The sequence below is a fragment of the Hyla sarda genome, chromosome 1, assembly GCF_029499605.1.
Source record: "Hyla sarda isolate aHylSar1 chromosome 1, aHylSar1.hap1, whole genome shotgun sequence".
NCBI classification, from domain to species: Eukaryota; Metazoa; Chordata; class Amphibia; order Anura; family Hylidae; genus Hyla; species Hyla sarda.
Genome location: NC_079189.1, coordinates 465,654,821 through 466,121,239, shown reverse-complemented (window position 1 = coordinate 466,121,239; position 466,419 = coordinate 465,654,821). Strand labels below are relative to the sequence as shown.

At 43.4% G+C, this 466,419-nt stretch overlaps 3 protein-coding genes and 1 non-coding gene across 17 annotated transcripts; 3 read left to right on the top strand and 1 right to left on the bottom strand.

Annotated features, from left to right (window-relative positions):
- Window positions 1-33,115: 33,115 nt before the first annotated feature.
- On the top strand, window positions 33,116-322,602 carry ACAD10 (acyl-CoA dehydrogenase family member 10). 9 transcript variants are annotated; one of them, XM_056536239.1, is made up of 22 exons: window positions 279,235-279,274; window positions 280,576-280,672; window positions 290,250-290,439; window positions 292,338-292,486; window positions 293,929-294,123; window positions 294,683-294,841; window positions 297,043-297,202; window positions 299,498-299,639; window positions 303,316-303,384; window positions 303,929-304,110; window positions 306,391-306,541; window positions 306,809-306,954; window positions 307,858-308,031; window positions 309,588-309,988; window positions 310,404-310,544; window positions 312,254-312,391; window positions 313,761-313,851; window positions 314,630-314,788; window positions 314,911-315,083; window positions 317,490-317,633; window positions 319,096-319,173; window positions 321,882-322,602. In XM_056536239.1, the coding sequence occupies exons 3-22, from the start codon at window positions 290,256-290,258 to the stop codon at window positions 322,014-322,016; spliced, it is 3,171 nt and encodes a 1,056-aa protein (XP_056392214.1). In that variant the 5' UTR covers window positions 279,235-279,274; window positions 280,576-280,672; window positions 290,250-290,255; the 3' UTR covers window positions 322,017-322,602. The 9 variants fall into 9 exon arrangements, with proteins under 9 accessions (XP_056392188.1, XP_056392214.1, XP_056392237.1 ...); XM_056536255.1 differs by lacking the exons at window positions 279,235-279,274; window positions 280,576-280,672 and adding exons at window positions 280,841-280,991; window positions 281,895-282,117; XM_056536248.1 differs by lacking the exons at window positions 279,235-279,274; window positions 280,576-280,672 and adding exons at window positions 281,329-281,517; window positions 281,895-282,117.
- On the bottom strand, window positions 213,272-285,163 carry BRAP (BRCA1 associated protein). 6 transcript variants are annotated; one of them, XM_056536332.1, is made up of 15 exons: window positions 280,576-280,668; window positions 279,118-279,274; window positions 274,132-274,173; window positions 272,746-272,805; window positions 265,365-265,526; window positions 259,477-259,642; window positions 242,287-242,476; window positions 236,199-236,312; window positions 234,887-235,035; window positions 234,464-234,539; window positions 233,941-234,079; window positions 233,553-233,662; window positions 224,118-224,207; window positions 221,576-221,679; window positions 213,272-215,990 (listed from the first exon to the last, which is right to left on the bottom strand). In XM_056536332.1, the coding sequence occupies exons 2-15, from the start codon at window positions 279,194-279,196 to the stop codon at window positions 215,642-215,644; spliced, it is 1,830 nt and encodes a 609-aa protein (XP_056392307.1). In that variant the 5' UTR covers window positions 279,197-279,274; window positions 280,576-280,668; the 3' UTR covers window positions 213,272-215,641. The 6 variants fall into 6 exon arrangements, with proteins under 6 accessions (XP_056392307.1, XP_056392273.1, XP_056392269.1 ...); XM_056536298.1 differs by lacking the exon at window positions 272,746-272,805 and having other exon boundaries at window positions 280,576-280,662; XM_056536294.1 differs by lacking the exon at window positions 274,132-274,173 and having other exon boundaries at window positions 280,576-280,662.
- A 6,140-nt stretch (window positions 322,603-328,742) lies between the features above and the next one.
- ALDH2 (aldehyde dehydrogenase 2 family member) lies at window positions 328,743-388,582 on the top strand. The gene is made up of 13 exons (XM_056536111.1): window positions 328,743-328,985; window positions 339,467-339,571; window positions 361,326-361,466; window positions 363,344-363,423; window positions 364,260-364,371; window positions 364,556-364,684; window positions 365,559-365,672; window positions 367,264-367,366; window positions 371,482-371,666; window positions 372,707-372,871; window positions 374,325-374,482; window positions 387,891-388,005; window positions 388,145-388,582. Exons 1-13 carry the CDS (start codon window positions 328,857-328,859, stop codon window positions 388,175-388,177), a joined length of 1,569 nt encoding a protein of 522 aa, XP_056392086.1. The 5' UTR covers window positions 328,743-328,856; the 3' UTR covers window positions 388,178-388,582.
- On the top strand, window positions 376,495-376,680 carry LOC130337525 (U2 spliceosomal RNA). The gene has a single exon (XR_008878391.1). It is a non-coding gene; the product is annotated as a U2 spliceosomal RNA (small nuclear RNA).
- Window positions 388,583-466,419: the final 77,837 nt, after the last annotated feature.

The window sequence follows — 466,419 nt, the reverse complement described above, 5'->3', positions numbered from 1 at the left end:
ACTGATAAGATGACTTTTTAAAATATACTTTTATTAAAAATAATGTAAATTTTACTAAAAAATCTAATATGAAAATAGCCGCCATAGGGGTCATCCATCTTTATGCAGACAGACTACAGTGGTCCCTCAACATACTATGGTTATTCGTTCCAAAGGAACCATCGTTAGTTGAGGGATCCGTGCAATGAAAAGTATAGGAAGTTATACTCAGCTGTCCCCGCCGCTCCGGACCATCACCGCTGCCCTGGATGTCGCCCTCCATTGCTGTCGCCGCTTCCCCGGGGTGTCCCTGCCGCTCTGGACTGTCTCTGCTGCCTGGGATCGCCGCTCTTCATCGCCGTCATCATGTTGCTCCTATTGGATGACGGGACGGCGTGCGCGGCGACGTGATGCCGACGAAGGAGAGCGATGCAGGGGATCCTGAAGAGAACGGTCCGGAGCGCCGGGGACAGGTGAGTGACCATCACCTGTCTGCGCTGCCGGATAGCCGTTTATGCGATGGCCCCAACATACAAAAGCATTGTATGTTGATGCTGCCTTCAATATGCAATGGCCTCTGAGAGGCCATCGTATGTTGAAATTATCGTATGTCGGGGCCATCGTAGGTCGGGGGGGGTCACTGTACTCTGTGTTTTGCAGCATACTGGATACCGGCAGTAAAGTGTGTTGGTATCCAGTACAGTAACCCCTCGACCTACGATGGCCCCGACATATGATAAAATCGACATACGATGGCCTCTCAGAGGCCATCGCATGTCGATGTCAGCATTGACATACGATGCTTTTATATGTCGGGGCCATCGCATTAACTGCTATCCGACAGCGCAAAATGCCTAAACTGCTGTCGGATAGCAGTGTAATGTGCCCCAGCAGGTTCACTTACCTATTCCCGATGCTCCGGGTCCACTTCGCGATCCTCCGGTGTCTTGCGCATCTTCTCCAGGGTCCGGGCCTTGCTTTCCGGCGTCGTTATTACGTCACTACGCACGCCGCGCCGGCGCAGCAGCGTAATAACGTCACCAGAAAGCGAGGCCCGGACCCTGCAGAAGATGCGCAAGACACCGGAGGATCGCGAAGAAGACACCGGAGCAGCGGGACAGCATCGGGAGCCCCTGGAACAGCATCGGGAGCGGTGAGGACCTGGTGCGGAGCGGCGGGGACAGGTAAGTACAGCTTCCTATACTTTACATTGCACGGATCCCTCAACATACGATGGATTCGACAAACGATGGGTCGTTTGGAACGAATTACCATCGTATGTTGAGGGACCACTGTATAGGAGATCACCATTGCACCACTACAGCCTTCAGCTGTTCCTAAACTACAGTTTTGCAACAGCTCGGGGTATAATCTTTGTAAAACTCTGTTTTAGAGCTGTGTATTCTCCAGCTGTGTGCCTCCAGCCCTTGCAAAATTACAGACAAAGGATGTGTGGGCATCCTGGGAGTTGCAGTCTTGCAACTCCCAGCATGCTTGAACAGCCAAAGCTTTCTCTGACTCCTGAATGACAAATAAGCTGATCAGACATTCAGAAGTCTGTGAAAGCTGACTGTCACACATAGTGACAGCTATGTTGATTAGCATCCAGCTTTACTGGGAACAGATAGAAAATGTATGCATAAAAACTACTGTGCAGTGATTTGCAGACTGCCAGGCTTCTCCCAGACTCAGAGTAGATGAGTCATCACAGTGAGGGAGAGAGATGGACATGCCCCCTCCATAAGCCAAGAACACACACAAATTTTATGTACATAATCAGGATTAGGTAGATAGGTGATACGTTACTTTTTGCTGCAGTACCACTTTAACCCCATAAAGGGGTACTCCACTCCCCAGCGTTCGGAACTAAATGTTCCAAAGGCTGGGGAGTGGAGTACCCCTTTAACCCCTTAAGGGCTCAGCCTATTTGGGCCTTAAGGACTCAGACAATTTTATTTTTACATTTTCGTTTTTTCCTCCTCGCTTTCAAAAATCATAACTATTTAATATTTTCATCCACAGACTAGTATGAGGGCTTGTTTTTTACGTGACCAGTTGTCCGTTGTAATGCCATCACTCACTTTACCATAAAATGTATGGAGCAACCAAAAAAATACTATGTGTGTGGGGAAATTAAAAAATAAACCGCAAAAGTTGTTGCTAAGCAACAACTCACCGTCTTCCGTAGTCTCCACCAGGGAGCCACACCTCATCGCTGACGGTCACAGCACAGTTCCCCCGTTCTGCCCGGACTACCGTGGGTGGGCAGAGTGGGGAAACCAAACTTTAACCTCCCCCCGCCCCCAATCTGCTATTGGTCGGCTGCTTCTGACCGACCGATAGGAGGGGTGGCACCTCTGCCACCTCACTCCTATCTTTCAGGGGGATCGTGGGTGTCTTGGACAGCCTTGATTCCCCTTATTTTCCGGGTCACCGTAGACTCTTATGATCCGGATTCGCCGGTCAATTCAGATTTGTCCCCGCCTGGCTAGCGGCGGGGACCGGAATTCCCACGGGCATACAGTAACACCCTTGGTCCCTAAGTGGTTAAGGACCATGACAATTAAGCCTGTACGCCCCTTAAAGGAGTAGTCCGGCGCACACTTTTCTCATTTTATCCCGTCTGGGCTGCAAAATAAAAGAAAACAAACTTTCTCTTACCTGCCAACGAGCCCCCGGAGCTCCGGTACACTCCGGTACAGGTGTTCGGTCCACGGGCTGTATTCTTCTTACTTCCTGTTAGCCCGGCACGTCACACGGAGCTTCAGCCTATCACCGGCCGCAGCGATGTCCAGCCTCGGCCGGTGATAGGCTGAAGCTCCGTGTGACGTGCCGGGCTAACAGGAAGTAAGAAGAATACAGCCCAGGGACCGAACACCTGTACCGGAGCTCCGGGGGCTCGTTGGAAGGTAAGATAAAGTTTGTTTTCTTTTACTTTGCAGCCCGGACTTTGCAGTACTCGCCAGAGTACTCCTTGAAAGACCAAGCCTCTTTTTTTTCAAATCGGAGATGTATGACTTTATAACAGAATAACTCTGGTAACATTTATGCCACGATAATTCTGACATTATTTTGTCACAGTGTGTACTTCATGCACATAGTAAAAGTAAGCTGATATCAATTGTATTTATTTTTTTACAATGCAAAAAATCATGAATTTAAAAGAAAAAAAAAACCCTTACAATGCAAAAAATCATGAATTTAAAAGGGAAAAAAAAACCTTAAGGACTTTTTCCGTTTTTGCACTTTCGTTTTTTCCTCCTTATCTTTAAAAAATCATAATTCTTTCAATTTTGCCCCTAGAAATTGATATGATGGTTTATTTTTTGCCCCAACAATTCTACTTTGTAATGACATCAGTCATTTTACCTAAAAATCTACGGCAAAATGGGAAAAAAAAACATTGTGAGACAAAATTGAAGAAAAAATGCCATTTTGTAAATTTTGGGGGCATCCGTTTCTACGCAGTAAATTTTTTGGTAAAAATGACACATTCTCTTAACTCTTTACGTCCATACAATTAAAATGATACCCTACTTATATAGGTTTGATTTTGTCGTACTTCTGGAAAAAATCATAACTACATGTACGAAAATGTATATGTTTAAAATTGTCATCTTCTGACCCCTATAACTTTTTATTTATTAGTGTACAGGGTGGAGTGAGGGCTCATTTTTTTGTGCCGTGATCTGAAGTTTTTATCGGTACTAGAGATGAGCGAACTTACAGTAAATTCGATTCGTCACGAACTTATCAGCTCGGCAGTTGATGACTTTTCCTGCATAAATTAGTTCAGCTTTCAGGTGCTCCGGTGGGCTGGAAAAGGTGGATACAGTCCTAGGAAAGAGTCTCCTAGGACTGTATCCACCTTTTCCAGCCCACGGGAGCACCTGACAGCTGAACTAATTTATGCAGGAAAAGTCAGCAACCGCCGAGCCGAGAAGTTCGTGACGAATTGAATTTACTGTAAGTTCGCTCATCTCTAATCGGTACCATTTTTGTATTGATCGGACTTTTTGATCACTTTTTATAAATTTTTTCATGATCTAAAAAGTGACCAAAAATACGCTATTTTGGACTTTGGAATTTTTTTCGCGCATCACCATTGACCGTGCAGTTTAATTAACAATATATTTTTATAATTCGGACATTTCCGCACGCGGCAATACCACATATGTTTATTTTAATTTACACTTTTTTTTTAATGGGAAAAGGGGGGGGGTGATTCAAACTTTTATTAGGGAAGGGGTTAAATGATCTTTTTTAACTTTTTTTTTCACTTTTTTTTGCAATGTTATAGTGCCCATAGGGGGCTATAACACTGCACACACTGATCTATTACATCGATCTTTGTTATCTCATAGGATAACATTGATCGATGATTCTGCCGCTTGACTGTGCCATGTCTGGATCTCCGGCACTGAGCAGTCATTCGGTTATCGGCGACGCAGGAGGCAGGTGAGGACCCTCCTTGTGTCTGCTAGCTGTTTGGGATGCCGCGATTTCGCCGCGGCGGTCCCGAACAGCCCACTGAGCTAACCAGCAGTAATTTACTTTCACTTTAGACGCGACGTTCAACATTGAACACCGCGTCTAAAGGATTGATAGCGCGCGGCACCGTGATCAGCCTGTTGTTAGAGGCCGGGCCCGACGCGCTATGACGCGTGGCCACTCAGTGGCCCCCACGTTATAGAAGGGGAGTGGACTCAGGGCATACAGGTACATCCTGCGTCCTTAAGGGGTTAAAATGATACCCTACTTATATTGGTTTGATTTTGTCTTCTGGAAAAAATCATAACTACATGCACGAAAATTAATACGTTTAAAAATGTCATTTTCTGGCCCCTATAAACTGCATATGGGGCAGTGTGAGGGCTAAGTTTTTTGTGCCGTGATCTGAAGTTTTTATTGGTACCATTTTTGTTTTGATCTGACTTATTGATCACTTTTTATAAATTTTTTTATGGTTTAAAAAGTGACGAAAAATATGCTATTTTGGCATTTTTTGGCATTTTTTTTTTTACGTGTAGGCCACCATTGACCGTGCGGTTTAATTAATATATTTTTATAGTTTGGAAATTTACGCACGTGGCGATACCACATATGTTTTTATTTACATAGATTTTTTTATGGGAAAAGGGGGGTGATTCAGACTTTTATTAGGGAAGAGGTTAAATCACAGCCCTTTTTCACTTTAAGGACTGAGCCCTTTTTCGCAATTCTGACCACCGTCGCTTTACGAATTAATAACGCGAAAACGCTTTTACAGAATATTCTGATTCTGAGATTGTTTTTTCGTGACATATTCTACTTTATTTTGGTGGTAAATTTTCGGCGTTACTTGCATCCTTTTCCGGTGAAAAATCCCAAAATTACATGAAAATGTAGAAAATTTTGCATTTTTCTAACTTTGAAGCTCTCTACTTGAAAGGAAAATGGATTTTATTTTTATTGACAAATACAATATGTCCACTTTATGTTGGCATCATAAAATGGACATATTTTTGCTTTTTGAAAAAATTAGAGGGCTTCAAAGTAGAGCAGCAATTTTCTAAAAATTCATGAAAATAGCTAAATATGAAGGGGCAGATGTTACAGAACTACAACTCCCAGCATGCCTGGGCAGTCCAGGCATGCTGAGAGTTGTAGTTTGGCAACATCTGGAGGGCTACCGTTTGCGCACCACTGTAACAGTTGTCTCTAAACTGTGACCCTCCAGATGTTGCAAAACTACAACTCCCAGCATGCCCAGACAGCCTTTGGCTGTCTGGGCATGCTGGGAGTTGCAGTTTGGCCTTCCTAGTGGTTGCCACAGTAAAGATCACTTTACTTTCACTTTCAATTTCCCCCCCCCCCCCACTATAGTTTCCCTACCTGATCCAGGATCCAGCAGTCTCCAGCGACGATCGGGGATCTCCAGGCATCTTCTCCGGCAGGTACCGGCCTCCCTCTACTTCCCACGATCCCCTCGACATCCAGGGGTGGGCAGAATGGGGGGGTTGCCATGGCAACCCACTGTCCTGCTCTGCCATTGGTCAGAATCAGTTCTGACCAATGGCAGGGGATAGGAGGAGATCCCAGCTCTGCGACCTCACTCCTAGCCCTTAAGATGATCGGGGCTGTCCCTGACAGCTCCGATCATCGCTACTTTCCGGGTGATCGGGTCACCAGAGACCCGATCAGCCCGGAATAGCTGAAAATCGCATGTCTGAATTGACATGCGATTTTCTGCGATCGCCGACATGGGGGGGGGGGGTCTCAGGACCCCCCTGGGTGATGTGCCAGGGTGCCTGCTGAATGATTTCAGCAGGCGGTCCGGTCCCCAACCGGCTAGCAGCGGGGACTGGAATTCCCACAGGCATATGCATACGCCCCACGTCCTTAAGGACTCGGGATGCAGGGCGTATGCATACGTCCGGCGGCCTGAACAGGTTAACACTCAATTTTCACTTTTTTTTTTGCAATGTTATAGCCCCATAGGGGATTGCACACACTGATTTCTCACACTGATCACTGCCATGCATAGTTTTTTTTTGGCAGGAATTAGTACAAAGTCAGTGTTAAGAAATCGAAATTTAGCTTTTTTCACAAATGCGTAATTTTTGGGACATATTTTTGGTACATCACTTCTAATATTGAAAGAAATGCACCCTATATTTTATTGACCTGCTCGTCCTGTGTTCGGAAATACCCCTGCTTAGGCTATATTTGGTTTCTTGGCCGTGTGGCAGGACCCAGAAGGAGAGGAGTGCCATTTGGCTTCATTTTAGGCCCGAAAGGATTATAGGCCACACTTCATGCCTGGAAAGGCTTTTAGCTGCCAGAACCATACAGAACCCCCACAAGTGACCCCATCTACGTCCCCTAAAGTATTCACCTAGACCAGTGGTGGGAAACCTTTTTTTTCAACTTCTCGCCAAAACCATGATTGAAATTTATTTTGAGAGCCACATTTTTAAAACCGAAAATACATAGGATGGTACACTGTTTTTAGTTTCAATAAGTTTTTATTAGATGTGGGGGCACTTGACAGGGGGGGGGTCCTGTCATTTGCCCCCACATATAATGCCCCCCTGCCATGTGCCCCTCATATATAATGCCCCCCTGACATGTGCCCCTTATATATAATACCCCATGTCCTGTGCCCCTCACAATATAATGCGCCCCTGACATGTGCCCCTCACTTATAATGCCCCCTGTCATGTGCCCCCACATATAATGCCCCCTGACATGTGCCCCTCACATATACCGTATATGCCGGCGTATAAGACGACCCCCAACTTTCACAGTTGAAATATAGAGTTTGGGATATACTCGCAGTATAAGACTACTCCTCCTACCGTGATGTACGGTACCTTGCAGTCCCCCCCCCCCATTAGGTAGGCAGTATAGTTCCCCCCACATTAGGTAGGCAGCATGTTCCCCCGGAATAGTAGGCAGCTCCCCCACATTAGGTCAGCAGTTCCCCCACAATAGTAGACGGCTCCCCCACATTAGGTCAGCAGTTCCCCCACATTAGGTCAGCAGCTCCCCCACAATAGTAGGCAGCTCCCCCACAATAGTTTGCAGCTTCCCCCCCCCACAATATTAGGACGTTCCCCCACAATAGTAGGCAGCTCCTCCCCACAATAGTTGGCAGTATAGTTCCCCCACAATGGTAGGCAGCTCCCCCCCACAATAGTTGGCAGTATAGTTCCCCCACAATGGTAGGCAGCTCCCCCCCACAATAGTTGGCAGTATAGTTCCCCCACAATAGTTGGCAGTATAGTTCCCCCACAATAGTTGGCAGTATAGTTCCCCCACAATGGTAGGCAGCTCCCCCCCCCCACAATAGTTGGCAGTATAGTTCCCCCACAATAGTTGGCAGTATAGTTCCCCCACAATAGTTGACAGTATAGTTCCCCCACAATAGTTGGCAGTATAGTTCCCCCACAATAGTTGACAGTATAGTTCCTCCACAATGGTAGGCAGCTCCCCCCCACAATAGTTGGCAGTATAGTTCCCCCACAATGGTAGGCAGCTCCCCCCCACAATAGTTGGCAGTATAGTTCCCCCACAATAGTTGGCAGTATAGTTCCCCCACAATAGTTGGCAGTATAGTTCCCCCACAATGGTAGGCAGCTCCCCCCCCCCCCCACAATAGTTGGCAGTATAGTTCCCCCACAATAGTTGGCAGTATAGTTCCCCCACAATAGTTGACAGTATAGTTCCCCCACAATAGTTGGCAGTATAGTTCCCCCACAATAGTTGACAGTATAGTTCCTCCACAATGGTAGGCAGCTCCCCCCCACAATAGTTGGCAGTATAGTTCCCCCACAATAGTTGGCAGTATAGTCCCCCCACAATAGTTGGCAGTATAGTTCCCCCACAATGGTAGGCAGCTCCTCCCCACAGAAATACAACTTCAAGACATATACAGTGTATAGCTTGAGGCTGTATGTCTGTATACTGCCCCCCACAGTGTTCCGGTCACCGCTCCTCCTGCCCGGGGTCACCATCTACTGATATGGCCTATGGACAATAGCAGTAGGTGCCGGGACCGGAGGAGCGGTGACCGGAACACTGAAGATGACGTGCCGCCAGTCACTTACCAGGCTCCGGCCGGCACGCGTCTTCCTCCGGTCCTCCTGGTACTCCTGCGCCTCTATGGTTGTACGCATGGGACGTCACTGCGTACAACCATAGAGAGGTGGAGGATCTCAGGAGGACGCGCGGCAGCGAATGGTAAGTGACCCGCGGACATCCTTATGTCCCCAAAAGATTTTCCGAGACATGGGGATGTCCAGCATAGGAAAACCTATGATTATCTGCCCGGGCCGGCTCCCGTGTGCGGCTGCAGGCGAGTGCCGGCCAGAGCAGGTAAAAACTAATACTGAATACTAAAAACCAGGGGGCCTCCAGCTGTTGTGAAACTTCAACTACCAGCATGCCCGGACAGCCTTTGCCGGTCCGGGCATGCTTGGAGTTGTAGTTTCACAACAGCTGGAGGCACCCTGGTTTTTAGTATACAGCAGTGGTCGGCACTATGCGGCCGCTGCTGCTCTGCATACAAGGGCCTGATACTAGTATCAGGCCCTTGTATGTTACCAGTGTGCATGGGCGGCCGCCGCGGCCCGACCGCACTGCAAGAGCCGCATTAAAGTGTGTGAAGAGCCGCATGTGGCTCGCAAGCCGCAGCTTGCCGACCACTGACCTAGACCAAAAATTAATACTTTGAGTCCTTTTTGTGTGGCTCGAATGGTTACAAATTCAGTGGAAACATTTTTAATTTGCTGGGTTTTTTTCCCCACAATTGCCTAATTTGTGGGACATATGTTTTGTACATTGCCTCTGAAAAGGAGGAAATGCATCTGATAGTTTATTATGCTGTTTGTTCTGTGTTCGGCAATACCACCATTTAGTCCACATTTGGTTTCTTTGTTACATGCTGGGACCAAGAATGAAAGGAACCTCATTTGGATTTCAGGACATCATTATAAAATGATGGATTATAAAGGATTGGAGTTGGCATAACCACACCGCACCACCACAAGTGACCCCTTTTTAACCCCTTAAGGACCAGTTTTTTTTTTCGTTTTTGCACTTTCGTTTTTTTCCTCCTTACCTTTAAAAAAAATAATAACCCTTTCAATTTTGCACCTAAAAATCCATATGATGGCTTATTTTTTGCACCACCAATTCTACTTTGTAATGACATCAGTCATTTTACCCAAAAATCTACGGCGAAACAGAAAAAAAAATCATTGTGAGACAAAATTGGAAAAAAAAACGCCATTTTGTAAATTTTGGGGGCTTCTGTTTCTACGCAGTAAATTTTTCGGTAAAAATGACACATTCTCTTTATTCTGTAGGTCCATATGATTAAAATGATACCCTACTTATATAGGTTTGATTTTGTCGTACTTCTGAAAAAAATCATAACTACATGCAGGAAAATTTATACGTTTAAAATTGTCATCTTCTGACCCCTATTACTTTTTTTATTTTACCGCATATGGGGCGTTATGAGGGCTCATTTTTTGCGCCGTGATCTGAAGTTTTGTATTGATCGGACTTGTTGATCACTTCTTATTCATTTTTTCATGAAATACAAAGTGACCAAAAAGACACTATTTTGGACATTGGAATTTTTTTGCGCGTACGCCATTGACCGTGCGGTTTAATTAACGATATATTTTTATAATTCGGACATTTCCGCATCCGGCGATACCACATATGTTTATTTTTATTTACACAGTTTTTTTTTTTTTTTAAATGGGAAAAGGGGGTGATTCAAACTTTTATAAGGGGAGGTGTTAAATGATCTTTATTCACTTTTTTCACTTTTTTTTTTGCAGTGTTATAGCTCCCATAGGGACCTATAAGGGTATGTTCACACTGAGGAATTGGAGAGGAATTTCCACGAGTAATTCTGCTCACTTTTTCCTTTCCAAATCATTCAGCAGTGAAAACCCCATAGAGTTGTACAGAATTTCTGCCCCTCAGTTCACACTGAGGAATTTCCTCAAGCAGAATTCTGACAAGGAAGTCTGTTCCGCTTGAAGAAAGAACATGTTCTTTCTTTCAGGCGGAATCAGCGTCGTTCTCCCATAGAGATCAATGTTATAAATTTATTTAAGTCAGAAGCATTTCCACGCGGAATCTGCGCAGAATTTGCGCATGAAAAAAAAGAGGAGTATTTATGAATAAAAAAAATACATATATCACACCCACAATTCCGCGCGGATTTTCAGCGTGATTTCCGCCCCAATTCCTCAGTGTGAACATACCCTAACATTGCACACACTGATCTTTTACATTGATCACTGGTTTCTCATAGGAAACCAGTGATCGATGATTCTGCTGCTTGACTGCTCATGGCTGGATCTCAGGCACTGAGCAGTCATTCGGCGATCGGACACCAGGAGGCAAGGTAGGAGACCCTCCTCGTGTCTAACAGCTGTTCGGGACGCCACGATTTCGCCGCGGCGATCCCGAACAGCTCCCTAAGCTAACCGGCATGGTTTCACTTTAGACGCAGTGTTCAACTTTGATCACTGCCGCGCGCTATTAGCCACGGGTCCCGTCGTGGCCCCGCGTTATAGAGAGGGAAAGGACTCCAGACTTAACGGTACGTCTATGGTCCTTAACAGGTTAAAAACTATTCACTTGGCTTAGTAGTGCGTTCTTTGAGGCCTTTTTGTGTTAATGGTATTAGCATCAGTCAGTGTAAAATATAAAAATTTGCTTTTTTTCCCCCATAGTCATCATTTGTGGGATACATTTTCTTTTTAAGTCAGTGGGAAAAAAAAGAGAAATTAGCTTATTTTTTTTCACAAATGCTTTATTTGTGTATCATTTTGGTACATCGCTTCTGAAATGGAGGAAAAGCGCCCCATGTTTTATTATGCTGTTTGTCCCAAGCTGGGCAGTACCCAAACTTTGGTCATATTTGGTTGCCTGACCAACTGGTAGGACCCAGAAGGAGAGGACCACGTTTGGCTTTCATGAATTATATACCCCACTCCATGCCTGCAAAGGATCAGAGCTGGCAAAAGCATGCTACAGCCCTTACCCTCTTAACGTGTATGCCCTGCACCCACTCCCCTTCTATGATGTTGGCTCCCGATCGCTGTGATGCCCGGCATTAACCCCATAGATCAAAGTCGATCATGGCGTATAAAAAAAAAAAAAAAACATTTCCCGCAGCTTTACCACAGTGGTAAAACCGTGGTGTCCTGATCAGCTGAGAGGACGGCTGGAGGGCCCTTACCTACCTCCTTGATGTCCGATCGGTGCTCTGATGCTCCAGGAGGCCTCAGCAGCCTGGAGCAAGCGAGCACCGATAACACTGAACAGTGGATGCAATCCAAGGATTGCATGTAATAGTCCCCTATGGGGACTATGAAATAGTGTAAAAAAAAAGTTAACAAATGTGAATTAACCTCTTCCCTAATAAAAGTTTAAATCAACCCCACTTCCCCCATTTAAAATAAAAATATATGTAAAAAAAAAAAAAAGTATGTGTTATCGCCACGTGCGTAAATGTCTGAACCTTAAAAATATAATGTTAATTAAAATGCACGGCCAATGGTGTATATGTAAAAAAATACCAAAGTCCAAAACTGCGGATCTTTTGTTACTTTGTATACCCTAAAAAATTTTTATAAAAAGTGATCAAAAAGTCCTATCAAAGCAAAAATGGTACCGATAAAAATTGCAGATCAGGGCACACACACATCTCTGTATACAGAAAAATTAAAACGTTATAGGGGTCAGAAGAGGACAATTTTAAATGTACAAATTTTTGTAAGGCCTAGTATAGCCTCTACTTGCGTGGCCAGAACTTTAGGAATTTGGTTAGACCAATTGGAATACCATCTCCAGTCTGACACCCCTAAAGACCACATTTTGGAGTTCTTACCTCTTCTTAAAATGGCTTCTAATTTTTTATCTGATGCCTCTGCAGAGTCAGTTAACCCCTTAACGACGCAGGACGTATATTTACGTCCTGCGCCGGCTCCCGCGATATGAAGCGGGATCGCGCCGCGATCCCGCATCATATCGCGTCGGTCCCGGCACTAATCAACGGCCGGGACCCGCGGCTAATACCACACATCGCCGATCGCGGCGATGTGCGGTATTAACCCTTTAGAAGCGGCGGTCAAAGCTGACCGCCGCTTCTAAAGTGAAAGTGAAAGTGACCCGGCTGCTCAGTCGGGCTGTTCGGGACCGCCGCGGTGAAATCGCGGCGTCCCGAACAGCTGATCGGACACCGGGAGGGCTCTTACCTGCCTCCCCGGTGTCCGATCGACGAATGACTGCTGAGATCCAGGCAGGAGCAGTCAAGCGCCGATAATGCTGATCACAGGCGTGTTAATGCACGCCAGTGATCAGCATTAGAGATCAGTGTGTGCAGTGTTATAGGTCCCTATGGGACCTATAACACTGCAAAAAAAATGTAAAAAAAAAGTGTTAATAAAGGTCATTTAACCCCTTCCCTAATAAAAGTTTGAATCACCCCCCTTTTCCCATAAAAAAAATAAAACAGTGTAAAAAAAATAAAAAATAAACATATGTGGTATCGCCGCATGCGTAAATGTCCGAACTATAAAAATATATCATTAATTAAGCCGTACGGTCAATGGCGTACGCGCAAAAAAATTCCAAAGTCCAAAAAAGCGTATTTTGGTCACTTTTTATATCATTAAAAAATGAATAAAAAGTGATCAAAAAGTCCGATCAAAACAAAAATCATACCGATAAAAACTTCAGATCACGGCGCAAAAAATGAGTCCTCATACCACCCCATACGTGGAAAAATAAAAAAGTTATAGGGGTCGGAAGATGACATTTTTAAACGTATAAATTTTCCTGCATGTAGTTATGATTTTTTCCAGAAGTGCGACAAAATCAAACCTATATAAGTAGGGTATCATTTTAACCGTATGGACCTACAGAATAAAGATAAGGTGTCATTTTTACCGAAATATGCACTGCGTAGAAACGAAAGCCCCCAAAAGTTACAAAATGGCGTTTTTTTTTCGATTTTGTCGCACAATGATTTTTTTTTCCGTTTCGCCGTGCATTTTTGGGTAAAATGACTAATGTCACTGCAAAGTAGAATTGGCGACGCAAAAAATAAGCCATAATATGGATTTTTAGGTGGAAAATTGAAAGGGTTATGATTTTTAAAAGGTAAGGAGGAAAAAACGAAAGTGCAAAAACGGAAAAGGGGTTAAGGACCAAGCCAATTTTCACTGTAGGACCCGGCCATTTTTGGCACATCTGACCACTGTCACTATAAGCATTAATAACTCTGGGATGCTTTTACCTTTCATTCTGATTCCAAGATAGTTTTTTCGTGACATATTCTACTTTATGTTAGTGGTAAAAATTTTGTCGATACTTGCATAATTTCTTGGTGAAAAATTCCAAAATGTTATGAAAAAATTGAATTTTTTTTTTTTTTTTAACTCTGAAGGTCTCGTTAAAGTTGGATGTGTAAATAATTTTTTTTTCCACTAAAATGCTGGTTTTCCCCCTAATTTAACATTTTTACAAGGGGTAATAGGAGAAAATGCCCCCCAAAATTTGTAACTGCATCTCTTCTGAGAATGGCAACACCACATATGTGGACGTCAAGTGCATTGCGGGCGAACTACAATGCTCAGAAGAGAAGGAGTCACATTTGGCTTTTGCAAAGCAAATTTAGCTGAAATGTTTTTTGTTTTTTTTTTGGGGGGGGGGGGGCATGTCCCATTTAGGAAGCCCCTATAGTGCCAGGACAGCAAAAAAAAAAACACATGGCATACTGTTTTGGAAACTACACTCCTCAAGGAACGTAACAAGGGGTACAGTGAGCCGTAACACCCCACAGGTGTTCGACGACTTTGGATGTGTAAATTCTTTTTTTAAATTTTTTTCACTAAAATGCAGTTTGTTCCCCAAATTTTACATTTTTACAAGGGGTAATAGGAGAAATGCCCACCAAAATGTGTACCCCGTCTCTTTTCAGTATGGAAACACCCCATGTGTGGACATCAAGTGCTCTGTTGGCGAACTACAATGCTCAGAAGAGAAGGAGTCACATTTGGCTTTTGCAAAGCAAATTTAGCTAAAATGGTTTTTGTGGGGCATGTCCCATTTAGGAAGCCCCTAGGGTGCCAGGACAGCAAAAAAAAACACATGGCATACTATTTTGGAAACTACACCCCTCAAGGAACGTAACAAGGGGTACAGTGAGCCTTAATACACCACAGGTGTTTGACTACTTTTCGTTAAAGTTGGATGTGTAAATGATTTTTTTTTCCAACTAAAATGCTGGTTCCCCCAAATGTTACATTTTTACAAGGGGTAATAGGAGAAAATGCCCCCAAAATTTTTAACACCATCTCTTCCGAGTATGGAAATACCCCATATGTGGACGTCAAGTGCATTGCGGGCGAACTACAATGCTCAGAAGAGAAGGAGTCACATTTGGCTTTTGCAAAGCAAATTTAGCTGAAATGGTTTTTGGGGGGGCATGTCCCATTTAGGAAGCCCCTATGGTGCCAGGACAGCAAAAAAAAAAACACATGGCATACTATTTTGGAAACTACACCCCTCAAGGAACATAACAAGGGGTACAGTGAGCCTTAACACCCCCCAGGTGTTTGACGACTTTGGATGTGTAAATTATTTTTTATTCTTATTTTCCACAAAAATGCTGGTTTTTCCCCAAATTTTTCATTTTTACAAGGGGTAATAGGAGAAATGCCCCCCAAAATATGTAACCCCATCTTTTCTGAGTATGGAAATACCCCATGTGTGGACATCAAATACACTGCAGGCGAACTACAATGCTCAGAAGAGAAGGAGCCACATTTTCAAATTTTGCTGAAACGGGGGGCATGTCGCATTTAGGAAGCCCCTATGATGCCAGAACAGCAAAAAAAAAAAAAAAACACATGGCATACTATTTTGAAAACTACACCCCTCAAGGCACGTAACAAGGGGTACAGTGAGCCTTAACACCCCACAGGTGTTTGATAAATGTTCATTAAGTGGGGTGTGAAAAGGAAAATTTAGATTTTTTTTTACACTAAAATGCTGGGGGTTACCCCAAATTTTTCATTTTCACAAGTGGTAAAAGGAGAAAAAGTAATTGTAAATGTGTAAATACATTTCTTTGGAGTAAGGACATACCTCATGTCTGGGTGTAAACAGCGTGCACACTGGTCTCAGAGGTGCAGGAGCGCAGTCAGGGTCCTTGAGCTTTGCATTTCTCCTATGGACCCAGAACAGTGGGACCCCCCCCCCCCCCTTCAAGGGGCATTACATGGGGTAAATAACTGGGGTACACTAAATAACTAAAATGGGGTACAGTGGGACGCAAAATCATAAAAAAAGGTTATGTTCCCAGAATGATGACCCAGAGCATAGCCAAACAAAAATGCCCACCCCAAACCCTATGCTCTGAATCATCATTCTGGGAATGTGATGTATGTTGCCTCAAATGCGCACCCCGCTCAGGTGGAGAGAGAGCGCTACGCATTTGAGACAGCATAAAAAGTCCCAGATGATAGTCCCAGTCCCAGTGACCCATTATAAGTTTTTTTTTTTTTTTTTTTTTTTATAAAAGAGTTTTTGGGCAATTTAGTGGTTTTATGGGGTTAAAACTTGGAATGTACTCTGGACTAGGTACATTGGAGTCAAATTATGCGAAATTAAAATGAATAGGGAAAATTTAGTACTGCATGGAAGTGTGATACTCCCTGAAGCAGTTTTTAATGCAGAGGCCCGGATGATCGGGGCAAGTGTCGCATTGAGTGGTGGTATCCTTCTGTATCCCCCTCTTGTGACACACTGCATATTTTCTGGGATTGTCCCTTCTTTCAAGTGTGGGGGACTTCACCTGGAAAGTGTTGGCCTGGGACGATCCTGGCACCTATAACTTCAGTTCCTTGGGAAGTCCGGCCTGCTCTTTCTCGGTCGCCAAAGATCAGGACCCTTAGGACTTCTTCTTGGAACTGGAGGAATGTCCCTGTGTTGCCAGCGTACTGGGACAGTATAAAAAAGTTGTACATGGCAACCTCTACCATGTAGACCGCAACTTATTTGTACCATGCCCATGTTTTCCTCATGGCCATGTATGGCTTGAGGACTTGATCAGAAAGTTCAACTCCCCCCATATACTGATTGTAGTCCAGAATACAATCGGGCTTGAGGACCGGTGTTGTGGTACCTCGCACAGGGACAGGTGAGCTGCCGTTACCATGAATAGTGGTCAGCATAAGGACATCCCTCTTATCCTTATACCTGACCAGCAACAGGTTTTCATGGGTAAGGGCACAATACTCACCCTTGGGCATAGGTGTCTGGATCAAATTTAGAGGGAGGCCTCTCTTGTTTTTCCGCACGGTCCCACAAGCGGAGGTGGATCTGGTGGCAAGGGATGTGAATAGAGGGATGCTGGTATAAAAGTTGTCCACGTACACGTGATAACCCTTATCCAGCTATGGGTGCACAAGCTCTCAAATGATTTTCCCGCTAACACCTAGAGTGGGGGAACAATCTGGGGGTTCAATACGGGAAACTCATCTACCGAGAGCTCCCTGAGTGGTGCGTAGGCCTCCAAAAATTTGGCCCCAAAGTGATCGATGACCGGCCTCACTTTGCAAAGGCGGTCATAGGTGGGATCACTTCTGGGTGGACATGCCTCATTATCTGCATAATGGAGGCATTTCCGAATGGCCTCGAACCGCTTCCGTGTCATGACCATACTGTAAAGTGGGGTCTTGTATAGGATGTCCCTGCTCCAGTACTGTCTGACACTTGGCTTTTTGACCAGGCCCATATGCAGCAAGAGGCCCCAAAACATCCTCATTTCTGCTGAATCAATGGCGTACCATTCATCGGACCTGGCCAAAAAAGAATCAGGGTGGTGGGCGATGAACTGCTGGGCGTACAGATTCGTCTGCTCCACCATCAGATTGACAAAACTGTCACTGAAAAAATAACTGAAATAGTCAATATCAGTGAATCCAGAATTGTCAATCCGGATTCCGGAGTCGCCAACAAACTCTGGAGCCCGTGGCTGATAAGCCTCTGGGGATCTCCAGACAGGTTCACCGGAAGGGGGCTCCGGTACACTTGTCTGGGGGGTCGGACTCCTAGTACGAGCAGCATTGTCGCTCGCACTAGTGCCGGACACTGGGCCACTATCATGGGGGGTGCGTGGCCTCGCCTGGCGGCGTCTCCGCCGCCGTACAGGGGACTCCTCTTCAGTACTAGATGATGAGGAGGACAATGAAGAACACAGGAATGTAGGATCTTCATCGTCCTCACTGACAGATTTGGAGGCAAGGAAAGCGTATGCCTCTGCCTTTTTTTCTACAGTTACGGGGGGGGGGGGGGGACTATGTAGTGTTGTGTGTTTTGTGTAACTATATAACGATGTGTGATTAAAAATCACACACCGTTATATAGGGGGGGGGAAGCGCTGCAGCCAAAAAAACAAAAATGGGGGCAAATCACAGTGCCCTGAACCCCTAATAGGGCCCGGGTCACCCTGAAAAAACTGCAGAGGACCCTTGGAGACCTGTCCCTGCGAAGCAATCTTTCCCTGCTCTATGGGGACTTCTTGTCTTCTGAGGGGGTTCCGATCTCGGCAGGGGGGTGTCCACGGCTTGTTCCTGCAGCTCTGACCGCTGACTGAACTCAGCCGCGGGAGCTGCAGGAAGATGCTGTTAACCCCTCCCCTGCCGGCAGCTATTGTCCAGCCAATAGCAGCGATCCTGGGGGGGGGGGGGGGGGGGTGACGAAATCACCACCTCCCCATAGATACAGGAGGTGATTGGGGGTGTATCACCATGTATCTCCGGGTCAGTGGGTCACACGTGACCCGCATCTCCGGAATAGCGGGTGTGAATTCACCTGCAATTTGCCACGATCACCGACATGGGGGGGGGGGGTCTGATGACCCCCCAGGGCATTTGCGTGGGGTGCCTGCTGATCAATATCAGCAGTCACCCGGTTCGATCCCTGCCCGCTGTGCGGCAGGGACCGAAATTCCCACGGCCGTACATGTACGTCATGGGTCCTTAAGTACCAGGGTCCCATGACATACCGGTACGACATGGGTCCTGAAGAGGTTAAACTTGCTTCTCGTACTGCTGTTTTGTCCAATACCACTAGGCGTGTACTGTGGCTTAAATCTTGGTCGGGAGACATGACTTCTAAAAGTAAACTCTTCTCCCTTCCTTTCCATGGGAAATTTTTATTTGGTCTAGAGCTGGAATCTATATTGGAAAAAGCAGCAGACAAGAAAAAAAGGACTTCCCTTAGATAAGGTCCAACCTAAGAAATCTCCTTTTTGTATTTTTTCCCAGTCAGACCAATCTTTCAGAGGAGGTAAAGGGAAAACAGGACGGTGGTCTTACAGGAAGGGGGGTAGGGGTAGAAATATCTTCACTAACCCTGGTCAGTCCTCTTCCAACCCTAAACAATGACGCCAGGCCAGTGGGGGCAAGGCTTTCCCATTTTGCCCCAGTGTGGGAATCCCTCATTCCCAATCCATGGATTGTAGAGATAATATTTTGGGGCCTTCAGATCGAGTTGTCATCACCTCCCCCTCCAAGATACGTTGTTACTCGTCAGAGTCCAAAAAAACAGAAATTTGTTCTCAAGGGAGTTCAGGACCTTCTCAGCCTGGGTGCTATCCAGGAGGTTCCTCTGCTTCAGAGGGGCCTAGGTCATTACTCCTCCCTGTTTTTGGTCTCCAAACCAAATGGGAAATTCCGTACAATTATAAATCTGAAACCCTTGAACGAATTTGTGGTTTACAAGAAATTCAAGATGAAATCTGTAAAATCTGCAGTTCAGTTGATAAAGGAGGGGGCGGTGATGGCGACAATCGATCTTTGAGATGCTTATTACCATATTCCCATCCATTCAAATTCCCAAAAATATTTGAGATTTGCCATCCAGTGGGGGTCCAGTGTCCGCCACTTTCAGTTTGTCTGTCTCCCATTCTGCCTGTCATCTGTGCCTCAAATTTTTACCAAGGTCTTGGCAGAGGTGGTTGCCCTTCTCAGGAAGGAGTCTATTCTAATTATTCCTTATCTAGACGACATTCTGATAGTGGCGGACTCTGCTCCTCAATTGGAGCTTCATTTACAGAGAACTATTCTTGTTCTCCAGAAGTTGGGCTGGATTCTAAATGTGGACAAATCAGATCTTATTCCCAGTCAGAGGAAGATATTCCTAGGTACCCTCATTCAAGGATTCATACCTCCTTTCTTCCAGATTCCAAGAGGGTATTACTGCAGGCATTAGTGTCCCGGTTCTTAGTCCGCCACTCTTGTACAATCAGGACGGCAACGTCCACTCTGGGTCATATGACATCATGTATCCAATCTTTAGCTTTGGCCCAGTTTCACTCCAGGCCTTTATAAAAGTGGATCCTAGCCATTTGGGACAAGTCTCAGAAGTCTTTAGACAAAAGAGTGATAATTCCCTCTCAAGTAAAGACCCATCTAAGATGGTGGACGTTAAAGAAAAAAATTGTGAAGGGTGTAGGTTGGTTCCAGACTAACCAGTTACTTATAACAACAGATGCCAGTGCATGGGGATGGGGTGCTCACTCAGAGACTCAAGTAGTCCAAGGGAAGTGGGATCCTCAGATGGCAAGGAAATCTTCCAACTTCAGAGAGCTACTGGCGATATGGATGACCTTGGAGGAAGAATTGCCACATCCTCATTTACTCGGACAACACGATTGCAGTAGCCTTTATAAGACGTCAGGGAGGCCCAAGATACAACTCTTCAATCAATTTCTCATCAAATATTTTCTTGGGCAGAAAACAAGGTACTTTCTATCTCAGCAGTCCACCTCAGAGGGGTCTGGAACTTAGAGGTGGACTTCCTGAGCAGACATATATTAGACCCAGGAGAATGGTCTCTAGCCCCGTGGGCATTCAGGATGAAATTTGGAGAGATCAAGTAGATCTGTTTGCAACCAGGAGAAATCACAAGGTGGATCTATTCTATTCCCTAAATCCAAAAGACTCTCCCTCTAGCAGTAGATGCTTTGGCTCAGGATTGGACATTCAGCATGGGATATGCATTTCCTCCCCTGCCTCTGATATCTCAGATCCTTCAAAAACTAATGAACTGCCATTGCATTCTGATCCTAGTAGCTCCACACTTACCAAAGAGGAGCTGGTTCTCTCTACTAAAAACTCAAGTATAGAGGATCCCATTTGCCTTCCTCCTCAGAAGGATCTTCTGTCCCAGGGACAATCCTTTCATCGTCAGATCAAAAACCTCAGCTTGACAGCATGGAAATTGAAAAGTCCATTCTGCTGAAGGAAGGTTTCTCTGAAAAGGTAGTAAATACACTTTAATCTAGCTGTAAAAGATACTGCCTCTAGAATCTATGCTAAAACCTGGAAGAAATGTATTTCTTGGTGTGGGGTTTCTTTTTCTATCAACACTCTGGTGATTCCTAAAATTCTAGACTTCCTTCAGCAGGGATTTGATTTAAGTCTCTCCCCTAGTACCCTTAAAGTACAGGTTTATCCTCTCAGTGCTCTCTATCATGTAAAATTGGCTGATAACATGGGGATTTCTAGATTTATTAAAGCACCCAGCAGACTCAGACCTAAGACTTTAAATCTCTGCCCTCAGTGGAATTTAAATACAGTTCTGGCTTTTCCTCTGGATCCCTTTGAGCCTCTGGATTCTATTTCTGAAAAATTTTTGACTCTCAAAACGATATTCTTAATAGCCATCACTACAACTAGAAGGGTAGGGGAGATTCAGGCTCTTTCTATCCGGGAGCCTTATATTAGAATTTTGAATGACAACATTATTTTTAAGCTTGATCCTAACTTTCTTCCCAAGGTTGTCTCTACCTTTCATAGGTCACAAGATATTGTGGTTCCATCCTTCTGTTCTAATCCAGAAAATGACCTAGAAAAATCATATATTTATCAAGACTTGTGCAGAAAATAAGTTGACCAGTTGCCCATAGCAACTGCCCAACGCTTCTTTCATTTTTCAGAGGCCTTTTAAAAAAATGAAAGAAGCGATCTAATTGGTTGCTATGGGCAACTGTGCAACTTTTCCTCTGCACAGGCTTTGATAAATCTCCCCAACAGTCTTCTGGATGTTAGAAGAGCTGTGCTCCTTTACATTGAAAGGACTAGTCAGTGGAGGAAGGATGATAATCTGTTTATTCAATTTGTTGGCCCTAATAGAGGTAAAAAAAAAAAAAAAAAGCCTCTAGAAGTTCTATAGCCAGATGGATTAAGATCGCAATTTCAGAGGCTTATGCGGCCAGAGGTAAAGCACAGCCTATTCAATTGAAGGCCCATTCTACTAGAGCAATTTCCTCATCATGGGCAGAGAGTCGGAGCTTCTGTAGAACAGATTTGCAAAGCTGCCACTTGGAAAAACCTTCATATTTTTTCCAGATATTATATAGTTCACATATTGTCTTCTGAGGATATGGCCTTTGGACATAAAGTTCTCAGTGCTATAGTCCCTCCCTCAAAAATTCTTTGGTATTTCTCATGGGTGCTGTCGTGGAGACGTGGGGGGAAATAGTGAATTATACTCACCGATAATTCTTTTTCTGGAAGTCTCCACGACAGCACCCATACATCCCACCCTTTGTTTTTTTATTGTGGTGTTTTAGTGCATGTTTTTTCCTTCGGTGTTCTTTATAAATACACTGACGTGGAGAGGAAGGGGTGGGGAATTTAACCTCTCAGTGGTTTTTCCTGTCCCAATCAGGAGGAGGATGTAATCTCATGGGTGCTGTCGTGGATACTTCCAGAAACGGAATTATTGGTGAGTATAATTCACCATTTACCGCTGGTTCCCTTGATTGGCCGGGACCGAGCAGCCAATCACGGGACCCGGCGGGAAATTTGATCTTTCAGTAGGGACTAAAAACTCAGTGGCTCTGTTATATGTTAGAAGGAGCCCAGGCTGGCCTCACTGCAGCCTCCCGGGACCCCATCATATATTATCCCCCCAGCGCTGTGGTAAGGAGCCCAGGCTGGCATAACTCTGCAGCCGGGCGGGGAGATGTGTAGGAGTCGTCTCTGCCATCCCTCAGCACTGTGGTACACGTTGAGAGCTGGCAGGGACAGCTTCTGCACATCTCCCAGCTGCGGGAGTCCGGGTGGCTGCAGTGTTATGTCAGCCCGGGCTCCTTACCACGGCGCCGATGACTTTACTGTAATTTCAAATTTCCCGCCGGGTCACGGGACCTGGTGGGAAATATCAAATTGCAGTGACTTTCTTATCACCCCGGGCCAGGAAGCGGAGCGCATTACCACCTGCTTCCCTGGCTTGCACGATTACAACTCCCAGCATGCCTGTACAGTAAGTTCTAGTTGTGGGATGGGTGACAAAATTACGGTAAGAGCATGCTGCGAGTTGTAGTTGTGCGGCGGGGGTGGGGGTCACCTGCCCCCTGCCGCACAACTATAACTTCCAGCATGTCCTTACTGTAAGCCGTGGGGGGGTAGGTGACAAGCTTGTCACCCGCACATTTCCCACACCACATGACTACAACTCCCAGCATGTCCTTACTGTAATGGCATGCTGGGAGTGGTAGTCGCGTGGCACGTGAGATGCGCAGGCAGGTGACTAAATGTATTAACCTATTTTCTAGGTTTTTTTCTCATTTCAGATCCGTATATCCTGTGGACTACTTCGGATTCGGTGGACTGTGTCGATGACCAGCATTTTTTTTTCTTTCTGTTTAATGTTAATAAAATGGTTAGCGAGGGTTTGTGGGGGAGTGTTTTTTTTAGAATAATTTTTTTTTAAACATGTGTTTTTTTATTTATTTATTTGACCAGCTTAGTAGTGGAAGCTGTCTAATAGACGGAGTCCATTACTAAACCTTAGCCCCAAAAACAGCTAGCGCTAACCCCCAATTATTACCCTGGTACCCACCGCTGGGAAAAGCTGGTACCGACAGGCCCTAGGTGGTAACAGGCTGGTGTTATTTAGGCTGGGGTGGGCCAGTAACAATGGTCCTCGCCCACCCTGGTAACATCAGGCTGTTGCTACATGGTTGGTATTTGGCTGAAAATAAAAATAGGGGGAACCCTATACAGGTTTTATTATTTTTTTTATATTTATTTATGCAGCCCCCCCCCAAAAAAAAAAAGCATAAGTTTCCCCCTATTTTTATTTTTATTCTCAGTCAAATACCAACCAAGCAGCAACTGCCTGATGTTACCAGGGTGGCCGAGGACTTTTGTTATTGACCCTCCCCAGCCAGCCTGTTACCGCCTAGGCCCAGGAGAGCCATTTTTGACGCTCCGAGCCTGTTGGTACTGGCACCCCTGTGGTGGTGAGCCCCGGGGTAATAATTGGAGGTTAGCGCTAGCTCTTTTTGTGGCTAACACTAAGCACAGCTTAGTAATGGATTCCGTCTATAAGACTGCTTCCACTACTAAGCCTGTCATGTAAATAAAATAAAAAAACGACACATTTTAAAAAAAATTATTCCAAAAAAACACTCCCCCAAAAGCCCTCATTAACCATTTTATTAACATTAAACAAAAAAAAACACTGGTCACTGTACTCCAAATCTAAAGTAATCCACAGGATACATGGATCTGAAATGAGATGTGAAAAACAAAAAAATTAGTTAGTACATTTAGGGGAAAAAAGTGGTAACATTTTTTTTATAAACACATAAATATCACACATTTTTTTCAAAGCTGCAAATTGGTGTTCTGAAGTCATTTTAATGGTCTTTGCTTAAGTGTGCTAAAAAAAATGGTATTCAAAAGTGATTTATTGGTTTTTGCTTATGTAAGCCAAATTTATCAACTCCCTGTGATAGTACAGGGTGGGCCATTTATATGGATACACTTTAATAAAATGGGAATGGTTGGTGATATTATTTTCCTGTTTGTGGCACATTAGTATATGTGAGGGGGGGAACTTTTCAAGATGGGTGGTGACCATGGTGGCCATTTTGAAGTCGGACATTTTGAATCCAACTTTTGTTTTTTTCAATAGGAAGAGGGTCATGTGACACATCAAACTTATTGGGAATTTCACAAAAATTGGGATATATGGTCTACCAACAATTATATGATCTGAGATTGTAGACTAAAACTTAACGTTTAATAGGTACGACTAAAACTGTCCTCAAAAACCTCGACAGAAAAACACCCCATGTGCAATGATACAAATTAAATGGAGATTCTGCTCCAAATACAAATACAAAATTCAGCACAGTAGCTGCACTCAGATATTTAGATATTCTTTAACCATATTGTACCAGCCTAGCTGATTCTGTCCCTTTCCCCATGATTCGGGAGGGGTCTCAGGGTGGGACAACAGGAGGGGGTTGGTAGGGAGCCTGTTATATACTATGCAACCCCTAGATAACCTACCCCTAGGCGGGCTGGGCGTCCTAAGAAGGACGGTCCCGCACAGGAACCTATTCCCTGTTGTACTATCACCACCCTGCAATAAACTCACTTGCTAGCTACTCAATACAACTGACTGCCTGCGGGGCCAATACCCTAATGCTGATCTATATATAATAATAATTATGATCAGTCAGAGCAGGGGAGTCAGAGCTGCAAGGAGATGGTCAACCTCAGTATAGTCAGAGTCAGTGACAGTATATACCCCTTTCCCCTATAAGGCTGATATGACACAAAGTTCCCTACTGATATAAGGATATCATTCGTACATATGCATAACAGCAAGAGGATACAGCACTATCAGCATTCCATATTGAACATAAGGTATACATCAGACCATTTAGCTGGGATACTTATGGTTTGTAGTCAGGAAGAAGCATGGTTAACGTCTCGACGCGTTCTTACTGTCCCGTTCATCAGGAGACCGATAGGGATACAGATAGAAGATAAGGAGCACACCATCTATGTGCACCCTGCAGCGAACCCTCTGCACAGAACCCTCTGATATCGCTGCAGGATGCACATAGATGGCGTGCTCCTTATCTCCTTTAGTCGTACCTATTATTGGGAATTTCACAATAAAAACAATGATGTGCTTGGTTTTAATGTAACTTTATTCTTTCATGAGTTATTTACAAGTTTCTGACCACTTATAAAATGTGTTCAATGTGCTGCCCATTGTGTTGGATTGTCAATGCAACCCTCTTGTCCCACTCTTCACACACTGATAGCAACACCGCAGGAGAAATGCTAGCACAGGCTTCCAGTATCCGTAGTTTCAGGTGCTGCACATCTCGTATCTTCACAGCATAGACAATTACATTCAGATGACCCCAAAGATAAAAGTCTAAGGGGGTCAGATCGGGAGACCATGGGGGCCATTCAACTGGCCCACGATGACCAATCCAGGTTTCCAGGAAACTGTTCATCTAGGAATGCTCGGACCTGACACCCATAATGTGGTGGTGCACCATCTTGCTGAAAAAACTCAGGGAACGTGCCAGCTTCAGTGCATAAAGAGGGAAACACATCATCATGTTGCAATTTCGCATATCCAGTGGCCTTGAGGTTTCCATTGATGAATGGCCCCACTATCTTTGTACCGCATATACCACACCATACCATCAATTTTTGTGTTCCAACAGTCTTGGAGGGATCTATTCAATGTGGGTTAGTGTCAGACCAATAGCGGTGGTTTTGTTTGTTAACTTCACCATTTACATAAAAGTTTGCCTCATCACTGAACAAAATCTTCTCCGTAAACTGAGGGTCCTGTTCCAATTTTTGTTTTGCCCATTCTGCAGCACCTGAAACTACGGATACTGGAAGCCTGTGCTAGCATTTCTCCTGCAGTGTTGCTATCAGTGTGTGAAGAGTGGGAGAAGAGGGTTGCATTGACAATCCAACACAATGGGCAGCACATTGAACACATTTTATAAGTGGTCAGAAACTTGTAAATAACTCATGAAAGAAGAAAGTTGTGTTAAAACCAAGCACATCATTGTTTTTCTTGTGAAATTCCTAATAAGTTTGAAGTGTCACATTACCCTCTTCCCATTGAAAAAACTAAAGTTGGATTCAAAATGGCCAACTTCAAAATGGCCGCCATGGTCACCACCCATCTTGAAAAGTTTTCCCCCTCACATATACTAATGTGCCACAAACAGGAAGATAACATCACCAACCATTCCCATTTTATTAAGGTGTATCCATATAAATGGCCCACCCTGTATGATAAATATGTCACACATAAGCAAAACTAAAGCAAAAAAGAAAAATGCCTACAGAACTTACTTACCAAAGCAAAGATGTCCCTAATAGTGCTTTCCTTTCTTCTTGCTCACATTTCTCCCAGCAGTAGAAAGTGGGCGTTTCCCAGCAGGCATGACCTCACTGAAGCCTTTCTAGGAGACCACTTCCAACCTCACATCATTGCAGTGCTGTGATGAATAGAAGATCTCAGGCTCTATCTCAGTCTGTGTATCTTTCAGTGAGGCTCTTTGCAGCTTTCAGTCTGTGCAGCTGTCAGTGAGGCTTTTTGTAGCTGTCAATCAAGCTCAGTGCAGTGAAACACTTCCTGATTTTGGACTCCTACCATTACAAGCAGGAGACCAAAACCTGAGATGTTGACCAGACGGAATGTGCTCTGGCCAGGAAGGGAGACCCCTGATGGCCCGAAGTATACAGCAGAAAAACATAAAACAGAGAGAAATATGTACTAGCTAGACCAGGGACTGCTCTGATCGGCCCTTAGTTGGCTAGCAGGATGCGTGGCTGCCTGTGACAGTTGAAGTTCCTGATGGATATGTCCATCATGTTGTGGAAATAAGCACCTGCTCATGGCCACTATATCCATCATTGGGTGTTAAAAAAAAAAAATCATGAAAAAACTGATTTGTTTATTTTGTTGAAGGAGGGGGGATAGTCCCCATTCCTACTGCAGTTCTGCAGTATGTTAGAAGTGTCTGTTGGGAGTCATATCAGAAAAGGATGCCAATGTATACTGTAGCAGTCTCATTCGGAAATTAATAGGACTGTTATAAGTCGGCATCACTTTTTTTTACGTGATACCTGACGGATACCTCTAACATACTGCAGAAATGCAGTATGAATGGGGTCTTTGAAAAAAAAATATTTAATAAGGGTAGGGCTCATCTGCAGTGTATTTCACTCTGCGGATTCCCTGCCGACAGTCACAAGTGCAAGCTCACCGCTGCGGCTTGGTAGCTCAGTGTGTCCGCTCGTGACTGTCGGCATGTAATACACTGCGGATGCGCTCCGTGTGATCCTACTTAATTTTTATTTATTTCTCTTCCTGGATAACCCTTTTAACCCCTTAACGACGCAGGATGTATATTTACGTCCTGCGCCTGCTCCCGCGATATGAAGCGGGGTCGCACCACGATCCCGCATCATACCGCGTCGGTCCCGGCGCTCATCAACGGCCGGGACCCGCGGCTAATACCACACATCGCCGATCGCCGCGATGTGCGGTATTAACCCTTTAGAAGCCGTGGTCAAAGCTGACCGCCGCTTCTAAAGTGAAAGTGAAACTATCCCGGCTAGTCAGTCGGGCTGTTCGGGACTATTTTTCAGGGACCAGTTCAGGTTTGAAGTGGATTTGAAGGGTCTTCATATTAGAAATACCCCATAAAGGACCCCATTATAAAAACTGCACCCCCAAAGTATTCAAAATGACATTCAGTCAGCATTTTAACTCTTTAGGTGTTTCACAGGAATAGCAGCAAAGTGAAGGAGACTAGACCCCTTGAGGAACGTAACAAGGAATAAAGTGAGCCTTAATACCCGACAGGGGTTTCACAACTTTTGCATGTGTAAAAAAAAAAAAAAGAATTTCACTAAAATGTGTGTTTCCCCCCAAATTTCACATTTTTGCAAGGGTTAATAACAGAAAATACCCCCCAAAATTTGTATGTATGGAAATACCCCCTGTGTGGACATCAAGTGCCCTGCGGTCGAACTACAATGCTCAGAAGAGGAGGAGCGCCATTGAGCTTTTGAAGAGTGAATTTGTTTGGAATGGTAGTCAGGGGCCATGTGTGTTTACAAAGCCCCCCGTGGTGCCAGAACAGTGGACCCCCCCACATGTGACCCCATTTTGGAAACTATATCCCTCACAGAATTTAATAAGGGGTGCAGTGAGTATTTACACCCCACTGACATGTGACAGATCTTTGGAACAGTGGGCTGAGCAAATGAAAAATTAAATTTTTCATTTTCACGGACCACTGTTCCAAAAATCTGTCAGACACCTGTGGGGCGTAAATGCTCACTGCACCCATTATTACATTACGTGAGGGGTATAGTTTCCAAAATGGGGTCACATGTTGGGGGGTCCATTGTTCTGGCACTATGGGGGCTTTGTAAACACACGTGGCCTTCAATTCCGGACATATTTTCTCTTCAAAACCCTGGGACGTTTGCCTGGGACGCCTGCTGAATAATTTTAGCAGGCGTCCGGATTCGCAACCCGCCCGGTGCGCGGCGGGATGCAAAATTCGCAGGGACGTATGAGTACGTCCCTGGTCCTTAAGACCCAGGACGCAGGGACGTACTCATACCTCCGTGGTCCTTAAGGGGTTAAATGTCTGTTTTGTCTGTCTGGCCCTGCCTGTTAGTCACTTATATAGTTGTGTATTCTCCTGACTGTGTCCGATCAGTGCTGTAGTCACTGATATGTTTGTGCAGCCGAGTAAGGGGTCGTCCGGGATTGGGGAAGCGGGTTGTCAGGTGGTAGAGGGGCCCAAGGCAATTTTTTGCACCGGGGCCCTGGGGCTTTCTAGCTACGCTCCTGATTGCAGTGTTTTATATCATGTCCAATTACAGTGTTTTATAACATGTCCAGAAGTTACATCATCTAGGTGATAGGTAAACTCTGGATAGGATTTCCACATAGTCTGTCTCATCTGGTAAATACTATCACTGGACAAAACATGGACAACATAGGGAACATATTAAACCTTAAACCTTTTTTTTTTGTAAATAAACCAGGTTAACCCTTGTTTCTACTTAAGAATAAGAAAAAATGTGCTTAGATGAAGCATTTTTCTACCGATGGTAGTGGCTGGTATTTGATGGTGTAAAAAGTGTGCAGCAAATGATACAACAATGTAAAATTGTCACTAATGATAAATTGGCAACCACTGCAGTTGTAAGAAATAAAATACCCTGTGGTAGAGCTGTTTGAACACAGAGGGGGAGATTTATCAATCAGCCTGAAACCCTAATTGTCAGGTTTTTCCCATAACAAGTAATCACAGCTCAACTTTCATACAGGGTCGGACTGGGGATTAAAACCAGCCCTGGAAATAATTGCAGACCAGCCCCACAGCATCGCGTCAGCCATCGGTAGCCACGCCTAGATTTATCCCTTTACAGTACACTAATATATACATATATATATATATATCAAACAGGTTCTAGAGCAGCACTACCAATATGAATAGATGCAGGTGCGCGCAATCCAGAAAAGCCGGGTCACTGCTACAATTGGAGATGTATACAAAGAAGATTGCAGCACTCGAGGTTCAGGTGAAAAAACTTAGAATGGTTTTATTCCATCCAAAATGCGACGTTTCGGTCGCCACATGCGACCATTTTCAAGCATGACAACATAGTGAATGTGCAACATATATATAGGGGAGATACAAAAAAGTGCAATCAATGACAATTAATACAAAAAGCATCATAATGTGAATACAGTAAAACTCCCATGCAGCAAAAGGGAGACGGTGACGTGATCATGATAAGGTGCATCATATAAGGTACACATGGATCTGTACAGTAAAGTGACAACAGTGCTATATGCGTACAAAACATAATTAGTATCAGGTGTATTAGAAACATAATTATGCCTAGGATGAAGTTCGCACTCACCAAAATGGAAAAACAGCGTCCCGGCAAACTAACGAGGGCACTGCGTCCCACGTGGGCCGTCGCACAATACAGGACAATATACATCAGGAGAGCCAATGAGTGCATGTAGCGTCATGTCAAAGCGTCCATACCCAAGCGCATGCGCATTGGGAAAAAGAGAGTCACAGACACCATCTTGGTATAATTTGGCGCGTCGGGAGAAGCAGGCATTGCTGGAGCTAGTCCATGACCACAACCTGGTCATCAAGCCTGCCGACAAAGGGGGCGCGGTTGTGGTCATGGACCGCTCCAAATATGTCTGTGAAGCGATGCGCCAACTTAATGACATCAACACGTACAAATTGCTATCCAGTGACCCTAGATTTGATATAGAACTCTGTATCTCATCATTAGTTAATGGGGCATTTACTTCAGGTACAATAGATAAAGCATTGAAAAACTACTTGATAGTACAGCATCCGAAAACACCTAGTTTGTACCAACTCCCAAAAATTCATAAAGCATTACAGGACCCTCCCGGGAGACCAATTGTCTCGGGACAGGAATCCATTACTAGCCATTGTTCCATTTTTCTTGATGAGGTACTCCGTCCTTTCACGACTCAGGCACGATCTTTTCTTTTGGATACATCGGATTTCCTTAAGAAAATTGACAAGTTAACCATTCCCTCTAATGTAATTTTGGCTTCACTGGATGTAACGAGTTTGTACACGTCAATTCCCCATGACCGTGGTTCACAGGCAGTTCTGAATCTCATCCAACAACACTTTTCCCCACCTCAGACTGACTTTATTTTGTCATTATTACAGGTTGTTTTGACATGTAATTATTTTACTTTTAATGACCAATTTTTTCTTCAATTGTCAGGTACCGCTATGGGGACCAATGTGGCCCCCACCTATGCCAACATCTTCATGGCCTCCCTCGAGGAGTCCTTCATCTATGTGTCCCACCATGCCGACCATGTGCTGGCATGGTGGCGATACATAGACGATATTTTCCTCGTGTGGCGAGGCAGTGCCATGGAGCTGTTGGACTTCACAGATTTTTTTGAACCATATCGATCCAAATATCAAGTTCACTTTAACTTACTCACCCGACTCGGTACAATTTCTAGACACTTTGGTGACTATTGACAATGATCATCTTACCACTCAATTATATGTAAAACCTACTGACAGCAACTCAGTATTGCATTTTACAAGCTGTCATCCCAGACCCATGATTAGGTCCTTGCCTAAGAGCTAAATGCTGCGTGCTAAACACATTATTGGTTCTGAAGCTCTAGTAGAACCAACATTAGACCGAATGGTATCAAATTTCACTGAACGCGGGTATCCTCCTGATCTATTACAGTCCACCAAGTCAGGAATCATGACACTTGATAGACGGTCCCTCATTCAACAACCTCCTAAAAAACGTAGCCAGATCTCACCCGAATTGCTTTTGTATCCACATACAACACCTTGTCAAGTAAGATCTCGAGAGTAATTGGCAGACACTGGTCCATCCTTTCCAGAAGTTTTCCAAATGTACCGGAATTTGCCAATCCACCTCTTATATCATACAGACGTCCACGCAGTCTACGTGACCAATTGGTTAAGTCTAATGTCTCTCACACCAGTTCAGATACACAATAATATCTTACTGTACAAAACAAGGGCAGTTTTCCATGCAGACTGTGTGTGAATTGCCCCTTGATAAACAAGGGGTCATCTTTTGTACACCCCACAACTGGTAAGGTGTACAAAATTAGCCACTACTTGACTTGTACATCAAAATTTGTGATTTACATACTTTCTTGCCCATGTAATCTATTGTACGTAGGGGAAAAGTCTTTAGAATTCAAAACACGTTTAAACCATCACAGGTACACCATCCGGAAAAAACGGATGGATTTACCTGTTGCAAAACATTTTACAGAACTTGGCCATCATGAACGAGATCTTCGCTTCACCCTCATTGACCATGTGATTATGCCCAAAAGAGGTGGCAATCGTATTGCCCTTCTCAAAAAACCTGAACTTCGGTGGATATTTGAGCTCCAAACGTTGCGCCCGAAGGGGCTCAACGTGGAGTTCAATGTCACTCCAGATATTTTGACATGACTTAGCAATACTCATCTATATATTGTCCAGCTAGCCCTCTTACGGTTGCTATATAATTTTGTAATTATGTGCAATGTGCTTTTATTCTCAAGCTTTTAATTATGATACATTATTGAGTATATTACTGAAATTTCTCCCTTTTCCCCTATAGATCTATGCACAGATGAAGGACGACACCACCTAAAGTTTCAATTCATTTATTAAGATTTTTTTTACTCAGGACATCAACATGGAGAGACCAATGTGTTAAGTTGATGTTCACACCTGTGCGATTCTAGTGCGGTTCCAGTGCGGTTTCTTTGAATATAATAGAGCCCGGATATGGCCACTGTCCCGTAGATGTGTGATGGCCCACCCCCCGACGAGCGATCTATGGACGGCTACACTGCCCACGGTCCGGATCGGAGTGATAGTTGCCTGGGACGACGCCGGTTCCCTGTGGTGCCCTGGGCTGACATTGTGGCTGCCATTCACACAGAGGGACTTGCTGCGGCTGGGGCTTCTATACGAACATTGCTTTGTCCTTTTCCTGCACTCGGTACCAATGCACTTGCCCTATACCAAGATGGTGTCCGTGACTCTCTTTTTCCCAATGCGCTTGGGTATGGACGCTTTGACATGACGCTACATGCACTCATTGGCTCTCCTGATGTGTATTGTCCTGTATTGTGCGACGGCCCACGTGGGACGCAGTGCCCTCGATAGTGTGCCGGGATGCTGTTTTCCGTTTTGGTGAGTGCGAACTTCATCCTAGGCATAATTATGTTTTTAATACACCTGATACTAATTATGTTTTGTACGCATATAGCACTGCTGTCACTTTACTGTACAGATCCATGTGTATGTTATATGATGCACCTTATCATGATCACGTCACCGTCTCCCTTTTGCTGCATGGGAGTTTTACTGTATTCACATTATGATGCTTTTTGTATTAATTGTCATTGATTGCATTGAGCCGCTACCAACAGGCCCGGAGCGTAAAAAATGGCGCGCCTAGGCGGTAACAGGCTGGCGTTATTTAGGCTGGGGAGGGCCAGTAACAATGGTCCTCGCCTATCCTGGTAACGTCAGGCTGTTGCTGCTTGGTTAGTATCTGGCTGATACTTAAAAAATTAGGGAACTACACACTTTTTTTATTTATTAAAAAAAAAATAACGCATAGGGTTCCCCCTATTTTCAGTATCAGCCAGATACCAACCAAGCAGCAACAGTCTGACGTTACCAGGGTGGGCGAGGACCATTGTTACTGGCCCTCCCCAGCCTAAATCACGCCAGCTTGTTACTGCCTATGCCCAGGAGCGCCATTTTTAACGCTCCGGGCCTGTTGGTACCGACTCTTCCCGGCACCCCTGTGGCGGTGGGTACCGGGGTAATAATTGGAGGTTAGGTCTATAAGACAGCTTCCACTACTAACCCTGAAAATTCAATTATAAAAAACATGGACACATTGAAAAAAAAAATGTATTTAAAAAAAATCACTCCCCCACAGCACTCTTTAACCATTTAATTGAAATAAAATAAAAAAAACGCTGGTCATCGTCGCAGTCCACTGAATCCGACGTAGTCCTCCACATTCACATATCTGAAATGAGAAGAAAATAAAAACAAGAAATATGGGTTAGTACATTTTTTGTGTTCTCCCTTGGGAAGAGCGCACATAATGCAGCATGTTCCTAAATAGGGAGCCTCCAATTGTTGCTAAACTACAACTCCCATCATAGGGGGTTGTAGTTAAGCAACAGCTGGAGGCACTCTGGTTGCAAAACACAGAGCTTGTTACTTAACTCAGTGTTTCCCAACCCGTGCGCCTCCAGCTGTTGCCAAACTGCAACTCCCAGCATGTACGGTTTGTCAGTGCATGCTGGGAGTTATAGTTTTGCAACTGGAGGCACACAGGTAGGGAAACACTGAGTTAGGAAACAGACAATGTTTCCCAACCAGTGCGTCTCCAGTTGTTGCAAAACTACAACTCCCGGCATGCCCAGGCAGTCCAGACATGCTGGGAGTTGTAGTTTTGTAACATCTGGTCCTTCAGATGTTGCCTAACTACAACTCCCAGCATGCCTGGGCAGTCTGGGCATGCTTGGAGTTGAAGTTTTGCAACATCTGGAGGGCTTCAGTTTGGACACCACTACTTAGCGGTCTCCCAACTGTTCTCCTTCAGTTGTTGCAAAACTACAACTCCCAGCATGCCCTTCGGCTGTATGAGCATGCTGGGAGTTGTAGTTTTGCAACAACTGGAGGCACACTGGATGGGAAACTCAGTGTTTCCCAACCTGTGTTCGCCTCCAGCTGTTGCAAAACTTCAACTTCAAGCATGCCCAGACTGCCCAGGCAACAAGGAAGTTGTACTGGACAACATCTGAAGAGCCAGATGTTACAGAACTACAGCTCCCAGCATGCCTGGACTGTCTGGGCATACTGAGAGTTGTAGTTTTGCAACATCTGGAGGAGCACAGATTGGAGACCACTGTACAGTGGTGTCCAAACTGCGGCCCTCCAGATGTTGCAAAGCTACAAATCCCAGCATGCCCAGACAGCCAAAGGCATGCTTGGAGTTGTAGTTTTGAAACTCCTAGAAGCAGCAGTGAATATCACTTTACGGCGATCTTCACTGCTGCTTCCACTTACCTGCCGTAGCTGCCTTCTTGACGGTCCCCGGTCCTTGCCGTGCCCGCCGGTCCCACAGCAGGTATGTGCCGCGGCCCCCCGCAGCTCCCAGGATCCTCTTCCCCCGGTCTGCCCAAATTCTAGGGGCGGGAAGAGCGGGGGATCTGAACTTTAACCCCCCACAGTCAGCGATCACTGTGATTGGTCCACAGGGACCAACCACAATGATCGCTGACCAGGACCATCCACAGATGGTCCTGGGGGGCTTGCAGAAGTTGTCCCCCCGCTGATAACAGCGGGACTTCTGCCAGTTAACCCGTGCGATGCCGCGCATCGCCGGGTTAACTGCATGACATATATAAATGTCATGATGTGCGAACTGCCTGCACATCAGGACATTTATATATGTCATTCTGCGGGAACGGGTTAAATTGGGGGGCCACTGATGTAATGCGGATCGCAGCAGATCTCCAAAATGATCTGCTGCGATCCGCATTTAGGGTGCGTTCACACGTGCATATTTTTTACTGCAGATCTGCACCAGATTTGCTGCTGCAGATTTTACTGCCCATTGACTTCAATGGGCAGCAAAATCTGCTGAAGCAAATCTGCAGCAGTAAATACGCACGTGTGAACGCACCCTTAAATTAAAAAGCCGGTGGTACATGCGGCTACATCGCGCTGCCACCGGCTTCTATATAGACTGTAATGATTCATAATCCCTGCCGGGAGAGGGGAGCTCTGATTGGAGAATAGCTATTGACCAATCAAAGCTCTCCTCTCCCGGCGGCGGGGATTATGAATTATGACAGCTGTATATAGAAGTCGTGTCAGCGCAGTGAAGCCGCATGTACCGCCGGCTTTTACAGTTAATAAATGCGGATCGCAGCGGGTCTCTGGATAATGACCTGCTGCGATCTGCACCTGAGCCCCTGGACTATAACTCCCATCATGGGCAGAGTCTGTCCATGATGAGAGTTGCAGTCCTTACTGTGTGAAAATACACACTTTGGTACGTGTCTTCCGAGGTGGTGTATATTTGCGCAAAAAAATTAGACTTGCGTTCTTTTTGTGCGTCCAAAAAAAGAAAACGCAGTTAGTAAATAGATGTCTATGGGAAAAATGGTTCTACGGTACACCGGAAGGGTGACATCTTTAGAAAAAGTTCCACCAAAAAAGACCCATAAAAAGAACGCAGAAAATATAATTGCGCAAGATTTTGCGCAAGAAAATACACTTAAAATTACTCTATATAGATTGATGAATCCCCCCCTATATGTCTATATAAGTCATATATTTACCAAGTAACAATAGTATGGGAGGAAAGGAAATATTACCATCACACTGTAACTGACCAAGTCCTCTATACTTAGACTGATATTAACAATAATGGCACTATAAAAGGAGGAGTATTATCACCATACATATTACCATCATACGGTTACTGGCCAAATCCTGTATACTGAGACCAATATTACCAGTATACAAGGAGGAATATTATCACCATACATATTACCATCATACGGTTACTGGCCAAATCCTGTATACTGAGACCAATATTACCAGTATAAAAGGAGGAATATTATCACCATACATATTACCATCATACGGTTACTGGCCAAATCCTGTATACTGACCAATATTATCAATAATACCAGTATACAAGGAAGAATATTATCACCATCTATATTACCATCATACTGTTACTCACTAAATCCTGTATGCCAGTGTTTCCCAACCTTTTTTGGCTCAGGGCACCCCTCCAAAAAAAAAAAAAAATTTCACGGGGCACCCTGACCGAAGTTGACGAGCAAAAAAAGTTAATAAAATGATGTTTAAAAAAAAAGTCGCAATGCACACAAATTCCAATATCTATTTATCAGTGGGTATGTAGTTTAACCCCTTAAGGACTCAGGGTTTTTCCGTTTTTGCACTTTCGGTTTTTCCTCCTTACCTTTTAAAAATCATAACCCTCTCAATTTTCCACCTAAAAATCCATATTATGGCTTATTTTTTGCGTCACCAATTCTACTTTGCAGTGACATTAGTCATTTTACCCAAAAATTCACGGCAAAACTGAAAAAAAAAATCATTGTGCGACAAAATCGAGGAAAAAAGCCATTTTGTAACTTTTGGGGGCTTCCGTTTCTACGCAGTGCATATTTCGGTAAAAATGACACCTTAACATTCTTCTGTAGGTCCATACGGTTAAAATGATACCCTACTTATATAGGTTTGATTTTGTAGTACTTCTGGAAAAAAATCATAACTACATGCAGGAAAATTTATACTTTTAAAAATGTCATCTTCTGACCCCTATAACTTATTTTTCCACTTACACGGTGGTATGAGGGCATATTTTTTGAGCCGTGATCTGAAGTTTTTAACGGTATGATTTTGTTTTGATCGGACTTTTTGATCACTTTTTATTAATTTTTTTATGGTATAAAAAGTGACCAAAATAGTTTTTTTTGGATTTTGGAATTTTTTTGCGCGTACGCCATTGACTGTGCGGTTTAATTAATGATATATTTTTATAGTTCGGACATTTACGCACGCGGCGCTATCATACATGTTTATTTTTTTTATTTACACTGTTTGATTTTTTTTTATGGGAAAAGGGGGGTGAGTCAAACTTTTATTAGGGAAGGGGTTAAATGACCGTTATTAACACTTTTTTTTTACTTTTTTTTTGCAGTGTTATAGGTCCCATAGGGACCTATAACACTGCACACACTGATCTCCTATGCTGATCACTGGCGTCTATTAACACGCCTATGATCAGTGTTATCGGCGCTTGACTGCTCCTGCATGGATCTCAGGCACGGAGTAGTCATTCGTCGATCGGACACCGAGGAGGCAGGTAAGGGCCCTCCCGGTGTCCTTTAAGCTGTTCGGGATGCCGCGATTTCACCGCGGCGGTCCCAAACAGCCCGACTGACTAGCCGGGATACTTTCACTTTCGCTTTAGAAGCGGCGGTCAGCTTTGACCGCCGCTTCTAAAGGGTTAATACCGCACATTGCCGCGATCGGCGAAGTGTGGTTTTAGCCGCGGGTCCCGACCGTTGATGAGGGCCGGGACCGACGCGATGTGATGCTTCATATCGCGGGAGCTGGCGCAGGACGTAAATATACGTCCTGCGTCGTTAAGGGGTTAAAGTGCTGCTTTATACAGCAACTCACATGTGACGTCTTCTCTGATCAGCGTCGTTCATCTGTTCCGGACCGTCCTGACCATTTCTTCCAGCCACAACTCTTCACCGTTAAACCTGCAAAACAAATCTATAAGGCTCTGCACTTTACCAGCATTTTACAAGTGAAGAGGAATACAGGGGCGTATAGGTGTAAAGGGGGTAAAAGAGGGGTATACATGGAGACAGGTGTGTAGAGGAGTATACGGGGAAGACAGAGGGCTGTACATGGGTGACAAAGGGGTGTACATGGGAGACAGGTGTGTAGGAGCATATGGGGGTGACAGAGGGGTGTAGGGGGGGTTTACAGTGGTGGCAGAGGGGTGTAGAGGAGTGTACATGGGTGACAGAGGGGTGTAGAGGAGAGTACAGTGGTGTCAGAGGGGTGTATAGGAGTGTATATGGGTGACAGAAGGGTGTAGAGGAGTGTACATGGGTGACAGAGGGGTGTAGAGGAGTGTACATGGGTGACAGAGGGGTGTAGAGGTGTGTACATGGGTGGCAGAGGGGTGTAGGAGTGTACATGGGTGACAGAGGGGTGAACATGGGTGACAGACGGGTGTAGGAGTGTACATGGGTAACAGAGAAGTGTACATGGGTGACAGAGGGGTGTAGAGGAGTGTACATGAATGAAAGAGGGGTGTAGAGGAGTGTACATGGGTGACAGAGGGGTGTAGAGAAGTGTACATGGGTGAGGGGGGATGGACATGGGTGAGGAGGGGGATGGACATGGGTGAGGGGGGTGGACATGGGTGAGGGGGGATGGACATGGGTGAGGGGGGGATGGACATGGGTGAGGGAGGGGGGCAATGGATATGGGTGAGGAAGGGGGAGGGGGGATGGACATGGGTGAGGGAGGGGGGATGGACATGGGTGAGGGAGGGGGGATGGATATGGGTGAGGGAGGGGGGATGGACATGGGTGAGATAGGGGGGATGGACATGGGTGAGGGAGGGGGGATGGACATGGGTGAGGGAGGGGGGATGGACATGGGTGAGGGAGGGGGGAGGGGGGATGGACATGGGTGGGGGAGGGGTGGATGGATATGGTACAGTACCTTAAGAAAGCCATTTTTCTTCTCCGTTCTCCCCCTCTCCGGCAGGGCACCGACTCAGGGCTCTGGCAGGACAATCATTCACGGCGCCGCAGGGGGGAGGGGAACGCTGGGGCACAAGTCACTACACCCACCCGGCGCAGCTTCCGCATACATCACCCTCTCTGGGCCGCAGGGGGAGGGGGAAGCTAAGGGACGCTGGGGGGCGTAGGGGTACGCTGAGGCCTAGAACAGCAGCCCCTGATCATGGGATTCCGACTCCTCCATGTGACTGATCACATGACGGTGACATCATCGCAGGTCCTGTTGCGGCGCACACAAACTTCCCTCCCCCCTGCGGCACTAGGGAGGGAAATAAAAAAATTAAATAATCAGGGGAGCCTACAGCTCATAGCTCCGCCTCTCTGTGGCCGCTTCACACAAGGTCCTGATTTAGTGTCAGGACCTTGTGTGAGTGAGCAGCCACTGTGTGGAAATTTTCCCAGTGTCCTGCTAGGCCAGTCCGGCCCTGCTTTCATAACTTAACAAGCTATTGTAAAGTGAAAGTTGAGCTGTGATTGGTTGTTATGGAAAAAAAACTAGACAATTAGGGTTTCAGGCTGATTGATAAATCAGGGCCTGAATGTCAGAAAAGTGCAATAGTAAAAGTCCAATTTTGTTGCTGACTCGTCACTTGTTCTGCTAATAAAAAATTTTTAAAAGCAGATAAGCGGCTATAAGTTCTCAAATTGTTGCTTACTAAACATTCAGCCCAATCAGAGGTCCAGAGCACTCTGAATCGAGTTTTTATTAAAGTGATTATTCAGCTTTATTAAAGGGATTATTTTGTGTGTGAACTATGGCCATTCTGCAATACATAAAAATAAAATCTCACCTCAAGTGCTCTCATGGTGTCTCCGGTGGTCTGCTCTTATCCCCAAAGCAATTCCCTTTCTGAGTTGCAGGGTGACATATTGGGCCCCACACGCATCTGGTCCCTATATGTCATGCTGCAGCTCAGCAAATTGCTGGGTGCAGTGATTCCTTGGCACAGCAAGTAATTGGCTGAGAGGCAGAAGGACACATTGGAAAATGACTTGGGCCCCATATGTCATACTGCACTCAGCAAATCACTAGCCGGGGCATGACATTGTTGTGGACAGCAAGTTACATGACACATTGATCCCAGAAAGTAGGAGGAGAATTGTACTGGAGGAGGACACCCAAGGCACCAAGGGAGAATCATGGAGACGCTGTAAACAGCAGCGTAAAATCACAAAAGTGTTTAGGGTACATAAAAGAAAGAAAGGTAGGGAACTTCTGGATATAGCTGTCAGAATCCATAGGGTTAAACGGTTTTGAAAGTTTCTTTTGTTTACTTTTTGTTGCTGGGTTATGCCTGTCTGTCTTGACTGGTCAGCTGACCTTGAGTGGAGAACCTGTCCTGTTTCCTATATAAGCTGGTAGTCTGCTCTCACACCCTGCGTGCGAAAGAGCTTCATCTCCTAGCTAGCGTGTATATTGTATCCTGTATTTCTGGCATATCTGACCCATTGTCTCTGCTCTCTGACCCTTTTCCTGTTCCTGCGACTTGGCATTTCTGTGATCCCTTGGTACTGACTCGGCTTGGGGTCTGTGACTTATTAGCCCTGATTTACTAATGTCAACCCGACTCTTTTTGTCAGGTTGTGCGACCAAATTTGTGCACAACCCGACAAAAGATATAATCACTCCGAGTGTTTTTTAAACCCGTCAAAATGGGCATGGTTATCCCAAAAAGGGGCGGGTGTTCCCGACAAAAAAGAAAAAACTCTCGGAGTATGATGAAAAACTCACAGGAAAACCTGTGAATTTTTCTTCACCAAAACCCGACAGCTCTGAGCTGTCGGGAAGATACTGAAAACCGAGTGAATCCTACCCCCATCATGGAACAGGGTCTGTTCCATTCTAGGAGTAGTAGTACAGGGGCTGAGGGATTGATCGCATCGGGTCTCACTTCTGAGACCCGTTCCGATCAAAAGTTATTAAGCAGGGGAGCGGGCGGCATGCTCCACTCCCCAGCAATATTTGATGTGTTTTACTTTCATTTTCAAATTCCCCGCCAGGATCCCTGAATGGCCGGTACTGAAGAGCCATTCAGGGATCCCGGCGGGATCATTCTTGTCGATGATAGCGCTTCAGAGGCATATGTGTATAGAAGTGAAGTAGGGACCAGATAACGCTATATGTCTGGTCCCCACTTCGCATCTATACACATATACCTCTGAAGCGCTATCATTGACAAGCATTCTATTAGCAGAGCATCTGGTCGATGCTCTGCTAAAAGAATACTTGTCATTGATAGCGCTTGAGGCATATGTATATAGATGCGCTGTGGGGACCAGACATATAGCGTTATCTGGTCCCCACAGCGCAGCTATACACATATGCCTCTGAAGCGCTATGATTGACAAGCAGAGCATTAGCAGAGCATCGGGCAGCCGACTTCCCGGCCAGATGCTCTGCTAATAGAATGCTTGTCAATGATAGCGCTTCCGGGAGCTTATGATTGCGCTGAGCGGGGGGGCATATATATATATATATATATATATATATATACATGCGCTGCGGTGGGTATATGGTATAGCATGGTGGGGGACAAGACATATAGCGCAGCAGGGGGCAAGATATATAGAAGCTGTGGGGAGCCAGACATATACAAAACCCCCAGCGATTCTATATATATTTCCCCACCGCAGCTCTTCTATTTGAAAAAAAATTAAAGTAAAAGTACACTGTATATGGCTGGGGAGGAGCATGCCGCCAGCTCCCCTGCTTAATAACTCTGTGATAAGGGTGACATATAACTTCTCTGCAACAGAAAAAAAAATACAGACGGGCGACTGATTAGTAAATCAGAGAAAAATACTCGGAGTAAACCTGAAATCACTCCAAGATAAACACTCCATTCTTAGTAAATCAGGGCTATTGTGTGTGTATTTCGATATTATTTCTGTTAGTCTAGACTTTGACTGTATTATAGTTTGTTTCGTTGACCCTTAATCCCCTCACTTATTTAGGTAGGGTCTGTCAACGTGGTTGTCGATCCGCTGCCTAGGGCAAGTAGGCAGGGAAAGGGGGAGTGGGCGAGAATAGTGTTACACTCCTTCCTGCCCATGCGTGATAATAGCACGGCCAAAAGGCATGGAGTCTCCTCTGCTGCCCTCATAAGTAGTCCCCTGGGCGGGGAGCTGTACCAACCTAGTCCCAATGGCTGTGCTGTAATCATGCCCTCTCTGCGTGATTGACAGTTCACGTCACAGCTCTGCTCCCTAAGCAGATGGAGCAGAGTGGTGATGCGGGCTGTCAATCACGCAGAGAGGGATTAGGTAAGTAAAGCTCCCTGTCCAGGGGACTACTTACGGGGGCGGTGGGGGAGATTTAGAAACTTCATATCCTCACCATCCCTGGGGGCAGGAACATCCCCCAGGGATGGTGAGGATGAAGATTTTACCATATATAATGTGTTGCTATGCTTTATATATGGTAAGATCTGATGCTTGGTCCTTTTGACCCCTGGCAGCAATCCTCTTACTGTCAGAAATCATGATGTCGGGACCCAGAATGTCATACGATCACTGGGTGAGATGAGATATTGCACGGGCAGGGGTCTTATGATATCTTGTTATGTTCTTACTGTTATAGGCTATAATAAACAATACCTATACGAAACAGGGAACAAGCACCCCTGTAGTAAGTATCTCTAGGGTCCAAGTTGTCAGAAACACCAATGATTACACTTTAATGGCATAATAAGGACTAGTTTAAAAACACTTGTAATTATTAAAGTTAATTAAAAAAGAGATTATAACTGTGTGGCGGAAATGAAAGTGTAGAACTTAAACTATGGGCATTTTAAAATGTTCAAATCTTCTTTCTGTATAGATAACAAGTATGTTTCAGACAGAGTTTATATTGCTTCTGTTTTGTCTTATTATTAATTCATGATCCATCTCCAAATTACTGTTCACCCTCCCACATCGCTGAAGTGGCAGATTTTAGCTTTAGAAGCTGGTGGGGAATCCTGTAATGTAGTCATTGTTATAGAAGGACTGTATTTCTTTCTTTTTATTGCGTGCATTGTAATGTTACAGATGCAATGTAATGTGTTATTGAGAGCGTAAACATCTAGTATGATACATCATTTTATATACTTTTTAGACCATTTTGGTTAAAGGTGGTCAAGTGTTTGTCCATTTATTCATTTAGGCTCATATAAATATGAATACAAATGTCTGTGTTAAGTACCAAGGCTGCCCATAATTGTAAGCGCTGAGGAATCTGTAGGCGCTATATAAATAAATAAATAAATACAATATACATAAATTATTTTGTTTTATACAGATGTTAGCCTGTTTGCTGGGCATTTCCAGGAAACAACAGATTTTTTGGGGGATTTTTTTTTTCAACATATTTTATTGCTTTTTTTTCAAAATACAAAAACAACAACATTGTGGCAATCGAAAAAGACAACCAGATATAAAATGGCTTCACATGTATACCAGTAGGATATTGCAAAGAGTCTTACTTAATGGAATGAGTCACTGTACTAACCATCAGAGCAGTTTAGTCCATTGGAACGTGCAGCGGAACACAGATTTTTAATTTTTACGCTGAAGATTAAAAGCTAAATTAGAAATAGGGATGCAGCCAAAGAGGTGATAACGATTTATTACTGTAGCTAACACTTTTAAATTTTCTAATATAAATGGGTAGTGTCATCTGAGACAAACCTTTTCAAAATGTGGCAACCCAGGCAAACAGCTGACTTTGATGAGGGAAGCAATGGTCATTAAGACATTTCTGCTGCAATGGCTGATGCAGGAGAAATATAGCATTTGTTATGAATAGCAGGGATCCTCCTGCTATTTGGTCTTCTATTAATTTGTTTAGGCAGTTGCATAGCCTCCAGCACTTAACAACTTATCCCCTATCCACAGGATGTGTGGTGCGTGAAGTCCAGGCTCTGGGACACCCTGCAATCTTAAATACGGGGCTCTGGCACTCCCCATCGCATATATATGGCACATTATCCATGCATTGGTTATGGGGGCACAGTAAATACCCAAGTGCTGTACTTGGGTATATCTGGCACACCCATAGACAGTGCATGGAGCCTGTGCCATCTATCACTCCATGCAGCAGGGAGATACTGGGCCCCATTCTGAAGATAGCAGGGGGTCAGACCCCCCATAAATAGACACTTACGGTATTTCCTGTCCTGTGGATAGTAAATAAGTTTAGTGCACAGGCTCCATGCACTTTAATAGAGACTTTCCTTTCAATGCGCAAGCTGAAACACTGCCATGCTGCCTTACAAATGATGAGCCCCTGCAGAACACTTGTCTGATTCTAGAACTACTCAGAAATCTATCTGGTGCCATGTGTCACTTTTGACAGTGGCAATGTAGCGACAGTACAGAAGAAATAAAAAAAATATACAACAGACCGCTAAGAGAAGGGCATTGACTACACAAAATACTGACCCTTAACATTATAGAACAGACGGTTTGCACATAAAATTTTTTTTTAGGGTGTGTGTGCGTTGTTTTGTCTTCATATATGTAGACATGAAGGAGATTTATCAAATATTGAAAGAATTGAAGGAACTGGGGAGCAGTTTTCCATAGCAACCAATCAGATTCCAGCATTAATTTTTCAGAGGCATTTGTAAAAATGAAAGGAGAAATCTGATTGATTGGTATGGGACAGCTGCTCCACTTTTCTTTTAGACAAGGTTTGATAAATTTCTCTGTGTTTTTTTTTTAGGAGGGACATATACAGCACTGGTAAAAATGAAGAGATCACTCCTAATTTTTCTTATATCAGCATGTCTGCATTGCATGTCTACATTGGCAACCATTTTATTCCAGTGTCTTTTGGATTCCAACATAGGCATACCTCATATAATACAAGGAAGAAATCATACGTGCACTCACCGCTCAGCGGAGACAGTTCAGTGTATCGGTCCGGTAAACGGGTAGCTGGATCACAGCATCAGCGCAGGTGTAATGGCGCTCGGAGGCTACGCCGGTGGTTTCACACGTGAATGCGTGCTTCTTCCGGAACCTAACTGTCTCCGCTGAGCGGTGAGTGCACGTATGTTTTCTTCCTTGAATTATATTGGATACTTGACTCTTCGTATGTGCACCCCGCAGGAGATGACTATGTAGGTTGCTGATACCATGCTGCACTGTTATTAAGGTGAAGTAACCTCTTTGTGTGCCCTCTCCTTTCCCGTCTTATCATTATTATAGGCATACCTCATTTTACTGATGGAGTGCTGCTTAGGTAATTAACAGCCAACTCTTATTCAACAAGAAAGGTATAAAAGCCACTGCTGTATTCGTCACTCTTGTATCAGGCCCCTCTGGATGGCAAAAACAGTGCAAGTAGTACCTCAAAGATAATTTTAATTAAAAAAAACTATTCAGAATGGCAAGAGTTGAAATGCTTTGAGTGAAGTAAAAAAGGGATACAGTGAGCGTCAACAACAAAGTCAAGCAACAGACATTGAGGATAACAAAGCTCTGACTTGCAGATGGTGAAAATGACTGTCCACTAACCGAGATGACCTTCATTTAACTCATTTGAATGTCACTCAACAACCATTAGATGACATCCTTTGACCTACAAAAAGAATGGCAAACAGCAACTGGGGTGAAGTGCATGGCTAAGGAGGTTAAAAACAGGTTCGTAGGGGCAAGGATAATGACCTTCATCAATGGTAAACAAAGGTGGAAGGTTATGAAAGACCATAAGGATTAGACTGTAGAGGAATAGAGTAATAAGATCATCTTCTCTGACAAGTCAAACTTTCAGTTTCTAACATCCACTGTGAAGTTTGATGGATTGGTGATGATTTGGAGATGCTTCAGTAACACTGGAATCAGGCTGATTTGTCTTTGTGAATGAAGCATGAATCAAGCCAAGTACAAGGTTATCCTGGAAAAACCTCTGCTTCCTTCTGCTCTGACAATGTTCCCCAAATCTGAGAATTAGCAAAACAATGCTCTATGTCACAGCCAAGTCAATCAAGGTGTGGAATGAAACCCTGCAAGATCAAGATCTATTTCCAGACCTGAAACCCATTGAAACATTTAGAATTTGATTAAGAGTAAGATGGATGGTCACTAAACACATACCTATGACTAGTAAAACCAGGGAAACTGATGATTTTGCAGTGGTTTTTTTTTTTCCGCCCAGAGCTGCATGTACTGTATTTGATTTTTTTGTCCTCAGCTATAGACAATTCTAGCAAATTGATTGTGCAAGTATGTAAAACATATTGGCCCTGAGTTACTATCATAATACCGACTTTATCGTGTTGTGCTCCAAAAGCGGCGTGGTCGGTTGGGAAAGGGGCGTGGTTTCACAACACAACCTATTTACTATTGAATTCACAGAAAATTCTGTGAATAATGGCTGGAAATTTCCACCAAGAAACAGCTGGTCAGAAAACTTGTAAATTTGTGAATCCCTATAGTAAATAGAGGGGAATCCTGCAAGTCGGAAACAACATTTGTAACTAGTAAAAACCTAACACTTTTAGTATATCAGGGCTATTATATGTGACAGATAGAATAACATTGCTTTAACTTTGTACTTTTAGATGAGACCAAAAGATTGTTATATCTAGCATTGGTTCTCTTTCTATACTCATGGTCTGTATTGGATATGATTTGGGCATCTAGTGAATATTTAAAATAATAATATAATGCCATTATTAAGAACCTGTCAAAGGGGAGTATGGTATGCCAATAAAATTGGAACATGTCTATTTCCCAACAGTCCTGACTAAAGAGTCTTCATTTACCTTTCAGGAACATTGTGGATCCTCTGGAGGAGGCAGACAAGCTCACAGATAGATCCCATAGCACATTTCTATCTTGGTATGTTTGTTAATAGGGATGGATTTTCCCTAACAACAGAATGCATATTGCCGAGAAGGGAGACAACTATTGGCCAAGACTATAAATCTTTTTTTCTGAAGGAATGAGTCATTTTTGGTAAATTAAGTGATTTACAAATATGTTAGGAATCACCTAGATATTTGTAAATCATATTGGAACGATAAACACAATTAAGTAATTTTCTTTTCTCTTTATTACACAGATACTGTCATTTTCTATTGTTACACCGAGCGCTCCGGGTCCCTGCTCCTCCCCGGAGCGCTCACGGCGTCTCTCTCCCTGCAGCGCCCCGGTCAGTCCCGCTGATCGGGAGCGCTGCACTGACATGGCCGTCGGGGATGCGATTCGCACAGCGGGACGCGCCCGCTCGCGAATCGCATCCCAAGTCACTTACCCGTCCCGGTCCCTTGCTGTCATGTGCTGGCGCGCGCGGCTCCGCTCTCTGAGACTTAAAGGGCCAGTGCACCAATGATTGGTGCCTGGCCCAATTAGCTTAATTGGCTTCCACCTGCTCCCTGGCTATATCTGCTCACTGCCCCTGCACTCCCTTGCCGGATCTTGTTGCCTTGTGCCAGTGAAAGCGTTTAGTGTTGTCCAAGCCTGTGTTACCTGAACTCTTGCTATCCATCTTGACTACGAACCTTGCCGCCTGCCCCGACCTTCTGCTACGTCTGACCTTGCCTCTGCCTAGTCCTTCAGTCCCACGCCTTCTCAGCAGTCAGCGAGGTTGAGCCGTTGCTAGTGGATACGACCTGGTTGCTACTGCCGCAGCAAGACCATCCCGCTTTGCGGCGGGCTCTGGTGAACACCAGTAGCCTCTTAGAACCGGTCCACCAGCATGGTCCACGCCAATCCCTCGCTGACACAGTGGATCCACAACCTGTAAGCCGAATCGTGACAATAGATTCGGCCATGGATCCCGCTGAGGTGCCGCTGCCAAGTCTCGCTGACCTTCCCACGGTGGTCGCTCAGCAATCGCAGCAGATTGCCCAACAAGGACAGCAGCTGTCGCAGTTGACCGCCATGTTACAGCAACTTCTGCCACTGCTACAGCAGCAACCATCTCCTCCGCCAGCTCCTGCACCTCCTCTGCAGCGAGTGGCCGCTCCTAGCCTCCGCTTGTCCCTGCCGGACAAATTTGATGGGGACTCTAGACTCTGCCGTGGATTTTTGTCTCAATGTTCCCTGCATATGGAGATGTTGTCGGACTTGTTTCCTACTGAACGGTCTAAGGTGGCGTTCGTAGTGAGCCTTCTTTCAGGAAAGGCCTTGTCTTGGGCCACACCGCTCTGGGACCGCAATGATCCTGCCACAGCCACAGTCCTTCTTCGCTGAAGTCCGGAGTGTCTTCGAGGAACCAGCCCGAGCTTCTTTTGCCGAGACTGCCCTGCTGAACCTGGTCCAGGGTAATTCTTCAGTGGGCGAGTACGCCATCCAATTTCGTACTCTTGCTTCCGAATAATCATGGAATAACGAGGCTCTCTGCGCGACCTTTAAAAAAGGCCTATCCAGTAGCATCAAGGATGTGCTGGCCGCACGAGAGATTCCTGCCAACCTGCAAGAACTTGTCCATTTGGCCACCCGCATTGACATGCGTTTTTCTGAGAGACATCAGGAGCTCCGCCAGGAAAAAGACTTAGATCTCTGGGCACCTCTCCCACAGCATCCTTTGCAATCTACGCCCGGGCCTCCCGCCGAGGAGGCCATGCAAGTGGATCGGTCTCGCCTGACCCAGGAAGAGAGGAATCGCCGTAGGGAAGAAAATCTTTGTCTGTACTGTGCCAGTACCGAGCATTTCTTGGTGGATTGCCCTATTCGTCCTCCACGTCTGGGAAACGCACGCACGCACCCAGCTCACGTGGGTGTGGCGTCTCTTGGTTCAAAATCTGCTTCTCCACGTCTCACGGTGCCCGTGCGGATTTCTCCTTCAGCCAACTCCTCCCTCTCAGCCGTGGCCTGCTTGGACTCTGGTGCCTCTGGGAATTTTATTTTGGAGTCTTTGGTGAATAAATTCTGCATCCCGGTGACCCGTCTCATCAAGCCGCTCTACATTTCCGCGGTCAACGGAGTTAGATTGGATTTTGGATTGCACCGTGCGTTACCGCACAAAACCCCTCTTAATGTGCATTGGACCCCACCACGAAAGGATTGAATTTTTCGTCCTCCCCAACTGCACCTCTGAGGTCCTCCTCGGTCTGCCATGGCTCCAGCTTCATTCTCCCACCCTTGACTGGACCACCGGGGAGATCAAGAACTGGGACTCTGCTTGCCACAAGAGATGCCTCTCCCCCCCTCCCAGTCCCGTCAGGCAAGCCTCAGTGCCTCCTCATGGCCCCCGTCCTTGTGTCACCCTGCCCCGTGCCAAGCTTCAAGCTTCACCCTCTGCCCTCCCTCCCCATTCCCACTCCTGCTGTACTGCCTGCCTTTGAGGAAACCCTCCATTCACTCCCGGTGTCCTCGTCCCAGGTAAAGCAGTTGTCGGACAAAAAAAGGGGGAGACCTAAGGGGGGGGGTACTGTTACGCCGAGCGCTCCGGGTCCCTGCTCCTCCCCGGAGCGCTCACGGCGTCTCTCTCCCTGCAGCGCCCCGGTCAGTCCCGCTGTCCCCCTGGTTGCTACTGCCGCAGCAAGACCATCCCGCTTTGCGGCGGGCTCTGGTGAACACCAGTAGCCTCTTAGAACCGGTCCACCAGCACGGTCCACGCCAATCCCTCGCTGACACAGTGGATCCACAACCTGTAAGCCGAATCGTGACATCTATTTTGTTATAAGGTACTTTTTGGAACTGTGGCAACAGGAAGTGCAGCCATATTGTTGTGCATTACATTCTCAGTTGACAAATAGTTATTTTGTCAGCAAGTTGTGTTAAAACCAAAGGTGCTGTTTACCTTCAGCTTCTTAAAAGAATGGTTAGTGTTGTCAGAAGGGCTGCGAGTATGCTGCATAAGTGAGGAGCCAAACAAATCAATATGGTAAACTCTGCAGAGACGAGTTGTAAGTGAGTAGGTAGGTGAGCCAGCAAGTGTGTCTGCCAGGAGGCATCATGACTGGTATTGTGATGGGCGTGCTCTGAATAATACACCACGGCAATGTGTAAAAATGTGCAACCTTTTTTATTAATGCAATGCATTTCAAATAAAAATTATGTAATCAGATAACCTTGATGAAAAGTATTCTGTAATTTTTTTTGTCTGTAGCTCATATGTAGTCCTATGTGTCTATATGGTTACAACCAAACTCTCTGTAGCCTTTTCACTAAACTACCAAATACATACCATGCTATTTGCAGCATTTACTACTGTCCCCATCCCTTCCTGCTGTACTAGCATGTAACCGGAAATAGTTATATTGATTATTAACATTTTAATATAAATAGACGTGTAGCCCCTAGCTAACAAAATGTTACACACTTACTTTAGACATGTTGGATGAAAGAGTTGTTTGCATGTACTTCTGTACTTGAAAATAGACAAGTACTAAAATGGTGAAAATTAGTAATGAATGTACATTCAAAAAACAGGTTTAGCAGAATGCGAGTCCCAGGAAGCTAATGTCCATCAGAACAGGCCTTTAGCTATGTCTGCTCATTGAAGTATAGAAGTGCTGAGGTGGTTGAACTACAGAGCAGTGCAGAGCTATCACTTCATGATCATAAACATGATCTTATTCTTCCCACATTAGATGTATGCATATATAGCAACATCGATAGTTTTATATAATCTTTAGTGACTTAAATGGTAAGGCTTTCTACACCTGTTTTTTCCAGAATAAAAGTTTATTACGTATCGATTTTAGTTTTTCCTGGATACCAAATCACAGTTTATTTTATAATTTTATTTCAGCTGCAACTTATATGCAATGCGGTGTTGTGGTGAATTGTGCAAAGGAGTTTCTATTGAGCCATGTAGAATTATGTATTTATTTTTTTTAATTTTTTTTGTAGTACTGGACATTTCGTACTTATATTATTTAATATAGTAACTGCACTGCTATGCTTCTTATAACCACAAAAGATAAAGACAGGTCTGAAAATGTATTTATATCATGTGAATTGCTACCACACACATAGCTGCTGGCCAACAAATGACCCCTCTGTAATACTGGTGCTGTAGAATTGCAGACTATGACCAAACACTTGGCTTCCTCACTGCCTGGCTACCTACCTATCTGACCTACCTGCCAGACTACCTACATATCTACCTGCCTATCTATGTACCGTTCTACCTATCTAAATACCTACTTAGCTACCTACCTACATAGCTACTTAGCTACCTGGCTACCTATCTACTTACCTAACTACATAGATAGCTACCTACCTACATGGCTACCTCCTATCTAGTTACTCTGCTACCTGCCTACATAGCTAGCTACCTACCTAGGTACTTGTCTACCTACCTGCATAACTATCTACCTTGCTACCTGCCTACATAGCTAGCTTCATACCCACTTACCTACCTAGTTACTTAGCTACTTACCAACTTACATAGCTAGTTAGATGGCTACCTACCTACTTACCCACCAGATACTTGGCTTACTACCTACATAGCTAGCTACCTACCTATTTGCCTAGATAGCCACGTTTTTACATACAAAAATGAGTAACTCCAGCAGCACACCAGTATAGTGAAAAACAAATGTGAAGTTTATTCACCCAAAGTCTTGCGACGTTTCGGCCGTTCAATTACAGCCTTTCTCAAGCATGAGACATGTGGTACAAACAGGATGTTAAATAGTGACTCAAAAGTGGTGTCAACCAATCACGGTGATGTCAACAATATTTGCATAATTGTAACGGTGTAATCCGTTTACAGTGAATGCAAGTCCATACATATACAATCAATGCATAAACACTGTTTTACATACATATCAACAGTGTCGTGAACATATATAAGTGCTAGCTCATAGTGCCATAAATACGTGAGTTTAAGAGTAGGTATAGCGCAATGTAGTGAGGGGCGGAGCATATATACTGTATCCCGATGTCTGCAGCATATGGTGTGACGTCAGATGCCGCTGTGAGACTCCGGTGGCGTGTGTTCTGGCCGGGGAGTCACTGCGCTTGCACATAGATGACTCACTCTAGGTCGGGGCTAATCACCTGCAGGCATCAGCGGCGCCATGGTAACGGGTTTTCTGGCAGGCCCGCACCTCCACAGAACTATTTTCAGAGTCTCTGGCAGCCATTGTAACTGTGGGACAACCTGTGGGCATACGGCTATGCTTGAGTGCGGTTTCAACGGGTGCCCGTGGTTGGGGTAGAGGGCAGTGGCGGCCTTCCCCACATGGACATGTGGAATGAATGTCACCAGTCAGTCCCCCTCCGCTCCCGTCAAGGACGTGGAGTGAAAGGAAAACTGATTCTGTCCCCCACTCACCCATACCTGGTGGGCCCGATTCGGAGTACTGTGGAAACAGGTTCTGTGTCCGTAGTTTTTCCGGTGGCAGACTCTTATCATGATGGAGCGAGGGAATGCTGCAGACTTGTGCAAGGGGTTGCAGTGTAGTAGTATGACGCCTCCTCTCTTTCTTGCGTATATCCAGATTCTAAAAATAAAGAATAAAAACAAGAGTTAAGCTGTAGTCCATAAAAATCATGGTAATGTTCGTATCACATGTTTTCTGATACCGATTGTGGTAGGGTATACTTATGAAATTTGCAGTATACCCGGTGTTACTAAGAATTCTGCGTTAAGGCCATGTGGGCGTAATGATTTTAAGGTATGTATCCACTTTAATTTGCATTTTTTAAGGATGCTGGTACGGTCGCCCCCATATTTAAGTGGGGGGATGTGGTCTATAAGTGTGAAATGTAGGTCTTTTTCACAGAGGCCCATTTCTGCAAAATGTTTGGACACGGGTAGGTCGAGGCGTTTTTTACGGATCGAGTACCTGTGTTGGTTGATTCGATTTTTTAATTCTAGAGTCGTCTCACCTACATAGATGAGGTTGCATGGGCAGCTGAGGACATAGATGACGTGGCCCATAGTGCAGGTGAGGTATGATTAGATTTTGTATTCCCTGCCTGTACCTGGATGTTTGAATGTGGGCCCTTTGATCATGTAGGCACAGTTGATGCAATTGCGACAGGGATATGAGCCCTTGTTTTTTACTGTGAGAAAAGTTTGTTGTGTACCCTTTTTGGTGGAGATGTCAGCCTTGACCAGAGAATTCCTGAGGCTGGGAGGTCTACGGTATGACATCAGTGGTAGTGTTTGGAACTCAAGTATGTCTGGGTAGCTATCACGTTTTTATATAGCTATCTACTTACCTACGTAGCTACATACGTAGCTACTACCTAAGTAGCTATCTACCTACCTACGTAGCTAGCTACTTAGGTACCTAGAAGCAAGAATATAGTTATGTACCTAGCTGCCTACCTACATAGCTAGCTACCTACTTATTTACCTACCATACTTGGCTACAGGGTTTAAGTCCTGAGAAAAAAAATAGTGGGAACTCATCCAAGATATACACTCAAGGAAGGGTCCTGCAGGACTCCTGCTAATGAGAACGGTGTTCCTGCTGTGGAAAAAGTACAGGAACTCAGCCCTGTTTGGTTACCTACCCAGCTAGATACCTACCTACCTTACTGGCCACCTAGAAAGCTACCTACCTACCAACATATTTACCTACCAATCTATGGGGGAACTACCTGCTTAATGTGGGGGCTATACCTACTTAATGGGGGATCTACTAACCTACCCACTTTTACTGTGGATGACACCAAGGGGGACTTTATTGCAGTTTGGAGGCCTATAGATGGAGGAATTGTGTAGAGGTGGGGAAGGCATTGAAAAAATGCAAAGTCTAAGATATTTGTCCTGCAGATGTTGAAACTATGAGTTTTAGCTGGAAGAAGTCATCATGGCAGTCTAAGCCTGATTGGGAAGAAATGGAAAGAGGACGACTGCAATCAGAGATGTCAATTGTGAGAGACCTAAGTTAACTATGTATATTACTGCGTAGCATAAATTTTTATTTATTTTTTGATACTGGGGTCTTTATTATGTTGGAGAGGTGATACTGGGGTCTGTATTTTAAAGGGTGGGATTCTGGGATCTATTGTGTAGGGGGAGGATACTGGGGTCTATAGTATGGTGGGGGTCTGATTCTGGGTCTGTATTATGTAGGTCTGAATAAAAATGGTTATTCAGGCTGAACAAAAACTTTAACCCCTAAAGGACACAGCCCATTTTGACCAGCCCAATTTTATTTTTCTGTTTTAGTTTTTTCCTCCCTGCCTTCTAAAATCCGTAACTCTTTTACATTTACATTTATAGAGCCATGTTTGGGCTTGTTTTTTGTACTTCGTAATAACATCACTCATTTTCCATAAATGTTTCCAAAAAATATTTTCTGTGTAAGAAAATGTAAATGAAAATTAAAAATTTGAAATGTATTTTCATGCTGTATACATTACGGTAAAAATTACATGTTTTCTTTATTCTGTGGGTCAATATGATTAAAATGATACCCATGGTTACATGCTTTGCTATTGTACTGCTTTTAAAAAATCTCAAACTCTTTTTTACAGAGTAAGTACGTTTAAAATTGCCCTATTTTGAATACCTCTAACTTTCTAATTTTTCCCTATACGGGGATGTGTGAGGGCTCATTATTCGCGCCATTTTCTATAAGTACCACTTTTGCGTAAATGTGACTTTTCGATCGCATTTTATTAATTTCTTTTGCAATGTGATTTGACCAAAAAGCAGAAATTTTGGACTTTTTTTTTTATGTTCACGCCATGCACCATACGGTATTATTAACATTATATTTTTATAGTTCGGACATTTACGCATGTGGCGATACCAAAGATGTTTATTTATCTTTTTTTATGCTTTTTTGCTTAAAATGGGGAAAAGGGGTGATCAGTAGTTCAAATTAGACGAAAATGTGGCTGAAGGACCTGTGATGATGATCATGTGAGATGTGGGTGGGCAGAAGAGTGTATCAAGGTTCCCTGACCCCCCCCCCCCCCCCCCTAGTGCACCAGAGCCCTTCATTTGCATGTTTCCAGCATAATTTAGTAATGGGGCCACATAGAACGAAAAAGGTAAACAGCATTTGAATCGGTGTCACACACACTATTACCTGGTTATGAGCAGGTTGGTGAGAGTGATGTTGGTGACAGATTCCCTTTTAATTCTTTTTTTTATTTACTTTTTAATCCAGTATATATTCCTTCATAGTTTTTATGTCTTCAATCATAAATCTACAATGGAATAAAAAGATGGTTACCAAAAACAGTGAGCTACGAGTATGATGATACTCTGGTCACTTACACAAATAAACCCCAAAATAGAAGACCAAAGTATGATTTTAGAAAAAGACATATAAAGCTTTATTGAAGTTTAGATATATAAAAACACATAAAAATGGGAGGCCGAGAGGGACTGTATATCCTATGTGCAAGGCATCCTTATAATACACAGGTATTGTCAAATAGCCAAGTGTAGAAATGCAATTCGCCACATGGGGCATAACAATGATACATGGCAAACATAATGAAAAGACACACACAGGTGCAATAAGCAAATTACAGCATAAAAAGGCAAAGCATAATAACAATGAACATGCACCTAATCTGGATACCTCTCACCTCCACCCCGAACGTGCGTTTCAGGGCAAGGGGTCATTTCCTGGCGCCGTCGCAGCGTCCGGACCCGCGATCTCCTGCCCCACTTCAGGCATCTTTGCCCAAGTGCGCAGGACTGGCAATAGCATTTGCCGGGCATGCGCATCCGGGTTACGAGCCGGACGGGACAGGGTAGCTAGGCAAAGTACATGATGCTATGTTTTATAACAAAAATAATATCAAGTGATACGCAAAGTGTTGTGCTGAAAAATGCTAAAAAAAAAACAAAACACTTTGGGTATCACTTGATATTGGTTTTGTTATAAAACATAGCATCATGTACTTTGATTACTGTTAAGATATAAAATTCAGTACTATAATCATGTCTGCACTGCTTTAGATATATGTATCACGTTTTTAGTATTTTTCAGCACAACACTTTGGGTATCACTTGATATTGTTTTTGTTATAAAACATAGCATCATGTACTTTGATTACTGTTAAGATATAAAATTCAGTACTATAATCATGTCTGCACTGTTTTTAGATGTATTTATCATGTGTTGTATAGATATATGTTAGCAGAGTTTATGTAATTAATATTGATCTGATATATTGCTAATATCATGTACATGTGTTCCATTGTATGTAACAAAGTTTTTGTGTTTCATCCATGGGTGATGATTCAGACATACTATACATATCTGGTATCACTTTTGTAGATTATAACAACACGGAATTACTACTGCATAAACCTTTGAGAAATTCTGGGAACAACACTGTGGTTCATTTGTAGTTAATCAACCTGTTTTATGCTGTCATAGCAGGTCAGGGGTTCAGGTGCGCCGGCGCGGCGTCCGTTGCCTAGCTACCCTGTCCCGTCCGGCTCGGAACCCGGATGCGCATGCCCGGCAAATGCTATTGCTGGTCCTGCGCACTTGGGCGAAGATGCCGGAAGTGGGGCAGGAGATCGCGGGCCCAGACGCTGCGACGGCGCCAGGAAATTACCCCTTGCCCTGATTAGACAGCTTCCGGGTCCTTCAGTATATAAATGGCTAGTGGGGAGACATCAGTCAGCAGCGGCTCCTTGAAAAAGGAAATGAAACGGCGTTGGGGAACGGAGCACGGCACTTTAGAATGGGTAAGCCCTAATTAGCACCTTATTCACTGACATTCTTGTATTGTGAGTAGCTATTGCACTTTGATCCAGCTGTTAGTTATACACTGGGAGTCTCTTTTCCGGAGGGATTATTCATCCAGCCGGGGTCCCCAGTGTCTACACAGGACAAATTTCTTATTGTGCAGGTGCATTGTATACAACTCCTACAGAGTTGTTCCCAGATTATTACAATAGTGTCCGTGTCTCTGTACTGTTGCTCGGCCTATGTTTTTGAGGTCCTTATTCATTCCAGCTTTATTTTGGTCTCATGTTTTTATATTACATTGATTTAATAAAGATATTGCATTTATTCAAGCAGTATTTGGTTACTCTTTCCTTTGTGTGTGGTTGTTTAGTATTTTGAGTATGCCGCTTTAATTTTAGGATCATATGTAGACACAATGTAGCCATGACAGCAGGAAGTACAGTAAGGTGTCAGTTCGGATTCTTTTTGTATACAGTATTAATTTGTTATGCCCCATGTGGCGAATTGCATTTCTACACTTGGCTATTTGACAATACCTGTGCATTATAAGGATGCCTTGCACATAGGATATACAGTCCCTCTCGGCCTCCCATTTTTTCCTGTGCCACCAGCTTGCCATATTATATATGTATTTTATGTGTTTTTATATGTCCACCCTTCAATAAAGCTTTATATGTCTTTTTCTAAAATCATACTTTGGTCTTCTATTTTGGTGTTTATTGGAATAAAAAGATGTCTAACTTTTGACGGATACTGTGCAGCAATATGTATTTTCTTTTTTTTTTTAATGGGCATGCATATAATATATTTGTAAAAATATATATTTGCATTCACTCTGATAGTAAATCTTTTGGGTCATTTTTTTCTCAATTAAAATAAACATTTACTGTGATCTGTGTGGCCATATATGGTCTGAACTTGGCTTTAGGCTTTAAAAAACCAAGCATTCATGAAATCTGCTATGCTTACATCTTACGAATACTGTTTAATGTATTTATAATGATACTCAAGTTTCGTTTGGCTAAACAAAATTACATATTTATTTATTTAAATGGGCACTGTCATTAAACTCATTTTTGCTATTGCACTGGTTAATAAAAAAATATTTCTAATGTACTTTGTTTAAAAAAAAAAAGATTTCTATGTTTTATTTGTGATTAAAAAAAGCTGCCACTAGGTGTCTCCGTAGTTGTCCAGAGCACATTTCCCCCCCATCTCTTGTACAGATTGGCAGAAGTCCAAAATCAGGAAATGCAGTATGGAGCCAATCATAGCTCATCTCACACTATACTGCTCAGGGCTGTGTGTAGCAGAATGAGGGAGGAAGTTCTCCCCTGTATGGCTCCAGATGATGTCACAGCCTGCTGGGGAACGCCCCTTCCCAATCTGTGAATCTGACAGACTGAGCAGAAAATACAGAGCAATATCAAGGTAGAAAACAAAAAAATAATAAAATAAAGGCAGGGGGTGGTTAATCATGATGGGGGCAGTGAACTGTGAGGATTATAAAATTAAGCAAGATCATGACAGGTACTCTAAAAGGCATCAAGAAGTTGGAAATTAAATGAAAGAATAAAATGCACTTCTTTTTAAGGTAACTAATAAAATGAATAGGGTAAACTTGTAATAAAGCCTTAGAGAGGACCTTATGGTCCCGAGCATTGTACTGGTACTGGTCATTTTGGTGCAATTGGGTAACCTATCAGCATATTTATGGACATTTATCAACGGGTTTAGTCAGGTTTTCTTTACTATAATTGTCGCAAAATTGTCGCAACTGCGACTACGCGATTTTTCGTGCGACATTTTGACTGGAAAGCGAGAAAAGCAAGTTTTACAAAAATTAACTACATAGTAATAATTTTTAAATGGACTGCGGTTAGTCAGGTATTTATTAACTGTGACAGTCGCAACTGCGCAAAAAAAAGTCGCAACAGGGTTAAAAATTGACTAAATTTACTCCAGCTCAAACATGGAGCAGAAAAAGCTACTACCAAAGTAAAAAAGGAAAAATTGCTTACGTGAAAGAAAATTATCAACAGGCTGAAAGCGATTGATAAATAAGTCGCACATAAACAAAAAAAAAAGTAAGGAAAAAATTACTAAAAAAAAGAATACATAAGCAAACATTGATAAATGTCCCTCATTGAGCCCTCCAAACAGCTGACAGTACTTTATGTGATAGGGAGATGTGAGTGTAATGATAACTTGTGTTATAATCATGCAACCTACATGACTGTAAAAAAAAAAGCATCATTTAAAGGAGAACTCCGGAATATAAAAATTGTCCCCCATACTGCTGGCAGCAAAAAAATAAAGATGTACATACCTTCCTCCACTCCCCCGGGGCCTCCTGTAACCGTCTCCGGTCTCCGCCACGATCCTCTTCCTGGTTGCCGGTGGTCGCAGAATCTTACTGCACTCAGCCAATCACCAGCTGCAGTGAAGTCCTGACTCGGCCGGCGATAGGCTGAGCGGCAGTGTGACGTTTTCGGCCCCGACAGCAGGTGCCGGTGTAGTGAAGGATTTTGTGTCCTGAAGTGTTCTCACACTGCCGCTCATGGCATGCAGCAATGCTGGAATGCTGGAATGAAACATGGAGCTGTAGTTTTGCACTTGTGATAATTGTTTTATATTTGTTTGTATTTTTATTGTATTTTAAACATTTACATTTTAAGAAAGAGGGTCAAATAAGGTGAAGATCTCCATTTGATGAATTCTCACTTCTTTGTCAGTGTATTGCATTATAAACAATTCCCTATTACAGTGGAGTAGCATCCAGAAAATCAAATTCTGCAGTCTGTTTCCAAGCACTGTCAGCAAAATTAAGGCTATTTACAGCACCTGTATTCTGTCAATGGAAATAAACGATTCCACACTCTTAATATTATTGCACAGAACAGACATGTCATTGGTAACTGTATAAAATACAAACCTTGTGTTCTTTCATATGCATACCCACTATTAGCCCTGACTTTCCTCTATGTTGGGAAGTGACATTAGAAGAATCTGCCATGCTATAAAGAACACATTTCCCTGTACTTGGCTTACAACCTCAGCAAGAGTATATATTTCACTTAAATTTGCTGACAAATCCACTGTACAAAGAGCAGTTCATGGTTTTCTAGCTTATGGCACTGACATTTGTGTTCAGATGGTGATGATAGATCATGGGTTCATCCCCTGAGAAATGAGCCAGCAATTAATTGACAGATGCATTGACAGGTCATTTATCACATGTACAACCTCTTGTGGTAGATCCCAAAGACTGGGGAGATAACTACCAATAAACCAGTCTCACAATTAAATAGTAATGGAAACATTACTCTGTTACTGATGTCATACCTAATACCTACTAGTGAACATGACAAACTACAATGCAAACCAATCTTTATAATAAAAAAAAATAATAAAATCCCTATATTTGTACCTATGTTCTTCATTGGCTCCCAAGGCAGATTTTTGCTTTACCCCTTAAGGACCCAGCCATTTTACACCTTGGGACCCGGCCATTTTTTACACATCTGACCACTGTCACTTTAAACATTAATAACTCTGGAATGCTTTTAGTTATCATTCTGATTCTGAGATTGTTTTTTTGTGACATAGTCTACTTTAACATAGTGGTAACATTTTGTGGTAATTTGCATCCTTTCTTGGTGAAAAATCAAAAAATTTGATGAAAAATTAGAAAATTTAGCATTTTTCTAACTTTAGGTGTTTCACAGGAATAGCAGCAAAGTGAAGGAGAAAATTCACAATCTTCATTTTTTTACACTCGCATGTTCTTGTAGACCCAATTTTTTTATTTTTAAAAGGAGAAAATGTAGAGTTATATTTGTAGCCCAATTTCTCTCGAGTAAGCACATACCTCATATGTCTATGTAAAGTGTTCGGTGGGCGCAGTAGAGGGCTCAGAAGCGAAGGAGCGACAAGGGGATTTTGGAGAGTACGTTTTTCTGAAATGGTTTTTTGGGGGCATGTTGCATTTAGGAAGCCCCTATGGTGCCAGAACAGCAAAAAAAAAAACACATGGCATACCATTTTGGAAACTAGACCCCTTGAGGAAGGAACAAGGAATAAAGTGAGCCTTTATACCCTACAGGTGTTTCATGACTTTTGCATATGTAAAAAAATAAAAAATAAATTTCACTAAAATGTGTGTTCCCCCCCCAAATTTCAAATTTTTACAAGGGTTAATAGCAGAAAATACCCCCCAAAATTTGCAACCCCCATCTCTTCTGAGTATGGAGGTACTCCATAAGTTGACCTGAAGTGCACTACAGGCGAACTACAATGCTCAGAAGAGAAGGAGTCATATTTGGCTTTTTGAGAGCAAATTTTGCTCAGGGGCATGTCGCATTTAGGAAGCCCCTATGGTGCCAGGACAGAAAAAGAAACACATGGCATACCCTTTTGGAAACTAGACCCCTTGAGGAACGTAACAAGGAATAAAGTGAGCATTTACCCCCCACTGGTGTCTGTCAGATGTTTGGAACAGTGGGCTGTACCCCTCATTACATTCCGTGAGGGGTGAAGTTTCCGAAATGGGGTTTTTTGTTTTTTTTTACGTTTGTCAAAACCGCTGTAACAATCAGCCACCCAGTGCCCAGTGCAAATCACCTCAAATGTACATGGTGCACTCTCCCTTCTGGGCCTTGTTGTGAGCTCCCAGAGCACTTTGCGCCCACATATGGGGTATCTCCGTAGTCGGGAGAAATTGAATTTTGGGGGGCTTTTTTCCCTTTTACCTCTTTTCAAAATGAAAAGTATAGGGCAACACCAGCATGTTAGTGTAAAAAAATTTTTTTTTTACACTAACATGCTGGTGTAGACCCCAACTTCACATTTTCATAAGGGGTGAAAGGAGAAAAAGCCCCCCCAAATTTGTTAGGCAATTTCTCCCGAGTACGGCGATACCCCATATGTGGCCCTAAACTGTTGCCTTGAAATACGACAGGGCTCCGAAGTGAGAGTGCCATGCGCATTTGAGGCCTGAATTAGGGATTTACATAGGGGTATTCTACGCCAGTGATTCCCAAACAGGGTGCCTCCAGCTGTTGCAAAACTCCCAGCATGCTTGGACAGTCAACGGCTGTCCGACAATACTGTGAGTTGTTTTGCAACAGCTGGAGGCTCCATTTTGTAAACAGTGGCGTACCAGACGTTTTTCATTTTTATTGGGGAGGGGGGCTGTGTAGGGGTATGTGTATATGTAGTGTTTTTTACTTTTTATTTTATTGTGTGTTAGTTTAGTGTAGTGTTTTTAGGGTACAGTCACACGGGCGGGGGATTACAGCGAGTTTCCTGCTGCGAGTTTGAGCTGCCGCGCAAAATTTGCTGCATCGCAAACTTGCAGCCTGATACTCACTGTAAGCCCCCTGCCCATGTGAATGTACCCTGTACATTCACGGGGGGGGGGGGACCTCCAGCTGTTGCAAAACTACAACTCCCAGCATGTACAGTCAGTCTATCAGTTTTACAACAGCTGGAGGCCCTCGGGTTGGGAAACACTGAGTTAGGATACAGACAATGTTTCCCAACCAGTGTGCCTCCAGTTGTTGCAAAACCACAACTCCCAAACATTCTCAGGCATGCTTGAAGTAGTAGTTCAGCAACATCTTTAGAGCCAGATGTTGCCGAACTACAACTCCCAGCATGCTTGGAGTTGTAATTTTGCAACATCTGGAGGACTACAGTTTGCAGACCACTAATACAGTGGTTCCCAATCTGTGCCCTTCCAGATGTTGCAAAACTACAACTCCCAGTATGCCAAAACTGTCCAGGCATGCTGGGAGTTGTAGTTCTGCAACATCTGAAGGGCCAGAAGTTACAGAACTACAACTCCCAGCATGCCTGGACAGTAAGGGCATGCTGACGATGTGTAGTTTTACAACATCTGGAAGGGCACAGTGGTCTCCAAACTGTGGACCTCCAGATGTTGCAAAACTGCAACTCCCAGAATGCCAAGACGCCAAGGGCTGTCTGGGCATGCTGGGAGTTACAGTGTAAGGGCACCAGATGGAGCAGTCCAGATCGCTTTACAGCAGTCTGGACTGCTGCAAAGGTCCCGCGCCGCCGCGGAAGATCAACTCACCCGTCGCCACCGCCGCCGTCTCTGCCGCCGGGATCCGGTCTTCAGGGACGAGGTAATTACTGGGGCCGGGCACCAGCACTCCCCCGTCCCCGACGCATCCTCCGGTCTTCCTCCTGTCCTCTCCGGACTTCCAGGGGCCCGGGCAGGGCGGGAGGAAGTAACCGCCCCCCCCCCCCACCGCGATTGGTCGGTTAGCTAACCGAAGGATCGCAGGGGATAGGAGGTGGTGGCAAGCCTGGTCCTGGCTGTCTGTGACAACCGGGATCATGCAAAATTACCGGGCGGTCGGGTCCCAGAGACCCGATCAGCCCGGTATCGCCGCAGATCGCAGGGGCGATTTCCCTCGCGATTTGCGGCGATCGCTGACATGGGGGGCCTACATGGCCCCCCTCGGCATTTGCCCTGGATGCCTGCTGAAGCATTTCAGCAGGCATCCACTTCCGATCTCTGCCCGGCACGCGGCAGGGACCAGAAAACGCCAGGGCGTAAGTTTACGCCCTGGGTCCTTAAGTACCAGGGCGCCAGGGCGTAAAATTACGCCCTGGGTCCTGAACAGGTTAACCCCTTAAGGACTCAGCCCATTTTGGCCTTAAGGACTCAGACAATTTAATTTTTACGTTTTCATTTTTTCCTCCTCGCCTTCTAAAAATCATAACTCTTTTATATTTTCATCCACAGACTAGTATGAGGGCTTGTTTTTTGCGCGACCAGTTGTCCTTTGTAATGACATAACTCATTATATCATAAAATGTATGGCGCAACCCAAAAATACTATTTTTGTGGGGAAATTAAAAAGAAAAACGCAATTTTGCTAATTTTGGAAGGTTTCGTTTTCACGCCGTACAATTTACGGTAAAAATTATGTGTGTTCTTTATTCTGAGGGTCAATACGATTAAAATGATACCCATTATTACATACTTTTCTATTATTGTTGTGCTTAAAAAAATCACAAACTTTTTAACCAAATTAGTACGTTTATAATCCCTTTATTTTGATGACCTATAACTTTTTTATTTTTCCGTATAAGCGGCGGTGTGAGGGCTCATTTTTTGCGCCATGATCTGTAATTTTTTTTGATACCACATTTGCATATAAAAAACTTTTAATACATTTTTTATAATTTTTTTAAAATAAAATGTATGAAAAAAGTAGCAATTTTGGACTTTTTTTTTTTTTACGTTCATGTCGTTCACCGTACGGGATCATTAACATTTTATTTCAATAGTTCGGACATTTACGCACGCGGCGATACCAAATATGTCTATAAAATTTATTTTTTACGCTTTTTGGGGGTAAAATAGGAAAAAACTGATGTTTTACTTTTTGATTGGGGGAGGGGATTTTTCCCTTTTTTTTTACTTTAACTTTTACATTTTTTAACATTTTTTTTTACACTTCAATAGTCCCCATAGGGGACTATTCATAGCAATACCATGATTGCTAATACTGATCTGTTCTATGTATAGGACATAGAACAGATCAGTGTTTTCGGTGATCTTCTGGTCTGCTCGATCACAGACCAGAGAAGAAGACGCCGGGAGCCGGAAGCAGGAAGGTGAGGGGACCTCCGTGCGGCGTTCTGAATGATCGGATCCCCGCAGCAGCGCTGCGGGCGATCCGATCGTTCATTTAAATCGCGCACTGCTGCAGATGCCGGGATCTGTATTGATCCCGGCACCTGAGGGGTTAAGGGCGGACGCCCGCGAGATCGCGGGCGTCGGCCATTGCCGGCGGGTCCCTGGCTGCGATCAGCAGCCGGGATCAGCCGCGCATGACATGGGCATCGCTCCGATGCCCGCGGTTATGCACAGGACGTAAATGTACGTCCTGGTGCGTTAAGTACCACCGCACCAGGACGTACATTTACGTCCTGCGTCCTTAAGGGGTTAAAGGGGTATTTTGGTCAAAACTTTTTTTTTTTCATATCAACTGGCTCCAGAAAGTTAAACAGATTTGTAAATTAATTCTATTAAAAAATCTTAATCCTACCAGTACTTATCAGCTACTGAAGTTCTGTGCTCTCTGCTGACTTGATTTGTCTGTCTTAGGAACTGTCAAGAGCAGGAGAGGTTTGCTATTGGGATTTGCTCCTACTCTGGACAGTTCCTGAGACAAACAGGGGTGTCAGCAGAGAGCACTGTCAAACAGAAAGAACAACTCAACTTCAGCAGCTAATAAGTACTGGTAGGATTAAGATTTTTTTTTATAGAAGTCATTTACATATCTGTTTAACTTTCTAAAGCCAGTTGATATGAAAAAAAAATTCATTGAAATACCCCTTTAATGCATGTTATGCTGGGCTAATAGAAAGGGCTAGTAAATGTTTTATTCAGGCATCATTTCAGGGATCATGTTATCTTATGCTCAGAGGAATAACTTAAAGCTCCTGGGTACCAGCAGAGGGACATTTCTATTTCTCTTTGGCTCCAGCGCAGGGAAGCAACCTCCATATCCACTAAAGCTATGCCCATGATTGTGCCATAAAGACTCCATTGTCTACTGTTATTCTTATTGTGCCATGTTAACAAACCTATGGAAAAACAAAGCCTCACACTGGGTTGAGGGCTTCCAATAATACAATGGATAAATATATAATGTGTAAATAGCATAGCAATTGAGTTTTCCCTAGAAATGCTCTCCTGTGAAAAGACTACTCTGCAGCATGTTGATCTGGAGCCAGTAGTTGTGTGCAAGATGTTGGCAGTCTGACAGCAGCAGCCAGAGTTAAATGTGCTTGAAAAAGGTACTGCAGTCTTTTGCAGAGTCCTCATACCCCAAAGTCAGAAAATGCTAAGTCTGTTTTGGCATTGATGGACTTTCTATATTTGTTTTACCAAAAAGAGAACAGATTTTTATTTAGCTCTGTTTCACAATAGAACAGTTAAATGGGCACTCCACTTGAAAATATTTTTTTTTTTAATCAACTGGTGCCAGAAGGTTAAACAGATTCATAAATTACTTCTGTTAACATTTTTTAATCCTTCCAGTACTTATCAGCTGAGGTATGATCCACTGGAAGTTCTTTTCTTTTTTAATTTCCTTTCTGTCTGACCACATTGCTCTCTCTTTTTATTTTTTTAACTGTAAATTTTTATTAAGGAATTTTTATGGGTACAAATCCAAAAAGAAAAAAGGACATGCAAATAACATCACAAGGGGCCAAAGACCCAGTTACAGTCGGTAAAACAATGAATAAAGAGAAATATACAGAAAGCCATATAAGGCCTGCAAAAGCAACCAAAATAAAGCAAAAGCCCCAATACCGGGGTACAAACACAAAAATGCCAGAATTCTGACCATGAAAAAAGCTTATTAAGGCGTGAGACTTCTCACCAGCAAATATAGTCAGTTAAGCCCAGAGGGCAACAAACAAGGGGAGGGAGGGGAGCGAAAGGGACAAAAAGGGACCACAGAGACCAACACACAACCACAAGACTAGTAGGGAAAAGAAAAAGAGAAGGAGGAGGGAGGGAGAGGGATCAAGGAGACTGTTGGTCAAAAAAGCAGTCCCATGGCTCCCAAACAGAGAGGAATGAGGGGATAGAGCTGTTCAAAGAGGCTGTGAGAGATTCCAAAGAACGTATCTCACAAATATGAGTTAACAGATCAGTCTCAGAGGGAGGGAGAGTCCTCTTCCAACACTTGGCAATAAGGGTCTTAGCAGCTAAAACAATATGCATGAAGACCTTAAAAGGCTTCTTAGATAAAGTATGATGAGACAGTTGGAGAAGATAAACAAGGGGGTCCAGAGGGGCAGAAACACCCAAGGCATCAGAGATTAAGGGCTGCACCATTTTCCAGTAGTCAACAATTAGAGGACATGACCAGAAAATATGAAATACCAAACCCAGCCCCACCCCACAACGCCAGCACTGAAGGGGGATAGTAGGGTTTAGTCTGTTCAGTAATTCTGGAGTATGATACCAGCCCATAATAATTTTATACTAGGTTTCCTTATAAGCGGTGCCGATAGAAGCCTTGGATGCCTGCTCCCAAATAATACGCCACTGAGGTAGAGTAATAGTAGTATTTAAAACAGCCTCCCGCGACCCATATAGCGGTGTGACGGAGGATAACCATCAGGGGGTGAAGGAGAAATTAGTATATATCGGAGAGAAGGCCCCTCGTCTGAGGTCCATCACGACATAACCTTTCAAAGCCAGTAGGCTGAGAAACCACTGTAGAAACAAATATGGAGGACATAAAATGCCGCAATTGTAGGTAGTGGAATAGCTCAGAGGAGGGGAGATCCCAACGAGAGGCCAGTTGTTAAAAGGCAGGAGGGAACGAGATATAGGGTCAACTATGTCGGCTCAGCAGAAAAGACCCCGGGTTCCCCATTCTCGCACCCTAGCAAAAGACAGACCAGAAGGAAAGTCAGGATGATAGAGGAAATACCGCATAGGGGAAGAAAACAGTTTGAACTTCCTAGAACAATACCCTCAAACATATCTAGAAAAAGACATGGGACCTAGAACAGGAGAAAGAGAAATTCAGATGCCTGAGTGCACCAAAAGAGGGGAATAGGGTGAATTGGGGCTAGCAAGAGCTTCTCCAGTTCCATCCAGGGGTTAAAAGCATGGTACATTGACTATGGCACAGGTGAGCAGCCCAGTAATATTTTGTAACATCAGGAACCGCTAGGCCCCACCATAGCTCTACTAGCCATCATAACTGACATTGGGAGACAATGTCTCTTCCCATCCCAAATAAAACGAAAAATGGCCGACTGAAAAGAGCAAAGGGCTGACAATGGCACGCGTATTGACAACGTCTCGAAAAAATTAAGTAATTTAGGAAGGATCATCATTTTAACTGCCGCAATATGACCAAAAAAGGAGATATATTGCAACCTCCATTTCTCCAAAAGAGCCTTGAGTTCACGAAAAAGGGGGAGGTAGTTAGTAGAATAAAGAGAGCAATAATGAGAAGTAAGATGAACCCCCAAGTACTTAATAGCAGAAAAGGACCATTTAAAAGAAAAGTTAAAGCGTAATCGCTCACTTTTGGAGAGATTAACTTTATAGTCAGAAACCACACCATAGGCGTGGAGAGCTTTGTAAAGATTAGGAAGAGAAAGCAAAGGATAAGAAGAACATCATCAGCAAATAAGCAAATCTTAAATTCCCTATCATGTAAGGAGATGTCAGTAATATCCGGGTCCCCCTGATTATGGCAACAAGAGGCTCAATGCACAAACCGAAAACTGGACAATCCTGGTGAGTGCCATTAGACAGAGGAAAGGTCGGAGAGGAGGCGTGAGGAAGTTTCAGAGAGGCAGTAGGAGGTGAATAGAGACCCCACAGTGCAGTAAGAAAGTTGCCGTGATACCGAATTTCTGGAGGGTAGCAAAAAGAAACGGCCACCTCAGCCTATCAAAGGCGTTTTCGGCATCTAAACTGAGAATCATTGCCTGTTTGGACGTCTGGTTGATTAAGTCAACAAGGTCCATCACCCTCCTGGTATTGTCACCACCCTGGCGGCAGGGGATAAACCCAACCTGGTCCTTATGGATAAGGGAAGGGAGGAAGGAGTGGAGCTGGATCGCTAAAATCTTAGAAAAGAGTTTCAAATCAGAATTTGAGAGGGCAATGGGTCTATAACTAGAGCAATGTTGAGGGTCCTTACCAGATTTAGGTATTAGGGTGATTAAAGAGTGCAAAAAGGACTGCGGGATCGCCTCACCTCCCATGAAGGAATTGAAAAGAGGAACAAGTTTAGGTACAAGTGTAAAAGAGCAAGACTTATAGTACAAATACATTAATCTGTCTGGGCCAAGGGAGCGACCAGCAGGAAGATATTTAAGGACCTCCAGGAGTTCCCTCCAGTAATAGGAGCATTGAGAACCTCACGATCGGCCTCCGACAAAGTAGGCAAGCCACATCGGGAAAGATAAGAATCAAGGGCAGCTGGACACTCCACCGGATCAGACGGAAGCTGGGAAGGAATGGAGTAAAGACCAGAGTATTAGTCTACAAAGAAGCGATTTATATCAGCTGGGTGATAGTGGAGAACACCTGAGGACTCCTTTAGGGCAGAGGGGGACTGGGCAACTGCACGATCATGTAGGCGCCTGGCCAACATAGTATGGGCTTTGTTACCCTTCTCATAAAAACGCTGTTTAGCATATAATTACTGTCGCACAACTCTATGGAGAGCAAGGTCACCCAATTGGGATCGAGCAGTCACCAAGTCCCTCAGGACTGATAGAGAAGGAGAGGACAGTAAAAGAGTCTCAAGGCGCAATCTGTGCTCGAAGTTCCCGAGCCAGAGCGTCATGCTTAAGTCATGCACTAAGAGCAATACAATGCCCTCATACAACCAACTTGGGAGCTTCCCAGAGAACTGTGAAGAAACTTAACCCTCATTAGTAGCAAAGTAATCAGTCATGTATGTCTGGATTGACTCCCGGGAAGTCAAGGATTTAAGAAGGGAATCATTAAGATGACAATGACAGCTCCAAAGGGAAGAAGAGGAAGAAGAAAAAGTAAGAACAAGGCAGTGATCAGACGAGGAGATTGGCTCAAGAGAAGCAGCAGAGAGCATGCGCACCATGGGAAGGTTGCCAAAAAAACAATCTATTCGCATATGCAATTTATGTGGTTGTGAGTAAATGCTGAAAGAATGATCTGTCGGGTGGTTAATCCGCAATGGATCATACAACGAGGAGGCCCTTATAACCCGCGGTCCAGGGAAGGAGATAAAAGTACTCTACGTAAGAATGGAATCTGTGAAGTATTAGGGGCATAAATATTACAAAGCAGGAGCGAGACACCCCCTAAAACACCCTCCACCACCACAAAACGCCCCTGCGGGTCAAGTAAGGAAGAAGAGACCTGAAGTGGACAGGATCGAGAGACAAGAATAGCTACCCCAGCAACCTTCCTATCAAAAACAGCAGAGTAGGCCTGCGGATAGAGATGATGGAGGAATTGAAAGGATCCAGAATGGTCAAAGTGTGTCTCCTGAAGAAAGACAATATTGGCCCATAGTGCAACCAACTCCCGTTGCAACAAACGCCTCTTAGAGGGGGATTTAAGGCCCTTGACATTCAGGGGGACACATTTAACCATGGTGGATGAGTAGAGGGGAACACAGCCAATGAAGAGACATACTCACGAGAGCCTTCAGGAGGACTACATCGGACCAATGGAGAGGAGACTGGGATACCGGAACCCTGGAGCAAAAGAGCAGGGAGATGGGACCTTAAAGGAAGGTAAAAATGAGAAAGGGAAGGAAACAAAGGTCAACAAAAGGACCAACAGACAAACATCAAAAGGACAGGACCACAAAAAAACAAAACAAAAACAGAACAGAGCAAGAAATTGAACCATTGATCTATCAGCCAATGCGGAGGCCAAGACCACCAAGGTAGACAATAAGCTAAAGCATGGGCAGTCCATTTCTACAGCCTCCCTGGGGAAAATGGGAGAATAGCACCAAAAAGCAACCACCAAAAGGGCATCCACCCCTCCCCGAGGCCATGGCAAAAGAATACAATCTGAAAAAAAGAAACTATGGCTGAGCAAAAATGCAACATTACAATAACCATAGGAAATATGCAAAAACACGACAATATAGCATTAAACTAGAACTCTGTAGCAATCAGGGAAGGACTAGAGTCCAAGTAATGTCCCAGGTCAGAATCAGAAAAGGGGGGATATCAGGCGCCAGTCGGCAGCTTAAGGGGGAGCACGTGGGGAGCCCCCAGGGTCACGGGGGGGGGGGGGAGAGTCTTCCTCTGTGCCACAAACTGGCGGGACCAGATAGGTTGCCAGATGGGGGAGGAGGAGGAGGGGATGTCAGATCTGGGGCATGGCAAGTTCAAGGTAGAGCAAAAGGCCGGGAGATCAGAGAGGGAGCGTAGAACAGCAGAGAGTCCATCTCTAAGGGCATGGAGAACAAATGGAAAGTTCCACCTCTAGGGCACTTGGAGAGAGTCAATAACTGCAAGGAGGAGTTGAAGCATCCGTCTTCCATAGTGTGAGCCAGGACAGGTCTTGGAACAGTTGGATAGGAGCCTCGTCAAAATCAAAGTTCCTCATAGATCGAGTTTTAGCCATGATGGCTTCCTTAATCTGAAAGTTGTGCACACAACAGATAACATCCCTAGGAGTGCCCGTATTGGATTTGGGGCAGATCTTATCTTATTGATCTTATTGAAAGAGGGCTCACCCAAGATAAGGTTGAAAATAGCCTCCAGAGTGACATGAAGGTCTTCCTCATGGGTAGCCTCCAGCAGCCCTTGCACCCATATTTTATTATGCCTCCCCCTATTGTCCAAGTCCTCAACGTGGGCATGGAGGTCATTGAGAAAGTCGGTTTGAGATGCAATTGTAGAGTGAAGCTGAGCAATGTAAGCTCTGGTGGTATCATGAGCATCCTCTAAATCCTAAACCCTGTCAGAAAGATGCTGTAAGTCTTGGCGCCCGACAGGTATCTTTAACTTCAGCAATAAGTGAACGTAAGTCCTCTTTAGTTGGAATTTGGGAGAGGAGCTGACTTAGAGCTAGAAGGGCAGGTGAGGGTGCAGGCAAGCCTTAGCAGGCCAGATCAGCTTCTGAAAGGGCATCCCAGGACGAAGAGGCAGTCATTGGCATAGGAGGCACCAAAGGCCCGGAAGAGAGCGGAGGACTCCCCTGGGAGGGCAGGCGGGAAGCACCAGTATCCATCTTGTGTGTTGACATGACCCTCTGTGGCTTGGGAGAAGCAGGAGGGATGCAGCTAGTAGAGTGGGGTTTAGGGAGTGATGAGAGGGGAAGGTCAGGCAGCACAGGCCAAATCCCTTCAAAGGTGGGCAACACAGGGGAGGCAATTCAGACCCCCAGGCAGGAGAGGCAGGCGAGGGGTGTGAAGAGTGTGGAGGACCAGCTGAGGACACCAGCGAGCTGAAGGGAGGTGAGGGCAGTGAGGCCCAAGATGGTGGCCCTGCGCTCAAGCAGGGGGAGGAGAGCAGATGCCCTGCAGGCAAGAACGGCTGAGTGGCACTCAGGGGACTGGTACCCCCGGCCAACAGGCTGGAGGAATAACTCACCGCCAGATCCGGGCACGCAGGAGATGCAGAAGGCGCCTCAGCAGAAGCGGCATCAGGGACCGGAAGCTCCGGAGTCTTCACTGAAGAGCAAAGCGTGGGCGGCTGGACTGCCGCACAAAGCCGGGTCTGAACAGCAGGGACAGGCGGCAGCTATCGGGAAGGTATCCCCTGGAGTGCAGGAGGGTCCGCAGCCCGGTCTGAGGTAGGACACCTGGAATGAGATTGCAGGCCTTGTGCAGGGTCTGTAATAGCCGGCGGGCAGTCAGGTGCGGAGGCCGGAGATGCCTGTAGGTAGCGGAGAATGCCTCCAGGTGGGGTGGTTGATGGCCGGGTGATGGAGGAAGGCTACTTGGAGCATCGGGAGGTCCTCCCCATCTAAAGTAGCAGGGTCACCAAGAGTTTGGGGCTAGCTTATGGCCACCCGACCACAGTGCACTCTGCTGACACCTCTGTCCATTTCAGGAACTGTCCAGAGCAGGATAGGTTTGCAATGCGGATTTGCTTCTACACTGGACATTCCTAAAATGGACAGAGTTGTCAGCAGAGAGCACTCTGGTCATAACAGCTGATAAGTGCAGGAAGGATTAAGATTTTTAAATAGAAGTAATTCACAAATCTGTTTAACTTTCTGGCAGCAGTTGATTTAGAAACATTTTTTTTTCCAGTGGAGTACCCCTTTACGGTTATATTGTGAAGTTGTGAAGCTCCATTAGGGAGCTTTGTTACAACAGCAGATAACTGGACTGAGATGGAGGTTGTAACAAAAGACACCAGCGGACCTCGACAAATCCCATTCAGTTTGAATGAGGTCCATTGGGGTTCTGTTAGATGTTCTTTTTTTTTTCTTTTTTCATTTTAGTGGAGAAAAACAACTGACATACAGGATTTTTAACCGTCATTTCAACTGAATCAGCAAATGGAGCTACTAACAGAGTTCCTAGCAATAATGTGAATTTAGGGTTAGATTTATCAGAATCTGTGCCCATAGCAACCAATCAGCTTGCTTCTTTAATTTTTCAGAGGCCTTGTTAAGAATGTAAGAAGTAAGCTGATTGGTTGTTATGGGCAACTGGGCAACTTTACCTCTGCACAGGTTTTGATAAATTTCCCTACACTTGTATTTCAGTGGATAATTTAAACTAGGTGCCCATCACCTCTTTCCTGTCCTCATATTATGCATTTATTTCTTTTTTATTTATTTACTATTGCTTATACTCCACAGAGCGCACAGAGGTAATAATGGCATAATTAAGACCAGTTTCTGTCTCCAACGGTGCTCACAATCTATATTCCCTATTTAAACACAAAAAACTTGTGCCGAAATCATTGGATTCAATACCCAGGGTTCTAAGGCTAGGTTCACTAGCAGAATTCCAGTTTCATATTTTGGTGTAGCAGAACACTACCAAATGTCAGAGGTGGAGTTTCCACTGCTGACCATTACATGGTCCTAGTGCTGACTGATTTAGCTATGGACGGTCACCCTTGGAATCACTAGACGGAGTTTTTCCAACTGGAGATTTCTTAGTATGAACCAAGCCTGTATGAGCAAGGTAACATCACTGACCACAGAGTCACTATGCTTCCCCACATATAAACAGGTTTGCATGACGGCTGTGAACTAGCCGTCATGCCTCCTCCCATAGACATGAATGGATGTGGCGTGGCGTGACCTTACAAGCACGAAAGCCCCAAACTTCCATGTTCTGAACACTCCAGTGCCGGCCTGGAGATCGTGGGGGGTGGGGGTCCCAGCAGCCGAACCGCCCATGATCAGACATCTTATCCCCTATCCTTTGGATAGTGGATAAGATGTATAGGGGCAGAGTACCCCTTTAAAAGCCCATTGTAACAATCACCATCACCAATAAGTAATGGTTAAGTAATGATACTATTTATTTTTAAATATATAAGACTTCTGTTTACAAGTAACATGCAGTACAATACACTACTATGCATATAATATGTTTTAGTAACCGTTGTAAGGCTGGGATTACACAATTGAAAATTTTCTGAAAATGTGGCCACATTTAATTTTGTATTTCCGCTTATTAAGACCACATTTTCTGGTAAAATATGCTCTTAAAATAATACATGGACAGAATTTTACTTTATGTGAACCCAGCCTAAGAGTTTGTACCTTAAAGTGGTCCTCCGGTGGAAAACTTTTTTTTTTAATCAACTTGTGCCAGAAAATTAAGCAGATTTGTAAATTATTGTACAAAAATTTCAAACATGGTGCAGCTCACAACAAAAGGTGCGAGGTAGTTAAAGCTATGACCGGTCCCCACCGGCCTCAGAGAGAAAATAAAAATCAAATGTATAGCTTTTACCTCAAGCACCTCACCATCTAGGGTGCATTATGATATGTGTGGATTAATGAGTAAATAAAATAAAAAACAGCATCACTAGTACAAAAATGTAATTCAATAAAATATAATATAATAAAATATACTACACATGTACAGGCACTAGTAGATACCCCACTGGGCCCTAGTGGGGTAACAATACTGGATGGATGACTGAAAAATAATAAGCGTGTACAGTCCGATAATCCGGCACCTGGTTTGTTAGTCCCATTACAGAGCAGATGGTTAAAGTGCACTTGATAAATAATGCAGAATCAGACTCCAGATAGTCAATAGATTAGATGATAAAGATATTGGAGGAACGTTAATAATTGTATTTCTCACCGCCTGTAGCCGCCTGGTTCTCACTTGCGTGGACCGATGGAATGCGGCTGTAAAAAGCTCTCCCGTGTAGCCGCAAGATGGTAAGTGGCGATCTCACGCTGGATTAGCAACCCCGATGGCAGTGGGGTGCAACGCAATGGTCAGAGCAGTTCCTTGCAGCCGCTCTTCCGTGGATAGCTAGATGGTGACAACGTCGACACTCTGGCAGAAGTGACAGCACACACGGGAGCGGCGTCCCACGTGGGGAACTGAAGGTGAGATGCTGACAAACAAAGCGGGAGGCTGGAGCTTGGATCGAATCCTCAGGTGAAGCGGGAGGCTGGAGACTAGGTTAACTCCTCAGGTACCGGGGTTAGGTGTGGACACTGGTAATTGTATGCATACCAGTAGATGGTGTGAATAGTGCCAAGTCCTAAACGCGTTTCAGGGTACTGGGAACTATAGTCCTCCGACCCCTTCTTCAGTAGGTAAATGTACATATAAAACCTAAAAAGTGATGCTGTTTATATCTTGAAGAAAACAAGGTATTCGCATCATAGGATCATAGGCGTGCACACGGGGTGTGCCGGGTGTGCCCAGGCACACCCTAATCAAGCCCAGGGAGGCATCCGAGGCCACCATGAGCAGCCCGCAGAGGACCCCCCCGTCACATTCGGGACATCCCTGTGTCCCGAAAGATCTTTTCGGGACACAAGGATGTCCCGGTTACCTTTCTACAGTGGCCCCCGTGTTGACTTTCAAAACACAGGGGCTGCCGGGAAGTAGCGCACGCAGGGACGTCATTGACGTCCCGTGCGTGCGCCCATAGCAACAGAGGAGCGGAGATTCAAGGAAGAGGATGCGCACGCCGGCCGGAATGGTAAGTGACCAACACGAGCTGGTGTGGGGGAAACTATGTGGGGGAAACTATACTGCACCTAATGTGGGGAAAACTATACTGCACCTAATGTGGGGGAAAGTATACTGCACCTAATGTGGGGAAACTATACTGCACCTAATGTGGGGGAACTATACTGCACCTAATGTGGGGGAACTATACTGCACCTAATGTGGGGGAACTATACTGCACCTAATGTGGGGGAACTATACTGCACCTAATGTGGGGGAACTATACTGCACCTAATGTGGGGGAACTATACTGCACCTAATGTGGGAGAACTATACTGCACCTAATGTGGGGAAACTATACTGCACCTAATGTGGGGAAACTATACTGCACCTAATGTGGGGGAACTATACTGCACCTAATGTGGGGGAACTATACTGCACCTAATGTGGGGAAACTATACTGCACCTAATGTGGGGGAACTATACTGCACCTAATGTGGGGGAACTATACTGCACCTAATGTGGGGAAACTATACTGCACCTAATGTGGGGGAACTATACTGCACCTAATGTGGGGGAACTATACTGCACCTAATGTGGGGGAACTATACTGCACCTAATGTGGGGGAACTATACTGCACCTAATGTGGGGAAAACTATACTGCACCTAATGTGGGGGAAAGTATACTGCACCTAATGTGGGGGAACTATACTGCACCTAATGTGGGGGAACTATACTGCACCTAATGTGGGGAGAACTATACTGCACCTAATGTGGGGAAAACTATACTGCACCTAATGTGGGGGAAACTATACTGCACCTAATGTGGGGGAAAGTATACTGCACCTAATGTGGGGGAAAGTATACTGCACCTAATGTGGGGGAAAGTATACTGCACCTAATGTGGGGGAAAGTATACTGCACCTAATGTGGGGGAAAGTATACTGCACCTAATGTGGGGGAACTATACTGCACCTAATGTGGGGAGAACTATACTGCACCTAATGTGGGGGAACTATACTGCACCTAATGTGGGGGAACTATACTGCACCTAATGTGGGGAAAACTATACTGCACCTAATGTGGGGGAAAGTATACTGCACCTAATGTGGGGGAACTATACTGCACCTAATGTGGGAGAACTATACTGCACCTAATGTGGGGGAACTATACTGCACCTAATGTGGGGGAACTATACTGCACCTAATGTGGGGAGAACTATACTGCACCTAATGTGGGGAAACTATACTGCACCTAATGTGGGGAAACTATACTGCACCTAATGTGGGGGAACTATACTGCACCTAATGTGGGGGAACTATACTGCACCTAATGTGGGGAAACTATACTGCACCTAATGTGGGGAAACTATACTGCACCTAATGTGGGGGAACTATACTGCACCTAATGTGGGGGAACTATACTGCACCTAATGTGGGGGAACTATACTGCACCTAATGTGGGGGAACTATACTGCACCTAATGTGGGGGAACTATACTGCACCTAATGTGGGGAGAACTATACTGCACCTAATGTGGGGAAAACTATACTGCACTTAATGTGGGGGAAAGTATACTGCACCTAATGTGGGGGAAAGTATACTGCACCTAATGTGGGGGAAAGTATACTGCACCTAATGTGGGGGAACTATACTGCACCTAATGTGGGGAAAACTATACTGCACCTAATGTGGGGAAAACTATACTGCACCTAATGTGGGGGAAAGTATACTGCACCTAATGTGGGGGAAAGTATACTGCACCTAATGTGGGGGAAAGTATACTGCACCTAATGTGGGGGAACTATACTGCACCTAATGTGGGGAGAACTATACTGCACCTAATGTGGGGGAACTATACTGCACCTAATGTGGGGGAACTATACTGCACCTAATGTGGGGAGAACTATACTGCACCTAATGTGGGGAAAACTATACTGCACCTAATGTGGCAGAAAGTATATTGCACCTAATGTGGGGGAAAGTATACTGCACCTAATGTGGGGGAAAGTATACTGCACCTAATGTGGGGGAAAGTATACTGCACCTAATGTGGGGGAAACTATACTGCACCTAATGTGGGGGAACTATACTGCACCTAATGTGGGGAGAACTATACTGCACCTAATGTGGGGGAACTATACTGCCAGCCTAATGTGGGGGAACTATACTGCACCTAATGTGGGGGAACTATACTGCACCTAATGTAGGGGAACTATACTGCACCTAATGTGGGGGAACTATACTGCACCTAATGTGGGGGAAACTATACTGCACCTAATGTGGGGGAAACTATACTGCACCTAATGTGGGGGAAACTATACTGCACCTAATGTGGGGGAAACTATACTGCACCTAATGTGGGGGAACTATACTGCACCTAATGTGGGGAGCTATACTGCACCTAATGTGGGGGAACTATACTGCATCCGAGGCCACCATGAGCAGCCCGCAGAGGACCCCCCCCGTCACATTCGGGACATCCCTGTGTCCCGAAAGATCTTTTCGGGACACAAGGATGTCCCGGTTACCTTTCTACAGTGGCCCCCCTGTTAACTTTCAAAACACAGGGGCCGCCGGGAAGTAGCGCACGCAGGGACGTCATTGACGTCCCGTGCGTGCGCCCATAGCAACAGAGGAGCGGAGATTCAAGGAAGAGGATGCGCGCGCCGGCCGGAATGGTAAGTGACCAACACGAGCTGGTGTGGGGGAAACTATGTGGGGGAAACTATACTGCACCTAATGTGGGGAAAACTATACTGCACCTAATGTGGGGGAAAGTATACTGCACCTAATTTGGGGAAACTATACTGCACCTAATGTGGGGGAACTATACTGCACCTAATGTGGGGAGAACTATACTGCACCTAATGTGGGGGAACTATACTGCCAGCCTAATGTGGGGGAACTATACTGCACCTAATGTGGGGGAACTATACTGCACCTAATGTAGGGGAACTATACTGCACCTAATGTGGGGGAACTATACTGCACCTAATGTGGGGGAAACTATACTGCACCTAATGTGGGGGAAACTATACTGCACCTAATGTGGGGGAAACTATACTGCACCTAATGTGGGGGAAACTATACTGCACCTAATGTGGGGGAAACTATACTGCACCTAATGTGGGGGAACTATACTGCACCTAATGTGGGGAGCTATACTGCACCTAATGTGGGGGAACTATACTGCATCCGAGGCCACCATGAGCAGCCCGCAGAGGACCCCCCCCGTCACATTCGGGACATCCCTGTGTCCCGAAAGATCGTTTCGGGACACAAGGATGTCCCGGTTACCTTTCTACAGTGGCCCTAATGTGGGGGAACTATACTGCACCAAATGTGGGGGAACTATACTGCACCTAATGTGGGGGAACTATACTGCACCTAATGTGGGGGAACTATACTGCACCTAATGTGGGGAGCTATACTGCACCTAATGTGGGGGAACTATACTGCATCCGAGGCCACCATGAGCAGCCCGCAGAGGACCCCCCCGTCACATTCGGGACATCCCTGTGTCCCGAAAGATCTTTTCGGGACACAAGGATGTCCCGGTTACCTTTCTACAGTGGCCCTAATGTGGGGGAACTATACTGCACCAAATGTGGGGGAACTATACTGCACCTAATGTGGGGGAACTATACTGCACCTAATGTGGGGGAACTATACTGCACCTAATGTGGGGGAACTGTACAGCACCTAATGTGGAAAGATATACTGCACCTAATGTGGGGAACTATACTGCACCTAATGTGGGGAGCTATACTGCACCTAATGTGGAGGAACTATACTGCACTTAATGTGGGGGAACTATACTGCACTTAATGTGGGGGAACTATACTGCACCTAATGTGGGGGAACTATACTGCACCTAATGTGGGGGAACTATACTGCACCTAATGTAGGGGAACTATACTGCACCTAATGTGGGGGAACTGTACTGCACCTAATGTGGGGGAACTGTACTGCACCTAATGTGGGGGAACTGTACTGCACCTAATGTGGGGGGACTGTACTGCACCTAATGTGGGGAAACTATACTGCACCTAATGTGGGGAAACTATACTGCACCTAATGTGGGGGAACTATACTGCACCTAATGTAGGGGAACTGTACTGCACCTATTGTAGGGGAACTGTACTGCACATAATGTGGGGAACTGTACTACACCTAATGTGGGGGAACTGTACTGCACTTAATGTAGGGGAACTGTACTGGTGCAGTACAGTTCCCCCACATTAGGTGCAGTACAGTTCCCCCGCATTAGGTGCAGTACAGTTCCCCCGCATTAGGTGCAGTACAGTTCCCCTTCATTAGGTGTAGTACAGTTCCCCCACATTAGGTGCAGTACAGTTCCCCCACATTAGGTGCAGTACAGTTCCCCCACATTAGGTGGCACCTAATGTGGGGGAACTGAACTGCACCTAATGTGGGGGAACTGTACTGCCAACCTAATGTGGGGGAACTGTACTGCCAACCTAATGTGGGGGAACTGTACTGCCAACCTAATGTGGGGGAACTGTACTGCCAACCTAATGTGGGGGAACTGTACTGCACCTAATGTGGGGGAACTGTACTGCACCTAATGTGGGGGAACTGTACTGCCAACCTAATGTGGGGGAACTGTACTGCCAACCTAATGTGGGGGAACTGTACTGCTAACCTAATGGGGGGGAACTGTACTGCCAACCTAATGTGCGGGGACTTATACTGCCAACCTAATGTGGGGGAAATATACTGCACCTAATGTGGCGGGACTTATACTGCACCTAATGTGGGGGGACTATACTGCACCTAATGTGGGGGAACTATACTAACTGTGTGTATCTGTGCGTATATATACATATATGCACGCACGCGGCGTGAGTTTGTGCTTTAGGGTGCACACCCTAATGCAATAGGCTGCGCACGCCTATGCATAGGATTAGGAATAAATCATGAGCAAATACATGGAGTGGAGCAACTGAAATAGCACAAAATAGGTCCAATAGATCCCCATTCACATTGAACCTATCAAAATGTAGCTAAACTTACTACAATAGCTACAAGGAAACATTTAATGGAGCAGTACAAAAAATAATATTTACAAAAATAATGTTTACTACAACCAGTATGACAGACATAATATAAAATGAATTACTCCCTAAAATTAGTAGTAATAAACAGTTAGTTGTACCCAACTTCGTATTGTGCATAAGATTAATTTAGAATGGAATATACAATAAAATGGAAAATATATGAATGATAAATAAGAGATAAAAATAATAATATATAAAATGTTAACCAAATAAAAATAAATATGAATAAAAATAAAAGAATAAAAATAAAATTTAATAAAAATAAGTTTAAATAATAAATAAGAATAAAAAAAATAAAATAAAAAAAATAAATAATAAAAAAAAAGGTTACCCCATAGCTTCTCCTGCAGCCCAGATATTCCATGTTTATCATTGTACATTTTTCTTTCTTATATCAGGTATTTTATTTATTTGTTTTTTTCTGTTTCATTTATTTATTATTGTATATTTCCTCTATCAATTTGTATCTTCTATATTTTATTTTATTTTATTTTTACTTTTATTTTTATTTTTATTTATTAATTTTTCATTTGATTATATAAATCTTTTTATTTTATTTTTCTTTATTTTACATTTTTTATTTTCATTTTTCTATTTTATTTTTTAATTTTTTAATTTTTTTTCATTTTTATTTTATTCTTATTTTTATTTAATTTTATTTTTATTCTTTTATTTTTATTCATATTTATTTTTATTTGGCTTAAATTTTATATATTATTTTTATCTCTTATTTATCATTCATATATTTTACATTTTATTGTATATTCCATTCTAAATTAATCATATGCACAATACGAAGTTGGGTACAACTAACTGTTTATTACTACTATTTTTAGGGAGTAATTCATTTTATATTATGTCTGTCATACTGGTTGTAGTAAACATTATTTTTGTAAATATTATTTTTTGTACTGCTCCATTAAATGTTTCCTTGTAGCTATTGTAGTAAGTTTAGCTACATTTTGATAGGTTCAATGTGAATGGAGATCTATTGGACCTATTTTGTGCTATTTCAGTTGCTCCACTCCATTTATTTGCTCATGATTTATTCCTAATTCTATGATGCGAATACCTTGTTTTCTTTAGGAACAATGATCTATGACAGGTGTAGTCTCAAGATATAAACAGCATCACTTTTTAGGTTTTATATGCACATTTACCTACTGAAGAAGGGGTTGGAGGACTATAGTTCCCAGTACCCTGAAACGCGTTTAGGACTTGGCACTATTCCCACCATCTACTGGTAGGCATCCAATTACCAGTGTCCGCACCTAACCCCGGCACCTGAGGAGTTAACCTAGTCTCCAGCCTCCCGCTTCACCTGAGGAGTTGATCCAAGCTCCAGCCTCCCGCTTTGTTTGTCGGCATCTCACCTTCAGTTCCCCACGTGGGACGCTGCTCCCGTGTGTGCTGTCACTTCTGCCAGAGTGTCGGCGTTGTCACCATCTAGCTATCCACAGAAGAGTGGCTGCAAGGAACTGCTCTGACCATCGCGTCGCACCCCACTGCCATCGGGGTTGCTAATCCAGGGTGAGATCACCACTTACCATCTTGCGGCTACACGGGAGAGCTTTTTATTTTATTTTTTTTAAACTTAAATTTTTATTGATATTTTCTTATAATTGAACAATAAAGAAAATGTAAACGCAGTTCACAAAAGTTACGAGCATTATAATGGTTGTACAGGAATGCACAAATATGACAAGAAAAATATCAGTGACCCCCAGGACGAAGGATATCGCCGAAACGTACGTTGGGGTGGCGTCACTCCTGCTGCACTAGCCACTTTACACTGCATTTAGGTTGGTATCGTGTATCATTACATTTGCTTATACTTTGTAGATATTTATTGTGTCAAGGCAGTGGTTTATGTTATTGTTCTCACATACCTACCTCGTTACTTGCACCTTATTAAGGTCGCAATTGTGGCAGCAGTGACACCTCTTGTTGTCCTTGCTCCACCGCTGTGTATGTTTTTTTCCCCTTCATTGTATTTTTAAATTTCTATCCAATAAAATTTCCATTTTAATTTACCAATAATTTACTCCTTTGTTTCTTTAGTGTGCATGTATGATAGATGTATGTATGATAGATGTATGATACATATACACACATCTAGCTTACACACATCTGTCAAACATACACACATCATACAAACACACGCCCGGCGCCTCCTCTGCCCCCCACCCCTCCCATACACACACATGCATAATACATTCATATACACGCACATCATACACATACATTATACATAAGCACATATAATACATGCACCTGCTGACTCCAGATCTCCCCGCATAATACATTTCCACACATCATACATACATCCTTCTACCTTACACACATCTCCACACATCATGCATACATCTTACTTACACACATCTATCATTCATACACACGCATCATTCATACATCATACATACAGTACATACACACACATCATTCATACATCGTATATACAGTACATACACACATCATTCATACATCATACATACAGTATACACACACATCATTCATACATCATACATACAGTACATACACACATCATACACACGCCGCCTCCCCCCACATGCATAATACATACACACACATCATACATACACACATCATACATTAACACATCATATACACACTCGCTGCCTCCAGATCCCCCCACATGATACATCTCCACACATCATACATACATCCTTCTAGCTTACACACATCTCCACACATCATACATACATACATGTTGCTTACACACATCATTCATACACACACATCATTCATACACCATACACACATCACACATACACCATACATACAGTACATACACACATCATACATACATCATACATACAGTACATAAACACACATCATACATACACCATACATACAGTACATACACACATCATACATACATCGTACATACAGTACATACACACACATCATACATTCACCATACATACAGTACATACACACACATCATACATACATCATACATACAGTACATACACACACATCATACATACACCATACATACAGTACATACACACATCATACATACACCATACATACAGTACATACACACATCATGCACACACCATACATACAGTACATACACACATCATACATACACCATACATACAGTACATACACACACATCATTCATACAACATATACACAGTACATATACACATCAGACATACACCATACATACAGTACATACACACATCATACATACACCATACATACAGTACATACACACATCATGCATACACCATACATACAGTACATACACACATCATACATACACCATACATACAGTACATACACACACATCATTCATACAACATATACACAGTACATATACACATCAGACATACACCATACATACAGTACATACACACATCATACATACAGTACATACACACACATCATACATACACATACTGTGCTAAGGGGCCCGGTTGCAATGGCGACCTTTGCGACCTCTATAGCTACGCCACTGCTCACAGGTCAGTAGATCCACCTCACCACAGCCGTAACAACATGTAGTTTGACAATAAACTTGGAGCGAAAAGAGGAACTTCTTGTCAGACAGACATATTCTCCAAGTATAGGAAAATTTCCCAAAACCTGTGACAGAAACTAATTTATTATAAGAACAGCTGATATTTCTAAAACTTAAAGGGGTAGTCCAGTTAAGTAAGATATAATTTATTTAATTCCCTCTTGTAATGATAAATATATCTTCACAAGCAAGTACTTATAATTAATGTACAGTTGCAGAGATTTATAAAGCACTAATCAGACGAAATGGAGCAAAATTAGCTTTCCTGCATCCACTCTGTCTTGGCTTTCTTCCCCTAATTGCCTCTAGCCTCAACCCTTGGAGATAGAGACATGTGACTTCTATGCTGTGTATGGGGCCTGGCTTGAAATTCTGTCCATGTAAGCCACATCCCCTAGAAGCATCTGCACAGAAGAAAGATCTGACAACTCTGAGGGAGTGAGGGAGTTTAGAGGCTGGGGACTTGACTGAAGAAATCTTTAGCTGAGCAGAAAAGAGACAGAAGAGGACGCTGTGTCACATGTGGGGCAAGCAGGAGGGATCTTGATGCGTAATGAGACAAACTGTGTCCCTTAAAGGGGTACTCCGGTGGAAAAACAATTTTTTTTTCTTTTTTAAATCAACTGGTACCAGAAAGTTAAACATATTTGTAAATTGCTTCTATTAAAAAATATTAATCCTTCCTGTATTTATTAGCTGCTGAATACTACTGAGGAAATTCTTTTCTTTTTGTAATGCTCTCTGATGACATCACGAACACACTGCTCTCTGCTGACGTTATTATAATAATAATAAGTCTTTATTTATTGTTGTCCTTAGTGGGATTTGAACCGAAGGCCCCAGCACTGCAAGGCAGCAGTGCTAACCACTGAGCCACCATACTGCCCTTAGCAAACATCTGCTATGCACGGTTGCTAAAATGGACAGAGATGTCAGCAGAGAGCACTGTGGTCGTGATGTCATTAGTGTTCTAAAAAAAAAAAGGAATTTCCTCTGTAGCATTCAGCAGCTAATAAGTACTGGAAGGATTAAGATTTTTTAATAGAAGTAATTTACAAATATGTTTAACTTTCTGGCACCAGTTGATTTAAAAAAGAAAAAAAAATTGTTTTTCCACCGGAGTACCCCTTTAACCCCTTAAGGACGCAGGACGTAAATGTACGTCCTGGTGCGGTGGTACTTAACGCACCAGGACGTACATTTACGTCCTGTGCATAACCGCGGGCATCGGAGCGATGCCCGAGTCATGCGCGGCTGATCCCGGCTGCTGATTGCAGCCAGGGACCCGCCGGCAATGGCCGACGCCTGCGATCTCGCGGGCGTCCGCCATTAACCCCTCAGGTGCCGGGATCAATACAGATCCCGGCATCTGCGGCAGTGTGCGATTTAAATGAACGATCGGATTGCCCGCAGCGCTGCTGCGGGGATCCGATCATTCAGAACGCCGCACGGAGGTCCCCTCACCTGCCCCTGTCCGGCTCCCGGCATCTTCTGCTCTGGTCTGAGATCGAGCAGACCAGAACAGACCAGAACAGAAGATAGCCGATAACACTGATCTGTTAGCAATCATGGTATTGCTATGAATAGTCCCCTATGGGGACTATTCAAGTGTGAAAAAAAAATGTAAAAAAATGTAAAAGTAAAAGTAAAAAAAAAGTGAAAAATCCCCTCCCCCAATTAAAAAGTAAAACGTCCGTTTTTTCCTATTTTACCCCCAAAAAGCGTAAAAAATAAATTTTATAGACATATTTGGTATTGCCGCGTGCGTAAATGTCCGAACTATTAAAATAAAATGTTAATGATCCCGTACGGTGAACGGCGTGAACGTAAAAAATAAAAAGTCCAAAATTGCTACTTTTTTAATACATTTAAAAAAAAAAATTATAAAAAATTTATTAAAAGTTTTTTATATGCAAATGGATTATCAAAAAAAAAGTACAGATCATGGCGCAAAAAATGAGCCCTCATACCGCCGCTTATACGGAAAAATAAAAAAGTTAGAGGTCATCAAAATAAAGGGATTATAAACGTACTAATTTGGTTAAAAAGTTTGTGTTTTTTTTTAAGCACAACAGTAATATAAAAGTATGTAATCATGGGTATCATTTTAATTGTATTGACCCTCAGAATAAAGAACACACGTCATTTTTACTGTAAATTGTACGGCGTGAAAACGAAACCTTCCAAAATGAGCAAAATTGCGTTTTTCTTTTTAATTTCCCCACAAAAATAGTGTATTTTGGTTGTGCCATACATTTTATGATATCATGAGTTATGTCATTATAAAGGACAACTGGTCGCGCAAAAAACAAGCCCTCATACTAGTCTGTGGATGAAAATATAAAAGAGTTATGATTTTTAGAAGGCGAGGAGGAAAAAATGAAAACGTAAAAATTTAATTGTCTGAGTCCTTAAGGCCAAAATGGGCTGAGTCCTTAAGGGGTTAAGAAGCAGAGCTGTGTGTGTTAGTGTGTGTGTGTCTCTTATGAAGCAGAGCTCTGTGTGTGTGTCTTATGAAGCAGGACAGTGTGTGTCTCTTATGAAGCAGAGCTGTGTGTGGGTGTGTGTCTTATGAAGCAGAGCAGTGTGTGTCTCTTATGAAGCAGAACTCTGTGTGTGTGTCTTATGAAGCAGAGCTGTGTGTGGGTCTGTGTCTTATGAAGCAGAGCAGTGTGTGTGTGTGTCTTATGAAGCAGAGCTATAGTCAGCTACATTACCTCCGAGACCTCGACCATACTACCTCCAAGGCTAGGACCTCGGAGCCTGCAACTTTCTCTGGGGCCTGGCTTACTGCAGCATCTCTCTAGTAAGCCAGGCCTCCTTTACAACGTGACTTCCAACCAGTGTGCCTCTAGCTGTTGCAAAACTACGACTCCCAACATGCCCGGACAGCCTCTGTTTTCCTGGGCATGCTGGGAGTTTTAGTTTTGTAAACAGCTGGAGGCACTGGTTGGGAAACACTGATTATATATAATATATAAAAAATACATATGTTTATAAAAGATATGAGATGTAAATACACTATAGCAATACTAAAATTAGAAAATGGTGTCACCCCCATACCTTCCCCCCCCCCCCCCACCCCCCCAGTAAGCTTTTAGCCTGTTGTGACAGACATCACTGGTGTAGCGCATTGTGAGAAATTCCAGTATAATAATCAGATATACCAGTTGCCACAGAATGGGAAAGTCTTAAAGAAGTTTTCCCCATTTAAAGGGGTTGTGCGCTGCCCTGCCTTTCGGAGCGCCGCTCACAGCGTCCGGAAGTTCATTACAAGATGAAACACCCAGTGTGAAGTGTTTAAAAATATACTAGAAGATGACAATTGCAGGTTCTAGTATATGTTGGATTACCAATGGATATTTTTATAATTAGACCAAAGAAAAAGTCCACCAATATAAATGCTCTGGACTAACTCCCAAGTATTGTGTATTGTTTCAATTCAATGTAGTCAACAGAGGACTAAATGTCACCACACCGATGAACATTTATTCATCATCCGTGCAGCATTCAGCCACACATACTGTTACGCCGAGCGCTCCGGGTCCCCGCTCCTCCCCGGAGCGCTCGCTTCACTCTCCCCGCGGCAGCGCTCCGGTCACGTCCTCTGACCCGGGGCGCTGCGATTCCGCTGCCAGCCGGGATGCGATTCGCGATGCGGGTAGCGCCCGCTCGCGATGCGCACCCCGGCTCCCCTACCTGACTCGCTCTCCGTCTGTTCTGTCCCGGCGCGCGCGGCCCCGCTCCCTAGGGCGCGCGCGCGCCGGGTCTCTGCGATTTAAAGGGCCACTGCGCCGCTGATTGGCGCAGTGGTTCCAATTAGTGTGTTCACCTGTGCACTTCCCTATATCACCTCACTTCCCCTGCACTCCCTTGCCGGATCTTGTTGCCTTAGTGCCAGTGAAAGCGTTCCTTGTGTGTTCCTTGCCTGTGTTTCCAGACCTTCTGCCGTTGCCCCTGACTACGATCCTTGCTGCCTGCCCCGACCTTCTGCTACATCCGACCTTGCTTTTGCCTACTCCCTTGTACCGCGCCTATCTTCAGCAGCCAGAGAGGTGAGCCGTTGCTAGTGGATACGACCTGGTCACTACCGCCGCAGCAAGACCATCCCGCTTTGCGGCGGGCTCTGGTGAAAACCAGTAGTGGCTTAGAACCGGTCCACTAGCACGGTCCACACCAATCCCTCTCTGGCACAGAGGATCCACTACCTGCCAGCCGGCATCGTGACAGTAGATCCGGCCATGGATCCCGCTGAAGTTCCTCTGCCAGTTGTCGCTGACCTCACCACGGTGGTCGCCCAGCAGTCACAACAGATAGCGCAACAAGGCCAACAGCTGTCTCAACTGACCGTTATGCTACAACAGTTACTACCACAGCTTCAGCAGTCATCTCCTCCGCCAGCTCCTGCACCTCCTCCGCAGCGAGTGGCCGCTCCTGGGATACGCTTATCCTTGCCGGATAAATTTGATGGGGACTCTAAGTTTTGCCGTGGCTTTCTTTCCCAATGTTCCCTGCATCTGGAGATGATGTCGGACCTGTTTCCCACTGAAAGGTCTAAGGTGGCTTTCGTAGTCAGCCTTCTGTCCGGAAAAGCCCTGTCATGGGCCACACCGCTCTGGGACCGCAATGACCCCGTCACTGCCTCTGTACACTCCTTCTTCTCGGAAATCCGAAGTGTCTTTGAGGAACCTGCCCGAGCCTCTTCTGCTGAGACTGCCCTGTTGAACCTGGTCCAGGGTAATTCTTCCGTTGGCGAGTATGCCGTACAATTCCGTACTCTTGCTTCAGAATTGTCCTGGAATAATGAGGCCCTCTGCGCGACCTTCAAAAAAGGCCTATCCAGCAACATTAAAGATGTTCTGGCCGCACGAGAAATTCCTGCTAATCTACATGAACTTATTCACCTAGCCACTCGCATTGACATGCGTTTTTCCGAAAGGCGTCAGGAACTCCGCCAAGATATGGACTCTGTTCGCACGAGGCGTTTCTCCTCCTCGGCTCCTCTCTCCTCTGGTCCCCTGCAATCTGTTCCTGTGCCTCCCGCCGTGGAGGCTATGCAGGTCGACCGGTCTCGCCTGACACCTCAAGAGAGGACACGACGCCGTATGGAGAACCTCTGCCTGTACTGTGCTAGTACCGAACACTTCCTGAGAGATTGTCCTATCCGTCCTCCCCGCCTGGAAAGACGTACGCTGACTCCGCACAAAGCTGAGACAGTCCTTGATGTCTACTCTGCTTCTCCACGTCTTACTGTGCCTGTGCGGATGTCTGCCTCTGCCTTCTCCTTCTCTACAGTGGCCTTCTTGGACTCTGGATCTGCAGGAAATTTTATTTTGGCCTCTCTCGTCAAAAGGTTCAACATCCCGGTGACCAGTCTCGCCAGACCCCTCTACATCAATTGTGTAAATAATGAAAGATTGGACTGTACCATACGTTTCCGCACGGAGCCCCTTCTTATGAGCATCGGATCTCATCATGAGAGGATTGAACTTTTGGTCCTCCCCAATTGCACCTCGGAAATTCTCCTTGGACTTCCCTGGCTTCAACTTCATTCCCCTACCCTGGATTGGTCCACTGGGGAGATCAAGAGTTGGGGGTCCTCTTGTTCCAAGAACTGTCTAAAACCGGTTCCCAGTAACCCTTGCCGTAACTCTGTGGTTCCTCCAGTAACCGGTCTCCCTAAGGCCTATATGGACTTCGCGGATGTTTTCTGCAAAAAACAAGCTGAGACTCTACCTCCTCACAGGCCTTATGATTGCCCTATCGACCTCCTCCCGGGTACTACTCCACCCCGGGGCAGAATTTATCCTCTCTCTGCCCCAGAGACTCTTGCCATGTCCGAATACGTCCAGGAGAATCTAAAAAAGGGCTTTATCCGTAAATCCTCCTCTCCTGCCGGAGCCGGATTTTTCTTTGTGTCCAAAAAAGATGGCTCCCTACGTCCTTGCATTGACTACCGCGGTCTTAATAAAATCACGGTTAAGAACCGCTACCCCTTACCCCTCATCTCTGAACTCTTTGATCGCCTCCAAGGTGCCCACATCTTCACTAAATTGGACTTAAGAGGCGCCTATAACCTCATCCGCATCAGAGAGGGGGACGAGTGGAAAACGGCATTTAACACCCGAGATGGACACTTTGAGTATCTGGTCATGCCCTTTGGACTGTGCAACGCCCCTGCCGTCTTCCAAGACTTTGTCAATGAAATTTTTCGTGATCTGTTATACTCCTGTGTTGTTGTATATCTGGACGATATCCTAATTTTTTCTGCCAATCTAGAAGAACACCGCCAGCATGTCCGTATGGTTCTTCAGAGACTTCGTGACAACCAACTCTATGCCAAAATTGAGAAATGTCTGTTTGAATGCCAATCTCTTCCTTTTCTAGGATATTTGGTCTCTGGCCAGGGACTACAGATGGATCCAGACAAACTCTCTGCCGTCTTAGATTGGCCACGCCCCTCCGGACTCCGTGCTATCCAACGCTTTTTGGGGTTCGCCAATTATTACAGGCAATTTATTCCACATTTTTCTACCATTGTGGCTCCTATCGTGGCTTTAACCAAAAAAAATGCTGATCCCAAGTCCTGGCCTCCTCAAGCAGAAGACGCCTTTAAACGACTCAAGTCTGCCTTTTCTTCGGCTCCCGTCCTCTCCAGACCTGACCCTTCCAAACCCTTCCTATTGGAGGTTGATGCCTCCTCAGTGGGAGCTGGAGCTGTTCTTCTACAAAAAAATTCTTCCGGGCATGCTGTCACTTGTGGTTTTTTCTCTAGGACCTTCTCTCCAGCGGAGAGGAACTACTCCATCGGGGATCGAGAGCTTCTAGCCATTAAATTAGCACTTGAGGAATGGAGGCATCTGCTGGAGGGATCAAGTTCTCCTGTTATTATCTACACCGACCACAAGAACCTCTCCTACCTCCAGTCTGCCCAACGGCTGAATCCTCGCCAGGCCCGGTGGTCTCTGTTCTTTGCCCGATTTAATTTTGAGATTCACTTTCGTCCTGCCGATAAGAACATTAGGGCCGATGCTCTCTCTCGTTCCTCGGATGCCTCAGAAGTTGAACTCTCTCCGCAACACATCATTCCACCTGACTGCCTGATCTCCACTTCTCCTGCCTCCATCAGGCAGACTCCTCCAGGAAAGACCTTTGTTTCTCCTCGCCAACGCCTCGGAATCCTCAAATGGGGTCACTCCTCCCATCTCGCAGGTCATGCGGGTATCAAGAAATCTGTGCAACTCATCTCCCGCTTCTATTGGTGGCCGACTCTGGAGACGGATGTTGTGGACTTTGTGCGAGCCTGCACTATCTGTGCCCGGGATAAGACTCCTCGCCAGAAGCCCGCTGGTTTTCTTCATCCTCTGCCTGTCCCCGAACAGCCTTGGTCTCTGATTGGTATGGATTTTATTACTGATTTACCCCCTTCCCGTGGCAACACTGTTATTTGGGTGGTCGTTGATCGATTCTCCAAAATGGCACATTTCATCCCTCTTCCTGGTCTTCCTTCTGCGCCTCAGTTGGCTAAACAATTTTTTGTACACATTTTTCGTCTTCACGGGTTGCCTACGCAGATTGTCTCGGATAGAGGCGTCCAATTCGTGTCTAAATTCTGGAGGGCTCTCTGTAAACAACTCAAGATTAAATTAAATTTTTCTTCTGCATATCATCCCCAGTCCAATGGACAAGTAGAAAGGATTAACCAGATCTTGGGTGATTATTTGCGACATTTTGTTTCCTCCCGCCAGGATGACTGGGCAGATCTCCTCCCATGGGCCGAATTCTCGTATAACTTCAGGGTCTCTGAGTCTTCCTCCAAATCCCCATTTTTCGTGGTGTACGGCCGTCACCCTCTTCCCCCCCTCCCTACTCCCTTGCCCTCTGGTCTGCCCGCTGTGGATGAAATTTCTCGTGACCTTTCCATCATATGGAGAGAGACCCAAAATTCTCTCTTACAGGCTTCATCACGCATGAAGAAGTTCGCGGATAAGAAAAGAAGAGCTCCCCCCGTTTTTTCCCCTGGAGACAAGGTATGGCTCTCCGCTAAATATGTCCGCTTCCGTGTCCCTAGCTACAAGTTGGGACCACGCTATCTTGGTCCTTTCAAAATTTTGTGTCAAATTAATCCTGTCTCTTATAAACTTCTTCTTCCTCCCTCTCTTCGTATCCCTAATGCCTTTCACGTCTCTCTTCTCAAACCACTCATCCTCAACCGTTTTTCTCCCAAATCTGTTCCTCCCACTCCTGTTTCCGGCTCCTCGGACATCTTCTCGGTCAAAGAAATTTTAGCTGCCAAAAAGGTCAGAGGGAAAAATTTTTTTTTTAGTGGACTGGGAGGGTTGTGGTCCTGAAGAGAGATCCTGGGAACCTGAGGACAACATCCTGGACAAAAGTCTGCTCCTCAGGTTCTCAGGCTCTAAGAAGAGGGGGAGACCCAAGGGGGGGGGTACTGTTACGCCGAGCGCTCCGGGTCCCCGCTCCTCCCCGGAGCGCTCGCTTCACTCTCCCCGCGGCAGCGCTCCGGTCACGTCCTCTGACCCGGGGCGCTGCGATTCCGCTGCCAGCCGGGATGCGATTCGCGATGCGGGTAGCGCCCGCTCGCGATGCGCACCCCGGCTCCCCTACCTGACTCGCTCTCCGTCTGTTCTGTCCCGGCGCGCGCGGCCCCGCTCCCTAGGGCGCGCGCGCGCCGGGTCTCTGCGATTTAAAGGGCCACTGCGCCGCTGATTGGCGCAGTGGTTCCAATTAGTGTGTTCACCTGTGCACTTCCCTATATCACCTCACTTCCCCTGCACTCCCTTGCCGGATCTTGTTGCCTTAGTGCCAGTGAAAGCGTTCCTTGTGTGTTCCTTGCCTGTGTTTCCAGACCTTCTGCCGTTGCCCCTGACTACGATCCTTGCTGCCTGCCCCGACCTTCTGCTACGTCCGACCTTGCTTTTGCCTACTCCCTTGTACCGCGCCTATCTTCAGCAGCCAGAGAGGTGAGCCGTTGCTAGTGGATACGACCTGGTCACTACCGCCGCAGCAAGACCATCCCGCTTTGCGGCGGGCTCTGGTGAAAACCAGTAGTGGCTTAGAACCGGTCCACTAGCACGGTCCACACCAATCCCTCTCTGGCACAGAGGATCCACTACCTGCCAGCCGGCATCGTGACACATACCTAGTACCGTACAAAGAATAATGATGCTATCAAACAATTATAGGTACCCATCGCATTTCTGCCGCAATAATGCAGCGTTCTCAGGGGTAACCCAATGGAAGATACTCAGCAAGATTATGGCTCCCTAGTATATAGGGTATTTATGGTATAGATATGTGACAGAGTGTCTGGAGAAGTAGTGGACGGGGTCTATGTGTGCCCGAGGTTCCTCACTTATGTAATTTAAAGCAACCAGGGAAATGTTCAGCAGAGGTCTATGCAGACGTCTCTGCAATTTGGGTTTGTATAAAACCTGTGTGTTTTTAGGGCCTGTGTTGCTGGAGTGGGGAGAGAAGGCTGGGCCCCCACTCCATCCAGACAGTCCGGGTTTTGGGCTGTCAGGTAATCACTCCTCAGGTGTGCTGGCCTGATATAAGGCTGAGAATTCAGACACATCTCTCTCTCAGCCTGGGAACAGGTTATCTGCATGGAGCCTGTGAGAGCACTACAAGTGGTATGGACTTTGCTATATTGTTTGGTGCCCGGTATTAGGCCGGCACTTGGTTAGTGAGGTTTCCTGTTGTTAGTTAGAGCCGGACAGGCTTAGGATTTTGTTTTTTAAATTTTATGTTCTGTACCTCAACCTGTCAATAAAACTGGCTGAGGTCAGTTAACCGAATCCCCTGCTGTTTGGACTGCAATTTCTACAGTGTTCCTGCAAAACTGTGCCTGTCTACCCAGGAGACGTTATCCCAGTTACCTAATCCCTTACAGATACTAAAATAATACTTAATCACAAAATGATATTCCTTGTGCAACAGAGTAATGATCCATCCTTAGGAGATAGCAACCCATGATGGCGAGTATGCAACATAACATATCCCCTTAATAAGCATCTGTTTGCTGTGAGCCTCCAGATTTCTGTAAGAAAACACAAAAATACATATGCACAGAGATTTGTCAGTCATTGTTCATGAAAACATAATTAAACACATTAAATATCCTACTCCAAACCCTCCATGGGTGTACCAGGGCAACCTAGATGGAATACACACAGAAAATATCCCAATCACTAATGCTACAATGCCTGAAAAGGAAATAGGAAATTGGGGATTCCGCTCTGCGGCTGTACTCACGGTCAGGGCATCCGGCATATAGGTTAGATGCAGCGCATACCTGCAGTGGCAGTGAGCCGTGACTACCGGCTTCTCTGCACTGTCAGCACGTGTCAGTAGCGTCTGACGTTATATCCGCTCACTGTTGTGCCGCATCAGGGAGACTGTGCTTGGCTAGATACACTGACGCCACACTCGGTGTCAGAAAAGCGGTCAGTATACCAGATTGTGATTATTGGCACTGATGCTAAGTTAAACTTCAGCAGGGAATCTTTTATCACTGAGGAATGTTTTTCTACTTTATAATCATATAGCATCTAGCTGATGAAGCATATTTAGGCAAAGGGCTAATTATATTACTAATAGACTGGACGGATTGCCCCATTTAAAAGGACATCCATTCAGTCCAAAAGTGAACAAATAAAAATACAATTGGGAACGGATAATGCTATATCACAGTGGCGATCCAAGCAGGGTGCCACAGTAATTTAAGAAGGGCACCTTGCCGCTATTCAATGTGCCTGTATCCCCAATGCGGTAGGCAAGGTCCTTTTGTAAGATAGACAAGATCCTCTTAAATTTAAATGATAGAGGTATTGCTTATAGGCATGACAAGGTTGACAAGAAGGGAGGGGCTAAACACTGAAGAATTACATAACAAGATGAGAGGGAGGAAGATAGAGGAATAGGGGGAGAGGGATCATGTTTTAGTGATGCTATCCCCATTGGGTTAGGGAGGTACTTAACGGGGTAGGGAGGGTGATGGTAGCAGGACCTTATGAACTTACAAGGCCCTATTTATACTACATAACCCTAAACCTAGGCAGGATGATCAGTTCTAAAAAGGGCGGTCCTGCTCTCGTACCTCCTATTTCCCTAATCATTCTGCACTAGTGATGGTGACACTACCTCAGGGGGTCAGCTACAACCTCCACTATACTACCTAGCTGTCACCAGTAAGGGGGGAGACCGCATCACAAAAAAAATGCAAAACTAAGTTGCTCATTTAGCCCAGAAGGAAATACTGTATCTAGCTGGTAAACTCGGCGACTTTCCTTCTGGAGTAACAAACAATCCACATCCCCTCCTTGTACTGAAGTAATAATACTTTCGATTCCAACAAACTTCAAATTCATGTAATTCCCAGCATGGGTCTGATTGATGTGCCTCGCTAGTGAAGTGACTCGGTCATGTCTGATGACTCTGAGATGCTCCAGTATCTGTTTTTTAAGCTCTCAAATCGTCTTTCCTATACATCTCATGCCACACTCACAGGTCGCCATGTATATAACGTATCTCGTATTGCAGTTGATGAATTGACAGATCTTGATACGATTACCATTCAAGTGATTAAAAAAATGGCCTATTTTAGGATGAGGAGAGCATGCCTTACAGCGGCCACACAGATAACTACCACTCCCCCTAGATGTCCTACCCAACCAAGTCTCTTGTGATCTTTTATTTGGGCCCAAATGACTCTGCATCAACATATCTCCCAGATTACGTCCTCTCCTATATGTGATCAATGGTGTATCCGATAAAGTATCCCCTATATCTTGGTCCATCTTAAGAATGCTCCAATATTTGTTGAGGATTTCCTTAACCTGTAGAGAGCATTGATCAAATGTTGCAATGATCCGAGTAGGATTAGAGCCTGGTATATGGGACTTGGGAGTGAGAAGGGTTTCCCTCTGAGTATCCAGGGCCTGTTTTGTATGCAGCAGTCAATACATGATTAGGTTAACTCCTGTCTCTAAAGCATGTTGTCAAGCATCTTGCCTCTCTGACAAACTCATCATGCCCAGAACAATTCCTCCTGAGGCGGAGATACTGCCCCCTCGGGATCCCCCTCTTGATAGGGCCTGGGTGGCAGCTCTCCCACCTCAGGAGACTATTTGTTGCTGTAGGTTTTCTATGTATAGAAGTACATAGACTACCATCCTTTTCCTTCCGTATCAGGATGTCCAGAAATGACAGTTGGGTAGTCCTGATTTAAAAATGTAAAATAAAGACCAACTGTATTATGATTCAGAGATGTCACAGATTCTTCAAATGTAGTCCTAGAGCCCTGCCAGAGGATGAATATATCATCAATGAATCTGGTCCATAATAAGGCCAGTTCCCCAAAGTGTTCCCTCGGATCATTTAAAACAATGGTGGCCTCCCACCAGCCCAGGAGTAGGTTGGCGTAAGTGGGGGCTCACGGGCTCCCCATGGCTGTACCCCTGAGCTGGTGAAAGATTTTCCCATCGAACAGAAAGTAATTCCATGTTAAGATGAATTCCAAGAGTTTCAAGATCTAATTGTTGTATGCCTACATATGTAGACCTCTAAAGGATAGAAAATATGCCACTGCTCTAAGCCCCATCTAGTGGGGTATAGAGGAGTACAGTGCCTCTACATCTATGCTGGTAAGTAAAGTGTTACTATCAATCGTGATGCCCTCTAGTTTCTGTAATAGGTCCATGGTGTCTTTTGTATACGATGGAAGTGATAGTACAAAATCACGAAGGACCTTGTCAACATAAACACCTACATTTTGTCCAAGTCTCCTCATACCAGATACAATGGGATGACCCTTTACGGGGTCATCCCCTTGTGAATCTTAGATAAGGCATAAAAGGTCGCCAGGATCGGTGTTTTGGGTACCAAAAACTCACACTCTCCATCGCTCAAAAGTTTGTCCCTTTTTGCCTGTGTATATTTCATTGTGGGATCGCCTGGGAGTATTTCATAAGTGGATTTATCATCCCAAAATTTGCGGCACATAGAAATATATTGTAAACGATCAAGAAACACTATATTCCCCCCCTTATCCGCTGACTTTATAATTAGTTCCTCATTATCTTGAAGTTGTTTCAATGCAAATCTTTCAGTTTTAGAAAGATTTTTCCTAGTGGAGGGGGGGGGGGGGGGGGGGCTGTAGAAGGTCTCCTGATATCGCCAGCTCAAGAAAAAAATCAAGACAAAAAATTTCAGAAACTGGTGTGGAATGATTTACTTTTTTGTTTTAAAGAGGTAAATGGACCCTCATTGTGAGGACCTTCATTGTCCTACAAGAGAGAGGCAAAATCTCTCACCGCAGGGAGTTCATTAACCCCGAGACCTAATTCCAGGCCCTCTCTTCTATCTCTTTGCTTAAAGAATTTTTGCCATTTTCATTTTCTAATAAACAAATGAACAAGGCTTGTTTTCGATTAAGTGTGGCCCTGGGCAAAAATAAAAATGGGGCCCTTGTGCTGCATCTCAGCTGAAGGCGATAACACAAATGCATTATAGGGTCCAAATCTAAGCTATATAGGGGAGATTTATGAAAACCTGTGCAGAGGATCAGTGGTGGAGTTGCCCATAGCAACCGATCAGAGGCCTTTTTAAAAATGAGAGTAGCATCCTCTACATAGGCTTTCATAAATCTCCCCCATAGTGAATACTTTTTGTTTTAAGCGCAACGTCACATAAAAATAGGTCAATAACCTGTCAGCACAGCAAAAGCTGATCACTGGTATACTGCAGCCATACATTTGTTTTGGCACTCCCTGTCTTCTACGATTTAAAAATGACTTTTATATGCAGTTGCCAAAAGTCAGAGAGGCGTAGTCAGGGATCTGCAATCTCTTTTCCGACATCACAGCACCACCCCGGCTCGTTGGCTGCAGTATACCAGTAATCAGCTCGTAGGCTGCAGTATACCAGTGATCAGCTCGTAGGCTGCAGTATACCAGTGATCAGCTCATAGGCTGCAGTATACAAGTGATCAGCTCGTAGGCCGCAGTATACCAGTGATCAGCTCGTAGGCCGCAGTATACCAGTGATCAGCTTGTAGGCTGCAGTATACCAGTGATCAGCTCGTAGGCTGCAGTATACCAGTGATCAGCTCATAGGCCGCTGTATACCAGTGATCAGCTCGTAGGCCGCAGTATACCAGTGATCAGCTCATAGGCTGCAGTATACCAGTGATCAGATCGTAGGCTGCAGTATACCAGTAATCAGCTCATAGGCTGCAGTATACCAGTGGTCAGCTCGTAGGTGCAGTATACCAGTGATCAGCTCGTAGGCTGTGCTGATGGTTATTGACTTATTTTTATGCGACAGTTGCGCTTTAACCATTAAAATAAATTAGACCCTAAAACACTCCTGTATTGTGGCCATGTTAGAGCAGCTCTCACCTGATCAGAAGCAGTCACAGAATACAGGACTATTAAATCCAGTGACCACAGGGGGCGTCTTCTCTGATTGTATATGTTCTCTTCTCCATCCAGCCCAGGCAAATATGATGATGTTTCCTGATGACTGAAGACTATACCAAGACATCTGTGGCCCCTTCTGCGTTCTACCCAAAACTCTATAGTAACACAACTCCTATCCTTTACACTGCCATCCTGCTTCGCTAATGCTGTGCATTACCATGTCTACAGCATACCTAGGGGACAGTGTAAAATCTAATAGGTAGGATCCGACCACTGGAACCCCTGGGTGATTGGAGCAACAGCACATGATCCCATGTCACTCCATTCATTCTCTATTCATTCTCTATGGGGTCTCCACACATGTGAGTGCAACGATCAGCAATGTTTATAAGTCTCATAGAGAACAAATGGAGCCAGGGGTCAGGTCTCACCGATCAGATATTCTGTGTATTGGTGATAAGCTTTGGTGTACAGACCCCAGACTGGACCAAAAGACCCTCCCCCCTCCACACATTGCTCCCCATGGCCCTCTCTCATATATACTTTTCTGTATGACCCCATATCTTACATATACTGCACTGGATGTCCCCTATCTCACATATGCTGTTCTGTATAACCCGATATCTCACATATACTGCCCTGTATGACCCCATATCTCACATATACTGCTCTGTATGTCCCCTATCTCACATATACTGCTCTGTATAACCCCTATCTCACATATTCTGCTCCGTATGTCCCCAATCTCACAAATACTGTACTGTATGACTCTGTATTCCACATATATACTGCACCCTATTACCCCCCTATCTTACATATACTGCTTCCTATGACCCCCCTATCACATATATACTGCTCCCCATGACCCCTTATCACATATATACTGCTCTCTAAAATATTTTAAGCTACTGAGGAAAAGTCCTATGGAGGACTTGAAACATGTCCGGCTATAACCTCCAAGTGCCACACTATCCAGCCTTATCCAGGATCTAGCCAATTGTTCCCATTGCGGCATTCTCTTGACACAGATAGCTCTGTATGCATTGCCACGGCCACGAGGACACTGCCGGCCCTCTGGTTGAATTAGTGAAACCGCTACAGCTCTTCTAAAAGACCGGACTCACCGTTATTATCACCACCGCTGTACATTTTGAGACGGCCGAGTCTCTAACAGCCATCTATTTCTTCATATGAGCCGGGACTATCATTTATAAAGGTAATATTTATGTGATTGCACTTTTAAAGCGCTACAGTCCCCTATTCTGAGGCACACACACATCGCTGCATATGTGTGAGACTGCGGAGTCTCTAGCAGCGAGATCTGTGCCTTGAGAGCGGGGCTACATTGTTACAATATTACTCAATCTGCAACTTATTACCAGCATTGTATCCACTTCAAACTAACACAGCATCGCTATATTTATTGAGACGGCCGAGTCTCTAATAGTGAGCTCCTGTATAGAAAGCCGGGACTTTATCATATACTGTGGACATTACTGTTACTAATACCAACGGACACCCATCACTGCAGAATTTTTCACATACTTTTTATAATTATTGCTGCTATATTTATTGGGATCATTTTTTAAACGTGTGCAACCTACACTTTTGTAGGCTGGATAGCCACAGACGTGTGGCCAGTATTTATTTCTATTTTAATTTATTAGATTGTTTTTATTTTCATATATTTTATATGTATTTTTTGCCATATTAATTAAATATTGCTATTATTTTATGTTTCCGCTGACCCACAAGGGCCCTGTGAGTCACGGTACACATATTACATTTCACCAAACCATTTTGTACATTCACATCTATATAATTATAAATAAAAATAATTGTATTCATCCAATATTCTAGACCCTAAACCTCAATGACTTTACTATTTATTTTGCCTTTTCTGACACCGTGGGTATAGGTGCCATTTCAGTTGCTCGGGTCGTAGGTTACTAGTCTGATAAGAGCCTCTCCCACACTTTCTCTGTACCAATCCAGATTTGTAAATTACTTCTATAAAAAAATCTTAATCCTTCCAGTACTTATTAGCTGTTGAATACTACAAAGGAAATTATTTTCTTTTTGGAACACAGTGCTCTCTGCTGACATCTCTGTCCATTTTAGGAACTGTCCAAAGCAACATATGTTTGCTATGAGGATTTTCTCCTTCTCTGGACGGTTCTTAAAATGGACAGAGGTGTCAGCAGAGAGCACTGTGCTCGTGATATCAGCAGAGAGCTCTGTGTTCCAAAAAGAAAATAATTTCCTCTGTAGTATTCAGCAGCTAATAAGCACTAGAAGGAATAAGATTTTTTTTAATAAAGGTAATTTACAAATCTAATAGAAAATAAATAGGATAAGTGCTGTATGGGACTTGTAGTAGATTAAGATAAAATATGGACAGTGTGTTTTGTGAAATTACTTGTGCACACTAGTACACTAGTGATCAACCACAACAATTAATACTCATTAGTTGCTTACCGCCCGCAAGATGCTCTGCAGCGTCCGCGGTGTGGATATCCTGCGATCTTTCACAGCCTGCGATGCAGGCGGAGGTGCACGATGTTCAGCGGTATCGTGGAGGTATTGGGTGATGTTGCAGAAGTATCCTTAGGTATCGGTCTCAGTTGTTACAGTTTGCAAAGATGTAATTGATGTCCTCCGATGTATTTATTCGGAAAGCGTGCAGGGAAAAAAACAGCCCCGGCCGGCGGCGGCTCAACCCCGCGCTCTCCCGCTGGAGTGTACAAAGTTTTTTTGATTGCTGGCAGCGTGACATCACTACTGTGCCAGTGAGGGACAGATGCAGTACAATCCAAAACTTTTTGGAAGCTTAATGGCTTCCTTCCTCCAGAGGAAGGAAGCCGTTAAGCTTCCGAAAAGCTTTGGATTGGACTACAACTGTCCCTCACTGGCTTTGAGTGTACTTGCAGTATGAACGTGAATATGAAATAACTGCCAGGAGTGAAAGTACAGTATAAACACTGCACATGAGAGCAGTCTAACTGTTATTAGCATGCATAATATCATGCCATGGACATAAATGCAGTGTGAATACCAATAATCAAAGTGCAGTATAACTGCTGAAACAGACTATACATAATATCTTATGTGAGTGTAAGTGCAGAGTAACCATGATGTGCGCATGAACAGTACAACAGTTATGAACTTACAAGCCGTATAAATGCTATGTGTATGTTCAGTATGAACGCTATGAGCGTACGAGCAGTCTAATGCTATGAGCGTACGAACAGTCTGAATGCTATTAGCGTATTAGCTGTCTAAATGCTACGAGCGTACGTGCCATCTAAATGCAACGAGCGTAAGTGCCGTCTAACGCTACGAGCATAAGTGCCGTCTAACTACTATTAGCTTGTGTGCTGTCTAACTATTATGAGCTTGTGTGAAGTCTAACTACTATGAGCATATGTGCAGTCTAAATGCTATGGGTGTATGTGCAATATAAATGCTTATAAGTGTACGTACAGCATAGTGCTATGGGCGTGTGTACTGTATAGATGCTATGAGAGTGTGTGCAGTATAAATGCTATGAGCGTCTGTGCAGTCTACATGCTATGATTGTATGTGCAATCTAAATGCTATGAGCGTTTATGCAGTCTACATGCTATGAGCGTATGTGCAATCTAAATGCTATAAGCGTATGTGCAATCTACCCACTATGAGCGTATGTGCAATCTAAATGCTGTGAGCGTATGTGCAGTCTACACGCTATAAGCATATGTGGAGTATAAATGCTATGAGCGTATGCTCTTATTTAATTTTTTTGCCATATAAATGCTATGAGTGTATGTGCCGTATAAATACTATGAGCGTATGAGCCATATCAATGCTATGAGCGTATGAGCCATATAAATGCTATGAGCGTATGAGCCATATAAATGCTATGAGCGTATGTTCCATATAAATGCTATGAGCGTATGTTCCGTATAAATGCTATGAGCGTGTTTCGTATAACTGCTATGCGCATATGTGCTGTATAAATGCTATGAGCGTATGTGCTGTATAAATGCTATGAGCGTATATGCTGTATAAATGCTATGCACAGATGTGCCGAAATAAATGCTATGAGCGTATGTACCATATAAGTGCTATGAGTATGTACCATATAAGTGCTATGAGCGTAAGTACCACATGGGGGCGGGGGCGGAACGTCACACGCCGCCGGCCCTGCGGTCGACCGTAATCAGTCCCGGAGCGAACACGCTCCGAGGATGGATTACAAACGGGGTGCCGCGTGCATGATCACGGGCGTCCCCAGCTGCGGGACTCCTGCGATCAGGCATCTTATCCCCTATCTGTTACGCCGAGCGCTCCGGGTCCCCGCTCCTCCCCGGAGCGCTCGCTACACTCCTCTCACTGCAGCGCTCCGGTCGGTTCCACGGACCCGGGGCGCTGCGATACCGCCTCTGGCCGGGATGCGATTCGCGATGCGGGTAGCGCCCGCTCGCGATGCGCACCCCGGCTCCCGTACCTGACTCGCTCTCCGTCAGTTCTGTCCCGGCGCGCGCGGCCCCGCTCCCTAGGGCGCGCGCGCGCCGGGTCTTTGCGATTTAAAGGGCCACTGCGCCGCTGATTGGCGCAGTGGTTCCAATTAGTGTTTTCACCTGTGCACTTCCCTATATCACCTCACTTCCCCTTCACTCCCTCGCCGGATCTTGTTGCCTTAGTGCCAGTGAAAGCGTTTCCTTGTGTGTTCCTAGCCTGTGTTCCAGACCTCCTGCCGTTGCCCCTGACTACGATCCTTGCTGCCTGCCCCGACCTTCTGCTACGTCCGACCTTGCTTCTGTCTACTCCCTTGTACCGCGCCTATCTTCAGCAGCCAGAGAGGTTGAGCCGTTGCTAGGGGATACGACCTGGTCACTACCGCCGCAGCAAGACCATCCCGCTTTGCGGCGGGCTCTGGTGAAAACCAGTAGTGACTTAGAACCGATCCTCTAGCACGGTCCACGCCAATCCCTCTCTGGCACAGAGGATCCACTACCTGCCAGCCGGCATCGTGACACTATCCTTTGGATAGGGGATAAGATGTGTAAGCACCGGAGTACCCCTTTAATTAACGATATGTTTTTAGAGTTCGGACATTTCTGCACGCGGCGATACCACATATGTTTATTTTTATTTACACAGTTTTTTTATGGGAAAAGGGGGGTGATTCAAACTTTTATTAGGGAAGGGGTTAAACTTTTTTTCCACTTTTTTTTTGCAGTGCTATAGCTCCCATAGGGACCTATAACACTGCACACACTGATCTCTTATGCTGATGCCTGCAAAGCCATAGCTTTACATGGATCAGCGAGATAAGGGCTCGATTGCTCAAGCCTGTAACTCAGGCTTGGTGCAATCAAACCCAGATCGGACACGACGGAGCAAGGTAAGGGGATTTTATCGCGATATCCCGATCAGCCCGACTGAGCTGCCAGGAAGCTGTAGACCGGCCATAAAATGGTCTTGCTGGCTTCTTCTTATTAAAAGGAAGGTGGGCATCTTTTTCTTCATTAAAAGATTTTAATACAGTGGTCCCTCAACATACGATGGTAATTCGTTCCAAACGAGCCATCGTTTGTCGAATCCATCGTATGTTGAGGGATCTGTGCAATGTAAAGTATAGGAAGCTGTACTCACCTGTCCCTGCCGCTCGCGATGGTGTCCCACCGCTCCCGATGGTGACCCCGGGCCTCAGCTGGGCTCTCCTGGTCATTTCCGGTCCTCTGCTGGGCTCTCCTGGTCTTCTCCGGTCCTCCGCTGTCTTCCGCAAGGCCTTACTGGGCCTGCGTAGCGTCGTCATTACGCCGCTGCGTACGCCATTCCTATTGGATGACGTGCGTAGCAGCGTATTGACGTCACCGGAGAGGGCCAAGAAGACACCGGAAGGCCAGCACTGGACCCGGAGGGCACCCCGGAACATCGTGGAGGGGTAAGTAATACTTACCGCACCACACGGGGAACATTAAGCTGCTATCCAGCAGCAGCTTAAGCATTTTGCGCTGCCGGATAGCACTTAATGCGATGGCCCCGACATAAAAAAGCATCGTATGTCGATGCTGACATCGACATGCGATGACCTCTGAGAGGCCATCGTATGTCGATTTGATCATATGTCGGGGCCATCGTAGGTCGGGGGTCACTGTATTTCCTTTAGCTGAGGACCGAAGATAGAAGATGGCTGAAAAGGCAGACCCACAAAATTAACCTTTGAAGAAATATCCCCGTCCCATTGTTTAATCCACATAGCGCGTCTTGTGGCATTTGATAGAGCCAGGATCCTAGATGAAAACTTTAAAACATCAATGGGGGCATCACAAAGAAATTCTGAAGCCAATTTCATGGTTTCTACCCCTTTCAAGGGGCGTTCTCTAGAAACCCCATCTTCGATATCTTGTGACAGCTGGCTAAGCCAAACTCTTAAAGACCTGGCTACTGGAACAGATGCTGAGGCAACTTTAGCCTAAGATGCCGCTAGGTACACTTTCTTAGCCAAACTGTTCGCTCTTGTGTCCAATGGATCCGTAAGCCTGATGGAATCCTCTGATGGAAATAGTGATTTTTTAGCCAACCTGGCAGCTGCCAGGTCAAGCTTTGGAGGCTCCTGCCACTCCGCACAGACTTTAGGGTTCAGCCTATAGGTGGATTTGAATCTGGCGCCAGCATCGGTTTTCTTTTATGGCTTATTCCAATCCTTTTTGATCCAATCAGATAGTAGTGGGTGAGAAGGGAACAATTTTGCTGGAACTGGAGGAAAGTAATAAAGTTGATCCTTCTTCATTTTGTGGGAAACATCTTTGTCAGATTCCACCGTTTCCTTGACCGCCGACAGCAGCTTAGGAAACATTTCCTTAGGATGAAGATATAAGTCTTCATCCAACTCCTCCACGATGACGTCTGAGGATGAGTCATCCGATGAAGAAGATCTTGAGGAAGACTGAGAGGATATTGGAGAAGTGCGCTTAGTTGCCTTCTTCTTTTTGGCTGGTACTAGTGACTCCTTTAGTTCTTTAAAGGTGTTGGTCATCTCGCCTTTAAACCAATTTAGGAAGGCACTTGGTTGCATGTCCTTATTCTGACAAGAGTCACATATGCCCAGCTCACAATCCTCAGGCAAAGGTTGCTGACACTCTGCACAAACATTGTGCTTAGTCTTCCTCTTTGCCTTGCCTCGATGAGAAGACATTCTGAGGAAAAAAAAAAAACCTTAGGATATAAACATTACACATCTTTAATGGAAAGGAAAGGAACACCGCGTCCTTCCATACCTTACAGGGCCGAGAGATCTGCTGCCTTGGCTGAGCGCAGCCAGACAGAGATCTGGCCCAGTTTAAATAGTCGCACCATGAATGCCGCTTCCGGACATGCGTGCGACGCTCCTGGTGTATGCGCAATGGGCCTTAGAGGCGTCCGAGTCGCAGCGCCATCTTGGAGTCCCCCAGAACTAACCTGCTTTCCTAGCAGCGCTAGGAACGGAAGTCACAGGCCCCACTCACCGAGCGGAACTACACACGCGTCTGGGTATGGCAGCTGCCGGTTCCAGGATGAAGGCCGGGACGCACTGGGGGAAATTTTTACCGCCGCCTTCTTTGGAGAGGCAGCGGAGGGAACAGCTGAGGGACCGGCAGAAGCATCCGGTATACGGCTGACCCGGCCTCTGAACTCAGGGAGCCCCGAGTATGAGGTACTTGTCCTGATCCTCTTCCGAGCGAGAAAGAAAAAAATACGAGGGTTGTGTCTTTATTGGTCATATATATAGGGGCACTTCAGGTGTGTTTGATTAACTTGTCTTGATTACATTGCTAGCAACTACTCTCATTCCGGGCAAGCTAGGAAGCATTAACCCATTTGGTGCCGCCTTAAGGACGTACAGGAAATTTAGATTTTTACCTTATTCACATTGGTTGCGGTTCTGGGTGCGGTTCTGCCCTAATGTGATCACTGTCTTTAATATTGCTACTGAGTGATACCGCACTCCTGATCTGGGATAGGTGGCCGTGACTCGCTGCCACTGTCATGGTGTTAAATGTTTGGACCCTGATACACCGTGGTTGTCATTGTGTTCAGGCGACATTGCGGACACTGAACTGCATGGAGACTGCATGGAGACTGCTTTGGTCTTTTGGCGTTATGAACCTGAGCAGCTCTGGCCAGCTAGCTTGCCCATACTTACCATAGAGAGCTATCATGTACATGCCCTGAACAAATATGGGTGATGTTGCCGCCACCCGCTATTGAGCGCATTCGCATGCAACCTACGTCTTGCCCTAACGTCATTCACTGGTCCATCACTCAGTTTGGCCTCTGCTTTGTTCCTTGTTCTGGTCTATATGCCGGCACATGTGAGACGCCGTCCACGCAATATGGTGCTGCACCTTTCAGGGCAATCTCTATTAGATAGATTATTGACATGGATGGATTTTCAAAGATTTGTTATCCCACACAAACTATCACTCATAGTCTTGACATCAGGCAATAATGTATGTGGTTCAGAATTTGTTATACTCGCAACATTTAGTTTTGTCATAATGAATTGTCTAGTGACAGTATATCTACACTTGGAGATACGTATATAGAAGAGTTTTAAGCTCACCCCATTGAATGTTTACATCTCGGACCAGTGCTGGCAAGCACTCTCACAAAAAAATTTGAAAAAAACTATAGGAATAATGTCCAAAGTGGATGAATGCACTTAAAATCCCAGTTTTATTTCGTAAACATGTTGGATATCACAAACTCGGATAAAGAGAAACAGTGATGCGTTTCAAGTGCCTATGGAGCACTTAGTCGTACCAATGTTACAGTGATCCCTCAGCTTACAATGGTTACAATATTTTTAACATGCAAAGAAAGAAAGGAAAAAATCAGCTCAACCTTCCCGAAGTAGCCAGGTGCAAGGGGCGTGACAGCCACAGTCACGGTGTAGACTGAGAGCACCAACTCGCTGTGGGAGAAATCCAGCACTCCAGGCTCCAGTCAGGATATATAAAAATAGAAAGCTTTATTTCATCTTCTTAAAACCATTACAAAACGGGGGGGGAAGGACAAAATAGCATAAAAACACCAATGTGTTTTGGGAGAACCTTTTATCAAGGCATACAAAACTGTAATGAGACCCCGAATAAATAGACAAGAAATGTAGAAGCCAGCAGGTGATCCATACCTCTGTACAGAGGTTAAATTTAATTGATGTGTACTCATTAAAGACACACACACACATATATATATATATATATATATATATATATATATATATATTCCCAAATGGCGGAGGACAGCACAACCACTGTGAGTCTCTAGGTAGTAGTCCGGGTGCAATAGGAAAAACCACGGTCCCAGTCGCAGACCGCATCCATAGATTCCAGCAATAAATCCAACTGCACTCACGGGTTCAAGTGAAAAAACACAACGGTGTTTATTTAAACCATGTTCGGATGCAACGTTTCAGTGGTATCCACCACCTTTTTCAAGCATGGTATACAATTGTGCAAGACAAGCCTATATATGGTATCATATTAAGCTAATCACAATCTCCAATCAACATGATTAAACATAATCCATACAGTAAAAAACATAATCAATACAAAATTCATAGCATACAGAAAGTGCAAGTGATAAAAAGTGCCATCAGAAACAGCAATGATCGCCGTTCATACACTAGACCATCGCTGTTATTAAAAAATATTAAAGTGCATGTAATTAAGACGCAGCTGCAACTACATCTTACGGTGATTAAAAACAATATTGCCATGGGGACAGACCACTCACCTCCCGCGTGTGGGCACCGCCATTACGGCGTCTCGTATTGTTGTCACATGGTTCCCGGTCATGTGACATCCCCCAACTCCGCCCCATTGTCACGTGACCGGAGCGCATACTCGCGCATGCGCGCCCGTCACTTTGATGCCGAAAACACTTTGATGCCGAAGGCATCAGGCGACCTGGTGAACATGTGGGAGCGCCACAGGTCCGGACCATTCATGACAGTGTGAGTCCAGATTTAGAATAAAATACATAATAGAAACAAAATACATAGAAAGCGATATACAAAATAGAAATAGAGTAGAGGGGCAAATATTTCTGTCATCATAGACCAGGGAGAGAACATAATCATTCTCTCCCAGTCTATAGGCAATGTAAAGACATACTAATAATAGAAAGTATTAATAATAGAAAAACGCATCAATGCTACAAACGCACCATGTGAATAGGGGGAAGGATGCACCGCCGAGTACGTCAATGGGCACACAAATGTATATACAGGCGTGTGCCCAGAGGCATACCCACGAAAACACCTCCCCCTAAAAAAGTGTGTAATTAAAAGACATGTAAAAAAGTGTACAAAGGCCTATATAAACATATAGACATAAAAAGGGTAAATACCTAAGTGTAGAGTCAATGCTCTATACTACTGCAAACCCGTGAAAAATGTAAAAAAGAATATACCAAGGTATTAATAAACATGTGTCTGTGCATATATACACATATACACATGCAGACATACACATGTATGTGTGTCTAGAATAAAAATATAGTGAATGAAGTGATTATATTATCAAAAATGTGTCAAATATATAAAAAAACAATTTATCAAATCCCCAATCTTACTATAATGTAAATATATTCCTCCAATCCCCATATACATAGAAATTCTCCATATGCATATAGGGATCGCGTTCTTCATTGAAAGAATAGCATTCCCCCTCTTTGTACATCACACATGACTATAGTCCTCAAACTGTCATAAAATAATTTTTATTACACATATGTAAAAGTAATGTAATATTAAGAATTATAGAAATATATTCCACGTGGGTGTCTTTGGTCTGTCCCCCGACAAGCGAATGCTTCGATTTCTAAAACAAAATAGAAAGAGAATATCAATAATATATATGTTACATCGTATACCATTTTAAATACATTCTCAATGATCAACATTGACCTATGCATTGTATATAGCCGATGTGACTATAAAATCTACATTAAGGCCACGTGGACGTAACGTGTCCAATTCATGAATCCAATATAACTCGCGTTTCTTCAAACGATTAATTCTGTCTCCTCCCTTCTTGCTGACTGGTACATGATCAATCAATGAGAACCGTAACTCTCCTTCCGTGTGCCCCGCCTCAACAAAATGTTTGGACACCGGTAAATCGAGTCTAGCCTTCCTTATCGAATACCGGTGTTGGTGGAGGCGGGTCCGGAAGTCGAGTGTGGTCTCCCCAATGTAGAGTAATTTGCAAGGACAGGAAAGTGCATAGATGACAAAGTGCGACGTGCAAGTTAAAAATAATTTCAGTTTATATTCCCTTAATGTTTGAGGATGTACAAACAATGTACCCTTGTTTATCCTTGGGCAGTTGATACATGTGCCGCAAGGGAATGAACCCTTGCGGTTGACTGTCAGGTACTTCTGTCGGTCCACCGGGTTTGTGGATATGTCAGTTTTCACCAACCGATCCTTCAAACTTGGTGGCTTCCGGTAAGACATCAGCGGGGGCTGACGGAACTCCGGGATCTCAGGATGACATTTACTCAAAATGCCCCAATGTTTACGCACCACACCAGCAATCTTATCCGATCTACTGTTGAACGTAGATACAAATGCGATCCTTGGTGGCTTAGGTGCTTTTTCAGTCTGGTAAATCAATTGCTTACGGTCCAATTCTAGGGTCTTATTTTTACTTTCCAGGAGTAAATCACATGGATAGCCTCTACGGGCAAAGTTGTCCACCATCTTGTCTAATGCCGGTATGACTCTGTCATCCATCCCCACCACACGGCGGGCCCACATCATCTTGCTTGATGGGAGGGATCGTACCATGGGGCGGGGGTGGTGACTGTCATACCTTAAAACAGAATTGCTGTCCGTCGGTTTAGTGTATAGATCGGTGGTCAAGCGTCCACCGTCTATACATACCAACGTGTCTAGAAATTGCACTGAAACCATAGAAGATGTTAAGGTAAATTTAATATTAGTATGAATGTGATTCAAAAAATCAAAAAAATCCATAAGTTGTTCTTGTGTCCCTGTCCAGATTAAAAAGACATCATCTATGTAGCGCCACCACCCCAGCACATGGCTGAAGTGGTGGCTAACATAGATGAATGTCTCTTCCTGGGCCGCCATGAACACGTTCGCGTACGTGGGCGCCATGTTCGTGCCCATGGCGGTCCCGGACAACTGCAAGTAAAAAGTGTCATTAAACATAAAATAGTTATGTTTCAGTACAATTTCTAGTAATGTTAAGATCAATTAACTCTCTTCCTGTGAACGATCCGGTGAGAAAGCCAATTGGACTGCCTCTAATTCTGCTTCATGGGGTATGGACGTATACAATGAAGAGACATCTAAAGATGCCAAGATTGTATTTTCAGGAACATTAATTGACTCAATCTTTTTAAGAAAATCTGCTGTGTCCCTGATAAATGACTTCGAGTTCACAGCGTAGGTCCTTAGTATCCTGTCCAAAAAAATAGAGATCTGACTGGTAATCAACCCCCTCCCGGAGACAATTGGTCTTCTGGGAGGGTCCACAAGGGATTTGTGGATTTTAGGCAATATATATATTAAAATGAAGTCGTTGGACAAGGGACCATAAGAAAATCATATAGTGCTTTATCTATCAAACCCTTTTGCAAAGCAGGACCTAGACACTCTTGACTCTTATTGGCTATCTCTCTTTTGGGATCACTTTTCAATTGTTTATACGTAGTCAAGTCAGATAATTGCCTATACACTTCGCTCAGATATTTTGATCGGTCCATGACTACAACCGCACCGCCTTTGTCAACGTCCCACTCGGAGAGGAGGCAAGCGTCACAAGCGGGAGCACAAGGAACAGACGACGGACACCAAGAACAACTCAGAATCGACACAAAAAGAAGTGGTAAACATTTCCTCTGTTAATTTAACTGTAGCACAAATTGATCTTTTGTCCAAGGGCTTAAATTTTTGCCCGACCTTTCATCCGGACTGGTTTCAGGTCGAGTTGGATTGCCACCAATTCTTTAGGAAACTAAAGCTGAAAATAATGTTTGTCAACAAAACTGAAACTTCACAATTAGATCCCACTGGTCGCAATGATGTGAGTTTTAGGGCTGGAGATCTGGGCTTGAAGCCCCCCAGCAACTTTAACCCATACACAAGCTCCAGCGCGATCGACACTTTTTGTGCACTGGTGAGACAGGATATTGAGAAAATTAAATCAGAACAACATGTGTTAATACGACATAACCTGACCAGAAATCAACAACTTGCATTAAATCAGATAGTCCATGACCACAACCTGGTGATTAAACCCGCCGACAAAGGCAGTGCGGTTGTGGTCATGGACCGATCAAAATATCTGAGCGAAGTGTATAGGCAATTATCTGACTTGACTACGTATAAACAATTGAAAAGTGATCCGAAAAGAGAGATAGCCAATAAGATTCAAGAGTGTCTAGGTCCTGCTTTGCAAAAGGGTTTGATAGATAAAGCACTATATGATTTTCTTATGGTCCCTTGTCCAACGACTCAATTTTTATATATATTGCCTAAAATCCACAAATCCCTTGTGGACCCTCCCAGAAGACCAATTGTCTCCGGGAGGGGGTTGATTACCAGTCAGATCTGTATTTTTTTGGACAGGATACCAAGGACCTACGCTGTGAACTCAAAGTCATTTATCAGGGACACAGCGGATTTTCTTAAAAAGATTGAGTCAATTAACCCCTTAAGGACATAGGGCGTATCCATACGCCCCCATTTCCAAGTCCTTAAGGACAGAGGGCGTATGGATACGCCCTGAGCATTTCCGGCCCCCACCGCTAGCCGGAGGGGAGCCGGATGCCTGCTGAAATCGTTCAGCAGGCATCCCGGCATATCGCCCAGGGGGGTCATTATGTCCCCCCATGTCGGCGATTGCCGCAGATCGCTGGACAATTCAGTCCAGCGATCTGCGGCAGATTCCGGGTCAATCGGGTCTCCAGTGACCCGATGACCCGGAATTACTGGCTGATCGGGGCCGTCAGAGACGGCCCCGAACAGCCATTGCCAGCAGGGGTGAGGTGGCACTGGTGCCACCTCACGATCGCCCTGATTCGTCGGCCGGATTACCGGCCGACCAATCAGGGCGCCTGCTGCGGGTGTCACTCCCGCAAACCGCTCCGCCCCTCTTTCGGAGGACGTGAGCGGGTGCGGGAAGACGACCCCCGGTGCTGGGGACCCCGATCCCCGGCGTTAATGTTGGGATCGGGGCCCCAGGAGCAGCGGCGGCGACGGAGACGACGAGGGACTGACCTGTGCTGCTGGATCGTTGGAGGTGAGTGACAGCCTCCTGCTGTTGCTTAGCAACAGCTCCCAGCATGCAACAAGGGCATGCTGGGAGCTGTAGTTACGCAACAGCAGGAGGCAGACCACCACAACTCCCAGCATGCCCTTATGGGCATGCTGGGACTTGTAGTTTTGCAACAGCTGAAGGCACATTCTTTCTATGTAAAAGTGTACCTTCAGCTGTTGTGTAACTACAACTCCCAGCTTGCACAATCAGCTAAAGTGCATGCTGGGAGTTGTAGTGGTGCATCTGGTGGTTACATAACTACAACTCCCAGCATGCCCGTTGGCTGTCGGTGACTGCTGAGAGTTGTAGTTTTGCAAAAGCTGAAGGAACACTGAGTTAAGTAGTAAACCAGTGTGTCTCCAGCTGTTGCATAACTACAATCCCCAGCATCCCCAGCCAATGTAGTATGCCTCCGGCTGTTGCATAACTACAAGACCCAGCATGCCCTTCCGCTGTCCGTACATGCTGGGGGTTGTAGCTTTTGCAACAGCTGAAGGCACACTGGTTGCAAAACACTGAGTTTGTTACCAAACTCGGTGTTTCACAACCTGTGTGTCTCCAGCTGTTGCAAAACTACAACTCCCAGCATGCACTGATAGACCGTACATGCTTGGAGTTGTAGTTTTGCAACAGCTGGATGTTTCTCCCCCCCCCCCCCCCCCCAATGTGAACGTACAGGGTACACTCACATGGGCGGAGGATTACAGTAAGTATCCGGCTGCAAGTTTGAGCTGCGGCAAATTTTCTGTCGCAGCTCAAACTGCCAGCGAGAAACTACTGTGAACCCCCCCGCCCGTGCGACTGTACCCTAAAAACACTACACTACACTAACACAAAATAAAATAAAAAGTAAAAAACACTACATATATACATACCCCTACACAGCCCCCCTCCCCTCCCCAATAAAAATGAAAAACGTCTGGTACGTCACTGTTTCCAAAACGGAGCCTCCAGCGGTTGCAAAACTACAACTCCCAGCATGCACTGATAGACCGTCCATGCTGGGAGTTGTAGTTTTGCAACAGCTGGATGTTCCCCCCCCCCCCCCCCCAATGTGAACGTACAGGGTACACTCACATGGGCGGAGGATTACAGTAAGTATCCGGCTGCAAGTTTGAGCTGCGTCAAATTTTCTGCCGCAGCTCAAACTGCCAGCGAGAAACTACTGTGAACCCCCGCTCGTGTGACTGTACCCTAAAAACACTACACTACCACAAAATAAAATAAAAAGTAAAAAACACTACATATACACATACCCCTACACAGCCCCCCTCCCCAATAAAAATGAAAAACGTCTGGTACGCCACTGTTTCCAGAACGGAGCCTCCAGCTGTTGCAAAACAACTACTCCCAGTATTGCCAGATAGCCACTGACTGTCCAGGCATGCTGGGAGTTTAACAACAGCTGGAGGCCCCCTGTTTGGGAATCACTGGCGTAGAATACCCCTATGTCCACCCCTATGCAATCCCTAATTTAGGCCTCAAATGCGCATGGCACTCTCACTTTGGAGCCCTGTCGTATTTCAAGGCAACAGTTTAGGGCCACATATGGGGTATCGCTGTACTCGGGAGAAATTGGGCTTCAAATTTTGTGGGGTATTTTTAAAAATGTAAAATTTTTGGGAAAACAGGCATTTTAGGTAAAAAAAAATATTTTTTTTTTACATATACAAAAGTCATAAACACCTGTGGGGTATAAAGGTTCACTTAACCCCTTGTTACGTTCCCCGAGGGGTCTAGTTTCCAAAATGGTATGCCATGTGTTTTTTTTTTTTTGCTGTCCTGGCACCATAGGGGCTTCCTAAATGCGGCATGCCCCCAGAGCAAAATTTGCTTTCAAAAAGCCAAACGTGACTCCTTCTCTTCTGAGACCTGTAGTGCGCCAGCAGAGCACTTTTCACCCCCATATGGGGTGTTTTCTGAATCGGGAGAAATTGGGCTTCAAATTTTGGTGGGTGTTTTCTGCTATTACCCTTTTTAAAAATGTAAAAATTTTGGGAAACCAAGCATTTTAGGTAAAAAAAAATAAAAAATGTTCACATATGCAAAAGTCGTGAAACACCTGTAGGGTATTAAGGTTCACATTACCCCTTGTTACGTTCCCCGAGGGGTCTAGTTTCCAAAATGGTATGCCATGTGTTTTTTTTTTGCTGTTCTGGCACCATAGGGGCTTCCTAAATGCGACATGCCCCCAGAGCAAAATTTGCTTTCAAAAAGCCAAATGTGACTCCTTCTCTTCTGAGACCTGTAGTGCGCCAGCAGAGCAATTTTCACCCCCATATGGGGTGTTTTCTGAATCGGGAGAAATTGGGTTTCAAATTTTGGGGGGTATTTTCTGCTATTACACTTTTTAAAAATGTAAAATTTTTGGGAAACCAAGCATTTTAGGTAAAAAAAAAAATTTTTTTTACATATGCTAAAGTCGTGAAACACCTGTGGGGTATTAAGGTTCACTTTACCCCTTGTTACGTTCCCTGAGGAGTCTAGTTTCCAAAATGGTATGCCATGTGTGTTTTTTTGCTGTTCTGGCACCATAGGGGCTTCCTAAAGGTGAGATGCCCCCCAAAAACCATTTGACGCTCCTTCCCTTCTGAGCCCTCTACTGCGCCCGCTGAACAATTAACATAGACATATGAGGTATGTGCTTACTCGAGAGAAATTGGGTTTCAAATACAAGTAAAAATTTTCTCTTTTTACCCCTTTCAAAAATTCAAAAATTGGGTCTACAAGAAAATGCGAGTGTAAAAAATGAAGATTTTGAATTTTCTCCTTCACTTTGCTGCTATTCCTGTGAAACACCTAAAGGGTTAATACACCTACTGCATGTCATTTTGAATACTTTGGGGGGTGTAGTTTTTATAATGGGGTCTTTTATGGGGCATTTCTAATATGAAGGCCCTTCAAATCCACTTCAAACGTGAACTGGTCCCTGAAAAATAGCGAGTTTGAAAATTTTGTGAAAAATTTCAAAATTGCTGCTGAACTTTGAAGCCCTCTGGTGTCTTCCAAAAGTAAAAACTCATACATTTTATGATGCAAACATAAAGTAGACATATTGTATATGTGAACCCAAAAAATATATATTTTGAATATCCATTTTCCTTACAAGCAGAGAGCTTCAAAGTTAGAAAAATGCAAAATTTTCATTTTTTTCATCAAATTTGGTGATTTTTCACCAAGAAAGGATGCAAGTTACCATAAAATTTTACCACTAAGTTAAAGTAGAATATGTCACGAAAAAACAATCTCGGAATCAGAATGATAACTAAAAGCATTCCAGAGTTATTAATGTTTAAAGTGACAGTGGTCAGAATTGCAAAAAACGCTCCGGTCCTTAAGGTGAAAAAGGGCTCGGTCCTTAAGGGGTTAATGTTCCTGAAAATACAATCTTGGCATCTTTAGATGTCTCTTCATTGTTTACGTCCATACCCCATGAAGCAGGATTAGAGGCAGTCCAATTGGGTATCTCACCGGATCGTTCACAGGAAGAGAGTAAATTGATCTTAACATTACTAGAAATTGTACTGAAACAACTATTTTATGTTTAATGACACTTTTTACTTGCAGTTGTCCGGGACTGCCATGGGCACGAACGTGGCGCCCACGTACGCGAACGTGTTCATGGCGGCCCAGGAAGAGACATTCATCTATGTGAGCCACCACTTCAGCCATGTGCTGGGTAGTGGCGCCACATAGATGATGTCTTTTTAATCTGGACAGGGACACAAGAACAACTTATGGATTTTTATGATTTTTTGAATCACATTCATATTAATATTAAATTTACCTTAACATCTTCTATGGTTTCAGTGCAATTTCTAGACACATTGGTATGTATAGACGGTGGACGCTTGACCACCGATCTATACACTAAACCGACGGACAGCAATTCTGATTTAAGGTATGACAGTCACCACCCCCACCCCATGGTACGATCCCTCCCATCAAGCCAGATGATGTGGGCCCGCCGTGTGGTGGGGATGGATGACAGAGTCATACCGGCATTAGACAAGATGGTCGACAACTTTGCCCGTAGAGGCTATCCACTTGATTTACTCCTGGAAAGTAAAAATAAGTCCCTAGAATTGGACCGTAAGCAATTGATTTACCAGACTGAAAAAGCACCTAAGCCACCAAGGATCGCATTTGTATCTACGTTCAACAGTAGATCGGATAAGATCGCTGGTGTGGCGCGTAAATATTGGGGCATTTTGAGTAAATGTCATCCTGAGATCCCGGAGTTCCGTCAGCCCCCGCTGATGTCTTACCGGAAGCCACCGAGTTTGAAGGATCGGTTGGTGAAAACTGACATATCCACAAACCCGGTGGACCGACAGAAGTACCTGACAGTCAACCCCAAGGGTTCATTCCCTTGCGGCACATGTATCAACTGCCCAAGGATGAACAAGGGTACATTGTTTGTACATCCTCAAACATTAAGGGAATATAAACTGAAATTCTTTTTAACTTGCACGTCGCACTTTGTCATCTATGCACTTTCCTGTCCTTGCAAATTACTCTACATTGGGGAGACCACACTCGACTTCCGGACCCGCCTCCACCAACACCGGTATTCGATAAGGAAGGCTAGACTCGATTTACCGGTGTCCAAACATTTTGTTGAGGCGGGGCACACGGAAGGAGAGTTACGGTTCACATTGATTGATCATGTACCAGTCAGCAAGAAGGGAGGAGACAGAATTAATTGTTTGAAGAAACGCGAGTTATATTGGATTCATGAATTGGACACGTTACGTCCACGTGGCCTTAATGTAGATTTTACAGTCACATCGGCTATATACAATGCACAGGTCAATGTTGATCGTTGAGAATGTATTTAAAATGGTATACGATGTAACATATATATTTCTATTTTGTTTTAGAAATCGAAGCATTCGCTTGTCGGGGGACAGACCAAAGACACTCACGTGGAATATATTTCTATAATTCTTAATATTACATTACATTTACATTAACATTTAAAAGGCTCCTGAAGAGCCACAACACAGCCTCAGAGCAGGGCCATGACCCCCTGCTCCGGGTAAATGACCCCGTCCTACTGAAGATATAATATTAATAGATAGTGTCAACCCAATGTGGCTACACAAGACAAATGAGGGCACAGTAAAACCACAATAATGTAGCATAAGGAATGTTTCTATCTAGAATACAATGGTAGCCTATAATACTGCCCTATTGCCAATATACAATACCACACGTAAATGTACTCCACATGGGCCAACGACACAGATGCTGCGACAGAGGACGAGGTCACTAAATGCGCATGCGCAGCTTATCTGCGGTAACCCCAGGCAACCAACGTTAAAGCACCAAACTACCGAAGAAAAGATGTGTACAATAAGAAGTGCTACCACCAACTACTAGTGTCGCCACCAACTACTAGTGTCAAAGAAAATATTACTAAATGTGACTCCTAAAGGTTGAGTTGAATCCCTAACACCATAAATTTAATACTCAATATACTGTAAATTATCCCGTTATTATTTGGATTAATTAATTTTAATACCTGTTTTATATTTTTTGATATTTGATTTTTGTAGAGTATTTTTATTTTTATTTGTATTTATTTCTTATACTTTAGAAAATAAATTCTAGAAAATAACATTTTTATTTTTGTTTATATTTATTTCTTATACTTTAGAAAATAAATTCATTTATTATTTTTATTATTGTATTGTTTCTATTTTTTTATTTTTATTATTATTTATATACATGACACCGGTGTCTCCATATAATAATATTTACTATTAATTATTATGATTTAAATTATTAATATTGTTATTGACAAAGCGAATTGGTTACAATCTTGAATGAAATTAGTGTGCAAATAACACTCTGTGACCTAATAAGCTATGAATAATTCAAGTGAAAAACCAGAACAAGTCAGATCAAAGATGGTGACATTGGTGCCAGGCTGGTCCCCACAGATAGATAGATAATAGGGCGCAAATCCCAAAGCGCATCTGCCCTACATCCACCGCATCCTCCTCAAAAAACTTAACCACATGAATATGCATCATATAATAAATCCTTTATGTATATCATGATATATAAAGTCATACCCAAGATAGGTAATAACAATAACACACTAGTGAATATATAGGCATACCGCTAAGACCAGTCCATAATGCTAGGATATATAGACCACGTCTATTTACTTTTTTATATATCTCTGGTTTGCATGAGCCCATGCATTTCAAAGTCCCTTTAGAGCCAGAATCCACATATGGATAGTATTTTTTGGTGTTTTTTTTGGAAAATAAATGATAAACAGTGGCATACAAACGAGTTCCATGAAATGCTGGCTCCATTCTCATTCATGATAGCGTGAATAATGATGTGTTTCCTGAACACTATGTAATAAATAAGGCCCAAAGTCCACCATTTCTTCCATGCATCCCAAAATAAGGTTGGCCAAAACAATTGATCCAATGAGTTCTCCAAGACTTGACAGCAGATCCGATCAAAGCATATATGATTCATCCAAAGTAGTAGACATTTCCTCTTTTTTCTCTCTTCAGACCTCTGAGTTGGACATATCCTTACAGCCATATAACATCATTCACCACCCTGTACTGTTGGATATCTGTAGGAGTATACACATAATATCATTAGTCCCCTTTGGAAAACAATGTGTGAAAAAAATGTGGGGTACCTGAATTTTTTGGAGTTTCATAATGGAAGAAATGGTGGAGTTCAGGTGTTTGGATTACAAAGAATTACCAATGACATCCGGGGAGGCCCGGTTACAAATAGGTTATTGCAAGCCGAATCTAAATGGATTTTCAAGCTGGACACAGTCTCGCCAACAGGATTAAATGAGGATCTGTTGTTTACTGGATTCCTTGGTGAGTGAGCTGTAGGTTGGCGCCCCCTCCCCTTTCTCTCTTTTTTTATCCTTTTTTTTATCTTTTATATTTTTTTATTTACAAAATTTTTTTTTTTTTTCAGGATGGAATCTTAGATTTTTATAGTTGTGGAGATGGACTTGAGATGTTGTTCTGCACAAAAGGTAAAGAGCAGAATGTTCCCTTATTGCATTTGTGCTATAGGGACTGCATTTCTATTGGAGATTGTGGAGAAAATATGGAAGTATGGAAGACAACGTGGGGACTTTATCACTGATGAGCATCTATAACTTTACACAGATTAGTCTATAGACACACTTTTTATGTACACTGGTTAGTACTTTACACATAACACTCAATATTCTTCACATATGCACTCACACTCATGCACACTGGAGCTGTGGGGGGCCTCTGCATCTGGGGTGCCACACTCGGATACCCTGGTGTGGCTCCTCGGTTGGGGGGAGGGCATATAGTTCACTCTAGGCTTGGCTACAGCCTAGAATTCACATATTTCACTTATAAGATTTTCACCTATACATAGATTACTTCAACACATATTCACATATATTGGTTATTCACACATACTGATACATGTAGTTACGTAGACGCATCACATCACTACACATAAGTTTTTGTTGTTTTTTTGGGGGTATGTACACAATATTTGTGGTGGATAGTTTGTCCCCATGCTGTCCTCATACAGTGGACAGTCTACTCATCAGGACACTATACAGTTAAATGATTTTAGGCCAGGGGCATTATTCTAAGCTCTTTTCTTGACACAACCTACGTACATCTCTGGTTCAGGTACCCCACATTTTTTTCACACATTGTTTTCCAAAGGGGACTAATGATATTATGTGTATACTCCTATAGATATCCAACAGTACAGGGTGGTGAATGATGTTATATGGCTGTAAGGATATGTCCAACTCAGAGGTCTGAAGAGAGAAAAAAGAGGAAATGTCTACTACTTTGGATGAATCATATATGCTTTGATCGGATCTGCTGTCAAGTCTTGGAGAACTCATTGGATCAATTGTTTTGGCCAACCTTATTTTGGGATGCATGGAAGAAATGGTGGACTTTGGGCCTTATTTATTACATAGTGTTCAGGAAACACATCATTATTCACGCTATCATGAATGAGAATGGAGCCAGCATTTCATGGAACTCGTTTGTATGCCACTGTTTATCATTTATTTTCCAAAAAAAACACCAAAAAATACTATCCATATGTGGATTCTGGCTCTAAAGGGACTTTGAAATGCATGGGCTCATGCAAACCAGAGATATATAAAAAAGTAAATAGACGTGGTCTATATATCCTAGCATTATGGACTGGCCTTAGCGGTATGCCTATATATTCACTAGTGTGTTATTGTTATTACCTATCTTGGGTATGACTTTATATATCATGATATACATAAAGGATTTATTATATGATGCATATTCATGTGGTTAAGTTTTTTGAGGAGGATGCGGTGGATGTAGGGCAGATGCGCTTTGGGATTTGCGCCCTATTATCTATATATCTGTGGGGACCAGCCTGGCACCAATGTCACCATCTTTGATCTGACTTGTTCTGGTTTTTCACTTGAATTATTCATAGCTTATTAGGTCACAGAGTGTTATTTGCACACTAATTTCATTCAAGATTGTAACCAATTCGCTTTGTCAATAACAATATTAATAATTTAAATCATAATAATTAATAGTAAATATTATTATATGGAGACACCGGTGTCATGTATATAAATAATAATAAAAATAAAAAAATAGAAACAATACAATAATAAAAATAATAAATGAATTTATTTTCTAAAGTATAAGAAATAAATATAAACAAAAATAAAAATGTTATTTTCTAGAATTTATTTTCTAAAGTATAAGAAATAAATACAAATAAAAATAAAAATACTCTACAAAAATCAAATATCAAAAAATATAAAACAGGTATTAAAATTAATTAATCCAAATAATAACGGGATAATTTACAGTATATTGAGTATTAAATTTATGGTGTTAGGGATTCAACTCAACCTTTAGGAGTCACATTTAGTAATATTTTCTTTGACACTAGTAGTTGGTGGCGACACTAGTAGTTGGTGGTAGCACTTCTTATTGTACACATCTTTTCTTCGGTAGTTGGTGCTTTAACGTTGGTTGCCAGGGGTTACCGCAGATAAGCTGCGCATGCGCTCCCATGTTCATCCTTATTACGGATGAAGTATGATGTCCTGTCACCCGGTGGTGACGGGGAGAGCGCATGCGCACCACTCTATAGAAACCATGTTTCCTGGTGCAGACGGGTCACGTGGCGCGCGTTGTAAGAGGCGTGTCACGTGACCCAGGTCATGTGATTAGGCGTCCGGCTCCCGAAACTATACGGGTGGATTGAGAGGTTACCCAGGAAGTGGGAGTTGTGCTGTGGTACGGATCTCCCCACCTCTACGCCAATCCTAAGCACATGGGGCGCACCTGCCAGGTATTTTCATTAATGTTCATCCACCGCATCAGTATATAAGTAGGTTCTACACACAGTGACTACAACACCCCTGAGGAAGTCGCTTTGCGACGGAACGCGTGGGGTTTAGTGACCCCGTCCTCTGTCGCAGCATCTGTGTCGTTGGCCCATGTGGAGTACATTTACGTGTGGTATTGTATATTGGCAATAGGGCAGTATTATAGGCTACCATTGTATTCTAGATAGAAACATTCCTTATGTTACATTATTGTGGTTTTACTGTGCCCTTATTTGTCTTGTGTAGCCACATTGGGTTGACACTATCTATTAATATTATATCTTCAGTAGGACGGGGTCATTTACCCGGAGCAGGGGGTCATGGCCCTGCTCTGAGGCTGTGTTGTGGCTCTTCAGGAGCCTTTTAAATGGTTTTAATATGTCTGTTAACTTGATCCGTGTTTTTGTACTAATAAAGATATTGTTGTAAATTTAGTGGAGTGCATCTTGTTTCCAGTGGCAGCTGTTTTTTGGTGATATGATGTATTGCACTGAGTTGCACCCACGTCTATATATTGTATTGCGGTGAGCCCCCCCCCATAGTGCAGGGGTGTGGCAATTTAAAAAAAAACTACTTGTCCAAGGGACTAAAGCGGAACACAATCTACTTGTCCCTCAAGAAAATCCACTTGTCCCGGTTGATTAAATTAATTTTAACCAAAATAGTCTGATTCCCCCCCCCCCCCCCACTAGACCACCAGGGATGGATATAAGATCCCTTTAGACACTGCTGACAGCGGTGATCTAATGGGTTAATAGGCAATCGCAGCATGCCGGGCTATTAGCGGAGGGAGAGCTGTAGCTCCTCTTACACCCGAGGTAAGTCCAGAAAAGTCTACATGTAACTTTTTGATATTCTCATATGAAGTGACCAAAAATGAGCAATTCTGGACTCTTATTTACATTTACAGCGTTCACCGTACGGTTTAATTAACATTATATTTTAATAGTCTGGACATTTCCACATGCAGCGATACCACTTATGTTTATTTTTGTACATTATTTTTATTTAAAGAAAACTGGAAACTTTTATTAGGAAAGGGGCTTATTCACATATATACGCACTTTTTAAAATATTTTAATCACTATTTTTCAGTCTCAATAGGGACTTATGTGTTACTGGAGGGGGGGGGGGGTGTTCTGCTTCTCCAGTTTATATGGTGCATTTTGTGTCAGAAAATGCTGGAAGTTGCATTTAGTTACTAGATAACTACAACTCCCAGCATGCCCTGATACAGCCTATGGTTGTGTTGGTGTTGCAGCATGTTACACTGTATAGTACAGTTAAGGTTATTGTGTAACATGCTGGGAGTTGTAGTTTTGGTTTGTGTCAGCTGCAGAGCCATAGTCTGTGTCAAGGAATACTGGGAATTACAGTTAGTAACTACAACACCCAGCATGCCCTGATGCAGCCTAAAGCTCTGCAGCTGACCCGAACCAAAACTACAACTCCCAGCATGTTACACTTTATAGTTATAAAGTTTAGGTTATGGTCCAACATGCTGGGAGTTGTAGTTTTGGTTCGGGCGTGTTTGTGTGCATACGTGGGGCTCTTGGTTGGCGGGTGAGTATGAAGGGGGGGATTCTGGGGGTGCAATTCAGTGCGGGTGCCACTAAAAATAAATAAAATTAGATGGCACAACTGCCCTAATGCCCGACGTGACAGTCCGCTCCTATACAAAACATTTATGCATACACATATCATACATGCACCAGCCACTGCCCCCATATACATACATACACACACACACACACACACACACCCGCCACTGCCCCCCCACATCATACATTACATAAACACATACATGTACACCATACATATGCACACATCATACATACACCTGCCGCTGCCCATCATACATCACATACATACACATCACACTTAGATATTATACACACAGTGACATCATACATTACATACACATCACACATAGACATCATACACACATACACTCACACCATACATATCCACCAGTGTTTCCCAACCAGGGTGCCTCCAGCTGTTGCAAAACTACAACTCCCAGCATGCCCAGGGCATGTTGGGAGTTGTAGTTTTCAACAGCTGGAGGCACCCTGGTTGGGAAACACTGATATACACCATACATATGTACACATCATACATACACCTGCTGCTGCCCCCCCATCACACATTACATACACATCACACATACACTCACACCCTACATATACAACCACCCTTCCTGCCGCCGCATGCATTCTCGGCCTCCTCACATGAGCCGCCATGAGTGGACATCAGAGCTGTAGTCCCGGCCGGTGTGAGGTGAGATTTCCGTGCTCTCCTCTCTCCCCTCCCCCGCTCTGTGTTTTCCCCGTGCAAACAAGCAACCTCCCCGTGGTGGATTAGGTCCTGTCTAGACAGAGCAGGGGAGGGGGAGGGGTAGAGCTGAGTGCGGGGGATGGAGCTGTGTACGGAGCTGTCTACATCCTTTCTCTTACCCTCCTGTGTCTTCTTGTGTAGAGCTGCATCCTCCGGGAGGGGAGATAAGGGGGCTCTGCAGTCAGCTGGAGGCCGCCGCCCCCTCCATACACCCTGAGGCCGGTGTGAGGTGTAGACTTCCATCCGCTCCTGCGCCTCACACCGGCATTAAAGAAAAATAAGGGGGACATCGGTCTGTCCCTGCTCGCCTGATACAGGGCTAAATCTATAAACAATTCACCTGCCCGGCGCCCAAAACTACTTGTTCCGGGCGTCGGGCTATAGGATTTCCACATCCCTGTAGTGTTCTCTCCAGTTTGAGGACTATAGTCATGTGTGATGTACAAAGAGGGGCAATGCTATTCTTTCAATGAAGAACACGATCCCTATATGCATATGGAGAATTTCTATGTATATGGGGATTGGAGGAATATATTTACATTATAGTAAAATTGGGAATTTGATAAATTGTTTTTTTTTTATATATTTGACACATTTTTGATAATATAATCACTTCATTCACTATATTTTTATTCTAGACACACATACATGCATGTGTATGTCTGCATGTGTATATGTGTATATATGCACAGACACATGTTTATTAATACCTTGGTATATTCTTTTTTACATTTTTCACGGGTTTGCAGTAGTATAGAGCATTGACTCTACACTTAGGTATTTACCCTTTTTATGTCTATATGTTTATATAGGCCTTTGTACACTTTTTTACATGTCTTTTAATTACACACTTTTTTAGGGGGAGGTGTTTTCGTGGGTATGCCTCTGGGCACACGCCTGTATATACATTTGTGTGCCCATTGACGTACTCGGCGGTGCATCCTTCCCCCTATTCACATGGTGCGTTTGTAGCATTGATGCGTTTTTCTATTATTAATACTTTCTATTATTAGTATGTCTTTACATTGCCTATAGACTGGGAGAGAATGATTATGTTCTCTCCCTGGTCTATGATGACAGAAATATTTGCCCCTCTACTCTATTTCTATTTTGTATATCGCTTTCTATGTATTTTGTTTCTATTATGTATTTTATTCTAAATCTGGACTCACACTGTCATGAATGGTCCGGACCTGTGGCGCTCCCACGTCTTCGCCAGGTTGCCTGATGCCGTTTTCGGCATCAAAGTGACGGGCGCGCATGCGCGAGTATGCGCTCCGGTCACGTGATGACGGGGCGGAGTTGGGGGACGTCACATGACCGGGAACCATGTGACAACAATACGAGACACCGTAATGGCGGCGCCCACACGCGGGAGGCTAGTGGTCTGTCCCCATGGCAATATTGTTTTTGATCACCGTAAGATGTAGTTGCAGCTGCGTCTTAATTACATGCACTTTAATATTTTTTAATAACAGCGATGGTCTAGTGTATGAACGGCGATCATTGCTGTTTCTGATGGCACTTTTTATCACTTGCACTTTCTGTATACTATGAATTTTGTATTGATTATGTTTTTTACTGTATGGATTATGTTTAATCATGTTGATTGGAGATTCTGATTAGCTTAATATGATACCATATATAGGTTTGTCTTGCACAATTGTATACCATGCTTGAAAAAGGTGGTGGATGCCACTGAAACGTTGCATCCGAACATGGTTTAAATAAACACCGTTGTGTTTTTTCACTTGAACCCGTGAGTGCTGTTGGATTTATTGTTGGAATCACATGGACATATATGTGCTTATCATTTGTCATAAACATTTATACATGTTGATATTAGTTTTCATACGTATATATATATATATTTTTTTTTTTCAATGAGTACACGTACACCTATCATCAATTAAGTGTAACCATACAAAGGCTTAATTTCCCTCTGTTCAGAGATATGGAGCACCTTCTGTTTTATTTTCTTAATGAAGAGGGAGTGACTTGTACATTTCTTGTCTATTTATTCGGGGTCTCAGTACAGTTTTGTATGCCTTGATAAAGGGTCCTTCCGAAACACGTCAGTGTTTTTATGCTATTTTGTTCTTTTTTTCCCCCTCGTTTTGTAATGGTTTTAAGAAGATGAAATAAAGCGTTCTATTTTTATATATCCTGACTGGAGCCTGGAGTGCTGGATTTCTCCCACAGGGAGTTATTTCTCTTAATTTTTTTTTAAATACAATGGTCTTTTTTGGACTCAACATACAATGCTAAGGACAGTCCATATCTGCGAAATGTGTCAATGGCTAAAAGAACTGACAAATTAGAATGGGCATTTCACTAGTTAAGCACCTGCATTACAGAAGTACATGCCCTGACTGGCTGTCTGGTAGCGCCTCCCTACAGTACAAAGAGGTACTACAAGTTATGTAATAATCTACACCTGAGCCAGGGTTAGCTGCTCCTTTGAACACAAAGTAAGGGCAGCTCCATGTTACTTTTTTAGGACATTGCGTGTACTATACAGGACCCTGAAGAAGCTTCTGTCCTCTACGTAGTCAGTGAATTACAGCTTCCAGCAGTTCTTTATTACATTTACATGTAAGGACTTGTGTTACCTGTATTAGTTATCTACTTATTTTTCTTTAAAGGAAATCTGTCATCAGTAACACCCACACTAACCTGTCATACAGGCTTGTAGTGCAGGTAATACTGATCAAAATGATACTTACAATGTCCTGAATGGCCCAGCCATTGCGCCGTTATCGCTGTTTTTCTTTTTATGTAAATGAGGTCCCTCAGGCACAGGCAGAGTTAGGACCAGAGCTCCAGGCACCCCACGTGATCTTCAATATGCATGGCCTCCCTCCCTGCTCTCACAGCAGGTTTTCACCACGGCAGAGTACACCCGGAAGCGGCGTCAGTTTCAGCCTCACTCCTGCGGCCAGCAGTGAGGAGCGAGGATGCATGTAGGCATGAGTGTGAATTATGCTTAAACTGATGCTGCTTCCGGGTGTACTGTGGGAGCGGTGCATGCGCCGTGGCAAAAGCCTGCCGCGAGAGCAGGGAGGGAGGCCATGCATATCGATGAGCCGGGGCGGAGCGCCCGCCCGGCAGAAGATCACGTGGGGTGCCCAAAGCTCCGGTCCTAACTCTGCCTGTGCCTGATAGAAATAATTTGCATAAAAAGAAAAACAGCGACAACGGCGCAATGGCTGGGCCATTCAGGACATTGTAAGTATCATTTTGATCAGTATCACCCGCACTACAACCTGTATGACAGGTTAGTGCGGGTGATACTGATGACAGATTTCCTTTAATCTTTACTTTTTCCAATTTTTAGATGACATTTTGGGGCTTCAGAACCAATTACCAAGTTTCGGTCACAACATACAATGGTCATCCTGGAACATATATATATATATATATTATTTTTTTTTTTTTCTTTCTTTTTTTTATAATTATTTTTATGTTATATGGGGACCCATATATGTAAAATGCACATGTAGTATGCATGCCCAATGATGCCCGGATACCAGAGTCCCATATCCCCAGACAGAATTTAGAAGGAATCACGCCTGTGCACTGCAGCTCCATTGTGGATTCCCATATATGTATATTTTTCTCACCTTTAGGCAGATTAAGTCTAAAATAAGGCAGAAGAGGCGGTCCTTTTAAAACAGAAGGTTGCCCCTTCTGAAGATTTTTTAGTAGTGCTGCTGCTATTCACTAGTGGGCCATACTGTATGTAACGCTGTTTACAAATGTCTATATTTCTCTCACATTTTACACATAACCTATTTGTTTGTATGCTGTAATTAAAGTGCATATATGCAAGCAAGAAAGTATTATTGTGGTTAATGGTTTAGGCATCAGAATGGCTTATGAGATAACTATGAATCCAGATGTTTTTTTTTTTTTTTTTTGGCTCGTAGTAATGTATAAATAATATTTTAGAATTAAATAGACCTTGGTGAAAGCAAATAGAGAGAGTGAAGGTCGGCAGTACTAAATCCAGCATAGTGATTAACCAAAACAAAATCCAGTAATAAGTGGTGTTCAGTTGACAGATATAAGTCCCAAGATATAACCAGCAGGCAGGGGCATGAAGAATCCAACGGCATTCACATGATGGATACAATCAAACTTTCCATTTATTGTTTTCACATTAAAAATGACAATTGGTAATGCTGGGAGGGAACAGAGAAAAATGGAACGACGTCTGTTTCGTGGCTCACAGGCTGCTTCTACTGGTTCCCGATGCTTTACTCAGGACACGCCTTTTTAACTACAACTAACTTTATTGATCTGAACACTGAGCTGTTTAACCCCTCTGTGTACAGTAGGTGTGCTCGGTTAAAATTCACACATATAATGAACATATATACACAAAAATAAAACCACTTTAACATAGAAGATAATTATAACAAGTCAGCACTCTATAATCCTCAATATATTTAAACTGTTCAGAGGATACAGAGAATATCTCAAATGTCCCAACTGAATAATGTATCAAAATACTGCAATAAATTAAGTGTTCAATACACTAAGATCACTACACTCGTTAAGCCTTAGTGCACCCAGCCCCAGCGATTTAATAATCCAAGACGTTTCTTTCTTTAACCCCTTAAGGACCCAGCCCAAATATACCTTAAGGACCCGGCCATTTTTTTAACATCTGACCACTGTCACTTCAAGCATTAATAACTCTGGGATGCTTTTACCTTTCATTCTGATTCCGAGATTGTTTTTTCGTGACATATTCTATTTTATGTTAGCAGTAAAATTTTGTCGATACTTGTATCATTTCTTGGTGAAAAATTCCAAAATTTGATGAAAAAATAGAAAATTTTGCATTTTTTTTTAACTTTGAAGCTCTCTATATTGATTCACATATACCATATGTCTACTTTATGTTTGCATCATAAAGTTGACAAGTTTTTACTTTTGAAAGACATCAGAGGGCTTCAAAGTTCAGCAGCAATTTTCCAATTTTTCACAAAATTTTCAAAATCGGATTTTTTCAGGGACCAGTTCTGTTTAGAAGTGGATTTGAGGGGCCTTCTTATTAGAAATACCCCACAAATGACACCATTATAAAAACTGCACCCCTCAAAGTATTCAAAATGACATTCAAAAGGTTTGTTAACCCTTTTGGTGTTTCACAGGAATAGCCGCAAGTTGAAGGAGAAAATTCAAAATCTTCATTTTTTACACTCGCATGTTCTTGTAAACCCAGTTTTTACATTTTTACAAGGGGTAAAAAGAGAGAAATTTTCATAAAATGTGTAACCCAATTTCTCTCGAGTAAGGAAATACCTCATATGTGTATGTCAAGCGTTCGGCGGCCGCAGTAGAGGGCTCATAAGGGAAGGAGCGACAGTGGCATTTTGGAGAGTGAGTTTTGCTGAAATGGTTTTTGGGGGGCATGTCGCATTTAGGAAGCCCCTATGGTGCCAGAACAGCAAAAAAAAAACACATGGCATACCATTTTGGAAACTAGACCCCTTGAGGAACGTAACAAGGAATAAAGTGAGCCTTAATACCCCACAGGGGTTTCACGACTTTTGCATATGTAAAAAAAATATATTTTTTTTTCACTAAAATGTGTGTTTCCCCCCAAATTTCACATTTTTGCAAGGGTTAATAGCAGAAAATACCCCCTAAAATTTGTAACCCCATCTCTTATGAGTATGAAGATACCCCATAAGTTGACCTGAAGTGCACTTCGGCCGAACTACAATGCTCAGAAGAGAAGGAGTCATATTTGGCTTTTTGAGAGCAAATTTTGCTCGGGGAGCATGTCGCATTTAGGAAGCCCCTATGGTACCAGAACAGCAAAAAAAAAACACATGGCATACCATTTTGGAAACTAGACCCCTTGAGGAACGTAACAAGGAATAAAGTGAGCCTTAATACCCCACAGGGGTTTCACGACTTTTGCATATGTAAAAAAAATATATATTTTTTTCACTAAAATGGATGTTTCCCCCCAAATTTTTGTAAGGGTTAATAGCAGAAAATACCCCCCAAAATTTGTAACCCCATCTCTTCTGAGTATGGAGGTACCCCATAAGTGGATGTCAAATGCACTGCAGGAGCTAATTTTGCTGAAATGGGGGGAGGGGGGGCATGTCGCATTTACTGCCAGAAAAGCAAAAAAAAATTAAATTTGTAAATACATTTCTTTGGAAAAAGGACATACCTCATATCTGGGCATAAAACGGATCTCCGCGTGCACACTGGTCACGGAGGAACAGGAGGGCAGTCAGGGGCCTTGAGCTTCTGCCTATGGAGCCAGAACAGTGGGACCCCCCCCCTCAAGGGGCATTATATGGGGTACACTAATAACTAACAAGGGGTACAGTGGGACATAAAAGGATAAAACAGGTTATGTTCCCAGAATGATGACCCAGAGCATAGCCAAAACTAAAAAATATGCCCACCCCAAACCCTATGCTCTGAATCATCATTCTGGGAATGTGATTTGTGTGGCCGTCCCTAACCTGGCCTCAAATGCGCCTCAAATGCGCACCCCGCTCAGGTGGAGAGAGAGCGCTGCGCATTTGAGGCAACATAAAAAGTCCCCGATGATAGTGACTCAGTGACCCATGACCCAGAGAAAAAAATACCCCCAGAGGTCTTATCAGTTTTTTGGGCAATTTAGTGGTTTTATGGGGTTAAAACTTGGAATGTACTCTGGACTTGGTACATTGGGGTCAAATTATGGAAAATTAAAATGAAAAGGGAAAATTTAGTACTGCATGTAAGTGTGATACTCCCTGAAGCAGTTTTTAATGCAGAGGCCCGGATGATCAGGGCAAGTGTCACATTGATAGGTGGTGTCCTTCAGAATCCCCCTCCTGTTCCACACTCTGCATTTTTTCTGGGATCGTCCCTTCTTTCCAGTGTGGGGGACCTCACCTGGAAAGTGTTGGCCTGGGACGATCCTGGCAACTATAACTTCAGTTCCTTGGGAAGTCCGGCCTGCTCTTTCCCGGTCAGCAAAGATCAGGACCTTTAGGACCTTCTTGGAACTGAAGGTATGTCCCTGTGTTGCCAGCATTCTGGTACAGTACAAAAGAGTTGTACATGGCAACCTGTACCAAGTAGACCGCAACTTTCTTGTACCATACACGTGTTTTCCGCATGGCATTATATGGCTTCAGGATTTGATCAGAAAGATCAACTCCCCCCATATACAGATTTTAGTCCAGAATACAATCGGGCTTGAGGACCGTTGTTGTGGTACCTCGCACAGGGACAGGTGAGCTGCCGTCACCATGAATAGTGGTCAGCATAAGGACATCCCTCTTATCCTTATACTTGACCAGCAACAGGTTTTCATGGGTAAGGGCACGGGACTCACCCTTGGGCATAGATGTCTGAACAAAATTTAGAGGGAGGCCTCTCTGATTCTTCCGCACGGTCCCACAAGCGGAAGTCGATCTGGCGGCAAGGGATGTGAAGAGAGGGATGCTGGTATAAAAGTTGTCCACGTACACATGGTAACCATAATCCAGCAATGGGTACATAAGGTCCCAAACGATTTTCCCGCTAACACCCAGAGTGGGGGAACAATCTGGGGGTTCAATACGGTAATCTCGTCCCTCATACACCCTAAACTTGAGAGTGTACCCGGAGGTACTCTCACAAAGTTTATATAGCTTCACGCCATATCGCGCCCGCTTCGAGGGAATATACTGGCGGAAGATGAGTCTCCCCTTAAAACTGATGAGAGACTCATCTACAGAGAGCTCCCTAAGCGGTACATAGGCCTCCAAAAATTTGGCCCCAAAGTGATCGATGACCGGCCTCACTTTGTAAAGCCGGTCATAGGTGGGATCACTTCGGGGTGGACATGCCGCATTATCTGCTTAATGCAGGCATTTCCGAATGGCCTCGAACCGCTTCCGTGCCATGGCCATACTGTACAGCGAGGTCTGGTATAGGACGTCCCCGCTCCAGTACTGCCTGACACTTGGCTTTTTGACCAGGCCCATGTGCAGCACGAGGCCCCAAAATGTCCTCATTTCGGCTGCACTGACGGCGTACCATTCATTGGACCTGGCCAAAAAAGAATCAGGGTGGTGGGCGATGAACTGCCTGGCGTACAGATTCGTCTGCTCCACCATGTGATTGACCAGGCTGTCACTGAAAAAATAACTGAAAAAGTCAAAGTCAGTGAACCCAGCCGTGTCAATCCGGATTCCGGAGTCGCCAACAAACTCCGGAATCCGTGGCTGATAACCCTCTGGGGGTCTCCAGACAGGTTCACCGGTAAAATCGCCTGGGGGGTCGAACTCCTAGTACGAGCGGCATCACCACTCGCACTAGTGCCAGCCACTGGGGCACTTTCATGAGGGGTGCGTGGCCTCGCCTGGCGGCGTCTCCGCCGCCGTGCAGGGGGCTCATCATCAGTACTAGATGATGAGGAGGACGATGAAGAGCACAGGAATGTTGGATCTTCATCGTCCTCACTGACAGATTCGGAGTCGGAGGCAAGAAAAGCGTATGCCTCCGCTACCGAAAATGCCCTGCGAGCCATCGCCTTTTTCTACGGTGGCGGGGGCCGGTGGCGGGGGGGGGAGGGGGTGTGTGTGGGGGGTGGCGGGGATGTATGTAGTGTGTGTGCTTGGTGTATACTATACATAACGGTGTGTGATTAGAAATTACACACCATTATATGAACAAAAATAAAAAGCTGCGGCCCCAAAAAAATGGGGGGCCAAATGCAGCTCCCTGAACCCCTAATAGGGCCCAGGTCAAGCTAAAAAATCTCAGGCAGACCCTTGGGGACCTATTAGGGGGTCAGGGGGGGGGATTTTTTTTTAAACTTTTATTTTACTGTTTTACACAATTTTTTCCTACCTTTCCCTGGGTGGTTTTCTGTCCCTGCTCTATGGGGGATCGTCGGTCCTGAGGGGGCTCCAGTCCTCACAGGGGGGGGTCCCTGGCACCTTAGAGCAGCTTCGCCCGCTGACATAACTCAGCTAACGGGCAGAGCTGCAAGAAGATGCAGTTAACCCCTCCCCCGCCGGCTACTATTGGCTGGACGATCGTCCAGCCAATAGCAGCGCTCCTGGGGGGGGGGGGGGGGGTGACGAAGTCGCCACCTCCACATAGATACTGTGGTTGATAGGGGGTGTATTGTACACCCCCGATCACCTTGTATCTTCGGGTCAGTGGGTCACACGTGACCCGTATGACCCGAATCGCGGCAGATCGTTAGTGTGAATTCACCAACGATCTGCCGCGATCGCCGACATGGGGGGGGGGGTCTAATGACCCCCCTGAGCATTTGCACGGGATGCCTGCTGAACGATATCAGCAGGCATCCCGGTCCGGTCCCCGCCCGGCGCGCGGCGGGGACCGAAATTCCCACGGGCGTATGGATACGCCCTGGGTCCTTAAGTACCAGGAAGTCAAGGCGTACGCCCTAGGTCCTTAAGTGGTTAATAAGGCCACATTACAATCGCCACCATGCAGTCACGGGCCAATTCAAACAAGACCCATGCATTTCATATTAGCAGTGCGCCCTGAGTGCACTTCACGCATATGTTGGATGAACCGGGGGGGGGGGGGTGTGCCTTGCCTGTTGCCACTTTCGTTTTGCTCTTTTTGTGTACTCACTATTGTGGCGTTTATCGGGGCAGGGGGACCTATGGTTGCTAGATGACCTGCCTCCGCTTTAAACCTCTTGTTTCTTTCTCGAAGGCTCTATACGTGTTCTCTTCCTAAAGGGACATTTCCTTCTTCCACCAGCTGGCCTGATGGAATAGAAGAATGTCTTTCAGAAGTGTGGTCATCTCAATCACCACCGCCACTGGAATCCAAGCCCGAGTTAGTTGTCCAATAGTCCGGTCTCTTACATGCAGTTCTTGGGTGTCTACCCCGTCGTGGTTTTCTGGTGTGACAATCAAAGATTTTAACAGAATCATAGTTAACTTTGCATTGGGATAAATCTTTTTTTTCAACAAGGCGGCATATTGTGATTCTGTAAATCTGGTTTTAAGTTACATTTTCGTTTTCAAAAGATCCATCATTGCAATCATAGAGCACTAGTGAGAGGGCCCTTAGGGGCCTAACATCATACAAGGAGATACCACAATTTTTTGATCATCAAGGATTTCTGGAACAATGGAAAGATTTACAGAAAGATGCTCTAAAAATTACAAGGCTGATCTTGTCTCATACTGTAAAGGAGTACTCCAATACATAAATCCAGCGTAATGATTTACCACTGGAGGGATCACCATGTAATCTGAGGTATAACAAAATCCAGCAATAAGTGGTGCTCAGTTGACAGATATAAGTCCCAACATATAACACGCAGGCACGAGCATGAAGAATCCAAAAGCACTCATATGATGGATACAATCAAACTTTCCATCTATTGTACTCACATTAGGGATGACAATCGGTTAGTACTCACCAGTAGAGATGGGCAAATTTTTTAAAAATTTGATTCGGACGATTCGCCAAATTTTCAGATTTTTTTTTTTACGATCCAAATATATTTGCGGCAAATCACTATTAAAAATGGCTATTTCCAGGCTACAGAGAGCCTCAATAGGGGGTGTAGAAAACTTTGCCTTGGTGTAACATGCATAGGGAGTGTGCTGGGGTAGTGAGTGTGACATGCAGTGTGACATGCAGATTACAGGAATCGCTATTAGAATCACTGCCGCAGAGCGAATGTGGCAGCAGGGTCGGGAGACCATATGGCATCACAAGTGAAGAGATTAAAGAGATTTTTGAGATGTCAATTGAAGAGATTAACAAGTTTAATGTGCCAGCAGCATGAGGAGATCACATGGCTGCACAATGACACAGCCTGGAGGTGGTGGCAGCCTATGTAGGCTACAGAGTGGCACAATGACAGAGCCTGGAGGTGGCAACAGCATGACTAGACCATAGGGCGGCACAATGACAGAGCCTGGAGGTGGCAGCAACATGACGAGACCATAGAGCAGCACAATGACAGAGCCTGGAGGTGGCAGCAGCATGAGGAGAGGTGGCACGTTTGGCTCCAGACTTCCCACTGCTGCCACCCTGTTGACTCCCAACCATGCTACCACCTTGCTGGCTCAGCTGCTGCCTCATGGGCAATCTGCCACCCTCATTTCCTGATGATGATGAAGTCCCTTCTGCACCCGACTCCCAAGTGCGAACAGCTTCATCATCATCGAGTTGTGTCTGCATGTCACCGATGTCATCCTCAAGATCCTCAACGGAGTCTGTTTCAGGAGCCTGAACGCTCGCAACACCACCTTCCATGCCACTCTCCTCATCACTACTTGCCCGCCTAGAGGAGGAAGCAGCGGATGTCTCCTACACATCTTGGGTGGGCAGTAGCTGCTGACTGTCCTCTAGTTGATCGTTCTCGCTGTATAGTGGAGCTGAGCCCACAACATACAATACTTATCTGCATGATGGAACAGCATAGGACAGAGGCAGTTGGAGAACAGGGACTGCTCCCGGGCCATGCCAATTGAGGGTTGAGTCTGAGGAACCCACCGACTGTTGACTGGGGGTGTCGGATGTCACTTGGGAGGAAGTGGATGACTGAGTTAACCAATCAATGATGGCTGCTGGGTTGCTGGTCGAGACACGACCGCTAGCTGATACCGGGAACTCAGGCCTCTCGCTGTGACTCCTACTGCCACTTGCCCCTACTCTGCTGCAAACTCTTCTGCACCTTATAAATTAAGGCCTCTGACACTCCTCTGTGCACGGCCTGGCACTTATATGCGTATATATTTTACTTTTTATAGAGCAATACGCCCCTATACAGCTGCAACAGAAACTTGCGGAAGACTCAGTGTGTGTATATATATATATATATATATATATATATATATATATATCCCTGCTTTTACACTAACAGACCACTATACGCTTTATACAGTAAACACGTACAACAGCGTCTATATTTTACTTTTTATAGAGAAATACGCAGGGGTCAAGTCCTGGGGAAAAAAGTGTGGGAACTCATCCTAGATTTCCACCAAAGGGCTGGTGCTATAGGACTCCTGCTAATGGGAAGGGTGTTCCTGCTGTGAAAAAAGTGTAGGAACTCCCTTCCTGCAGGACTTGAGCCCTGGAAATACGCCCCTATACGGCTGCAACAGAAACTTGCGGAACACTCAATGTGTGTGTGTATATATCCCTGCTTTTACACTCACAGGCCACTATACGCTTTAAACAGTAAACATGTAAAACAGCGAAATGCTTCTATATTTTACTTTTTTATAGAGAAATACGCCCCAATATGGCTGCAACAGGAACTTGCGGAACACTCAATGTGTGTATATATATATATATATATATATATATATCCCTGCTTTTCCACCTACAGGCCACTATACGCTTGAAACAGAAATCATGTACAACAGCGGAGTGCGTATATATTTCACTTTTTTTTGAGTAATACGCCCAAGTACGGTTGCACCAGAAATAAGCATAACAATCTAGTGCATAAGTCTTTTAGTGCTTTTACACTTACTGCCCCCTATTAGCTTTAACCATAAACATAGAACTGCTGAGTGCGTATATTTTTCACAGTAATACACCCCAATACCCCCCCCCCCTTTTTTACAGTAATATACCCCAGTACAGTTGCAATTAAAAAAAGCGTACTCTCTCTCTCTGAACTGTCCCTGCCTGCACTATGGTTGCTTGCAGTCTTTGAATGGGGTTTGCTCCCAGTTCTGAACTCAATTGGCAGACTCTGAAACAATGTCTGGACTGTCCCTGCTTGCACTATGGTTTTTGCAGTCTTTGAATGGGGAGTGCTTCCTGTGATGATCTCAATTGGCAGACTATGAAACGACTTCTAAACTCTACCTGCCTGCCTGCAGTGATGCGGGCTTGAGGTCAATGTATTTCCCCTGTGCTGATCTGTATTGTCAGTAATGCTGATTAGTGACCACACAGTGTCTGCTCTCTCTCTAGCCATAATGAATGCGGGCTTGAGGTGACTGGATTCACTGCTGTAAAGATCTGTATTGTCAGTAACGGTGATTAGTGCGAACACACAGTCTCTGCTCTCAGCAAAACATTCGGGAAATGCCCATCTTCGGCAATGGCTGCCGAATATAGAGGGTTGTGACATCACAGGGCTGGCTGGCTGCTGATGCCGTCATGTGATTCAGGGTGATCCCGCCTACCTGTCTTCCCAGACTACCTTGCCCCATGTCCATACACGTGTAGTCACCATTTTAGCCCCCCCCCCGGCCTGCACAATATGTAGTGAATGAAGCGATTCATTACCATGAAGCGCAAGGAAATTCAGATTAGTTCGGAATCCAATTTTTCATGAAATTTGGAACAAAGTCGACTTCGTCAGCTTCGATTCGCCCATCTCTACTCATCACAATAGTGAGTACTAACGTGTTAAATCTAACTGAGGTCAATTTAAGTCCTGAGTGTATTACTCTTTTAAAGGTTTATATTATTGTCTAGCATGTAAATTTAACCCAGTTAGCTTTGAAATTGATATGTGTAAAGCGATTAGGAAAATCTATTTGTTCCGTTTTTATGCCACTTAGGGGACATCTGTACAAACCCCTAAAATCAGACCCTACATCAGTCTTTGCATGTAAAATATGCTCTGTATTAAGAAGAGTTGTAAAACAAGGTTGCCTCATGTTGCAGTTTGCAGAAAAGTTATTGCCCGAGTACCCCACCAAGCCGTATTGGTACTGGTTGCCGAAAATACACAAATTCCCTAGTCGGCCATTTGTAGCTGGCAGAGGGTCTGTCACTAAGTCGGCTTCCAAGTACCTGGATTGGTTACTTCGTCCTCTCTTAAAAAAATATCCCATCCTATTTCAAGAAACAGGGGTTCATGTGGGATCCCTCTTACTCCTTGACAAGTGTTGACGTGGAGAGCTTGTACACCCGCGGGTGTATGAGCTGTCAGTAGTCAACTTAGACAAGGGGGACAAGGTTAGATGTGGTGTTCAGATGTAATGCTTTTCAGTTTAACAAAAGATGGTTCAAGAAGGTAACAGGTATGTTGATGGGTATTCCTGTCACCTCTACTTTCACTAACCTGTATTTGGCCGAAATTAAGGAACACAAGGTCTTCGCCCCCCAAAAAAAAACCTTTGTGGAAAACATAAAATTGTATCTTAGATACATAGATAACGTCATAATAGTCTGGGGTGGAAATGTTTGATGGCTTTGTTGGGTACCTGTTACGCCGAGCGCTCCGGGTCCCCGCTCCTCCCCGGAGCGCTCGCTTCACTCTCCCCGCGGCAGCGCTCCGGTCACGTCCTCTGACCCGGGGCGCTGCGATTCCGCTGCCAGCCGGGATGCGATTCGCGATGCGGGTAGCGCCCGCTCGCGATGCGCACCCCGGCTCCCCTACCTGACTCGCTCTCCGTCTGTTCTGTCCCGGCGCGCGCGGCCCCGCTCCCTAGGGCGCGCGCGCGCCGGGTCTCTGCGATTTAAAGGGCCACTGCGCCGCTGATTGGCGCAGTGGTCCCAATTAGTGTGTTCACCTGTGCACTTCCCTATATCACCTCACTTCCCCTGCACTCCCTTGCCGGATCTTGTTGCCTTAGTGCCAGTGAAAGCGTTCCTTGTGTGTTCCTTGCCTGTGTTTCCAGACCTTCTGCCGTTGCCCCTGACTACGATCCTTGCTGCCTGCCCCGACCTTCTGCTACGTCCGACCTTGCTTTTGCCTACTCCCTTGTACCGCGCCTATCTTCAGCAGCCAGAGAGGTGAGCCGTTGCTAGTGGATACGACCTGGTCACTACCGCCGCAGCAAGACCATCCCGCTTTGCGGCGGGCTCTGGTGAAAACCAGTAGTGGCTTAGAACCGGTCCACTAGCACGGTCCACGCCAATCCCTCTCTGGCACAGAGGATCCACTACCCGCCAGCCGGCATCGTGACAGTAGATCCGGCCATGGATCCCGCTGAAGTTCCTCTGCCAGTTGTCGCTGACCTCACCACGGTGGTCGCCCAGCAGTCACAACAGATAGCGCAACAAGGCCAACAGCTGTCTCAACTGACCGTTATGCTACAACAGTTACTACCACAGCTTCAGCAATCATCTCCTCCGCCAGCTCCTGCACCTCCTCCGCAGCGAGTGGCCGCTCCTGGGATACGCTTATCCTTGCCGGATAAATTTGATGGGGACTCTAAGTTTTGCCGTGGCTTTTTTTCCCAATGTTCCCTGCATCTGGAGATGATGTCGGACCTGTTTCCCACTGAAAGGTCTAAGGTGGCTTTCGTAGTCAGCCTTCTGTCCGGAAAAGCCCTGTCATGGGCCACACCGCTCTGGGACCGCAATGACCCCGTCACTGCCTCTGTACACTCCTTCTTCTCGGAAATCCGAAGTGTCTTTGAGGAACCTGCCCGAGCCTCTTCTGCTGAGACTGCCCTGTTGAACCTGGTCCAGGGTAATTCTTCCGTTGGCGAGTATGCCGTACAATTCCGTACTCTTGCTTCAGAATTGTCCTGGAATAATGAGGCCCTCTGCGCGACCTTCAAAAAAGGCCTATCCAGCAACATTAAAGATGTTCTGGCCGCACGAGAAATTCCTGCTAATCTACATGAACTTATTCACCTAGCCACTCGCATTGACATGCGTTTTTCCGAAAGGCGTCAGGAACTCCGCCAAGATATGGACTCTGTTCGCACGAGGCGTTTCTCCTCCTCGGCTCCTCTCTCCTCTGGTCCCCTGCAATCTGTTCCTGTGCCTCCCGCCGTGGAGGCTATGCAGGTCGACCGGTCTCGCCTGACACCTCAAGAGAGGACACGACGCCGTATGGAGAACCTCTGCCTGTACTGTGCTAGTACCGAACACTTCCTGAGACATTGTCCTATCCGTCCTCCCCGCCTGGAAAGAAGTACGCTGACTCCGCACAAAGGTGAGACAGTCCTTGATGTCTACTCTGCTTCTCCACGTCTTACTGTGCCTGTGCGGATGTCTGCCTCTGCCTTCTCCTTCTCTACAGTGGCCTTCTTGGACTCTGGATCTGCAGGAAATTTTATTTTGGCCTCTCTCGTCAAAAGGTTCAACATCCCGGTGACCAGTCTCGCCAGACCCCTCTACATCAATTGTGTAAATAATGAAAGATTGGACTGTACCATACGTTTCCGCACGGAGCCCCTTCTTATGAGCATCGGATCTCATCATGAGAGGATTGAACTTTTGGTCCTCCCCAATTGCACCTCGGAAATTCTCCTTGGACTTCCCTGGCTTCAACTTCATTCCCCTACCCTGGATTGGTCCACTGGGGAGATCAAGAGTTGGGGGTCCTCTTGTTCCAAGAACTGTCTAAAACCGGTTCCCAGTAACCCTTGCCGTAACTCTGTGGTTCCTCCAGTAACCGGTCTCCCTAAGGCCTATATGGACTTCGCGGATGTTTTCTGCAAAAAACAAGCTGAGACTCTACCTCCTCACAGGCCTTATGATTGCCCTATCGACCTCCTCCCGGGCACTACTCCACCCCGGGGCAGAATTTATCCTCTCTCTGCCCCAGAGACTCTTGCCATGTCCGAATACGTCCAGGAGAATCTAAAAAAGGGCTTTATCCGTAAATCCTCCTCTCCTGCCGGAGCCGGATTTTTCTTTGTGTCCAAAAAAGATGGCTCCCTACGTCCTTGCATTGACTACCGCGGTCTTAATAAAATCACGGTTAAGAACCGCTACCCCTTACCCCTCATCTCTGAACTCTTTGATCGCCTCCAAGGTGCCCACATCTTCACTAAATTGGACTTAAGAGGCGCCTATAACCTCATCCGCATCAGAGAGGGGGACGAGTGGAAAACGGCATTTAACACCAGAGATGGACACTTTGAGTATCTGGTCATGCCCTTTGGACTGTGCAACGCCCCTGCCGTCTTCCAAGACTTTGTCAATGAAATTTTTCGTGATCTGTTATACTCCTGTGTTGTTGTATATCTGGACGATATCCTAATTTTTTCTGCCAATCTAGAAGAACACCGCCAGCATGTCCGTATGGTTCTTCAGAGACTTCGTGACAACCAACTCTATGCCAAAATTGAGAAATGTCTGTTTGAATGCCAATCTCTTCCTTTTCTAGGATATTTGGTCTCTGGCCAGGGACTACAGATGGATCCAGACAAACTCTCTGCCGTCTTAGATTGGCCACGCCCCTCCGGACTCCGTGCCATCCAACGCTTTTTGGGGTTCGCCAATTATTACAGGCAATTTATTCCACATTTTTCTACCATTGTGGCTCCTATCGTGGCTTTAACCAAAAAAAATGCTGATCCCAAGTCCTGGCCTCCTCAAGCAGAAGACGCCTTTAAACGACTCAAGTCTGCCTTTTCTTCGGCTCCCGTCCTCTCCAGACCTGACCCTTCCAAACCCTTCCTATTGGAGGTTGATGCCTCCTCAGTGGGAGCTGGAGCTGTTCTTCTACAAAAAAATTCTTCCGGGCATGCTGTCACTTGTGGTTTTTTCTCTAGGACCTTCTCTCCAGCGGAGAGGAACTACTCCATCGGGGATCGAGAGCTTCTAGCCATTAAATTAGCACTTGAGGAATGGAGGCATCTGCTGGAGGGATCAAGTTCTCCTGTTATTATCTACACCGACCACAAGAACCTCTCCTACCTCCAGTCTGCCCAACGGCTGAATCCTCGCCAGGCCCGGTGGTCTCTGTTCTTTGCCCGATTTAATTTTGAGATTCACTTTCGTCCTGCCGATAAGAACATTAGGGCCGATGCTCTCTCTCGTTCCTCGGATGCCTCAGAAGTTGAACTCTCTCCGCAACACATCATTCCACCTGACTGCCTGATCTCCACTTCTCCTGCCTCCATCAGGCAGACTCCTCCAGGAAAGACCTTTGTTTCTCCTCGCCAACGCCTCGGAATCCTCAAATGGGGTCACTCCTCCCATCTCGCAGGTCATGCGGGTATCAAGAAATCTGTGCAACTCATCTCCCGCTTCTATTGGTGGCCGACTCTGGAGACGGATGTTGTGGACTTTGTGCGAGCCTGCACTATCTGTGCCCGGGATAAGACTCCTCGCCAGAAGCCCGCTGGTTTTCTTCATCCTCTGCCTGTCCCCGAACAGCCTTGGTCTCTGATTGGTATGGATTTTATTACTGATTTACCCCCTTCCCGTGGCAACACTGTTATTTGGGTGGTCGTTGATCGATTCTCCAAAATGGCACATTTCATCCCTCTTCCTGGTCTTCCTTCTGCGCCTCAGTTGGCTAAACAATTTTTTGTACACATTTTTCGTCTTCACGGGTTGCCTACGCAGATTGTCTCGGATAGAGGCGTCCAATTCGTGTCTAAATTCTGGAGGGCTCTCTGTAAACAACTCAAGATTAAATTAAATTTTTCTTCCGCATATCATCCCCAGTCCAATGGACAAGTAGAAAGGATTAACCAGATCTTGGGTGATTATTTGCGACATTTTGTTTCCTCCCGCCAGGATGACTGGGCAGATCTCCTCCCATGGGCCGAATTCTCGTATAACTTCAGGGTCTCTGAGTCTTCCTCCAAATCCCCATTTTTCGTGGTGTACGGCCGTCACCCTCTTCCCCCCCTCCCTACTCCCTTGCCCTCTGGTCTGCCCGCTGTGGATGAAATTTCTCGTGACCTTTCCATCATATGGAGAGAGACCCAAAATTCTCTCTTACAGGCTTCATCACGCATGAAGAAGTTCGCGGATAAGAAAAGAAGAGCTCCCCCCGTTTTTTCCCCTGGAGACAAGGTATGGCTCTCCGCTAAATATGTCCGCTTCCGTGTCCCTAGCTACAAGTTGGGACCACGCTATCTTGGTCCTTTCAAAATTTTGTGTCAAATTAATCCTGTCTCTTATAAACTTCTTCTTCCTCCCTCTCTTCGTATCCCTAATGCCTTTCACGTCTCTCTTCTCAAACCACTCATCCTCAACCGTTTTTCTCCCAAATCTGTTCCTCCCACTCCTGTTTCCGGCTCCTCGGACATCTTCTCGGTCAAAGAAATTTTAGCTGCCAAAAAGGTCAGAGGGAAAAATTTTTTTTTAGTGGACTGGGAGGGTTGTGGTCCTGAAGAGAGATCCTGGGAACCTGAGGACAACATCCTAGACAAAAGTCTGCTCCTCAGGTTCTCAGGCTCTAAGAAGAGGGGGAGACCCAAGGGGGGGGGTACTGTTACGCCGAGCGCTCCGGGTCCCCGCTCCTCCCCGGAGCGCTCGCTTCACTCTCCCCGCGGCAGCGCTCCGGTCACGTCCTCTGACCCGGGGCGCTGCGATTCCGCTGCCAGCCGGGATGCGATTCGCGATGCGGGTAGCGCCCGCTCGCGATGCGCACCCCGGCTCCCCTACCTGACTCGCTCTCCGTCTGTTCTGTCCCGGCGCGCGCGGCCCCGCTCCCTAGGGCGCGCGCGCGCGCCGGGTCTCTGCGATTTAAAGGGCCACTGCGCCGCTGATTGGCGCAGTGGTCCCAATTAGTGTGTTCACCTGTGCACTTCCCTATATCACCTCACTTCCCCTGCACTCCCTTGCCGGATCTTGTTGCCTTAGTGCCAGTGAAAGCGTTCCTTGTGTGTTCCTTGCGTGTGTTTCCAGACCTTCTGCCGTTGCCCCTGACTACGATCCTTGCTGCCTGCCCCGACCTTCTGCTACGTCCGACCTTGCTTTTGCCTACTCCCTTGTACCGCGCCTATCTTCAGCAGCCAGAGAGGTGAGCCGTTGCTAGTGGATACGACCTGGTCACTACCGCCGCAGCAAGACCATCCCGCTTTGCGGCGGGCTCTGGTGAAAACCAGTAGTGGCTTAGAACCGGTCCACTAGCACGGTCCACGCCAATCCCTCTCTGGCACAGAGGATCCACTACCCGCCAGCCGGCATCGTGACAATACCTAAATGACAACCAGTTTAATATGAGGTTCACTAGTGGTTTTGGGGGTAAGTACTAAACTTTTTGGATGTAAAACTGGACTTGAATACAGGGGTTTTAGATGTTAGGGAATACCGCAAACCCACAGTAGTCAACTCCTTATTAAGCTATCAAAGTTACCATCCCCAGTTTGTTAAAGTTTCCTGCCCTATGGACAATTTGTGAGGCTACGTAGAGTAAATCGCAATTTGGTATCTTAATTTACAGGTAGCACAATTAATGGACAGACTTTGCGAACGTGATTATCCTGAGACAATCATTCAACAAACTTATCTGAAGGCAGGCTTAGTGAAATGGGTAACCCTATTGAGAAAAAAGAAAGAAAGAGAGTGACAATGAAAGTGACTAATGAAATGCAAAAAACGAAAAAAAAATTTTTATTTCAGTTTCGCCCAATGGAGAAAATTGTCAGAAATGCAGTGCACAAAAACTGGTATATTTTGGTCCAAGATGAGATCCACAGGGACGTGGTAAAAAAAAGAAACCATTAGTTACTTTTGGAAAGACCCGTAGCCTGAGGAACACATTGTGACGCCGAGCGCTCCGGGTCCCGCCGCTTCCCTGGAGCGCTCGCGGCGTGCCCGTGTATTCAGCGCTCCGGTCGGCACCGCTGACTGCGAATGCTGCTTCCATGTCTCCGGTGGGGACGCGATCAAAGGTACGGGACATGCCCACTCTCGGATCGCGCCCCGTGTCTCTCACCTGCCCATCCTCCTGTTCAGTCCCGGTGCGCGCGGCCCCGCTCTCTAGGGCGCGTGCGCGCTGGGTCTCTCAGATTTAAAGGGCCAGTGCACCATTAATTGGTGCTTGGCCCAATTAGTCCCAAGCACTCCCTACACTATATAAACCCACTTCCCCTTCCTGTCCTTGCCGGATCTTGTTGCCTTGTGCCCTGTGAAAACGTTTCTGTGTGTTCCATTGCCTGTGTACCCAGACCCTTGCCGTTGCCCCTGACTACGAACCGTTGCTGCCTGCCCAGACCTTCTGCTATGTCCGACCTTGCTCTTGCCTTGTCCCTGTGTACTGCGCCTGTCTCAGCTGTCAGTGAGGTCCACGCCATCACCTCTCTGACAAAGAGGATCCACCACCCGTGTCCTCTCCGCATACCACTTTGGATCCTGACACATTAGCAAAGGGTCGCCTGGATGTATTGGAAGAAAAAAAAAAAGATTGGCTGATTAGTAGCAAGCTGTATGGGAATTTCAGTTGTGGGAATTGTAACTGGTGTTATCAGATGTGTACTGGTAAAAGTGTTCAGTTACGTGCGGAAATGCTGAACGTGTACCAGTTTATCACATGCCCTACCAAGTGGGTGGTGTATGCAATCCGATGTAGGTGCAGCATGATTTATATTGGAAAGACTATCAGGCCATTGTCTGTCCTTTTTTCTGAGCATGTACGCTCCAATGGGATCCCCCCCCCCCCCCGCATAATCCAACATATGCACGAAGTGTATTCAGGGCGCACTGCTGATATGAAATTCATGGGTGTTGTTAGAATTGGCACGCGACTGGATAGTGGCAATTGTAATGCGGCCTTATTAAAGAAGGAAGCGTTTTTGATTATTAAAAATTATTAAAATTATTTCACGAGCGTAGTGATCTTAGTGTATTTAATACTTAATTTATTGCTGTATTTTGATACATTATTCAATTGGGCCATTTGAGATATTCTCTGTATCCTATGATTAATTGAAATATATTGAGGATTATAGAGTGGTGACTTATAATTATCTTCTATATTGAAGTGGTTTATTTTTGTGTATATATGTTCATTCTATGTGTGATTTTTAACCGGGCACACCTATTGTACACAGAAGGGTTAAGCAGACCAGTGTTCAGATAAATAAAGTTAGTTGTAGTTAAATAGGCGTGTCCTGAGTAAAGCATCAGGAACCCGTAGAAGTGGCCTGTGAGCGACGAAACGGACGTGGTTTCATTTATGTCTCTTCCCTCCCAGCATTACTAATTGTCATCACTAATGTGAGAACAATAAATGGAAAGTTTGATTGTATCCATCATGTGAGTGTCATTGGATTCTGCTGTTTAGATCTTAGTGAAATCCTGGTATTTTACAAGGATCTAAAGTTGCATAGCAAGCCCTTTTTATTACTTATGACTGACTCACAGCATGTTTATATTGTTTTTTATTCTATGAATCAGAGAACAATGTAGACATCTCATACCAGCTCAGGTTTCCAGAACTAGTACGCTAAATTTAATGGCCTGTTACTCCATGTGTGTTAAGTATTTATTAGCTGTACATGGAAAGTGACATGTGTTTGTCTAAATATAGAAATGACCAATTGTGCATGTGTCAGGGTGTGTAATAGCCTTTGAATGAGCGTCTGCTTATAACCTGACATCGCTTAGACTCTGTTGTAAGATTTCTGTGATCCACCATAAAGAGATCTGTCAGGGGACATCCTCACTTTTGATGGCAAAAATAGTACAGCATGAAGTCATTATAGATCATTATGTTAGTTAGTATTGTAGTGTCTTGTACAACAAGTGATCATTCTTGCACAATACCTGCACCCATTATATGTGTAAAAAAAAAAAAAAAGTTTCCAAAATATAAAGAAAATTCAAAAACCATTTTTTTTTATTTTTTTCATTAAAAACTAAATAATTAAAAAAATAGTATGGCTTCAAGGAAGGTGAAGAAAAAAAAAAAGACTGTTAAACTGAAATGAACTTACACGTTTACTCCAGCTGAAAACCATTTGGATTGATACATTTGTCCCAAAAGGGATAAAGGAGATGTGTAATTTCAAATCTTCTAGTTTGACTTAGGTTTAGCATCTCTGCGATATTTGAAATCATGGCTGTATGTGCATAATTCCATAAATCATGACACAATTGATATGATCACGACACTGATAACACTCCTCTTTATTTATAAATTAATGTATTTATTGTTCTTCCATTTCCAAGATGCATGTTGGGGTTAGGGAATACCCTGAGTTGGCCAAACTACCTCATTTACATATTCCGATTTTCTGTCATATTTCGGAAAAGGAGAACAAAAAAAAAAAAAAGTAAAAACCAGTATAATCAGTGTAAAGGTGCATTTGGGCATATGCAGTCGGAACTGATATGAAAATTGAAATACAGCTGATGCTGTATCCCCGCCAGATCCACGCCACACGCTATTGATTTCAGATAGGGACTCCAGTCAGCTCATTAATGGATAATATCGTTTTTTGTTGCTGGACTGAAAACCATGGTCTGCTGCAGTTCCAGTCCGGCAACAAAAAACGTATAAGATCCAAAAATGAGCCAACTAGTTCATTTAAATTAATGGGGTGCGGCTGCGTATGCCCAAATTGTGGGGTGAATGCACCCTTTACCACACTATTGTCCTGTTTTTCCAGGTTAGAGCGGGTGATGCTAATGACTGTTTTCCTTTAATATGCATATTATTCTTTTTTAATATATGATGGTTCACAGGTATAGTCTATTATGAATAGTTATTATTGTCATGAGTAAGACTCCTTCTATACCTATGGCTCTGTTATGGGTTATGCATTGCCAAGTTTATGTATGTATAATGCTCCTGTGTCCTGGTTCCTGTGCGCCTGAGTGAGATGATGGTGAGCTCCAAAGTGTTGTGGTCATACATCCTTATAGGTCCAGAAATCCATTTTCTATTGCAGAGACCCAAATATACACTTCTGTCTTCATGTGGTGGTGGTGGGGGGGGGGGGGGGGGAAGCTCACTGCAGATTTATTATTGAAATCGGTACAATGTGCACTAAGCTACATCTTACCTTATCAAGAATGTACTACAAAACCATAAAAGCAGGCTCAAACCATGTACATAATAAGTAACAATACTAAGGGTGATGTCTGATGCAAGATCGGAACCAAAAACTTAAGAAAGTATAACATCAATATAAAGCACACACCTAATACCCAAAAAATAGTCAAAAATCTTTATTTAAAACATTACAAACAGGACATACGTAATATTGAAAACAATTAAAAGGCTCCTACCGAGCCTACTCCGCATCCTGGGGTGTGGGGGGGGGGGGAGGGGGCGACCGTGGATCCCACCCTGGGTGCCAAATAGATTACAACCATATGCTCCGTTATACAACCTGCAGTCCCAGCAAGCCCCAATGAAATGTCAAAATGGAGGACCAGATTTTAATATAAGGGGATCACGGTTGTCTAAGACACCCACGATCCCCCTGAAGGCATAGGAGTGAGGTGGCAGAGGTGCCACCCCTCCTATCCCTGCTATTGGTCTGCTATTGATCATCAGAGACAACGTCCAATAGCAGATCGGGGGCGGGGGGGGTTAACTTTCGTTTTCCCCGTCCTGCCCACCCACAATAGGCGGGGCAGAACGGGGAAACGAAGGGGATCGAACGCCGATGTCCATTTACCGGTCCAGAGGCTGCAGACGACGGAGATCGGCGGCGGCGTGATGTGCGTCAGAAGAGGACGGTTCCCGGGATCCTACGGAAGTCGGTAAGTTGATCTGGAGGGCTACTGTCTGAGACTGTAGTCTCAAAACTATATCCCTCCAGATCTTGCAAAACTACAACTCCTAGCATGCTCAAAAAGCGGTCTGGGCATGCTCGGAGTTGTAGTTTTGCAACATCTGGAGGGTCACAGTTTGGAGATCACTGTGCACTGGTCTGAAAACTGTAGCCCTCCAGATGTTGCAAAACTGCAAATCCCAACATGCCCAGACAGCAAACAGCTGTCTCGGCATGCTGGGAGTTGTTGCTGGGTACCTCCAGCTGTTGCATAACTACATCTCCCAGTATGCCCTTCGGTGATTAGTACATGCTGGGAGTTGCAGTTTTGCAGCTGGAGGCACACTGGTTGTAAAATACTGAGTTAGGTAACAGAACCTAACTGAAGGTTTTCCAACCAGTGTGCCTCCAGCTATTGCAAAAGTACAACTCCCAGCATGCACGGTCTGTCAGTAATGCTGGGAGTTGTAGTTTTGAAACAGCTGGAGGTTTGCCCCCCCCCCCCCATGTGAACGTACAGGGTACATTCACGCGGACAGGTTTACAGTAAATTTCCTGCTTCAAGTTTGGGCTGCGGCAAATTTTTCGCCGCAGCGCAAACTCCTAGCGGGAAACTCACCGTAACCCGACAGTGCGAAAGTACCCTAAAAACACTACACTACACTAACACATAATAAAGGGTAAAACACAACATATACAACCCCGTACACTGTCCCCCCCCCAATAAAAATTTAAAACGTCTTGTACAGCAGTGTTTCCAAAACGGAGCCTCCAGCTGCTGCAAAACAACAACTCCCAGCATTTCTGGACAGCCACTGACTGTCCAGGCATGCTGCGAGTTTAGCAACAGCTGGAGGCACCCTGTTTGGGAATCACTGGCGTAGAATACCCCTATGTCCACCCCTATGCAATCCCTAATTTTACACTAACATGCTGGTGTTGCCCCATACTTTTTATTTTCACAAGCGGTAAAAGGAAAAAAAGACCCCTAAAATCTCTAACTCAATTTCTCCTGAGTACGGAAATACCCCATATGTAAGCGTAAAATGCTCTGCGGACGCACAACAAGGCTCAGGAGTGAGAGCGCACCATGTACTTTTGAGGCCTAAATTGGTGATTTGCACAGGGGTGGCTGATTTTACAGCAGTTCTGACATAAACGCAAAAAAATAAATACCCACATGTGACCCCATTTTGGAAACTACACCCCTCACAGAACGTGACAAGGGGTATAGTGAGCCTTAACACCCCACAGGTGTTTGACAAATTTTCATAAAAGTTGGATGGGAAAATGAAAAAAAAGTTTTTTTTCACTAAAATGCTTGTGTTAAATTTTTCATTTTCACAAGGGAAAATAGGAAAAAAGCCCCCAAAAATTTGTAATCCCATCTCTTCTGAGTAAGAACATACCTCATATGTGAATGTAAAGTGCTCTGCGGGCAAATTACAATGCTCAGAAGAGCAGGAGCGCCATTGGGATTTTGAAGAGAAAATTTGTCCAGAATTGAAGGCCATGTTTGTTTACAAAGCCCCCATAGTGCCAGAACAATGGACCCCCGACACATGTGACCCCATTTTGGAAACTACACCCCTCATGTAATGTAATAAGGGGCACAGTGAGAATTTACGCCACACAGGTGTCTGACAGATTTTTGGAACAGTGGTCCGTAAAAATGAAAAATTCAATTTTTCATTTGCACAGCCCACTGTTCCAAAGATCTGTCAAACGCCAGCGGGGTGTAAGTACTCACTGCACCCCTTATTAAATTCTGTGAGGGGTGTAGTTTCCAAAATGGGGTCACATGGGGGGGGTCCACTGTTCTGGCACCACGGGGGGCTTTGTAAATGCACATGGCCCCTGACTACCATTCCAAACAAATTCTCTTTCCAAAAGCTCAATGGCGCTCCTCCTCTTCTGAGCATTGTAGTTCGAAAGCAGAGCACTTGATGTCCACACATGGGGTATTTCCATACTCAGAAGAAATGGGGTTACAAATTTTGGGGGTCATTTTCTCCTATTACCCCTTGTAAAAATGTAAAATTTAGGGAAAAATCAGCATTTTAGTAAAAAAAAATGTTTTTTTTATTTACACATCCAACTTTTACAAAAAGTCGTCAAACACTTGTGGGTAGTTAAGGCTCACTGTATGCCTTGTTACGTTCCTTGAGGGGTGTAGTTTCTAAAATAGTATGCCATGTGGGTATTTTTTTGCTGTTCTGGTACCACAGGGGCTTCCTAAATGCGACATGCCCCCAAAAAAACATTTCAGCAAAAGTTGCTTTCAAAAAGCCAAATGTGGCTCCTTCTCTTCTGAGCATTGGAGTTCACCAGCAGAGCATTTTACGTCCTAACATGGGGTATTTCCATACTCAGAAGAGATGGGGTTACAAATTTGGGGGGGCATTTTCTCCCATTACCCTTTGTAAAAATGGTAAATTTGGGGAAAAAACTGCACTTTAGTGAAATTTTTTTTTTTCCATTTACACATCAGATTTTAACGAAAAGTTGTCAAACACCTGTGGGGTGTTAAGGCTAACTGGACCCCTTGTTACGTGCCTTGAGGGCCGTAGTTTCCAAAATGGTATGCCATGTGGGATTTTCTGCTGTTCTGGCACCATAGGGGCTTTCTAAATGTGACATGCCCCCCAAAAACCATTTCAGAAAAATTCACTCTCCAAAATCCCCTTGTCGCACCTTCCCTTCTGAGCCCTCTACTGCGCCAGCCGAACACTTGACATACACATATGTGGTATTTCCTTACTCGAGAGAAATTGGGTTACAAATTTTGGGGGCTTTTTCTCCTCTTACCACTTGTAAAAATTCAAAAACTGGGTCTACAAGAACATGCGAGTGTAAAAAATGAAGATTTAGAATTTTCTCCTTCACTTTGCTGCTATTCCTGTGAAACACCTAAAGGGTTAACACACTTACTGAATGTCATTTTGGATACTTTGAGGGTGCAGTTTTTATATTTGGGTCATTTGTGGGGTATTTCTAATACGAAGGCCCTTCAAATCCACTTAAAAACTGAACTGGTCCCTGAAAAATTCCGATTTTGAAAATTTTGTGAAAAATTGGAAAATTGCAGCTGAACTTTGAAGCCCTCTGATGTCTTCCAAAAGTAAAAACATTTAAACTTTATGATGCAAACATAAAGTAGAAATATTGTATATGTGAATCAATGTATAATTTATTTGGAATATCAATTTCCCTTATAAGCAGAGAGCTTCAAAGTTAAAAAAAATGCAAAATTTTAAAAATTTTTCATGAAATTTTAGCATTTTTCACCAAGAAATGATACAAGTATTGACAAAATTTTACCACTAACATAAAGTAGAATATGTCACGAGAAAACTATCTTGGAATCAAAATGAAAGGTAAAAGCATCCCAGAGTATTTAATGCTTGAAGTGACAGTGGTCAGATGTTCAAAAAATGTCCGGGTCCTTAAGGTATATTTGGGCTGGGTCCTTAAGGGGTTAATTGTTTTTAATATTATATATGTCCTGTTTGTAATGTTTAATTATATTTAAAGATTTTTGACAACTTTTTGGGTATAGGGTGTGCTCTTTATATTGATGTTATATTGATGTTTTTGGACAAGAATCAAGAATGTAAGCATTTCAAAGCGTTTTTATGACAGTAAGCAAAGCCATAAAGTTAGACTATACCATAATTTTATGACAGCTCAAATACCTATTGATCTCTTCAATAAAGGGGGTTCTGCTTCTTAGGCACACAGCTGGCAGTTTATTGTTATATAATGATCGTTTGGTCTATACTGAGTTTTGCTTCTCTAGATAACTGGATGTTGGCATTCTATCTTGTGGGGATTTTTGACATGCTCAATAAATGCTCTGGCTGACCTTCAACCATAAAATGTTGGACAGGTGTCTATGTGTAGCTTACATTTAAACAGAGGCCTTTTCTAGTTAATGGGAATGGGTTTAGGTGGTGTTGATTGTTGCTGTCTACCTGACCTTGTAATCTAGCTGAAAGATTATCCTCATTGATGTAGACTGGCAAAGACATAAGACCCAATGGACAACTAGAAAGGGTTGTTTGCTTGAACACTCAGTAAGGCTAGTGTATACTTTGTCCAACAAAATCACATAAGTAATGGATAGGTTCATTATAAAGGAAACTAGGGTGTGAACGTGGTAGAGCTCTCTCTGTGGCAGTGTATAGGAGTTGTAGAAAGAGGTGAGCACTGCTGGGTTATCTGCTGTGGGTCAATAGATCCCATAGTGGCAGATTTTTTTACTTCAGCAGACATCCTGTAACATCTCCGAGGGGGTTCCCCCATATCAGCGATCGCCGCATATCGCCAGTCAATTCAGACCGGCGATATGCGGCGATTCCGGGGCAAGGGGATTTGGTGACGTAACAGAGTCATAGATGATCCAGCAGTCTAGGCTGTGCGAGGCAGCCGTGATGCTCCTCCCACAGCGATTGGATTGGACGGTCCTGTAGAACTGTCAAATCAAAACTATTGGCTGGAGTGGAGCGCCGCCAAGTCCCCTCAAACCTCTGTTCTGCCCACCAACAGCTGTTATTTGGTGAGCAGAGCAGAACGTGAGAGGACTTACTGTAAGATCCCCCCATACTGTAGCCCTCCTGCAGCCCCCTGTCCTCTTGCCCTGTTAGGGAAAGTTTTTGTCAGATAGGGGCAGAGTTTTCATTTAATAAAAAATGTTTGTGCATCGCCCGCTGTCTGGGGTTTGAGGGCATTTTTTTTGCATGCACCAACCCAAGCGCTCTGGCTTACCCCCATAATTATTTTTTGGGGTGTAAGTTTTTTTTTTTTTTTTTTTCATTATTCGCTAACTTTTGCTGGACACTCTTCCCAGTAAAGAGTGTCCGGCCACTGTTAGCGAATTGCCCACCCCATCAGGCTTTTTTGGGGTGCGGTTTTGTTTTCAGGTTAAGCATTTTTTTTAGCACCTTTTTTTGAAGATTAGCGGTCAGTGCCACCAGCAGCAGGTCCGTGCTGTGTGCATTGACCGTACCCCTGTGTGCGCCTGCCCTGACCGCTGACAGTAATAAATAACTGATCAGCATTTTTATTAGGGTTCAGGCAGGTGCTTTTTTATTCCCCCCCCCCTTTTTGGTGTCTTCTGCGCCCCCTGCCGCCACTGAGCCCTATTCAATGGCACACACAACTGATTAGGTACTCTCTCTTTGGCGCAGTTTTTTTTTTTTGCGTTAGATGCACACCCTTAGTTTTTTTCTTTTCTCTTTTTTTGTTTTGTTTTTTTGTTAGTGTGTTAGGTATAAAGTAGAACCCCCCCCCCCTACACATATACACAAAGTAAAAAATACTCACACACACATACACACTCCCGCCCTTCCCATAAGTGTTAGGCAATGGCTCGCAGGGCGTTTTCAGCAGAGGAGGCATATGCTTTACTTGCCTCTGACTCTGAAAGCATTAGTAAGGGCGAGGAAGACCCTACTTTCCTGGTCACTTCCTCGCTCTCCTCATCATCAAGTTCTGATGATGAGCCGCCAAGGCGGCGGAGACGCCACCGTGGCCGAGGCCAGATACTACCCATGCAACTGACCCTGTGCCCCATACTAGTACTAGCGATCCTGTAGCCAGTACTAGTATGGCGGCCCACCAGGCAAGTCCACTGGTACCCTCTACCGGTGAACCTCTATGGACTACCCCAGAGAACTTTGAGCCTGTGATTCCTGGGTTTGTTGGCAACCCAAGAATCCAAATTGGCATCGCCGGGTTCACTGAAATAGACTTTTTTAGTTATTATTTCAGTGATGACTTCGCTCACCCGGGCTCACTTTTGGCTAGTCCCAATGGATGGTACGCCGTCAATGCAGCCGAAATGAGCACGTTTTAGGGCCTCATGCTGCATATGGGCCTGGTCAAAAAACCCAGTGTCAGACAGTACTGGAGCGGGGACGTCCTCTACCAGACCCCGCTCTACTGTATGGTCATGGCACGGAGATGTTTTGAGGCCATAAGGAAATGCCTGCATTATAATGATAATACAGCATGTCCCCAAAGGTGATCCTACCTATGACCGGCTGTGCAAGATACGGCCGATCATAGATCCCTTTGGGGCCAAATTTATGGAGGCCTACGTCCCCAAAAGGGAGCTCTCTGTAGATGAGTCTCTTATCAGTTTTAAGGGGAGACTCATTTTCCGCCAATATATCCCATCTAAGCGGACGAGATATGGCGTGAAGCTGCATAAACTTTGTGAGAGTACCTCCAGGTACACTTACAAGTTTATAATATACGAGGGTCGAGATTCCCATATTGAACCCCCAGAATGTCCCTCCATTCTGGGTGTCAGCGGGAAGATCATGTGGGACCTTTTGCACCCACTACTAGATAAGGGTTACCACCTTTACGTGGATAACTTTTACACTAGTATCCCTCTGTTCAAATCCCTCACCCCCAGATCTACGTCCGCTTGTGGGACCGTGCGGAAAAATCAGAGAGGCCTCCCGACTTATCCCCTCCAGGCGCCAATCCCCAGGGGTGAATCCCGTACCTTTACCCATGAAAACCTGTTGCTGGTCAGGTATAAGGACAAGAGGGATGTCCTTATGCTCACCACAATTCATGGTAACGGCACCACCCCTGTCAGTGTCCAAGGTACCACGGCACCGATCCTCAAGCCTGATTGTATTGTGGACAAAAATCAGTATATGGGGGGAGTTGATCTGTCTGAAGTCCTCAAGCCATAAATGGCCATGCACAAAATCCGAGCATGGTACAAAAAAGTTGCGGTCTACATGGTCCAGGTTGCATGGACAACGCATATGTACTATACCGGAGCGCTGGCAAAACTGGGAAATTTATACAGTTCCAGGAGGTGCTCATAAAGGCCCTGATCTTTGGCGATCAGGGGGGAGCGGCCCTGAGTACTTCTGGAACTGTATGTGCCAGGATCGTCCCAGGCCAACACTTTCCAGGTGAGGTCCCCCACACTGGAAAGAAGAGACAATCCCAGAAAAAATGCAGAGGGGGATATGGAAGGACACCATCACTCAATGCAACACTCGCCCCGATCATCCGGGCCTTTGCATTAAAAACTGCTTCAGGGAGTATCACACTTCCATGGAGCACTAAATTCTCCTTTCCCAATTTTTATTCCCCTTGATTTGACCCCAATGTACCAGTACATTGTCCTCCAAATTTTTAATGCCCCCCCCCCCCCCAAAAAAAAACAAAAAACCTATTTACATAATACCCCTGTTAAGACCTCTGGTGGTGTTGGGTCATGTGTCAGAGTCATTTGCATAGGCGGTTTTCAGGTTTCCTCAAATGCACAGCGCTCTCTCTACACCTGAGTGGGGTGCGCATTTGAGATAACAGAATAGGGACGGCCACACACATGACATTCCCAGAATGATGAATCAGAGTATAGGGTTTGGGGCAGGCATCATTTTTACTTTTGGCTATACTCTTGTTCATCATTCTGGGTACCCAATTGGTATATTATTAGGAAAATTGCAATTTTCTTTTTTCAAAAAACTACCCTTCATCCATTCCTGGAAACGCCCGTCCATTCAAAATATGGAAACATGTGGCTGTTTCTTTTTTAATTTTCCTCTGAATGTATGTAACCGTCAGTTACTGATATGCGCAGTGCTCTCTCCTCCACTGAGCGGTGTGCGCATTTTCAGGTAACAGTTTAGGGATGGCCATTCAAAAACACATTCCCATAACGATGAAGCAGAGCATGGGGTTTGTGCCGGGCACATGTTTTACTTTTAGCAATGCTCTGGGTCATCATACTCAGTACACAGATAGCATATCAGTTGGAAAATTGCAATTATCCTTTTTCCTAAACTACACTTCAACCATTCCTGGAAAATAAATATAAGCAACACCCATCCAGGGGCGTACCTAGAGCATTTGGCACCCTGGGCGGACCCTTTGTTTGGCACCCCCCCACACACACACACACCCCTTAATTACACGCCCTCCCTCCCCCCAGAGGCGGACTGACAACACTCGGGGCCCCTGCTAGGCTCTGCAGCTCGTCAATCTTCTGCCATGCTCCTATTCCACCCAAATCCCACACACAATAAATACAAATTTATATATGTAAGAAACACTTTAACATAGGTACATTTCCATGACCAATAATACTGGTATACAAGGAGTAAATATATAGCACCACACAATAACTGGATAATACCGCCATACTGAATAAAACCACTATATACAGACCAGTATACTATAAAGGATCTGTATACAATATAAGTGATTTTATACAGGACCATATGGCGGTAGATATCAGCTGTACACAGGATGTGTATACGATATAAGTGATTACAGTTACATTTTGGGACTCACAATTACGTCTTTTCTGATCAGCGGCATCCTCTTTCCTTTTCTTCTCCGTCTGGATAAGACCGCCATGTGGAAAAACAGGAAAAAGGAAAAACATGTCAGACTCGGCACATATTCAGTGCCCTCCTCTACACAATCTTTCCATCTATAGGCCCACAAACTGTAATAATTCCCTCCTTGGTGTCCTGCACAGTAAAAGGGCAGGTAGGTAGGTAGCCAGGTAACCCCCTCTTTCCCATAGGTATATGCAGAGTTACATCCCCCCCTCTTTCCCATAGGTATATGCAGAGCTACGCTACACCCCCCCTCTTTCCCATAGGTATATGCAGAGTTACATCTCCCTCTTTCCCAAAAGGTATATGCAGAGCTGCACCCCCCCTCTTTCCCATAGGTATATGCAGAGTTAAACCCCCCTCTTTCCCATAGGTATGTGCAGAGCTACACCCCCCTTCCCCAAAGGTATATGCAGAGCTACACCCCCCCTCTTCGCCATAGGTATATGCAGAGCTACACCCCCCCCCCTTCCCCATAGGTATATGCAGAGCTACACCCCCCTCTCCCTCCCTTTCCCATAGGTATATGCAGAGCACCCCCCCCCCCTCTCCCTCCCTTCCCTATAGGTATATGCAGAGCACCCCCCTTCTCCCTCCCTTCCCTATAGGTATATGTAGAGCACCCCCCTCTCCCCCCCTTTCCTATAGGTACAGTATATGCAGAGCACCCCCCTCTCCCCCCTTCCCTATAGGTACAGTATATGCAGAGCACCCCCCTCTCTCCCTTCCCTATAGGTACAGTATATGCAGAGCACCCCCCTCTCCCCCCTTCCCTATAGGTACAGCATATGCAGAGCCCCCCTCTCCCCCCTTCCCTATAGGTACAGTATATGCAGAGCCCCCCCCTCCCCCTTCCCTATAGGTACAGTATATGCAGAGCACCCCCCCTCTCCCCCCTTTCCCTATAGGTACAGTATATGCAGAGCACCCCCCCTCTCCCCCCTTCCCTATAGGTACAGTATATGCAGAGCACCCCCCCTCTCCCCTTTTCCCTATAGGTACAGTATATGCAGAGCACCCCACCTCTCCCCCCTTACCTATAGGTACAGTATATGCAGAGCACCCCCCCCCTCCCCCCTTCCCTATAGGTACAGTTTATGCAGAGCACCCCCCCTCCCCCCCCTTCCTTATAGGTACAGTATATGCAGAGCACCCCCCCTCTCCCCTTTTCCCTATAGGTACAGTATATGCAGAGCACCCCCCTCTCCCCCCTTACCTATAGGTACAGTATATGCAGAGCACCCCCCCTCTCCCCTTTTCCCTATAGGTACAGTATATGCAGAGCACCCCCCCCCTCCCCCCTTCCCTATAGGTACAGTATATGCAGAGCCCTCCCCTCCCCCCCTTCCCTATAGGTACAGTATATGCAGAGCACCCCCCTCTCTATAAGTATATGCAGAGAACCCCCCCCCCCTATAGGTAAAGGCAGGGTTAAAAATAAATAAATAAAAAAGGATGCTCACCTGATATCCCACGCAGCGATCTCCTCAGCTGCAGAGCCCGCGTCTTCTTCCCTCCACAGTACAGACGCCAATGAGTGACGTCACCGGCGCCTGTACTGCGTGCTGCGTGGGGGCGGAGGTCACGTCTCCTCTGTGCAGCTGCGGCTCACACAGAGGGGACGCCTTCTCCTGTATGTGCGTGTATCGCGCATACAGGAGAAGGCACCACTGTCTGCTGGGGATCTGGGATGAGCGTCCCGGACCTCAGCAGCGGCGGCGGGTCAGTCGGCCCCTGGCACCCCCCTTGTGAGTGGCACCCGAGGCGGTCATGATGTCAGCAGAGAGGGTCTGTAGTATACAGACCCTAAAAAGTACTGAAAAGATTAAGATTTTTTAAAAGAAGTAATTAACAAATCTGTTTAACTTTCTGGCACAAGTTGATTACCCCTTTAATTATTAAGGCCCACTGTAAAAAAAAAAAACCTGTGAGTTGTAAATACTTACTGTACCCCTTGTTATGTTCCTTGAGGGGTGTAGTTTCCAAAAAGATGGCACAGTTGGGGGGATCCTCTGTTCTGCCACCATGGGGGCTTTGAAAATGTACATGACCCCCAACTACAATTCCAGCCAAAACAGCGCTCCTTCTCTTCTGAGACCTGTAGTGCGCTCGCAGAGCAATTTACGTCCACATAAAAAAGGTGTTTACTTATTCATGAGAAATTGGGCTACCAATTTTGGGGGGATTTTTGTTCAATTACACCTTGTTAAAATGAGAAATTTGGTGTAACAGCAGAATTTTAGTGTTAAAAATCTAATTTTTCACTTTTACAACCGACTGTTCAATAAACCTGGGAGGTGTAAGTTCTTACTGTAATGCTTATTACGTTCCTTGGGGGTGTAGTTTCCAAAATGGTGTCACATGTGGGGGGTTTCTGCTGTTCTGGCACCATGGGGGCTTTGTAAATGCACATTGCCCCCAACTTCAATTACAGCTTAATTCTCTCTCCTACAGCCAAACAGCGCTCCTTCTCTTCTGAAACCTGTAGTGCGCTCACAGAGAAATTTATGTCCACATATAAAGGTATTTACTTATTCATGAGAAATTGGGATACAAATTTTGGGGGGATTTTTCTCTGATTAACCCTTTTGAAAATGAAAATTTGTGGTAACACCAGCATTTAAGTGTTTAAAATAAAAATTTTCATTTTCATGTCAAACTATAATGAAAAGTCGTCAAACACCTGTGAGGTGTTAAGGTTCAATATACCCCTTGTTACGTTCCTTGAGGGGTGTAGTTTCCCAAATAGTGTGCCATGTGTTTTTTTTTTGCTGTTCTGGCACCCTGGGGACTTGCTAAATGTAACATGCCCCCCAAAAAACATTTCAGCAAAATTCTCTTTCAAAAAGCCAAATTTTGCTCCTTCTCTTCTGAGCATTGTAGTGCACCAGCAGAGCACTTATCGCCCACATATTTTCTTAATCAGGAGAAATTGGGCTTTAAATTTTGGGGTCAATTTTCTCCTATAACCCCTTGTGAAAAAGAAAAAATTGGGTTAAAACCATAATTTTAGTGTTAAAAATCTAATTTTCCATTTTCACGTCCAACTTCAACGCAAAGTCGTCAAACACCTTTGAGGTATTAAGGCTCACTATACCCCTTATTATGTTCCTTGAGTGGTGTAGTTTTCAAAATAATATGCATGTAGGTTTGTTTTTGCTGTTCTGGCACCATGGGGGCTTCCAAAATGCAACATGCCCCCCAAAAACCATTTCAGCAAAATGCTCTCTCCAAAATCGCTGCTCCTTCCCTCCTGAGCCATGTTGTGCATCCGCAGAGCAATTAACATCCACATATGAGGTATTTCCTTACTCGAGAGAAATTGTGGTACACATTTTAGGAGTCTTTTTCTCATTTTACCCCTTGTAAAAAGTAAAAAAAAAAATGGTGCTACAAGAACATGTTAGTGTAAAAAAATTAGATTTAGATTTTTTTTCCTCCACTTTGCTGCTATTCCTGTGAAACACCTAAAGGGTTAACAGACTTTCTGAATGTCATTTTGAATACTTTGAGGGGTGTCAAAATGAGTTCGGTCCCCAAGGGGTTAAAGGGGTACTCCGGTGGAAAACTTTTTTTTTTTTTTAAATCATCTGGTGGCAGAAAGTTAAGCAGATTTTTAAATTACTTCTATTAAAACATCTTAATCCTTCCAGTACTTATTAGCTGCTGAATACTACAGTGCTCTCTGCTGAATCATGAGAACAGTGCTCTCTGCTGACATCTCTGTCCATTTTAAGAACTGTCCAGAGTAGGAGAAAATCCCCATAGCAAACATATGCTTCTCTGGACAGTTCCTAAAATGGACAGAGATATCAGCAGAGAGCACTGTGCTTGTGATGTCAGCAGAGAGCACTGTATTCCAAAAGAAAAGAATTTCCTCTGTAGTTTTCAGCAGCTAATAAGTACTGGAAGGATTAAGATTTTTTAATAGAAGTAATTTACAAATCTAAAATAAATCTAATTTGCCCGACCTCAAGGAAAGTGTAGATGCTTTTGATAGATATGAATAGTTAAATTATTAAAAAACCGTGTTTCAATTGTAATATAAATTCTTCAATTTATAAAAATTAGCAGTATCTGATAAACTATCTTCACACAGGGCCCTTGTGTGAAAAATAGAACGGACAATTTACAATTAATAAAACATTAAACATAAAATAGACATAAAATTATAGGCACTAGTGAATGACTGTTCAATTGATCCTGTTGAAAATATTCAAGTAATGTTGTAACATGACCCCGAGTGCCCTGAAACGCGTCTAGTTCTGATTTTGTTTAGCCACTATTGATCCTGAACACAGCGTCATTTGAAATTGTATTATCATCACAGTTACCGCTACCTGGTAGCCCAGCCCATGTGAGCATGCACAGCCTCTGGTTCCAGCCTCTGTTTCCAGTGTTTGCCCCCAACCGGTTACCAGTGACGTCACACGCTGACCCCACAAGGTTTTGCCAACTACCTCAGCAGTGAGTTCCACCATCAGCGAGCGGCTCTCCATCGGTCCGGCGCAGACCAGACCTGCCATCGCCCAGCGCAAGCCAGCGCTCAACTCCATCAGCGAAAGGCTTTCCCTCAGTCCGGCGCAGACCAGACCTGCCATCGCCAGCGCAAGCCAGCGCTTAACTCCTGCAACTCTGGGAGGAACGCCGGTACCCTAATTCCACCTACAGTGGACGACTATCCAGAGACTGGTAATATAATCTGCCACCTGTGCTAGTGCTCTACACTTAGGCTAAAGTGCTACATCTATCATTATTGAAACATTTCTGAAATGTTCTGAACATTCAGCAACAATGTCGCAATATCTGAATATTTAAAAAGATCAAATAGCCAGGCTATAACCTGTGTTAACCATTTAGTGTCATTTATGGACGCTGGCTGTTACAACATTACTTGAATATTTTTAATAGGATCAATTGAACAGTCATTCACTAGTGGCTATAATTTTATGTTTAATGTTTTATTAATTGTAAATTGTCCGTTCTATTTTTCACACAAGGGCCCTGTGTGAAGATAGTTTATCAGATACTGCTAATTTTAATAAATTGAAGAATTTATATTACAATTGAAGCATGTTTTTTTTAATAATTTAACTATTCATATCTATCAAAATCATCTACACTTTCCTTGAGGTCGGGCAAATTAGATTTGGTTTGTATTTATATTGTTTACACCCTTGGTATAGGTGTATGCCCATCAGATCTCGGTCAGTGTAAATATTGTGAGCTGCACCATTCCTTTTTCTCATTTAGCACTAATTTACAAATCTGATTTAAAAAAAAAAAAAAGTTTTCCACCAGAGTACCCCTTTAAACAGGAAAAATTAAAGCCATTTCCTACAATTAGAAAGAAATTGTAGCAAGCCAGGGAGTGAAGTGCACTGCAGCACACTTCTCCTCCCTTGTTCTACTGATCAGAGGGGGTCTAAACATTCAGATCCCTACAAATCAAGAATTTTGACATGCCATTGTGACATGTCAAAAGTTTTGTTAAATGACAGGGAGACTTCAACCTTTTTTTATTGTCATGTTCTTGTAATATTCCTGCCTTAATGTTTTAGATAATAATGGCTTAGAGTTAACATTAGACAGAGACTGATTTTAAGGTAAGTTAAAGGGCTTGTCTGATTACAAAAATTGGCAAGGATTGGGAGAGGAAATTAAAACATATCTGTCCTCACCTCTATGGTTGCTTCTGGTCCAGTGCTGTGCTGCTCTGGAGCTCCTTGCCTTAAGTGCCTAGATGATATGATATGATCAGTCAATAACTGGCATCAGCAGTCAAGTGCAAGAGGATGTGCAATTGGCGAGTGTCACAAGTGTATAGAAGTTGCATATCCCCCCCCTCCCCCCCCGGTTGAAAAGTATGCTGAAAGATAGCTGAACACTGTACTCACATATCTTTGTCAAACGCATAGAGGGAGATTTATCATAACCTGTCCAGAGTAAAAATTGCTGAGTTGCCCATAGCAACCAATCAGATCGCTTCCTTCATTTTTTTCAGGCCTTTTCAAAAATGAAAGAAGCGATCTGATTGGTTGCTATGGGCAACTCAGCAACTTTTCCTCTGGACAGGTTTTGATAAATCTCCCCCCCACGTGATCTCAGCACAGTCTGCAGATATTGTGGGGTTGCATTTAGAGCTGGCATGGTGGGACATACATATTTGCCACATAGGTCATCAGGGGACTGGCTTATCAGAGAAGACAAGAAGCAGTCAAGCCCCCCTGTAATCAGATGACTTACAACACGTTGTCTCGAGCTACACAGCAAGCCAGGAAAGGCCCGAGATGACAGTAATTCCTAGAGCACAAGAATGCGCAAGCTCCAGGGACATGAAAATACAAAAACATTTATAATCCCCCCCCCTCCCCCCCCCTAGACTTGGGCAGACTAGATGGGCCAAATGGTTCTTATCTGCCGACACATTCTATGTGTCTATGTAGACAGATAATTGACTCCATACATAACTTGACATCAGGATCACATAGTTTAAAAGTAAAAAAAATCCTGTAATACCCCAGAGACTACAGTGATCCCTCAACATACAATGGTAATTTGTTCCAAATGAACCATCGTTACTTGAATCCATCGTATGTTGAGGGATCCGTGCAATAATAATATAGACATGTCCCCGCCGCTCCGGACCCTGGATCGTTGCTCTCCATCACCGTCATCACGTTGCTGAGCACGCCGCTACTATTGGATGACGTGATGACAACAAAGGAGAGCGACGGCCATGCAGCAGAGCATAGAGAGGACGGTCCAGAACGTCGTGGACCGGTGAGTGACACTCACTGGAGCACACGGGGCACATTAAATGGCTATCCGGCGGCAGCTGAAGCAGTCTACGCTGCCATATGGCCATTTATGCGATGGCCCCGACATATAAAAGCATTGTATGTTGATGCTGCCTTCAACATTCTATGGCCTCTGAGAGGCCAACGTATATTGAAATGATCGTATATTGAAACACAGTCCATAATTATATGCAAACGTAATCTTATTATAGGAGACACATGTGAGGTAGGCCCTTTAAAATCATTACATTTTATGGCTTGGCATATTTTATGGCTGGGGCCCCCGCAAGGAATTGCAAACCTATAGTTGCATAATGAAATAAATCTTTATTGTCGGTTACATATTGAAGACAATTTGGGGTTTGAGTATAAGCGCCTGTGTTATTAATATACTACTGTATAGTACAGTAATTATTCAACTGCAAAGAGAAAGTTAATTTAACAACTAGTGAAGGGACTGGAGGCTGTCAACAATGCAGGAGATAGAAGATTGGTTTCAGTGATAGTTTCAGTGACATTTGGGCGTCCTTTAAGCTTTTTTTTCCTACTTAGCAAAATATCTGTGTAGGTACATTCAAACTATGGATTTTTCTGTAATTGCAGATCCACATCAGAAATATATGGCATATCCTCAAATTTCTGCCATCTATTTTGCCTTGGTTTTAGACACAAACCCATCACCATTTAGAGGCTAATCTGTATCAAGTCTACCCAACATGGTTCCTGCAATATTAAAACCATTTGATTTCACTGTCTTTCTGTTTGTCAAATTTTGTTCTTGAATTTACTGTTTTGACACATGTTAATTATTACAATTGGTTCATGACAGACATAAGCAAAAAAAAAAAATTACAACTAAAAGTTTTTACACCAACTTACACCAATAAATACAACAATTTTCATTTATCCCTAAGCTGGTGAGTGAAACTCTACTTTTTTCTGATGTCTGCTATATACTGCACACACAGAAGAGGAGATCCTGCTCTAATTTTTCTCCATGCAGACAATATGACACAGCAGAAGCAGCATGGAAAGCATTATAGATCACTTGGTGTCTCTTTTCACGTATGAATCTCTTTTCTGTCTCTCTGCAGCTTCTGGTCTTGCCACTCATTCCCTGCCCCTCTCACCCCTCCTCTCTCCACATTGTAATCTGATTTTACACTAAGCTGGTGGGCCATCTTTAAATTAAAAACAGGCCAGAATTTCAAAGGGAATTATATTTTATTGGGGAAGGAGCCTGATGAAGGGAATAAAAAGCATTTTTCACAGGTAAGATATAATAAAAACAAAATCTTCTATTTGCCTAAATTTTTTATTTGTGCAAAGTTTGTTAAAGGAACAGTAATCAGTTATATGTAGATATTCTGTGTCTCTTTGGTCACTCTGCCTCCTATTTCTGAGTTTAACACTCCCCTCTTCATAGACTTGTATTGGCAGCTTGTAATATGATCTCACACGGAGCTACAGGTCTGTCTCGTGAACACCGGAAAGAAATGAACTGCTTTTCAGAGTGAGTGACAGTTTTTTGGGAGCATTTTTGTCTGATGAGATACTTTACAAAGTTTCTTACATTTGATTGTACAATAGATCTATGCAGAGTTAGTTAAAGCAACAGTAGCCACTATGGGGGGGGGGTCACTAAAAATGCAGTGGAAAACACCATAAAAATGTCAAAACACTGCATGTGACTCCAATCTTTTACACATTAATATTAAGCAAGTAATTAATTTTCAATTACATTTACACTGATTTAATGGACTAAAGGAGCATTTATAAAACCTGTGCAGAGGAAAAGTGGAGCAGTTGCCCATAGCAACCAATCAGATTACTTTTAACATTTTCAAAAAGCCCTCTGAAAAATAAAAAGTGATCTGATTACGGTAGTTGTTATAAGCAATTACACCACTCTTTAGCTACACAGGTTTTGATAAATATTCCCCTAAGTATATATGGTATGACATTTTGGGGTTGCTGGCCAGCTCTCATTGGTCTGAGATATCCACTCTTCTATGTAAAAAAAAAATGTGTTTACCTAAGTTATTAGAAAATGGTGCAGATTAATACAAATTTAGATGTTAAACAGAATACAAAACATGTTGTGACCTTAAAGGGGAATTCCAGTACTTAGCTACTCACCAAGATTCCCCAGGATTATGTAGCACACAATGCCAGCAGCTGGTCACAGTTGAAATCTGGCTCTCAACGTACTAGATCAGTGGTCTTCAAACTGTGGACCTCCAGATGTAGCAAAACTACAACTTTCAGCATGCCCGGCAAGCTGTTCACACAGTGGAAAATGAACCATACTTCGAAAAATAAAAATACGTCCGTATAAATGGGTTTAAAAAATGGCAGTATTTTTATCAAATTAACATTTTCTATTGAAGCCTACGGAAAAGCAGCTGTCAGTGTACACATTGTATAAAAAGTCTAAAATTCTGAACGGCCCTGAATATAATGACTATGTTTATTATTTGTAGCTGTAAATAAGAAATAAAATCTGGAAAAGAAACAACCAAAAAAAATGTTTTTTTACAACTTAGATTTTTTTTTTCCAGGAAAATATGCATACTGCCACAAATACGTCTAAAAATGCACTTTGCCTAAGCCTGTAAAATAAAGTGATAGTTTAATGCCACAATTAATGCTTCTATAAATGAACGATCATGCGGTTCGTAGAACATTAAGATTTAGGATACAGCACAGAATGAAATGTTGCATTTTTCTCTGTAATGATATAATGTGGGAATCATTAAGAATGATCTAAGAATGAGCAGAAAAGACGAGATGAGATGAGCGCATTCATACTGCGGGGAAATACAATATTAAATACATAAATCTAGGGCCTGAATATCACTGCAGACAGATACCTTGCTGTGAGGACGTCTGCTAAGCAATAGCTGTAAGATGAATCAGACTGAACTGTGCTGCAAACACCTGTGTACTGCACCGTATGGGAAGCCAGGCGCAGACCATTGTGTCTGAAGTCACTTTGTTATGATTATGCACTATGGAAAATCAATAATAGAATACTGTTCAGAATGCATTTCATGTCCACAATCCGCCACTGGAAACTTGGATTAGACACAGTGGGGCAGATATATTTGTGCTTAGGCCTTATTGTAAAATGCACCACACATTTTGTCAGATCTCATTGTAGACATATTGGTCCTGATTTACTAAGAGTGGAGTGTAGTTTTCTTTGTGAATTTTAATTCCCTACAATTTTTTTCCACTGTATTTACTAAGGTTTCCCTACATTTTGCACTTTTCCCTACATTTTGCTTTTTTAACACATGCTCTGATCTATGGGGTTTTCCTCAGCTCAAATCCATTACATTTTCTGTGGAAACCTTAGTAAATATGTTGAGTTTTTGTGAAAATGTTGGGGACATATTTAAAATGGTAAAATGGGGAGTTTGTTGGGTTTTGCAAATTCTGGTGCGGACAGAATTTCTGGCACACAACCCGACAAAACATGTTGGGTTTACAATAGTAAATCAGGGCGATTATGCGTTTTAGACACTGACTGTCTTTATAAAAAAAGAAGAAAAAAAAAGCTAAGTTGTAAAAATTGCTGAAAGTTTGCAGGGTCCCGATCCACTTAGTGGACGGGTGGAGGTCCTTTACCAAGCTCTGTGCCATCCAGTCAGTGCTCCAGTCTTGCAGGCAGCCTCAGCAGCCTGTACAAGTGGAGTGCCGATAACACCGATCAATGCTGTACTATGGCACAGCATTGTTCAGTGTTTGCAATCAAGAGATAAAAATTGTTAAAAGAAAGTAAAACATAAATATTTATAAATGTGAATAAGCCCCTTTCCTAATAAAAGTTGAAATCACCCCCATTTTACAAATTAAATAATGTAAACAAACATAAACATATGTGGTATCATCATGCGCCAAAATATCAAAACGATTTAAATATAATGTTAATGAATCCGTGCGGTGAATTGTGTAAATGTAAAAAAGTACCAAAATCCAGAATTGTTGATTTTTGATCACTTTATATACCAGAAAAAAATTATAAACAATGAATAAAAAGTCCTATCAAAAAATGTTACCAATACAAATTACAGGTCAATGCCTAAAAAAAACTAGTCCCATATATGGAAAAATAAAAGTGTTATAGGGATCAGAAGATGATTATTTTAACCATACTCATTTTCTTACAAAAAGTTATCATTTTTTAAACTGTATGGACCTACAGAACCTACAGAATAAAGATAACATGTCATTTCTACTAGAAAGTACACTGCATAGAAACAAAACCCCACAAAATTTGCAAAAGAACGTTTAAATGAAATTTTGATCCACAATTTTTTTTTCCACTGTAGATTTAGTGAGGCCATTACAAAGAACAATTGGTTGCACAGTAAACAAGCCCTCATATGGTCTGTAGGTAGAACATTTTAAGTATTATGGCTATTAGAAAGCAAGGCATAAAAAGCAAAAATTAAAAAAATCCATGCATCCTTAAGGGGTTGACGTTACCTTTGTATAATAGAATGCAAAAGAGACAAAATATGCTCATGTGACATTCAGTATCTAACATATGTGTGTGAACACTCCTCACCTTTTTGTAAATATTTCATTAAATCTTTTCATTTGACAACCTGAAGAAATGACAGTGAGTTCACAGCCTGCATAACAATGTTAAATGTTGTGTCCCCTCAAAATAACGCAACACACAGTCATTAATGTCTAATCTACACCTTGGCAACAAAAGTGAGTACACCCCTAAGTGAAAATGTCCAAATTGGGCCCAATTAGCAATTTTCCCTTCCTGGTGTTATTGACGTGTAAAAGTGTTACAAGGCCTCAGGTGTGAATGGGGAGCAGGTGTTCCAAATTCAGTGTTATTCCTCTCACACTCTCTAATACTGGTTATTAGACCTATTACTATAAGACTATATGGCAGTTTACAGCAAAGGATCCACTCAGAATAGGCCTTGACATGGTTGACCAAAGAAGTTGCGTGCATGTGCTCAGCATCATAGCCAAAGGTTGTCTTTGGGAAATAGATGTATGTAAGCTTCCAGCAATGTTGCAGCGGTTGTAGGGGTGGGGGAGTTTTGAGCCTATCAGTGCTCAGACCATACTATACCCACTGCAACAAATTGGTCTGGGTGGCTGTCATCACAGAAGGAAGCCTCTTCTAAAGATGATGCACAAGAGAGCCCTCAGTTTGCTGAAGACAAGCAGACTTAAGACATAGATTACTGGAACCATGTTCTGTGGTCCGATGGGATCAAGATGAACTTATTTGGTTCAGATCGTGTCAAGCGTGGGTGGCGGTAACCAGATGAGGAGTACAAAGACAAGTGTGTCTCGCCTACAGTCAAGCATGGTGGTGGGAGTGTCATGGTCTGGGCCTACAGGAGTGCTGCTGGCAGTTCATTGAGGAAATTATGAATGCAAATATGTACTGTGACATACTGAAGTAGAGCATGATCTCCTCCCTTCTTAGATTGGGCCACAGGGCAGTATTAAAATATGAAAACGACCCCCCAAACACACCTCCAAGACGACCACTGCATTGCTAAAGAAGCTGGGGGTAAATATGATGGACTGTCAAGGATGTCTCCAGACCTAAACCCTATGGAGCATCTGTGGGGCATCCTCAAACAGAATTTTAAGGAGTGTAAGGTCTCTAACATCCACTAGCTATGTGATGTCATCATGGAAGACTGGAAGACGACTCCAGTGGCAACCTGTGAAGCTCTGGTGAACTCCATGCCCAAGAGGCTTAAGGCAGTGCAGGAAAATAATGGTGGACACACAAAATACTTGATAATTGGACATTTCCCCTGTACTCACTTCTGTTGCCAAGGTTTAGACATTAATGGCGGTTTGTTGAGTTATTTTGAGGGGACAGCAAAATTAAACACTGTTATACAGGCTGGGCACTCACTACTTTACATTATAGCAGAATATAATTTCTTCAGTGTTCTCACATGAAAAGATATAATAAAATATATACAAAAATGTAAGTGTTGTACTCACTTATGTGAGATACAGTATGCTTGTGTGAAAGAAGCCTAACATTTCTTCTTATGGTTCATCTGCTGGTTCATCTCCACTGTAGACTTTACAGTATACAAACAAGCACTCCTCACCTTTAAATCTGCACTCATTTCTGCTAAACAGAACTACTTCTCTCCCATCATATTCTTTCTTTTCCATAACCCCAGGCATCTCTTTAACACCTTTAAATCCCTTCTCCGTCCACCATTGCCACCACCAACATCTCTCATCTCAGCAGATGACTTTGCTACATACTTCAAACATAAGATCGACACCATCAGGGAAACCTTTACTTTACAGCCCCCACAACCCATCACCACACTTGCTCAGTGCCGCTCCCCCATGATTCCCTTCTTCACCGTTACTGAGGACAAGCTCTCCAAACTACTTTGCTCTTCACACCTCACCACCTGTGCACATGACCCTATCTTATCCCTACACTATTCATCCTGGCCCAAACCTATCTCTTCAACCTATCACTAAACACTGGTACTTTTCCTTCATCATTCAAACATGCAGCCATCATACCCATCTTCAAAAAGACATCTCTTAACCCATCCACTTTGTCTAGCTACTGCCCTATCTCGCTTCTTCCCAATGCTTCAAAACTCTTTAAACAACATGTCTATCTTGAACTGACCTCCCACCTCTCATCCAACTCACTCTTCGACCACCAACAATCTGGCTTCTGTCCCCACCACTCTACTTAAACCACCCTAACCAAGGTTACCAATGATCTGTTGTTTGCAAAAGCTAAACAACAATACTCTGTTCTCCTTCTCCTTGACCTCTCCTCTGACTTTAACACAGTAGACCCTAGCGCCCTCACTCTTCTCTATCTACACCTTCGGCCAGGGACAGATTATAGAAACCTATAGCTTCAAGTACCACATCTATGTTGATGACACTCAAATCAACCTCTCTGGCCCTGACGTCACCTCCCTACTATCCAAAATCCCAAATTGTCTTTAAGCTCTATCTTCCTTCTTCTCCTCCCATTTTCTCAAACTCAATATGGAGAAAACGGAATTCATCATTTTCCCCCTGTTCTGCTCCACCCCTCCACCCAGTCTATCAATCACAGTCAATGGGTCCACTTTTTCTCCAGCGCCACAAGTCCGCTGCCTTGGGGTCATCTTACATCTCTTACTTAATCTCTTGATACCACCCCCCTTGTAATCCCTGATCATCTCGAGACCTCCGCCCTGCACTCAATTTCGGGTTGATCCAAGAGGAAATTATGTCCATATTGTGGTAGCGTAAAGGTCAGTACAATGGAACAGGTTTGGTTTTAGGCTACAAGTAGCCCAACTCTATGTGTGACCATACTATAACTGTAAAAGCCTCCAAAACTCTGAGCTCCAGGATATATAATTCCCATTAAATTGATTCAGAATTTCTCTATGGTTGGAAATAAGGGGAGGGGGTAAGAACAATAAATAATGATAGACGTTTGCTATAAGTCGCCAAATGGAATGGAAGCAGCAGAAAAGCTACTAATAAGACTAGGGATGTCCCAATACCATTTTTTACAGATATTATTTACCGCCGATACCAATTACTGATATTTTTGTTAAATGTCATTTGACAGTGTTATTTAAATAGTAAAAAAAAGGGGGGGGGTTTAAATTTTTATTAGAGGTAGGGCTTTTTATATACAGTACAGACCAAAAGTTTGGACACACTTTTTCATTCAGAGTTTTCTTTATTTTCATGACTATGAAAGAAAATTGTAGATTCACATTGAAGGCATTAAAACTATGAATTAACACGTGTGGAATTATAGACATAACAAAAAAGTGTGAAACAACTGAAAATATGTCATATTCTAGGTTCTTCAAAGTAGCCACCTTTTGCTTTGATTACTGCTTTGCACACCCTTGGCATTCTCTTGTTGAGATTCAAGAGGTAGTCACCTGAAATGGTTTTCACTTTACAGGTGTGCTGGTGTGGAGGAGGAGGTGTGATGGTGTGGGGGTGCTTTGCTGGGGACACTGTTGAGGATTTATTCCAAATCAAAGCCATACTGAACCAGCATGGCTACCACAGCATCTTGCAGCGGCATGCTATTCCATCCAGTTTGCATTTAGTTGGACCATCATTTATTTTTCAACAGGACAATGACCCCAAACAACTCCAGGCTGTGTAAGGGCTATTTGACCAAGAAGGAGAGTGATGGGGTGCTGCGCCAGATGACCTGGCCTCCACAGTCACCGGACCTGAACCCAATCGAGATGGTTTGGGGTGAGCTGGACCACAGAGTGAAGGCAAAAAGGGCCAACAAGTGCTAAGCATTTCTGGGAACTCCTTCAAGACTGTTGGAAGACCATTTCAGGTGACTACTCTTGAAGCTCATCAAGAGAATGCCAAGAGTGTGCAAAGCAATGTTACGCCGAGCGCTCCGGGTCCCTGCTCCTCCCCGGAGCGCTCGCAGCTTTCCTCTCTCTGCAGCGCCCCGGTCAGACCCGCTGACCGGGAGCGCTGCACTGACATTGCCGGCGGGGATGCGATTCGCATAGCGGGACGCTCCCGCTCGCGAATCGCATCCCAAGTCACTCACCTGTCCCGGCCCCCGGCTGTCATGTCCTGGCACGCGCGGCTCCGCTCCTTAGGGCGCACGCGCCAGCTCTCTAAGATTTAAAGGGCCAGTGCACCAATGATTGGTGCCTGGCCCAATTAGCCTAATTAGCTTCCACCTGCTCCCTGGCTATATTACCTCACTTCCCCTGCACTACCTTGCCGGATCTTGTTGCCTTGTGCCAGTGAAAGCGTTTAGTGTTGTCCAAAGCCTGTGTTCCAGATCTTCTGCTATCCACATTGACTACGAACCTTGCCGCCTGCCCCGACCTTCTGCTACGTCTGACTTTGCCTCTGCCTAGTCCTTCTGTCCCACGCCTTCTCAGTAGTCAGCGAGGTTGAGCCGTTGCCGGTGGATACGACCTGGTTGCTACCGCCGCAGCAAGACCATCCCGCTTTGCGGCGGGCTCTGGTGAATACCAGTAGCATCTTAGAACCGGTCCACCGACACGGTCCACGCCAAGCCCTCGATGACACAGAGGATCCACATCCAGCTAGCCGAATCGTGACAATAGATCCGGCCATGGATCCCGCTGAGGTGCCGCTGCCAAGTCTTGCTAACCTATCCACGGTGGTCGCTCAGCAATCGCAGCAAATCGCCCAACAAGGACAGCAGCTGTCGCAGTTGACCGTCACGTTACAGCAACTTCTGCCACTGCTACAGCAGCAACCATCTCCTCCGCCAGCTCCTGCACCTCCTCCACAGCGAGTGGCCGCTCCCAGCCTCCGCTTGTCCCTGCCGGACAAATTTGATGGGGACTCTAGACTCTGCCGTGGCTTTCTGTCTCAATGTTCCCTACATATGGAGATGTTGTCGGACCAATTTCCCACAGAACGGTCTAAGGTGGCGTTCGTAGTGAGTCTTCTTTCTGGAAAGGCCTTGTCTTGGGCCACACCGCTCTGGGACCGCAATGATCCTGCCACAGCCACAGTCCAGTCCTTCTTTGCTGAAGTCCGTAGTGTCTTCGAAGAACCAGCCCAAGCTTCTTCTGCCGAGACTGCCCTGCTGAACCTTGTCCAGGGTAATTCTTCAGTAGGCGAGTACGCCATCCAATTTCGTACTCTCGCTTCCGAATTATCTTGGAATAACGAGGCTCTCTGCGCGACCTTTAAAAAAGGCCTATCCAGTAACATCAAGGATGTGCTGGCCGCACAAGAGATTCCTGCCAACCTGCAAGAACTTATCCATTTGGCCACCCGCATTGACATGCGTTTTTCTGAGAGACACCAGGAGCTCCGCCAGGAAAAAGACCTTGATCTCTGGGCACCTCTCCCACAGTATCCTTTGCAATCTACCCCTGTGCCTCCCGCCGAGGAGGCTACGCAAGTGGATCGGTCTCGCCTGACCCAGGAAGAGAGGACTCGCCGTAGGAAAAAAAATCTTTGTCTGTACTGCGCTAGTACCGAACATTTCTTGGTGGATTGCCCTATTCGTCCTCCACGTCTGGGAAACGCACGCACCCAGCTCACGTGGGTGTGGCGTCTCTTGGTACGAAGTCTGCTTCTCCACGTCTCACTGTGCCCTTGCGGATTTCTCCTTCTGCCAACTCCTCCCTCTCAGCCGTGGCCTGCTTGGACTCTGGTGCTTCTGGAAATTTTATTCTGGACTCTTTGGTGAATAAATTCTGCATCCCGGTGACCCGTCTCGTCAAGCCGCTCTACATTTCTTCGGTCAACGGAGTGAAGTTGGACTGTACTGTGCGTTACCGCACAGAACCCCTCTTAATGTGCATTGGACCCCATCACGAAAAGATTGAATTGTTCGTCCTTCCCAACTCTACCTCTGAAGTCCTCCTCGGTCTGCCATGGCTTCAGCATCATTCTCCCACCCTTGACTGGACCACCGGGGAGATCAAGAATTGGGGTTCTGCTTGCTGTAAGAAATGCCTCACCTCTGCTCCCAGTCCCGTCTGTCGGGCCTCAGTGTCTCCTCCTGTGCCTGGTCTCCCCAAGGCCTATCAGGACTGTGCTGTGCCTCCTCATAGCCCCCGTCCTGGTGACACTCTGCTCCGTGCCAAGCTTCAACCTCTGCCCTCCCTCCCCATTCCCACTCCTGCTGAACTGCCTGCCTTTGAGGAAACCCTACAATCGCTCCCAGTGTCCTCGTCCCACGTGAAGCAATTGCCGGACAAAAAAAGGGGGAGACCTAAGGGGGGGGGTACTGTTACGCCGAGCGCTCCTGGTCCCTGCTCCTCCCCGGAGCGCTCGCGGCGTTCCTCTCTCTGCAGCGCCCCGGTCAGACCCGCTGACCGGGAGCGCTGCACTGACATTGCCGGCGGGGATGCGATTCGCATAGCGGGACGCGCCCGCTCGCAAATCGCATCCCAAGTCACTCACCTGTCCCGGCCCCCGGCTGTCATGTCCTGGCACGCGCGGCTCCGCTCCTTAGGGCACGCGCGCCAGCTCTCTAAGATTTAAAGGGCCAGTGCACCAATGATTGGTGCCTGGCCCAATTAGCCTAATTAGCTTCCACCTGCTCCCTGGCTATATTACCTCACTTCCCCTGCACTTCCTTGCCGGATCTTGTTGCCTTGTGCCAGTGAAAGCGTTTAGTGTTGTCCAGAGCCTGTGTTCCAGATCTTCTGCTATCCACATTGACTACGAACCTTGCCGCCTGCCCCGACCTTCTGCTACGTCTGACCTTGCCTCTGCCTAATCCTTCTGTCCCACGCCTTCTCAGTAGTCAGCGAGGTTGAGCCGTTGCCGGTGGATACGACCTGGTTGCTACCGCCGCAGCAAGACCATCCCGCTTTGCGGCGGGCTCTGGTGAATACCAGTAGCATCTTAGAACCGGTCCACCGACTCGGTTCACGCCAATCCCTCGCTGACACAGAGGATCCACATCCAGCTAGCCGAATCGTGACAAGCAGTAATCAAAGCAAAAGGTGGCTAGAACCTAGAATATGACATATTTGCACACTTTTTTGTTATGTATATAATTCCACATGTGTTAATTCATAGTTTTGATGCCTTCAGTGTGAATCTACAATTTTCATAGTCATAAAAATAAAGAAAACTCTGAATGAGAAGGTGTTTCCAAACTTTTGGTCTGTACTGTATATATTTATATATTTTATCTATATATCTATCTATCTTTGGTATCAGTAGTGCTGGCCAACTTATCCTTGTTTGTTTTATACATATGGGGGAGTGGCTGCCTCCATGTTGGCTCCTGCACCCCACCCACTTCTATCAGGTGTGTATAAGGTGCTGAACGTCTCAGACCTTGCAATGCCTGTTAAACTGATTACACAGAGGCATATTCACAGTGTAGGGTCCGTCCCAATGAGGTCACCTTACCGTGGTGGGATGGTCCAAACTATTTGGCCACCAAATTGTGAGCTAAGTACCTCACTTTTTCATTTTTTGCACTATAGCTGTATAGCATTTCATGTTTTATCTGTATCTTTAAGCTAGCAGTGGGCTGCTCTATTCTCCTGTTTTTGTTTATATCTATCTATCTATATATATGTTTTTTATTTAACCCCTTAGGGACTAATTTTCACCTATTTTCACCTTAAGGACTCAGCAAATTTTCATTTTTGCATTTTCGCTTTTCCTCCTTCCTAAAAATCATATCGCTTTCAATTTTGCACATACAGAGACCCATATAAGGGCTTGTTTTTTGATTCACCAATTGTACTTTGCAATGACATCACTTATTTTAGAATATAACCTGCGGCGAAACCCCCAAAAAATTATTTGTTGGGTGAAATAAAAGAAATTCCATTTTGTAACTTTTGGGGGATCCAGTTTCTACAATTTATATAGGTTTTATTTAATTTTAATACTTAAAAAAATTATAAACTACATGCACCAAAATTTGTATGTTTAAAATTGGCATCTTATGACCCCTATAACTTTTTTATTTTTCCGTGTAGGGGGTGGTAAGAGGGCTCATTTTTTGCGCCGTCATCTGTCGTTTTTATAGGTACCATTTTTGTTTTGATGGGTCTCTTTGATCGCTTTTTATTAACATTTTTATGGTATATGAAGTGACCAAAAATGCACAATTTTGGACTTTGGTATTTTTTTTACGTGTATGCCATCGCCCTAGCTAACCTAATATTTTAATAGTTCAGACATTTACGCACGCTGCGGTACCACATATGATTATTTTTATTCTTTATTTCATTATTTTATTTTAAAAATGAGAAAAGATGGGGTGATTTAAACTTTTAATAGGGAAGGGGTTAATGAACTTTTCTAAAAAAAAAAATACACTTTTTTTTTTTTTTTTTAGCCCATAGGGGGCTACAACATGCAATCTTCTGATTGTATCCACCATTGCCATTACAAAGCACTGATCAGTGTAACCGGTGATCAACTGCTCAGGCATGGAGCAGTAGATCACCGATCGGACAACGGAGAGGCAGGTGAGGACCCTCCCGTCGTCCGATAAGCTGATCGGGACATCACGATTTTGTCGCGATAGTCCCTATCAGCTCCACTGAGCTGCTGGGATTCTTTTACTTTCGTTTTAGACGCCACAATCAATTTTGATCGCGCCGTCTAAAAGGTTAATGCCGGGCATTAACCGTGGGTCCTGGCTGCCCGTAGCAACCGGGTTTAACCCGTTCTCTGCTGGTGAGAACAGTTTAAACCTGGTAAACGGGACCAGGGCGTACAGGTACGCCCTGAGTTCTTAACCTCTTCAGGACGCAGGGCGTATGGATACGCCCTGCACTCCGAGTCCTTAAGGACGCAGGGCGTATCCATACGCCCGTGGGAATTCGGGTCCCCACCGCTAGCCGGTTGGGGACCGGAGCCGGATGCCTGCTGAAATCGTTCAGCAAGCATCGCGGCATATCGCCCAGGGGGGCATATATCACCCAGGGGGGCCCATGATGACCCCCCATGTCGGCGATGGCCACAGATCGCTGAACAATTCAGCCCAGCGATCTGCGGCGGATTCCGGGTCAGTCGGGTCTCCAGTGACTTCAAATTAGCCACAGGTCCCGGCTATGACGCGCACTGCATAGCACAAGGCACCTCTGCGACACCTTCCGGTGGGGGTCCGGCTGGCAGGTATCCGGGACATTTGCACAAGGACAAGTACTAATGCAAATGTCCAGTATTGGTCCCAATACCGATACCAGTATTGGGACATCCCTAAATAAGACACATAGATGGGGCAGCAAAGAAGGGTGAAGTCATTATTATGGGGACTTTATTTACCCTGATATCGACTGGGAAGCTTAAAACTGCAGTTCCAGCTAAGGAAATAGATTTTTGGCAATAATAAAGGACAATGATTTATCAAAACCTGTTTAGAGAATAAGTGGTTCAGTTGCCCATAGCAACCAATCCGATTCTTATTTCATTTTTCAGAGTCCCTTTTAACCCCTTGGGGACTGAGCCCATTTTGACCAGAGCATTTTTTGCAATTCTGACCACTGTCATTTTAAGCATTAATAACTCTGGAATGCTTGTACTTATGAATTTGATTCCGAGATTTTTTTTTTCGTGACATATTCTACTTTATGTTAATAGTAAATTTTCGCCGATACCTGCATCAGCTCTTGGTGAAAATTTCCAAAATTTCATGAAAAATTTGAAAATTTAGCATTTTTATAACTTTGAAGCTCTCTGCTTGTAAGGAAAAAAGACATACCAAATAAATGATACATTGATTCTCATATACAATATTGTGTACTATATGTTGACTTCATAAAGTTGACATGTTTTTACTTTTTGAAGACATCAGAGGGCTTCAAAGTATAGCAGCAATTTTCCAATTTTTTAAGTAAATTTCAAAATCTGAACTTTTCAGGGACTAGTTCAGTTTGAAGTGAATTTGAAGGTCTTTATGTTAGAAATACCCCATAATGGACCTCATTATGAAAACTGCACCCCTCAAAGTATTCAAAATGACATTCAGAAAGTTTGTTAACCCTTTAGGTGTTTCACAGAAATAGCAGCAAAGTGGAGGCGAAAATTCAAAATCTTAAATTTTTATACTAATATGTTCTTGTAGACACATATTTTTTTATTTTTGCAAGGGGTAAAAGGAGAAAAAGCCCCGCAAAATTTGTAACCCAATTTCTCTCGATTAAGGAAATATCTCATATGTGGATGTAAAGTGTTCTGCGGGTGCACTAGAGGGCTCAGAAGAGAATTTTGCTGAAATGGTTTTTGCGGGGCATTTCACAGCGAAAAACACCCCACATGGCACACTATTTGGGAAAATACACCCCTAAAGGAAAGTAACAAGGGGTACAGTGAGCCTTAACACCCCACCAGTGTTTGATGAATTTTCAATAAAGTTGGAAGTGAAAAAGACATTTTTTATTTTTTTCACTATAATGCTGATGTTACCCCAAATTTTTCATTTTTCAGAAGGGGTAATAGGTAAAAATGTCCCCCAAAATTTGAAACACCATTTCTCTTGAATATGGAAATATATCATATGTGGATGTAAAGTGATCTGCGGGTGCACTAGAGGGCTCAGAAGGGAAGGAACATTGGGCTTTTGGAAAGCGAATTTTGCTGAAATGGTTTTTGGGGGGCATGTCTCATGTAGGAAGCCCCATGGTGCAAGAACAGCGAAAAAACACCCCACATGGCACACTATTTGGTACAGTAACATAACAAGGGGTACAGTGAGCATTTACACCCCACTGGCGTTTGACAGATCTTTGTAACAGTGGGCTGTGCAAATGAAAAATAAAATTTTTCATTTTCACGGACCACTGTTCCAAAAATCTGTCAGTCACCTGTGGGGTGTAAATGCTCACTGCACCCCTTGTTACGTTCTGTGAGGGATGTAGTTTCCGAAATGGGGTCACATGTGGGTATTTTTTTTTTTTTGGCGTTTATGTCAGAATCGCTGTAACCAGCAGCCACCTCTGTGCAAATCACCAGTTTAGGCCTCAAATGTACATAGTGCATTCTCACTCCTGAGCCTTGTTGTGCACCAGCAGAGCATTTTAAGCCCACATATGGGGTATTTCCATACTTGGGAGAAATTGTGTTACAAATTTTGGGGTTAATTTTTCCTTTTACCTCTTATGAAAATAATAAGTATGGGGCAACACCAGCATGTTACTGTAATTTTTTTTTATTTTTTTACGCTAACATGGTGGTGTAGACCCCAACTTTACCTTTTCATAAGGGGTAAAAAGAGAAAAAGCCACAAAAAATGTGTAGTGCAATTTTTCCCAAGTACAGAGATACCCCATGTGTGGCCCTAAACTGTTGCCTTGAAATACGACAGGGCTCTGAAGTGAGAGAGCACCATGCGCATTTGAGGCCTAAATTAGGGATTTTCGTAAGGGTGTAAACTAGGGATCACCCGATTATCGGTTTGGCCGATATTATCGGCCGATAATCACAATTTTGGGCATTATCGGTATCGGCAATTACCTTGCCGATAATCGGATAATGCTCCCCGCACAGCGACTGCCCCCCCACCGACCCGCATCGCACCCCCCCACCCCACCGGCCCGGACCCATTGTCTCCCCCATCACCGGTTTTATAATTACCTGTTCCCGGGGCCCGGGGTCCACGCTACTTCTGGCTCCTGCTGCGTCCTGCGTTACGCTGTGCACAATGACGAGTGACGTGACGCAACGTCACCGTCAGTGCGTACAGTGACAGCTCAGGAGGACGCCACCGGAGCCAGATGTAGAGCGGACCGGGAACAGGTAATTATAAAACCGGGGATGGAGGAGGCAATGGGGCCTGGGGCGTTACGGTGGGGGAAGTGACGCGACGCGGCGGGGGCGGTCGCGGTGATAGGACTCAGGAGGACCCCCGGACAGGCAAGGGGAGAGAAGCGGTGGCGGCTGCGGTCTATGGCACCGCAAAAGCCGCTGCAGTTCATTGATTTAAAGCGCCCGCTTTAAATCAATGATCTGCAGCGGTGTCACGGGGGGATAAATAGCCGCTAACTTATACCGGAATATCGGTATAAGTTATCGGTTATCGGTCCTAACCTCCACAGATTATCGGTAACCGCCCTAAAAAAACTATATCGGGTCGATCCCTAGTGTAAACGGACGCAAGCGTTACACTTGCCGTACGTCAGCTCTCCCCAAACAGTTTTCCCCAGCTGTTGCAAAACTCCCAACATGCCTGGACAGTCAATTATTGTTGTTATTTTGCAAAAGCTGGAGGCTTCATTTTCGAAAAACTGAAGTACAAGACATTTCTAATTGTTATTTGGGGGGGCAGGCGGCGACAGTTTAAGGGTTTAGTGTATATGTTGTGTTTTACTCTTTATTTAGGGTTAGTGTAGAGTAGTGTTTTTAGGGTACATTCACACGGGTGGGGGTTTACAGTGACGCATCTCAAACTTGAAGCAGGAAACTTGCTGTAAACCCCCGCCCATGTGTATGTACCCTACAACTCCCAGGATACTGGGAGTTGTAGTTATGCAACAGCTAGAGGCACACTGGTTGGGATTGGGAAACACTGAGTTAGGTAACAGACTACTGCTGTGTTTCTACAACTCCCAGTATGCATGGTCTGTCAGTGCATGCTGGGAGTTATAGTTTTGCAACAGCAGGAGGCACACGGGTTGGGAAACACTGACAATGTTTCCCAACCAGTGTGCCTCCAGTTGTTGCAATACTACAACTCCCAGCATGTCCAGACAGCTGAAGGGCATGTTGGGAGTTGTAGTTATGCAACGACTGTAGGAGAACAGTTTGGAGACCATAGCGTAGTGGTCTCCAAACTGTAGCCCTTCAGATGTTGCAAAACTTCAACTCCAAGCATCCCAGACTGGCCAGGCATGCTGGGAGTTGAAGTTTGACAACATCTGAAGGGCCAGATGTTGCCAAACTACAACTCCCAGCATGCCTGGCCAGTCTCAGTATGCTTTGAATTGACATCTGGAGCACTACAGTTTGGACACCACTGTATAGTGGTCTCCAAACTGTGCCATTCCAGATGTTGCAAAACTACAACTCCCAGCATGCTGAGATTGTCCAAGCATGCTGGGAGTTGTAGTTCGGCAACATCTTAAGGGCCAGATGTTACAGAACTACAACTCCTAGCATGCCTGGACTGTCTGGGCATGCTGAAAGTTGTAGTTTTGCACTGCACAGTGGTCTCCAAACTGTGGCCCTCCAGATGTTGCGAAACTACAACTTCCAGCATGCCCAGACAGTCAAAGGCAGTCTGGGAATGCTGAGAGTTACAGTTTTGAAACTCCTAGAAGCAGCAGTAAAAATCACTTTATGGTGATCTTCACTGCTGCATCTGACACTGCCACACTTGCCTGCCGCCGGTCCCTGGTCCCCTTGCCGTGATCACAGGTAGCTGCCGCCGGTCCCTGCCACATCCACGGCCCCCGCAGCATCGCCGCCATATTCGCCCACTCTGCCCCGACATCCAGGGGCGGGCAGAGCGGGGGAAATGAACATTCGCCAGTCCGTCCTGATCGGCCAATCGCAGGGGATAGGAGGAAATTCCCACGGCCCTACAGGTACACCCTTGGTCTTTAAGTACCAGGGAGCCTTCGTCCCCAAGAGGTTAAAAATTTAACTAAAAATGACAGTATCTGAGGTAGAGGTAGGGGGTCATTTTGGCAATAGTGATCACAACATAAGATATGTATCCTATAAGAGGAGGTCTACTAGGGGGGCTACAAAACATTAAACTTTAGGAAGGCCAAGATTCACCAGCTAGATGACCTCAGTGACATAGACTGGAACTTTGTCCTCAGTAATAAAAGTACAAGACAGCTAAATGGGACATCTTCCAGATGGCACATGCCCATGAATTTTTAGAGGCTGGATTACCCACTTACAAGTTTTAGCTATTAAAGCGTACCTGTCATATCATAGACACATAGGGGGGGGGGGGGGGGGGCATTTATCATTGTAGGTGTAAGTGAAGCATTTTTCTACACCTTTATTTGTGTGCTGGTAATGTGAAGGAGCAGCAAATGTATTAAATGGTCACAGAGCATTTCATAAATTTTGTGCAGGTCACATTTTCTGAAATTTCTCTCTTCACATTCACCAAAAAGCTAAGCTAAGCCTGGGCTGGTGTAGATTTAGAGACTTTTCAGTGGCTTTGCACCTTTTTTGCACCTTTTCACAAAAAGGCGAAGTTGATAAAACCCTTCAATATCACGTGTATTGCTAAAATCTGTGGATTGCAACTCAAAATCAGCAGAAATGTGTAAACCAAAAGGCGCAAATAAACCCTGCTTGCACCTTTTCTAGACATAAAAAACAATCTAAAGACATTGATAAGTGTCGGCCATAGTTTCTGTATTTGGCTCACAAATCCCTCTTTTCAGCTGCCCACTCATTCTGACATCCACTGCTCAGGAAGGGACATGTCCCAGGCAAGCACTGAGCCAGCCCTTACTCACCATGTATTCACTTCTGCCCTGAGCAGTGCCCTAAGTCTCCTCATCCAATCACTGCAGGCTGCTGTAATCCTCTCCTCTTCTGTTTTAATACAGAAGTTTGATACAAAGGACAGGAGTGAGCACAGAGGCTCCAGCTGGGACAAAGATGAGGCTGCAGCCAGGCAGGATTATGTTCTGGATGGTATGGGGAACAATTTTTTTTTTATAAAGTATACTAGAAATGTTAATGTTTTGCCAAGATGTACAACATAAAAAAAAAAAAAGTTTTAGATTCTGACAGTGCCCATTTAAATCAACATTTCAAAAGTAAATTCAGCAAATTAGATAGAATAATAAAAGAGAAACATGAATATTTCTTGCAAATTGGCCATGGGACATATTTTCATTAAGAGTGCATAATTGTGTGACACTACCTTAAACTTCAAATAGCTACAGTCATGGCCATAAATGTTGGCACCCCTGAAATGTTTCTAGAAAATGAAGTATTTCTCACAGAAATGGATTGCAGTAACACATGTTTTGCTATACACACGTTTATTCTCTTTGTGTGTATTGGAACTAAACCAAAAAGGGAAGAAAAAAAGCAAATTGGACATAATGTCACACCAAACTCCAAAAATGGGCTGGACAAAATTATTGGCACCCTTAACTAAACCCTTATTTGGTTGCACACCCTTTGGAAAAAAAATTACTGAAATCACTTGCTTCCTATAACCATCAATAAGCTTCTTACACCTCTCAGCCGGAATGTTGGACCACTCTTCCTTTGCAAACTGCTCCAGGTCTCTCTTATTGGAAGGGCGCCTTTTCCCAGCAGCAATTTTAAGATCTTTCCACAGGTGTTCAATGGGATTTAAATCTGGACTCATTGCTGGCCACTTCATAACTCTCCAGCGCTTTGTTGCCATCCATTTCTGGGTTCTTTTTGACGTATGTTTGGGGTCATTGTCCTGCTGGAAGACCCAAGATCTCAGACACAAACCCAGCTTCCTGACACTGGGCTGTACAGTGCAACCCAAAATCCATTGGAAATCCTCAGATTTCATGAGGTCTTGGATACATTCAAGGCACCCAGTGCCAGAGGCATTAAAACAACCCCAAAACATCATTGAACCTCCACCATATGTCACTGTAGGTGCTGTGTTCTTTTCTTTGTAGGCCTCATTCTGTTTTCGATAAACAGTAGAATGATGTGCTTTACCAAAAAGCTCTATCTTGGTCTCATCTGTCCACAAGACGTTTTTTCAGAAGGATTTTGGCTAAGGCTGGGTTCACATCACGTTTTCTCCCATTTGGGGGGAGCTGAAACCTTGTGCTCCCGTATGTAATTAATTTCAATGAGCCGGCCGGAGTGAAAAGTTCGGTCCGGTCGGCTCATTTTTGCGCCATATACCACAGTTTTAGGTCCGGGGAAAAAGCGCATACGGCGCAAAAATTAGCCGACCGGACCGAACGTTTCACTCCGGCCGGCTCATTGAAATTAATTACATATGGGAGCGCATAGAAAGGCATACGGGAGCGCGAGGTTCAGCTCCCCCTTGCCGTATGCGCTCCCGTATGGGAGAAAACGTGATGTGAACCCAGCCTTACCCAAGTTCATTTTGGCAAAATGTAGTCTTTATGTCTGTGTCAGCAGTGGGGTCCTCCTGGGTCTCCTGCCATAGCGTTTCATTTCATTTAAATGTTGACGGATAGTTTGCGTTGACACTGATGCTCCCTGAGCCTGCAGGACAGCTTGAATATCTTTGGAACTTGTTTGGGGCTGCTTATCCACCATCCGGTATCCTGCATGGACACCTTTCATCAATTTTTCCCTTACGTCCACACTCAGGGAGATTAGCTACAGTACCATGGGTTGCAAACTTCTAGATAATGTTGCGCATTGTGGACAAAGGCACATCTAGATCTCTGGAGATGGACTTGTAACCTTAATATTGTTGATATTTTTCCACAATTTTGGTTCTCAAGTCCTCAGACAGTTCTCTTCTCCTCTTTCTATTGTCCATGCTTAGTGTGGCACACACAGACACACAATGCAAAGACTAAGTGAACTCTCTTTTTTATCTGCTTTCAGGTGTGATTTTAATATTGCCCCAGGTGAGTTTAAAGGAGCATCACATGCTTGAAACCATCTTATTTTTACACAATTTTGAAAGGGTGTCAATAATTTTGTCCAGCCCATTTTTGGAGTTTGGTGTGACATTATGTCCAATTTGTTTTTTTCTTCCCTTTTTTGGTTTAGTTCCAATACACACAAAGGGAATAAACATGTATATAGCAAAACATGTGTTACTGCAATCCTTTCCTGTTAAAAATACTTAATTTTCTTGAAAAATTTCAGGGGTGCCAACATTTACGGCTGTGACTGTATATAGCAGATGTGTCATCTGTGCTATAAACACAACATAACTGGCAACATTGTTCTTTCTTGTTAGTCAACTAGCTTGTCATGATTTACAATTGTTTGTATATACAAACAGTGCATATACAGACTGTGCCTTTTCTAGAATGTATAAATAGATAAAAGTACTATTCATTGAACAAATGTCTCAGAGCGGGCAGACTGTGCCAGGCATGTGTCATCCCACTGCAATTTATAAATAACAATTCTGCTGTTTCTAGCACAATCCTTCCTTCACTTAAAGAAACTGAACATGCAGTACGGCAGTGGGAACAAACACAGGTATAATATATATGGAAGAGTCTGACAGACACTGTCACTGATGCTTTATATATTTGCTGTCCTTTCCTTAAATTACTTAAATTAAAAAAAATGTTCTCTTATTAAAAACTCGAATGTTCTTTGTATAATGTCACCGTGTAGAAGCAACCATTCTTATTTAACATGTTTTTTTTATTTTAATTTTTTATAACAAACTGATTAAAATAATACAAAGTCTATTTCTAGTACTGGCAAGCATCCTTATCCCCTTGGTGACCTTAGCTTTGTGTCAAGGGTGCATCAATCATATCTGTAAAAGCTATGTATATATTATGTACAATAAATATATATATATATATATATATATATATATATATATATATAAAACTCAATGGGGGACATGTATCAAAGAATTTACACAGTTTTTGTGTGTAAATTCTTCCACAAAATTTTGCGCAAGCTGTTTTTTGCGTCTTTTTTTTGCGTCTTTTTTTGCGTACATTCTGATAGAGCATTTCCTCCTGATGTCCGGATATGGGGTACCCTGGAGTGACATCTATAGTACGCAAGGATTTATTAACAGCTTACTTTTCCTTTACACACAAAAATTTTCCGCAAGCACCTTTTTTTTAACGCAAATATAAGCCGTCTTGGACTGCACTTAGTGAGATGCTCTAAATCATCGATGTCATTTTTCAGAGCGGATTGCGGAGATTACTGCTTCTGCCGCCAGTCAGATTATCTCTGTGATACTTAAAATCTTTCCATGTACCTTTTAATAACAATGTAATGATTATGGACACTTGTGGCTCCACTGCGCTGCCCGAAGCTCCTGTATACACTGTCATAATTCATAATCCCCGCCGCCGGGATGCAGGAGCTCTGATTGGTCAATAGCTATCCACCAATCAGAGCCCCCCTCTCCCGGTAGGGATTATGAATTAGAAGAACTGTATATAGAAGCTGGCGGGCAGTGCAGTGTAGCCACATGTACCGCTGGCTTGTATAGTTAATAAATGCGGATCGCAGAAGGTCTCTGGAGAATGATCTGCTGCGATCTGCCCCTCTGCCCTTGGACTACTACTCCTATCAAGGGACAGAGTCTGTCCCATGATAGGAGTAGTTGTAGTGCCGCAGCGCTGAGGGATGGCACGTGCACATCCCCCGGCTGCGGGACTTTATAGGACTACTACTCCCATCATGGACAGGCTCTGTCTATGATTGGAATTGTAGTCAAGGGGCTGAGGTGCAGATCGCACCGGGTCATTCTGCAGAGACCCGCTGCGATCCGCATTTAAGTTAGGAAGCCGGGCGGTACATGCGGCTACATCATGCTGCCGCCCACTTCTATATACACTGTAATAATTCATAATCCCCGCCTGGAGACGGGAGCTCTGATTGGTCAATAGCTGTTCTCCAATCAGAGCTCCAGTCTCCTGGCGCCGGGGATTATGAATTATGTCAGTGTATATAGAAGCTGCAGTGTATACGAATGTAACCACTTAAAGGGGTACTCCGATGAAAACCTTTTTTCTTTTAAATCAACTGGTGGCAGAAAGTTAAACATATTTGTAAATTACAATATACAAGGAGAAGGTGAAAAAGTCGGCAGACTCACCAAGGCTTCTTTTTTCAGGGTTGCTTCTTTATTAAATACTCACATACAAAACTTTGTGCAAAGGGGGAGAGAGGATCACATAGAGGGGGGTATTCACTGTCTGGCGACAGAATCTGTTTCACTCTGTAATCGAGCTTCCTCTGGCCATGATTTTTAGGAACACTGTGCTGCTTCTTATACAGGTGGGTATTCAGGTTCAATCACTTAGAACCTCCCATCTGTCTTGACGTAAGACTTCAAGGCGTTGGCTTTTAATCCAGCCCTATAACGCCTTTACTATGTCTACGTCATAAGAATCCAGCGTATAATAACATCAATAGAAGGGATGGGGGAAAAAGTGCATTAAAAACTAAATACATTAAAAACAAGGTGCATAATCTATCTTATCATTCAGGCCTATAGGGCCTGTTGCTGATGTACGAATTATCCAGTGAGTTTCTCGCTGCAACAGTAAGCGATCTGTATCTATCCCCGGTCTGGGTTTAACTCTCTCAACGCCGGAGAAAGTTAATACATCAGGCTTCCCTTCGTGAACTTCCACCATATGGGATATAAAACGAGGAGCTCCTTTTAGTGTGCGAAGCGAATACATATGTTCCCTTATTCTCGCACAGAGCTGACGGATCGTTTTTCCAATATAGTGGTAGCCACAGGGGCAGAACATAACATAGACCACATATTTTGTTCGACAAGTTATTAGATCTGTGACAGTGTGTGTTATGGATCCCATGCGCATCGTTTTCAACTCAGCATTATGTTTACAAAAGTTACATGTTCTACAAGCGTAGTTCCCCTTTGGTATCAATTGTTCTAGCCACTGTGTCTCTTTTTTAGGAGGCATCCTTCTACTTTTTTGTAGTATATCTCCTAACGATTTATTCTTTCTATATGAGATAAGCGGTTTACGACTAGCTACTTCTTTCAGATCTGGGTCTCCTTCTATTATATGCCAGTTTCGTCTGACTGCCTGTTCTATGACTTGATTAAGTGGTGAATTTTGAAAAGTGAATGCAAAGCGTTTATTAGTGGGTACTGATTCTTTTTCTTTTTTGGTGTTCAGAAGGGTTTTTCTCTGGCACTTATCTGCTCGTTTGCGACCTTCTTTTATTAAGGTCCTCGGATAGGACCGTTCCAACAGGCGTTTTTCTAGATCATCTGCCTGTTCCCCATAAATCTCATCCGATTCATTGTTTCTTCGTAATCTCACAAATTGTCCGTAAGGGACACCCCTCTTCACTGAGTCTGGGTGAGAACTGTGAAGAAGGGTGTTCCTTGAAATAGGTTTTCTATAGCCTTCGCTGGTGAGCCTCTCTCCCTGAACCCTAAGTTTTAGGTCTAGGAACTCTAATGATGTTCCCCCATATTGCGAGGTGAAGGACATATTTACTGAATTAGTTGTATTTAGATATGTGACAAAATCGTAAAATTGTGCCTCTGAACCTGACCATGCTATAAGGATGTCATCCACATAACGCATGTATAATTTGATACATGCGATATATGGATTCTTAGAAGAATAGACGATCTGGCTTTCCAAAACGGCCAAAAATATGTTTGCGTACGTGCAGGACACCGGGGTACCCATCGGGGTCCCGGTGTCCTGCTTGTACCACTGATCTGCAAACTTGAATGTGCTGTTCGATAGAAGGAAGGAAAGGGCTTCCTCTATGAACAGAATAAATTCGTTAGATTTATTCGACCATCTTAAGAAGTCTTTCATAGCTCCTATGCCCGCCTCTGACGGAATGCGGGTATATAAGCTAACAACATCAATGGAGCATAAGCTCCAACCCGGTTCCCAAGTCATTGTTTGAATATTCTGTAAAAGATGGAGAGTGTCCTTAATGTAAGCTGGTATAGATGGAAGAAGTGGAGATAGTAACCATTCTAGATAGTGGGATAAATGTTCAGTTACAGACCCCATTCCCGAGACTATCGGACGTCCCGGGGGTGGGGTCTGCTCTTTATGTACTTTTGGAAGATGGTACCATGTTGCCGGTTTAGGTGACTCAGGTATTAATCGTTCTGCATTCTTTTTTGATAGCATCCCTTGCTCTACAAATTTGTGTAAAAGTGTAGTAAGACCTTTTAAAATTTTTGGTGTTGGGTCCGTTTTAAGGGGGGTGTAAGTAGACCTATCACTCAATTGCCTTTCGGCTTCTAGTGTATACATGGTCTTATACATTAATACGACACTCCCTCCTTTGTCAGCCCTAATAATAACTAGGTCTTCTCTCTTTTTTAGAGCGTTGAGAGCTATTTGTTCTGCAGTTGACAGATTCACAGGGGTTTCTCTGTACAGTATAGACCTGACGTCTTGTAATACTGAATTTTGAAATAAATCCAATTGTCCTCCCGGGGGTATCGGGGGGTTAAATTTGGACTTTTTACCCTTGGTGAAGGCACTCCCACAGTGCCCAGGCTGGGCTCTGTTCGCAGGGTCTTCAAAATCGGGCAGGCAGATGATCTAGAAAAACGCCTGTTGGAACGGTCCTATCCGAGGACCTTAATAAAAGAAGGTCGCAAACGAGCAGATAAGTGCCAGAGAAAAACCCTTCTGAACACCAAAAAAGAAAAAGAATCAGTACCCACTAATAAACGCTTTGCATTCACTTTTCAAAATTCACCACTTAATCAAGTCATAGAACAGGCAGTCAGACGAAACTGGCATATAATAGAAGGAGACCCAGATCTGAAAGAAGTAGCTAGTCGTAAACCGCTTATCTCATATAGAAAGAATAAATCGTTAGGAGATATACTACAAAAAAGTAGAAGGATGCCTCCTAAAAAAGAGACACAGTGGCTAGAACAATTGATACCAAAGGGGAACTACGCTTGTAGAACATGTAACTTTTGTAAACATAATGCTGAGTTGAAAACGATGCGCATGGGATCCATAACACACACTGTCACAGATCTAATAACTTGTCGAACAAAATATGTGGTCTATGTTATGTTCTGCCCCTGTGGCTACCACTATATTGGAAAAACGATCCGTCAGCTCTGTGCGAGAATAAGGGAACATATGTATTCGCTTCGCACACTAAAAGGAGCTCCTCGTTTTATATCCCATATGGTGGAAGTTCACGAAGGGAAGCCTGATGTATTAACTTTCTCCGGCGTTGAGAGAGTTAAACCCAGACCGGGGATAGATACAGATCGCTTACTGTTGCAGCGAGAAACTCACTGGATAATTCGTACATCAGCAACAGGCCCTATAGGCCTGAATGATAAGATAGATTATGCACCTTGTTTTTAATGTATTTAGTTTTTAATGCACTTTTTCCCCCATCCCTTCTATTGATGTTATTATACGCTGGATTCTTATGACGTTGACATAGTAAAGGCGTTATAGGGCTGGATTAAAAGCCAACGCCTTGAAGTCTTACGTCAAGACAGATGGGAGGTTCTAAGTGATTGAACCTGAATACCCACCTGTATAAGAAGCAGCACAGTGTTCCTAAAAATCATGGCCAGAGGAAGCTCGATTACAGAGTGAAACAGATTCTGTCGCCAGACAGTGAATACCCCCCTCTATGTGATCCTCTCTCCCCCTTTGCACAAAGTTTTGTATGTGAGTATTTAATAAAGAAGCAACCCTGAAAAAAGAAGCCTTGGTGAGTCTGCCGACTTTTTCACCTTCTCCTTGTATATTGTATTTGACTCGTCTCACAAGTCAGAGCACTACCTTAGCTTCGGGGATTACTCCTACTCATCCTAGATCCAGGTCCTTTTCGGTGGTCAGCAGCAGTGCCGGACATTGATATCTCTGTTTTTTGCCTATATTTGTAAATTACTTCTGTTAAAAAATCTTAATCCTTCCTGTACTTATTAGCTGCTGAATACTTCAGAGGAAATTATTTTCATTTTGGAATGCTCTCTGATGACATCACGAGCACAGTTCTCTCTGCTGATGTTATTATAATGATAATAATGCTTTATTTATTGTTGTCCTTAGTGGGACTTGAACCCAAGTCCCCAGCACTGCAAGGCAGCAGTGCTAACCACTGAGCCACCATGCTGCCCTTAGCATACATCTGCTATGCATGGTTGTTAAAATGGACAGAGATGTCAGCAGAGAGCACTGTACTCGTGATGTCATCAGTGTTCCAAAAAGAAAAGAATTTCCTCTGTAGCATTCAGCAGCTAATAAGTACTGGAAGGATTAAGATTTTTTAATAGAAGTAATTTACAAATATGTTTAACTTTCTGCCACCAGTTGATTTAAAAGAAAAAAGGTTTTCACCGGAGTACCCCTTTAATGAATGCGGATCGCAGCAGATAATTCTCTGAAGATCCGCTGCAATCCGCATTTATTAACTATACAAAGCGGCAGTACATGCGTCTACATTGCGGCTTCTATATACACTGTCATAATTCATAATCGCCGCTGCCGGGAGAGGGGAGCTCTGATTGGTCAATAGCTATCCACCAATCAGAGCTCCCCTCTCCCGGCGGCGATTATGAATTATGTCAGTGTATATAGAAGCCGCAATGTAGACGCTTGTACCGCCGCTTTGTATAGTTAATAAATGCAGATCGCAGCGGATCTTCAGAGAATGATCTGCTGCGATCCGCATTTAAGTTAACAAGTATATGCGTCTACACTGCGGCTTCTATATACACTGACATAATTCATAATCCCCGCCGGGAGAGGGGAGCTCTGATTGCTCAATCTCCAATCAGAGCTCCCGTGTTCCGGCGACGGGGATTATGAATTATTACAGTGTATATAGAAGTCGCGGGCAGCGCGATGTAGACGCATGTACCGCCCGCCTTGTTAACTTAAATGCGGATCGCAGCAGATCATTCTCTGGAGATCCGCTGCGATCCGCATTTATTAACTATACAAAGCGGCGGGACATGCGTCTACATTGCGGCTTCTATATACAGCTGTCATAATTCATAATCGCCGCCGGGAGAGGGGAGCTCTGATTGGAGAACAGCTATTGACCAATCAGAGCTTCCCTCTCCCTGCGGCGGTGATTATGAATTATGACAGTGTATACAGAAGCCGCAATGTAGACGCATGTACCGCCCGGCTTCTTAACTTAAATGCGGATCGCAGCGGGTCTCTGCAGAATGACCCGCTGCGATCTGCACCTCAGCCCCTGGACTGCAACTCCCATCATGGACAGAGTCTGTCCATGATGGGAGTAGTAGTCCTAAAAGTCCCCCCTAAAAGTTTGTGGTTCCCTAATTTTTTCAGTATCAGCCAGATACCAACCAAGCAGCAACAGCCTGATGTTATCAGGGTGGGTGAGGACCATTGTTACTGGCCCGCCCCAGTCTAAATAACACCAGCTTGTTACTACCTAGGCCCAGGAGCGCCATTTTTGACCCTCCAGGCCTGTTGGTACCGGCTCTTCCCGGCACCCCTGTGGCGGTGGGTACCAGGGTAATAATTGGAGGTTAGCGCTAGCTGTTTTTGGTGCTAACGCTAAGCCCTGGCCTAGTAATGGATTCTGTCTATAAGACGCCTTCCACTACTAAGCCTGAAAATTCAATTATAAACACAACACATTGAAAAAAATTATTTATTTAAAAAAAATAAATAAATACTCCCCCACAGCCCTCGTTAACCCTTTTATTGACATTTAAAAAAAACGCTGTTCATCGTCGTAATCCACCAACTCTGACATAGCCCTGTGCATTCACGTATCGAAATTTTCGGAGAAAAAAAAAGTTTCGTAGATTTTTTTGGTTTCCACACACCAGCAAAAACGCAAGTAAAAAACGCAAGAAAAACTGACAAAACACAGAAAAAAGCTGCGACAGTTTTTCTGGCGTTTTTTGCTGATGGACAAAAAACCTCAATGGAATCCTGGCCTCAAAGCAATAGAACAAAATCTCTACAACCACTTTTCCTGTGAGGTAGAGAAGGAGTGTATGGTAGAGCGAGGGGGGGGGGAGTTTCTATATTTGCACAAGATTTATCAAAGGAGTGCAACAGCCTTAATAAATTCTGAGGAAGAGTGTACAATAGAAAAACAGTGTAAAGGGGACGAACTGTGTCTACAATAGACAAATAATTATAAATTCCCCCCACAGTCTTTAATGTCTAATCTACACCTTGGCAACAAAAGTGAGTACACCCCCTAAGTGAAAATGTCCAAATTGGGCCCAAGATTTATCAAAGGAGTGCATAGCCTTAGTAAATTCTGAGCAAGAGTGTAAAGGGGTAAAACTGTGTCTACAATCTATATATATATATATATATATATATATATATATATATATATATATATATATGAAACTCAACGGGGGACATTTACTAATCTAGTCTATTCTGGGTATGCTTATAGACCAGCGTATGTGGTAGTCTCCTGTCTATTGTGCTCCTAATTTATCAAAGGTCTCACAGCCCTTGATAAATTCCGAGCTCAGACTTCAGGGTCTACAGCTTAAACTGCATTTAGACCTGCTCCAACATGGTCTGACATTTCAGCGTGTTTTGGGCAGATGCGACTTGTCGCACAAAAGTCGCACTTGATAAATTCAGCACCAATGCATTTTCCAATGCATTTCCGTCTAAAATAGACTTGCATGCATCATGTTCTAAAAATCCTCTACAGCAAAAGTCGCAGAAAAGTCGCACATATTTAGACTGCGACTTTCTGTGCGACAAATTTAGACAGGAAAAACCAGTCTAAATCCTTTGATAAATCTCCCCCAACGTGTGTGTGTGTGTGTGTGTATATGTATGTATGTGTGTGTGTGTGTGTATGTTCCAGCATCACGTCCAAACGGCTAAAGATATTAACATGAAACTTGGCACACATGTTACTTATATGTCAACAACAAACATAGGACAGGTAATTTAACCCTTACTCACCCCCATTTGCCAGGGTTGGGGTTTTTGTTTAAAGTCCCATGCAAATCAATGGGAAATGTATGTTCCCACATAACTTCCGTACGGCTGGAGATATTTCAATACCTGGTACACATATTACAGGTCGGGATATGAGGATGGGATGGGAGGTCGGGATAGGAGGTCAGGATAGAAGGTCGAGGTAGGAGGTCAAGATAGGAGGTCGGGATAGGAGGTCGGAAAATGAGGATAGGATAGGCGGTCGGGATAGGAGGACGGGATAGGAGGTCGAGATAGGAGGTCAAGATTGGAGGATGGGAAAGGAGAACGGGATAGGAGGTCAGGATAGGAGGTCGAGATAGGAGGTCAGGATAGGAGGTCGAGATAGGAGGACGGGATAGAAGGTCGAGATAGGAGGATGGGATAGGAGGACGGGATAGGAGGTCGAGATAGGACGGGATAGGACATCGGGATAGGAGGACGGGATATGGGGTTGGAATATGACAACAATATATGAGGATGGGATTTGAAGTCAAAAGCTTCCTCCTTTATTTTCCTCCCCAACAAGGAATAGGAAGTAAAAACCGGGCAACAGCGGGTACTCAGCTAGTATATATATATATATATATATATATATATAAAACTCAATGTGTGTGTGTATGTATGTGTGCATGTTTCAGCATCACGTCCAAACGGCTAAAGATATTAACATGAAACTTGGCACACATGTTACTTATATGTCAACAACAAACATAGGATAGGTGATTTAACCCTTACTCACCCCATTTGCCAGGGTCTGGGTTTTTGTTTAAAGTCCCATACAAGTCTATGGGAAATATATGTTACTGCATAACTTCCAAACAACTGGAGATTTTTCGATAATACTTGGTCACATGTTACTTATATGTCCACTTAGAATATAGGATAGTTAATTTAACCCTTAACTACCCCCATTTGTTAGGGTCGGGGTTTTTGTTTTTGTCAACGGGCCTCACCCCCCTCCCTCTGTGAAGATCTGTGCCCCCCAGGGCTGAAGAAGTACTGTATAATGCAGGGTGAGATTCAGAGTAAAGGGACATGTAGGAGGTAAAATAAAAAAATAAAAAAGTTTAAAGAAAAGTAAAAAAAAAAAATTCCCCGTGCCCTATTAGGGTTTCAGGGCGCTGCATCCCGACCTCCTATCCCGTCTGTCACGATGCCGGCTGGCAGGTAGTGGATCCTCTGTGCCAGAGAGGGATTGGCGTGGACCGTGCTAGTGGACCGGTTCTAAGTTACTACTGGTATTCACCAGAGCCCGCCGCAAAGCGGGATGGTCTTGCTGCGGCGGTAGCAACCAGGTCGTATCCACTAGCAACGGCTCAACCTCTCTGACTGCTGAAGATAGGCGCGGTACAAGGGAGTAGACAGAAGCAAGGTCGGACGTAGCAGAAGGTCGGGGCAGGCAGCAAGGATCGTAGTCGGGGGCAACGGCAGGAGGTCTGGAACACAGGCTAGGAACACACAAGGAAACGCTTTCACTGGCACAATGGCAACAAGATCCGGCGAGGGAGTGAAGGGGAAGTGAGGTATAAATAGGGAGTGCACAGGTGAACACACTAATAGGAACCACTGCGCTAATCAGCGGCGCAGTGGCCCTTTAAATCGCAGAGACCCGGCGCGCGCGCGCCCTAGGGAGCGGGGCCGCGCGCGCCGGGACAGGACAGACGGAGAGCGAGTCAGGTACGGGAGCCGGGATGCGCATCGCGAGCGGGCGCCACCCGCATCGCGAATCGCATCCCGGCTGGAGACGGTATCGCAGCGCACCGGGTCAGTGGAGCTGCCCGGAGCGCTGCGGTAGCGAGAGAGAAGCGAGCGCTCCGGGGAGGAGCGGGGACCCGGAGCGCTCGGCGTAACAGTACCCCCCCCCCTTGGGTCTCCCCCTCTTCTTAGAGCCTGAGAACCTGAGGAGCAGACTTTTGTCTAGGATGTTGTCCTCAGGTTCCCAGGATCTCTCTTCAGGTCCACAGCCCTCCCAATCCACCAAAAAGAACCTTTTTCCTCTGACTGTCTTGGAGGCCAGTATCTCTTTCACTGAGAAGACGTCAGAAGAACCGGAGACAGGAGTGGGAGAAACTAACTTGGGAGAGAAACGGTTGATGATGAGTGGTTTAAGAAGAGAGACATGAAAGGCATTAGGAATACGGAGAGAAGGAGGAAGAAGAAGTTTGTACGAGACAGGATTAATTTGGCACAAGACTTTGAAAGGACCAAGATAGCGTGGACCCAGTTTGTAACTGGGGACACGAAAGCGGACATATTTAGCGGAGAGCCATACCTTGTCTCCGGGAGCAAAAATGGGGGGAGCTCTTCTTTTCTTATCGGCAAACTTTTTCATGCGAGATGAAGCCTGTAAAAGAGAATTTTGGGTCTCTTTCCATATGGTGGAAAGATCACGAGTCACTTCATCTACAGCGGGTACACCAGAGGGCAAGGGAGTAGGGAGGGGGGGAAGAGGGTGACGGCCGTACACCACGAAAAATGGGGATTTGGAGGAAGATTCAGAGACTCTAAAGTTATACGAGAATTCGGCCCATGGTAGAAGATCTGCCCAATCATCCTGGCGGGAGGAAACAAAATGTCGTAAATAATCACCCAAGACCTGGTTAATTCTTTCTACTTGTCCATTGGATTGAGGATGATATGCAGAAGAAAAGTTTAATTTAATCTTGAGTTGTTTACAGAGAGCCCTCCAGAATTTTGACACGAATTGGACGCCTCTATCCGAGACTATCTGTGTGGGCAACCCGTGAAGACGAAAAATGTGTACAAAAAATTGTTTAGCCAACTGAGGCGCTGAAGGAAGACCAGGAAGAGGGATGAAATGTGCCATTTTGGAGAATCGATCAACGACCACCCAAACAACAGTGTTGCCACGGGATGGGGGTAGGTCTGTAATAAAATCCATACCAATCAGAGACCAAGGCTGTTCGGGGACAGGCAGAGGATGAAGAAAACCAGCGGGCTTCTGGCGAGGAGTCTTATCCCGGGCACAGACAGTGCAGGCTCGCACAAAGTCCACGACATCCGTCTCCAGAGTCGGCCACCAATAGAAGCGAGAGATGAGTTGCACAGATTTCTTGATGCCTGCATGACCTGCGAGATGGGAGGAGTGACCCCATTTGAGGATTCCGAGGCGTTGGCGTGGAGAGACGAAGGTCTTTCCTGGAGGAGTTTGCCTGATGGAGGCTGGAGAAGTGGAAATCAGGCAGTCAGGAGGAATGATGTGTTGCGGAGAGAGTTCAACTTCCGAGGCAACCGAGGAACGAGAGAGAGCATCGGCCCTAATGTTCTTATCGGCAGGCCGAAAGTGAATTTCAAAATTAAATCGGGCAAAGAACAGAGACCACCTGGCCTGGCGAGGATTCAGCCGTTGGGCAGACTGGAGATAGGAGAGGTTCTTGTGATCGGTGTAAATAATAACTGGAAATCTTGATCCCTCCAGCAGATGCCTCCATTCCTCAAGTGCTAATTTAATGGCTAGAAGCTCTCGATCCCCGATGGAGTAGTTCCTCTCCGCCGGAGAGAAGGTCCTAGAAAAAAACCCACAAGTAACAGCATGCCCGGAAGAATTTTTTTGTAGAAGGACCGCTCCAGCTCCTACCGAGGAGGCATCAACCTCCAATAGGAAGGGTTTAGATGGGTCAGGTCTGGAGAGCACGGGAGCCGAAGAAAAGGCAGACTTGAGCCGTTTAAAGGCGTCTTCCGCTTGAGGAGGCCAAGACTTGGGATTGGCATTTTTTTTGGTTAAAGCCACGATAGGGGCCACAACGGTAGAAAAATGTGGAATAAATTGCCTGTAATAATTGGCGAACCCCAAAAAACGTTGGATAGCACGGAGTCCGGAGGGGCGTGGCCAATCTAAGACGGCAGAGAGTTTGTCTGGATCCATTTGTAGTCCCTGGCCAGAGACCAAGTATCCTAGGAAAGGAAGAGATTGGCATTCAAACAGACATTTCTCTATCTTGGCATAAAGTTGATTGTCACGAAGTCTCTGAAGAACCATACGGACATGCTGGCGGTGTTCTTCTAGATTGGCAGAAAAAATCAGGATATCGTCCAGATATACAACAACACAGGAGTATAAGAGATCACGAAAAATTTCATTAACAAAGTCTTGGAAGACGGCAGGGGCGTTGCACAGGCCAAAGGGCATGACCAGATACTCAAAGTGTCCATCTCTAGTGTTAAATGCCGTTTTCCATTCATCCCCCTCTCTGATGCGGATGAGATTATAAGCACCTCTTAAGTCCAGCTTAGTAAAGATGTGGGCACCTTGGAGGCGATCAAAGAGTTCAGAGATGAGGGGTAGGGGGTAGCGGTTCTTTATCGTGATTTTATTAAGACCGCGGTAGTCAATGCAAGGACGTAGAGAGCCATCTTTTTTGGACACAAAGAAAAATCCGGCTCCGGCAGGAGAGGAGGATTTACGGATAAAGCCTTTTTTTAAATTTTCCTGGATGTTCTCCGACATAGCAAGAGTCTCTGGGGCGGACAGAGGATAAATTCTGCCCCGGGGTGGAGTAGTGCCCGGGAGGAGGTCAATAGGACAATCATAAGGCCTGTGAGGAGGTAGAGTCTCAGCTTGTTTTTTGCAAAAAACATCCGCAAAGTCCATATAGGCCTTAGGGAGACCGGTTACAGGGGGAACCACAGAGTCACGGCAAGGGGTACTGGGAACCGGTTTTAGGCAGTCCTTGAAACAAGAGGGCCCCCAACTCTTGATCTCCCCAGTGGACCAATCCAGGGTTGGGGAATGGAGTTGGAGCCAGGGTAGTCCAAGAAGAATTTCGGAAGTGCAATTGGGGAGGACCAAAAATTCAATCTTCTCGTGATGAGGTCCAATGCACATTAGAAGGGGCTCCGTGCGGAAACGTATGGTACAGTCCAATCTTTCATTGTTTACACAATTGATGTAGAGGGGTCTGGCGAGACTGGTCACTGGGATGTTGAACCTGTTGACGAGAGAGGCCAAAATAAAATTTCCTGCAGATCCGGAATCCAAGAAGGCCATAGTAGAGAAGGAGAAGGCAGAGGCAGATATCCGCACAGGCACAGTAAGACGTGGAGAAGCAGAGTAGACGTCAAGGACTGTCTCACCTTTGTGCGGAGTCAGCGTACGTCTTTCCAGGCGGGGAGGACGGATAGGACAATCCTTCAGGAAGTGTTCGGTACTGGCACAGTACAGGCAGAGATTCTCCATGCGGCGTCGTGTCCTCTCTTGAGGTGTCAGGCGAGACCGGTCGACCTGCATAGCCTCCACGGCAGGAGGCACAGGAACGGATTGCAGGGGACCAGAGGAGAGAGGAGCCGGGGAGAAAAAACGCCTTGTGCGAACAAAGTCCATATCCTGGCGGAGCTCCTGACGCCTTTCGGAAAAACGCATGTCAATGCGAGTGGCTAGATGAATGAGTTCATGTAGGTTAGCAGGGATTTCTCGTGCGGCCAGAACATCTTTAATGTTGCTGGATAGGCCTTTTTTAAAGGTCGCGCAGAGGGCCTCATTATTCCAGGATAATTCTGAAGCAAGAGTACGGAATTGTACGGCGTACTCGCCAACGGAAGAATTACCCTGGACCAGGTTCAACAGGGCAGTCTCAGCAGAAGAGGCTCGGGCAGGTTCCTCAAAGACACTTCGAATTTCCGAGAAGAAGGAGTGTATAGAGGCAGTGACGGGGTCATTGCGGTCCCAGAGCGGTGTGGCCCATGACAGAGCTTTTCCAGACAGAAGGCTGACTACGAAAGCCACCTTAGACCTTTCAGTAGGAAACTGGTCCGACATCATCTCCAAGTGCAGGGAACATTGGGAAAGAAAGCCACGGCAGAATTTAGAGTCCCCATCAAATTTATCCGGCAAGGATAGTCGTAGACCAGAAGCGGCCACTCGCTGCGGAGGAGGTGCAGGAGCTGGCGGAGGAGATGATTGCTGAAGCTGTGGTAGTAGCTGCTGTAGCATCACGGTCAGTTGAGACAGCTGTTGGCCTTGTTGCGCTATCTGTTGTGACTGCTGGGCGACCACCATGGTGAGGTCGGCGACAACTGGCAGAGGAACTTCAGCGGGATCCATGGCCGGATCTACTGTCACGATGCCGGCTGGCAGGTAGTGGATCCTCTGTGCCAGAGAGGGATTGGCGTGGACCGTGCTAGTGGACCGGTTCTAAGTTACTACTGGTATTCACCAGAGCCCGCCGCAAAGCGGGATGGTCTTGCTGCGGCGGTAGCAACCAGGTCGTATCCACTAGCAACGGCTCAACCTCTCTGACTGCTGAAGATAGGCGCGGTACAAGGGAGTAGACAGAAGCAAGGTCGGACGTAGCAGAAGGTCGGGGCAGGCAGCAAGGATCGTAGTCGGGGGCAACGGCAGGAGGTCTGGAACACAGGCTAGGAACACACAAGGAAACGCTTTCACTGGCACAATGGCAACAAGATCCGGCGAGGGAGTGAAGGGGAAGTGAGGTATAAATAGGGAGTGCACAGGTGAACACACTAATAGGAACCACTGCGCTAATCAGCGGCGCAGTGGCCCTTTAAATCGCAGAGACCCGGCGCGCGCGCGCCCTAGGGAGCGGGGCCGCGCGCGCCGGGACAGGACAGACGGAGAGCGAGTCAGGTACGGGAGCCGGGATGCGCATCGCGAGCGGGCGCCACCCGCATCGCGAATCGCATCCCGGCTGGAGACGGTATCGCAGCGCACCGGGTCAGTGGAGCTGCCCGGAGCGCTGCGGTAGCGAGAGAGAAGCGAGCGCTCCGGGGAGGAGCGGGGACCCGGAGCGCTCGGCGTAACACCGTCCTCCTACCTCAACCTCCTATCCCGACCTTCTATGCCGACCTCCTTTCCGAACCTCCTTTCCTGACCTATCCCGTCCTCCTATCTCGACCTCCTATCCTGTCCTCATATCCCGTCCTAAAGATATTAACATGAAACTTGTCAGACATGTTACTTGTATGTCAACAACAAACATAGGATAGGTAATTTAACCCTTACTCACCCCCATTTGCCAGGGTCGGGGTTTTTGTTTAGTTTTGTTTAGAAGTTTTGTTTACAAGTCTATCGGAAATATATGTTGCTGCATAACTTCCAAACAACTGGAGATTTTTCGATAATACTAGGTCACATGTTACTTATATGTCCACTTAAAATATAGGATAGTTCATTTAACCATTAACTACCCCCATTTGTGAGGGTCTTTATTATTTTTTTTTTGTCAGGACGGTGTGCGATTTATAATCACACACTGTTATATATATATATATATTATATAACACCAACCACATACACTACACACTTAAACCGCCCCCCCCAACAACCCATTGATGCAGCCGAAATGAGGACATTTTGGGGCCTAGTGCTGCATATGGGCCTGGTCAAAAAACCAAGTGTCAGGCAGGGACATTCTCTACCAGACCCCACTTTACGGTATGGCCATGGCACGAGGACGGTTCGAGGCCATTCGGAAATGCATGCATTACACTGATGATGCGGCATGTCCCTCCCCCGAGGTGATCCCGCCTATGACCGGCTTTACAAAGTGAGGCCGGTCATCGATCACTTTGGGGCCAAATTTTGGGAGGCTTTGGGAGCTCTCGGTAGATGAGTCTCTTATCAGTTTTAAGGGGAGACTCATCTTCCGACAGTATATTCTCTTGAAGCCGGCGCGGTATGGCGTGAAGCTCTACAAACTTTGCGAAAGTACCTCCTGGTACACTTGCAAGTTTAGAGTATATGAGGGACGAGATTCCCGTATTGAACCCCCAGAATGTCCCCCCACTCTGGGTGTTAGCGGGAAAATCGTTTGGGACCTTGAGCACCTATTGCGGGATAAGGGTTACCAGGTGTACATGGACAACTTTTATTCCAGCATCCCTCTTTTCACATCCCTTGCCACCAGATCCACGTCCACTTGTGGGACCGTGCGGAAGAACCAGAGACAATCAAAAAAAATTTCAGACACCTATGCCCAAGGGTGAGTGTCATGCCTTTACCCATGAAAACCTGTTGCTGGTCAGGTATAAAGATAAGAGGGATGTCCTTATGCTGGCCACAATTCATGGGAACGGCAACTCTCCAGTCCCTGTGCGAGGTACCACAACAAGAGTCCTCAAGCCTGATTGTATTCTGGACTACAATTAGTATATGGGGGGGAGGGGGGGGGAGTTGATCCCTCTGATCAAGTCCTCAAGCTATACATGGCCATGCGGAAAACACAGGTATGGTACAAAAAAGTTGTGGTCTACTTAGTACAGGTTGCCATGTACAACTCTTTTGTACTGTCCCAGTACGCTGGCAACACAGGGACATTCCTCCAGTTCCAAGAAGTCCTAAAGGTCCTGATCTTTGGCAACTGGGAAAGAGCAGGCTGGAGTTTTTCAAAGGAACTGGAAATATAGTTGCCAGTATCGTCCCAGGCCAACACTTTCCAGGTGAGGTCCCCCACATTGGAAAGAAGGGACGATCCCAGAAAAAATGCAAAGTGTGTCACAGTACTCAGTGTGACACTTGCTCCGATCATCCGGGCCTCTGCATTAAAAACTGCTTCAGGAAGTATCACACTTCCATGCAGCACTAAATTTTCCCTTTTCATTTGTATTTTCAATAATTTGACCCCAATGTACCAAGTCCAGAGTACATTCCAAATTTTAACCCCATAAACCACTAAATTGCCCAAAAATACTCATAAAAAAAAAACAACCTGATAAGACCTCTGGGGGGTAATTTTTTCTCTGGGTCATGGGTCACTGAGTCCTTATCATCAGGGACTTTATGTTGCCTCAAATGCGCAGAGCTCTTTCCACCTGAGCGGGGGTGAGCATTTGAAGCAACAGGTTAGGGACAGCCACAAACATCACATTCCCAGAATGATGATTCAGAGCAGAGGGTTTGGGGTGGGAATATTTTTTACTTTTGGCTATGCTCTGGGTCATCATTCTGGGAACATAACCTATATTATCATTTTATGGCCCACCATACCCCGCTTTAGTAACTCAGTGTACCCCATGTAACGCTCCTTGATGGGGGTCCGGCTGTTCTGGCTCCATAGGTGGCTATGTAAATGCTCAAATCTCCTGCTCTTCCGAGACCTGGTGTGCACCCGCAGAGCTGTTTATGTCCAGATGTGAAGTATGTCCTTACTCCAAAGAAATGTATTTACCGTACAAATTTACAGTGACATTTTCTCCTACTACCACTTGTGAAAATGAAGAATTTGGGGTAACCCCAGCATTTTAGTGTGAAAAATCAAATTTTTCCTTTTCACATCCCACTTTAATGAACATTTATCAAACACCTGTGGGTGTTAAGGCTCACTGTTCCCCTTGTTACATTCCTTGAGGGGAGTAGTTTCCAAAATAATATGCCATGTGTTTTTAGTTTTTTTTGCTGTTCTGGCACCATAAGGGCTTCCTAAATGTGACATGCCCCCAAAAACCATTTCAGAAAAACTCACTCTCAAAAATCCCATTGTCGCTCCTTCTGAGCCTTGTAGGGCACACACAGAGCACTTTCCAGCCACTTATGAGTTATTTCCTTATTCTAAAGAAATTGTATTACAAATTTTGGGGGTCTTTTTCTCCTTTTACCCCTTGTAAAATTTCAAAAACTGGGTCTACAAGAACATGCAAGTGTAAAAAATGAAGATTTTGAATTTTTTCCTTCAATTTGCTGCTATTCCTGTAAAGGGTTAACACACTTTCTGAATGTCATTTTGAATACTTTGGGGTTGCAGTTTTTATAATGGGGTTATTTATGGGGTATTTCTAATATGAAGGCTAGAGATGAGCAAACTTACAGTGAATTCGATTCGTCACGAACTTCTCGGCTCGGCAGTTGATGACTTTTCCTGCATAAATTAGTTCAGCTTTCAGGTGCTCCCGTGGGCTGGAAAAGGTGGATACAGTCCTAGGAGACTCTTTCCTAGGACTGTATCCACCTTTTCCAGCCCACCAGAGCACCTGAAAGCTGAACTCATTTATGCAGGATAAGTCATCAACTGCCGAGCCGAGAAGTTCGTGATGAATCGAATTTACTGTAAGTTCACTCATCTCTAATCAACTGGTGCCAGAAAGTTGAACAGATTTGTAAATTACTTCTATAAAAAAAAATCTTAATCCTTCCAGTACTTATTAGCTGCTGAATACTACAGTGCTCTCTGCTGACATCTCTGTCCATTTTAGGAACTGACCAGAGCAGCATATGTTTGCTATGGGGATTTTCTCCTACTCTGGACAGTTCTTAAAATGGACAGAGATGTCAGCAGAGAGCACTGTGCTTGTGATTCAGCATAGAGCTCTGTATTCCAAAAAGAAAATGATTTCCTCTATAGTATTCAGCAGCTAATAAGTACTGGAAGGATTAAGATTTTTTTTATGGAAGTAATTTACAAATCTGTTTAACTTTCTGGCACCAGTTGATTTAAAAAAATTTCCACCGGAGTACCCCTTTAAGGGGTTAAATAGGTGATTTTTTTTGTACTCACTGTAAAATCTTTCTTGTAGCCTTCAGTGGGGGACACAGATACTGATGGTATATGGTCTTGCCACTAGGAGGCGCCGACACGATATGTCCGAAGGACCCTAGAAAGGAATCCCGAATAAAAAAAAAAAAGAACCGGAAAATATCATCCAATGTCCCCCAATGAAGGCTACTGAGAAAGATTTTACAGCGAGTACAGGAAAAAAAATTCTCCTTTTCTCGGTCGTTCTTCATTAGGAGACATAGATACGGATGGAACATACCAAAGCAGTCCCTGGGACGGGAAAGAACAACCACCAGAGGAAAGGAGTCAGTCCGGAGACTGAATCCTAGTCAGCTGTAAGGCTCACAGAAAAGACCCTGGGCCAAAAGGCAAAAGAGGTCTAGAACTGAGCGTCCAGCAGATCCCACCATCCATGGAGATGGACTAGGATGCCAAGGAAAAGACCGTCCATAGTAGAGACCAAAAATCAATAGGCCCCATAGAGCCAAGAAAGGGGCGCATCTGAGACCCGATGGGCCATAGCAAAACTGTAGAGAGGTAGGAAACCAATTCCAGAAACACAGAACCAGACAGAGGGAGAGCCCTGCCGGCAAACAAAAAAGGCAAAGGGAACAACAAGAGAACCCCATACAGAGAACATGGCGAGAAAAATGCCAGGGCGGGCTGCGGACGCCTGAGTGGAAAGGCGAGCACAAGATGAAGACCGTAAACCTCTGGAAGAAGAGGAAGCGAGACAGGAACCATCTCTGGAGAGGCACGGTGCAGAAGATCGAAGACCCGAACCAAGAAGCTTTAGGCTCCCAAAAAACACTGTCCCAGGGGTACGGCACAAGCACCTGGGAGGGCAGGGGGAGCGTACTCAAGAGTATGACACAGAGCCTGAACAGCAGGAAAGAAACCACATCCTGACACAATCTGGCAGACCAGATGCCCTCCAGTTCTGGAGCACATGTACCCCGAAGAAAGAGACAAAGTAAGAAATGGCCAAAAAAAAGGGAGCAGAACACCCTGAGAAGGAGCCACCTGGAAAAACTGAGCAGCTGACATGGGAACTGCAGGCTCCCAAGTCACCTGGAGGTTCCACACCAGTAGGGGAAGCAACCTCAACAGAAGCAAAAAGCCCTGGTATACATACATCTATGAAAAGAAGAAGAGCGGTACAGAAAGACCTCCCCGCAAATGGGAATGCAGAGAAGTCTTGCCAGGCTCACCACACACGCTTGTGACCGCAATCAACACTAAGTCACGAAGAACCAAGAGGGCAGACCCAGAAAATAAGGCACGCCACAGCAATCTAGGAGAGTGCCAAATACAAGGAGACAAAGCAGACTTGGACCCCAGCGGTCCGAATGGACCAGAGTACTCTCAAGAAACATCCTTTCAGGACAGGAACGGAGGGGGAGCAAAAGGAAACCCAGCTTGGACCCCCAGGTCCTGGGCACATGAAGGTAACCCAGAAGACTGTTGCGTCAGCGTAGCGCAACTGAAATTGATAAAGGGTAGGATCAACACACCATTTCAGGGAGATTGCACCAAGGGAGGAGGAGCGCAATGGCAGGACCCAAACAATAGAGCCAAACACAAGTGCCTAAACTCCTCCTACAGAGGAGAGTGCATCGGCTGCATGAGCCTCAGGCAGCCGGGACTACAAGAAACAGCAGGAGATCCAGGCTGCATTCGTGGGCAGGAGGCACACAGCATAGCCGGTAACAAACTCTAAGCTATCGGGATGCCCGACTTTTACTGTTTTATTGTCACCCGCCAGCGCGCTTGATCGCCAGCGCTATCGGGATGCCTATGCCCGATAGCGCTGTCAACCGCTTGCCTCCCCGTCCCCTGTTAACTCTCAGGGAATGGGGAACAGAAAGCAGAGCAGCTAAAGTAGTACTGCGCATGCGCAGCACTACACAAATAGCGTAGGTAGGTAGATTAGTGTAGGAGGTTGTAATTTAGCATAGTTTAGGCACCACAACTCCCAGCATGGGAGTTGTAGTTTAGGACAACAACTCCCAGCATGCCCAGACAGCTAAAGGCTGCCCAGGCATGCTGGGAGTTGTAGTTTAGGACTACAACTCCCAGCATGCCCAGGCCGCTAAAGGCTGCCCAGGCATGCTGGGAGTTGTAGTTTAGCTTAGATTAGACAGCGAAGGGACTACAACTCCCAGCATGCCCAGACAGCTTAAGGCTGCCCAGGCATGCTGAGAGTTGTAGTTTAGGACTACAACTCCCAGTATGCCTAGACAGCTAAAGGCTGCCCAGGCATGCTGGGAGTTGTAGTTTAGCTTAGATTAGACAGCAAAGGGACTACAACTCCCAGCATGCCCAGACAGCTTAAGGCTGCCCGGGTAAGCTGAGAGCTGTAGTGCAGTGAAGGGACCACAACTCCTAGCATGCCCAGACAGCTGAAAGCTGCCCGGCATGCTGGGAGTTGTAGTGCAGTGAAGTCACCACAACTCCCAGCATGCCCAGACAGCTAAAGGCTGCCCAGGCATGCTGGGGTTGTAGTTTTACACAGGTATAAAGTAGTTAGTGTAGTAGAGTAGCTTAGTGTTAATGCAGTTTTAGTGTATTTAGCATATAGTGTAGTGTTAAAGCAGTTTTAGTGTATTTAGGGTAGCTTAGTTTTAGCGCAGTTTTAATGTATTTAGTGTAGTGTAGTGTTAGCACAGTTTTAGCGTATTTAGCATAGCGTATTGTTAGCGTAGACTTAGAGTAGTTAGCGTAGTGTAGTGTTAGTCCAGTTCTAGCATAGTTGGCGTAGTTGTACACAGGTGTAGTGTAGCTAACTTAGTTTAACAGGCAGATGAAGTGTAGATTAGAGAGTTTAGCGTGGGGTGTAGCTTAGCTTAGTCATAAAGTGAAAGGGCTACAACTCCCAGCATGCCCAGAGAGCCAAAGGCCGTCCGGGCAGGATGGAAGTTGTAGTTTTGCAAAAGTAGCAGAGGCAGTTGCGCTCTGCTACGGTAATGCAGTATACGGCCACCTGTATAGATGACTGGATACGGTGATCAGAAGGCCACTTACCCACCTCCGTTCCTGCTCAGTCACTGGACTTGTAGCAATGCAGGAAGATGACGGAGCTGGAACGGGGGTGGTAAGTTAGGATCTCCAGGTACTAGCCCATTTTTTTGTGTTTTTCTTCTCGTTTCAGATACGTTAATGCGGAGGACTACCTCGGAATCGGTGGACTATGACGATGACCTGCAGTTTTTTCTTTTCTTTTAATAAAATGGTTAACGAGGGCTGTGGGGGAGTGTTTTTCCTAATAAAAATGTTTTAACTTGTGTGTGCGTGCTTTTTTTCTTTGTTATTACTTTACAGGCTTAGTAGTGGAAGCTGTGGTGTAGACGGAGTCCATTACTAAGTCGGGGCTTTGCATTAGCCCCAAAAACAGCTAGCGCTAACCCCCTACTGTTACCCCAGTACCCAACGCCACAGGGGCACCGGGAAGAGCCGATACCAACAGGCCTAGAGAGCCAAATATGGTGCTCTTGGGCCTAGGCGGTAACAGGCTGATGTTATTTAGGCTGGGGAGGGCCAGTAACAATGGTTCCCGACCACCCTGGTAACGTCAGGCTGTTGCCGTTTGGTTGGTATCTGGCTGAAAATGAAAAGACGGGGAACCACACACGTTTTTTTTTTCAATGTTTAAAAAAAAAAAGTGTGTGGTTCCCCGTCTTTTCATTTACAGCCAAATACCAACCAAACAGCAACAGGTAATAGTTGGGGGTTAGCGCTAGCTGTTTTTGGGGCTAACGCAAAGCCCCGACTTAGTAATGGACTCCGTCTACACAACGGCTTCCACTACTAAGCCTGTAAAGTAATAAAGAAAAAAAGCACACACAAGTGAAAACATTTTTATTAGGAAAAACACTCCCCCACAGCCCTCGTTAACCATTTTATTAAAAGAAAAGAAAAAAACTGCAGGTCATCGTCGTAGTCCACCGATTCCGAGGTAGTCTTCCGCATTCACGTATCTGAAATGAGACGAAAAACACAAAAAAAATGGGTTAGTACCTGGAGAGCCTAACTTGACGGAGCTGGAACGGGGGTGGGTAAGTGGCCTTCTGATCACCGTATCCAGCCATCTAAACTCTCTAAACTACACTTCATCTGCCTGTAAAACTAAGTTCGCTACACTACACCTGTGTACAACTACGCCAACTATGCTAGAACTGGACTAACACTACACTACGCTAACTACTCTAAGACTACGCTGCGCTCACTACTCTAAGACTACGCTAACAATACGCTACGCTAAATACGCTAAAACTGTGCTAACACTACACTACACACATCTAAGCTACGCTAAATACGCTAAAACTGCGCTAACACTGCGCTAACACTAAGCTATTCTACGCTAAAACTGCGCTAACACTAAGCTACTCTACACTAAAACTGCGCTAACACTAAGCTACTCTACGCTAAAACTGCGCTAACACTAAGCTACTCTACGCTAAAACTGCGCTAACACTAAGCTACTCTACGCTAAAACTGCGCTAACACTACACTTCGCTAAATACACTAAAACTGCGCTAACAATAAGCTACGCTAAATACACTAAAACTGCCCTAACACTAAGCTACGCTAAATACGCTAAAACTACGCTAACACTACACTACACTAAAAGTGCGCTAACACTACACTACGCTAAATACGCTAAAAGTACGCTAGCACTAAGCTACGCTACAACTGAGCTAACACTACGCTATGCTAAATACGCTACAACTGCGCTAACACTATGCTACGCTAAAAACTGGAAAACTGCGCTAACACTAAACTAAAGCTACGCTAAAATTGAGCTAACGCTACGCTAACTACGCTAAAATCGCGCTAACACTACACTAACTACTTTATACCTGTGTAAAACTACAACTCCCAGCATGCCTGGGCAGCCTTTAGCTGTCTGGGCATGCTGGGAGTTGTGGTGACTTCACTGCACTACAACTCCCAGCATGCCCGGGCAGCTTTCAGCTGTCTGGGCACGCTAGGAGTTGTGGTCCCTTCACTGCACTACAACTCTCAGCATACCCGGGCAGCCTTAAGCTGTCTGGGCATGCTGGGAGTTGTAGTCCCTTCGCTGTCTAATCTAAGCTAAACTACAACTCCCAGCATGCCTGGGCAGCCTTTAGCTGTCTAGGCATGTTTGGAGTTGTAGTCCAAAACTACAACTCTCAGCATACCCGGGCAGCCTTAAGCTGTCTGGGCATGCTGGGAGTTGTAGTCCCTTCGCTGTCTAATCTAAGCTAAACTACAACTCCCAGCATGCCTGGGCAGCCTTTAGCTGTCTAGGCATGTTTGGAGTTGTAGTCCTAAACTACAACTCTCAGCATGCCTGGGCAGCCTTAAGCTGTCTGGGCATGCTGGGAGTTGTAGTCCTTTCGCTGTCTAATCTAAGCTAAACTACAACTCCCAGCATGCCTGGGCAGCCTTTAGCTGTCTGGGCATGCTGGGAGCTTTAGTCCTAAACTACAACTCCCAACATGCCTGGGCAGCCTTTAGCTGTCTGGGCATGCTGGGAGTTGTTGTCCTAAACTACAACTCCCATGCTGGGAGTTGTGGTGCCTAAACTATGCTAAATTACAACTATGCTAAAATTGAGCTAACGCAACGCTAACTACGCTGAAATCGCGCTAACACTACGCTAACTACTTTATACCTGTGTAAAACTACAACTCCCAGCATGCCTGGCAGCCTTTAGCTGCCCGGGCATGCTGGGAGTTGTGGTGACTTCACTGCACTACAACTCCCAGCACGCCCGGGCAGCTTTCAGCTGTCTGGGCATGCTAGGAGTTTTGGTCCCTTCACTGCACTACAACTCTCAGCATACCCGGGCAGCCTTCAGCTGTGTGGGCATGCTGGGAGTTGTGGTCCCTTTGCTGTCTAATCTAAGCTAAACTACAACTCCCAGCATGCCTGGGCAGCCTTTAGCTGTCCGAGCATGCTGGAAGTTGTAGTCCTTTTTCTGTCTAATCTAAGCTAAACTAACACTTCCAGCATGCCTGGGCAGCCTTTAGCTGTCTGGGCATGCTGGGAGTTGTTGTCCTAAACTACAACTCCCATGCTGGGAGTTGTGGTGCCTAAACTATGCTAAATTACAACCTCCTACACTAATCTACCTACCTACGCTATTTGTGTAGTGCTGTGCATACTTTCTGTTCCCCGTTCCCTGAGAGTTAACAGGGGACAGGGAGTAGAGCAGTGGGTTGGGAGGCAAGCGGTTGACAGCGCTATCGGGCATAGGCATCCCGATAGTGCTGGCGATCGAGCGCGCTGGCGGGTGACAATAAAACAGTAAAAGTCGGGCATCCCGATAGCGCTGGCGACCGAGCGCGCTGGCGGGTGACAATAAAACAGTAAAAGTCGGGCATCCCGATAGCGCTGGCGATCGAGCGCGCTGGCGGGTGACAATAAAACAGTAAAAGTCGGGCCACAGAGGCCATGAGAGCTCCGTGCAGCTTCAGCTATCACAGGGAGAGCCAAACTGAGACTGCCGTGCGCGTCGATGCGTGACGGTTAAATATGTCACGTGACAAGTGTGAGCCAATAAGATGTGTTGGAGGCGGAGCATTTCATTCCATGGCAAATTTCATTCTACGGCACTGCACCGGCTTACAGCGTAAGCTGCGGCGAAGACAGCGGGAAAATAAAACGGAATGTCCTGTGCTGCTGAAGGGGGGGGGGGGGGGGGGGGGGGTGAGGGCGGTAGCTAAGATCCGACTCCCCCTGGCTCAGATATAATGGCCGCTGGTCTACTTAGTAAGCGGCAGGGGGTGGGGAATAAAATCCTCTGCACTAGTTCCCGCGCTGCAGGAGAGGTGACTGGGGGCGGAGCCATGAGCTGTTTCCCTGTCAGACCATCATGGCCACTGGCAAAGAGTAAGTGCCGGGTGGTGGAGAGCAGTGCAGGGTTAAGTGCAACAACCCACACTGCTGAAGCAGTCGATTTAAGCACAGTAGAAAAGTCCCCGGCTGCCTGAGAAGGGAAGGAATACTCACCTACCGGGAAGATTTCCCCTTATAATCACCTGATGGTGTCTCCGGCAAGCTTAACGCCACACTGCATCATGCCAGGCTGCCATAGCGGGGTGAGCAGGGGCAAGAGGGGGACCCAGACCCGAAGTACTACACTAGTGCTGGCTGTTGGCGAGAAGGGGTTAACGGTCCATACTATGTCGAGTGCCCCTTCATAGCAGAAGGGGAAACAGGTAGCGCCATGCTTCTGAACCCCCACTTAAAAACGAAAAATAAAAGGAATGAAAAAACGAATTAAACATCCATAACTATAAAACAAGAAAAAGACCAGGTCTGGAGAACTCCAGACCTGTGTCTTGCTTCCTACTGACACTAGCTAAAACCGTTTACCTCACTTTCAGTGAGCGGGTATATCCTGTAAGGGAGGAGCAGACTTTTTTTTACTAGTGTCAGCGTCTCCTAGTGGCAAGAGCATATACCATCAGTATCTCTGTCCCCCAATGAAGAGCAACCAAGATTTTTTTTTTTTTTTTTTTTAAACAACCATATTACAAAAGGTCTTTCATTTTCTTCAGTAATAACACATATAAAGTTTTGGATCTGACAGTGCCCATTTAATTATTACAGGGAACAAATGCACAATTTGTCACTACCGTCCCAGGGTCCAGTTGTTGGGAGGGATCCATAAGGAAGGTACTGGCTGTGTTAATTAAATAATGCTAAATGAGTGATTACCAACCAAACTAACTGAGGAAATCCTAAAGGGAAAAAGTGGGTTCAGTCCATTAATCACATTTAAATTGCCCTTCAGATATTGAAGGTGACCCTCCATGCTTCTATGAAGAACCAGTAAAACAATGTATTGCAGAGCAATGGCTTTTGAAAGATGTATTTCATTATAAGTGAAGTAACCAGAGAGTCAATAACCAAAATTACCTTTTACCCTTAAATTAAGAAATAATTTATTCTAAGCAAGAACAGCAAAGGCAACAAACTTTAGAGATCTAAAGGTAAAACCTTTATAGAATACATGCAAAGGCTCTGTAAAACTTACAGAAAAAGTGACAACTTAAATAGTCATACAAGGACAGTTATAAAGGAAGAGATGTTGACCACCCGTATAGGTTAGGGTGGTTTCACACCACGTTTTGTACTTACGGTTCCCGTATACGGCTGGGAGGAGGGAGGGCGGGGTTTAATCGTGGCGCCCGCACTCAGCCGTATAGGGGAACCGTATTTAATGCATGTCTATGAGCCGACCGGAGTGAACCGCAGCCTCAGGTCGGCTTCGTTTTTCGTCCGTATGCGATTTCCCGACAGTAGGCAAAAACATGGTCGACCACGTTTTTGCCTGCGGTCGGGAAACCACATACGGCCGAAAACGCAGCCGACCGGAGGCTGCGGTTCTCTCCGGTCGGCTCACAGACATGCATTAAATACGGTTCCCGAATACGGCTGAGTGCGGGCGCCACGATTAAACCCCGCCCCCCCCTCCTCCCAGCCATATACGGGAACCGTAAGTACAAAACGTGGTGTGAAACCACCCTTACTCAGGTTGTAAGAGTATCATCTTGTGCTACCACAGGTTTAATGATTTGTAATATTAAAAGGGGTGGTCCAGTGACATCACCTATCCTGAGGATATGGAAGAATTTGGTTAAGTGTCTGCTCATGAGGGGTCCAACCGTTGGGACCCCCCATAATTTCCTCAATGGGACCTGGCTCTCAGAGAAGTGGATGCTGCAGACGGTACGTGATCCATTTGCTCTCTATGGGAGCACCAATGAAACCTGAGTCCCATAGAAATTAATGGATTGCATACAGTCTGCAGCACAAGATGTGAGAGCCTAGACCCACAGGGAGTCCCAGTGGTCAGACCTCCTGTGATCAGACACATCCTCTATCCTGTGGATAGAGGATACGTTGTTTTTTAACAAGACCACTAATTTAAGCACTTTATGTACATAAATCAACACGAAACAAGGGTGAATACAACAGAATTATACTGTCTGAGCAAACAATACTAAGAGAACATTTTGAATGTTGACAAAGTGTACATTCTGGGAAACCAGCTTCTAGACATACACAATAAGCCATTTTATCCCACCTATTAAAAGGGGAAATCAGAAATTCTAAAATCATGGCTTTGAAAATGAAAATATTTGGGGATGCCATGGATTCTTGCTATTCTGCAGGTTTTTTTTTTTCATCTGTCCCATTTATCGTTTCATTCTGGTTGCTTTGACGATGTCTTGGGGAACATGTAGCCATGGTAAACAGAATAAATACAGCCTTTGTTTACATAGCTGGCCTCCGTTCAGTAAGCAAAAAAGTGGTGCAAACAGAAATAGTTTATTTTACAAACAAATAGATCTGACCAACTTTTCATATGCAACGATGCACGACTAGAATGGCAAGTTTGTAAAAATGTAGTTATCTTGAAGACAACTTTATTAACATAGGAGCTATCAAGAACCCTTTCAGAGTAATATGATATAAAAAGGCAGCAGGCAAGTTAAAGTACCAATATCCAATATATTTTAGGTGGCATACACGATGTTCGGAATGAAAGATTTTGCTCCAATTATAAATAGATTGTCGGCATTATAGATAAGAATTTTTCTTGGTAAAAAAAGTAAATTTGCAGGTCTCTCACGTTAAAGTAAAATGGAGGGCAAAAGCCATTTTCCTGGAGTTCAGGCATCCAACCATATTATACACTTTGACACAAACACCCCTTCTGTTAGTAAGAACTGCCATACTTAGTCAAAATATACAGTGAAATGGTGCCAAGGAAGCTGCATGAGAAATAGCCCATGTCTTATGGCCAGCAGGAACACAGCCTTTATGCAGGTAGGGCACCTGAAATCCAACCAAATGGTATATTCACACACGACTGAATTGTTGGACATTTGTTGTGGATTTTCCCAATTAACTCCAATAGGTCAAAAACTGCAATACATCTGCAGCAAATACACCAAATAAACCTGAAACAAATCTGCAACATTTCAGTGCCAAGTAAACATACCCGAAAATATCCTATTTTAACCACTGCAAAAATGTTGACGCATCTTAACAATAAGACCTATAAAAACTATAACTGAAAAGGACTGTTGTCAGCAGCCACTGAATTCCAAAATGCAGAACAGTCGACAACATGTCACAACTACATCTGAAGTTACATTAATAGTTTACAGCTTATCCAAATTCCATTTCTGTGTATCCAAACACAAAGGCAACACTTTTACAGTGTAAGAATTATCTCTCAAAATGGAGACTAAAACTAAAGCAAAGTTTGGGTAACACAACTTTAAAATAAGTCAGTCATAATTGTTCAAGGGAAATCTAGCATTTCATTTTTTTGGATCCAAAGTAAAGTTCCTTTTTGAAGCCACTTTACAGAATATGTCATTTTCCTTAAGAGCAGATCCCTGATATAATGCTTTCTGTCACGTTACGACAAGAGAGGTAACCAGACGCTTATATTCTACTGGTGGGTCAAGTTTAGGGGATCAGAAACACTCCATGCAACCCTGAAGAGTATAATTGGAATAATTGCTCATGTAACTGTAATTTGAGTAATAAATCTGCTAAGGAATTGCTATCTATGCACTGTCTCCTAATGAGAGCTTCACTTAACGATGCAGTAGGCTATAGAGCTTAAAGGCTTGTCAGAGAAAGTTTCCATCTCTGATTATTTGGTACAAGAAACTATGCTTAGAGTGTGCTATGAATAATGAATCTGGACTTTTCACATCCCAGCAATAATGCCGGCCACACTTCCCTGCAGCAGTTCAATTTATCCCACTCTAAAGGGAGAACAAACATAGGCCCATAAGGTAGATTTCTAGATTAATAGAGCTCCTGTATGTGCTATTTGCCTCTTTTTCCACGACCCTTCCTTGACTTTCCCGATGCTGGAGAAGTACTAGAGGATGCCATTGCTATGTTGATCTGACCATCTTGAATTTCCTGTCGTGCATCTTCTGGCATTTGGTTGATTTTTCGTTGCGCTTCTAGGTAGAACATGACATCACGTAGTTGCTCCTGCATTTCTACAATTTGCACGTCCTTCTGTTCACAGGCTTCCTTTCTCAGAGTTTCCTCTTCTTTTAGTTTGGATTGAAGCATTGCCTGATTGGCTCTTAGGCACTTATTCATTTCTTGCTCTTCCTTCAGTTCTGTAGATAGTTTTGACACCTTTACACTTAGCTGAGTACACCTAACAGCAACACAAAAATAAAGGTTTCATCACAAAAGAAGAAGAAAACAATACAAAAACTGACACGTGTACAGAGCGTCTTTTACATGATCCGTAACCACAATGTATTTCTCATCTGAAGTAAACAGTACATAATATACTGAGATTATAATCCATAAAATGTGTGAAAAGTCTTGATTGGTTGAGTGTTAAGAGAGAAGCTTGTGGTTAAGTGCTTCACTTCTGACATGTTGACTTGTCAATCTAAGGCACTAATATTGTGAAGAAAAACGGAAAATGCAGCGAGTTGGAAATGAAGAACTTAACTGTGTGCTTCTCCCTGCTCGTTCTAACAATTAGTGGGAGTCTGAACACTCAGAGCCTGATCAAAACGCTTGACAGGTCTGTGACAGGTCAAAAGTTTTGCTTCTAATGTCAGGGACACTTTACATTTACAAGAAGCAGATACTGTGTAGATCAGACCTGGGCATTGTACGGCCCGCGGGCCACATACGGCCCTTTGATTGGCTCTGACCGGCCCGCGCTGACTGTCGGGCCATACAATGCCCAGGTCTGAGTCACCACCAGCCTGTGACAGGGAGAGCTCCGTGCGATGACAGGAAGAGATTGCACAGTGCTGGGGAGGGGGCGTGCACCTCCTGTCTCCTCTCGCCCCCTCCCCCGCCTTCTCTCTGCCGTGCAGTCTTACAACCCTCCATAGGCAGAGCAGGGAGGGGAGAGGAGGAGAGGCCGTGTATCCTGTCTCCCTCTGCTGCGCAGGGCGGGTGAGTGTCTGTGTTTATAGGTGTCTGCGGGACAACCATGCTGCCTAATCTGGGGGACAACCATGCTGCCTAATCTGGGGGACAACCATGCTGCCTAATCTGGGGGACAACCATGCTGCCTAATCTGGGGGACAACCATGCTGCCTAATCTGGGGGACAACCATGCTGCCTAATCTGGGGGACAACCATGCTGCCTAATCTGGGGGACAACCATGCTGCCTAATCTGGGGGACAACTATGCTGCCTAATCTGGGGGACAACTATGCTGCCTAATCTGGGGGACAACTATGCTGCCTAATCTGGGGGACAACTATGCTGCCTAATCTGGGGGACAACTATGCTGCCTAATCTGGGGGACAACTATGCTGCCTAATCTGGGGGGAAAAACTACCCGGCCCTCCACAATATTTTTAGTTTCTCATGCGGCCCCATGGGAAAAATAATTGCCCACCCCAGGTGTATATGGAAAATGTGAAAAGTGGATGCGATTTTAAAGTGTACCTGTCATTAGCAAAAACGTTTTAAACAATGTAGAAACTAACATATGTACAGTGGTCCCTCAACATACGATGGTAATCCGTTCCAAACGGGCATTCGTTTGTTGAAACCATCGCATGTTGAGGGATCCGTACAATGTAAAGTATAGGACAGTGGTCTACAACCTCTGGACCTCCAGATGTTGCAAAACTACAACACCCAGCATGCCCGGACAGCCATTGGCTGGGTGTTGTAGTTTTGCAACATCTGGAGGTCCGCAGGTTGAAGACCACTGGTATAGGAAGTTGTACTCACCTGTCCCAGCCGCTCCGGACCGTCACCGCTGCCCGGGATGTCGCCCTCCATCGCTGTCGCCGCGTCCCCGACGCTCCGGTAAGGCCTCTGCTTCCTGGGCATCCGCACTCTCAGTCGCCGCCATCACATCGCTACGCACGCCGCTCCTATTGGATGACGGGGCGGTGTGCGCAGCAACGTGATGACGTCGATAGAGAGCACCGACGATGCAGGGGATCCCGAAGAGGACGTGTCGGAGCCCCGAGGACAGGTACGTGATCGTCAGCGGACCACACGGGGCACCGTAAACGGCTATCCGGCGGCAGCTGAAGCAATCAGCGCTGCCGGATAGCCGTTTATGCGATGGCCCAGACATAAAAAAGCATTGTATGTTGATGCTGCCTTCAACATGCGATGGCCTCTGAGAGGTCATCGCATGTTGAAATTATCGTATGTCGGGGCAATCGTAGGTCGAGGGGTCACTGTATATTAATAATATAAGTTTAAGTTTGTAAAAATATATATATATATATATATATATATATATATATATATATATATATATATATATATATTATAAATTTTGACTGACATTATCTACATTTTATAAAAAGTTCTTGCAAACCACAGGCACACTTTAACAAATCTTGTTGACACACTGCGAAAAACAAATACACTATCTTATATAAGCGAGTACACTCACATTTTTGTAAATATTTTGTGACCACACTGAAGAAATGACACTCTGCTGCATTGTACAATAGTGAGTACACAGCCTGTATAACAGTGTTTAATGTTCCAGTTTCCTCAAAATAGCTTAATACACAGCCATTAATGTCTAAACCTTGGCAACAAAAGTGAGTAAACTCCTAAGTAGAAATGTGCAAATTGGGCCCAAAGTGTCAATTTTTTGTGAAACTGCTGTATGGTCTAGCCCACCTTGCTGCGTCTCAGTTTCAGGGTTTTGGCAATCTTCTTATAGCCATGCCATCTTAATGTAGAGCAACATTTTTTATTCAGATTCTTAGAGTGTTTTGTCATGAGGTGCTAGGTTGCGTTTTCAGTGACCAGTATTAAAGTGGTGTAATCTGTCTCACACACTCTCTAAGACACCTGCTCCCCCATTCATACCTGAGACCTTGTAACATTAATTTCCTGGTGTCATGTGATTCAATAAACTGGCTAATTGGGCCCAATTTGGACATTTCCACTAATGGAATGCACTTTTGTTGCCAAGGTTTAGACATTAATGGTTGCGTTTTAAGTTATTTTGAGGGGACAGTAATCTTAAACACTGTTATACAGATTAAGCACTCCCTTCTAGAGTGGAGCGAACTAACAGTAAGTTTGTCCGAACCCAAACCTGTTCAGCCGTTTATTATTCTGCGTAAATTAGTTCCACTTTTAAAGTGCTCGGATTGCCTGGAAAAATCTGGGATGGCAATTTCAGGTCTCCTAGGACTGAATCCACATTTTCCAGGCAACCAGAGCACATTGAAAGTGGAACTAATTTATGCAGACTAAAGTAATCAACGGCGGAGCCACCAGGTTCGGGTTCAGACCCAACTCTACTCCCTTATTTACATTGTAGCAGTGTCATTTCTTCAGTGTTGTTACTTGAAATATTTACAAAAATGTGATGATTGTAAAACAAATTTTTCTGTGGATTCATGGTGGAACGCTGCAGCAGATTCAAAAAAATACTCTGTGTGTGAACACATTCATAGTGTTACTGAAAACATTCAATATAATCTTAATACAGTAAACTATTTTGGTGTTTCAGGGTTACAGACATGTCTAAGCTTCTCTAATGTAGTTGAAAAGTTATTTTATATTACATATCTGTATTATCAAGCAGCAGATAATATAGAAAGAGCTGCACTCACCAGTTAAACCTAATAGCTTTGTTCAGTTTCAAATAGTGGTGGACATACAAAGCTGCAGGTGCATGGTAGAGAGCGATGGCTGTTTTGCGCTACAAACTTTATTCTGGCTCATAATTGATATCACTTCTACCAGCGCTAACTATAAATATCAGCAGTGGCAGTACCATGCTTACATATGAACAGTTTGCATGATCAAAACCACACATGCACAAAATATTTCATTATTCTATTGCCTATATCCTAACTATTTTAAAACCAAATAAAAAAGAATTCGTTACAAGAAAACACATACCATTTAGTAGACCAAGTGCTCCACTACACAAAATCCAAGAAGCTTCTTTTCGCAATAAAATTCTATGGCAATCCATGTCAGCAATGGGATATTTAACCATTTCCAGAATTACAATGTGCAGCATTGTGGAATGCAGGATCTCTCACTTTAATACACATAAGATGAAATATGTTGTGTATGCCATCATTTGCCCATGTGGGTTTATTTATATTGGCAAGATTATACATCCATTATATGTAAGAGTTCAAGAAGAGTTTAAGACTACAACTCTGTCAGGATGTGGATATAGGTTCACCCTGCTTTATAGATAGTCTTATACATCTGTGGGAGCCTACTGTGCTGTTCTTTGCAGGTCTGGAAGTGGTGAAATCCCAGGGATCTCCATAGGATTTAACTGATAGAAGAAGCTGCTTGGATTCTGATGTTAGTTAGGATATAGCAACAGGATTCTGAAGCATTTTATGTATGTGTTGTTTTGATCATGAAAACTGTATGTAACCATAGTAAGGCCATAGCCAACATATAGGGGGTAGAGCCCTGTGTGGGACGGTTTTTCAATCCCGCCCACTCCCAATGATTTTTTGACCAATCCCGCAACATTTGTTTCTAATCCCGCCCGCTCACGCTAAAATGTTCGTCCAATCTAACCCACTCCCACTAACATAGGAATGTACAGATACTAGGGTTCAATGCTCTACACATACTGCCCATGTAAAGCAGTGTGTGTAGTACACGAACTGCTTTACATGGGGGGTATGTGCAGAACATTGCACTCTAGTGTATGTACAGATGTGAATAGCAGTGACTGTACAGAATCAGAGGCCTTGTGTCACTGACCAATGCAATGCTCTGTACATACCCCCACCTATATAGAAATGTACACTACACAAACTGCTATACACATGGGAGTATGTTCAGTCTGCAGAGCATTGCACCCTAGGGTCTATAGAAGACACTAGGGTGCCATGCTCTGCAGACTGCACATAATACACCCCCCCCCCATATGTGTGTATAGCAGTGTGTTTGCAGTTGCACTAGTGCAGAGTCCTGCTATACACATTGGGTTATGTGCAGAGCATTCTACCCCAGTGTCTGTAGAAGACACTAGTGTGCAATGCTCTGCAGTGCACTTACCCCCATGTGAATAGCAGTGCAGACAGAGGCCCTGGCTGGGAGGATCACCAACAGATGCAGTCAGTGCACTTACATACCCGGCCAAGGCCACAGCACAGTGTGTGTGTGAATTGTGAGTAACATTGGTGGCAGTGTGTGTGAGTGCCCGTCGCAGAAGCTCGCTCTGATCTACCGGGCTCGGCGGCAGAAGATGAATCGTCTTCAGGATTGTCTAAGATGGAGTACAGACGATCCTCCAGGGCAGGCTGAGCGCGGGCTGCGCTGCTGGTGACTGTAAGCTCTGTCAGCGGAGGGGGGCGCTAACAGGGACTTATTATTTTGAGGCTGCCGCGGGATTTTGCGGGACCCACAGGCATAGCGCCTGACAGCCTGCGCCCGCCCGTTTTGTATGTTCACCGCTGTTTGGAATTTATTAAAACTGTCAGATTTTAAGCTACTCTTTAAATACTAATAGAATTACCGTTTTTTTAAGCAAAGCGCCACTGGAGGGGCTTATTCCTAGTGACTGCACTTGCAACTCTGAAGGCTGCAGGCTATATCTTTTCACACAGAGGTAGTGCCCAGCATGATGAGGTATATGTGCATCGACAGACACGGGCTCCATTGACTTTGATGGCCTGAAAATAATAAGCTAGTGACTACGTTAGGGTCATTTCTCATTTGGATAAGTGTCTGTTCTTGGACTATAGGTACTTCAATCCTACATGCAGAAGGCACATATGTTGTAAGTAAACAAACCTTCTTTCCACAGCTTGTTTCTCCTTCAGGATGTCATTCAATCTGTGCTCCAGGTTGTCACATTTGTCTATTGTTTCCTTGAACTTGGCTTTCATGTTATTAATCTATGAAAAAAGAAAAAATATTCAATATAATCATCATCCTATGCCCTAATAATAGAACCAAGTATAAATGAAGAGATCTGTGCAAAGCTTCAAACACATAGCAGTAGATGTACAGCTTTTATATACTTATGGTAGTGTGTGAATGAGCAAAAATGACTATATACTGCATACAGAAAGTACTTTGACACCAAGATATTCACCGACTTCTCTACTTGTAAAAATACAAAGGCTAAGCCCTTAAATACCAAGACAACTCCTTTACTCTTTCGGAATCATATTTTTATTTGGCCCCAAGTGCCCTTGTTATAAGGGATAAAATGACTTTGTACTAGCTCTGTAATAAAAGGATTTTAGCTTTTATACTTAAAATATGCTGAGGGGTCTGACTGCCAGGCCCTACAGATTCGGAGAATTAAGGGGCTGCAGTGCAGTTTTTTCTATACATTTTTTTTCTGCCACCAGCTATGTAAACTGCAACACTCCAAAATACAGCACCACTACTGAGAGAGTATACCTTCACTATAAAATGGTCAAAAAGAATTGATTGTTATTCAGGATTACTGTACTGTGCTCTTTAGGCAGAAACAGTCAAGAGGATGAGAATTTTTGTTGCTCACGTAACATTTTACACTTTTAATAATTGCTGACTGAAGGGTGCAATGTTTCCCCACTTGTGGAATAGGTCACCAGAAGGTATGCTTCTCCTGAGCTTTCTTAAGAGTGATGCTGCCTACTGCAAACAACCACATGGCACACATTTTGCATTAAAATATATGTCGAGTGGCCATACCACCACCTTTCAGGGAGCCTCGGAGGAGAGGAGGAAGGCTCACTAAACCGCTAAACTACTCGCCTGTCATTGGAAAGCTTTGATGCTTTGACTGTCCGAGTATGTTCACACATCCTGTATATGCTGTGGGTTTATTGCTGTGTATATAAATATGAATAAATATAACAGAACACAGTAATAAACCTGCAGCGTATACAGTTACCATACCATCTTCCCCAATCCAGGTAAGGCTGGGTTCACACCACGTTTTCTTAAATACGGTTCCCGTATACGATTTGGAGGAGGGGGGCGGGGCTTAATCGCGGCGCCCGCACTCAGCCGTATTCGGGAACCGTGTTTAATGCAAGTCTATGAGCCGACCGTATTTAAGAAAACGTGGTGTGAACCCAGCCTTAAGTATGACTCCTCCTCTGGAGCACTCTCCAATGCAGTGGTACTGTGAAAAAAAAAACACCCAAACAAACATAAAAGTATGCCTGCAGTACACTCATTTAACTAGAAGCTTATGAGAGGAAAAGGTTCCAAGCAAAAACTTCAGTGACAATGTCCATAAAGAGACGGTGACATTGGCAGAACTTTCAGAGGTGGCCATTAAACCGATGTCTGTGATAGATACCCTACAAGTAATAGCACCACACACTGCTAATTCTGGTGCACTAACACATCCAAAAGGATTAACTTTGTCAAAACCAGGGCACTCAAATCATGTAGGTTTCATGAAGTAGCTTAAAAAACAAAGTCCAAAAGGAATCAATTTTATATATGGTGCTAGTAATCCATAAAACAATCAGAATACCACAATAGGATCAAAGTTCAAAGCCAACATTACAGTACTCCCAGGGCGCGCTCACAGCACTCAATCTGAAGTGGTGTGGAGAAATAAGCAGAGTAACTGAGCATCCACCTGCCTGGTGGGCACATTGGCTTTGAACTTCGTTTGCAATGTATTTTGATAGATTGTCAACACCATTTATGGAATTGATTCATATTGTTTTTGTCTACTTCATTCAACCAGTGAAATGTAAGTGCTGTGGTTTTAACAAAGTTAACTCTTTTGGCCTCAGTCTGGCAATGAAAGCCTATAGACACATCTAGTAAGCATGTCAGGAACTTCTACACACTAAGCATAAGGCACAAATGCAGTGTGAAGCCAGCCTTATAATAGTTAATGTGCTGGAAAAAAGTAACTTTTCTCTGAGTTTAATTTCCCCCTGCACAATGGCTTTCCTGTGGGAGGCTTCCAGAGGCATATGTGATTGCATTAAAGAGACCACTTACTACATGCCCCATTAGTACTTTCATGTGTTTAAATCGTATCTTACTGTGCAATATGAATCTAAACCCATAAAGTAGAATCAATTGTATTCTAAATAAGGTTTTAACGACTGCCAGATTAACGTCCATGATGCATATCAACAAGCGAAAACATGGCTAGATGGATGTGCACAGACTCTTTAACGGGGTACTCCGGTGAAAAACGTCAAGTCACACACCTTTTTACAGTATGTTGATTGCCCCCAATGTTGCACAAGGATTTGCAAAGACTTGCTACTTTAACTGTCTTTGTGTTTGATAGCAGATGGAATTGAATAAATGTCTACATACTGAAATTCCTGTAGACAAAATGAATAATCTTCCATACACTTACCTCATCTGCAGTATCTTTCTCCAAACGTACAATCTTGTTTTCCCAGTAGATGCGTTGAGACTCCAACTGGCTGGTAAGAAGGTAGGAGTACTGTAACCAGATAAATAAAACACAAATATAATTGGAACTCCAGAAGCCCCTTAGACCCCTTTCACACTATACATTCATCCATTTTAAAGATCCGTTATAATGTTCCGTTATGAAAACCCTGAAAATTGACTGTTAAACGGCCGTTACAAAATCCCATTATAGTCTATGGGATCTTTACATTATCCTTTTTAACCCGTCATAGCTCGTTATTTTGTGACAAAATAACATCAGTTATTAATAACGGGCTATGAAGGGTTAAAACGGATAATTTAAAAATCGCTATCAGGCTACCTATGACCTCTGTTACAATGCAGCTAAGTTGTTGTCACTCATCAGCACTAACCTTAGGGTATGTTCACACTGCGGAATTATGTGAGCGGAGATTCTGTCACGCGGCCGCCGAAGATACTTCTGCGGTAGGACTGTGGGGCGCTGTGCAGTCACCATTGACGGCTATGCAGTACTTGCGGAATTCCGCGCAAAGAATGAACATGTGAAATTCCGCAGTGTGAATGGGTCTCACAGAAGACCCCTTCAAACTGATGATAATGTTCACAGTGCGGAATTCAAGTGTTTTGTAACAAGTAGAGATGCTGCAGGTTTTGATGCAAAAATATGCAGATTAACAGTATGTCCACACAAGCTCTGTAATTCAACATAAAACAAATAGCTGAACACAGCATAAATACACAGTATAAACCGTGCATGAGAAGATACCCTAACAGAAAATACAAAGTTGCAGATTTTGCTGCAGCTATGCAGCAAAATCTACAAACCGTGAAGATTTATCAAAACTTGTTCAGAGGTAAAGTTGCTGAGTTGCCCATAGCAACCAATCAGATGACTACTTTCATTTTTCAGAGGCCTTTTCAAAAATGAAAGAAGCAATCTGATCGGTTGCTATGGGCAACTCAGCAATGTTTCCTCTGGACAGGTTTTGATAAATATCCCCCTGTTTATTGTAAATTTGGATTCGGACTTCCCTATTTTAGTCAATGGGAAAAAGCTGCAACAAACTTTCAACTTCGTTGCACTGCAAGGAGATGAGATCTTTTAAGTCAATTCTCAAAATCCACAGCAAATGAGTGTGTGGATGTACCCTAAAAAGGTCAAGAAAATGTAACAGCTCAGTAAGGATTACCATTACAGTCCTTATTTCTCAACATTCGTTATCCATCCCTGTATCGTCTCTTTACATACCTGATGAATTGACTAAGTCTATGAGGGAGATTAATCAAAACCTGCCCAAAGGAAAAGTTGCCCATAGCAACCAGATCGCTTCTTTCATTTTTCAGAGGCCTTTTCAAAAACAAAAGAAGCAATCTGATTGGTTGCTATGGGCAACTCAGCAACGTATTGATAAATCTCCCCCTATGTCTATCTGTGTAGCATGCAGTGAAGAAGTACAGCCATGGCCGTAAATGTTGGCACCCCTGAAAGTATTTCTCACAGAAAAGGATTGCAGTAACACGTTTTGCTATACACATGTTTATTCCCTTTGTGTGTATTGGAACTAAACCAAAAAAAGGGAGGAAAAAAGCAAATTGGACATAATGTCACACCAAACTCCAAAAATGGGCTGGACAAAATTATTGATACCCTTAACTTAATATTTGGTTGCACACCCTTTGGAAAAAATAACTGAAATCAGTCGCTTCCTATAACCATCAATAAGCTTCTTACACCTCTCAGCCGGAATGTTGGACCACTCTTTCTTTGTAAACTGCTCCAGGTCTCTTATTGGAAGGGCGCCTTTTCCCAAAAGCAATTTTAAGATCTCTCCACAGGTGTTCAATGGGATTTAGATCTGGACTCATTGCTGGCCACTTCAGAACTCTCCAGCGCTTTGTTGCCATCCATTTCTGGGTGCTTTTTGACGTGTGTTTGCGGTCATTGTCCTGCTGGAAGACCCAAGATCTTGAACACAAACCCAGATTTCTGACACTGGACTGTACAGTGCGACCCAAAATCCATTGGTAATCATCAGATTTCATGATACCTTGCACACATTCAAGGCACCCAGTGCCAGAGGCAGCAAGACAACCCCAAAACATAATTGAACCTCCACCATATTTCACTGTAGGTATTGTGTTCACTGTAGGCCTCTTTGTGTTGTCAGTAAACAGTAAAATGATGTGCTTTACCAAAAAGATCAATCTTTGTCTCATCTGTCCACAAGACGTTTTCTTAGAAGGATTTTGGCTTACTCAAGTTCATTTTGGCAAAATGTAGTCTTGCTTTTTTATGTCTCTGTGTTAGCAGTGGGGTCCTCCTGGGTCTCCGGCCATAGCGTTTCATTTTATTTAAATGTCGATGGATAGTTCGCGCTGACACTGATGCTCCCTGATCCTGCAGGACAGCTTAAATATCTTTGGAACTTGTTTGGGGCTGCTTATCCACCATCAGGACTATCCTGCATTGACAACTTTCATCACTTTTTCTCTTCTGTCCACGCCCAGGGAGATTAGCTACAGTGCCATGGGTTGCAAACTTCTTGTTAATGTTGCGCACTGTGGACAAAGGCAAATCTAGATCTCTATAGATGGACTTGTAACCTTGAGATTGTTGATAGTTTTCCACAATTTTTACTCAAGTCCTCAGAAAGTTCTCTTCTCCTCTTTCTGTTGTCCATGCTTAGTGCGGCACACACAGACACACAATGCAAAGACTAAGTTAACTTCTCTCCTTTTTATCTGCTTTCAGGTGTGATTTTTATATTGCCCACACCTGTTACATGCCCCAGGTGAGTTTCAAGGAGCATCACATGCTTGAAACAATCTTATTTTTCCACAATTTTGAAAGTGCGCCAATAATTTTGTCCAGACTATTTTTGGATTTGGTGTGACATTATGTCCAATTTGCTTTTTTTTCTCCCTATTTTGGTTTAATTCCAATACACACAAAAGGAATAAACGTGTATAGCAAAACATGTGTTACTTCATTTTCTAGAAAAATTTCAGGGGTGCCAACATTTACGGCCATGACTGTATATGCGAGAATACAATAATAAAGTAAATACAAACATATTGCTGTATTATGGTTTTCTCACTAACCAACCTTTTTAAGCAAATAAAAGTTTGTTTATTCTGCTGACATGTACAAATTCATCTAGGTTATTATGTGGTGGGTTGAATAAGGAACAATTCCAGCAGTCAAGGTCGGAGCACCCTATCAACTTTAAAACACCAAAGTTATAAAGATACCAAGTTACCTCCCATAGCACTGTGTCAATATTTAAATAGACATAAAACAAATACCAAAGTGCACCAAAATCTCTGAATGACAATGAATATGGAACATCAGATCATTAAACTAAATGCTCAATATTAGTAAAATATAAGTAAAACACAGAAAAGGCCCGGCTTGGCTTCTTCTCCAATACGAATACATAACAAGGCTTCTGAAACATGAACATCTAGATTTTATCCTACATTATATAGATGGCAACAGTGGTGGTTTACCACCATACCAAGACGTTACCCACTTTTTCTCTTTTCTTCAAAATGGATTAGTAAATTACCTATGTACAGTATGTCTAGGACAAGAACGCACAATCCAACTTGCATTTATTTTACTTCAATGAGATTTTACATCTTCTATTTTAGGATTTTTATACTAAGCTCTGTAGGCCAAATTTGAGAGCTAAAATCAAGAGGCTTTTTATCCAAAATATAATATTAGGAATGCAACAAATAAATCAGAAATTATGATTGACAAACTTCAAGTAAAACAGATATTATTAGCTAATACAAATATGTTTCTCTTTGTCGAGTCTGGATAATATGGATGTTGTTACCTTACACCTACAATTTTTTTTAAATGTTTTTGTAGTTTAGATTAACATTTTAACTATTTTACTAAGGGGAATTATTTAAAAAAAAAATTTCCCCTCTTACAGTTTTAGCCCACTCTCAGGGACTTTATTATTTGATTGCTTGTACAGTCCACTGCAGTATTGCAGAAGGCCCCTGGCTGCCATGACAATTGATCAGAGCTGTGTTGTTAGGGAAAACATTTGCAATCAGTGCCATGAGAGGACCGGTACTCGCCATCTTGACATCAAATAAAAGTTTGTGTAGAGGGTTCAAACACCTTTTTACCTGCTCACGGAATATTTACAGGTTTTCAGTAACAGAAATAAAAGTAAACTATTATTGGCTGGACTTCATCTAATAAATATCAGAAAATCATTTTGTCAAGGTTTCCAGTGTACATGAATGATTTTGAGGATATTCTGGTAGCGGGGTAGAGAGTTTTTTTTCCTTCTAAACTTGGAAAATCATTCATTTAAAAATTGACCTACCCTACAAAGATTTTAAATAGTACCTGTCACCCTCATTGAAATTTTACATATTGATACAAACAATAGAAAAGTAAACCAGGCACCGCTCTGCAAACACGTATTCTTGTAGAATGGCTCCGATTGGCTATAGGTATAAAATTTCAGCTAGCTGTGTCTTTGGGTGCAGACTGCTGATGTGTAAAGAGCTTCAAGTAAATACCATATAGAAGAAGGAAATGAAGTCGCACTCACCTGAACATTACTTCAGCCTGATGAAAACTTTTATTCCCACAAAGAAACTGCAGATAACAGGAAAAACAATTCCATAGCGGGGAGCAAGGGCCGGTAAGGCTCGCGGCGCATACCACTGATAGGCTACTAGTTTTGCATCCTAGTTGCGAAACTAGTAGCCTATCAGTGGTATGCCCCGCGTCTGAGAGCCTTACCGGCCCTCGCTCCCCGCTATGGAATTGTTTTTCCTGTTATCTGCAGTTTCTTTGTTGGAATAAAAGTTTTCATCACGCTGAAGTAATGTTCGGGTGAGTGCGACTTCATTTCATTCTTCTATATGAAATTTAATATATTATGGATTACTTTACAAATATACTTCCTAGTAAAATTTTGTAACTTTATGTGTTAAATTAGCTCCTAAAAGTTTAGCCACCAGGGGTCCTTCTTCTGGTCCTGCCTCCAGTCCTGCTAGCAGATTGTCTCCTGCAGCAGCCTGGCAGAGACAAAAGTCCAGAAAATCAGATGGGACCTCAGCTCAGCACAGTGTATAGTGTATAGAGCTGAAAATGTCAGCTTCCTCTCCATTTGAGCCTAGGTAGACTGTAGAGCAGGGTTTCCCAACCAGGGTGTCTCCAGCTGTTGCAATACTACAACTCCCAGCAAGCCTGGACAACCACGGGCCCGGGAGTTGTAGTTTTGCAACAGCTGGAGGCACAATGGTTGGGAAATCAATTTGGGTCATAATGCCTTCAGTGCATAGTGCTGGATATATCTGCTCCCTTCTGCGGCTGCTAGGCAGATCTGAGCACACTACAGAGTTCAGTTAGAGTTCAGAGTTGTGGGGGGGTGTCCTCAGCCAATCACAGCTCATCACACACTTAACTGCTCAAGGCTGTATGATCAGAGCAGAATAGCAGACTAAGTGAGGAAGTTCTCCCCTGCAGGGCTTCAGATGATGTCAAACCTGCTGGATAACAATTTTGATTTCCTGTCAAAATCATCACAAGAACGGTAAGCAAAAATCCCTGAACCACATGGGGGGGGGGGGGGGGGACCTAGTGAATGACCTGCAGAGAGCTTGGATCCAAAGTAACAAAGGCTACCATCAGTAACACACTACGCCGCCAGGGACTCAAATCATGCAGTGCCAGACATGTCCCTCTGCTTAAGCCAGTACATGTCCGGGTCCATCTGAAGTTTGATAGAGAGCATTTCGATGATCCAGAAGAGTATTGGGAGAATGTCATATGGTCAGATGAAACCAAAGTAGAAATTTTTGGTAAAAACTCAACTCTTTGTGTTTGGAGGAGAAAGAATGTTGCGTTGCATCCAAAAAAACACCATACCTACTGTGAAGCATGGGGGTGGAAACATCATGCTTTGGGGCTGCTTTTCAGCAAAGGGACCAGGATGACTGATCCGTGTAAAGGAAAGAATGGAGCCATGTATTGTGAGATTTTGAATGAAAACCTTCTTCCATGAGGAAGGGCATTGAAGATGAAATGTGGCTGGGTCTTTCAGCATGACAATGATCCCAAACACACCGCCCGGGAAACGAAGGAGTAGCTTCATAAGAAGCATTTCAAGGTCCTGAAGTGGCCTAGCCAGTCTCCAGATCTCAACCCCAGATCTGTTGCCCAGCGACAGCCCCAAAACATCACTGCTCTACAGGAGATCTGCATGGAGGAATGGGCCAAAATACCAGCAACAATGTGTGAAAACCTTGTGAAGACTTACAGAAAACGTTTGACCTCTGTCATTGCCAACAAAGGGTATATAACAAAGTATTGAGATTAACGTTTGTTATTGACCAAATACTTATTTTCCACCATAATTTGCAAATAAATTCTTTAAAAATCAGACAATGTGATTTTATGTTTTTTTTTTTCTCATTATGTCTCTCATAGTTGAGGTATACCTATGATGAAAATGACAGGCCTCTCATCTTTTTAAACTTGCACAATTGGTGGGTGACTAAATACTTTTTTCCCCCACTGTATACATCTGTGTCTTTTGTTCTGGACCTCCTTCCATTATAGTGGGGGTATAATTGTACATACTGCTTTTTTTTGTTATGGATTAAGCTTATTAAGTTACATCATGTATGGGATCTTGCAATATTGAACTGATTCATTTGGAATGATGCACTTTTTTGTCCATATGCAAACCTATTAATTTTGTATGTATATATTGTGAATTCAGTCGGGATTATTTTTTTTTTATATATTAAGAGGACGGGTGCCCTGGGAGGGCTCTAAAGCTCTCCCCCCCCCTCCCTCCCTGTGGCTCAGGTTCATATGGAACAATTTTAAGTGTTTTTAAATATGTGTCTAGCCTATGTATTTCATTAAAGATTTTTTTTGTAATATCTATATTTTGTACTTTTTGGTGTGCTCCGCTTTTTAGTGTGTCTGTTTTTCCTTGTTTTTCCAATCTGGTATAAAACTGACAGACTTGTTGGCACCTGATTCAAATGATTACAGCTTAGCCCATTTCACTAATATACAGCACATTATTAAAGGGATACTCCGCCCCTAAACATCTTATCCCCTATCCAAAGGATAGGCTTTAAGATGTCTGATTGCACCCGGCGTTCGTTTTGAGCGTCGGAGGCTCGTGACGTCACGGCCATGCTCCCTCAATGCCATTGCAGCCACTCCCATAGACTTCCATTGAGGGGGTATCGGTGTGATGTCACGAGCCTCCGCCCCGCATCGCCAGCCATCCGGCATGGAGCGAAGTTTGCTTCCGTGCACCGGATGTCTGAGGTGCCATAGCCGAGATCGTGAGACATCTTATCCAATATCCAATCCATCTTATCCAATATCCTTTGGATAGGGGATAACATGTCTAGGGGCGGAGTACCCCTTTAAGGTAGAAAACTACAATTGAACTGGGAGTATTCAAAAAATGTATCAAGATTGTGACAGGTACTCTAGTTCATTACTGAGCCACAAAACTGTGATCTAAAATAAAAATTGTAATGGTTACTGGCTATTCAAAGCACACAAAAAGTACATTGTGAGCATTGCATATATTAACTATTTTGAACTTCATTACTGCTATATTTACTATATGTAGGTATAAGTATAAAAGTTATAAGGTTATGGCTTTTAGCATACATTTTAACCAACATATGTTAGTCATCCACCAACGTGACATTTTGTCCCACCTAATTAATAAAAAACTGTGGGCAATAATTTTGAAAAGTGGAAGCATTCAGGAACCACAAAAACTCAGCCACAAAGTGGAGACCATATAAGGTTACAGAACCTCATCCAGCATTAAAAACAGTCAAAAATTGTGTCCTGGGAGCTTCATGAAATGGGTTACAATAGCTGCATGCAAGCCTTACATCCCCAAGCACAAATGCCAGACAGAGTGATTGAATTATTAACTTATTGAAAAGTTAGTGACAGAAGGAGAGATGAGATGATGATCCAAAATTCTAGTCTGCAAAACTATAATTCTCACTTGTGGGTTAGGTTAGTTTCTAAGATGAAAAATTCTGCTTTATATTCTGTGCTGTGTTCTCTTATGCTTGGGGCCACTACCTGGTATAAGTGTGGCTAAATAGTAGCCAAGTCAATAGAACTAATTTTAACAGCTTAGCTTCATTTAGTCAATGGGTTACTTAGGCTCCATTACAAGCATAAATCACATTTCTTCTCATAGGTTGGTCACAATCTAATGCTGTATCTCAAGGAACATCACATTATGACTTACAGGACAACCTAAGAACCACTTTCAGGTGTAGTTTGAGATCTACAATAGTGTGGTTATACATGTTAATAGTTTTAACTTTCATGGACAGTGAAAATGTTGTTTACTTTTTGTTTTTATTTGATAGGAAATCGTGAACAATGGTACTCAGTGGATTGTACTTTTCTTCCTATTACACCCTGCCTTTGGCTAGCATGGCAGATTTGGGTGCCTTTAATAGGCCTTTAACTGTCATGTCAACCACTGGCTTTCCTGTGAGGTTTGGAGATGGTTAGTCCATCAGGTAACAGTGGTCTCAAGGTCTAATCCACACTAAGGGAGAGGGCAAGAAAAATGTTCTACTACATGCTAAACAAATAGAAATGCTGCAGAATTGGTGCTTATCTGGCAGAAATATGAAGTGCCATTGATTTTCTGGTGGGATTTGGATCTGTGTAAGCAACTGTGGCTGGCAATTGGAAGGGGGCACATACAGCTAGACTCCTATGGTGGACCTAAATACTGTTAGGACAGGTTCACATCTAGTATTTTGGTCAAATGTTTGGGCCTTACTTTGGTCAGTATACTTGTTGCTTACTTTGGTCAGTAAACTGCTTGTCTTGACTAGAAATATTGACTACCAATATTTCTACCATTTGAACATAGCCAAACACAGAAAAAACTGCTTACTAAAGCTGCCCCTACAACACAACTGTTAAAGCTCTATGGGATAATTCATATAAATAACTGTGCCATCAATATGCCAGGCTTCATTGGCAGATCAATGTGGTTTAAAAATCACAGCAAGCTTGTGCAAAGTGACAAGTGATCAGCCTAATTCGGCCAAGCATGCAATACAATTTTTTTCAGTTGACTACAGTCGAAAATAATCCAGAATGGCCAATCACTTTTTTTTTTTTTTTTTTTTTTTTTTTTTTTTTTTTTTTTTTTTTACAAACACAAGCCTGACGCTGGGCACTGCAAAAAACAAAAAACTTTAGTTAAAACCCCTTTTTTTAAATTAATAATGCTATTAGCATTTATAACCTCAGATTTCACAAACTTAGAATAGGAGTGTTCATATTAAAATGATATTAGTGTGCATAGTTTATTACCATTATGGTACCTACCTCTAACTGTAAAGAATCTATCTTTTCATCCTGGCACGTGTCTCCTTCACACTCATACTGAACTATTTTCCCATCCGTTTTGCTTGCAACTAATCGATGAACGTAATTATCTGAAATTTTATTCATAAAAAATAAAAGTTATCAAGAATAAAAACAAAAGTAACTTGAATTTCCAAGAAGTAAAAGAAAAATACTGTACAAACAATACTAGTGATTCCACATGCTGAAAATCACACATTGATCTAATCTCCATCATCAGGTCAGAATGGTCATTGTAAATACAGTTTTTGGTGGATGTTTTTTTTTTTTTTTTTCTCTATCCAAAACCACAAGTCCAAGTCCTCCTGAAACAATCTGAATGCGTAGATATTATTATTAGCATGCTTACCTCCAGCATAATCCCAGACTCTATGATTGGTCAGCTGCATTGCATATGTATGTTGGGTCTCCTCAAAATGTTTATACGCATGTCTGCTTACATATCTGCCACAGCCAATGTGGCCACAAATTAAACATATCCAGAGGTTCTATAAGAATGATAAGATTTAAAAATGTTATGAGGTCGATATCCCACATCTGACCCGTAACAGTGAAGGTTTTAAAAGAAAAGAAAAAAAAAAAGCCCTTTTAACCAGAAAGAAGAAGACTGATAGAATAGGGCTGAACACCATTTTATAATTCTAGTTGTTGGAAAATAAAGCAAGCAAGTGGTTAACTGTTATTCTGCAGTATAAGCGGATACTTATGCATGAGTAAAGACACAAGGGATTATGGATTGAATTAGCACTTTCGCTCCATTATGCAAACATTACTTCTGGCACAAGAACAATTTGTTCAATGTGTTCTATGCAAGACACCCAGAAGAAAGAGTCCATATGTTTTCAGAGGAGGGATTCACAACACAGACTTACTTCCTGCACACCACACTCAAAGCATTTGTTTTCTTCCACCGGTTCTGGAGTTTGGCAGTACCTACACACTGGACATCTGTAACACAGAAGACCCATTTGTTTAGACATGCCATCCTGAAACAGTATTTAGAAAAAGGGGCGATGAAACAGACTTACATGTTGTGTCATTTACATAAAGGAAATGGGATCCAAGATATAATGTTAAATTAAAACAAAACAAAAAAATTGTAAAGGGAACCTGTAACCCCCTTATGCTGCCTGAACCAAAAGTTTATCTTTGCTGACAATGTGTTTGTGTGTCACTAATATTAGCTGCTGTACATAGATGGGGATATATATATATTTATCTTAATAGTTTCACTGTATTTTGTGTTTTCATTTATAACTATACAATAAAACTAATAAAAGCCCAAAAGCACCTACGTGGTGTCCTCCCAGCGCTGCAGACACTGGCTGTGGAAGCTGTGATTACATACAGTAGTTAGAATCCCATTAACAGACTCATCCATCCTCTCCAGGCAAACCGTACATTTAGGGAGCTCCGTGAGATCCATCACTGGCAAACTGGCACCCTGGAGAGAACATTGCAAAAAATTACAACACGTGCATGGTTTTTATTATTACATCTTGTATAATCTCACAGACATTAACTATAAATATTTCATGCAATTAAGAAAAATGCACCTTTAGGGTAGGGTGACATGTGTCGTATTTTGCTGCTGTGTATTTTACTACCTATATAAAGGGGTACTCCGGTGCTTAAACATCTTATCCCCTATCCAAAGGATAGGGGATAAGATGCCTGATCGCGGGAGTCCCGCAGCTGGGGACGCCCGTGATCATGCACGCGGCACCCCGTTTGTAATCAGTGCCCGGAGCGTGTTCGCTCCGGGTCTGATTATGGTCGACCGCCGGGCGGGCGGCGTGTGAAGTCACGCCTCCGCCCCCGTGTGCCGTCACACTCCGCCCCTCAATGCAAGCCTACAGGAGGGGGCGTGATAGCTATCACGCCCCCTCCCGTCGGCTTGCATTGAGGGGCGGAGCGTGATGGCAAACGGAGGCGTGATGTCACACGCCGCCGGCCCTGCGGTCGCTGGTAATCAGTCCCGGAGCGAACACGCTCCGGGGACTGATTACAAACGGGGTGCCGCGTGCATGATCGCGGGCGTCCCCAGCTGCGAGACTCCCGTGATCAGGCATCTTATCCCCTATCCTTTGGATAGGGGATAAGATGTTTAAGCACCGGAGTACCCCTTTAAGTCAATGGGTAGCAAAATCAGCTGCATATTTTTCTACTGATTGACTTCAAACAGGCAGCAAAATAGGACACGTGTGACCCTACCCAAAGACTCTTTAAATGCTTTCCATTTGTCTCATTACACCAGTAGTGCTTCTCAACCAGGTTGCAAAAAACTCCCAGCATGACCCCACAGCCTTTAACAGCCTGGGTATGCTGGAGGGACCCGGATAGGGAAATATTGTATTACACAGTTAAGGTACCCACAAGTGTTATACAAAAGTCATCGTAATCTACCAACTGGGGTCTTTATTCATCAAATACCCTTAACCACTACCTATCAAAGTTAATATATTTATCTTAACATTGGAGGCTATGGGAAATGGATGAGGTTTTTCTTTTTAAGCTCATTTAACATATTGCATCATACATCTTGGGATAGGTCAGGATTACAGACAAAACATTACCATAAACATTATAAATACATAATATACTCACATCTTCAGATTTAAACACCTCTGCCCTTTCCACATAGACCAGCTGACACACATCCTCTTCAATAGAGTTAAATTGTCGTCCGTTATTGGACATGTAAAAGCTGTCTGCATCTGCCTGAATATAAAGAAGAAATGTATTTCAGAAATTAGTCCATGTTCTCCATTGATTTGTATAACTATCATCCAACAGTGGTGAGGCATGTGTCCTGAAGCTCCTATGACAAGTGAACATTAGTTCTACTTTTCTCCCGTTGTCACACGACCTTTCAGGACAGGACTATCACCCTGTTCACAAACAATGCTACACTAGATCAGTCAGTTTTGTCATGGATTTTTTTCTCCACACCTAGCAAAAAGTCACATGGAATGAGCGTCTTTTGTTGCTCACGACCCATGCAGATTCCATGTAACTTCTAGTATTTAACTGTAGCTGCAAATGGTTAATTAAAACGATGGTAAGGAGACTGACGTAGGTAAGTTTTATTGCCATGAGCACATGAAAAATATACATTAAATAATTTTACATCACTGTTGGACGCTATAATTATAAAGGGTATTGTGTGAAAGGACGCTAGAAACAAAAAAGCAGTCATCGAAAAACGTTAAGTGAAAGCAACAACCTACCTACTTACTTACTTTAGAAAAAGGGTGGAGTTCCCTCTTTTAGGGATCTCCCCCTGTTTGTGCATATGGCCTTTTAATTGATTTTAAGTGTATTTTCTGCTTTTGTATTTAAGAATATGCAATAAAGATAAGTTTTTCTTACAATCTTAAATTTGTGGGTGTGCGCTACATTACGTACTCTTTTCTTTTTGGTGTAGTGTTTGTTAGATTGGTACGCTAAGCAGCACCCCCTATTTATAGATGGTGCTGAGCCCACCCACTTTTGAATATATACTTTTGAAAAAGGACACAGACCAATGCATAATGTGCCAGTATTTTTTTTTTAGATGGCACCTATGAAGACGCTTAGCCAGTACCAAAAGAGCTATACTCACTCCTTAAAGAGGACCTAAGTATTTGATATGAGCTTGTAGTCTTAGACACCCTCATTCCAATGTCTTTGCTACGCTCTCTGGATTTTACAATTTGGTAATACTTTTACTTTTGACTTAATTGTCTAGTAGGTGGGATAACTTTACCACAAACCTGTCCGGTCTCCTAAGTGCTACTGGCCCTCCTCAGTACCTTTTAGATGAAGAGCATAGCTGCTGCACATCCCAGGTTAAGTAGTCCTGGAGGCGGAGCCAAAGCCTCTTGTAGTCACGCTGTTTCCTCTATCCTTCCAACCTCTGCTATGTGATTGATACTCAGAGTGGCTGGGAGTGGAGGTGAGACAGCATGAATTCACATGTTGCAACTCCACCACCAGGGCTACTTACCTGGTGGCGGGCAGCTGCTTAGGAATTAAAGTGTGAACCCAGCCTTAAAGTTGTTTTTAACAACTTGCGGCAACCAAGGAAGCCTAAACTTTTAGCCACAGCATCCCACTGCTGTGTTCTTTATCAAAAAGGGTCCGGGAAGGACTGATAGCACTTAGGGGACCTGACAAGTTCCCTTTAATTGAAAATGCAGTGTGAATGCATAACTAAGTGGGTAAGCTCATGAGGCGGAACGAGTCTGTGCTTTTAACTGAATTGTCAGACCAAATGGTAAAATTTTATGAACAGGGGGACGTAGAAAGAAGGTAAAAAAAAAAACACTGTTTGAATCAGGGAACCTAAGGCTAAACCGTGATGAACAACTTAATATTAAGTCTATTTCAGTCTAAAAAAAAAACGTATCCCCTATCTGCTGGGCACCCCAACTCTCCGCATAAACGCAGATTGTCGACCAAAACACAAAGTGGTGGCCGACTCTCCCCCTCCATGCAGCTCTATGGAAGAGCCTGAGATACAGCATTCATGTATCTCCAGCTCATCCATAATCCTGCATGGAGGGGGCGTTGTGGCCACCACTTTGCACCGCAGTCAACACACTCCATTCACGCGGAGAGCCAGGCAGGAGATTACCGAAGGTACCAGCAGTCAGAACCCCTGGAATCTGACACTTCTCCCCTATACTGTGGATAGGGGGATGAGTTTTTTATTTTTTTAAGACTGGACTACTTCTTTAACCCCTTAAGGACTCTTAAAGACTATTTTATTTTAACGTTTTTGTTTTTTCCTCCTCGCCTTCAAAAAGTCATAACTTTTATATTTTCATCCACAGACTAGTATGAGGGCTTATTTTTTGCGCGACCAGTTGTCCGTTGTAATGCCATCACTCATTTTACCATAACATTTATGGCGCAACCCAAAAAATACTATTTGTGTGGGGAAATTAAAAAGAAAACCGCAATTTTGCTAATTTTGGAAGGTTTCGTTTTCACGCCGTACAATTTACGGTAAAAATGACATGTTCTTTATTCTTTGGGTCAATACGATTAAAATGATACCCATAATAACATACTTTTCTATTACTGTTGCCCTTAAAAAAAAAAAAAAAAAAAAAAAAAAATCGCAAACTTTTAAACCAAATTAGTACGTTTAAAATTTTGAAGACCTATAACTTTTTCATTTTTTGCACCATGATCTGTACTTTTTATTGATACCATATTTGCTTATATAAAACGTTTAATCCATTTTTTATTACTCTTCTTTTGAATAATATGTTTTTAAAAAAAAAAACAGCTATTTTGGACTTTCTTTTTACGTTCACCGTACGGTATTATTATTAACATTTTAATAGTTCAGATATTTACGCACACAGTGATACCAAATATGTATATAAAATATTTTTTTAACACTTTTTGGGGGTGAAATAGGGAAAATGGGACAATTTATGTTTTTATTGGGGGAGGGTTTTTTTCACATTTATTTTTTATTTTTACACTTTAATAGTCCCCATAGACCTGCCGCGCATGATCCGGGCATCGCTCCGATGCCTGCGGTTATGCTTAGGACGTAAATGTACGTCCTGGTGCGTTAAGTACCAGCTCACCAGGACGTATATTTACGCCCTGCGTCGTTAATGGGTTAAAGGGGTATTCCAAGAAAAAAAAAATGTTATATATCAACTGGCTCCAGAAAGTTAAACAGATTTGTAAATTACTTGTATCAAAAAAAATCTTACTCCTTCCAATAATTATCAGCTGCTGAAGTTGAATTGTTCTTTTCTGTCTGGCAACAGTGCTCTCTGCTGACATCTCTGCTTGTCTCGGGAACTGCACAGAGTAGAAGAGGTTTGCTATGGGGATTTAATTCTACTCTGGACAGTTCCCGAGACACGTGTCATCAGAGCACTTAGACAGAAAAGAGCAACTCAACTTCAGCAGATCATAAGTACTGAAAGGATTAACCCCTTAAGGACCCGGGCTTTTTCCATTTTTTCATTATCAATTTTTCCTCCTTAACTTTAAAAAATCATAACTCTTTAAAATTTTCACCTAAAATTCTATATGATGGCTTATTTTTTGCGTCACTAATTCTACTTTGTAATGACATTAGTCATTTTACCCAAAAATCTACGGTGAAACGGGAAAAAAAAAAATCTATGTGTGACAAAATTGATGAAAAAACACTATTTTGTAAGTTTTGGGGGCTTCCGTTTTTACACAGTACATTTTCCGGCAAAAATGACACCTTATCTTTATTCTGTAGGTCCATACGGTTAAAATGATACCCTACTTATATAGGTTTGATTTTGTATCACTTCAGAAAAAAAATCATGAATACATGCAGGAAAATTTATACGTTTAAAATGGTCATCTTCTGACCCCTATAACTTTATTTTTCTGTGTTCAGGGCGCTATGAGGGCTAATTTTTTGCGCCGTTATCTGAAGTTTTTAGCGGTACTGATCTGATCAGACTTTTTGATCACTTTTTATGTGGTATAAAAAGTGATCAAAAATGCGCTATTTTGGACTTTGGAATTTTTTTGCGCGTACGCCATTGAACGTGCGGTTTAAAAAGCGGTATATTTTTATAACTCGGACATTTCCGCACGCGGCGATACCACATATGTTTGTTTTTATTTTTACTTACACTGTTTTTTTTATTCTTGGAAATGCCGGGTGATTCAAACTTTTATTAGTGGAAGGGATAATTGAAAGGATTAATGATTTTTTTACACTTTTCTTATGCAATATTATAGCTCCTATAGGGGGGCTATAACATTGCATTAACTGATCTTTTACACTGATTGATCCATTCCTATGGAGATGAATCAATCAGTGTTTTCGGCGAATGAATGCTCAAGCCTGGATCTCAGGCTTGAAGCATTCATTCGGCGATCGGACAGCGCAGGAGAAGGTAAGAAGACCTCCTCCTGTGCTACAGCTGTTCGGGATGCCGCAATTATACCGCGGTGATCCCGAACAGCTCCCTGAGCTAGCCGGACACTTTTACTTTTGTCTTTACTCAGTGCTGCGCGCTATTAGAGGCGGGTCCTGGCTTCACTATGATGCCGGGCCCGCCGCGATATGATGCGGGGTCACCGTGTGACCCCCGCGTTATATCGCAGGATCAGGACCCAGGACATACCCATACGTCCTGGGTCCTTAAGAGGTTAAGATTTTTTTTAATAGAAGTAATTTACAAATCTGTTTAACTCTCTGGAGTCAGTTGATATATAAAAAAAAGTTTTTTCCTGGATAACCCCTTTAAGTCAACTCTGGAGCTAGTGCACAGATCCTCCACACTAGTTTTGTTTATTGGGCTACAGCAATTATGTGCCAGTTATACACAACAATGCTGCTGTCAATCACTGGCCACAGCAATATAAGGGTAGGGGTCACACAACAGATTTGCAGCATAATTTAGACTGTAGGTCCACCGATGACAGACCCTTGAGTTAGCCCCCTGCCTGTGCCCATGTGTCTGCTCCTAGCAGCAATCCACTACTACGAGCCCACAAACAGGGATCTGTGCGACTGTAGCAGATTGATCGCACATGAACAGTTTACTCTCATACAGCACGGCCGCTCTCTGCCTAGCTTAGGAAGCAGAGGAGCAGCCACAATTTCTGTGAGTAAACTGCACATGCAGTTTACTACAGTCGCACAGATCCCTGTGTGTGCGTGGATTGCTGCTACGAGCGGACACATGGGCACAGGCAGGGGGCTCACTCAAGGTTCGGTCATCGGCAGATCCATTACGTGTGACCCAACTCTAAGGCAGTATATTCAATAAGTCCTTTTAAAAGATGTGGAGGTACACATACAGGTTGCAGGTACACATACAGGTTTATATGCATACGAGTGAGGGGAATGATCCTCCATGAGAAGAGTGTCAAAAGACGTATGGGATAAAATTATGTTTTTTTGGGCGGTAAAATGGCTGTGTTGGTCACAAAGTGACCCAAAAAAAACTTTCAAAATGTTTTGCATTGAATTGGATTGAATTCAATAAAAAAGGACTCTTAATGCACACACAGTTTAATATTACAGCCCAAAAATTAAGAGCCTGTGGCACTTCAGCAGTTTAAGTGTCAACATAGGGCTGCTTTGGGAAGTAAATGTACCAATTGAAAACAGGATTTTTTGGCTTAAGCTATAGACAAGAAAAGGGTATTATTTCACCTCAAAGAGTGGGTTTTGATAGATTTTTCACCTAAATGTACTGACAAAAAGGCCTCTCTTTTAGCCAGCACCCTGCTATGTACTGATGAGAAGCAAGAACCCTGAATCAGCTGTCTACAAATGGGTGGCTCTTAATTTTAGTGGAGATTCTGGTTTATAATCCCCAGTTATTCCAAGATGGCAACAAAGAGCGAGCTCTGCTCCTTCTGGAGGAGACTTACACTGCATATGGATTAGATTTTAAAAGGGAACCTGTAAGGTCTTTAGTGCCACACACTATCTCTAGTACCCGATACATGTAAAGAAGTTCTTATACGTTCCATTCAAGTTTGATCTGTGCCTACAGCTTGCCCTCCTTCCTCCCTGATTAAAATTTTATTTTATTTTTTTAGATTTTTCTTTCCGTCGCCTTTAGTGGCTACCACCTCTGCATGTAAAAGCCAAGTGCTGCTGTGATGTATTACTAGAACATGTAAACATTTCCTAATGTATTACACAATATTTCTGAAATGATGGACAAATAAGTACCTGGCAGCTGAATTTTATGAGAGCCATGTACTGGTTTGGTGTGGAGTCTCGGATTATTTTCATATGTTCAATAACTTCATTAAATGGAGCCACAAACTTCATCAGATCATGGCTAGTCATTGTAGCAGGAACTGTAAGAATGCAAATCATGGCACTACGTCTGACGTCTTCTTTCAATGAAGTCATCTTACTAAAAAGAAACAGCATACAGCTTAAACCTGCTAAACGTGAAATGGATAACTCACAGTTTATGGTAGACCAGCAGTGAATAGTATATAATGTTACATTCATGCCACAATCATATAAATACACTGGCCATTTAGTAAAGTTGTACCCATTGATTCTACAGCATATGCACAACATGGATATTCTGCTTGGCGATAGTTGATCTTAATGGGATTGTGGTACTCTACAAAAGTTCTCTAGCGGAACTTCTGACATGGATCCAGATTCAGTAGAAAGATTAAACATGTTCATTCTTTTGGCGAAATCCACCCAGAAAAGTCCATTAGTCAGTCAATGAGACTTACTTCTGGGAAGAGCTGTTTCAGCAATTAAATTCCTCAACGTACATGAGCTGGGGCACAGTCACACAAGTTTGCACAGCAACCTCCCATTGTCAGCAATAGGATTCTGCTGCACAGTGCAATAAAATTCCGGACTAAAAAAAAACTAACGTTCATTCTTTAAGCAGAATGCGCTCGGATATGCCTTGCTGTCAATGATGGTCATGCTGTGCACAGAATGTCTGCTGGGAATTTCTCCAGGTGGACTTTCCATAGTGTGTGTGAGAGCCTTAAGACATCAAATTATCAGTCCTGAGCAGGGCTGTGGAGTCGGTAGATAAATGTTCCGACTCCGGAGTTTTCTGTACTTCCAACTCAGACTCCCCGACTCCTCTGTATTAATATGCAAATGTATTTTATACATTCCTTGAAGGAAAGAAAGGTAACATACCTGTCATTACCACAGGACTACTGGCTGGGAAGCCAACAGTCTACTGTATTGAAAAGTTTATGTGCTGATCTGCTGCTGAAGATAGGGCAGTGGGAGGATCCAGGAAGGGGCATTTATTATAAAACATGATTTCCCTAGTAGAATCCCATAGTCATGTTTAAAGTTTAAAGGGGTACTCCGCCCCTAGACATCTTATCCCCGAGGTCCCGCTGCTGGCGACCCCCGGGATCGCCGCTGCGGCACCGCGCTCTCATTACTACACAGAGCGAGTTCGGGGGACGGATACAGAGCGATACAGTGGACGGAGCAGCGTAATGTCATAGCTCCTCCCATCGTGATATCACGGCCCGCCCCCTTAATGCAAGTCTATGGCAGTGAAGACCGCCACGCCCCCTCCCATAGACTTGTATTGAGGGGGCTGGCTGTGACATCAGGAGGGGCAGAGCCATGACGTAACGGTGCTCCAACCCCTGTATTGCCCATCATTACGCACAGAGCGAACTCGCTCTGTGCAGTAATGATAGCGCGGTGCCGCAGCAGCAATCCCAGGGGTCCCCAGCAGTGGGACCCCGACGATCTGACATCTTATCCCCTATCCTTTGGATAGGGGATAAGATGTCTAGGTGCGGAGTACCCCTTTCAGCTAACAATCGAGTTTACAAGTTTTTATAGCCTTAGCTGAATGGCAGCAGTTTTTCCAATGGTTTACAGCTTCAGTTTTGAACTATTGACCCTCCATTCCCTTCACTTATACAAGTGTCTCTAGTCCTGCAAAAAACATATTTCCTTAACCCCTTATCAGTGAGAGGCTAGGTTACCCATAGGTTCCCTGTAACAGCAGAACACAACACTATGGAAAGTATAAGTATTGCCGCTCCTAATTGTTCTTTGTGTGCCATATAGTAAAGCACATGAAAAGCATGCTTCTTCACGGTCACTTAACATGTTCATTTTGCGGTTACGTGAGGCACTGCATGCATTGGTCTTTATTCTTAAAGTAGAGAAGTCATTAATTATAACTTTTTGTGAATTGGGACATTTAAACTTGCTTTTTTTATTTTTTTATTTATTTTTTTTTTATTCCAATCTAAATTTAGTAGGAGTCGGAGTCGGTGCATTGTTTGCCGACTCCGACTCCAGGTACCCAAAATTTGGTCCGACTCCTCGACTCCGACTCCACAGCCCTGGTCCTGAGAGAATAATTTACAAAAAAATAATGAAGGAAGCTGAATGATCACTTGTATTATTTTAAATGAGTCAATAAATAACAGGCATTTAGGGCATGTTGCCAAATTTTATGTTAAAATATGTAATATTTAAGTCATTTGCATGTAGCAGACCTGTAGCACGAATCCATATTGAAAAATCACATAGCAATGCAAATGAATGGTTAAATTATTTTATGTATATTTTCCCCTTTTTATAAGAGAGAGAGACAGAGACACAGCTGGTCATCTGTGAGCAGTTAGAAAAGCACCCATTCATGCTGGAATACAGTGGTAGCAAGTTTATTGTAGGTTTTTATGAGGAGAGAGGTTTTCAGGTTGCTTTTGAAGGTGTGCAAGGGACATGAGAGCTGGATTAGTTGGGGTAACAAGTCCCAGTGTATGGAGGAAGCATGGGAGAAACCTTGGAGACTGTTGTGTGAGGTGCGGGCAAAGAGGGAACACAGGCACAGTTCTTGAGAGGACTGGAGAACATGTGAGGGGCAGTATCGAGAGCTCAGGTCAGAGATGTATTAGGGAGACAGGTTGTGAACGGCTTTGTAGGTCATTAACAGTATAACCCCTTTGTGACCCATAACTGTTCTTGTCTGTCATGGTGCCGCTAAGGGTGTATGGAGTGGGATCCCAACAACATGCTGCTCCATAGTGGGCGACCCCCAGCTATTTTGAGAAGCTGGGGTCACTTAATAGCAACCATGCAGCAATCGCACCTGGTGGCTATTAACTATTTAGATCTAGCTTTAAAAGATAACAGTGGCATCTAAATGCAGATTACAGGTATCAGTACTGGTGCAGTGGGTAAGATCTCCTGGAGGTGGCACTACTGCGGCCAGGAGATCCACGTCTCAGCAGCTACAGCACCTACCTGAGCTTCCATTGTTGCTAACCTGCTCCTACTGATAGAGCCTGTCTGTAGAGGGCTCTACCAATAGTTCCCTATAGACAGTTCAAAAAGTCCTATATATGCAATAAACTACAATAAAATTCACACTTGCTTTATTAGGTCATCCACACACACTTAAAATTTGGTGCTATATCTCCCATGTATGAATCAATATAGTGCATTTATGACACTTACCTACCTTTTCTTTTTTTTATTAATAATCTTATTTGTTTGCATCATAAAAAAAAGAACAAACACACAATTTTCATATTACAAATACAAACTATTTTTCTATATCCCTTGACCCTCCTCCCCCACCCTTTCCACCCCCCACGACGGGGGGGGGGGGGGGGGGGGGGGGAATTATAATACTATAATTTTTTTTACCATCTCTGTCTGCTTCAGTTATTTATTGACAAGTAGACCCCCAGGCTCCCCATTTCTTACTCCAGGCCAGCTTTAATTTGTCAGATTTTTTCCCTCTTATTTTCTCGTAGCTTTTTAATCTATCAATTTCTGTACACCATTCGGAAATACTCGGTGCGTTAACAGATATCCATTTTCTCATAATTATTAATCTCCCCAATATCAGTATGTTCAGAATAAGCTTCTTTCTAAGCTTGGGCAGCCTGGGAATAGTACCAAATAAAAAAACCTCTGGAGTAAACTCCAACCTGATCCCCAGTCCTCCCTTTATCTGTTCTTGAATTCCATTCCAAGTTTCTTACTATCGGGCACCCCCATGCCATATGTAGCAAATCTGCCTCTTCTCTCAAACATTTTGGGCAGTTTCCCTGGGCACGAATTTTCCATTTAAAGAGCTGCTTTGGTGTATAATATAGTCTATGAAACAACATAAATGGAGATAAACTTAGTTTTTCATTATCCGACATCTCCGTTAAATTTCTAATCATATCCCTCCATTTTGTCTCATCTAATTCCGGAATCTCTTTCTCCCACTCTGTTCTACACTTTAATGCTGTTCTCTCCGTTTTCCCCATGTATTCAAATTTTATACAAAACTGACACCCCTAATTTATTTCCAGTTACTAATAGATCAATCAATATATGCTCCTGAATCTGGAACAAATTTCTTTCCTTTTTGCATTTTACTACATGTTCTGAGACAACCGAAATCTGTGTTTTTCCTCTAACCCATATTCGCTCTGCAGCACCTCCCCTCCCATTAGTGTACCATTCCTAAACAGTTGATCAATATAACGTATAGCTTTTTTTCCCCCACGATTCGCGCTGCTCTATTTTTGCAATATCTGGCAACCTATTGTTTTCCCAGAGAGGTGTAAATTTCACACTACCTGCGATATCTAACAATTTTTTTACTTTCTTCCAAACCCACCCTGCTTGTAGCCCCAGTGTTTCATTTCCACTAAATTTCGTGTCACTTTCCAATACCTCGAAAATATGCTTCCTATTACCTCTATATTAAAATTTTAAGAGATCATGTAATAACTGACCTTGCACCCTGGTGAGTTCTGACAATTGTGCTGCCCAATAATACAATCTAAAATTTGGAATTCCCATTCCCCCCCTTACATCTTGGGAGGGTGAGAATGTCTAACCTAATCCTAACTTTTTTTCTCCCCCAGATTAAAGTGTTTACCAAACTATCTATTTATTTTTAAACCAAAATTCCCCTATAAAGACCGGAGCTGCAGTTAAATAATACAGCAGCTGCGGAAGGACCACCATCTTTGTGAGTGCCATATGTTCTGCCATCCCAATAGGGAGCCTGAGCCATATTTCTATCTTCTTTTTCAGCCTCTCCAATAATGGAGCCACATTAAGCTTGGTATAATCTTTGAGTCTACTACTGATATTAATTCCCAAATATTCCATTATTTCTGGGTGTATAATCTCTTTAAGTTCTCCATAACTTTCTCCCCCTCGATGAGTGATGACTTTTTCCAGTTTATAGAGAGACCCGAAACATGCCCGAAAGCTTTAATATCCTTTATTTCTTCATCTAAATGTGTCCCAGGGTCCATTATAAATAACAAAAGGTCATCTGTGTATAAAGCAATCTTCCCTTTATCTCCTCCAGGCCCAAAGCCCTGAAATTGGGTCTTTTCTTTAACCCCTTCCCACAGAATGTCATATATAAACGCCGGGTTGTGCAGTGCGTTCGCGCATCCCGGCGTTTATAAATGACATGCAGTTAACCCGGCGATGCGCAGCATCGCACGGGTTAACTGGCAGAAGTCCCGCTGTTTCCAGCAGGGGACAACTTCTGCTTCACCCCCAGGACCATCAATTGATGGTCCTGGTCAGCGATCACTGTGATTGGTCCCTGTGGACCAATCACAGTGATCTGGGGTGAAAGTTCAGATCCCCCGCACTGCCCGCCCCTGGAAGTAGGGCAGAACGGGGGACGAAGGCTGCAGGGGATCGCGGGGACCTGCGGCATTCGGGGGGAACACGTGGGGACCGGCGGACTTACCTGATCAAGCGGCGGGACCGAGGAGCAGCGCGGGACCGGCCACGTGGACGAGCAGCGACGGGTAAGTATGTAGTCCTCAGAGGCAGCAGTGAAGATCTTCACTGCTGCTTCTAGGAGTCTGAAAACTACAACTCCCAGCATGCCCAGACAGCTGAAGGGCATGCTGGGAGTTGTAGTTCGGCAACATCTGAAGGGCCAGATGTTGCTCAACTAAAATTCCCAGCATGCCTGGACAGTCAGTGCGTGCTGGGAGTTGTAGTTTTGCAACATCTGGAGGGCCTCAGTTTGGTGACCATTGTATAATGGTCTCCAATCTGTGCTCTTCCAGCTGTTGCAAAACTACAACTCCCAGCACGCACTGACTGTCCAGGCATGCTGGGAATTTTAGTTGAGCAACATCTGGCCCTTCAGATGTTGCCGAACTACAACTCCCAGCATGCCCTTCAGCTGTCTGGGCATGCTGGGAGTTGTAGTTTTGCAACAGCTGGAGACACACTGGTTGGGAAACATTGTTTCTAACTCAGTGTTTCCTAACCTGTGTGCCTCCAGCTGTTGCAAAACTATAACTCCCAGCATGCAATAAAAGACCATGCATGCTGGGAGTTGTAGTTTTGCAACATCTGGAGGGCCCCAGTTTGGAGACCATTGTATAATGGTCTCCAATCTGTGCTCTTCCAGCTGTTGCAAAACTACAACTCCCAGTATGCACTGACTGTCCAGGCATGCTGGGAGTTTTAGTTCAGCAACATCTGGCCCTTCAGATGTTGCCGTACTACAACTCCCAGCATGCCCTTCAGCTGTCTGGGCATGCTGGGAGTTGTAGTTTTGCAACAACTGGAGACACACTGGTTGGGAAACATTGTCTGTTTCTAACTCAGTGTTTCCTAACCTGTGTGCCTCCAGCTGTTGCAAAACTATGACTCCCAGCATGCACTAACAGACCATGCATGCTGGGAGTTGTGGTTTTGCAACAGCTGATGCAAGCCCCCGGTACAAATGCTCACTGTACCCCTTGTTACGTTCCTCAAGGGGTCTAGTTTCCAAAATGGTATGCCATGTGTGTTTTTTTTTGCTGTTCTGGCACCTTAGGGGCTTCCTAAATGCGACATGCTCCCCGAGCAAAATTTGCTCTCAAAAAGCCAAATATGACTCCTTCTCTTCTGAGCATTGTAGTTCGCCCATAGTGCACTTCAGGTCAACTTATGGGGTACCTCCATACTCAGAAGAGATGGGGTTACAAATTTTGGGGAGTATTTTCTGCTATTAACCCTTGCAAAAAGGTGAAATTAGGGGGGAAACACACATTTTAGTGGAAATTATTTTTTTTTTTACATATGCAAAAGTCATGAAACACCTGTGGGGTAATAAGGCTCACTTTATTCCTTATTACATTCCTCAAGGGGTCTAGTTTCCAAAATGGTATGCCATGTGAGGGTTTTTTGCTGTTCTGGCACCATAAGGGCTTCCTAAATGCAACATGCCCCCCAAAAACCATTTCAGAAAAACGTACTCTCCAAAATCCCCTTATCGCTCTTTCCCTTCTGAGCCCTCTACTGCGCCCGCCGAACACTTTACATAGACATATGAGGTATGTGCTTACTCGAGAGAAATTGGGCTACAAATATAAGTATACATTTTCTCCTTTTACCCCTTGTAAAAATTTAAAAATTGGGTCTACAAGAACATGCGAGTGTAAAAAATGAAGATTGTGAATTTTCTCTTTCACTTTGCTTCTATTCCTGTGAAACACCTAAAGGGTTAAAATGATGACTGAATGTCATTTTGAATACTTTGGGGGGTGCAGTTTTTATAATGGGGTCTTTTGTGGGGTATTTCTAATAAGAAGACCCTTCAAATCCACTTCAAACCTGAACTGGTCCCTGAAAAATAGTGAGTTTGAAAATTTTGTGAAAAATTGGAAAATTGCTGCTGAACTTTGAAGCCCTCTGGTGTCTTCCAAAAGTAAAAACTCGTCACTTTTATGATGCAGACATAAAGTAGACATATTGTATATGTGAATAAAAAATTTTTTTATTTGTAATATACATTTTCCTTACAAGCAGAGAGCTTCAAAGTTAGAAAAATGCAAAATTTTCTAATTTTTCATCAAATTTTAGGATTTTTCACAAGGAAAGGATGCAAGTTACCACAAAAATTTACCACCATGTTAAAGTAGAATATGTCACGAAAAAACACTCGGAATCAGAATGATAACTAAAAGCATTCCAGAGTTATTAATGTTTAAAGTGACAGTGGTCAGATGTGCAAAAAACGCTCTGGTCCTTAAGGCCAAAATGGGCTTGGTCCTGAAGGGGTTAATATAGACTGCCAGTGGTTCTATAAACAGCAAAATTAATAATGGTGAAAGTCGACACCCTTGCCAGGTTCCTCTAGTGAGTACAAATTGTCCTGATAGCCTGTCATTGATCTTTATTCTAGCCCTTGGTTGCCCATACAGCGTCTTAATAAATCCAACATAGTTTCGTCCCAACCGTTCAAGAACCTTCCACAGGAAGACCCACTCCAACCTGTCAAACGCTTTTTCTGCGTAATGACAGAGTGGAGTGCCCCCCCCCCCCCCCTTTCCCCTCTGGATGGCAGAAAAGACAGTCCTAACATTGTCTAACCCACTCCTATTTTTCATAAACCCGACTTGATCCGTTCCGATCAGATCTTCTATCACCGTTTTCATACGAAGGGTCAATATTTTTGAATAGATTTTTACATCAGTATTTAGCAGAGAGATGGGTCTATATGATCCCATCTCTCTGCGTTTTTTATCCTTCTTCGGGATAAGGACTATGAGAGCCTCACTCATGGACTGAGGGAGCATCCCCTGTTTACAGGATTCATTTATAACTTCATGGAGTTTATTTAACAAAGTATGCCCCAGTTTTCTATATACTTCAAAAGAGGAGTCCATCAGTCCCTGGCGATGAAGTGCCCGCAAATTATTTTAGTGCCGATTCCAGCTCTTGATATTGAATAGCTTTCTCCAAATTCTCCCTTTTATCCTCTCCCAAACTGGGCAGTTTAATAGTTTTAAGAAATTCATCTATCTCCCTCACTGTACATTTTATCTCTGTCATGTATAGATTCATAAAGAACTGTACAAAACTACCCTGTACCTCTTCATCGGTATCCCGAAGGGTCCCTTCTAAATCTCAAATAGATTTTATAAAATTCCCACCCCTCTGATTCCTAATTATTTGAACTAACAATTTATTCGGGCGCGCCTCCTTCAAAGTAAAACATTTTTTGAGGTAATTTTTTTTATAATTTGTTGCCTTTTCTTCTAGATATAATTTTGGTTCTCTCTTCTTGCCTTCTAAATCCTTTACATTTTTGATAGTGGCTTCCCTTGATAACCTTTCCTCTGCCAGCTCTATTTCTTTCTCAAACTCTCTTTCTCTTGCCCTAAAGCTCTTTTTCTTCTGGCAGATCTCCCTATATAGTAGACCTCTAATAAAAGCTTTCAAGGAATCCCAAACCACTCCTAGTTTGGCCGAGTCCCTATTCCACTTCCAGAATTCATCTATCTCCTTTAAGTTTATCCCAGTCATCCAAAATGTTCAACCAGTGGGGGTTGATCTTAAAAAACCCTCCTATCCTATTCCCCACTTTTTTCCCAATGATTAAACTAATAATTACATGGTCAGATATGGCTTTTGATTCATATTTAAGCTTGCTTACATGGGCAAGTGCCAACTCATAGCATAGAACCTTATTGATTCCGGATGCCGCATCATGTGAGCTACTAGTACATGAAAAATATCTTATCTCCATAAAGCTCCATCCATACATCCAACCTTTTCCATGAATTTACCTACCTTATACTGACCTATTGCCTCAATCTGAGGCTATATAGGGATAAATCAGTAAGCCTAAGTGAGCCACCAGTGCACATTCTGCTAAGTAGAGAACATGCACCTATGTGATTAACCCCTTAAGGACTCAGGGTTTTTCCGTTTTTGCACTTTCGTTTTTTCCTCCTTACCTTTTAAAAATCATAACCCTTTCAATTTTCCACCTAAAAATCCATATTATGGCTTATTTTTTGCGTCGCCAATTCTACTTTGCAGTGACATTAGTCATTTTACCCAAAAATGCACGGCGAAACGGAAAAAAAAAATCATTGTGCGACAAAATCGAAAAAAAAACGCCATTTTGTAACTTTTGGGGGCTTTCGTTTCTACGCAGTGCATATTTCTGTAAAAATTACACCTTATCTTTATTCTGTAGGTCCATACGGTTAAAATGATACCCTACTTATATAGGTTTGATTTTGTCGCACTTCTGGAAAAAATCATAACTACATGCAGGAAAATTTATACGTTTAAAAATGTCATCTTCCGACCCCTATAACTTTTTTATTTTTCCACGTATGGGGTGGTATGAGGACTCATTTTTTGCGCCGTGATCTGAAGTTTTTATCGGTATGATTTTTGTTTTGATCGGACTTTTTGATCACTTTTTATTCATTTTTTAATGATATAAAAAGTGACCAAAATACGCTTTTTTGGACTTTGGAATTTTTTTGCGCGTACGCCATTGACCGTACGGCTTAATTAATGATATATTTTTATAGTTCGGACATTTACGCATGCGGCGATACCACATATGTTTATTTTTTATTTTTTTTACACTGTTTTATTTTTTTTATGGGAAAAGGGGGGTGATTCAAACTTTTATTAGGGAAGGGGTTAAATAACCTTTATTAACACTTTTTTTTTACATTTTTTTTGCAGTGTTATAGGTCCCATAGGGACCTATAACACTGCACACACTGATCTCTAATGCTGATCACTGGCGTGCATTAACACGCCTGTGATCAGCATTATCGGCGCTTGACTGCTCCTGCCTGGATCTCAGGCACGGAGCAGTCATTCGTCGATCGGACACCGGGGAGGCAGGTAAGAGCCCTCCCGGTGTCCGATCAGCTGTTCGGGACGCCGCGATTTCACCGCGGCGGTCCCGAACAGCCCGACTGAGCAGCCGGGTCACTTTCACTTTCACTTTAGAAGCGGCGGTCAGCTTTGACCGCCGCTTCTAAAGGGTTAATACCGCACATCGCCGCGATCGGCGATGTGTGGTATTAGCCGCGGGTCCCGGCCGTTGATTAGCGCCGGGACCGACGCGATATGATGCGGGATCGCGGCGCGATCCCGTTTCATATCGCGGGAGCCGGCGCAGGACGTAAATATACGTCCTGCGTCGTTAAGGGGTTAAAAGATGCACCGAGACCCCCTCAACATGTTTAACCGCATGGTTGGCCCACACTGTAAAATGGCATCCAAAAGAAGTCAGCACTTTGGAATGGGAGTGGATATTAAAGGGGCTATCCAGGAGGCTATCTAGGAATAGAAAAACAGAGCTAATTTCTTTCAAAAACCACTTCCCATCTGTCTCAAGGTTGGGTGTGGTTCTGCAGCTCAGTTCCATTGAAGTGAATGGAGCCAAATTGTAATACTACATCCAAACTGAGGACAGATGAAGAGCTGTTTTTGAAAGAAATTAGCGCTGTTTTTCCATTCCTGGATAACCCCTCTAAGAGTGTCACTGAAACAATCAAAGGCAGCCTACCTGAAGAAGTAGAAATTGCTCGAAGCTGCGCAGAACTAAGTGTGCACATTAGTTATAAGGAATGACAAGGCTTATGTACTGCCCATCTACTTAGGAAAAGAAAAATACTTTCTTTTTACAGATTAACTATGAATACCTCAAGTTATCCAATGTGCCTATATCATGTTGACCATTATTGATAAATATATCCAAGGATTCAGAACATTTACATTTAACAAATCCTATTTAGACCTAATTGTCTCCCATCTTTATTCAATGTTATTAAAGGGGGTACTGTATGAAGGTAAATTTATGAGCCAACACTTAATATTACCCTTAATATTCCCTTAATATGAATAGTCCCCTAATAGTCCCTTAATATTACCATACCTTATTAAATGTCATATCACAGCAGGATACTGTGTTGTAATCATTATACCCTTATCCACGCCACCAGCTATTATTATATTTATTTTAATTTATAAAAAAGGTTATTTTTATGTCCTATTTCTCACAGTTAAATCCTATAAGGAGTGCAAATGACCTACAAACAAGACAGATGTGGGGTTATCCAACCCTAAAATTAGTATATAGTCCTAACTAGAGTGAGTCGGAGATTAAAGGGGTACTCCTGTGGAAAACAATTTTTTCCCTCGGTGCTGTGCTGATGGGACGGAATGCACTGGTCTGCGGCAACAGATCAGGCTGACTTCGGTCAGGCTATCCCCATGCAAACAACTATTAGCGGTCGTGCGGACACGTGTGAGGCAGTCAAATGGTAATCCAAGTACAGGTAAGAAGTGAAGAAAAAACGGAGCACAGACCTTTAGTTGCAGATGATAAGGAACTTCTTTATTGAAGACTAGGGGACACCATATGCTGGGGGAGCAAGACGCCGGACAGTTCGTGGGCTACGACCGGATCGCGCTTCATCTGGCCCTACGTAAGTACGTCCATGGGGGTGTTTAAAAACAGCGTGGGTGGTTCTCATAGGTGCGAGTAGCCACTGGATAACTAGGTAGGAGGTACGTAGTGAACACAAGGTGAGACATTAACCCTTGCCATACCGGGATACAAACATACACGTTAAGACATAGATACGTAATTCCTAGCAACTAGTAAATTTAAAAACAACCATATAGCAAAACGGAATGCAAGCCATGCAGACACTAATTAAATGAACACACTCATCTCATTGTGGTCATTGAGACCCAAAGGTCCCGTAGCATTAGTCCGCAATATCCAGCGGGATTCTTTTATTAGTAACGTTCTGTGTCTGTCATTTATTTCTGGGGACTGTCCTACTCTCTCTAATGCCGTGAACTTTAAAGCTCGAGGATTGCTATTGTGAAAAGTTCTCATGTGGGCAGTAAAGCGCTGAGAACCTTTTCCAGTCTGTATAGACCTAATATGTTCCCTCACTCTATGATAGAGTGGACGTATAGTTTTTTCTACATAGAAATGGCCAAAACCACATTTAAGGCAGTAAACCACATAGTTTGAGTTGCATGAAATAAACAGTTTTACTTCAATATTGACACCTCCTAAATTAATAACTTTAGCCCGAGAATTATATACACAGTATGGGCAGCATCCACAAGGGAAGTTTCCCGTGGGTCTACGCTGGTTGTTATCCAATCTTTTACCTTAGTGTTATTTTTGGACTGTTTTTTTAATATATCCTGCAATGGTGATATTTTTTTTGTATGTAACAATAGGATATTTGGTAACAATATCTGATAGATCGTTGTTGCCCTGTAACATGTACCAATTATTAGTGATGGCCTGCTTCATTTTGTTATTCAAAGATGTATTTCTAATAGAAAAAAAGCATCTATCAGGGTTGGTGGTAATTTTAGTTTTATTTTTTAGCAGCTTGGATCGGGGAATCTTTTCAGTGCATTTTTGAGCGGCACTTATAGTAGCCGGTGGATATGCTTTGGCCGCAAATCTGGCACTAACTTCTTCGATTTGTTAATGATATATAAAAATATCACCATTGCAGGATATATTAAAAAACAACAGTCCAAAAATAACACTAAGGTAAAAGATTGGATTACAGCCAGCAGACCCACGGGAAACTTCCCTTGTGGATGCTGCCCGTACTGTGTATATAATTCTAGGGCTAAAGTTATTAATTTAGGAGGTGTCTATAATGAAGTAAAACAGTTTATTTCATGCAAATCAAACTATGTGGTTTACTGCCTTAAATGTGATTGTGGCCATTTCTATGTAGGAAAAACTATACGTCCACTCTATCATAGAGTGAGGGAACATATTAGGTCTATACAGACTGGAAAAGGTTCTCAGCGCTTTATTGCCCACGAGAACTTTTCACAATAGCAATCCTCGAGCTTTAAAGTTCACGGCATTAGAGACAGTAGAACAGTCCCCAGAAATTAATGACAGACACAGAACGTTACTAATAAAAGAATCCCGCTGGATATTGCGGACGAATGCTACGGGACCTTTGGGTCTCAATGACCACAATGAGATGAGTGTGTTCATTTAATTAGGGTCTGCATGGCTTGCATTCCGTTTTGCTATATGGTTGTTTTTAAATTTACTAGGAGTTTCGTATCTATGTCTTAACATTTATGTTTGTATCCCGGTATGGCGAGGGTTAATGTCTCACCTTGTGTTCACTACGTACCTCCTACCTAGTTATCCAGTGGCTACTCGCACCTATGAGAACCACCCACACTGTCATGGACGAACTTACGTATGGCCAGATGAAGAGCTGAGGCGCGATACGGTCGTAGCCCACGAACTGTCCGGCGTCTTGCTCCCCCAGCATATGGTGTCCCCTAGTCTTCAATAAAGAAGTTCTTGATCATCTGCAACTAAAGGTCTGTGCTCCGTTTTTTTTCTTCACTTCTTACCTGTACTTAGATATGTAAATTACTTCTATTAAAAAAATCTTAACCCTTCCAGAACTTATCAGCTGCTGCATGCTCAAGGGGAAGTTTAGTTGTTCTGTTCTGTCTGACCACAGTGCTCTCTGCTGACACCTCTGTCCATGTCAGAAACTGTCCGGAGAAGGAGAGGTTTGCTATGGGGATTTGCTCCTGCTCTGTTCAGTTCCTGACACAGACAGAAGTGTCAGCAGAGGTCACACTGGAAAGAACTACACAACTTCCTGTGGAGCATACAGCAGCTGATAAGTACTGGAAGGATGAAGATTTTTTAATAGAAGTAATTTACAAATCTGTTTAACTTTCTGGAGCCAGTTAAAAAAAAATAATAATAATTCCACCGGAGTACCCCTTTAAAAGGGACTGCCCTCATTTTTCCTAATTTTTTTATATTTAAAAATACACTGTAGATCGAGCCGATATTGCCAACTACTCAAAAATGTGAACACTAACAGGTTTTCACATCTGTGACAATTAGGTGGTTTATATAATATTACTTAGGAAATATTACATGTTCAGCGCATAGTGTCTGGAATAATGTGAAAAAAGAAGAGGATAATAAGCACTATTTTATTGGAGGCACCGGAAGCAAGCCATCACTTTGACAGCTTGATGTGCGCCATAGAAGAACCAGACCCGGAAGTAGAAGCGAGCGGCAGAGCTCGGACATGAAGCCATAGAGACTCACAAGTATCTCCTTCTGGTCAAACAGACCTTTGTAATCAAGTTGATTATGTAGTATATATAAGACAGATGTAAGGAAATAGAAGCACAACACCCCTGAGGAAGTTGCCGACGGGCAACGGAACGCGTGGGGTCTTTAGGAGGGCACCTGCCTGGTAACTCCTCCATTAACCGTCCTGTGTCATTTCATCATATCTTTGCTACATGAGAATACAGGTTGTATATGGGCTGTTGAGATGAATATAGTACTATGTGGCAGCTTATGTGAATATCATAGTGATGTTATTGATGTATTGTAATAGGCAGGTGCCCTGGGTGGGGTTCCCTTGTTGAGGGGGCTCACCCTGTTTTGTGCTTTGGCTGTTTTTGGCCTGTTTTAAATGTTTTTAATAATCCTGTCCGTCCTTTTGATCTATGTGATATTCACGGGTGTGCAATGTTTTGCGTGTTTCTTTTTCTTCTTGGATATTGTGCGCCATAGAAGAGACTTCAACAGCGCATGCACTGAAGACCTGTGTGTCACACAACAGGCCAAGCTCTGATGTAAGGTAGAGTGGTGTGGAGGCCGCTGCGAATTGCAGACCCCTGGCCACGCCTATCTGACTGTTGCGGACTCTGGATAAATGTTATGTTAGTACCATAAAGGCAAAGATAAAGCAGCCAAAGTTATGGCTGCATTACACTACTAAGCAGCTTTTTAACATACTGGACATAGTTTTAGGTGGTTAAAGGGGTTATCCACCATAATGTGATTTTAGTAGGTACCTGGCAGGCAGTAATGGACATGCTTAGAAAGGATCTGTGCTTGTCTTGGGGCTAAATGGCTATGTTGTGAGATTACCATAAAACTGTGGCTAGCTTTTTGTGAACTTGTATTTCCTGTTTGACTTATGTTTTTTTTACTACAAATCCCACAATGCCATTTTCCTCCCTCTCACACATCAGACACCCCACCCATTGAAACAAAAAGACCTGTGGTTTTCAATCAGGGTGCCTACAGCTGTTGCATTAGTTGCAGACAGGCTCCATGTTATCAGCTGACTAGTGAGTCAGGTCTCTGCCGCATTGCAAGCTGGGAAAAATCCAAGACAACAGTAATTTTGTATGCTGTTAAAAATAAATAGTGGGGAGAAAATCACAGAAGAATTGTGAGAAAACCGTCACACACAGGTACAGACACTATATTATAAACTACACTAACTTTACCGCCCCTGTAGCATAGTCAAATTAAAAAAAATCCTGGAATACCCCTTTAACTCCGGTGACACTTTCCTTTTAACACCTGGATTTACCTGTGGTCATTTTGCAAGAAAGTTCCAACTCATCTGACCAGTGAATGAAAAGTACATATAGTTAATAAAATCCATTTATCTCACTACTGTAGTACTATAGAGTCCAGCAATAGTCATTAAGTTGACCATGTTCAGGCTAGTAATATAAATGGACCCACTGTTGTATGCACCTGTCTATACCGACAGGTTAGAGCAGGGGACACGGATGACAGATTTCCTTTGATGGGCAGCAAAATCAGATCACATATGCAGCAGACGTGTGAACATACCCTTAAAGAGTATTCTTTTAAATGTTGTGCTAGTTGAGCTTTTAAATATAAAAAACACTTTAAATAAATGTAGATAATAACAGTATATGAGTATTTTTAACACCTCAATATATAGTGGTTAAAACAAAATGTGTATATTTCTTGTCCTTGCAGCTATTATCTGTGGGTCTCCATGCAGAGACAAAATACAGGAAGTGATGGCAGGACAAGGGCTCTGTGCACTAAAGATCTGTGACATGCCCCCCCCCCCAACAGGCCAGACACCTGCTCAGAGCCCTGCTTGTCCCCACCCCATACACACACTTCCTGTCTTTTGTACATACCCAGGCACACAGGTAGAAGCTGCAGGGAAAAGACAGCATCTACATTACATAAAGTTTTTTCAAATGACAATGCCCATTTAGCATGTCATTCCAGTAATGGTAGGATATAGAAATGCCGACTTCATGTGTTCTGTTTAAAGGGGTATTTTAGTGTCACAAAATTATATATTAATAAACACATAACTGCATAATGTGTAACTTTGCTATACGTACTTGTGACCAGTAATAATGATTTTGGGTGCTTTCATGGCATTTTTCAGTATATATATTGCATGCATCATCTCCCTCTTCCCCTGTATCCTCCCTCCCGATAATTTGCTTTGGCTTCAGCTTGTCTTCGAATTCAAGCCTACTTGGAGTGACGTCGCAGTCTTTGACCTGCCCTTCCAGTCATGTCCTTACAGAGACGTTATTACATATCTTACATATTTATTAACAATTTTATGACACTGACCCCTTAAATGTACCAGTGAGTAAATGGGCAGCCTCTTTCAAAGGGGCTAAAACTTTTACTGCAATGCTCCTTGTCAACAGGATCACTGTTCCCTGGGCTGCTTCTCCTGTTGTCACATTTAAACTTTGCCTAACAGGTACACCTAATAAGTGCTTTGGTTTGCTTACTTTGTCTTGTATAAATGCATAATGCCATGAACTATCTCCACAGAAGGATTCCCACTGAAGAAAGTGATCTGCTCAGGTAGTTGTTTTGAAGGAGAGTCTGGAGCAGTCTGACTAGGAGATGCAGAAGGGTCATCTGTTTGTTCTGTGCTAGTGACCATCTGGGCATCTGAAAAAAATGACAAAATTAATTGATATTATTATTATTTTTTTTTTTTTTTACGTAGATATTTAGAGAGGTTTCTCACAGATATAAGTTGGGCTGTTCTGTTGCAGCTGTTCTGTGCCCAGATCAGCAAATGTTAACTGAGCAGCAAGGCATAATGGAGAAGATTTATCAAAACCTGCCCAGAGGAAAAGTTGCTGAGTTGCCCATAGCAACCAGATCACTTCTGGTTCGCCATTTCAGAAATTAAAGAAGTGATCTGATTGGTTGCTATGGGCAACTCAGCAAATTTTCGTCTAGACAAGTTATGATGGATCTCCCACATAGGGTCCATACAAAGTATGATAAAATGACAGTGACCACATCACAGCTATAGACAGACCTCTAGGTCATATTGCGCGCAGGCCGGGAGTGGCAGGAGCTGGCTCTAAAATGATTTCATAATACTAAAAAATTACAGGTGGTAAATATAACCATTTTTAGACATGTACAGATTCTAGGTTGGTTTAGCTGCAAAAGTAAGGGATTAGAATGGTGCATGCATTCACCTACACACATGTAAAATGTACTCACACAACTAGACAATTTCATATTGTACTTTGTAACAATTGATGCCAACACTAAGGGGCTATACACACAGCTTTTTTAAAGCCAGAAGTGCATATGGCAGGAAAGAGGAATATAAAAGTCTTTCCTTTATCTTTTCCAGAGCAGACTAGACCCCCAAAATAAGTTATTACTTTGTGCAAAGGAGGACTGAAATTTTGCCCATATAGCAAGAAAAAAAAAAAAAGATAGAATTATTTATTTAACGATAATTCGCTTTTCTTGAGTCCACCATGACAGCCCACATGAGAGATGGTCCCATAGGACCTAATAGGAACAGGAAACAGACAGGTTAAAAGCCCCTCCCCCCAGCACCTTCCCCAGTGTTTTACAAATAAATAACTAAATAAAAAGGACACCAGGAAAAGTAACACCAAAAGAAAAAAAAAACAACACGAAAGGGAGGGATATAATGGGGCTGGCATGGTGGACTCAAGAAAACCGAATTATCGGTAAGTAAATAATTCTATCTTTACACTTCGTCCACTATGACAGCCCACATGAGAAATACCAAATAAACATCATTGGGGGGGGGGGGGGGGCGCAGAACATACCTACCAAAGGCCAAATCATGAGAATCAGACAAATCAAGTCTATAATGTCTGAAAAAGGTATGAGGATTGAACCATGTAGCAGCTTTGCACATTTAGCCTATAGAAGCAGCGGATCTTTCTGCCCAAGACGTTGACACTGATCTAGTAGAGTGGGCTTTTAGACCAACGGGACCTGCTCACCTCTACCCTTATAGGCTTCAGCAATAGCACATTTAATCCAACGGGCTTTAGAACTTTTAGATGCTTTTTTACCCTTGTTAGGACCTTGGAACTGTAAGAGTAAATTTGAATCTTTCCTCCAAGAATTAGTGACCTCTAAATAGCTAAGAAAACCTCTAACAAATGAAATTTTTCTTCCTGAGGATTTTTTGGGTTGTTACAAAAAGGACGGGAGAATCATTTCTTGAGATCTATGAAAATCTGTCACTACCTTCGGGAGGAAAGAGGGGTCTAATCTAAGCGTTATCATATCATCAGAAATGGACTAATAGGGTTCATTTATTGACAGGGCTAGGATTTCTCCAATTCTCCATGCAGCTTTTATTGCAGTGAGAAAAGCCAATAGAGATAAGCGAAGTTACAGTAATTCGATTCGTCACAAACTTCTCGCCGTTTGCTGACTTTAGCCTGCATAAATTAATTCAGCTTTCAGATGCTCCGGTGGGCTGGAAAAGGTGGATACAGTCCTAGGAGAGAGTCTCCAGCCCACCGGAGCACCTGAAAGCGGAATTAATTTATGCAGGCTAAAGTCAGCAAACGCCGAGCCAAGAAGTTTGTGACGAATCGAATTACTGTAACTTCGCTCATCTCTAAAAGCCATCTTGAGAGTAATAAATTTTAATGAGCATTGATGTAGAGGTTCAAAGGGTTGAGTAGTAAGAGCTGAGAGCACCCAGTTGAGATTCCAAGATTGAGTACAGATTGTGGTTTTAGGTTTTAATCTAGATACCGCTTTAAAGAACCTTTTAATCCACTGATTATCTGCAATTTGATGATCAAAGAACGCCCCCCAGGGCTGCAACTTGAACGTCCAAAGTGCTGAGAGATAGACCCTTCTCACATCTTTCTTGTAAAAAGTCCAAAATTTATGGATAATTAGGCTTAGAGGGATCTGGTTTCACCTCCTTACTCCAGGATAAAAAATTTCCAAAAATTTTTAAGTAAATCTTGGAAGTACAAGGTTTCCTACTTTTCAGCAGTGTAGAAATAACTTTAGCTGACCTTGAGGCTTCGAGATTGACTGCTCAAAATCTAGGCAGTGAGATGAAGGTTCTCTAGACCCTGATGGATTACTGGACCCTGATCAGCAAGTCCTTCACAAGAGGTAGAGGAAAAGAAGCTTCGATGGCCAGACTCTTTAGGAGACAGAACCACACTCTTTGGCCAGTATGGGGCTACAAAAATCACCTTTAAATTGCTGTCCCGGATCTTTGCTAGAGTCCTTGCTATCAATGGAGATGGAGGGAAGGCATATGCTAGAGGAAAATTTCAGTCTTGGGCTAGCTAGCTGCTTGAGGTCTGTCCCTTGGATTTAGGGCGGAAAAAAACAAGCAACTTTTGCATTCTGACAGGAAGCAAACAGGTCTTATGCCTGGCTGACCCCATTTGAGCACAGGAGTTTGATAAATGGAAGAATTTAGAGACCACTCCCCTGGGTCCAGAGTTTTTCGACTCAAGAAGTCTGCTACCTGATTTTTGGAGCCTTTCAGGTGGACTGCCGTTATGGAGTAAACATTTCTTTCTGACCAGACAAGAATTTTGGCTGCAATATCTTAAAGAGCCTTGTGTCTTGTTGGCCGCCTGTCTCCCACATTGCTCTCTGTTCCTTGTAATTAGAGGAAAACCCTTTTTAGATGAGGAGGCCAGCGACCCTGGAAGTAGGCTCCTAGAACATGAGCACCCCAACCTAAGGCACTTGCATCCGTAGTTACTAGAACAGGATCTGAAACCCAAGGTACCCCCTTTTTGAGGTTTGTCGCATTTAGACACCAATTTAGGGACTTCACTACGCCAGGTGTTAGTGTGAACTTCTTGTCTAGTGTTAATTGAGATCTGTTCCATACTGAGAGAGTCTGAAGCTGAAGCTGTCTCAAATGGTACTGAGCCCACCTGACTGCAGGAATCGTGGATGTCATTGTGCGCAATACTGAAATGGCTTCCCTTAAAGATACCAGTTTTGATTTCTGAATTTATTTAATGTTTGACTGAATCAGAGTTATTTTCTCCGGAGGAAGAAAGGTAGATTTCTTCAGCGAGTCCAACAGCATCCAACCAAATGTTCCTGTAGTTTGTTTGAAGATCTGATTTTGCGAGGTTGACAATTCATCCCAGATCTTGAAGGCACTGGATCACCTGATTTAGATGGGACCGAAGAAGTTGTTTTGAAGATGCTGTTAACAGAAGGAAGGTCGTCCAGCTAAGGAACCATAATTATATTCTTTAATCTGAGATAAGCTCCACCATTATTTTTGTGAACAATCTCGGAGCAGATGAGATGCCGAATGGAAGGGCCACAAACTGATAATTGAAAACTTGATCTCCCACCTTGACAGCAAACCGTAGATAATGTTGTTGGTCTTGGTGGATTGGTATCTTTTAAATCCAGGGTGATCATGACAGCATTGGGAGATATCATGGTAATTGCAGTTTATTGATTCCATTTTGAATCTCTTGTACACTATGAATTTGTTGATGAATTTCAGATTTATTTTAGTCCTTACCTACCTGTTAGGTTTCGGGACCAGAAAGAGGGATAAGTAATGACCCTGATGTCTTTCTAAAACAGGAACTTGTGTAATGGCTCCGAACTGAAGCTTATTCTTTACCCCTTAAAACATTCTCTCCTGTAGAAGGGGGGAGGTTTGGCTTGGGACTAGAGACTTTAAGGCGGTAGGGAGGAAAACTATTTTGTCCCCAAATCTTAGAAGATTTAGGATCCAGGGATTTGATGTTGTAGACTCCCATTAATTAACAAAATCACTGAGGCTACCTCCCAACTATCAACAGTCACTGTTTCGTGGCACTTTGACTGAGGTTAAGGAGGAACTCTTTACCTGTTCCCCCCTTGGGGTAGCTCCATCTACCTGACTTTCCTTTGCCTCTGTAGCTATTTGCTCTATTCCCCTGGGGCCGGAAAAAAAAAAGAGAGAGTCTTGACTACACTAGTAGCAGCGATATTAGGATTTAAGATTGCAGTTGAGGTCTGCCAAGTTTTACGTAAAAGAACGTCCATTTTACGATCCATGGGATCTTTCAGCTGAGAAGAATCCTCAAAGGTGAGGGCTATCTTCTTGACTACTTTAGACAGCTGAACACTCACCTTAGGAATGTCACTCCACAGATCTGTATCTTTCTCATCAAAAGGCAATCTTTTTTTTTTTAATCTCTTTGGAAACTTGCAGGATCACGCCATTCATCCAGAATAAAAAATTGTAAATTTTCATGGATAGGGAACATAAATTTTATTAGGGAACATAAATTAAGAGGAGCGCCGCTCGCACTTTCCCCGCCTGACTCCCTTTACGGACGGTTCTGCGCTTCGCATGATCCCGGAAAAGTTAGGGCTCAGTAAAGGATTAAAATTCGCAAGAGATGCTTGAATTTCCTGGAGAATAGCCAATTTTAAATCCTCAGATATAAGCAAAAACATGCAGCACACCCGACAGGAAGTGCCGCCGGAACACGGTTACAGCATGCCACAGTGCTAAACACAGCGTCCGGACAGACTCCCCCTGACCGGACATGGCTAAAAAGGTGAGAGATGCCCGCGCAAAGCACGGGGCTCCCTAGAGCAGTGGGGAAGGTAGAAAAAAAAAACTTCCCCCGTCTAGGCACATATACCCCCCAGGAGGAGCGCAGTACCCTACACCCACGGAGGTAGGAGAAAGGGAACCCCCACGACCACTAGGCTTTACAGTGGGAAGGGAAACAAAGTATGCCGATCCACAAGCCCACGGGGAAACAAAATAAGAAATAAAAATAAATAAATAAAAAGGAGCCCAAAAAAAGACTCCGACTCTGTCCTGGACCTAATAAAAAACATTGGGGAAGGTGCCGGGGGGAGGGGCTTTTAAACTCTCTGTTTACTGTTCCTATTAGGTCCTATGGAACCATCTCTCATGTGGGCTGTCATGGTGGACGAAGTGTAAAACACACATACTGTACACGGCATACATTAATTCAAGAATACATGACCTAAAGTTGAAAAAAAATTCAAGCACATGAAGACCATAGACAACGGTCATCTGTCAAAACTGGCTGGGATAAGTGTCTGCCAGAAACCACATATTTCTTGCTAGCTACACTTTACCACGTTTACATGTACAACCTACCGTCTACCATCATGGGTATTGTTAGTAGAAGAACCTATGGAAGTTGATAAGCACAGTGAGATGTGAGGTCATTTGCCCTTTGGATTTTTAATAAGGTCTTGATTCCTTGGCTCAGATCTACTATAATATGGACACTGCTAAGTCACCTATATTTATATATCTTACATTCATGTCCAGACAGAAAATTGTTGAACCACAACATTAGGCTAATGCAGTCTGTGCGATTACATTCACCTGGATTTGGACCTATGGTTTCTATTATCATGTCTGTCATTTCTCTTCTCCCAATGTGCTGATGCAGGACCGTTGTCTTTTCCACTGGCGTCTTGCCTTCCAAACAGGTTGCAGCAGTACGTAACGTCTTCTCTCTAATTTCCTCATCAGACATCTCGGTGGCTAGGCAGGAACATAAATATTAATGTGTTGTGGTTTACAGGAAGGACAAAAAACAATAGAATATACAGCAATGTACAAACCATACTGTGAATCTGCTAAACCATAAAGGCACTCAGCAGCTCAAAGTAATTGGATTTTGGCTGAAGAATCATAAATCATATATTTCTCAGAGAATGAAAGTACTGTTCCCCTATTGGATGGGAAAGGTGCCACAAGGCTACCCATCATTAAATGTTCACCATAGCACTGTCATTGATCCAGAGTGTATCCTTAAAGGGACACTGCCCATCATCAAACGTATGTGGACATACACATAAAACACAACATATACACTAAATAGTTTTTATGTTTGTTTTTTTTTTGGTTTTTTTGTGATGCTTGAAATTCATCATAAACAATCTTCTTTTTGTTGACTTAACCTTAAATAGCCATTAGTGATCTGGTCCTGGTGAAAATGGCAGTTTTAGCATACTTTTTTCTTAATGGGAGCGAGTCAAAAAGTCCAAATGGGATTACCCCATGAAGGAAACAACAGATTGCTTATGCAATCTATGGAGATGGTAATGAAAGAACAAACAGTGTGTTTAGTAGAACATCACAGGAGGTCCTACTAGCAGTTTCTGTTGATGCCTTGGGTAAGCTTCACATTGGATGGCAAGAGGGTGGCCATAGAACTGACACAAGAGCCTATGACTGGTCACCCACCATCCATTAGAGAAGTCTGCAAGATCTAATGTTCGAAGTAGGGATCGGCCGGTATAGTTTTTTTAGGGCCGATACCGATAATCGGTGCAGGTTAGGGCCGATAGCCGATAACTTATACCGATATTCCGGTATAAGTTATCGGCTATTTAACCCCCTGCGGGCGCTTTAAATCAATGATCTGCAGTGGCTTTTGCGTGGCCATAGGCCGCCGCCACCACCACCCGCTTCTCTCCCCCTACCTGTCCGGGTGGTCCGGGCCATCCATCCTTCCTTCCTGTAGTGTCCGGGGGCGTTCCGGGTGAAGAGTGAACCGGTCCGGGCTGTCCTTCTTCTCCGGGGTCATCTTCTCCACTCCGGGCAGGTTCCGGCCTAGTACGCTGCATAGATGCCGCTGCGCAGTGACGCCCGTGCGCAGCAACGCACCTGACGTCACGGCGTCTATTCAGTGTACTAGGCCGGAGCCTGCCCGGAGTGGAGATGATGACCGCCGGAGAAGAAGGACAGCCCGGACCGGTTCACTCTTCACCCGGAACGCCCCCGGACACTACAGGAAGGAAGGATGGCCCGGACCACCCCCATCACGGGTAAGTTAAATTTTTTTATTGACTCGGAGGGTGGGGGAGGGGCCCGACCGGTATAGCGGTATGGGCAAAAATCCATACCCTGTATACCGCCCAGCATCACGGTGGGGGGTGCAACGCGGTGCGGTGGGTCGGGGGTGCGGTGCGGCGGGTCAGGGGGGGGGGGTGGCGGTCGCGGTGCGGGGGGCTTTATCGGCAAGGTAATTGCCGATACCGATAATGCCCCAAATCGTGATTATCGGCCGATAATATCGGCCATACCGATAATCGGTCGATCCCTAGTTCGAAGCAAATCAAAAGTGGAAACTGTGTGGCTTGAAGGTGAAAAGTCCTATGGCCTTTGTCAGTGGAGTAGGATAACGTGGCAGTGCTGCTGGAGGGGAATACTTGGTTTACACCAATACACTGGAGAATTTTAGGCAACCACAGTATGTACAGCATGGAAAATACATCTCTGTTTCGGTTAGTCTCACTCCCAAGTAAAGGACTTGGATCATTTGATGCATGCAATAGGAGGCACTTGGGAGAGCTCCTGGAAAGAGGGCTGAGGCAGCTAGGCAACATGTGCCAAAAGCCACACTAGTGCTATATATATATATGACACATGCTATATACAGGATATAATTATTATGAGTACGTATACCAGGAGTAGTCTGCAGCCTTATATTAGGTGCATCCTATAGTATAGTCCTCTAGGACATAAAACAATCAAGTGGCGACTTTGAATTTCCCTGTAAGTTATTAAAGGAGAACATACGGAGCTTTTCTACTCTGTATAATGATAGCTACAAAAAAACTGCCCATTTTTTTTTCTTTTTACAAAATCATGTATGAAGGCATTATCAAATTAAAGATTACCCCTCCAGAAATACTCTCCTGTGATATAGGACATCATGGAAGCATGCAACTGCACACAGGGTCCATTAAGATTCCCATTAAATATCATCCACAGGTTTTATTGTAACTAACAGGACCCGTTGTCATTGTATAGATCTGTCTGTAACTGTACCACCAAGTAGTACAGTCTCTCCATGCAAAATGTCACAGAGAATGCTTGAAAGAAGATTTTAAAAGGGGTGTGTCAGCGCCACAAAGTTTTGGGGCTTATGAGCTTAGACTAGGTTTAAGGGAATCTGTCAACTCTAGGCCATGCTCATGGCTTAAGTGTTAAAATGGCTGTGCTGAGCTACATGATGCACGCCTCCTCCAAACCCCACCCATCCCTGCCTTGAATGATATACAGGGCTTGTCTGCCAGCAGCGAGCTGTGCACATCAATCAGTCAAGGCAGGGAGGAGGCGCCCATTCTGTGGCTCAACACAGCCTCTTCGACACTTGAGCCCTGACCATGATCTACAGCTAAAAGTTTCCCTTTAAAAAAAAAAGAACCTATCAGGTCCCTGGTGCCCCACTCATCAGCAACAGGACCTTACAATTGATGTCTATGTGTTGCTTTAAACTCCACATGTGGTGCTTCAAAAAAAAAAAAAAAAAAAAAAAAAATACATTTTGAATGGTGCTTGTGCCATATGCTACCATCTTTAACCTAGGTTAAAGGGGTTATCCAGGAAAAAACTTTTTTTTATATATCAACTGGCTCCAGAAAGTTAAACAGATTTGTAAATTACTTCTATTAAAAAAATCTTAATCCTTTCAGTACTTATGAGCTTCTGAAGTTAACCCCTTCAGGACGGAGCCCATTTTGGCCTTAAGGACCGTAGCGTTTTTTGCACATCTGACCACGGTCACTTTAAACATTAATAACTCTGGAATGCTTTTAGTTATCATTCTGATTCCGAGATTGTTTTTTCGTGACATATTCTACTTTAACATAGTGGTAAATTTTTGTCGATACTTGCATCCTTTCTTGGTGAAAAATCCGTAAATTTGATGAAAAATTAAAAAATTTAGCATTTTTCTAACTTTGAAGCTCTCTGCTTGTAAGGAAAATGGATATTACGAATACATTTTTTTTTTGTTCACATATACAATATGTCTACTTTATGTTTGCATCATAAAATTGACGTGTTTTTACTTTTGGAAGACACCAGAGGGCTTCAACGGTCAGCAGCAATTTTCCGATTTTTCACAAAATTTTCAAACTCAGTATTTTTCAGGGACCAGTTCAGGTTTGAAGTGGATTTGAAGGGTCTTCATATTAGAAATACCCCATAAATGACCCCATTATAAAAACTACACCCCCCAAAGTATTCAAAATGACATTCAGTCAGCGTTTTAACCCTTTAGGTGTTTCACACGAATAGCAGCAAAGTGAAGGAGAAAATTCACAATCTTCATTTTTTACACTCACATGTTCTTGTAGACCCAATTTTTTAATTTTTACAAGGGGTAAAAGGACAAAATTTTTACTTGTGTTTGTAGCCCAATTTCTCTCGAGTAAGCACATACCTCATATGTCTATGTAATGTGTTCGGCGGGCGCAGTAGAGGGCTCAGAAGGGAAGGAGCGACAAGGGGATTTTGGAGAGTACGTTTTTCTGAAATGGTTTTTGGGGGGCATGTTACCTTTAGGAAGCCCTTATGGTGCCAGAACAGCAAAAAAAAAACACATGGCATACCATTTTGGAAACTAGACCCCTCGGGGAATGTAACAAGGGGTTAAGTGAGCCTTAATACCCCACAGGTGTTTCACGACTTTTGCAAATGTAAAAAAAAAAAAAAAAAAACATTTTACCTAAAATGCTTGTTTTCCCAAAATTTTTTTATTTTTAAAAAAGGTAATAGCAGAAAATACCCCTAAAAATTTGAAGCCCAATTTCTCCCGATTCAGAAAACACCCCATATGGGGGTGAAAAGTGCTCTGCTGGCGCACTACAGGTCTCGGAAGAGAAGGAGTCACATTTGGCTTTTTGAACGCAAATTTTTCTCTGGGGGCATGCCGCATTTAGGAAGCCCCTATGGTGCCAGGATAGCAAAAAAAAACCCACATGGCATACCATTTTGGAAACTAGACCCCTCGGGGAACGTAACAAGGGGTTAAGTGAACCTTTATACCCCACAGGTGTTTCACGACTTTTGCATATGTGAAAAAAAAATTTTTTTTTTTACCTAAAATGCTTGTTTTCCCAAAAATTTTACATTTTTAAAAAGGGTAAAAGCAGAAAATACCCCCCAAAATTTGTAACACAATTTCTCCCGAGTACGGCGATACCCCATATGTGACCCTAAACTGTTGCCTTGAAATACGACAGGGCTCCAAAGTGAGAGCGCCATGCGCATTTGAGGCCTAAATTAGGGATTGCATAGGGGTGGACATAGGGGAATTCTACGCCAGTGATTCCCAAACAGGGTGCCTCCAGCTGTTGCAAAACTCCCAGCATGCCTGGACAGTCAACGGCTGTCCGACAATACTGGGAGTTGTTTTGCAACAGCTGGAGGCTCCGTTCTGGAAACAGTGGCGTACCAGACGTTTTTCATTTTTATTGGGGAGGGGGGGCTGTGTAGGGGTATGTGTATATGTAGTGTTTTTTACTTTTTATTTTATTGTGTGTTAGTGTAGTGTAGTGTTTTTAGGGTACAGTCGCACGGGCGGGGGTTCACAGTAGCTTCTCGCTGGCAATTTGAGCTGCAGCAGAAAGTTTGCGGCAGCTCAAATTTGCAGCCAGATACTTACTGTAATCCTCCGCCCATGTGAGTGTACCCTGTATGTTCACATTGGGGGGGACATCCAGCTGTTGCATAACTACAACTCCCAGCATGCCCGTTGGCTGTCGGTGACTGCTGAGAGTTTTAGTTTTGCAACAACTGTAGGCACACTGGTTATGTATCACTGAGTTTGTGACCTAACTCAGTGTTTCACAACCAGTGTGCATCCAGCTGTTGCAAAACTACAACTCCCAGCATGTACGGTGCATGGTGTACGGTGACTGCTGAGAGTTGTAGTTTGCAACAGCTGGAGGCACACCGGTCGTGAAACACTGAGTTAGGTAAAAAAAAACTCTGAGTTTCACAACCAGTCAGCTGTTGCAAAACTACAACTCTCAGCAGTCACCGACAGCCAACGGGCATGCTGGGAGTTGTAGTTATGCAACCAGCAGATGCACCACTACAACTCCCAGCATGCACTTTAGCTGTTTGTGCAAGCTGGGAGTTGTAGTTAGACAACAGCTGAAGGTACACTTTTCCATAGAAAGAATGTGCCTCCAGCTGTTGCAAAACCATAAGTCCCAGCATGCCCATAAGGGAATGCTGGGAGTTGTGGTGGTCTGCCTCCTGCTGTTGCATAACTACAGCTCCCAGCATGCCCTTTTTGCATGCTGGGAGCTGTTGCTAAGCAACAGCAGGAGGCTGTCACTCACCTCCAACGATCCAGACGCTGCAGGTCAGTCCCGCCGCCGCATCTGCTCCTGGGGCCCCGATCCCAACAGGGGCGCCGGGGATCGGGGTCCCCAGCACCCGGGGTGCACGTCCCGCACCCGCTCACATCCTCCAGAAGAGGGGCGGAGCGGGTGCGGGAGTGACACCCGCAGCAGGCGCCCTGATTGGTCGGCCGGTAATCCGGCCGACGAATCAGGGCGATCGTGAGGTGGCACCAGTGCCACCTCACCCCTGCAGGCTCTGGCTGTTCGGGGCCGTCAGAGACGGCCCCGAACAGCCAGTAATTCCGGGTCATCGGGTCACTGGAGACCCGATTGACCCGGAATCGCCGCAGATCGCTGGACTGAATTGTCCAGCGATCTGCGGCGATCGCCGACATGGGGGGGCATAATGACCCCCCTGGGCGATATGCCGGGATGCCTGCTGAACGATTTCAGCAGGCATCCGGCTCCGGTCCCCAACCGGCTAGCGGTGGGGGCCGGAATTCCCACGGGCGTATGGATACGCCCTCGGTCCTTAAGGCCTCGGGATTCAGGGCGTATCCATACGCCCTATGTCCTGAAGAGGTTAAGGTTGTTCTTTTCTGTCTACGTGCTCTCTGATGACACGTGTCTCGGGAAACGCCCAGTTTAGAAGCAAATCCCGATAGCAAACCTCTTCTAAACTGGGCAATTCCCGAGACACGTGTCATCAGAGAGCACTTAGACAGAAAAGAACAACCTTAACTTCAGAAGCTCTGAAAGGTACTGAAAGGATTAAGATTTTTTTTTTATAGAAGTAATTTACAAATCTGTTTAAAGGGTACCTCTCATCAAATAAACTTTTGATATATTTTAGATTAATGAATGTTGAATAACTTTCCAATAGCATGTTAATGAAAAATATGCTTCTTTCTATTGTATTTTTCCCGATCAGTCCTGGCAGCAAGCATTTCTGACTCATGCTGGAGTCCTAAACACTCAGAGCTGCCAGCCCGCTTTGTTCACAGCCAAACAGGCTGTGAACAAAGCAGGCTGGCAGCTCTGAGTGTTCTCCTTTGTGAACAAAGCAGACTGGCAGCTCGTAGTGTTTAGGACTCCAGCATGAGTCTGAAATGCTTGCTGCCAGGACCGGTAGGGAGACCCCTAGTGGTCATGTCTTCAAAGTGGAAAATTAAATAGAAAGAAGCATATTTTTTAATAACATGCAAATGTAAAGTTATTCTGCATACATTAATCTATAATATATCAAAAGTTTTTTTGATGAGAGGTACCCTTTAACTTTCTAGAGCCAGTTGATATATATATATATATATAAAGAAGTTTTTTCCTGGATAACCCCTTTATCCTAGAACAGTGTTTCCCAACCAGGGTGCCTCCAGCTGATGCAAAACTACAACTCCCAGCATGCCCGAACAGCCTTCGGCTGTTCGGGCATGCTGGGAGTTGTAGTTTTGCAACAGCTGGAGGCATCCTGATTGGGAAGTACTGACCAAGAAGCATGTTTATCACTGAGGACTCGCCCGGCTTTGGGACTGTATGGACATACATACAAGACAAAGGACATTGGAATGTTCTTTTCTTCATTGATATATTACTAATATGCTTTGGATTTATACCTGTTGACAACGGTCGAGGTGACTGAAACGTCCATATATAAAATGGTATCCTATCTGACCCTAGAGAAATTAACAATAATTCAAGAAGTCTGATGTCTTCTGATTATGAAATATACAAAGCTGCATGAATTTTTTTGAAAATTATCCTCAATAAACCTTAACGTGTGAATGAATTGCATATAAAGGAGTGCTGCTGATTTCTACACAATAAGACTGGGGACTGTGAATGAATTGCATATAAAGGAGTGCTGCTGATTTCTACACAATAGGAATGGGGACTGCATCGCCAATTGCCTCTTTACCTTGTCTGTCCTGTGGCAGGTTCAATGCAGATTCCTGGTCCCAAGATGGGCGGTCCTATAGAGTTCAGGCCAGTGCATACACACAGTAACATATACACGCATACACAAACACTTAAAGGGGTACTTCCGTGGAATTTTATTTTTTATTTTTTTAAATCAACTGGTGCCAGAAAGTTAAACAGATTTGTAAATTAGGAAGAAAGAAATGTGTGTGCAGCTCACAACCAAAAACTCCGAGGTATATATGGTTAATAAAGTCGATCCTCACCGACCAATAATATGGAAAAAATATTGAAAAGATTAACCATACCTCAAGGATTTTACCATCCCAAACGGTACACCATGAAAACAAACGGTCTGAAAATAATTTATTGCACAATTGTAAAATATAAAATAGGACAAAATGGATTAGAATATTGCACTATTAGACAAAGAAATTCATGAATAAAATATATAAAATACAAAGAATTATGCACTATATTTGTATCTATCTACCATTGGGACCTAATGGTAGATAGATACAAATATAGTGCATAATTCTTTGTATTTTATTTGTGAATTTCTTTGTCTAATAGTGCAATATTCTAATCCATTTTGTCCTATTTTATATTTTACAATTGTGCAATAAATTATATATGATTTTCAGACCATTTGTTTTCATTGTGTACCATTTGGGATGGTAAAATCCTTGAGGTATGGTTAATCTTTTTAAGATTTGTAAATTACTTCTATTAAAAAAAAATCTTAATCCTTCCAATACATTTTATGAGCTGTATACTACAGAGGAATAGCTTTTCTTTTTGGATTTCTCTGATGCCAAGGCCACAGTGCTCTCTGCTGACCTCTGCTGTCCATAGCAGCATATGTTTTTGCTATGGAGATTTTCTCCTGCTCTGGACAGTTCCAAAAACGGACAGCAGAGGTCAGTAGAGCACTGTGGTCATGACATCAGAGAAATCCAAAAAGAAAAGCATTTCTTCTGTAGTATATAGCCCCTAAAGAGTACTGGAAGGATTAAGATTAAAAAAAAAAGTTTCCCACGGGAGTACCCCTTTAACCATTTACTAGTTCTTATCTTGCTCACCTGGCTTACTCTGACTGCACTTGATCAAATCTCCTGCTCTCACTGTGAGAATAAGACTGAGGACAAAGGCATCAGTTGTTTTCTATATGAAGGGCTGAGACAGCAGTCATTAGTAATGTAAACACAGGGGTGTGGAAATGTATTAAAAAACTACTTGTGTTACCGGACTAAAACGGAGCAAAATCTACTTGTCCCTCATGACGATCCACTTGTCTGGACCAATTTTCGCTTTTACACACTTGTTTTTCCTCCTCGCCCTATAATAGCCATAACTACCTACTATAATGATACCTTTTAATTGTTCCATAACATACTAGGGGTGTGAATCGCCAAGAATTTGGCGATTCGATTCGAATCGCGATACCAGTGTGGCGATTCGATATATCCCGATATATCGCGATACCGTCTAGGTGACGATACATCGCGATATATATCCCGATACATCGCCCACCTGGGAGCATTCATAGATCCCAATAGACGCCGCTGTCAGCTTTGACAGCGGCGATCTAGTACTCCGGTGCACACTTTTCTCATTTTATCCCGTCCGGGCTGCAAAATAAAAGAAAACGCACTTTATCTTACCTGCCAACAAGCCCCCGGAGCTCCGGTACAGGTGTTCGGTCCACGGGCTGTATTCTTCTTACTTCCTGTTAGCCCGGCACGTCACATGGAGCTTCAGCCTATCACCAGCAGAGACGGGACATCGCTGCGGCCAGTGATAGGCTGAAGCTCCGTGTGACGTGCCAGGCTAACAGGAAGTAAGAAGAATACAGCCCGGGGACCGAACACCTGTACCGGAGCTCCGGGGGCTCGTTGGCAGGTAAGATAAAGTGCGTTTTCTTTTATTTTGCAGCCCGGACGGGATAAAATGAGAAAAGTGTGCACCGGAGTACTCCTTTAATAGCCAGCCGCTGCGATTGCCGTATGCTGGCTATTAGCGGCGGCCCCCGGCTACTGAAATCAGCCGGGGGTCGCATAGTACGGAGCGGGCACGAGTCGGAGCCCGCTCCATACACCCAGAGCGACGCCGTGTCAGATCCGGCCTGCCCGGCTCCACTAATGTGGAACTTTTATCTCCTGATGCCCAGGACATGCTGTTCCGGGCGTCAGGAGATAAAAATTCCACATCCCTAAAAGAATCGATTCAAAAATATTTTGAATCGATTCAGTATCGGCAAATGAAAAAATCTCGATTATCGCGAGAATCGATTTTTTCTTACATCCCTATAACATACCGTATTTTTCGCCGTATAAGACGCACTTTTTCTTCCCCAAAACTGGGGGGAAAAAGTCGGTGCGTCTTATACGGCGAATACACCCCTATCGCGGCGGTCCCTGCGGCCATCAACGGCCGGGACCCGCGACTGATACAGGACATCACCGATCGTGGTGATGCCCTGTATTAACCCTTCATACGCAGCGATCAAAGCTGACCGCCGCGTCTGAAGGGAAAGTGACACCAACCCGGCTGTTCAGTCGGGCTGTTCGGGACCGCCGCGATTTCACCGCGGTGGTCCCGAACAGCCCGACTGAATAGCCGGGTTAGTGCTTACAGGACACCGGGAGGGACCTTACCTGCCTCCTCGGTGTCTTCTCCGTTCAGGGATCCCCTGTATGGCCTGCGCTCTCTTTCCTCGTCATCACGTCGTCGCGTACGTGCATCGGCGTGCGTAACGACGGCGACGGAGAGCGAGGATATCGGGCCGGCAGCAGAGACGTTTGAGCGACGGGGACACGGCGACAGAGCGACATCCAGGGCAGCGGTGACGGGTCCGGAGCGGCGGGGACACGTGAGTATTACCTCCTATGCAGTGGTCTTCAATCTGCGGACCTCCAGATGTTGCAAAACGGCTGTCCGGGCATGCTGGGAGTTGTAGTTTTGAAACATCTGGAGGTCCGCAGGTTGAAGACCACTATTGGGTTCAAAATCTTTATTTTTTTTAGATTTTGCACCTATAAATTGGGTGCGTCTTATACGCTGGTGCGTCCTATAGGGCGAAAAATATGGTATGCTCCAAAACAAAAAAAATAAAAAATATATTGGTGAAGTGAAACTGAGTGTAAAAGATAATTTAGCAAATTTAGTGGTTTTCTTTTCTACGCCATTTACCTTGTGGTTGAGATAACATGTTATTTTGATACTTTAGGTGGCATGATTACAGCAATACCAGATTTGTATCGTTTCCCTCATGTTTTACTAATTTAAAAAAAAAAAAAATCTGAACTTTTTCAAAAAAAAATTCATTGCCTTTTTCTGACCCCTGTAGCTTTTTTTGAATTTTTTTCGCATACCAGGCTGTATGAGGGCTCTTTTTTATTTTTTTGCGCCATAATCAGTTTTTTATATCAGTACCATTTTGGTATTGATCTGACTTTTTTAGGGTGTATTCACACGTACAGTATTCTGCGCTGATTTGATGTGCAGGATTTCTGCTGCAGATTTAAATGTAAACTGAATCACTTGAAATCCTGTGCATCAAATATGCGCAGAATACTGTACGTGTGAATAGATCCTTAATCGCTTTTTTTCTGGGATATTACAAAAATTGCAATTCTGTGGTTTGTTTTTGTATTTACGTTATTTACCGTACAGGACACATAATGTTATATTTTAATAGTTTGTACAGTTACGCACGAAGCGATACCAAACATGTTTATTTTTACATAGGAAAAGGGGGTGATTTGAACTTTTAATATTGAAGGGGTTAATGTGTGTCTTTTATTAAAGCTTTTTTTTTTTTTTCCTTTAAACTTTATTAGTCCCTTAGAGGACTTTTAGAAGGAATCATTAGATTTCTCATGCAGATTCTATTGAACGCCATTGAGAGAGCCTAGTCCAGCCAGACTCTATATATGACAGAGCCACAGACACCAGGGAAGCAGAGGTAACCCCTCCGGCCACCTCTATAGTGGATTGCTGAATGTTTAAAGGCAAATCCTGAACTGACCAGTATACAATGACCAAGTGAGATACAATAGTGAAGCTCTGATATGGAGTCACTGTAACAAGCAAGAATCCCTGTTCTAATCAGAATTGATTGTTACATTTAGGAATGATCTGACAACCCTGGATGGTACAGCATCAGGATCATTGTATGTTTCCCAACATTACCCTATAAAAGCTCATTCCCATATATGGGTTATTCTGGCATAGCAACCCAGGCCTTGCAGGAGACCAAACTCAGGAAGTGTTTCTCAGCACTGAGCTTGATTGACAGCTGCACAGAAAGTGAAAGCTCCACAGATTTTCACAGAAAGCCACACAGACTGAAAGCTGCAGGAGAGCCTTACTGAATACTGCACAGACTGAAACATGAACAGAGCCTGAGGTCTTCTATTCATCACAGTACTGCAACCATGTGAGGGCAGAAGTTGTCCCCCAGCAGGCTTCAGTGAGGTCATGCCTGCTGTAAACTTCACTTTCTCCTCAAGAAGAAAGGTAAGATACCCAGCTGTTTAAAGCTCAAATTGTTTTTAAGGGCAATAGGGGTGTTAGGAGTAGATAGGGAACATAATCTGAGGTAGTTTAGACCAGTTTATTTGGTGACAGTTATTCAACACTTTAGCGGTGATGCCGGATAGCAGAACATCTCCTGCAGCGCCTTCCGATCCGGAGCAAAACTTTTCGATCATAAGGACATGTTCACATGAACTTAATCTGCTGCTGATTTCAGTTATTTATTTATATTGATTAAATCTGCTGCACCATATCCATGGCCTCAAATCCGCAGCAGGTAGTAAGTATGTGTAAACATTGTGCATCCGTTGTGATAGTAGTCGGGGTCCGTTTTTGGCATAAAACGCTTATATGGATGAACTCTAACCATGTGAACTAAGCCACTATGCATAAGATCCATCTGCAGAATCCAGGCACCTTCTAAGGCGGTCTGGATTCAGTCAACGTGATTCTGGTGGAGGTCATACCATCAATGATTCTGATACGTTTTCCCCAGGAGATTACGGCCTCCATCTCAACCGGGCATCATGATTGGACGCAACAAGCATTAGGTCAATGGAAGATGGTCCATCATTCTTGTACAGCAGTGTTTCCCAACCAGGGTGCCTCCAACTCTCTGCATTCCCGAATAGCCACGGGCCTCCAGCTGTGGCAAAACGACAACACCCAGCATGCGCAGACAGCTATGTTCCTCCAGCTGTTGCAGAACTACAACACCCAGCATGCCCAGACAGCTATGTTCCTCCAGCTGTTGCAGAACTACAACACCCAGCATGCCCAGACAGCTATGTTCCTCCAGCTGTTGCAGAACTACAACACCCAGCATGCCCAGACAGCTATGTTCCTCCAGCTGTTGCAGAACTACAACACCCAGCATGCCCAGACAGCTATGTTCCTCCAGCTGTTGCAGAACTACAACACCCAGCATGCCCAGACAGCTATGTTCCTCCAGCTGTTGCAGAACTACAACACCCAGCATGCCCAGACAGCTATGTTCCTCCAGCTGTTGCAAAACGACAACACCCAGCATGCCGAGAAAGCCATGTGCCTCCAGCTGTTGCTATGTTCCTCCAGCTGTTGCCAAACTACGACTCCCAGCATGCCCAGACAGCTATGTTCCTCCAGCTGTTGCAGAACTACAACACCCAGCATGCCCAGACAGCTATGTTCCTCCAGCTGTTGCAGAACTACAACACCCAGCATGCCCAGACAGCTATGTTCCTCCAGCTGTTGCAGAACTACAACACCCAGCATGCCCAGACAGCTATGTCCCTCCAGTTGTTGCAGAACAACAGCACCCAGCATGCCTAGAAAGCCATGTGCCTCCAGCTGTTGCCAAACTACAACTCCCAGCATGCCCAGACAGCCGTTGGCTGTCCGGTCATGCTGGGAGTTGTAGTTTGGCAACAGCTGGAGGCACCCTTGTTAGGAAACACTTCTGTTCTTCTTTAAGTTAAAGAAGAACAATACATACACGCCAATTGCTATACTCAAAGAAGATAGTATTGCTTATTGGGATCACTACTTACCAGCACGGTAATGGAAGCCCACCGGTACAGGAGAGTGGTCTGCAAGCTCCAGCCGAACGACAACCAGTGAAACACTCATATGTTTAGGCGAGCAGGCGACACTCACTAACGGGAGGAGGGCAGCACGTATGACCGGCAGAGAAGTCAGAGGCACCGGTGCATTGCCGTGGAATGAGATTTGCCATAGAATGAGATGGTCCGCCTCCATCACATCCTATTGGCTCTCTCTTGTCACGTGACATATTTAAACGTCACAAATCTCATTCCACAGCAGTGTCAATTTGGCTATCACAGGGAGAGGATCTCCTCACCCTGTGATAGCTGAAGCTGTACGGAGCTCTCATGGCCTCTGTGGCCCGACAGAAGTTCACACATGTACGCAGCTCATACGGCTGCCTCATATACATTTACTGTTGATCCACAGCGCTATCGGGATCCCTATGCCCGATGGCGCTGTCATCAGGATCCCCACGCCCGCAGCTCTACACCCCGTCCCCCGCAGCTGTACTTCCCGTCCCCCGCATCTCTACTCCCCGTCCCCCGCAGCTCTACTCCCCGTCCCCCGCATCTCTACTCCCCGTCCCCCGGAGCTCTACTCCCCGTCCCCCGGAGCTCTACTCCCCGTCCCCTGTGAACGCTCAGGGAGCGATCCACAGCGCTATGGGGATTCCTATTCCTGATGCCGCTGTCATCAGTGTGCGTCCCCGCGAGCGCCCCATGCCCGCAGCTGTACTCCCCGTCCTCCGCCCCCCGCAGCTGTACTCCCCGTCCCGTTAACGCTCAGGGAACGGGGAACAGAAAGTAGAGCATCGGGCGCAGGTAAAGTAGTACTGCGCATGCGCAGCACTACGCGAATAACTTAACCTGCGCCCGATGCTCTACTTTCTGTTCCCCGTTCCCTGAGCGTTAACGGGACGGGGAGTAGAGCTACGGAGGGACGGGGAGTACAGCTGCGGGCATGGGGCGCTCGCGGGGACGCACACTGATCACAGCGCCATCGGGCGTAGGAATCCCCATAGCGCTGTGGATCGCTCCCTGAGCGTTCACAGGGGACGGGGAGTAGAGCTGCGGGGGACGGGGAGTAGAGCTGCGGGGGACGGGGAGTAGAGATGCGGGGGACGGGGTGTAGAGCTGCGGGCATGGGGATCCTGATGACAGCGCCATCGGGCATAGGGATCCCGATAGCGCTGTGGATCAACAGTAAATGTATATGAGGCAGCCGTATGAGCTGCGTACATGTGTGAACTTCTGTCGGGCCACAGAGGCCATGAGAGCTCCGTACAGCTTCAGCTATCACAGGGTGAGGAGATCCTCTCCCTGTGATAGCCAAATTGACACTGCTGTGGAATGAGATTTGTGACGTTTAAATATGTCACGTGACAAGAGAGAGCCAATAGGATGTGATGGAGGCGGACCATCTCATTCTATGGCAAATCTCATTCCACGGCAATGCACCGGCCGCACTACATAAACGTCATGTAACTCCCTGGTGTTGTCAATAAAACTGCGCTTCCGGGACTCTAACCCACGTGATCCTGAATCCGGCGTCTCATTGGTCAGTTACAATCACTGGCTGTAGCCATATTTGATGTGGGGGGGGGGGGGTGATATGGAGCTAAATATAATATCATGCCGTGCTAGGTGGAGGCTCATCACGTGATGAGGTGATGGAAGAATCCGGTGCTGTTATGTACGGTATTCTGTGTCCGTGTTCAGTCCTGTATAGAAATAGACGGGTGTATGAACTGCGCGCAGACTGCGGGCTACAGAAATATGTCTGCCACTGTCTAGTGGCTGTCTCTTTCAGCCAATCATTGCGGCTGCTGCTGTCACGTGTTGAGTGAGCGTGTCCTGTGCTGGGTGTCCGCTCAGGGGTAAGTTGGGAGTTTGACACTTAGGCAATGAAAGTGATTGGTAAAAGAGAAGCAATATCTGATCCCTATATAGACTCCCGGTGGGCCTGTACCTGTCATTAAAGAATAGAGCTGATACAATGGGACATGAGTCCAACATCTGCATGGAGTTCATACGTTCTCTTCCTGTTTATGTGGGCTAAAACCTGCTGATAGGAGCAGTGTTTCCCAACCAGTGTGCCTCCAGCTGTTGCAAAACTACAACTCCCAGCATGCTGGGAGCGGTAGTTATGCAACAGCTGGAGGCACACTGGTTGGGAATCACTGGATAGGTGTATTGGCTTCCTATTATAATTGGATCTATCTTAAGAAATCAGATTGTCACATTTGTGGCAGGACTGACAGACTTTGTACAGCGCTACAGAATATATTGGTGCTTTATCAGCAACAAACCATAAGTCAATAGACTTAAAGGGGTACTCCGGTGGACAACTATTATTTATTTATTTATTTTTTACAAATCAACTGGTGCCAGAAATTTATACAGGTTTGTAAATTACTTTTATTAAAAAATCTTAATCCTTCCAATACATATCAGCTGCTGTATGCTCCAGAGAAAGTTCTTTTCTTTTTGAATTTCTTTTCTGTCTGACCACAGTGCTCTCTGCTGACACCTCTGTCCATGTCAGGAACTGTCCAGAGCAGGATAGGTTTGCTATGGGGATTTGCTCCTGCTCCGGATAGTTACTGACACGGACAGAGTTGGCAGCAGAGAGCACTGTGGTCAGACAGAAAAGCACAACTCAACTTCCTCAGGAGAATACAGTAGCTGATAAGTACTGGAAGGATTGTGATGTCCTGAGGAAGAGCCTAGTGGGCTCGAAACGCGTCTGACTATCTTATTCAAACTACACCCTTATCCAGACGTCCTACCTAGCCTGCCATAGCTTGCTATACGGACCATCCATTCATTCAAGCACACTAACGCATCATCAGCGAGCGAATCTCACCACGAGGATTCACACAGAGACGCCACATCAGCGGAGCTTGTCTGTTTACCGACAGACTCCTCTGTACATCGCCAGCCTGCTGCTGACACCAGGACATCAGGATTGATGTGGTGAGGACTTCCCTGACACCAGAGTGGGTGAGTGGACATACATCTTTTATCCATTTCCTGACCGCCGAGTCGCGCTATCACCCTCACCCACTTGTGTATGTTTGTCAGCGAGCCGCCGACCTCCCCTGCCCTCGGTGACTATTCTCAGGTTCTATCAGCAAATCGGCACTATTACATTGCTTATAGCGCTTTCATCTCCTCTGTTTGTGCCATCAAAGCTCTGTGTCCCCTACCTTGGATTTTCTCAGTGTGCATAAGCACGCACGGGACCAGCGCAACATCAGTGGGCATTTTTGTGAGTTGCTCCAGCGCTTTTCCAGCATACCAAAACGGAGACTTTTAGTGACTGTGCTTGAACTGTTTTAGGAGTTTTTTAATACAGGTTCTAGCATATAATGCATACGGTAACCCCTTGCCTTACTGGCATACATTCAGGGGTACACGGATTCCTGCATGAATACAGGGGAACTCACAAAACCATGTATACAGAGAAAAAGAAGAGTTCAGACAACACCTTAACAAATAAAATCATGTTTTATTGTATCATATTAAAAAACAGTGTGAAAAGACGCATAAAAATAATTGGAAGTAGAATTGAGGTCAAGTACTAGTACAAAAAATAGGGTGATAACTATGATGAGATAATATATAATATATTGAGACAAGTAATGAGTCTAAATGTGTACTCTCAGTTCCTTTTGAAGGCTGCACTCCATGCCATAAATTACTCCTATCAAGGTGCCAGTAGTGCGATATACATTCAATAAAATGCCTGAGTATACAAAAAATACCAAAAGTCCATATGTGTATGAACTAGTGATAATTATCACAATATTACTGCACAGTGTTAAATATATATGATAGTACTCAGACACTGTCCATGGATACATACAGACTGCAAGTGCACCGAAGGTTCAATCAGATAAAGAGAGTTGCCTTACCCATCATAAGCAGCAGAGCCCCGACCCCTACGATCGTTTCGGTTTCCCTTTATCAAGAGGTACCTCTTGATAAAGGGAAACCGAAACGATCGTAGGGGTCGGGGCTCTGCTGCGTCTTTTCACACAGTTTTTTAATATGATACAATAAAACATGATTTTATTTGTTAAGGTGTTGTCTGAACTCTTCTTTTTCTCTGTATACATGTTTTAGGAGTTTATTGTTTCCATCTGCTGGATAAACATTCTTGAAAATGTGTAGCCACTCTTTTGTGCTATAAACTACATGAAATGTTGTGATACTTTGTGGCATTTTATGATATTTTATTTAGGGATCGACCGATATCGTTTTTTTAGGGCCGATACCGATAATCGGTGCAGGTTAGGGCCGATAGCCGATAACTTATACCGATATTCCGGTATAAGTTATCGGCTATTTATCCCCCCTCGACACCGCTGCAGGTCATTGATTTAAAGCGGGCGCTTTAAATCAATGCACTGCAGTGGCTTTTGCGGTGCCATAGGCCGCCACCACCCGCTTCTCTCCCCTACCTGTCAGGGTGGTCCGGGCGATCCTTCCTTCCTGTAGTGTCCGGCGGCATTCCGGGTGGAGGGTGAACCGGTCTGTGCTTTCCTTCTCCGGGGGTCCTCTTCTCCACTCCGGGCAGGCTCCGGCCTAGTACACTGCATAGACGCCGCTGCGCAGTGACGCCCGTGCGCATCGACGCACCTGACGTCACGGCGTAGCGGCGTCTATGCAGCGTACTAGGCCGGAGCCTGCCCGGAGTGGAGAAGAGGACCCCCGGAGAAGGACAGCCCGTACCGGTGCACCCTCCACTCGGAATGGCGCCGGACACTACAGGAAGGAAGGATGGATGAATGGCCCGGACCACCCCCATTACGGGTAAGTTTATTTTATTTTTTTTATTGACTCGGAGGGTGGGGCCCGACTGGTATAGCGGTATGGGCAAAAATCCATACCGGTATACCGCCCAGCGGTGGGTCGGGGGTGCGGTGCGGCGGGTCGGGGGGGGTGGTGGTCGCGGTGGGGGCGGGGCATTATCGGCTTATCGGCAAGGTAATTGCCGATACCGATAATGCCCAAAATCGTGATTATCGGCCATACCGATAATCGGTCGATCCCTAATTTTATTATCAAGTTTTAATGCTCAAATCCCGGAGTGGATTGCTGGCATCCACTCTAGGACCATTGTATATTTAGTAATTTAATACATTTGTTTATTTACCCTCATTTATCACCATTTAAATATTTTTGGCTACTTATTTAACCCGGAATACACGTTTCTTTCACATTCATACCTCATAATTTTTTACAACTCTCCCATATTTTTATTATTACCCATCCCTTAGAGCAGTGTTTCCCAACCAGCGTGCCTCCAGATGTTGCAAAACTACAACTCCCAGCATGCCTGGACAGCCTTTGGCTAGGAGCTGGGAGTTGTAGTTATGCAACACCTGGAGGGACGCTGGTTGGGAAACACTGCCCTAGAGAACAGCACATTTTCTTTAAATTTCTTATTATTTGTCAATCATTTTATGCTTGCCAAATATTTAGTGCAGCCATTGGGGGTCCGCACTGTGCTAGTTTCTCGGACGACTAGACAGATTGAGCACACTCACCACACACCTTTCTTCTAATTTACAAATCTTTCTGGAGCCAGTTGATTGTTTTCCACCGGAGTACCCCTTTAAGCGGGCATACATAAGCCGGACTAGCAGAATTGTTTTCGTTGATTTATATTGATGTTCTCCAGTATCTGTTACAAAACAACAACTCCCATGACTTAGACTCTCCAGGCATGGTGGGAAGTGTAGTTTTGTGACAGCTAATAAGCCGCAGGTTAGGGAGCACTGATCTGTATAATGTACCTTGCTCTGTGTTTTCTGTCATGTGACCATCTGAGATATACCGAGCTCACATGGCACAAGAAAGACATTTAAATAGTGTCACTGTACTTACCAGGAGCTGTTTTGTTGCAGGACCCCCGGGATGTTGTTCCCAAAGTTCGCTGTTCCATTTTCCATAAGTCTGTGTTCACACGCTGCAGATTTGCAGTAGATTGTGACTTTCCTATAGGAGTTTGGGGATGTTCACAGTGGGGGAGATTTATCAAAACCTGTGCAGAGGAAGAGTGGTGCAGTTGCCCATAGCAACCAATCAGATCGCTTCTTTCATTTTCCACAGGCCTCTAAAGAGGCCTGTGGAAAATGAAAGAAGCAATCTGATTGGTTGCTATGGGCAACTGCACCACTCTTCCTCTGCACAGGTTTTGATAAATCTCCCCCAATATGAAGTTTGTACACATGGTAAAATCTCATGAAGGCAATGGGGCATTAAGCGTCCACATATAATTCCATGCCAAATAAGTACCAATTCTGCCTAATTTCTGCCTTATTTTACCAAGGAGCAGAAACACTATTTTGGCACACACCATATCAATATAGTACAATGAATCTTTATTGAAATACATACTAATAACATACACAAAAGCAGCTCTCTTAACCCCTTAAGAACTGAGCCCTTTTTCACCTTAAGGACTCGGCCATTTTTTGCAAATCTGACCACGGTCACTTTAAACATTAATAACTCTGGAATGCTTTTAGTTATCATTCTGATTCCGAGATTGTTTTTTCGTGACATATTCTACTTTAACGTAGTGGTAAAATTTTTTGGTAACTTGCATCCTTTCTTGGTGAAAAATCTCAAAATTTGATGAAAAATTTGAAAATTTTGCATTTTTCTAACTTTGAAGCTCTCTGCTTGTAAGGAAAATGGATATTCCCAAAAATGTTTTTTTTATTCACATATACAATATGTCTACTTTATATTTGCATCATAAAATTGATGAGTTTTTACTTTTGGAAGACACCAGAGGGCTTCAAAGTTCAGCAGCAATTTTCCAATTTTTCACAAAATTTTGAAACTCGCTTTTTTTCAGGGACCAGTTCAGGTTTGAAGTGGATTTTAAGGGTCTTCATATTAGAAATACCCCATAAATGACCCCATTATAAAAACTGCACCCCCCAAAGTATTCAAAATGACATTCAGTAAGCGTTTTAACCCTTTACGGGTTTCACAGGAATAGCAGCAAAGTGAAGGAGAAAATTCACAATCTTCATTTTTTACACTCGCATGTTCTTGTAGACCCAATTTTTGAATTTTTGCAAGGGGTAAAAAGGAGAAAATTTTTACTTGTATTTGAAACCCAATTTCTCTCGAGTAAGCACATACCTCATATGTCTATGTTAATTGTTCAGTGGGCGCAGTAGAGGGCTCAGAAGGGAAGGAGCGTCAAATGGTTTTTGGGGGGCATGTCACCTTTAGGAAGCCCCTATGGTGCCAGAACAGCAAAAAACCCCACATGGCATACCATTTTGGAAACTAGACCCCTCGGGAAATGTAACAAGGGGTAATGTGAACCTTAATACCCCACAGGTGATTCACAACTTTTGCATATGTAAAAAAAAAAAAAAAATTTTTTTTTACCTAAAATGCTTGGTTTCCCTAAAGTTTTAAATTTTTAAAAAGGGTAATAGCAGAAAATACCCCCTATAATATGAAGCCCAATTTCTCCCGATTCAGAAAACACCCCATATGGGGGTGAAAAGTGCTCTGCTGGCGCACTACAGGTCTCAGAAGAGAAGGAGTCACATTTGGCTTTTTTGAAGGAAATTTTGCTCTGGGGGCATGCCGCATTTAGGAAGCCCCTATGGTGCCAGGACAGCAAAAAAAAAACACATGGCATACCATTTTGGAAACTAGACCCCTCGGGGAACGTAACAAGGTGTAAAGTGAACCTTAATACCCTACAGGTGTTTCACGACTTTTGCATATGTAAAAAAAAATAAAAAAATTTACCTAAAATGCTTGGTTTCCCAAAAAATTTACATTTATACAAAGGGTTAAAGCAGAAAATACCCCCCAAAATTTGAAGCCCAATTTCTCCCGATTCAGAAAACACCCCATATGGGGGTGAAAAGTGCTCTGTTGGCGCACTACAGGTCTCTGAAGAGAAGGAGTCACATTTGGCTTTTTGAAAGCAAATTTTGCTCTGGGGGCATGCCGCATTTAGGAAGCCCCTATGGTGCCAGGACCGCAAAATAACCCCACATGGCATACTATTTTGGAAACTAGAGCCCTCGGGGAATGTAACAAGGGGTTAAGTGAACCTTAATACCCCACAGGCGTTTCACGACTATTGCATATGTAAAAAAAATAAAATATTTTTTACCTAAAATGCTTCTTTTCCCAAAAACTTTACTTTTTTAAAAAGGGTAAAAGCAGAAAATACCCCCCAAAATTTGAAGCCCAATTTCTCCCGAGTACAGCGATACCCCATATGTGACCCTTAACTGTTGCCTTGAAATACGACAGGGTTCCAAAGTGAGAGCGCCATGCGCATTTGAGGCCTAAATTAGGGATTGCATAGGGGTGGACATAGGGGTATTCTACGCCAGTGATTCCCAAACAGGGTGCCTCCAGCTGTTGCAAAACTCCCAGCATGCCTGGACAGTCAACGGCTGTCCGACAATACTGGGAGTTGTTGTTTTGCAACAGCTGGAGGCTCCGTTTTGGAAACAGTGGCGTACCAGACGTTTTTCATTTTTATTGGGGAGGGGAGGGGGGCTGTGTAGGGGTATGTGTATATGTAGTGTTTTTTACTTTTTATTTTATTTTTTGTTAGTGTAGTGTAGTGTTTTTAGGGTACAGTCGCACGGGCGGGGGTTCACAGTAGTTTCTCGCTGGCAGTTTGAGCTGTTGCAGAAAATTTGCTGCAGCTCAAACTTGCAGCCAGATACTTACTGTAAGCCTCTGCCCATGTGAGTGTACCCTGTACATTCACATTGGGGGGGGACATCCAGCTGTTGCAAAACTACAACTCCCAGCAAGCGCTGACAGACTGTACATGCTGAGAGTTTTAGTTTTGCAACAGCTGTAGGCACACTGGTTATGTATCACGGAGTTTGTGACCTTACTCAGTGTTTCAAAGCCAGTGTACCTCCAGCTGTTGCAAAACTACAACTCCCAGCATGTACGGGGCATGGTGTAAGGTGACTGCTGGGAGTTGTAGTTTGCAACAGCTGGAGGCACACCGGTCGTGAAACACTGAGTTAGGTAAAAAAAAAAAAACTCAAGTTTCACAACCAGTGTGCCTTCAGCTATTGCAATACTACAACTCTCAGCAGTCACCGACAGCCAACGGGTATGCTGGGAGTTGTAGTTATGCAACCAGCAGATGCACCACTACAACTCCCAGCATGCACTTTAGCTGTTTGTGCAAGCTGGGAGTTGTAGTTATACAACAGCTGAAGGTACACTTTTCCATAGAAAAAATGTGCCTCCAGCTGTTGCAAAACCATAAGTCCCAGCATGCCCATAAGGGAATGCTGGGAGTTGTGGTGGTCTGCCTCCTGCTGTTGCATAACTACAGCTCCCAGCATGCCCTTTTTGCATGCTGGGAGCTGTTGCTAAGCAACAGCAGGAGGCTGTAACTCACCTCCTGCTGCTGCTCCATCGCAGGCTGTCCCTCGCCGCAGCCGTCCCTCCTGGGGCCCCGATCCCAACATGGACGCCGGGGATCGGGGTCCCCAGCACCCGGGGTCGTCTTCCCGCACCCGCTCACGCCCTCCGGAAGAGGGGCGGAGCCGGTGCGGGAGTGACGCCCGCAGCAGGCGCCCTGATTGGTCGGCCGGTAATCCGGCCGACGAATCAGGGCGATCGTGAGGTGGCACCAGTGCCACCTCACCCCTGCAGGCTCTGGCTGTTCGGGGCCATCAGAGACGGCCCCGAACAGCCAGTAATTCCGGGTCACCGGGTCACTGGAGACCCGATTGACCCGGAATCGCCGCAGATCGCTGGATTGAATTGTCCAGCGATCTGCGGCGATCGCCGACATGGGGGGGGCATAATGACCCCCCTGGGCGATATGCCGGGATGCCTGCTGAACGATTTCAGCAGGCATCCGGCTCCGGTCCCCAACCGGCTAGCGGTGGGGACCGGAATTCCCACGGGCGTATGGATACGCCCTGTGTCCTTAAGGACTCGGGATGCAGGGCGTATCCATACGCTCTGCGTCCTTAAGAGGTTAAAGGGGTATTCCACTGAAACCTTATTTATTTTTTTTTTTTATTTTTTAAATCAACTGGTGCCAGAAAGTTAAACAGATTTGTAAATTACTTCTATTAAAAAATCTTAACCTTTCCAGTACTTATCAGCTGCTGTTATGATCCACAGGAAGTTCTTTTCTTTTTGAATTTCCTTTCTGCCTGACTACAGTGCTCTCTGCTGACACCTCTGTCCATGTCAGGAACTGTCCAGAGTAGGAGCAAATCCCCATAGAAAACCTATCCTGCTCTGGACAGACCCTAAAATGGACAGGGGTGTCAGCAGAGAGCACTGTGGTCAGGCAGAAAGGAAATTCAAAAAGAAAAGAACTTCCTGTGGATTGTAACAGCAGCTGATAAGTACTGGAAGGATTAAGATTTTTTAATAGAAGTAATTTACAAGCTGTTTAACTTTCTGGCACCAGTTGATTTAAAAAAAAAAAAAAAAAAAAAAAAAGGTTTCAGTGAAGTACCCCTTTAAGCCATTAAAAATTGCCTTAAAAAAGGGAAAATTCCACCACCCAAAGGGTGGGGGCCATGAGTCCCACCCCTATATTACCAAGTACTGTATTAAACAAATAAAAACCCCACTGTTCCTTTTTGTGAAGTCATCCACATTGTACAGAATACTGTGCCCATAACTTACTGTGGGTCCAGACTGCACCATCACTTGCCTCTGATCAAGGTGGCCATCAGGGGCCCAGGCCAAAATAAATATAAAAGGGGCCCCTTGCTGCTGGCTCTGTCCCCTTCCTATGTAATTTCTGGGGGTCCAGATGATACGACAGTATGGAACCCCAACATTTCTGATGGCGGTCATGCCTCAATTATATATGGTAGCTTTTGTAAATTGGATCTTAAAGAACTGATCTTGGGGACAGCTGAATGCAGGGATGTGCGCTTATTGTGTGATCATTATTCTCTATTTCTTAGAAAAGCTGCCTGTCTTATTCCTATAGATCAGGTTCCCTAAATAAACAAGTCTTCAGTGTTAGAAATCTATCAAACAACTCTCCACACTTTCCTTCCTCTAATTCATGCCAGTATGAGATGGGGGATAACTGTTGTAATATAATATTATGTCTTGTTCCTTAGGTAACCATGCTTATTACTAGAGTTTTACAACCGTCATATTTCAATCCTTCCAAAGTTTCTTCAGTTTGGAAACTACGCTTATTCCAGCGGAGCTCAATAGGATGGGGCCATGCTGCCACATGTGGATACAAGGCGGTTGTTTTTGACATGGGAGGTGTACTTCTTCCATCACCCTACAGACTGGCTGAAGGTAGGGGCGCATGGATTGAAGAGAGGGTAAACGTGTTGTATGTACAGTCATGGCTGTAAATGTTGGCACCCCTAAAATTTTTCAAGAAAAAAAAAGTATTTCTCCCAGGAAAGTATTGCAGTAACACATGTTTTGCTATACACATGTTTATTCCCTTTGTGTGTATTGGAACTAAACCAAAAAAGGAGGGGAAAAAAGCAAACTGGACATAATGTCACATCAAACTCCAAAAATGGGCTGGACAATATTATTGGCACCCTTTCAAAATTGTGGAAAAATAAGATTGTTTCAAGCATGTGATGCTCCTTTAAACTCACCTGGGTCAAGTAACAGGTGTGGGCAATATAAAAATCACACCTGAAAGCAGATAAAAAGGAGAGAAGTTCAGTTATTCTTTCCATAGTGTGTCTGTGTTTGCCACACTAAGCATGGACAAGAGAAAGAGGAGAAGAGAACTGTCTGAGGACTTGAGAACCAAAAGTGTGGAAAAATATCAACAATCTCAAGGTTACAAGTCCATCTCCAGAGATCTAGATTTGCCTTTGTCCATAGTGCGCAACATTATCAAGAAGTTTTCAACCCATGGCACTGTAGTTAATCTCCCTTGGCGTGGACGGAAGAGAAAAATTGATGAAAGGTGTCAACGGTGGATAAGCAGCCCCAAACAAGTTACAAAGATATTCAAGCTATCCTGCAGGCTCAGGGAGCATCAGTGTCAGTGCAAACTATTTAAATGAAATGAAACGCTATGGCATGAGACCCAGGAGGACCCCACTGCTGACACAGAGACATAAAAAAGAAAGACTACATTTTGCCAAAATGTACTTGAGTAAGCCAATATCCTTCTAGGAAAATGTCTTGTGGACAGATGAGACCAAGATAGAGCTTTTTGGTAAAGCACATTATTCCACTGTTTACCGAAAACGGATTGAGGCCTACAAAGAAAAGAACACAGTACCTACAGTGAAATATGGTGGAGGTTCTATGATGTTTTGGGGTTGCTTTGCTGCCTCCGGCACTGGGTGCTTGAATGTGTACAAGGCATCATGAAATCTGAGGATTACCAACAGATTTTGGGTCGCACTGTACAGCCCAGTGTCAGAGCGCTGGGTTTGCATCCGAGATCTTGGGTCTTCCAACAGGACAATGACCCCAAACATACGTCAAAAAGCACCCAGAAATGGATGGCAACAAAGCGCTGGAGAGTTCTGAGGTGGCCAGCAATGAGTCCAGATCTAAAGCCCATTGAACACATGTGGAGAGATCTTAAAATTGCTGTTGGGAAAAGGCGCCCTTCCAATAAGAGAGACCTGGAGGAGTTTTCAAAGGAAGAGTGGTCCAACATTCCGGCTGAGAGGTGTAAGAAGCTTATTGGTTGTTATAGGAAGCAACTGATTTCAGTTATTTTTTCCAAAGGATATGCAACCGAATATTAAGTTAAGGGTGCCAATAATTTTGTCCAGCCCATTTTTGGGGTTTGGTGTGACATTATGTCCAATTTGCTTTTTTTTCTCCCTTTGGTTTAGTTCCAATACACACAAAGGGAATAAACATGTGATTAGCAAAACATGTGTTAATGCAATCCTTTTCTGTGAGAAATACTTTATTTTCTTTAAAAATTTCAGGGGTGCCAACAATTACGGCCATGACTGTATTACATGTGGGGGGACTGGTGCAGATGGTGTAATTGGATACAAAGGTGTTTTGGGCATAACCCACAAGGTTGCAGAATGGCTCCTGGACCACTAATCCTCCTCGTGGATCTTCACTTGGGCTAGAAAGGAAGAGATACCTTTCTGAGTTACCGTTCAGATTGACTATACTATGAATGGTCGTGGGTTATCTTACCATGTTTAATTTAATAGTTGAGACAAATGTTCTTGTTACTTGTTATTCAGATTGGGAGATCCGTAATAATGTGCCAAATGGCACCATAATAGAAGCTATTCAAACCGGTGGAGACAGAGGACCCTGGATGAAGTACATGAGAGGAGAGCTGTCTGCACTAGGTTTTGTGAACGAATTTGGAATCCTCTGCTCAAATATTGTGAGTTCTATGTTTTGCTCTGTTTTCCCATGTAAAAAAAAAAAAAAATTGAGAACATTGTGGTAGATAAATAAAAATTGTCTAATTCTTAAATAGTGTAAACTTAGACTAGACGGTCCGATTAGTGGCTAAAGCTGTATAATGAATCTGATGCATCTTTAGACTGTCTAGTCTAAGTTTAGACTGTACAAATTGGCTCACTTTACACCAAAATTTAGCTTTTTCATGGGCAGTTTATGGGCAGTGGGAGTAAGATCATTTGTAATTTTTGTTTTATATTGTGTTATATTCATATATAGCCTTTATATATGAGTATAATATAACTGTATCTCCAGTTAAAATTTTCTGCATTGTATTATTTATGTACATTAATCCTTGAGCCCCACTGATTGTGTTTTTGGTTTTTAGTATTTGTTGTCTTCTTGGGTACTGGAGAAATAGTGTTGCGCTCAGAGCAGGTATAATAATTGGAGTGAGTCTGATCATACATTTGAGACCTTATTAAAAGTTTGGGAAAGTGTCACTGTCCCTTTAAAAAGCTTTTGACATGTCAAAAGTTTTGATCAGTCACTGCATAATATGGACTTTAAAATGTATTGGAAGACCCCTATCCAATACATTTTAAAGTGCCGCTGTCTATGGAGCCTGTCTTGTGCAGCAGCACCTCATTCTACAGATTGTGGGGGTCTGAATCCCCGACCCATGAAAACATGTCAAAAGTTTAAAATGTATTGGAAAGGTTGTTTTTTGTATTATTAGGAGCTTTGGGACTATTGCTTTGGTTTGTTAATGGGTAAATATAATGGCATATAGTTATTTTAGCACATAATAAAATTAATAATCATTGGAAACATAAAACCAATAAAGCTATGTATAGGTAGAACATACTTAAAGGAGTACTCCCGTGGAAAACTTTTTTTTTTTTTTTTTTTAATCAACTGGGGCCAGAAAGTTAAACAGATTTGTAAATCACTTGTATTAAAAAATCTTAATCCTTCCAGTACTTTTTAGGGGCTGTATACTAAAGAGAAATCCAAAAAAGAAATGCATTTCCTCTGATGTCATGACCACAGTGCTCTCTGCTGACCTCTGCTGTCCATTTTAGGAACTGTCCAGAGCAGGAGAAAATCCCCATAGCAAACATATGCTGTTCTGGACAGTTCCTAAAATGGACAGCAGAGGTCAGCAGAGAGCACTGTGGTCAGGACATCACAGGAAATGCATTACTTTTTTGGATTTCTCTTTAGTATACAGCCCCTAAAAAGTACTGGAAGGATTAAGATTTTTCAATAGAAGTGATTTACAAATCTGTTTAACTTTCTGGCACCAGTTGATTAAAAAAAAAAAAAAAGTTTTCCACAGGAGTGCCCCTTTAATACATACATCTACCTGATTACAAGATGTATTCTTTTTTTAATGCATATACCTTTCAAACATTGCAGACAGGACGTCCCGTTCCAGTTCACAGTTTCCTCACAGACCTTACCAGCAAGGAGATGGTTAAGCAGCTATCAGAAATGACTGAGGCTATTCAGTGTATAAAAGCTGAGGGACTCAAAACTGCTGTGCTGAGTAACAACTTCTTTCTGCATAGTGGAGAGAGTTTTCTACCAATAGACCGTTCACAGTTCGATGTGGTAAGCAGCCATTGCTGTTATGAACCCAGTACCCTGTATTACGTTGTTTATGTAAGGGGTGTAACGAAAAGGGGTGCAGGGGTAGCAGACACATCTGGTTCCTGCTGCACTAGGTCCTTGTAAATTCTCCCGTGCACCAAACAGGACATTTGCATATCCAGAAGACTGGGGATTACTGAAGAACGAAGCGAGGACTAGTAAGTATGATTTTCATCAGTGTCTCCCTCACTACAAGCCTGTACCAACAGGTTAGTGCGGGTGATACTGATGACAGATTTTCTTTGAAGGGAGTATACAGGATTAGCAAAACAGCAACATTTTTCCCAAAACAGCACCACCCATGTCCCCAGGTTGTGTGTGGTATTACAACTTTGCTCCATTTTCTTAAATGGAAATGAGTTGCAATACCACGCACAACCTGAGGACAAGTGTGGTGCTGTTTTTGGAAGAAATCAGCTCTGGTTTTTTAACCCTTGAATTGCGAAATGTTTTAGCATTAATGTTTTTATATTCGTGTAGTGTGCATTAATTGTTCTTCCTAACTTTTTTATTTTTATAGGTTGTTGAGTCTTGCATTGAAGGTATATGTAAACCAGACCCTCGCATATACCACCTTTGTGCAAAGCGTCTTGGTGTTCAGCCTACGGAGGCAATCTTTCTCGATGATATAGGACAAAATTTAAAGGCTGCAGCACAAGTGGGCTTTCATACAATAAAGGTAGGGGGCTGTAAAAGTACAGTGGAATGTAAGGAAGGCCTAGGAAAAAGCAGCAGTTTAGAAAAACAAAAAATTCAGTTTAACATGTTTTGTTTGTTTTGCATCTTTAACATACCTACAAAAGTTTAGACCAGTGTTTCCCAACCTGGGTGCCTCCAGCTGTTGCAAAACTACAACTCTCAGCATGCCCAGACAGCCGTTGGCTGTCTGGGCATGCTGGGAGTTGTAGTTTTGCAACAGCTGGAGGCACCCTGGTTGGGAAGCACTGGTTTAGACAAATGGGTGGTATGAGCTATACTCCCAGAACCATTGTTTTTGGGTCTGTATATGCGGCCTATCTTTAAAGGGGTACTCCGGTGGAAACATTTTTTTTTTCTTCTTCTTTTAAATCAGCTGGTGCCAGAAAGTGAAACAGATTTGTAAATGACTTCTATAAAAAATCTTTACCCTCCCAGTACTTTTTAGCAGCTGTATGCTACAGAGGAAATTCTTTTCTTTTTGAATTTCTATTTTGTCTTGTCCACAGTGCTCTCTGCTGACACCTGATGCCTGTATTAGGAACTGTCCAGAGCAGGAGAAAATCCCCATAGCAAAACTATGCTGCTGTGGACAGTTCCTGACAAGGACAGAGGTGTCAGCAGAGAGCACTGTGGACAAGACAAAAAAGTAATTCAAAAATAATAGCATTTCCTCTGTAGCATACAGCTTCTAAAAAGTCCTGGAAGGGTAAAGATTTTTTAATAGAAGGCATTTGCTAATCTGTTTAACTTTCTGGCACCAGTTGATTTAAAAATAAAAAAATAAATAAAATGTTTTCCACCGGAGTGCCCCTTTAAAACTAGCTCTACAGCTCACTGGCTTCTATAATTGTGCAGAATTTATCAGGTCCGTGCACCATTTTGGTAAATTTTGAGAAACTGTAAAAAAATACACCAAGCAAACAGGGGTAAAATCTATATTACCTCACACCAACATTGATAAATGTCCCCCGCGGTGCTTATTTTTAGTGTTTTATTGTTGTTGGTTGACTAACTGTTATAAAACTTGCATTTATCCTTTAGGCTAGGTTCAGACTACAGAATTTCAAAGCAAAATTGCAGGCGGAAATTCCGCTTTCTAAAATGTATAGTGTAGTGAATGATTTTCCGTTCACAAATTCACACTTCGTAATTTGTGAAGCAGAAAATCCGCTTTGAAAATCCACTTAGAAATTTCCTATTTCCTATTGGAGACTGCAGTGTCCGCGCGGTCCTAGTGCCGACTGATTCAGCCGGCGCTGGCTGCACTCGGAATCGCCGGGCGGAAATTTTCTGCCTGGAGATTCTGTAGTCTGAACCTAGCCTTAGGCTTTTGTCGCCAGACAATCTCAACAATAGGGGTCTGAGAGCAGCTGACAGATAATATGAGCTCACATTTCTTCTCTTTAAAGGGGTGAACTGGTATTTCCTGTTTGACTTTTCTTTTTTTTTTTACTACAAATCCCACAATCCCATATTCCTCCCTCCCACACATCAGCCACCCCACCCATTGATATGAGCTGCATCCATTCAAAAGACATGTGGTTTTCAGTCAGGGTGCCTACAGCTGTTGCATTAGTTGCAGATTGATCTCTCTCCCACCAAGCGATCGCTCCACCCATTGAAGCAGACAGGCTCCCTGTCATCAGCTGACTAGTGAGTCAGGTCTCGGCCGCATTGCAACTTGGGAAAAATCCGAGACAAAAGTCATTTTGTATGCTGAAAATCACAGAAGAATTGTGAGAAAACCATCACACACAGGTACAGACACTATATTATGAACTATACTAACTTTACAGCTCCTGTAGCATAGTCAAATGAAAAAAATTCCTGGAATACCCCTTTAATGTTAATTACATATCAGAAATACATTCCATGTTCTGTATAGTCAGATTACTCTTTAGCCTGCTCTTATAGGAGAGTTTCTATAAAGTGTGATACAGTAGCTATGTTAAAAGATAAAATACACATCTTACATCTTCTGCTGATCCACAAATTAGTAAATAATTGTGTGATCTCCGGGGGTCTGACCACGAAGACCCCCAGCAATCTCAATTCTGGTGACGTTTGTGCACTGCCACTCCATTTACTGTCTATTGCAATGCCATACATAGCAGAGTACAGATGTTTTTTTGTTCTGTAGTAACCATGTATATATTTTTATTATAACATCATTTTAAACAGGTGAATAATGTGAAGGATGCACTTAAAGATTTAGAAAGTCGGTTGGGATTCCCTTTAAAAGACTTTGTTCCAAACACTCGTTCTGTGAGACCAACGATGGATATTCCAAGAGATTCTCTGACAAAGTATCTTGAAGATATATTTGGGGAGAAATTATCAGGTTTGTATTTGTATACAGAAATACACTCCTAAGCATGGAAGTTGCAACACCATGAAAAGGCCTCAACGAGGGAATGTCACACCAGTCCTACTCCTGGGATTATGGTATGGGGTGGCATAGCTGGACCCATCTAGTCTTTATTCTCAGGATCCATTTCTCAACATGACAGTGCCAGGCTGCATGTTGCTCGTGCTACGATGGCCTATGGTGTCTCCAGACTTGTCACCCATAAAGCATATCTGAGACTTCCAATAAGTAAAAAAGGGGTGAACTTGCACTCACAACCATGTAGTTCACTTTATCATGGGACCTCCGTGCGGCTGGGAGACATCAGATGAGAGCGCTCAGAGGCTAACAGCCGTTTTCGCACACAGCTGTGTGCTTCTTCCGGCCGGAAGGCCGGAAGAAGCACACAGCTGTGTGCGAAAACGGCTGTTAGCCTCTGATTGCTCTCATCTGATGTATCCCAGCTGCACGAAGGTCCCATGATAAAGTGAACTACATGGTTGGTGAGTGCAAGTTCACCCCTTTTTCTACATATTGGATTGCATATCTATTTTTTTGATACTTAGCACCCCACCAGTTTCGTTATGTTTGTCAGCTTCGGTTACTGAACACGAAAAAGACTGTGCCTTAGAATAATTTACAAGTGCGTTATTTAATGACCGTGCCCTCTGTCCTCTACTATACTTTGTGTGTTACGTCTGAGACTTCATTGATCAGCAATTGCAAAGGGAGCAGCCAGCAGAGGAGCTTGATGATTTGTGTGCCCAAGTGTATTCAGAGTGGCAGAACCTTCCTCAGACCATAATTATTAAAGGGGTTATCCAGGGAAAATTTTTTTTTTTATAAATATCAACTGGCTCCAGAAAGTTAAACAGATTTGTAAATTACTTCTATTAAAAAATCTTAATCCTTTCAGCACTTATGAGCTTCTGAAGTTAAGGTTGTTCTTTTCTGTCTAAGTGCTCTCTGATGACTCGTGTCTCGGGAACCGCCCAGTTTAGTAGAGGTTTGCTATGGGGATTTGCTTCTAAACTGGGCGGTTCCTGAGACACGTGTCATCAGAGAGCACTTAGACAGAAAAGAACAACCTTAACTTCAGAAGCTCATAAGTACTGAAAGGATTAAGATTTTTAAATAGAAGTCATTTACAAATCTGTTTAACTTTCTGGAGCCAGTTGATATATAAAAAAAAGTTTTTTCCTGGATAACCCCTTTAACTTTATAATTAAAAAGGACCTGTGGCCTACCCCCCACCCCTTAAAAAAATTACATTGCCTTATTATTAAACAGCTTAGGGTGCCCTAATCACACATCTTTTTACAGTTTCTAGAAAATGTTAATAATGGAAATTAATATAAGGCGAGTGACGGGATTATACAGTCAGGGGGTGTGTATTAGATATACATACCCCTCAATGCAAAACGCACCCCCTGACTGTATAATCCCAACCATCACTTGATATTTACTCCCATTTTAAAATGAAGTTCATGCCCATCTGACTGATTCCCTGAATTGTCAAACTATAAACCTTCATATCTCAAGAATGAAAGGGCATATCAAGAAACTATCAAAATATTTGTAACCAGGACACCCTAAGCTATTTATGACTGTAAAATCTAAATGTTTATTGGTCATGTCTATCAATCCTGTGATTTCTATAATTCCACAACTTTTCATTCTTGTTGCAATTTCAACATTAAAGGGGTACTCCGGTGAAAAACTTTTTTTAATTTTTTTTTTAAATCAACTGGTCCCAGAAAGTTAAACAGATTAGTAAATTACTTATATTAAAAAATCTTAATCCTTCCTGTACTTATTAGCTGCTGAATACTACAGCGGAAATTCTTTTCTTTTTGAAACACAGAGCTGTCTGCTGACATCATGAGCACAGTGCTCTCTGCTGACATCTCTGTCCATTTTAGGAACTGTCCAGAACAGCATATGTTTGCTATGGGGATTTCCTTTTACTCTGGACAGTTCCTAAAATGGACAGAGATGTCAGCAGAGAGCACTGTGCTCATGATGTCAGCAGACAGCTCTGTGTCTCAAACGGAAAATAATTTCCTCTGTAGTATTCAGCAGCTAATACGTACAGAAGGAATTAAGATTTTTTGATAGAAGTAATTTACAAATCTGTTTAACTTTCTGGCACCAGTTGATTTAAAAAAATATATATATATATATATTTCACCGGAGTACCCCTTTAATTAAATAATATAATTTTGTCCAAATTTGTATCTACATATAGTGGTATATGCTCAAGAATATAACTGTGCTATATTACTGCAGGTGCACTCTCTGTGAGACAGTTCAGTCATGGACAGTCCAACCCAACCTATTATGTTCTGTTTAATGGAAGACAACTTGTACTGCGCAAAAAACCTCCAGGAAAGTTGCTGCCTGCAGCTCATGCTGTAGAGAGGGAGTATAGGTCGGTAATCCTCTCTGGTCTCTTTTCTGTTGATTTCAGCAGTTACTGATACATGGAAATAGTATCATTTTTCTTTAACATATATAATTGTGAAGAAATGTTCAACTTGAATTAGCTTTAGCGGGGAAATTAAATTCCTTATAGCAGCTTTCCTCACTGCTATCCACAGAAGACTGGTACCCAATACAGAGCCTTTATAGTGTTATGCAAAAAGGAGAGGGGATGCTATGCATTTTAGTATATGATATCAGCCCCTCTAGATTAATAATTTCATATGCTTGCCACTAGTTATTTTTATTTTAAAAAAAAGAAAAAAACCTAATCAAATTCCTTTCTGGGAATTTTTCATTGTCTGTGTAAATCAATTTCTTTTTACCCCTGTTGTCTGGCCATACGTCATGTGTACTTCCCCACATTTATCAAAGAGGAGTTGTTTTCTTCATTGAGCCTAAATGACTTATGAAAAATGTTTGCAAACTGATAACTTTTTCCACCCATTGCTCAAATATTTGCAACAATTTATTACTAAAAAAAAACTGTGTAAAAACAATGGTAAATTTGCCCCTTTCTCCCTATAGACATACAAGACAAGAGATAGCATACCGGACAAGAGTTGTTCTGTGCTCTCTCTCATTTGACATACCGTATATACTCGAATATAAGCCGACCCGAATATAAGCCCAGAGTTATTGACTCGACTATAAGCCTAGGGTGGGAAATACATCATCCCCCTCTGTCATCATCCAGACCCCCGTCATCACCCCCCCTTCATCATCACAGCCTGTCAATCCCTTCATCAGTGGTCTTCAACCTGCGGACCTCCAGATGTTGCAAAACTACAACTCCCAGCATGCCCGGATGGCCGTCGGCTGTCCAGGCATGCTGGGAGTTGTAGTTTTGAAACCTCTGGAGGTCCGCAGGTTGAAGACCACTGCGGCCTTCGCCATCATCCCCCCCCCTCCCCCTCCTTCATCATCACCGCCTGTCAATCCTTTCATCAGTGGTCTTCAACCTGCGGACCTCCAGATGTTGCAAAACTACATGCGCAACGTCCCTGTGCGTCGTCGTCAAGGCAACGTCACTAGTCCAGGGCCGGGCCCGGAGCGGAGAAGAGGCCCCCCGGTGAAAATGGACAGCCCGCAACGACTAACCATCCCCACTGGACGGTCCTTGCAGCATAGATGGCCCGGACCAGCTCACCCTAACTTCCCGCCGAGGGGAGGTGAGTACAAAACAAAAGGGGGGGGGGGGCTGGATGATGACGAAGGCCGCAGTGGTCTTCAACCTGCGGACCTCCAAAGGTTTCAAAACTACAATACCCAGCATGCCCGGACAGCCGAGGTCCGCAGGAACATCTGGAGGTCCGCAGGTTGAAGACCACTGAGAAAGGATTGACAGGCAGAGAGTTGAAAAACTCGGCTTATACTCGAGTATATACGGTATATGTATATATGTATATATATATATATATATGTGTATATATATATATGTGTATGTGTATATATATATATATATATATATATATGTAGACAAAGAGCAAATATTGGCAATTACACCCAGTATACAGGAAACTAGAAGTTGCACTGTGTTTTCTCTCCTGATATACATATATAACTATACATATAGAGCAGATAGTGAAAATTACACCCCACATATAGGACAAGAGAAGTCGTACTGTGCATTCTCTCTCTGCCTATAGACATAAGTATAGAAATAGAGCAGATACTGTGTACTGTGTTTTCTCTCTTACCCTTTATACATGTCTATAGAAAAGAGTCGGCCCAAAGAATTATACACAGCACATAGGACGAGAAGTTGTACTCTGCATTTTATATCCCTATATAGATATGTATAGAAATAGAGCAAATAGTGACAATTGCACTTACCATACTGCACAAGAAAATTGGTAGTATGCGTTTTATCTCTACATATATAAAGTAATGGAGCAGATCCTCCGAATTATACCCAGCATGCAGTAAAAGAGAAATGGTATTGTGCGTTCTCTCTCTCTCTCCATTTATACATATATAGAGCCATAGCCTATATGAAGAATTATACACAGCATACGGGACAGAAGTTGTTGTACTGTGCGTTCTCATTTTGTGTATATACATATAAAAAGGAATAGAGCAGATCCTCAGATTTATACCCAGCATGCAGGACTAGACGTGGTTCTATGCATTCTCTCTCTCCCTCTATACATAAATGTAGAAATAGAGCAGTCACTGAGAATTACACCCAGCATAGCGGACAAAGAAAGTGGTACTGTGCATTCTCTCTATTCCTATTAATATATAAATAAAAATAGAGCACATACTGACAATAACACCCAGCATACAGGACAAGAGAAATGATACTGTGCGCTCTGTCTTTCTACACTTACCTATCTATAGAAATAGAGCAGAAACTGGAAATTACTCCCATCATGCAAGACAAAAGAAGTGGTACTATGTTCTTTATAGGGGGGATTTATCATTGCCTATCAAATTCTTTTACCCTCTTTGCTCTGGCGTACGTCATGTGTGCTTCCCCAACATTTATAAAAGAGGTGCGTGTTCTTCATAAATAGCAAAGTAGCTTAGATGTAAGCAAGTTTCTATATGTGGTCCAGGCTGGAGTGCAGTTGCGCAACAGTTTTAAAAGTTGCAAATCGCTAACCATGCCACACTACATTCAAGGTGTTTTCTTCAATCAGTCTAAATGACTTGCACAAAAAGTTTGCTACTTTTTCACCCATTGCGCAAACATTTGTGACAGTTTACCACTATAAAAACATGGCAGAACTAATGATAAATTCCCTCCTCTGTGTCTTTAAACCTGGTAGTGTAACCTGGGCAGCAAACGCTGCTAAATTATGTTGTTGGCTTCTGCTCACCTGCCCCAATATGGAGACTGTGCAGTTGTGTCTAATTTTAGGAGTTGGCACCATCTCTTGGATCAGTTTAAAGGGGTTATCCACCATAAGGGGATTTTAGTAGTACGTACCTGCCAGAACTGGGTATTTCCTGTTGAATTTTGTTCTCTAAACTACACATCCCATAGTTCCATAGTTTGTAAGTATGAAGTCACTTTCCTCCCTCCCACACATCAGCCACCCCACCCATTGAAACTCACCTGTGATCCCTTCAATGCAATACACGAGTGTTTCCTAATCACGGTACCTACAGCTGTTGCAAAATGAACTCTTCCCCCCCAGCAGTCACTCTACCCATTGAAGCAGGGCAGACTCCCTCTGATCACCCGACTAGTGATGTCAGGTCTCGACGTACTGCAACATGGGAAATCCTGAGACATGAGTAATTTTGTATGCTGTTAAAAATAAATATTGGGGCGAACATCACATATGAATTGTGAGAAAACCGTCACACACAGGTACATACACTATATTATGAACTACACTAACTTTACAGCTCCTGTAGCATAGTCAAATAAAAAAAGATCCTGGAATACCCCTTTAAGGCTATGTTCATACACAGTATTTTTCGTATGGACTGTATGAGCCAAACTTCACTTTTTGGGGATGGGATTATGCAATCAGCAGTAGTAGTGACTATTGTTTATTGAAAAAGCACCTGTATTATTTCTGCAGGTATAGAACATTAGTACTGTATAGATGCAGTAAGTCCACTGTTCAGTGTGGGTTTTTCTGTAATCTTTCTGCGATACTTGTTTATAGGATCTTGAAAGCCCTTGGGGAAGCTGGTGTACCTGTACCAAAGGTGTTCAACCTCTGTGAAGATTCTGGGTAAGTAGTTCTCACTTCCCAACAATTCTCTGAATTCGTTTATTAAAGGGGTACTCCGGTGGAAAACTTTTTTTTTTTTTTAAATCAACTGGTGCCAGAAAGTTAAACAGATTTGTAAATTACTTCTATTAAAAAATCTTAATCCTTCCAGTACTTATTAGCTGCTGAATACTACAGAGGAAATTTATTTTCTTTTTGGAACACAGTGCTCTCTGCTGACATCTCTGTCCATTTTAGGAACTGTCCAGAGCAGCATATGTTTGCTATGGGGATCTTCTCCTTCTATGGACAGTTCTTAAAATGGACAGAGATGTCAGCAGAGAGCACTGTGCTCATGATGTCAGCAGAGAGCACTGTATTCCAAAAAGAAAAGAAATTCCTCTGTAGTAATCAGCAGTTAATAAGTACTGGAAGGATTAAGATTTTTTTTTTAAAGAAGTAATTTACAAATCTGCTTAACTTTCTGGCACCAGTTGATTTAAAGGGGAGTACCCCTTTAAAGCATATCTCAGTTGTCACACACAGACTTTCTTTTTTTTGGCAGTATTATTGGAACTCCTTTTTATCTGATGCAGTACTTCACCGGACGTATCTTTAAAGATCCTGCCCTACCAGGGTTGGATGCTGAACAGCGCCATGCAATATACACTGAAATGAATAAAGTATTATGCAAGATTCACAGTGTAGATATCAAGGCAGCTCAGCTTGAGGATTATGGAAAACAAGGTAATAAAATTATTTTATTGTTTGTACAGATTTGGGCTGCAGCGATTTTGAGGATTAGTTTATTATTCTTATTGCAAAAAATTATTCCGTTTCTGTATATATCTTCTCAGAGCTTGATAGACACTCCTCCTGGAAAGATGTTGGTAAATTCTGGTGTTACATATGCCAAGAAGTACTTATTTGGTATATGCTAATAACCTGCAAATAACCACTCTTAAGTGTAGCTTGTATTGGACCTATACCTCCAGATGCTATATGAATAGGGAACCTGACCCATTCTATTTCTTTTCATCAATTACCTATTGAAACTTAAAGCATGTTTACAATGAGCAACTTAAAGCTCCGATCCAACAAACGTCAGATCCAACAAAATAATAAAAAAATATATATATATCACTCAGTACCTAATCCTGACCATGTACGTCTAGCATCTTTATTTTATTACACTTTTAATTTAGCTCACTAGTCTGAGTTCCTCTTGAAGGGAGGGGGCGTGGCCTCACTGTGCAGGTCTCCGCCTCCTCCCTCAGTATGCTGTCTACTCACATCTCCCCTAGCATTAGCAAAACTACAACTCCCAGCTTGTCCTCACTGACAGTAGCGGGACACAAGCTGACAGTGGGAGGATTTTTCCTCCAGCTGTCATCACTGCGCTCACAGCTGTCAATCAAGGAAGTGGGTCCATGACTCATGGACACAGCAGGACTAGTATGTGTCCAAGCAGGCAGGAGGGCAGTTGTTTGACTGTCTTTTTCAGTATGAAATACTGACAATGTTCTAACTTAAGCAATTGCAAAACCTATTTGTTTTGCATGCTTTACAGCATATCAAAAGTTTTTGTATCTGACAATGCCCATTTAAATCTTAAAAACTATCAAAATTGTTAAGTAATTCCAGCGCTACTTTTAAATGGATAAAATCTCTAATCTTTATTGCACCATTTTTTGAGATAGTCTTCTCAAAAAAGAGCACACCTGTACCCTCAGAAGCACGCAAGTTTAACTGACGCATTTCAATCTGCCATGGTCTTTATTTATTCTCTATGATCAAAGACCATGGCAGTCTAAAATGTGTCACTTAAAATTAATTTAAAGTTTAAAAGGAGGTATTACTTACCCAGATCTGTGATGAGGACCCAAAAGTATACCCGTTATTAGCCGATTTACCCGTTATTAGCAGAATCTTGCAGTTTAGTAAAGTGGTGAGGAACATTTGGGCTGGCAGACTTGTAGAAACAGTGGCCATGACCATGCTTCAGCTCCACTGTGTCTGTAACATGCCATACAATGATAACCTCTTCCTAGTGGTGAAGTAGAATGGAGGAGTGGTCTGCAGCATTTTTAGCCCTTATTTGCTATTGTAAACCAAACCTGCTTTTTTCAGGTTGTGTTAATTTATGGCGCAGTGCACTACAATTTTATGCCAGAATTTGTGGTGTAATGGGCCAAAATAAACCAACAAATGCAAAAAAAGGGGCATGGCTGGTCAGAGAAAGGGTCACGTTCTCACAAACCTATTTACTTTTGAATTCGCAAAAAATCCTATGAATACCGTAAATGGCTGAGAATTCCCACCAAAAAAAAAAAGCTGGGCCGAACTTTCTTGCCCTGTGTGTTCCCATAGTAAATTTAGTGGAATAATGCATGTCTGAGACAACATTCCACACTAATAAAAACCCAACACTCTTAGTAAATTTGGGCCATTGTCTGAGCTTTCAAGAGAAAAGCTACACAAAGATACTGCCTGTGAGGTTTATGGAATTTTGTGAAGGTTTTTTCCCCTAGCAGATGTACAAATTCATTTCCACATTGGTATTTTTTGTCCATCTTCTTTGCTAGCGCACGCTCTGTAATCTCAAACAGGGAAATAACATAGCATAGTTTAAAAATTTGTTTGAATGCCTTTTGAGAATGGTTTGGTAGGTGAAAAGGGATACTGCCTAGAACTCAGTCTGACTCCTGTATAGAGGTACAAAGGTTAATCCTTGGCATTGTTACACATTGTAAATGTCAAAGTTTCTGATATGCACAAAAAGCAAACAAACGCAGGTGATGAGATAAGGTATGTTTGTTTGTTACATCATCACTATTATGATTATTATTAGTATTATTATCAGGTGATTGAAGCTGAGAAAAGTCTCAGAATATTGGTTGGGCAGGCAATATTGGCTCATTTTATATTGAACACATTTCTTATAGCCTTGGAACCTGGAAATAGGAACTGTCTAGGGATCTCCATTGCTACCACTAGCTGAAATATCTCTTGTTTGTGTTTGAAAAGGTTCATATATTCAACGGCAAGTTCAGATATGGACCAAGCAGTACAGATCTAGTGAGACCCATACAATCCCAGCCATGGAAAGACTTATGGAATGGCTCCCACATCATCTACCACCCAACCAGATCACCACTGTTGTACATGGAGATTTTAGGTAATGCTTAAAATAATTTTGAGTAGTAACTTTGAAAGAAGTCTTTATACGTGCAGGTCCCATCTTAAGGTTCCCATTTGACTAGCACAGCAGTCAAGACAGATAGCCACATGGTGTAGCCACCATCAGCCTCATAGACAGTAAATGGGGCAATAGTCATTATCCATATATGTCCGTCATTAACCATATATGCATGGAATTGTCATGTTTTCCTAGTCACAATTCATTTTTGCGGGTTAATGTTTTATTTATTTCTGATGGCTTCAGGTTGGATAACTTAATATTTCATCCAGAGAAGGTGGAAGTTCTTGGTGTTCTGGATTGGGAACTGTCTACCCTAGGGGATCCCTTGTCAGATGTTGCTTACAGTTGTTTGGCTCATTATTTGCCACCAGACCTCCCTATTCAAAAAGGTAAGTGTGAATCCCGCACATATATATGCAATGGGATAGATAACTCAGGGAATGCCACCACCTAAATTGGGACTGTGGAAACATCAGGAAACTTCACTCTTACACTGAAGGGTACTTTAAACAAGCCATTATCAGTTGTATTCTTTAGTATATGGCAATGATCCACAGAAAACAGTGCACATTTTACGTAACGCATCCAAAATAAATCCTAGCTGTCTGGCCTCTAACTAATATACAGCTTCTCTAGCTGTCAGCTCTGGATTCTAACACTACAAACAGCATGCACCATACCAAACTTGGTGCTTCTTGGCTCCCACTGTTTAGACTCTCCTCGCTCACTTCACAGGCTAGTAGCATCCCCTAAGAGGTTTAGCAGTCTCTGATTGAGCTATCTAAGGTGGCACCTAACTAGCTCCAAAATGAATAAATAAAATTGAGTGGGAGCTGCCCCTTTTTTCCCTACAATTTCAACAAGCAGGTCCTAATTTAGGTTTTAGTCCCACCCAATTTAGAGAAATGCTTCTTTCTCCATTTCACATTCATGAATACTGAACATACTATAATTTAGTGGCATACAAATGCCTCTTCAGCAGGTGCAGTGCCACAATCTATATTACCATTATGTCCCTACTGGCATAATTTTCTGACAGTTCAAAAAGTAAAAGATAGGTGAACAGTTTTCGCAGTTTGTAGCTATTGTTTTTGTCCAAATGGTAACTACACTACCCACGTCAGTCAGTGATCAATAAAATTTTGTACCATTTGGTAATAGGTCTTAGTGACTGGTGTTCTTTGTTTTGGGGCTGATTTATATTCTTTGCCGATTTTTGGGGAGTAATTATTACTTGCACAGTAAGAAATTTCACTATTTACAGCATTAAATATTCAATTTTCTTATTCTAGGTCTACAAAATTATGATCTAAAAGAGTTGGGAATTCCTACAGCAGAAGAATATTTTCAGTGGTACTGTGAAAACATGGGAATCCCTAAGGCTGAGAATTGGTACTTCTACATGGCTTTCTCATTTTTCCGAATTGCGGCAATCTTGCAAGGTGTATATAAGAGATCTCTCACAGGTACTGCGCATACAGTATACCACAATGATGATTAATGGTGCCCATACAATTTTCAAATCAAAAGTCCCATTGATTCATGAGATTTTACTTGCAAATACCTACGCAAGAATTGACATTTTCATTATGTGAACAGTCACGGAAATTCCATTGAACTCAATGTAAAGCTTTTTTAGGTGGAATTCATGCTGCTTTTAAGATAGAATCTTCCTAAAAATTGGTATGAATTCCACCTAAAATTACTCAGTGTGTCTTAGCCCTTATTGTTAATTATTGTCAGTGAAATATATCAAGAAAATCTCTTGATATATGCCACAAACTTGGCATAAATGCAACCTAACCAAACATAGAATGCCCATAATGTGCTGTATGCTGATTTATAATGTAATTTGTAAATTTACACTGTTTCTATCATTCTGTGCAAACCATCAATGAGCCCCTTTACTTATGTGTCTGGTCATCTTACAGTCAGGACAAAATGTGGTTGTGTGTGTGCATTAGGGGCAGTATTACTCCATATACAGTCTGCAGAGGGATGGCACTGTTTTTTGTCCATTACCTGCACTGCACTAATAATGAAGTTGCCTAGTCTTGGGATATCTACTGACATAAATGGTTTCAAGTTTATATGGCATCTTGTATTAAAACAATATCTCTGTTATGAATACAGTAAAAACTTAATTTTATGATTTTACATTCTAAAAAGAGTAGTCTGGTGAGATGAAAAAATAAATAAAAAAATGGAGACAGACTGGATTAAGTCCGGCCAAAAAAGCGGACACAGTGCAAAAATGAGCCAACCAGAGTCACTATGGTCGACACATTTAAATGAATGAGATTCGGCGCCGGTCCAGCTGGGATCTCTGAAACGTGGTGTGAATGCACCCTTAAAGGGGTAGTCCAGTGGTGAAAAACTTATCCCCTATCCTAAGGATAGGGGATAAGTTTGAGATTGCGGGGGGTCCAACCGCTGGGGCCCCCTGCCATCACTCTGTACGGGGGCCAGGCTCTCCGGCCAGATAGAGGGTGTCGACCCCCGCACGAAGCGGCGGCCAACACGCCCCCTCAATACATCTCTATGGCAGAGCCGGAGATTGCCGAAGGCAGTGCTTCGGCTCTGCCATAGAGTTGTATTGAGGGGGCGTGTCGGCCGCGGCTTCGTGCGGAGGTCGACACGCCCCCTTCCCGCGGGCTGTTGGGGCTCCGTACAGGAGATCGCAGGGGGCCCCAGCGGTCGGACCCCCCGCGATCTCAAGCTTATCCCCTATCCTTAGGATAGGGGATAAGTTGTTCACCACTGGGTCACCACTGGACTACTCCTTTAATAGGGTATATTCAGTCCGATACCCTAGAGTTGCATTAACTGTAAATCAGGCCCTAAACCCAGGCATTGTTAAAAGTCAGTGGTGAACAATTGGTGAAGTGAGATCTTCTCTTTTATTTTTAAACCTGTCTGACCCTCTTTTTTTTTTTTTTTTTGTTTTTATCTGGCTTGGCATTTTTATTTTGTTAATTATTTAGGAATCTTTGTAATTGTTTGTTTTCCTCTGTTCTTGTAGGTCAAGCTAGTTCTGCAAATGCAGGAGCTAGTGGTAAATTATCAGAAACCATGGCAGACATAGCCTGGGATTTTGCAACAAAAGAAGGTTTTCGAGTGTTCAAATCTGAATCTGGAGGCCTATCCCAAAATCCACAAAAAAGATCATACAGTACATGGTGTCGGGCGCACAATTTAAGACCTCTTGACAACAGAACCATTGCTCATAAAGCCTCCCTGCACTCGGATAGGAGAGGTGTTCTGATCATCAGCCCTGAAGGACTTTCCGCAGAGACCCAAAACCTCTACAGAATGTTAAAGGAATTTATGGAACTCCATATCTACCCTGCTGAGCAAGAACTGAGAAACTATCAATTTTCTAAGAACAGATGGAAACCACACCAACTGATCGAAGACCTTAAGGTAAAAAAAAATAGTTTTTTTTTGTTTTGGGGGGGGGGGGGGGGCTGCATTCGAAATACAGCAATACCATCAGGGATGAAAAGTTCACCTATTGGTTGGGTCTTTCTATGAAAGTATAAATGTAGTTTATAAGCTTGCTGTGGTGAAAGTCAAGCTCTCGGGTGGTTTAAGTTGTCGAAGGCTAATCGTAAATAAGACCAAAAAGTGTGAGCTGTAGTTAAAATGAATAAAATAAATGTAATCGAGTTCTCTGCAGAATACTGTACACAAGGTCTTCAAATTGGACATTTCGGTGTTTTTACTGGTATCAGTTATTGCTTTATTTCTTTTTTTTAAGAAATGTGGCCAAACATATGAATGGGGAAACATTTTTTATTTATTTAAGGGGTTGCTAGTTGTACACTTTGTTTTACAGGAAAAAGCTAAGGCCCAAGGGTTATGGAATCTTTTCCTTCCGCTGGAGAGTGATCCAGAGGGCAAGTATGGTACCAAGCTGACAAATATGGAATATGCTCATCTATGTGAGATTATGGGGACATCTCTTTATGCACCAGAGGTTTGTTATGAAGGATATATCACCATGTGTAACGATAAGAGAGCATGTAGCAGTCAGGTTGCATTGAGTATTGTATATGTACTGAGAAAGCTCCTGGCATATATATTTCATTCCTATCCATAGGCCTCTATTCACCTAACAGGGGCTGAAGAAGTGTTATCATCTTTGTTTCTGTAGAGAATAGTGTAGTGACTATGCTATTCTATACATAGGCATCCAATAAAAAACATGTCTTCTACAGTATACCTTTTTGAATGTTGGAGTCACATATGGCACTATACTCTTATACAGTGGCATACTTTGGAGACATGTTAGAAAAAATGAGTTGGGAAAATCTCTTGACGTATACCACGGAGTGTGATGCAACGTAACAGAATACAGTGGTCCCTCAACATACGATGGTAATCCGTCCCAAACGTCCGTCCGTGCAATGTAAAGTATAGGACAGTGGTCTACAACCTGCGGACCTCCAGATGTTGCAAAACTACAACACCCAGCATGCCCGGACAGCCAACGGCTGTCTGGGCATGCTGGGTGTTGTAGTTTTGCAACATCTGGAGGTCCGCAGGTTGTAGATCACTGTTAGACAAAGTGGTACTCACCTGTCCCCGCCACTCCGGACCGTCACCGCTCGTCACCGCTGCCCGGAATGTCGCCATCCATCGCTGTTGCCGCGTCCCCAAGGTGTCCCCGACGCTCCGGCAAGGCCTCCGGCAAGGCGCTCTCCCTCGCCGCCATCACGTCGCTACGCACGCCGCTCCTATTGGATGATGGGACGGCGTGTGCAGCGACGTGTTGACGTCGATGGAGAGCGCCGACGATGCAGGGGATCCTGAAGAGGATGCGCCGGAGCCCCGAGGACAGGTGAGTGACCATCACCGGAGCACACGGGGCACCGTAAACTGCTATCCGGAGGCAGCTGAAGCAGTCTGCGCTGCCAGATAGCCGTTTATGCGATGGCCCCGAGATACAAAAGCATCGTATGTTGATGCTGCCGTCAACATGCGGTGGCCTCTGAGAGGCCATGGCATGTTGAAATTATCGTATGTCGGGGCCATCGTAGGTCGAGGGGTCACTGTATAGAATGCCATTAATCTGCTTTACACATAGGTTTTTCAGACACAAGTCCTGGTGCAAAAATGGAAAACTCATTCCTTTTCCTGCAGTCTTAACTTTTCCTGCAGTGTGTTCTTAACTCAACAAAATCCAGTAAGCTTTATTAATATTGAACAGATTCCATTAGTCTGTACGTATTCCACTAGGATGGCACCCTTTTTTTTTTGCTTTTCTCTAGGATTAATCCGCTTTAGGGCCCGTTCACACTACGAAATCTCTGCCCTGAGAAATTCCAGTCATTGACTCTGTGGGCAGGCTGCTGCATGTGGTTTTTGCTGCAGAATTCCGCTCAGAAAATACGTAGTGTGAATGGGCCCTTATGCTAATTCATAATGTAATTTGTATTTGAAAATGAATTTATTATGTTGTGGTATGTTATCAGCTTAATAGAACTTGTTACATCTATTGTCAATGCCTCACGACTGATATTCATGAGGTTTTTATTTTAAGAAAACTTGCAGGCTGTATTCCCATGAATATAATACTGCCTCGGCTGTTTGTAGACAAACCTACTCAGTCTTTACTCAGATTTATTGATTTGCATTCTCAGAATCTTTTTCTTTGTGCCTCTGTTACTGTATTATGATATTTAGATATTTAATTGCGCGGCCCCAGACACTGGAAACATGGAGGTGCTAGTTCGGTATGGAACAGAAGAACAGAAGGAACAATGGTTGAAGCCTTTATTAGAAGGGAACATCAGGTCGTGTTTTGCGATGACAGAGCCACAGGTATTGGAACCACTATAAGAAATATTATGATTGAGTTTTGGCATACATGGTATATTTCCACTTCTCTAATGGGTTTACAGCTTGAGTTCACACTTATTATTCTTACTTATGTATTTGTTGTCTTATTTCCCTTATTCACTTCTTAACCTCCATCTTTATATTGTACTATATGTTAAATGTTCCTTGTATGTTCAGTGCCAATTCCTCTGTGTAGAAAAATGACACTACCCTTAGTCTCTCATACAGCAGTAATAACTTTTGAAGACCCCTTTAGTATATACAGTGACACTCTGAGTTAAAGAGCATTCAAGTCCAGCCCAAAATATCAGTTTAGAAAACAAGGGGACAGGAATAAGCTGCCCATTACACCTTTGGTTGCAGTCAGTTGAACTTGTTATTCCTCTCAACCCCCATATACATAAACACTTCACTTCACATGGCTGAGTTTGCATGTGTTTTAATTAATAAAAGAAGAGTAAGCTTCAGATAGACCTCTATGGCTTTTGCTATTTTCCTGTGTTGCAAGAAGAAAAGCAATGGCACTCACCAAGATGTCTTTCCAGCTCTGTTTATTCAGCAATAGGAAGAGGGAGGTGCAGCAGCTGTTTTACTTGAGCACCACCGATAAGAGTCATTGCTGTTACCATGACAGTAAGGGCCATTATTTTTTCTGCTGTATACCATATATGAGCTATATAATAATAATGCTAGTCTTGGGAGTTGTAGTGCCGTCCTTATGCCTCTCTCTTTTGCTAATTTCCCTTGAGAAAAAGGATCAGGCTTGTTGAAAACCATACTGTTTGTCCAGTTGGGATTTTGAGAATAAAACGCCCAGGTCCACTTCCCATTTAGCAACAAAGGCTTGTTTAAAGTAATCCGCAGAAGAGATCTGAAGTGCTAAACATCTAATTACATAAAGGACCTTATTCTAGACATGCAGTTTCAAAGGTGGTGCGAGGTCTCACAAAACCTCTGGGAGAGATTTCAGAAGGGTAAAAACACTGGACTGATAACCTGGCAAATCCACAGCAGGTTACTTGATTCCCCGATTCTGCCATTTGACTACTCCCTGCTGATGACCACTTCCTGGTTCCTTCCCAAAACAAGGAAATACGCGATCAGTCATCACTGGCTAAGGCAAGTCACCCCTGAAACTCAGCATATTTCTCCCGTGTGTAAAAACAGGACCAGGAAGTGGAGAGCAGCAGGAACCTGGTGAGTATCAAAACGGCAGCAGTGAGGGATTTTGCAGGTGAGTTATGTTTGTTTTTTGTTTTAAACCCAGCTTGACCTTACCGACAAACAACCCTAATCTGGCTCTGAAGAACCCAGAATAGTGACAGTGCCTGTTTGTTGCTTTCTTTCATAGGTTGCCTCTTCTGATGCTACCAACATTGAATCATCAATTGTGGAAGATGGAAATTCGTACATTATTAATGGACATAAGTGGTGGACATCTGGTATGTAAAAAAATACGTGTGTAGCAGCTTCCTGTGTAATCATCTTCCTCTGTTTCCACTATATGTGAAAAGAGCAATCACATGTTAGCTGCACACTAGATTTTAACCCTTAAAGGAAACCTGTCAGGTCCCCAGGGCCTCACACACCAGCCCCGGGACTTGACAGGTCAGCGTTCCAGTGCTGTTCTTCTCAGCTCTCTGTGATGCCACAGAGAGTGGAAAATAAGCTTTATTTGCTGCGGCTGTGACTGGTTATGCCTGTTCCTCCCAGAGTTCTCAGTGGAGCAAGTCTCCACACATTATTATACCACTCACCTCAAGGAGAAACTTTACCCCTTTGGACCCAAAACTCCCTGAGTCACACTGCCTGTCTCTTGCCAAAAGTGATGTGTTTAGGGAGTACAGTGTATTCCTATGAGATGCAGCTTCAGCTTCTTTTCCCTGCCTCCTGCTTGTCAGTGATAAGTTTCTTTATCTTAGATCCCACAAGCAAGAACTTCAGTGCTCCGTGTTAACCTTTAAACTGATCAGAAATTAGCTTAGAAGTTTTTTCAGAAGAGGAAAGAAAGGCTGATAATAAATTCATCAGAAAATAGCTTCTCAGACTTTACTGATAAAAGGACACTGTAGAAGATGTAAAACAAAAAGTAAATATACATATTTTTTTAGTTAAGACCTATGGAGAAAGTGTTTTGTATCCATAGTATTTACAAAGTTCACTTTCTGTATTCTTAATAGGAATGCTTTGACAACAATACTATGCTGTTGTTTTTTTAAGGTGCACTTGATCCACGCTGTAAAATATGTATCTTTATGGGAAAGACCGATCCAGATGCTCCTCGTCATAAACAGCAGACAATGATCTTGGTTCCAATGGACACACCTGGAGTAAAAGTTCTGAGGCCTCTCACTGTCTATGGATTGGATGATGCTCCAGGTACAAGAGCTTATCCTAAATAATTACATTAAATGACCATATGGTATGAGATGGATATGTTAGTACTGGAACCTTTATTTTAAGTTGATGTGCCAACTTCATTGTCCTTTTCCTATCCAAAGCTGGACATGGAGAATTGCGCTTTGACAATGTGCGAGTGCCTAAGAAGAATATACTACTGGGAAGAGGAAGAGGATTTGAAATTGCACAGGGCAGACTGGGTCCAGGAAGAATACATCATTGTATGAGGCTTATTGGAAATGCAGAAAGGTCCTTGTCTCTAATGAAAGAAAGAGTAAGCCATCTCTTCCTGCATTAAAACCATTTACAACACTGTCACTATCTCAAGTTGAGTTGCTGTTCAAATACATTTTTATGTGCAGCATGGACATATTTCTGTTCCTTATAGCACCTGTATATTCCACAGCACTATACTTATTCATCACACTTTGTCACTTAATGCCCAGCCTGACATTCAAGCACACACATACTATAGAGCTAATTTTATAGAAATCCAGTTGACCTTATAGCAATGGAGTCTTGAAGAAAACCAAAGTACTCGTAAGAGACACATACAAATACAGGAACATATACTACAAATTCTTTGCAGGTGTTGTGCTACAAGACAACATTGCTAACTACTGACCCACTTTGCTGTCTTAAAATATGGAAATAACCAGTAAAGTGTGTTAATGTTCTTGGATGTAGTGGTGTTACTATGCTAGTAGCACATTAGACAGTTATGTCATGACATATATCTATAATGTTTTTTTTTCCTATTGTGTAGTTCAAAAGAACGGAACAAACAGATACTATAGATCCATCTAGTTGATAGTTGCCATTTCCCATTGTTTACCTTACAAATGTTTTATGACATTTTGCCCTTTGAAACTAATTCAGAGCTAAATGTGTCCATTTTACTAGGTGGTTCTCATAAAAGAAAATGTAGTGGCCTTTATTGCTGTGATAAAACAGAGAAGGGTTTATTATATGAAACTTTTTAACGTGAAGGACACATAATTAAAATATACATTACCTAGGATTTCTTTGTAACACTTAAGTACTGTACAGGTACTGGCTAGTGAAAATCATTGCCTACCCATTTAGTATATTAAGCTGTTGGTTGGGTCAGTCACCAGCATCTGGTGCATGATACAGAATAACCTGATGTTAAAGAGTACCTCTCGTGATCTTGTTACATTTTATAATCCTCCCAGTTCACTGCCCCCATCATAATAAACCAACCCCTGCCTTTATTTTTATTATTGTTTAGTTTTCTACCTTGATATTGCTCTGTATTTTCTGCTCAGTCTCAGTCAGATTCACAGTCCGGGAAGGGGCGTTCCCCAGCAGGCATGACATCATCCGAAGCCATACAGGGGAGAATATCCTCCCTCACTCTGCTACCCACAGCCCAGAGCAGTTCAGTGTGAGATGAGCTATGAGCTAAGGCTGCACACACCCCCCCCCCCCCCTTCAACACTCTAGACTTCATTTCCTGATTTTGGACTTCTGCTAGGCCAGCAGGAGTCCAAAGTCTGTGCAAGAGATGGGAGGAAATGTGCTCTGGACAAGTAGGGAAACACCTAGTGGCAGCTTTTTTACACAAATAAAACATTCAGTTATTTATTTTTTTAGACAAAGTACATTAGAAAGATTTTTTTATTTACCATAAGAAGTGTAATAGCAAAAATTAGTTAGAGACAGATACTGAACCATGTTATTTTTTCAAATCAGTTTCTATTTTAAATTTTTTTAAATTTAATTTCCTACATTATTATGGGGGCAGCCTTGTTGTCTTAGCTTCTGCTCTGCTCTATTAACATAATTAAAGGGGTACTACTGTGCTGACAACTTATCCCCTATCTAAAGGATAGAGGATAATTTGCCTGTTTGCGCGGGGTCCCGCCGCTGGGGACCCCCGCGATCTCGCACGCAGCACCCCGCTCTCATCGGGCCCCGGAGCGAACGCCCATCACGGGGCCGGAGTATTGTGAAGTCACGACTCCGCCCCCATGTGATGTCACGCTCCGCTCCTCAATGTAAGTCTATGGCAGGGGGCGAGACAGCTGTCTCGCCCCCTGCCATAGACTTGCATTGAGCGGCGGAGCGTGACGTCACACGGGGCGAGACTGTGACGTCACGATCACTGGCCCCGTCATCAGACCCGGAGCACTTCGGGCCCTGATGAGAGCGAGGTGCTGCGTGCGAGATCGCGTGGCTCCCCAGCGGCGGGACCCCGCACGATCAGGCAACTTATCCCCTATCCTTTTATATAGGGGATAAGTTGTCAGCACAGTAGTACCCCTTTAAAAAATGCGCTTTATAATGGCCACAGAGACTATAAAGGAGGAACCTGTAGTCTGGGGCTGACTCATTGACTTCTGTAGGAGAGGTTTGTAGGCTTGCTCTGTGAGGTCAGTGTCCAGGGAGGGGGAATGGTGGATCTTGTCTTTAATTCTTCATGATGTTTTTACATTAGGGTAGGGTGACAAATGCAGTATTTTGTTGCATATTTGCTTCTGCATGTTTTCCTACCCATTGAAGTCAATGGGTAGCAAAATACACAGCAGCAGAATATGTACGTGTGATCCTACCCTTAGTATGAAATGCCACTGTTGCATGCCAGCATGACAAACAAAACACAAGCTGTATCTTTCTTTCTTTCTTTTTTTTCCATTTTCTTCTTTATCACAATCAGGTAAAATCAAGAATGGCTTTTGGCAAACCATTGGCTGAACAAGGGACTATCTTGGCAGATATTGCCAAATCCAGAGCTGAGATTGATCAAGCAAGGCTGTTGGTGCTTAAAGCTGCCCATCTTATGGATACTGTAGGCAATAAGGTAAATTCCCACCACTCTGCTAAAAAAAAAATGTTACTAATAAAATATAGGTAAAAATATACTTAACTTGTTATTTGAACAATAATTCAATCCACATGGCAAACATTGTAAAAAAAAAAAATATAAATAAATAGTAATAATACTAGAAATGCAAAGCAGTTTTTTAAATTCACCTCTTAAAATGTAAATAAAAGTTCAAAAAAGACGTTTTAATGTATCATGTTTAATGTATTCTGGAAAAAAAAGAAAAATGTAATGTTACGGGTCTTTAAACGTGTTGACACAAAACAATTGAAAAGTGTTTTTATTGTGCACAAGTTGTATCGTAATATAACTATATACATTTTGGTAGCACAGAAGTAAACATGAAATTGGTACTGCAAAAAAAAAATGGGAAATTTCTGTTTCTTCATCTCCCCAGAAAGAGTTAATAAAAGTAATAAATAAATGATATGTACCCCAAAATGTACCATTGAAAAATAAATAGAAAAGGTAAAAGAAAAAAACAGGGATATGCGCCCCTAGTGAAGGATGTTTTAAAGGTGAGATGGAAACAGGTAAATTGTTGCACTCACTGATTTGCGTTGTGCTGAGAGCACAACACCTATGATCGCCTTAGATGAGATCTCGGGTCTGCAGCCACAGTCCTCTGGAGCAAAAGCGATGTCCCAGCAGTGTAAGTAACAAGAAAAAGCAAAGTTGGGCCGTTGATGGCGCTGGTCCTGATGGAAAGAAAGCTCTATAGACCCTTCTCAGTGTCTAAAACGTGGTTTATTAGCACAGAAAGCAACGCGTTTCTGGTCCGAACTGGACCCTTCGTCTGGCAACGTCTGCTTTCAAGAGCTTCTTGCTCTTCACTCAACATATAGAAAATGTCAGTGAATCCCTGGTTTCAGCCACTGGTGGGTTCAAGCAGCAAGTGATCGGCAACACAAATTAGTAAGGTCAGAATAGTCAAAGTTGGCGGCAGGTCAATTTTTTTAAATGTATTTATGTATATTATCTTACCCTGAGCATGTTCAAAGCGGTGAGCCTGCACGATCTTCTCCAGCATGAGGAGACTCAGGCAGCAGAGTTACCTTGGCAACCAAACGATGCTCAGCAAAGTTCCTTTATCAGAGGGCTTGTGCGCATAATTTCGATGAGCGTTGTATGGTTGCTTTGATTACTGAACCGCCATGCGCTGCCCATGTCTCCTCACCCTGGAGCTGAAGATCGCGTGGGCTCACAACTTTGGCTATGCATTTTAGAATTAAAATAAATCTTCAGAAAACCCCTTAAAGTTGTTATCTTGGGCAAGGATCAGATTTTCCATTAATACCACTAGCTACCTAATTCAAAAAAATGGTTTACTTTGCATATTGCTTTGACTGCAGCATCAGTGTCTGTTAAATTTTTTATTGTAATTAATAGATTTTTATACTTTCATCAATCATTGATTTTGTTATACATCTTTGTACAGGAAGCTGCTTTAGATATTGCTTTGATTAAAATGGTCGCACCGGCTATGGCTCAAAATGTTGTTGACAGAGCAATTCAGGTAAAAAAAAAACAGTCCATTCAATGTAAATATATTAAAAGGTTGATGGTTTGATGGCAGGACATGTTTAAAGGGGTTATCCAGGAAAAAAAAAAACTTTTTTTTTTATATATCAACTAGCTCCAGAAAGTTAAACAGATTTGTAAATTACTTCTATTAAAAAATCTTAATCCTTTCAGTACTTATGAGCTGCTGAAGTTGAGTTGTTCTTTTATGTGTAAGTGCTCTCTGATGACACCTGTCTCAGGAACTGTCCAGAGTAGAAGCAAATCCCCACAGCAAACCTCTTCTATTCTGTGCAGTTCCCGAGACAAGCAGAGATGTCAGCAGAGAGCACTGTTGCCAGACAGAAAAGAACAACTCAACTTCAGCAGCTGATAATTATTGGAAGGATTAAGATTTTTTAATAGAAGTAATTTACAAATCTGTTTAACTCTCTGGAGCCAGTTGAGATATATATATATATATATATATATATATATATTTTTATATATACCCCTTTAAACTTCCCATGCAATATCATTGCCTGAGACTTTCCTCAAGACTAACATCAGCTATAAGACGTATTGCCGAAAGTCCCATGCAATTGTATTACATGGTGTGCTTGACTCTGCGAGAGTTGTTTTTCATTAGTAGCTTTCAGCTCTAAATAATAGAGATGATTCTGGGGCAGAGGGATCAAGGACATTAGATGGGTAGATGTCAAAATAAAAAAGAAGTTATTTATACTCGCCTACCTTGATCCCTGCCTCAAATTACTTATGTGCAATGGTTTTTGCATGTAGAGGAAATTCAGTGAAAGAATACTGTAGTGTGAACCCAGCCTAAAAGCTGTGCCCTCTCAGGCAAATTCTGCAGCCTCCATTTAAATGGCTGCCATATTAGTATCAAAGTTTATTCAAAAACTACACATAGCAAAAAATCAGCACAACAAAATAAAAATTGGGATGCAAAGTTGGAAATTAAACAACATAAATAACCAGAAGAAGAAACATGGCCCATATTACTGTTAACATATATGGAAAGTCAAAGGTAGGAATCAGAGGGTGAGCAAAAGAAACACAGCAGGGTCATTCATATACAGACATGCGGTATCTGATATCTGGACAGTAGGAGGAGGACGTCCACAGGGTCCACACACGACCATTGTGTTCTACTACATCATCTCTCATGGCATAAAATTGTTCAGAATGCATAATAAGGTTAATATGATCTATGACTATCCAAAAGCAAAGTGGATTGCTTCCAATGAGTAGCCACATGTAAACTAGCAGAGAGCCTGAAAAGTCTATTGGGCACACAAGCTGGTTTTTCACCCAAAAAACTAAAAGTAGGTTTAAAGGGACATATAAATCCTGTGACCTCCATTAATAGGGAAATAACCCTCCCCCAAAAAGATCTAGCTACTGGGCAGCTCCACCCTATGTGATCATGGAGCATAATTGAGAACAACCTTGAAAACATAATGAAGAAGTTGTAGGAAATATGTAAGCAAATGATGCTGTATGTCCCCAGCATTGGCTGCTGTAGTGGAATTGTATACCTAGATAAGGCTTCCACTGGCAATAACAGCTGATCCCCTGGGGTTAGAAAAGCCAGCTGTATCAAAACGGGTTGCACCACTATGCAGACAAGCTATGCCTTTATTGACCACTGAATAAATCTGCACCTGAAACTTAGAGCGGTGGTGCTCTGTCTGGGAAAGACTTAAACTAGTACTGAAGAGTATTAGAAAGAAATGGCACTCACCATACTGTAGTGGATTCTTTTATTGCAGCAGTAGGTGCATGATGAACAATCGCAGGCAGAGGCTGTGAGAACGGGGGGTGATCACCCCCCGTCCTCACAGCCTCTGCCTGCGATTGTTCATCATGCACCTACTGCTGCAATAAAAGAATCCACTACAGTATGGTGAGTGCCATCTCTTTCTAATACGCTTCAGTCAAAATGGGTTGTGTTTGTAAAACAGCCCATATACATAAGGGACGGGTTGCCGGAAATGACCAGTTATCATCCTATTCATTGGGATTGTGTTTTACTGAAGATCTGATCAGACAATTGATTTGTTGCATTCTAGGCAATCTTAAAATAACCCCTCGAAGTCTTAAGACAGAACTGATACAATATTGATAAGAGAATGTTCATGATACAAGGTTTGACTGTGTAGTGTATGTTTTTTTTTTTGTTTTTTTTTGGGGGGGGGGGGGATTTAAAAACCTTTTTAAAACACATAATAAATATAGTACATAGGTGGAGCAAATTAAGGCACTTTTGGATTAGTAAATCTGCCGCCATGTATCAGTGTTCCTATGTGTGATAACTTTTTGCCTGTGTGTTGCGTAGCATCAAATGTTATTCGTAAAAATGCAGGGAGACATTTATCATTGGCTGCACACCACTTCAGTTCTCTAAATGTCCCTGAATTTTTTTTTTGCAATTTTTTACTGTTTGGTGCACTGTACACCACTTTTTGCAGTGGAGCTGTATTTATTATTTGCGCAAATTAAATTTAGAAGTGTTTTTTTTTTTGCTCAAAGCCTACTTTTTTTTTTTTGTGCAAACCTACACCACCCAATAGGACATGCAAACAGGGGTAAAATCTATACTACCTGACACCAACATTGATGAATGTCCCCTGCGGTGCTTATTTTTAGTGCATTATTGTTGTTGGTTGAATAACTTTTATGAAACTTGCATTTATCCTTTAGGCTTTTGGAGCTGCTGGACTAAGTAATGACTTTCCACTTGCACAGTTTCATGCCTGGGCACGGGCCCTGCGCTTGGCTGATGGACCTGATGAAGTTCACCGAGCAACTGTGGCCAAAATAGAAATGAAACATTAGTATCCATATTTAGTTATGAAATAATACGACCAGTTTGTCTTATTCATTAAAAATCACTACAATAATTGATGGAAGGTTACGAATCAATGCACAGTGTTACCTGGTCATAAACCATGCATAGTACAGAAAGTCATAAAGACTGTTGTGTTTTAGGATATGCACATGTACACTGATTGGAGAGAGGGAACTTTATTTAGATGTTTGTGCTTTTAAGTATGCGTGTTCCAACATTGATGAATTACTTAATAAAAAGGGCTGTGGACTCTACCCCCTCAACATAAAAGACTGACAAAATCACTGGACAGACTGGAGGAAAGTCACCAGTTGTTATAAGTTGTCTACAAGTTTCAGGACATTTGGTAACCCTGATAATAGGTAGTTTAAAAATAGTAAAGATTCTCCCATACCTTGAAGAATTGTGAAGATAAAGATTTTGAAGACTACATGGCTTAAACTGGTGCCAGAAAGTTAAACAGATTTGTAAATGACTTCTAATTAATTAATCCTTCCAGTACTTCTTAGCAGCTGTATACTACAAAGGAAATTCTTTTCTTTTTGAATTTCTTTTTTGTCTGTCCACAGTGCTCTCTGCTGACACCTCTGTCTGTGTCAGGAACTGTCCAGAACAGGAGAGGTTTGCTATGCTGATTTTCCTCTGCTCTGGACACTTCCTGACATGGACAGAGGTGTCAGGAGAGAGCACTGTGGACAGACAAAAAAGAAATTTAAAAAGAAAATAATTTCCTCTGTAGTATACAGCTGCTAATAAGTACTGGAAGGATTAAGATTTTATATAACAATAAAAAAAATGTGTGTATGTATTACAAAGCAGTACTATATCGTGTCCTATCTGCCTATGTGCTGCTATTTATGAATTTTTGCTGTGCTGTTATAATTGTACTAAACAGAGATGAAAAAATTATAGTTTTTGACAGTAAATATGCAATATTTTATTGATATTTTTTTATTTTATTATATAAATTTGTTAAAGAAAATATGATTTGCTTACAAGAAAGTTAATAAACTACGGTCTTTGATTCTGCTTATTTTTTAAACCTTTTTTTATAACTGCAAATCTACTAGCAGAATAAAAGAAGATTTAACACTCAAAAGACAAAAGTGCATTGAATTGCGGGTTTAAATGGGCACTGTCAGATATAAAAACTTTTTATATGTTGTACATCTTGGCAAAACAATAGTTTTTCTAATATACTTCTTTAAAAATTTCACATTTTATTAAAGGGGTACTCCGGCGCTTAGACATCTTATCCCCTATCCAAAGGATAGGGGATAAGATGCCTGATAGGGGATAAGATGCCTGATCGTGGGGGTCCCGCCGCTGGGGACCCCTGTGATCTTCCACGCCGCACCCCATTAGAATCAGTCCCCGGAGCATGTTCGCTCCGGGTCTGATTACTGGCGATCACAGGGACGGAGCATAGTGACATCACGGCTCCGCCCCGTGTGACGCAACGCTCCGCCCCCTCGATGCAAGCCTATGGGAGGGGTTGTGACAGCTGTCACGCCGCTCCAATAGACTTGCATTGAGGGGGAGGAGCGTTGCGTCACAACGGGGGCAGAGCCGTGACGTCACTATGCTCCGTCCTCATGGTCGAGATGGACTCAGCCTGAGGACCTCCAGCGGTTCCGGAAGGTGAGTGCTGCATGGTAGATCCCGGGGTCCCCAGAGAAGGGACCCCCGCGATCTGACATCTTATCCCCTATCCTTTGGCGGAGTACCCCTTTAAAGAAAACCTCCTTTGAAAATTCCACCACTAGGGGTCCACATACCTCCTTGGACACTAATGAGCCCCACAGCAGCATGAGCGTGTCCAAGGGTCATGGACACAAGATGGATGATTGACAAGGCTGCAGGAGGAACACAGCCTGCAGCAACACTGCTGTAACGCAGAGTTTTACCAAACATATGTCTCCAGCTGTTGCAAAACTACAATTCCAAGCATATCTGGACAGTCAAAGGATGTCTGGGCATGCTGGAAGTTGTAGTTTTGAAAATGCTGTGGGCACACTGCTGCAAAAAAGAGTTATCCAGACACTGTACTTCAAACTATTCCAAACTAAGTCCCAGCTTTACAGGACTGCCTCAGGATGACACACATGAATTACATAGAAAGATGTACACTCACCATATTGTCTTTGGTGGTAAAGTACAGGCAATCTCCAATAATCATTGTCTGTGTGTGTGTGTGTACAGCATAAATCCAGAGAGGAAAGGGTTACAGTACAGGGCTGCCAGGTTCACTCCTGAGAGCAATGAGTCAGCAGAGTGAGGGAGAGGAGGAGTCATCACAGTGCAGACAAGAGAGGGACACACCCCTCCCTTTGACAAGATTTGAAAAGACAGTGAGCACTGTTAAAATAAAAAAAATTGTGAAATATGGGTGATAGATACATAAAAATTATAGCGCTCGGACCCCCCTGCGATCTAAAACGTATCCCCTATCCTGTGAATAGGGGATAACTTTTTTGTAATTTTGTCCTTTTAATCATGGATTATGGCTCCATACTCCATAGCAGTATGATTAAGGCTCTTTAGAAGAAACGCGTATGATTATACCTTTTGTCCGATGTGGTTGTGGCCGCTGGGACCACCTGCGATCTCCCTGCAGCAGCCCGCATTCTAGGCGTAGCTGCATCTGCAGTTTCGGAAACTGCCGGGTTTCCGAGACGGGGACGTGACGTCACGCCATGCCCCCTCCATTCATGTCTATGGGAGGGGGCATTGCGGCTGTTATGCCCCCTCCTATAGAAATGAATGGAGGGGGCGTGGCATGGCATGACATCACGTCCCTGTCTCGGAAGCCGGCAGTTTCCAAAACTGTAGACACAACTAGGCATAGAATGCAGGCTGCTGCAGGGAGATCGTGGGGGGTCCCAGCGGAGGGGGCCCCCGTGATCAGACATCTTATTCCCTATCCTTTGGATAGGGGATGAGATGTTTTTGCCCGGAATACCCCTTTAAGGCTCTTTAGCCAAAACACGTAAGATTATACCTTTCGTACTGTGACATTATATTGTTGAATAATTGAAGAATAGCAAGCTGCTCCGTTGTGCTGGACCTTTCATACTTTCTTCGTTGTATGTGGTTAGAACTTCTGCAGCAGTCTGGACTTGTAAGTGAACTCAAAGGAGTGGAGTTGAACTACTGACTTTGATTTACAGTATATCCTGCTGCGTCTCCTTGGCTCCTGTCTCCAGCCCTGGATCCAGAGCAGCCTATCTTCAGCAAAATGTGTCCCACCTGCAGGTTTATTGCAGATTTCCATTGAAATCAAATGTGGAAAATCTGCAATAAACATGCTGCGGATCCAACACAATTGACATGCTGCGGATTTAAAAGTCTCATTGCATTTCCACATTGTGTGGATGAGATTTACAAAATCTCAGCCACTTTGCTTTTGCTGAAAATGCTGTAGATCTTCTGCATGGGCCGTACATACGATCCACAGCGTAAATGTAGCTACTTTCATTTATCCATATGCAACATTTTAGTTTACAGTAGAGTCTTTTTCTACATTTAGGGAGAGATTTATCAAAACCAATGTAGAGGAAATGTGGTCCAGTTGCCCCTTGCAACCAATCAGATCGCTTATTTTCTGCTTTAGAGCTTTTTTCAAAAATGAAAGAAGCAATCTGATTGGTTGCTATGGGCAACTTCCCCACTCTTCTTCTACACAAGTTTTGATAAATCCCCCCCTTAGTCCACAAGATAACCTAATATCCTAATATTTATAGGGGCAGCCTGACAACCCGCTTATGTCTAATATTCGGCATATTGGTTTTTAAAATAGAAAATACTTTGTTCGCCAGGCAGGGTTCAGAGTGTAATTCCGCTTAGAAATTACACAATTTTGGTGCGGTCGATGGGATTTTTCTGCACCATTCACACTCCAGAATTTCCGCGGAGTTACTGACACTGAAATTCCGCTGCAGAAAGAATGGTCTTGGTCATTCTTTCCGCAGAATTCGTTTGGAATACTTTGCCGTCTATAGAGACCTCGCGATGATTGATTTTGTCGGCACTGGCCGCACTCTGAACAACCGGAAGGAATTTCTCTGTCACGAGATTCCTCAGTGGGAACCCAGCCTTACACTGGGTGTTTTGCCTCCCCCGCTGAAGCCATCATGCAGGCTTGGCAGATTAAAATGCGCATTTTTAAGGGAGAGTTGGGGAATATAGCTACTGGCACCTCCCTATGAAACATGAATTTTGTAATTACGCCTCTCACTGTGCCCCCACACAGTAATTAGCTACCCCATTAATAGCGCCCGCTTACTTCAATGAAAAATTGGGGGCCTACGTACAGTGTGGGAGCCAAATGGGGTGTAACTACTATGTAAAGGAAGACAGAGAGACCTAATTATTGTCTGGGACACAAAGGGGGACCTAACTACATTGTGAGGGGACAAACAGGGACATTTATCACAACCTGTGCAGAGGAAAAGTTGACCAGTTGCCCATAACAACCAATCAGATTGCTTCTTTCATTTTTAAAGAGGCCTGTGAAAAATGAAAGAAGCAATTTGATTGGTTGCTATGGGCAACTGGTCATTTCTCCTTAGCACTGGTCTTGATAAATCTCCCCAAAAGTGTGTATTGCTAATTTGTGGGCACAAAGAGGGACCTATTACTGTTTGAAGCACTAAAAGGAGCACAGTTACTGTTTGGGGGCTAAAGGGGGTACTATTACTGTTTCAGTTGCATTGTGAGGGCACATTCACATGGCTAATAACCATGAAAGCCTGTGCAGAGGAAAAGTTGTCCATAGTAACCAATCAGATCGCGCCAATCAATCAACCCCCCTCCCATAGACTTGCATAGCGGGGGCGTGACGTCACACAGGGGCAGAGTCGTGACATCATGATACTCTGCCCCCCTGGTCGGCACCCGGCAGTTTGTGGGCTGGCTGCGCGGCGTACAGCTCAAAGAGGTGGGTGCCGAATGCAAGATTGTGGGGGTCCCCAGCGGCTGGAACCCCACAGTCAGACATCTTATCCTCTATCCTTTGGATAGGGGATAAGATGTCTTAGGGCCATAGTGCCCCTTTAAAGTGAGAGGAGGAACCTTGAGGAAAAAGAAGAGGCATGTCCATTTAGGATTATGGCCTACCATGCAAACTGCGGCGTGGCAATGCACACTGGCACATTACTGTGAGAGGAACAAAAAGATGAGTATTATTACTGTCTGGGCTCCAAAGTGGGCATTATTCCCCTTTGGGGCACTATGGGTGGGCATTATTTCTGTTTTGGGCACATGTGGGTAAAAACTAGAGGTCATCTGTTAGTCACTGGTTACAGCACTACTGTTTTTACCTATATACATACATATGTAGAACTGGTGACCTGTCACTGTATGGGAGGAATATTGGTTTTATGATGATGAACAGTACGATAATAATATTTAGTTATTATATGAGGAACAAAGAGAGATGGATCCAGCTCGTGCAGATAAAAAGATTTTAATCCATAAGACAAGGAGGATACAAGTAACGCGTTTCAAGCGCTGAATGCGCTCTTAGTCATACATTAGTTATTATATGGATGCTACCTCGTGGTCATGCTGTGGCGGTAATATAACCGTCAGAGTACCGTAATATACTGTTGTATAAACTGTAATATATATGGAAGACAACTATTTAATATATTGTCATACCCTAGTAAGGGTGTATTCACACCACGTTTTGTACTACAACTCCCAGCATGCCCGGAGGAAGCTGTAGTTTTGAAACATCTTGAGGTCTACAGTACGGTGTCCATTTTAGGACATCGTCAGTCGTCAGCCGTACCTCCGTCCTCCATCAGGCAAAACACCGTCCCGCCTCCTCTCTCTGACCAATCACCGTCAGGCGTCAGCCGCAACTCTCTCCTTTGTCATCCTAAAGTCTCTCATCCAAAACTCCATCATCCCTCAGACGAAAAACCTTCCTGCCGTGTAGCAGAGCGGAGTCAGTGTTGGCTCTTTGCTATACGGGTTCTGCTGTACACGCTATTCAATGTTATCTCTGCTATACAGTGCTGTGCAGCGTCGGCTCTGCTATGCGGCAGGAAGTTGCGTCTGAGGGAGAATCGTCTGAGGCATGACAGCGTTTTGGATGAGGGACTTTCGGATGAGGGAGTTGTGGCTGAAGGATGACAGCGATTGGTGTGAGGGAGGAGGCGGGACGCCGTTTCGCCTGACGGAGGACTGAGTTGCGGCTGACGACTGACGGCGATTGGTCCGAGGGAGGAGGCGGGATGCTGACGACTGACGATGTCCTAAAATGGACACCGTACTACAGTTTGGAGATCACTGGTCTAAAAATGTCATGTCGGCTGTCAGGACAGGATGGGAGTTGTAGTTTTGCAACAGCTGGAGAGCCACAGGTTGGGGAGCACTGCCATATGAAGTTTACAGCATGTCTACTACGCTTGTGCACATGTATGATGCAGAGCTTAGCCTTAGAGATTGTAGACGTTTTTAACTTTTACGCCTTTGTTCAGACTTTGGGGGGGAAGATCCAGACGACTACCATAGAAATACATAGATAAAAGCCTAAAACCGCACTAGTAGCCTGTAGTCTGTCAGAACAGTGTACACAGTGACTGGGGATCTGCAGATCTCTGGAGAGGAGGGGCTGTTGTCTCCTTCCTATTGGTTGCCCCCAGCTGTAATCTCCGCGGTGATTGGCCGGATACCCTCGTTGACAGGTAGGTGGCGCCCTGCGCTATCAGAAAACCATTCGAACTTTGCAGAAGTTTCCTCCCAGTGTTAGGCAGTTGAGTGACCGGGGTGCGGCGGCTGTTGTGCGGGTAGTGTCTGGACGAGTCATCGGCTGCATCATGCTGCGAACTGTGCTGGGGAAAGTCTGCTCCAGGGTGCCCCATGTGCCCCTGGGCGTCCAGGTTGGCAGGTTTTCTGCTGCCGCCATTCCTGCCCCCAACCCGAAGCCTGATGTCCAGTATACCCAGGTAATGCCCCCGTTGTGGTGTGGTGCAGTGGTCGGTGCACAGGCCTCCTCCAATCTGAGATCGGTGCGATGTGTATTAGCAATGTAATAAGCCCACCGCCCCATTATATTTCCTACATCTGTGTGCCCCTTATCTGGGGATGTGGAGCTCTGTGTGTTCCCCCTGTTCATCTTTTATGGTTTTCTGGCCATGCTGGGAGTTGTAGTTTTGCAACAGCTGAAGGCACTCTGTTTGAAATAAATAAATAAAACTCTGTGCACTGAGCCAATTGTACTGCTCTATCTGGTCCTGGCAAAAGATAAAACTCTTAGCATGCCAGACAGCTTTTTACCCTCAGGTCATAGGTTTCCCAACAAATGTGCCTCCAGCTGTTGCAAAACTACAAGGACATGCTAGGATTTTGTCATTTTTAAACTCCCTAATCCAGTGTACCTCCAGCTGTTGCAAAACTACAACTCCCAGCATGCTCGGACAGCCTTTGGCTGTCCGAGCATGCTGGGAGTTGTGGTTTTGCAACAGCTGGAGGCGCCCTGGTTGGGGAAACACTGCCCTAATCTATGTCTGGTTTCTAATGTTGCATTTAAATAGCCTTTTATTGTTGTTTTACTTTAGGAAAAACAAAAACATTCAGTTATTTTATTGCCTAAAAGCGTGTTCTCCAAGCTATGGATCTGCACAACTCCCTTTTGGCTGTTCTGGCATTGTGAAAGTTGTAGTGTTGCAACATTTAGCAATCCACAGTATGGAGATCATTGGCCTGAAACAATAAGCAACATTGACACAATAAGAATTGTCTGTGTATTAGTCCTGTTTAAAGCACAGAACTAAGTTCACATTTCTATGCAATTGCTATTCACATATCCGAGCAGCTTCAAAACAAGTCGGATCACAAATGACACCACCGGATTTCTACGGATCCCATTTATTAGAATGGGATACATCTGGGATCCGGTAGCTTACAGGAGTTGTGCGGAGGGGAAAAAAAATAGTGCATGCACGATTTTATTTAAAAAAATTTCCTCCGATTAACTCCGAGCAGACGAAGCTCCATATAGCGGAGCCTGATGGCAATGTGAACAAGCCCTAAATTCTATTTTTTATTAGTAGGTAATTGCTTCAGTAAATACGTAGAATATTACTGATGGAGTCATTGTTGCAAATCTTTGTTTTTAGGCATTTAAAAAAATAAAAAAAATAAAAAATTTGTTATGATTCAGTATTAAAAGGCCAATGGCTTATTTTTACGTCATTTATTCATGACCACTTTTTTTTAATCATCATTAGGGTTAAAGCAAGGGTCTCAAACTCCGGCGCCGGGCAGGTGATTTCTTCAGGCATTTAGCCCTGCTTCGGGCAAGCAGCAATAAACGCCGGAAGACTTCACCCATGTCGGCACACACTACTACTGTACCTATATCTCCCTGCTGCAGCCTATAACGAGTCTTCCTGGAGGGATACGCGCGATTGGTGACATCATCGCATCCACAGCTCAGGACGTCTCCTAACGCGCGCATCCCCCGCAAAGAAGGCTCGTTTTGGGCTGCAGCAGGGAGATGTACTGTAGCTGTGAAACTTAACTTGCCTAATAATAAGGGAGGACCTGCTTGTCATCAGGGGCTAACCCATCTTCTTAGGGGGGCATAATTGTTTAAATAGGGGTAATATCTATCTGGGGGCCTGTACACCTATTGGGAACCCCTACCTGATCATTAGGTAGGGCTTCCCAGTGGCTAGACAGGTAATATCTATCTGGGACCTGTGTACCTACTTTGGAGCCCTACCAGATGGGAGTCATATATATCTGGAAACGTTTCAAATCGACTTTTGCCAGAAAGTTCAATAGATTAGTAAATCGTTTCTAGTAAAAAATCTAAGCCTTCCAGTACTTATCAGCTGATGTATGCCCTGGAGGAAGTCATGTGGTCTTTTTTAGTCAGATACTGTGCTCCCTGTTTCCACCTCTGTCTGTGTGGAGACTGTCCAGAGCAGGCGAGGTTTGCTATGGGGATTTGCTCCTTAATCAGACATGGGAGATAGCAGGGTTTGACTACACAATTTCTTTCCTCCAGGGCGCACACAGCAGGGAAGTCCTGGAATGCTTAGGTCTTTAACCCCTTCCCGCATTATGACTTCTATAAACGTCATGATGTGCTAGTAGTTCTCGTATCATGACGTTTATAAAAGTCATTCGGTTAAGCAGGCAAGTGAAGAAGCAGCAGCGGCAGGCAAGTAGAGGCAGCAGTGAATATCGCCGTGAAGTGATATTCACTGCTGCTTCTAGGAGTTTCAAAACTACAACTCCCAGCGTGCCCAGAATCTGGGCATGCTGGGAGTTGTAGTTTTTCAACATCTGGAGGGCCGCAGTTTGGAGACCACTGTGCAGCGGTCTCCAATCTGTGCTCTTCCAGATGTTGCAAAACTTCAACTCCCAGCATGCCCAGACAGTCCAGGCATGCTGGGAGGTGTAGTTCTGTAACATCTGGCCCTTCAGATGTTGCCAAACTACAACTCCCAGCATGTCTGGGCATGCTTGGAGTTGAAGTTTTGGAACAGCTGGAAGCACACGGGTTTGGAAACACTGAGTTAGGGAAAAAATGTTTCCCAACCAGTGTGCCTCCAGTTGTTGCAAAACTACAACTCCCAGCATGCCCAGACAGCCGAAGGGCATGCTGGGAGTTGTAGTTTGGCAACAACTGGAGGAAAACAGTTGGGAGACCGCTAAGTAGTGGTGTCCAAACTGTAGCCCTCCAGATGTTGCAAAGCTTCAACTCCAAGCATTCCCAGACTGCCCAGGCATGCTGGGAGTTGTAGCTCGGCAACATCTGAAGGGCAAGATGTTACAGAACTACAACTTCCAGCATGTCTGGACTGTCTGGGCATGCTGGGAGTTGTAGTTTTGCAACATCTGGAAGAGCACAGATTGAAGACCACTGCACAGTGGTCCCCAAACTGGCCCCCCAGATGTTGCAAAACTACAACTCCCAGCATGCATGGACAGCCAAAGGGCATGCTGGGAGTTGTAGTTTTGCAACAGCTCAAGGTTTGCCCCACCCATGTGAATGTACAGGGTACATTCACACGGGCGGGTTTACAGCGAGTTTTACACTTCAAGTTTGAGATGCAGCAAATTTTCTGCTGCAGCTCAAACTCCCAGTGAGAAACTCACTGGGAACCTGAGCGAGTGAATGTACCCTAAAAACACTACACAAAATAAAAAGTAAAACTATATATGTATACCCCTACACAGTCCCCCCTCCCCAATAAAAATGAAAAATGTCTGGCACGGCACGGTTTCCAAAATGGAGCCTCCAGCTGTTGCAAAACAACAACTCCCAGTATTGCCGGACAGCCATTGACTGTCCAGGCATGCTGGGAGTTTTGCAACAGCTGGAGGCACCCTGTTTGGGAATCACTGGCGTAGAATACCCCTATGTCCATCCCTATGCAAATCCCTAGTTTAGGCCTCAAATACGCATTGCGCTATCTCACTTAGGAGACCTGTCGTATTTCAAGGCAACAGTTTAGGGTCACATATGGGGTATTTCCGTACTTAAGAGAAATTGCACTACACATTTTGGGTCTTTTTCTCCTTTTCTCCCTTTCGAAAAGGTAAAGTTGGAGTCTTTACCAGCATGTTGTTGTAAAAAATGTTTTAAATTTTTTTACAGTACGGTAACTTGCTGGTGTTGCCCCATACTTTGTATTTTCACAAAAGGGGGAAAAAAGACCCCATATGTGGACGTAAAATGCTCTGCGGGCGCACAACAAAGCTCAGAAGTGAGGGCGCACTATGTACATTTAAGGTGATTTGCACAGGGGTGGCTGATCGTTACAGCGGTTCTGACATAAAGGCAAAAAAAAATACTACACCCCTTAAGGAATGCGTTTGAAGAATTTTCATTAAAAATGACATTTTTTTTTTTTTTTTTTTTCGCTAAAATGCTGGCATTATCCCAAATTTTTCATTTTCACAAGGGGTAATAGGAAAAAAGCCACCCCAAAATTTGTAACCCCATTTCTTCTGAGTGTGTATATATGTGTGAAGGCTAACGCAGTTAGCCTGTATTTTGAGAGGGGGCGGTGTTTATCACTATAAGAACCCACGGCGTCCCTAGCACAGTACGCCGCGGCTTCAGGTTGGCGACAATGTCATTGCATATCAGGGATGTGGAAATCATATCGCCCGATGCCCGGGACAAGTAGTTTTGGGCTCTGGGCAGGTGAATTTTTCATAGATTTAGCCCTGTATCGGGCGAGCAGGGACAGACCGACTTTTCCCTTATTTTTCGTTAATGTCAGTGTGAGGTGCAGGAGCCGATGCAAGTCTGCACCTCACACTGGCGCTCAGGGTGTATGGAGGGGGTGGCGGCCCCCAGCTGATTTCAGTAGCCGGGGGCCGCTGCTCAGAGAACCCACCCCGTGCCACAGTCTGTCCTCCTTCACACACAGAAATCCTCCCTGTGCAGTGCAGTCTGTCCTCCCCGTGCAGTGCAGTCTGTCCTCCTCACGCACAGCAGTCATTATGGAGGTCAGGAGCTGTGCACGGACGTCCTCTCTCCCCTCCCCCCTGCTCTGTGTTTTCCCCGTGCAAACTTGCAACCTCTCCGTGGTAGATTAGGTCCTGTGGAGACAGAGCAGGGGGAGGGGGATGGAGCTGTGTGTGGGGGAGGCGGATGGAGCTGTGTGTGGGGGAGGGGAGGAGCTGTGTACCGAGCTGTGTTCGTCCTCGCTCTCCCCCTGCTTCTTGTGTAATGTAGAGCGGGGGGTGTGAAGCTCAGGTGAGGAGGCCGAGCATGCAGGCGGCGGGAAGGGTGGTTGTATATGTATGTATGTATGTAATGTATGATTAGGGGGGGGGGGGGGGGGGGGGGGTGTGTATCAGCGGCGGGTATATGTATGATGTGTGCATATGTATGGTGTGAGTGGATGTGTATGATTGTGTGTGTGTGTGTGTGGTATGTGTATGATGTCTGTGTATATAATGTATGATGTGGGGGGGGCAGTGGTGGGTGTCTGTATGTATGATGTATGTAATGTATAATATAGGGGGCAGTGGTCGGTGTATGTATGTAATGTATAATATAGGGGGCAGTGGTCGGTGTATGTATGTAATGTATAATATAGGGGGCAGTGGTCGGTGTATGTATGTATGTAATGTATAATATAGGGGGCAGTGGCCGGTGTATGTATGTAATGTATAATATAGGGGGCAGTGGCCGGTGTATGTATGTAATGTATAATATAGGGGGCAGTGGCCGGTGTATGTATATGTGTATGTAATGTATAATATAGGGGGCAGTGGCCGGTGTATGTAATGTATAATATAGGGGGCAGTGGCCGGTGTATGTAATGTGTAATATAGGGGGCAGTGGCCGGTGTATGTATGTAATGTGTAATATAGGGGGCAGTGGCCGGTGTGTGTATGTATGTATGTATGTAATGTATAATATAGGGGGCAGTGGCCTGTGTATGTATATGTAATGTGTAATATAGGGGGCAGTGGCCGGTGTATGTATGTATGTATGTATATGTAATGTGTAATATAAGGGGCAGTGGCCGGTGTATGGATGTATGTAATGTGTAATATAGGGGGCAGTGGCCGGTGTATGTATGTATGTAATGTATAATATAGGGGGCAGTGGCCTGTGTATGTATGTATGTAATGTATAATATAGGGGGCAGTGGCCTGTGTATGTATATGTAATGTATAATATAGGGGGCAGTGGCCGGTATATGTGTATGTAATGTATAATATAGGGGGCAGTGGCCGGTGTATGTATGTATGTAATGTGTAATATAGTGGGCATTGGCCGGTGTATGGATGAAGGGGAGCACCGTGCTCAAGGATTCCAGATCCGTCTGGGTGCTACAGCTTCAGGAACAGACCAATTCCCAAGTAATATCAAATAGAAAGTAGAAGCGGCACTCCAAAATATCAATAAAGCGTGGGTTTATTCACACATCTGTGCAGAAAGCGACGTTTCGGCTCGACAATAGAGCCTTTCTCAAGCATGTGTATGTATGATATGTGTATGTTTGTTTTGTACAGGGGCGGACTGGCAAGTGCTGCTGCCAGTTGTGCTATATAATTTATTTATTTATTTTTAGTGTCTTCTGGCCACCCGCACTAAATTGCACCCCCAGAATCCCGCCCCCTTCATACTCACCCGCCAACCAAGAGCCCCACGGATGCACGCAAACGCGCCCAAACCAAAACTACAACTCCCAGCATGTTACACAATAACCTTAACTGTACTACTACACAGTGCAACATGCTGCAACACCCACACAACCATAGGCTGTATCAGGGCATGCTGGGAGTTGTAGTTATCTAGTAACTAAATGCAACTTCCAGCATTTTCTGACACATAATTAGAGTAAATAAAATGCACCACATAAAGTGGAGAAGCAGAACCCCCCCCCCCCCCCAGTAACACAGCATTGTTCAGTGGTTTCCAATCAAAAGACTACATATAGAAGTCCCTATGGAGACTGAAAAATAGTGATTAAATAGTGCGTATATATGTGAATAAGCCCCTTTCCTAATAAAAGTTCCAATAAAAACTACAGATCACGGCACATGAGATTACCCTCATACATCCCTGTATATGGAAAAATTGGAGTTATAGGGGTCAGATTGGGGGGGCTTGCCTCGGGTGTAAAAGGAGCTATCTACAGCTCTCCCACCGCAAATAGCCTGGCATGCTGCGATCATCATGGCCGCTATTAAACCATTAGATCACCAGTGTCTAAAGGGATGTTATATCCATCCCTGGTGGTCTAGTGGGATGGATCGTACTATTTTGGTTAAAATTATTTCATCTACCAGGACAAGTGGATTTTCTTGAGGGACAAGTAGATTGTGTTCCACTTTAGTCCCTTGGACAAGTAGTTATAAAAAAAAAAAATTTCCACACCCCTGCATATGTTGTGTTTAGTTAACAGTTGGGTTAGGCTACAGGTGTATAGTTTTATTTTCCGATACCACATATATAGGTCAATCATGGTTACGATCTGTCTCGGCTTCAAGTTGACAGTGATTCTATTAGTTTTAGTTAGTTGAGTTTTCATTCTTGCCAGACCTGTCACGTCTACAGGTCGGTTCAGTTACTACCCGACACGGCTTCGGGTTGACGACGTTGTCATTATGTGTTTTCATATGTTCATTCAGCATTTGGGGTCGTGCATACAGAGATGTAGCTTGGTTTCAGTTGAAGTTTGTCTGCCTCAGCTTCAGGTTGATGATTTTGGTTATATATTGGTTGAGTGTCATGGTCAGGCTTGCTGTATTAGTGGTGTCATCGCCTGTCACGTCCACAGGTTGGTTACATTTACAACCTACCACTGTTTTAGGTTGACGACTAGGTAGGTATTTTTATATACATATTTAGCACTTGGGATTACGCATACGGTCAGGGTTTGGTTTGTAGCAAGTAACTGGAGGAGACTCCACACACTGTTACTTCCTACTTGGGTTTTATTGCATTTTGCCACTCTTCTCTTCACCTAGCACATAACACGATTAAGTTATACCTATCGGGGGTTCAGCACCACATCACTTTGGCACATTCCGACTTGGCTTCCTTGTTTTCATCCTATGCTGTTAAGCGGTTCTGAAAGGTGTGCTAAGGAGTGAAGGACCCAAGCCTTCTTCCCGTCAACCTTTGTCGGCCGACTGGTTCAGACAGTCAGTCTTTGTTCTAGACAGTACCCCATTCGGCTACAAAGATAGTCTGTGTTGGAAAGCAGCTTTGTTTCTGGGTTACTATAGCTTCCTCAGACCTGGTGAGTTCACTAGTGAAACGTTAAATGATACTTGTTTGAGGCTGAGTAAACTAAAGTGGAATTCTGACCACTATGAGCTTGAGTTGAGCACTACCAAAACATCCTTACCCGGGCTAGTCGTTACCATCCGCTGCTTTTCCACATTTCATAGGTGGTGCCGGTTCGTGTTCTACATAACCTGTTGATCACACGAACCAGTAGGTCGCAGCCGTTATTGTTCTGAGGTGTTATTCTCACCACTCCGCAATTCGTTAAACAAGTACACACTTTAGTGATAGGTTTAGGGGGGGTGACCCGGCTGCGTTATCTGGACACTCACTTCGCATCGGTGCAGCCTCGTCAGGGGATACCAGCCCATGTGATTTGTAAACTGAGTCGCTGGAAATCTAGCTCATACATGCGCTACATCCCCAATCCAAAGTCTATGTCCCATGCTTTCAGTCTCTGGTAATGTTGTCTTGTTTAATAAAGCGTTTTTGTTTCAAATATTGAAGTTTTGCCCTCTATTTTATTCAGGTGTACCTACAAGTGGCAGTATATGGCACAACTCAGACTGCCTGTTAGTTAGCATATCATGTGGTTAGGCTGTTAGGTAGGTACGCTATGCATTTGAGCTGCCGAATATAAATATATATATATATATATATATATATATACAGAGAAGGAGCGACATTTGGCCTTTGGATTTGTGTTTACAAAGCCCCATAGTGCCAGAACAATGGACCCCCCCCCCCCCCCACACACACACACACGTGACTCCATTTTGGAACTACACCCCTCAAAGAATGTAATAAGGGGTGCAGTGAGCATTTACGCTCCACAGGTGTCTCACAGATTTTTGGAACAGTGGTCTGTGAAAATGAAAAATGTAATTTTTCATTTGCACAGGCCACTGTTCCAAAGATCTGTCAAACACCAGTAAATGCTCACTGCACCCCTTATTACATTCTTTCTGGAGATGGGGTTACCCTTGGGTAGTTATAGCTAGCAGCAGGCATCAGCACCCACTCTCTCCAGAAAGGACGCTGAAGAAGAACTGAGCTCATGTAAACAAACTCTCTATAGAACTTTTAGTCAGCAGAATTTTGTTACAGTGGAATCTGGTGGATACCACATGTGTATAGTAGTTAGCGTGCAGGAATTGTATGTTTAGTCACCGATAGTGCTACAAAAATGTTGTGCAGGCTTAGTCTGACAAATAAGGGCACAATGCAGCTGTAAGGTTGGGTTCACTAAGCTTTATTGCTGTATGTCCCAGGTATACATTGGAATCCTGTGGAAAAAAGAGATGCCGACTACTGGGCACTGTAGTGGGTCCATTCACTTTAATGTCCCAAACATAGGTTGTGACTACATTTGGACAACTTCCTTTTAACACGTTTATTTGCACATGTGGGAAGTGGCCCCAATGTAGTTGCTACCGGACGATGTTTAGGACATTAAAGTGAATGGACCCCAGCAATGTGCTGTGGTATAAGGCATCCTTTTTTTTAAATTTATTTTAAAAGATGCCGACCTATATAAGGGATGTACAGCAATTAAACAGTGTGAAAAAAAATGGGGTCAGGAGAGACCACAGCTCCTCCTAATCTATAAAGACCTGTGTTGTGTAACTTGGCTTCAAACCATTTCAGACAGAAATTCAAGGTGCATGGCCAGGATTAGAGCTAAAAATATCTAAAAGGTCTTCGATCTGTACAGAACTGGTTAAACTGGAATCGGGGGGGGGGGGGGGGAGGATATGACAAAGTCCAAAAAACGCACAACGCAGAATAACTAGGCAAATGTATGGCGGACTCTGGCAAAAGGTCACTGGTATGCAACATGAATAAAGTAAAGATCAAGAACAGGAGAAATGAGTATCTAACAGCCAAAGGAAAAATGTGCCATCTGCATACACAACCACACACAATGCCCAAGAGCGTTAACAGTGAGAACCGAAATTGACTTATGTAAAGTAAATACATGCAATTACTTGGCATTATAACTAATCATTTGCAGATATATATTTAGTAACTAGCTAAAAAAAAAAAAAAATGTATCCCAGACATTCACTTTAAGGCTGAGTTTACACTGCATTCAGGCTTTGTCCTGGGTAACATTACCATTCTGGCATAAAGGTATATTGATATATACTGCGGCATGCCCATTCTCTTTAAAGCACTAAATGTAGTCTATTGTGGACCACTTTCAGTCCGTTAACCAAATGTATTTTTTTTTATTTTGCATGACTCCCACAAAATGGAAATATATGTTGGGGAAATAGACCAAACATATTCACTAGGAGACTACACTGTCCCTTTAAAAATAACAGTGAAACATTGACATCTCCTTTTGGCAGGATTCCACGCTCAATGCAAGCACTGAGCATGCCCTCACTCACCATGCATTCACTTGCTTTGCTGGGCTGGGCCTCTTCATTCAACCATTGCACGCTGCTCTGTAACTCTCTCCTTTCTGTTTTCAGACAAGAGTCTGATAGACAGGACAGGAGTGATCACAAAAGGAGGTGATTCCGCTTTGACAAAGATGATGCTGCATAGTATAGACACCACTAGAGAGTGTGTGTGTGTGTGTTTTTTTTTTTTTTTTTGCCATAATTTTTATAAAAAAGATCAAATGTTTATTACATATATTAGATAAATGTTTTGTCAAGATCTACAACATATATAAAAAGTTTTTATTCTCTTCTTCAGCTCTTCATAAACAACGAGTTTCAAGATGCAGCCAGCAAGAAGACTTTCTCCACTATCAACCCTTCCACTGGAGAGGTCATCAGTCGTGTTGCTGAGGCAGATAAAGTAAGTGCACAATTTTAAATGGCAGCTTAATTTTCGGAAGAAAAACTGTTGGAGTACACTACAGAGAAAATTGATGTCTGCTGCATAGATATAGCAGACACACACACACACACACACACACACACACACACACACACACACACACACACACACACACACACACACACACACCACACACATTGGCTCAGTATATGCAATGCCACTGCCCCTGCAGTTTTTGAGCCAAAGTCAGAAGTGGATTTGTTAGGAAGTCATCTTTTATATTTTCCATTCCTTTTGAATACACTTCCGGCTTTGACACAAAATAAATGCAGTGGCAGTTTCCCCCCCCCCCAAAAAAACAAAAAAAAAAACGCAAGAAAAAAATCTGTGTGGAAACATAGCCTCTAAGAGGTACATCAGGTAAACAAAAAAAATCTGCAGTAGCATATAGCATTGCTTACCTGTCTGCCCCAGTTCTGGTGATGCACAGTCTTAAAAAAACACAACCTCCGACTTTCTTAGAAACGTGCCTAGACTCCGCCAACATTCAGCTGTACAACTGTCTGGCTAACCCTTGTGTTTGTGGGATTTTACCACTCTGAGTCCATAGGTTTTGGTGTGTGGTGTTTTAATATTTTTTTTTTTAACATTTTGTGCTTCCAATTCAGCATTCTGAACTACTGTCTTACTGAATTACTGTCTTCTATTTTTGGGATAGCAGCCAATGTTTCTGGTATTGTTTGGATCTACTTTGAGTAATTGTCATCCAAAGTATTCGCTATGCAAACATCTAGTTCAAACTTGAATCGTGTTCTTCTTTAAGTGAAGCAACAAATGGTAGCAATGTGAGGCCTTGTAGGACTTATTAGATAAAGTCTTTGTAACAATCCGAGCAAACCATAGTGAATGTCGCACCAGTCGAAAGCAAGGCTTTTTTGCAATGGCAGCAATTCATAATGTTGTGAGATCTACACAACTATTACTTCACTCTGCATTCACAGTTGCCAGCATTTTTCTGAACATATTCTCCAAAATTTAGATTTCTGAAATTATTATAGCAAAATTGGAAAATGAATGGTAAAGAGATATGTCAGTAGTGAGGCACGGGTTAATTGGGGGTGGGGGGTCCTTTTGGCTTCAATATGAGGGGAAAAAAAAATAATGGATCAAAGTTTATTTTTATTTATATTTTATTTTTTATATTTTTTAACACGTTTGTGATCCCAGAAACAAGTTTTCTACATTCATGCATTGTCAGAACAGTCTCAACCTTGAGTAAGGACACTTGTCTGAAAAGTGTTGGCGTGAACTACAGAGTTGCACATGCTGAAGTCCAGTGTAGTGTTAAAGGACAACTCCAGCGGAATTACACTTATCCCCTATCCACAGGATAGGGAATAAGGGTTTGATCGCGGGGAGTCCGACCGCAGGGACCCCCCTCAATCTCCCTAACGGGGCGCCGGTATTAGCTCCCATGGTGACGTAGCGTCGACCTAGAGGTCGACAGTGATGCCCAGTCTCCTCCCCGTCCCCATACAGTTCTATGGGGGATGCGGGGAGGCACGAATGCTGCCTCCCCGCCTCTCCCATAGAGATGTATGGAGGAGGCATGCCGGCCGCAACGTCGTGTTTTTGGACACCCCAGCGTTCGGACCCCCCGCGATCAAACACTTATCCCCTATCTTGAGGATAGGGGATAAGTGTTTGTACCGCTGCAGATGTCCTTTAATAAGGTTCCAGGCAACTTTCAGATTTTTTTTTTTTTATTTTTTTTTTTTTTATTTGCTTCTAAATGCAAAATGTAAATGGTCACTCTCATTGAGCTTTTTTTAAGCACAAATAAAACATAGAAAACTTTAAAATGTTTTAGAAATATTTTTTATTTACCATAAGGAGTGCAATAGCAAAAATTAATTTTAATGAGTTACCCTTTTTAAGTTTACATTTTTTATTTTTTTTCAAAATGTATTTACCGTATATACTCGAGTATAGGCCGAGTTTTTCAGCACGATTTTTCGTGCTGAAAACACCCCCCTCGGCTTATACTCGAGTGAACTCCCCCACCCGCAGTGGTCTTCAACCTGCGGACCTAAAGAGGTTTCAAAACTACAACTCCCAGCAAGCCCGGGCAGCCATCGGCTGTCCGGGCTTGCTGGGAGTTGTAGTTTTGAAACCTCCGGAGGTCCGCAGGTTGAAGACCACTGCGGCCTTCAACATCATCCAGCCCCCTCTCACCCCCTTTAGTTCTGAGTACTCACCTCCGCTCGGCGCTGGTCCGGTCCTGCAGGACTGTCCGGTGAGGAGGTGGTCCGGTGGGATACTGGTTCCGGGCTGCTATCTTCACCGGGGAGGCCTCTTCGGGCCCGGCCTCAGAATAGTCACGTTGCCGTGACAACGACGCATAGGTGCGTTCATTGCCAACGTACTTCTGCGTCATTGTCAAGGCAACGCCTCTATTCCGGGCCGGAAGCGCGGAGAAGAGGCGCCCCCGGTGAAGATAGCAGCCCGGACCACCTCCCCACCGGACCACCTCCTCACCGGACAGCCCTGCAGGACCGGACCAGCGCCGAGCGGAGGTGAGTACTCAGAACTAAAGGGGGGTGAGAGGGGGCTGGATGATGTTGAAGGCCGCAGTGGTCTTCAACCTGCGGACCTCCGGAGGTTTCAAAACTACAACTCCCAGCAAGCCCGGACAGCCGATGGCTGCCCGGGCTTGCTGGGAGTTGTAGTTTTGAAACCTCTGGAGGTCCGCAGGTTGAAGACCACTGAGGGCGAATGATGAGAAGAGGATGATGAAGGGGGGGTGTGGGGATGATGAAGGGGGGTGGGGATGATGAAGGGGGGGGGGGGTGTGGGATGATAAGGGGATGATGAAGGGGGGATGTGCGGGATGATAAGGGGATGATGAAGGGGGGATGTGTGGGATGATAAGGGGATGATGAAGGGGGGATGTGCGGGATGATAAGGGGATGATGAAGGGGGGATGTGTGGGATGATAAGGGGATGATGAAGGGGGGATGTGTGGGATGATGACAAGGGGATGATGATGAGGATGTTAATGACGGGTCTGGATGATGACAGGGGGGGATGAGGTATTTCCCACCCTAGGCTTATACTCGAGTCAATAACTTTTCCTGGGATTTTGGGTTGAAATTAGGGGTCTCGGCTTATACTCGGGTCGGCTTATACTCGAGTATATACAGTATCTCTATTTTTTTTTTTTTTTTTTTTTTTTTTTTTTTTTTTTTTAGGAACACTTATCTTTTTGGTTTATTCCCATGTGAATAACAAACTCCTGCATATTTAACCTTTTACCTGCTCTGCTGGTGCTTTAGCTGTTGTATCTACCAGTCTGCACTCCTATGCTGTTCTCCCAGTGATGTTCAGCTGTGCTCTGGGAGTGGAGAGCAGGACGTCACCAGGAGCGCAGACCGGAAGATATTAGAGCTGCAGGGCTAGGCGAGCCGGTGTAGTTAACTGTGTGGGTGCTTGTTTTTCTTCATTGGGGAGGCATGGGGCAGAGTAAAAGGTTTTTCTGGAAAACAAATTTAGGCTACGTTCTTAAACATTTTCTACCATTATGCTACTGTATTGTCTGTATAACTCACTCATATAGCTGGCTATTCTGCTCACTCTGACATAGATCAGCAACACTGTTACTGGCTGTGCAAACCCTCCCACCCTCCTCTCCATGATAGAGATTGAAGCAGTAAGACTGAGGATGTACACGTCAGATCAGATTGTAGTGGAAGGTTTTCAGTAAGGGCAAATCACACAAAAGGAGTGCTACAAGCAATCAGTGGTCATAGGTCATATCCTGGGCATTATGAGGGAGATTTATCAAAACCTGTGTAGAGGAAAAGTTGCCCATAGCAACCAATCAGATCGCTTCTTTCATTTCTAAAAGAGCCTGTGCAAAGTTAGAAGCATTCTGATTGGTTGCTGTGGACCACTAAGCAACTTTCCTCAGGTTTTGATAAAACAGGTTTTGATAAATCTCCCATTGCTGAGCAGTGATACCAAAAATACAGCCCATAACTGCTTATTCTGCAGTGGTCACATGAAGTCTGCTCCAAAAAGATCTGGGTGCAGACAGAAGCCTGAACAAGGGTTCAGCGTGAGATCAAAGAGGTAAGTAACAGTTTAATGTTAATTCATTTGAGACCCTTAAAATACGTAAAGCCTAACATTACATATGTTACTGGGTTGTGTAGTTTTTTGTTTTCAGAGTGGTGTCTCCAGCTCCCTGGCTAATCATCCTCTATCCGCTATCTTAGGAGGCTTGGTTGGATTTTAGCTTAAGACCAATCCGATGAGGGATGTAAGCACCCCTCTGACCAGCTTTTACCGCCTAAATCACCATCGCCTTGCCATATACACATACATATATCTGCTGCACTCATTCCCAATCTGCTCCTCTGCTTGTGGCATTGCTCGGCACAGGGCAACAATGCTGTACAGACATCCTTACTCCTTAACTGTCCCAATAAAAATATCTTTAGACATTTGGGGAGGAATGAAAGTAAGGGAGAGGATTGCATACAACCAATGGATTTTTGGGGCTGACATGTAAGCAATGCTGTATGCTTAGGCTGCTTTCACACTATAAAAATTCATCCGTTACAAACGTCCGTTAGAAAAGCCCCGGTAAACGGCCGTTAAACAATCCCATTAAAGTCTATGGGATTTTTTGATGACCCTTTATAGTCCGTCATGAATAACGGCCATTAGTTGTGACGGAAGAAATAACGGCACATGCACAAATTTACCAAGAAACTGGTAAATTAACGGCCATTATTTTTTACATTGAAGTCTATGGCTGACGGATGAGCCTTTATGTCATCCGTTAGCACACAGTTTATTATATCCGTTATTACTTCTGAGCATGCTGAGAAGAGGTGACATCAGCAGACTCCTGCAGTGCTGAGGGAGGACTACTACTCCCATCATGGAACAGACTTGTTTCCATGATGGGAGTAGTAATTCCCCGGCTGCGGGAGTCTGCAGATAGCTGGGGAGGCTACATTAGTGTCTGTACTACAACCCCCATCATGGAACAGAGTCTGTTCCATGATGAGGGTTGTAGTACAGGGGCTGAGGGATTGATCGCACCGGGTTTCACTTCTGAGACCCGATGCGATCAAAAGTTATTAAGCAGGGGAGCGGGCGGCATGCTCCGCAACCCTGCGATGTATCAGTGTGTTTTAACTTTAATTTTTGAATCCCCCGCGGGGAGCCCTGAATGGCCGATCAGGGCTTTCAGCGAGAGATTGAAAAATGAACTTTGAGAGTAGCAGGGGCCAAAGAGCACTGTGGGGGGGCAAGATATATAGCGCTGCAGGGGGGGCAGACATATAGCCTATATATCTAGCCCCCCCAGCAGCGCATTAGATATGACCCCCGCCTGCACATTAAATATATACTCCCTGCTGGTGCATTAAATATATACCCCCGCAGCGCATGTATATGTGCCCTCTCAGCTCTTCTATATACATATGCCCCTACCACCGTATGAATGAAAAGTATTTCTATTAGCAGCTCATATTGTCGGCTCCCGGCACTATGCGCTGCTAATAGAAATACCTTTCATTCATATGGTGCAGGTGTATATGTATGTAGAAGCACTGCCCCCACAGCTCTTCTATATACATATACACCTGCTGCCATATGAATGAAAAGTATTTCTATTAGCATTGCATAGTGCCGGGAGCTGGCACTATGCGCTGCTAACAGAAATGATTTTCATTCATACGGCAGTATACATGCGCTGCGGGGGTATATATTTAATGCGCTGGCGGGGGGTATATATTGCGCCAGCGGGTAAATATTTAATGCGCAGGCGTCGGTCATATCTAATGTGCTGCAGGGGGGCTAGATATATAGGCTATATGTCTGCCCCCCCCCCCCCCCCCCCTGCAGCGCTATATATCTTGCCCCCCACAGTGCTCTTTGGCACCTGCTACTCTCAAAGTTCATTTTTCAATCTCTCGCTGAGAGCCCTGATCGGCATTTCAGGGCTCCCCACGGGGGATTCAAAAATAAAAGTTAAAACACACCATACATCGCAAGGTTGCGGAGCATGCCGCCCGCTCCCCTGCTTAATAACTTTTGATCGCATTGGGTCTCAGAAGTGAAACCCGGTGCGATCAATACCTCAGCCCCTGTACAACCCCAATCATGGAACAGAGTCTGTTCCATGATGGGGGTAGTAGTACAAGCACTAATGTAGCCTCCTCAGCTGTCTGCAGACTCCCGCAGCCAAGGAATTTCTACTCCCATCATGGAAACGAGTCTGTTCCATGATGGGAGCAGTAGGCAGAGGTGTTTGGCCATACATGAGGGATAAGGGTAATGGATGAATAATTATTCAGCCGTTAGCACCCTTTATTTCATCCGATATTAAACGTCCGTTTTTACACAGAAAACGGACATTTAATAACGGATGAATGCTTATAGTGTGAAAGCAGCCTTACCTGTAGGCAGCATCTTATTTTAATTGTTTTTGTTTTGTAAATACTTGATGTTTCACTATTCCTTTAACCCCTACAGGACCCATGACGTAACGGTACGTCCCGACACCCTGGGTCTTAAGGACCAGGGACGTACATTTAAGTCATGGGCAGTTTTAGTCCCCGCCGTGCGCCGGGCGGGGATCGGAGCGGGATGCCTGCTGAAATCATTCAGCAGGCATCCCGTGCAAATGCCCAGGGGGGTCATCAGACCCCCCCCATGTCGGCGATCGCGGCAAATCGCAAGTGAATTCACACTTGCGATTTGCTCGATTCCGGGTCATTACGGGTCTATAGTGACCCGGTGACCCGGAATGTAAGGGGGATCGCGGGTGTCTAAGACACCCACGATCCCCCTGAAGCGATAGGAGTGAGGTGGCACGGGTGCCACCCATCCTATCCCTGCTATTGGTGGTCTAGACGCGACCACCAATAGCAGATCGGGGGCGGGGGGGTTTACTTTCGTTTTCCCCGTCCTGCCCTCCCACAATAGGCAGGGAAACGACGGGGACCGGCGCCGAAGATCCACTTACCCATCCGGGCGGGCGTCGGAGGCTGCAGGCGACGGAGATCGGCGGGCGGCGATGACGTGCGGCTGGATCCGACGGAAGCCGGTGAGTTGCCTAGCAACATCTGGAGGGTACAGTTGGAGACCATTATACAGTGGTCTCTAACTGTAGCCCTCCAGATGTTGCAAAACTACAACTCCCAGCATGCCCAGACAGCTTTTGGGCATGCTGGAATATGTAGTTTTGCAACAGCTGGAGGGCTACAGTTTGAGACCACTATATAGTGGTCCCTAAACTGTAGCCCTCCAGATCTTGCAAAATTACAATTCCTAGCATGCTCAAACAACTGTTTGCTGTCAGGGCATGCTGGGAATTGTAGTTTTGCAACAGCTGGAGGACCACAGTTTGGAGATCACTTTGCAGTGTTCTCTAAAACTGTAGCCCTCCAGATGCAAAACTGCAAATCCCAGCATGCCCTGACAGCAATCAGCTGTCTCGGCATGCTGGGAGTTGTAGTTGCGTACCTCCAGCTATTGCATAACTACATCTCCCAGCATGCTCTTCGGCGATCAGTACATGCTGGGAGTTGTAGTTTTGCAACAGCTGGAGGCACTCTGGTTGGAAAATACTGAGTTAGGTAACAGAACCTAACTGAAGGTTTTCCAACCAGTGTGCCTCCAGCTGTTGCAAAAGTACAACTCCCAGCATGCACGGTCTGTCAGTACATGCTGGGAGTTGTAGTTTTGAAACAGCTGGAGGTTTGCCCCCCCCCCATATGAACGTACAGGGTACATTCACACGGGCAGGCTTACAGTAAGTTTCCTGCTTCAAGTTTGGGCTGCGGCAAATTTTTCGCCGCAGCGCAAACTGCTAGCGGGAAACTCACCGTAACCCGCCAGTGCGAATGTACCCTAAAAACACTACACTACACTTACACATAATAAAGGGTAAAACACTACATATACACCCCCTTACACTGTCCCCACAATAAAAATGAAAAACGTATTGTATGGCAGTGTTTCCAAAACGGAGCCTCCAGCTGTTGCAAAACAACAACTCCCAGCATTTCTGGACAGCCACTGACTGTCCAGGCATGCTGGGAGTTTAGCAACAGCTGGAGGCACCCTGTTTGGGAATCACTGGCATAGAATACCCCTATGTCCACCCCTGTGCAATCCCTAATTTAGTCCTCAAATGCGCATGGCGCTCTCTCACTTTGGAGCCCTGTTGTATTTCAAGGCAACAGTTTAGGGCCACATATGAGGTATCTCCGTACTCGGGAGAAATTGCACTACTAATTTTGGCGGGCTTTTTCTCCTTTTACCCCTTATGAAAAGGAAAATTGGGGCTACACCAGCTTGTTAGTGTAAAAAAAAAAAAATTTACACTAACATGCCGGTGTTGCCCTTTCCTTTTTATTTTCACAAGCGTTAAAAGGAAAAAAAGACCCCCAAAATTTGTAACGCAATTTCTCCTGAGTATAGAAATACCCCATATGTGGGCGTAAAATGCTCTGCGGGCACACAACAAGGCTCAGGAGTGAGAGCGCACTATGTACATTTGAGGTCTAAATTGGTGATTTGCACAGGGGTGGCTAATTTTACAGCGGTTCTGACATAACCCCCCCCCCCCCCCCCAAAAAAAAATACCCACATGTGACCCCATTTTGGAAACTACACCCCTCAGGGAATGTAATAAGGGGTACAGTGAGCATTTACGCCCCACAGGTGTCTGACAGATTTTTGGAACAGTGGTCCGTGAAAATGGAAATTTTTTTTTTTCATTTGCACAGCCCACTGTTCCAAAGATCTTTCAAACGCCAGTGGGGTGTAAATACTCACTGCACCCCTTATTAAATTCTGTGAGGGGTGTAGTTTCCAAAATAGGGTTACATGTGGGGGGGTTCCACTGTTCTGGCACCACGGGGGGCTTTGTAAACGCACATGGCCCCTGACTTCCATTCCAAAAATTTTTTTCCCAAAAGCTCAATGGCGCTCCTTCTCTACTGAGCATTGTAGTGCGCCAGCAGAGCACTTGACGTCCACACATGGGGTATTTCCATACTCAGAAGAAATGGGGTTACAAATTTTGGGGGGTCTTTTCTGCTATTAACCCTTGCAAAAATGTGAAATTTGGGGGGAAACACACATTTTAGTGAAAGAAAAATAATTTTTTTTTACATATGCAAAAGTCGTGAAACACCTGTGGGGTATTAAGGCTCACTTAATTCCTTGTTACGTTCCTCAAGGGGTCTAGTTTCCTAAATGGTATGGCATGTGTTTTTTTTTTTTTGCTGTTCTGGCACCATAGGGGCTTCCTAAATGCAACATGCCCCCCAAAAACCATTTCAGAAAAACGTACTCTCCAAAATCCCCTTGTCGCTCCTTCGCTTCTGAGCCCTCTACTGCGCCCGCCGAACACTTTACATAGACATATGAGGTATGTCCTTACTCGAGAGAAATAGGGCTACAAATATAAGTATACATTTTCTCCTTTTACCCCTTGTAAAAATAAAAAAATTGGGTGTACAAGAACATGCGAGTGTAAAAAATGAAGATTGTGAATTTTCTCCTTCACTTTTCTGCTATTCCTGTGAAACACCTAAAGGGTTAAAACACTGACTGAATGTCATTTTGAATACTTTGGGGGCTGCAGTTTTTATAATGGGGTCATTTGTGGGGTATTTCTAATATGAAGACCCTTCAAATCCACTTCAAACCTGAACTGGTCCCTGAAAAAAAGGGAGTTTGAAAATTTTGTGAAAAATTGGAAAATTGATGCTGAACTTTGAAGCCCTCTGGTGTCTTCCAAAAGTAAAAACTCGTCAATTTTATGATGCAAACATAAAGTAGACATATTGTATATGTGAATAAAAAATAATATTTGGAATATCCATTTTCCTTACAAGCAGAGAGCTTCAAAGTTAGAAAAATGCAAATTTTTCAAATTTTTCATCAAATTTTGGGATTTTTCACCAAGAAATGATGCAAGTTACCATAAAATTTTACCGCTATGTTAAAGTAGAATATGTCACGAAAAAACAATCTCGGAATCAGAATGATAACTAAAAGCATTCCAGAGTTATTAATGTTTAAATTGACAGTGGTCAGAATTGCAAAAAACGCTCTGGTCCTGAGGTGTAAAATGGCCTGGTCCTTAAGGGGTGAAATGGGCACTGTCATCAACTTTGTGTGTGTGTGTGTGTGTGTATATATAATATATATCTCTACCCTCTACCCTCTACCTCTCCTTGTGATTTAAATTATTTTATTTTGATCTTAAAATCCGGCCACTAGGGGTCTCCCTCCTAGTGCCTTGCTGCAGCCTGCTGTGGCGTCACAGCTGAATTCAAACCGATCCCAACCGGGCATTTGGTCCGATTTCAGTCAGCCTGTGCTTGCTTCCTGCCTGTCAGACTGCTTCTCTTTCTTATGGGCAATAGGCAGGGTTTTTTTATTTTTTATTTTTTTTATACATAGTGGGAGCTACTCTTTAAGTATGTGTTTTTGAGCTCTGTGTAGAGGGTGAAGAGCAGTATAAAAATACTGTCAATTAAAAGTGCCTACAACAGTGGTTCTTAACCTTGTTGCAGGTACTGAACCCCAGTAGTTTCATATGCGCATTCACCAAACCCTCCTTAATTGGAAAAATAAAATTTTATTTTTTCAAATTCAAAACATAGGTATATATTTATACACAGGTGCACAAAATGAACAAAACCAGTAAGAACGAAGCACAATCTGAGTAGATAAAGGCAGTGGTGATTCAGGTAAGTTAACAAGCGCTGGAGGCAGGGATATCAAGCTAGGTAGGGATAGGGTTAAAAAAAGATTATAGGCACAGATAAACAAATATTGAATACAGGCAGTGGTGATTCAGTGTAAGGATAGGGTTAACTATGAACTAGACACAGTTAGCCAGGCATTGAGTGAAGGCAGTGGTGGTTCAGTGTGCCTACCTGTTCCCACGGCGTCCAGGCTGTCCGCTTGTCAGAAGGACCGTCTGGCTGAGCCGGAAGTGGTGCGTTCCAGCGTGGGATGCACTCAGGCGATTGCTTAGGAGCGGAGACACAAAGGATAGGAGGTAGAGATAAGCGAACTTACAGTAAATTCGATTCGTCACAAACTTCTCGGCTCTTGATAACTTTTCCTGCATAAATGAGTTCAGCTTTCAGGTGCTCCCGTGGGCTGGAAAAGGGGGATACAGTCCTAGGAGACTCTTTCCTAGGAATGTATCCACCTTTTCCAGCCCACCGGAGCACCGGAAAGCTGAACTCATTTATGCAGGAAAAGTTATCAAGAGCCGAGAAGTTTGTGACGAATCGAATTTACTGTAAGTTCGCTTATCTCTAATAGGAGGCTTCCTTTACAGTAGGGTAAAACAGTACTCTGAGATCTGTTAGGTGGGACATGATCACCTGCAGCCAATGATGGACAAGCAGGGCGTGTCATCACAAATCGTATGAGTCGGGTGTGTGTCTTGACCTCCGCTGAACCCGCGAGACTGACTCATCAAACCCAGGTTAAGAACCACTGGCCTAGAAGGTGGATCTTTCATGTTAAATGCTCCATATTCTCTGCACAAAGCACTTCCCTTGCACACCTACCCAGTTGTGAGTGTTATATTTACCAGTTGTGGTTGGAGATCATAAAAAATTACCCTAAATTTTAATAAACCCAATACTGAGAGAGTGCCAGTGAATAGGCACATGACTGGCTGCAGCTGAAACAAGCTCTTTCTAGATTATAGGATTGAAATAAGCTTTAAACCTAAACCATCAAGTACATGTTGCCATTTATATTAAACTTTTCTAAGTTGGCATGTTACAGTTTTGTTTAAAGAAGCAGGAGAGTCTCCATTGCAAATGTAATCACATTCAAAGGAATAATAATGCTATATGAGGCCCCAATATAAGACAGAGGAGAACGAAGAACATCAGGGGTGTCTGCAAAATTTTGCCAGTGCACACTATTAGATCAGCGCTTGCTTAGAGTCGAGGCTCCACTATCATGTGGAATGGGGTGCACAAACAATGCAGTGCTTTGCTGCTATCACTTGTTGGCCTCATTTTTCCTGGTCAAAACTACATGGTCAGCTGATGAATCTGAATTAGCTTTGATTGTTTGTTGGCTGATCGCTGGCCCTATTACACATGACTATACTAGTCCATGTAATAGGGCCCTTACTGCCACATGTACAGGGTGGGCCATTTATATGGATACACCTTAATAAAATGGGAATGGTTGGTAATATTAACTTCCTGTTTGTGGCACATTAGTATATGTGAGGGGGGGGGGGGTAAACTTTTCAAGATGGGTGGTGGCCATTTTGAATCCAACTTTTGTTTTTTTCAATAGGAAGAGGGTCATGTGACACATCAAACTTATTGGGAATTTCACAAGAAAAACAATGATGTGCTTGGTTTTAATGTAACTTTATTCTTTCATTAGTTATTTACAAGTTTCTGACCACTTATAAAATGTGTTCAATGTGCTGCCCATTGTGTTGGATTGTCAATGCAACCCTCTTGTCCCACTCTTCACACACTGATAGCAACACCGAAGGAGAAATGCTAGCACAGGCTTCCAGTATCCGTAGTTTCAGGTGCTGCACATCTGGTATCTTCACAGCATAGACAATTGCCTTCAGATGACCCCAAAGATAAGTCTAAGGGGGTCAGATCGAGAGACCTTGGGGGCCATTCAACTGGCCCACGACGACCAATCCACTTTCCAGGAAACTGTTATATATCCCTTTCCCTTATCCCCTTACACCCTTCCCTTCAATTCCCTGGTTGGACTTGATGAACGTATGTCTTTTTTCAACCATACTAACTATGTTAATCTAGGAATGCTCGGACCTGACGCCCATAATGTGGTGGTGCACCATCTTGCTGGAAAAACTCAGGGAACGTGCCAGCTTCAGTGCATAAAGAGGGAAACGCATAATCATGTAGCAATTTCGCATATCCAGTGGCCTTGAGGATTCCATTGATGAAGAATGGCCCCACTATCTTTGTACCCCATATACCACACCATACCATCAATTTTTGTGTTGCAACAGTCTTGGCGGGATCTATCCAATGTGGGTTAGTGTCAGACCAATAGCAGTGGTTTTGTTTGTTAACTTCACCATTCACATAAAAGTTTGCCTCATCACTGAACAAAATCTTCTGCGTAAACGGAGGGTCCTGTTCCAATTTTTGTTTTGCCCATTCTGCAAATTCAGTGCACCGATCTGGGTCATCCTCGTTGAGATGCTGCAGTAGCTGGAGTTTGTAAGGGTGCCATTTGTGAGTAGCTAATATCCGCCGAAGGGATGTTCGACTAAGGCCACTCTCCAGTGACATGCGGCGAGTGCTACGCTGTGGGCTTTTGCTGAATGAAGCTAGGACAGCCACTGATGTTTCTTCATTAGTGACAGATTTCATGCGTCCACATTTTGGCAAATCCAACACTGAACCAGTTTCACGAAACTTAGCAGTTTGCTAACTGTAACATGGGAGATGGGTGGTCTTGCATTGAAATCTGCTGCAATAACCCGGTTACTGCACAATCAACACAATTTCTATCCGCTCCTCGCGTGTTAACCTCAACGACATGTCAATGGCTGTAAACAAAGAGAAACTTGTAAATAACTCAAGTTACGTTAAAGCCATTGTTTTTCTTGTGAAATTTCCAATAAGTTTGATGTGTCACATGACCCTCTAACTATTGAAAAAACAAAAGGTGGATTCAAAATGTCCGACTTCAAAATGGCCGCCATGGTCACCACCCATCTTGAAACATTTCCCCCCTCACATATACTAATGTGCCACAAACAGGAAGTTAATATCACCAACCATTCCCATTTTATTAAGGTGTATCCATATAAATGGCCCACCCTGTATAACCAGATAGGTAAGTGCATAAGCTATGCGACCTAAAAATATTTCTTTAGTGTTCTCCTCTCTGTCCATCTGGTATAATCCTTTTGTACAGATCCGTGGTGTTGTGACATGCTTAATTTAGGGTCTCCACTAGGGGACATGGTAACTTGTATAATCATTGCAATACTTCTATATTGTGCTTTTACAGTTTAACACTAAACATAGGGTGTAATAGAATGAAAGCCTTTCGTAGGATTCTGTCTGCCATTACAGCCCCCCCAGCAGGCAACCTGTTGGGGGCACAGCAGAAACTCCTTTCCTCTACCCCACAGTTGCCGGTTACTTTAAGTGGGTGCCTGCTGTTTAACAGCATAGCGGTCTTCCATTCTACATGGAACATGCATAGCTAGTTTAAGACTATGGAAGTGCTATTATTGAGTCCTTCGCATGAGCGTTTGGTGCTAATGTCCCCCAATGTATACCGATTGGGACTGTATTGAAAGATGCCACAGCTGCAAAACCTTATATTGTCATTAAATGGAAAATGCTTCACTTTACTAAAGGACTTCTTTATATTTCTCACTTACAGCCCTTTATAACATAATTGAGTCCTCCTCTTGTGTCAGTCCATGATTTATTACTGTCTTAGGCAGAACCTTGGATTAATGTAAGTGGATATATTAAATAGTTAACCTTTTCCTGTCTGATGCACTTCAAGCAGGTTCTTTAACCTGATGTGTCCGATTAATAGTAATCTGCTTTGTGTTGTTTCCATCTGGTCTAGGTGTACAGAGCACAAATGCATCTTTTGTGTTAGTTTTGTTTTCCGCTTCTATTTAAGGAAATTCTAATCCAGGATTAGGTGGATAATGAATTATAAGAACAGTTAATGTAATCTCTATTTTAAAGATGGCGTCTTGTTAGGGTGAATTTACCCCCTATAATTGAGTGCTAGTTAGGTTGATGTCACAGAAGTTCTCCTTGGTATAGGTTATTATGCTAATAATAGGCCATCAATAGCTGATCAGCAGGGTGCCAACATCGGGCACCTCCCAATGATCAGCTGTTCTTCAGGGCTACCACAGTGTGAATGAGACCAGAAGCGTATGTCTCCTGGTGGCTGTGCCTGGTTACTGCAGCTCAGCTGCTGTCTAAGAAAACAGAAGATAAACTACTACACAGTGAAAAGAAACAGCAGTTTCTGGTCCCATTTACAGTGTAGAATAGATCCAGCTGTAGCAGCCGTGCAGAACAGTTGCCCAGAAGGGATGCTGGGTGTCAGCACTATGCTGGCCACCTATTAATGGGCTATCCTTAAAAAAAATTAAAAAAAATTAAAATATTGTAAACGGTCTCTAAAATACACAAATCACACATGCACCAAAACCAAATCATGTGAAACTTGTTATTTTTAGATTAAGAAAGAGAAATCTATGGCTTTAAAATCTGCAGCTTCCAATTGATTTTGTTTTGCTGTGGATAACATACAGCATTATCGGCAACTAAACATTGCATGTGGATTACGACTCCCCTATTAAAAATCAGTAGGGAAATTAACCTGTTGTGGATTACAGTCCACACTGCAGGTCAGTTTCCTCAAAGTCAAGTTTAGATGTCTTAAAGGGGTACTCCACTGGAAAACCTTCTTATTTTAAATTAACTTGTGCCAGAAAGTTGAACAGATTTGTAAATTACTTCTATAAATTGTAAATTACTTCTATTTCAAAAAAATTATCCTTCCAGTACTTATCAGCTGTTGTATGCTCCACAGGAAGTTCTTTTATTTTTTGAATTTCCTTTCTGCCTAACCACAGTGCTCTCTGCTGACACCTCGGTCCAGAGCAAGAAAGGTTTGCTATGGGGTTTTGCTCCTACTCTGGACAGTTCCTAAGATGGTCAGAGGTGCCAGCAGAGAGCACTGTGGTCAGGCAGAAAGGAAATTCAAAAAGAGAAATTACTTCCTGTGGATCATACAGAAGCCAAGTACTGGAAGAATTAAGATTTTTTTTTAACTTTCTGGCACCGCTCGATTTAAAAAACAAAACAAAAAAAAACAGCAGAGTTCCCCCTTTTTAAGATCTTGTCCACTTGCTGGCTGAAGTAGTTGGCTGCTGGGAAAACTCTAGCATTTCTGTCCCTTGTGATCTAGCCCTAACAACACACAGTTGCCCTATTTTTGTTGTTTTTATTCTCTACACTGTACAATTCTGCACTTTTTGGCATGGCATCAATATTATTATTTTACTACCTTTTCAGTTCAAGACATCGCAGATCCTTCCTGCTGTGAGGTGGACTGGCAGCCAGGGCAATCAATGCCTGTATTATGCCTGACCATGTGTACGTTTGTATTACTGACACCTCCCACCCACCCAAGGATTATGCTGTGCAGCAATAGTGGGCTTTGCTTTCTCTTTCCAATAGAGCCTGCATAGGCAAGGGAGGCACATGCCAGTCGCTTTTTTTTTTTTTTAGTGCAGTTGTTGAAATGTCATCTGCAAATCCCTGTGCCAAATGTATAGAGCCAGGTTTTGATAAATCTCCCCAATGTTTCAGTAGTATATTAAACCAAAATTCTACTGCAAAGAAACCTGAAAAGTCTGAACAAGTACATTGGGTAGATCTGTCATCTCGTAGAAAACCTGGGTTGCTGAACACATCACAGCGATAACTGAGAACCTGTAAAGACCTAGAGGGGAAAAATTAGCAAATAAAAGCCATTTTACTTTTATTAAGAACTTGATTTACATAACACATACTACAAAAAAAAAAAAAAAAAAAAAAAAAAAAAAAAAAAAATTAATAAATAAATAAAACAGGAACACCATGCAGGAAATGTGTCTGCTGCAGCATGACACAGGGAACACCTGCCATCTCCCGCACGGGGCCCCGGAACTGCCACGGCTAATGTTTGTGTTGTCGACCTCACTAAGAGGTCAACAGACACGCCGTCTCCATGTATCTCTATGGGGGAGGCAGAGATGCAGCATTCGTGCATTTCCAACCCCCCCCCCCCCCCCCGCAGCAGTTAGGGGATAAGTGTTCTATGGCTGCAGTACTCCTTTAAATGTAGTCCTTAAGTGGCGTAGCATTGCACAAAAATTATGTCTTTTGCACAATTTGAGAGCGAAAAAAATGTTGCAGTTGATAAATCAACCTGTTGAAAATGCAACATGTCACTGGATACAGCATTTGTGAATAGATAAATTACAAAATGATATATTCACTGCTGAATTAGCCCTTATTCTAGGCCTAGACATCACCCTAGTGATGTCATTATATGCTCTGGTGCCATAACTTGAAAATAACTACACTATCAGCAGTGACGTCATTTCTGTGGTGTCATTATCCAATTTATAGCTTTTGAAGGAGTCATGTCAACTAGAATTGCGCATACTTACAGTAAATTAGCTTAAAATGAACCTCGCAACATTGATTTACTTTAACCAGCATAAATGTGTTCTATTTTTGTCTGGAAAAGATGGATACAGTCCATAGACACTGTCATCCCATACAGTTAAGAGCCAATTTACTGTAAGTTCGCTCAACTCTAGTGTCAACCGTCCAGTCTGGACAACCCCTGCTCCTGTGGGCATCCATTACTGGCTTTTTGCACATGTGGACACAGCGCCAATTTGTACAGTTGCCTCATTTGTGTTCCTAGTTACAAATTTGTTGGCTTGTTAGGCAGCTGCGGACATTGGTATTTACATAATTTATAGGGTTGGATCCCATTTTGATGTCCTGCTGAACCATGCTACCAGCTGTAATGGTCTCGCAGATTTTGTAATTGTGATATCCTACAAGAGACCCACCAGCAAGTGTCCCATATTTCCCCTCCTCCACCTCATATCATCAGTTGAGATTTTTTTAGTCCCCCTGTGATGTCATCACTCTACTGACATTGCCACCTCTATGCCCATGTTCAAATTAAAATCAAAACCGAATGACCATGGATTCAGGAGTTCGTCCGGCGCAGAGAGGAACCATCAGGAAGCCAAGTAAAATCAATGGATTTATTAAATGCAACGCGTTTCGCTGCGCATGCGCAGCTTCATCAGGCATAACAGGGGAAGGCTGGTAACAGATATATATACCTCCAGGAATTAACCATTAGAGTACTTTTTAAGAGTTGTTGCATAAAATTACATATCCACATATGAATGTGACAATATATAAAAAAAAAATAGAAAAATATAAATAGACAGACGACAATCACAAAAATAAAAATGTAGAAGGACAATGAAATCACAAACATATATAATTATTGCATGTGGTGTGAATATACCCCACATGCGACTTAAGCAATCACACCGCTTGGTCACCGGTGCGGCATTCAACAATGCAAGTTGAATATAGTTTCAAAATATATAGTATAGAAAAATATGGACCTATAAGATACCATATGTGTTTAGTTCAGAAAGCAAAAATTGAATTATGTATCTAAATGGGCAATGACAGTACAAATAAAGTAGAATGAACAGTGCGGTATTACAAATCGCAACTGACCCGAAGGTGACATGTGAACACCACTTCGAAAAAAAGGAGGGGAAATGAACTAGAATAACTAGTGCGGTATTGAATACAGCACCCGGCCAAGACGCAAGGTGTGAATACTCGTAGAAGGATAACAACATATTTATAAAATCAAAGTTTGCAAACAACAAATTATAATAAACATACAGAGGTTTCTGTATACAAAGAAGAAAATTAAGGGAATTACCGTCCCCCACCCCCACTAACAAGATCTGCTGATCCCGCACATGAGGCGCCTTCCTCCCTCTCTCTACATGTTCAAATTAAAGAAGTCTCATGGTAAAAAAAAAAAAAAGCCCTGGCTGTCTGAAAATAAAACCATAAACAGGTTTTGCCTGCCTCCGCTCCTTGAGTGTCTCGGTATCTTGCTCCGGTCCCCCGCCACTGTCTTCTTCTGGTCAGCAGATCGCTGACCACAGTGATGCCCAGTCTCAGTCGGTGTTAGGCTTCGCCATGAGACTTCTCTTTTGTATTTCTGTCATGTGACTCTCTCCCCTGCACAAAGAGGAAGTGCTGATTGGTTGACACCGATGCCTCTGCCAGGCTGCATAACCAATCAGAGGCTTCTTCTTACAGAGGGGGGGGGGGAGATGCCTGCAGATGGAGGAGCACATTGGTCTGTGTGTAGAGCAGAAGCCGATCAGCCCAGAGGTAATGTCCTGCACTAGCATAGTAGAAGTACTGGCTTATCTAACTGTCCTGCAGAGGGGAGACTGTTCACTGAATAGAGATGAGGAGAAGCTCTAGGGCAGTGGTCTTCAACCTGCGGACCTCCAGTTTTGCAACATCTGGAGGTCCACAGGTTGAAGACCACTGCTCTAGGGCATGGTATCCCTCCACCCACATGTAGCGAAGACTGTTCAGGCTGTATGCCGCCTGCTGCCATGGTGACCCGCCACCCACATGTTCTCATGCCCTCTCTCTTACAGCTGATCACTGTCCAGCATCTGCTCCTTCAACTTCCTCTAGATCAGTATTTCTCAACCAGAATGCCTCCAGCTGTTGCAAAACTGGGATGCTGGGAGTTGTAGTTTTGCAACAGCTAGAGGCACCCTGATTGGGAAACACTGCTCTAGACCATGTAATTGTTAGTTTGGTTGTAATACATGTGTGGAGAGCACAGTATGTGCATGTATTATGTTCAGAGGTTGTGTGAGCAAGGGTCATGAATCTAGGTAGGGTGTGTATGTAGGTGTGCATACAAGTCTGCAGAGTTTGTGCTGTATTGTGCATATAGGGGGCAGGAAACTATCTACATGGAGCTGGTTATCTAGGTGAGGTCTACCTACAGGTGACCACTATCTCTGGGGACTGTACCTACAGAGGGCACCTATCTACGGGCTTCTGTCTACAGGGAGCAGCTATCTGTGAGGGGGGGGGGTCTAGTCTACCTACATGGGGCAGCTATCTAGGGGGGGGGGTCTACATATAGGGGGCAGCTATCTAAGGGTGTCAACCTAAAGGGGAAGAAACTACTGGATGGGGCCTGTCTACATACTAAAACGACCTAACTGCCTAATGGGGAACCAATCTACTCACTCTGTGGGACACCAAGGGGGAATTACTGCTGTTTGGGGGCATTATAGGTCTTTTAAAAGTGCAGAGCATAAAATGATTGTCTGGCAGGTTCTGCAGAGATGTGTCGTAGCTGGAAGAAATCATCATGGCAGTCTTGGCCGGATGGAGAAGAAAAAGGACAAACGTCACCAGATGTAACTGCATGTAATCTCTCTTATATGGTCTATAGTGGTCATGATGGTGGTTGTTGTTGTTAGTTTGTCATAATAGGAGGTTTGTCATAATAGGTAGATGACAGATTGACAATATTATTGCTGGTATTCTCCTTCCGCATGTGTGGGTGTGGTTAGGGGGTGTGACTTGTCCCCTCTTTGCTCTCAGCAAAAGTTGGAAGGTATGTGTACACACTCTCAACTGCTCAGCTATTAGGGGGTTATTGTAATTTAGTTAAATCAAAAACCAAAAGAAAAACATGAGTTCACCAAAGGATATACTCACATGCACACCCTTCACATGAAGAATGTTGGGACTTAATTTGGTCCTGGTGGATCCAGAACAAAAGGTGCAAATCCTCCTTCCTACTGGGTTGAGATTCTCAAAGAACTTTGCGCCAAAAAAAACGTACAGAAAAGTATAAACCACATTTCCAAAGAGCTTTGCGCCGCGGCTTACTGTTCACGGCAGTTTTGTAAAAGTGGGCGTGGCCACGTATATTGTCTACTTTACATGATATTTTCAAAGGGGTTAGAGTCCAGTTAACATAAATCTCACCAGCTTTTTTTAATCACAGAAATGGTTGTAGTTTTATTGATTTGTTGTTTTGGGAAAAGGTGTTATTTAAGAAATAATTACTATTGAAAAATGTTGTTAAAATTTTTTTTTTATATATATATTTTTTTTTTTCTTAGTCACTGCACCTGCACTCACATTTAAGCTCAATAATGTTTTATTTATACAGTGATCGCTTGTCTGGGCACTAGTAACCATGGAATATTTTGTGAGATGTTTCCGCCAGAATTTTCCGGGATGTGAAATTTGGCGCAAAAACTCAGCAATTTTGGCGTGCAAAAAAATCCAATATGGCTGCCCAAAAAAAAATTTGGGGGCCACGAAAAAAATAAACAAGTTGCGCAAAAATGAAGAATTTTCATATTTTCAAAGCAGCACAAAAGACCTTTGACAATGTGAAGAGAAAAATAAAAGAAATTAAAAGAAAGGAGAAAGTAAAAGAAAGTAAATGACAGTAGTTTTTGATAATATCCCTCACTGTCTTTGAATCCAGCCTTTAAGTGGGTCCGTATAGCGGGTGCTAACACTATCTCAGTAGTGAGTGTAGCTGGTTTTTAGATTATTTTTCTGTCTCTCTATAAATTATAGTCGGCTTTTGTCACACTTTCTTAATATTTGGGTCTGTAGTGCTGATGTATGCAACAAATTTCCTATGTAATCTCTGGCTGCTGTAGAACAGTCATTAAACACGGTTCAGTCAACGATGAAATACTATTATGAAATGTAGCTGTGGGTATATGGTTGAGCATCTTATAATAAGGCATTGTGTGGTTTAATTCTTATCAAGTCTATCAGCATTAATATGCATTTACGCACCAATCCTCTTGTACCTGTACCCAGTGTTATCAGTAGATAACAGTATAATAGGTATTTACTTTGAAAACCTGGCACCTTTTTCCTGTGTTGTGGAAACCTCAACCTTGTTTTTATTTTTATGTAAATGTTGCCATGAATAGTGTTCAGATGTATACTTGTATGACCTTTTTAAATGTCTCATTCATGTGTTTTGTTTTTTTTTTGTTTGTTTTTTTTTGTTTTTTTTATAGGTGGATGTTGACAAGGCGGTGAAAGCTGCTCGAGAAGCATTTAAATTGGGTTCACCATGGAGGAGAATGGATGCTTCACAAAGAGGTGTCCTGCTTAACAGGCTGGCAGATCTTATTGAGAGGGACAGGGCTATACTAGCTGTAAGTAACCTAATGCTATAGGTTTGTAAGAAAGCTCCAATTAAGTGTTCCCTAATCCAATATTGTTGTATCTCCTACAGTTGTGAAATTTATGTTTGACAGTTTGTAAGGGAACCTGTTACTTTTTAATGCTGCCTGAACCACAATCATCAGGGCAGTCCCCGGTGACTTTTGCCTGCCCTACCGGCCTTGACTAATACATCTCTGCTTGTTTGGATACAGGGAGAGATATATCAATGAATCCTACTGAGGTGGAAGAAGCATGAAAGTAATGACTGGTCCCCTTTTTAAATTTGTTTTCTGCGAGCTATATATTGACTTATCCTTGGGACGACGTGATCATAGAGCTGTATAGCAGCTCATCTTTACGGGCAATTGTGCCTGGTGCTGAACCTCAGTCCCATTCAATTGAGCGCATCTAGTTGTAGATCCTAATAATTGTATGTTAGCTAACCTTTAGATATTGTAAACTCAGCTAGACTTAGATGGCATGCTTATTCAGAAGTGTTCCTTCAACACAAAGATTTATATATTGGTGAGCCAAAAATCCATATAGAACCTTTTTTAGCAGTTGCACCCCATGTATCCATACAGTGGGGCAAAAAAAATATTCTCCAACTAAGTTCTCCCACTTAAAAAAGATGAGAGGCCTGTAATTTTCATCATAGGTATACCTCAACTAAGAGAGAGAGATATAATGAGAAAAAATCCATAAAATAATTTTGTCTGATTTTTTTTTTTTTTTTTTTTTTTTTTTTTTTAAATAATTTATTTGCAAATTATTGTGGAAAAGAAGTATTTGGTCCCCTACAAACAAGGAAGATTTCTGGCTCTCACAGACCTGTAACTTCTTCAAGAGTCTCCTCTTTGCTCCACTCGTTACCTGTATTAATGGCGCCTGTTTGAACTTGTTATCCGTATAAAAGACACCTGTCCACAACCTCAAACAGTCACTCTAAACTCCACTATGGCCATGACCAAAGTGCTGTCGAAGGACACCAGAAACAAAATTGTATACCTGCACTAGGCTGGGAAGACTGAATCTGCAATAGGCAAGCAGCTTGGTGTGAAGAAATCAACTGTGGGAGCAATTATTAGAAAATGGAAGACGTACAAGACCAATGATGATCTCCCTCGATCTGGGGCTCCACCCAAGAACTCACCCGTGGTGTCAAAATGATCACATGAACAGTGAGCAAAATCCCACAACCACAAGGGGGGGTGGGAGGGGGTGTTTGGTAGTGAATGACCTGCAGAGAGCTGGGACCAAAATAACAAAGGCTACCATCAGTAATACACTACACTGCCAGGGACTCAAATCATGCAGTGCCAGACGTGTCCCCCCTGCTTAAGCCAGTACATGTCCGGGCCTATCTGAAGTTTGCTAGAGAGCATTTGAATGATCCAGATTGGGCCAAAATACCAGCATCCGTGTGTGAAAACCTTGTGAAGACTTACAATGACCTCTGTCATTGCCAACAAAGGGTATATAACAAAGTATTGAGATGAACTTTTGTTATTGACCAAATACTTATTTTCCACCATAATTTGCTAATTCTTAAAAAATAGGACAATGTGTTTTTTTTTTTTTTTTTTTCTCATTATGTCTCATAGTTGATGTATACCTATGACGAAAATTACAGGCCTCTCTCATCTTTTTAAGCGGGAGAACTTGCACAATTGGGGGCTTACTAAATACCTTTTTGCCCCACTGTGTAGAATTCTCTAATACACGACCTCCAGTGTCTGCTGTGCCATATGTAAAATACAGGCTGCCTTAAGAATTTGCTGGCTTCCTGGGCACAGGGTTTACTAGCAATTGGGAATATTTATAATGTAGGTCACACATTATTATGTATTTTTTTTTTTTCCCCCAGACTTTGGAAACCTTGGACAATGGAAAGCCCTATGCCATATCCTATGCAGTGGATCTGGATCTTGTATTAAAATGTCTGAGGTAAAAGCCTTTTTATTTTTTTATTTTATTTTATTTTTTTTAAACTGATTCAGTCCTTGCCTTCTGTACTGTAGCTGTATGTATGACAAACATGCCTCTTTGAATTGAGCCTTGCTCTGTATTTTAATTCCCCCCCCACACACACACACACACACACACACACACACACAGTAATTGGCATGTAGGTTTCAATAAAGTTCTTGCATATATATTGCACAAATGTAAAACTTTATAACTTTACTGTATTGGGTATGTTGAATTTTAATTGCCTGATCTTTTTGTTTTCATGGAGATAAGCCTCTACCAGAGTAGTCTGATGGCAACATAACTCTAGTTACATTCTGAACACTTGGCTGAACATTTGTGTGTATTGAAGGTTTGGGAGAGAGTGTTATTGGCCAAACAGGCATTTGACCACCAACAAAAAATATGAATAAATATAATATATATATATAATCTCACCACCTTTTTGGAGTAATGTACTACAAACCTTTTAGGATTTAGCACGTAGTTAGAAGTGGTTTTGTTCATAGTCTTTCTGTAGGCTTTGTTATTTGAATTAGAAATGCAAGGTGCTTTTGATGGTCCTTGTAAGTACTGGTTCCATTCTGAATTGTGTAATAGTTTTGCCAACAAAAGAGAAATCCACTCTCACATTTTTATTGGCTTGAGTTTAAAACTTTCCTCTACTACATATTTGTAGAATGGTGGTTTGCATCATATTTAGTCAAAATGATGGTGGTTTACAAGGTACTTGTAAAACAGCATATTTTGTTTTGCACAGGGGTGCAGAAGTGTAGTTTGGAATAATGTCTTCACACTTTTTATGTTTTCAGATACTATGCTGGATGGGCTGACAAATGGCATGGAAAAACCATTCCAATTGATGGAGACTATTTTACGTACACCAGGCATGAACCAGTCGGAGTTTGTGCACAGATCATACCGGTAGGCTTTGCTTGGTCACTGTCCCCTGAACACTGTTTCCAGCTTGCTTGATGATTAATATAGGAAAGAAATATAATAAAAAATCTAATACAAAAGCCAATTTATTTATTATATACCATTTTGGCAGATGTGGAAATGCTATATCATGTAAAAGAAGCAGAGCTAATTTTATACTTTCTTACAGTGGAATTTCCCTCTTCTGATGTTAGCCTGGAAGTTCGGCCCCGCACTGGCAACTGGCAATGTTATTGTCATGAAGGTTGCGGAGCAGACACCCCTCACTGCTCTACATGTTGCCAGCTTGGTGAAAGAGGTAACATGGCGATACTTTGATTAGTTTGGATGTTTTTTCCTTATTTTCTATTTACTTTAGTCAGACAATGAGCGCATAAGGCATGCCTGCACTTTCAGAGGCACTTTGACTTGGGGTTGACCTTTTCTTATGTCCTTGGCAGCTAAAAGCAGTTTTGTGTGTGTTCAGCAGGACTGCTAACTGGTTTACAACCCAATATGGGTTTACATTATACATGTCAAATTGGATGAGGTTTATTTGTTAAACCAATTAACAGGTTCTGAAGCAGCTTGTAATTATGGTCATAAGATTAGCACATAAATAGCCATGGTTGCTGGCTGTTGTTAGCCACCTGACCCTATCCCCTATCCTAGCCAACTGATATAGAATTAGAGGATGAGTTTATGCATGGCCACTTTAACACTGTAGAATGATACGTTCTAATGATCCGTTAACAAAACCATTAAAAACGGACATTAAATGGCTGCTACAAATGGGATTATCCGTTAGAGCCTGTTATTAATAACAGACGTTATTTTGTGACTGGAGAAAGTGTGCATGCACTATTTCTCCAGTTACCTCTCCTGTCACAAAATAACGTCCGTTATTCATAACTGGCTATGACAGGTTAAAATGGGTTATGTAAAAATTCCATAGACTATAATGAGATTTTGTAACGGCCGTTTAACGTCCAGTTTTAATGGGTTTTGTTAACGGGTCATTATAACGGATCTTTAAAACGGAGCATTCTATAGTGTGAAAGCAGTTCTATGAGCGCAGTTATCTATAGGCATAAGAGAGGAGTTACTTTTACGCAAGGTTGTGTACTGAAGCGGTTTTATCATTTCTCAAACTTTTATGTTGGGTAACATTTTGCATTTTATATTCTTCTCAGGCTGGGTTCCCACCAGGCGTGGTTAATATCCTCCCTGGCATGGGTCCCACAGCAGGTGCCGCCCTTTCCTCACACATGGATGTGGATAAAGTTGCTTTCACTGGCTCTACAGAGGTAAAATCCCCTTTACCAATCATGGAAGCACTTCACTGAATAGTTTAGAGCAAAGGCCATATACCGTCAGTAGCGGTTTGCTGAGTTATATCTCCAGATTTCTTCACATACATGAACATTCGGTACGGCCGATCACTTACAAGTTCTCAGTGGAAAGGAGAGGGGTACCCCGCCGCCAAGAACTGCTCTGGCAACAGCTTATCTAAGAACAAAAGGATTGGGCATTTGAAATCCAAAGAGCTCAGAAATTCTCTCCCCTGACATGTGATGTTAGGAGGCTCCCATAAACATTAGAGTTGGCCAAATCCACACAAGTCAGCAGGTTCTGCCAACTTTAATTTTAGACCTTAATTTTAGAATGGTAAATTGTTTTGCCACAGTTGCTTTGTAACCATGACATATCAAACGAAAATGCATGTTCTCTGTATGGGCTTGTCTAAACATGGATTTATTATACATTTAAGTACTTCATGAAGTCAGCAATCTGGTGTATCTTTGGCAATGATACAGGCTTAAACATGTTGTAAAGAGTTAACTGCTTTTCCATTATGTCTTCACCTATAGTGTAGAAGCTCCTTTAGTTGGAGCAGCTGTAAAATGTGATTTGGACAGCTTTTTTTCTATAGTTGAGGACAATCCGGTTATCCTTTTGAACCTTTTACAAGGATTTATTATTCATGGTGGTTGTTCACCTGTTTGTCGCGAATTGTAATGCAACAGAATGAAATGAGGAAATGACCTTTGTGTGTGCAGGCAAGACCTAGGAGACAAATGTTAGTACATTAATATGTGTTATGCTACATGCCTGGACTTTATCAGCTGCGTGCTGGTATTCAGTCTTCATGTACGGAGCAGTTCCTATCTAAAGTTTTTGTATACCAAAGGTTGGAATGACAGTTACATTTTCCATACACCTTATTTGCTTATACTGCTGCCACGACCTCTCATGTTGTCAGAGTAATTGAATTGTTTGCCTAGGTTTTTAGAGGGTCTGGGTATAGGTGATTAATTAAACAAAAAAAAAATGTTTTTGATATGTCATCGAGACATACATTTTTTTTGATCGGTACAGGTCTGTGTGTTCAGACCCAAGCCAGGAGAAATCCATGCTTAGCATGTACTCTCCTGTCTGTCACGCAACCCATATGGTTACCTAATGTAAGGCTACGGGACCTTCTGAATTAGATATACCCCTAGCGTGCCAGTGCACATCTCTCCCTAATCATATTATCTATTCGTCTGGGTCTGAGCAGTCAGACCACGATCAAAATCATTTAATTATTATTATTTATTTTTTTTCCATGACAGGTACATTTTTAAGTGTGTTTGAGGTTTGCAGAACTTTGCTTCAAATTTCAAATTTAAAACTAGAATAAGGTTACTACATTTATTTTTCTCTTCCACACACAATATTAACTGTTGAATGCAGTGCAGTTTTAGATATTATTATCTGAATTAATAAGCTTAATATGTGTTATCTATTCTAATATTAACCTAGCAGCTGCACCGATGTCTTGCAGATGGTTTGTTTTCAATAGATAGAAAGAATGGCAAATGTAGTAAATGAACTGTATATAATTTTCTACTCTAGGTTGGCCGTTTAATCCAGCAGGCAGCTGGAAAATCCAACCTGAAGAAAGTAACTCTCGAGCTTGGTGGAAAGAGCCCTAACATCATATTTTCAGACACTGATTGTAAGTCATTACTGTTGGTAAATTATATTTTGATATCAATGTTCTCTGTGTGTGTGTGTGTATGTAATAAATAAATGAAATAACATTTTTAAATAATTTTTTAATTAAATAAATATCTAACCTTAGATGGTGTTGGCCGGTTTTATCTAGTTTCATTTAACCATTGTCTTAGTTCTGGCCAGCGCCCAGTGATGCTCTAAAACTGTCCAAATGACCTTGGTAAATAATGAGGCTTTTGTTGGATAACAAGCTTTTTCTATCATAAGGAAGAAAGTGTAAAAGGAACCCTGTGATTGGTAATAATGTTATACACAATTATCCACCAGGGTTCCTTAGCCAATCAGCTCACATGCAGAGTGGTGCCATATAAAAGGGCTGTAATCTATCTTGGGGTATGATTTTGTTCTGCGGAGCTGGTTTATTTTAATTTTTTAATTTTTTTTCATGTAAGAGAACATCCATCCATATGAATTAAATCTGTCTGCTAATCAACAAGGTTGGAGTTGACTGATCACAGGGAGAAATAGATCCTAACAATTACTTTGCATGTCTTAAAGAATGCTACTATTTACGATTTCCATTCAAATCAGTTCTTGGCTTGAAGAAGTACTCTGGCGTATGAAAACATATCCCCTAACCTAAGGATCTCCCATACAGAGGCCCCAGCAGTTGACAGCAAGGGGGCGTGTCTGACCACCGCATGACGCGGCGGCCGACATGCCCCCACAATACATCTCTATGGGAGAGCCGGTGTGCTGTATTCGGCAGTCTCCGGCTCTGCCATAAAGATGTATTGAGGGGGCGTGTCAGGTCGAAACTATATTTAGGCAAAGAGCCAGGGGCTGCGAGGATAGGGGATACATTTTCCTTTTAATATCAAGATTATTCATTAAATTCAGTGTTTCAAATAAAGTTAATAAATGCGGATTGCAAAGGGTCTCTGGAGAATGACCTGCTGCGATCTGCCCCTCAACCGCTGGACTATAACTCCCATCATGGACAGTCTGCCCATGATGGGAGTAGTAGTCCTAACTGTCCCCAAATAATTTCACATTCTCAGATGCTTTCTGACACTTTGGTACGTGTCCTCCGAGGTGGTTTATATGTGAGCAAGAAAAGTGCTTTTGCTCATTTTTTTTGCATAAAAAAAAAAAAAAAAAAACCCAGTTAATAAATTCGATTCTACAGTAGAAAGTGCTCTATGGTAAACTTATCTGTAGACATGGCTATGAAGAATTTTCAGATTTTGCACAAAAAAATGCAAAAAAAACCCTTGCGCAAATTTCTGATTTCTCCCCAATTAACATAAAAGCATATTTTTGTTAAAGTGTGTGTGTGTGTGTGTGTATATATAGCTTATTAAATTAATAATAAATGTATAAGAATTCATACTTGTGGCTAAAATTCTGACCCAAGCAGAGCTTAAGAGGTACTTCGGCATTCAGAGTTGAAACATTTCTTCATGCACATATAGTATGGCCAACATTTATCATTGTCTTTAGATTGTTTTGTGTCTACAAAAGGCGCAAGCAGAGTTTATTTGCGCCTTTTGGGTTTATACATTTTAGCAGATTTTGAGTTGCAATCCACAGATTTTAGCAATACACGTGATATGGACGGGTTTTATGAACTGCGCCTCTTTGTGAAAAGGTGCAAAAAAAGGCGCAAAGCCACTGAAAAGTCTCTAAAACTACACCAGCCCAGACTTAGCTTAGCTTTTTGGTGTATGTGAAGAGAGAAATTTCAGAAAATGTGACCTGCACAAAATTTATCAAACGCTCTGTGACCATTTAATAAATGTTGTGCTCCTACACACCACCAGCACACAAAAAAAGTGTAGAAAAATGTTTCACTTACACCTACAATGATAAATGCTTCACTTACACCTACAATGATAAATGCTTCACTTACACCTACAATGATAAATGCCAGCCTATATCTTCACATCCACCAAAACTGGCAAAACCACAAATCTTTGCCATGCAGATGCTGTTACTATGGCAAGGTGATAGGTAGCATGCAGTGGTCGTTTTAATTCTTACATTTCAAGGAGATATAACCTGATAAGCACAATGTAGTGTCCTAGTAAATGAAGCTCCAACATCATTTGAAGAAAAATAAGTGACCCCTTACCTCTGTATGACTCGCATGTACAGCATACGTCACCTAGGGAAGTATGAAGCAGACTCTGGAATGGGGTCTGTGCTATACATGGCAGTTGCTGGGTGGGCTACAATCTGCAGGTGCCATCAATTGTCTGCTGCATGCATTGGAGATTAGTCTGATGCTGGTCATTTAACTCCCAAAAGTCCACTCTGTCCCAGTGCTTATTGGCATCCCCATGACTCCATTGCCAGATGCTGTTCAGTTGTCACTGCACCAGGGGCCTTCTGAAAGCCTCTCTTGCTGGAATGTCCTATCTGCTAGTACAGCATACCATAAGCAAGCTAAATGAACAAAGCACTGATCAAAACAGTACACTTGAAATCTTCCACCTAAATCATTCAAATGTTGTTTATCCCACATGGTAAATAATGTAAACAAAAAGTAACACCTAATGTGAGTTAAATTGTTGGTGATGCAAAGTATTATTAAAAGTAGTAAAACAAAAACTATATATAAACTAGCGGAGTACCCAGCATTGCCCAGTTTTTCCTACCTAATCCTTCTAGGGGAGGAAGAGCAACAAAGGAGGAAACCTTTGTCCTAAAATCCCGTCCTCTTATCCCATCCTTACGTGGTGAGTTGTGCTAGAGATTGTAAGCTGAAAATAGAAGGGGGCGTGGCTTTGTGAGATGGGGCGTGAGATGCAAGGAGGGTGTGGTTTTCAAGCTGGCCTGATGCATTCAATAGGAGATGCAGAGTGGAGCTTTTGCGGTAAGGTACCTTAAGTCCCATATACTTGCATGGGTCTTGAAGCAAAAAACCCATCCTTAACATAAGGGGGAATGTTAGGGTTAATTAAACTATCCTATATTGTTATTTGTCATTAATATGTAACCAATTATCAAAATATCTCCAGCCATACGAAGTTATGCTGGAACATACATTTCCCATAGACTTGCATGGGAATTTAAACAAATACCCAGACCATCACAATTGGGGGTAGGTTAGGGTTAAATTAACTATCCTATATTTTTAGTTAACATATCAGTAACATGTACAAAGTTTCATGGTAATATCTATAGCCGTTTGGAAGTGATGCTGGAACATACATAAATACATGCATACTCACACACAATGGGAGATTTAGCAAAGCATTTAGACATTTATTTATTTATTTTTTTTAAGCGCCAAAGCTCCAAAAGTCGCCAAATACAGTTGTGACTTTTATCGACAAAGCACCGCACCACCATTGTCAGTGAAAACGTAGTTCACTGTGAATTTTGCATCTGCGAATGCAGTGGTCCTGAATTTATCCTTGCGACTGTGGGAAAGTCGCAACATTTTAAGCAGCGACCCAATGTATGCAACAAATCGCCACTACCAGGAGACCATATTTCAGCAAGTACTGTGGTACGCTATTTGCACAAGATGTGTATGGCTGCCCAATTTATCAAATGCTGTGCGACTTTTGGGAAATTTAGCGCACAACCGCACATAATCAGTGAGGAAAAAAATTACTGTGAGGGACGCATACCAGTCATGATTGATAAATCTCCCCCATTGTGATGTATATTTAGTTATGTAGATTGATATTGTAATTGTACTGATCCTGCATAATGTGCATAATTATTTTTTTTTCTCATAGGTAATACATTATATGGTACAATGATGTATTTAGTTAAAATAAAGCTTGTGATGCAAAAATAAGCAATTGTATTAAAAAATAAAGAAAAAAAGACTAAATAAACGCTTCAAAATTGCCGTGGTGAAAATGGGGTGACAATATACCCTAAAATTTGGTCTTAGGGCGGTTTTGATACTTAACTTGAGTAAATTTTGTTCATTTTGTGCCAGTGACATTTCAATTTAATTCCCGACCTTTATCAAGGTCATTTGTGCAATATACAGCTGCACTATAAGGTATTGAAATACATTGCAGGTTTTATGTCTGAACACGTACAACCTTTCACACTCAGTGTTTTTTATTTATTTATTTTCCTTCTCCAAAGTGGACTGGGCTGTGGAACAGGCCCATTTTGCGCTGTTCTTTAACCAAGGACAGTGCTGCTGTGCTGGTTCCCGCACATACGTCCAGGAGGATATCTATGACAAATTTGTGGAGAAGAGTGTTCACCGTGCAAAGAACAGAATTGTCGGAAACCCTTTTGACTTCAAAACAGAACAGGGACCTCAGGTAAGGTCAAAATGGTGACCGAACTGTATGTGAAATAAATATCTAGTGAAGGGGCAGAATCTTACAGCTACAACACACAGCAGAGATTTCCCCTGCAGAACAAGCCAGTAAATCCGTATTAACCTGCAAAAAATGGCAGTGAACGTCATCCTATGCAATGCTAAGGGTGTGATTTAGAACAGAATACTGACAGAATACAGCTTACATCAGACTTGAAAATTACCAGAATTATTTATTTTGGTAAATATGACTGGAGATTTGTAAAATACCATTCACTTGCACTTTGCTGCAGAGTATTATGGGGGTAATCTGCAGCATACCCATAACTTGTGAAGTTAGGGCTCATGCACATAGGATAGTCCTGTCCTTCTGCTTGGATATCTGTAGTACAGCACTATGCAGGTCTGTTTGAATGAATGTATATAATATATAAAATATATTATATTTTATTTTATATTATATTATATTTTATATTTTATATTTTATATTATATATATTATATATTATATTTTATATATTATATATTATATATTTTATATTATATTATATATTATATTATATTTTATTTTTTATATTATATTATATTATATTTTATATTATATTATATTTTATATTATATTTTATATTATATTTTATATTATATTTGTATACTTGCCTAAGCAAGCACATTTTATTTTTTTCTGGATTTTAGTCATACACTCATGTGCAAGAGCCCTAAGTCTGGTAGCAGTCAAATGAGCAGGACATCCTATTTTCAATGTAGTTATTTTATATTCTTGTGCGGAGATTTATCAAAACCTGTGCAGAGGAAGAGTGGTGCAGTTGCCCATAGCAACCAATCAGATTGCTTCTTTCATTTTCCACAGGCCTCTTTAGAGGCCTGTGGAAAATGAAAGTAGCAATCTGGTTGCTATGGGCAACTGCACCACTCTTCCTCTGCACAGGTTTTGATAAATCTCCCCCTTGGAGTATTAGAGTAGGCTCATGCTCAGTCTTGTCGGTGTTAATTTCTAGTGAAATGACACCTTTTATCTTTTTAGGTGGATGAGGAGCAGTTTAAAAAGATCTTGGGCTACATCAAATCTGGAAAACAAGAAGGTGCAAAGTTGCTGTGTGGAGGGAACCCTGCTGCAGACCGTGGCTACTTTATCCAACCTACAATTTTTGGAGATGTGTCTGACAACATGACCATTGCTTCAGAGGAGGTAACGCTTTTGTTTCTTGTTGGTTATTCTGCTCACTGAAACTTTGAGCCCTGGGTTTATGTGACATCTGGAACAATAGACCTTCAGATGCCCATTTAGCAGACTGAAATTTTACAATTGCCTTAGCTGTTTATATAGTTGAGTTTTGTTTTTGTTTTGTTTTTTCCTAGTAACATACAGTATATTGAAAGTGTTCCACAGATTAAAAGGAGTATATTCAACTCGCCTAACATTGCTAAACTTGTAGGGCACATCAAGTTAAATGGTTTTTGTATAAATTTGTTTAGCAAATTTGCCTCCTCCCCAGATATTCCTGCTGCTTTCCTTTTGACAACTTGTTGCCTAGGTTACGTACCCCCACTACACTCGAAGTGTTGATTGCGGTAGAGCCACCATCACTGGGAGGGGGACCTGCTTCTGTATGCACATTACGCAAATAGTGTATGTAATGTACTTACAGATTACAGCAGTCTCCTGCGCCTGTACATGCGTTACATATGCTATTTTCGTAATGGAAGGCGCGTAGACTTGCTCTGCAGGCTGCGTGATGTCATTTCATCACGCGGCCTGCCAGAGAAGTCCCACACCACTCCTGGAGGATTAATGTTCCGACCTCATTGGCGGATCTGCAGAAAGGTAAGTGGAATTTTTTTTCCTTAGTGGGAGCACTTTCTCCTGGGGACATTGCGTACTACCTATATACTAGGGCACTACTTACTGGGGACAGGACCTTTTTATGGGAGAGGGGAAATTACCTACCTTCTTCAGCAGACTGTTTGTGGGCTGCTTTGTGCATCATCTTTAGAAGAGGCTTCTGGGATTAAGACCACACAATGCATCAAATTGGTCTGCATGGTTGAAGCACTGACTGGCTGCACTCCCCCCTTTAACCTCTGCAGAAATGCTGACAGCACTCATACAGCCATTTCCCAAAGGCAACATCTGGATATGACTGAGCACATGACACAAGGGAAAATGGCTAATTGGACCCAATTTGGACATTTCCAAAATGTCACTTTTTGTTCACACGGCTTAGATTTAAATGGCTGTTTTTTTTGAGGGAACACAACGTTAAACATTGTTATACATGCTGTGCACTCATTACTAAAATGGGAGGGATGTAGTAAATTATGGGAGATACATTTGGTAGAGAATCATTTTTAAAATAAACACTTTATTATATCTTTTAATGTGACAACACTAAAGAAATTAGACTCTGAAATTACACTTTCTTTTTTTTTTTTTTATTGTAGCAGAGTGAAATTTCTTCAGTGTTGTCACATGAAAAGATATCAAAGCATTTACTAAAATGGGAGGGATGTAGTCAATTATGAGGGATACATTTGGTAGAGAATCATATTTAAAAGTTATGCCTTTCATTTACAAGGGCTTTTGGTCTTATGATATTCTAGGGAAATATGCCAAAGTATTATTTTTTTTTTCTCTGTCGCAGATTTTTGGACCAGTCATGCAAATTTTAAAGTTCAAGACGATTGAGGAAGTTATCGAACGAGCAAACAGCTCAATGTATGGTCTGGCTGCGGCTGTATTCACAAAGGATATTGATAAAGCGAATTACGTGTCCCAGTCACTGCGAGCTGGAACAGTTTGGTAAGTTTGCCATGCACACATAAATCTAAAAATCTTTAGAGTTTCGTGAATCAGCAATAAAAATTGCCAAAGCTGGATCTAATAAATCAGCCTTCCATTCATTTACAGTGTCATTCAGAGTCACTAGAGAAATTGGAATGGTCTCATTTCAGGCTTCTTAGTTTGTATTACTTTTATAAATCTAACAGGGGCATTTATGAAGAATTGCGCCTTTTAAAAAAAAAAAAATTAAAAAAAAAAGTTTTCGAATCAACTGGGGACTATAACATTGCAAAAAAAGTGGAAAAAGGTTCATAAAGATGATTTAACATCTCCCCTAATAAGTTTGAATCACCCTGTAAATAAAGATAAACCTATGTGGTATCACCACGTGCATAAATGTCTGAACTATAAAAATATCTTGTTAATTAAATCGCACGGTCAATGGCGTATGCGCAAAAAAATTTCAAAATACAGTATTTTTGGTCCCTTTTTTTATACCATAAAGAAATGAATGAAAAGCAATGGAAAAAGTCAGATCACTACAAAATAGTACCGATAAAAACTTCAGATCACTGCGCAAAAAATGAGCCCTCATAACACCCCGTACACAGAAAAATAAGTTATGACAATGAAGATAACAATTTTAAACGTAGTCATTTATTGTTCGCTCTTCATTGGGGGGATACCTTACTCATGGGTATATGCTCTTGCCACTAGGAGGCGCTGACACTAGGGGGGATAAAAAGTCGGCTTTTTCCTGGCAGGATATATTCACCCACTGGAAGTGAGGTAATCAGTTGCATCTAGTGTCAGTAAGGGCTGTTTTTAGTAAGGGTTTTATCTCCTTTTTGTTTCCTTTTTTAAGGTGGGGGTTGTGGAGCATGGTGCTACCTGTTCCCCCCCATATGCGAGGAAGGGGCACAGACATAGAGTATGTACTGTTAACCCCTTCTCACCAACGGCCAGTGCCTGGAGGTTGTACCCTGGGTCCGGGTCCCCCACGGCCCCTGCTCACCCCCCCCCCCCCCCAAATCTTAGCCTGGTATGATGCAGCATTTCCATAAGCTGGTTGAAGACTCCTGAGGTGAGTATTGAAGATGGCATCCACAGGCGAGTATGTACCCCCCCCCTCTTTAAAAAGGGACTCTGTCCTTTATTGCAGGGCTCGCTCATGGTTTCATTGGAGGGCTGTATGTCTGCATACTATGTCCTGTGGCAGACCACTGCCGGCCTTTTGCAGCAGCCCCCTCCAGTCGTTCTTTTCTGGCTCACCTTTGAACAGCCTTTACTGTTCCTCTTTTCCGCCAGCTATGTTTCCCCCACTGCAGGGGTTGGCAGTGCACTGGCGGGAGTCAAGGGCTCTGGCGGCACATGGCTGCTCTTCTTCCCCTGAGCCAGCATGCCCCAGGAGACAAGGCTGTGCCTACTCCCTATTTTCAGGGGGCTATGGTAGCACGTGGCTCTGCTCTTCTCCCCCTGAGAGCATGCGGACCAGGAGGCACCTGCTCTCCAAGTTAGAGTGCCCCACGGATCATTCCTGTAGCTTACCTGCAGATCTTATGATGGGTGCCTCCAGCATCATCTAGTTCTGCTCCTCCTTCATTGCAGGGGTTGGCGGAGCTCCGTTCTCTGAGCAGCTACGTTTGCCTGGGTCCAGCCCGCTCTTTTACCCTGGCCTCGGAGCTGTGCGACACCTTGGCAGAGGCTTTCAATGCGCGCTGCTCCGTACCTTTGGCCCCCTCCGTACCTTTGGCCCCCTCCAAGGCTGCAGCATGAGTATTCCTGGTGTCCCTGCATGAGGGACATGTTCTGTTCAGTCTATCGGGGATCATAAGGACAGATTCAGTGCAAGGTGCCTTGTTCCCCACGCTTCCTTACTGTGTGTGTGTGTGTGTGACTGCTGCTGGTCTCTCAGACCATTTAGTGGTGGTTGGCGCCCTCTTGTGGCCTATAATTAAATTGTGCCTTATTTTCCATGCACCCTTGTGGCCTCTGGAGACACAAAATTACAACCTTAGTCTGTACTATCCGTCGCTTCTCGGCCTTTTTGCTAAGATCAAGTGTAGGATCTGTTTATTATCAGTTTAATATCTGATACATCCCCTATCTGGGGACCATATATTTAAATGGGTTTTTGAAAACTGGAGTCGATTTTTGAAGCTTGTTTCTGTCGCCCATGCATTGACCCGATATGGGTCTCCATCAGTGTACAGGACCTGATAAGACACATTGCATTGAGTCAGTTGAGGTATGCCTCTGGCATACCTGCTTCCGCCAGGGTTCTCACTCTCGCTTTGACTGGTCGTGCCAGGGATTTCATGATCCCTTGGAAGATACCGGGGTTACAGTCAGGACTGTTTCTCCTCTACCACCAGTTGTCATAACATGTTTGCCATGTCCCCAGGTGTTCTTGACATGTACATACATTATTCCCTCCTCCACAGGCTGCCACATCTCCAGCTGCTGTCTCTGATCCCCACGTCCAGTGCGAGGTCATGGAAGTGTCCCTGCGTGGACATGGATTACACCTGCTCTCATTAGGCCAGACAGTAGTCTCACCTGTCACTCATCTCACAAGTCCATGGCTGGATTTTGGTACCCCACTACTAGTGGGAGCTGAAGTGCCCCGTTGTCTACATGGACCCATACCAGTAAGCCAGACAGTGGTGTGCATGGTTTTTCCCAAGGGCTGATATATTTGCGGTTGAAGTTCCGGTACCTCACTGCTAGAGCGCGGTGTCCAGTGGACCCTATGCAGGCCGAAGGGGATACAATCCACGGCTCCAAAGCCTCCCCAATCTCCCACGGTGATGGGGATTCGATTCATGGCTTCCAGGCTTCACTGCCCTTCCACATGCATCAAAGGGGCACAGTTATTGCCTATTTGACTGTCCCCTTATCACTAGTGCCTGAAGGGGCGGAAACTGTGCAGACAGTTTCCGTCGCTGTCGGTCTCCCATCTCTGGGCTGCTGTGTGCATGGCTGTGGCTTCCCATACCTCACTGTTGGTGTGAGGACTCGGGGTTCCTGCAGGCACAAGGGGCTGCTGCCAGTCATTAGTCTGCATGGTCTCCTACACCACCGGGTCGCCACTAAGATTGGCCACACTCCTGTGTCCCACTGTCTGTGGGAGGGTTCGAAGGAGTGTTCCTGTGTGCTCAGGAATCCTCCACCAGTCAGCCGGAGAGCTGTCCCTGTAGTTTACTGCTATGTCGGGTCAACTACCATACACTTCCCACAGCATGGCGGAAGTTCAGGTAACCCACTGCCTTGGCGTAATTCCGAGTGGGTCTCCCCATGTTGCTCCATGGGCCCTCTGCTATGCGCCACATGCTGGTTCGTGGGGTTCCCTACTTTACTAGGTCCCTCTTCAAATGCTTCCGCTCTCATGGCTTCAGGCTGGTAGCCCACTTTTAGTGTGTGGTTCTGAATAAGGGACCCGGTGTGGCCATGGTCCCTATGCCAGATAGCCAGACTGTTTGCATGGCTTTCTAATCCACTGTCTGCATGGCTTTCTAATCCACCAGGTCACCTCCCCATTCCTGCCGCTCCCGTAACTGCAGGCCGGTGACTCCTTCCATGTGAAGTTCCACAAAAGGTGCCTCGATGGGTTCATGGGACCTCTTCTGTGTCTGCATGTTTCCTGCCCCACATGCATCCCGCATCTCTTGCATCTGCAACAGCAGTCCTGGTGTGTAACACCATTAGGAGATGGGGTGTGGGAGTCTTCTGCAGGTTCCATGGCTTTTCATGGCTACAGCTGCACTCTCTGTTCCTCTTTTCTAAGAGTGCCACGTTGGTCTGCTATTGGGTGCTGAGTCTGTCTTCTATTCTGCCGGACTTTTGGATGTCTGCAGTTTCCTTTGTGTCTGCAGTTTGGTACCCCACTACTATCGTGAGGTAACCATGTCTTGGTCCCTAAGTATGCTAAGGTCCTCTGCACATTTAGAGCCCACCCTCCCTTCTGTTTGGTGTGGTGTGCCTCGGGCCTTCCTGTGATCTTGTTCTAAACACCTGCAACGGTTGAACACATCTGTTCTGGCAGGGGGCCAGTTGGGGTGACAGTCTCTTCAGCCCCAACAGGCCCCCTGCCAGAACAGAGGTGCTGTTCTACATTTTGTGGCCTGCTTGAAGTACTTTTGCAGGGCTCTGGCAGTGCTCCTCCTCAGGGACGTGCACACATAGGAGTGAAAGGGGGCTGGAGCCCCTGCCCTTTTCCTCACCTGCCCCTCTAGTGCCCTCACAAAAGGAGCTACAGACTCCGGGTGACAGGTGAAGTAAAAAGGATCCATTGCTGGGGAGATTTGTATGTGGTTTAATGGAGGGTGCTGTGCCCTCCCTGCAGCAAGGGGGCGCCACTCACCCTGTCATTATCTGCCATTTCTCTTCTCCTCTCCACACGGAGGAGACAGGAGGAGAAGAGGCAGAGAGAAGCCCCGCCCACTGTCTGCCCGGCCAGACTCCAGCCTGTGCAGAGGGGGATGGAGCCTTACTTACTGTAAGTAACTGAAAATATGTGTGTGTGTGTGTGTGTGTGTGTGTGTGTGTGTGTATATGTGCTTGTACAGAGAGGGATGGCTGGGGCCTAGTGACTGTGTGTATATATAGAGTGACTGTATGTCAGTGTGAGGTGTACATATGTGTGTTTGAGTCCATCTCTATGTATGTGCCTATATATGTGAGCAAGTGAATCTATGTATGTGTGTGTGTGTGTGTGTGTGTATGTATATATATGAGCAAGTTAATTTATGTATGTGTGTAAATATCTGTGAGTGATTGTATGTGTGAACCTGTATGTATGATGTGCCTGTTGGCCATATCTTTTAGTATATATTCCATGTTATGTGTGTCTGTGTATTTGTTTCTTAACCCCTTCAGGACCAAGCCCATTTTGGCCTTAAGGACCAGAGCGTTTTTTGCACATCTGACCACTGTCACTTTAAACATGAATAACTCTGGAATGCTTTTAGTTATCATTCTGATTCCGAGATTGTTTTTTCGTGACATATTCTACTTTAACATGGTGGTAAAATTTTGTGGTAACTTGCATCCTTTCCTTGTGAAAAATCCTAAAATTTTATGAAAAATTTGAAAATTTAGCATTTTTCTAACTTTGAAGCTCTCTGCTTGTAAGGAAAATGTATATTACAAATAAAAAAATTTTTTATTCACATATACAATATGTCTACTTTATGTTTGCATTATAAAAGTGATGAGTTTTTACTTTTGGAAGACACCAGAGGGCTTCAAAGTTCAGCAGAAATTTTCCAATTTTTCACAAAATTTTCAAACTCACTATTTTTCAGGGACCAGTTCAGGTTTGAAGTGGATTTGAAGGGTCTTCATATTAGAAATACCCCACAAAAGACCCCATTATAAAAACTGCACCCCCCAAAGTATTCAAAATGACATTCAGTCGTCATTTTAACCCTTTAGGTGTTTCACAGGAATAGAAGCAAAGTGAAGGAGAAAATTCACAATCTTCATTTTTTACACTCGCATGTTCTTGTAGACCTAATTTTTGAATTTTTACAAGGGGTAAAAGGAGAAAATGTATACTTATATTTGTAGCCCAATTTCTCTCGAGTAAGCAGATACCTCATATGTCTATGTAAAAAGTTCGGCGGGCGCAGTAGAGGGCTCAGAAGGGAAAGAGCGACAAGGGGATTTTGGAGAGTACGTTTTTCTGAAATGGTTTTTGGGGGGCATGTTGCATTTAGGAAGCCCCTATGGTGCCAGAACAGCAAAAAACCCTCACATGGCATACCATTTTGGAAACTAGACCCCTTGAGGAACATAACAAGGAATAAAGTGAGCCTTATTACCCCACAGGTGTTTCACGACTTTTGCATATGTAAAAAAATATATATATATTTTTTTTCACTAAAATGTGTTTCCCCCCAAATTTCACATTTTTCCAAGGGTTAATAGCAGAAACTACCCCCCAAAATTTGTAACCCCATCTCTTCTGAGTATGGAGGTACCCCATAAGTTGACCTGAAGTGCACTATGGGCGAACTACAATGCTCAGAAGAGAAGGAGTCATATTTGGCTTTTTGAGAGCAAATTTTGCTCGGGGAGCATGTCGCATTTAGGAAGCCCCTATGGTGCCAGGACAGCAAAAAAAACACATGGCATACCATTTTGGAAACTAGACCCCTTGAGGAACGTAACAAGGGGTACAGTGAGCATTTACCCCCACTGGTGTCTGACAGATCTTTCGAACAGTGGGCTGTACAAGTTTTCATTTTCACGGACCACTGTTCCAAAGATCAGTCAGACACCTGTGGGGGGTAAATTCTCACTGCACCCCTCATTACATTCCGTGAGGGGTGTCGTTTCCGAAATGGGGTCACATGTGGGGTTTTTTTTTTTTTTTTTTTTTTTTTTTGCATTTGTCAAAACCGCTGTAACAATCAGCCACCCCTGTGCAAATCACCTCAAATTTACATGGTGCGCTCTCCCTTCTGGGCCTTGTTGTGCGCCCCCAGAGCACTTTGCGCCCACATATGGAGTATCTCCGTAGTCAGGAGAAATTGTATTACAAATTTTGGGGGCTTTTTTCCCTTTTACCTCTTGTGAAAATGTAAAGTATAGGGCAACATCAGCATGTTAGTGTAAAAAATTAAAATTTTTTACACTAACATTCTGGTGTAGACCCCAACATTTCCTTTTCATGAAGGGTTAAAGAAGAAAAAGCCCCCCAAACCTTGTAACGCAATTTCTCCCGAGTACGGCGATACCCCATATGTGACCCTAAACTGTTGCCTTGAAATACGACAGGGCTCCAAAGTGAGAGCGCCATGTGCATTTGAGGCCTAAATTAGGGATTTGCATAGGGGTGGATATAGGGGTATTCTACGCCAGTGATTCCCAAAGAGGGTGCCTCCAGCTGTTGCAAAACTCCCAGCATGCGTGGACAGTCAACGGCTGTCCGGCAATACTGGGAGTTGTTGTTTTTCAACAGCTGGAGGCTCTGCTTTGGAAACAGTGGTGTACCGGACGTTCTTATTGGGGGAGGGGGGCTGTGTAGGGGTATGTGTATATGTAGTGTTTTTAACTTTTTATTTTATTTTGTGTAAGTGTAGTGTTTTTAGGGTACAGTCACATGGGCGGGGGATTACAGCAAGTTTCCCAGCGCAAAATTTGCTGCATCTCAAACTTGCAGCGAGAAACCCACTGTAAAAGCCCCGCCCATGTGAATGTACCCTGTACATTCACAGGGGGAGGGGAGGGGGGGGGGGGGGGTTCACCAGCTGTTGCAAAACCACAACTCCCAGCTTGCATGGTCTGTTAGTGCATGCTGGGAGTTATAGTTTTGCAACAGCTGGAGGCACACAGGTTAGGAAACACTGAGTTAGAAACAGACAGTTTCCCAACCAGTGTGTCTCCAGTTGTTGCAAAACTACAGCTGTCTGGGCATGCTGGGAGTTGAAGGGCATGCTGGGAGTTGTAGTTCGGCAAGATCTGAAGGGCCAGATGTTGCTGAACTAAAACTCCCAGCATGCCTGGACAGTCAGTGCATGCTGGGAGTTGTAGTTTTGCAACAGCTGGAAGAGCACAAATTGGAGACCAGATGTTGCAAAACTACAACTCCCAGCATGCCCAGACAGCCAAAGGCTGTCTAGGCATGCTGGGAGTTGTGGTTTTCAGACTCCTAGAAGCAGCAGTGAAGTTCTTCACTGCTACTTCTGAGGACCATATACTCACCTGCCGGTCCCGTCGCTGCTCGTCCACGTGGCCGGTCCCGCTCTGCTCCTCGGTCCCGCCGCTGGATCTGGTAAGGCTGCCGGTCCCCACGTGTTCCCCCACCTATGCCGCGAGCCCCCGCAGCCATCGTCCCCCTTTCTGCCCAACTTCCAGGGGCGGGCAGTGCGGGGGATCTGAACTTTCACCCTAGATCACTGTGATTGGTCCACAGGGACCAATCACAGTGATCGCTGACCAGGACCATCAATGGATGGTCCTGGGGGTGAAGCAGAAGTTGTCCCCTGCTGGAAACAGCGGGACTTCTGCCAGTTAACCCGTGCGATGCTGCGCATCGCCGGGTTAACTGAATGTCATTTATAAACGTCGGGATGCGCGAACGCACTGCACAACCCGGCGTTTATATATGACATTCTGCGGAAAGGGGTTAATGTATATTTGTACCTGTATGTGTGTATATTACCTATATACTGTATCTGTGTATATTACCTATGTACTGTATGTGTGTATTACCTATATACTGTTTGTGTATATATGACCTATGTACTGTATGTGTGTATATTACCTATGTACTGTATGTGCCTTTATGTTATGTGCTTGTATGTATTGTATGAAGCACATTATTAGGTAATTATTGGAGGAATGTAAGTACAGTATATAGGGAATTTATGGAAGCACAGTATATATTTCATTATATTGGAACATTATATTTTTATCTATGCTGGCTCTGTGTATAGATCCTTAGGGTGCGTTCACATGTGCCTATTTTTGCTGCAGATTTTGCTGCTCATTGACAATGGGAAGAGAAATCTGCTAAAGCAAATCTGCAGCAGAAAATACGCACGTGGGAATGCACCCTTAGTGGTGGCACAGTATAGTTAAATAATAGTGGCACAGTATATAGTTCATTAATGGTGGCACAGTATATAGGGAATTAATAGATGAATTGTGGCACAGTATATAGGGAATTAATAGATGAATGGTGGCACAGTATATAGGGAATTAATAGATGAATGGTAGCACAGTATATAGTTCATTAATGGTGGCACAGTATATAGGGAATTAATAGATGAATGGTGGCACAGTAATATAGGGAATTAATAGATGAATGGTGGCACAGTATATAGTTCATGGTGGCACAGTAATATAGGGAATTAATAGATGAATGGTGGCACAGTATATAGGGAATGAATAGTGGCACAGTATATAGGGAATTAATAGATGAATGGTGGCACAGTATATAGTTCATAAAGGTGGGTACGGTATATAATTAAAGGGAAACTGACAGGCTGTTTACTCGCACTAAACCCAATACACTAGGTTACAGTGCATGTATACAAAAATTGGGTGATTGGGGATGGGTGATTGGGGATGGGTGATTGGGGATGGGTGATTGGTGATTGGGTGATTGGTGATTGGTGATTGGGTGATTGGGGATGGGTGATTGGGTGATTGGGTGCTGGGTGCACGTTCTGTGATATAGAGCTCAGACCGGGGCATATAGGGGGAGATTTATTAAAACCTTTGCAGAGGAAAAGCCCTCTTCAAAACTATCTGATTGGTTGCTATGGGCGACTGCACCACTCTTTCTCTGCACAGGTTTTGATAAATCTCCTCTATAATACAGTATATTATAGGGCAGCTGTCACATGTTTTCTGTAAAAAAGACTGACAGCACAGACAAAGTGTGTATATACACATGGCGGACCTCAGAGAAACTGTTCTTGACTCGATTTTACAAAAACACCAACTTTTATGGGGGATAGGAATGTTGAGGAGGCCTAGCGGGAGTCCACTGTATCCCTGGGCCGCAGCACATATGCCCATTAAGTCTGGCAGACGTTTTTTAAATTATGAGAAGTGCCCTCTTTTTTTACTTGAGCCCCTGCCCTTCAAAATGTCTGTGCACGTCCCTGCTCCTCCTGCTCCTCCTTACACAAAGGTGGAGGTAGCGGTCCTGCTGCTGGGTTGTTGGCCTCCTCCACATCTCCTGATGTACTTGCCTGTCTTCTGGTAGCGCCTCCATGCTCTGGACACTACGCTGACAGACACAGCAAACCTTCTTGCCACAGCTTGCATTGATGTGTCATCCTGGATGAGCTGCACTACCTGAGCCACTTGTGTGGGTTGTAGATTGTCTCATGCTACCACTGGAGTGAAGGCACCACCAGCATTCAAGTGACCAAAAGATCAGCCAGGAAGCATAGGAACTGAAGTGGTCTGTGGTCACCACCTGCAGAACCACTCCTTTATTGGGGGTGTCTTGTTAATTGCCTAGAACTTCCACCTGTTTGTTCCATTTGCACAACAGCATGTGAAATTGATAGTCAATCAGTGTTGCTTCCCGAGTGGACAGTGTGATTGACTTGAAGTTACATTGTGTTGTTTGAGCAGTGTATAAAATTTTATGATTTTTAGCGTGGCGGTGAAAATGACTATCCTTCTGAAATTACTATATTTTCTGAAACATTACCGGTGCATGTGCGGCTATCTGCTCTGCGTGCTTTACAGTCGGCCATTTTTCCTTTAATTTGGAATGGGAAGAGGCATCGGCTTCCCATGTCGGTTATGATGGCTAGTCGTGAGCTGGGGGGTTTGGCGGTCCCGGACGTAGTTAAGTATTATTGGGCTGCGACACCTAGCAACCTGGTCCTCCTATCACGCGTATAGCTGCTGGATGCAAATTGAAAGACTTTGGCTTGCACCCTATCTCCCTTGCTGTGCCCTATGGCTTTCTGTAAGTATGTCTGGGGTTATTGCTCTGTGAAATTCAGTCTGTCCTCTTTTCCCTCTCCTTTTAGGTCCTTTCTCTACCACCCTGACTTTCCTTCTAGTCTGTCTTCCGTGATGGTGAGGGAGTGGGGATCCCGGTACTCTTTTTTTATTTTTATTTCTTTTGTTGGGCTGATGTTGTTGTTCCTCTTACGTGCTCTCTTTTGTCCTTTTGAACAGTTGAAGCCCCGATGGGATCTCCCCTTGTTTGAACACTTCCATTATCTGCAACTGAGACACTTTGTCGACTATAGGGAGCTCTCTGATGATCCCCTTGCCGACTAGATTTTAACGGCTCTGCCGCGGAGGGCCTCAGACAAGGGGCCTTCTCTCTGATATATATTCTCTCCTCCAGCCTCCTGAGGGTGTTCTGGTGTTACATGGGGTGCTGGGAGACTGCTCTTAATGCTTCTATTTCTCTCCCTCAATGGAAGGTCATTTGGGAGAGGGCTTCTAGGGCCTCTATTTGTACTGCATACAAGGAAACCCAATATAAGCTGATTATGGGTTGGTATCACTCCCCGGAGTTATTGAACAGACTGAACCCTACCATCCCCCCTCAGTGCCGGCGCTGGGGAGTGGGATTGGGCACGGTGTTGCATATATTTTGGTCATGCCCTTTCATAGAGGCATATTGGACTGTGGTTCACCTCTTGGTGCATGAGGCTTTTGGTGTACTGGTTCCTCTAGATCAGTTTGTCGATCTTCTTCACCTCCCATACCCCACTCTGGCTAAGAAACCTTTTTAAGCTGTTTATGCAGTTAATTTTGGCTGCTAAAAACCCTTATTGCGAGATGCTGGAGGAAACCTCTTCCTCCCTCGGAGTCTGATCTGCTCATTCGGATATGTGAGATTAGGTCATTAGAGTTTCTTACGGCTTCCTTGAGTAACACTATCCCCTCCTTTCTAACGGTTTGGGAACCCTGGGATCGCTTTTCTGATAGACAACCACCTTGATTCTTTGCTTTCTTCGCATTCTCTTTCCTTCCTCTCTCCTCCTCTCCCCCTTTTCCTTACTTTCTTCACTACTTCCCTTCTGTGGTTTGTTTGTCTCTGTCTTGTATGTCATTTGTTTGTTTCTCCCACCTTACCCCTCCCTTGTCTGTGGCTTAATACGCTCTTTTAGCTATGTATACTGGCAGTTGGATGTTTGTATACTTTATCTCCTCCCTGGCTACCGCTCGGGGAGGGATTATTCCTGCCTTTTGGTTTAACTTGACTTCTAGTCTGCCTGTTTATTGCTTAATATTTGTGAGACTTATTTCTGGGCTTATGCCCTGATGACACTTTTTCTATGTTACTTCACATGTTTTGATTGTATCTATGAAAAATGTTAATAAATATTAGTTAAACAAAAAAAAATTTCGATTTTTAGAAGGCAAAAAAACAAAAGTGCAAAAAATAAATTTGGTCTGGTCCTTAAGGGGTTAAAATTAAAATGTTATTATTATTTTGCAGTCAAAATATGGTGGTAAAAGGAGTTTAACCCCTTAAGGACTTAGGATGTACCTGTACTTCCTAAGCCCGCTCCCTGTGTTAAAACGCCGTGACCCCGCATCACACCGGGTCTGTCCCGGCTGCTAATCATAGCCGGGACCCTGGGCTAACAGCGCGCGGAATCGATTGTTGTGCCGCGCGCTGTTAACCCTTCAGACGCGGCGATCAAAGTTGAGCGCCGCGTCTGAAAGTGAAAGTAAATGCTTCCCGGCAGCTCAGTCAGGCTGATCGGAACATCGCGATTTCCCGATCAGCTGGGACGCAGGCGGAGGTCTCCTTACCTGTGACCGCGGCGTCCCATCGGGGTTTGATTGCTCCAAGCCTGAACTACAGGCTTGAGCAATCGAGCCCCTATCTCGCTGATCCGTGCAGAGCCATAGCTCTGCAGGGATCAGCATAGGAGATCAGTGTGTCCAGTGTTATAGGTCCCTATGGGAGCTATAGCACTGCAAAAAAGTTAACAAAGGTCATTTAACCCCTTCCATAATAAAAGTTCAAATCGCCCCCCTTTTCCCATAAAAAAAAAGTTGTAAATAAAAATTTTAATTAACGTATGTGGTATCACCGCGTGCGTAATTATCCGAACTATAAAAATATATCATTAATTAAACTGCACGGTCAAATAACGTATTTTTGGTTGCTTTTTATATCATGGAAAAAAAGCGATCAAAAAGTCCGATCAATACAAAAATTGTACCGCTAAAAACGTCAGATCACGGCGCAAAAAATTTGCCCTCATACCGACAAATACGCAGAAAAGTAAAAAAATTATAGGGGTCAGAAGATGACCATTTTAAACGTATAAATTTTCCTGCATGTATTTATGATTTTTTCCAGAAGTACGACAAAATCAAACCTATAGAAGTAGGGTATCATTTTAATCGTATGGACCTACAGAATAAAGATAAAGTGTCATTTTTACTGAAATGTACTGTGTAGAAACAGAAGCCCCCAAAAATTACAAAATGGCGCTTTTTTCTTCAATTTCGTCGCACAATGATTTTTTTTTTTTTTTATTCCGTTTCGCTGTAGATTTTTGGGTAAATTGACTGATGTCACTGCAAAGTAGAATTGGTGGCGCAAAAAATAAGCCATCATATGGATTTTTAGGAGCAAAATTTAAAGGGTTATGATTTTTTTGAGGAAAAAACGAAAGTGCAAAAAAACCGAAAACCCCTCAGTCCTTAAGGGGTTAAAGGTATTTAACAGGTTAATTTTCTGAACTATGTGCTGTGGAAAGTTCATTAGCGTTTTAAGGATACTTGGAGTTCAGTGCAAAAAAAAAAAAAATTCTCATCTAAGGGGTAGAAAAAAATGATGGCTACTCATGCACAATGCTGCTGATATTTAGCAAATTTTAATTTTGAGATTTCTTGTTTTTTCAGTTGTCCGTATGAAACATTGCATTGAAACAACTTTGTGTATTAACACTTGCGTTGTATTTTTCAGGGTCAACTGCTATGATGTCTTTGGAGCTCAAGCCCCATTTGGAGGTTATAAGGCTTCTGGCACAGGAAGAGAGCTTGGGGAATATGGCTTGGAGGCATACACAGAAGTGAAGAATGTGAGTCCAGTGGTTGTGTGTTCTACTGTGGACACTAATAACAACATACATTTTTCTGATAGTCTATTTCTATCTACCTCTTTCTATAGTGTTCTATTCAGGATTTGATGTAATGCCCAAACTCTTTATCTTTTTACAGGTAACAATTAAAATTCCTCAGAAGAATTCATAAAATCTTGAGGTCACAAGGCTCCAGATTGTCATCTAAAAATGTGAATTCCTCAAGCGTTTTTTTTTTGTTTTTTTCAAGACAGTAAACCACTCAAATTTCAGTCTTCAACTTTTTAACTTAGTATCACGTATGTTCTGTCTTTAACATTTTGCTCTTATCTAAGGAACATTAGTTTCTTGGTTTGTCTGTTCTGTCTTAGAAGTATGTGTAAAAAGTATCCAGGAGTTACAATATTGTGTTTTGTTGGGGATGGTGTTTCTGTGCGCCACTTATTCAACGTACGATTGTATAGAAAAGTAGAACATTAAGCGCTTCTTTCTCTAAAGCTTTGTGCAAGTTTAAAAGTGACTTGCAGGTCTTTGTTCTGAACACTTGTTAAAATAAAATGCAGTTGACATTAAATAACTTTATATTACATTTTTTTTTTTTTCCTCTAATAAATTTGGAGAACCCAAATGTTAAGCCAAGGGGGCAGGGGAGAGTATGTTTACATGGAAGAATTTCTGCACGGAATTCTGCATGAAAATTCTGCAGTAAATGCTGCTGAACTTTCTGCAGTAAATTATGTTGAAATTAATTGCCCATTCACTTCGATGGAATTCCTGCAGTGGAAATTCTGCAGTGGAAATTCTGCTGTGTGAATGGGACAGTGGAATCCCATTTAAGTGTATTGGCTAGAAGTACGTGCAGAATTTTCATGCAAAGTTCCATGCAGAAATTCTAGCATGTGAACATAGCCTTAGTGTTTCTTTTAAGAGATGTGTTTTTGGACTTTGTAAAAGCGTTAGAATGTCCCTCACAACCCCTTACAGATGCAGGGCATACAGGTATGCCCTTGCATCCTGGTACTTAAGAACGCAGGGCGTACCTGTAAGCCCTGCGTTCTTAAGTGAGGGCTGTGAGGGACATTCCAACGCTTTTGCAAAGTCCAAAAACACATCTCTTAAAAGAAACATTAAGGCTTTGTTCACATGCTAGAATTTCTGCATGTACCTGTACACCCTGGTCCTGTTACCAGGCTTTAAAGTGTTCTCACGAGCGGAGAATGCTTTAAACCTGGTGGGTCCCTACAGCTATCGGCAGCCAGGATTAATGCCGGGGATCACAGGTGGGGCCAATGCCCAGCATTAACCCTTTAGACGCTGCAATCAAATGAAAGTACAATGAAAGTAAAAGCATCCCGGCAGCTCAGAGTAAGAGCAAATCCCCATAGCAAACATCTCCTGCTCTGGACAGTTCCTGACATGGACAGAGAGAACTGTGGCCAGACAGAATGGAAATACAAAATAGTAGAGTACCTCTTTAAGGGGATAGACAACTGATAAGTGAATGAAAAGCTTTTAGTATGTAACTGAATTGGAAACTTGGTAAAAAAAAAAAAAACAGCTGTGGCCAGATGTTACCTGCAAGTCAATAGGGAACTGCAAAATGCCATATTCACTTGGCTTTTTTCAATTTGGCTTTCGTTCGTCTAAAGGGTTAATAGCGCGCGGCACCGCGATCGCTGCCGCGCACTATTAGTCCCGGCATCAGATACATGCCGGGACCGACCCGATAGAACACGGGGTCACCGCGTGACCCCATGTTATATCGCGGGAGCCGGCCAAGGACGTAAATATACGTCCTTGGTCATTAAGCTGTTAAATTTCGTAGGTTACTAAAAAAAATAAAAAATACAGTAGGGATGAAAAAATAATTTTCAATCAAAGACCAATTAATGTGAGCTGGCAGGGACGTTAATGTAACTGGCAATATTAAAAAGGGATAAAGGGGCCATGTAATTGTAAAAATATATTTCTTAATATTATGAAACTTTATATTTAATAATGTATTTTAATTACAGTCATGGCCGGAAATGTTGGCACCCCTGACATTTTTAAAAAAAATGAAGTATTTCTCACAGAAAAGGATTGCAGTAACACATGTTTTGCTATACACATGTTTATTCCCTTTCTGTGTATTGGAACTAAACCAAAAAAGGAGTGTGTGTGTTTTATAAAAAAAAAGTGTGTGATTTTTACTACTTTTAAACTTTATTCTTTATTTTAGACATTATTTAGGTACTACTATTCCATGCTGGGACCTGTAGTACCTGTACTAATAGACAGGTAATTCCTCAGCTCACCTCTTTAGCCAAAGACCTGACACACGGCACTGTGTGAACCAACACCAAGGCAATATAGAAAAGCAGGAGTCCAGCGCAGGATATAGTGCAAATAAAAGCTGATTCTTTATTCAAGCCACGAGACAGCAGGATACAAAGTAACGAGTTTCAGCCGGTGTGACCAGCATTACTCATACAAAAGTAAGGCTGGTCACACCAGCTGAAACGCGTTACTTTGTATCCTGCTGTCTTGCGGCTTGAATAAAGAATCCGCTTTTATTTGCACTATATCCTGCGCTGGACTCCTGCTTTTCTATATTACCTGTACTAATAGACAGATCGCAGCAGGTGTCACTCCAGACACCCATTGCGATCCTCCTGTATAATCTATAGAAGCCGGCGGCACAGCCACACTTCTCCCTTGCCTGGCACTGTATTCTTCTGTGCTGTGACGTTCTCTTCACCTGACATTCTTATTTGGCGCTGAGAGTTGTGATTGGCCAAATGGTTCCGGCCAATCCCAACTCTCAGCGGCATATGGGGATCTGTGATGTGAAGAGAATTTCACATCACTAAAGAATACAATGCCAGGCAGGGGAGAAGTACGGCCGTGCCATCAGCTTCTTTAGATCATAAAAGACGATCGCAACAGGTGTCAGGAGTGATGCCCACTGCGATCGGTCTATTAATGCAGGTACTACAACTCAGAGCATGGAGCAGTGTGTGCTCAATGTTGGGAGCAGTAGTACCTGCAGTAAGGGACAGATAGCAGCGGATGTCACTCCTTACACCCGTTGAGATAATCCTTTAGATTGCGGAGGGCTCTGTTGCGCTTTGCATCTCTCTGCCGTATACGGCCGGCCAGGGATTGTGAATAGAAATTCGCATCACGGATTCATATTTGCCGCTCAGAGCGGTGATTGGCCTGAAGGTCAGAGCAGAGATGTGGAGCACAGAGGAGAGACTCTCCGCAGGAATATAAAGTAGGATCGCAATGGGTGTCAGGAGTGACACCAGGGGCAATCTGTCTAGTACAGGTACTACAACTCCTGGTATGGAACAGTTTGTTCCATGCTGGGAGTAGTAGTAGTTCCTAAATGTATAGAATCTGTAAAAATCACACACTTTATAAAGCACATCATTAATAATAATTATTACGGTAATAAAAAGTTTCACAAAATTAATGAAAAAAATATAATATTTAAAGTTACATGGCCCCTTTTTATCCATTTTTAATATTGTCAGCTACATTTTTGTCCCTACCGGCTTACATAAATTGGTCCGTTTGAAAATGTAATTAAAATTTTGTTCTAAAAAATATAAATCTAGTTACCTGCAAGTTTTTGCATCCCTACTGCATCATTTTATTTTTTTTAACGCAACAAAATTCTTAAAAAAAAAAAAAAAAAAAATGCCGTTTCCACACACAGGTAAAAACTGGTCAGAAAAAAAGTGGAAAGTTAGCCTAAGGACTAGAGATGAGCGAAGTGACAGTAATTTGATTCGTCACAAACTTCGCGGCTCTGCAGTTGATGACTTCAGCCTGCATAAATTAGTTCAGCTTTCAGGTGCTTCGCTGGGCTGGAAAAGGTGGATACAGTCCTAGGACAGTCTCCTAGGACTGTATCCACCTTTTCCAGCCCACCGGAGCACCTGAAAGCTGAACTAATTTATGCAGGCTAAAGTCTGCAACTGTCAAGCCGTGAGGTTAGTTACTAATCGAATCACTGTAAGTTCACTCATCTCTGCTAAGGACCATACCCTTATAGTGGTAGATTTCTACTCTGGTCCCTAGTTATAAAATGACATATCCCAAGGTTCAGTACTGGAAAAGTCACTGGAAGAGAAGGATCTGGGTGTACTTGTAGATTATCGCCCCAGAGCAGCATGCAATGTCAAGCAGCTTCTAAGGCCAGAAGCATATTGTGAAATATTTAAAAGAGGTATGGACTTGTGGTAGAGGGACCTAATACTACCGCTTTATAATGCACTGGTACTGCTTCACCTGGAATATGCTGTTCGGTTTTGGGCACCAATTCATAAGTGACGTCCTAGAGCTGAAAAAGGTATGGAGCATTTTAGTTATTAAATGGGCACTGTCACCAACTTTATTTTTTGATATGTTGTAGTACTTATGTACTACAACATATCTCTAATATACTTTTATAAATTTTTTTTTTTTCTCATTAAAATGCTTTAATTTACATTTAAAAACCAGCCACTAGGGGTCACCCTCCTAGTGGCTGGCTGCAGCCTGGCGTGATGTCACGCCTGAAAAAGGACTGATTTTGGTCTGGCAATCAGTCCTTTTTCATTTAGGCTGCTCTATCTCCCTGCCTGCTGGGAGGCCACTCCTCCCGCACATGTCGTTGCGCCGCTGTCCCTGCACGCCCGCTGCCGGACTCTGCAGTAAGTGTAATGAGGGAAAGGGGTTTGCGGAAGGGGGGTTTGTGAAGGAGGGAACGGGGTATGCGGGGGGGGGGGGGGTTGTGATGGAGGGAAAGGGGTATGGCGCGAGGGGGTTTGACGGAGGGAGTGGGCTAGCGCTGTAGCGCCGCATGGAACTAACTTATAGCTTATCTACACAGGGTGCCTCCAGCTGTTTCACTACTTCAACTCCCAGCATGCCCTGACAGCCAATAGATGTCAGGGCAAGCTGGGAGTTGTAGTGGTGAAACAGCTGGAGGCACCATGTGTAGATAAACTAAGGGCGGAAGTCCCCCCCAGCAGGCATCAGTGACGTGGTGCCTGCTGGGGAAGTCTGCCTGGTACTGAGCACAACCAGGCAGACAAAAAGTTATTTTTAAAATAGTAAAAAGAAAAATTTAAAGCAGGGAGGGGGTTAGGGATAGATTGGCAATAGGGAGGGACAGAAAAAAAAAAGGATGGTGGGAGCTACCCTTTAAAATCAATATTAGAAGAGGTGTTGAAGGGGAGATATGATCAACTTTAAGTATATAAATTGCCAACACAAAAATATGGGGGGGGGGGGGACTGTTTTGGGTAAAACCCCCCATAAAAGTCAAGGGGGCACTTTCCTCCATCTGGCATATAAAAAAATAGAACATAAAAAAAAAAAATTCACACTTCGTTTTTTCATTACGGGTGCCGGATCCGGCTGAGGGAGGGGCAAAACGGGCTCTTCTGGACCTGGTCCATACCTCATTCATTTCAATGAGCCCACCAGAGTCGTATAGTGACTCCGGTTGGCTAATTTTTGCCCCGTATGCGGTTTTGTGACCAGACCTAAAACCGCAGCATACCACAGTTTTAGGTAGTCACAAAACCCAACATGGGGCAAAAATGAGCCGAACGGAGTCACTTTATGACTTTGGTCGGCTTATTGAAATGAATGAGTTATGGGCCAGGGCCGGCTGGTATACGGGAGCGCTCGGTTTTCACTCCCCCCTAGCCGAATCCTATTCCCTTATCTTCAAAATGTAGTGTGAACCCAGCCTAATAGAGGTGATATTGGCACACTGGCGCCATCTAGGGGCACCATCCATTTAAATGTAATGAAATATGTCAGAAAATGGTTTGAGGAACAGTAAAAAGAGTTCAGGGTGTTGACCCCAGATTGCGCATCTCTGAGGTGGGCTGGAAAAAAGTCCAATCCATTGACGTCACACCTAATAACTTACAGAACCAATAGGATCTGGTATTAATGCCTTGGTTGGTCATGGGTGGTCCTTTGAGAGACTGAGTGCGTGGTCTGAGTCAAGATGGCGGCCGGAGCTCTGCTCACCTGCTTCAGGGCCATTCTAGGGATCCTAATCTAAAATTACTGATCAGGGCTATGCCTATTTATAGCATGGAATAGTAATAGCAATCTCATGATTGCTATAAATAGTCCCCTATGGAGACTTACAAAATTGTAAAAAAAAAAAAATACATTTTTAATGTGAATGAGCACCTCATCAATAAAAAAAAAAAATTATAAAAAAATCACCCACTTTTACTATTTTACAAATGAAAATAAAAATATATAGTAAAATCATATTTGGTATCACTGCATGCAGAAAAAAGATCCCAGAAAAAAGGAATAAAAAAAGAAAAGTGATCAAAAAGTCACATATATGCAAAAGTGGTATTAACCCCTTAAGGACTCAGGGTTTTTCAGTTTTTGCACTTTCGTTTTTTCCTCCTTACCTTTTAAAAATCATGACCCTTTCAATTTTCCACCTAAAAATCCATATTATGGCTTATTTTTTGCGTCGCCAATTCTATTGTGCAGTGACATTAGTCATTTTACCCAAAAATGCATGGCGAAACGGGAAAAAAAAATTGTGCGACGAAAAAACGCCATTTTGTAACTTTTGGGGGCTTCAGTTTCTACGCAGTGCATATTTCGGTAAAAATTACACCTTATCATTATTCTGTAGGTCCATACGGTTAAAATGATACCCTACTTATATAGGTTTGATTTTGTTGCACTTCTGGAAAAAATCATAACTACATGCAGGAAAATTTATACGTTTAAAAAGGTCATCTTCTGACCCCTATAACTTTTTTATTTTTCCACGTACAGGGCGGTATGAGGACAATTTTTTTGCGCCGTGATCTGAAGGTTTTATCGGTATGATTTTTGTTTTGATCAGACTTTTTGATCACTTTTTATTCATTTTTTAATGGTATAAAAAGTGACCAAAAATGCGCTTTTGGACTTTGGAATTTTTTTGCGCCATTGACCGTGCGGTATAATTAATGATATATTTTTATAGTTCGGACATTTACGCACACGGCGATACCACATATGTTTATTTATTTATTTTTTTACACCGTTTAATTTTTTTTTTTATGGGAAAAGGGGGGTGATTCAAACTTTTATTAGGGAAGGGGTTAAATGACCTTAACACTTTTTTTTATTTTATTTTTTTTTTTTTTGACTTTTTTTTTTTTTTTTTGCAGTGTTATAGGTCCCATAGGGACCTATAACACTGCACACACTGATCTATGCTGATCACTGGCGTGTATTAACACGCCTGTGATCAGTGTTATCGGCGCTTGACTGCTCCTGCCTGGATATCGGGCACGGAGCATTCATTCGCCGATCGGACACCGAGGAGGCAGGTAAGGGCCCTCCCGGTGTCCTGCAAGCTGTTCGAGACGCCGCGACTTCACCGCGGCGGTCCCGAACAGCCCGACTGAGCAGCCGGGTCACTTTCACTTTAGAAGTGGCGGTCAGCTTTGACCGCCGCTTCTAAATGGTTAATACCGCACATCGCCGTGATCGGCGATGTGTGGTATTAGCCGCGGGTCCCAGCCGTTGATAAGCGCCGGGATCGACGCGATATGATGCGGGATCGCGGTGCGATCCCTCTTCATATCGCGGGAGGCGGCGCAGGACGTAAATATACGTCCTGCGTCGTTAAAGGGGTATTCCAGGCAAAACCTTTCTTATTATATATATATATAAACTGGCTTCGGAAAGTTAAACAGATTTGTAAATTACTTCTATAAAAAAATCTTAATCCTTCCAATAGTTATTAGCTTCTGAAGTTTTCTGTCAAACTGCTCAATGATGATGTCACGTCACGGGAGCTGTGCATGATGGGAGAATATCCCCATAGGAACTGCACAGCTCCTGGGACGTGAGTCATCAGAGAGCAGTTAGACAGAAAACAACAACTCAACTTCAGAAGCTAATACCTATTGGAAGGATTAAGATTTTTTAATAGAAGTAATTTACAAATCTGTTTAACTTTCCGGAGCCAGTTGATATATAAAAAGAAGTTTTGGCCTGGAATACCCCTTTAAGAAAAACTACAGATCACTGAGCAGAAGCAAAAAATTAGCCCCATACGTATACGTATACGGAGAAGTGAGAAAGTTATAGGGAGCGAGAATAGGGCAATTTTAAAAATAATTATTTTGTTAAAATTGTTTTAAAAGCAGTACCATTATGGAAAGACATGTAAACATGGGTATCATTTCAATCATATTGACCCCCAGAATAAAGATTGCACTGTGTAAAAATGATTGCTATAGATAGTCCCCTATGGGAACATAAAAAGATAAAAAATGTAAATAAACAGTAAACAAAAAAGTGAAAAATCCCCCTCCCCCAATAAAAATAAATTCATTTTTTTCCATTTTTACCCCCAAAAGCGTACAAATTTTTTTTTAAACATATTTGGTATCGCCGCATGCGTAGATGTCCATACTATCAAAATATAATGTTAAGTATCCCGTACGGTGAATGGCGGAAATGTAAAAAATAAAGTAAAAAAATGCAGCTTTTTTTTGTCACATTTTATTTAAACAAATTCATAAAAAATGATCTAAAAGTTTTATATATGCAAATGTGGTACCAATAAAAAGTACAGCTGACTGTGCAAAAAATGAGCCCTCATACCGCCCTATGTATGGAAAAAGGAAAGTTATAGGTGGTCAAAATCGGGCGATTTTAGAGCGGTACAAAAATATAAAAGTATCTAGCCATGGGTATCATTTTAATCGTATTGACCCACAGAATAAAGAACACATGCCTTTTTTTACCATAAAGTGTATAGTGTGAAAACAAAAACCTCCAAAATGTGCAAAATTGTGGTTTTCATAAAAATGTCCTCCCTAAAAAATTTATGGTAAAATGAGAGGTTTCATAAAAATTTTTAATTGTTCACGCAAAAAAAGCCCTTATATGGGTCTATAAAGGAGTTTAGAAGGTGAGGAGCCTAGCGCTGCCCTCCCACAACGATTTCCCGTGGAGTGTCTTGTCATGACTTCCAACCTAAGCGGGGGCTGCCACGCCCCCTCCATATATCTCTATAAGAGAGCCATTCGGTTATCTTCAGCACGAATCCTGCGTATAGGGGGATACGTTTTGTTTCATGGGATCTCCTTTAACCCCTTAACGACAATGGACGTAAATGTACGTCATGGTGACGTGGTACTTAACGCACCGGAGCGGTGCTTGCGTCATGCGCGGCAGGTCACGGCTGATATCAGCAGCCAGGGACCTGCCGGTAATGGCGGACATCTGCGATCGTGCGGATGTGCGCCATTAAATCCTCAGATGCCGTGATCAATACAGATCACGGCATCTGCGGCAGTGCGGTACTTTGAATGGATGATCGGATCGCCCGCAGCGCTGCCATGGGGATCCAATTATCCAGCATGGCGGCCGGAGGTCCCCTCACCTGGCTCCGGCCGTCTCCCGGGGTCTTCTGCTCTGCTCTGGTCTGAGATCGAGCAGACGATCACCGATAATACTGATGAGTGCTGTGTCCTATACATAGCACTGAACAGTATATGCAATCAAATGATTTTTATGTCCTTATGGGGACATAAAAAGTGTAAAATAAAAAAGTAAAAAAATTTGAAAAATCCACTCCCCCAATAAAAAAGTAAAACGTCAGTTTTTCCCATTTTACCCCCAAAAAAAGTAAAAAAAAAAAACACATTTGGTATTGCCGTGTGCGTAAAAGTCTGAACTATTAAAATATATTGTTAATACGGGGAACGCTGTAAACGTAAAAAAATAAAGTCCAAAATTGCTGCTTTTTTTTGTCACATTTTATTCCAAAAAAAATTAATAAAAAATGTATAAAATAAAACCTAAGCAAATGTGGTACTGATAAAAAATAAAAAACTACAGATGATGGCGCAAAAAATTAGCTCTCATATCGCCCCATACACGGAAAAATTAGAAAGTTATAGGTGGTCAAAATAGGGCAATTTCAAACATACTAATTTTGTTAAAATGGTTTGAGATTTTTTTTTAAGCGGTACAATTATAGAAAAGCATATAACATGGGTATCATTTTAATCGTATTGACCCACAGAATAAACAAAACCTGTCATTTTTACCAGAAAGTTTACAGCGTGAAAACAAAACCTTCCAAAATTTGCTAAATTGCGGAGTTCTTTTCAATTTTCCCACATAAATAATATTTTTTTGATTGCGCCGTACATTTTATGGTAAAATAAGTGATGTCATTACAAAGTACAATTGGTGACGCAAAAAACAAGCCCTCATATGGGTCTGTGGATGGAAATATAAGAGAGTTATGATTTTTAGAAGGCGAGGAAGAAAAAACAAAAATGCTAAAATAAAATTGGTCTGGTCCTTAAGGGGTTAAACCGCCAAAACCAGAAGTGGATTCAACAGAACTTAAAAAAAAATGAAGGACACATTTGTGCACTTAACACCAAATTGTCGATTTAGCATGAAGAATTGCAACTTTTTTTTTCTTGTAGGACAAATATGTGATATCCGGACAACATATCCAAGTATTTTGGACATCAGAGTGTGAGCTCTGCACACATTGTAACAGTATGCCATACAGTGCCTTCTGTTGCCCATAGGGTCCAATGGTATAAAAAAAAAAAATACCTAAATACATTTCTACAAATGTTTTGTAGTATAGAAAATATAGCAGGATCTTTCAGATAAATAGTACTGAAATTGATCACTATTTGTACAGTACAAGAGCAGCACATGCATTACCAGATTGTAGCACAAGGGGGATGTATTGTTCCACTAAATAGGTGTTTCCTGGGTTATTATTGAAGTTGGGATAAACAAAGTCTCTGTGTAGACTGTGTAAACGCCCAATTGTGGATATTCACCGTCTCCACGTTAGATTCATATATTAGCAAGCATGGGCTGTACACTTATTCAAATGAATTCCAGCACTCGCGGTGAGATGGTTCATATTTTCTTATTTATTCGGGTCTTTTCTGTAGTTTAAATCAGCTTGACAGATGGAATGTCCGCACACATCCAGTCCAGCAGAGGTCTTAACGCACTAGCTGGGAGCCATCAGGGTCATGACGCAAAGTTTCGGGGGACCTCCCCCTTACTCGTGCGTCACTACACTTCAGAAGTTGGTAGGTGCCAATACAACAAAATGTTTTCACTCACTCAACTTATTAGGACTAAATATTGCATCTTGGCATAAGGCCATTGGGTGCGATGTGAGTATAAATAGAACAATATATTTAAATAGGACAAACTAAAAAAGTGCTGCAAAAATAAAACATAAAGCATTTTTCTCTGCCATCTTTTTCTTCATGCCAATGATTTGCCGACCCTGCTATCTGCAGTATTTCATATTAGTCCACCCCTCAAATTTATGAGAATTATCTGACAACACTGAGGAAATTACACTGCTACTATGTAAAGTAGTGTATTACATCACAGAAGGAATACAGCACTACTTTGCCTGATGTTTCAAGTGAAATGGTGCCAGCGCCTAAGACCCAATCATAGTTCACAGATTCAAAAAGTAAAATGGCACAACATTCCAATATAGTGAAAAATGGTGGCAATGAAAAAGGTTCTATTGATGCTTCAGCATTGCATGTAGAAATCCAGTATACTGAGACCAATAATACCAGTATACAAGAAGGAATATTATCACCATACATATTGCCATTGTACTGTTATTGACAAAATCCTGTATACTAAACAATATTTTCAATAATACCAGTATACAAAAAGAAAATATCATCACCATACATATTACTATCATACTGTTATTGACCAAATCCTGTATACTGAGACCAATATTATCAATATTACCAGTATACAAGGAGGACTATTATCACCACACATATTATCATCGTACTATTACTGACCAAATCCTGTATACCGATACTAACAATACCAGTATATAAGGAGAATATAAACAATTTATGCTTTGCACTTTTAGCACCTATAGCGCTCCATATAGTAATAATAACCCCTTGGTCTCTCAATCAGTAGAGTGGGTGTTTAAGTGGGTTGGGGAAGAGTAGGTAGGCCCCCATTAGGTTGTAAGGTCTAGTAGGTAGACTGGTCCCTTACATGGTTTCCACCATCAAGCAGGTTCCACCTGTAGGTAGGTCCCCATAAAGATTGCAGCCCGCTGTCGATTGTTACTCCCTGTACCCAGTAGCAGCCCCTGGGAGTGAGTAGGGGTTACTTCATGTAGGTAGGTCCCCCTGTAGATAGAAGCCCCCTCTGTATATAGTTGCAGCCCCCCTATATATTTTAGTAGCAGTCTCCCTTTATGTAGTAGTAGCAGCAGCAGCAGCAGCCCCCTTTAGGTAGTAATAGTAGGAGAAGCAGCCCACCATAGGTAGTAATGCCAAATAAAAAAAATAAAAAAACATACCTGGCTCAAGAGTAGTCCGCATCATGGCCTCTCTTCTCATGTCTTTTCCTCCACTATGTGCTCTGGTGCATAATGATGACGTCATTAATGCACCGGAGCACAGAGTGCAGAAGATGGACACATGGGCCTCTTGTGGCTGCCTGCATATTGCCCGAGTGTCACATTTAACTATAAGCATGTCATTAAGACGCACCTACAGTTTAATGCTTCCTGGATCTAATGGTCCAGCTCCGCAGGCAAATGCCCGTTGTGCCTGATGGCCAGTTCGGCCCTGGTTAGGATGTCAGGCGTCCTTACGGGCAAATTCTCAGTATGCCAGCCCAGCTCTGGTTGTTACATGAAAAGATATAATAAAATATCTCAAAAATGTAACATATGTACTCACTTATGTGAAATGCTGTGTTTCCGTGCTACTCCAAGAGAGTTGTGGCTCTGTCTACTCATTTTGTTATCATTTTGTTTACAAGATAGAATAGTAATACTCTTCTTGTTTAAAAGCAATAAACCTAAAAGAAATGTATCTTTGCATTGTAGGCTCAATATAGAGTCTCTGACTGCATTGTTGTTTATATTTGACCTCCATGAAGCATTAATCTTTACTTTAGAACAATGGAAACTTTGTAGGAACTAAATATCTTTAGAAGAAAAGAAAATCTATAGAAGAAAAAAAATATTGTTTTAAAAGTAAAAGAAGTCTATGGAATGCAGGGGGAATATTCCACAAATTCTGGTGCAGCAGACTCCCATTGTTTAAGATTTTTCTGCACTGTACACATGACAGAATTTGTGGCAGAATATAGAAAAAAATTCTATCTGGACTCTACAGAAAGAATGAACGCATTCATCCTATTAATGGAAGTTTCTCCGAAATGTATTGTCGTCTACATAGGCGGCACATTTTAGCGTGGTCCTAGCACTGATTGAATTTTTGCAGGCAGATATCTTGCCATGTAAATGTGCCCTTAGGCTACTGTGGTGTCTATGGTATGACAGATCCACCACTCCCCCTGCGATCATGAGAATGAAGGAGGAGGCACACCAGAGGTATAGCTCTTCCTTCCCTTCTAATTTTCTGCAAAGCGCCACTTTCGGCCATCCAGCTTGGCAGGGAACCATAGCCAGTTCCATTCTCTTGAATAGAGCTGTGCCCCATTTAAAGACTACATCCACCATCACAGTCTTTTATTTTATAAGTTCTTTATTATTTTTAGAGAGTTACATGACATACTCCATTATTTTGAGAGGGTTACAAGACATTTCTGCAGGACAACTGAACATCTAAGTTACAGGAACAGAACTCGAATGAAACATAACGTCTAGAGAGGTAATATATCAAAATAGCCAACTGTAATTCTGCTGCAGAGAATATGCCTTTTGGTGGTTATTTATCCTGTTCCCCTCCTAAGAGAGGGAAAAAGGAAGATAAAGTAAGGAGAAAGATTATAGTAACAAGTCTGTAGGGAAAAGTTGTGCATATGCCCTATTTCTTACCCTGGGGCCTTCAAGGGCTTCAAGCTAGGCCTTGGCAGCAAGCAGCTTCCTCAGCTAAATTTCTTCAAGAACTCTGCACCCTTCAGTGGGCTTTGCAGCTCAGAGTGAGTAGAGACTTTGGAATTCACTGGGAGACAACCAGTTGCATCATATACCTTACTGACTTGAGACTGGTGTACAGGCTACAGTAAAGATTGAAAACTTCAGGGACCTAAACTTTACTCCAAAAGGTTAATCCCTGCTCCAGCCATATTGTTTGGTCGTGTCCCAAAGAGATTGTGCCTCCATTTTGTGGTTATTTTCTGAAATAAAGACTGTCACTATTCCAGGTTTTAGCATATTATCTGCACCATAACCTCCCCAAGCACCAGCAGACGAGACACTTTAAAGAGTGTACCCCAGGAAAATCATTAGGACAACATCTATTACTGACATGAAGCCACAGGTCCCAGCCATCCCACAAGCATTTTCCCTGTGCAACATCTGCGCACCCTCTGGGTTCCCAGAGAATGATAAAATTGTTTTTTTTTTTTTCCTGTTCTTAATCCTCTCCTTCTATAAATACGCTGCCTTGGTGCTCATGCAGCCTGTGTGCAGTACTGTGATGTTAAGCATAGATGGTGACATGCAAATGCGTACATTATGGTACCATACAGAATGCCAAAAAGGTGGGTGAGGCAAAAATTCACAGATGGTTCTATGTATTCCTTCTTCTGTGCTAGTCAATTAGAGAGGAATTACAGTTTGTTTTTTTGGAACCAACCTGTCATCCTACTTACCTCTTTGTTCTCCTCATACTAGAGATTGTGTCCTGCACTGGGTTATGAATATTTAGATCTCCATTGTGAAATAGATACATTTATGTGTTTACTGATGTCATCAGATACTATGTTTCATTACTGGACCAACAGTTAAAAAATATCATGATTTATCCCTACATCGCATCTACTTTTTCATCTTTTACCCTATTTATTATAAGGAAAAGCATCTGTCATCACAATGGATGTTGCTGTATGAATGTTGTTGCGAAACAAAAGTTAATTGTTTCATAAAAATCCAGTGTACACTTCCGGTTCCGGCGCTGCCCTAGCTAGACATGGCTAATAGAGCTCCCGCACCTCCCGACTCCTACCTGACAATAAAGCGCACGGCATCATCCCTCCAGCTCACAGCCAAGGACGCGGCAGCGGGATCAGTCCAGCCTCCCCTCGACAGTATGTGCACATGTTCCAGCGTGCCAGTACCCCCAGTGACTCGCTCCACTCTCCAGCACTCCCTTGAGGCGTCCCTGCAAACTTCCTTTGCGCAATTGCGCTCTGAACTGGCCCATACCAATTCGACTGTCAAGGCTGTTAGGAGTGATGTTAGCTCCCTGGAGCAGAACCATCTAGTACATTCCACAACTATTGCTTACCTGCAACAGGGAAATGCGAATTTATGGGCCAAAATTTATGATTTAGAGAACCGCTCCAGACGCAATAATCTACGCATGGTGGGGGTCTCTGAACAGGTGAAATCATTGGACCTGCAGCGCATTTGTGAAGTGGAACTATCTGAGGTCCTAGGCTTGGAATATTATTGTAGAGTGGAAAGGGTTCTCCGTCTGGGCCCTGACCGGGGGTTAAATGACTCCAACATGCCCTCCTCTCAGTCCAATCAATGCAACAGACCTCGCCAGGTCCTCTTTAAATTTCCGGATTACAATGACTGCCAGGCATAACTGCGGGCATTCTGGAGGCGTTCTTCACCCCTGATACTTCCTGGCTGTCAAGTCCTGCTCTTCGAGGATTTTTCAGCGCCAGTGGCAAAGCGCCATAGAGCATTAAGCGCCATTTGTTCTGAACAGTTTCAGAGAAAGATGAAGTTCCAGCTTCAATACCCGGCTGTGCTGAGAGTCTACCATGAAGATGGCTCATCCTCCGTGTTCACCAGTCCATCTGCTGCGGAGGCGGTGCTCCACAGTCCGGCCCGGGCGGAACGCCGCAGGGGAAGCCCTCGCACCACTCAGGAGGATCCTTCAGCTCTCTCCCCAAGACTTCCTCATTCACAGGCTGACCATGATAACTTCTGATGCTCTGTTGCCGGACTCTCCACTCACTGTAATGGCGGTGCTTGCTGATTGGACTTCCCACTTATCCACTGTCTTTGTGGCCTTACCTATTGGGAGCCTAGTTCTGCAGTTTTTTTTTGGAGGGGAGGGTGTGTGTTTGGGTTGGGCCGTTAATTCACTAGGCTCTTATATCGTCGCCATGTGGCCTCTGACTGTACTGACGTTCATTGGTGTCTCTGCTACACGGGGGGGTGGGTTCTCTTTTTTTTATTTTTTTTGTAAAGATGAATGCACTATATGGATAATGTGCACAAAACATTATACGGGCTTGTTCCTGTACACAATCCAGTGACATATGGATATAACTGAATAATTGAAGGGAGTATATTAATCCGCCATATCGACAATCACTTATCTTTTGCTGCTTTTGGCAGTGGTGCTGCTCCTCACAAATGTGTATTTTCTTTGTTATTATTCTGCCTTCTCAGGCAAACAGTAAGCAGCCAAATGGATGAGATCATCAACGCTGCTTAACACGAGCTTGTTATAGATGTTCTTGAACAAAATACATTATGCAATATATGTAATTGTTCACTCAGTGGACCTCAAGCATAAAATACATAGAAGTTTGCAATGTGCCAAAACCATGTGCGCAGTTTTCAGCAGCATGTTAAAACCAAGATAAGGCTCCTTTCACACTATATGTTGCTCCGTTTTAAAGACCTATTATAATGTCCCCTTAAGAAAACCCTTAAAAACGGATGTTGAACGGCCTTTACAAAATCCCATTCAAGTCTATGGGATCTTTTGATTATCCGTTATCACCCGTTATAGCCCGTTATGAATGACGGATGTTAACGGCCGTTTTTAAGGGTTTTCTTAACGGGACATTATAACGGGTCTTTAAAAGGGAGCAACATATAATGTGAAAGGAGCATAAGTGTTTTGTTTTTTTCACTACAGTTACAGAAAATTTTTGAGAACTGAAAGTGAATGTGAAAGTGGCTAAACCATACAGTGAAGTAAAACAACAGGGCCGTGCAGCCAAAGGAATTTCAAATTCCCCAGCCACAACAGTCTTCATTTAAATGGGTATTCCAGGATTTCTTTTTATTTGACTGTGCTGCAGGGGCTGTAAAGTTAGTGTAGTTCATAATATAGTGTCTGTACCTGTGTTAGGCTGGGTTCACACCACGTTTTGTAACTACGATTCCCGTATAAGGCTGGGAGGAGGGGGGCGGGGCTTAATTGCGGCGCCCGCACTCAGCCGTATAGGGGAACCGTATTTAATGCATGTCTATAAGCCAACCAAAGTGAACCGCAGCCTCCGGTCGGCTGCGTTTTCGGCCATATGCGGTTTCCCGACCGCAGGCAAAAACGTGGTCGACCGCGTTTTTGCCTACGGTCGGGAAACCGCATACGGCTGTAGGCGATTAAGCCCTGCCCCCCTCCTCCCAGCCGTATACGGGAACCGTAGTTACAAAATGTGGTGTGAACCCAGCCTAAGATGTGTAGTCCCGCAAATCTTATATGATCTTTGCCCCGATGTTCATTTTTGGCAGCATACAAAATGAGTGTTGTCTAAGGCTTTTCCCAGGTTGCAGTGCAGCCCAAAACATTCCATCACTAGTCAGATGTTGAAAGGGAAGATGGCAGTGCTTCAATGAGTGGAGTGACCGCTAGGTGGGAGGGAGATCATTCTCCACAGGGTTGCAGAAAATTTTAGTTTCAAACACAGCCCGCATGGAAGGCAGCCTAGCTGTGCTGCAATGGGTGGGATGGGTGATGTATGGGAGGAAGAAAAGTGACTACATACTCATAAACAAGGGATACTGGGACTTATAGTTGGGGGGAGGGAACTCCAACAGGAAATAGCCATTTCCCAAAAAGAAAGCAGCAACATTATGGTGGACTCACAACACAGCCATTTAGTCCTAAGACAAGCACAGATCCTTCCTAAACATGTCCATTACTGTCTGACAGGTAAGTTTTTAAGTCACCTTACATTGGATAACCCCTTTAAATAGTAGATAAAGATCTGGCTTCTCCAAAGAAGGGGTAAAACAACATAGGTTTATTTATCATTGTGCTCACTACCTGCTTCTAGTAAAATGCTCATTGATGAGTCTTATAAGTATGTATAACATACACTGCAGCAAACAAGAACAGAAGAGCAGCATGATTGTTAATAAAGTGAAAAAACAAAAAATAACTGGCTGACACTCCTATGACTATTAAAAACATCTGAAAAAGGGACCTGCAAAAAAATGTACAATAGCTATAAATCCTGTACCTCATCACACAGCACTGTAATAGTTAACCTGCATGATTGGACACGGTTCTTATACAATGACCTACACTAGTTTCTTGTAGTACACATCTAATGTTCAAAATGTATAATGTGTAGAAACCATCCAGTCTCCATAGTGTCCTATAATAGATGAAGTTACTCTGCTAATATTTGTAGAGGGCTGAGCATTAGGTAGGTTCTGGGTAGATGAACATCATTTTAATAGATCAACCTAGAATATCAGCTTTGTTTAGCCCCTCAAGTGTGGGTAATTCTCTGCTTGAAACACGTCCCCAAAATAGTTCTCGCAGTGTGAATCATGTTATTGGCTCACAATTTAATCGAGTGGGCGCATCTTTCTGTTCAGTGATGTCTCTAGAAAGCAGCATACAGTCACCCACCAGCAATAGCTACCCTTCCCTCCTTCCCACCCCTCTGCCAGCATGAAAAGGACAAGCCAGCATTCTGTTAACACCTGCACTGCCAGAGGATTTTGCAAAGCGCTGTCATGCACACTATAATTTTAGTCAGCGCCTACACTGTTACTTAATTTTAGCATCAGCAACCAAAGCCAGAGAAATCTGCTCTGCACACTACACAGGAGAAGAAAAAAATCAGTGTTCAAACTTAAAGTAATATCTTCTTTAAATGCACTAAAATGCTATGGTACAAAATGTATCTTCTCCTTTGATCATTACAGATTTATCTTAGTTTCTTTTCTACAGCCTCCTGCATTGTCCTGTTCTTAGTGGAATCTGTCAGGTTGTGTTTGACTGGCTAAAGTCTCCTTTTCCTTGTGCCTCCTTTCCTGATATTTGTTCTAAACTGATTTGGGACCATGTCAAAGTTGACTTTTGGTCAACGGAATCTTCTTTCTTCAGCTTCTAAAGACTTTATCAATAAATTTTTATTTTTTTTCAATAAAATACATTTATCACCTATCAAAATGGGTGATAAATGTTTTGATCCCTAGGAGTAAAACCAGTGGGACCCCACTGAGTACTTAAAGAGGTTATTCTGTATCTAAAAACATATCCCCTATCCTTAGGATCCCACGTGATCTCCCATACGGCGTCCCACTCTCCTCATGCATGGAGGCAAGGATTGTCAATGCAACCCTCTTCTCCCACTCTTCACACACTGATAGCAACACCGCAGGAGAAATGCTAGCACAGGCTTCCAGTATCCGTATACACTGCTATATACTACTGTATACACCACAGGAGAAATGCTAGCACAGGCTTCCAGTATCCGTATACACTGCTATATACTACTATATACACCGCAGGAGAAATGCTAGCACAGACTTCCAGTATCCGTGGTTTCAGGTGCTGCAGAATGGGCAAAACAAAAATTGGAACAGGACCCTCCGTTTACGCAGAAGATTTTGTTCAGTGATGAGGCAAACTTTTATGTGAATGGTGAAGATAACAAACAAAACCACCGCTATTGGTCTGACACTAACCCACATTGGATAGATCCCTCCAAGACTGTTGGAACACAAAAATTGATGGTATGGTGTGGTATATGGGGCATAGAGATAGTGGGGCCATTCTTCATCAATGGAAACCTCAAGGCCACTGGATATGCGAAATTGCTACATGATGATGTGTTTCCCTCTTTATGTACTGAAGCTGGCACGTTCCCTGAGTTTTTCCAGCAAGATGGTGCACCACCTCATTATGGGTGTCAGGTCCGAGCATTCCTAGATGAACGGTTTCCTGGAAAGTGGATTGGTCGTCGTGGGCCAGTTGAATGGCCCCCAAGGTCTCCCGATCTGACCCCCTTAGACTTTTATCTTTGGGGTCATCTGAAGGCAATTGTGTATGCTGTGAAGATACGAGATGTGCAGCACCTGAAACTACGTATACTGGAAGCCTGTGCTAGCATTTCTCCTGCAGTGTTGCTATCAGTGTGTGAAGAGTGGGAGAAGAGGGTTACATTGACAATCCAACAACAATAGGCAGCACATTGAACACATTTTATAAGTGGTCAGAAACTTGTAAATAACTCATGAAAGAATAAAGTTACATTAAAACCAAGCACATATTTGTTTTTCTTGTGAAATTCCCAATAAATTTGATGTGTCACATGACCCTCTTCCTATGGAAAAAACTAAAGTTGGATTCAAAATGTCTGACTTCAAAATGGCCGCCATGGTCACCACCCATCTTGTAAAGTTTCCCCCCTCACATATACTAATGTGCCACAAACAGGAAGTTAGTATCACCAACCATTCCCATTTTATTAAGGTGTATCCATATAAATGGCCCACCCTGTATTATAGTATTGCATTGATCTCTAATAGGCAACTGGATGATTGCTTATACAAGTCTCACAGAAGGTCTAAAAAATCCCCTAAACCATAAAGAAAAATCCAATGCCAAATTAGTGATTTTTATTTGCTTCACATCCCAGAATAAGTGATCAAAAGTCTTATCAACATGTAGAGAGTACTGATAAAAACAACAGATCACAGTGCATAAAATAAGCCCTTGCAGAGCTCTGTAGATGATAGAAATAAAAAAATATATATATATAGTTGACAGAACATGACATTGCAATCTGAAAAAATTGCCGGAACAGGGTTTGGATGCTCTAAATTGATTTTGCTACCATTTACTAATAATTAAAAAAAAAAAAAAAAAAAAACCTCAGTAATGCAACTTCCTTTTGTGGTTCTGATATCTGGTCTTGCCCTTATGTAATGGTTTGCACAGCCTCTTTCTAATGGTAAAGTCCTGTATTATGACATCAATTCCAATGAGGGCTACCTGTTATTGTCTTATTCTAAAATTGCTTAGACAGTCTGGCCTAAGCAAATTGGCATCTGTTTGAAACATTCTCCTGTCACCATGGACAAAGAAAAGTGCAGTCCCGAGCTCGCGCACAGTCACTTTCCTTGCCTACTTGACAATCCGTCGTTAGTAATGGATCCTTAACTGGACGACAGCACCTACTCAAAGGAAGGTGCAGGGCATAGCAAACTCAAAAACAATAAAGCAAACACGGTGGAAAAGTCAGGTAGCAGATCAGAAAACGATGGATTATTAAAGCACAAACCAGGGAGAACACTGCAGGCAACAGCAAACTACCAAACATACTTGTATTTTTCATTGTAGTGCAGGGCTTCATTAAAGATATGCTGCAAAAACTCCCCATACTATTCAATAAATACCTGTAGGTGGCCATATTATTTCTATAAAAATATGGGGAGCTTTATCAAACCTCGTGCAGTGGAGCATTTGCCACATAAGAACTAATCGGAAAGCTTCTTTCATTTTAAAAGATTCTTCTGAAAAATGGAATCTGATTAGTTGCTACGGGCAATTGCTCCACTTTTCCTCTGCACAAGGCTGAATGAATCTCGCCCTATGTGTCTGAAGGTAGACATAAAGGTCCCAAATAAACATGTCAGACACTTGTGGAACAGAACATTGTATTCTGTCAATCTAATTGTCTTTCTACTGTCCATAAAAAGTACAGAACTGTGCTCTGAATTGACTCTCAGGAAGCATTTGCAACTAGATGTAAAGAAGGCGTGATGTATGCAGGCTATGAATAATTTGTGGTGGGGCACTTCCTAAATGTTGAAGATCTGTGACCACTTCCTGGATTATCTTCCTGTTTACAGGGAGTTATCAGTAATATTAAATTGAACTATAATACCTCTAATACCTAGAACAGATACCAATTTATATTGTAATCCTCAATTTGAGTGTTAAGGTTTTTGTATAGTCTGTAAAATGGGTTTCAAGTTTTATGTGATAATATATTAATAATGAAAGTTATACTATACCCTTATGTGTTTTAGTGTATAAGTTGTTTGCTGTTTTTAAAATTTTGGTTGGCTGTTAGCAAGAGGGAATATTCTTATTTACATTCAGTGGTTAAAAATCCCATACAAACTTAATTCTCATTACAGCCAAGAGGTGGATATAAATATATCTAACCTATGCAATCCCTTAGGGACTTTAAAGGGGTTGTGCGCTGCCCTGACTTTCGAAGCTCCGCTCACAGCGTCCGGAAGTTCATTACTCCGAACGCTGTGTGCGGGCTTTCGTGTTCGCGGCCGCCGGGCGTGACGTCACGCCCAGCCCCTCGTGACATCTCGCCTGCCCCCTCGTGACATCTCACCCGCCCCCTCAATGAAAGTCTATGGGAAGGGGGCGCGACCGCTCTCACGCCCCCTTCCCATAGACTTTGGAAGAGGGGGCGGGCGTGACGTCACGCCCGACGGCCACAAACACGAAAGCCCGCACACAGCGTTCGGAGTAATGAACTTCCAGATACTGTGAGCGGAGCTCCGAAAGTCAGGGCAGCGCACAACCCCTTTAAAGCACCTTATATTAGAAAGTTGCATAAGTTACCATTATGTGAAGATTAAAAGTACCGTGATGTCCCAGTACAGATACACGGTCCTGTACTACCTGTAGGCCCTGTCGGGTTGAGTCCCTCAGTGACATGGGGGCTCCCCTGCAGGGTCTCCCCCTGTTGTTTTATATGGTGTGAATTGCACTTTAATGCATAGACAGGATCTCTATGTAAAGATAATGTAGAGGACCTGTGGGAGCTCTCAAGAACCTGTGAGTAAGCCTGACCTACAGCTTGACCAATGGGCTTTAGTCCAGACCCCCGCCCACTATATAAAGGGGCGGCCATTACAGTTCAGTCTCTTGTACCATCAGTCTTTACTGAGACAGCAACCACCAGAGATCTCAGGACAATAGATCAGCATCTGGAAGGCCCAAAAGCTACAGTCTCTCCAGTAAGTCTCAAGTCTATGTCTGCTGTCACTGAAACTAGTCAAGTCCTGCACATAGTCAAGTCAAGTCTAATTGCCAGTCAAGTTTATTACAAGTTTATTGGTCCAGCAAGCTCTGAGGTCCTCTGGGTCCTGGCCACCTCTCTGGGAAATCTGGCCTCAGCTGTGAAGATAATTACACCTGTCTTCTACTCAGTAAAGCCTCCGTTTGACCCCAACTGGTTGTGGACTCTTTATTCACAACTAGCCTGTGGGATAGTGCAGAATCCGGGCATGTGGTGTTCCAGAACCCGAAAACATTTACACTGGTGGTCACCACAGTACTTTCATACGTGTGTATTTTCTGCTGCAGATTTTTTGAAGAAGAATTTGCTACCCATTGAAGTGGGCAGCAATGGGCAGCAAAATCTTCTGAAGAAAATCTGCAGCAGAAAATATGCATGTGTGAACCTACCCAAGTTTATGAAATGTCTGATAGATGCAGGTACCACCTCTTGGACCCACACCTGTCTTGAGGTATTGATTCCCCTGTTCTGTTTGCAGTTGCTTGAGGTGGTCAGAAACCCAAATACAGTCAAGTGGGCTGTTTTGCTTGTAAAGCTTAACCTTTATTGACTTTATTGGGAGTTAAAGGAGTACTGTAGTTATAAAAGTTATAAAAAAAAAAAAAACACCCGAGCACAGCATATTGTGTGGTGCTATACTGTTTACTTAACTTCCATTAAAGTCAATTGTAATCATGCAAAACACATAGCTGTTTTTTGCTTCCTAGCCACCATCCAGCTGCTGCAAGCAAGCCAGAGGGATACTAAAGGCTAACGCACGTGATTCACACAATCATATTTACACAGATCACAAGTACAGTGGTAGAAGGATTTGATAAATTAAAGGGGTATTCCAGGAATTTTTTCTTCTGTTATTTTCACCCCAATATTTATTTTTATCAGCATACAAAATGACTGTTTTTCCCAGCTTGCAATGCGGCCGAGACCTGACTCACTAGTCAGCTGATGACAGGGAGCCTGTCTGCTTCAATGGGTGGAGGGATCAATCTGCAACTAATGCAACAGCTGAAGGCACCCTGACTGAAAACCACAGGTCTTTTGTTTCAATGAGTGGGGTGGCTGATGTGTGGGAGGGAGGAAAATGGAATTGTGGCATTTGTAGTAAAAAAAAAGAAAAGTCAAACAGGAAATACAAGTTCACAAAAAGCTAGCCACAGTGTTATGGTAATCTCATGACATAGCCATTTAGCCCCAAGACAAGCGCAGATCCTTCCTAAGCATGTCCATTACTGTCTGCCGGGTACACACTAAAATCACCTTATGGTGGAGAACCCCTTTAATGCATACTTTTATGACTATGCAGGGAGGGTTTTAATGATAAAAACTGCAGTGTGTTCCATTAATTGCTGCATCTCGAACTGTATTCTTCCATAGAGCACTGCTTTGCATGCTTCTAGGGGAAATACAGTTTGATACTTTACCAGATACAAACAGATGTGCCTGCAATGTAGTTCTAAGGTTGCAATGGCACCCTAGTATACTGGTGCTTAGGGTGGCTAATAGCACCTCTATCACATAAGATACAAATACTATAAAAGAAATGCTTGTCTAGGTTGCTGTTACAGATGTACAGATCTGCAGTCCAGTTCTGCCAATGCATTAGTATAGGTTTAAGGTTTAAGATGCATGGTGACAATTATTTAATTTTGAACACCCACTTATATTTTCACTTGGCCAATTGCTTCAGGATAGCATGTCCTGAAAAACAACTTTGTAATGATCAGCATCCATCTCAGTATGTACAGTAAATAATCTCACTGTTTAAATAACAAAGTAATTACCGCTATGTGTACACAGCAATCCAAACAATAACGGCCTGCTGCCTCCTCTACCTTTCTTTCAGCACACTTGTTAACAAGTCTCATAATATTTTCATAGCAAAATAAGGAAATAATTCAAAGAATACTATATATAACTTATGGCCGATAAAAAAAAGTGCAATATCTTTGCATAAACACAGTAGTGGCAGCTATTTATAGGGTTAAATCAATATTTACTGGTTTCCATTCCACAAATTCTAAGATAGGTCAATGACAAATATTAGCTCTGAAGAGCCATACTCCTCATTTTATAGACGGCGCAGGAAACAATTCAGGGCACAGTTCAGTGAGAGGAACACTGAGGGTCTATTCACACGGCGGAATTTCCTCCAGTGGAATTCCGCTAGCGGAAAGCCGAAATGAAAGCCCAATACACTTCTATGGGATTCCGCACTCCCATTGACACTTTGGAATTTCCACTTGCGGAATTCCACAGGCAGAAATTCCGAAGTGTGAACGGTAGTGCGGAATCCCATAGAAGTGTATTGGGCTTGCAATTGAGGCGGAATTCCGCCATGTGAATAGACCCTTAGGCTAAGTTCACACTGCAGAATTTCTGGGCAGAATTTCTGTCGGAGATCAAGCCGGCGGCGCTAAGACCGAGCAGACTGCATTGCTGCCCCCACAGACTGCAATGCATTTCTGGGTGGATCTTTTGTGAGATCTGCTCAGAAATGAATTGCCATCTATGGGGACGGAAATGTAGTCTGCGTGGTCCTAGGGCCACCGGCTCGATCTCCAGGAGAAATTCTGCCCAGAAATTCCACAGTGTGAACCTAGCCTTACTGATATGTTTTACCAAGAGTAACTTACACAGCAGATTCCCTTTTAACCCCTTAAAGAGTAGCTCCCACCATCCTTTTTTTTTTCCTGTCCCTGTCTATTGCCCATCTACCCTTTTTGTCTGCCTGGTAGTGTGCTCACCAGGCAGACTTCACCAGCAGGCGCGACCTCACTGATGCCTGCTGGGGGGGGCGACTTCCGCCCCTTAGCTCATCTATACAGGGTGCCTCCAGCTGTTTCACTACTACAACTCCCAGCTTGCCCTGACATCTATTGGCTGTCAGGGTATGCTGGGAGTTGTAGTGGGGAAACAACTGGAGGCACACTGTGGTGAAAACAGTATCTGTGATGGCTGCCGCACAACCTGCTCCCCAAAAACCCAGCCGCGCAACCCGCTCACCAAGCGCCCCCCCCCCCCGAAAAAGAATAAAGTACAGGGCAGTCCTACCTCATACCGGGAGTCGGGGCCAGCGTGCAAGGCCAGGGAGCCTGAGCGCATCCTCTTTGTTCAAAGCGCTCGCTCCAGCCTGTCTGATTGACAGGCAGGCAGGGAGTGAGCGCAGGCTGAATGAATTAGGAACGATTGCCCGGCCGGCATCGGTCTGAATTCAAGCGTGAAATCACGCCAGGCTGCACTATGGAGACCCCTAGTGGCCGGTTTTCAAATGTAAATTAAACTATTTTAATGAAAAAAAGTAATACATAAGTACTACAACATATAAAAAAAAAAAAGTTTGGTGACAGTGCCCAATTAAGCACTCAGCATTTTTCAGTTTTTGCATTTTTGTTTTTTCCTCCTTACCTTTTAAAAATCATAACCCTTTCAATTTTACACCTAAAGATCCACATGATGGCTTATTTTTTGCACCACCAATTCTACTTTGTAATGACATCAGTAATTTTACCCAAACATCTACAGTGAAACCCAAAAAAATTATAATTGTGCAACAAAATTGAAAAAAGAAATCTGTAATCTGTAATTTTGGGGGGTTCCGTTTCTACGAATTGCATTTTTGGTAAGAATTACACCTTCTCTTTATTGTGTAGGCTCATATGATTAAAATGATACCCCACTTATATAGGTTTGATTTTGTCGTACTTCTGAGAAAAATCATAACTACATGCACGAAAATTTATACATTTAAAAATGTCCTCTTCTGACCCCTATAACTTTTTTTTCCCCCGCATATGGGGATGTCTGAGGTCTCATTTTTGGTGCCGTGATCTGAAGTTTTTATCGGTACCATTTTCGTTTTGATCTGACTTTATGATAGCTTTTTATTCATTTTTTTATGGTATAAAAAGTGACCAAAAATATGCTATTTAGGACTTTGGATTTTTTTTTACATGTACTCCATTGACCGTGCAGTTTAATTAATGATATATTTTTATAGTTTGGACATTTACACATGCGGCGATACCACAAACGTTTATGTTTATTTACATAGTTTTTTTTTTATGGGAAAACTGGGGTGATTCTGACTTTTATTAGGGAAGGGGTTAAATCACATTTATTAACACTTTATTTTATTTCTCTCTCTTATCAGGACACAAGGATGCCCCGGTTACCTCTCTGCGGCCCTGCGTTAACTTTAAAAATGCAGGGGCCGCCGGGAGGTAGCGTACGTAGGGACGTCACTGACGTCCCATGCGTGCGCCCATAGGAGAAGAGCAGAGCGAAGCAGTGGGGAGGACGCGCGGGTATGGTAAGTCAACACTCACCAGCACGTCATCTTCGGTGTTCTGACCACAGCTCCACGGTCCCGGGACATACTGCTATGGCCCATAGGCCATAGCAGTAGATCGTGACCCCAGACCGGAGGACTGGTGGTCGGAACACTGAAGTGGGGCAGTAAACAGGCATACAGCCTCCAGCCATACATATGGCTGATGGCTGTATGTCTGTGGGGGAACTGTACTGCACCTAATGTGGGGAACTATACTGCACCTACTGTGGGGAACTATACTGCACGTAATGTGGGGGAACTATACTGCACCTAATGTGGGGGAACTGTACTGCCAACCTAATGTGGGGGAACTGTACTGCCAACCTAATGTGGGGAACTATACTGCACGTAATGTGGGGGAACTATACTGCACCTAATGTGGGGAACTATACTGCACCTAATGTGGGGAACTATACTGCACCTAATGTGGGGAACTATACTGCACCTAATGTGGGGGAACTGTACTGTACCTAATGTGGGGGAGCTATAATGCACCTAATGTGGGGAACTGTACTGCACCTAATGTGGGGAACTGTACTGCACCTAATGTGCGGGAACTGTACTGCACCTAATGTGGGGGACTATACTGCACCTAATGTGGAGGAACTATACTGCACCTAATGTGGGGGAACTATACTGCACCTAATGTGGGGGAACTATACTGCACCTAATGTGGGGGAACTATACTGCACCTAATGTGGGGGAACTATACTGCACCTAATGTGGGGGAACTGTACTGTACCTAATGTGGGGGAGCTATAATGCACCTAATGTGGGGAACTATACTGCACCTAATGTGGGGGAACTGTACTGCACAGTCTTGTGCAGGGGGGGCATGGGGTCTTGTGCAAAGGGGGAAAGGAGTGTTGTACAAAAGGGGCATGGGGTCTTGTGAAGGGGGTCATGAGGTGTTGTGCAGGGGGGCATGGGGTCTTGTGTAGGGTGGGCATGGTGTCTTATGTAAAGGGGGCATGGGGTCTTGTGCAGGGGGGGCATGGGGTCTTGTGTAGGGTGGGCATGGTGTCTTATGTAAAGGGGGCATGGGGTCTTGTGCAGGGGGGGGCATGGGGTCTTGTGCGCTGGGGCATGAGATGTTGTGCAAGGGGGCATGGGTTGTTGTGCAAAGGGGACATGGGGTCTTGTGCAGGGAGGGCATGTTTTTATGCAGCCCACATAAACTTAAACCTTGTTTTGTTGGCTCATGTTAGCCTTTGAGTTTGACATGCTTGGTCTACATCCTCATGGGACATTCTTAAGTTTAGGCACAGTGAGAGTACTGGAGTAGACCTTCTACCAACGTAGAACTACAAGTATACCTCTAAAGTGAAATATCTGCTTAAAGCTACAAGTCTATACATAATGCACAATTTTAAAAGGAACAGTGACTAGTGACTCAATACGGTTTCTCCTGACTTTAATTTTGTATTCTAAAGAACTACATAATTCAAACATTTCCAAGTTTTTGTACTGCAGTGATCTGTCTCAGAAATAAAGTAAAGTTTAAAGGGGTACTCCGCTGCTCAGCGTTTGAAACAAACTGTTCCGAACGCTGGAGTTGGCGCTGGCAGCTCGTGACATCATAGCTTCGCCCCCTCATGATGTCATGCCCCGCCCCCTCAATTCAAGTCTATGGGAGGGGGCATGACAGCAGCGGAGTACCCCTTTAACAGTTGTTTTCCAAAACCTTGGCTACAGAGGTCTTGTGTTCCTCTGTAGAACATCTTTTTTTCAATTAAGCTGTTCCCCTTACACAAGTGTTGCACCACTCAAGCCATGTGACATATATTAGGAACTACTACCCTCATCCTTAACTCTTATTTTCACTACTAAATCCTCTGGGGTACCCTAAAACGCTTTTTTCTGGCATCACAGACTAAATCATTAGATCCCCATAAAGGCCGAGCTGTATCAGTCTGTTAGAGATACAAACTGGAGTTATTTGTCCATAACAACCAATCACAGATATGACAGTTGAACTGTGACTGTTGCTATTGGCAAATAACTAAGTTTTCGTCTCCAACAGATTAATATATGTGGGCCGCACACTATGGGGACCATACACATGAGATATATAGATTTATCAAGACTGGATAGGTAATGTATCGCCTCCTCAATGGCATATTCTGGGGAAAGAAAGAGGGCATGTGGGTGTTTAGCACATTAATCATTTGTTCCCAAGGGAGATTATTCCCATCGATCTATTAAATTGTACATATATAATTAGTGGAGCCAAAAGTGCATGTGTATGGGAGAGTCTGGAGGAGGAGCTGTAAGAGAGTGGTGGTGCGGTGCATGCAGGATTTTCTCATAGGTTGGGTTTCCAAATAATATCTGCACATCAGGACAACATATTACTACAGCAGTGACTAAATATTACCATCATACCAACTATGTTTTCTTTTGGTTTCTTCTCTGTCTGGCTCAGTCCGCCATGAAGACCCTCTTAAAACAATGACTGGACGCAGAATCTCCCACACAGCAAACGTCTAATGCTCTGCACTTTTACAGGACATTTCCCATCTTTTTTCTACCCTCAATGCCTCAATAAATACCTCAATTGGTGCCTGTCTTCATAGTATGAGTGGGTAGGTAAGTGTGCCCAGGGAAGGGTAGAAGGATTGGGAGATGGTGGGTAAATAGTCCCCCCATTTAGATAAAGGTAGAAAAGAGAAAAAAGAGACAGGGAGAGGATAGCGCCTCGCGTAATTCAGTGGGATAATCCTGATCCACAACCCCCATGCTAGTTGTACTCACCTGGGGTATGGCTCGATATGTGCATATCACCCCTCCGTGTGGGGTCAGATGGTCTCTGGCTGCAGCCTGCAGGATCCAGCCGGGTCCTCGATGAGAGGTCGGCAGTAGACTTGTAGAGTAGTGCAAAAAAAATTGCAAAAAAATGGTCTGCGGTGGCGCTGCCTCCCGGTTACCGGGAGGCAGCGCCACCGCAGACCATTTTTTTGCAATTTTTTTTTTTGCACTACTCAATTTAGATAAAGGGAATTTTCTTAGTATCCATGCAGGCCAGTCCAGCCCTGGCCACTGCACCCTCTTATTGCAGCACCTGAGCTAAGTCTCTTATTTTCCTCATTGGGTTCAGCTTGTTACCCTGCAATGTTGATACAGAGGAAAGCAATTTATAAACTTCTCAACTTCAAAAATCTGGCAATAAAAAAAAATCCCCCCAACAATGACTCTTCTCCAGAATCTAGTGACAATAACCTGTAATATTTTTTCCGCACCAAGAAAACAACCTTTTTCCTAATATGTAAATGAAGCAAAAGTTATAAAAAAATTAATTAAAAAAAAGAAACCCCTTATCATGTGCAAAGTTTAAGTTGTGACCGGTCACCATTGCCATAGACCTGCCGTTTGAGACAATAAAATGTCATCACAGCTTTTTTAGCAGCTGTTGTACATTTTGAGTAATATTTTAAAAGGAACCTTCCATGCCTGAACTGCAGGCACCCTGGGTGTCTATGATTCACTATTGAATGCTGCTGCATTTCTGACAAATCATTGTTTAAAAATCATCTTGTAATGGGGTGAGGAGTCACCTGGGCCATCTTAGTTAGCTTCTCCCAGTCCAATCCACCCAAGTCTCTACCCGTTCCAAGTTGTTTTATAAACTATGGTTTCTCTGAAACGCTGCAATGTCTGAAGGTAAATCATATACCATTGTAATAAAGAAGCCTGCTTTTTTTATGCTGCCTGTGTTTGGGCAGCACGAAACTGATGACAGTTTCCCTTTATTACAATAACTGTAAAAAAAACTTTAATTCAGCCATTTTGCCCATTTTTGAGCAAACTCGCGTGAGCTGCTTAATTCATTATACATGTTTGCATTCAGGGGTCAAGTCCTGGGAAAAAAAAAGTGTGGGAACGCACACTAGAATTCCACTTAAAGGGGTACTAGACATCTAAAGGATTGGGGATAAGATGTCTGATCCAGGGGGTCCCGCCGCTGGGGATCCCCGTGTTCTCCCTGCTGCACCCAGCGTTTGTTTAGAGCATTGGGTGAAGCGCCGGAGGCTCGTGACGCCACGATCATGGCCCCTCAGTGCAAGTCTATGGGAGGGGGCGTGATAGGGGATAAGATGTCTTAGAGGCAGATGACCCCTTTAAAAGCTGGTCCGGCAGGACTCCTGCTAATGGGAACTGCATTCCTGCTGTGGAAAAAGTGCAGAAACTCTGAGTTCCTGCAGGACTTGAGCCCTGCTTGCATTGTAATAGCTTGTGACAGCAGCATTCAATGCCATCTGACTCGTTATTTAATTAATAACATTGTTCTCAGCTAAAACTAAAACATTTCTATGAAAGATGATTATCCTCTGTCGGGTCATCGTCAATGATATGTTTCCAGTGAATAATGGTCTCATCCATTACTAAAATATGCTATATTTAGCTTCTGTACTTCCGCTTCCTATGTGCCCACTTATTAAATGTGGCGTCAATAGTCTAAGAGCAGATAAAGCTGTTTGAATTCAAAATATTCTCCCTGGCTATTTGTGTATAACATGCTCTGTTTTAGTGAATGCAGATTGTACAAAGATGAACTGTTTAGGAACTTGAGAATTTCCCAGTAGATATTATGTACCTGCTGTAAGAGCATGATTACTAGGAATGTAGGCAAGAATGCTTGCAGATCTTCACCTAATATCATTTGATAGCTGGAATGTTTTCTGCATGTACTTTATAACCGTATTTCTTTACAAGTAACTTCATTAACACTTTACTTACTTAGAAATAAGTCTTGTAAATTAAGGTAATAAATCTCAGTATATATTCATATCATATACTTGTAATTAGTTGTTATGCATGATGTTTATGCATCATGGGCCCATTGTAGGTGTAAGTGAAGCATTTATCATTGTAGGTGTAAGTGAAGCATTTATCATTGTAGGTGTAAGTGAAACATTTTTCTACACCTTTTTTTTGTGTGCTGGTAATTAGAGATGAGCGAACTTACAGTAAATTCGATTCGTCACGAACTTCTCGGCTCGGCAGTTGATGACTTTTCCTGCATAAATTAGTTCAGCTTTCCGGTGCTCCGGTGGGCTGGAAAATGTGGATACAGTCCTAGGAGAGTCTTTCCTAGGACTGTATCCACCTTTTCCAGCCCACCGGAGCACCGGAAAGCTGAACTAATTTATGCAGGAAAAGTCAGCAACCGCCGAGCTGAGAAGTTCGTGACGAATCGAATTTACTGTAAGTTCGCTCATCTCTAGTGGTGATGTGTAGGAGCACCAGATTTATTAAATGGTCACAGAGCATTTGATACGTTTTGTGCAGGTCACATTATCTGAAATTTCTCTCTTCACAAACACCAAAAAGCTAAGCTAAGTCTGGGCTGATGTAGTTTTAGAGACTTTTCAGTGGCTTTGTGCCTTTTTTGCACCTTTTCACAAAAAGGCGCAGTTCATAAAACCCTTCCATATCATGTGTATTGCCAAAATCTGTGTATTGCTACTCAAAATCAGCAGAAATGTGTAAACCAAAAGGTGCAAATAAACCCTGCTTGCACCTTTTATAGACACAAAAAACAGTCTAAAGCAGTGGTCTTCAAACTGTGGCCCTCCAGATGTTGCAAAACTACAACTCCCAGCATGCTGGGAGTTGTAGTTTTGCAACATCTGGAGGGCCACAGTTTGAAGACCGCTGGTCTAAAGACAATGATAAATGTCGGCCATTGTCTTTAACGGACCTAATGGACGTAGTCTACTAGTGTCAATATTCCTATATACAAATAATACACACATATATGGAAGACATTCTAAAAACAATTACCGTAAGTGAATGGCCCACAAGAGCCTAAGCACAACCCTGGGGAGGGGCCATGAACCCCCTCCCCTAAAGATTGGCACCCGCCCTTAGATAAAGTTACACCCCAACACTTCCTCAGGGGTGTTGTGCTTGATAATGACCCTCCATAATATATACACACACTGGTTACTGAGTGTATATATTATGGAGGGTCATTATCAAGCACAACACCCCTGAGGAAGTTGCCAGGCCGGCAATGGAATGCGTTGGGTCCTCTGTGGCCCCGTCCTTAGCTCTATTATTCAGATCTTTCTTTCTCCAGTCTGGGACGCTTGCCTCTGAGCCAACATTCTATTTTTTACAAGTATTTATTGTGTTTTGAGTGATTCTTGGCACTGCGGTACACATTGGGGCAGCATTTGTATATGCTTTCTACCTCTTTAGGGATATGTGCAGTTATTGTTACTCTTGATAGCAGTTTTGTAATACAACCACCAATTGCGCATTTGATACTATAGGAATAGGACACCTTATACTTATTATCATACTGGTGGATTTATAAATTATATATATAATATATCACCAATTGGAGCAATATTGTTATATATGTAACTTTGTCTAGGGGCGGGTGCCAATCTCTAGGGGAGGGGGTTCATGGCCCCTCCCCAGGGTGGTGCTTAGGCTCTTGTGGGCCATTCATTTCATTGTTTTTAGAATGTCTTCCATATATGTGTGTATTGTTTGTATATAGGAATATTGTGCAATAAAGATTACATATTTTGGTGTGCTGCTATGTTTCAGTTGCTTTTTTTCTATGAGTATTAATAGACTACATTAAAGCCAATGCAATCCAGCAATCTAGAAGCCAAATGCAGCTGAAAAAAGTGCATTGACCTTCATAGTTGTCTAAGTTTTATGAGACACTTCTATGAAGATGCTATAGCTAGTCTAGTGGGTCTTACCCCCCCTTATATAGATCTGCATATTAGCCTACCAAACTACAGATATTGCTGGATAGATGAATACGTTTTAAGCATACCTATGGTGGCCTTCATAGTGATCAGATAGCTCAAAACATCCACTTTTATTTGGTTATGCAAGCACCCTGAAGGACTGACTAAGCTAGTGAATTGCTGCAGCTTCCCTTCCGTAATCACTCCTCAACACGTACTCTTGCAACTAGAATGACAGGTCTGACATTGCTAAGATCATTGTACTTGCTATTGTAATCCCTGTGACGTGCAATCCATAGATTTAGATAGCAGAAACCTGTGTTGCTCAAACTGTGACTCTTTAGCAGTTAAAGAAAGACTACAACTCCCATCGCAGGAACACTGGCCTAAGCAGTGCCAAACCTATCAGCCTCCAGGATGCTTGCATGTCCAAATAAAAGTTTATTTTTAGCATTATCTGATTGCTATGAAAGCGGCCATAGGTATGTTTAAACTTATTTTTTATTAACTATTGTGCAAGTTGTGTGGTTTCTAGAGTACAATGTCCCAAGAGACTCCCTTTAAACTAAAAAAAAAATGCTCGCATTGGCAGGGATGAACTATTCACCAACTTTAACACTACTCTAAGTCCTTGAGGTAGATTAGGCAACCACTATTTAACCCCTTAAGTCCTCAGGGTTTTTCCGTTTTTGCACTTTCGTTTTTTCCTCCTTACCTTTTAAAAATCATAACCCTTTCAATTTTCCACCTAAAAATCCATATTATGGCTTATTTTTTGCGTCGCCAATTCTACTTTGCAGTGACATTAGTCATTTTACCCAAAAATGCACGGCGAAACGGAAAAAAAATCATTGTGCGATAAACTCGAAGAAAAAACGCCATTTTGTAACTTTTGGGGGCTTCCGTTTCTACGCAGTGCATATTTCGGTAAAAATTACACCTTATGATTATTCTGTAGGTCCATACAATTAAAATGATATCCTATTTATATAGGTTTGATTTTGTCACACTTCTGGAAAAAATCATAACTACATGCAGGAAAATTTATATGTTTAAAAATGTCATCTTCTGACCCCTATAACTTTTTTATTTTTCCACGTACTGGGCAGTATGAGGACTCATTTTTTGCGCCGTGATCTGAAGTTTTTATCGGTATGATTTTTGTTTTGATCGGACTTTTTGATCACTTTTTATAAATTTTTTAATGGTATAAAAAGTGACCAAAAATGCGCATTTTTTGACTTTGGAATTTTTTTGCGCGTACGCCATTGACCGTGCGGTTTAATTAATTATATATTTTTATAGTTCGGACATTTACGCACGCGGCGATACCACATATGTTTATTTTTATTTTTTTTTACACTGTTTTATTTTTTACATTTTTTTTTGCAGTGTTATACTGTTTTATTTTTTACATTTTTTTTGCAGTGTTATAGGTCCCATAGGGACCTATAACACTGCACACTCTGATCTTTTACACAGATCACAGGCGTGTATTAACACGCCTGTGATCAGTGTTATCGGCGCTTGACTGCTCCTGCCTGGATCTCAGGCACGGAGCAGTCATTCGCCGATCGGACACCGAGGAGGCAGGTAAGGGCCCTCCCGGTGTCCGGTCAGCTGTTCGGGATGCCGCAGCCGGGTCACTTTCACTTTCACTTTAGAAGCGGCGGTCAGCTTTGACCGCCGCTTCTAAAGGGTTAATACCGCACATCGCCGTGATCGGCGATGTGTGGTATTAGCTGCGGGTCCCGGCCGTTGATTAGCGCCGGGACCGACGCAATGTGATTGCGGGATCGCGGCGCGATCCCGCTTCATATCGCGGGAGCCGGCGCAGGACGTAAATATACGTCCTGCGTCGTTAAGGGGTTAAAGGAAAACTGCCAGCTTGCTCCCCCCGCACTAACCAGCATTACTGGCTGATAGTTCAGGGGACGCTGGTCAGTTTGATGCTTACTGTGTTCGGTTCCGCCCGGTCGTTCTGCTGATATCTTCGTTTTCCCCTATATTCTAATGAAGTGCTAACTGGCACAGGCAGCGTTAATTGGCACTCGGATGTCACCGCCGCCGGCCGCAGCACCGCCCAGCTCATCAATATTGATGAGCTGGGCGGCGTGTGGCCAGCAGCGGTGATGTCCGAGTGCCAGTTACCCCGCCTGTGCCAGTTAGCACTTCATTAGCATATATAACTATTCACACATCAGCCAGTACCGCTGGTTAGTGTGGGGGGAGTAAGCTGACAGTTTTCCTTTAACTACCAACATTTACTATTACTTTTGTGCCTATAAAAAAAAAACGGGCAGTAAACAATGTCAGTTGCAATAAGAATTGTTCATTAGGGTGTACTAGTACAGGACTTTTCTCCTTTGTATATACATAATATTGATATTAGTCTTATGAGACTTATTACTAAATTCTAATAAAATACCAATATATTTTTTGTTCAAGTGACTCCAATTTTTTCTTGTCTGTACATTTGGCGGGGAGTTCACAAATTTGTGCCATACGTATTTGGGTAAACTATGTAGTCATATAGGAAAATACCCTATTTAGCTTGATCTAATATATAGTACAGGACCCAGTGTACTGTAAACCAGTTCTTTGGACTAGTACCCTGTTAAGAGAGAGAACACTTCTGCTTTCTTGATCAGGTGATACAAAGCTTTTAAAAGTCTATTTTTTAAGGCACAATTTATCCTAAATACCTCTATAAATAACCTTTGTATATATGCAGTTGCCTGTAAAAAAAAGTATCTTTGCAGTCATTTGGTGTACTCAGAACAAGGACATTTGATATGAAACATACCCTAATCTTCTGTGCTAATCGCTCTGTGACCCAGTTATTGCCTTTGCTGTTATCGACCCTGATCATAAACACAAAATACAAGCGTTTAGTGAGAATCTAGTGTGACAAGCCAATGCAAGGCCAATGTTCTTATATTCATCTGTGGGTATATGTATGATATAAAATACAAATAAAAGAGAATTGTCAACCATACCTAAATATATTAAGATATAATTATATCTATACCAGGGCCTGGGATAAGGAATTGCGAGCGACCTTTGCCCCATCGGACTGGGCGGTAGCTTTTATTAATTGTCACAAAATGACGATCTCATGCAGATCACAGGAGATGAACTTCAAGCTCCTTTCCAGATGGTACAGAGTACCGGTGGCTCTGCATAAGATGTTCCCCACAGTATCAGACTTGCGCTGGCACTGTGGGAGGGATAGTGGCACCATTTGGCGGTCCTGCCCATTGCTGAATAGCTTCTGGGCTACTGTGGTTTCTCGTATCGAGACCATCACTGGAGTTGTGTACCCGAACGAACCTAAGGTTTTACTTTTAACCATACTTCCCACGGTTAGACGAACCCCTCCTAGGATCCTAGCTAATTTCCTATTACTGGCTGCCCGCACGGTAATCCCAAGGCGATGGAAAGACACACTTCCCCCGACGATAACAGATTGGTATAAGGAGATACTCTTCCTCTGTAGGATGGAGGAGTTGATGGCTGACTCCTCGGGGCGAAAAGACAAATTTGGGACCATATGGGGTCCCTGGCTCGCATTCCTGGAAACACCCCTATACAGAGAACAGTGACATACATGCATACCATCTTATACACACCTCCTCACACGACCCTCACCAAGGGACGACCCCTTAGTTGCTTGAAGGTTGTGGTTGCGGCTGGTCTTGGTGGCGAGCGGCGGGCCTGTTGGAGGTGGCGACCGGAGAGCTTCAGGTTGGTGAATCTAACTTTGCCTGTTATACAAGTTGTACCCTCCCATACCCTTATACCCGACATTTACCCTACCATACCATCCCCTTTCCACCAACACCCTCCCCTACCTATTCTCCCCTTCTGTTCCCCTTGTTGTCCTCCCATTTGTCGTCCCCCAGTTGTTATACCTATTTTTTTTTCTTTTTTCTTCCAATTTTTGACACATGGAACAGATTTAGACTTCTTGTTTATTCAGAAATCCAAATAATGTGAACTACTATCATACTCACATGTTTCCTCGATTTATCTATCCCGTCAGATTTGACCGACAGAATGCTCTGACTGTATTGTTTACTATTGCTGTTTGCAAGTCCTACTGTATACAAGATTTCATATGTCCCGTGTGTCTTCTATTTGACTGTTCCAATTTTTCCTTTCATAAAATTGTGGTTTGAATACGAAAAAAATAAAAAAAAAGATATAATTATATCTATTATTATAGTAATACACGTTTCTAAAAGTGTGAAGATCGGGGTTCAGTAACAAAGAGACCACTATCCATAGGCAGGGTCATACGATTATATTGTCACACAGTATTTCGAGGACAGGTGCATCGATAAAATGGAAAAAAAAAAAGAAGAAAATAGCAGAACTCACAATACTCTTTAACCAGTACACTGAAGTTAACTGAAAATTACTCAAATACCTAAATGTGCAAAAAAGAAAAATAGAAACAAATACAGAAGCATTCCTTTAACCCCTTAAGGGCCCGGAATTTTTCAGTTTTTGTACTTTCGTTTTTTCCTCCTTACCTTTAAAAAATCATAATTCTTTCCATTTTGCACCTAAAAATCCATATGATGGCTTATTTTTTGCGCCACCAATTCTACGGTACTTTGTAATGACTTCAGTCATTTTACCCAAAAATCTACGGCGGAATGGGAAAAAAAAACATTGTGTGACAAAATTGAAGAAAAAACACCAATTTGTAACTTTTGGGGGCTTTTGTTTCTGCTCAGTATACTTTTTGGTAAAAATTACACCTTCTCTTTATTCTGTAGGTCCATATGATTAAAATGATACCCTACTTATATAGTTTTGATTTTGTCGTACTTCTGGAAAAAATCATAACTACATGCAGGAAAATGTATATGTTTAAAATTGTCATCTTCTGACCCCTATAACTTTTTTATTTGTCCGCCTATGAGATGGTATGAGGGCTCATCTTTTGCACCGTGATCTGAAGTTTTTAGCTGTATTTTTGTATTGATCAGACTTTTTTTATTGCTTTTTATTCATTTTTTCATAATATAAAAAATTATGACCAAAAATACGCTATTTTGGAATTTGGATTTTTTTTTGCGCGTACGCCATTGACCGTGCGGTTTAATTAATGATATATTTTTATAATTCGGACATTTCCTCATGCGGCGATACCACATATGTTTATTTTTATTTACACTTTTATTTTTATGGGAGAAGGGGGGTGATTAAAACTTTTATTAGGAAAGGGGTTAAAACTTTTTTTCCCATTTTTTTTTTTGCAATGTTATAGCCCCCATAGGGGGCTATAACACTGCACACACTGATCTTTTACATTGATAATTGTTATCCCATAGAATAACAGCGTGGCCCCACGTTATAGAAGGGGAGCGGACTCAGGGCATACAGGGGGAGATTCATCAAAACCAGTGTAGAGGAAGAGTGGTGCAGTTGCCCATAGCAACCAATCAGATTGCTTCTTTCATTTTTAACAAGGCCTTTGAAAAATGAAAGAAGCAATCTGATTGGTTGCTATGGGCAACTGGGCAACCTTTACTCTGCACAGGTATTGATAAATATCCCATTATGTCCACAAAGCAGAATTTCCACATGTATTTCCGCATTGAAATCCACATGGAAATTCTACATGTGTTTAAATCTTTTTCACTTCAATGGCATTCTGCAGTCCCATTCACACAGCAGAATTGTCGCTGCGGACATTCTGCAGCTAAAATTCCACATTACGCAAATCATGTCTTATATTTTTGCGGAATTCAGCTGCGGAAGCCCATTGAAGTCAACAGGGCTTTTTTTTTCCCCACTAAATGTGGATTTTGTGCAAATTTTGCCCAGAAATTGCAGTTTCCGTGTGAAATTTTACTTCTGCAATGAATAAAGGCACTTGTTTTTACGTGCACTTGTGATTTATGCTGAAACTCTTCACCAATTCTGCAGAAATTCTGCATACATTCTGCAAATGATTGAAACATGCGGAATTCCAGCCAAATTAATTTCACAAATCCATTCATTAGAGGGGTATTCCGGACAAAAATATTTTATCCCCTATCCAAAGGATAGGGGATAAGATGTCTGATCGCGGGGGGCCCGCTGCTGAAACCCCCTGCGATCTCCCTGCAGCACCCGCATTCTATGCGGGGACTGCGTCTCTAGTTTCGTAAACCTCCATGCAGAGTTTCTGCCATGTGAACATAGGCTTAGTGTACCTGACAGGGATGAAAATAGTGGGAAAAGAGTGGAAATTAATAGGTATTCTGAGATATTCACCTAATGAGCTGGAAAGGTGATAAAATGTTCTCTGACTATGAAATATTATATAGTAGTGCCTTATTAGAAGAAAGTAGTGTGAATTGGCTAGTAGTGAGTCTAGTAGGTGTGTTGGTTTGTGAAAGACAGTCATTCCTTAGAATAATTTAATAAACCAAATAGTTAAGAAAAAGCAAACTTCATGGCCCTTGTACTTAAATAATTTATTTAACATAATAAAGAATAGATACGGAAACAATGTTCACATAAAATATACACTGTGTGAAATATAAAACATAGGAAAAATGCATATAGAGTGTCCAGTTTGGTCAAAGACTCATGTAATCTAGTGTATTGTCAGTACTTCTTAATTAATGTACTGCTCCCATTCAGAGTGTTTTTCTCATGGTCTTTGTACCGCGCTTCACTTATAGTATCATGTTGTACGTTCATTCATAGCGTTTATAGTGAGCGTTCATGGTGTCTATACTGTGCATTTATTCTGTCTCATTTTATAGCATTTTACTGTGCATTTGTACTGTGCTTTATTCATTACATTTATTCTGTACATTCATACTGTGCATATATAAAAAATAAATAAAAAATAAATAAATAAGAATACGCTCGCTGAATTTACACAGTATATACGTTAAGTACTTACACACGCTTGTGGTTCTACTATACATAGGCTCGTAGCATAATTTGCTTATAGCCTTATCACCGTATACACGTTAGTTGTCATACTGTACTTACGCTTGTACCAGTTATACTGTACATACGCTAGTAGTTGTTTACTGCTCATACCCTGTACCAGTTATACTGTACATAAGGCAGTATTTGTTGCTGGGCATACGCTTGTGCCATTTATACTGTACATATGCTAGTGGTCAGCTTGTGTTGTTATACGGAACATACACTCATAGCTACTACTGTATCTAGAAAGTCCATAAGAAGCAGCACATCCAGAGTAGTGAAATGGGTACAGGCCTATTGAACCTCGGTGCTCCGGTTCTACTGGATACGTAATGGATAAAGGCAGCACACCACAATAGTATAATCCAAAAAGCTGTGAATTTATTCCATGATGTGAATAACACATCACATCATGGAATAAATTCACAGCTTTTTGGATTATACTATTGTGGTGTGCTGCCTTTATCCATTACGTACTACTGTATCTAGCTTTATACTGTGTTTACTGTACACACGCTCACAGCTTAATACTGTGTATACTATACATATGTTCATAGCTTTCATACTCTACAGATGTTCATTGCCTCATACTATACATTCACTTGTACCATATACTGTACATACGCTTATGTCTTTTACTGAACATACGCTTTAGCATCTTACGGTACTTATGCGTGTAGTATACTGTACATACAATCTTAGTTTATATGATATTTGCTTGTATCCTTTATACGGTATACTTGTTAGATTATACCACCAACCAAGTACTGGCTATCTTGATGATGCCACAATTGGTTCAGTCCAACAATATATACCAACAAAAGAACCAATTATGTAAAATAACAAATTTATTAGACATATATCAAAATAGACATATATTTAAAAATAAATGGAAACATTAAAATGCAGGCACTGGAAATGACAAATACAGATGACTGAAGATGGTACGAATGGCACATAAAAACATGGAATACAGGGAGGACCATGGGGGACATTCATAAAAACTTGCTTATGTATGTATTTTTTTGTCGTTTTTTTTGCTTAATGTTTTGCTTACAGTGCAACAAATTTATAACAAGTCACACAGCCTTTTTAAATTTGTCTCACGTAAGCAAATCAGCTTTTTTCCTCCATTCTGTTTTTCATTTTGAGATTTTACTCATGTAAGGCTGCTTTCACCCGTTAATAAAGGCAATTATAATGTATTGTTAACGGACGTTTAATAACGGGTGAATTAATGGATGCAAACGGCTGAGGGTGCGTTCACATGGCCGTTTGCCCCGCGTTCCGTTGAAAAAAAAAACATATTTTAAAAATGGATAGAAACCGCTGATCAAACGGGCATCTGTTTTGAACCTGTTTTTAATCCGTTCTTTTTTCTTTTTTTTTCTTAAGTATGAAAAATCAACCACCTACAGACTCCTGCAGCAAGGACTACTACTACTCCCATCATGGAACAGACTTGTTTCCATGGTGGTAATAGTAGTTCCTGGCTGCAGGAGTCTGCCGGCGGCTGGGGAGACTACATTAATGCTTGTACTACTACCCCCATCATGGAACAGAATGATGGGGGTAGTAGTACAGGGGCTGAGGGATTGATCGCTCCGGGTCTCACTTCTGAGACCCGATCCGATTAGAAGTTATTAAGCAGGGTAGCAGGCGGCATGGTCCGCAACCCTGTGATCACCGATGTATTTTACTTTCACTTTTAAATTCCCCTCGGGGAGCCCAGAATGGCCGATACTGAGGAGCCATTCAGGGCTCCCTGCAGGGATTTTAAAATGGACAATGTATATTAAAAGCGCTGTGGGGGGCAAAATATATAGCGCTATATATCTAGCCCCCCCAGCTCATTTATAAAGATATAACCCCCGCCAGCGCAAAAATATATACCCCCGCAGTATATATATATATGTGACCCCCCGCCGGCGCATTTATAATGTAAACCCCGCAGGCGCATTTATAATTATATACCCCCCCCCCCCGCCGGCGCAATTATCAATATATACCCCCCGCCAACGCATTTATGTGACCCCCCGCTGGCGCATTTGTCATTAATGCAGCGCTATCTGTGAAAAGCATTTTACACGCAGAGCATCGCACCAGACACCGCCGGCGCGATGCTGCTGATAGAATACTATTCATACATAGCGCTGCAGGGGCATATTATATAGAAGTGCTGTGGGGGCCAGATATATAGTATTATCTGGCCCCCACAGCACTTCTATATAATATGCCCCTGCAGCGCTATGTATGAATAGTATTCTATCAGCAGCATCGCGCCAGCGGCGGCTGGTGAGATGCTCTGCGCGTAAAATGCTTTTCACAGATAGCGCTGCATTAATGACAAATGCGCCAGCGGGGGGGGTCACATAAGTGCGGCAGCGGGGGGTCACATAAATGCCCCGGCAGGGGGTCACATAAATGCGCCAGCGGGGGGTATATATTGATAATTGCGCCGGCGGGGGGGTATATAATTATAAATGCGCCTGCAGGGGTTACATTATAAATGCACCGGCGGGGGTCACATATATATACTGCGGGGGTATATATTTTTGCGCTGGCGGGGGTGATATCTTTATAAATGCACTGGGGGCAGGGACGTGCACAGGTTGACTAGAAAGGGGGCTTGAGCCCCTGCCCTTTACATGTTCCTCCTATAAGTGCCCTGGGCAGTCTGGCATCATTATGTGGGCATTTATATAAATAATTATAAGAAGTGCCCTTTTTTTTTGTCCAGCCCCTGCCCCCCCAAAATGTGCACATCCCTGACTGGGGGGCTAGATATATAGCGCTATATATCTTGCCCCCACAGTGCTTTTAATATACATTGTCCATTTTAAAAACCCTGCAGGGAGCCCTGAATGGCTCCTCAGTACCGGCCATTCAGAGCTCCCCGCGGGGAATTTAAAAATGAAAGTAAAATACATCGGTGATCGCAGGGTTGCGGACCATGCTGCCCACTTCCCTGCTTAATAACTGTTCCATGATGGGAGTAGTAGTATTCCCTCAGCACTGCAGGAGTCTGCTGATGTCTCCTCTTCTGAGCAAGAAAAATCTGTAAGCCAGGGTTGAGCTGGAGTAAATATATGGCATTTTTGGATGGTGTAGGACTTTTTTGCGACAGTCGCTCGTTATAAATCTCTGACTACTGCAATTCCATTTTCAAAACTTGCTTACAGAAGCCAAACTCAAAAAACTTGCTCTTCTCACTCTGCAGGCATAAAGTCGCACAAAAAACAGTGTAGTCACACAGGAGACATTTGAGAGACAATTATTAGCAAGAAAAAGGGAGTAAATCCTTTTATAAATGTCCCCCCATTAGTCTATATAGAACAGGCGGCTCTCTCATAAGGTACATCAATCAACAGAAGGGAACCATGATATATAAATAAGATAAGCCTGCCATAAAGGAAAGAATGGACCAAGAGGACTGGAAAAGGAAAAGAGAAAACCAGCCATCTAACCAAAGAACTACCTGCCATGCATATTGCCACGTACCAGCTCTAATCCCAGCGTACGTTTTTGTGTCAGGCTTCATCAGGGGGCGTCCTTTCTAGTGCCTGTATTTTAATGTTTCCATCTATATTTATATGTATGTCTATTTTGAAATATGTCTAATAAACTTGTTATTTTACATAATTGGTTCTTTTGTTGGTATATATACTTGCTAGATATAGTTCACGGCACTTTCACTTTTATCGGTACATACGCTTATTGCGTAACATAGGGTACATATGCTCATGGCATACATGCTGGTCACAGGCTCATAGGGGGAGATTTATCAAAACCTGTCCAGAGGAAAAGTAGCCCAGTTGCCCATAGCAACCAATCAGCTCGCTTCTTTCATTTTTAAAAAGGCCTCTGCAAAATGAAAAAAGTGGTCTGATTGGTTGCTGTGGGCAACTGGGCAACTGGGCAACTTTTGCTCTGGACAGGTTTTGATAAATCTCCCCCATAGTGTTTATGGTACATAAATCACATAGCATTTATAGGATTTATACTGCTATATTGGGAGCATTGACATAATTTTGTGTTCTTTTACACTGTGCAGGCAAACGTACCACTTTAGCTTTATCAGTCAGGCATACATGACCATTCACTGACGTTAAATTTACATGCATACTCTTGTTAGGTTCATAACATCATAGGCTAGATTACCCTATGGCCGTCATCCCACGTATGTGATAGACATTTTTAAATATTTGTCAGCATTTGTATCAACTTCGCATATTACACTCAGCATCTACCTTACAACTTTTTCCAATGATCTACACTAGTAGTATCTACATTAGTAGTTGTGGATATCATGGTACTCGTCATAGCTGTAGGGGCACGATCTGTGTACTTACTGTTATTGACTCGTCTTTAGAATATCAACATCATGACATTTAAGCAGTTTCACGACACATAGGTGGTTGTATACCCAATATACCTGCCACGTCTGCAGGGTGATACACTGCGCAATTGTTGTTACTGAGACATCTTCAGAGCAACAACATCACGACACATAGGCGGTTGTATACCCTTCATACCTGCCACATCTGCAGGGAGATGCTCTGCACAGTTGTTGTATCTGATACGTCTTCAGAGCAACAATGTCACAACACATAGGCGTTTGTATACCCTTCATACCTGCCACGTTTGCAGGGGGATGCACTGCTCAGTTGTTGTATCTGACAAGTCTTCAGAGCAACAATGTCACGACACATAGACGGTTGTATACCTTTCATACCTGCCACATCTGCAGGGGGATGCACTGCACAGTTGTTGTTAATGACACATTTTTCAGAGCAACAACATCACGACACCTAGGTGGTTGTATACCCGTCATACCGGCCACGTCTTCAGGGGGATATGCAGCGCAGTTGTTGTTACTGTCATGTATTCAGATCAACAACATCACGACACATAGGTGGTGGTATAATCCTTCATACCTGCCACATCTGCAGGAGGATACACTGCATAGTTATTGTTACAGACACGTTTCAGAGCAATAATTTCATGACACACAGGTGGTTGCAAAAAAAAAAAAAAAAGCCTCTCACGTCTATAGGCACGATGGTTACACAAAGACCTGGCTCATCTATAGGCACGATGGTATGCAAGATCTGTCTTGTCTACAGGCGCGATGGTTCATGTATAGAAATGTCACATCTACAGGTATGTTGGTTACGCATAGACCTGTCATGTCTACAGGCTTGATGGCGATGAAGGGATCGGTCAGTCGCAGTGCATCATCACTCCTGAGATCAGTTTGAGTGGGTAGCTTGTCAGTTTAAGGTATGGTTTAGTCTTCAAGCAAGGTGCTTATTGGAGGGTAGTTGGTTTTACAGGCAATAGGGCGCAACAAGGTTATTTTCACCAAGGTCTGTCAGGTAGCTATTGTTGTGTATCATTTTTCTAACAGTTTATTTTTGCCACTTAATAGCAGGGACTGGATAGTTTCATATAATGCCTGGCAGGTATCTATTGGTTTTCCTCTTGCCATGATGTCATAGGCAAGTATGTTAAAGAGGCATTTATTTGTTTGTATGTCAGTTTGATCTTGTTTCAGTGCTGGCTCGTTTATCACAGAGTGGGAATGACTACCACAGCTCTTTGGTAACAGGCATCGATTACTAGGCCAGTTAGTTCGCAGATCCTCTATTTTCTGTCTCAAACTTGAGGCTAAAATTGGGTTTTGTGTGAGGGTTGTGGTATTAGTTGCATGATTATAAATTCTGTTATTTCCTACTAGGTTCCCTTTTTGCCCACCGCGACGGTTATGGGCACAAATCTGACCGCTTTGTACAAGTATGTATGTATTGTTGTAATCACGAGCATGAATGTGAAGCCCAGAACACAAGTGTAAGCCTATCAGGCTGTATTTGTGTGAGGGGCGTGAGTATTTTCCGCCCCTGCACGTCTAGGCAGGGCGTTAAGTAAGGGGACAGGGGTATATAACACCCCTGCACCTACTGGCGGGGCATATGTCACGTTTTGTGGACCCTCCCAACCCTCCCCTTTTTTCAATTCATCCATTACAGGGTATGCCCAGTAAAGGCGTGCCCTCCGTCGCGGTTATGGGCACAAATCTGACCGCTTTGTTTAGTGTAATACCTTCCATATAGGTATGCATGTATTGTTGTAATCGCGAGCACGAGTGTGAAGCCCCGAACACAAACATATTATTGCATTTTCGCAGCAAAAACTCAGATTGCAATAATATGAATGTTGTCCTTTTGCTGTACAGTACAGGGTTAATATGCAAAGGGATGTCACAGTACAGGGTTAATATGCAAAGTGACATCACAGTGCAAGGATCATGCACACAGTGATGTCACAGAACAGGGATAATACACACAGTGACATCACAGTACAGGGATAATGTGCACAGTGATGCCACAGTACATGGAGAATACACACAGTGATGTCACAGTACAAACATAATAATTAGTCCCCTGCACACTAGCAGCCAATTCAGTCCACTTTCACCAGTCATGACACAGCAGTGAGGATTTGGTGAGCAAAAATGATGCCTTACCCTTGAAAAAAGCTCTACAGTCTTGGCCACTAGGGTCTCAATTGCCTTTGGTTTGCTATTCCTTGCCTGCAGCTGTCCCTTGTGTTCTTACTACTGTATGTACACAGTGATGCTTCCTGAATGTTATCCCCCTTCCCCATCCTTTTATCTTTTTATCCGCAGCAGCAGTTCAGAGCTTATTGTATGTAACAACTTCTTTGTTGTGCTGCTGCTGCTGTTTTTTAATTTCTGCTCACACAGTACAAAAGCCAGTGCGTCAGAGACCCCTTCCCCTCCACATGCCCTCTATAGTAGAATACTATAAACCATGCCCCTGCACACTGCCAGCCAATTCAGTCCACTTTCACCAGCACTCTGTCATGACACAGCAGTGAGGATTTGGTGTTGTGCTGTGATTGGGCAGAGAAGTAAGGGAACGAAAAGTGCCTGTGTGTGTAGTATTGGCAAACAGTCCAGTTTTGTTCCTGCTCCCTAAAATGTAAGAAAAAAAAATTTGTTGTGCACCATAGAGGGGACTCTTAGGGGATCAATAACAATAACATTTTTGAGTCCAAAAATCTCATCGTAACCTATCTGAAGGGTTAATATAACAAATTCATCCAGATTATTAACAATTAAATAAAGGTTAAGTTTTACTGAAAAGTAAGGAATCCTTTCTTTGTCTCTTGAAACATTAATAAATATTGCTTACAGTTTCACAGCTTGTCACAAGACAAAGATTTCTTAACAGTACTGTAATTATGACAAGCCACTTACCTGTGTAGGTATCACATGACCAAGACAGGTATTCCCCTATGGAAACTAACAATATGGCTTTCTGTTTAATGACTAAAAGCAGAGATCTTGAAAATGTGAGTATATGAAACACAAAGTATAATAGAAAGTGCAGAACTTCTCACAAGAAAGAGAGCACAAAGAGTGTGAAAAAATTGCAACCATATTCAAGTGAACACACTGGCGTCCGAGCCATGCCGGGTGGAGGATGCCGTTCTTTGGACACCTGCACTGTTATGCAATAAAAGATTAAAAAAAGAGATTCCTAGTGCTACTGTTCTATTTTTCTTTGCTGTGACTTGTTAAATGAACTTGTTTCAGACTTATAAGTGGAGCACAACCGCAGGGGCGGACTGAGAACACTCAATGAATGGGCATATACTACATGCATTTTTAAACTCACCTTTGAGCACCATTTGTTTATTTTAATAGTTTAATAAATACTAATAAAAGTTACGTTTTAGGGAATCCTACCATATTGGGATATCTGCACCCCAGTCTATGTGCTCTGGGGTAATTGTGTTTCATCACAAATATATACCACCACACAATAACTGGATAATACCACCATACTGTACTGAATAAAACCACTATACACAGACCAGCATACTATACAGGATCTGTATACAATATAAGTGATTATATACAGGACCATATGGCGGTAGAAATCTGCTGTACACAGGATCTGTATACCATATAAGTGATTATATACAGGACCATATGGCGGTAAATAGCAGCTGTACACAGGATCTGTATACCATATAAGTGATTACAGTTACATCTGGGGACTCACAATTACATCTTTTCTGATCGGCGGCGTCCTCTTTCCTTTTCTTCTCCGTCCAGATCAGACCACGATGTCGATTTCTTAACATCTGCAGGACAAACATGTTAGACTCTGCATTTTTCCATTGCCACCAACCCCCCTCTACCCCTTCTCCGCACAATCTTTCCATCTATAAGCCCCTAAGTGTTATAAAGCCCTCCTTGGTGTCCTGCACAGTAAAAGGGCAGGTAGGTAGGTAGCCAGATAAATAGTTAACTAGGTAAGTAGATCAGGAAGCCATATACGTAGGTAGGTTGCTAGCTAGGAAGTTAGGCAGCTATGTATGAAGGCCAGGTATGTATATAGTTAGGTAGCCAGGTATGTAGGTAGGTAGCAAGATATGTAGGTACGCAGTTAGGCAGCCAGGTATGTAGGTAATTAGTTAGGCATCCAGGTACAAAGTTAGGTAGCCAGGGAGTTAGTCAAGTAGGTAGCCAGCACCCCCTCCACCCAGTGGCAGATCCAAAGTCTAGTCTCGGGAGGAGCATTATGAAGACCCCCTATGTAGTTAGCTCTCCTATTAGTTTAGTAGTTTGTCCCCATATTAGCTAGGCAGGAACATGATAGTCCCTCACATTTGATGTTGGCAGCAGAGTTCCCTCACATTAGGTGTAGGCAGCAGAGTTCCCCACAGTAGGTATAGGCAACAGAGTTCCCCACAGTAGGTGTAGGCAGCAGGGTCCCCGACAGTAGGTGTAGACAGCAGGCTCCCCCCACAGTAGGTGTAGGAATCAGGATCCCCCCACAGTAGGTTTAGGCAGCAGAGTTAGGTTTCCCCCCCTGATAGGAGTAGACAGCAGAGTTAGAGTCCCCCCCAGTAGGCACCGACAGCAGAGTTAGAGTTCCCCCCAGTAGGTTTGGGCAGCAGAGTTAGAGTCCCCCAGTAGGTGTAAACGGCAGAGTTAGAGTCCCCCCCAGTAGGTTTAGACAGCAGAGTTAGGGCCCCCTCAGTAGGTGTGAGCAGCAGAGTTAGAGTCCCCCTCCCCCTAGCAGGTGTAGGCAACAGAGTGAGAGCCCCCCCCCCCCCCTAGTAGGTGTAGGCAGCAGAGTTGGAGTCTTCCCCCCAGTAGGAGTAGACAGCAGAGTAAGAGTCCCCCCCCCCCCAAGGAGGAGTAGACAGCAGAGTTATAGCCCCCCCCCCCCCCCACCAGTAGGTGCAGGCAGCAGAGTATTTTCCCCCTCCACCAGTAGGTGTAGGCAGCAGAGTTTGAGTCCCTCCAGTTGATGTAGACAGCAGAGTTAGAGTCCCGCCACAGTAGGTATAGACAGCAGAGTTAGAGTCCCCCAGTAGGTGTAGGCAGCAGAGTTAGAGTCCCCCCCACAGTAGGTGTAGACAGCAGAGTTAAAATCTCCCCCCCCCCCCCACAGTAGGTGTAGGCAGCAGAGTTAGATTCCCCCAGTAGGTGTAGGCAGAAGAGTTAGAGTCCCCACCCCCCAGTAGGTGTGGGCAGCAGAGTTAGAGTCCCACAGTAGGTGTAGACAGCAGAGTTAGGGTTCCCACCAGAAGGTGTAGGCAGCAGAGTTAGAGTCCCCCCCAGTAGGTATAGACAGCAGAGCTAGTCTCCCCCCCCCCCCCCCAGGTAGTGTAGGCAGCAGAGTTCCCGCTCATACAGGAGAAGGCAGCGCTGTCTGCTGGGGATCTGGGACAAGTGTCCGGGATCATCAGTAGCGGCGGGCCCTGTACTAGGCCGGGCCCTTCGACGACGTCCGATCGGACCGGCCGGGAAATCCGCCCCTGCGCAACCAGAGCTATAAGGTATCCCTGTATCTTGTACTGCACAGAGGTTTAAAGGGGTTATCCAGGAATAGAAAAACAGAGCTCATTTCTTTCAAAAACCGCTCCCTGTCTGTCTATAGTTGGGTGTGGTTCTGCAGTTCAGTTCAGTGCAGTTCTGTTCCATTGAAGCCCTTTAATTAACCCCTTAAGGACGCAGGACGTAAATGTACGTCCTGGTGAGGTGGTACTTAACGCACCAGGACGTGCGCGGCTGATCCCGGCTGCGTCCGCCATTAACCCCTCAGGTGCCGGGATCAATACAGATCCCGGCATCTGCGGCAGTTCGCGATTTAAATGAACGATCGGATCGCCCGCAGCGCTGCTGCGGGGATCCGATCATTCAGAACGCCGGACGGAGGTCCCCTCTCCTTCCTCCGTCCGGCTCCCGGCGTCTCCTGCTCTGGTCTGTGATCGAGCAGACCAGAGCAGGAGATGACCGATAATATTGATCTGTTCTATGTCCTATACATAGAACAGATCAGTATTAGCAATCATGGTATTGCTATGAATAGTCCCCTATGGGGACTATTCAAGTGTAAAAAAAAATGTAAAAAAATGTAAAAGTAAAAAAAAAGGGAAAAATCCCCTCCCCCAATAAAAAAGTAAAACGTCCGTTTTTTCCTATTTTACCCCCAAAAAGCGTAAAAAACATTTTTTATAGACATATTTGGTATCGCCGCGTGCGTAAATGTCCGAACTATTAAAATAAAATGTTAATGATCCCGTACGGTGAACGGCGTGAACGGAAAAAAAAAAAGTCCAAAATTCCTACTTTTTTAATACATTTTATTAAAAAAAAAATTATAAAAAATTTATTAAAAGTTTTTATATGCAAATGTGGTATAAAAAAAAAGTACAGATCATGGCGCAAAAAATGAGCCCCCATACCGCCACTTATACGGAAAAATAAAAAAGTTAGAGGTCATCAAAATAAAGGGATTATAAACGTACTAATTTGGTTAAAAAGTTTGTGATTTTTTTTAAGCGCAACAATAATATGAAAATATATAATAATGGGTATCATTTTAATTGTATTGACCCTCAGAATAAAGAACACACGTCATTTTTACCATAAATTGTACGGCGTGAAAACAAAACCTTCCAAAATTAGCAAAATTGCGTTTTTCGTTTTCATTTCCCCACAAAAATAGTGTTTTTTGGTTGCGCCATACATTTTATGATATAATGAGTGATGTCATTACAAAGGACAACTGGTCGCGCAAAAAACAAGCCCTCATACTAGTCTGTGGATGAAAATATAAAAGAGTTATGGTCCTTAAGGCCAAAATGGGCTGAGTCCTTAAGGGGTTAAAGCAGTGCCAGCCAACTGTATCTCTCCTTGCAGAAATTTGAATATTAGTTTTAGTCAATATTTTCAGGTTCAATTTCCGCTTATTGTCTATTCATTAGCAAAATTTGAGACTAGAAACATAATAGTCCATAAACCATATAACTGTAAAAATTGGCCTTCTCAAACAGGCCGGAGGTGGTGAGAGAGGCCAATTATGTAAAAATGCATACAAACCTATCATTATTAAAGCCATGACTAAGAGTTTAAGAACTCATTAACCATTTAAATGTAATGCTACATCTGAACACCATTTAAATGTTTATTAATTGATAATCTATATTAATAATCTGCATAATAAATTGAGTAACTATGTAAATATGTTCTTTTACTTTATACTGTTCCTGAGTTAGGCTGGGTTCACACTACGTTTTTCAACTACGGTTCCCGCATACGTTTTCTATCAAAAACCGTATGGGGAAAAAAACGGATGGAACAGTATGGGGAAAAAGTAAACCGTATGGGTTTTTAAACAGTATACTGTTTTTAAAAGTGCATACTGTTCCGTCCGTTTTTGTAGAAAAAAACCCATACGTTTTTGAAAATTTTGTCCATTTTTAATGGGAGGGGTCTTGGATGGGGACTTTAGGATTCAAATGCGCATGTGCAAAGTAAAAAACGTATACGTTTTTCCCGTATGGAACCGTATACATGTGCGTTTCCCATTGACGTCCATGTTAAAAAAACGTATGCGGTTGCAGTACGGTTTTTAAACCGGAGAAAAAATCGTGGTCAACCACGGTTTTGACTCCGGTTTAAAAACCGTACTGCAACCGCATACGTTTTTTTTAACATGGACGTCAATGGGAAACGCACATGTATACGGTTCCATACGGGAAAAACGTATACGTTTTTTACTTTGCACATGCGCATTTGAATCCTAAAGTCCCCACCCAAGACCCCTCCCATTAAAAATGGACAAAATTTTCAAAAACGTATGGGTTTTTTTCTACAAAAACGGACGGAACAGTATGCACTTTTAAAAACAGTATACTGTTTAAAAACCCATACGGTTTACTTTTTCCCATACTGTTCCATCCGTTTTTTTCCCATAAGGTTTTTGATAGAAAACGTATGCGGGAGCCGTAGTTGAAAAACGTAGTGTGAACCCAGCCTTAGGCTGGGTTCACACTACGTTTTTGCCATACTGTTTTCAATCCGTTTTTCTAAAGAAAACCGTATGGCAAAAAAACGGATGGAACAGTATGGAAAAAAGTAAACCGTATGCGTTTTTAAACAGTATACTGTTTTTAAAAGTGCATACAGTTCCGTCAGTTTTTATTTTAAAAAAACCCATACGTTTTTGAAAATGTTGTCCATTTTTAATGGGAGGGGTCTTGGGTGGGGACTTTAGGATGCAAACGCGCATGTGCAAAGTAAAAACGTATACGTTTTTCCCGTATGGAACCGTATACATGTGCGTTTCCCATTGACGTCCATGTTTAAAAAAAATGTATGCGGTTGCAGTACATTTTTTAAACCGGAGTCAAAACCGTGGTTGACCACAATTTTGTCTCCGGTTTAAAAACCGTACTGCAACCGCATACGTTTTTTTTCACATGGACGTCAATGGGAAACGCACATGTATACGGTTCCATACGGGAAGAACGTATACGTTTTTACTTTGCACATGCGCATTTGAATCCTAAAGTCCCCACCCAAGACCCCTCCCATTAAAAATGAACATTTTCAAAAACGTATGGGTTTTTTTAAAATAAAAACTGACGGAACTGTATGCACTTTTAAAAACAGTATACTGTTTAAAAACGCATACGGTTTACTTTTTTCCATACTGTTCCATCCGTTTTTTGCCATACGGTTTTCTTTAGAAAAACGGATTGAAAACAGTATGGCAAAAACGTAGTGTGAACCCAGCCTTACTTCATATTTTATAGCCTAGAGCCATTCAAATGATGCATGTTTCAACTGAAACCAGTCTTCATGGTATATTTATACACACTATAGCTGAGCTCCTATAATGAATACAGTGCTTCCTGGAATGCCAATCCAAAGGATAAGCTATGAATAGGCACTAAAACCAAAGGTAATGCTATGACATTTTAGCTAAGCAACTTGCTGGATTGTAAAAACAGCCAGACCCAGCGATAGTTGGCAAAAACTGGGCAAATGCCTAGGGACCCATCCCCAACAGTACCCTCTCAGATCCAGGGCACCAGACTTTTGGTCTGGTGCACAAGATAGGGGCCAGGGAGGTGGGTTGGTACTGAACTAGGACACCAGTGCCTACCAGACCAGGGTGCAAAGCTGCTAGCGATGATAGCGTTGAAAAAAAACAGGCCCTGAGTCCTCATCTGCCACTTTCAACTATAGGATGTAAGATGTACATGTATATAAAAGCAAACTAATTTCTTTTATTTGGCATGGCACCAGACCCTGAGATCTATTCTACATCATCGGAATGATTCAGAGGGTTAAACTTCAGACTGGCCTGAACATGTGCTTTTTTGAGCAGGGGACATTGTGGGTGTCCTTCATAATGTAGTGTGTTAGCAATTGTTATCTTGGTATGTAATGTACACACCTGGCCAGGCTGCATGTAGCTCCCTGGTCAGGTAAGAGTTACAGTCTTTGACCAATCAGTAGCTAGTTGGATGTATTTCTAGGCCTCCAGCCTTTGTGGCTTGGCTGCTGATTTTAATGGACTTGCTGTTTCACTTTGCACTCTAATCTATGTCTGTGCACCATGGCTTTCTGCCCTGTTTGGTTTTAAGCTTGGTTAGTGTTCACACCTGTTTCTGTTAATCATGAATCTTTACCCGTGTTTTGATGTGTATGAATTTTGCGTATTCTTCCAAAGTCCTGTCCCACATAGTTGTGTGCCCCTAACTTGGAGTGTATTTGAATTTTGTATTGCACTATGTTTTGAGTTTGCGTTTTGTAGTTTATCCGGTCCCTCCCATTGTTAGATCCGTTTCCTAAGCTTCACTTTGTCCATAACATAAGAGTCAGTTTGGTTCTTGTTTCTAGTGTAAATTAGTTCTGTGTATCCTGATCTTGGTTTGTGTTCAGACCTGTGGGTCTTTTTGCATTTTTTTTTTTTTTTTTGTGTGTGAATTGGTTTTTATGCATTCTTGTCATATCTTTCCTTTAGATATTTCTAGTTATCCTGTCTTGTTCACATTATCATATCTGCTGTTTATCTTGTTTTGGTTCCTGAGGGTGTTGTCTGTACACTATATATCTATATATATGCTGCTATGATTCCCTGATATCGGTTTACTACTTTGCATTCCTGCCGTTATTCAGTATTCTGGTTTCCTGACTTGTGTCCCCCTACTTTGTACAGTTTCTGTTTATTGTTTTGACCATGATGCCCCTGCACTTTAGTTAGAGTATGGACTGTCTCCTAGTTGGGGAATCGCCATTTAGGGTAATTATGCAATAGGCAGGAAAAGTGGTTCAGGGTGAGCTTAGGGCTTATTCTTCCCTGCCCTATGCGACACATTAAATGGTGACTATGGTCCCAGCTGCCTTGACATTATTGACAAGATTCTACTGTGTAGTTCTGTGCTGATTCCTTGCTGTTCTCCTTATCATTGAAACTCCACAAGGTGAAATCTTACATGGAGTCCCTGTCTTAGGGAGTTTAGCTTGTGTTGTTTCTATTTGCAAACAATCACACCAACTGTTGTAAATTTCTCAACAAGTTGCTTGGTGATGGTTAGAGATGAGCGAAATTACAGGGATTCGATTCGTCACGAACTTCTCAGTTCAGCAGTTGATGACTTTAGCCTCCATAAATTAGTTCAGCTTTCAGGTGCTGTGGTGGGCTGGAATGCGTGGATACAGTTTTAGAAAACTCTCTCCTAGGACTGTATCCACCTTTTCCAGCCCACCGGAGCACCTGAAAACTGAACTACTTTATGCAGGCTAAATTCAGCAACTGCCGAGCTGAGAAGTTTGTGAAGAATCGAATCACTGTAACTTCGCTCATCTCTAGTGATGGTCTTTTAGCCCATTCTAGCCAAGTATAGGTCTGCAATCTTGTCCCTGACATCCTTTGACAGCACTTTGGTCTTGACAATTGTTTGAAATCTGATGGACAGGTGTCTTTTATACAGGTAACAAGCTGAGATTAGGAGTGCTCCTAATCTCAGCTTCTTACTTGTATAAATGACACCTTGGAGCCAGAAATCCTGCTGATCAAAAGGGGATCAATTTAATTCATAAACCATTAAAATTATAGACTGTTAATTTCCTTGTCAGTGGGCAAATCAGCAGGAGATCAAAACATTTTTCATTCACTGTATATGCCCTTAAATATGATGTTTGGTTGGACATTCCTAATATTGTTTAATATTACCAAGCTGTGACTATCTTAAAACACTTTCTAAAAGTTTGGAACACTGTTTCTAAAAGTTTGGAACGCTCTTTTCCTCCCCTAGACAAGATAAATACAGTTTGTATTAAGCATTAAAAGAGGAAATTTTTTCCATTTGGGGCCCTATGGATGGAAACTTTTTGTAAGTTAGGTAAAGCTATAGAGGATGCTGGAAAAGTAAGGAAGCAAGGTGCCTAAGATGTTTGAGCGACAAATACGATTTATGAATTTATTTATGGTGGTCTGGGCTGGATTGAGAAGACAGTGAATGACTTTGGTCAGAGATCCACTAGATGTAACTGTTCTTTATTCACTTATGGTCTGCAGAAACTCTGAAGAGCTGGTACCTATCACAATATGGTCATTGTATTGGGGGGGGGGGGGTTATACTGTTTCTTGTATAGAGTATGCACCAGATTTTTTACGGTAATTCATACTGTTTGAAAATCTGATACATTGGTTAGCTCAATGGAGCTGATTGGGACATCCGGGGCCCTTGCCTACCTCCTTGCCGTCCCATCTATGCTCTGAAGTTCTGGCAAGCCATGGCAGGCTAGAGCAGCAGAGCACCCATAACACTGATTAATGCTGAGGAAAAGCTCAGCATTGAACAGTGTATGCAATCAAAAGATTGCATGTCACAGCCCCCTGTGGAGACTAAAAAAATATAAAGGAAAATGTGTAAAAAATAAATAAAAAATAAAGGGTTAAGAAAAGTTAATTAATCCCTTCCCCAATAAAAGTTTGAATCACCCCCCTTTTCCCATTTTTTAAATAAAATAATGTAAAAAACAAAAAAAACATAAAAATTGTGCATTTTTGGTCACTTCATATACCATAAAAAAATTACTAAAAAGCTATTAAAAAGTCCCATCAAAACAAAAATTGTGCCGATAAAAACTACAGATCACGGCGCAAAAAATGAGTCCTCATATAGCCTCATATGCGGAAAAACTAAAAAAGTTATAGGGGTCAGAAGATGACAATTTTAAACATACTAATTTTGGTGCATGTAGTTATAATTTTTTTTAAAGTAGTAAAATAAAATAAAACCTACATAAATTGGGTATCCTTGTAACCATATGGACCTACAGAATAAAGATAAGGTGTCAATTTTACCGAAAAGTTTCGGCATTATTTTGTGGTGAAATGATTGATGTAATTACAAAGCACAATTGGTGATGCAAAAAAAACAAGCCCTCATATGAGTCTGTAGGTGCAAAATTGAAAGCGTTATGATTTTTTTTTTTTTTTTTTTTAATCAATGTGACAGAAATTTTAACAGATTTCTAAATTACAGTACTATTACAGTTCTATTTAAAAATCTTAAAGGGGTACTCCGGCACTAAGACATCTTATCCCCTATCCAAAGATAGGGGATAAGATATCTGATTGCGGGGGTCCCGCCGCTAGGGACCCCCGTGATCTTCCACGCCGCACCCCATTAGAATCAGCCCCCGGAGCGTGCTCGCTCCGGGTCTGATTATTGGCGATCACAGGGACGGAGTATAGTGACGTCACGGCTCCGCCCTGCGTGATGTCACGCTCCGTGATATCACTATGCTCCGTTCCCGTGATCGCCAGTAATCAGACCCGGAGCGAGCGCGCTCCGGTGGCTGATTCTAACGTGGTTTGGCGTGGAAGATCACAGGGTTCATCAGCAGATAGGGGATAAGATGTCTTAGCGCCAGTGTACCCCTTTAATCCTTTCAGTTGTTGTATGCTCCAAAGGAAGTTCTTCTCTTTTTGCATTTCTTTACTGTCTGATCACAGTGCTCTCTGCTGACACCTCTGTTCATGTCAGGAACTGTCCAGAGCAGGAAAAAATCCCCAAAGAAAATCTATTCTGCTCTGGACAGTTCCTGACATGGACATAGGTGTCAGGAGAGAGCATTGTGGTCAGACAGAAAATAAATTTAAAAAGAAAGGAACTTCCTCTGTAGCATACAGCAGCAGATAAGTACTGGAAGGATTAAGATTTTTACATAAAAGTAATTTACAAATCTGTATAACTTTCTGGCACCATCTTATTTAAAAAAAATTGTTTTTCACTGGACTACCCCTTTAAGGGGTTAAAGGGGTATTCCTCCCCTAGACATCTAAAGCTCTTATGCTCTACCTAAGGGATGCAGCGATCTCCATGCAGCACCCAGAATTCTAAACAGTATGTTTAGAATGCTGGGTTCCGGCAACGGGAGACGTGACCTGACGCTATGCCCCCTTATGATGTCAAACCACACCCCGTCCATTCATGTCTGTGGGAGGGAGTGTGATGTCATCCTGTCCTAATTCTTCCATTGTGGCCAAGCTCTGTTTTTCTTTCATATGGTCTCAGAGCTGGCTCAGGTATCCTTGACAACTCATTTGTACAGCAGTCACTTCTGTAACCTTCATGAAACACTAACACGCTAGACATTCTATGGCAAAGAAGTGGTCCAGTCTCCAGTAAGTCTTCTTGTGCTGCTGTAGGATGATAAGGTAAACGTTACCTGGAATTTTCTTTTTCTGCATTGCACAGGCAGTACAAGCTCTTCACCATGGTGGATATTTCCTATTACTAATTTGTTTCAATTCGATTGTTGAATTTTATGACTCAAGTTACATAGTACAGTTGAAAAAAAGACACATCCATCAAGTTCAGCTAAGGAAAAAAGGAGATGAATAAAGTGAGGGGATATAGGCAGATGGAAAGTGAGGGGGTATAGGTAGATGAAGGGAAGGGGGTATTAGTCATAGTCTTTGCGTTCCAAAAAGGCAGAAGACATCTTCTATTTGTTAGCTTGGAAAGGACATTTTCCTAAAATATTTGAAGAGAGCACCAAGCAGCAAGCAAATTTTCTAGGTAACTACATTTTCTCCTGACTAACATATGTTTTAAAGGTTAATTATGTTGTATGTACATGCATTGCTTTCTGTTTTTCTGTACAGTCACAATAAATCAGTTTTCTACTTTTACTGCATCGTGTCAATAAAAACCACCTTGTCAGCAAATCTTATCAACGTATTCTTTCTCTCTGGTTTATGATTAATACTACAAGTACTTCATATGCTTAGCTTTGTTGAAACTTCATAAAGCTTCAGATGTTACTAGTAAATATTTCTTGCTATTTACCAAATATGGTAATGGAATTGATATTTTCGTCTCAGACATTCTCAGCAGAATGTTTTTACTAATTTCATAGCAGCATTATATTACATGTTTATTAAAGTATTTTAGCAAGTGAATAAAAAACAATGTTCATAAAGAACATACAGAAACAAGTCCTCAAACATGTTCTAGTAAACAGAGTCACATAGTATAAATACAATAACAATGGGGTAGAAATAGGGCATCCATAACCCCTAATGTTCATACTGTGGTAGCCTGGAGGGGTGATGGTGTCTGGGGTGTTGCGGAGTGGTAGAATAGGGTATAGGATTAACCCTTAATTGTCGTGATGCCAGGGTGAGGTTTCCTCAATGCAATGTTCCTACTGCCAACCGCCCCAAAAAGGATAGGGAGGAATCAATGAATGTCCACAGCAGAAGATGATGAAAACCGGAATAAACTTTACTGTATATTTTATGCAACTGCAGTTAACATAACAGTCTTTTAGCAGAGGACTGTGGTACAGGCTCCTCACAGGTTTGCTGGGACTTCTGAGGTTAATGAGCTTAGGTTTGCTACTCACTGTGCTTCTGAATTTAGGGTATTATGGAGTTGCAGTAGTCACACAGGATTTGTAGTTTTGAGCTGGATAACTTGCGGTTTAGTGGCTTCGGAAGATTTAGGCTTCAGGCCTAGCTTGAATCAATGCAGATGATATAGATGTGCTTTCTCTGATATCCCAAGGGTAAGAGAGAGCTTTTAGTGGCAGCAGCCCCTTATATACTAAGGGGGCAGGAACAAAGCTCATTGGTTTGCAAACCTGTCAGTCCTGACCTAAGGAACTATGGGCATGTCACATGACCCAAAGGTCCTTGAACCTTAACATAACACAATTATTTAAAGGCACATGACCTCTAAGTTCCTATACATAGACATGCTATAATAAAATATATGGATATATACATTTATACACATTATCAAGAGGCGACTAGGGGTTAGCCCTCCAGGAGAGCCCTACTGGCATGGAGGGACTCTGGCTGAGGGGACTACAGACAAAGGGACAGGACCAAGTCCTGTACCGGGACACCACAATACTCTTTAGAAAAACATCCAGAACTTGAACTTGTTTATTAAGTCAGACATCACAACATCATGCGGCAGTGAGTTCCATAATCTCACTGCTCTTACAGTAAAGAATCTCTGTCCGTGATGATGGTAAAACTTCTTTCCTCTAGACATAGAAGATGCCCCTTGTCATGGTTACCGGCCTAGGTATAAAAAGATCACTAGAAAGATCTCTGTACTGTCCATTCATATATTTGTACATTGTGATCAGATCATCCCTAAGACGTCTTTTCTCTAAACAAAATAACCCCAATCTTGATAACCTCCTCTGCACCCTCTCCAGTTCAGCCATTTTTTTTTTATATACAAGTGCCCAGAATTGGACACAGTACTCCATATGTGGTCTGACTAGTAATTTATACAGAGGCAAAACTAAGTCCTTGTCACCTGCCTCTATACACTGGCACGGATCACTAAAGTAGAATTTACTGTCCACGAGTACCCCCAAGTCTTTTCCCGTAGACGTTTTACCTAATGTCTCATTTTTTTACACATAATTGTACATTTTAGCTGGTATTTATCATTGTAGGTGTAAGTGAAGCATTTTTCTGTGTGCTGGTAATGTGTAGGTGCGCCAAATTTATTAAATGTCACAGAGCATTTGATGAATTTTGTGCAGGTCACATTTTCAATCTCTCTCTTCATTTACACCAAAAAGCAAAGCTAAGTCTGGGCTGGTGTAGTTTTAGGGGGACATTTATCAAAGCATTTAGTTTGTTTTTTTTTGCTTAAAATTGTCGCAAAAAAAGTCACACGTGCGACTACGCTCTTTTTCCTGCGACTTTTTGCTTGTTCAGTGTCCTAAGCAAAAAAAAATCTTGCTTACCAAAGCAAAAAGTGATTTTTGACTTGCAGTGGTCAGAGATTTATCAAGTGCGAAAGTCGCAAAAAAGTCGCATCGCATGAAGAAACCTACTAAATTTACTCCAGCTCAGACATGGAGCAGAAAAAGCCACTACCAAAGCAAAAAAATTAAATTTGCTTACGTTAAAGAAATTTATCAACTGGCTGAAAGCAGTTGATAAATAAGTTGCACATAAGCAAAAAAATTGTAAGAAAAAAATAACTAAAAAAAGGAATACATAAGCAAACATTGATAAATGTCCCCCTTAGAGACTTTTCAGTGGCTTTGTGCCTTTTTTGCACCTTTTCAAAAAAAGGCGCAGTTCATAAAACCCTTCTATATCATGTGTATTGCCAAAATCAGTGGATTGCAACTTGAAAACAGCAGATTTCTGCTGTTTTCAAGTTGCAATCCACTGATTTTGTGTAAACCAAAAGACGCAAGAAAGGTGCAAAAAAACCCTGTTTGTGCATTTTTTGCACCTTTTCTAGATACAAAAAACTGTCTCATAGAAGCTGATCAGATTAGTATGACAAGAGAGATCTCACATAAACCCATGCTGGTGCTGATTCAAAAGGATATTTTCATTAATATATTCTAAAATAGCAGCACTCAGAAAACCATGCATTAAGGAGGCGGGCCGTGACATAATGAGGGGCGGAACTGTGATGTCACGAGTTTGCTCTGTGCAGTAATGACAGCGGGGTGCCGCAGCCGAGATCCCGCGATCAGACATCTTAATCCCTATCCTTTGGATAGGGAATAAGATGTCTAGGGGTGGAGTACCCCTTTAAGGGGCCAACATTTTTAGTTTAAAATTTCTTATAATTAAGCAGGTGAAGAATATTTTGGGGTTCTTTTTACTTTCTATGGCAAACCTTCTCTCAGTTGCAATTTTTGCTAGTTTTATTTCTTTTTTACAGATTTTTTTTCTTCTTATAATTCTTTAATGTTTTCCCACTAAGTTCTAGTTTTAGTAGGCTAAATGCTTTCCTCTTATTGTTTATCGCTTCCTTAACTGTTTTGGCTCGCCAAATTGGTTTTCTCCTATTTCTAGCCCTAGGATGTTCTTAACCCCTTAAGGACCAAGCCCATTTTCAAGGACCAGAGCATTTTTTGCACATCTGACCACTGTCACTTTAAGCATTAACTCTGGGATGCTTTTATTTATGAAATTGATTCCGAGATTGCTTTTTCATGACATATTCTACTTTAACATAGTGGTAAATTTTTGTCGATACTTGCATAATTTCTTTGTGAAAAATGTTTCATGAAAAAAATTTCATGAAAAAAATTTCTAACTTTGAAGCTCTCTGCTTGTAAGGAAAATAGACATTCCAAAAATGTTTTATATTGATTCACATATACAATATGTCTACTTTATGATTGCATCATAAAATTTACATGTTTTTACTTTTGGAAGACATCAGAGGGCTTCAAAGTTCAGCAGCAATTTTCTAATTTTTCACGAAATTTTCTAAATCTGAATTTTTCAGGGACCAGTTCAGTTTTGAAGTGAATTTGAAGGGTCTTCATATTAGAAATACCCCATAAATGACCCCATTATAGAAACTGCACCCTTCAAAGTATTCAAAATGACATTCAGAAAGTTTGTTAACCCTTTAGGTGTTTAACAGGACGGGCAGCAAAGTGAAGGAGAAAATTCAAAATCTTCATTTTTTTACACTCGCATGTTCTTATAGACCCAGTTTTTGAATTTTTACAAGGGGTGATACGAGAAAAATCCCTCAAAAATTTGCAATTCAATTTCTTCTGAGTATGCAGATACCCCATGTGGGGACGTCAAGTGCTCTACTGGCGCACTACAATACAATGGTCCGTGAAAATGAAAAATTTAATTTTTTAATTTGCACAGCCCACTGTTCCAAAGATCTGTCAAATGCCAGTGGGGTGTAAATGCTCACTGCACCCCTTATTAAATTCTATGAGGAGTGCAGTTTCCAAAATGGGGGTCACATGTGGGGGGATGCATTGTTCTGGCACCATGGGGGCTTTGTAAACACATGTGGCCTTCAATTCTGGACAAATTTTCTCTCCAAAAGCCCAATGGCGCTCCTTCTCTCCTGAGCATTGTAGTTCGCCCACAAAGCACTTAACATCCACATATGGGGTATGTTCTTACTCCGAAAAAATTGGGTTACAAATTTTAAGGGGGCTTTTTTTTCCCAATTTTCACTTGTGAAAATGAAAAATTTAGAGTAACACCAGCATTTTAGTTAAAAATATTATTTTTTTTTTCATTTTCCCATCCAACTTTAACAAAAATTCATCAAACACCTGGGGAGTGTTAAGGCTCACTATACCCCTTGTTACGTTCCGTGAGGGGTGTAGTTTCCAAAATGGGGTCACCTGTAGGCATTTATTTTTTTGCGTTTATGTCAGAACCACTGTAAAATCAGCCACCCCTGTGCAAATAACCAATTTAGGCCTCAAATGTACTGACTACGCTTTCACTCCTGAGCCTTGTTGTGCGCCCGCAGAGCATTTTACACCCACATATGGGGTATTTCCGTACTCAGGAGAAATTGCGTTACAAATTTTGGGGGTCTTTTTTTTTCCTTTTACCTCTTGTGAAAATAAAAAGTATGGGGCAACACCAGCATGTTAGTGTAAATGTTTTTATTTTTTACACTACCAGGCTGGTGTAGACCCCAATTTTTCCTTTTCATAAGGGGTAAAAGGAGAAAAAGCCCCCCAAAATTTGTAGCGCAATTGCTCCCGAGTACGGAAATACCCTATATGTGGCCTTAAACTGTTTCCTTGAAATACGACAGGGCTCCAAAGTGAGAGAGCGCCATGCGCATTTGAGGACTAAATTAGGGATTGCATATAGAGGTGGACATATTCTACGCCAGTGATTCCCAAACAGGGTGCCTCCAGCTGTTGTTAAACTCCCAGCATGCCTGGACAGTCAGTGGCTGTCCAGAAATGCTGGGAGTTGTTGTTTTGCAACAGCTTGAGGCTCCATTTTGGAAACACTGCCGTATGATACATTTTTCATTTTAATTGGGGGGGAAGGGGGGGACAGTGTAAGGGGGTGTATATCTAGTGTTTCACCATTTATTATGTGTAAGTGTAGTGTAGTGTTTTTAGGGTACATTTGCACTGCCGGTGGTTTACTGTGAGTTTCCCGCTAGGAGTTTGCATTGCAGCAGAAAATTTGCCGCAGCTCAAACTTGAAGCAGGAAACTCACTGTAAACCTCTGCCCGTGTGAATGTACTCTGTACGGGGAACAAACCCCCCATTTTGCCCGGACTACCGTGGGTGGGCAGAGCAGGGGAATCAAACTTTAACCCCCTGCCCCTGAACTGCTATTGGTCGGTTGATTTTGACCAACCAATAGCCAGGATAGGAGGGGTGGCACCCCTGCCACCTCACTCTTATGCCTTCAGGGGGATCGTGGGTGTCTTGCACAGCCCCAATTCCCCTTATTTTCTGGGCACCGGTCACCAAAGACTCGTATGACCCGGAATCACCACAGATCACCAGTCTGAATTGACCGGCGATTTGCGGCAATTGCCGACATGGGGGTCTGAGGACCCCCCAGCGGTTTTCATGGAGTGCCTGCTGAATGGTTACAACAGGGACCGGAATTCCCACGGGCGTGCAGGGACGCCATTGGTCCCTAAGTGGTTAAAAGTGCCAATTTAAGAACATCCTAAATAGATATTGTGTTAACGACATATACCCTACGGGAATAAACCTAGAGATAGCCTTAAAAAGTAGAACATTTGAACTACTACGAATAACATAGTAACATAGTTTGTAAGGTTACAAAAAAGACAAGAGTCCATTGAGTTCAACCTAAAACCCTACGGAACGTTATGGTCTCAAATATAGGGAACACATGGATGAGGAAAACAACAAGGGGAGACACAAAAGGGAGGAAGGCAGGAGGGGAATGGGAGAAAAGAAAAAGAAATGAAGAGAAAAAAGGATGTTTTCCAAATGAGACCATTGATCCCACAAAAAATAAACTGTTATATGTTACTCAGTACCTAATCCTGATTATGTACATATATTTTTATGTCCGTTTCACCGATATTTCACAAAAAAATTGCATATTACAGCTGCTCAAGGTCTTTTTAACCCCTTCAGGACGGAGCCCATTTTGGCCTTAAGGAACGGAGCGTTTTTTGCACATCTGACCACTGTCACTTTAAACATTAATAACTCTGGGATGCTTTTAGTTATCATTCTGATTCCGAGATTGTTTTTTCGTGACATATTCTACTTTAACATAGTGGTAAATTTTTGTCGATACTTGCATCCTTTCTTGGTGAAAAATCCGTAAATTTGATGAAAAATTTGAAAATTTTGCATTTTTCTAACTTTGAAGCTCTCTGCTTGTAAGGAAAATTGATATTATGAATACCTTTTTTTTTTGGTTCACATATACACTATGTCTACTTTATGTTTGCATCATAAAATTGATGAGTTTTTACTTTTGGAAGACACCAGAGGGCTTCAACGGTCAGCAGCAATTTTCCGATTTTTCACAAAATTTTCAAACTCAGTATTTTTCAGGGACCAGTTCAGGTTTGAAGTGGATTTGAAGGGTCTTCATATTAGAAATACCCCATAAATGACCCCATTATAAAAACTACACCCCCCAAAGTATTCAAAATGGTTGACCACGGTTTTAGGTCCGGTTGTAAAAGCGCATACGGCGCAAAAATGAGCCGACCGGACCGAACGTTTCACTCCGGTCGGCTCATTGAAGTGAATGACATATGGGAGCGCATACGGTCACATACGGGAGCGCGAGGTTTTAGCTCCCTCCTGCCGTATGCGCTCCCGTATGGGACAAAACGTAGTGTGGACCCAGCCTAAGCACATACTTCATATGTCTATGTAAAGTGTTCGGCGGGTGCAGTAGAGGGCTCAGAAGGGAAGGAGCGACAAGGGGATTTTGGAGAGTATGTTTTTCTGAAATGGTTTTTGGTGGGCATGTCACCTTTAGGAAGCCCTTATGGTGCCAGAACAGCAAAAAAAAAAACACATGGCATACCATTTTGGAAACTAGACCCCTCGGGGAATGTAACATGGGATAAAGTGAACCTTAATACCCCACAGGTGTTTCACGACTTTTGCAAATGTAAAAAAATAATAATAATTTTTACCTAAAATGCTTGTTTTCCCAAAAATTTTTAATTTTTAAAAAGGGTAATAGCAGAAAATACCCCTAAAAATTTGAAGCCCAATTTCTCCCGATTCAGAAAACACCCCATATGGGGGTGAAAAGTGCCCTGCTGGCGCACTACAGGTCTCGGAAGAGAAGGAGTCACATTTGGCTTTTTGAAAGCAAATTTTGCTCTGGGGGCATGCTGCATTTAGGAAGCCCCTATGGTGCCAGGACAGCAAAAAAAAAAAAACACATGGCATATCATTTTGGAAACTAGACCCCTCGGGGAACGTAACAAGGGGTTAAGTGAACCTTTATACCCCACAGGTGTTTCATGACTTTTGCATATGTAAAAAAAAAAATAATAATTTTTACCTAAAATGCTTGTTTTCCCAAAAATTTTACATTTTTAAAAAGGGTAAAAGCAGAAAATACCCCCCAAAATTTGTAACACAATTTCTCCCGAGTATGGCGATACCCCATATGTGCCCTAAACTGTTGCCTTGAAATACGACAGGGCTCCAAAGTGAGAGCGCCATGCGCATTTGAGGCCTAAATTAGGGACTTGCATAGGGGTGGACATAGGGGTATTCTACGCCAGTGATTCCCAAACAGGGTGCCTCCAGCTGTTGCAAAACTCCCAGCATGCCTGGACAGTCAACGGCTGTCCGACAATACTGGGAGTTGTTTTGCAACAGCGGGAGGCTCCGTTCTGGAAACAGTGGCGTACCAGACGTTTTTCATTTTTATTGGGGAGGGGAGGGGGGCTGTTTAGGGGTATGTGTATACATAGTGTTTTTTACTTTTTCTTTTATTTTTTGTGTTAGTGTAGTGTAGTGTTTTTAGGGTACAGTCGCACGGGCGGGGGTTCACAGTAGTTTCTTGCTGGCAGTTTGAGCTGCAGCAGAAAGTTTGCGGCAGCTCAAACTTGCAGCCAGATACTTACTGTAATCCTCCGCCCATGTGAGTGTACCCTGTACGTTCACATTGGGGGGGACATCCAGCTGTTGCATAACTACAACTCCCAGCATGCCCGTTGGCTGTCTGTGACTGCTGAGAGTTATAGTTTTGCAACAACTGTGGGCACACTGGTTATGTATCACTGAGTTTGTGACCTAACTCAGTGTTTCACAACCAGTGTGCCTCCAGCTGTTGCAAAACTACAACTCCCAGCATGTACGGTGCATGGTGTACGGTGACTGCTGAGAGTTGTAGTTTGCAACAGCTGGAGGCACACCGGTCGTGAAACACTGAGTTAGGTAAAAAAAAAACTCTGAGTTTCACAACCAGTGTGCATTCAGCTGTTGCAAAACTACAACTCTCAGCAGTCACCGACAGCCAACGGGCATGCTGGGAGTTGTAGTTATGCAACCAGCAGATGCACCACTACAACTCCCAGCATGCACTTTAGCTGTTTGTGCAAGCTGGGAGTTGTAGTTATACAACAGCTGAAGGTACACTTTTCCATAGAAAAAATGTGCCTCCAGCTGTTGCAAAACCATAAGTCCCAGCATGCCCATAAGGGAATGCTGGGAGTTGTGGTGGTCTGCCTCCTGCTGTTGCATAACTACAGCTCCCAGCATGCCCTTTTTGCATGCTGGGAGCTGTTGCTAAGCAACAGCAGGAGGCTGTCACTCACCTCCAACGATCCTGCCGCACAGGTCAGTCCCGCCGCCGCCGCTGCTCCTGGGGCCCCGATCCCAACATTGACGCCGGGGATCGGGGTCCCCAGCACCCGGGGTGCACGTCCCGCACCCGCTCACGTCCTCCGGAAGAGGGGCGGAGCGGGTGCGGGAGTGACACCCGCAGCAGGCGCCCTGATTGGTCGGCCGGTAATCCGGCCGACGAACCAGGGCGATCGTGAGGTGGCACCAGTGCCACCTCACCCCTGCAGGCTCTGGCTGTTCGGGGCCGTCAGAGACGGCCCCGAACAGCCAGTAATTCCGGGTCACCGGGTCACTGGAGACCCGATTGACCCGGAATCGCCGCAGATCGCTGGACTGAATTGTCCAGCGATCTGCGGCGATCGCCGACATGGGGGGGGCATAATGACCCCCCTGCGCGATATGCAGGGATGCCTGCTGAACGATTTCAGCAGGCATCCGGCTCCGGTCCCCAACCGGCTAGCGGTGGGGGCCGGAATTCCCACGGGCATATGGATACGGTCCTCGGTCCTTAAGGACTCGGGATGCAGGGCGTATCCATACGCCCTATGTCCTGAAGAGGTTAATTGTCTCAAAGAGAGGGAGCATGTCCCTCTGTTGCCTGCACTATGAAGACTCCTCCCCCTCCCTCACTCTGCTGACTCACTGCTCTTGGAAGGGAGCCTTACAGCCCTGCTTTGTAATCTGTAACCCTTTCCTCTCTGATTTTATGCTGTACTCACACATAGAGATCACCAACAGAAACGGACCTCTGGTCTCAGAAAATAAGGGCTAAAACTAATGTTAATAAAATGAGCAAGTGCTCAAAAATATCACATATGAAAAAATGAAAAGCACCTATCACAAGTGAACAATACCAGAACCACCAGCTGTGTGCATATCACGAGGGCACCAGGGCAAAAAAGCAGTTGAGAGAGCTAAACCTATAGCATAGATGGTTATATACAGTAGAGGGGGACACAGGAGAGGTACAGAATTGATGACAATAATAAAGTCCCCTTAATAAGATACTGTATAAATATGCAGAGACTCTAATGAAAGGGGTATAGTGCCCTCTAACTCTAGCCCACCCTCACCAACTGTCCCTGCCTTTTGAGGGACCCAGGTCCTTAACAGGGTGTACCAAACCACGGTGCCATTCCCTCACCTGCGATAAAGTGAGGGAAAAAACAACAAACCAGATATAAAACAGGACAAAAACAATATGAGCAAGATATATACTGTTCATATTATTCACACTGGTAGTCCATGAGGGCAGTGGTATGTTACTACAAATTTTTTCGGTGTTGTGATACATTGTTGTCCATTTGAGTGACATTTCCACTAGACAGGCTGCATTACTTGCTATTGTCTATATTGGCTATCCTCTAATGGTTTAGCTTTATCCATATCATGTTGTAGTTTGTTCTCTGATGAATCCGTACAGTACCAAACTGGGGAAACACGTTGGAACAGTTCATATATTATAGGAACAATAACATTGTATGACAACTATTCATATATTTCATCAGGGCATCTGACCACATCTTGTTTATAGTTTTTAGTGTCACTTTTTTTCTATCCAGCCATGTGCAGTGCCACGAGGGCTTCAGGGCTTGGTATATATCTTTCTGTCCTGTCTTATATCTGGTTTATAGCAGGTGAGGGAACGGCACCGTGGTTAAGTATACCCTGTTAAGGAGGTGGGTCCCTCAAAAGGCAGGGGCAGTTGGTGAGGGTGGGCTAGAGTTAGAAAGCACTATACCCCTTTCATTAGAGTCTCTTTGCATATTTATACAGTATCTTATTAAGGGGACTTTATTATTTTCATCAATACTCTACCTCTCCTGTGTCTCCCCCCCCCCCCCCTACTGTATTTAACCATCTATGCTATAGGTTTATCCCTCTCAACTGCTTTTTTGTCCTTGTGCCCTCGTGATTTGCACATAGCTGACGGTTGTGGTATTGTTCACTTGTGATAGGTGCTTTTTCATTATTTCATATGTGATATTTATGAGCACTTTCGCATTTTATGAACATTAGTTTACCATTAAAAGTTAATTTATAGCCCTTATTTGCTGAGACCAGAGGCCCTGTTCTGTCGGTGATCCCTGTTTATATAATTACTAGAGATGAGCGAATTGAAGTTGACGAGCCCGAATTCGTTACGAATTTCATGAAAAATTTGCAACGAATACGAATATTGCCGCGATTCTATTGCGCGAATCGCTTCATTGAACTCCATTTTACAGCGTTCCAGGCTATTGGGGACCTAAGATGGCGGATCCACATGTGAGTACATGGGGCAGGGGATTATGGGAGGGAGGGAAACAGCGGCGGGAATGAAGGTAGACGGGCTGACCCTGAATCACATGTGAGAAGCAGCCTGTCAGTGTTCACTGACCGCTGTGATGTCACAGCCCCTATATAATCGGCGGCCATCTTGCCTCTCTTCATTTAATCTATGTACTCAAATGGAGAGGACGGGACTGCGTGTGTGTGAATAGCTCATACCACAGCGTTACACTGCAACTGCTAGTCACATCAGCATTAGGGAAAGGCAGGAGTGCAGAGCGCTGTGCTGTTACACTGAGAAGGATCATTGATTGCTAAACCTCCTATTCACGTTATTGAGCATTGCAGCAGAAAGGGGCAGATAGCTGTCAGCTGCCTCATACAGATCTCCCAGCTGCCTCAACTTTCTGAAGCATCTTATCTCCTCATTGTTCAGCCCAATTGAGTTTATTTTTGTTTGCTCCACAAAACTTCTGCTGCTCAGAATTGTGTGACATAGTGCAATTTAGGGTTTAATCCCTGGTATATTTTTTTTGTGGTGCTGCACTGTTGGGTCCTGCTGCTGTTCAGAAATACGTGATTGTTCAGTGGACTGTAGTGCATTTGCACCATTTTGTACCTGTTAATCTGTCAAGGGGCTGGCTACATACTGTGCAAGTCCAAACAATACTATTCACCGGCTGTTTTTTTTTTTGTAAACAGTTTTTTCTGCGTATAGTTACGCATATATAACTGCCCTCATCAGTGCATACCGCATAGGTACATGCAAGTATTGTACCATTTAGTACCTGTTAAGCTGTCAAGGTGCTCCATACCATCAAATTCCAAACAATAGTATCCAACGGCTGGTGTATTACAAAAATACAGAGTTTTTTCTGCTAATAGGCATATTACTGCCCTCATCAGTGCATACCACATACGTACATCCAAGTATTGTACCATTTAGTACCTGTTAAGCTGTCAAGGTGCTCCATACCATCAAAGTCCAAACAATAGTATCCACCGGGTGGTGTTTTACAAAAATACAGAGTTTTTTCTGCTAATAGGCCCTCATCAGTGCATACCGCATACGTACATCCAAGTATTGTACCATTTAGTACCTGTTAAGTTGCCACGGTGCTCTATACCGTCAAAGTCCAAACAATAGTATCCACCGGCTGGTGTATTACAAAAATACAGAGTTTTTTTGCTAATAGTTAGGCATATTACTGCCCTAATCAGTGCATATCGCATAGGTACATCCAAGTAATGTACCATTTAGTACCTGTTAATCTGTCAAGGTGCTCCAAACCGTCAAAGTCCAAACAATAGTATCCACCGGCTGGTGTATTACAAAAATACAGAGCTTTCTTTGCTAATAGTTAGGCATATTACTGCCCTCATCAGTGCATACCACATAGGTACATCCAAGTATTGTACCATCTAGTACCTATTAATCTGTCAAGGGCCTACATACTGTTTAAGGACAGCAGTAAGTAATCACCTGCTGCTGTTCTAGACAAATACTGTTTAAAGAGTAGTGTAGCGTATTGTAATACCCTCATAAACGCACTAAGTATGTCAGGCAGAGAAGTGCCAGGACGTGCACAGAGGAGTGGCAGATGCCTAAATACTTCAGGCAGAGTTGGCAGCAGACTTGGGGCGAGTGGCAGCAGGAGTCGCAGCGAGAGGCCTGCGCTCCCGTTATCAGCCAGCGGTCATGTCTCCCCCAGCAACCCATCTGTCGTGGTCGATTAGTTAACACGCTCATCCACATCAACACAAGTGACATCTGACACCCCCAGTCAACAGTCGGTGGGTTCCTCAGACACAACCCTCAGTTGGCATGGCCCAGGAGCAGTCCGTGTCCTCCCATTGCCTTTGTCCTATGCTTTTCCCTCTCCTAAAGAAGTATCTTATGCTGTGGGTTCAGCTCCACTATTTACTGAGGACAATCCAATAGAGGACAGTCAGCAGCTACTGGACAGCCAAGAAGGGGAGGAGACATGCGGCGCTTGCTCCGCTAGGCGGCTAAGTAGTGATGCGGAGAGTGACGTGGGAGGCGGTGTTGCAAGTGTTCAGGGTCCTGAAGCAGACACTGTTGGGTAACCTGAGGAGGACATCAGTGACGTGCACACAACTGTTGATGATGATGAAGCCGATCGCAATTGGGAACCGAGTGCAGAAGGGGCTTCATCATCATCAGGAGAAGAGAGTTGCAGGTTGCTCTTGAGGCAGCAAGGCGGTAGCACGGTTGGCAGTCAGCGTGGTGGCAGTAGTGGAAATTCAGGAGCCAAACGTGTCGGGGGAGACCACCTGCTTCGCGGCAGCCTACCTTTCCGGGAGATAGTGGAACAGGGGTTCCTGCAGACGGCCCAGTAGCAGTCAATTAGTGCGGACTGCGGGTGGGAAAATCAGCTACTCGGCGGTGTGGAAGTTTTTCATAAGGCATCCAGAGGAGGTTCACGTAGCCACATGCATGATCTGTCGGCAGAAGGTGAAGCGTGGCCAGGGTCCCAATGTCGGCACCACGGCCCTGCGCCAACACATGCTTCGCCAGCATAAAGCGGCCTGGGAGAACCGTGGCTCCGATGTAGTGGTCCAGCCTGCTGCATCACCCAGTGGCCATCCGCTCCCTCCTTCATCCAGCCAAGGCTCCACCACCTCAGCCGAAAGGAGCTGTGTGTCAAACCCTCCTTCTGTCGCTCCTGCTTCTTCCCCTTTTAGTCAGCCATTCCGCCAACAATCCATTGGCGAAGCCATTTCCAAGAGACAACAGTATGCGCCCACTCATCCAACGGCGCAGAAGTTAAATGTGCTCCTGTCCAAGTTGCTGGTGTTGCAGTCCCTCCCTTTTCAAGTGGTGGACTCTGCGCCTTTCAGAGAATTGATGGCTTGTGCCGAGCCGAGGTGGAGAGTCCCAAGCCGTCATTTCTTTGCGAAGAAGGCAGCACCAGCCCTGCATAAGTTTGTACAAGAGAAGGTGGGCCAGTCCTTGAGCCTATCGGTGTGTTCAAAAGTGCACGGCAGCGCCGACGTGTGGAGCTGTAACTACGGGCAGGGACAATACTTATCTTTTACGGCTCACTGGGTAAATGTGATTCATGCACAGCCACAACAGCAACTTGGACAGGTCACACCGCTTCCTCCTCCACGCTCTCGCTCCCAGGCAGTTGGTCCTGTTACAGTGTGCGACGCCACCTCCTCATGCTCCACCGTGTCCTCGGCCTCCACTGCACGTCCAAATCTCGGTGGCCATTCATCATACCAAGTGTGTAGGCCACGGCGGTGTCAAGCTGTTCTTCACATGGTTTGCCTTGGCGAACGGAGTCACACAGGGGAGGAACTGCTAAAGTTCATTCGTAAAGAAATCCGAGTATGGCTTATTCCACGAAACCTGGAAATGGGAACCATGGTGACAGACATCGTGTCCGCGCTGCGACAAGGAAGTGTGAAACATGCACACGTGTTGGCACACGTGTTGAATCTGGTTGTCAAGCACTTCCTCAAGTCTTCACCCCATTTGCAAAACATCCTGAAAATGGCAAGGAAACTGTGCATGCCCTTCAGCCACTCGTACACCGCCAAGCACACCTTCCTTGAGCTGCAGCGTCAGAACGGTATCCCACAACATAGTCTTATTTGTGACGTTGCCACACGTTGGAATTCCACCCTCCATATGTTGGACAGACTATACGAACAAAGAAAATCCATCACCGATTTCTTGATGATCCAAGCAGATAGGAGTACTCCCCTGTGTAACTTCAATGTGAACCAGTGGCAGCTCATACGTGACACCTGCCGTTTGCTGAGGCCCTTTGAGGAAGCCACATTATTTGTGAGTCCCCTGGATTATGCCATGAACGACATAATTCCACTCCTACATTTCCTACAACAAATGATTAAAACCATGGCTGGTCACGGCAATGGAGACGTTGCGCCTACATCTCAAGGCTACATGAGCCCTGTGGGGGCTGAACTGGAGGAGGAGAATGATGAGGGGCAGAGCGGAGCACAGTTTAGGTTGGATGAGATGGCCGGTGTTTCTAGTCTTCGGACAGGAGAGGAGGAGCAGGAGCAGCCAGAGAAGCTGGAGGGTTATGAGGAAGTTGAGACAGAGGACCCAGACACACCGTGGCAGTATGCAGTGGAGATGGAGGCAGGTAGTCCCTCCGAGTCACTGGCGCAAATGGCACGATGCATGCTCAGTTGCTTGCGTAGTGACCCCCGAATTGTCAAAATTCAGTGTAGTGCGCGTGCAGCCCCGGACATCTGAGGTCATAACACACCTGTTATTGCTCGATCTTGCGAGTGATCGTGCAATGTAAGGGGTTATTAAAGCCTCTTGGGTACTGCTGATGCCTACTCCTGACTGCTCCTGTGTCTTTCAGGAAGTACTTGACTTCCTGATGCTTCTGGGCTTGGGCCTTTAATTTTAGGATTTTTGAAATACATACATACATGCTTAATTAAAATTTCAACATTTATGGTGCAATGTATGGGGTTGTTAAACACTCTTGGGTAGTGTTTTTTTTTTCAAATTTTCTGATAATTATCACAGTAATAAACTTGGATTTTCCACAATAATAACCATTACACCATTGAACTCTGCTTCATTTCATAAAAAATTCTTTTGTAGAAGAATGTCTTTTGGTGGTCCACCGTCCTGCATTATAGAGTCTTCTGGACTCTTGGATATGCGCTTGTTCTTAAACAAAGGTACAAAAAACAAAAATGGCCGGTCAGGGCTATGGAGGCATTGCGCCTACATCTTACGGCCACATGAGCCCTGTGGGTGCTTGTGAGATTAGGTCCTTTGTACCCACACAGCTGGGTCCGGGACACAAATTTTGATTTAAATTTCAAATAAAAAAATCACGCATTTCAATGGTCTCCTCATGCTGCAGCCAACTCCAGGCTGCGTCATTCTGGTAATATATAGGGAGCACTCGCTGTCCTAAATTTTCGTTAAAATGTTTCGTCAAAAATGTTTGTCTTTTTTATTAGGGATTGTGAAGCTTTGGTGCGTACTCATGCATCAGCCAACTCCAGCCTGTGTCATTCAGGCAATATATGGTTTACTGATGGCGCTGCTGGGCCTGGGTCTGGGAATTTCAAATTTTCTCATAGGTAGCACCTGCTATCCATAAGTCTTCTTCATAAATTTCTACAATTGTTGTTTTTTTGAGGGATTGTGAAGCCCTAGTGTGTACTCATGCATCAGCCAACTCCAGGGTGTGTCATTCATGCAACATATAGGTAGCACCCGCTGTCCTAAATATTCTTAAAATTATTTTAAAAATGGTTGTTTTTTCTTTGGGATTCTGAAGCCCTGGTGTGTACTCAATGCTGCTTCCTGCTACACTCTGTCACCCTGTTGGTCCTGCGACAGTGTGCTACCCCTCCACATCCTCCTCTGTGTCTTAACCCTCCACTGCCCGGACAAGTCTCAGTGGCCCATCCATGTGTGCAGGTCACGGCGGTGTCACGCTGTTCTTCACATGGTTTGCCTTGGCGAGAAGTCTTGGAAACAATGGCCGGTCAAGGCAATGGAGACGTTTCGCCTAAATCTCACGGCCACATGAGCCCTGTGGGGGCTTGTTGGATTTGGTCCTTCGTACCCATACGCTGGGGTCCAGGACATGCAAAGGTTGTTTTAAGTTTCAAATAAAAAAATGATGGCGCTGCTGGGCCTGGGTCTGTTCATTTCAAATTTTCTCATGGGCAGCACCCGCTATCCAAAATCTTTTTCAAAAATTTTCTAAAATTGTGGTTTTTTTGGGGGGGATTGTGAAGCCCAGGTGTGAACTCGTGCATCAGCCAACTCCAGGCTGTGTCATTCAGGCAATATATGGGTTGCTGATGCCGCTGTGGGGCCTGGGTCTGGTAATTTCAAATTTTCTCATAGGTAGCACCCGCTATCCAAAATCTTTTTCAAAAATTTCGAAAATTGTGGTGTTTTTTTGGAGGGATTGTGAAGCCCTGGTGTGTACTCGTGCATCAGCTAACTCCAGGCTGTGTCATTCAGGCAATATATGGGTTACTGATGCCGCTGTGGGGCCTGGGTCTGGTAATTTCAAATTTTCTCATAGGTAGCACCCGCTATCCAAAATCTTTTTAAAAAATTTCGAAAATTGTGGTGTTTTTTGGGAGGGATTGTGAAGCCCTGGTGTGTACTCGTGCATCAGCTAACTCCAGGCTGTGTCATTCAGGCAATATATGGGTTACTGATGCCGCTGTGGGGCCTGGGTCTGGTAATTTCAAATTTTCTCATAGGTAGCACCCGCTATCCAAAATCTTTTTCAAAAATTTCGAAAATTGTGGTGTTTTTTGGGAGGGATTGTGAAGCCCTGGTGTGTACTCGTGCATCAGCTAACTCCAGGCTGTGTCATTCAGGCAATATATGGGTTACTGATGCCGCTGTGGGGCCTGGGTCTGGTAATTTCAAATTTTCTCATAGGTAGCACCCGCTATCCAAAATCTTTTTCAAAAATTTCGAAAATTGTGGTGTTTTTTTGGAGGGATTGTGAAGCCCTGGTGTGTACTCGTGCATCAGCTAACTCCAGGCTGTGTCATTCAGGCAATATATGGGTTACTGATGCCGCTGTGGGGCCCGGGTCTGGTAATTTCAAATTTTCTCATAGGTAGCACCCGCTATCCAAAATCTTCAGTTTAAATTTCTTAATTCATCTTTTAATCTTAGGGATTGTGAAGGCCTAGTGCCTACTCATGCTGCTGGCAACTCCGGGCTGTGCCATTCATCCACTATATGGTCTCCTCATGCTGCCAACACCTCCATGCTGTGTCATTCAGCCACTATATAGTGTCCTCATGCTTCAGCCTCATCCAAGCTGTGTCATTCAGCCACTATATGGTGTCCTCATGCTGACAACATGTCCATGCTGTGTCATTCAGCCACTATATGGTGTCCTCATGCTGCCAACATGTCCATGCTGTGTCATTAAGCCACTATATGGTCTCCTCATGCTGACAACACCTCCATGCTGTGTCATTCTGCCACTATATGGTGTCCTCAAGCTTCAGCTTCATCCAAGCTGTGTCATTCAGCCACTATATGGTGTCCTCATGCTGCCAACACCTCCACACTGTGCCATTCAGCCACTATATGGTGTCCTCATGCTGCCAACACCTCCATGCTGTGTCATTCAGCCACTATATGGTGTCCTCATGCTTCAGCCTCATCCAAGCTGTGTCATTCAGCCACTATATGGTGTCCTCATGCTGACAACATGTCCATGCTGTGTCATTCAGCCACTATATGGTGTCCTCATGCTGACAACCTGTCCATGCTGTGTCATTAAGCCACTATATGGTCTCCTCATGCTGACACCTCCATGCTGTGTCATTCTGCCACCATATGGTGTCCTCATGCTTCAGCTTCATCCAAGCTGTGTCATTCAGCCACTATATGGTGTCCTCATGCTGCCAACACCTCCACACTGTGCCATTCAGCCACTATATGGTGTCCTCATGCTGCCAACACCTCCATTCTGTGTCATTGAGCCACTATATGGTGTCCTCATGCTTCAGCCTCATCCAAGCTGTGTCATTCAGCCACTATATGGTGTCCTCACGCTGCCAACACCTCCACACTGTGCCATTCAGCCACTATATGGTGTCCTCATGCTGCCAACACCTCCATTCTGTGTCATTG

What these genes read in the sequence shown, in the direction of transcription:
- ACAD10 (XM_056536213.1), top strand. An exon ending in TTGCGATGACAGAGCCACAG is followed by an intron (nt 312,392 to 313,760) that starts GTATTGGAACCA and finishes TTTCTTTCATAG; the next exon opens with GTTGCCTCTTCTGATGCTAC. An exon ending in TTGTTGACAGAGCAATTCAG is followed by an intron (nt 319,174 to 321,881) that starts GTAAAAAAAAAA and finishes TTTATCCTTTAG; the next exon opens with GCTTTTGGAGCTGCTGGACT.
- BRAP (XM_056536332.1), bottom strand. Translation starts at nt 279,196, where the DNA reads ATGAGTGTTTCACTGGTTGTCGTTCGGCTGGAGCTTGCAGACCACTCT. An exon ending in ATGCATTTATACAAGACAAA is followed by an intron (nt 242,477 to 259,476) that starts GTAAGCAAACCA and finishes GTTTCTTTTTAG; the next exon opens with TAAGATGACTTCATTGAAAG. An exon ending in CAGCGCTGGGAGGACACCAC is followed by an intron (nt 234,540 to 234,886) that starts GTAGGTGCTTTT and finishes TCTGTGTTACAG; the next exon opens with ATGTCCAGTGTGTAGGTACT.
- ALDH2 (XM_056536111.1), top strand. Translation starts at nt 328,857, where the DNA reads ATGCTGCGAACTGTGCTGGGGAAAGTCTGCTCCAGGGTGCCCCATGTG. An exon ending in GGGACAGGGCTATACTAGCT is followed by an intron (nt 361,467 to 363,343) that starts GTAAGTAACCTA and finishes TTTTTCCCCCAG; the next exon opens with ACTTTGGAAACCTTGGACAA. An exon ending in CTGCGAGCTGGAACAGTTTG is followed by an intron (nt 374,483 to 387,890) that starts GTAAGTTTGCCA and finishes TGTATTTTTCAG; the next exon opens with GGTCAACTGCTATGATGTCT.